Source organism: Lagopus muta, chromosome 3 (genome assembly GCF_023343835.1).
Source record: "Lagopus muta isolate bLagMut1 chromosome 3, bLagMut1 primary, whole genome shotgun sequence".
NCBI lineage: Eukaryota > Metazoa > Chordata > Aves > Galliformes > Phasianidae > Lagopus > Lagopus muta.
The window spans coordinates 48,157,403-48,734,118 of NC_064435.1; the positions used below are offsets into that span (position 1 = coordinate 48,157,403).

Here is a 576,716-nt window from a genome sequence, read left to right on the forward strand (position 1 = left end):
AAAAAAAAAGCCACCTAAAACCATGTGCTTGGGGTTGCTCCATGGAAATGTACACGCTGCTCCAACAGCAGCAAGCTGAATCCTCAGCTGTAGGCTGGAGACAAGCACTGGGCTTACCCAGGAACAGCCCTGCAAAATGTATTAGCAGCTTCCTGATTCAGGGACGATTTGCTGCTACCTTTCTGCATCTGCTTAAAATTTAACTCATTTGTAATGATTCTCTGGGGACTATTATACCGGATAAATGCAGTGAAAATATTCTCTCCCTTCATGCTAGCAGGGATTTGCAATCAAGCACAGCTGTGTAATGTCTGCTTGAGGGTTAATAGCAGCTGATGATGAGTCCCAGAAATTCCTAGTGGAGCAATTCAGTTTTTTGCTGCCATCTGGCCTCTTGAACCCACTGTTTGTCCCAGCAAGGAGGTACCTCTCCAGTCCAGTGTGGAGGAAACCCAGCCTTTCTGATTGTTCAACAAGGAAGAAGGAACTCCATGTTTCTCCCTGTAGCTGTTCCATGCTGTGCAGCTAGGGCTGGGCTACAGGGGCTGATGGGAAGAGCCAGACAAAGCTTCAAAACTTTCAGTGGGAAAAGGGGAGTCTGTCCTTTTCCATTCCTCAAAATGGTTATGGGGGAGGAAAAGGGAAAGGAAAAGAAAGAAATTCATTACTATCAGATATTCCAATGAAGTTTTTTTGGGGGTGTGATCTCAAGGGAGGATGATCTATTATTAGCTATTCTGTAATACCATGGAACCATTGAACAATCCAGGTTGGAATGGAGCTCAGAAAATCACTAGGTCTACCTTTTTGTGGGAGAAGGGAGCCTAGGTGAGGCTATCTAGCACCCTGTCCAACTGCATCTTGAGAACCTTGAGTAATGGGAGGCCTCACATCTCCGAGGAGGTTGTTCCCATCAACTGCTCTCACTGCAAAAAAAACTTGTTTCAGGATGAAACACCCTGATGGCACTTGTACTCATTGTCCCTTATCCTCTCTATGTAGCCTCTCGAGAAGAGAGAGTCTCTGTCCTCTTTGTAACCACCATTTAAATACCATATACTGTGGTGAGGTTCCCCCTGCACCCTGGCACAACTCTTTCAGGCTTTCCTCACAGGGAAGTTCTCCAGCCTTTGAGCACTTTTCTGGCCTTTCTTTGGGCCCTCTCCAGTCTGTTTGGACACAGTACTCCACAAGTGCCGAGTACAGAGGGATGATCACGTTTCCATCTGCTAGTAATGGATGCTTAGTGGATGCTGCCCAGGATCTGATTTGCCTTCCTTGCTGCAGAGGTACACAGCTCATTCAAGTTCGGAAACGAATGATACAAGAGCACTAAATTTCAATATCTGCATTTCTAGAGTGAATGCAAAGCAGTTTTTTTTTTATTTTGCTCTCCATTTGCAACCAGCTCCTGCTCATCACTATCACTCCAGAGCCACGGTGCACTGCGTCAGGTTACAGTTTGGGGGGAGTGTTTGGAAAACGATTATCACTTACCCTCACATTCAGTTGGAACAGTTGGGTCACGTTACACATGCCATTTCACCTTATCACTTGGCTGCTGGTCCTAAGGCTGTGTTCGAGCATAAAATGGCCAGAGACTTAATACTTTGTTTTCTAAAGTGAGATTTCCTTTTAAAAGGCACAAAGGTGGTTCTCTAAATAATGGCTTTTGAGACGTTCTTCCAGCTCATCAATGGAAAAATCACATTTCATTTAATACTTGGCTATGGGCAGCTCAGTACCCTGGGCACAGGCGAAAATCCAGATCACGTTCAGCAGGACAGGCTTACAAACACAATAATTTAAAAATGCAAAAGCATTTATGTCTTCCATCAACTTTTCACTGAAGCACAGTTATAACACAGTCTTTCAGGAACATTTGTTAAATGAATGGGACAAAAATGAACAGAAGCTAGCCTGTTGGGAACAGGTAACACAGGAAGCCGGTTCTTTCTGAGGAGGACTTTTTAGTGCAGTGCTACTGTAGGAACAGTAACTGTGATGGCAGTGCCAATTAACACAGTGAAATCCTAAAATGGCTCCTGCATGAACCATCTGCTTACTTTGCCTGCACCACACAAGAGAGAGATGCAGATAGTCATAACCCTAACATGAAAATTCACATGCTCCTGCAGGGTATTCAGGTAGACATCAACTAGCAAGCAAGGCTTCAGAAAGAAGGTGAACCTAGAGCTTTGTGAAGCTGAGTTTAGTTGATGATGTTCATCTGCTCATTCTTTTCACTGTGGTTTGCTCATTTGTTTAATGCTGTCCATGTGTTCATTTCATCAATGCTTGCTGAAAAGGGTTCATAAACTATAATTCTCCTTTGGCCTTCAGTTTTAAATGAAACTCACCCCAAATCTCATTTTTTTTCTCATGGTTTTTTCGTGTTTTGTTTTTTTCTTTTTCTTTTTTTCTTACTCTAGACTATTTGTTTTCATATACTTTCCAAGCACTTGGGCATTTTATTCAACCCAGATTTATTCAAAATTTCCTTCTGGCCAGTTCTAAATTCAACCCAGACTCACAGGAAGATCTGCAAACCTCATTTGAGTTGTAGGCCAGCTCTGACACATTGCACTTCCCCAAGTATCCCTCCTGAAAACAACTAGATTAATTTTGTTAAACAAGAATAAAATATAATTAACAGAAGTGTTGTTGATTGCCATGATGTTGCTGCTGTATTTGTTTGAAATAACATAAAATCCATCCCAGAGAAAATACTGAGCAGTTCATAAAATCAATATGTACTGACCCACCCAGCCCTTAATGAAACCAGAGATGCTGCTTAATGTTTCATTACAGATGAAAATGCGATGCCATGCTTCACATGGTGTTATAAAAACTGAGTTCTCAGAGAAGCTTCTGAGACACCCAGAGCTTGGAGATACTAGTTGTTTTTACTAAAAATTTGTTAACAGCACTGAAGCAGACCAAGGAGGCCCTACTACAATAAGGTAGATTATCATTTTGAAGAATTTATGGGGGAAAAAATGGTTGTTTCAGACATGTGAAGAACTCAGAAGCATTCTAAGCATCATTTCCAGTAGTCCACATAGGATCTTTCTCACTTACTTCAATAGAATCATAGAACCAGATTAAGGTTTGGGTTGGACAGACCCAGAAGCCCACCCGGCCTCAACCCCCTGCAGGGCTGCCACCCAGCAGCTCAGGTGCCCAGGGCCCCATCCAACCTGGCCCTGAGCCCTCCAGTGACGGGGCACCACAGCTTCTCTGGGCAGCTGTGCCAGCACCTCACTGCCCTCTGTGTGAAGAATTTCTTCTTTATATTTAGAATCATAGAATCACCAAGGTTGGAAAAGACCTCCAAGATCATCCAGTCCAACCATCCACCATATTTAAACAAAGTTTCCCTTCTTTTAGTTTATATCCATTCCCCCTTGTCCTATCGCTATTACACTATGCAAAAAGTCGTCAGTCTCTTCTGTTTATAGGCTTCCTTTATGTACTTGAACATTGCAAAGAGCCTTCTCTTCTCCAGGCTGAACAAGCCCATCTGCCTCAACCTCTCCTTGTAGCAGAGGTGCTCCAGCCCTGCACCGCAATACAATTTAGCCTAACATGGACTAATTCCATTTCACCGTGTCCCTTCCCGTGTGTGTTCCAGCAGCCCCGCCCGCTTCCCGGCCTCCTGACCAACGCCGGGGCTCCCCTTGGTGGCGGCAGCCGGTATCGGCCGGAGCCCTGCAGAGAGGCAGACTGCCAGCACCAGATTCTCTGCCGCCAGATGTTCGGTGTGCGCACGGGGCTGCGATTGCTGTGGAGTCTTTCCGTCCTGGGCTAGGCAAGGAGCAGAAAAGTAGCAGACAGCTGCTTGAAGTAAAACACACATCCACCTCCTCCTTCAGTTACTTGCAGTTCCCAGGACATCGCTTGACGCATTAGGCTCAGCAACAGAACCAGGTCTTGTCCCCAGACAGAAAGACAAACCTCCTTCATGTGTAACGCAAGGGAAGAAAGTGAGAATGAGATGCCTTTGTGAGGTTGGAAAGAAACAAGCAGAATCGCTCAAACTAAAAATGTTGATCATGGGGGTATGAAGGCTGCATGGTTGAATGAAGATAGAACTCAGTGGGGAAAAAAACACTAGAAACATAAATATAAGATCTGATGTTACACAGCATAACATAAATAAGCTGCATTTTTAACCACTATTTTGCAATTACTTGCTTTTCAGCAAGATCAGAGGACTAAGGATATAGGTAGACATAGACCCAGACAGACACAGACATAGGATGCTGACGTTGTAGGAGAGAGACCAACATTTTACATGATTTGATAGTGATAGGACAAAGTGGAACAGTTTTATGACATAAAAGAGGAGAGACTGAGATTAGATGTTAGGTGGAATTTTCTTATTCAGAGGGTGGTAAGATGCTGGCACAGCTGCCCAGTGAAGCTGTGGTGCCCCATCCCTGGAGGCACTCAAAGCCAGGTTGGATGGGGCCCTGGACAGCTGAGCTGCTGGGTGGCCAGCCCTGCCTATGGCACGGGGTGGGACTGGGCAGGCTTTAAGGTCCCTTCCAATCCAGGCTATTCTGTGATTCTATGATTCCATGTCACAGACTGCATAAGTCTCCTTTTTGAACCCTTCTGACATCTTTCATGCTATCATTCATGGCCTCATGTTGTGCAAGAATGGCAGCTGAGGCTCAGCAGCTCTTACTGTTTGGTTTGTTTTCAAGTGCACTCACGTCACTTTCCATGTTCAAAATGTTTCTTTATTTCAGCTGTGGGATGGCAGTTGGGATGTCCCCCAAGACTGTGACTTCTAACTGAGTTGTGCAAGAAGTAAGCAGACAACAAGAACAAAGCAATCCTGCTTGCATGAAGAAAGCAGCAGTGCCTGAAGCTTCTCCACAGGCTCAGGTTCATAGGCCAGGGAGGTGGAGGGCCACATTCTCACCTGGCCTCAGCTGGAGCTGCACTGCTTAACCACCTCATATTCTTCACTACAATGTGCAAGATGTGCATCAATTGCTGAAATCAGTACCATGTCAGAACACATGCCTTCTTTCCTGAGTACTGGTGATTTTCAGAATGTAAGAAAGTCTAGTGTTTTTTTAATGATTTTCTTTGTATGTAGCAAGAGACTAACTATGCTACTGGTTATGTAAACTAATCCCATACAAGCACATATTCTCCTGACCTGTGCTGCAACTGTATTCAGCCTTTTATTTACTAACTAATCTGGTAATTGTTTTGTTTCTAGACAGAGAAAAATGCACTTGAGAAACTGATAAAAACAGATGATAAACTGATAAATGCTAAATGCTAAATGCTTGAAGACCATGCTCAGCTTTTGTTTCTTTGAATGCCCTGGATCTCACTGAATAACATTTAAATTCACGGAGCCTGAGGTTCATTAAAATATGCTTCTCCCCATAAAATGCATCCTCACAAGGGAGAAGACACACTGATAAAAAGATGAGAGATTCTGGCCCTTTCCTTCCACAAGGCCAGGAAACTGCTGGCTGCAAACTCATCTTGATAAATTTATATAATTCATTTAGGGCTGTAATTGCCAACCTGGACTGACATTAAGATCACTTCCATGGAGGGGAATTGTGAGGTATTACTCAGTGTGAGGAGTTCCCAAAAAAGCAGCAAATGGAGACTATGTAACACTGGAGTGTGAAAAGACTTGGAAGATGCAAAACATGACAGCTGTGATCAAGGAAGTTTAGGAAGCCAGACCTTTGTCCATCAAAACCACCACGGGCACTCCCATGCAGATTGTCCACTACAGTTGTTCCATTCACACTGCACAGTGAGATTATTCACTGACATAGAAGTGAAAGCAACTTAGAAGGAGTAGCTAAGTCTAGCACACATCCAAGACTAAGTTTACAAGCAGCCCTTGAAAACTTTCCCCTCTAGGGATCTCTGGGCGCTGAGAAAGTAGCAGATAAATAATTTTAAGGTAGGTTTTGATGTTATTGAGGTACCCAAAGATTGGAAGCTCACTGGACTTTTGCAAATGTGTAAGTTTCCAAATCTCACTGAAGTGGATTTGGGGCCCTAACTACTAACCTTAATGAAAGACTTTTTACCTTCCCACTTGCAGCTTTAGCCTGTATGCAGCACTAGTTGCCTTTCTTGCTTGTTTCTGTAAAATGGAACTCATAGAGGCACAGAACCATTGTGGTCAGAAGAGATCACTAAGATCATCTTGTCCAACTGTCCTCCTACCACCAATATTGCCCACTAACCATGCCCCTCAGTGCCTCATCCACACATTTCTTGAACACCTCCACGGACAGCAAATCCACCACCCCCTGGGCAGCCTGTGCCATTTCCTGACCACTCTTTCTGAGAAGAAATTTTTCCTAACACCCAACTTGAATCTCCCCTGGCACCACTGGAGGTCATCACCTCTCACCCTATCGCTAATCACACAGGAGAAAAGTCCTCGCTGCAACCTCCTTTCAGGTCACTATAGGGAGCAGTAAGACCTCCTATAACTTTTTATGCAGCTTCTATGCAATCTAAAGAAGTTTAGATGAGAGCTGTTGAGAATTTTACAAATAATGTATTTGTTTATAACTGGTTAATCAGTATTTGTGAAAACAATTGCCCTCCTTGAGTCAATACTATTGCCGTCTGCATTTCTTAAAGATGTTTGAGATTTGGTGACTCTCTAAATTGCACTGTACTTGAAATTAAAGATTGCATGCATTTTCTCATTAAGATTTGTGAAAGGCCAACGGCAATGAAGCAAATATGGTTCTGGTAAGGCAGGCTACAGTCTGAAGTCCTCCGTGGTGTGTCTATTAGCTATTGCTCATGATGTTAACATTTAACACAAGTATGAGTGCTGCATGGTGTAAGCACTACTCACACCCACACACTTTAGATATAGACCACAGGTACCCCTATATCTTTATACATGTGCTACTGCTAGGTGCAGGGTATGCCGGTTGCCAGCCGTACCAAACCACCCCGGGTATTCGGCTGAGAACATTGATTTTTTCGTCAGGAAGCGAGAACAGCCGAGCTCCGCACCGCCCACAAGGCAGGCACCTCGCGTACCTCCCGCAGGAGGGGCCGCAGGGCGCGGCGGAGCGCTCTAGGGACATGGCGGCCCGCCCCGCCGGCAGGAAACTCCCGCCGTTGCCTTACAAGGGCAAGCGCGGCTCTGCCTCCGCCCCCCGCGCCCTGGAATGCGGTGACCGCACCGCGCCGCACCAAGACTGCGCTCAACGTGGGGGGGTTGAGAGCATAGAGAAAGGGCTGTCGGACTTCAAAGGACCGCAGTGAGAGCGGCTAGAGGCCGAGCGGGAGAGCACAATGAGATCCCTTCGCGCTGTGCCGCGCCGCTTTGAAGCGACGAGCCTCGCGGGCCCCCTCCGCCCCGGCGGGGATGGTCTCGCCCGTTCTTTCCTTCCTGTGTACCGGTTGGGCGGCGGCCGCTCGCTGTCCGGAAGCGCCGCAGCCGCCGCTTCGCATCGCCACGCTCTGAGCCGGACCTCGTGCCGTCACCGCCAGGTGAGGCTGCAAGGGCGTGGGGGCTTCGGGAAGCCCGTGAGGGGCGGCTGGGAGCGGGGCCTGCCGCCAGGTTGGGGGCTGAGGCTGAACGCGGAGCAGCGGGACCTTCTGTCTGTAAGGGTGGTGTGCTGCTGTTGCTGCGGGCGCGGCTGCGGGAGGACGGCGGCCTCTCTGCCCCGCAGCCCTTCTCCAGCCGTTTCCTTGTCGCTCTTGCGAGCTCGCGAAGCTGGAAAAGCTTGGGATATCTGAAGGAGGCCGTTTTTGCTTTCGTGCTTATGTTTTGGAGTAATTATGGCTATAACGAATTTGTTAAGGGCAGTCTCCCATAACGTTCTCATAGGTGAGCTTGGGGGGTGCAGGGAGAGAGCAGACAGTGAGGTGGAGTGAGAATTGGCTGCCTGGCAGAGCGCAGAGGGCTGTGATTGGCATCACAGAGTGATTGGAGGCCCGTAGCCAATGGTGTTCTCCATGGGTCAGTGCTGGGGCTGGTCTCATTTAACTTCGGCTTCGTTTGTTACCTGGATGAGAAGATAAGAGTGCACTCTCATCAAGTTTGCTGATGATGTGATGCTGAGAGGCTGACGCATCAGAAGACTGCTGCCATTCAGCGGAGCAGAACCTGAGGAGGATCAACAAGGGCAAGCCCAAAGTCCTATGTCTGGAGAGGAATAACTGTATGCATCAGAACAAGTTGGGGGCTGACCTGCTGGAAAGGAGCTCTGCAGAGAAGGACCTGTGTACATAATGGTAGACAGTGGGTTGGCTGTGAGCCAGCAGTACGCTTTTGTGGATAAGAAGGCCAATGGGATCCTGGGGTGCAGTAACAAGAGTGTGGCCAGCAGGTCGAGGGAAGTGATCCTCCCCCTCTGCTCCGCCCTAGTGAGGCCACATCTGGAGTGCCCTGTCTGGCTCTGGGCTCCTCAGTTCAAGAAAGACAAGGAATTTCTAGAGAGAATCTGGTGGAAGGCCACAGGGATGATGAGGAGCCTAGAGCATCTTATGTGAAAAGGCTGAGAGCCCTGAGACTGTTCAGCCTGGAGAAGAAAGGGCTAAGGTGAATCTTACCACTGCTTATAAATACCTAAAGGGTGGGAGTCAAGTGGATGGGGCCAGACTCTATTTGGTGGTGCCCAGCAACAGGACAAGAGGCAGTGGGCACAAACTGGAATACAGGAACTTCCATCTGAACATGAGAAAAATCTCCTTTATTGTAAGAGTGACAGAGTGCTGGAACAGGCTGTCCAGAGAGGTTGTGCAGTCTTCTTCTCTGGAGGTATTTAAAATCCACCTGGATGCTTTCGTTTGCAATCTGCTGTGAGGGAACCTGCTTTAATGGTGGTTTGGACTGAACGATTTCCAGAGGTCCCTTCAAACTTCTATGATTCTGTGATTTATTAATTTTTTTTTTAATGACAGATCCATGCAGTTTTCACTCTACCCTGCAAATGGAGGGTTTGGTCAGTCATGAAAGCAAAGTATCACAGCAGGTTTTACAACCTATGCAAGAAGTGGTCAGGAATTCTTATTAACAAAGAAAATATTGAGATAGCCTTCAAGACTAGGTGAGCTAACAAAGTGCTTTGGACAAGTGCAGTCTGGTGTGCATAGAGCTTTTACACAGAGCTGCTGTGGAGTGTGCTGGGCATTTTGGCTCTTCCAGACTCCCCCCCCCCGGGCCCTGAGAGCTGACAGGCTGTGCCTGATGCTGTAACCAACTGCATGGTGAGAACTTGGGAGCCAGCTTCGAAGATGACTTTTGAGCTTGGTGGTTGAAGAGAAGGTAGCTGTTATATCCTAGTGTAATAATGTTCTGAAATAAGTGTTACAATAAAAGTCAGCAGTAAGTTTTAAAACGAGACTTTATTAGTGACTGTGATTGGTTTTATTTTGAATGATAGGCATTCATCATTATTATAAAGAAAATGTTGAAGACACTAGGCTGTTTTCTGCAGCAAAACATTTGGTCAGTCTCTCAACAGATCCAGCCTCTGTTGCCATTAATGGGATGTCAAGTTTTATTATTGCCTGGCTCAAGCTGTTTACTTGTTCAGCTTTATCTCCTTCTGGGGTTTATCTTTTCCCCAGAGGGGAGGAGCATAAGATGAGTTCCTTTGTTTCTGTAGCTTGTTATCCATTGCCTGCCTAATCATGTGCATGTGCAAGTAGCACAAAGCACCACTGTGCTGCTACTGTCTCTCTAGTCCAGTGTCTGCAAAGTACTGACTTATTTAGGAAGATTTTTACACGTGAAGAAAAGTTTTTGGAAATATCTTGTTTGAAGTATATTAGAAGTTTCTCTGTTTCCAAAACAAGGCCCAGACAGATCGATGCTCTGTATTAAACAGATGAAACTATGTGTGTCCTAACTTGTGCTATCCAGTGTGAAGTACTTCCATTCATTTTATCTACTGATATATTTTGTTTTCAGTCTGAACTTATGCTATCTCAATTCCAGTGGTATGATTTATTTTATCTTTTATTTTTAATAAATGATCCAGTGAATTTGTCAGATGAAGTCCCATCCTCTCCCAGATTAGTGAATCCTGTGCTTGACTCCAATGAAGTTCTCATTCATTGTCATTCACTGCTGTACACACAGAGATAACGCTAAGCACAAGCGCTTGGAACCTTTTCCATCACAAGTTCATCTTTTTGGCTGGCTGAATTGGTGGCCTTGTTTTTTCTGAACATGTTCCAATTTATTGCCCTGTTTCTGATGGAATTTCCCAGAGCTGCATGCGGATCTATTTCAGGCATAGCTGCACCAGCCCTATGAGATGTTTCTCCATACACAGACTAACACTCAAAGGTCTCTGAGTGCAAGAGCTGTGTTCTCTGTATTCTCTGTGGCTGCCTCCCAAATCTGGTTTAGAGAAACTTAAAAAAAAATAGCATATAAGTAAAATGTGCTTTTTGTTTACTTGTTGTAGCTTTGAGGATATTGCCTGCTCTTTATTTTCAGAAAACAGTTACTGGTGCATGTTGCTTTGCACAGTGGAACTTCTTGGTTGTTATCAAGCAAGTTACTAAGCAAGTATAGTTACTTGCTTAGCAGTAACTATAGGTGTTTTTAAAAGACTGAAGCTGCGCACAGCTCTTCATTGCAGCTTGAAAGTGAACTCCCTTTATTGTCAGCTGCCTTCACTGGTATCTAGATGTCAGGAGTTCATATTTATTTGCTGAAACATTGCTGGAGGCCAGGCGTTTCAGATAGCTTGCGGTCAGCGAGTGTAATGCAGACAACCTCAGTGCTGCTGTCTGATGCACAGTTGCATTTCGTCAGCTATTTTTGGTTTGGGACATAATGGTTCGTTTTATACGTCAGAAGGACGTTTTTTGTATCAACCTAAGGTTTAAAAGGGTGGAAGTAGCAGAGGAGGTCAGTAACGCTCATTGTAACCGTGTGGGGAAGGACGTAACTATGGAATATCCTTTTCTGATCCAGACAGCTGGTACTGCATGCCATGTACCTGACAGGAAGCAAGGTAAAATGGCTTTCTTTTAAAAACAAAGCAAAATCCAAAGGTAACTGTATTTTGTCTATGTGTTAGATTGATTGACCACATAAGAGTGCTGCTCTGCTTATTGTACTTCTTAGGGATAAAGTCAGTTTAGTGAGTTCAGGCTTTTCAGGAGTCTAGCAGGAAAATGTAGTAACTTGCGAGCAAACTCCTTGAAGCCATTAGAACTACACTGTGACTCTAATTAGAACTGCATTTCCAACAAGATGATTTTGAAAAGGAAGTTATAAAATCAATACTTGGTGGTACATTGTCACAAGAATGCCAACACTGTGAAATTTACTAGAAGTGACGCTTAAATTCCTTCTCTCTCAGGACAGCTGTTGCAAGTACTTTGTGTAAAATCCAAAATCAAGGAGGGGTGGTGTCTGGTTAAGGTAAAACTTAGCTGTGTGGATTATTTGCATTAAATAAACACATGGTCTTTTATTATGCCTAAACTAAGGCCTAGATGTGTGCTGTACTTCCAGAAATAGCAGTAAACCAAGCTTACCATATTCTGGTCCCTAGCAATACTGAGGTCTTTGTGTTCACTTCTCATTGTTTGAGTCACTTTTTCACATTTGTATTATCAGTAATAGCTGGCTGCTAGATGTGTATCTTTCCACCTAAATAGAGGCAGTTAGCCTGAAAGCCTCATTTCTATCCAGATGATATGAATGCACTCAGAGGCAAGATACTACTTGTTAACTTCTTCATTTGACAGCTCAAGGGAGACAGTGGCATTCATATACTTGTGGTAGATAGAGCTGCTTAAAGATCTATGCAAATACTGAAATGTTCCTAAATGTTGATAACTTAAAAGAAACAATCTCTGAACTTGAACTATTAAGTCATTAATTTCAAAAAGAAGAAAGTATCCTGGCATTTGCATACGTATTCTGTAATAGTTGAACTGAATAAGGGATTAGCAGTGCAGGGCTTTTGAACCAAGTCAGTATCCTTTTTCCAACATGATCCTCTATCTCACTTGGAAAGAACTCCAGTAGAACTGGCTTGGCTGATCTTTGTTTCAGCACCCTGACCCCAGTGTTGGTCAACAGCCTTCCCAAAAACATTGCTCTTTCATCAGGGTCATTGAGCATCATGAGACCTTACTGCTCCTTCCACAGCAGTTATTTTAGAGTCTGAGTAATATTTTATTAGAATACATTTTTGCCTCCTAAACGTTAGTTTATCTTGCTTGCTTGATATATTTAACTGCTAAATACTATGTTGAGGGTAGCAGACCCCTATGTCCTTCTTTGTTGCAGGTCAGTGATACCTCCTAACCTACTAAATAGGTCATCTTAATTTGTATAAGAGGCAGATGGGGTAGTGAACCAGAAATAGAAGCACTAGGTGAGCTTGGTTTCAACTACTACAACTTGCTTTATTTAAAATGTACCATGCTGTTGATTTGAAGTATTATCTCTCCAAGTCCTGAAATACAGCAGGAGACGGTTGTATTGCTTGTTATTTCACTACAGTGTGGGTTTCAGTTTCCCTTTGTTCGTCTTTCTCCCTAAGATCTTTTAGTGTGATTTATTAAGTCCAAATTTTGGTTGTGTTTTCTCCCTAGAGCCAACTGCCAACATGTCCAGCAAAAGGGCAAAGACGAAGACCACCAAGAAGCGCCCTCAGCGCGCCACGTCCAATGTCTTTGCCATGTTTGATCAGTCCCAGATTCAGGAATTCAAGGAAGCCTTCAACATGATTGATCAGAACAGGGATGGCTTCATTGACAAGGAGGACCTGCACGACATGCTTGCCTCCCTCGGTAATGTCTCTCTTCTGTTTACAGCTGCCAAACGTACTTGTGCTATTGTGATTAAAACGCTGAGTTTGGGATAGCTTATGAGAGGTGTCCCACTTTGTATTACAATTTTCAGGTGACTTTTATCTATTCTTTTATTTTAGTTTAAAAGCTAAAGCAGGAATTGTTTTGTTTGTAGGAAAGAACCCAACGGATGAATACCTGGATGCCATGATGAACGAGGCTCCAGGCCCCATCAACTTCACAATGTTCCTCACAATGTTTGGTGAGAAGCTCAACGGCACTGATCCAGAAGATGTCATCAGGAATGCTTTTGCTTGCTTTGATGAAGAAGCAACAGGTATGTGGGTGATAATTAGTGATAAATACTTGTGTTCATAAAAGCAGTGATCAATTTTTACAATGGAATTTCTGACTTCTGCCAGCTAAAAATTGTGTTTCCTCAGCAGCTGAAATTGCCTTCTTAAGCACTGTAACACTTCAAATCCCAAACTTCTGCTTCTTCAGATTTGTTGTTCAAGATGGAGAAAATGTTAGTTGGGAACCGTGGTCTTAATTTCTGAACTTCTAACTCCAGTTTAGCAGCAGCTTTTGTTAGGGGATATCCTTGTTTTCAAAGCTGGGATGCTTTTATGAAAACTGTGTTCTCTGTTAATAACATGTATCCATATTCTCTCTGTTCTCTTGCACTTAATGGAGAACAAAATTAATTCAAGAGAAAGCTGGTAATTGGAGTGTTGATAAAATAATAGAATCTCAGCTTATATGAAGCTGCTTGTTTAATAAACAGCGCCGAAGTTGTTTTCTTTGTAACCTGTCTCGTGAATGTGAGTTTGTCCAGTGTTTAAAAATCAATTTGAAATGTTTCAAACATTGTCATCCAACTCTTAGAAGATAAATGTCAAAACTTTCTTTCTTGTTCCCCCTTACATTGCATTCTAGGGTTCATTCAAGAAGACTACCTGCGGGAGCTGCTGACCACAATGGGAGACAGGTTCACAGATGAAGAGGTAGATGAGCTCTACAGAGAGGCACCAATTGACAAAAAGGGCAATTTCAACTACATTGAATTTACACGCATCCTTAAACATGGAGCAAAAGACAAGGATGACTGAGCAAATCCCTGGACACCTGCAGATTCTCTCTACTTTACACTTACGTTTATTTTTGAGGGGGTTTTCCTGGTAGAACTTGTTGCATGCATTTAGCTTTACAACTTTTGCCTTTCTTAATGTATTTATCTATTCCAGGCCATTTAGGCTCAACTGCACCTATATAATCAGACTGGAAGTGGGGAAAATATTGTAAGGAGAAGGAGATAGGGGCAAAGATCAGTGAACTTTTAAGTCCAGGAAAATAATCTCAATGTTTCTGGTTTAGCTGGATTTTTACATTTTTTTGTAATAAATGCCATTTTGAAATAAAGATTGCTATATAGATTAAACAAAAAAACAAAAAAACACCTCATTCTTTTGTCAAGAGAGAAATTTCTATTATGCATTTACAAATGCAAGTGTGTTAATCATATTTTATTTGCAGTTGCAAATCGAGCTGGAAAACCTGACAGATTTGCTGTCGTTGCATAATTATGAGATGTGTGCAGCAGTATATATGCTGATATTTGAAAATTCAGCTGTTTAAATGTTATCTCAGGTTTTTATAGTGGATCTGACTGATGTGAGTAGTTAATCAAAGATGTGTTTAGGGAAGACTGTTACAATTGCCTAATAGCCAGCAGAGAGCACTTGGGATTCCTAGGATCCTATTCCTTAGGATTCCTAGGAAATCAATGAGGCAGTGCCTGTGCTGGCAGTAGTAAACAGCAGTGCTTGTCCAGAAAACCTACATAAAGCCTTATTGTTCTGCAGATTAATGCCTTTGAGAATGACAGTGCTGAGAATTAACTTGGCAAAACCATATCCAAGATAAAGCCCTTTCACTTCTTAAATGATCATAAATTTTCTTCATTTACCTTGATACTGATAAAATGGCTTTCAGGCAAGCAAGATTCATTCAAACAGAAACAGCTGACTTCAATACCGAGAAAACGGAGTTCATTCTCTCAGGTCTCCAAATGACCACATCCTTTCATTTGTCTCTTTTTTTCTTGGCAACTTCAAGCTAAAAGGTGGAAGGGGAATTTGTCTTGCCAACATATTTACCAATTGAAGTTAAGACCTCTTATCAAAGAAACTATTCCCTGAGCTGTTTCACATTATTTAAATGACCCAAAAGAATAGGAACTTTAGCTTAGGGGCTTGTAAAGGCTGGGCCAGCATGAAATGCCCCAGGGTGCAAATGTTTGTCCAGTTTCCCTTGTGGTATGAAAGGCTTGCCTTCTGCTCTGGTTTGTATTGGGATGGTGGCAGTTCTTGAAAATGCTCTGGCTCTGTTAGTATTCCTAACTAAATAAGTCAGTATTACAAAGTACGTTCAGTGAAAATACTTTGATGTTCATTCCTGGGTGGTTTCTTCCACTTCTGTGCTTAATTATAATTGGTTTGTAACTACTGCTTTCCTATTTCCATTTTATCTACCTGTCACTTTGCCTCAGTTTGTTTCTTCCTCCTACCCAGACCATGTGCTTCACTATACTACCTTAGAGTGCCACAGCTGCTCTTTTCCTCAAAAGATTGTCTTTATACTATTTCCTTCCTCTTGAGTATGGTTGCTATGGTGTTTCTCCGTGGAATGCCTGAATGAGTCTACCGAAACTGACTTATTTTCAGTTTTCTTTTATTCAGAGGCAGTTTTGTGTCAGAATTTTCACCTGCAATGCTGCTGTCACAGAGGAAGTTTTGAGATGAAGGAAACATTGTATTGTTGAAATGTTGCTATATAATATTAAACTGAGGAGCAGTTAGGCTGTCACTTTGGTCCAATCTTGTCTTTCAATATTATGTGTATGTACAGAAGCCTGCATTAAGGATATACCTTCATTTTGTTGGCGTTTGTTGTTGGTTTTGTTTTTTTTTTTAACTCTGGCCAAATGGTTTAAGATTTGGAAGATGTTTTCTCTTCTATTAGAAACAGCAAGTCTCTGAGCCATTATTTTCCTCATCTCATCATCTTAGTAAATTTTAGGTGTTGGTATGCTGGGCTCAGTAAGCAGCAAACAAACCACTTGAATTTTTCTGCTGGAAATAAGTTTTGAAATAGTGATTTTACAATTCTAAATAAAATCTATGTAAAAGGGAACCTTGTATCCTCCTTGAGAGGAAGTTGTTAACCTTAAGTCTGCTGCTGTTAATTTCTCAAGAGCCAGGCTAACAGGAGAGCGAAGCTGTTTAGTTCCTTGTTGCAGTGTGTGGGTGTTGTGCTGTTGGCCGGTTTCTCTGATGGGGGTGGCCACAGGAAAATGTATTGTGAGAATACTTGCTTAGGAAGACATGTTATTGAGGGAGAATTTCCAAGCATTTTCATGTACAGCTACTGCTGACCATCCACAGCCACATTTCCCTACAATTCTTGTTGTACTATAGGAGACCAGTCAACTTGCAACTGGGTGCAAAATTCTTAACCACTGGGAGGCCATGAATAAATCCAGCCAAGAGACCATATAAGAGCATCAGATGCATTTTGTAGTTAGGCAGCAAGGAATGTTGAGACAGCTGAGGTTGCATGCCTAGGGCTGGAGGGATGTGTCATCAATAATCCGCTTCCAAAAATAAAAATAACTTTGGTCGTTGAAGTAGCTTAAGACTCTGATGACTTAAACTTAACATTTTGCAGTCAAAATCTTGGAATCTAGTCATTTCTCCATTGTGGCTCATATATAATGTGTTTCCAACCTCTATGCCAGACTAAGCTGATGATGAAAAATTATTTTCTTAGGCTGATGCACAGAATTAATAGTCTCAAATCTAATATATGGTACCCTGTGAAGCACTACTGAAAAGCAGTGATTTCTTACGTGGTCTGTTTATACTGCTCTAAGGCTATATCCACAAGGGTCAAACGGAAGTTAAGGACTGATAGCTGCATGAGAAAAAGCCAAAAAGGACTCTGTGTGTGTTGGAGCTGCCTGTGCTTGCTTTTCCTCCTCTCTGTTGCTGAGATACTGTAATATGCAGCATTTTGACCGCTCAGGATATGCTTGTTTCTGTTCTTTTATTATGCTTCTAAGTAAGGTATGTATTAGCACAGTCATCACATAACAAGCATTCCCAAAACGAAGTCAGCTGAAAAGACTAGCTTAGCAACAGACTGATGTCACAGAGGTAGTATACTTACACAGGGAGGTAAGGATCTGTTTCATTACTGATCTAAGAACTATCTTTAGATAGCATTCTCGTTTCTAGGATCACTGGTGTATGTTAAAGAATGAAATGGGCCCCGTCCTGGAACAGGCCTTTAGTGACACTATGCTTTAGTATCCTACCCATTACATTTGTTCTGAAAGCTGGAAAATACTTGAAATCTTGTAAAATATTTCTCATGTCCACGGCCTTTTCTTGTTAGTAATGTTACTGAAGTATTATCTGATGCATTCCTGCGGTGTTTCAAAAGGCAATGAGTAGCTCTTACTACACTGAAGGCATTAAGACAGTCTAAGTCCAAATAACGTGTGAGTAACAATGAAAGCAGAGGCAAGGACATTTTAGATAGCAGCAGTTAATCTGCAATTGCTATGGCTTGTGTGCCCAAGCTCCTATTTTGGTGTGCTCACTTAATTTTTCAAACTCCGCTGTCATTTTTGGATATCCTTGTACATGAGAGAAATGATTCAGCACCATGGTAGCAAACAGCGTGAACTTAGGAACAGGATTACAGGCGCCAGTCCGGGGGCAAAGAGAAACCAGTAAATTGACTCAAATGGAAATCACTGTTTTCCTGACGTTCCTTTTGATATTAGATTAGATTAGAAAACTTCTTGTTGTGTGGACTAGAAGTAGCAGCACGTGGCTATCTTCCAGTTTTCTCCTCTAGTTTGTAGGCTGTATGAGTTCCCAGTTCCCTGGGACTGGTTAGCTCTGCTAGGAGCAAGATCAGTTGCTGAGGGCAGACAAAGCACACAGCCTGCTGGGGCAGCACATCCTTTGGGAATCCCTGTGCTATATCTTGTAAAAAATAATTACTACTGTAAATTCTAGAGCCAGTTCTCTTTAGTGTTTTCATCAATGATCTGGATGCAGAATTTGAATGCACACTAAGTTTGCAGATAATGCTACATTAACAGCTGTTGGCCCCTTGAGGCTGGAGAGGCCTTGACAGAGGCAGGGAGATCTTGAAAATGGGAGGGCTGGGCAATTGCCAACTACATGAAGTTCAACAAGAGCAAGTGCTGGATTCTGTACATGGGATGGATGGGGCAACCCTGGATATATATATATATATACAAATTGGGGGATGAGAGACTGGAGAGCAACCCGGCAGGAAGGGATCTGGGGATTCTGGTTGATAAGAAGTTGAACAAAAGTCAGCAGTGTGACCCAGAAGCCAAAAGGGCTGAAACAGGTGCATCACACCCAGCACTGCCAGCTGGGCGACCGAAAGGATTGTCCTGCTGTGCTCTGCGCTCTGTGGCCCCACCTCAAGCACGTGTGCAGCTCTGGGTGCCACAGCATGAGAAGGATATGAAACTGTTAGCGTCCAAAGGAGGGCTACAAAAAGGGTCTAGAAAGGAAACGTCTATGTGGAGAGGCTGCAATCCCTGTGTTTGCTCAGCGTAGAGCAGAGGAGCTGACGGGAGGCCTGATGGCGGCTGCAGCTCCTCACAGGGTGCGGAGGGGCAGCGCTCAGCTTTGCTGTTTGAGAGCGATAGGGCCCGAGGGAACGGCATGGAGCTGTGTGAGGGGAGGGCAGCTGGGGGTTAGGGAAAGGGTCTGCACCAGAGGGCAGTGGCTGCCCAGGGCTCAGACATAAGGTTTGAATTCTGACTGCTGCTTTGTGAACCAGAAGTTAAAGTCCATGGTCCTTGTGGTCCCTTCCAACTCAGGATACTCATATCCTAGTAGCTCTAGCAGATGTTCAAGTGCTTCTTTGAAGCATGTGATTAACAGCAGGATAGGAAATCAAAATGCCTCCTGGAAAATCCCAACAGTCTCCTTTACCATATGGTGGTTCGTTTCCTTTGTAAGTCAGTGCTGTCCTTGGATCAAGCCTGAAGTGCAGTTACAAATACTACAGGATGAGGCAAGTGAAGTCTTAACTTGAATATGGATGCCTCAGGAGGCAGACAGTATGTGGCTGCAGCATTCCTTTCAGCATTCTGGTCAACATCTCTGCTCACCTTTGCAAAACTTATTTAATCTTTATTTGTAAGTTCCTTGTTTTCACTATTTTAAGGTATCAGTGTGTGCAACCTCACAAAATACTGAACTACTCCTTTTGTTGTTTTGGTTTGGGTTTTTTTGCTGGTGTTTTTTTGACTAGTGAAAGTTGCAGATTTTTCTTTGGGAATTACAGTAAGTTACAGCCTTTGTCTAAAGTCGGCAAGTGAGTGGGTGTAGAATGAGGATGGCAAGCCTGGTCTTAGTATTTGCTAAAACAGAGCTGGCATCAGACAAGAGTAACTTAAGCCTTGACTTTGCATTGTATCTAACAGGTATATATATATTTTTTCCCTCTGTGAAATTCCTTCTCCTTAGTCATGAGCTAATCATCTCTAAAGCAACAGGTCTTACACAGTCAACACATCATCAGCCCACAAGAAGCATGTTAACTCTGAAATTGGAACACCAGCCAACAAAGCTTTATAAGCATCAGCTAATAAGAACACTTGATAACAATTTACTTTTTACGGCAAACAGCCAACTAAATGTGCTCCTTCTTGTTTTCTGGGTGCTTTAAAATACCATTCTAGGACTTTGGCCAAGCATCGAACAAATTTCATTTTCTTCCTTATTTGTACATGCAGTTCGTCAAATAGACACGCGCTGATTTAACATGAGAAGCCACAAAGGCATGTGCTTTGGTTTAGCAGAAGCCATTACACGTGTCTGAAAGACTGGAGTTGTCAATCTCTTCACACTAATACCTTAACAACACTTGTTTATTTTTGCATTTCATGTACAAACACTGTGGAATCGTGGTGCCTGGCAATACTTCTATTGATAACAAGTGCAAAAAAGCATAGAAAGAGCACAAGAATATGGCTTAATTATTGCATCTTGCCAGCTGGGATAAAAAACAAGGGACATACAGAAGAAAAAGCAATACAGAGAATTCTTTATCATAGAGAACAGGTAAGAAGGGACAATCATATACAGGCATCACAGCCCACGTTGTACTTTCAACATTTTTTTTTTTCCTATTGCCTATATATATAAAGGACTTTGAACTTGTGAATGTAAAACTGGCAACACATTCAGTTCTGCTGAGTTCAGTCCCCCCACATTCTATCAGCTACACTTCAGTCCTCACTCATACAGTGATCAAACCACAGTCTTAATTTTTTCTCTCCAGTTTTACAACCCTTAACAAAGATTGACTGCATTTTATATATGTTCTATTACATTTCTCTGCTTTGTCCTTCACCTTGGTGCAACACTGTCATATGATGCTCTCCAGACTTTCCATTCTCACCTTCTCCTAAGTTGGGTTCACTGAAAATTACCAGAAAATCAAAACAGAGCTATTTCTCATTCACGTTATGAAGAAATAATACATATATATATTTATTTTTTTTTTCCTACAGGCTACAGCACATTCTCTGAGAGCCTTTATTTTTCCTGCAGCAGAATCTGTACTGATGCAGGGAACACCTGGGAAAGCAGTCGAGCACTATTTTTATTCGTGAGGTTTCTCAAAAAAGGGAATACATATCTAGAAATTGGCTAGAAGCCTTGCTGTGAAGCTCCCTGAGAGATCCAAGGAAAGTCATGTATTCAGACTCCCTTCCTTCATTTAAAACATCTCAAATGTTTTCCCTTTAGATCACAGGACAGGATCTATTTTTGGAGATATTTCAGAACAATTCTGGGACACACTGACTGCCAAGAGAAGAATTACCGTCACTCTGACCGATACAACACTGCTCTTAGGACAGCTTTACATAGAGAACAGATACCAGCTGGAATCAGGGAAAGGACAGAAAGGGAGAGGAATGAGCCAAAATACCAGGCGAAGGAACTTAGTCAAAATGCATTTGTTAAATGACTCTTTTGACCTTAGATCAAAATTTGTGTTTATTCTTTTCATTTCACATAAAAAGGTGTAACTTTGCAACAGAATCCCAAAACGCTCATACAGGATATTGTGGATGCTAAATTTATATCAATTCAAGGATTACATACGAGGCAGGCTCATTACATAGATCATCAAGGGCTACTAAAGAGCACATCTGGCTCAGGGTATCTTACCTCCCCATGAACCAAAAATAGAAGAGCTTGGGAAAGGGTTCAGGGAGGATATCATACACTTCCTCAGTTCTTCACTAAATATCCGCATATGAGCATCGGTTCTGGCCTTCCCCTGAACACAGGCTAAAAACATCCCCTGCTCTCTCCCCTCCAAAGAGAAGAGTATAGAGAAAGGAATTTTAAAAACAGAAACAAAATGAACAAATGAACTGATAATTCCAATTTTCAGAGGGGGGGGGAAAAAAAAAGAGGCATGGGGTGATGGTAAGAACAGAAAATAAAAGAAAAATCAACAACAACAACAATAAAAAGAAAAAGTCCTTCCAAGAGACCTAGTGGGGAGACCTCACAAATGTCTATTGTTTATTGAAGGCATTCAAGGAAGTAGTAAATACATCCCAGTGGTGCTCCCCTTTAATACAGGAAGAAGCAGAAGAACACAAGCTGCAAGGCTGTCCCCTCCCCTCTTTGAGGGACAATTTTGACTTGCCAAAAAAATCAGGTTGAGACTTTGACAATCTCTTTTAATTTCAGCTTCATGGTTTTCACCCTCTTAGGAGGCAGCAAAGTCTGAATATCAAACAGAACTCCAGCCTGAGCAGTCCTAAAAAGCTTGCTCTGCTGTTATGTATAGCCAACTGCAGGTCTCACATTTCCTTCTATCCTTGCAACAGGCATGTTTTTCACCATTACTGTAAACAAGTAGACAGGCTCCGTGGCTCGCACTAACTCGATGCAACTGCCTCCTTGGAGCAGGTAGAATCAAAGAACTGCTCAGGTTGGAAAAGATCTTAAAGATCATCGAATCCAACTACAACCTAACCATACTATCCTAATCTAACAACCTCCACTAAATCATGCCCCTGAGCACCACATCTAGGTGGTTTTTAAACACATCCAGGGATGGTGACTCAACCACCACCCTGGGGAGCCTATTCCAGTGCTTAACAACCCTTTCTGTAAAGAAGTGTTTCCTGATATCCAACCTAAACTTGAGGCCATTTCCCCTCATCCTGTCACCAGTAAGAAGAGACCAACTCCACTGTAGAACACACACAGCCAAAGGATGTCCAAAACTACTCCCTGCTATCCACAGTCAGACCCTGCAGCTCTTCAAAGATAGTGCACTGAGGGACGTGGTTAGTGGGCATGGTGGTGATGGGCTGATGGTTGGACTAGATGATCTTAGAAGTCTCTTCCAATCTTAATGATTCTATGATTTTCTGGTTCTGGGGGAGACTGGAGCTTCTACAGTGAGCCACCACAGCTGTCCCTGTAACATTCAGTAGATTTAAGAAGCAGCACCAAATAATCCTGACTGATTCATTAAGCAGAAGACTTAGAAGAAAATTGAAGGAGCATCAAAAAAAAGTTGTAAGAAAGGGTTAATTAATTCTTCTTCTACATGCTTCTCCGGGAAAATATGCGGTACTGAGAACCAAACAAGCTGCTGGCATACTTTTTTGGAGGAGGCAGCGTTTGCACTTTCTCTGCAGCCCACAGACGCGCGGTTTGAAAGCAAAACTGGTCACGAGGTGGCGCTGCTTCTCGGGGCCGCGCTCGGCTACACCGCCATCCTCCCATCACCAGCCCTGCTACCTCTAACTCGAGGGGAGGCCTGATGGCGGCTGTAGCTCCTCGCAGGGAGCGGAGGGGCAACGCTGGGCTCTGCTCTGTGTGACAGCGACAGGGCCCGAGGGAGCGGCATGGAGCTGCGTCAGGGGAGGGCAGCTGGGGGTGAGGGACAGGTGCTGCATGGCGGGCATGGAACGGGCTGCACAGGGCCCTGAGTGCCGGAGTTCAAGGAGTGTTTGGACAAATCCAGTACAGAGCAGTATATTTGCAACTGGTTCAACTTAACCGATGGCAGGATTTTAGATTAAGATCTGAAATAACTACCTTCATAATCAAATTTCAACACACAGTTCAGTTGTTCAGGATTGTCCCGGATTACTTTAATAACTCCGGTATTGTCTTAGTGTCTCTACCTCTTTTCTGCCCGCTTGCACTTTGCATATAATTACCGTGAAACTATGAGCCATACCTGGTGAGCAAAGGGCTTTTTTTCCACAAGCGTGTTCTTGATTCAACAAAGTTGAGTACCACTGCATCTTCATGCTAGTTTTGGAAAAGGGATGTTAGAATTCGCCACAGAAGTAGTCTTAGTAATTAATTTGGTAACTTCTCAGACCTCATGACCTTAGCTCTTCTGAGAAGGAGTAAAAATTTGGGCCTTCCAGCAATTAATGTCTCTGCCTCCAAATCTGGAACCATAGCTTCCAGAGGATGCATTACAGAATCACAGAACTGTTAGAGTTGGAAGGGACCCTTTAAGGCCACCTAGTGCAACTGCCCTGCAGTGAATAGGGACACCTACAGCTACATCAGGTTGCTCAGAGCCCCTCCAGCCTGACCTTGAACGCTTCCAGGGATGGGGCATCCACCACCTCTCTGGGCAACCTGTTCCAGTGCCTCACCAACCTTATTATTAAAAACTTCTTTCTTATATCCAATCTATATCTCCCCTCTTTTAGTTAGAAACCATTCCCCCTTGTCCTCTCACAATAGACCCTGGCAAAGAGCATGTCACCTTCTTTCTCATAGCCCCGTTTAGGTATGAACTTCATTCAACATGTACAGTGCCCAAACTTAACCCATCGACATTAGGTGCAATTGGAAACTGCAGAGAAACCTGTTCACCTTATTTTTTTTCCCCCCTTTTCATTTTTACTTACCATTTTACTCAGGCACTGGCTGTATACCGGTGAAGCTGACAGCAGTAGGAAAAGGGATAAAGGAGAGGCAAGCTGACAGCACAGCTCTCCAAACTGACAATATTTCACAGTTTTTTATGTCTTTAAACAACGATATTACAGAGTCCGAGCGACTGCATGGACCTCAAGCCCGCAGAATGTGCCTAAGCACCCTGCTTAGGAAGGTTTCTAAACCAGAAGAGCACCTGAACCAGAGAAGCAGCTGACTCAAGGGCTAGAGGTGTATTTTGAAGCCCTCAGGGTGAGCCGGCACACCAGCACGCAGGCACGACGGACCCCCGCCGCCACCTCCTGCCCCGGCCGCCCCCGCCCTGGAACGGCGGCGCCCCGCCCCGGCTGCACCACCGCGCCGCTCCCGGGGGGGGAACGGGAGGCTGCGGAGCCGCCCCGAGGCGGCCGTCCCAGTGTCTGCGATCGCTCCGGCAACCCTGCTGCTCCGCACTCTCCCCTGGCGGCCCCACAGCCCCTCCCCTGGCCGCCCGGCCCCGGTCCCGGACCGCCGCCCTCTTCCACCCACAGCCGGGAGGGCGGTGGTTTCACCAGGAAGCGCCTGAGCTGCTGCCGCTTCCTCCACTCGCCGTCGCACCGAGGCTCCGCGGCAGCCGCTGAGGTGAGGCTGGGGGGCGGCCGCTGGGGCAGCCGCGGTGTGAGGCGGCGGAAGCGTCGCAACTGCTGCTGTCTGCGGAACAGCCTGCACCGTTTCTCTAACGTCGCAAAATGGGGGGGTTGTTTGCTTTTTTTTAAATAATAGACGGCAAGGCAAAGACCCGCTGTTATATAGAACAGTAATCCTTGCTGCTGTCAGGTGCCACGCGTTGGCACTTCAGACTTTGCTCAGGTGAACCGAGCTCGAGTTCTCTTTCCCCTGCTCTCGAATATTACACATATCCATAGAGTTATTTCGTGAGCTCAGCAACAGCTTTCTGAACCTCACTTTTCTCGTTTAGGGTTGAGACCGGAGTTCCATTCTTGTAGACAGATCTAAGAAGGGAATCCAGACAAAAGCTGTTCCTTCTCAGAGTGAAAGGTACGTGCAACTTTATATGTTGGTGACTTTTTTCTTTGTTTTGGTCTGTCCCGTCCTATTTCCTGCTTCTCTTTTGCCCTTCTTCATTAAGGAAATATGTTCTGATGAGAGGAAGCAGAAAGGTGGTAGAGGTGCTTTCTGACTCTGAAAGCCTAAAACTTAGTACGTTCTTCTCAAGTCCTAACTCTGGCCTTATTCTATTTACTTTTCTCTCAGTATCCCAAAATCAACATGTCTAGCAAAAAAGCAAAGACGAAGACCACCAAGAAGCGCCCTCAGCGCGCCACGTCCAATGTCTTTGCCATGTTTGATCAGTCCCAGATTCAGGAATTCAAGGAAGCCTTCAACATGATTGATCAGAACAGGGATGGCTTCATTGACAAGGAGGACCTGCACGACATGCTTGCCTCCCTCGGTAATGTCTCTCTTCTGTTTACAGCTGCCAAATGTACTTGTGCTATTGTAATTAAAACGCTGAGTTTGGGATAGCTTATGAGAGGTGTCCCACTTTGTATTACAATATTCAGGTGACTTTTATCTATTCTTTTATTTTAGTTTGAAAGCTAAAGCAGGAATTGTTTTGTTTGTAGGAAAGAACCCAACGGATGAATACCTGGATGCCATGATGAACGAGGCTCCAGGCCCCATCAACTTCACAATGTTCCTCACAATGTTTGGTGAGAAGCTCAACGGCACTGATCCAGAAGATGTCATCAGGAATGCTTTTGCTTGCTTTGATGAAGAAGCAACAGGTATGTGGGTGAAATTCAACTGCTTTGGGGGTATTTGTATTGATCGTGTGGGACGTTTCTGTGACATTTAAAAGGAGTAGATGTGAAACCTATAATGCCACTGAGTTTGTCCTTCCCCTGTGGTAGGCTTGAGATATATATGAATATGTGATGTATTCAGTATTTGAAGATAGGTGATCCAGAGTATGCAAACCTTTTCTTGTGACTCTTCATCTTGCCTAGCGTGTCTTAGGCTATGATAACAAATAGCCTATGTCATGCCCTCACACTCAGCTCAGTTGTTTTAAGGTAGCAGGAAGGACTGTAGTGATTTACAGATATAATCAGGGTGGGGTCTAGAAGACAGAAATGGCATTGAATAGACTGGCATAATGAGGGAAGAGGAAGAATGAAATGCAGAGTTCACTTCTACTGTATCAAGCTTTCAAGGTTGTGTCTGTAATCATGAAGTTAGAGTTTATGCTTTTATTTATTTATTAATACAGGAAAACAGTCTGGAGAACTGTGTAGCAGGCAGAGATTAATCCTAAGGTTATTCTACAGAAACGCAGTATCAGGGCTTTGACACGTTGTGAACCTGCCATACCAGTGTACACAGAAATCACATAGCCTCTGCACTGTAGATAGCACTGCACCTATTACTTTTCTCACAGTGGTCTACCACGGTGCTGCCATCTAATTTGTGGATGTGCGCTCTGAACCTTTCAAAGGATATTAGTCCATTTCAAGCAGCTATTTTCTGTCTGTGTATTTTTAGCACCTTTTGCCTTTTCAAAGTGCTTTCCCTTCCTGTTGGGATGTAGGTAAACAGGCTTTCTGTTGGTAAAGGCTTTTCAAATGTTAATTGACTTCCTCCCTCTCCAGGGAAATCTCTTTACCATCTCCTGGAGAAGGAAGTTTTTTTAGTCGGTTATTTTCTCTCCACAGGTAGTCTGACTCACTGTGCTGCAAGGCTTTTTTGTGTGCACCAGAACATGAGCCTGTGAATTAGGATATAAAGACAGTGACAGTGCTACCAGTTCTTTTGAACAGTCACTTTCTGTGTCTACATAGATAGTACGGCCCCCATGTTCTGATAAGATTGAATTTTGTCATCTTTAAACTCAATGATGAACCTCTTAGTCTAGTCCTAGCATAATGTGAAGGTAATGATTCCACAGTATTTTTTCTGCCTTATGCCATGCTCACACTTTCACCGGGAAACATGTTAAATATCTATGCTGTCCTATTTATTAACAGTAATCAAGATGCAGTCTTCAAAATAACATGCATTCTACATTACATTTTATTTTTGCTCCTTATTCATTTTATCCTCAGGTTTAGCTCTTCCAGCTATGTTGAACCCTTATGCTTTTATTTTCTTTTTATTTCTCCTTCTTTCAATTTTAATCATCTCCATGTGTCTGTGTTATGTACCTGATTTCCTATTCTACATCAGTGCAGTTCTTCTGAGGCAGAATGATACAAATCAGACCCACTTGGTGAAGATAAAGGAGCTGGACTTGGTTTTATTTACTTTTCCTATATTTTCAATGTTGCTGTTGATATTACTTCAGCATTACTGTCCCATAAAACAGTAGTACCATGAAATTAGCATAAAGGCTTATATCTGTCTTCATTTAGTATAACTTTTTTTCTGCTCTTTGATCCCGCTCTGTCATCTGTTTTGTGCTGTCTGCCAAACGTTAAATCTTGCATTTTGCTTCACTAATTAGATTACTCCCTGTCTATACTGAAACTGTGCGAGAGCTTGTTTTAGGGGGAGTGGGAATACTATTTACTTTATGATTCTGTGCTGCTAAAACTTTTAGTGTATGCTCTTCTGGTAACCCAGTGCGGTGTTTCAACATCTAACCTACTCAGACAAAAGCAATTAAGTCCTTGAGGATAAACTTGCTGCACCAAAGGCCTTGCATTCTTTGTATACTAATCCTTATGTCATCTCTCATCACTGTTTGGTCTCTGTGGTGCTGTTGAAGTACAAAGACTTAATGCCTTTAGCTTTTTTGTTGTTTGCTTTTTTTCCCCTTTCTTTACTCACACCTGCAAAGAGACAACTGCAAAATCTGACCCACTAATTGAACATTCTCCTCCTGGTTTTAAAGGAGAACATTGTTGTCAGCCTTCTTCATTTGGATTCATTAATCAAGGGCTGGTCTACCTATGCTAGTATGATGCTGTTTTAACATATTTAACATGTGTTGTAATGTGTTTGTGTTGTTTTTTTCCTGTGCTGCTTCCCCACGGCACGGACCAGCCTCATGGCAATTTATCATGCTCACTGACTGCCTTTTGATTCCCTGACTCCCTATTTGGTTTGCTCTCTAAAGAACTTTGTTTGCTTAAGTTTTACGACTCTGTTTCCAAAGCAGAATTTATTTTTATCACATCCCAACTGATTCTAAATAAGTCCTTGTTGGTGTCTACTAATGATTTCCAACAGTACTGCCTAGTTTACTTTTTCTTGGTATATTCCTCTATCTCTGTTCTTTTACTGATTTGACAAGGCATGGGAGGTCTCATTTCTGCTCCTACCTCTCCACGGTACACATTCTTCCTCTTTCCTAGGTTAATTTACTCAATCCTGCCTTAAAGTCTGTTCTGTTATAAACTCCTTCCTTGGACGCTTGCCTGCAGCTCGCTGATCCACACATGTCAGCTCCAGTGACATCATCATAGAATGGCCTGGGTTGAAAAGGACCATAATGCTCATGCAGCACTGAAGAGCCAACCAGTGGTTGTTTGGTCCCCACGGGAAACTAGTTAATAAAGGATGCACAAATCTATCTAAGTCCATCAAGAAAAAATATTATTCAGTTAAAAGAATTGGGCTGTCTTAATGTTCACCACACTGCTTTCGAAGACCTGCTGGAGACAACTTCCATTTTGTGTTTCTCTTTACATTGCATTCTAGGGTTCATTCAAGAAGACTACCTGCGGGAGCTGCTGACCACAATGGGAGACAGGTTCACAGATGAAGAGGTAGATGAGCTCTACAGAGAGGCACCAATTGACAAAAAGGGCAATTTCAACTACATTGAATTTACACGCATCCTTAAACATGGAGCAAAAGACAAGGATGACTGAGCAAATCCCTGAACACCTGTAGCTTTTATTTTCCCCCCCTTTTTTTTTTCCTTTCTTTCCCTTCAGATTCTTTCTTTTTTCTTGTTGGGACCCTTTGCATACATTTTTGGCATTTCTGCTTTTGCCTCTGAAGACTCTGGGGCTGCTCAGGCACGCCTGCGCTTTTGCATTAAGACTGAAAATGTGTAGGGAGAGAGGATGGCTTAGAGTGACAGAGGTTTAGGAACAAAGATTTGGGGTGGGGAGGCACTTAAAAGTGTCAGTGTTACTCATTCTAACTAGATTTTTGCAACTTACGGTAACTTTTTCAATAAAACACCGCTTTATTAAATGCGTCATTAAACAGTTTCATACTAGAGGTGGGCTGCTTATCTAATCATTTCTGTAAATACTTTTGCAGCTGTATGCAGTCATGGTATTATCTATTTTTGCCTTAATGAAGCATAAGTCACTTATGCATACTGAATTTGTACGTCAGTGACTGAGCGCTTCCCAGTGACTGAGTACTTCATTTCCTACTGTGAGCATATACAATGAAGAAATTCACATCCTTCACATGTTAGCACATTAGAAATTAATGAGTTTTGTCCTACACTTGCACGCTAAGATTTTAAAATCCTATGGGTGTAATGGAGGTGGTATTTCACTCTCATCGTAACTGCTTTATTTCTGGATGCTGAGTACAACATTAATACTGCTTTTTTAAACTTACATGGTAAATCCTAGTGCTTTCTGTAAAATAAAAAAGGCTGTGTATGAGCAGAGTGTTTGAGTGATGCCTCTTATCACACCCACAGCACCGACAGTATAGAATCCATTTTATTTAATTGCAACCATTTTTTTTTTCCTTCTTCCTTCTATCTTTTCTCAAACAGGGGCGGAGGAAGAAGGAACGTGTGCTGCTTCTGTGCTTTTCTACGTTATTCTTGCGTTCCAAATGAAACAATATATATTTTTATGGCTTCTTCTGACTATAGTACTTTGTGTGTGTGAAGAAAAGGCATTATTTTCTGTTCCATTTCTCATACCCTATAGGTCATAGCAGACTTAGCACAACACTCTGAAGCAGCTTTGCCATAATCTAAGAATTGTGGTTCTGGATTTTTTTGATCTTGAGAGGAGTCGTGACTGAAGAGATCACATGACAGTGCATCTGTTACTTCTAGGAGTTCAGTTGTTATCCCTTTGGAATTTAGGTTACAAACTCAAGAAATATCATTTGGCTGGGAGCGTTTTGCTGTTTCTTTGTAGGCTGCTTTTGTAAAGTGAATTTCATTAGAGGGCAATGACTGGGTTGGAAATACACTGTACTTCCACAAATAACCTGCCAGAATCATCTTCATCTTTTAGCTTATCCTGGTGAAATTATGAATGTAAAAGACAGGATGGAAACGATGTTCCCTTGGCATGTTTGATTCATTATGGCTTATTAAAGATATTTACTAGTCTTGTTCCTTGTACAATTCCAGCACAATTAAGGAAAAGTCTCTTGGTGTTATAAAGCCATGTGAAAACGTGTATGCTTATGCATGTATTTTTATTAGAATAAATGCATCTTGAACTAGTCAAAACTTTACTAGTAGGAATGCAGCTGCAATATGGGGTTTGTCCAAAGACACGTGCTGCCCTCATGTGGCTTGAGGTGCCTGGAGTTCAGACTTAGTAGTTTTCCAACCTATTTTCCCCAAGAGCACTGGAAGGTCTGTGTAGCTCCAGGACTTCTGTCAGCAGTGTTACAACAAGTGCATTGCCTCTCGCGATACTTGTTCACTTGATCAGTTTTAAGTGGGATTAGTTAACCTTCGAGTGGTTATTAAAATGATAGCTCTTTCTTTACTGGTGCTTTTGGTCATTTAAAATGGTGGTGGCTGTAGATCCACAGCACGAGGAGGACATTATAGAAACAACCGCTTGGCTGTTAAAAAGTGCACTGGTAGAATGACTGTGTCCTTGGCACAGCTCTTGGTGTAAAAGGGCATGTAAAATACTACAAGAGAGGACTTTGTGGGTTTTTGTGGGGTTTTTGGGTTTTTTGTTGTTTTTTTTTTCCAGAAAATGACTTAGTAACTTTGTAAATGAGTGGGTTTATTTTGACGTAAAACATCATTCATTATCATACCAGTATCTTCTTCTAATCTATGAACTATGAATAATGTGTTCAGCATTATGAAATGCCCTGGCTTTGGTTCTGTCTAGAAGAAACTGTTCTATGGATGTGTATTGATTTGCATGGAGATAGGAAACCTGGGATTCATCATTCTCTGCAGGTATGAGAAAGGTGTGCTCCTTTTGCTGCATATTTTTTAATGGACCTTGCAACCCCTTTGAGAAGATGCTTCAGAGCTTCTTCTCCCTTCGTCCTAACTTCACAAGTAACGGGAACTACTGGACAACACAGGGTTGCTGCCTTTCTACCGAAAATGTTTTCATTTGGAATGAACAGAGATAGCAAACTAGAGAAAGAACTTTTGTAAATGATGAGCGCAACCAACGTGCCGGGCGTGCAGCTGCCCCCGGCTGCGAACAGCTCCATCCCCCGCGCTCCTCAGAAGGAAGCGAGCTGGGAACTTGCGGCCAATATCCAAATCCATCAGTAGGTGGCATTGCAGCCCCTAACACTGGCTCAGCTAAAGGCCGAGCTGCCCGTGGGACAATTTCTTTTAATTGGTTTGGGTTTCGTTTGTTTGTTTTTCTGTCCTAAACAGCTTTTACATTCAAAAGAAAACATGGTCAGTTCCCGCAGAAGCTCTGCTCCTAGCACGAGAAGGACTGACGCTGCTGGGGTCCCATATTCCACTTGGTCCTGCAACAATGAACCACAAATCACCAGTGCTATTGTTTATAGCCTTTACAAGAATCTTTCTTTTTAGGCTCTTAAGGGAGCATATGAACAGGAGGAGGAATGGCTGCTTGCAAGGGTGGATAGTGATAAGACAAGGGGGAATGGTTTTAAACAGACAGGGAAGGTTTAGGTTAGATATTAGGAGGAAGTTTTTCACACAGAGTGGTGACACACTGGAACAGGTTGCCCAAGGAGGTTGTGGATGCCCCATCCCTGGAGGCATTCAAGGCCAGGCTGGATGTGGCTCTGAGCAGCCTGGTCCGGAGGTTGGCGACCCTGCACATAGCAGGGGTTTGAAACTGGATGATCGTTGTGGTCCTTTTTAACCCAAGCCATTCTGTGAAGTTTTATGGCATTTAACTCTCTGATCAAACAAGTCCCAGAGCTGGCAAAATGAACTTTGGTGGGTAATTCAGACACCTGGGATTTCTCTCGCAAAGAAATTCTAAACCCCCTGTCTCATCTCTGATGCAGAAGGAGCCTTCAAGTCTGTGTCTGCTGGAACTAGTCACTCTGGTTTTGTAGAATACCTGTAGTTTTCGATTGTGGCAAACTCATTCTCAGTAAGAGCCACAGAATCTCCCAGTGTCCTTACCAGAGGACACAGAGGTGTTTATGCCTTTCTCCATTTGTCTATTTTATTTTTTTAAATTCAGTTGTTTCTAGTTAGGTCGCTTGAGCGGAGAGCTGGAACAATGCGGCCTTGCACTGTCCCAGCTAGAAGAAACAATTAAAAGTAAGCCTACAACATTCACACTGAGTAGAAAACCACTGAACCATTGAATAAGGGAGGGTTGAACCATCGCAAGCTGCCTTTCATATTGTGCTGGTTTTTGTGTTTTTTTTTCTGGCAACGAAGGAGCTTAGGCAACTATTTCAGCTGAAAGGATTATGGAGATCAATTGTACCTGAAGACAGACTCTTTCTGCTCTCCAAGGTGAAGCTCCCAAAAGCTGTGATTCACAAGTGGGGTTGGTACGCTTGTTTCCTGTGGTTGCGCGGGCAACAGGCAACGGAGCTGAACACTAAATGAGTTTTAGCTTATAAACTGTTTCCTTTTCAGGACTGTTTGTGAGAAGCTGTGCCTCACCAGGGAACCGTCTCACACATCCTGTATCTGGCCTAACGCCCACCCCCTCCTTCCCATGAACGTAGGTAATAACTTTTGCAGGTCGTCACTGACCTTACCCTTTAAAGCTGTGTGCTGTACGCTGCTGTGCTCAGCTCCTGATGCCCTCCTGCAACTCCCTGTGTACTGGGGACAGGGATTTTGTATGCTGTCCAGAGCCATGCTGTCCCTCCTTGTGAATTACAGCCCTAACTCCTGTAAAAAGAGCAATCATGACTCCTTCCTTTCCCTTTAGTATTTCTGTTGATGAGATTCAGCAGACGCTTGTTTTGATAGTTACTAATTTTAGTGCCTAACTCCCCTAGACATAGAGAAGCATCTGTCAGTGTGACAGGCATAGTACAAACGATGCCAAGCATTCTTCCCTGTCATCCAGACACCAAGTGGCAAGTATTTAGTATGCCAACAACCAAATGTCAACTAGAATGATGACTGGTCTAAGAAGCATGAGAGTTTGAAGAGAATTCGTATCATCGGGGTGACTGAATCTAAATACTAGGCACTCAGTATGACCTTTGCCGACTATCTCCTAGCGGCAGGCACGGTTTGTATTGCTATTCAAACAACCTTAGCTGGCTGCTGACTCATCGCTGCTTCCACTCCACGCATCCCGGGGCTTAAGTACAAAAATTGTTTTAGTGGCACTCATTAGCTGGGAAAGGCAAACCTAACTGGAATTCCTATGTAATCACCATGAGATCAGAGGGGTCACATGAAGTGAGTATTTAAAAATATACGTTTGGAGAAGGAAAAAAAAAAAAAAAATCATTCACACAACTTTACCAGGGACGCATACCAGTCCCAGCAGGCTTCTTTCAGTGAGCAGATGAGAGCTGCAAATTAAAGATACTTGCAGCTCAGATTTTCCTTTTCAAATAACTGCAGGTCACTATGACATTTGAAATGGTTGCAAGAAGCTACAATGAGCCCACAATCACTGCATGTTGCCCTCCCCCACCTCCCAACCACATACACAGTATTTCCTTGAGAAATCTGCACAGCTTTATGCCCCACAGCCCTAGCAAGCTTCAAAGCTCCAGGGCTGGAGTCAGTTAAAAGAGGCGCTGCGAAGTTTCACGTTAGCAAGATAAACTTGTGAACTTTGTGATACATTTTTGGAAGAGAATGAAATGGAATGGAATCACTTGTAGTTAGTGCTTGCCTGATTCTACTGATTTAATAGCTAAGATATTGCATATTTATTAGAACTTGAGATCTATGTTGTGCAAAACAAGTTATAAGACTGACTGTTATTGCTATTTTACTGGCAAAATGGGGAATTCAGCCATGAATCTAAACTCTACTACTTTGCCTGTCCCTACCCTCTGTTACTTATATGAAAATTAAAACGGTAGCATTGCTATTTCCAACTGACAGAAAGCAGCATTTCTTTCAGATTTTCTCTGACTTTTTTCATAACTAACTGAACACACTCTTATGATTTAAATACATTAACTAGTTCTTCTGCTGTAACAAACTGTATGCCAACTGCACATCTTTCTGTTGTGTAGGATCTGAGGAAACAGTATGGAGTTGAACAGGGGAGATCAGGTTTGGGATTACGAAAAGTTTTTTCACCAGAAGAGCTCAGGCACTGGAACAGGCTGCCCAGGGCAGTGGTCATGGCCCCAGGCTGCCTGAGTGCAAGGAGCATCTGGACAAAGGTCTCAAACGTAGGATTGAAATTTGGGTGGTCCTGTACAGAGCCAGGGGTTGGACTCGATGATCCATCTTGGTGTCTTCCAACTGGAGATATTCTGTGATGCCACTGTTTGTTACTGGTGCTATTTAGCACATCCATCTATTCATGTCCTGTTAGTCTACGTGAGGCAGAGAACAGCGGAGCTGTTATTTATTTAGACAGAGTAGCTGTCAAAGTAAAGACTAAAATATCAGAAAGAGAAAATAGGGGCTGAGACTGAAACCTTTCCCAATGCAGTTGGTCAAAAAGATGTCTCCCTCCTCAAGATCCCAGTAGCCAGTCTTCTGCAAATGCTGCATACCAATGCCTCAGCAACTGTATAGGCTGCTCCTTCAGCAACCCAAAGCAACTCTGTTCCTCTCCTACCACCCCATTTCAGAGCAAGCACTCAAATGTCTTAAGTCAGTGGCCCGCACCTTTTTGTTCCACCTTTTATACATGCCTAAGGGCTGAGGCCCTCAAGCAATAAAGGTATTCCTTTTCCTATTCTGTGTACCACAGCCTGGGCCCCACCTTGAGACAAGATTCAAAGCAGCTAATGAACTGTCAGGCTTTGCAAATTTTGGAGAATAAAAATTCAAGCACTTCCAGGATTAAGTGGTAATTTACCTAATGGCAGATTAGAAAATGCTGGCAGTATCTAAACGGTATGTCAGTACCACAGATATTTAAGGCTCCTGGCTGAAACATCAAATCAGATTCTTGTAGCCACCTGTGGATGCCCAGCAACACAACAGAAATGTCATTTGGGGGCAGTAGATAAGTGTGCTATGGAACTAGGAGAATACTTCGGCTGATATTCTTATTAGCAAGGTCTGAAAGATCTTATCCTATACTAGATTTTCAGAGTTGGTAATTATGCTATCCCTGATCTCAAGTATTGCTAAGAAAGAACAAATATTGGACAAGGGGGTGCTGGCTGCTTATTTTCACAGCCACTTTCAAGAATAGAAGGATAATTTACACCTATGTGGCTGATTCTGGATTATTCTTACCTGTGATAGATTCAATGCTTGCACACGCCCTTTGCAGGAATGTTTTTGTTATCGGTGGTTTTAAAAGAGACTTATAAAAGCAAGGAAAGCATTTGGGAGATACCGTAATTATGAACAGGTGAGGGTATGTTTGCTTGAGTTATTTCTTCTCCTTCCAATCCTTCTGTGCTTTCCCTAAGCATTTTTACAGGTTTTCTTCTGACAGAGAAATTGTACTGAATTTAGTGAGGATCACTTCATGAGGTCGTTTCAACAACATCATGCAAGTTTCCAATATTTATGTTTACATACTGATACGTAATTCTGACTCACTTCCTGACTTCGCTGTTCAGGTTGTTGGGTTTTTTGGGTTTTTTTTTTTTTGGCTTTTTTTTTTTAGTATTTGCTTTTAAAAAAGGTAGAGTTGGCTTTAGTTTCAGCCTGCAATCAATAGCAAATTATTGACTTTTCTATACAATTTCCTCCACTTTATTTCTGTGGCAGTTGAAATTTTTACCTGGTGAATCTCCTTGCATTTATCTCCTGTATGTGGCTGACATCAGATGCATATCCAGGCATGTTCTTAAACAATCCACAAAGGTTTGTTTCAACCTTTTGTCCCCAGAAGCTATGGAGAAAAGGACTCTATAAAATCTATTTAGAACAGAAGTTGGTTGGGGTGAGAAGTTTTATCCCTGTAAGTAAAAGCAGTGTGGCACAAAGGTATTTGTAACATGGGTTCTTTTAATGAATCTTAGCCACTTAGTTGACTGAAGACATGAGATTGGTCTTACTCAAAAGTAAGTAATTAACTTTCAACACAGAAAATTAAATTACTTAAAATTGTTACCCAGCTATCTGAACAATACTTACAGTGTCTTGTTGCTTTTATTGCTTTTTTTTTTTTTTTGGCCCCTGGCATTTTGTATGTAACAATCCAGACACCATGAGACATGTTTATTAAATACACTGGGGCCCTCTGCGTAGTACAATCTTGTTTTATATAATTTTATACAATACACTGTTACTGTAGCCAAGTAATAAATAAGACCAGAATTCAGAAAGAAACTTTGGGGAAAGTGAGTATGTTCAGCATCCCATACTTAAAAGTAGTTTGGACTCCTGAAATAAGCTACATCCTTACTGGGGAAGAAATGCAGGCTGCTGAGGTGACTTCAGTGGATATTTTGCTGTTGGGCTGAGGATAGTTCCGCTTGCTGTGATGGAAAAAAAAAAAAAAAGCCAGCTGAAGAGCAGCTTCCATGCCAATGCTCTTAGAGCTCCAGACTTTGAGCTCCTCAGCGAGGTGACTCCCTTCCGTGTTTGTCCAGTGTCTACTTAAATAGGGGTGAGGGTTGAAAACAATGTCAAACGGCATTTCCATAATAGAAGTAATAAATAGTTTCTCAGCAGAGGTGATAAATGCTGTGTTTGAAAAGCTTCCGCCTCTAATTCATCAGAACATCATTTCCACCTCTGTCTCTGCACGGGCTGATTTAACAGCTTTCTGTTAGCAGTATTCTAGATAACAAGTAGCAACCAAAATGCTCCAAGACTTTCTTATCTCACAGCCTAACGACAAAAGGAGACAATTGTCCTTTATTTACTAACTACAGACTGTGCTTTTATCTTGCATTTTGGCTTATGTTATCATCAAGTTGCTAATCATCATTCTGTGACACTGTCTGCACAGCTCCTCCACGCAGCTCTTGGCTGCAGTACATGGGCATGGTATCATAAAGCAGCAAACGATGCACTGGCACTTCCTGATAACTGTCAGTAAGAGGGAAGATGCTCCTTTTGCCAGCCAGTGGAACATGAGATATTCAAAATAAATGCCATTATACATCATCTAGCCACTGTATAGTCTGCATGTTTCTGGCTATCACTGAGCCACAAGCCCCCTTCAGTCAGGTGAGAAAGCTAGCTTCCAGTCTCAGAAACTATGTACTTTTGCAGCAGTAAGGCTTCCACATTTTGTGCTACGGAATGAAAAGAATTGGGAAAAGCCCTTCATAAAGTACCAGAAGGATTTTATTTCCTTGTTGATGTACTGAACTTTTTGCTGGTTCTTCCAAGCATGAAAGAATAAGTAATCTACCCATTTAACTTCAGATGTCCTGCCCAGCCTACAGGCCTGCACTCTGGTAATATCTGCAGCTCTAAAGCACCCTCAGAGACCTCGTGTTGTATTCAGATGTCAGAAACTTAAATGAGCTCATTTTTTCTTATGCGGCTTTTATTATATTCTGCTACTGCACCTACAAAAGCAGTCCATTTTATCATAGAATCACAGAATATCTTGGGTTGGAAGGGACCTCAAAGCCCACCCAGTCCTTCCCCATGCCATGGGCAGGGCTGCCCCCCAGCAGCTCACCTGCCCAGGGCCCCATCCAACTGGCCTTGAGCACCTCCAGGGATGGCACCACAGCTTACATGGGCAGCTGTGCCAGCACCTCATTGCCCTCTGAATAAAAAAATTCCACCCAACATCTAATCTAAATCTCCCCTCTTTGAGTTTGTCCTTGTCCTATCACAATCAGACTGCACAAACAGTTGGTCTCCCTCCTGTTCATAACCTCCTCTCGAGTACTGAAAGGCCATAGCGAGGTCAACCCAGAGCCTTCTCCAACCTAAATAAGCCCAACCTTTCTATGTAGGAATGGTGCTCCAGCCCTTGATCATCTTTGTGGCCCCTTCTGGATCTGCTCTATGTTTTTCCCGTGCTGGGAACCCCAGGTCTGGACACAGTATTCCAGATGGGGCCTTACAGCAACAGAGTAGAGGGGAACAATCACCTCCCTCACCTTGCTGGTCACCCCTCTTTTGATGCAGATGACTTGGTTAAATGCATCAGCAGGCTATGACCTTCCACAGGAAATAAGGTCTGCATCAATTCCTACAGCAGCACAAATAAATGAGCTGCTAAGAGCCCACAGAGAAGTTCCCAAGAAAACTTTACACTTAACCCAGATAATTACAGCTGCAGGTGGCATGTAAGCATGAATCACATGGGTGAAAGCAGTGCTGAAACGTCAGCAAGCATGGTTTTAGATGCCTATGAACCGAGTCCAACTACATTTTATTGACCTTAATGCCAAGATGCCCTTAATCCTTGCACTAACCGCTAGCTGGAGTACAGCATGTTATTATCCTTTAAAATACGCAGAGAAACAGCACTGGCCATATGCTAATTTACATCCATTCAGGTAAATGCAGCAGTTATACCAGTTTAACAGGCACATTTTGGTTCTCTGCCCACATCTCACCTTCTAACAAGTGCAGATATATTTCCATCCTATTGTGCTTGAAAGAAACTTCTGTTTTTGAGACCATGAGGAGACATAACTAAGGTAACAAACAACAATCTGCTGATGTCCCAAAAGCAAAAGCACAGAGGTTTTGCAAAGGAACTTGAAACATTCACTTTTCATTCCATATTGAGCTTAGGCTTTGAACTCTTAACAGACTGAACCATACTTCTCTTGTTCTAACTGCCTGACTGTATGCAGTGGGTTTTTTTATTTTTTATAGAAGATTGACAATATATCTAATAGTCTGGGCTGAGCTGAACAGCTTTGCTGTTATTTTCAATGTAAAACCTTGTGACAATGCCTTAGGGCCTAACTCATGTCTTACAGCTTCCTGGGCTGAATGTGTTCCGTAAGGATGAACAGCGTAAAGTTAAATCCAAGCACAATGGCATCTCATGAAAAAATAATGAGTGGTAAGAATAATGTCTTTTGCATTTTAGTTTGGCACCTAGAGCTTACATATGAGTAGAGAACTGAGAGTAACTTAATCTAGAGCCTGAGAAGGATCAAGGCTCTTAACTCAATGTTGCTTTAGAATGAAATCTTTTCCTGTTTAAGCTAGGCTGTTAAAAGAGGCTAACATTTACAGGAGTGCAAGGGAAGACAGGAGACAGCATACATGCCTGGCTCTGTAGCTCCTGAATTCCTCAAGAACTTGATAGTGGGCTTCCCCACTGTGAGGTCCAACAGTTGCACATTTTCTTCAAAGCAAAGAATTCCTTAGGACAACATAGGTTTGCCTTCCCTCCTAAGAGATGTCATTGTAAAAGTGGGCTTGAATTTGTTTTTTCTTTTTTCTCCATCTCCTATTCTACTTTACATATACTCTTATTATTAGCATTTTGTGAATTCAATTAAGAAGTTTCTTGATATTCTTTTGATTAGTTTAGATACCCTATTCTGCAAGGATATATAGACAGAAAAGCAGATATTTTCAATCTCTACTTCCACTTAGGTCTATAATTCTAGTCTTTCTCTAGGTTTTGAGAACACATAGGCAATAGGGACTTGACTGAAAGATGTTCTTCCCTGCTCTTATCTACCATCTTCTCCATTAAACATCCAGTGCAGCATAAGCGTAACCTCCACCTCAGCTTCAGATGAGAGCTAATGAGGCTGATGTGTGGTGCAGGCAAGGGAAGAATTCCTATACCACATAACTCAGGAAGCAACTGCACATCAAAAATTCCCCCAGCTGGGGAAAGGTTACAGGGCAAATCTGGACCTGCCATTCCTGGTAGAACAACTGAAACATACAGATATTACACATTCTTTCTCTTGACTGGCCCCCTCTTCAAACAGACCTTAAATATTCAACAGAAGGATAGCCAAAGCCCTATACAGCACATATATCCTAGGCCTAGATGTGTGAAACTATGGAAGAGCTACTCAAATACTTGGAATAATCTTCAGTGCCAAAGCACCTGAAGCAGTGTTTCAAGCTTTAAGCTCAACTTGAATGGCTATCATTTGTCAAGCCCAAGTAACTTGAAACAATGGTGGTAGCAGGAGGCACAGGGACATATCAATTCTGTGCTACGCATTATCAAACCCTACCCGCAGACTAAAGTCTTGCCACTTCTTAGCTCCCTCTCAGCAGAGTTGTTACACCACAGCACAAACATACCAACGTGCAGAACTGCAATGCCCTTAAATCATGCTGGTTTTCCATGCACAGATGTTCCCTGCCTCAGCATCCCATCCGGAGTGCCTCTCTAATGCAGGATTAATTTGAGGTAGGGAGATCTCGAGTACACTCCTATTGTACAAGCCTACCATGAAGGAGAATTATTGAGTAATGGTGGAGCACTGAGTGGGCTGGGAAGGGGGGTGTGCAAGTGCCTGCAGGAATGAAGTCATGCTGTTCAGTTTTTTCAGATGTGGTGCTTGAGATTTCTAACAGTCCAATAAGTTGTGGAGCATTGACAATGTTTTTATAGCATGCTGTGGGAGAATTCATCTGTCCTCTCTCCAGATCCTGGCAGAACTAGCATGGGTATGGCAAGTCATGAAAGTAAACTAATTCTGGCTCCAAATTTGTCATTCTATTGGTGGCAAGGCATTAATCCAGTATTTTATTCTCTGATGTATGTCTGCGTCATGCAAGAGGCAGGCTTGTTCACAATTCTCCTTATGTTCTTTGGAGTGAGGACTCACAGCCTATTCCATTGTCCAGATATGTCTGTTTTCAGCTAACCCAGACAGCCCTCTGCCTATCTGCTGTGTCCCAAGATGTCCTACTACCTTCAGTGCTACGTAGCAGGCACATTCTGTTCTGGCATATATCTGTGCTACACACCAAGCTTGCTTCTTCTCAGCCTTCTAAACCAATTTAAGTGATGTCTGTGTAACATTCCAAGCATTTCTAGCCCCTGTTTTTTATCTATGCTCTATAAATCCACAAAGTAGCACAAGATAATTTGTTCATGGTTCCTGACCCGGTCCAAGCAGCCTGAATATAACTGAAATATCTTTTGCTGTAAGCTGATGCGATCACAGAGGAGAAAGAACTACGACCAAACATTACAGTGTGGTGTGAGTTTTCTAGGCTGCTATGGAAAAGAAACCATGGTAAGGAAGGGGAATCTCTACAGACTACAGGAAGTAGGTGTGTTATCTTAACAAGAAAGAAAAACAGATGCCTGCATAACTAGTACATAAGCAGTAATGAGCACAGAAGGCAATACCAAGCTCAAGAACACAAAAACTATCAAGAGAAAGGAAAACATTAGTAATACTGCTATTAGTTACCCACTGAGATTAGTAAAGATTAAAATGAGTTTCGAACGTATCTGGTGAAAAACCTAGAAAGATTAAACAAAGGTGCTTTCATGATTTCTCTGCTGAAGAAGGAGCTTTTGAGATTGAACAGGAAGCAGTTAGAATGTCAACATGAAAGGAACGATTGATCAGAGGAGAATGCAGAGGGGCTCCCGCAAAAGAGCTAGTTCAGGAAATCTTTGCGATAGGCAACAATAATAGCGACAAAGAGCTCAGACTAAATGTTACAGGGGGTTTCTTAAGTGATCAGAAGGCATAAGTACCTACTGTTAAGAGTCAGAAGGAGAAAAGCTGGTAGTTTAAGTTGGTAGGGAGTTTTTGAAGGAAGCTGGGAGTTTAGATTAATAAAAGGATCAAAATTCTTTGCATGTGGCTCAGGAAAAATGTCAAAAGGGGATGATAAACTGAGTGGAGAGATGAAAGCTGCTTGTATTGAGAAGGGAGCCATGATTATTACTGTCTTGTGGTAGTGAATGACAGAAATTAGCATGCTGCTGAGAGCACTGCATGATAGTGTGACATCAGTATATTTGATAGATGAGAAAAGCTATTGTTTTTGTCTTTGCTGCTTGAGAATCCCCAATTACTTTGTATACTGCAGTATCTCGAGGAAAAAGTTCCTGGTCTTGAAAGCAGATACCAATAGGCCAAATATGGTGAAATCTGTCTGGAACAGTATGCTTAGACAGGCCCTGGCCGGTTGTTTTCTGAGTGGTGAAATGATAGAAAAAGTACCCATGCAGAACAAAGGAGCATTAGGTAGCGTGTGTCCAGGAGCAATGTTGGCAGGAAAGCAGGAGACTCATTCCCAGTGAGAGCAAGAACAGAACTGACTATATGGAGTGTAATCCAAGTAAAACAAAAGAAACCGCAAAGGAGAAGTCGGATCAAGCCACATGTCAGTTTTGCTGATTTGCTTCTGTGATAAGTTTACTTAGTATTTCATATGGAAATCAAGAATTTGCATTTCATCAGCTCTTCTGTGGTCAGTTTTAAAAATGCAGTCCTAGGACTCTGCCATTTTAAAACAAAAGTAGGAAATTTCCTGGAAATCAGAAGTCTTGCTATGCATACAGCTGGCACAATGCATTCAGGTACATATACAATTTATATGCACAAAAAAATAGTAGAATAACATGGCTGAATTAAAATTGTATCAAGTTTTCTGCTCCATCACTTTTTTTTTTTTTTCTTCCTGAGAAAACATGAACACATATACAGAGTGTCCTCTTTTCCAACCAGCAAAGTGCTTTCTTCATCTGCTGGCCCTAGGACAGAAGATGAAGAATGGGCAAACTAAAAGCAAAAGTTTCAGGGGGGGTAGGAAAGGGTGCGTGGGATATTAACCATAGGGTGCTTCCAAATAGAGAGAGGTATGGCTGGAAAAGCAGCCTGTGGAGCTCATGGGCCAGCACTGGAAGTGGCAACAGCTGCAATAGCAGTGGCTGCACTGGGGCAAGTCCTGGGGAGTGAGCAGCCAGTAAGCACAGCACGTGGACTGTGGTCAGCACAGCTGCAAAATGCAGCAACTGGTCTGGTCACAGACTTAGTGGCAGGGGCAGTGCCTGTTTCCAACCTCCTCTCATTTTGCCTTGAATATTTTTGAGACAATTGCCATCCTTACTTAAGCAGATTTGTGCATGAGTTACGTTGTAAGCGACCCTACAAATTTCAATTCAGACATTAACTTTTCAGACAATTAACGTGTTACACACAGCATATAATGGTAAAATTCTGACCTAAAAGCAACATGCAACACAAATATTTGCTACACCAAATAGTTCCTTGTATACACATTTTGTTGTCAAATACTGCACTGTGACATCAATGCATGACTAAGACTGGGACTTTGGGCTGGCTGGGACCATTTTGCTATCCTTTGTGATCTTTCAAAGGCAGAGAGACCTATACTTCCAGCAAGGCAGCAGATGGCTACTGAGTAAACTGGCAGACCTTAGGAGACGACAGATGCTTCTATCAAGGTGGAAAATGTTCAACGTGTCTGAGATCTACTCACCATCAAGTAGATCCAGTGGAGATATTGGTGTAGAAATCCTCCCACATTCACACAATGCATAACCAAGTCCAGAATGTAGTAATACTGAGGTAGAACCCACATCATAGTCAGTTTCCCCCTGTCTGCATTCATTTGTAATGAACCTAACACTCTGAGGCTATGGCAGAGCAGTTCCTCCTCCTTTCCATATGGCTGACCGAGTACTGCACCAAGAGACATCTGCTGGTTCCCTACTCCCTTTCACCCTCTAGACAACAACAAGGACTAATCCTAAGAAGAGTTACTTGGGCAGCTACCGCTACCCTTCAGAGAAACGAAATAAACCAAAAAGCCACACAAGGGCTGAGATTAAAACTGATGTTTCTGGCTTCATGCCCTTTGGAGGTCACTCCAAACTTTCTGATTAGAAAGAAAAATATTTGATTTATACAGAAATATTTCTGGTAAGAACAGTGAAGAGACATGCTATGTGATGGATATGGTTTTGATTACACTTTGAAAGTTTGCCTGAATGAAGCAGTAGTAGCTAAATAGTTTGCTATTTAACCTTCCCTTCCAAACTCACAATAGCACTGGACTGCTTGGCCAAATATGAAAATGGGATTTCAGTACTAGTTACCTCCCTAAGTTTCTAAGAAAACTTTTGCCTTGCACATTAAAACAGTGAAAGGTACAAATAATCTTGATCAATCATTCACGGATAATCTCTTTCAGTTCACTCAAACTGTTTACACAGTATCTTTTTCCATTACATCCCTCATTTTAACAGCTGAATTGTATGAGGTCTGCTCCAAAAATAATGCCTCCTATTTTTATCACATTGGCCCACGATGGCAGAGGTGAATTTTGGTGGTACAGCAGTAGAGGCTGAACCTTCCCACCAATATTCTGTTAAATGATGTTGTTGTGATGGCAGCAGAGAGGCAGTCTGACAGAAAAGTGTCTGACATGGAAGTGCATATGAAGCAAAAGTGTGTCACTGAACTCTCCCATGCAGAAAAAATTGCACCACTGATATTCATCACTGCTTGCTGAATGTTTATGGAGACAAAACAGTGGATGTCAGCACAGTGAGGTGATGGGCAGCACATTTCAACAGTGACCACAGTGGATGGTCTCCACTGGTCTAGATTTTTAGAAGCATGGCATGCAAGCTCTTATTTATCACTGGCAAAAACGTGTATCTAATAGTGGTGACTATGCTGGAAAAAAAAAGTGTTTTGTAGCTTAGAATTTGCTTTATCAAATAGTGTTATTGTGCTCTTTGTACCTGTTGTATTTTCCATGAAAATAAATTGGAGGCATTACTTTTGGAGCAAGCTACCTATTTTGTATCAAAGAAGTCCCTTAATTACAACTGATGAATAAGACCAGAGAGGTGCCTTTTCCAAGTAATCACTGCAGAGTACTACTGCTACAGTAAGCACACTGTGTTAGAATGTATGCAGCAAAAGCCATCTAGCAGAAATTATTTACAGATCTCAACTTTCATCTGTCTAACAGCATGTACTTGGGAGACACCATTTGTGGTCTAAGCTGAGAGGAGAAATGTTTCTCTTCCTTTTGTTGAAAAATTATTAGCATTGCAGACTGGAGGTACTTTGTTGTTGCCAGTGTTCTTGCAGTCCTCTTATCTATGGACACTGCAGAGGACATGCGAGAACAGACCTTGGGATAACCATTTATTTCAGTGCAGACTTCTCCACATTAGGAAAAGCTCATTAGAAAAGGCAAAATGAGAATCCAGATTCTGTATCTGGACTGACTGATTTGGTTAAGATTTAGTAAAGAGTTCTCTCATTTTCATACTTAAATAGGGGTGCTGTTTATTAGCCATTTTCTTATATGGACATCACAAAAAATGTATATCACCATATTACTCTGACTTCCTGATCTCTTCAGTACAAGGTCTCATCTATTACATATTTGGCCAGTCTTACTGGAGTCCTATTTCATGGCATAGCCCAAAGCTCTGCCTTCATTTTAAATAACGACTACGGCACTAGTGCAACAGCATAATTTGGCTATCTGGATTTCCTGATAAAATTGCTAATAGAATCTTACAGCTATGTGTACATATTTTTTTTCCAAACTAGAGAAAATCATTTTCAAGATAAATATTAATGTTGCTGGATACATTATATAGCAAAGGCCAAGGAACTGAACACAGAATTTGCTTCTCTTTCCAAAGATATCTAGTTTAACAACTACGAGCACAAAAGTGATCTTTAATGTACTGAGAACTCCTGGGCAAAATTTCTTTTAATATATTACATTGCCATTCTTCTAAAGTAGCATTCTGACCCACAACCTCTATTTAAAATCGTTTAATCAAAATCCTGTTGGTGGTGGGCAGCTATTAAATTTTTAAGCAGACTAGATAATAAAGGACAAGTTTAATAAAGGACAAGTTCATCACATAGAACTGGAAATGAAAGTAGCCAGATCTGGTACCTGGAGAACAGATCCGATTAATTTAGAAGCCGTACTTTGCAAGTGCCATTTTTTGATCTGAAAATGCCTTGCACCCATATTTCAGTACATACCAAATCAGAAAAGGTACTCCATGTGGAGACCAAGCTCTCCCTTGTTGGGGCCTCAAGGGCCTCCTGGTCTGGTCCACCAAAACCACCGTCCTTTCTGTAGCCTGGTGTGGTCACAAATTTCATCTTGCACCCTGAAGGCTGCTAACTCCAAGAACAGGGAAAATCCAACTACAGAACAGGAAATTCAAGGCAATTGATTTCTTGAATTTGTTCCAATGCCACAGTCCTGGACTCATTTCACAAGCTGAAGTGCTGACAAGATTTGCATTGGGCAGCGGGGACACACAACTCAAACAGGATGCTGCTGGATTTGTTGCCTTCCTTACCCAGGTAGAAGCTCCCACATTACAAATGCATGCATCCCACCAAGAAAGGCCAGGTTTTTCACACTCACCAGCCCAGACATGGAACGTGGGTCTGTAGGAGCAGGTGTAAAACCATGCCCACAACACTTGTCAGATAAGCTCTCTTCATGCGAATAAGACCTGTTGTTCAGGTCCTGTTATTCTCTCCCCTCTGCCAAGTGGAGAAAATTTTCCCTGCTGAGATACTGCTGTGCTTTACTCTTCTCACAGAGGGGGATCCACTACATCTTATGGAGGTAAGCTCAGTGTTCTAAAGAGCAGCCCTTGCTCAGCAGGTTTCTCCCCTGCCTGTTCCCTCCACTAGTAGATACAGAACCTCATCAGGCTGCATGTGAGGTATTTCCACATGCAGCCAAACCACAGACTTCCCTTACTTCCACAGAGCAGGGCTAGCACACTTCTTTTCTGCCTTGCATGCAAGAGCTATGGTGTTGGTCCATAACATCTTCGGCCCCTGCTCCCTAAATGCCTTCTCAAGGAACACCCAACCTTATTGATCTCCCTCTGAAAAACAGTCCTTGCTCAGAAGCACTGATACTGAGACCCTTCTCAAAGGCTACAACTGCAAACATGACCACTACTTGCCCAGAGCACAAATCAAGGATGCTGTAGGGCACTTTGGAAGATTTCAATGAAAGCTCAACTGGTTTTGCACAAAAATTGGGAATACTGATATATTAGAGCAGCTTGGCTGTGTAGTCACACTGAACAAAAGTGAATGTGGGGACTGCTTACGAGTCTTCATGATAAAAACAGTGATAAATTAATATGCATCAGCATATCAAGGGGCAGCATGCAGTATCTTCCCAGAAGAGTGACATAGTGATTTATTTTACATCCAATTATGTATCATTATCCTGTCCTTCCTCTACTGTACTCTTGCTCAGGCAAAGGAAACTCCTGAAACTCCAATCATTAAATAAAGCCTAAGTGTCAACCATACTTATTAAAAATAAAATAATAATAATAATAATAATAATAATAATAATAATAATAATAATAATAATAATAAAAGAAGCAGAAAAAGCTTAGAAAAAAAATTAAACTGAAATAAGCATTGGAAAGGGAACTCCAGAAAAATGTTGTACTTGGTATGGTTTAGGCCACATCCTGATTTCACATCCTGATTTAATTCAGCGTTGAGTCTGAACCAATGCCAATATATCCACTTTACATTTACCCCAGGTAACTGAGCAAACAAAGATCTGGAATGAGATTAAACTTGGTGTTAAATTAACAGTTAAGCATACTAGCAGAGATGGAAGTTTAATCCCTAAAACTGTTCTTCCTGTTTCTTCATGTCACATAGCATTTTTAACATATCCACACACCAACTGTTGCAGACTTGATCGGTTCCTTGGTTACAGCAACAATTTTCAAAGGCATTAATGATTTGACTTTGCAAGGTTTGATTATTTAATATCAGACTGAATCCAAGCAGTTGGTTTTGCTATAGCAAGCTCTGAGCAATCCTTGGATCTATCAGGTTATATTAGCCTTTGAAGTAAGCAGTCTGGCAGCTTTCTCCAAAAAGTTTGCTGTTTCCTACTGCCTACAGAGACTAAAATGAGCCAACAGCCTTGCTGCAAAGCCTATACATTTTCCAGATTCTATGAAAATGCTCATGGGAACAACAAAAAGAAGATGTAAAGGTTTCCTTTTAAATGGGAAACGGTAGGTGGTGCTCCCTAAAGCATACTATGTGTTATGTCTTCAGTTGAAATGCAGTCGTTCATTATTTTTAGTCACATTTTCAGATGTGTCAAGCAACACCTAGAAACAAGAGTAGTTATTTCCAAGGCAAAAAAAAAAAAAAAAGTTAAAAATATACAAATAGTTAGATCTATTGTTCCCCAAGATATAAATTGAGATATTTCCATCAATGCTTCAAGGCTACTTTTACATTTTTATTTCTTAGTTTTCACTCTAAAATGGCAATACTGGGACATATATAAATTAATTCTTTTCTGTATCAGTAGCGCCAACCTAAGTAAAATAAACAAGAAAAGCTCCAACATCAAGCTACTACATACTACCAGACGGCTGTAAGCACAACTGATTTCTGCAGAAGCTACTCTTAATCCCTGTGAGTGGTTATACTTTTGAGACTGTGTGTCCGCAAATGCATTCTGCATCACCTAATAGGTATGTGACTGACTGACCCCTGTAGTATCAAAGCAGAATTCTTCAACCAGGCTTGTCCTCTAGAGTGCTCACTAGAATAACATGAGTGTATAGGTCAGCTCTGAACATCTCTAAGCTATATACATTGCTTGCAAAAGCCAAAACAAGATGCTTTTCTTGTGTGTTTAGTATTTATCTTATTAGTTTTTTGATTATTTACAGGTAATATGGAAGATCTGGTTTCATATCATTAAGCTGAACTTCAACCCAGAGATCTATAATACTACATCTATGCTGTAAGGCTGCAGGTTGTTTTGGGGTAAGTCTGTACTAGGGAAGCTGTTTAAACAACTTTATGAAATTTTGTATAAATAACTACACAGCCATTAAAGCAAAGATATGAACCATATTCAGTGATAACACAGTTCAGTAAGAGAGGAAGCAATTCTCTCTAATTTGATAAATATTTAGTTACAAGAGCCTGGAAAAGATCTCTTACAGAGCACCCTGGAATCCAGGAGCTGGAACATTCCCTTAGGATGTGTGTCACATCATGACTAAGCAGCATATGTTTGTTCTAGCTAATTCTAGCAAATGACTTGCATTACCTTTGAATGACTTGCCAGATTTAAAGATCACAGCTAAAAAAAAATTTCCACAGTATGGTGGAAAAAGAGCTCCAGGAGAAAATGAAAACAGAAGAAACCTACAACCTCCTTAAGGAGGACCTGAACATTCGTTACAGTAGGAAACCACAGCTACTGCGATTCCTTCTGTTTGTACAATCAAGTGAATTTAGTGATTTGCAAGAACAACAATTCTTCCAGAAGAGGTTTTAAATGCAAGAGCAATGCAAGACTAGCTACCTACTTCCCACAGGTGTAGTTACCTGATGGTCTGAGTTGAAGCTGGAATTCCAAAGAATCTCACAGCATTATGTTTGAGTAGAGGAAACCAGTAAAATGGTCTGAAAACATAAAAGCTTCTAAGAATGACCTTTTTTTCTTCCCTGTCAGGGAAAATATAAACTAATGAAACAATGAATTCTTCCTCTGGAAAACATAAAAATCAACTTCTCCCAGTTCTGGTCCTTTCAAATATGACTCCTAGGCCTCAGATCAAGGAGAAAATAAGATACTGCACAACAGCAGGGTTGACCCAGACCTCCAGATCGCTGATTTTTATCAACTGATCTGTGGATGAGAGTTGATCACATGATATCAGAAATAGTACTAAACACAATCTAAGTAGCTTTCAGCAAATAGACACAGGGAAATAAAAAAAATAAATAGAATGTGTATGTGTGTAAGATAGTAAGCCTGTTCAGCTGTGCTTTTAATGTGGTTGTAAACGGATAAACAATTCCAGAAAAGCTGCATAAAACTGCTCCTGAATCTTTTTCTTTTTTTTTTTTTCTTCCCTCCTCCTTTGGAGGTTGTGAACTTTGGAGACTATTCAGATTACTAAGTGTGCTGAGGACACATTCATGGGGCACTGTGTCCTAGCAGGGCAAGATCTGACATGAATCAGCATTTACTATGCCTTTCCTTCCATGTGGGACAGTAGTGTATATACGGGCCAGACAGGAGTTTGTAAACACGCTGTCCAGTTTCCCAGCTGGTATGAATGAAGGAAGAGGACACAGAGTGCCAGCGTATCACAGCATGCATTCATTCCTTAAAGTAAATTCAGCCCAAGTTTTCCTTCGACAGTCAGTGTTAGGGATTAAGCCAAGGGCTGACTGCCTAGTCAAACAAATGCCATTTACAAAGCTAGACTTTGCACTCCAGTGAATGCAGTGCTGACCAGCGCTAAGAACTCAGATCATTAGTTCCAAAATACTTTTAAAGTTGCATAATCACTCTAATGAGGTAACTAGATCTAACTGAAACCCTTCCCACTTAATTCCCTATTTTGAAAACAAACAGTACTGGCACCAAACAAGAAACACTGCAGATACAGGTTTTAATTACTTCAGCAAGGCAATTCCACCTAAGGATGCTGATAGATGACCAAATTATGACAATTCAGAGGATGCTACAGGAATACAGTATGTGGCTGCTTTTAGCCTGTCACTAAGAGGAGACAGAATGACTTAATTAAACCTTTTCCCTGGAGGTTCATGCTAATACTTTTTACCTTAGTCTTCCTATAACCTAACAGCACATATACAGTCGCAGTTACTACAACACAGCACACAACAACTCTCTGAGAAATTTAAATGTGCCTAAGCCTTTATTGAAGGCCTTTACTTAGATCTCCAAACTTTCAGTGTGTTACACAAGACATTTCTCAGAAATACAGAAATTATTTATTCAGTAGAGATTTTTCCTTTTTATCCTCTTTTCCTACTTGGTTCATGAATTTTTATTTCACCACTTAAGAAGGGGGGAAAAGGTAAAACAAGTACTTATCTGTTGCATGATCATCATACCCTTATAATGCTTTAACACTGAGTTTATCTGGCTGGATGCGTCTGCAAAGGCATTCTGCTAATTGCAGAAAAAGGGAGTTGAACTGCACTATGGCAACTAATTCAGTACGTTAGTAGGTGCTACTGAGGAAGCTGCATTACAGATCCAGAAGTATTTCAGTGCTATTACTGAGAGGCAGTGGTACACAGAGCCAAGGCAGACTACATTCGACATCAAGGAATACCAACAGTTTAAGGAAATACAAGCACCTAAATTCCTCTGCTTCTGAGAATAAGAAAAATGTAAGTAGTAACTTCACTGATAGCAAAGGTAAACTTGTGATAAATACTATCAGATTGGGAACAGGTCTAAGGCATTTTTAATGAATATATGTCAACTCTGGGTCAAGCACTAAGAAAGAATATATAGTAGCTAAATATAGCCTCTGTAACATACTGCTCCAACTCCCCCATAAGCATCTCCGTCTTCTGTTCTTAAATGAGGATCATAGCTTACCCACAGTAGAACAGAAAATGAGGGCTTGCAAAGAACCACAGCATCACATTGTTCTCATTCCATGAATGCTACCAGACTAGAAGCGCCCAAAAACTGCCGCAGAAGACAATAGCAGCTTCTTCTGCAGCTTCTGCTCTTCTGGATATCGTGATTATTCACGGCATTAAGAGCTGCAGAATCAAAGCTTACTACAACCTTTCACGGAGAACTAAGGTTCTGTCCCAAGGCCTGGAATAACAGCTGACCTTCCAGAAGAGTCAGCTGAATCCAAAGCTGACTCCCTTTAAACCAACTGTTGATTCTAGCTCTGGATCAGCTTTGCTCTCACTCAGGCCCAGATTCCTTGTATAAATCCTCCTGTGTCAGAGCTTCATGACCCAGCTATCACAGAGCTTTGAACTGCAGCTTTACATATCCAGGACTCTCATTTCTCTTTTAGTAATCTACTTATATTTTCTCATTACTCCTCCTTCACGTTGTAATTCTAGTTTGACACCTCCTGGCACCATCTCACACACGCATTTAAAAAAAAAAAAAAAAAAAAAAGTCCAACCCCAAAACACCTGGTACTCAGGCTTAGCAAAGGAATTTCTCAACCAGTTGCTTTATTAAGTGCTGCAGAGTCACAGACTTCTGTAAAGTAACACCAGTACTGGGACTTCCTCACTCCACGGACTTGGCATTGCCTCCAAGTCAGCCTCAGTTTTGTCAGTGTTTCAAGCTGGTCAGAATTTTTTCTGATTCCCCTCTCACCAAGCACTCTTATTTACAGAGAATCGTGTTCAACCTCCACACTTTTGTTCAGCCACACATGCTCTCTCCTCCTCTTGTTACGAGCTCCTCTCACTGAGAAGCAGCAGACCTACTGGTCATGCAGGTTCCCTTGTGTAAAAAGTAAAGGGAAAAAAATAATTAAAACAAAACAACAAACAAACAAAACCCTCCAATCCAAGGCCATAGTCCAGCAGTTTTGAGATTGATCCCACACCTGTCCTATAGTGGATATTCTCCAAGGTGCCTAAACACTTTCTCTGGGAAGACAGCTCATAATCAGAAATGGATGTCCTAATGCAGTCTCTATTTAGGAGAGCGCAAAATTCTCAAGCACAGTGATGGTAGAAATCTACTAGGTGTGGTGATGAAGAAAATGTAAATTAATAGATACTTTTTATAGAACTATCTTCATAATTTTTATGATACTTTTACTCTGGTGCACGTGATGTATTAGCACTGTTTACATTCTCTGAAGGCAAAAAGGAAATTCCAATATAATAGTTTATTTCTCCAATAATCACAAGTGGAAAAGTGCTAATTAATGAATTATTCCCTCAAGGGTCCTGTTTTCATGGTTCATATCAGGTTCTATTAAAAAAACTGACCAGTGATAGCTGCAGCAAAATAGGAAAAAAAATATAAATTCTTGCAATGCCTGAAGCGAGCTTCATTTTTTCGTTAAAAAAATAAATCACTCAGTGCCTACAATAATTTCAGTACAGACCATCATGAACTGAATTAAAGTTGAACAGAAACATAAGCTTTCAGGATCTAGAGGACAAACTGAGGTTATCACTTCAGATGCTTTAAAAGATGAATGTACAATTTGACCTGAATCAAACTTCAAAGTCAGTGAGGGCCAAATAAAGATAAAAAGAAAAATGAAAAAGATTTCAGCAATTACTTAGCATGGAAATTTCAGTTATAAGAAACACGTACTTAAAGTAGTTTCTACGCCCCTTATAAACAACTTGATGCTTAAAAAAAAAACAAAAACAAATAGCTAAATGTATGACTGTAAATGTAAATGTATGTAATTTGTTGTTTTCATGTTATAGTATAAATAGCATTGTTGTCAAATTCTTTTAACACAGATATACCCCAAATATATTATAGCAAGGGGAAAATTTTCTTATTCCACCCTATTACTAACCTGGAGACCTACTGAGCCAATAAATGTGGGGGGGGGAGGGTGGCAGATAATTTCTTCCCCTCCCCCCCCCCCCCAAAAAAAAACTACTTTCCAAAGAATCCATCGCAATTTTATTGGCTCACATCCATCTCTGCAGATTTTTACTGCTTCAAAATAGTGTAACGTTTCCTAAAAGAACTGCTCAAGTTCCTCATAGTATGTTAGAGAATTCTGAGGTATCTCAAGATCATCGCTCATTGCAACAACTACAAAAGCTTGGAAACTACTGCTAAAGATATAAGTAGTACACTGAAATCCTTGCCAAAACTCCATATCAACTTACCTCCTGCCACTCCTTTCTCCAGCTGCAGTGAAGCACAGTGTGGAAAACAGACATTCAGGTGAGTAGCACATCTTCATATCTGCACTGTGTTTTTAGATGCTCATTCTACAATCAGTTTTAAATGAATTTTAGATGCTGGTGGCAGCACGATCAAAACATCTGAATGGTTTTGGCCCAACACTCTACCAGCAAGAGCTACCCCAGTCTCCTTGCCATATTCAAGAGGAAATTAACTAGCAGGTTTTTTTTTGGCAGATTACTTACAACAAAGAGGTATTTCCAACTGATCATTATTTTATATGAAATGTGCTCTTGATCTCAGGATGGTTCTGGCTGTAAGGTGGCATTACATCATTCACAATCACTGTTGACACTGAGGCTTTTGGCACAATTAGGCAGACAACACCTGCCTTGCTAGAATTCAGATATGTAATTCATTACCAGTTCAGCTCTCCTGATACAGTAATCAGTGCAAGTGCAGCTCAGATAAGCACAGGGTTCTTTTTGTGTTATTGCACATGTTCTAGCCAGTACAAATCTGACTCACGGAAACACCAGATAGCACAATCAGAAAAAAAAAGTTCCACTCTTGTTTTCGCAGTGGCTGCTACTTTCACTGTCAACTGCAAATGCATTTCCGTAAGCCCTATTTTAGCCACTTCAGGGAAGGTACACTAGCAGAGAGATCAGAATTACAACTGATAGTAGGCAGTAAATCTAGAATCACAGCACACCCACATTAGCTGACCATCCATGGTAAACCCGTGCCAATACTCATTTCCTAGGGCCCACTCTATGCTGCAACCAGATATACTTTGGCCTTTTCATATTTTTTTTCCTCTTTGTAGTCCATCTGAAAACCACTCAGCTTAAAGGAAGGATTTCTAATCTCTCACTACTCCTCTCTTTGCCCACTCTTCCTGTGCTCCTCAGAGTCTGGGAAGTGCTTGATAGTTTCTTTTTTAGCCTTTAACCCTTTGCTGCCCACATGAAGAGATCAGAGTGGCAAGCACAGGCGTCACCATTCTATTCAATGCAGTCGCTTGTGAGACCCAACATAACCACTTGTACCACTGTGGGGTACTGAGCACCATTTCACTGCTACTGTATAAATGCACAGCTGGCTGGATGTCATCCTGTCAGAAAATATTAAACATATACAATAGCTTTATATGAAGGCAGAAGATGCAGATCAAATATCACAAAGTAATTGTGTGAGCTTGGTCATATTTGTGACAATGCAAATGGCATCACATAAAGAGGAAATAACCATTTCCCTAATCTTTGCCCAAGAGCAGTTCTAGTTTTACAGATACAGAAAGAATACTACTGGATCCCTTGGCTAAATCCTTCAGTATCAGACACCAAAGTCAGGTCTCCTGACTTAGTTCTCCTATTCTAATGACAGCTATCCATTTACTTAAGGTGTATTTCAAGCATTTCACAACCGATCAAGTTTGCAAGCTCACAGTGCACATACCAGCCAAAGCCTAGAATCAGGTTAACATCTGAGCTCTGCACACCAGTGGTTGTGTTGTGTCTTTGAGGCTGGACGTAATCTTCTTCAAGCTCTATCTGCTGTGACAGAGCACCGCTACTGCTAGAACAGTATCACTCATCCTATAAGCTCTGATAGCAACGTGAGTGTGAGTTAGCAAATTGAGACCTGTTCTATTATAAAAGAATATAGAAATCATGATATCATTGAAGACATCTAAAATAACCCTCCTGGGTTTTGTAAAGCAACATAAAAAAGTAAATTTCTTAATTACCTCCTGTGAATTTTACAATAGCTCAAAACTATCCCCTCAGCAATCTCAAGAGATGTGATTTCCTCCATTCTCAGCAGCAAGGCAAAAGGCAAACTAGGCTCCTGAATTGACAGCACCAGAGGTTCAGAAATAATCTGTCTTGGATATTATGGTTTAATATGGTTCTGTGCTCTGAATTTGCAGTTTGTAATGGTAAGCAGCACAATTTCGACTTTACAAACACAAAGAGTCTATCAAATCTTTGAAAAGAACAAATAGTTCCAGAGAAAGTAAAATGCTTTTCAAAGTTACCTGTAGCTTTGCAGCTCACATTTGTATCATCCCATTTCAACTAGAATGCAAACTTTGTTCAAAGTTTTTCTTGTACATGGCATTCAAAATTTCCCCCTTGTTGGTTTGTCACTAAGAACATACCTGAATTCCTGTCAAAACCTTTCCTTCAGTGGGGAGATTCACCTTCACCCACTCAATTATCTTCATTAAGAACAATAAGCCTCTTCCATTCTGCAAAAGTATCTGAAGCTGGCCTACAGCTTTTAAAATTATGGAGATATTTTGCAGACCAGTAGACAAAGGCAACACAATTGTGTAAAAGTTCTTTCCCTAGGAATCTCGACTAATATCCCTGATGTGGTTCTACTACAGCGTTATGGCTGCAGCATTTCATAGTTTATTCAGTGCCACCTGGTATCCCTTTACTGCCTTACTCCTTAGAGGAGAAGCATTTGTTTGTTCTTAAGAGGTAACTTGATGACAAAAAAGCATCTGACAGTACCAATCCCTGCCCAACTCTCTAAAGCTTTTGCCTTGCTTTTTCATCAAATCTCAGGGGTACAGCTTCTGGAGAGAGGACATTGAGGCAGAGAGAACTAAGATTTTGGATACACCTCTGTTCAGCATAACCTCCGTGAAGCTCACGATTCCAACCACTTTATTAGCTTTTACTTGCAGTACATGATACTAAAGAACAGTTGACTAGACAATCCCGAAGTAGCTCTAACTAATCTTGTCTGTGAGGACAAGTATTCCTCTGCCCCACATTCACTGAAATCCCCGTGTTCCAATGACATTAGATGATCTTTCAGAACAGTATTAGGCTCACTCGAGGCCCATTCAAATAACAAAAAAAGCACAGCCATGATTTACAGTGCATCAGGCAGTGACTCGCATAACTGCCTCTCCTGAGAGCTCTTTTGAAGAGTACATGAGTCAACAGACTGACAGCAAAGCACAATATGCCATCATCAGGCATTCAAGGGCAGCCTCACTTTCTTCTGCGGCATGTCTCATTCTCCTGTCACCAGTATATTTCTTTCATGTCTCCCTCTGGCTCCGTCAGAGCAAGTTACATTTTATTAATTTGCTGATCAGGTCAATTTACAGAAATTATATTAGTGACAAACGTAGGATCTTTGAACACTAGTGAACCACAAGTTAGAAGTTCCTGCCTAACTGATGCAAAGTTTTCCTGTAACTCTGGACCACGCCAAAGTCTTACTTCCAAACTCTGAGACATTAGACACTGAAGTGTGGGTATTTGAGTCATGCTGAATACCCCACTCAACAAAGCTTACTTGTCTATGCAGTCCTGCAACGCCAAGGTGGTCTTGTATTTATCTCTACCAACATCTGCTTGTCTTTTTGTCTGCTTTAAACTCCTCCTGACACTGGCCTATCAGTATAAATTGGACACTAATTTCTGAACAGCAATCAACAAATTGTTTGATCATTTCACTGCACAGCTGGAAACAATAGTATGACTCTTTCTTCACAGTTGTCATGCATAACAGTTTAGAGGGGAGACTTCGGCTAGATATTAAGAAGAAATAGAAGAAGGTGGTTGCCCAGAGAGGTTGTGGATGCCCCATCTCTGAAGGTGTTCAAGACCAGGTTGAGTGGGATTCTGGGCAGCCTGATTTAGAGACTGGCAATCCTGCCCATGGCAGGGGGTTTGGATCTAGACAATCTTTAAGGTTCCCTCCAACCTACGCCATTCTATGATAACAGTTATACAGACATGAAAATATGAAGTTGGGTTTGAGAGTAAAAAGTAATATGGTTGTAGTGTAGTGTTTCATCAAAAATAAGTACCTCAGTTAATCAATGAAGCAGGAATACCACAATGACAAGATCATACTGCTACCAGTGCTCAGAGTTAATTTAGCATGATGTGTGTCATTTGGACAAGATAAATTTTGGCCGGTCTACAAAGAAATTCTACAGAGGCGTCTCACTTCCCAGCAGATGTGGACATAACACACACACCAGAGCAGTCATTTCTGATAGGCATTTCATTCAATAAGCATTCCAAAAATAACACGATTCCCAAACTTGCAAAAGAGCACCTTCTATCAACACATATATATGTTATGTAACACATATATGATTATTCTTATGGCAGTAAGACAACAAGGAACGGTGATAAAATGCCATTGTCAAAGAACAGAGATATATAACTAACAGCACTGTGTGCATATTTACACATAGGGATATACGCATACAGTGTTAGAAGTTCAGGTCAGGACAGGTTACTATGTTTACATACAGGAGGTTTAGGTTAGACATGAGGAAAAACTTTTTTCCTCTCAGAGAGTGATCAGGCACTGGAATGGCTGCCCAGGGAGGTGGTGGAGTCGCCGTCCCTGGCAGTGTTCAAGAGATGTCTGGATGAGGAGCTATGAGATATGGTTTAGTTTGTGATAGCAATGGTAATGAGAAGACAGTTGGACTAGATCTTACAGGTCGTTTCCAATCTTGTGATTCTATGATAATTTGCTTTTGCATCATCCTATATAATTAATGTAACCAAGTCATTTATAAAAACAATAAAGATAAGTCATGGTCTAATTCTCTACCATCAATGAGACACACTGGTTTATACATGTGCTCCAGACTAAGACAGGTAAGGAAATATATTTTGAACTAACATTTTACCTGATGATATTCTGAGCTCTCAGAATCTTCTGAATAGAACATACACACAGAAGCCCAGGACATATCCCTACAAATAGAACAGTGCAGCATTTTAAATAGCTATGTTGAAGGAACATGAAGTAGCAAAATAGATTAGATCAATATACTTGGCAAAATATATATATATTAAGGTGTCATTTTTTGGAAGATAACACCAGATAAATTACAAAACAACACATGATGCCTTATGTAATCCTTACCTCCATCTCTCTCAAACATATGGTTTAGCATCTGTGCTAAAGAATCAGATAAAAAGTTCTGCTTAAAGGGGAAATCTAAGGATGAAAAAAAGAGGGGTACATTCATTTCAGGAGTTTCAGACATCTGTAACACCACACAGATTGAAAGTCTATACATCGTATAAACTAACAACCCTCCTCATTCTCATCAAATCTTCCTAAGAGTCAGTGAGGGTATTTCTTGCCACTTGGGCCACAAATTTTGACACAGTTCAGTGTTTCACATGACTTAACATGTAGTGTCTATTTAGTTACCAGCTAAATATCAGCTAAATTGACTAAGGGCTCTTTATTCTAAAACAAGTAAGATTTGTCACCAGCAGCCAATGCTCTACAGCCCTCCAGCTTAGCACTACTCAGGACAACACGGTTTCTGCTAACTACCTGAAAATCACGCATGACTGGGCACTTACGTATTTTAGTGTGAGTGGGACACGTTAACTATGAATAGAAACAGACAGGTTAACCATTTCACAGTACAGAGGCTACTTCTTTGTGTCCAATAGGATTAACTACAAGTATCTAGTATTAACACCAGCAGCAGTTTCTTTCCACGGAAATGAGAACACACTGCTAACACACGTATTTCATAGAATCATAGAATCATTAAGGTTGTAAAAGACCTCTAAGATTATCTAGTCCAGCTATCCATCCACCAACACCATTACCCACTAAACCGTGTTCCATAGTACCACATTCACACATTTCTTGAACACCTCCAGGAGGATGGTGGCTCTACCATCTCCTTGGGCAGCCTGTGCCAGTGCCCAACCATTCTTGTAGAGAAGTTTTTCCTAATATCCAACCCGAACCTCCCTTGGCACAACTTGAGGTCGTTCCCTCCTGTCCTATTCTACTTACGTGGGAGAAGAAGCTGAAATCCACCCCAGCACAGCTTCCTTTCAGGTCATTGTAGGAGGCAATAAAGTTTCCCCTTAGTGTCCTCTTCTCTGGACTAAACAATCCCAGCTCCCTCCGCTGTCCCTCATCAGACTTGTGCTCCAGTCCCACCACCAGCTTTGCCGTCCTTCCCTGGACACGCTCCTGGGCCTCAATGTCTTTTATGAAGTGAAGGATCCAAAACTGAACGCAGCACTCAAGATGCAGCCTCACCACGGTTGAGTACAGGGGATGATCACCTCCCTGTTCCTGCTGGCTACACTATTTCTGATACATGCCAGGATGCCATTGGCCTTCTGGCCACCTGTGCACACTGTTGGCTCACATTCAGCTGAGCATCAGGTAAAACACCCAGATTGTTTTCCTCTGCAATTTATTCAATACTAATTAGCTTTCAGTTATTAAGTCAGAACTAAGTATGATTTACTTATTTTTTTGCAGCTTTTAATGGTTTTAACATTTAAGGCCAAGAAATTCTGTCTTCAGAGGGGAGATTACTCGGTCAATTAAAATATTTCAACTTAAGAAGATTTTTGCAGAGAAACACTAACAAGGACCAGCAATATGCAGCTTGCTTTGATTTTGTGTCTTCAGACTCACTCGCACAAAAATTGAGAGAGATAGACGTCAATAACCTGCCTTAAGTGCACACAAGTAGAAGACAAATAGCTCCTTGAAAAGTTGTAAACAGATGAGCATATGTCACTCAAACATGTAGTCTTCCAATACACTTTTCAGGACAAACCAGTTAATCAGACAGCTCCACACCTGTGTTTCTCTCTGAACAGCTGATGTCAGATCCTCTGCCATTTGAGCATCCCACACAAAACTGTTAGCATTCAGGTGATTCAATTCCAACTCGAGAGACTAATGAACTTAGACTCGTCAGGTTTTGTCACACCTCAGTAAGTGATAGAGGAGTGGGGTAGGTATAAGAGAGCCTAATACTTGCTGCTTTTAAGATGTTTTCTTCTTACCATGCTTCTTAACTGCAAGAGATGGATGGATGACGTAGATTTCAGGATCTTAACACCTATCAGGTCAACATATGATTAACAGCTATGTAAAGACTTGCATTTGCTCAGTAAGGATACAGTTTGTTCACCCAGCTTCACTTCTTTCTTAAGGGTCCCCTTCTTATCAAGGCATGAAATACATGCACCACTAATCCAGTTTTCAGTCCAAGGTTGCTTTCAGTCAGGCTGAAAATGAACTCACATTGAGGATCCCAACTCAAGTGCTTACATGTTCAGTGTCTCCTAATCCATCACCATCATCTCCTTAAGTTCAGGGCAGTTACCCCACACTTCTAAAAAAGATCAGCCTGGTTCTGCCTACTGTAGGACAAAGAACACTTATCTACGGGTCTTAACACTTAACTAATTATGCAGGCCACAGAGCACCAATGAAATACCAAGAATGTCCTCCGGTATGATTTCTTGCATTTGAGATGACTGTGTCCCCAAAGAAGATCCTGATAATGAAGATTATCATTAAAAACAATAACAACAAATCCTCAGATCACTTACATGAAGAAAGCTTGAGCACTTGCTCTCTAAAAACATCAGAAGGAACAAACCTTATACAAGTAAATGCTTAGAATATACTTGGCTCAATTCCATGGCACAATTCACTTAATGTAAATTTTCTCACACTTTATAGCGTTGTCACAAGTCCCACATGGTCCATGGGATGGATATCCATGGAGTCATTGCATCTTGGGATCCATGTGACCACAAGTGCATTTTTGACACTTGCTGACAGGTTGCCCTAGAGAAAAGAAGCTATCTGTCCCAAGTTGCTTAATGACCACTGACTATACAGAATATTGCTAAATACCATGTTCCAGGAATCCAGATCCATGGATGATTCTGGCTTACAGTCTAGCCTTCACCAAATTATCACAATTAAAAAAGACTAAACCATTTTACTTAGAACAGCGAGGCACTGGACAGAACAGGCTACCCACAGAAGTTGTGGATACCCCATCCCTGGAGGCCAGGCTTGATGGGTTCCTGGACAGTCTGATCTAGTGGTTGGCAACTCTGCCCATGGCAGGGTGGTTGGAACTAGATGATCTTTCAGGTCTCTCCCAACCCAAGCCATTCTATGATAGTTCAGCATTCACAAGAAATATCCTGTAAAATGCCTTCATATATATAATTTTTCCTCATAGTGTCTAGATTATTATTAGCCAAATGGGCTTATTTCACTGAGTGGTAGCCCTTCTCATCTATCAGGCTGGCCCTAGTACATCCAAAATTTGTCCTGAAAAGTGCTGGGCACTGGATTTGATGAACACATGTAGAAAGGGCAGACTACATAGACCCTGCAAACACCATTCACTCTCAGAAACATCAGCCATACTGGCTGTAGATAACCTACACTCCTACTTCTCTCCCCCATTCAGTCCCTCCTTTATCTGCAACCCTTCAGCATTTGTGTTTTAAAGTCAAGTACAAACACCTGGCTTATTTCCTCCAGTATAAAAGTACTGAGGCTGAGTAGGAGCCCAATTGCTGCAATCTTCTCTGAAGAAAGAAAAAAAAGAGAGAAAAAAAAAATAAGAAAAAAAAATCAGCAAAGCCTTGGTCATGGTCAAATTCATTTCCTTGGACTGCAGCTCTTTCATTGTTTCCTTGCCTTGGCCACATGCAGGTTTAGACATTCTAAATCATAACTCCAGACAGGAACTGTCCCAAATCATCACGATGTGCATTTGCCTTCAGAAGACTTAGAGCCTCAGGCCATGTCTAGGATTTTACAGGAAGGTGGCCAACACCCATTACCTATCGCTTTAAAAGCCCAACACGCCCTTTTCAGCACTGAAAAGAAACTCTTTTCTCTAGACTTAAAATATCCTTTTCATGACTCCACCCAGCTGAAAGTAGCAGTTCATCAGTGTAACCTGCAAGATAGAAGCAGTAGTACCTAATTCTATAAATTTGTTCACGTTTGCTGGGCCTCTCAAGCAGGAAATGAATCTTTTCATCAAGTACTTTGTATATAAATCCTTAGTGAACAAAATAGCTTGCTTTTATCTTAAACAGATGCCACCACGCTATAAATCTGACTGGTTGCTGAAGAGAATTTATTCTCTCTACAACATCAGTAACATTGAAAGAATATTCTGACGGCACTAAATGCATGGAAATTCTAGCTAATGATAATAATAGTATAATCATGGTATAATAATGAATATTAATAAAATTATCACAGCAGAAAAGTAAATGCAACACCAGTAGAGGTACAAAGCTGACAACTTTGAAAGTAAAGCTTCCAGCATTCAGAGCGGGCATAGGGTAGAGACAGCAATAAAAGCTTTTCTAAGTGCAATATATAGTGTTTAATTGCGGCCTGTCATAAAGTCTCACTATTTTTTAATTAGGCTACATCCTGTCAATCCTTGTTCAGCACAAGGTAACACATCCAAATAGGTCTTTCTATACTATTATATCCAATACAGAATATCCATGCTTATATTCTACTAAAAAGACATGGAAAATATGAAGTCTCAGGAGGTATTCTTATTTTCTCAATAAGCCTACCACTCTAAAGATGGAATGGCAACTGTGCACCTAGCAAATAACTTTCTTTTTCCCAAGCATAAAGCTGACTTTCAAGATGTCCATCTTCTGAAGCTTTTATTCTCTAGCACTCACGTTGCTTCTATTAGATGCTGGTACCATCACTTTGCTAATTAACAGATCATATCAAGTACTTCAAGCTAGATTTTTATTATGAAGAAAATCAATCACATTGGTTATTGTTATACCAAATAATATTTAGTATAATTCACTCATTATGACTGCAGTCTTATGCTTATCAAAGCAAATTTGTTGTGTATCGGTAATGTTTCTGAAATAATTAAAATAAAAACCACCCATAAAAGGCAAATTTTTAGTGCAGAAGCTAACCAAGCACTTGGCTGATCCATTAAGTTATTTTGTTAAGACTAGACAATAGTAAACAGAATGGAAGAGTGCAGAGGCAAACTTACTCAGAGTTATTTCCAATTAAGTAAAGCATTCTAACCCTCCCAAAATATCAGCTACCAAGTGCAGACATCTCTTAGGCTTTGTTTTCATTGGCTTTATTGGCTGATTTTCATACAGTTAGATACAGTTTGTCAATTCAAAAATTTAAGTGGAGATAGACATTCAAGTATTTATTTCAAAAAGGTCAGCTAAGCAAAGTCACTCCTGCTTGGGGTACTTTTGCAGAAGCATTCTGCCTGGTCCTTACTATGCACTAACCAGTTTGTAGTAAAAGCATCCTAGCTATCCGCAAAATAAGAAAAAGAAAAAAAAAAAGTATTCCCAAACAACGTTTTTTTTGATCAGCCATACCCACTTTACTTGCTTAATATCTTACAGATAAGCAAAAACTGATCACATAAATAGCAAAATTGCACCCACAATGTCAAATTTCAGGAAAGGATCCGTTTCCTTGCATGCCTCAAGTTCTTAGGCTAGGTTGAAACTGTCAATCATGTCATTTGTCATGTTGATTATGATATGCTCACTTGCATGCTACAAAGGAGAACACAGCATGAGCTCCATCCCACCTTAGATGAGAAGGTAAAGCAGGTGATGAGATGTGCCTGTGGTGGACAACAATGATAGCTGCTTCACAGATAGTGACAATACACACCTGAGGTCTTATTCCAAGCAAGACTGAACCTATATTTCAGTTCTAAATTTTAATCTTAAACAGTGGTCTGACTTCAAACTATACACTTACACACTAATCAAGCTTCACAAACCACTCCCCAGAGGATCTATGCAGCTTTTAGTCTCAGAGTTGAAGGGATTATGCCACTGATGAAGTTTCAGAATTGTCTCATAACTAACATTACTGCACGTACTTAAGCTGCCTCTATAGTAATCTTGCTAATATTCTACTTCCATATGCTTCTATACTGAGGCACAGATGCTGGGGAGACTCTGCAGAGATGAGGGAGCAAGGGCTGCTACAGGGAAGAGTTTAAAGAGGCCTCAGTGAAAGTACTGCACAAAAATCTGCTACAGAAGGCACTATTCCTCTTTGCCACTGTATATCTGAAACTTGCCAGCAATCATGGTATCACTCTAGTGCCACTGCTGATCCTCATCAATAGTGGCTCATCCTCATCCTACTGCCTGTTACCTTGAATCCATACTAAAGTCCATTCTGAGAACCAAAATGTTACAAACTTGATGTCATATAAAATAGGAATCAGTGCAATTCTACATATGAGATTCTTGATTTTTTTTTTTTCTTGGTTCATCTTTTACAAGCACAAAATTTCACACAAAGCAAACAGCATATTCAGGTTGCAAAGTCTACCACCTGTAAGTTCTGAAGCATTAAAGATTGTCTTCACAACTCTGACTCACCCGTTTTTGCCTTTACAGAGATAGCAAACTGCACTCCAGTTATAGGAGCATGGCTGGCTGGTATAATTGAGATTTCCAAAAGATTTTCATGAGTAGCAGCAAGCTACTGCACAAAGAAAAGGATGAGGGAAAAGGCAAATAATAGCCATGAATAAAACGTGGTTGGAGCAAGAGAAACAGTACAAGACCAAATGGCTTATGTCTTATTACAACAAAAGCTGAGTTCAGGTCCTTACTCAAAGTTTTATTTTAGTATATTAACTCTGACCAGTGAGACAGAGAAATCAGGGCAGGTAAAGAAGAGTGAAGTGCCAAAGTCTGCAACTAACAAAAATGTATTTGGGAAAAGAGAGTTTTGTGGTGATTGCAGTTGCATGAACAATGTGATGACAAAAGCACCTCAGCATCAAGACAAAAATAAAGCCGTGTACAAGAGAAACCTCAAACAAGCTACGTACTCTCCCAGGTTGTTAAGATCCTCTGCTTAGTGTGTAGCAGTAGCCAAAAGTAAAGCCCAATTTTCTGGATAGCATATGAAATAGGTCAAGAAGCAATTTCAAAGACATATATTGTAACCAGAGACATAACTGTGCTGCACACAGTATACTAAGCATCAGTTACTTTGACTGAAAAATGGGATACTGTAAGACTAAATAGACTTGGGAAAGAACCAAGACAACAATCAAAGGTTGGGAGTAATTCTCATAGGAAAAGAGATTGAAAAGACTGAAAAAATTTTATCTCAGAAAGCAGAGATGATGAAAGCATATATGAATGGTACAGAGAAGGTAAAAAACAGGAACTTCTGTTTTCTTTGTTTCAAAGCACAAGAGGATATTCAATGAAGTAAATAGATAAGAAAAAAAAATTGAAAGTCCCTTTCATGTAATTCACATTTCAACATGGTACCCTGCCACTGACCTTCATTTCAGAGTTTAAATACTACACTATACAGATACTGAACATTTATACTACTATACAAACCATCCACCATGATACAAGTTATATTAAACGATTGCTTCAAGGCTTCTATCTATTACAGATTAGGATGGAACGTTTGTGGGAAAATATTACCTCACTTCTGCCTTCTGCAGCCTCTCCTTTTCCTTCAGAACATCTGAGATTAGTCAATGTCATGGATAAGAAAAGGTGAAGGTTGGGTGTGCCCGATAGCAACTCCTGCTTTTTTGTACACAGGACAGATATATTCACTGAAAGAACAGTTATTTGTTGCATCATTTTATTTGCCACGTCAGTGAAATACTTGCTTAACTTACTGAATACTACTTAATTCTAATATTCTAATTTGAATATAAAGTATAAAACTTTCTAACAAACATTACAATGGCATTTCAATGTTCCACAAAGATCTGTGGATTAATTTTCTTAAGGTCTTATGAATTGGGAAGATGTAACACCCTCCATTTTATGAATGGGAAATGGGAACAGTGATAAAAAATACCCACAAGGCTATGATGCCTAGGTCTTGGCTGTCTGTAGGAGTTTGATATCAAAACACAGTCTTGGAGACTTCAGGGGTAGTAGTTAGGCACACACGGGACCTCACAGCAAAACACTTGCAAGTCAGAAGCATGTAAGATATCACATGTGACAGCATGACACGGCAGAAACAAGCATGCATCACCACAGAACACAGATAAACCTCTGATACAGAGGGTTATTGCACAGTACAAAATCTAACCCCTCCAATTTTACTTCTCTCCTTTGAATAAGTTCTACAAATACCTACAGCATGTCTACGCAGACAGATCCAGACAGAGCTGAACTTGCTCACACTAAACCAGGCTGTTCAAACCTGTTGGTACAGACCTATCTTGACGCGTATGCATACAGCGCTGCTTACCCAAGGAGCTGCACAGAAGCCAAAGTTGTTCAGGAAGAAGCACGAGATATGATTATTAGTGCTGATACAGCTCCAGCAGATTAAGTAATGCTAAAATCACAGCTCTGCCAACCCGTGAAGGGAAAAGAAAAACTGTAGAAAGTTATGTGTTTTCTTACGTATCAACAGCTTCTGCCTGCAAACACCGAAACCCATCAACTTATGGACCACCAGCTGACTGAACTCAGAAAAAAATCAGGTTGCTCCCTATCCTTAGATTCCAGCTCAGAACAGGCAATGATCTCACCTGCTACCTCTTTAGATACAATCTTCTTTCAGGTGTGTCAAAGCTTTACTGTCAGAAAAGGCTACAGCAGTTTGCTTCCAACCACCCTACTTATTAGCAAGCTTTACCCACTCTATCACTTCAACACCCATCAGAGCCTTCATGTGCTAGAATAAACTAGATTCTGTAGACAAGCCCCAGGCACTCCTCCAACCTTGTCGTGGGGGCTGCAATCAAAACTGCACAGTGCCCTGGACACTATCTGTCTCTCCCTGCAGTTCCAGCTACGGGCACACTCTCTCAACACTTACATCTGCAGAGCAAGTTGGAAAAAAGAAAAGAAAAAAAAAAAGAAAATAAGAAAGAAAGAAAGAAAAAGGCTCTGTGGGTACGTTGTACCTGGAATGGAGCTAGGAATGAGTGCTCAGTGCTCTGCTGCGCTCTACTACTAGCAGCCCGACCCTCCTAGTCTTTACAGCCTATCTGCTTCATAAGCTGCCATATGTTAAGTCAAAAATCGATTTTCCCTTTGGAGAAAATTCCAGCAGTTAGGAGTATTAACAAACACTATTAAAAACAAGCTTCAGCTCGGTGCGAGAGGAAAGCATTATTTTTCCCCTCGTAAAGACAACAGAAGAAAAAGGGAAGAGTTTGGTTCACCACTCGTCAGCAGCCCCAGGGACAGCGAGCTACGCGGGAATCTCCTGGGATCCTTGACATATCTTTTGTTCACTTCCCATCGTTACTTTTTTGGCACGACCAAGCGTGGACGCTGAAAGCGCCGGTTTAAAGAGTCAGCTCTCACAGCTGGGGAGTCGGACTTTAAGAAAGAAAAAAAAAGAGAGAAACAAAAACAAAAGCGGTGCCGGGGGAGCGGCGGGAGCAGGCTGCGGGGCGCGGGCACTCACGGAGGGCGGTTGGGCGGCGGGTAACGGCCCGGCTCGCACCGCCGCCGCTCAGTCAGCGCTGCGCTGTGAGTCAGCGCTCCCCCCCTTCTCTCCTCCCGCCAGGCACAGCCGCGGGCCACGCAGCCCCGCGGGCGGCGGAGAAGCGGCCTCGTTGGCCGGAATTGCTCAACAGCCGCCCGCCGCGTGCGTCCCTCGAGCAGGATGTAACAGCTGTTTTATCTCCGGCAAGGTCGCTGTAATGACGCTATGTAAAAATAGTTACGAGGTGCTTGGGAGGGTTTGCTGTTGAAACGCGGCTGCTTCCCGCTCGGAGGTGAATGCTCGTCTTTGTGGACGTACAAGCCAGGAGGCGGAGGGGAGGAGAAAGGGGGGGAAGGAGCGCTGTTTTGCCGTAGGACTCCGTGATTTCATCAGCCGCCAGCAGCGCTGCCCCGCAGCACGTGGCCCTGCAGCAGTACAACAAACACACGCGGTAGTGCAGCGCTGAGCAGCGCGTGGCTGTCCACGCGCGAACCGTCCCCCATCCCTTTCCTTCCCCCCCTCGGTTCTGCGGGCAGCCCCGGGCACCGGGAGAGCGAAGCAGAGCCGCTGGCGGGTCGCGTTTGTCTCATCTCGGGAGGAAAATAAACTGTTGCTGCACCACGTGCTTGCCCGAGAGGGATGAGTCAAGCCGAGAGACTTTTTCTCTCTCTACAAGCGTGTGTCACAGCAGCATCCACCGAGGGGCGAGGGGGGGGAACAGCCCGGTGTAAAAATAACCCCGAAAAGGACGCGCCTGCCCGGGGAGGGGGCGACGGTGACACCGGAGGGGCCCTGCGGAGCCGGGCGGGGTGTGGGGCTCCTCGGAGGGCTCCGCACACACTCTCCTTTCTTCTCGGCGGAGGAGTGGGTGGTTCATCCGGCAGCAACAGGAGGAGGCGAGTCAAGGGCAGCTGTCAAAACCTCCCCCCTTTCGCTCGGCCCCTTCTCCTTCCAGTTTAACGATCAAACAAACGCCTGCTTGCCTGTCTGGAAGAAAGGCGGGCGGGCTGCCGAGTGAGTGAGTGTGTGTGTGTGTGCAGGAGCAGCAGCAGCGTGCCCCCCGGCCCTCCCTCCCTCTCGCCGCGCCTGGGAGGGGAGGGGAGAGGCGGCGGGAGGAGGGAGGAGGCAGCGCCGCGAGTGCGAGCGTAGCTCCGGGTGACTCTGTCTCAGTCACTGCGGGAAGGGGGAGGGCGGCCGCGCGCACCTTTCCCTCCCGTGCTTTCTCCCACTTCCACGAGGAAGGAACAAAGGCGAAGCGAGCCCGCGGCCGTCGGAAAGCCCCCAGGGAAGCGGAATCCCGCGGCTCCCTGACAGCAACGCGGCCCCGGGCCGGCCGCCTAGCCGCTCTTCTTCGCCGTCCTCCTCCTCGTCGCCGAGTTGAGAATCCGGGGAGCAGCGTCCCGTTTCGCCTCCCGGAGCGCGGCGGTCATCGCCGACACGATGAAAAGTAAAAAAGGTACGTGCGGGGCGCCGCTCGGACGCGGCGTGACAGCGAAGGCGGCGCGCTCTTCCCGCCCGCGTTCCCCGCAGGGCCGCAGTGGCCGTTGGCGCCGCGCGCGGCCGTTGCTCGGCGGTCGCTGTCCGCCCTCCCCGTCCCGCTGCCCCGGTGCGAGGTCGGCGCGCAGCCCCGCTCTTTGTCTGCGGCGCGGGGACCGGAACGCGATCGCTGCTAAACTGCCGCTTTCCCCTGCCCTCGTAGTTCTGAAAAGAGGAGAAGAGTCGGAAAGTTTCCCTGCACTTAGGGTTAAAAGGAGAAGGAAGACTGCTTCCCCCCCCCACCCTCCCGCCGCAGCGGGTTTTCTTTGTGTGTGGGTGTACAGACTGCAAACTTTCAGCTGGCGGCCGTGCTTGAAGTGCTTTAAATCAGAGCGCGGCCGCAGCCGCGCGCAAGAAGTTCCCAACTTGCGCGATCCTGCCGTTGTGAGGCGGCGGCGGAGCAGCTCCGCTCGCCGCCCCGGGGCCGTGCAGTCGTCTCGGGCTGTGCGGGCAGCCGAGCACAAAGGGACCCGGGGCACAAAGAACCAAGTTTCGGCGGTTCGCAGCCCTCGACCTCCCCCCCCCCCCCCCCCCCCACTCCCCTGTGCAGTGATTTGAGGGCACGGTGCTGACTCCTCATGTCGCAGCCCTGAGGTAGGCTGCGATTCGTCCCCTCGTTTTAGGCACGGTGTGTTTTTCTCCTGTATGATTTCGCTGAATTAATTTAGCCCGGTTATTTTTAGGACATTCCTATGCTCCCTATTTGCACAGCAGTGGTGAGCTGGTTTCCTGTCTGCTGTTGCTTCCATTGTTCAGACCTCTCCCCGAGGGCAGCTGCTGGTTGCCGAAATACCAAACTCCCCACACTTTCGACTGTTGTTCTTGCCACCCCCCGAAATAAATGCGTGTGAAAAGTGCTGACGTCGTTTCTAGGTATGCATGTGTAGGTCTTTGTGCGAGCGAGCCGCTCCGAGGGCTGGAAGTTGTGGGCTGGAACAATGGGGACAATAGGAGGTGACGTGCCGGAGGGGCAGCTCCGCAAAGGGGCCGGGGGCTCTGCTGGCACCGAGCGGGAGGAGGGGAGAGGGATGGGGCTGTACGAAGTGTTGGGGCTGGGGCCTTTGTTGTGTTCTGCCAGGGGCCGCCCGGCGTCGGAACCTCGCTCAGAAGTTTCAAAGAATGACTTTGTTTCGGATTTCTTGCTCTCAGCCCTAGAGAAGTCCCGTTTAAAGAAGGAAAACAAACGTACAGCGTAGCCAAGTGTGGCTGCTTTAAGAGCGGCGGAGCTCAAGCTGTGAAACGCGAAGGGAAGCAAACGAGCTGGTTCCTCAATTATGAAACGTACTCAAAGGAAAAGTTTTTTCTTTTCTTTCTTTCTTTTTTTTTTTTTTTTACAGTGGAAATTCCCTCGTACATCCCTCATGCAGTTCGTGGTTACTTCTGAATAATTTTAAGTTGATTTATTTTTGTTGTTGGCTTTTAAATTCACATTAAACTTTAGTTAGCTTCCTTTTTTTCCTTTTTTTTTTTTTTTGTTTTTTCTTTCTTTCTTTCCCTTTTCGCTATCGGACTACCCCGAGGACTGCTCGGTGGATGGTTTCATTTGGAAATAATAAGCTGATAGCGATCGCACGGAACATACTCGGTTAGTTAATTACCTTTCGAATACACTCTTGTGAAGAGCCAGGCATGTGCTCAAGTTGATACATGTGAGGAATCCTACCGAGCTTGGTTACGACAGGACCGGAGCCGTAGATGGGACCCGTCCTGTTTATCTGCCCTCATAACAATCCCGTTTAAATTCGCTCAACCCCGCCGGGTGGGGTGGGAGGCTTTCCAGAAGGTGATTGTTTTGTCTGCTGCCTCTCTGGAGGGCAGAGATTGTTTCTTGTGGTAACTTTGTCCTGTTTTGAATAACAATTGGCCTGTGCCACTTCCTCTGCGAAGCTCTTCCTCGACACAATGGGACGGTGGTGTTTTTTTTCCTAATAGCTCGAATTTGCTTAACTCCTGCTTCATCTTCCGAATACTTCGCCCTCCCCCTCGAGTGTTTCGACGTGCCTTCTTAAGGAGCAGTGGTCCATTCTGAAATCAGCTTTAGTTATCGCTGTTCTTCTCAAGTTGTATATCAGAGCTGTTGACGATCAGGTGCTGAGCCCAGGGTTATCCCTGGAAGCAGTCTGCTCTGCTGTTACCAAGCGTCTCGGGGCCCTGACAGCATTCAGTATCCAACCAGCTATATATATGGCTGCAACTGGGGAGCTGGGAGGATAAAGTAATGTGATAGGAAGAGATGGTGGTCGTGCAGCCCTTAGCCTGTCGCTGAAGCCCCTTGGTGGACACGTACTGCTCATGTGTGGGGTGGTGGTGGGGATGGAGCCCTGGGGTGCTGGGCTCGTCCCCAGCCCTCTGCCGGCATGCCCAGGCTGCTTTGGCTTAGTCATGTGAAAGCAGCGTTTCTGTTTAGTTGAACGTGTTCGAGAGAAGGCAGAAAGTAACCTGACACTGGCTTGTTTTTAAGATGGAATGAATTAGTGGGTCAGCTGGGGCTGCTCGGCATGTCCACTAGTCTTTATTCGGGGTGTAAATAGCAGTAAGCCAACGGTCTGGCAGTGGATCCCGGCCAGAAACCTTTTCAGTTTGGCCCTGTTAAAACAGGAAACCAACAGCGAATAGCCTGATTACTAACAAGAAAGCAAAACAAAGCTGGGTTGTAATCAGCAGGAATGCTTTAATGAAAACAGAGCCTTGACAGCAACAACGTGGCTCCCGCTCTAGTAAAAAATATCAGCTGGGGCCGTGCGAGATTTCTCGCCAGGACTTCCTGTCGCCGCGCCGAGCGGAGCTATCTGCGCAAAGTTCAGAGGGCTGCTGCTCTATTTAAATGAGCTCATTTAAATGAGGAGAAGTTGTAACACACTGGGTTTCCTGCTCACCCTGACCTGCTCTGTGTCACTGACTTGCTCTGTCAATTCATATGACACGCCGAGTGAGCCGGCCAAAGGGCAGGCTCTGCGTTGACTCATTCCTTGCTAGGTAGGCTGTGGTTAGTCAGACGGCAACTTTTACTTTAGAAGTGCCATGGCAGAAGAACGGGTTTGCAAAACACAGAAGCGTTTTCACACTGCTGGCTTTTAGTGTTTTGCCACATATATATATATATTTTTTTTTCCCAGGTGAGAAAGAGCATCAGTTTTGAAACAAGTTTTGCTGCCGAGGCAGTTTTCTCAAATTCAGAGGCTCCGGTGGAGTGCTTCAGCTGTATTACTAGGTCCTGGGGAAGTTAGGCCAAGCGGGGCGGTGGTGTGTCTGGAGGACTTGTGTTATTCCATTTAAATATGGCTCACAGACTGTTAGACACCTAATTTTCTCACAGGAGTAGTTTCTTTGACTCCTTATTTCCAGCTTTCACTGTTTGCCTCTCCCTGTTTTCCAGAGTCCTGTCTTGCCTATTGCATTTGAAAACAAACAAAAAGCCCAACCCACTGAAGTGCTTCAAGACTTCTAGTTTCTGACAAACAAGGGCAGCACACTTGAAAACATTGTCTGAATAATGAAGACTAGTTTTAGCTAGTTTTTAAATACAGTTTGGGAGGTGTGAGTTGCTTTGCAGAGCCATCATGCTGTCTGTGCATGATCTTTGTTCCAAGAACTGCTACTTATGGCTCCAGAGGACCCCATTGTGCAAGACATGTTCTCAGGTTAGATTGCAAGCATGACAGCACTTTGCATGAAGCTATTACAAATAGAGAAGCGATTGCTCAGAATCATTTTAAAGCAAACTTGACATACTTTCTACATGAGTTAAGAACTTGTTTACATAATTTGGGATTTATCTCTTATAGGCCATTTAAATATTATACTATTGTTCTTGTGCCATGACTGGATAATTTATGTGGCAAATCATCCCAGGAAAAGTTTGGTATGTCAGTTGGGTGCTTGACGGTTCCATAAATCAGCAGTTTAGAGAAGGAAAACAATACTAAGTGAATTACTGAAGTAACGATGCCAGACACTTTGCAGATTGATAGTTCTCCTGGGAATGCTTGCGTGTCAAAAATATGCATTGAGATCTGAGCAACTTAAACTGAATTTAAGGATATTGAAGCTTCTCATAAATAAGAGGAAGAAAGGGAACAATTTGCAGTATCAGCTTTGGCTACGGTTTGAAGGTATGGGGGGAAATCCTACGCTCCATACGCTCTGGGAAGTAATGAGCAACAGTTGCACACACACCCTTTTCTTTTTTTCTTATTGCTTTATATAGTTTATGCTTTCACATGCACATGTATTAAATTTCAGGGCTAACTCTTTCCTTAAACAGAATCTTTGAATTATGGGTAGTAGCCCACATAATTATTTTTTTTTTTTTACTTCTGACATTTAACTTGGCTTTTACTGTTCATGTTTTTAATTTTGATGTCATAAATGAGCAAGTTCCTTTTTCTTTCCCCCACCCCCAACATGAAATACAAATTTCATGTTCATGGGAAGAGATTATGGGCTTCTTTTTCTTGACTTTTTTTTTTCTAGAAGACACTTCTGCAAGTCAGTATATTTTCACTTTATATTAGTACTGTATTATGTTATAGTAGTTTGCATCCTCAGTGCCTTGTATCTTCTACAGAAGCAGGAAATTGTAGCCTTCCTAGTTGTTGACTATTAAATCTTTATTTATTTTTATTTACCTAACATAGCATCAAGTAGTGTGGTATATAGAAAGGGACAATTAATTGTGTTTTTTAAATGATTCTAATGATTCTCTAATACTGAAATGCAACTACATTTTAGAAGTCTATCACCTATCATGCTGGTATACTTATACATGAGTAAGGCACCTGGTTCTTCTTATCCTGCACCTTTTACTAAGTAAATATCCACTTGAGAGTGAAGGCAGGCACAGTTTTCCCTTTTTTTCTTTTCTTTCTCTGTAGATCCAAGATGAACTATTAATTTATAAAAATCTACAAGCTATCTCTCTCATGAGGGAAGCATCAGCATTTTAAGGGGTAATTAAGTAACCCATTGCTGGAGTTGGGTATATGGCTTCTCAGTTCTTGTCTGTTGGCTCTTTGCCCAGCCCCTGGTTATCCTTGAAGAGTGCTGAATGCATACATACCATGGCAAGCAAATTGGGCCAATATTGGCATTAGATAGAAGCTATCTGATAACAAGCAGTAGATAAAAGGTTGCTAGGGGAACAAAAAATGAGGGTTTACAGAGAATTCCCTTAGGAACAGCTCATTGGTGCTACTTTGTGTTCAACTGACAGTAAAGCTGCAGCTTGACCAGTTACAGGACAAATCCCCCATAAAGCAGGCTGTGCCACATTCATGGTAAAAGTGCTTACTATAAAACAAGTCTGAACCATGGAGTGCTGGAGCTAAGTAGTTTCCTGAGGTGGGAGGCTGATTGTACTTGTCCTCTTGTAATTGCAGGTGTAGTTGCAATATCAGGCAGTGAAACAGAAGATGATGACACTATGGATGTCCCACTGGATCTTTCCTCATCTGCTGGCTCGGGCAAACGGAGGAGACGTGGCAACCTACCCAAAGAGTCTGTGCAGATTCTTCGGGACTGGCTTTATGAGCACCGATACAATGCTTATCCTTCAGAGCAAGAAAAAGTGCTGTTATCCCGGCAAACACACCTTTCCACACTACAGGTATGCAAATAAAGCAGTTCTTTTTGTTTAGTTTAAAGGAACTGTTTTCTGATTTCTTCTTAATTTACCTGTAGTCTAGTCACTGATGTAATGTTTGCACTGCATGTGATGTTTTTGGGTTTTTTTTCCTTTTCTGTTTTTCTTTTTTTAATCATTACTTATTCCATTTCTGATGGCAGCTTTAAAGGAAAATTCAGATGAGTGGTGGGTTATGATGATGATCTTTGTTTACTGGGAATAAAATGACATATTCAAGAGAACAGACAGTTGTGAATTTGAACATGCATGCTAATTTTTTGCAGAATTGGGGCCCAAAAGACATAAAGTGTCAGTATGAGGTAATTTATTGTGAGGAGAAAGGATTCATTTGTCAACAGAAGCTTTATGGTGATAGATGCAGAGCTGAGCATATAACTGCCTCTAAAACTGCAACTTGAGGCCCATTCCCATAGAACGTGAACATCTATAATTACGTGTTTGGCGAGTTCCATTAAGATCAGTGAAACAACTGATAGATATGGATAGAGCTACTCAAGTGCGTTAGCATGGGTGTGATCAGGCTTTTATGTGGCTAGTTTTGGATTCCCACCCAGTAGCAGCTGCAAGGTCTCCCTGGTCTCATCATTCTTACCTTTTTTGATCATCTTTGGTGGGAGAACTGTGAGCAATTGCTTATTCCCACTTCATGGAAGGTGGCTGCAGGAAAGCTTATGCAAAACCTGGTTTTGAGAGATGCTAAATATAATGTTCCTGTTGGCTTCTGGGCTTTTTTTTTTCTTCCCTGATTGATTCGTTAGTATAAAATCCACAATTGGCTGTAAAGTAGAATTCTCTTTGTGTAACACGGTAAAGAAAACCTTCTTCTTGTAGTAAACGTAAAGAAAAAAAAAAAAAGACGTTAAACTATAAACTATCGTGTATTGTCCAGGAAACTGGTTTGATATTTAAACAAGGACAAACTTAAGTGAGGTAATTCATGTTATGTCTGTCGACACAGTCAGTTGAACAAGGAAAATCAGTAACTATTTGTGGGAGGAGTGGCCCTCTTCAGAGAGAAAAGGTTTTCCTGTTGTTAATTAACCTAAGCACAGGGAACAATGGCTAATAGATTAATGTGTGTGCACAGGGTTAAAAGCTAAACCTCTGGGCTCAGGCTGGCCGACTTCAGATGTCCTGGGGCTTTCTGTAGAAGGAGCAGGAGCTGGGGGCAGAGAGAGGACAAGGGAAAAGGCCTTAGCCAGGCTTGTCAGAGCTTGTCCTGGAGTCTCTTTTGTTAGATTAAGGAAACTGCTTGGAGGGAGTCATCAATCTAACCCAACGACTCTAATGGCACATAGTTGGAAGTGGACGAAGGTAGAAATTAAGATCTTGTTGTATTCTCAGGTCTGCAACTGGTTTATCAACGCGCGCCGCAGGCTCTTACCTGATATGCTGAGGAAGGACGGCAAAGACCCAAACCAGTTCACCATCTCACGGCGGGGGACCAAGCTTCCTGAAGGCAGCATGATGGAGTCCTCCATGGGCACAAAGAACTTCCTTCCCTTGCTGGAGGAGAGCCCCTTCCTCCCCGCCTCTGCCACGCTCAGCAAGACTGTGTCCTCTTCCAAGCCTGTGTCCCCGGGGTCTGTCCTGGCTCGGCCCTCGGTGATTTGCCACACGACTGTGACTGCGTTGAAAGATGCCCCTTTCCATTTTTGTCAGCCAGCTGATGTGGGCCAGACCACGGACCTGCAGCAGCCCCCGGCCAACGCCTTCACAGACAGCTCCCTCTCCTACCACGAGGATGCCTCTAAACTGGGACCTGGTGCGAATGCGCAAAGCGGGCTCTTTAACACTCCTCCTCCAACCCCACCAGACCTCAACCAGGATTTTAGTGGATTCCAGCTACTGGTGGATGTTGCACTCAAAAGGGCGGCAGAGATGGAGTTGCAGGCAAAACTCATGGCCTAAATCCCCTTCCTTCTCTTTCCCCATTTTGGTTGTTTTGTTTTTTTTTTTTTTCCAGGCAGGGATCTAACAGCTGTGTGGTTATTGCCACCCACACAATATCAAAAGACTTAACTGCATTATTATTATTTTTTTTTATTAATCTTATTTGCACAAGGGATTGCTGAAATGAAGCTTCCTGTCACTGAGATGGTCTTCAGTGGAATATGGTCATTCCAAGAATTATAAACTTTAAAGCTACTGTAGAAAGAAAGGATTGTGTGTTTTTTTTTGTTGTTGTTTTTTTTGTTGGTTTTTTTTTTTTTTAATATTTTCTTTGTAGGTTTTTCATAATGTGATATGGTTCCCAAGATCATGTGATTTGTTTTTTTTTCTATCAGACTGTGCAATATCTAGTAATGATATAGAGTCTTCTTATCATTCCCATGTGGAACAGAATATACCGACACGCTGTCTAAAATAAATTTTCAATTTTTTTAACAATATGAACTTTGGATGATTATGCTTTTTTTCCCACAATGTAATAAAATATTTTCTTTAAAAATGGATGCATGAGGAGTATTTTGTTGCATACAAACTTTGCAGAAAACACGGCTTTACTCTCAAAATACACTGGAGTGAGAGAAATATTTTTGACCTTATACTGGCTTTGTTTGGTTTAGAGAGCTACACTAGCAGCTGTTGTTAACCAGATGTTCAAAGGAATGCTGAAAAGTGGACCTGAAGTACCTGACTGTGTTCTGCTGTGTTGACCTTTTCAAAGAGGCCAAAGAGAGCAGTGTAGTCAGCTTGCATTAAATTTCGGGAGGGGTGTCTTAGGCCCCTCTCAGAGCTGGAGTATTCTGGCTCCTAGAAATACCTTAGGGCTTAGAGTAGGGGGCCATGGGGAGGTTTTTCTGAGGATGAAACAAAGAGGCCAGAAAAGGGTTGGGGTGAATATTTCTTTGTAAGTCGTTGTGGTACAGCTTCTAGACGTCTTTAAAGACTAATTTTGATGGGGTCAGGAAGGGCAACACAACTTCTGATTTTCTTGGGCTAGCAATGGTAAGATTTTGGCTCTAAATCCAGCTAAATCCAGTAGACTGTGAAACAGGAGAGTGTCAGGTTGAAAGGTGTGTTTTGGGAGCCGGATTATTTGTGATACTTCAAACACCAAATGGATAGGTGGCAAAGATATAGAAGAGATCTCTGCTGTATTTGTGTGTATTCTGGCCAGTGGAATTTTCTCAAAAGTTACTTTTCAGAGGAGGACTCTGGCTGTCAGAATGAATTACTACTAAAAAACACGAAGTTGCAGCTCACATTTCAACTTTTTTGGATGTCTGTCACCCACCCTCATCTTTCTAACAACAGTGAAACAGGAGACCCTCAGGGAGAAAAATCAGTTCTGGCTAATCCTTAAACCAGTTGTCTGCTTGGTGATTGGGGGAGGGTTTTGTGGAGCAGGAGGGCAGGCAGATGTAAGGGTATTCTTAGGAGTAGACACAGTGTGTGCTGTTTTGTTTTTTTTCTTTTTCCTTGTGGTTTTTCTTTTTGTAGGCAACAGAAAACTGTTTGTTCTCTGGAGTACTCTTTGAAATTTTGCTTGGTGTAGGACTTCTTTAAACCTTTAAAGTCAGTGTTAATACGTTCAAAGAAAAAAAAAATCACAGGGGCTTGCTCATGTGTGCATCAGCTTTGGTAACAATAGAAACAATGCAGGGTTGTTCTCATATGCTGTGCGATTATAGAATCAGGTTTTTAATTTGTACAATACATTTTCAGCCGAAATAAGGCTACCAATAAAATTGTTCTGAGCATAGCCAGGTGTGGTTGTGGGTTTTATCTTCAAGTAATAGCATACAAGTCTAGAAAAGAGACTTGAGTACTGTCCCTTTGTCTGGACATACTATTCTTCATGCTCCTAGGCTATTTTCCTTTGGGATACCTTGGCACTTTTTTATCTATTTAGAAGGAAGTTCTTCACTCAGAGGATGGTGATGCACTGGAACAGGTTGCCCAAGGAGGTTGTGGATGCCCCATCTCTGGATGCATTCAAGGCCAGGCTGGATGTGGCTCTCGGCAGCCTCGTCTGGTGGTTGGCAACCCTGCATATGGTGGAGGAGTTGAAACTAGATGATCATTGTGGTCCTTTTCAACACAGGCCATTGTATGATTCTGTTTCTATGATCTACTTGGAATAGGCTTTTGTGTATGTATGAGGTCATTGTTGAGCAAAAAGTGGGGGAAGTTGAAGAAAATCCCTTTGTGGCATAGATGTTTGCTCTCAACAAATGCTAGGCACCCAGAAAGAAGTGTTGTCTTTGCTAAGAGGTTCATAAGATACTTTCTTGTCCACATAAGTGTTCTATTGCAACATTCCTTATGCCTGTACTTCAGGTGCTGCCCAAGAAAAAACGATCTCAGGCAAATGTTTTTTCCTTGTTTGAGTAGTTGGACTTATTTTTTTTCAAAGAAGGTTGCCAGTGTGCTGAGTGGTAGAGAAAATAAAATGTAGGGGATCGTATCATCAAAGGGTATCTCAGATCCTTGCTCTCCATTAATCTGCCCTTAATATAAAAAAAAAATGTCAACAAGTTTAGGAAAAAAAAGTTTTGATTGCTGAGCTGATCAGTTCTGTAATTCCGCCAGAGCATCTGCAGTAATTAAATGAAGAGAGGAGGAGGAAGAAAACTTGTCATTCAGGTTAACAGTTTCCATTGAAAGTAAAAGCCTGTGGTCTCTGCTGTTGCCATTTGCCACTCTGCCACACAAGGTGACACTGGCCTAACAACCAGTGCCCTGCCCTTGTGATGAGCGCTGCGTTTCCATCATGCTGACACCTATCCATGAGACTTTACTTGTGACCAATTTTGCTTGAGGCTGATTATTGGTTGTGTTTTTTTTTTTTTTTTAATTATTATTTGGGTTAAGGCTACACCTAGAAGTTCAACTGCAGCCATAAGCCAAAGCAGTAACACCTGGTGCACAGTGGAATGGCTTTCCCCTCTCTGCAGGTGTTAGTTTACTTGGAGGAATGAAAATGACTCACTGAGTATCCACTACAATAAAATCAAAGGCAGTTTCTGCTTAGTGACACTTTGGTTCAGACTGCTAAAGTTTGCCCTAATCTATTCTTTCAGAGCAAAAACTTGTAGTTAACTCCAGATAAAATTATCAAAGATACATTTCGGGCATCAGGCGGAGCTAGGGTCCAGAATGAGGAGGAGTCCCAATGACTAACAAGTGCAAGGCTGCTCCTGCCAGCAACTCATCCCTGTGAGAACAAAGGGAAAGTTTATTTCTGGAAGCTTGTTTGGCTGTAGAATAGGAAAAAAAGAAGAAAGCAGTGAAAAGAAACAACGAGACAACATTTTGCTGCTCTTGCTGCTGCGATAAACCTAATTGTGAGGCAGCTGTCAAAACCCAAGCTCTGCCTGCATGCACCAACTGCGATTGGCTGCTAATGCAGGGCCAGCAGTGCTGTGCCGTGCCGTGCCATATGGAGAGCGTGCTGCTGGCCAGAGCCCGAGTGACCCAGGAGGAGCAACAAATATGAGACAGCTCGCCAGCAGACTTGTTTTCATGGCAGTTGCGTCTTGTAAACAACTTGTGGCAGCTGCACATGATAAATCCCAGTGCAAAGCAAGGATAATTACAATAGGGACGGGATCTTGGGACTGGCAACTGTGTGTGTGAGTGCATGGGAGGGGGCATCCCTTGGGATGCTGGGGGGATGTGGCATCCCACACATTTACCGGCTTTTGCCATGAGGTCAGCGTCTGTAATGCACTCAAACAGCTGGGGCACTTGCAGTGGTGCATGTCAAGGTGTGTTTTTTCCAGCCGTTTTTCTTGTTAGCACTTGAGAGCCGCTCCCGCACTACTTCCTAACTCTTTTAAAGCTCATTTGGGTTTTCTGTTTTTTTCTTCCTCTTCTTGGCATATTGCATTTGTCAACTTTCCCTGTGGCTTTTGCCAAGTAGGGATTATTGGCGCAGACACAGCTCTTGTTTGCTGCTCAGGACATGACTTTTTTTAAGTCTTGCTCAGCAGCTGCCAGAGACCTTACGTCTGTCCCGTTTCCCTGGGTTAGCCGGCTCTTCTCTGTGAGCTCCAGTGTTCAGACTAAAGGAAAAGAGCTTAGATGAGCCACTCACTCTAGCAAAGCGTCACTTTGAGCTGTTGCTATTCCAGACGTAGTAATTGCATCCACATGTGCTGTGTGCCATTTGGCGTCTGCTCTGCTGCCTGCCATGGCAATGAGTTCGAACACAGTCACAAGAAACAGACCTGGCTACACTACAGAGTCAAAATTCAGACTGTCTTCTGTGTCCAAGTTTTGCACCCATCTCTGCCGACAGCTCACAGCCATGGCATGCACTTAGCAGTTTTGCTCACCTTTCCCTCTGTGGCTTCCCTTGCTCTACAATTCACATTCCTGAAGCTCTCTTGGCTCTGAGGAATGGGGTCTGTGACTACCACTGGCAGATCTCACGAGGCTAGCTGCACAGATTGCAGCCTGGGGCAGCTCCCCACAGCAAAGTAACCGCACACCCCTGGGCAGTGCTGCAATATGTGATGTTAACCCCAGCTCCCACAGCTGGTGAGATATGAGTTGGTCACAACCACCTCCCAGCTCATCCCTGTTTCACTGGATAGCATGGTTTTGGCTGGAATTCATGTCAGTGTTGTACTTTCAGCTGCTTACATAAATGCATAACGAACCTACAGATGTGCACACAGGTAGCAGCACTTTGAAATGCTGATTTAAAGGAAGGCAAGTGGTGGCTTGTGAGCATGGGCTGACTGTGTGCAGCTGGGTAGCTGGCAGTTTTTTGTCCCTGATTGTGTTTGGGCAGCTTCCTTTGGACCACAGAGCAAGGCTGGGGCTGCTTCCCTTGCCTGAAGATGTGTAGTGGCATCGGCCTCATAAGGAAGAATTCTCACTTGTGCATTTACAAACTGCAAGTATTATGTTGTCAACTTCTGTCAAATTGTTTGGCAGAGAGAGCAGCTCAGCCCTGGTGCTGTGGGTTTTGCAGCACAAACTTATGTTTTCATGGCTTCCCTGAATCTTTTCCCCTCTGTATTTTTGCTGTGCTGCTAGATAAACACTGCCCTGTTGGTGTATTTTACCCAAGCTTCTTTGTCAGTGGCATTTCATTGGTTGGAAGGGTTCAGCTACTTTAGGACAATGTTAGTCTCTGTCATTATTAAGTAAATAACTCCGAATTGTGAGACCCCTGACTACAAAAATCACTTGACTGGTTGTGGGAAGAATGTCATATCCACCACCTTCCATCTGTGTAGCTTGCCTTGGAAATAGGTCTGAATCACAGACACAGAACTGATGGTGAAGATCACAAGAGTTTTGTAATTCAAGCGAGTAAGCATTCAGTTGTTTTGCCAGAGCCTGTAATTTCACTTCCTTTTCCAGCCTGCAATGTTCTGATTGCATGACCTTGTGCTCAATGTCTTACTTTGTTTCCTTCTGGGCTTGTGGTATCATTCCTTGTTTGAACTCTCCCTCTATCTTCTCTCTGCCTGTTAGACTGCTGAGTGCTTACATCATGCTGCACGTAGCCCCTTTAACTAGGTGAGAGATTATTTTGTCTGGTTTTGTGCTGTTGGAAAAGATCCCTGCTACCCCACTAAACTAACCACAACAACAAATCTCGCTCTGATGCAAATAGACCAGCTTCTGGTCATGAGAGTAAGCACATCTTCCCTGTGTAGCTAGATTTTTTTCCTAGCTTCTGCTTTCTGTGCTGTGACAGAGATGAGCCTAAAAGAGGAGCAGTGAGTAATAAAACTCAGAGGTATTTTTAAAAACCCTGATTTCAGGGGTTGACTTCAGTTTTGGCCTTTCTGGTTGCAGCACACTGTTTTGATGGACTACCCATACAAAGGCCTTCCCCTGCCAACCTCAACCAAGAGGTGAATTCAGGTTATCACATTAAACACTAGTTAGGCGCTTGCTGCTGTAACTCATTCTTCATGTTCAGTGCAGCTGGCTTGCGTTCAGCTGAGGTATTTTCAGTGAAATGCTGCCAACTTTCTGCAAAGGTTTCCTCAAAAGTTTTTCTTCCTTAGCTGGAGATACATGGAAAAACCTCCTGGAAATATTTCCGGTTAGTTTATAGGTTCACATCTGCATGTACTGTCTGCAGTAAAGCTACCACCTTGACTCACTTGTCCCTACTCAAGCAGCTTCAGACAGTGCCATCTCCTTGTCTGCTGGCACTTGTTCCCACATTGGCTGCCTGGGCCCAGTGACTGTCCCTAACCTTCTGGAGGAAGGATGTGGAAGGCTTCTTTCCTTGCCTGGTCAGTGGCATGATAGATAAATGCTGAATCTCTAGGAGACGCCACCTGGCTTTGCTTCACTCCTGCTGTGTTGGGGAAACCTTGGGGCAGAGGGGAAGGGCCCAGTCACCCTCACAGCCAGTGCCATTCTCCATGCTCTCTTAGGTCATAGAATTATAGAATATCTTGTGCTGGAACGGACCTCATGCCCACCCAGTCTCATCCCGTGCTGTGGGCAGCGCTGCCCCCCAGCAGCTCAGCTGCCCAGGGCCCCATCCAACCTGGCCTTGAGTGCCTCCAGGGATGGGGCACTACAGCTTACATGGGCAGCTGTGCCAGTGCCTCATTGGCCTCTATGTGAAGAATTTCTGCCTAAATACAATCTAAATCTCCCCTCTTATTTTAAAACCGTTCCCTCTTGTCCTGTCACTGTTTGCCAATGTAAAAGTCAGTCCTCCTGTTTATAAGTCATCTTTGGGTATTGGAAGGCCATAATGAGGTTCCCCTTCCCCCCTCAGAGCCTTCTCTTCTCCAGGTTGAGCCAGACCAGCTGCCTCAGCCTTTCTTCATAGGAGAGATTCTCCAGATACAGTGCACTGAGCAGTATCCATGGCGGCCAGTGGTGGGCATGCCTCATTTTCTCTCCTGTTTATAGCCATATGCGACAGGTATTTCTGTTGTGAGGAATTTCCTTTCAACAGCAGTGATAGGCTCAGATTTCCTCCCTTGGGACTGACCAAGCAAGGTGGGCAGTGCAGCTCACTGTTACTCAGACTCTGCATCTGCCTCAGGAGTGACTCGCTTGTGACTCTGCCTAGGCAGGAAACGTGACCTCACTGGCTGCTTCATGATGCTTGCTCAGCCCAGAGGGAACTTGTCTTCAGACCCTCTGCTTCCCACAGATCTGCCTTTCATCCTTGCTTTGACCTGGCCCTCATTCGCAAGGGAGACCTACTGTTGTTGGGAAAGCCCTGGAAAAGAGACAAACCTTTCAGCTATGACTAAGGAAAACACACTCCAGAGCTCTGTGGTTTGTCTGAACTCACCTCCTTGGGAAACATCAGGTTTTGATCTTTAAAAAGTGGTATCTTAAAAGCCCACGTGTAAATCTTAACAGTTCCGGTGATAGCAGCGTAATCTGCCTTTGATCAAGTAAAGCAACAAAGCACAGATGTATCTGTTGCCCAAAGACTGCAGGAAATGTGCCCGTGCTTGCACAAATGCACAGAGGAAGGGATGCTGGCAGGGCAGGGGGAAGATAATTTGCTGTTCTCCAAACCATCACAGAGACGGCAGTGTTCATATTTTGCCTCTACATCCCCGTGACTTTTGCCAGCTAGGGGAAATCTGCACGTAGGTCTGTGAATCTGACAGCAAGAGACAAAACAATGTGTTTGAGAACCTTGAGCAGAGCCAGAGCTGTGATGGAGCTTGGCCTATGCAGAAAGTGGAGCAGTGCAGATGACTGTCAGGCAGGGCTTCAATTCTGTGCAAATTGGGATTTTTCCTCATCCCTAGACTTGCAAAAAAATTTGCAAACCCTTCTGAGAGGCAGTTTGGGTTCAGCGTGGGAGTCCTTCCATGGCTGTGTTCACAACAACTGCTCTTTACACTGGCTATGGCAAACACTTTCCCTTGCCTTTATTATTTTTGTTGTGCAGGAGGAATGAAGTGACACTGGACTTTGGTACCTCACCTGATTCTCTTTACTTTGAATGCTAAGGGACCTGCAGGAAGCTGTCAGGAGAGCAGGGTGAGCTGTCTGTCACTCAGTTACTCCTTGGGCAGACATGCCCAGCGAAGCTGGCAGGCTCCGCCTTGCTTTCAGAGCGGGCTCCAAGACTTTCTGTAAGCTGCAGGTGCTGTGCAGGTGCGGAGCGGTGCTTGGCAGAATGTGGGGCAGTGCTATGGAAACCGGGCGCAGGTTTGTTGTGCTGGCTTTCTTTGTTGTTTTTTTTTTTTTTTTTACCTCCGCGATAATTCTTAACCAGCCTGCAATCTCTGTTCTATGTACTTTACTACTCCTCGTGATTTACTGGGATAATCGAAAACTTAAAACAGAAGCCTGGCCCTGAACCTTTTCACTACAAGGAAAACAAGACCTTTGTCCCGTCGGCTGAGCTCAGAGCCTGCAGCATGGCTCACCCGCAAAGAGTCCTGAAATCAAAGTCACACTGATGGCAGTCATAACTGGATTTGTACTGAAGTGGGTGGAGATCAAGAGCTCCGATTGACATGAGCTCTCTCGTGTAACAGAGAGGAGGCTGGTGGAAGCCAGCCTGCAAATACCAGGATCGCCAATAACGTGCTGCCCGCGGCTCAAAGTACGGGCCGTGGTGAGCCGGGGCTGAAATATTAACCAGGCTTTGGGGCGGGAAGGCTCTGTAGTTGCCGCTGTGTATGTGTGTGGTGATGGGGCTGATTGAATGAACTACGGGCTTTGGGGAGGACTGATCATTTATGGAACTGAGAGCTGTAGTGGCTGGGGAAAAAAGGATCGCAAGGAGTTCTTTTTGCCCCACACCTCAGATGGTTTGGATCCGGGTAGTGTTTTGAGTCTGTATTTGTTTATTTTCTATTTCTATCGCTGGAGATGGAGAGGAGAGATAGGACAGGGCAGCAGTGGGAGTGTTGTAATCATGTTACTGAGCCCAGCTGACACCAGGTGCAGGTAAACATCTCTGCTTGCCCAGATGGGTGACAGCCCATAAATCCTGGGAGCAGCCTGATGAAAAACAAGGCTTTTGCAACTGTGCCTTTGTACTTGGAAGGAGTTGTGTGTGCATGACTGATGGGTGACAGCATGGCCTCGGCCTGGCTGCTGGGGGACATGGCTGAGCCAGAAAGGGCCTGACCCTCATGGCTGTAAAACTGCTGTCTTCTTCCCAAGAGCCAACACCACCAGCATGCAGCATTTTCTGAAGCTTGGTGCAGGGCCAAAAGCCATTTCCCTACTCCCTGCCCATCCCATGTATGTGTGTATTATTAGTTTACCCACTGTGGGTCGCTCCCCAGCTGCCAATGCATGTCTGCATGTTATCAGTGCGTCTCTTCATGGATTGCATTACGTTAAGTTTAAAGAAGAGCATGTCCCTGTTTGAGGAAGAACAGTAGTGATGTTCCACCCTGCTCCTGTTGAATCACTACGACACGGTAAGGGCCTGGAGCACAGCAGGGCTCTGTTGTGTTGTCCTGTGTTGCAGCTGAGGTAAAGTGTTGGATTTGGGCTTTGTATCATAAGACTGGTTTCTGGTCAGGATGATGGAATTTTAGAGACAAGACTTTGCCTTCACATCTCCTTGTGAAGTCTGGGTAAAAGGAAAAATGTGCATGTTTATGATGCTTTAAAACACACGACTCATTTTCAAAGATGAGCAATGAGACCATAGCAAGTAGATCTAGAACAGACCACAGCAGTTAATTCTGGTGCAGGGCTCTGTCTTGGATTGTAAACTCTGTGAGATGCAAACATCAACATTCGCATGATGTTTAGCCTGCACAACACAGCATCTCCAACCAGGCTTTCAGATCACTCTACAGGAATGTTTATCTCACTGAATGCCTTCTTGTGACAGTCACATTTTACAACTGCCATGCACATGGGTGACCAGCATTGCAGGCAGTGTCTGTGTGGCATTGGAGCCAGTACACACCAGTGCAGCTGAGGCTGTGCCAAGCCCCTGCTTTGCCATGCTTGCTTTACAGTGGTTGGAACCCTTTTGGGTGCTGTGAATACTCATCTCAGTCATGGAATCACAGAATGGTTTGGATTGGAAGGGACCTCAAAGCCCATCCAGTCCCACCCCATGCCATGGGCAGGACTGCCACCCAGCAGCTCAGCTGCCCAAGGCCCCATCCAACCTGGCCTTGAGTGCCTGCAGGGATGGGGCAACACAGCTTCTCTGAGCAAATCAGCTTCTTGGAAGGAGTAATGTGAGAAGAGTAAAAGTAAATGCTTTGCTGTGTGACCAGTCAGCAGATGCGCAAAGGATTTTGTATTGAAAAGGCAAAAAGAAAAAAAAAAAAAGCATTAAAATTACCATTGCCATGCTGCCCTCTGGGTTTACACAAATGCGGTGCAGGGAAGAATTAGGCTTTTGCAGTTTCATGTTTCCTTGACCTTTTGAGAGAAGAATGAAAAATCTGATCCAACTGCTGCTCCCTGTTACAATGCTGAAAGAGCAATGCAAACTTAATGTGCTGACTCCCGAGGAGCAGAATTTCAACTTGCCTATTGAAAAACCTGGGAGAGAACTGAGGTCTGTAGAGATCTGAATAAAGCTGGATAATCTGAATGCCAAACCTCTCTCCCAGGTGGGTGCAATTACTGGTGCCAGAGCAGATTCCTTCACCCCGCTCCAGTGGTGACTGGCTTAAGATAAGAGCAAGGCAGGGAGAAAACACACAGCTCCTCTGGTGCAATGTCTCCCTGCTGCACAATGGGCAGCACCTCCCCTGTGCTGCAGCTGTTGCAGCTGGGTGCTGTAGCTGTGTCGTGCTTGCACTCGCATTGCCCTCACTTGGTGCTTGGGAAACTCTCATACCATTAATGGTAAGCTCACATGTTCTGCTTGACATGAAAATGTTTCCAGTGAAAAATCATTTCAGACTATTGCTGTATTGGCTGATGCAACTGTTGACAAACAAAATCTGCATGGATTGTGTTCTAATGGCAGGCTTTGCATGCTTCAACAGGTTTGCTTTGCTTTGGCTCAGTTTCCTGGTTTTATTTTCATCCTACCAGCTTGCTGAGGACAAGCACAGAGGATGGATTGCTTCTTACCGAGTCTCAGCGCTGCCTGGGAGATGCTGGTGGACGCCAATCACTGCAGTGAAATGCTGCATAGCAATACACACGCAGCTTTTTTCCCTTTTAGAGATGAGCACGTGTCAATTGAACAAAGGGTAGAAGTGAGGGAGTACACCGCAATTTGCTAACGTGTGGCTGGCTTCCCAGTTCCCTGCGCATTCCCTCAGCCAGACTGCAGTCGTCATGATGCTATTGCCAGGAAATATGTAAACAAAAGGGAACTCTCCCTCTCAGCTGAAACATTAGGTTGGTTGTGCAAAAAGCCACTCAGATTGATCCATGCTACCTAGTTATCAAAGGTGCTATTTGTTATATGTATAGGCATACAGCACTGTTGACAAAGATCACTTGTTATTATATCTTTTTAAATCACTGTATTTATTGTGTGATGAGTCAGAGCATTAGGACCCTTTCACACATGATTGTGATTTAAAATTCAGGTGCTCAGGCATTGCTCTTCTGGAGTCACTTGGAGATTGGCAAGCAGGCATTTTTCCATGGAAATAACTGATCTTTATGTCTCAGCCAAATTACACAACTGACAGTTAATGCTGGGGTGAAGTCTCCTTTCTTTTCTAACACTGCAAATTCAACTGTGTAAACTTCATGGGGAAGATGTGATTTTGCCAGATCTACAAGTTGAAGAAGTCTCCGTACTGTTTTTTTTTTTGTTTTGTTTTGTTTTGTTTTGTTCTTTGTTTCTTTTTCTTTTTTTTCCCAGATGATAGGAAAGTTTTCTTCCAAAGGCAAGCAAAACAATGAGCACAGTAAGTTATTACCACAAACACTTATTCCCCCGCCCCCTTAAAAAAGAAAAAATGGACACCCTAGGAGATGACAAATAGCATGGCCCAGCTCAGTGTTTGCTATACATTGGCATCTCAATGCTACACACTTTTTTACACAACAAAAGAAGGAAAAATTACCGTTCTTGTTCAAGGACCACAGCAATCCAGTGCTGAACATGCAACATGCACTTGTGAAGCAATTCCAAGTGGCAGTTTTGAGCACTGATAGCCAATACAACAGGAAAAATAAGCCACACTGTATTAAGGATTTGTCTTTGATAGTCCTTTCGGTACAGCTAAGAGCTAGAGATAGCTGGTAGGCTTGGCATCCCCATGGGGATGCAGGATAGTTGCATGGAGAGGAGTTGCCTTTTAGTGGCTCACATTTGTGATCCGTTCTGTCCTCCAACCCCAGCTGTGAGCCTCAGCATGCAGCTGTCTGCACTTGCAACATAGAAAGATCTTTGCCGTCAGAGTGATGGCACACTGGAACAGCTTGTCCAGAGAGGTTGTGGACCTCTTTCTCTGAAGGTATTCAAGACCTGTCTCACGCCTTCCTATGTGACCTTGCTTCCTATGGGATCCTGCTTTAGCAGGGGGTTGGACTTGATCTCTAGAGGTCCCTTCCAAACCCTACAATTCTGTGTAATTCTGTAATATCTCACCCCCATGAAACACCTGACAGACAGAAACATCCTTCTCACTCTGCCCTACTGCTTTTCCCCTTAGCTCTGAACAAAGACTCTCCCGTTCCATGAAGCTTTGGCAGCTATAAAACATCACAGAGCAGCAGCTTCCCAGGGATGCTCTGGGACTGAGCAACCTCTGGATTTCCCAGCGGTGCTGAAGAACTCCAACATTTCTCTGCTTTGAATAGAGCTGGCAAAATCCATAATTGCTTCCATTCTGCTTGGCTGGAAAATAGCAAAATCCAGGCACACTGCCATAGGACTGCTGGGCGCAGAGTGGGTATGACAGAGGGCTCTGCACCAAGGCTTACCCAACAGAAGTGAAGGCATCCCACAGCCTGGCCTGGCTTTTGTGTATCTTTTAATATGTATATATTTTTTCCTTTTGTGTGTGTGTTTTTTTTTTTTCTTTCCCTTAAGTGTAGCAGCAGCAGTGAGGTGATGACTTACCTGCTGCAGCTTGGGAGATAGCAATCTGAAAGGGATGGTTGTCACACAATGCCCAAGCAGAACTTTTCTGGCCCAAATTTCTCTGATTATGTTGTTACCTGATCAGTGAAGAGAACCATGAAAAACACAATTACCAGGAAGCACTGCTCCTTTCCTCGTCTCTTTGTCTTGCTGCAGACTGGGCACGTGACTCTCAGAGAAATAGAAGAGCTGCCATTTTTCATTCACGTGACCCAAAGGGGTGCTGCATGCCAGTCACACCTAAGTGTGGGAAAGCTCAGCCACTGGCTGACAAACCTGAACACATCATGTTTGCAGCTGGCATTTAGATGTACCTGATGGACCAGAGCATGGCATGAAGAACTGGAAAACCCCCATCCTGAAGACGGCACACGGAAGGGAGGATAAAGGTTTGAATGAGCTTGGTGTGGTGGGACAGAAAATTTTTGGCCATTGATACAGTATCAGACTAGAGGGAAAGGGGACAAGCAATTTCTAACTGTGGGTGTTGATGCCAAACTTCCTCAGTGCAAGCCCATGTGTGCATCCTGGGCTGCACGGGAAGACCTGGCTGTGTCTTCCGGGGATGCACAAGAGGGAAGGGGAACCTCACCAGTGGAACAAAGGATAGTGTCCTAAATGGACTGAGTCATAATTTCCCTGATGGACTGAAGGAGAACTTTTCCAATGGACTGAGGGAGAACCTTCTCTACTGACTGCCACTCCAAAGCCCTATTTGAAGTATACACCAAAGACTACAATGACAAATGCCAACGAGTGACCAACATTTGTATCATGAATTGCAATCAAAAAGAACTGGCTCCAAGTCAGCACAGACTCCCAGTGAACTTGATGGGTAAGCATGCTTCAAAGTGATGGTTATAATGTATTGTTTGCCTATTGCATACTGCAAATATAAGTATCCAAAACAGGCGAGAACAGACTTTGGCAAGCAAACTGATAACAAGCCATGCTCTTGAGGAAGGCTCATGATTTGGAGGGAACATTGAGCTGGAAGGGAATGCTGAATATAAATAAGAATCAAGTTTACTTTAAGCAGCACAAATGGCAGGGCTGTGAGCCACGGCTCAGACTTTATCATTCTTCTGCTGAGGGAATAGTTTGAAGCATATTTGCTGTTTTACACTCTGATGTGTTCTCATTGCAGGAAAACATCAGCCACTGCAGAAAGGTCTTTAAATATTTAAGCATGTTTTGGCCATCTCTGGTTTGTCAGTTTATGAGTGACCAGGGAGGACGTAAGTTCCAGCAGAGGAAAGGAAATCCCACCGTTAGGTCTTGGTGGCTGTCAAACTGTAAGAAGTTTCCCTGCCTCTAGAACATAAATCTTCCTGATTTCTCTGTGCTGAGGGTGTAATAGTAGATAAATGGTACATGGTACAACTCTGGTGTGCTGTTCGTGTAAACTGTTGGGCTTATAAACTGAAATGTGTTAAATCTGTTACACAAACAACATCATCCAGAAAATAGAATACAGTCATAGAATCGTAGAATCATTAAGGTTGGAAAAGACCTCAAAGATCATCATGTCCAACTATCCATCTACCACCAAAATTGCACACTAGCCCATGTCCCTCAGTATTACATCCACACAGCTCTTGAACATCTCTAGGGGCAGTGACTCCACCACTTCCCTGGGCAGCCTGTGCCACTCCCTCACCACTCTTTCTGAGAAGAAATTTCTCCTAATATCCAACCTGAACCTCCCCTTGTACAACTTGAGGCCATTCACTTTCATCCATTGCTGTCACCTGGGAGCAGAGGCTGATCCCCAACTTGCCACAACCTCCTTTCAGGCTGTTGTAGAGAGCGACAAGGTCTCTACATCCCTATGTCTCCTCCAGATTAAATAATCCCAGTTCAAGATTTGATGGCTGTCATGATTTCCCAGACTGGGAGAAACCCTGCCTGCAGGCAGGGCACTGGCAAAGGGAAACTACCACTGCTGGGCCCTGCTCAGTGCTATCTTGGAAAGAAGCACATGGGATAGTGTGTGCTGAAATGCACAGTGCTGCTCAGTGCTCAGTGCTCAGTGCTCAGTGCTGACACCAGCCCAACCCCTGACACTTCTGTGGGGTCTGGCTCCATGTAGAAGTGCCTGTGAGGGTTCTGCTGGGGATCCAGGAAGGTATCACAGAGGGGTTTGCTCCAGTGAGAAGTTCTGCAAGTGGGAGGCTCTGTGGAATCAGTCTCAAGCAACGGTTGTTTAAGAGAAACACGCTGCTGGTCATGCTTTTATCCTGGACCACATCAAGCGAAGCATTCTGGTGGTTCTGGAAGAGTGAATTTACATTGAAAACCCACAGCTCTTACAAGCAGTGCATTAATTATTTTATTAATTTGCTCTTTTTACATTATGGGAAACATTCATCTATTTACATTTTCCTGTCCACACACCCATCTAGGTAGATAATCCTATGGAAATCCAAATCGTTATGCCATAAAACCACTCTCCTCTGTCTAAAGGCTTTCAATTTTTTTTTTTTTGCCATTTGTTTCATATTAGAAACATTTTCAAAATAACATTTGGGAATGCAGGTAGGCCATCAAATTACATCCCGATTACTTAAAACACGCTTTTGACCTTTTTCCTTAAAAAAACAAAACCAAAAAACAAAACCAAAATGAAAAGCCCCAAAAACTTCACGAAGATTCTGTTCAAATTAAAGTGATAGTGCACATAAAAGCATTAAGGGAACATGAATAAATAAACTGAACTATATTACAAATAAATTATTTCTATTTACCTTTTCAAATATTAAAAATCTTTAATCCATTTCTTCATCTTTCTTTACAAAAAAAGATTATGAGAATTTCATGGAAACATCTGCAAAAAATATAATAAATACTGATTTTTTTCTTTTCCTTTTTCTTTATTTTTTTTTAACTTCTGAAGCAGGAGACAAAAGCAACCTTTTCTAAAATTTCTCCCAAGCCAAAAAAAATAAAAAAAGAAAAAAAAGAAAAAAAAAAAAAAAGAAAGAAGGAAAGAAAGAGAGAGAGAAAGAAAGACCTTAGTACCAAATTGAAATAACATATAGGAATTCTGAATATACACCGGGCAGGTTAGACTGAAACAAGTAGTTACAAATTGTACTAAAACAGATGATACAGCAAATATACTAGTTGTATATTGGTGTCAGTAAATGAGTCAAGTGGTTAACTAGTGGCATTCTAGGGGCAGAAGTATTATCTTCTATATTTACTGGTCTTGGGCATATTCTTAAAACTTTGCTAAAAAACAAAGCAAACGTTATAATTCTCTCCCTGGAGCCAAATGTGCTAACAGGCATTCACCTAAGAATAGATTCATTTAAAATATATATGAAAATATTCTGTGATATACAAATACAATAATTCATCATGTACAAGACTAGCCAGTTTTCCCTTCTCTGCTTTGTAAGGGGGGGCTTTTGCTAGATAGGAATTTCTGTAGCCACTTGTCAACCAAAATCTTAACTCATCTTTCATAAAACATCCATGAAACTAAATAATCTGAGACATGGCTGTGAACGCAGACTCTCACCTGAATACAGCTTTGTATACTTCGGTACAAATGAGTTCCAAAAAATTAATGCTTAACGTGATGATATGCTCAAAGTGGCAGTTGGCACTATTACATACTGCAAACACGGTGTTATTTCATTACTGCTCAAAGTCAGATGGAGTGTTTCAAAACTAGCAAACACACAGGTATTTGGGTGCTGAGAGGGTCAAGCCTTTCCAAGCTCCTATAACACAAAGCACTCTAGGGTTACACTGGATTTCCAATTACTCTAGTTAAAAGTCTTTTATATATTAAATTATTAGCCCTTATCTTGTAAACCACAGCAGTAAGTAGTTGTGCCCTGTTTATAAAGACATAGCTCAGATATCAATGGCTTTGAGAGGTAGCAAATTCTCTAGTGGTTTTAGTATGCTTTCGTGAAAATACCTGGTGCCAGAACCTATTACCTCTCTTATTTTCTTCAGTAAAATTAAATTAGCACCTGGCTATGATGTCGTAGGAAAAGAAGCTGTCTGGCATGACCTCAAAGAATACTTTTAGCAAGAGCTTTGCTCGTCGACGACAATTTTCAGTGCTCTGAAGCGCAAGTGGCAGAATGATGCCAGCACTATGGTGAGACCTGGTCAGGCCAGCCCAGCTGTTACAGTGAAGGGCACAGGCAGCCCGCACTGGTCTGGGGCCACCGTGCACACCATGTTGCACCACCAGGGCAGCTGTCCCTAGGCCTATCCCCAGCGGGAGTGGAGAGCCACCACCTTCCTTCGTGGGTTCCCTCATGGAGGCAAAGATAGTGCAGGGTCATGAGAACTTTGCTCCTGGGACCCTGGGCACAGTTGCACTGGCCAAACCCTCTGTTACCAGCAGAAAGCAGGGAGGCACGAGTCGCACCCAGCCACCCACCCACACGTGTGCCCAATGTGCTGTGTGCAGCTTGCCTGGCTTTCCTGCTGTTGGCACAAGGCCTTCCTGGGGTGGTGTGCCCAGCGCCTGACCGCCAGTATGCAGGAGCAGCAGCCCCCGCCTGGGCTGGAGGAGGCCAGGCTGAGAGCCTCGCTCCTCTCCAGCCCTATTGTCTACGATTTACCCCCAGTATTAATGGACTACTTGGGATGCATATTTTTTGTGACTGTGAAACAATGGCAGAAGCAGGGGAAGGAAGGCTTGTCATGGAACAAAATTAAGTTCATACCGATCCCATAACTTGTGAAAAATACTTTATTGTTCTTAGTCGGGTGGTACTTTATACTATCAGGAGGAGACTGTTTTAGAACCTTACACCTAGATATGGACTGCATGGTGAGGAGCAGTCTGCACGGTAGCATAAACTGGCTGTGGATAATGCAACGCCTCGCCTAGAAGAGCACGGCAGGCTCCGCGTACAAGTGGCTGACAGGTGTTGGTGTGTGGCTGTGTGTATGTGTGAGATCGGATCATCCCACCAAGAGTAAGACATCAATGAAACAAGCTTTTTTTTTTTTTTTTTTTTTTTTTTTTTTTTTAACCAATATAATCCATACAATACAATACAAGAGGAATTGACAATACAGTACAATTTTAAAAATTCTTAATACTTGGACAAGAAAATCCTTCTTTTATATTATCTTCAACTGTCCTTGCTTCTTATTTCCTTCCTTTTCACTCTTTTATTGCCTTTCAAAATAGATTATTTCCCTGGAAGATCGAATTTACAATCTTCTGCTGATTGAAATGTTTAAGTAGTGATTGATGAAATAAAAATGAGGCAGTTTGTGCAGCTGTGAGTGTGCAGGCATCTTTCCTTGGGATCTTTCTATCCCTCACCATCCCATCTGCGGGATACGCTTTCATTTCTCACCCCCAGGTCTGTGTTTTTACCCTCCTCCCCGCTCCCACCCCGACTGCTCTCCCCCCTTGGTGACTCCTTAAAATCAGGTGAGAAGGTGTGATTTGGAGGTTTAGAATAAAGTGCGCCATCTGCTTTTTTTTTTAAAAAAAAAAAAAAAAAAAAGCAATAAAAAAAAGGGGAATCCGAGTCATAGCTCCTTTCATCTTTTAGAGGAAGACGGCAGAGTCCAAAAGGATCACCCTGCGTGACTGAAATTTCCAAAATCCCCTGCGGTTGGATATTGCTGTACACTAGGTAACAGGCTAGCTTTAGATCGACTAAAGGTCATGGGTGGGTTAAATGGAGCCTACTGTACAGGTGCGCGTGTGCATGGGGATCCGAGCGCCGCATTTATTCACTTCAAACAGAAAAAGGATCGTACTCGTTTACATGAGGCGAGGTGGCAGCATCAGTACATGTGACAAAGCATCATGGTGACATGGGCAAACCTTCAGGAAGCAAGGGTGGTTAGAGGACATCTCTCGGAGAACCGACAACTACGGCACGGTGGTGGGATTCATCGGGGTCACCGGGACTGCGTACAGAGAGCAGGGAGAGGGGGGGAGCAGAGGGAGGAGGAGGTACAAGTACTTGGTGGCGGTGACCTGGAGCAGGAGCCTAGAGGGGCAGATTGTACAGGAGACTTGTCTTGCCAGAGAGAGTCCTCCTGGTCGGATCCCTTCATAGCCTGGTCTGGGCTTCGGGGATGTATATCTCAATGCTCTCGGCGCTTTCGGTGGCTGAGTTCTGCCGGACGGACGCCGCGCGCTTGGCAGCCATCAGCCGCTTGCGGGCCTCCTGACGCTGCGAGCTCTCCAGAGAGCGTTCCCGGATGAGCGGCACCTGACCTTTCGATGGCTTCTTTGGCACTGGAGGAGGGACCCTTCTCTCCTGATCAAAGCAGAAGGTTAATGGCATTATAGAGCTTCTCAGGGAAAGGGGGGAAAAACTAGGACGCGTCAATAGTTAGAACACACATTTTACCTATGGTCTGTTAGCTCCTATCTGCCCTTTAGTCTTCAGTCAACTGGCTAGAAACTGAGCTAGAGAGGAGAGCATCTCAGGCGCGGCCTCGTACCACTGGCACCGCTCCACGCGGCTGAGGAATAAATCCCGCTCTCGGCAGCGTGGCCCCGGCAGCCTGGCTCCTGCGGCTGGTAACAACCTCGGCTGAGGGCCGTCCTTGGACGGGGCCGGGACGTGTGCGTCACCTCGGCCCTTAAAAACGGCACGCGTGTGGCACAAGGTGGGCCTGTGGCAGCGCTGAGATGCACTGGGCTCGGCATCCCAACCACTAGCTGCCTGCAGCTGGTGCATCGGAACAATAACCATCCAAAACATGAAACATATAGTCAGGCACATATTTCATATAGCTTAGTAACTTGCCCCCCACATCCCCCTCTTTGAGTCTGACTGTGCAAACGCATAAACCCCAGCCTCCTGCTAAATAGACATGCCACCCTACAGTCAGCTCTAGCTTGAAAAACCGGTAGGAAAAAATTAAAAGCCATGAAGAGAACATGCATTAATCATCACAGTGGCGGCTAGCTCCAGCTACGCGAGTGACAAGGAGGACTATTATGTACAGCCTGGTGTGTGCATACAAAAAAAAAAAAATCAGAGCGGGATCTCTCCTGGAAAAGAAAAGTGTATTCAGGTCTGAATTTCAGGCAGCCACAAAGACTTTGTCAAGTTAATTAGATTGTCTTTTAAGTTACATCCCCTTCCAACTGTGAACAAGGCCTCTGAGCGGAGGGATTTTATCACACTACAAAGGTCCCATTCTGCCCTTGCGTTTTCTCTTATGCTGATCACAACAGCGTCCACGGCTCGAAAGATAAAGGTGCTTAGTTACACTTATTCATACTTTGCTCTTTCTCTCCATCCAAGGATTAATCTGTGCTGCTTTAAAAGGGACCAGTGGCAAAGGCCAAAGGCAACTGCAAATATCAATTCCACAGAAAGTTCTTTCTTCTTCTTTTTTTTTTTTTTTTTTTTTTTTTTTTAAGTATTTAAGAAAGGAGATGATCTCTTTCATTTAAAATCATAGACAAATGCTAATTGAACCAGGGACACAGTCAGTGTAATTATTTAAAAAGCAAAATCTCTACCTGCTTACCATAGGTTCATTTATTCAACACAACTTCCTTTAACCCGTTATATTCTTTTTGTTGGAAACTCCTTGAAATCTTTTTCAGAAGTGAACAAAAAGCACGTTTTTGCAAGGAAAGCTCTCATTTCTTACTCTGCAATTAAAAACACTTGGCCTTCCCGCTTGACTAGATAAACTAATGAAAGACCACACATTGGCATTTCTGTGCATGCATGTTTGACATTTATAACTTCCTTTTCTGACAGATATTGAAAAGAAAAAAAAAAAGATAAATAATAAAATGACTTGCCTTCAGTACCTTGGTCTAGGAAAACACATTCCCACACATCCCTTTACAAAACACTAGGTGTGCACAAATGGTGTGAGCATGGCACTCCTAATGAACTAGTATTTAGTGTTGACCGGAGGAGGGACAGTGCTACCAGCATTACCTTTGCAAACTTCCTGCTGCAAGATTAATGGGATTCAATATTGTTATTATCTGCCCAAAAGAAAATGCCACTTTGGTCATCAGAAATGAGCTGATAATGAGTGTGGGGAGCTGGACACCTAGCAGAGCCTCTAGAGGTTTTGTCCCCTCCTTCTTGTTTTCCTACCTGCTTGCTCTACTCAGTCTGGTATCAGACTGGTCACAATCAGTCTAAAGGAGATTCAGTCATCATATTACATACCTATAGGAGCACGACAGGACATGGGACCCATGGTTCCTCTAGGAATGGGTCTGACTTTAAAGTATTGGCTGAAACATTTGTGTATTTTGGCTTACTCCGGTGCTGTTTGTCTTGATGTAGATAGTGAGGAGAAAAATAAGGCAATGGAGCCGAATGAGAGTGAAAAGTGAAAGGTGACTCACGCTTGGAGATGTGGTAGTTTTTCATGGTGACACAAGACTACTACATTTTTTAAGAAGCCCAACACTCGAGATGATTTTTATGCTCTCTTGGGTAAACAGCGCTACCAGTAAAGTGGACCCATTTATGAAACCACCCCATTACAAAACAAACAAACAAACAAACAAAAAAACCCACAAAACAAAACAAACAACAACAAAAAAGGAACAACAAATGAACAACAACAACAACAAAAAAGATGTAGGAGTTCTTTCATGTGATATTTTGGAAGGCATATTTTTGATATCGCTCTGTTTGTAATACGGTTATCAAGTCAGCGATGGTTACAGTGTTTCCCTCTTTTTTTTCAGTAACACAACCTAGAACTCTTGCTATATGCAATAATGTGAACCGTAAATGTGATTTATTTAATTTTAAGAATCAATATATAAGGCAGTTGCTTCCAACGATTGATCGTCTAATATGATTAAATGTAAAACTTAACAAAGTACTACATTCCCATTATCCGATTCACAAAGACAGATTTGGTTTAAAAATATGCCTGAAACATATTACAGATAATATCCCAGATGATTATTATGTAAACATTGTTATTACAATGAAATTAATTTGATATGAGCTTCATTTCACATTTTTAACGTCAACGCTGTAACACAGAGGCCTATTTAATTTGTCCAGTGTTTGTGCAGGGTTTTAAATGAAGCATACAAAATCTACAATGTTCTACCTTCTTGTCATGAGGATCCATCTGTTTCCAATTATTGGCCTTTAACTGATGAAGTTCATCAAATTTCATACTAATATTTTCTATGGATAACTGCAGCATATCCCAAAACCCTGCTAAATCCTGGGAGGTTGGCCGTGGATGTGCATTAGGATTCTGTACAAGAGAAGAAAGAAAAAAAAACAACAGTTTGGCTTTAGTATCTCTTAATGTAAAGCATTTGTGTAAATGATTGCAAATCTTGCTAGCAAAGCAGTTTCAGCAGATCCAAACCATCAGGGAGACACAAACAACAGAGATCTCTTGCCAGAGCCAGAGGGCAGCACCAAGACACTGTGCCCCCATGGGTCCCAGGCACCACCAGTGGGTTCAAAGGTGGCAACCTGAACACACTGAATTCAATTGCCAGCCTCCTCTTCACTTTAATGAGGTAGGGTTCCCTGCAATATTTATGCTGGTAGGATGACTGATACCTGTGCAAGCGTATAGTTGCTGTGTGTGCAGATAGTGACAAACAAGCGAACGAGCACTTTTTCCATACTCTGAATCTTAGAGCTAGGAAAACATACAATTTCAGGTAAAGTTACTTGTCAGACACGTAGGGCCAGTTTTGTGGTGTTTTTTTTGGGTGTTTTTTTTGGGTGTTTTTTTTTTTTTGTTGCTTTGGTTTTTTTTTTTACAAAAGTAATATCTGCAGGGTGAAAAACTTACAGTAATCCCATTTTTTCAGGCATGTTTTTGGAAAGAGAGATGTGCTGACCCACAGCTGTCCCAGGACCACAGAGAAGCTGGATAGCTGGGTGTCTATCAAATACATCAGGAGCACTACATCAAACTGAGGGTTTTCAAGCAGATGTGGCTTATCCTCACTTTCAAACTCATGGACCTCAGCATGTAGGTTTGTCCCGCATATGCAAGGTGATAACTCAATGAAACTCAGTGCAGTGAGGATGCTCGGCATTGTGCAAACTCAGTTCACTTCATCATAGAATCATAGAACATTCCAAGCTGGAAGAGACCCACAAGGATCATTCAATCTCAGAGTATCCTCAGAAGAACACGTCTGGGACCATCAGCATCCCTAAAGCAGCACAGCTAGAAATCCTCTTCTGTCCTATGTCCCTTTGATGTGGCTTAGCTCTGGAAGTTTTGCGTGAGCATACATGAATTGTATAAATGCAAAAATAAATTGTTATTAGGCCCTGCGTGTTGTTTTATATGGCTCAAATGTTACTCTGTGCTTAAGTCTTCTCCCTCACCTCAGGAACAACAAACCCACCAGTCAGTTGCCTTTTGTAGGACATTTCCAACTATTTGTGTTTTTCACCTCAACACTGACTTTGACTGGATGGTTATACTATAAAAGCAGCAACTGTAGAAAACAATAAAGCATTTAATTTCAGATTCATAAGGAGAACAGAGATTATACATGCATTCCTATTTTTTGTTAGTGTTTGACATCAGCATGTTGCCCAGTTGCAGGATTTTATTTACAACGTTGCATGACCGGATAGCTTTTTCAATTTTTCTATTAAGAAATGGAAGGCTCATTCAGACAGAAATGATTTCTGTTGCATTTGCCTACTGCAGGCAGATTTTGGTATGGGTCTGGATTTTCAGGGGTGTATTAAGTGGAGTAGAAGATGGTCACTATGGTGAGTGTCCCAGGGTGTGCCTTCCCTGCTCTGTGATGACAGAATACAACACTGTGCTTTTTGGGCTCCTAGGAACTTGGGTCAAAATTGGGAATTAAATCCATGTAATGTGCAAGGATGGATTGTTAACTTAAAGGTCTGGCTTTTTTTTGTAAGCATTGCCATTTTAGAGAATACTGTTTTAGACACATAAGATATATTTCTATTTATTGTAATTAATATCATTTTGATGCTGCCACTATTAACAGCATAAAAATAGTAAATAGATTGATAGTAATAGTAGGGGCATACACAAATTATATATGGTTATCATGATTATAACACACTGTCTTTTTGCCTCTTTGCCTTTTTACAACTTGTGGAATTACTTTTCTCTCTTTTGCTGTTCAGGCATTGAAACACATGGCACCAGCATTCAGGATCTGACTTCCTGCTATTTCTGTCTTGCTGAATAGAGGTGGCATTGGTATCGTGTGGGAAAGCCCCGCTCATGAGACCTCTGGTCTACCTTGGAATGCCCTGAGAAGGAACCCACCTATCTCTGTGCCCATACAAACTGAGCTCAGATATGAAAGGATAGACAGAACTTCAGTGATATCTCACCAAGATTTTTTTCCCTTTCTTTATTTTCAGGATCTTTAACTATTAGCAAAACTCCCATCCATGTCACCAATTCTGATAGACTTACTCCCAAGTTTCATAACAAGGCCTCTACTGGCAAAAGCTGCTGGTCAGACAATAGTCTACTTTAAGGTAAGATTGTTCATAGCTCTTCAGTTAGTAAGAGAAACGCAACAGTATTTATCAGAAAAGTTACATACCAGGTTTTCTTCACAAAGTTCTCTGAACTGGTAAAATTTCTGGGCCATTAGGAGCTGGGCACTGCCTACTGCAGTTCGGATTTTCCCTAGAACTAAGAGAAAAAGAAGCGTAAGTCATAATGCTCTCCTTGCTGCAGGCAACCAAAAGCCTACAAAACGAGAGGTAAAGCCACACAGGAGGCAGTACTGGTTTTCCAACGCAGGTTATGGGGAAGCTGAGGAACTTGAGGATAGATCTGCATCAGGCCAAGGCAGGCTGTAAGGTTTCTCAGGGCATCACACATTGGTTAAATGTTAATCTGTTGCTACAGCTGCTTCTTGTTCTGAAATTAAGCAACTCCTAACTACCACAGGGCACTTTCATGATAGGACAGATACAAGTAGTCACCATCTTTTGAACCCTGTGTGGAAAGCACTCAAAAAGACTACACCTCTAACTAACACTGGACACAAATTGTGAACACAAACCTAGCTTTCTGCACAATGGCACACAGCTCTCCAAAGCTGACAATAAGTACATGGCTAGAGAAATCACTGCAGCTATGAGCTGCAGTCTACCATCTCATGCAGCAAGTGATGCTGTGTTTTCAGGCTGCTCAGTTGGAATCCGAGAAAGGGATTGGGGATTGTAGAGCACACTGATGAATCTCATCCAGACCCTCTGAGGCTTTTTTTTTTTTTCGTGAGCAGTATTGGAAGTGGCTTCTGCCTTTAAATGCAGAACAGCACTGTCCAGGGCTGCTCTGTACTGAAGGCAGGTGTTTCCTTCCCAGCTGAAACAACTTATTATCCCTTAACTCTTTGTTTAAAGAGTGATTTAAAAATTAACACCACATAATCAAAAAATAATTACCACCTCATTAGTGAAAACCATGAACAACAACAACTTTCACCATCAGTTCTACTCATCAACATCAACATTACCCACTATCCCAGGCATCATGTAACCAGAGCAGCTTCTCCAAGACAATTTTCCAGTGGTGAGGGAAGGGCAGGAAAGAGAGAAATGGAGTGGACTGCTCAGGGAGGTGAATTGTTGGCATAAATGGAAGATACATACTGCTCCACAGCTCTGCACCGTTCCTTGAGTAGTCAATTGTGTGCAAAACCAAATGCAAAGTTGGCAGAGCTCCACTGGGAAAGTACTGCTAAATGTTTTGACTTACTACAAAGAAAAAAAGAAAAGAAAAAAAAAAGTGGGGGGGAGGGGGGAAAGAGGCAACTTTGACCTACTTTGACCTAGCCCTTCTAACAATATGTTAGGAGTCTCGCAGTCCTACAAGCAGCCGCAGCACGTGTTTGCAGAGTGTGATCAGAATGTGGCCATGCAATGCTTGCTAAGAGAAAGGCATTTCCAAGGGATTCACCCGCGGATCACATGCTGGGTGAGCTGGCATCAACACCCACCACCAACCCAAACCAGATGCACAGCAGTGCATCAATAGCCTTAAAGCTCCATCCTTAAGAAAAAGTGGGGTGCAGAGTTCATTTCCACTCTAGACATACAAAGGAAAGAAAAAAAAGAGGGGAGAGATTCCTTTCACATCTTTTAGAGGACTAAAGGAGAGGGCTCTGTGAACACACACAGAGCCCAGACTTTCATTTTGTTCCCAGAACTCTGCTCTGAGCTGCCAGGAAATTGCCGTGAGCTGGAAGATCCACTGTGCAGAATATTTTCAGCATATTGCGCAGGGAGTTTTGCACACAACTCTCATTATTGTTAGCAAGGCTTGCGTGTCTAATTCTATGCGCACAGTGCTGAAAATGGACCCCTTGGTGTGTCTAGTCATTTATGCAACCCAATATGCAAACCACTCAACTGAAAGGGCTCTTCAATAGTGGGAGGAGCTTCTCTGCCAGCTTTCATGTGGTTCCCATTGTTATGAAAACTCTTCCCACTGAGTATATTTGGGAACAGCTGCCTCATCTGGAGCTCCGCCACTCCGATGCTTCCCAGGACTTGAGCAGAGGAGAAAAAATGGTCTCTGGGCTTCTTGGGAGGAGAAAGCAGATGAGACGGGCTGCTCCTGGATGCCTGTGTTAACCAAGCGGCAGTCACGTCCTGAGCAGCAGTGGATATAAACACACCTTGCTGGCTCCTTTTTCTGGGGGAAGAAGAGCTTAATATTCAGAGATCTCAGCAGAGGGAGAAGGAAGCCCTTGTCCTTGGCTGCCTAGCGACTGGCTGTTTGCCGAAAACCCATCATCCCAGCTGACTGTGGGATGCATGCTGATGCTATTCCCTATTGTTGCCATTTCTGCTGTGGCGGCGGCTGTATCTAGTCAAGTGTCACTGATTCCTCGCCCCTCCAGTGCAAGCAGCCTGTTAATGTGCAACCAGTCAACAACCAACTCGGTCACGGGAGTTAGGGAAAAAAAAAAAAAAAAAAGACAAAGCATGCAAAAGACTGAAAGGAAGGAGTCCCTCCACAAGGTGCAAAGCCTTATCAAAGCCTTAGCTCTGCTTCCAAACTCGTGTTGCTTTTAGTGTTTCCCGTTTCTTTTACTTAGTCAAAGCCTCCATCGCCAAAGAGAAAGACTAAAGAGTAGCGAAGTAACAAAGACTCAGAACAGCCCCTGACACTTTCTTTGCAGAAAATAATTAAAGCCATATCCTGAAAAAAATAAATGGGATTGCAAAGATAGATAATATGTATTAGAAAAGAACCGGAGAAAGCAAGGGGTACAGGACAAAAACATATAAACATTCAAATTGATGTTTTCAGCTAATGCGATGCAAACAAAATACACGAAACCAAGTAACAACAAAGCATACCAACCCATTAAGATGCAATCATAACAGAGATAAACACCTATATAATGTTATTCATGCCTGCTTTCTATTCTATACAGGGTTATACAGCACACTCAGCACTGTTGGATCTGAATGCCTTCCAGTAATGCATTAAGCAATGTTATTAACATCCATCATATGCTTTGTTGTCACCCCATCCCCGGGGGGAGAAGTGTGTACTGCAGTGTTTTTGTTTGCCTGTCTGTTGCTTTTTTTTTTTTTCTTTTTTTTTCCGCTTTGACTTCCTTCCATGTAAATCCAGTTATCTCCTGTAGCAACTTTTAAGAAATAGGAAGACGTATCTGTTCTGTAAGAACAGCTTTGTTACTTTGATACGGCTACTTTAACACAATTCAGTCTCCCCACCATTGTTATTCCAGATCAGGGGTCTCAGAACGTGATTCTGGGACAGACACATGCCAGGGAATTTCCTGATGTCTCTCAGTCCCTTGCCTGTTGCTCTTTGAAAGCATAATGAAGTATAAGCTCGGACTATGTGCTGTTTAAGCAACATGTGATTACTTCTCATAGTTCCAAAAATGGGATAGGACCCACTGGGGGCTTTTTGTGGGAAAAGAAATGAAATGACAATAAAATCATTTCAGCCATAAGCAAATAAGTAGTGATATTGTCACCCTCCTTAGCCTGAGAGGAGACTGCATGTAATGACGGTGACAAAACACAAGAAAACAAGATAAAACTATCAGACTGATGTGATGCAATAAGCCATAACAGATAATACAGGGAGTTTTGAGGAACAGATGCATTATTGGGTCTTAGCACACCAACTGGTAGCATTTCAGCTTTGCCAATGCGTACCAGAGTGACAAAGGAAGAGCTTTGGGCTGCAGCTTGATGATGACCTTATGTGCCAACACTTTGCCAGTAGGCAGCAAGGAGCTAAGATGTGCCAACACTTGGTTGGCAGGCAGCAAGCAGCCCAGATGTGCCAACACCTGGCCGGCAAGCATCAAGGAGCCAAGATGAGCCAGCACCTGGCTGGCAGGCTGCAAAGAGTCTAGATGTGCCAGCGGCAGGCTGGTGGGTAGCAAAGGGTCCAGATGAGCCAACAGCTGGTCGGCAGGTAGCAAGGAGCAAGGCTCCCAGCCCTGTCCCAGGACCCAGGGGCAGGAACAGAAGCAGAGTGGCAGGCGCCTGGGATGACATTTGCCTTGCAGATGTCAGCTGCACACTGTGCATATGAAGCAATCCTGCCATAGAGCTGTCACAACCCATTCCCAAGCAAGGATGGGCCAGTGTTTTAGCCTATTCATCCTGACAGATCTACATTTAAATGACGCCAAGCATGACAAAAGCCAGGAAATTCAAAGTTAAAGCTATTGCTCAGGTCTTAAGCTGAGCTATTAAGGAGAAAATAGCCATGGAACAAACTTCGGAGCAGGCAGGCTTTGCTTAGAACCATATTTACTTATAGCAGTGATCTCATTTAAATTAATAGGGCAGTCTGCATGAGTAAATGCTATTCACTGGGAGTACAGAAATTTCCATGTGTTCTCCGACTTGGCTTTTACTAGCACCCTTCACGTCTTTTCCCTAACTTCTTTCACTGTTTGTGGATTTCTTTCTTTCTTTCTCCACCACCCAGCATGGCTGCCATCTCAGAGATACTTTTCCTCAGAAAAGCACTCGTGTAGGTAAGGCCCTTCCGGGAAGAAATGAAGATGGGAATGGATGGGGACAAAGGTGCACAGCCAGCGTCTGCAGTTTGGCAGAGAGCACCTAAACAGCTTCATTTGCCAGTACTGGCTGCATTTGTGGAGACACCGGTTTGGAGACTTTAACAGATTTGGGGTCAGTCTTTGTTGTCAGACCAGCCCAGAGGAGAACAACCTACACACAAGGCAGCTAGCAACACATCTGGTCAGAGCCTTGATTTCCCATTTTAACTGGTATATCATCAGCATGACTTGCTTCACAACTATCTCCATACTGCACAGATTTGTGGAGCACCAGGCCCCACCGTCTGCTTTCAATGGATGTCTCAGAGCAGGAGTTACGTTACAACCCAGATGGGAAGCATCTGACACTGTGCAGAATGCAGTCCTGTGGCTCTTACAGCTACAAACACCCACATGTGTCAAAAACAGCAGCAATAATCCAGCAAAAGGCAGAGTGAGCCATGGGGCTGATCCTAAGCTTTAGTCTGTTCTTACAGCATGTTTAGCCTCACATATCAAATAGCATTTTTATTATCAATTTATTTTAAGGAGAGCAGTAGAGCTGGTAGCTAACACCCCCATGCCAATAAAATATGGAGAAGCCTTATCGGGTACCCCAGCCTGAAGTGTGAGTGCAATTCATCCGCCTGTTATGCATGCTACAGTTTTATCAGAAAATGATTTCAGATAAGACCAGAGCATACCAGCCAATAAATAATTCATGGCACAAGGGGAGCTATCTTCCTTTCTATATAGGCATTTCAACGGGCAGCCACCACCCCAGCACTTGTTCCCATACACAGCAGCACACTCCATTCTGGGCTCGGAGCACTGGGCCCATTGGCGGGTTCCCTCCCAGCCCAACAGCACCCGCGACCCCCTGCAGCACACCCTTCTCCTGGCAGGCCGCAGTGGGCTGGTCCCTGGCAGCTGTTTTGCACAAGGGCTGCATTGTCTGTGGGCAACGGAATTGCTATACGGGCAGTGCTGGGGGAGCGAGCCCTCTGTCAGCTGCCGCCGTGTCCAAGGAGCCTCACTCATCGCATGCTCTCATTACTCAGTTATCTGGCCAAACACGCGCTGCTGATGTCAGGTTGGAACAAAGGATGCACCCCTTGCTCCACTTGCACTTTTTCCAGCAAAACCAAACCACATACTTCTGTCCTCTCCCTCTCTTCAAAGTTTGTAGGTGTATAAAATGCCATAATTTGGGGCTGGCTTTGGAACAAGCGAGTTTTTGTTTGTTTGAGTGGGCAGTGTGTAGCCCTACCATATGTTTTCCTTTGGCACCAGGTAGAGCAGGACATGTCAAACTCTCACTGGAGGCAGCTGCCCAGTGCCTGAGTGGCCAGCAGCATCAGAGCCTTGATGACCCCTCTCCTCCTGCTTTCACAGGAAGAGCTGGCTTGAAAAATCCAAAGGTGAAACAACCCACATGACACACCACAAATAACCCATAGGACATGCCACGTATGCTACAAAGAATGCTGGGGACAGCCAGCCCAGCTTCACCTGTCTCCCCCACAACTGGCTTCTCCCACCACTACCTAAAAGAAGAGCCTTCCAAACTATCATATATCAGAGAGAGAAAATTCTGCATACAGATGTACGCATTTTGCATGCACCAGCTCCATAAAATTCACACATCCTTTCTTTAAGGTGAGTGGCTGCTTTGGTGGACAAATCAAATACATATCACTTTGCACGCTGGTTGTTGCGGCAAACAGAAAGCAAGTGTGTTTTTCTGACTTAGACTTACAAATGTTTGATATTACCTATTTATGATGTGCGCACACATCGTTTTCAATCTATACCTTTTTTTTTTTGCTTTATTTCTTGTGTACTAACAAATTGAAACCCTTGTATTCTGATACATGCTCAATGACATTTTGAATTTGTTGATGATATAAATTAAAAATGAGATTCAAATACTCTAAAACTTGGGGATTCTGGATACGCTTTGAAGGTTAATCCTTCCGTATTTTCCCTCAGAGGAAATAGCTAATCAATTATATAATAGAATTTTGTAGAAATAGAAAACCTGAATGTACATGCTAATGTAAATGCTAAAGCTATCTAATATTTTCCATTATTAGTCAATTTCCAGTTACTTACAGTACTGTGTAACTGATCAAATCTCTCTACGGTCATTTCTTACTCTGGGCTGAATGGAAAGTTCCAACAGAAACAGTTTATCCATTTCTAATAAGTTTGAGAGTAGAGTTTTTTCTATTATTAATTCATTTCCTTTTTCCTTTCATTTCAAATAAATAAGAAGAGTTAAGAAATCTTCACACTGAAAGATCCCTAACCACAATCTCCTAACTGCAATCCCAAAATATCTATTGAGTTTCAGAAGCGCCAAGCATTTGCTCTATCAAATTTAATAAGTATTACTGCATATATACACACAGTACTTTTGAGAATTATGACCATAGCTTCATTGGGTAGATAAGAAAGGGCACAGTAATGAATTAATAGGAGTCAGTTTGACCTGTATTAAACAATTTTTTCCAAGTTGCAATATTACTGTAGTCAGTTACTTACTGTCCTCAGGTAAGTTGTTTTCCCGTTCTTCTCTCTCCATCTGTTGGCACCAGCCCTCCATACGGTCTCTCTCTGCCTGCAGTAGCTTCAGAAACCAGTGGCCATCTCGTGGGCACACTGACCTTTGAACAGCTTCCAGGGGATCTTCAGTGATAGAGTCAATCCAGGGGTCAGGAGGAGGTAAAATAGACGGGTCAAAATCTGTCTCAAAGTCATCATCCACGGCACACGCATGGTAATGGTTTCCTGACCCTTGTATGCTAACGGTAGAGGTGCTTGCATCTCGTGAAAATTGTCTTGATATTTGTCCAGAACACAAATTGTCCTCTTGAGGGTCGATTATTTCAAAGTTCTCATGGAAATCCAGGTCTGCTTGCACAGCTGTTGTTACACTATTAGATCGTGTAAACCTGCGAAAGCTTTGAAGAGCACAAACACAAAATGTTTAGAAAGCTTTGGCTAAGTGGCATGAGAAAAGTTAGGTAAGAAAGGGTCTCTTAAGATTCTGCTTCTCCTCCTAAGACTGGCAGTCATGGCTTTCAGTGCTACACTTCGTTTTTCTTTCTGGAAATGATTGCCATAAACTTTGTTTCGCATTGTGAGCCAATAGACACCTCTCTGCCTATTAATGAGGGAAGCACCAATGACAGTGTTGTTTAAAGAAGCCAGCCCATGTGGCATCCAATAGTATTGGTGTCCCAGGATTTCAGGTCATCAGTTCATGAAAGGTTAAAGAGGTCCAGTTTTAGGTAATGACTGATCATAGAATCATAGAATGGTTTGGGATGGAAGGGACCTTTACGTCATCCAGTTCCAACCCCATGCCGTGGGCAGAGTTGCCATCTACCAGATCAAGCTGCCCAAGGTCTTTCAACTTTTATAACTCATACCCTATTAAAGTTGCACACTTGAACTCAGTAGTCATGTTTTAAAAATCATGTAGGTGAGATTGATAAGAAACTAGTATCAATGAGTTCACTATTTCTGTAGTATTATACCTTGCACCCATGAAGAAGATAAGTATTTCAAGCCCAGCCAAGTATTTCATATAGCTTCCTTGTAACTGCTCGTCATAACAATGTACCTACTAATTTCCTGCTTTTCCAAGTACCACTGGCAGCACTCACACCTTTAGCACTCATTCCCAGCATTAAGACATGCTGTTTTACACATTCAAACCTTGGTCTCACAACAGCCTCTTTTACACAAAAGTTAATGTTCTGCCTGTGTTACTCTCATCATGATGGCTGCTACAGTATAGATAACTTCCTTTCATCTTGCATTGCTTCCATATGTTTGGAGTCTCTGAGAGGAGGGAGCAAACCCTGTCAGAATGTAGGAAAGCCAGGAAGGGAGAAGATATAAGCATGGGAAAAAGGAGGTTTGGGTGTTAGTCTTTTTTATCTTTAAGTAAGCAAGACTCCAAATTTTGCAGTCCACAGAAGCTGAGGTGAAGAGGAAGATACAGACGAAGCAGAGAGATCTATGAGGAGTAAGAGACACCTAATGCGCTATAGGGGGTAGTAAGTGAGAGCAAATATGATAGCAGTAAATTATGAAGGGAATGATTGGGAAATTTTCAGGCAAATGTACAGATAAGGTAGCTCTAGAAACCCATGTCCTGAGAGCAAATGAAAAATACAAGTGAGGCAGATATTTGTTTTGCCCCAGGACAGATGGAGAAGATGGAAGGAGGTGAAAGTAATTAATGTAGATGCTACTGAACTCAGTAATATTTATCACAGAATGGCCTGGCTTGAAAAGGATCACAGTGATCATCTAGATTCAACCCCCTGCTACGTGCAGGGTGGCCAACCACCAGACCAGGCTGCCCAGAGCCACATCCAGCCTGGCCTTGAATGCCTCCAGGGATGGGGCATCCACAACCTCCTTGGGCAACCTGTTCCAGTGCGTCACCACCCTCTGAGTGAAAAACTTCTTCCTAATATCTAACCTAAACCTCCCCTGTCTCAGTTTAAAACCATTCCCCCTTGTCCTAGTACTATCCACCCTTGTGGATTTAGCCTTCAGAATTAACATAGCTTTTAATTAAGTAGGGATTCCTTAATAATTTACGATGCCATCACACTCAGGCAGCTGGTACTTCAGTCCTAACTTGTTCAGAGTCTCATATTTACTCCTGAAACCAGTGTTAGGACCTGCTTCCCTGTGACATTTTGGCAGCTTTGTCCTCAAGAGTTTGGGCTTGAGCAGCAGTGAAAATCTCAGTGACAATGGAGCTGGATGCCGAACACCATTTTACTTCCCTTAATTTCTACTCCATCTTCCACTGAAAAGCAACAGCTGATCAGATAAGAGCAACTTACAGTGTCTTCAGTTTGCAGCTGGGGAAGGAGCAGATGGAAAGAAAATTTCAGGTACCCAATACAACCAGATACCTAAGGAACCATACTGCAAAACTCAAGGAGAGCTGTATCAACTCCTGCTGGTAGAAGAAATTACTGGTGGCTGTTGTGGGACTTTGGGAGGACTGGGGCAAAGTAGTGTTCGAGTCAGGAATGGTTCTCCAATTAAAAAAAACCAAAAAACAGAAACAACTAATTGCTCTGCAGAAAAAAGTTTGAAGTAGTTTCACAGCCAAACCAGACCCTGAAAAACTTTAATAATAGATTGTGTAGATTTTTTTTTAAAATACGATGGGCTAGAACACAAAAAGATACAAAAAGATGGTTACAGCACTGCAGTTTTGCATGACGTGCACCAGCAAGCTGAAAAATATGGAGCTAGCAGAACTCTTCAGCTTGGCAGTATTTATCCTTCGACAAGCAGAGCAAAGCATTTTTCTATAGACTGATATGGCAGAAAAAATTGCAGAAGGGAGGACAAGGATAAGTGGAGAAATGGTATGGCTTCCATGGGAGGAAAGCCTTTTCTTGGTTTAGAAAGCAGATGGCTGAGGAAGGCCATGAGAATCTTATGGCATCCCGACTAGGTGACACCTCACCACACTCAGAAGACAAGAGCTGTGGGGAGGAAGTCAGCCAGCTGTAAGCCTGAGAGGCCTACAGATTTAAATTTAGCAAAAGGAAGTGCTTCTTCACACAATGCGTAATTAAACTGCTGCAGGATCCTGGGAAAGCCAAAGGTAGAAATATGTTCAAAGAGAAGCTGAACAAATTCACAGGAGACAGGTCTGGGAAGGGCTGTTACACTTGGGTTTCCAAAGTCCCTAACAGCCAGCAGCTGAGCAGGGAGGTCTGTGGGGAGAAGCACTGCCCTGTACACACCCTTCACACTTTGCTTTTGCACACATTCCTTTAGACTTGTTTGGAGGATCTGCTCCTGGCCCCTGGCAGAGAAAGCAGTTTGACTGGTATCAATGGTTAGAAAGATTTTAGCTTTAGGCTGATTTGACAGTGAACATTTTTTGGGTCCAGTTTATGCTGGATTTTTGTTGTTGTTGTTGTTGTTGTTTTTCTTAAACTGCTTTAATTTGGCCACCAACCTGACAAAACCTTATCTGCACTGAAATGCATTGCCTGCATACACACACCCACGGACATACAGTCACCGTGCTTACACATCTGTTTTTCAGTCACTTAGGTTGGGTTCACTGAGAGCCAAAGCAGTACACAAGCATCCTCCACATCTTCCAGAGTAATGGAGAAAAGCAATGCTCCCAAGTCAACCTCATTCCTCTCCATACCCCTACCTCCATATCACTCCTACTTTTGCTTTCTGCAGTGTCCTAGACTCTGATTTGCTTCTGATTTGGATGGCCATTTACAGTTTCAGATAACACCCTCGATTCTACAGTCTACATTGAATCTCAAATGTGGAAACATCAAGGTATATTTGCCAAGAGAATGCATTGCTGGAGGCACTACATTTCAAAGCTTTCAGGACTATATTCTTACTGGGTTCAATATAGGCTAGTACCACCAAAAGCCAGACTCTGCTCAACAAATAAAACGTAATGACCTACTTTCTTTTGCTTTTGTTTTATCTATATAATAGTATGCTACAGGCTTGCTTGACAGCTTCTTGGCACTGGATTGTGTAACCTATCTGTTTTCAAAAGAAAAACAAGTTGGCAATAGAGTATAGCATCAGTTCAAAATTAAAAAAATACTCCCAAGGAAATGTATGTTGAATGACATGGAAATACAGGAAGACAACCACTATCTGCCTACCTCCAGCACATCTAAAAGAGCTGCCTAATAGATGGGAATCTTAGTCTCTGACATCGCTTCCTCTCTCATTTCCAGGATGTTTTACTCTTGCAAAATACCATTTGTGTTCCATGTTTCTTTTTTCTCTTTTTTTTTTTTTTTTGCTCTGCTTTCATTTAAAACAGGAGAGTGGTTGAGCTTAAGTTCTCATTGTTTTCTACACACACAGAACATTCATGGCTTTACCTAAAATAAAACAAAACAAGAAAAAGGTTCAGAAATCGCTGGTAATTTTTTTTAGCAGAGACTTCCTTCTTCCTCTGCTTTCAGGCTTGGCCCTTTTGTATTCAGTTGTGCCTTGAAGGCACAAGGTGTAATAATTACAGCTTCAGAGAACTACAGCAGATACCTGGCCTGCGGTGCAGAAAGCCATGAAACCTCAGACTGGATAAACCTGTATGGAGAGCAACAGTAGATGTGTTTTGAACAGCAACAGCATCACCTGTTAGCATTTGACTCTCTACTCCTAAATGTTCTTTTGAAAAACATGTTTACATTTCAACTCAGAGAACTTATTTCTTTCCTAAAGAAACAAACAAAAAACAAAACCCCAGAACAGATGCTGATTCCAAACCAACTGGTGTCAGACTCTCATAGATTAGATTAGATTAGACTTGCCTCGCTTTATCTATTGGCTGACTCTTTCTTGCTGTGTATTTCTCTGTTAAAGTTGCAGCAACCATCAGCAAAACAGAGCAAACAGGGGACTTTATACGGCAGCCCTGACATGGAGGACTTTGGATGGCAGGATCTTCTGCCATACATCGTCAAGGTACATGATGTTAAGTTCTTTGCTCTATCCATCCCCCTCTCCCACTGACATAATCTTTTTTTTCATCACTAGGAGTCTTAACAGGGAAACTAATCCTCTATTATTGTTTCATGTCACCAAAATCCCTTAGAATTTCTCAATGGAATGGCTTCCACTGTGGAGAACACATGAAGCCAGATAATGCTGCAGACCAAAATCAAGGAAATCTCAGTCCCATCTCAGCTTTGCTAACATACAGTTTTGAAGGATACATTCTAGGAACTGAGGAGTTCAGAAGTTTGAGTTAGAGCATACGACTGGCTGGTTGTGCAGAGGAGACCCTAAAACCTGAGTTTTCCTTTTTTTTTTCTTTTGTCAGGATAAGAAGTTGTCAAACCCAAAAGACTAAATAAATAAAAAAAAAAGAAAGTGGTTGTTGTTCCTTGAAGACTATAGAAAAGTATATTTTTTCTAATATTACCACATCACCACTTCAAGCCATTTCACTTTATGTGGTACCACATACCAGACATTGCACTACGCCAAAAGGTGGGGAGAGCTTCCTTTATCACCATAGAAGCTAGAGAAGAAGGATATGAGGAATATGCATACATGTGCCTACAGTCCTACTCTCCTGTGGCAATGTCCTTAGACCATAATCTACCACTGTGTCAGCATTCAAAATTTCTTGTGATAGCAGACCAAGTACAATAACCACTTCACAGTATAACTAGGAGCAATGAGCAAGATAATTTTTGGGTGAAGATGTAAGAGGAGGAAATCCAGGGGCACACATAATAAAAGGCAACAAACTGAAAGTAGTTACTGAGTTATGAGACAAAGAGCAATAAAAGACATAGCCTTTATTCAATAAAGGTGTCATAGTTGGCCTGGCACAAAATATAGCTTTTCCTTTTCTGGTCCAGTAGAACTGGCTAACTTCCGACAATTCAATCATCTTCTGTAGGTGAGGAAGGCAAGGTGGTCCCTTGAGGCCAAGAAGGACTCAAAGGTAGAAAGAAAAGACAATCTGAAGAAGTTTAAACTGAAAATGTCAGCTGCATTAGCAATGCTTTTCGAACTTGTCTCTGGAAGGGATAAGTCATGTTAAGAAAGAGGAGGAATATGTTATCTGGGGTTTTGTTATCACCATGAGGGAGATCAGGTGAGAGATAAGAGAGAAACAGCAGGAAGATTATGAGGTCATTGTTGAAAGAAATGTATACTTTTTTTATTCTTCCTCCCCTAAGAGAAGGACTTGAGAATGGTACTCAGTAAAATCTAAAAATTGGAGTTAAATTTGGGGAATAGGTACGAAAGGAGTTGAGAGCAGGTGGTATAAAAAACTGAGGATAAGTGATGGATCAAGTTGTAATGTGGTCAGAGAGCGTTAGGCACGTTTATCCCTTGAGCAGTGCAAGAGGAGGAGGATTCAGAGTCATTTGTCTTGGCAGGAGGCCCAGGTTGCGGAGACTGAAGGGCTAATGAAAGGTCTAAGCCAAAGAGAAAGAAGGGATAGCTCTGCTCCTGTGATGCTCTGGTTTTGAGCCACTTGGATCAACACGGAGGCAAAAAGTTTTTGCTCACTCGGTCCAAGTGCAGAAGCAGGAATATTTAAAAGGGTGTGAGGAAGTAAGACTCCTTATGGTGAGAATGGCCATCATGTGAGGTGAGGGAAAGGGAGAGGAAAGAGTAGGAAACTAAGGAGCATAACAAATTTTGTACAGTAGGCTTTTGGTGCATTAAGCAAAGAGCTTTCCTAGTGCACACTACAGCACGCTTAATAACTTAGATTGGCACAGAAACACAATCAATTTGCTGTTATTTATATTTTTTGCTGTCTCATTCTTTTCATTTTATTTGATGTTCATTTAATATTTTTGAATCCTGAAAGGTTTTGTTTTTTTTTTAAACTTTTGTCATGGATTCATCTCGGTAGGGCTTTTCTGAGGTTCTGCACATGTTTTGGTGCAGGGGAAGGGAAGAAGGTGTCATATTTACAGTTCTATTCCTGTAACAGATAATCAATACATTGTACTTTGGTATGCTTAAAAAAGAAATAAATAATCATAAAAAAAAAGAATGTGAGTGCCAAATTGTGATGATAAGCACTTTGTTTCCTGAGTACACTCATTTTCTGAGGATTAAGGGCTGTTCTTTATCAGCCTGTTCACTTCTGAAAGTCCATGATGGATTGCTGCTTGTCCATCTGCTCTCAGTAGCAGCAACCTCAACCTGATCTGCAAGAAATCCCTCAAAACACAGCTGTGATCAGGCAACGCAGAGATAATGCTTCCTCAGGGCAGATCTTTGCAGGCAAATCTTACCTTTTTTTTTCTGGAGCAATACGAGCAGCAATAGAGAGAGGACTTTGGAAATAAGGTATTTACAAAACAGCCATCTCTTTATTTCCTTTCCATTCCTTTTATTTTTTTTTTTCTTCTTTTATTTTCCGTGGGAGAAGGGAGGTGAGGGAGAGTTGGCTTTTTGGGGTAGTTACTGCCTTTGTGCTCGGGCTGAAGGGATATGGCTCTTCAGCCCCTATTCTAATGTGCTCATTTATCTAGCGCTAGAAGAGCTGTGGGTAAACGGGGCTGAAGTTTCAGGCATAAGGAAATGTCTGCCAGAAGGAGATGTTTTAGCAGGTTAATGGTGAACTTGGTAACAGTCTGACAGAGTCGTTGCATAACACATTTCTTTTTGCTGATATCACCTTAGCCTTTTGAAACTATAGGAAAATACAAAATGTGGTCAACTCATATTCCATACATTTTTCTCAGGAGAGGCTGTGAGGACAACCTTCTTGCTGCAGAGCAGTGATGTGCCCCGTGCCATGCTCTGGCCAGGTGCAAACCAAAATTCAGGTCTCCTACTGCTCCTGGAAAATGCCCTCTGAGCAACAACAGCCCAATGACCTAACGACTCAGACAGGAAGCACATTTATGTTGCCATGTGCGCAGGAACTGGAATTCATAGAAATAAGTTGTAGTACAACTACTTGCTTTAGAAAAACAGTATTATCTTTTACTCACCACTTCTCCTCCTCAACTTGCACTCCTATGGACTGGAACTTACTGGTTGCTTTATTTTCACCTAGTTTGGCAGTTTCTTCAGCACCATCAACCTTAAAAAGATTAGTAGCTCATTAGAATATATTTTGGCTGAGATATCGCCTGGATACTTAGAATTTCTATTCATGATCTCTACTAAGTGCTGCACATATGGCTTGTACCATAGCTACCTTCATCCACTTGGATGGTTTACCTCTGGTACGCCCACTGCTGATGTTATTCATGAATATTCATCACTCTTGTTAATCTCTAAGGCATCTCTGTTAAGATGACATTAGGCCTGAGACATGCAAGTGGAGTTTGTCCAGTATGTTATGGAGGTTGGATGCTGAGATTTGCCAGAGCCTCTGAGCAGCTGCAAATCCAATTCCTGCACTGCACCATTCTGTAGGTTTTACCTGTTACTTTGTACATTGCATACATGGTTATGTTAAAATGGCATATTTACTTTTACTGGTAGTGTCCTTCTGGCTCCAGTCACTGTAGCTGTTAAGTCCCAATGCTACATAAGGGATTGTTAGTCACAAAAAACCCAACCAAACAAACAACCCAAACATGGCAGCAAACAGCATTTTTGGACCACAGTGCATCCACTCTGACCCTGGCTATACAAGAACCTCGGGTGCAGCGAGCATGTCTCCCAGCAGCTTGCTATTGAGAGCAAATATAACAGCCTTGTGCAGGAAAAGTGATCAGAAAGATAGGAGTTTCAGAACAAGACAGTGAAGCAAGGTAATTACCAAACAGTAATGTTTTAGGGTGATAATTCCACCTTAAATTACAAAACTAATAGAGAGAAGTAATTGTTTTGACAGCTTTACTTTGCTTGTTTGTTAAACAGGTTTACAGCAAAGACTGCTGGTGATCTAGGAGCAACTGAGGGGTGCAGGGCACACACCAGGAGTTCTTACCACATGTGCATTTCATGTTTATTATAGAAGGAAGCAAACTCCTGGCTAATATGGCTTACACTGCTCTAGGCCAAATTACAAGGAAGGTGTTCACCTGCTCTGAGCTCTGTGTAAGTCTGAACTTGGCTTCTATTGCAGTCAGTGGAGGGAGGTTGGCATATGGATGGTGATTAAGCTACTCAGCTGTAATTTTTACAGTTTCAGCAGGAGATTTTCAGGGGCTTGAGCAGCATTTGGGCCTCTGTTTTCCTCAGATTTCAGCAAACTGGGGCTCCTGTTTCTCCTAAAAGCCCTGTTCTTTACTTGCACCAATGTTACCTTCAGAAAAGAAAGATGGGAGATGGTGCCTTGGGAACCATGGTTCATGTTACTGCTATTCATATGGAATGCTGCAAACACAGACTTTATTTCTTTCTACCCATTACTTTGTCTGCAAAGGTCTTTGTTGCTTTGTTCAGTGAAAGGAGGGATCACAACAATAAAACAGCAGCACCTTAGCCTTGACTGCGTTTGGCAATAAGTAATAGGGTGTTCCTTTATCCCTGTCCTGTCTGGGTCTTGCTCCTGCATTTAACACTAAAAATATCCCTTCTTTCAGAATATATCCAAACCAAACAGCTGTGAAGCAGAGAAAGGGTACAAGAAAGGCAGCAGACCCACGGGCTGTAGTAACTCTTGGCCTTCCAAGAAGAAGCACAAGGTGAGTAAAGTCACTGCTTGTCTGGCAGCTGCCCCTGGGGATGGCATGCTCAGCACCTCCTATCTCGTCAGGCGGATGCAGTGATTTCACGGTAAGTTCTTAGGCTTTGCTAATCAGATAAGCCTGTCCAGGCACAGAGGAGGTTGTAAACAAAACCTCCATCTGCAGGGAAAAAAAAATCATGTTTTCTTGTGAAGGCAGATAAGCTGTGGATTGCTGTTCTGTTTGCTCGGGATTCATCTCCCATCAAAACTTGTGCTGATTTTCAGTTGATTGCAAGTTCAAGTACTTTGTTGCAAGAGCTAATCCTGCAAGCAGATAGTTGGCCTTCCATGCACATTCTTGTGGGGGGATATGGGAAAAATTAATTAAGATAGCAGATTAAATTGGCCTAGTTTATTTGCTCTTCTCCTTTCTGTAAATACAAGTGAACTTTGGCAGGGTTAGTTTTCTTGTTTCATTCCACTAGAGGTAACAAAATGTAATTTTCCTTAACAAGGGCAAGTCAGAAGGAACTTATCCTCTGCTCTTGAGGCTGGGATGGAAACAATGCTGCCTCATTCGAGCGGCCACCAGTCATTATGAAATGCATGAATAAGCAGTGACAATTAATTCAGTGAGGCTGGATGAAAATATTTTTTGGGTGATAGTGTAATGTAAATCATTGTTTTACACATTCCCTTTCAATGATTTAATTCATGCCTTTCTGACCCCCGCTGTGATATGATTCATAGATTAGTGCTCATGTGTGTAATTTAACAGAGCTGAATAACAAGCAGCAAGGAGACTTAAATTCTCAAATCTGATGTTTTTATGATAAATTAGTAAAACATCATTAGTACCATGTAGCATTATAAAGCTGCTGGAAATTCTAATAGGTATCTGAAAGAAAAAGAAGAAAAAAATAGACAAAACATTGCATAACGAGCAGTAAAATAAACGTAGAAACCCAAAACAATGGCACACATATAACCTAAATCCTGTACTGTACCTGTATTCCGATAGATAAGCATCTGTTTTTCTTGAAGTGGTCCTTCTTTCTATCTTCTACTGCAACGGTGGCAATGGTTGTGGTGGTGGTGACAGTGGCAGTGTTGTTCCCTACATGTTGACTTGCTGGGCCATGGATCTGTGCATTAGCAGCTTCAATAGCTGCTGTCAGTGCCTTCATACTGTCCAAACTCTCTGTGGAGTTGCTAAGTCCAGACTGACTGATGATATCTCCCCTCTGTCCATGCCCATCCATATACGCATCTTGGGCAGACTCTGTGCTGCTCTGGGCTGTGATAGAGATAAATGGTTTGGTGGTAGTTCTCGGTGGGACTGGAGGCGGTGTCTTCTTATAGGTAGTAATGCAGGATGACACTGGAAAAAACATGAAAGTTCTTGATTTATTGAAGGGAAAATGTATGTATACCATCTTAAGACACCATGAGCATGCACAGAGCAGAGGCAAGGAGAATGCTGTTAGCCAAAGAAACCCCAAAAGCTCCGATAACTGTGCTAGGGAAATACCTTGCTTATCAGTGTCTTCTGTTCGTACTGATGTGTATGCCAGAGCAGCTTTATTGCAATTGTTTTCTCTTTCTCTGCCCTGCCCCACTCTATTAACTTATACTTTTTAAGCTACATTTCTTTGTTCAGATAGAGATCATAAACATCTAAGATCCAAGACTTGATGCTCATCATGCTTCAACTTGTGTATTTCTTGTTATAAATTGTTACAATTTTTGCACAGCCTATTCAGATATTTTAAAAAGTCTTGTAAGCTGTGGAGGGCATGTTTAAGATAACGTTTTGCTGCTCATATTTCTCACAATAAACATATATGTGTATTTTTGAAAAATGCTTAATTTTGCACAAATGGAGTTAATGTAACGTAGTCAATGTCTAAAGCCTGACAGCTGGTGGAACTTCTTAAAGGAAAGCGTAAGAATAAATGTTTGCAACAAGACTTCAAAAGTTTATGAGGACTCCTTTTCACATGTTGATGGCCGTGCTCTCATCATAAGTGCTTCTATATGGATGCAGAAGCTTATCTTGAGGTTCTCAGATTAGGAATTATTGGCTGATGTGTACAGAATTACATGCAGAATGCAGTTCATGGAGGTAAAAAAACTCCTTTAAGGGATAGTTGGCAGCTCTGCTTTGCTGAAATCTTGGAATGCTCTCAAATGAAGGAAAAAAAGTCTATTAAGAATAAAAAACAATCATGATATGCTCTATTTTTTAAGCAAATAAATGCAGGCATTAACCTGCGCAAAGTTCAGACACAAACACGTTAACATGAATTCTTATTAACAATAATCACATGGCAAGAAATGATTCATTTTAATTGGCAGACGTCTGTGCCACCCACATGAAAGGTAAGTCTGCTACAGCTGTTCTGCTCCCTCTTTGCACTGTATGTGCTTGTAGAGCCAGAAGCCATTCTGGCATTAATTTGACTAGCTCAGATCCACACGCCTCATATCTCCCAATAGTTGCAGGAATAGTTGCAGCGTAAAAGGTGTTTCCAGGGTATGAAATCACATGGGATTTTTTTAAGAAGTCTGGTCTGAGTTTCTGATAACATGCCTGAACCCATGTTAAACCCTTTAAATGCTAATGGAAAAAGAGCATTTTGTGAAGGTTGTGAGAGTTTTGAAACTGATTCACTTCTGAAGAATCAAACAGAAACCACAGCATCTTGGAGAGAAAGATGAAAATGAACTTGTCAAATTTTAACTCCCAGGAAGTGAAGTTTATAGGGGTTAAAGGTGCTTTTTAAAACTGCTTATGACAAGACAAACCTATGAAACTAACAGGAAAGATGACAAATTTACAAAGAGGCATGTGAATTTTGCACAGTTCTTCACTGGTTTTGATGCTGACAAAAAAGCATTTGTTGTGACTGTGGACACTCAGGGAGATTGGCTGCTCTTGCTGCAGCACAAGCAGACTTGCATAGAATTCTGGAGGCTGCTGCTGAGGTGATGGGATCCCAGAAATAACTTAAGTGGCTCATGGCCTGCAGAAATGCTCTCCAAGTGATGGAAATGCAAAATGAAATTTACCACTGAAGAATTTAAAGCATATACATTCACTCATATATCCAGGTAATGCTTTGGCAAGCCTGTTCCAAGCTCATCTAATAGAGGTTTGTGTGCCATGCTACCTTGCAATTCAGCAATGTATAAAATGCCCAATTTAAAATATGCCGAGTAAGGGCATTGTGGAACTCCTGGGCAGACAGCAGCACCTTCAGGACATCCTTGCAAGGCACACAGGTGTCACTCTTCTACTTAGCAGATAACAACACACTCCAAAAGTGCTCTTAATGAGGAGAAAAAGACTGTAAAATAAAAAGAAAGCTCCAACGTGACTGGTCTGCATGTCACTGATCATCCTTGAAGGGACAGAGAGTCAACAGCAACTGTCTGTCGACAGCTACCGGCGCTCTGGTCAGTGCAGGACAAATACAGAGACCCTTGATTGAGATGTCTTCCATTCTGCTGGTAAATGCACTCAACGAGGAGCCTAATCCATGCCACAGTGAAAGATGTTTGCACTCAGCTAATTAAATGTGAAGTTATTAAGAGGGGGAGAGGATTGACAAGTCATACGGTGAAATTGTAAAGAGAAACAGCAAACGTTGTTTCAGCAAGTCAAAACAAATCCTCGGTTTCCTGGAGTCACGCAGCACGCACTGTGCAGCTCCGGAGAAGCAAAGCGTGCAAGTCATAAAAGATCCCCAGGCGCTCCGTTACTGGAAATGATGCAAGCTCCCACCACTCCTGTGCAGAAATGACAACAAAACTGTGCTCTGGCTGCAACTGTTTGCTCAGCGCTGGAGCTGCCTGAGCCCTCCCAGTGGCTGAAGTATGACAGTAAAAGGGATTTGGTGCACTGGGTTTCTCTAGGCACTTTTCAAGAACCAAGCAATGAGTGATATGGCAACCTGAAGGACCTGTCTGAATTTCACTGGGTGGTTTTCAATGCAAAGGTGCTCAAAGAATAAAAGGAACACTCCCTAAGAGAAAGGAGCTGGAGCTGTTCTTGTGCAGCCCAAATCAGCGCATTGGGTAGGTGAAGGAAGATGCTGTGTTGTGGGCAAGAGGAAATCGTGGCCACCCAGTGCTGGAGGTGGAGAACATCACAGGTTCACAGGGTACGTGGAAAAAACACAGAAATCTTCACACAGGGGACATTCAGACAGTTTTGCACTTGAGAGTTTGTTTAATTCACATCAGGAAGTGAATTTAAAAGGACTCCATAATTCCTAATAAATGCATTCTTGGATATGGATCAAGGAGTGAACTTCTGTACTCAAGATGATCTGACTGGAGAGTCAAATCAAAGCAGACTCATTTGTCATTGTTTAGGCATGGAGTTAATCAGAAATAACTTTTTCTGAACATTAAGTGTGTGTATAAACACACAGTTTGTCATAATATAGAGTAGTTTTCTGTATTACTTTACATAGCACCAACGGCGGCCTGATCAGTGGGTGGCAGCCCTGCCCACAGCACGGGGATGGAACTGGCTGGCCTTTGAGGCCCTTTCCAAACTAAGCCATTCTGTGATTCTGATACAGCAGATAAACATTCTTGTGCTGCAGCATTCTCAAGGTTTGGTTGAAGAATGAGTTAAATCATGTGCAAGGAAACCCTGGCTCCCAAAGCACCTTGAGTCAGCCCCTCATTCCCAGCTCTATCCATCCTCACTGCTCTCCTCCTCGTTTTGATCTTGATTCCACTTCTGTTAGCTATGCCTTTGGGTTACAGTTTAATCACGAATACTGAGAGAAAAAGAACTTTCCCCAGATTAACAAAAAATAGTCACGGTGTTTGTCCTCCTAGCTAGTATTTCCAAACAACTAGCTCATGGGACAGGAATTTGAAACAGGGAGTGTCAACCACCCAGTTCAGAAGGAAGTCTAATGATGAAAAAAAAAATAAAAAAATCCGAGATTGCATAATAATAAAGACTTGAATTTGAATGTTTCATTGTAAGAGCACTTCAGTTGTTTAAACACGCTCAATAGGGAGATGAGCCCTTGGGAGCAAACATCAGCACTCAAACCCAGAGTTTTAGCTCAGTGAATGGGTGCTCAGGAGAACCCCAAGGCAGATCAACACTTGTGAAGGGATCAGTTTCACACAGTGAGCAGCTGAGCAGTTCGGGATGAGATAGGTGAGCAACATCTTCCCCTCTCTGACTTGGTAGTCCCAGGTGAACTTAGTTAACAAATGCAGGGATAAATAAGGGTGCAAATTTAAAGTCAACTAAAATAATGGTGCTTCTCTTGAGAAAAAGGAGCAGCAAAATACACAGCATGTACACAATTAAGTATTAATGAGGCAAGAGCTCCTCCACCCTGCACTGATGGACTTCCTCCTTATGATTTAACTCCCGTGTAAAGGTATGCTGCACCAATACTCCCACATATCTGCACAATGAGGTAGGATTGGAGTGGGGGGGATGCAGGCACATCCATGCAGAGCTGAGACTTCAGAGCTGCAGCCCCTGAGCTCTCCATGCAGAAGTGCAGGGCATGATTTGCCATGGTACGTTCCAACAGAGCTGATGTTCTCTTTACTGTGCATGTATTTCCCTGCTTTGTTGAGGTTTGGAGGGGGGTGGTGGTGGAGTAAATACTTAGAAATGGAGTTTTAGATCCTGTATTTTTGTTTTCTTGTGCAAAAAGTAGGTAAGAAAATGGAGCATGCATAAAAACAACTATTCTCAAAGCACAGATGGCTTCTGAGGAAACAGAGACCATTAAAAAAAACCCTGAAATAAAGATTTTCCTAAGAAGTTCTAGACTGCTTGAGGGAATAATACCTGAGTGAGTTATGGATGTCATTATCCCAAAAGAGAACTACAGAAATCTCTGTACTGTGCCATCAGGACTTCTGCCAATGCCATGTTTTTTCTGTGTCCCCACCACTGCCAAGTCATAAATCTCAGCCAACAAATGCCAGAGATACACCAAAGGTAGAAACAGGCACAACTGACAACTATACAAAGTATGTAAACTATCTTTACTGTACACAATAACATCTAATGTACCCTGAGGTCTAAAAGCCTGTGCTGCTGTCCATTTTGCAAGTTTGGAATGGTTAGCTTGCAGCTTTCCGGCTGGATGCACTAAGGGGCTCCTGAAACCCAAGCCTGACCATGGCTTATCATGTATCTCACATGAGAATGAGTTACAAAATCTGCATGAGTGCTGTCAATGGATGACAGGTGAGTATTTCTCTACCAGATTTATTTTTTTCTTTTAATGGCTGCTGCTGGAAGCTGCTGATGCCAGTCAGAAGTTTAATTGCAGTCCCAGGAAAGCTGAATTAGTGTACAGAGAACAAGTGAGACAGATGAAGGTGTCTTCTAAATGTCATTTATCAGTGTAATATCACTGCAAATTATGGATGCGCAGAGAAAAATTCATTGCATGTAGGCTTCCTATGAGACCCACTTCACCTTTTCTACTGTGTAACCATAGCTGAACTTCTCTATATATTAAAATTTGCCCTTACACTAAGAGTGCACAGCTTCAGCTGATTCGGCCTCAAAGCAGACAAGTCTATAAGAAGCTGAAGCTCAAGGAAAATATTTCACATAAACTGATAGTTATTACCCAAGTGAATAGTTGCTAGGTTGGCTTATTACATTTTGCTCTTAAAAAAACATGATCTGCACTGGTCTTGAGCAGTTGAGCGCTTGGCTTTATATTTTCTGAAGACAGAACATGGCCATGTGCACAGTCCACATCTTATTGATGGTGCATGTGGTGATGGTGCTTTTCTAAAGGGCTTTATCCCAGCCTTGGCCCATAAGATGTGATGGTGTTTTTTTTTTTCTTTTTTTTTTTTCTGAGAAAACACCAAGAAACATTACCTGATTAATAGCTTAAATGAAGCGTACAGTACTACTCTGATGTTTTCTGCACCTAAATGCTTCACCAATTCCCTCATGCTCCTCACTGTCAGAGCAGTGATAGAAAACAAGAAACATTAGACCTTAGATCAAAAACAGCCATCTAAAAATTTTGTGTTTCAGAACTTACATGCCATCAAATCACCACAGTAAGAAATTCACAATCTTTCTGAATACCAGTGCATTCATGTTATAAAAAGCATTTATGGAAAGCAGAGCAAACAATGTGAAATATAACAGCTTATCCCACTAAGACCAAGGGAGTGTAATAATATCAGCATGATCCTTTTCCCATGTATTTTCCAGGAAGCAACTTCACTGGCACTTTGATATAACATTTTGTTATGTGTTGCTGCAGCACACTCAAATTCTAGAATTTGCATCCCTTTCCCTCTGGCAATACTGTTAGTAAAGCAAAAAAAAATTTTTTTTTAATGTGGTGTTGCACTAACCCAAACCAGACACATAAATGTAAGCAGCTACCTAAGTAAAAACACAACGCATGACCCATTGTCTGGATTTTGGGAAACATGGAGGGCTGAAATTCCTACAAGTACTTGGCCATGTGAGTTAGGCAGATTCAAATCAAAAGCTTTAAACTCAAACATACGCAGAAAAACTTACCACTCTTTTTTTTTTCTTTTTTATTTCTTTGACGACTGAACAGTTGAATGTAAAGACTTGGGCTGCACACTGTGTGCTCTTGGGGCTAATCACATGAAAAACACTCTCTTATTTCTGAATTGGATCTGGATTCTTAAAAATTTGACTTGAGGAGCAAATGCACAATCTCATTTTCAGGCTATGCCTGTAGCTCATTCAGCACACAGTCATGCAATGAGTCTGCCAAAGTGGAGCCCATGTTTGCCATTCTGCTTGGGTATGACAGTGTCAGTGTTGCCTCTTAAAATGGTCACGTAGTTGAAAAATGGTCACATACTTGAAACTTCTGGGCATATTAATGTACTCTTATACGTATGATTTCCCTTTACTTACAAATTGGATATTTAATATCTGAGCAGTCAATACACTGGAGACTTGCATCCTCTCAAACCTAGAGGTGTATGGTCAGGACCAAGCCCATACAGTAATAAACCTCCCATGACTGTGTGTTTTACCCTCCTTAATTCATTTAGAAACACTGCTTTGCAGAATCATTAAGGCTGGAAAAGACCACTAGGATCATCTAGTCCAACATCAGCTCACCCCCACCATGCCCACTGACCATATCCCTCAGTGCCAGATCCACACAGCTCTTGAACACCTCTGGGGTTGGTGACTCCACCACCTCCCTGGGCAGCCTGTTAAGTCCTTATTGATCCTCTGCTTTCCATCCTCTATATTTGACAATGGAGCCAAGCGATGACAAAGAGGTTCAGTAGTCCCTCATTTTAGGAGGAGCTTGTCATGACCTTCATGGAAAAACTGCAAGGTGCAATTGCTCAACTTTAGCCACGTAGGACATAGGACTAGAGAATAATTAGATTCTCCTTCTCTTCTCCAAATCTGTGAATCTCAGTAACTAGTCTGTGAACCTTGAGGAGATTTAAGCAGGCCAATTATCTCCAAGTAATCTGATCAATCCAAGTAATCTGATTGGCAATGAAACTGGTGAGGGGTCTGGAGCACAAATCTTATGAGGAGTGGCTGAGGGAGCTGGGATTGTTCAGTCTGGAGAAGTGGAGGCTCAGGGAAGACCTCATTGCGCTCTACAACTTCCTGAAGGGAGGCTGTGGTGCAAAAGGGTCTGGCCTCTTCTCCCAGGCAAATAGTAGGACCCAAGGAAATAGTCAGAAGTTATACCAGAGGAGGTTTAGGTTGGACATTAGAAGAAACTTTTTCTCTCAGAGGGTGGTCAGGCACTGGAATGGCTGCCCAGGGAGGTGGTGGAGTCGCCATCCCTGGCAGTGTTCAAGAGGCGCCTGGATGAGGAGCTACGAGATATGGTTTAGTGCTTGTGGCACTGATAGGAATGGGAGGGTGGTTGGACTAGATGATCTTGAAGGTCGTTTCCAACCTTGCAATTCTCTGATTCTATGATTCTATGATCATGCAGAATTTAAGCTACGTATTAATATAGCTGGATATCCCTGTTTTCAACATTACTGACACATCAACATGCGATTCCTGTCCAGTTAAAAATGACTGTAAAAGTTGTTCCCAGCTCCTCAGTCTGGAAACACACTTCTTGGTTTGATGCTGATGTTAGCATGAAAGCAAGCTTCTACTGGTTCTTAATCCCAGTGGTTTTCTGAATAGTTAATAAATGTAAGGTAGAGTAAGCAGAATTCTGTACAATTGCACACATTGGCATCAAGCTGCTCACACAAAATTTGATTACTGATGCATCTAAATTGGCTTAGAAATCCATTAGTTTAAATTGCTGCAAATCCACTCCTGATGTGGACAAGTATAGACGTGGATATGACTGATAAGGTCTTTAAAAAAAAAAAAAACTTAAGTGAAAATGTAGTGGAAGTAATAGTGATTCATTCAAAGAGTTTATCCAAATTAACTGTATCAGTTCAGTGATTTAAAACTGATTTCCTTTTATGCCACAGTGTGTGAACAAGATACACACTGTTAGCAGTTACATTTATTTGAATGCACTGGAAATTGTACAGGTAAAATTACGCTGATGAAAATCTGTGAAGATTAAAAGTCCTCTTTAATTTTCTCAGTCAAAATCAGTTCTCAGGTCTGTTTGAATTCATTTGTGCCTGCATGGTTCACTTACTTTTATATCTGGTATTATTTTAAAAGATGCAGTAAAACACAGAACACAGTGATCAGCACTTTTACTAACAAACTTTTCTATAGTGACTCACAATGGGAAACTTCTGCACTACAAGGCAGGTTTATACATAGAGAACAGTTATATTCCTTTGGTCATTATGGGACTGGTAAATATAGCAAGTAAAAAAATGTGGGTACACCAGTTTTTCATGTTACTCAACACTAAGGCTGTTCAGAAGCTTTTAAGCAACACAGAAAGACATTGCTCTGACAAAGGCTATTCAAACAGGGTTAAAACAACCCATATGAAATAGAATTTACTATTTTGATATAGTAACCACCTCCATTATTAAGCAAACTACCTCACAGTGTGATATGTGTTGGTTTTGCTTCCTCACCATCCAGCAACTGACTTAAAGAACCCAACTTAAAAAAGTGAATACACAAACCTCTGTTGCCACCAAAGCTTCAGTGCTCTCATATTGTTTCTAAAGTCCACCTCTCAATTTGGTTTGAGAACTTTATGTTATGCTGCTTGACTCGTAAGTTTGTTTTAGTTTGGCTAAGAGGTAAAATTCAGATGACATCAATGGTGAAGGGCTGCTGTGCTAAAATCAGACGTAAATTGGAAAGAAACTACACAAACACCAAAGACAAGAAAATAAGAGCTGCTACAAACTATAAGAAGAATGTGATTGATAAAAGCAACATGAACAACTTTTTAGCTGCTATAAATTTCCAGGAAGCACCATGGGAATTGATTTATACCCTTTTATTTTCTGTTGCATGCAGTTTGCTATGACTCATACAAGTCATGCAGGTTTAAGATCACACTATATTTTCTCATAAAGAATTACTAATAAACGTAAAAAAAAAACAGAGTTCAGGAAAGAAAGTATCACGTGGGCATTGAGCAAGAACATCTGTTCACCAGGGAAATACTGAGTTGTTTTTATGTAATCAGTACTACGTTCTTACTGTTCCAGTCCAAGTAGGAATGTCTAAAACAAGCAAGTTATCCAAAAACAAACGCAAAAGCTACTTGAAGCAGGAACAAGGAAGGGAAGAACTATTAGCCAAACCATGCTTCAGGCACAAGAGTAATTTGCTGCTTGAGTCAGAGTTATGGCCCAGCTGAGAAATTCTGCCTGTCTGGAGGTCAAGGCATAGTTATCAGACTGGAAGTCACCTGTCTGGGACAATCCAATCCATTCTCAAATGACAAGGAAATGTAGATAAGAAGTTTATACAAGAAATTATACCTATCTTTGGCATAATTTCAGGTAAACTAGCAAAACTGAATCAAGCCTGTAGACATTAAGTTTTTCCAAAACCTAGGGGAAGAAAAATAATTTGGTAAACAAGGCATGTTAGGAACATATGTCTGATATGTATTCGGTGTTGATAGGAAGTAAAATTTAAACCAAAACCTCGTTCCCATCTTTCCATTCTGTGTTCAGATTAAGAAATCATGGCCTTGCTCTGGGGCAGGATTGAGGTCACTGTGGATGACCTCATTATTTTACGTTTTTCATTTTTTTTCACAAAAATAATCTTACCTATATTTCAATAAACTAGTTCAAAACACTGGATTGGCATGAGCAATTCCTGTTGATCAGGAATTGAGTGTCAACACAAAATATATTGACATCTCAGGTGCCGTGCACCTCAGTACACAGATAATTTATAGTATAGAGATGTAGAGATATGATTTAGTAGTTATGATGTTGATGGGCTGACAGTCAGACTAGATGATCTTAGTGGTATTTTCCAATCATAATGTTTCTATGATTCAATGTATTTCAGTACATCCGAGGACAACAATCATGTCTTGTTGGGAGCCTTGAGCCAGCACCAATTCCCAGATTAAGACAGAGGAGGACAGTAATCCTGCCACACATGCATGAGGACAGAGCAAGCCTCAAGTCACAAGACTGGAGAGACACCCCCATCATTCCACATACTTTTGCACTTATTAAATAAATGCATATAAAAGAGGCCTTGAAGAAGTTCAGATTCACAATTTGCAGGGGATGTCAAGCACAACTTCCATGGAGACATCATAGAATCTTAGAATCACTCAGGTTAGAAAAGACCTTAAAGATCAGTGAGTCCAACCACAACCTAACCATACTTCCCTAACTCTAACAACCCACCACTAAATCATGTCCCTGAGCACCACATCCAAACAGTTTTGAAACACATCCAGGGATGGTGACTCAACCAGCTTCCTGGGGAGCCTATTCCAGTGCTTAACAACCTCTTCTGTAAATAAGTGTTTCCTAATATCCAACCTAAACTTGGCGCAACTTGAGGCCATTTCCCCTCATCCTGTCACCTGTCACCAGTGAGAAGAGACCAACCCTATTCTCACTGTAAGCATCTTTCAGATATTGGAAGAGAGCAATAAGGTCTCTCCTCAGCTTCCTTTTCCCCCAACTGAACATTCCCAATTCCTTCAGTCTCTCCTCATAGGGCATATTCTCCAAGCCCTTCACAAGCCTCGTTGCCCTTCTTTGGACCTGCTCCAGCACCTCAATGTACTTTCTGTACTAGGTGCCTTTCTTTCTTTCTTTTTTTTTTTTCTTTCTACCCTCCTCATTACAATTTATTTTAAAATAAGTCAGTTTAGTGACAGCGGGAGTTTTAAAACTTGTCAACAGGATCCCAAAACCCTGATGATGGTATTTATGGTGTACTATACTAATGGAAAAAAGTCAGATCTCATTATACATAATTTTAACAAGGACAAAGTGGCATTGCCACAGTGAAGGGTGAACGTGAGTAAAGTTTTCTCTCCCAGACATATGTAGAATTTCTCTTTCAATTACAATTTCGTTTAGCTAAAAATTTCCAAATTAGTGTTCATGATCTCAGACTGGGATAGCACTCCCTTCTCCCTAGCTCCTAGATTACACAATAATTCTAGCATTTCTTACATTTACATAATTGTAAAAAATTAAAGATGCATTTTATGCTGGCTTAGTTAAAAGGTAAACCCAGACATTTTATGCAGGTTTAGTTAAAAGGTAAATCCAGGCCACCTACTTAACACACAAAAAGAGAAATTAAACAAACCAACATGAGTTTTGACACTTCAAAGTACTCAAACCTTTTGAATCTCTCCACTACAGAAATGCTTTCTGAAGATCACAAGGCCAATACCAGATCTCTGCAAATGCCGACAAAGCTAATCCACAAATCCATACAATCTCACATGCACATAGCAAATCCTCTACAACTCTAAGTGTACAAGATGAAGGAAAGAGGCTGGGTCAAGTTTTTAACCAATGATCCAATTTTTATGTTCTCTCCCTACCATTTTCTGCCCAAGCCTGAAATGTCTTCTTTAATTATCCTCCTAATAAGTCCCATATATTGCACACACCCATTCCTCCTTTATACAACATTTCTTTTGCAATCAAAATCGCAGCCTCAGAGACTTCGCTGGCTCACTGTGAATCAGAAGGTCACCCAAATCTCCGGTGGAACATGCCCCTGAAGACATATGGGATGCAAAAGAAAGGGACAGAATCAGGTCTGAATCCTCATGACCAAAGTGACTGGTGGAGAAAAGAGACGAACTGATGCAAATAACTGTGCATGTTGTGTAAAAACAAGGATGCTAAGCAGAGCAACAGGCAACCTGTTATAGAATCATAGAATTGCTCAGGTTGGAAAAGACTATAATGACTCAGTCTGCTCTGTTCAGCTATACCTCTATTACTTTGCTTGCAAAACTTTGCACGATCTCAATTTCTCTTTGCATGGATGTTTTAAGAATAGCTGTCTTAACAGTACAGTTTTATCAGAGTGGATAACTTTGTTGAGAATGTGTTTTATTCATTAACTGTTATTCACATCAAAATACAGAATCCAAACAGTATCACTGTCAAACACCAATCACCCAGCACAAAAAAACCCCAAGCAATTAAAAGGTACAGATGATGAATTATCCACATGCCAACGTCTGCTTTTCATGAATTGTCTGTTAACAAATGATAAACAAATGCATGTGCAAAAATGAAGAGTGTACATAAGCACCTTGGGAACTGGGAAAATTATATATTTGAGATTAATATCAGTTCTGGTGATAAAATCAGTCATCCCTTACTTCTAGCAATATAAATATTCTTTACTTTTTTTACCATAAGGGATCTAAGAGGCTATGCAGGCTATGCCTAGCTGTAGGTCACAGTAGTACCATCTACAGCTAAACTGTGCCCAAAGAAACATTTCAGGTTACTTGGACATTTCTCATAAGAGCTACCATTCCACAATAATTTTGCATTTTGGAAGTGTTTTAAGCTGAATCAATGCATCCCGCTTCGATTTGGGACTAAGGTTATCCACGTTAAGAGTTATTCTGGAAAAACAACTCAGTACTTCTGAAGAAGTTGGAAACTTAGAGAAAACTGGTGTAGAGAGAAGGTTGCTGCACACTGAGCCTGCGGCCTCCTTCCATGACTTTTTTTTTGCTATCAAGGTGTCAGGCCGGTCTCTTCAGCCATTAAAGATTAGCAAGGGTGTTAAAAGACTATTCAAGGTGTTCTTGTTGAATAACTTGGTTGAAGAAAACAGCAACAAAATGTATGCATGAACTCATCTTGGCCTAACAAGTCTCAGGGCACAGCCTTCCTTTCCTGCAGAACTATTAGCAAAATGTCAACAATCAAATTTTAATAATTTCAAAAGCAGCTTATTACATCTATAATGTCATTCTTTTGTGTATAAAATTGCTGCCCAAAGTATGTACACCAGGAGTGAGATCTACTCATAAAATAAAGTCTTACAATTTTCCTAAATTTAGTACTTAGGACAGTGACTGAGTCCTATTTTCTTTGTTACCCCATTCAGTTGACTTTTCTATACACGCCTTGAACGTGCTATTTATTAACAGCCAAGTAGGCCACTGCAGCAGTTTTCTTTGAGACTGGGAACCTGCTGGCTTGACCTGTTTCTCAAGAGAGAAGTGTCATCTGAACAGGACAAAATTGTTTTTTTATTTTTCCTCCCTACTTTCCTCTTCTGAGCACTTTTCTTATAATCCCATAAAGCAAAAATGTCACTGTTCTAGAGAATCTTTTTTCCTAAAAAAAAAAAAAGAACTGTACATAATTAAAGAATGTAGAAACATTTTTCTTTATATTATACACTGCTAATGTTCTTCATTTCATACCTTGCCAGAATGGCCTCTAGTCCTTCAAGAGGAAAAGCAACATTTGTTGTAATTGCTTAGCATTTCACGCAAAGAGCTTTTGAGTTTAAAAGTGTCCTTCTCTGAAACGCTCAAGACTGCTTTTTTTCATCACTTCCATTGGTGCATGGTAAAAATAAGACCTTCTAGATCATTGTATTGAGCCTTATTAAGGAGAAGTGAGCCAGTTATATCCCTTCTCCCCTCTCTGCAAATTAGATGTTATCAAAAGAAAAAAAATGATCTTAAAAAGATACTTTTCATATCCTTCAAGACTGCTGCATGCCACTTACAGATCTTCGTGGAGAACTTGGCTTGGAGTGAGCTTCCACAGCCTATCATGTGTAAAATTCATCCTACACGATGACTTAAGCATCAGTTGCATCATTAACGCGTTCCTGTCTGCAGAATGTGTTTTTGCACTTTGCCAGATGAGACAGAAACAAGATGAATTGTTACTGTGCATATGCAGTTCTCTAATAAAAACAACATTGGCGTTATTATTCTTGGAAATGCATTTGGAAAATCTTACTCTACCTGTGTCGTATGCAATAGGATGACAGGTAGGCAAGGCACTGCAAAGTGTATGTGGTGTAAGAACGTGTAGTCAACAGGTACAATAAATACCTGTGTGCACATTCTTGTCTGAACACATAAATAGAGCCACCCACGCATACACATACAAAGCTATGTCTTATGAGGAGTGGCTGAGGGAACTGGGATTGTTCAGTCTGGAGAAGAGGAGGTTCCAGGGAGACCTTATTGCCCTCTACAACTGCCTGAAAGGAGGTTGTAGTGTGGTGGGATTGGCCTCTTCTCACAGGTAACTGCAAAAGAACAAGAGGTAATAGCCTTAACTTGTGCCAGGGAGGTTCAGGTTGGATATTAAGAAAAATTTCTTCTCAGTAAGAGTGGTTGGGCACTGACACAGGCTACTCAGGGAGGTGGTGGAATCATCATCCCTGGAATGTTCAAGAATCATGTAGATGTGGCACTGAGGAACATGAATTAGTAGGTGTGGTGAGGATGGGTTGATGGTTGGACTAGGTGATCTTATTAGTCTTTCTGACCGTAATGATTCTATGATTTTATGTTCAAATGCACAGGTAGTGGAAGGAGGGATAGGTGACCAGGGAGAAGTACAGAGATGCTGCTAGGCTGTATAGGGATGGGGTCAAGAAGGACAAGGTCCAACTGAAACTCAACAGAGCAAGGGGTGAAAAGAAAGATAAGAAAGGCTTTTATAGTTAACAGCACCAGGTGTCCTACAGCTTTGTCAAAGACAAGAATCTTCAGCTCACCTTGCTCACACAAACCTGCTTGCTAAAAAAATCCTGCTTATGAACAAACTAATATGCATTATTTCACTGCTCATTCTAGAACCATCCTTATAATTACTTCACTCTCAGCAGTCTCCCACATCCCTCTTGAGCTGTGAATTACAAGCTTACAACATAAGGGATACTAGTCTTGTGGCATGATTAGAATACATTTCCACAGGTTGCCAATGCAGAAGAATAGCTCATCTAAGGATGAATAGGTTCATTTACTTGAAGATAATTTTCTTTACCTTTCAGACTATCATCTATGTCTAACAGATGAAAAAGAACAGAAATTCTGTGCAGGTCAGCTTCCCTTAGAAAATAAACCCAAACATCTGTTTTTTCTGCCCTGGAATTTGAAGGTATGTAGGCTTGGAGTTTAGTCTGCCTGTTCAAAAGAAAGCTGTTGTTTCCAGAGTGCAGATACAGACCTGTTCTCTGCTGAAGATTGAATGTGTTAGTCACTAAGAAGCATAATGAAAAGCAACCATTTTCTGTTCTTCATAGTGCAGTCTTGGAGAGGAGAAGCGCACCCACATATGTCATTTTTTGATGTGCTATCAAATAGAATCCAAAGATTTTAAATATTGTATTAAGCAGTTAGAGATTAAAAAGGCACTTTGCATGGAGTAAATATTTCCCTTTGGAATTCAGGAGAACATAATAGCTTTGAATGGGCAGCCTAGTCTGGTGGTTGGCGACCCTGCACATAGCAGGCAGCTTGAAACTAAATGATCATTGTCCTTTTCAACCCAGGCCATTCTATGATTCTATGATTCTATGATATGTTTGTCATCTGCAGATTATGCATAGCGTGAAAATGTTAACTATGAATGTTCAGAAATGCACAGAGCTGGATCAGCAGTGCTTCAGCAACACCTGTCTTGGGTAATGCAGAGCATCCTTTGCCTGCTCAATGGGTTTCACAGTTGCCTTATGACCCACAGAAAACTCCAAAGAAGTTGGGGGAAATTCATGATTCCTTCTGTCCTCATGTTTGTAGATGAAATTCCTACCATTCATTTGTGGCCTACTCGGTGCTCTTATCATCAGCGTTTTAACTCTCTGGTTTATGACTTTATTACTTTAATACGGTCTCTGAACCATCTGCAAACCACCTACCAGGCCTGGCAGCTCACACAGTTTGGGAAATGTACTCCTCTTTAGTTATTACATTAAAACCTTACTAAAGAGGCAAATCTAAACAACTTCGGAGATGTTCAAGGAGAACCACAGATTTCTTCTTGATATGCATCATTATGCAGTAAAAGAACATTCAGTGAAACATGGGGATATTTATTATTCAACAGATTACACTCCATTACAGCTTAAACTAGTTGAAAAGAAAAAGGACGGTGTTATTTAATTAATGATGGTTTGCAAATTGCATCTAGGGAGAGAACTGCTGCCTTTTCAGCTATTGTCAGACCACACGCCACGTGAGCATTGCTCATAGAAATGCCTCTCCCTGCTCTCATTCACACACGTCTTTCTCCTGACTTTGTACTGACTGCTCCTGAATGGTTTTGCATTCAAACAAGCATCTAGGCAAGCAAAAACATGCTGCCTGCAGAAAAAAGAAACCCTTTACCTCAAAGTGCCCACGTCTCTCTCTGCATAGGACAACTATTCACTATATCTTCTCCCACTGCTTTTCTGCAGACTTCCTGCCTACTCCCTAGTTCTGCTTCATATTGCAGCACTTCTGATGCTCTTTCCTACTCACTCAGCATCCCACAAGCTGTACAATCACAGCTGAGTTCATCCTTCCTTACAAACTCCTGGGACGCCACATTTCTGTCTGAGAGCTCAGTATATACCCCTTTCTTTCGGCTCTGATTTTCTCAGAGTTAAAAGCAGAAACTGACCTTATGGGATCACTGCAGTACATTGTGAATGATGTATTGAATGCTATTTCCCTGTCTGCTGTGGCAAGTTCAACTGTGCTGCTTGCAACATCCATTGTCAGAGGGCTTGCACTATTTGCAGAGCCAGCCACCGTGATCCAACTGACTAGAAAGAAGCTATTCAGTTTCAGTGAAAAATAATGATTTCTCATTTTTTAAAATCCCCCTGGCAAAAAGCTTATGGTAGCTCCTGTCTCACCTCCTACCGTGCCTCAAAACTTCTTAAAAGCACGTTTTATATTCCTTCGTGGGTTCAACATGTGCTTAAAGTACGATGCTGAGAACCAAGGGATATTCAAAAGTATGCCCAACTAGTGAGCCTACAGTCAACAAACAGACCACTATAGCCTACCTATTCTTTTTTTCCATCCACCAAAATATACTTCATTAAAGATGACTCTAAATGAGTGATCTCAGACAATAAGTACTGTCACCTGTAGGCTGGCTTGTGCTGGTCCCCTGCTGGCATGCTTCTTTGCCCTCTGGCTTAGCCATCAGAGAACTGCAATGTTTATGTGCCTAGTCTCAGGGAGCAAGGTAGAATTTGAGCTGTTTGACACAGTTCTCAATGTTTTGCAGCCCACCATCAGTTCAGAAAGAATCAGGTCATTTATTGGTGTAGAAAAAAATTTTTTGGTATCCAGCTCCACTGTTATTTTTCTGAGACTCAGGGACTTTTTGGGAGGTACAAACTATGCCAATATTTGAGTTACTAACATAGGTAGAGGCAGAAAATGTAAGCAAGGTACCTTTAGTTGCTGACTGTGTGAGCAAATCAGATAGACATTCAAGCAATTAGATTTGTGTCAACAGATCCTTTTGCTGATGCAAGGGCAGTTCTCTTAGCTGCATCCAAAAACAAGCAAAGTTGGTATTGAATGTTTACTTCTGAAAATTAATCATAAAATGGGCCAAATGCACCAAATCTTAATTTCCTTATGGATTTGAATAATTTGCACAGACAAAATGTAGAAGCCTACTTTTCTTCTGCTCTCAAGCAATTAAAAGTGAAACTTCTGATATTTGCATGCAGTGGATTCCCTGTTCCCTCACATTGTCATGTCCTGTTTATACACTACCCATCCAAGGATTTTATACTTCATGCACATAATTGCTTTTGATTCTGTGGTGGAAACAAATTTCATAAGGCAGCCAAACTTCTCCTAACCAGGTATACATCTGCAGCCTCCCAGAAGCTCACTGACAGTTAATTCACATATCCTGTAGCTGCACAAAGGGTAGCATTCCTGGTGCCCTTGTGAGGTTACAGGCTGCTCCCACCCCACACAACTAAATCAAAGCATTCCAAGAAACCAAAGGGACAGTCAAGTCTCTGGAATTTCAAAGCAAACATTTCTGCATGTCTGGTGCTTCAGCATCAGCCAAGTAATTTCTCCTGGTAATCACATGCTTGGTTTAGCACAACTGGCTCACTTCTGCCTTCCATCTGATGATAGAGCAGGGCCTTGCTCCTGGCTGACCCACATCTAGGGAAGGCTGTGGAGATCAACAGAGCTGCACAGGTACAAGTTGAAAAGGACCCAGATCTGGGTTGTGTACATAAAATCATTTGAGTTGGAAGGGACCCTTAAAGGCCATCTATTCCAACTCCCATGCAGTGAACAGGGACAACTACAGCTACATCAGGTTGCTAAGAGCCCCATCCACCGTGACCTTGAGTGTCTCCAAGGACAGGGCATCCACCACCTCTCTGTGCAACCTGGTCAGTGTCACATTACCCTGATTGTAAACAACTTCTTCCTTATATTCAATCTAAATCTTCTCTCCTTTAGTATGAAATCATAACCATGTACTAAGAAGGCACAGTTATTCTTCTAGTGAAGTTCTTCAGTCTTCTGAGGAGCGTGCCTGCCGTTTGGAGGTGCACTGCTGGCAGTGGGAAACCACTCCATGGGCCTTAAACAGCCCGGTCCACAAAATACCTGAGTACTAACAGAAGACAACTCTAATATAGATCTTTTACTCAAAGAATGCTAAAGCTCTTAGGAACATGATAATCATAATTGACATAGCCAACATTTAATTTACTAACTGCAAAGACTCGCAAAATGCTGCCCTGTCCACAGTCTGTACCAAACCTCCGACTCACAGCTGTGATAGCTGAAGCTGCTAAGAGATAAGTAGTTAGGCCCAGCTGTGCTGCAGTTAAATGCACCTTCTCTTGGCCCTCTCAGGGAAGGCACCACCTATGTTGGGCATGGGATGTATCACTGTACAGTTATAATGCAATACAATATTCTGTGGACAGCTGCCAGTTGAGATAGCAAGACATGATGGCTCTTGATGAGGCTGTTCTAATTTCCAAAGCAATGGTTCATTGGAACCTCTCCTGTGTTCCCATCCCAGTTCAGCCTGGGTTCATAGCACTTCTTTTTTTTTTTTTTTAAACAGATTCAAATCTAAAAAGACTCCTTAAGAATCAATGGAAGGGGTTTTTTTTTGTTTGTTTGGTTTTGGTTTATTAATTAATTAATTAATTAATTAAAATATGGTGTCTGCAGGACAATGACTGAGAGAAGAGGAAGGAAGGAAGGAAAGAATGAAAGCGGGTCTAAACCTGACACCAGGGTTCGCGACTCCACTCACCACAAAACCTAAGGACAGGTGTATTCCAAAGAATCAGAATGGCTTGGGTTGAAGGGACCTCAAGGATCATCGGGTTCTGATCCTCCTGCTGCTGTCAGGGCTGCCAACCACTAGATCAAGTTCTAGATCAAGTTGCCCAGGGTCCCATGCAACCTGGCCTTGAGCAATTCCAAGGATGGGGAATCCACAGCCTCTCTGGGCAGCCCATGCATCTCACCACTCTCTCAGCGAAAAAGATCCCCCTCGCATCTAATAATTCTCTCACTTTAGTCATATGAGAAAGTGAAACTGCTTTTCATGTACTGTGCTCACAGTCTTTATTTCTCTATTCCTAATGCTCTCAGGTATTTCTACTCTTGGTTGGTCATCTTTGTTCTAAGCTTCTTTAATTATCACCTCCCGGGTTCTGGGGAACCCTCTATTGGAGTAGTTCCTGAGGATAAAGCCACAATCCAATGACATTAAGAGATGTTAAATTAATAAAGGATTGACTAAGGATACGAGTTGTATGTAGTAGAAATACTGTATTACTGGAAACCACTTTTAATTAAATCTGTAACAAATACATTTGCTTGTGCATCCACATTCCAGTGTTTGTGTTTTTGTTTGTTTGTTTTTTTAATTTGGTAACATTCCGAATCTGAATTTTGTGACCTGTAAATTTGGATTTAAAGGAGCACAGCTTTCGCACTTCCTGCACTCACCCTTAGAAATCCCGAATGCGTGGGCACCATTTGAACCAATTCCCCCAACCCCATTTCATTTTTGCACTCTCTAGATGTACATGTGGCTCCTAGACACATACAAAAACCCTTGACATAACAATATATATATATCATCCTGCAGTAAATGCAAACAGGAGGCTGCTTTATCTCCTGGGTTTTCAGTCTTTTCTCTCTCTGACCTGAGACACATCACATAACCTTATTTGCTTTAAAGAATAATCCTAAAAATACTTCTCAGGAACCTGGCTAATCTGGCATCACTTATGTTTCAGATATTTCAAGGAAGACCTTCAAACAACATTTAGCTAACAGGCAGTGTGTAGCTATGGACATAATTATTCCTGAGGTAAAGACCTTGAACTGAACGTGGACACAGTTTACATATATATATATATATATTTTTTTTTTTCAGATGAGTCCCTAATGAAGCACCTTTCCCATCCCACAAGGTGTAACAGTCTGCAAAAAATGGTGAAGACTTTGGCTTCCCATTAATAATTAAGTATTTTTTCCTACCACAGTGGTAAGCACTGAGCAATTACCTTTTGTTTTCTGAGCTGTTTGCTAAGATAGATAGGTTTACAAATAACCCCCTGCTTTTGTGGGTCTGATACATTAAAAACAAACAAATAAATAAATAGCAAGCTATCTCTTGTTCTAGAAGATGCCAAGGATAACTGCAAAACATTACGGATTCTGCAACAACCATCACAGGTGTTTTGTCTGCATTTTAACCACGATATTTGATATACGTCAATAAGCAATGATATCCATTACTATTCATTTCAAAATCAAGCAGTGAATGTTCTGGGAAAAGTTTATAAACTCTGAGTCAATGCAAGAGGTTATTAAGGCCACTACCACCCAATAGATGAAGAGCTCAGGATCACTTCTGTGCTTGAGAAGCACAGTTTATGTGGCTCAGCCAGGGTTTATATTGCACTGATAACAGGTCTTTCTAGTAGCAACAAACATGGTTCAGTGTTGGGACCTCAGACATGAGGGACTCAGAGAAGAGGCAGAATACAGGTTTAGATATTTTGAGGATGCTGTTCCTACCACAACCAAAGGGGAGAGAGACAACAGCTGCTGCAAAGTGCTCTCATCAAATGTGACAATCAGCTCACCAGTGCTGCCCCTTCCTTCTGGCAGCATCCCTGGAAGTTTTGAGTTTTGCTTCCCAGGCTGCTGGGCCAGCTGTGGACAATCAGCTTCCACACAGATGTTTGCAGCACCTACAATTTACATTTTCACCTTTTCTTAATATTATCTCAACCCACACCAAAACCCAACAAGAATGCACTGTTTGAAGATGCACTGGTTTTCTTTTTCTGTGAGTTTTCCGAACCAGTAATATGTTCACGGTGCTGCTTCTTTTTCCTTTCTTTTTACTTACTATCATCAAAAACACATTTTTGTGGTAAGAAGGAATGAGGATGGCTCCATATTTTGGATCGTGGAAGGCTATGACTGTGCCAATGAAACTATATGAAACTATACTAAGAAGAAGCTTGGGATAAAGTGTGTCACAGAATCACAGAATGGCCCAGGTTGGAAGAGACCTCAAAGATCATGAATCTCCTACCCCCGTGCCACATGCAGGGCCACCAACCTCCACATTTAACACTAGACCAGGCTGCCCAGGGCCCCATGCAGTCTGGTCTTGAACACCTCTAGGGATGGGGCATCCACAACCTCTCTGGGCAGCCTGTTCCAGCACCTCACCACTCTCATAGTAAAGAACTTGTTTATAATGAATTTACCCACTGCCTACTCTGTGTTCAAAGTATGCAAAAAGCTGATGTGTTTTTGTGATGCAGCATCACTCTATAATAGCTCTTATGGATCTAGGTCAGGTTTCAGCACCTGTTTATAAACTGCTCAACTTCAACAACATCTTGGAATATTCAGTGTTCCTGGTGAGTAGCTGAGCATTTGTACCACAGCTGCCTCTTACTGCTCTCTGTTTGCTAATGAAAACTTCTGTGAAAGGCAGAAAGATTGATGACTTCAAAACACCTGCAAAAACCATCTGAGTACCTAAGAACAGAATGCTGCTCTTTGAACTCTCTATGGAAAACACTTAGAAAAAGGAAAGGATGCTGCTCAAAGAGACATTATGTTACTTTTCAGACAGAAGAGTATGCAGTGGAGATGACATTGAAGTCCCTGTTGTCAGGTTAGAATTATAGAATTGTAGAACTTATTCTGAAATCAAACATTATACAAGGTGGAATTCAATGGTGAAGTTAAATATGAAATAAATCCAGCATGATTACAGAAGGGCAACATAACCCTGTCCCTGCAGTGACCCATGTAATAGCTCTGTGCCGGTGCTGTGATGACATATCAGCAATCTCATGTTAAACATCCTTTAAGGGGACATTAGGTTCTCCTTTTCTCTGTGCTTCCAGGAATTTTCCTCACTCCTTGATGAACAAATTTCAGTGCCTTCTGCCCTCTCTCCCCATGTTACCTGCAAACAGCTCTGTGCCGTCCTCATCTGACCTTCCTCCTCAGCTGACCCCTCTGGTCAGTGAAGGAACCCTTGCTATTTCAAGATACCAGTTCACTTTTTCCTGTTTCTCTTTTTAGCAGCAATTCCTTCACAGGAGCTTGTTCAATACAGTCACTGCATGCAAGTGCTTTTGGAGGGATGGAGTCCCACACTGAGGTTCGCTGCCTCCCCAACCCTCACTGCCTCCCCTGGGACTGTGGAAGTCCTTGTTATGGCAACGGGGCTCAGCTGGTTTCAAAAGACAGCTGCAGCCTAATCCATGCAACAAAATTCTTTGTCCACCTTGGAAAGGAGATGCTTGGGTCTGCTGCCTATGCTCACAATTGAAGAAAGTCCCACTTTTGCTCCTTTTTTCTGGGGGGACATCACTGCAGCTCAGCTAGCTTTCAGCTTTATTTCAACTCTTGCAAGAAACACAGCCAAAGTGGCCACAGGAAAGAAGCCTAGCCCTGATCCTTCCCTAGATGTCATTTAATCATGGCCAACACCAGACTCTATCTTCATGAGATAAAAAAGTAAAAGGAAGAGAAGACTCCCTCAGAGCCACAGCACAAACAAAGATGAATAAGTGCATGTGGAGCACATGCCTTCCTGCCATTCCCCCCCCCCCCACCTTCTTGTCTTTAGAAGCATGTCATACTTCAGGATTTGGAGTTGATGCTGCACAGAAATAGTAGTGTGTTGTCTGGGACACGCTAGAACAGGAAAATCTTGCAACTGATGAACACAAGTTACTTTCTTTCAGAAACCATCTACTATGCTCTTAGATTTTTCTGGGAATTTATGGGCTGGGAGAATAGAACTTGCACAGCTCCTCCTTTCATCTCTTTTTCCCCTTTAATATTTGCAAATCAGAAACTTTCAGACCACGCCTCTGCTGTAAGCCAGCAAAGTCCATTCATCAATTTACAAGAAATAAAATAAAATGAAAAAAAACCCCCAAAACTTGTCTGTCTTTATTCATTCAAAAAAAGGAAAAAAAAGTGGCGCATTGTGAATTTCTATTATGATATTTGGGATTTCTTATCAAGTATAAAAGATATAAAACACTTGAAATTAAGGTTAAATGAGAAATTAACTGCCTCACAATCCTGAACAATTCACTAAATCTTTTTTTTTCTTTTCCCTGCACAGGAAAAAGAAATTTCCAAACCCTCGCTCTGTTCAACAGCAACTGTACCACCCTGATACTACAGCCTCCTTTTTAGATCCAGAAAGCATAAACACTGACTAATATTACTTCTGGGAGACTTTACTTAGCATACTTTGTGTGGGAGTTTTCTAAAAGGTTACCCCAATAAATGATTTACTGGGACTGTAAAAAGATGAAGAAAGCACTGAGCTGGCTTCTCAAGACAAATGAATTTCTTCACCCACTCCCTGAAACCCTTTAAAAACTCCTCATAATGATTAACTTTCCAGAATTTTAAAATCCGCTCAAGATCAGGGCCAGCAACTCCCACATGCATCTCCCAGGATAAAGATCTTGTGCAGTCTGAGGCTGAATCTCACTTGGTGCATGCACATTTGGTTTTGGGATACAGTTTTACCTGGGTTTTCCTGCAGTATCCTCATAACGCAGACTCGAAATGTTATAATGCAACATATATATATTTTTAACTAAACAAAACACAGAATAATGTTTTGCCTGCCTTTGTATATTTGTTTCATTAAAGCAGTTTATTTCAGGCAAAGCAGAGATGAAACCAGACTGGCAGTGAGGGAGAAAGAGGCAAATGCGAAGATGTCAGCATCAGCAGACAGCAGAGATAAGGCAGACAGAAAGAAATGGCTTTGCACACCCGGAGGGTCCCTGCCTTCTTGAAATGACAGTGCCTCACTAGGACCCCCAAGGGATTTCACAATGTATGCAATAAAGGAATGATGGTAAGGAAGGAAAACAAATGAGAACAACAAAAAGAAAAAAATATCATGGGTATCACTACACCTCGTTAGAGGTGCTTTATGGCAATAAACAATGCTATGCATTCCTGGTGATAATGATTCTTCGGTTCACTCTGTGCCTATCCTAATTTCACCTACTGTGCTGCTGCTGTCTAATATAGGATATTTAAATGAAAGATGAGTTAGGAAATTAGATTCCATTATAACAACATCAGGTATAATAAGCAAAGCTGTGGAAAACAGCATCGTTCTTCCTTTGTTGCTTCTACATCTAGCATTCCCAGTGGTGTCCAGCACCTATCTGCAGACATCAATAAGAAGCATTCTTTCCTATTCTATTTTTTTTCCTGAAGGGGAAATTGAGGCACATAACACCTTGCCTAAGGACACAGACCAAGCAAGCAGGTGGGCCAGTCTGCACTTGCATGCTTTAACCATTTCTGATGAGTCTATACAGGACATTATTAATTAATTGCAATTTGAAGCAGACAAACCCAAACGAAGGCCTCACTTCTGTATGCACTGTACGTACACAGGAGAGCTTCTGCTCCCCTCAGCAGCTCCTGGAATGCTTGCAGCTTTAATAGCCCACAAAAGCTCACACTGGGAACCAAGGTCTTTTAAAACATTGCTCTCATAGCAATTTTAATTGTGGCAGATCATTAGTCAGTAAACCAACACTCTGGGGCCTCTTACTGAGCAGTGAAGCCCTGGTATCCCCAGCTGCAGCTGCCACTCTGGGCTGGAGCATCTCACCATGCTCACAAAAGCAATCACAGAAACATTCTAAGAGCCGTAGCAGAGGCAGGGCAGCTCCTCCACCTATTTTCATGGGGCCAAACAGCTAGCAGCTTCCCTCCTCTGGAAGAGAAGACCTTCTGGAGTTGTGGTCACTGCCACAGGTCCCTTGTAGCACTCATTTGGTACCTCAGGGCTGCACATGACTTTGATATGCAGTATGGTCATTTTGAAAAGCTCTCATCCACCATCCCATCCTGTAGCTTATGGAGGTCTACTGTGATCTTCCAGATCCTCATGTGCCTGCCACAGGGACTGCTGTTTCCCAGCGGGTCTCCTAGGTGTTCCTGCAGTCGCCAGTTCGCAGGGCTGGTGCAGAGCAGCATTAACAGGCAGCAGCTCTGAAGGAAGGGAGTCATGGCTTTGAGAAAAAAAAAAAACCTCGCCAAGCAGCCTCAAAAAAGAGCCATGCTATTTATTTTCCTGGGAGGTGAGTGGGAAGGCGTTCAAAGCATGGCTGTTATGCTGTTCTGGCACAGAAAGTGCTTTTCCAAATTGAAATCTTCCATTGGAGTGTCTTGGAAAACAGTGTGTGGTTTCTAACCATGGCTCTTTCCTTTACTCTGGGAGGAGTGTGGGCCACATCCCCAAGTGTCTGTGCTGGCTGACCCTGAGGCATGCAGGTAGCAAACCCAAACACCCTCCAAAAAGGACCTCAGGGACTGGGAGAGCAAAAGGAGAGGCTTTCTGAGGTGGGAAGTGAGAAGAAGTTGTTATTTGCTGGCACAGGGGGAAGGAACGAAGGATGCTGAAATGGTACTGGGCAGCTGCTTTTCCTGTTGCTGTGGGAGCCAAGAGAAGAGCCTTTGATCTACTGAGCAGGCCTGGGCTGCCTGCCAGGGCCTGTATCCTTTCTCCAGCAGCGACAGCAGGCTTCCTTGCTTGTTCATCTCCCACCGCTGAGTCAAAAAACAAGTGACGTAACTCATACAGGGACCTCACTGCAACACTGCTGTTATCACTGGATCTGCAGAAAACATATGCCACAGAAGCCTCAATCTGGAATAATCTTCTTGCCCGAGACAAGGGAAAAAAATAAAGAAATAATCCAGAGGTCCTCTGAAATAAACCCATTGGCTCCACAGTTGTATCACTATGTCAGCATAGCACCTTGGCCAAGCAAGTCCTTCTCCAAATTTTCTTATGCTTTAACTCTAGTGACAAGGAGCTGCAAATAGGAATATGGCTTTCTGATCTTTGTCTTGAAAGATGCCAACAATACAGCACTTTTTGAAGAAAGACTTATGTCCATACAGAGTGACTAAGATCAGCCTGCATGATCTGTGGTGCTGCCTAAGAAAGGGGAACATGACAGCAGATAGGTTTTTCAACTCTGACCAGAACATAAACCACAGAACAAAAACTGAGTTTAGAAATCATTGACTACTTTTGTCTTTTGGTGAACACAACAAACTTTTTTAGAGTTCTTTTTCAACTAATGCTCCTAAAACCCTCCCTCTTTCTTCCACTACAGATACTTCCTCAGTAGTGTATAATTACTTGGAAACAGGCCAGTGTGTGTTGCGGGATCTCCTAGCTGGAGTAAACCTGTGCTGACAATGAGAACTGCCATCAATATTAGAGAAGTTGTTTTGCTCACTGCAATACTGCAGGAGCAGCCAAAACTCAATCAAGTCTCCACTGCCACCTCCGATGGTGGTGATGTCAGTGATGTCAGTCTGCTTGCTACTAGAACAAGGCAAATCACTCTCTCTCTTTTAGCTACTCTCCGACTGCCAGCAACCTCTATCTTAGCCATTTCCCTAGTCTGATATGGTATTCTTCGGAATTAATAACCCTTAGTGAATTTTTCTTTTCTCACTTGTACAGTTGCTTCTTGAACCAGTATAGTAACATAAAAGCATCTAAGTAATTTTGCATGTGTTTTGTAAAAACAGTGATTGCTCTTCCCTAGCCATGTGCAATTCAATTTTAGTCTTCTTGGCACACAAACATGCTGCCTTGTGTGTGATTCTCTCATGGCATTTTTCCTACCTGCAAAGCGTAAGAAGTAAGGAAACACTTGCAGATGGAAAACACAGTGATGTAAAATGTCAAACAGAAAAGAGCAACGTGGATGTTTTCCATCTTTTAAGCTATCCACTTTGATAAAAGAAAGTGCAAAATTTGTTAAAAAAGACAGTTGACACTTCACTTTTTAAGGGAACCGAAAGATGAGGCTTTCCCAATACATTAATGCTGGAGGCTTCATTTTAACTTTGTCATCAGTTACACAAACACAAGCTGTAGAAACGTCAGTTGAGTTTAAAGGAAATTAACACAAACATAAGTAGAGATAGCTCTGAAGACCAACTGGAATGATGCAGCAGCAGACAATTCCTCTTTGCTTTCTCCATAGCTACATAGAAGGTTAAGCTGTGAGAAGTCATTGTGAAGATACATCAAGTTTATCAAGTTAGAAGGTGTTAATAACCTGGAATTTGGCCCAATTGGGTAACAGAAAAACCATTTTGTTGTGACACATTTTGCTCACCATTAACATTCTGAACCTGAAGCAAGTGATGACTTGGTCTTTCCTTGCCTATGAAATGCATGGTAATGGCCTCCAACAACCACTCACCTTCTTGAAAAGGCACTGGCAAGATGTGTAAGGACCTTCCTTCTAAAATACAGAGCCAAGCAGCCCAAATTTGGAGTTCAGAGGGAGACAATGCCAGTAGTTCTCCAGCTAGTAGCTCTTCTTCCTTTCCTTTTACTATGCCCATGGCTCTGGCAAATGACTTGCATGCATGGAAAAGTTCCTAAATTGGTACCAGCCAGATCTTACTTAGCATAGTGGGCTCCTGGGATGTAGAGCTGGGGCTCAGCCTGCTGGAAAACTAGCTCAGGATATAATGCTTTAGCAATCTGGTGGTAATAAAAACCAGAAGCATATCTCCTAAGCCTCTTTCCTCAGACTGCTGACAGTTCTATATGTCTACATGCAACTGGCAGCAGACAAAGGGAGGTAAACCTATATAGTCTAAAGTAAAAAAAACCAAAAACCTCACTAAACCAGATGTATTGCAGCTATCATAGTTTCCACTGATTTTTTTGCACGTCTTTGAGAATTGCCACTCTGAAATGCGATCAGCTGACTGGCTATAATATCTAACAAATATGTTCATGTTTATATACATCCCTAGCTTCATTTCCCACATGCATGCACTTGAAAAGACTCATGTTTTGCAGCCTTCACCCAAACATCTGCAATCATTTAGGGAATAAAGCGGTCTGCCATCTCAGCCTAGCTTGTTCAGCACACACTACAGCTGATGTCATTTTGGTATGCTGGCTTTTCAAAAGAAACAAATAGGTTTCCAGGCAAACCACATCACAGAACATGCCACGGTTATCAGTTATAAGAGCCTCACTGGCTCAGCTGCTAGCACTGGGTTTCATCACATCTTCCTGAGGTCAGGCAGGGAAATGCTAGGCCAGCAATACACATCTGTGTGTGTACAAATAGCCTCAGATTGTTGTTCTCGCCTCAGCTGCCCCCCAAAATAATCCTCCGCAAAACAAGAGAACTGTCAAGCAGAGGCTTGGCTGAGGACAGACTTTAATAAGAATCATGCTATGTTCTTGAGTTTTGTGTGTCATTTTGGGAGTGAAAGAAAACAGACTGAATGAAACAGAGGTTGCTGCTGCACTACCACCATATTATGAAAAGGCTCCTCAAACTTATTTACAGTAGTGCATTCAGATGCTTTTTGTCTCTACTCTGGCCCACACCAGAGCAAAGGTGGAAAATTAACTCCCAAAAGATCCTAGAGAGTGGGAGTAGGACTGGATGCAGGAAGAACTGCTTAGACCTTCACTTCTCTAATCCTGCAAACAAGGCTAGACATATTTTGGGTCTCCATAAGATCCTGTATGGATCTGAGTGCCAGTGAGTGGACAGATTAGACTGGACACAACAGAGACAAAGCAGAACCACCTGCGGGGCTGCTCTCAGCTAGCCTGGATGTACTTTCGGTTAGCAGCTTTTGGTGAATCCTAGGCTGATGCTTATGCAACTTTTCTGATGTAAATTCTGATGCAAAAATGAAATGAGAGAGTTCTAGTAGCAAGGCTGAGAGCATGCTTACAGGTCAGCATTGGAGGGTATTGATTAAACACTTTGCTGACTAGGCCTGACAAGGCAGCAGTGATAAAATTACATCAGGCTCTAAGTCAGTCTCCAGACAGGTAAACTTTCCACCCAAACATCCTTCATTAAAATTAGAGAAATAAACTTTGGCGACATGAAGGAATGCTGAGTTTGGGATTAATATGTAAACTGCTGGGAATAAGATGCCACACTACCTTGAAAATGGTTTTGAACCTAGCTGAGTTAGGGAAAATATGGTGTAGGAGATTATTTGATGCAGATGAGAGAGGCAACATTTTTGAAAGGCCACAATATCAAATCAAGTGTCCTAAGAGCTCTATGTAAAAAGGTATGACATAAATAAAAGAAATGTTGGCTGCAGAGACACATGTGATTCGAGAGTTTCACCCTGCAAGAGCTACTCTTCCTTGTCTGCACTCTGTAGTCATGCCACATGCTGCTAAGACTGAGGTTTGTTCTATTGTAGAAAATGAGCTCTTAGTGTTGTTCAAAGTAGGAAATCAAAACCATGGATTTCTAAAGATCTGTTTTTCAAAAGGAAATGTAAGAGCATCTCAAGCCACATTTTCACAAGAGAACTCCAATCTTTTTATCCTTGTTCTTATCACTCTTGTCCCCATGTAAGATTTCTTTTCACAGATACAGATCCTGAAAGATCCTAGTGAAAAATGATTCTTCACATTATGAATGCCTAGCTTGCTGTCTGTACCTGCTGCCTGAAAAAACCTTCTAAGATGTAATGATCATTAATTGCGATAATTACATTTGAATGTAAGACCTTCTTGGCACTGCAAATAACTGAATGTAGTGCCTTCGTTTTAAAAAGAAACAATTGCCCCAACAGTTCAGAAGCCTTGTCCTTTCTGCAAGTATGCTTATCTGATGAATAAATTCACATATATGTGCATGTAACTTCCCTCTGCTCCTGCCTCATCCAACAGTATCATATCACTGTTCCTTTCTGACTTGAGATGCTGTCAGCTGTGGGCGAGATGGTTGTCATTGCTGAGGGCTGTGGTGATGGAGTAAGCATCAACTTTTGTATCTGTTAACAAAGAATAAAGGGAGTCTGGCTTCCTTCAAGCCTGGAAGAATCAGACAATATGAGAAAGATTGCTGTCTTGCAAATCTAAGCTGTTAATAGCACATATTTTAACCAAAAACAGTCGCTCCATACTGCTCCCCCCTCCCTAGTGCCATGTCTGGAGGTTTTCTGTGCTATATCTTTTGATTTTTTAATGTACCTATGAGCATTTCTGTTGTTTATGTCATGCAGCAAGAGATACAGCTCACAGACCAGTGCCCTGGCTCCTGTGTCTGCTGTTTACCACATTTTTATGTTTTGGGTGATGTCAGTATATTGCTTTCAGCTTGTTTTGAATATCAGTACCCAACATGGCTAAACCCATGATCTCCTGTGCAGATTCTCCCTATTCCTCAGCAAATTGATATCCATCAAACTGTGCAGAAGGGTTCATCATAAAAGATAATTTACAAATGTATTATTTCTCTTCACCACAGTGTTACAGTACTGCTGCAGAAGAAACGCCTGCCCTATTGAGGAATTGTGGGCAAATCACACAGAAATGTTTTAATCTCACATGGAAATGTCAAATAGAAACGTTTAAATGTCGGTGGTGATGAAGTCCCTGATGAAAGGTTTGTTTACTCATTTCACGCCTTCTCAGAACATGTCCTAAGGCCAAGGTTTGATGATAATTGTACTCCATGGTAGCACCAGTGCAGCTACTGGAACCACTTCCTGCCCATTTTGCACTACAACATCCCTACTGGTACCAAAGCACATCTGTGGGATGTTGCCATCAGCCAGATCAGGTACATGACTCACATGACTGATTTTACATTCAGGCTGTTTTCCTTTCCCTTCCCTGATTTTTTTTTTTTTTTTTTTTAAAGCCAGATTCATGGCTCTGCTTTAGAGAATAGCCATATCAGCAGAACTGGAGGGAACAATAAGCTGTGAAACAGGGACATGGTATGACAGTGCTGCTTCTGAAGACAGTGCTGTCAGTACAAACTAACTTGAGGAGTGTGGAGCAGCCCCTGTCTCTCCACTGGCTACAAAAACAACCTCAGGAAATTTACTTTCCTAAGGTGAAGTTGGCCTTTATGTACAATCCTCACTTCTTTCCACATTCTGTGTAGACTGAAGTCTCTATGCTGATGTATATCTTCAGAATTAGGAGCAATGTATTACTTTATAACTAGGGAATCAGCCCCAAAGTCCCAGTAACGCCAGTATTTAAACAGATTTACATAAGCAAACCTACTTAAACATCTGGTCTGCAAAAAGGTTTCTGTGATTTTTACCAGGCATCCATCCACACCATTAATTGCCCAAATACATTTCTTCTCCTGTATGTTTGTGTTGGTGTAATTAAGATGAGAATTTGATTATATTTCTCTCAGGGTTCTTTTTACCTATTGAAAGAAAAAGATTTACTGCCTGCTAATTTGTGTATGGGTCTGGTTTAATGAAACAACAATTAAACATCCACCTCTACTAACATCCACCGCTAATAATCTTTTAACAAGATCTCTACAGTGCAAGTCAACAACCTGAACGTATGTTCTTCTGCATTCACCGTCATAACAGTTCCAAGAGACTCTTTTTATGATGGTGAGCTCTATAAAGCCGACACACCTGAAAAGAAAATAGGTTGGTCTCTGTAACAGCTCACACAGTTGCAATAAAACTGTCAAAATTATTAACCGTGTTGTGGAATCCTTCAGTGTGGCAGCATCCTGGGAGCAGGGGAATACAACTGAACTTCAGGCTCCATCTGGATTTACTTGATATTTGTTAATGAAGTATCTTCTCAAAAGCAACTTTTATAGAATACCTTTTTCAGAATAGAACGGAACTTTGAAATCTTCTCTTTTGAAGAGACAGCAGGATTGTGTAAGGAACTTCTCTTTGCTTTCTAATCTACAGGTGAAACTTGGTGTACTGGCTATGCAAAGTGAGCACCATGTAAATAATAGCAACTGAGAGCAGCCAGTGCAGAAGCATTAATTACATGAGGAGAAAAAGCAGTGAGTGAGGCTCAGTTTTAGTCCATTGTCCTGGAAGTTCAGCTGCAAACTGCAGAAGCTTCCCATCTGCCCCAGCATTGTGCAGATTATAATGGAGTTCAGTTGGTTTGTTCACTGAAATGCTTTTCTAAAAAATACTGGCAGAGATTCACCTCGGAGCAGTCTGTTTTCTTTGTATCAATTACTGAAAATCAAGGTGCTGTGAGAGAGAGCCTCTACATGAAGAGCCCAGAGGATTCATCTTTCCTGCCCTGGGCCAGCTGAGGTTTTGTGGGCTCCTGTCTTGCAGCAGGCACACAGACAGAACACAGGCTTAGGTGCTGGGAGAGCAGAGGTGTAGCCATGGCATGCTGCAGGTGAAGTGCAGGGGATGCTGACAGTCACCTGGAGGCTCACAGAGAGGTATGTGTCAGCTCTGTGCCTTCTGGGTTAAGATTTACGTGGTGTAAGGATCCTTTGAGGACATGGGACAAAGCTGAAGAACAGTGGTTGTTCCTCAACTATTTGAGATCTACCTGTAAGATCAAGAACTGTGACTTGTTGCAGAGAACAGCTCTCGCAGCAAATTATTCTTTTTTTTTTTTTTTTATTCCTAGGAAGAAATATATAGGATGCTTAATAGAAACATATATAGTACCATTAAAGTCCTAAAACTTTAGAATTCCGATGAAATGATATTCCACTGGCTTCTTTCCCACCTGCATGCCTTCCAAAGCAAGTCAAGGCAGCTGAAGAAATGGCTGCATCCTGGCCCTTTCCAGCTACTAAGAACTTCTCAGGACATGACATGGACACTGCGTATGAGGTGGGACACGTGTAGATGAATGGCAGGAAAAGGCCCATTTAATAAGCTGGTGAAAATGCTAATTTCTTATTTCCTGCTCATCCGGCTCTGGGTTCTGAAACTTCGCACTGAAAAGTTATTAGGCTGTGGGTGTGGGGAAGTTGTGATATCACCATTTCTGGAGGTGTTCGAGAAATGTGTGGATGTGGCACTGAGGGACATGGTTAGTGGTTGTGGTGGTGATGGTTGGACATGATGATCTTACTGATCTTTTCTAACCTTAATGATTCTGTGATTCTACCTGTAGGAACTTCCTGGTACAAAACATATGTTAGAATAAACACAGAAAAAAGATGAGGAATGCAGACTCTTCCAAATATCACTAGAATTAATGGTTTCACCATTTACAATTTTGTAAGTCATATCATCTGCACTTTTTCTTCTGCTTAGAAACAGTTGTGCTATTTGAAAGCGCCGCCTCGAGAGGCATTCCTCTGGCAGCTCTGCAGTAGAGCAATAACTCCCTCTGGTGTTTGCCTGTTCTTGTTACTTCCTCAGCTACAGCATCCTGCCAGATTGCGTGTGTGCTGCATGTAGTGTTTCCTCGTTACTTCACACTGTGACCAGGAAGGATGGTGCATGCCTGCCAGGCAGACACTGGTCCCACGCCACTCCCATTTACAGGTGAATATCACCTGGATACAGAAAAGTGAACTGCCAAAGTGCTGCTGAGTGGCTTGCTCTGCCAAAAGCTCGTTAACGAACTCCCTGCCTTTATTTAATTACACTAACAGTAGGCTTATTGCAACGTGTCTAGACGCTTTATTTGGTGAATACTAGAACAACACGATCCTGAGTGAGCCAGGCTGCATATAAGGGATATGGCAAATGGCTGGCTGTGAGATCAGAGTTAATGAATTACTGCACTCTGCTCTTGGGACAGACAACGTGGGACTGTCATTCAGTTGCAATGTGTTTACAGGACTGCTTTCACAGCTTCAAAGCTTAAACCTGACCTACAAGTGAGTTTCAAGCTGAATCTGCAGGCAGAGGAAGCAAAATGAGATGCCAGACAAATTCTTGTCCTTAAGGTTAAACCTCTACCCATCCAATTCCACAGTAATTCTGATTGTTGATTTTTAATATAAAATTTACAAGAAAATATAAACTGGTACTTTTAAAAATATCATATAATAATTTATAAATAAACTTCCAAATTTTTTTTTTTTTTTTTTTTCTGGAGTTTTGCTAATCAGCTGAAGAAAGCAAATCTACAAGATGTGAGGAAGGAAATGAAATGTTTGAGATATGCCTTTTGCAAAAAAGAAGGCTATTTTGTTGGGCAGTTTAATAGGAGCTATTTCTGGAGAATCATAGAATCATTCAGCTGGATGTTCCCCCAACCAACACTGAGGCTTTTTACATTTGACCTAAATGTCCAGAGGGATTTTTGTTTTCTTCAGCATATCACAGAACAGGATTCTGTAAGCTGATTATTGTTGATGTTAATTCACTTCCGAATGCAAACACATCTTTGCACATTCCAAGCACAACATGGAGCTGAGATCAGAAAAACTAAGACAGTATGTCTTTAGAAAGCTCCCACTAAATCCTGGCTGTCTGGCACCCTGATCCTTGTTACAAATAACTCTGTGGCAGAAGGCTCCCCAGCCTTGTATTACACAAAATGTATAACTATTGTACACCTTTCGTGTAAAGCAACTCCCTTTTAATGTGCAGTAATCTCTTATTCTCTTTGTCTCTCAGATAGTAATCCACTTGCATGTGGTAATCCTCAAAATCACATATGCTCTTTAAAGCTCTTCTTTTGGAAATTATTCATATCCTTTTTTTTTTTTTTTTCCTTTTTTCTGGGCATTGGCAACAAAATACCCAAAGCTTTTTCATCTGTCTCGGATCAATGCAGCCAGGATTTTTTGTGTTCTGGCTTCATTGCTAGGCAAGAAGTGGGTCAACAAATAAGCAGTTTCTAGTCATCCAGCAGAACTGTAGCATGCCCGCTTTTCGTTTGGCTAAGACAGGCACAAGACTCATTTATGAGAGAGTTAACAGGAAACAAGTGAAATAACATTTTCTATTTGGGTCAGAGAACAGAGAATTAGAGAAAAAAAATAGATTTAGTTATCTAGAATGATTTAAAAATACATCCTCTTGTTCTACAGAAACAAGCTGATAACAAAGAAAATTCTCACCTCAGCAGTAACAATCCAGCCCACTTGCACCTGGACATTTACAAGCATGCTAACAGCTACTCAGAGCTTCATTATTGCAAGATGAAGCCTTCTCAGATATTGCTACCTTAAGTCAGAGGCAGGGCATTTATAACAAGGTTTTAATGAGAGAAGCATGTTTATTTAAATGACTTCATCATGAAAGTAGGTGAATCTCATCAGGGTAAATGTAAGATCTTAAGTGATATAAGTTGCATTAATCACAGGACATGAAGAGTATTATCCTTAGAGTTCAAAAGATCCTCTTCTTTGCTAATAAATGTGCCATAAGCAATTGATAGCAATCTAGATAGAGTATAGCTTTCAGTGATACAGCAGCACAACTTGCTGATCTGATCATCTCATCTTGCTTGTCCAAGCCAAGCTGGCTTGTGTTACTGAAAAGGCCAAGCTCTGAAATTTCTCCAAGTTTGTCTTTTACAGAGGTCAGAGTCTACTGCCAGCAGGGCAGATCCTGGATGCACTGCTGAGGCTTAAGGGTGTTGGAGTGGATCCAAAGGAGACCATGAAGGTGATCAGAGGGCTGGAGCACCTCTTCTATGAAGAAAGGCTGTGGGAGCTGGGCTTGTTCAGCCTGAAGAAGAGAAAAGACTTCAGGGAGACCTCGTTGTGGCTTTCCTGTACTTGAAGGGTGCTTATACAGGAGATGGATTGACTTTTTACATGGTCTGACAGTGATAGGACAAATAATGGCTTAAAACTAAAAGAGTGGAGATTTAGACTAGATGTTAAGAGGAAATTCTTTACTCAGAGGTTGGTGAGGCACTGGCACAGCTGCCCATGTAAGCTGTGGTGCCCCATCTCTGCAGGTGCTCAAGGCCAGGTTGGATGGGGCCCTGGGCAGCTGAGCTGCTGGGGGGCAGCCCTGCCCATGGCATGGGTGGGACTGGGTGGGCTTTAAGGTTCCTCCAAACTAAGCCATTCTATGATTCCATGATTATTAATTTTGCCCTTGATGGGAGGTACTCCCTGCTGACCTCAGGGAAGGGGATGACCATCCACAACACTTCTGTATTGGTCTGTCCTAGAAAGCCATGTCATCTGTCCCTCTTCTGAGTCACTGGGCAGAGCAAGGGATCAACTTTGGTCTCTAGGTCAGCTGCTGACTCGCACAGCAGCTGCACTGAAAGCTGTGGATAAATCCCAGAGCTAAGTTAATGTTTCACTATGCCATTTTAGCCATGACTAAAAGAAGGCTTAAGGTTTCTCCTGAAGTTCTGTGAAGTTCATCCTCATACAAAATCAAAATTACTTTGTATTTACGTCTTTCAGGTGATTCATAAACCTGCATCTGAGCTCCCTAGTTTCAAGAATTTGAGGAAAGGGATCTTAGTGCTATCCCAGCTTAACCTGCTCTGGATGTAGTTTGAAGTTTAGGAATCCCACTGCAGCCCTCTTTGCAGTGAAGTAGGGTAGCACGTGTACCAGAGCTCAAAGCCTGCCTCCCAGGCACAACAGGAATGATAAATGGGACTGATAAACACTCAAGCTGAAGTATGCTGCACGTGGGAATCAGGCAGTACTATTTCTAAAAGAAAGACAGGAAATTAGGCTCTCTTATGTCTTTTCAAATGTTTACAGTAAATCAGCAAAATTAATGGTTCTAGCAGAGAGAAATTCTACTCTCACTGAGAAACACACTGTACTCCAAGCAAACTAGCCAAATATTAATTTCCTTACAGCTGTTTTTGCCATTTATTTCCCTCATTTGACAAAATTAAGTCAGCTGAATTTTCTCATGAGTGCAAACATTTGTGTTGCAAAAAAATAAGGAAGTCAGTGATTTCATCAATTTTTAGGAAATAAAGTTAACTATAAGGGCTAATCTTCCTGTCTCACATAAAGACCAGAAAGTCCAGATAGATACAAAACATTTGAATAATTTAACTGGTTGCAAGGAGTCTTAGATTCTAAACACTGGAGGCAAACACTTGCTAAAATGATCAATTCAATTTGTTGAGCAGAAAAAAAAGTGAGGTAAACTACCAAGCTTACAAGTGAGACTGTTGGGAAGATGCTGAACCAAATTTTTCATGTAGAAGCCTCATGCGTATAAAAAAGAAGTCACCTCAGTTTCTCCATTTCCCTCTAAGGAGGATTAGAAGTCCAGCTGTCATGGGAATGTGCTTGATTCTGCTTTAGTCCTCTTCTAGTTGACAAGAAGCAACTTTTCCCTGATAAAACTTCAGTAATCACCTCGCCAAACTTCTTTAGTAGTGTATTGATTAGAAAAACACAACTTCTTAATTATGAAATATATTGTCACAGTTTCTGAATATTTACAATCAGCATAATCATTCCCAAATCACTGCTTTCATATCTGTTGAATGAAAACCAAATTATTGAGGTGTAAACTAATGTTTATAGTTAATACTCCTTCTGGTTCATCATAATTCTTAACTGAAATGAAATTAAATTAATAGGAATTAAAATAGAAGCCAAGTAAATCCACTTCATATATATTATTAGTATGAGGGGAAGAAAAGTTCAGTATTTAAACAAAAAGCTTAAAGTTATCAGCACCTACAAGACTTGAATCAGAAAGTCCAGATTAAAATTCAGGCTCTAATTCCCTTTATTTTTCAGCTTTCTCATCAGTGATGCAGAAATAATAATCTTTATTTTTTTCATTCATGGACTGCTTCAAGGATGAACAATGTAATGTCAATGTTGAGTATTACCACAATTAGTTTTAAAAACACGAATGAAATCACAGTGATTTGTTATAAAAGACAGATTATTCGAAAACATGAATACTGAAAAGTGAATTCAGTGGGAAATAAAAATGGTCTGATGAGGAAATGAAATGTCTTTTTTTTTTTTCTCCAGTGAAAAAAGAACAAATATTTCAGAAATCACTGCATGACGTTTTCTTTGCATAATTTCCACTTGAAAGACCCATTCTGAAAATATTTATGGAACCTGTATAGGTGCAACCATATTTTGACTTATATGTGCGTAGATTGTCATGGACATCACCTAGCTACCTCTTCCTTGCAGTGTTTTTTCCAGGATTCATTCCACTGATAAACACAGGAACAAAATGTTTTGGAAAATTTGGCACTTTAACTTCATTACTCATTACATTATTGGCAAAATTTCATGCCAACAAATAACTGTTATTCACTCAAATCAACATTGCTTGGTGGACATTAGCAGATTTCCTCTCAGAAAAGACAATCAAAACTCAAGCCTCGCATTCACACCTATGACAGAAAGACAGAAATTCCAACCCACTTCACATTACGAATTTCTAAATCAATATGATGACATAAGTACTAGTGTGATTTTTCGTATAAATGCATGTATTTGAGTTGAAGGACCAGGAACTGATTTAGTCATCCTTGCAAAGACAAACTCAAAACCATCCTATACTAGTTTATAGAAAACCTTCAGGACCAATTAAGTGAATTAAAGATATAGCATGGATAAACTCTGGCAAGGTGTGTGCAAATGTCTCCTGCTGTGTATTATTGTTTGGTATGGATTTTTATCAATGTTTTTATGGTGAGGAATAATATGTTTGTTGTACAGTATAGGGAGAGAAATGAAATAATTTTAAAAGTGACTGTAAAATCATCAAATTTTGCACGCTGATACACTCATCTGCATGGTCATAGGCCTCTTCTATCCTGATTGATTCCATCTGGAATAGCACTGAAATGACCTCATATGACATATAGTCTGCAACACTAAGATACCATAAGTATATTCTGCAGAAAGTGAACACTTCATAAATTGCATTTGCAGTTAATATGACAGTTATTTGAAGAGAAAACAGCATAATGATAGACATTGGTCTAGGTAATTAATTTCCACAGAAAAACGAGGTAGAACATATGATATCATTTAGTTGTCATAAGATCTATGAAGATATCATCCTTTGTCACTTCAAAGTAGCTTTAAAACCTTAATTTAAGAATGTGGGCCTATCATTATATCAAATCCCAAGCTTTTAAGACCAAACACATGATTAGTGTTGTCAGACCTGTCAAAACTCAGCAACTTTGGCAGATACTAAATGCAGTAGCTCCAACTTGCTTGTTGGCAACTGTGTTAGCTGCAGGTGGGTTTTCTGTGGGACATGTTGGGATGCTTCTCTGGGGCAGTTTCAGGGTCTCCTGCTCCTTCTGCTCCCGGCAGCCCATTGGGGTGACTTTCTGCATTTTCATCTACTCTAAAAGACTCTGGGAAAGCCTGAGAATGCAAAGATGATGGAGGGACAGTGAAGGGATTGAACAGGTGGCTGGTTGCTTGACTTTCTGTTTAATTGGCCATCCTTAATGTTGCTGAGATCAAATTATACTGTTTACAGTATGTTATGAAACCTGACTTTGGACAGCACATTTTTCATTATTATTGAAATCAAGTTACTGAAAGCAAAGGGCAGCTGCGCAACAAACCTGTTTTGAAGCCAACACTGTATCGTGTTACATTCTACTACAAAAGTACACGAGCAATGTCAGAGGGTGTAAGTTTTAGAGTCTATCCTGAATGTAGAAATACTTCTAAAAAACATTTTAGCTTTTCAGTTTTCAAAGACTGATTTCTTGTACAGATGTTACGTGCCCAAATCAGTACGGCTCAAGTTTTGAAACCATAAAAACAAATATATGTATAAAACTTATGAAGGCTTTTTCATGCCATAAATTGATAATTTCAACTTTGATATATCGGGTCCTTATAGGATTTGAAAGAAGCAGCTGCTCAGAACAATTAGGCAGCTGGAGATCAACCCTCTGCAGCGATAAAAAGCTCCAGTTTCTGAGCCTGCAGGGATATGAGCTATCAGATTTTAACCAGTGACGTCTTAACTTGCAGAAGAGCTGTCACTGCTGTTTTGGGTTTCAAGAAAAGGAATTATTTCTGGGGCTAAATGGAAAGTTATGAAGGAAACATTCTGGGGATGTATTAAGACTCCTTGAAATAAGACCCATTTGAAATACCTGGATGTAACTCTTTTTTAAAAGATTCATTATCAATACAATTACCTTTTCTAAAATGCTTGATTTTTAGCCTTGCCAATAGCATATTCTAGTGCATTTATGTGCAATACATCTTACAAACCAAAGGCAAAATTATAGCAGCCTCCAGGATCACTTTGTTCTGGACCTTTTTAGTTTCTGCCAGTTTATTTTTAATAGTAGCTTTTCAAGAACTGGGGAAACAGGAGGGGAATCAACTCTTTGAAAGGGTAGATAACAGCAGAACAAGGGGAAATGATTTTAAGTTGAGGGAAGGAAGATTTAAGTTGGATGTCAGGGGGAAGTTCTTTACAGAGAGAGTGGTGAAGTGCTGAAACAGGCTGCCCAGAGAAGTTGTGGATGCCCCGTCCCTGGAGGTGTTCAAGGCCAGGTTGGATGGGCCCTGGGCAGCCTGGTCTAGTATTAAATGGGGAGGTTGGTGGTGGTGGGGGGGGGGTTAGAGGTTCACGATCCTTGAGTTCCCTTACCACCCAGGCCATTCTGTGATTCTGTGTGTGATTCTGGGGAAACCTCTCTCAGAGCTAGCCAGGTCCCACAGGACTCCCCAGCACTCTTAGCTCTCCTTGCACCTTCTGCTGATGAAAGAACACCATATGATTGCTGAAATGACTTATGCAGGAAACAGCAATTCTCATTATGAGAAGAACTGATAATGAAATACATGTCCAGGAGGTCCTACCAAAAATGTGCACACAGGGACATGAAGCTACACTTCAAACTAAATTTGGGTGGGGGAGAAAACAGCAAAAAGATTAGGTATAAAATATGCATTAAATATTTTGCTATATAATCTATATAACTACAACATATAAGCCTCCTAGAGGATGTTATAAGAACAATGGAAGCATTGTACTCAATATTTAAAAATTTGCAGCCCCCATAAGACTAGGCTTGGCCTCCTTGGCTGTTTCCATGCAAAATTGCTACCGACTTGGTACAAAGAATAAGCGATGCTCATCTGACCAGCAGCTATCATTTGTTGGCTTTTCCTGCTTACTCAACATACAGTCCCATCATAGATCTACTAAATACAGCTAACACTACACCCAAAAGACAGAATGACTGTTTTTCTTGGTGGCTAATCTTTGCTTTCAGAATGACTGTACTTCAGAGTCATTCTTCTAAGAAAAAGGGAGGCTAGTTGCTCCCATTTCAGAGATAGGGAAATAAGAAGGTATTAAATTTAAGATTACTTAGAATTTTGACTGCCCGATCTGAGATGCTACCTAATCTTGTGCATTACATCACTCCTTATATGCAAGGCAGAACTCCCTGTGACTTCAGTTCTACCTGAGAACCTCCATGAATTAAGTCTGCACCTCAAGCCAGAAACCTAAAATATAAGAACTCAAAGCAAGCAGACATCAGAGGGAAATGACTTGTTTCACATCACGCAGGAGCTTTGTGCCAGAAGTGGGACAGCTTTCCATGGATTTGACTATGAGATCGTCATTATTTCTGCAAGTCCCAGGTCTCCTGTAGTACGCACCTTCTGACTTCTGTAACAAATGAACCCTGGGCTCAGCAGACAGCAGATTCCTTTATTTCTTATCCCCAGACAACCTCTGATTATCTCCCGAACATGGTCCAGCCTATCCACTAAGGGAGGAAGGCAAGCGCCTTCTGGGAAACATAGGACAAGACCTGTAATCAAAGACTGTGACATTGAACAGGTGTAGGACTGAATCAAAATAATCTAAATTTAAGTCTAGGGTTTTCTACTTTAAGAATGAATCATGTGATGACTTTAACTGTGCTCTTTTAAAATCGTTTCAGTTGCATGATTTCCTCTGTTTACAAAAAGCAACATGAGAAAACAAAGAAAAAGAGAAAAACTTTCACTGTGAAGCATCACATTAAAAATTATGAGCATCCTTACGAGACTGAAACCCACCTCACTGCTGGCTGAAGCACATGAGTAATGGATAGTTGTGGCTGTCACTCCAGGGAGACGTACATGAGATGCTTGTGAACATTTGCCAATGAAGGATGAGATACCTCAGGAAGGAGACCCAGGCTCTGAAGGCAAGTGTGCCATGAGGGAACACAGACTTCCACTTCTCCTCACCAATTAATGGCTCTTCCACTTTATTCCCATTTATTTTCCTCTAGCACTTCTGTGCAACTCCAGGCTCACTCTCCTGTTCCATCAGCTGCTCCTCAGGCATCCTTCCCAAGTCAAGACACTTTTTGGCCATCCAAATCATGGTTTTCCCTCCAATGGTTCCTGCTCTCAGCATCTGCTTTTGGTCTCAGGCTCCTTAGCAGTTCCTCCAGCTTCTTATGTACCCCTGCTATGACTACCAAAGGCTTTTTCACCTTCTGTCTGCCCCATCTCCCACTTCTGTCTGATCCAACCACATTTCCTTGGCAGGGATGGTAGGCACTTGCCATGCTTGGTCCTTGTTTGGACACCACATTCCTTCCAGAGTGTGATTGCAACAGGGGATGAGGGAATGCTCTGGTGGAGGCTGCTGTGCCAGGGCTCAGGATGAATCAGAGAAAAGCTGCCTGGAAGCAGAGCAGACTGAGCAACTCAATTCTGTATGTTTCTATGCCACTCAGAAAGCCATAAGGCTGCACAAAGCCAGGTCTGGAAGCAAGGATGCCTTGGGCAGGTGGCAATTTACTTCTCAGCATTTTTCTTTCTTTTTTTTTTTTTTAATTTCTGTGTTGTCTTACTAAGTCACTTTGAGATTCCTGTATTTAAAAAAACTACTTGAGATTACAGACTGATAAAACATATCTTCCTGAATTTAAAAGCTTTTCTGGGTCTTTCTGGGAAACTCGATATAAGGAATAGGTTGAGGCTGATCTACCTCAAATCAACAATGGACTTGAGGTCCTATCCCAGCTGATTCTCTCTCTGGCCACGGCAGGTACTCCTAGGGATCTCAATTTAACACTTTCCATTCTGTGGCTTCTCACCTAACTCATCTCACCTCACCAAGTCACCACATTCCTAACATCTACCACAGTTCTATCATCATGCTTCCTCATCCATCTCAGAGTCTGGCAGTCTATAGGTAATCTCATCTGCTTTGTCTACCTGGAATGTTGCTCCTGCAGCTCCCCAGAGTAGTTTCTCCAGGCAAAAACTTGGCCCTTTGTTTGAACATCTGTCTTCCAAGGTTTCAGAAAAGAATGGCAACTTTTTTTTTTTTTTTTAATGAAGAACACTGTCATGGTGTAGTATTTTAAAGGTTTTTTGAGGAATCTTCGGCTTCTGAAATAAAACCATCTTCCTGAACATGCTACGTATTAAAGATGACTGTGGAAGACAGTGAATATTTGCATTCTGCTTCAGTCTCTTCACTAGGAAGCAATGCTGGCTACAAAACAACTTTGAGGGAAGCAGATATTCATACATAGCTCCAGCATTGCGTGGTAGGGCTTATTGCTGATGCTAATGCAGAATGTTGGAGGAGGAAGAATCCATTTTGGTCACTGGTCTTTAGGAAAGATATGACCTAGATTTGCATTTTCCTCCAATGCAGTCCTTGTTTATTTCAGTTTGAAATGATCCTCTGTCAAAACCACAAGCATGTATACTTCAGGGGAATTTCAATGCAGACTGGAATTTTCTGCCTGGAACTCATTTGCACCCTAAATTAGCAGTAAAAACAATGGAATTGATTGATGCAAGTAATGAAAACAGGAAAATTCATGAAAAAAAGTCTTTCAAGATTGAATAAAGCTGACAAACTAAAAATTGCCAAAACTGGGGCACAACAGCAGCATTCAAGAAAACAAACATTGCTTAATAATAAATTTGCAAATCTCTGCAATAGAATGGGCACATTTCAAGTAGAGCACCTGTTGAAGGATTTTATTAGCCTTCTAAATCAAAAATATCACTTTACATTCCTTGTTTCCAGGATCAGATGTCAGTCTCCTTGGAAGCAGGAGGTGCAGCAGATAATGACCTCTGTTGTGTTTTCTATGCTGCTTGGTACTTTCCAGGCATGTCTTTCTCTCTCTCTAAATGTGATGAGAGCAGTTTTCATTTTAGCAAGTGAGGGGAATGATGGTATTATGGAGTTTTAGGAGCATGAAAAATAAAGGCCACCCAGATGAACTTCTCTCCTTGGGACTGCTTGTTCTCAGCACTTGCTACAGCTGTGAAATTCAGAGCTGTGCCTTGGCTGCTGTGAGCTACAGCATCACACAGTCATGCATCACAGCCCGTGAAGCACTCGGGCTGTGAAGGAGGTAGCACTAAGCACACCTGCACCATTTTTTTGTGAGTGTGATTTTCAGATATCCTTGGCTCAGCTTCAATAGACATGAAGTAATGGCCTTACTTCTGATATCCAGTCAGGATGATCTAGGAAATCTTTATTTCAGAGCAAAACTCACTTTAGATACAGCGCTGCCTTCAGTGTTCAATAAGGATTCTTAATTATTCAGTCAGAATACATAAAAAGAGAAAAAAGAATTTTTTTTTTTCATAACTCTTCAGATCATCTTAACTAGGCTTAATTCATTTTTTTAGGGTAATTGTATTTTGTTTAAACACAGTTAGCAGTTTGGTACCTTGTGCAAGATTAGATTCTCAGTCCAATTCTGACCCATTAATGAAATGAGAGTTCCCTAAAGGCAATCAAATCAGACAAATCAGCACATACACATGCTGCTATTAAAAAACTTGAGCCTGTGACACACAACCCATGCATGCGAGTGAAATACATGCCTTATGTTCCCCAATTAAATTTAGATTTTTTTTTATTTACACGTTGGAAGAACACAATATACTGTAATTGTACTGTATTTGTAACAATTTCTGCAAAAAGAGATTTTTGTGAAAGAATAATCATGAAAGGGAACCAAACCACTCAGATTACTGGCACAGCTTCCTGCTGAGTGTGATTAGATAAAGGGAAAAAGAAGACTGGAAAAAATTGATCCTCTCAGCAGAATTTGCCATAATTATATGCGGGATAAGATTTAGCTATTATTCCACTATTAAATTCATCAAGTGGCAAGAATGAACATTCTTGAATAATCTACTTGTTCCATCTAGGCTATACAGGGTGAAGATTCCATTAAAAAAAAATAGGGGAGATGTGGGTGATCAGGTTATACCAACCTGTTAATTTCAACCCCCTCTCAGTCAGACAGTGGAAGGATGCTCTGCGATTGCATTACCAGCAGTTCTCCAATAGCCCAGCAACTTCTGTTTAAAAGAAGTTTTCATTTTCAAAATGTGAAGTCACTAAATTTCACACATACACACATTTGTCCTTCGCTAGTTGCAAAAACCTTCTAAATCTCAAGAATTGTGCTTGCAAGCCATACTCTCTGCAATGGTTCTTTGCTGGCACAACCTGCCCTACTGTGGCATTCCTAGTCAGGTGAAATAATTCTGAGAGGATACACATGACTTACTAACTGAAAGGAGGAATAGGCTATTTAACCTAATGAGAATGGGGGACTGTCCTCAATGCTGAGTGCAGTGAAACAGCAACAATGAAATGGTGAAAGCCCATGGACTAACAGCTGACCCAGGTACTGAAGTCAAACATGAGTACAGCTACATGAGTATCTCAGTGTAAAACTTCCCAGAGCTCCTGGTTTCCAAAAATCAGAAACAGTTATGTAGTTATTCTAATTATCAACACAAGCCATATGAAAAGGAAACAAAAGCAAGACACTATGGAAAGGAACATCTTATCTGAGAGATAACTTATACTGTTCAAAGAAGCGAGAGAAAAAAATGCTCTGTTTAGCATATGATTGGTACCCATTTTTCCTATTACAGATGTTGTAGACAGAATGATCTCACAGTTCATGCCTGGGTGGGGGATCTTAGCTGCAGTACTACCATGAGCCACACAGATCCAGTCTGCTGAGACAGCCTCAACTGTTATTCTAAATGATAAAATAATTGTTAAGTGAACCAGAGAAAAGAAGGAAAAAGAAAATTATCCCGGGGTTCTGGACAACCTCTTGAGTTGGCAGAGCTGTGACACATCATCTCCACTTTGCTCCCTGACACTTTCCATGGAACATGCCCTCATGGCTGGCAATGGCACCTGAGTGAGGAAGCTGCCTAGTTTGTCCAACTGCCAATCTGACTGGAATGCACAGAAGAGTGAAATGGAGAGAAACCAGAAAATTATCATATAGGCAAAATTTAGAGAAAATAATTATTGTTGCAGCCATGATTGATTAGAACATATGTGAATAGCTGAGAGACATGCAGTCCAGTAGCATTATGATATGAGATTGCATTTAGAAGACACAAAATATGAATGTAACAGATATGAATCCAGAGGAGGCAGCTGTATTTGAAAGGTGGCTGTAGAGATAGAAATTCACAATTAAATGTCTTGTGACAACACCATCTCCAGATATCTGTATGCTGTAATTAATTGATGTGCCTTGGGCATCTAGGTCACCATTCACGTGACATAAAATAAATACTTTAATTTTTTCTGTACATGCCACAGAACCCAATACAGCGAACACTTTTATGATATGTAATTTTTATATTCCAGTTTACATCTTTTAGACAAAAGCAGATGCTAATCTGCCTCTCTCTGTAGCATTATATTACAAAAATGTTAGGAAAAAATAATTCTCTGAAAGAGTGGAGAGGCAGTGGCACAGCCTCCCCAGGGAGGTGGTAGAGTCACCATCCCTGGAGGTGTTCAAGAAACACTTAGATGTTGTACTGAGGGACATGGTTTAGTGGGAAAATTTTGGTGGTAGGTGGGTGGTTGGACTGGATGATCTTGGAGTTCTTTTCAACTTCAGTGATTCTGTGATTCTAAACATCCTAAATTTGCTTCATAATATATAGTTATGCACTACTGGTTGGTAGTCCCTGAGTTTTGGTGAAACTGTCAACCGCATACAGTTCATTCAAGGAGAAGTCAGTTGTGTGCTGGAAGTGTTGCTGTCTGATAAACTCAAACATATCTGAATTTTTCATAGTCAGGAAAAGATGGAAAAATAAAAATATATGTGATAAAAATGAGTACAGATACATTACTGTTTTTTTCCTCCAAAACAGTGTTATGTAATGGCTGGAGAACAGCTGTCTATAAAAATCAGAATAAATGGCCTGGGAGAAGTGAGGTGACTGACAAGAGTGTCATGAGGTCATCAGATATAGTTTACTAAACAGCAGTGTTTATTGAGTGAATGAGTTATCCTATTAGCTTCTGCTTGTCTCCAAACAAATCTTCATTAACCAGCCCCTTCTGCCAAGCGTAGCAAACAGCTCAGGCTTGATTACTGCAGGGAGTCAGCATGGGCTGAGCCAGAGAAACCACAATGTAAATACAAATCTAGGGGAAGACATGCCAGTTGCCTTCGACGTCAGCCAAGTACTAAAATATGGATTCAGTAGAGACAGTACCAGAAAGCTGCAGTGAGAGTAAAGAAAAATCAAAGTGCATGAAATTCAAAGTTCCTTACAGAAACATGTTTTAGGCAGACAAACTGACAAGAATCAGCAAAGCAGCTAAAGTGCAAAGTGGAAAGCTGACTGGCAGATACCTGGTACATCAGCAGCACATGAAACATTTGCAGCCCTCATTCTACAAAGTAGTTTAACTTTTACCACTTTTGCAACGTGAGTCTCTTTTCACTTCAGCTGGTTTGAGAAATGCAAAACATTCCCCCATGTTGAAGAAAAACCATTTCTGTGTGACTTACTGCACTCTGAGAAAGATACATGTTAATTTGTTTTTTGCAAAATCTCTATAAAATGCCCCAGTAAAAAGATGCCTGCTTCTTCCTGCTTACAGAAAGCAAATGCGCACCAGTTTTATTTCAAAAGTAAAATGTTTTTCATAACAATATGAATGAGCTAGATATTGCTGACAGCTTGAATTAATAATTTCCCTAGGCTTCTTCTCTCTCCTAAGAAGAACAATGTCATGCTCCAATAACAATAATAGATTTTTCAAGAGGAAAATGTAGATGTAAAAGATGCTGCCAGATGCTGCCAAATGAAGCCAGTACACTTCAGTGTCAGAAGTTGACAGTGCCTTGAGCCCTGCAGAAGTTAACTTCACTTTGAAAGCAAGAAAAAGAGATGTGGTTTTGAAAGTGGAAATTCAGACCAATGGATATGCCTAATCCTTTACCTATAATTAATATCCTAAGTCCAGAATTACTATGCTGAAGTTACTGGATAACCACACTGCTTATTTTTGGAGATTACCTATAGTTATTGGCAACAGTTTGCAATTACACAGGTTCTAACTTGGGATAAATATGCTTCTGTTTTTGCATAGGTATTGGCCAGGATGCCAACCTGAAAGGGTCCCTGACTCCTCCCCATGCATGCTGAAGATGGAGTAAAGCTTCCTTTCCTCCTCCTCCTTCTCCTCCTCAGCTGACAAAGGTAGCCAGTTTTTCTAAAGTGATGCAAAGGAGGTATGTGTACCAATTAACACACTGAGGAGAAGACACAGATGGCTGGTAGTTAGTGCATGTTGTTGCAGTATAAGTAGGAAGAATCTCTTTAATAGGGAACTGTTGGTTGATTGGTCACTGTTTAGCAGACATACATGAAATACGGTGTCAGTAGTCAGTTCACATCATAATTTTATGAGGAACAAATGAAAGGTACCTGGGATTGTACCACCTCATCTTGCTAAACACAATATCCTTGCTAATTTTGGGGGTAAAAAGAAAGAGACAGTGACTCTTCCTACCTCTTCTATTTATGAGTATAGCAGAAACAGTCTTGATATTAGTTAAAAATCAGTTTTTCTTGTGCTACAACTTGGTCCATTTTTATATGACAGAGAAAAGGTAATATTTACACCACTGCCATTCCTTAGAATTTCATCTTTTCTAGGAAAGCAAAATCTCACCTTTTCTAATGGAAAACAAAAACCAGCACTTGAAATGATTGCTCAGAAACTATGTTTTACAAGATATTTCTACACTGCTCCATAGGATCTCTTTGCAAGATTTGAGTTTTTGTCAGAAGAAGTCTAGACATTCTTACAACTGTATCTTTAACTAAATATCATAAGCTGGATTCCAACAGATTCATACCCCTGATCTGGATTCTTCCAGTTGTTAAGGCTCTTGCACTGAAACAGAAGAGCCAGATGTTTCTGAGACATCAGGCATATGGAAATTATGAGCCGATTCTATGATGCTGGCAGCTAAGGACACTCAGCACCTTTCACAATTAGACCCTCAATTAACAAAGTTTACAGTCTCACTTCTGCAGACTTATAACACACTGTTCAGATCTGCAATATTGTATTTAAAGTATTAAAAAATGTATCTAGAAAGCAGATGGAGAAAGAGTTAGCATCCACTTGATGAAATTTCAACACTTGTGCTCCAGCCCCACTAATTTCCAAAGTTCTTTAAGCTGTCCAGTGCCTACTCTAATCTATCACGTTTGTTACTTTCCATTCACTGGTTACATCAGCCTTATAAAGGCACTGAAGGGATTCTGGAAGCAATTACTTCAATGACCATCTCATATTCTTCTCTATCTCCTGCCTGTAGAGGAATTGGAGACTCATCACAACCAGAAAATGTGCTCTAAAATGTGTCAACAACTGGCTACTCTGGTGGATCAAATGGTACCAACATAATGTGCTGGGTAGCACATCTCCATCTTGCCTACATATTAACTAATATGGGATGAAGGAATAAAGAGAAGTAGAAGCATTTTGGAAAAACTCAAAAGAGCTGTGCAAGGAAAGATGTTACCGATTCTACATTTTGTTGAATGAGTGGTTTTTGAAATACAGGACATATTTCTGTTTTATGAAACAATTCTAGACCCTCTTTGCTGCTGAAAGTTAGTTCCTTCCTTGTTCTTCTCCCACATCTCTCTTCTTACCCTTCAGACTCATCACCTTCCAATGAAGGGTCTATCCAACTAGGAAAAGATATTATGTTGAAAGATATCTCTAGCTCATATTTATTTTCAGACATGTTTTCTCCATTGGTACATGTCACCTGAAATCTGTGGGGGTAGGCTATTATATTCTATTAGATTTATTGCATTAAAACCCCACATGCTTTCAGACTCAGAACATCTTTACCCTACATCTATTACTCAACAACCTCACCAGAGATCACAAGATGCGAGACCCAGATTTACGCTTAGTGTGAGCCTTCTTAACTAATTTTCAGACACTGATCATAAAAGAGACACAAATTTTCATTCTCAGCAAGCTTTGACAGAAACAGCAAAAGGCTTTCAGGACTGCTGCATACATACGTGAAGTCCAGAAAAGGGAATGGCTGGGGAAGTAAATCAGATGAGTTGAGGGCATTTTGATTTACAATGCCAGGTCTGATATGTGGAAGTATGCTGCACCCAAACAGATGTCAATGGCCCACAGGTAGCTGAAGCGAGTTTAAACACAACCATTCTCTTACACTGAATGATGCTCTATACTTTATGCTAATGCAACTTGGTTCTTCAGCTGTGGATGAAGTCCGAGAGGAAGGTTTGGGAAAGGAGAATGTTGGAAATCTTAACTAATTTCTTGTCCTTATTTGTTCTCCTTTTTCTGAACAGAGAACAAGTATTAGCTCTGCATTAACATCACTTTTAACATGCTCTAGCTTTTCTGTAGCAGTGTCTCAAAGAAAGAAAGAGCTGGTACAAAGAGATGTGAATAAAGACAAAGGCAGCTCCCTTGGAATTAAACATCAAGATAATGGGCTTCACCTAAATGAGGGCATGCAACCTTGCAAAAGGTATTATCAGAGCTTCCGACACAGATTCAATACTTTCCCTAACTCTACCTTCTTCACTCTGAATAGCTTCTTCCTCTGTGTTTTCATGTTTATTTGAAGGGGCAAATGATAGAAATCATGTCAGAATTCAGAGAACTATGTGAGATAAGACAGTGTATGACTGTGGGATGGAGCAAACATTAATTCTTTCACTTATGTGTAAAATACACTGTACACAAAATGGAAAGCTGCAGATTCTCTCTAGAATTCCTGAGGCAATCAGATTGGGGCTAGTCATTCCTGGATGGGTTTGAATATACTGCAGTTTGTGTATTTTTGATTTGCTAAAACCATAGCTTTATTTCACCCACAAATGTGCTTAACTGTATTTCACTCTTAGCAAAATTCAGGATTACAGGTAACACCCTGTGCAAAGAGGGTTTAGCAAAGGCAAGCAGGAGCAAGGAATTCCAAAGCAGAAATAGCCTGCTTTGTTTAAACAAAAAGCCTGCCAGTCTTTATTTTGTTATGCTATTACAGCATTCTAACTTCCATCTAAGCCTTCCCAGAGGGATGTAGTCTACACTTTACTTTCGCTAAGCACAGAATTTATTTGAAGTCATTACAGAAAAAAAATATAAAAAATCAAGTTATCATTGTCTTGAATGTACAGAGATGAAGAATAGGTGTCTTTTTCAGTAGAACAAGTAAGAGGTCTGTCACAGCAGAGGATTTTCTAATATTATTTATAGTTGCTTTTTTTTTCCCTCTCCTCTGACAGTTCAGCTCAACTCCTTGATCAGAGCACTAAGAATTGTTCTGCTCAGATGGCTTACTGCATTTTGAGTGGAATGCAATTTAGTGCTCTCCCATCTGACCACAGCCAAATTCAGTAAGAGAGAACAATTTCCAAAGATCAACACACCTATTCTTCTCTGCTGGAGGCCAGACAAAGATTGCAGCATTAGAACAGATTACCTGCATCTGCCTACAGCTGCCTTTGATAAAAGGGACTGTTAGGCTGTAATGGCAGCTGGACTGTCCGTGTCTGCAAGATAACATCAGGTGCTTTCCAAATTGAGCATCTGAGTAGTGCTTTGAAATTGAGCATTGTACAAAGCAGTGCAGTAAGAACAGTGTACCAGCACAAAAGAGTTCATTACATCTCTGCACACACTTCAGAGCTTCTGATTTTTTAGATGGATTAATTAAGCATAGCCCCTTCAGGAAAGAGGCCTAAGTCTTGCTTTCCTAAAGAACAGCAGTTAAAACCAATCACATTCGTATTATTTTCCTAAAATAGACTAATTATTACTGAAAATGTGATTGCATTATATAAATTGGGTCATGTCTTCAGATTACTAATCCATCTCATTTCTGTCACCACCGTCACAAAAACACTGCACTTAAAATAATTCAAAACAAAGAAAAGATTCACATCTTTGTTGCTCTGTTAAGTGACAACTCAATGATTTGCCCTTCATTAGTTATTGACATCTCAGCTACAGGACAACGTACATCTAATGCTCAGGGTTCTGTTGTTTTGGAGTGATGACCAGCCCTCCAAGCACAGCACTTTGGATAAAGGTTATATTATCTTTAAGTGGAAACAGACTGTGGGTTTATTTTATATTCTGCTCCACATTTTACCTATTATGTGTAATTATAAGTCAATGCTGCTGTGGGAAATCTGCTTCCTTGCAATGTAATTCCAGGCATACTTCAAAGACATATGTAATTCCAGACATATTTCATATACCCTACTCCTGCTTGCAAGTCAGAAAACATTATTCCCCAGAACACGAGGCCACCAATGAGATCTACTGCTAGAACCACGTGCCATGAAGTCACATCAATATGGCCCAGCACCTGAGTTTCCTGGTGATAGAGATGTAGAGGGAGACATTCAGCCAGCCCAGGCTTCTCAACACAGGACAAACAAGTCTGGCAGAAACAAGGAGAGACAGTTGATTTAACCACTGCTTTTCAGATTGTGGCAAAGTCATTAAGGTTTCATGTTTGTTTATAGGTTTAAAAAAAAGTCTCAGTTAATGAGATTTTAGACATGGGTTACTTAGACAACACAGCAACTTTCAAATTACTATATGACTTGTTATACCTTTCGGTATGTTTTGTGAACGCTCAGACACTTCAATATACTGGGATGAGCATGGCTGCTGGCTCCAGGTCAGGTGCCTATAGCATCTACATACCAGTAGTAGTGAGGGGCAATATGGTGGGACAGAATTGTCTCTCTGGAGTCATTCAACAGAAGTCTCCATCTAACTGGGCCTCTGGACCCTTCTATGACAACCCAGATAGTCATACACCTTATAACACCCATGAAGAACTCAAACCCTTATTCAATCATCCTTACCCTTATTCATCCATTCATACAAGGGAGAACAATGCAAATTGAGTCATGTCATCATATCATTAAGGTTGGAAAAGACCACTAAGATCATCTAGTCAATCCATCCATTTACCACCAATGCTGTCCACCAATCCAAGTCCTTCAGTGCCACATTTATAATGTTTTTTGAAGATCTTCAGGGATGGTGACTCCACCACCTCCCTGGGCAGCCTGTTCCAGTGTCCAATCATTCTTTCTGAGAAGAAATGTTTCCTCATATCCAACCGCAACCTCCCCTAGTGCAACTTAAAGCCATTAACTTTTGTCCTACTGCCCTTACCCAGGAGAAGAGGCCAACCCCCAACCTCACTACAACATCCTTTGAGGGAGTTGTAGAGAGCAACAAGGCCTCCTCTGAACCTCCTCCTCTCCAGATAGAACAATCCCAGTTCCCTCAGCCGCTCCCTGTAAGTCTTGTGCTCCAGAACTGTCACAGCTTTGTTGCCCTTCTCCGAACACACTCCAGAGCCATGATGTCTTTCTTGCAGTGAGGGGCCCAAAAACGAACACAGTTCTTGAGGTGTGCCCTCACCATTGCTGAGTAAAAGGTTGAAATGACGTGAAATGATTATCAATTTTGTGTATGCAACATAATCAAGAAATACTGATAAGTTGCAGAATATACTTAGGCACTATATTTAGGCACATTCCACTCAGAAATATGCAAAGGATATCCAAAGTATTTTTCATCTTGGTACAATTGTTAAAACAATACTAATAAATAACGAAACATTTCATGTAACTAATCACTGCATCTTCCTCTATTTGTGCTGCCAATAGGCTTCCTCCTTAAAAGTTCTTTTGATCGAATGACAGATTTCTCTTAAATATCTCCTTCTTTTGAAAAAAAAAACACCATGCTTTTTTCTGCTTCAGTGGACACTGTCAAACCTACAAGTCTGATGGCTGTTCTATTCCCAGCATCAGAAAAAGCTGGCAGGGTCCCACAGCACAGCAGGCTGAAGGACGATCAGCATTATATCCTTGTGCAAAGGATATCTGATGTGCAATCTTGGCCAAAGCACAGCCTGCAGTCTGAGGGAGGCTGAGTGCTGGTGAGAGCACATCTGTGGTCTGTGCCCGGTATGGCACTCTCAGTACAAGAGTCCCAGCACAAAGAGGACATTGACAGAGGTAGGAGGTCTGGAGCATGATGTACCCATACAGGTTGAAAGGTGGATTTGTCAGTCTGGAGGCTCTGGATGAGTGGTTATGGAGAAGGCTGAATCATGCATTTGTCAGATATGCACTAAAAATGGACAGGAGATAATGGGCACAAGTTGCACAAGGGAAATTCTAGTTATTTTTAAGAAAAAAAAATTCACACTGCAATGTAGTTCAGTGCTGGAAGAGGCAGCCTGGAAACACTGTGCAACTTTTATCTTTGGAGATATACAAGGACAAATGGAGAAGTCAACCACACGGGTGTTATCTGAACAAAAGTAGAATTGTCTTTTGCTTCTGGAGATGTCCACAAAGTAAGACCACCACAGTCCTTCGTGACATTTTAAGATCACAGTTTTAAATGCTTAAGGCTGTCTTTCTAAGTCCTGGGAATGTCTCAACACAAGTCCAAGCAACTTAAGAGTTTTAAAGATTAAATTCAGTATTTATAGTCAGAGAAAAGAGCCAAAATGAGGAAGGAAGTTGAAAAATTGGTATAGTACATCCCAATGCCTGACACTGCTTAAATGGCAAACAGCTGTAACTACCAAGCATTTCTCAAGTAGGGACCCATATAATATTTATTCCAGTAATCCCATCTTCCAGGTCACAGAGTTCTGTATGCCCAAAAGGTAAAACAGAATTTATCAGACTTATTTCAGTTCCTAACTGAACTGAATTTTATCTCAGCATAAAATTACACAGCACACAAACCAACCTGCCAAGTGTTGAGTACAGCTAACATTTCCAGGGCTGACTCTCATATCTCAACCCTGCCCCTGTCTCAGGCAATTTTCATCAGAACAGTTTCCATGAGTGCCAGCATCATGCTTCAAGTCAGTTAGAAATTTTTCAGCACGAGCTGTGGTCTCAGTTTTTCTCATTAAAAACCTCCACCAGCTTCAAAAACATTTTGTGTGTATGTGTGCGTGCATGTATGTGCACAGGTGATGTGGATCTTAAAATTCATAAAGCCAACTTTTGGGATAGAGAAGATGAAACTTGCTCAAGCTACAGTCAGATGCCTCTGAAATTAGAAACAGTGTTCTCCTCCAAGGTCAGCTCCTCATTAGTAAAGGAAAACATTCTTAAGTGCTGGTTTAAGCAATCTGATAGTGGATCCAAAGGCACACTGCATGTCAGGATTACTCAGGGAAACAGAGGAAATGAACCGTATAAATTCTTTGTCAAACAGTTTTCTAACACTCCAAATCTATTTTTAGGTTCAGCATCTGCAGAAGGTCTTAATTTCACTGTATTTCTTCAAGCTTTCTGCAGAGATACTTTCATTTTTGGTACAAATCCAGAAAACAACCCTGGCTTCATTTGGAAACCAAATTTGAAATCCTCATTCCTTGTTTCTTTTTGGACAGAACGGTCTTTGAAAGGACAGTCCTGAAGAATCCCAAAGAGCTTGGACACAGCTGGGGTACAGTCAGTTCCAGCATCCTTCTCCACAGGCTTTGATTTTATTCTTGAATTCCACCTGGCACAAGTCTATTTTTAATGCCATTTGCTTTTTTTTCCCCAATTGGCGAGGCAGCCCCTTAGAGATTTTCCACAAAGTACCTGACCCCTCTTGGTCAGATGTTCCAGAGAACGGAAGGAGAACAGCTTGCTCAGCTGAAGCCCCATAATTAGCATAAACTGCGATAACTCTCAGTCCTTCTCTAACCTGCTGGCTGCACAGCATGATTTCCTTGGGATTTTTGTTTGCTTTGCTTTTAATATGAAGTGTAATATTACTGGGAATCACCAGATGGCATTGCTGCAGATAATTCTGATATTTCTGTTTATCTAAGTGTACGTAAGTTAGATATTGAAAAATGCCTAATGCAATCCATGCAGATTATTTCCTGATATTATTGCTTGAGCTCAGCTACAGAGGTGACATTTTCAATGTAAACATATCCAGTCTTAATCATGTATTTGCATCCACATATGCTAATGCTTGAGCCCTCACAACACCACATGATTTATCTATGCTGCAAAGGAGAGTGCATGGCTGCACAGGCATGCTTTAGAAACAGGATATACAAGGTTTTCCTACATTGTACAAGTCAGACAGGAGATATTCTTTAGACTACCTTAAAATGTTATTGTTTCTTAATCACTATATTCTTTAGGCATACTGAAATGATTTAAAAGCATTTTAAATTCATAAAATGTTGCCTGTTTAGTGTCTGAATCTGCTGGCCAAAGAGTTTCAGCTACAATGGTGGCATCTGCAAACAACCAGGGATCAAATTATGTACTAATTCACACCTCATTAAGCTCCTCTGAAGAGCCCAAATGATATGGGTAGTAACTTAGTGCAGGCTATGCTGCACAACATATGCTAGCACCCTGGAGCTGCGGGAGCTTTCAGCCTGCACAGCCCAGCTCTGAGGCCAGCTGGGGTGGCTGGACCTCTTCAACTTCCTAGCCCTCCAGCATGGTAATGCTGTGATGGGGCACTTCTTTCCCAGGCATTTCTACCACCACATTAAACGGTAAACTCACATTTTCTCTTCTCATTTCATAGTCCTTCTCTTAAAACCAAGAATAAAACAATACCTAGCCTACAAGACTGCCTTATGAATGAAGTACTCTCTTCCCAGATGCACGCAGAAGCCAGGTGCAGTCACCTCACCATGCTGCTGCAGCTGCATGAAGATCAGAGCAGGCCACAGAGGTGACCAGGAACCCAAAAGATGGTGTGCCAATAATTTTAGAACCTATGTGGTAAAAGGAAACTAGAACCTAAGGCAGCTACCACTGTAGCATACATTTATTTCAATATTTTTATTCAGATGCCCTGGAAGTCTGTGGGCCATTTCTTTGGAGGAATAGTTTTGAATGCAGATGGCATTTTTTCTCTTCAGTTGCCATCATGCTGGCATTTTCTTGTACTATCAGCAGTCAAACAAATTCCCACTATTAGTGTATGATCACAGCTTTGAGCATTAGTGAATGAGAAGTCAAGTCCCTGAGGAAAGATCTATTGCTGATGAAAGAAACCTCCCTCAGCTGAACAGGCAGAGGTGTTTATGGAGCAGAAGGACAGCTCTCTCATTAGGGGATGTTAAATCCATACTTTAGATCATAGTTATCCCCTATGTCTCCCACAAAAGCATCTGAAACATCACCTTAGTAGAGGTAAGACAGTTCTCTTCCTTCTTTCTTTGTATCTGCCTCACTGCCATATTTTATTAATACATGTTATTTTATTGAGGCCAGTATTATTAGAAATCAAAGAAGTCTTTCCTAGGATTGCTTTCCCAGTCAAGGCAACAGCAAGGTAGTCAATACAGATGTTTTCGGATGGAGTTAATTCAGCACTAGGATTATCATTAAATGGATGAAGGAATGTAAGTAAGGTAATAAAAGAAAAGATGTCTGAAATACCAACACAAAGCATGGACCTTTGGGAGTCCAAGAATTAAAAAAATGAGAAACATAACTCAGTAAAACTCCCACAGCAGAAAATGTATCTGCAGCAGTCTCTTAATGCCTCAATGGATGTCCAAGGAGAGAGCTGCAAATCACTTATCTCTCTGGGTTTGAAGGGGCTGTCTACAGAAGCAGTAACGTGAGATAGACCCAGTGGATTACATTTTTCAATAACAAAGCCTTGTTCCTAAGATTTTTTAATAAAGCCAGCTACCCAGAGAAGAGATCAGAACTCTGTAATTGTGTTACAAAACAGCAGCAAGAACCAGAGACAATTTACAAGAAATATTTTCCTCTTATGGGTTTTCCAAGTACATGTGGTTGGTGCATACAGCCCCCTTCTCCACTTACACACCCCTTTTATACCCCCCATGCATCCCCAAACAGGAGTACTGTTATTCTAAGTGACAGAAACAAACTCTTAAATAAAGGTTGAAGTTATTGTCTCACGGATTAATGAACAGCTATTTTATTAAAAAAAAAACCCAAAACTAATAAAATTATTCACAAATAAATGAAGAGATGGCCATGATGATCCACAGATAGAAATACTCAAAAATCCCCATCCTTCAGCTTTTGCCTCAAAACATTCGACACAAGCTAAAGCCCTGCAATGAAGTAACACACACCCTATGTAAATCCTGTCTTTGTAGTGTGGTGCAAACCCTTCATGCATGCAAGCACTACTTTGCAGAAGAAATTTTGTCAGACAAACGCTATTTCTTAATGGTGAGTGAATTAGACGAGAACTCCTCTGAGGCATTTGTTAAGAATGCTTTGATGCCTGTCATGTATTGCCAATGTATTTCCAACAGTACTTAGACTTGTTACTTTTAGAAAAATCATGAATTAAGCTGAACATTTTTGGTTAAAAGGATTGAAGGCATCCTTTGATGACATAAACCAATTGACAAGAGGCTTTATAAAAAAGACTTGAATGAGAGATTAGGAACCTGCAATGTACAAAAAACTGCCGCTGGAAGACAGGAGATAAAAAAACAAAAGTTGAGAATACCGAAAACAGAAGCTACAGAACCTGGAAGAGAGATAGTGGGCACAGTGAAAAACTGTAACAGTAAATATTAGTTATAAATACGAAGAGTACATGAATAGTAAATGAAGTTTGTGTAAAGCAGAGGAGCTGGAAGAAAGATGCCGTCCCTTATTCTCTGACAAAGAGCACATGCATGCAATGGTTCCTGCCTCTTGCTGTTCTGAATACAAGAGATGGATTAGGATTTTGGTTTCTAACTTGCATTTCTTTCCCACAAAGCACTAATTCTGTCATCAGTATCTGGAATTCATCGTGGTTATTTCCAAAAGAAAAGCAACCCTGAGAAGTGCTTGTATCTCTCATATTTAGATCCAAACCTCTCCTTGAGTCATTTTTGCTGTAGAAGGAGTAACAACAAGGTGTGAACATGCATGTTTTGTCTTGCAGACTTCTCCTTCATTCCCAACCCTATAATACAGCTGAAGAGTTGTACCAGCTGCTAATCAGTACATCCAGTAACTTCCAACTTACAGAAGGCACAACATCTCTCAAACCAAAATTCAGCTGAGGAACCCTCCTTTGCTGGTGAAAGCCAGCAGAGCTGCTAGCCCACAGCCTTCTTACTCAGCCTCGCTAAATTGCAATTGCTCTTCTGGGGATGAGAGCAGGAGGAGATACGACCTTGGACTTCCCTTCTGTGTGCCCTGAGCACAGAATAAATTAGCTTGGACACAGTAAACAACACAACTGCATCAGTCTGGGTCAGTGTCTAGTTTCAAGCTGATTACTCAGTCCAGCTCCCTGCTGAAATGGACTCAAGGGTTTGGGTCTGGAAGAGATCTGATGGCTGAGCTGACGGAGCTGCACAGAAAGGTACCTTCATTTTTGTCACCCCTGTGCATTTCCCATCTTGTTACTCACCAGTACTGCTCTGGATGGTCCTCACTGTAGTGGTTGTTCGCGGGGGAGAAGACGACCGCAGTGATATGCACTCATCATCTTGGGAGCAGCCCTTCTCAATGGCTCTTACATAGCTGTGGCTCCTCATACGGAAGCAGCCCGGCATTGGCAGGTCCAGGGCCTCCACTGCCTGAGACTCAAGCTCACTGAACACTGATTCGCAGACGGACTCAAACTGACCGTTCACCTCCATCTCACTCACCTGTGGGCAAAGATAATCAGGTTCAGCATGCGAAAAGTAGAGGTTTTATGCAGAGATTTTTATTTCAGCCCTCGATTCCAGCCAAGACCAGTGGGAAGCTGTGTCTCCATAAAAGTGCCTGGCTTTCCTCAGCTCAGGAAGATGAAGCTCTGACAATTACGACCATTACACTGAAAAACAAAAATCACACTTTCTTTGATGGTTGAAAAAAATAAAGGTCAGCTTAACCTTGGGACAATCAATGCAAGCCAAAGGCAGTGACAGTGACAGAGCTGAGGGGCTGGAAGCTTAAGTGCAGACACAGTAATAAACAGTGGGAAAGAGGAGGCTGGTATGGGAAGGAGCTTTGCTGCAGGGAGGAAATCTTTGTTTAACTACATATTCTGGCTGACTCCTTTGAGAGCTGAAATGTGCCAGGGAAACTTTAGACCCTTTGTGGAGCATACACTAGGTGGTGACAAAGACTTCCACTCCACACAAGTTCAAGAACAGTTAAAGGTATGCAGCTTTGCTGCAGATCTTGCGAACCTGAAAATCACTTATCGGTGCTTATATATGAATGGATGCTTATATTTCTAAACTCATAACTGAGTCCTGAGCTTGGCATTAAAGCATAATGATTATCACTGTAGGAAATACACACACAAAAAACATCACTTAAGGGTTTTGCTGTTTTTCAGGCATGCAGAAAACCAACATTCTAGAAGGTAAGACTTAGAGTGAAAGAAAAAAAATAGGATGGCTCTTAATAAGGAAAGCATTATGCCAAGTAATTTGTACACATAAACGAAAAAGGAAATCTTAAAAAGTAGAACATATTATTTTATCACTGGGAAGTTGCTTAAAATAGTATGGAAAGATCACAGAGAGTACATGATATAGAAAATGGTGGAGGACAGTGATATCCCTGCATAAACATTTCTGAATTAAGACTTTAAAAAATATTTTCTTATTCATACTGACAAATGGCACTAATTCTTTGACAGGCAGCTTTGTCTAAGAGCTTTGTGTCCAGCTAAATAAGAAAGCTAACCTAATGTTCACATAGTTTCCTCTGAGGCTTTCATTCCCATGCTGCTTCTCTTAGATACATCCTAACCCTTCTGCTAGAGCATCAACCCTTATGCAAAGTGCTTCATTATATTATACACAGGTGAATAACCTCAAGCTACAATGTCCAAAGATAAAATATCACAGAAACTCAAACTACAAATTCATATTGAATGGCTCATACATTTGTTACAGCTGAAGTCTTACTATCAATAACATCACTTGCTTTTTTTTGACATTTGGTAATCTGACATTCCAATGTTAAAGGGAATCACAGCATCACAAATCCTGTCTGCTATGCTTCTTGACCGGCTTAACAAAGTTATTTTATCCAAGAGATTGATCTGAATGATGCGCTTAAGCAAACAAGCCAAAAGTCACACCAAGGAGCTACAGGATTTAGCAGATGAACTACTGGCCCACTGCCTTGTGAAATGCTGGCACTTTTGCACTTCTTTCAGATTTGTCCCTGGCCAAATTAACTGCACAAGCATACTGTAGGCAAGGAGAGACTACTTTATGATGTAAAAATTCATAAACTGAATAAGTGGGACTTCCTGTTCTTCTAGATTAGAATGAACACAGAAGAGTCTTACAGAACTTCTGGTCAATAAGATAAGCAGACCTCTGCACTTAATATATTCTGTGATATTTGTACTATGAAGGTGAAAAGTTTAGAGGCATTCAGGGTTAAGATGTATACAACAGGATAACAAAAGCTTTGAAAATATAGTAATATTCTTGTAAGAATTGTAAAACACAAAATACTGTGGAATTCATTTTCCTTCAGCATTACAATCAGCTTCTATATGACTTTTTGAGGGATGTTTAGAGAATTTGATTTCAGACCAGATCCTTAAGACACATGTATAAAGACACTGCTAATGAGCACCTGCTTTTGGAAAAGGTAAATAAAAGATCAGACTGCTTCTGCTTCAAACAAACTGCATATTGTTCCACTTATCCTTTTGCAAAAGGAAGGCTATGGCATTAGCAAATGTTGCATTCTCACAAACAAAACTGCGTGAAAATATTAAAAAAAGAAAATAAATGTTTTGAAAGCATGTAGCATGCAATAGCTTGAGTCTATTTTAACCAAAACAGACTTTCTACTTAGTTTGGTGAGAGTGATGCCCTGGATGCATGCACCCACCTGACTGATGGTACTCATGGCTCTCATGTAGCTCTCATTGCGTGAGCGGAACTTGGGGGATGTCAGCAGCCCTGCAGGGTCCAGGCTGTCCAAGCTCCTGTTGATTGAGACTTCGCTCACTGCCCTCAGGTAACTGTGGCTCCGGATCTGAAGCTTTGGCGAGTGTTCACTGGATATCCTGAGAGGTTTGCAGGAAAAGAAAGAAAGAAAGAAAGAAAGAAAGAAAGAAAGAAAGAAAGAAAGAAAGAAAGAAAGAAAGAAAGAAAGAAAGAAAGAAAGAAAGACAGAAAGAAAGACAGAAAGAAAGACAGAAAGAAAGAAAGAAAGAAAGAAAGAAAGAAAGAAAGACAGAAAGAAAGACAGAAAGAAAGACAGAAAGACAGAAAGAAAGAAAGAAAGAAAGAAAGAAAGAAAGAAAGAAAGAAAGAAAGAAAGAAAGAAAGAAAGAAAGAAAAAAAGAATATTTCATCAAACACAAATAGCCTCATCAGAAGTGGGTATAAGCAAGTGCTTTTCACTGGGACAGCAGTACTTGAACAGGTTGTTATCCTTATTTCATAAATATACAAATACTGTGTAATGTCAGCACTTTCATTTGGATTAATCTCTTTCATTTGGTGGAAAGAGAGAAGTAATGTGTAAACCATGCCTAAGTAGAATGGTAACATAACTTTTATTTTATTTACTGAGAGCAGCACAGCAAAATTTTATGTTGTGTTTATGGTGGTAGCTACCCATTCCAATAAAAACTTCACCACGTGAGAGGAGCAGTGACATTGAAACAACTTCATGTGTAGGTTTTAAAAGACCAAATGGAGCCATTGAGGTGAGAGCAACAGAAGAAAGTGCTTAGAGGTAGGTGAATGCTGCAACCATCAAAATCAGACAGAGAGCGTGGTGAGGAAAGGAGTGGCCTGAGACTAAATCTGTGTGTAGTAACCTCAACACACCTGCAAAACACTTCTTGATGTGGCCAGAGGTTCTATTTTTTTTTTTTTAAAGTGCTTGTTCCTTTCTCAGAAAGGCTGGTATTGATCAGGCCTGGCTCTGTGACTCATGCATGCTCCTGTTAAATAGGAATGGAGTCTTCAAGGGCATATGAGCAAATAGTGCAGGCAGACCATCCACAACACGCAAAATGACTTCACAGCATAGCTTAACTCATGAAATCACTCCAACAATCATGGTTGAATTTGATGTGCTTTCATTTTATATTTTAATGCTGGCTGAAGGTGCAAGTTGAGAAAATGTAGACCAGCTAAGTAGCTTTATATGACTTGATGTCAAATTAGAAGTGTGAAAAACACAGTTGTGTTTCTGAAGTGGAAACAACCCCCATCTTTACAATACCAGTGGCAAATGAGATGGACAAGTAGCAGTGTAAGTAAAGTGCACAAACTGCAATACTCAGGAGTCAGCCAGCAAGGCTCATAACATTTAAATACAATTTTCTATTTGTGAGATGTTTTACCCTCTGAAAATGCTCAGTAAGTGTTGTCTTCGCAATCTGAGGTACCCATAAAAATGTGAGTCACAAAAAAACTGATTTATGTCTTTTTTACGATACAAATTTTTTTGGGATATATCTTTTTAAACAGTGAACAGATAATGTATTGAAATGGTATTTGTACTGAAATATCTTCAACATTCTCCAAGTATTGCAAAGCCAACACACTAAATTGACAAAATTTTACATTTTGAAAGGCATATCTTACATGGATACTTGCATGTATATGAATAAAATATCTGTAACCTAATTAAAGGCTTAAACTTGGTTAACTGATGTTTAGAAATGCATACCTAGTTGACCTGAAAGAAGAGAATCCATTTTATGTTTAAGTTGTCGAGCATTTGCAGATATTTTGCATTCAAGTAGCTAATGATGGCTATAAGTATGAACAATTTCCCAGTGATGTGCACACTTCTGTCAATGCATTTTTAGGAGGACAAGTCCATTGTGTAATTGCACACCTAAGTAGTTCAGCAACCGGGCCTATTTCTGAATGGCTCAATACAGTAATAAAATCTAGGCCATCTCTGAAATACTGCATTGTCTGGCTGCTAATTACCTGCCTAATAAAAATATGTAAACTTATACTAATTACTAGGTATTTTTATCACAAAGACATATCCTTTGCTTGCCATTTTCAGTGGCTGCACAGTGCAATACTCACAGGAGCCGTTTTCATGTGCTCTGACTCCTTAAGCCATTTGATTCCACATGTAAAAAACAGAAAGCCTTTTAGATGTCAGAATTAGTAATGTTTCAAATGACTCAAAAGAACGAAGAGAAAATGATGAAAAAACGACCATTACAAAACGCTGCCAGCTACAGCATTTTTATAACTAACACTAACCATAGATCTCTTGGAAAAACAAAGAATCCTGTCTGTTGGTTGATAGAAATATAGAAATAAAAAGAATAAAACAATTAAAAAGACAGAATGAATAATTCAACAGACATTATTTTTTCAGATGCAAGCAAGCTTCCTCACTCCTTGCAAATCTGTAAACTGATCAGCGTTGCCTGAAATGCATTTCTTAAATTAATTCAAAATGTACTTCATGAATATGTTGTGAACAGTTTGCTGCCAGTATGTGACATGCAAAATTCAAATATGCTTGATTAGCTGCCAGTTAGTCAAACGTGTCACCTGGGGCTGTTGCTGTTCACTGATTAGCTGAGCTCACAAGAATAAACTGCAGTACACTGCAAAATTCAGTGCACAGATAGTGCCAGACAGAAATTTGCAAGTGCTGAGGCAGGTGCCCTTTAAAAACTGGAAGCGGTATATCAAGGTGCAGGCATGCAGGGCAGCAAGGTTTTGCTGTTGCACCCAGGGCACAGATGCTACCACCACTGTCATGGAAATACATACCCACAAAAGGTATAGAAATTCATTTTTTACATGTATTTGCATTGCTTAAGAATGTTTTCCCAGCTTTGCAGAAAACAAGGGCATGCATCCATGACAGAAAACACTTTTCTGCTATTTCAGATGTAGGTGGTCAGCACAGCTACCTCCTTTCTCTCGGTACTCTTCTTCCAGAATATATGACCTGCCAGTTTGGCACATATCAAGAACAATATCTAGAACAACGTTTTACAGGAGGCCACTAATTTTAGCCTGTGCATACCTCCCATCTGTTGTTTAAACCTGACTAGGATACTGGCAGCTCCTGGGAGGTGGCTTCCTGCTTACTGATTGCTACAATCACTCCTTCACTAGATGTAGCGATGGGGAAGAGATAAAATTTAAAGCACAGACGAAGAAACATCCACAGGTTTCCATTTATGATGATTAATATTATCTTCATAGCCGTGTAATAAATTGTCACTGTAGTCTCTATAGTACATTCCAATGAAAATCTGAAAGGCCACTGAATTTTGAAATCATTCAGTTCAGTCAGGAATATGGCTGTGTACAATAGGAAAACATCTGAATGTCTAATTTATTGTTTTCAGAGTTTCTATTACCTATAACATGCAAATTAAAATAATCTGTATTTTCTTATGGGTTCAACTCCATATCCTGTTTATTGTGCATTACCTAAACTCTTTTTTGATGCCATCCACATTTCCATAACATAGCGTAATAGGCAAGGGACTCAGACCTTGGGGTGCATTAGATATATTAATTGGCAGAAGGATGTGAGTTATTGAACCTCTTCAATGACCTCCTTTAGTGTGCTGCATCATTTCTGTGCTGCAGTGCTTGCCTGGGTAATGTGGGACAAGCATGCAAGAGTGGTCCTGAACTCAGAACCCAGGCCCTTTCCCAGGACCTTACACTCTGCTTGTCCCTACTGTGGAGCCCAAGGGGACTGACTGGAAAAGTTGTGCTGAGGGGGGGTGGAAATGAGGTTTCACAGGATCACTAAAGTTGGAAAAGACCTCCAAGGTCATCCAGTCCAACTGTCCACCCACCACCAGTATTTCCCCACTCACCATGTCCCTCAGTGCAACATCTACACGTTTCTTGGACAGCTTCAGAGATGGTGACTCCACCACATCCCTGGGCAGCCTGTGCCACTGCCTGACTGCTATTTGGAGATGTTTTTTCTAACACCAAACCTATATGTTTACTGAGTCCTGGTGAGAAACATAGGCTTCCCTGAGTGAAGGAAGGCCAAAATCTCTGACTGACACTGTACCTCAAGAAAGTATCCCACCTGTGAAAGCAAAACACTACTGAAAGCCTGTGAGGTGGTCTCACAAGGAGAAGAGCACTAATTTAAGCAGAAAATAAGTTTTGGCGAATCATCTAAAACAGATGTGCAAAGGAAATATTTAAGCTGCCTCTGCATACTGCCCTTTGATTTCTGTTCTATACTTTTCAGACATACTGAGATTGAGTCTCTCATTTTCATTCAGGTGTAGAAATGAAAGGACTTAAAATGCACATATAATCACCTCTAACACTGCTGCAACATACATTCTTTCAATCACCTTCTCAGATGATCACCAGGATTAGCGAGGAGTGAAGAATAGCCATAAATTCTCTTTACAAACTGCCTTGTTGTTTCTGACTCATATTCTGTCTAGGATTTAGCTAATTCACATATATATTAAAGGCTATAAAATAATCTTAGCAGGTTAAAAAGGAAATGGCTTAAATGTATTCCTTGAAGAATTTCTTTGCTTTGAAAATGGCTTTGAAATGACAAAGTGGACAAGAAAGATTTCCCTGCTTACAAGAATGGGCAAGTTTAGCTTTTAATATTTTCTTTTCATTTAGGAAGGCTGTCATAGATGTGCTTTTTGAGAAAAACACTTTCATTTGCAACACTTCATTTCTGAATGAAGACAGGGAGAGACTAGACTGACAGTGGCTGCATCCCCTTAGCTTAGATGTATAACATAACAGGAAAAAGTGCTGTAAAGAAAAATTTTCCTGAGACCGGATTCTCTTCCCCCAGATCAGCATTCAGATTCATAGTACAAAGCACAGGGTTGTGCCAGCTGGGTATGGTGCTATGCCAACACAAAATGACAAAGCAGAATAAAGGGAAAGTCATAGAATCATAGAACAGTTTGGTTGGACAGAACTTTTAAGATCATCTAGTTCCACCCTCCCCTCCCCTTGCTATAAGCAGGGGTAGAAATATGTCCTGAATACCCCTGGAAGCCAGCAAAGGAGTGTACTAAAACCAGCCTTTAAGCAAACAAGAAGTCCCCAGAAGCACAGCACACACACCAAGCCAAACAACAAGAAAACCAGCCCAACTGTACAACCCGCCACTACTCAGTTTCTCAGCTCAATGGACAGCCTGGTTCCTGGAGGCTTGATTACCGTAGGCTGAACACCCCACCTCCAGCCTGACTACTGGGTCTGCCCAGTATACATCTCTGTGATTTGTTTCATCTGCATTTTGGTTCTGCCAGAAGGAAGAATAACTGCAGTCTGACACAGAGCAAACACTGAAGGACATCAGGGAAGAACATGTACAGAACAAAGTCATTCAAGTGCATCCGTCCGACTCCAGCCATGACATGGATCAGCAGCCTGGGGTAATTTAATCATGTTGGCACCCATGTTCTGCTGCATTTTCAGTGCAGTGTACAAAAGGCTGTCATGCTACTGACAGAGACAACAGCAGTACAAAAACACTTTTGAGCATCTTCTCCCTCGCCAGAGATTTTTTTTTTCTGAGTTTTGAAGATCTCTGGTTCTGTTTTTGTTTAGGATCAAGTGAATCTCCTCATGGGAATTTTCTACCTTGAAGCTACAAAAATAAGTAACCCTCTCAAGTCCTTAGTGGGTTGCTAAAGAGCCAAGTGGGAGAAAGAAAAGTTTAAAACTTGGAGACAACTGGAAAAAGAACATCTGCTGAAGAGCAAGTCAGCATTATCTACCCCAAATTGGCATCTGCTTCAATATTATAAGAGATGCCATTAATAAGGCATCCTTACTGCATGGACCAATATGCACATATCACAAAGATATGTGGGACATGCAGAGGATATACCACCAGATGAGAAAAGGTAGAAACTGTGGGACTGTGTATTTGTCTATCTGCCTGATTTTACAGAAGCTGGTAGGGCTAAAGAAGAAAGCAATTTAGGAAAAAAAAACAACCAACTATTCAGAAGTCCCTAAGTGTAGCATCACACAGCTCTCTAACGTGTCTATATCCAGCTGTTGCAGCTTTTTGTGTAAGCATATGGTGTTCTGCCAGAGATCTTCTGTTTGTTTCACAGAGGACAGCAGGGACTGGATCCACTTTTTTTTTTTTTTTTTTCTTTTTCTTCCTCCTCCCCCCATCAAGCACTTGCTTCTGCCAAGCACAGTTGCCTTTCAAACTCTCCATGTTGAGCTTCAGAATCAGCCATGATACCACTTCTTCGGGATTTAATGAGAGGGAAACCCATTTCTCTCAAGAGACATTGAAGCTTGGGATTGGGAATTGGTCCTTTTTTTACTGAAGACAGGGGATGATGTTGTACAACCATATTCACTCCTTTGTAAGGGCTAAAATGTTACCAAACAAAGCTGACTGCTGCATAAAAACTATCGACACACATCAAAACAAGGATCCTCCTTTAATTCAAAGGTCCTTTCAGATACTGCATAAAGTCAAAAGAACAGGCTGATGAACTGAAGGATCCTTTCACTTGCCACTGACATGCTGAATCATCCCCGTGCATTCTAGACATGGTCAAAGAGTAGAGCGTAGCACGAAAATGACACATCGTGCCATATGCAACTGAGTTGGCAAGAGCAGATGGAAGATGATGCAGACAGACATTATACAATTCTCTTTAATCAGAAATCTGGTCTACACACTGGTGTTGATTCCCATGTGGGGGTGTGTGTGGGGGTAACAGTTGCAAGTATTCTCTTCCACTCTGGAAGGTGAGAAGAGATGCTGTAGTGTAGAAACAGCTCAACCCAATGAACCAGATCAACTCAGTGATGCCAGGGTAAGCTGCTACTGTACAACATGCAGTTTTTATTTACACTAGAGGAGATATTCCACACCTAGCATGGTAAGATTTAACATCTCTGAGAGAGCTCACCTTGACAAGAGCAGCTTTCCTCTCAGAAGACCCACAGAGAAAAGCTGTGGGCTTCATTTTCCTATTACCAACCTTACCAAATCTATGCTCAAATAGATTTTAAAGACCTTTTCTTCTGGAAAAGATCTCTGAACCTACATCAAACATAACACCAGGCTCTTCTGTAGGTTTCTGAGGGATCCTTCTCTGGCGGCACAGATGCTTCATCTGCACCAGAGCCTGCTCTTCCAAATCCCCTCCAACAGCCCAGCCCCTCTTTCCATTAAACTCCTACAGCAGTATCTTGAAGAACTCTCCACTCTATTTTCTGTCACAAAAGACACTGTCATCTCCTCTCAGCTCACCCCTCTGATCCCACATCACACCATGTTCCTGGTGACTTGTGCCACCACTCCCCTCTAGTGAGATTTCAGTCATCTGCAGTCTGTGAACTCTAATTTTTTGAGTCAAGCACTTTGTTTTACCAGCCAAACCCACAAATGTGTGAAGGCAGTCTCTCCAAGAAGTAGGGCAGGTGATGACACCAGGTCTGCACAGGCACAGCTTTTGGTATTGGACATGGACCACTTCACTCTAATATTTTAATTGTAGCTATTATCAGAAGTGCATCAAATCATTCTGTCATTTCTCTCCTTCTCTCAGGTGACTGCTAACACAGGCAAAACATCTTGCACACCTGCAGATCTGTACTTTGGGGCAAACAGTAAAGTTTTAATTTCTTAGGTAGTTCCTAGTTAGAACATTGATAGAAGGCTGTCCATGGTAACTGGAACCAAGATATTTCCCATCTCAACCCTTGTGTTATTCTATAAAAATCCTGGTCTCCATACGCTCAGACCATACATCTTAATTTAGTTTTTAGGTCTCTCTCATTCTTCCATTGAAAGTCTGATTAATTCTGCCACTGGGAAAACCCAAGAAGTGCAGCTCTCTGCCAAACCATAACAGGAAATCTGTTGCTTTTCAGGAATGTCACCCGGGCTCCTGCAGAGCTAGCTGCATACCCAGCCCTCTGCTTAGCACCATGGCTTCTGCAGAAGGACCAGCTTGCTCCCAGGAGTGGGAGGATAGCATCCTGCTCAGCTCAAAGAGATCTTCTGGGCAGAATTCCCAAAACTGAACATATTCCTGTGCTGAACTGACATGATATTGGTTAGAGTTTACCTACAGGTGATGTTTTCCAGGAAAATAAAAAGAAAAAAAAAAAAAACGATTTGCTGTTGAATGTCAAAGTTTAGAGTATTCTTAAGTGCACATTTTCAGGGGTGATCATCCCCAGCTCCATGTGGAGCAGTAACCAGGCAATGGTCCCCTGTGCACCACATGGCTTTGAGCCTGCAGGCATCTGCTCCAATACACCCTGATCAGAAAGACATTCCCCAACACCCAGGCTAGATCTGTATAAACATCTCCCACTGATAATTGAAACACATCTCAGTTTTGCAAGTCAGCACCATTTCAGCAACACCTTTACATGAATAAGCAGCCACCTGTGTTTTCCCAAAAATTCGTATTACAGAGACAGTTTTTCTCACTTCCTATTCAGTCTTCTGCTGTTTCAAAATTTTCAGATGCCTACTAAAAAAAATGCAGATTCAACACCAGCTGTACAGATGTGCTTCATAGAACAAAAGCATTGGAAAAACTCTGAAAAGCAAGGACATCTCAAAGCAACGAGGAAGGAAAAATACCAAATACAACTAAGCAATGAGGCTGAGCTAACCCTCATATATCATTGAGTAACAGCACAGTCTCCAATACAGTGTTTGAGGAAGGAAGATTCAATCCAGGGACAAGCACACTATGTGACTATTTTGGTAACACCTGCAAACTGCTGAGATGCACTATAATATATACAGGTGCTTGTTGTGGGTTTTATCTTCACTTTTCTGTTGATGGCATTTACAAAGGTTATACGTGCACTCTCACTAAATGTCTGTTTTGGTATCCTCTATTTTAGCTGGTTTTTATTTGAAGAGCACTAAGCAGTTTAAAGTGCCTGAAGATTGCTTTTTCTTATTTTCCAGGCAAGTAATTCTGACTTACTATGTTTTGTTTCTCTGCAGACACCTGGGAAGTGTTGACTTGAAATGCCAAGTCAACTCGATGTCTGGCTCGAATGCCAGCCTCTCCTGACAGCAGAGGGGTTTGCAAGGGGGGTGAGAAGACAGAGCAGTAACCTCCTGCATAACTTCACTGCGGGTTTCTCAAGCTGTGTCTGAATGAGCACAGCTCGGAGCTCAGGTGTGACCTGCAGCTGTCTTTTCCTGTTAAAAAAGTCTGTCAGGGGAGAAACTATTCAGATGGGTGTTACCATTGCCTAAGAAAAAACCCTGCAGCTTCTCTTGTCATACCAAAGAAGCTAGAAGTATTTTTCTCTACATTTTTTACCAGAAGTAATATCTAGAATGCAAGTAAATTAAAAGAATAATGCTGTGAAGTAGGGCTTCTAACAAATCCTCTGCTGATTATCTGGGCTGCAGTCATTCCTGCTCTAGGAGATTTTCCCTTTTACTCCAATCATCACAGCCATAGCAGTACCCCAGGAGCAGGGAGACTTTCCCTCCAAAGAACTTTAGCAAAGCTATTCCTCAGCAAAGAGAAGCTGCTACCACTTTCCCTTCAGCTGCTTTTACTTCAAAAGAAATCCCTTGAAAGAAACCCAGATAATACAAGAAATCTAGCTGTCTATATTTATTTCATAATTCACTATTTCCATTCCAAAGTCTTTGTAGTGGTTAAGGAAAGATCCATCTGCTGTACTGAGATGCAGCGTGAAGTGGTAACTGAATATTTCAGGTACATGTGAAATATATCAGTATCTGGACAACTTGGTTCATAATCGTGCTTATAAACAGGCTCAAACCACTGCAAGCCTCCAGCAGGAAGTCTGCAGTTTATATCCATTAGAAAAACTTTTCTTATAAGAAAAATGTTCAAAAGATTTAAAACGCTGCTTAAGATGTATTTTTATATGTATTAGTATTAAAAAAAAACAACAACAAAACAGAGACCTTATGTGTTATAAGCTATTCTTTGGCCAAGCTTTTTCCACAGTGTATCCCAAGGAAGCAGAATTAATTATATTTTGGGCTATGAGAGGAAAAAAAAGGAATAAAAATACCTTGAGAAGCTTGCATAATTATGCTAAATCCTGGAGACTGAAAGGGACTTTTCCCCACTTTTCCCCAATTATTTAAAATGGTTATCTTTTAATTCAATGAAAATTTAAATACTCTGAAACATTTATTTGTGTCTGAGATTAAGAAATAGAGAACCAGTCATGGCACTGCTAATCATGCTATTAATGTCAAGGGTGGTGATTCAGATGGAGTCGATGAGAATGAAAAAATATTTCTGAAAAGTGGATCCTCTTCAGGGTGGAAGATATTCAAAGGGCTTATGCACCTCATTTTAAAGGAGGAAAATACGTGAGGAAGTCAGATGGCATCTTGACCTGTAACAACTGGCATTCTGAAGTATTTCCAAATACATATTTAATTAAAAAGTGTGCCTGCTTAATTGGAACACTGCTCTTTTCCAATGAAAAGTTCAAAAAAAAATTAAGTCCTCTGAAGTCAGATAAAAGAAAAGCACACAAATTTCTGTGTTTGCTTAGGAAAAATGAATAAAATTTGTTTGTCACACAGGACTGACAGTGTGCACTTATCCCATATAAATCAGAATCCTGTTGACCATTTGCGAAGGAGATAAACACCTTTTCCTTTCCAGTATACAATGACAGGTTACATGGTGAAGGTGAAGATGGCCCTCTACACTGCTCAAGTGAAAACACGCAGATACCTTTGCTTTTGTTTAAAACACCGTAACAAAAAACTCTAAAAACTAAAATTTCCAGAATAAGTAAACTCTTCTTGGCACTTAAAACTATGGACAATGGACTATGATTCATGAGTTCAGATGTTGATGCTGACAGAAATTTGCTGTGACCTGGAGGGAAAGTCATATAAACTCCCAGGCTTAGGAAACAGGTACGGTAATACTTCCCTACAGCACCTCTCAGGTGGGTTCGTGATGTTGAATTAAAGTTAGCAAACATGACTGAGGTTCTCTGATGGAAAAAATAGCAGCATCATGTTTTTATTGCATTACTGGAGGCAAAGGAGACAGAATGACTGAGAAAATAAAGTTCAACTCCAGAGACAGAGACAGCTACTCCATGCAAAGCAATGTAGCTGAACAATAAAGAGTGAAGAATGCTCAATGTGATGGTCAAAAGGTACTTTAGAAGAAATGAATTTTTAAATGAGAACAATTTCTGATTTTACGACAATTTATGCACATCTCAAGTCAATGGTTTCGCTGAGAAAACACAGAACTCTTTGAAAAATCTCTGCAGCCTACTGAAGCTACAGAAAAGTTTAATGCATAAAATGCCCATTCTAAGCAAAGGAAGATGGAACCTACATTACTTTCTTGAGCCTCACAGTTCATATGAGGGGAGGCTGCAATTTTGCTGTGAAGTTACTTAATTTAATTGAGCTTCATTAGTAGGTGCTTTCTTCCTCAAACAAGCTCTTCCTTGAATGTTTGTTGTATGTACAGCAACTATTTTTACCACTCAGATTTTTTTCATCTTGATTAGGAAAAAAACCTAAGTTTCAGTAATGTATATGAATCCCATTTCTTCTTGTCAGAGCAACAGGCAGAAGACCTGTCTGACAGTGTCAGAACACCATCATGTCTCTGTGTTACACTCAGGGGTCCACTTCAGAAGCACTGATCAGTTCCAAGTCTTGGGCTTCTCCTGTGATGTGCCAATCTGACAACCCACTCAATTTTGTTTGTTGGACTATGTAGGTAGGGCATTCCATGTCTGCAGCACCTTTCTGTTTTCCTGAACTACCCACAAGGGAATATAGGATTTTTCTTAATGACATGTATATAGTAAGCTGTCCATTGGCATACAGAAATACATAGGTACACCCTGATAGACAGAGAAAGCACTGATACCCAGCTTGCTATTTGAACAGTTCCCAGTACCAGACCATGACTGGACAAATAAAGCTGCTTCAAATTTACTTGTTCAGTTTAACGTGCATCAGAGATCAGCTGTGTTAAATTGCTTGGATTTGGTGCAGTGTGCCATGTGGAACCACAGAAATGCTAAAGAAGTGGGGTCATCTTCCGTATATGACCGCTACTGGAAATCATGTGATGTACAAATGGGACTGGAAAAGCTTGAGAACACAAGAAAACACAGAAAACACAAGAACACAGAAAAGTGGCCTTGAAAAATCACAAGGCTGATCATGGCACACAGTCATGGCCACCTACACAGGGGCACCAACAATTACCAAGTGGGCAGGGCATTGGAGGATGTTAGTCTGAAAAACATAAGTTCCCAGTAGCTAAGCCAATGGAATAATTCAATGAGATGCTAATAAAGAGCTCTGGTTATTCTCCCTGTAGCCAGCCAGCCACTAGAAGGAGGAATAATGTAGTGCTGCCACAGATAGCAATTTATTACACTTTTGCAATACATTCTTTTTTTCTTTCTTTTTTTTTTTTTTAAAGCTCCCCTCAAGAGGCTTGAAAAATCTTTTCAGTTAAAGGTAAAACCCTCTAGTTTTCACAGTTAGTGAAGAAAGCACACAAAGTTCAAGGGCTCAAGAAACAGAAAGGATATAAAAAATGCGACACATCTATTACTCCTTAGAATATATTCTGATTTTTACAGCCCAGATGAATTGTGGACCTGACTTCCAATTAATTAGGATCCATAGAGCAATTTGCTTTCACAGCATTCGTCACATCATTACAGAAGTGGTAGGATTTAAAGCTTTCTAATGCGCTTTTCATGAAAGAAAGCACTTTCTCTGGTGACTGGAAAGGACAGGTCAGCATTGCAGTTGAAAAGAATTGTCCTTCTCTACAGCAACAGGCAACTTGCTAAAAAATAGTTACTTTCACATTTTTTAAGAGTGAAGATATTTGAAAGCAGAAAACAAAGAAAAGCCCAGCACAGTAATGCACTTATACTATACAATTCTTGTATTACCAATCTTACTTGTTTCACTACAGATAACTATGCTAAATATCCATTTATAGCAGTAAGGAAGCAATTCTGGCATCAGAAGGCAGATTTTTGTGTGTACAGCTATTCACTAATCACTGATGAGAAAAACTCAGTAATGAGAAAAGAATAAAAAGTTGTTTTTATCTGAAGACAGGCAAGGAAATAATTAGGCATTTGCTACACATTCAGTTGATCAGATCCTGAGTTTTGCTGAAGGTCTGTCAAGGGGAAAAATCTGAGCTGCATTTTCTCCCCTCAACTTAGGCAAATTCTGCTTACATTAATGAGCTCGGTCCCCCTCCCCCCTTCTAAGTACTAGCTTTAGCCTCAGCAGGAGAAGATTAATCAATGATTACTCATAAAATATTATGGAAAACTCAGAAATTCTCTCTGTTATGAGCTCTGAGGTCTCACTAAAATCTTGGGGCTGTAAGCAGTTCCTATGGTAAGATCAGATGGGTTTTTCTGTCCATGACTCTCAGTGGATTAGGTTGCCATCAGTATAGGACTGTCGGTGCCACTGTCTCTTCTCCTCTTTAAAGGAGAGATTTAGATTGGATACAAGTAAGGTTTTTTATTTATTTATTTTACAGTAAGAGCGGTGAAACACAGGAACGTATTGGCTGGAGAAGTGGTGGATGCCCCATCCTTGAAGACACTCAAGGTAAGGCTGGAGAGGTCTTTGAGCTATCTGATCTAGCTGTAGGTATCCCTGATTGTTACAAGGAAGTTGGACAAGACAGCCTTCGAGGGTTCCTTCTAACTCAATTCTATTATTTGATTCTCCAAAGAGGAGAAATGAGACCTGAACAGAGACAAGTGTTCCTCACAGCCTTCCAAATGGCTTTCCATCAGCAAATTCACAGGTTTTCCAGGAATAGGCTTGCACAGAGGATGCAGTGGAAACCCCCGCTACCCAGCCAGACTGTAATTGTCAGCCTATGAGCTCACTTCTCTATGCAGCCTATTCCATGGCACCTCTGTCTCTGAGATATATTAAAATATCTTTCCCTAGCCCTGAAGGCCTTCCCTATGGGATTAAAAAAAAAAAAAAAAAAAAAAAAAAAATTTTAAGATTTCCTTCTGCTATGGTGTGAAGGGTAACAAATTCCCTTTATAGAGAAGTGAGTGGGAAGCAATGTGTTAGCATGCATGGGTAGCGCACAGAGGAATGGGGAGAGGTAGGATTATCTGGAGAGATGGCTGACTAGCTGTCATCTACCCCCTGTGAAAGCATCTGAGCCACCTCTGGGACATATGTTAGCAATGGGTGTGGGCTGGATGGCAGGAAGAGAGGGGGAGAGGTGTCAAGGAATGGGACAGTTGTAGGTATGGATTTAAACAGCAAAATGCAACATAAGTTACTGCTACTCCAAAGAGCAGCATTCACAAGTTGTGGGGAGCACCAGTGGAGAAATACATAGAAGATGCAGCTTCTGCCTTGTGCAGTGTGATGGGGCTCTCCCCAAGCACCTTGATGAGTACAGGGCAATGCACTTGCTTGACTCTTCTCACACCTACATGAACATTGCAAGCCTAGTTCTCACTCCAGGTGCACTGCTCATGCTCTTCTTGTACCCAAGCAGCCAAATTGTACCTTAGTGTGTTCCAGAACTATAATTAACCTTAGTGTATCATTTCAAGGCAGAAGCAGCTGTTAGATTTGCCTGACAAAAACCAACAAAAAACTTGGAAGAATGCTGGCAAGATAATGTTTTTAACAAGCAGCTTGATTAATTCACGGCTAAGGTTATCATCCAGTTGTGTTGGGTAGGAGGCCGACATTTAAAACTTCACATGTACTTTCTCAGAGGAAAAAAATAACAGCCAGCACACCCTCCAGAGCTCAGATTCTGTATGCTATGCTTGAGACTTGTAAACAGCACACTGAAAATTCAGATCCTAGTTGCCTAGCATTCCCAAGAACCTTAAGAGAAACAGCCTCATAATCATTTTTCTGTGCCATCTTCCTATTAAGTCTCATGCTTTAGAATATAAAAACAAACAAACAAGCATCAAGCATAGTGTAGATTTGGAGGAGTCCAGGAGTGAGATGCTCTCCAAAGCTCTGTCTCAGGCCTGTGCTGGGTCATTGAGCAACACAGTCTTACGGAAGAGGACTGGCATCCATCTCAGGTCTATTTTGTTTCACCCTACTCTTTAAAGATACTTCTTACAAATAAAGATTCTTTATTTATGTGTTATTTACTGTTTACTACATACATCATCTAAGAAAATACATGACAAAACAAAATCTGAAAACCTACCCCAAAGAAAATTTCTGCAACATCAACATCAAAACTACTGCCCTGTTTTTTTTTTTTTAAAAAAACAAAAAACAAAAAACAAAAAAACAAAAAAACAGCTTTTCAGTTGATTGATTTTTTTATATGACTTTGAAATTGATCATTTTGCTGTTCTTTGGGTTGTTGCCTTTATGGGAATTAATTACTTTAAGTAACTGGCTACCGTTCTATGGACATCCTGCTTGCAAGAACAGTGGCAGGAAATACAGCTGTAACTTGTAATTTCACTGGAACACAAGGGCTAGTGAATCTTTTGCTGAAGGCAAAACACACAGGCAGACATCATAGTCCTCACAAAGGTATAATGAATCTGAAGAAAGGAGACAATTAGAGATGATAGGAGAGAGGCATGCTGTTGTACCGGGGTCCATGCACAAGGACGGCCTGGCCATCGGTCATAGAAGGGCAGTAGACCCAGTTACCCAAAAAACAACTCCAAAGATAGCTGACTGAGCGAAACTAATGACTGCATGTAAAGCCATGAAATAAAGACAGGCAGAGCCATTTTTTTTTCAGTGCAAACTGCATACCTCTGGGCAATAAATGCATGCAGTGAGAAGACCGCAGGAATGTTAGCAGCAGAGCAGCTCTGGTTGGGGCCTGGAAACTGCAGGACTTAAGACCCTTCGAAGACTATCAGTAGTGATATTAGTAACAGGACAAGTGAAAAAGGTTAATAATTAAATCACTAGTGAAGAAAATCTTAGCAGGAGTAGGACTAGAAATATAATATATGCTACGCCCTTACCATTTCCAAAGGTATGAAATTCATTGAAAAAAGAAATAATCAGTATGAAGGTGGGAATAGAGAAGTGGTTGATAGTCAGAAAGTTATTGTCCCCTCACACAAGAAAACGAGTCTAAATACAATATTCTTCCTGCCCACCTTGGCTCATAATTGAGAGTGGACACTTATCTCAGAACTGAGGATCATAATTCAGAATTATTAAGGAATTACTTAAAAAAACAGGAGTAAAGAAAAGGAGGACAACAGAAATAATGTCACAATACTAACATTCATTCCAACTCTTATCAGTCTAACACGAATATGGCATCATCCACTCCTTATCAGTTCAAATTCCTTTGTTATTCACAAGCAAACAGCAATCAATTTGTGCCGCAAATCAAACAATCTCAGAAAAGTAAAGTAATAGGCAGAGTTATTGCTATGCCAGAAATTACATTCTACCCGGCAGTTGATGACTGAACAACTGCAGTGGCACAGCCTGACTCACCAGAATTTCAAGCAAGTCTGAGCAACAAATCTCTGCCAAAACACTGTTGTCTCACAGCTCTTAGAGCCATGTGACTGATATGAGGCCAAAAGATTCTGCAACAGTCAAATTCATAACCAGACATTTAGATTGGGCTCCTCTAACTAGTCAGTGCCAACATTTCTGAAATTTTTAACATATTTGATTATCACTTCAGGAGAATGGGGGAATGACACATTGGCTACACATCACCAGAATAAGGAAAACGACCTTCAAAGTCAAAAAGTGACACCTCCACCACTGAAATTCCAGCTTTTATAAATACAATTTCTATCACCACTACAGAAATAAATACTGTAAGATGAAGTCTTGACTCTTTCAACCTCATTGTTTGACATCATTTCACCTAGAGCATAGCAGTTTAAAAAAAAAAATATAAAAAAAATCAGTGTTACCTGAGGTTTTGAGACTTATGCCATGTTTAGAAGCGATTTTTTTCTCTATGATTAAATGTGATTAAAATATAGTAGTATTTTTAAGTTTTGAAAAGCAAGGAGCATAAATAATAGATGAAGTGAGACTCTTGTATTACTTTGCATTCTATTACCTTTTTAAATTTTTGTCATGTAGACCATAATAAACATTAACTATTAAAGGAATTTTAACAAACTTCTGTCTTTTCAATCTATTAATTTATGCCTATTTTGGTGTGATAAACCCATAAGTAATAACTAAGAATATTCTGGGGACTGACCCACAGAGGAGTATCTTTCAAAGGGAGATTTTCAGTTTCAGCTGTAAAAGTAATGAAGGTTTAGCGCAGATTCGCAATAGCAATTGCCAGATGTAAAACAGAAGAGATTTATGGACTAGCCCTGAAAGATCCTGAGCTTGCCTTCATCATGATTCATCACTGTCACAGAGCAGAGCTGCGCAGGCACAACCCAAGCATGGCTGCCATGGAAATGGAAGGAAGGATTTGGGCGCTCTGGATTTTGCTGCAGGCATTCATGGGTGACAGAACAAGTTAGTGCCTTCTGCAGTCCCTGGCATTGCTGCAGGCCAAGCTGCTGGCAGCTGGGGCACATGGTGCTAGGGTAGCAGAGGGGAGCTGGGAATTGCCATGCAAGTCAGCTGCCATCATAGAAATCCCTCACAGGAACTTGCTAGCTGCTGAAAAGATGTTTTCAAGAAAAATAATTTTTCACACCAGCAAAGGGCAGTAGCAGCAATCATATGATGTTTGGTATCTTTGTGGCAAGCAATGATTAAGAGACAAGCACAACATAAGAAAGCCTTTAAGCATTTTCCCTAATTTATCCCCTCTGGAAAAGATTGGCGACTTAGTAAGGAGGAGGGATTTAAAAAGGTCACATCCCATTGGGGGAACTTTTATTCATGTGGGAGCAGAGTGGTATTTGACAGTGCCCTGCTTCAGCACCTGGGCTGCTAGGGGCCAACGGGCTGCATCTAGCCTTCCCCCACACTGCACCCAAACTAGCAGAACATTACTGAAATGAGCTGAAAGTTGCTTCATCCTAGCAGTAAAACAAACACAAAAAAATGTGAGAAACAAATGGCTGGCAATTGGCATGACTTAGTTTCTTCTATTTGTGAGGACCGAACCATTACTTGCTTCCATCTCTCTCTCTCACCTCAACATGATGCAGGCTGGCAGAATATACCAAAAGCATTAATCGGCAGAAGAAATATGCTACTGTTTCTCTTGCAATTTCACATTAAAACTAAACCAAAAATACACTCTTGTTCTATTTTTAATCTCAAGTGGCTCCAACATTTCATGGTAGAAGAACAGCACACTTCTAGCTGATCAAAACAGAAAATTATCATGAATAATTGACTTCATTATTGTTGTCTGTTTACTTGTCTTGTTATGTTGGACATTAAGGACTCCACACGGAATTCTGTGCAAATGCACATCTCTTTTTATGCCTGTGCATTTTCTGCATAGCAGGTTTAATATATCAGCTGAGCTTCCCTTAGTAAACTAAAACAGACAGTACAAGATCACATACCGAGATTCAAGCATGGTATGGCTGGCAGCATGTACAACATGATTTCAAAATGCTAACAATGAAATAACGTTTAGAATGCATTAAAGAATTGTGGAGTGCTGCTGTGGGTGGGATATCTATATTTACTATTCAACAGTAGGCCAGTAGGAATAATTTAGTCCTGATGAGAGTTTCATTTTTACGTTCAAAAATGAAGTTAGAGAAAGGAAGTAAGAATGGTTAATACTGGATATATTCAGTAGCCTGAGAAAAACAGAATGATATAAGATTGGTCTGGAGGGAACTTCTTGGGATCATCTGGTCCCTCCTCCTACCCCAGAGCAAGATTAGCAATATCTAAATTATTCCTGACAGACGTTTTCTGTCCTATTCTTCAAGACATCCAGTGAAGCAATTTCTCTTGGCAATCCACTCCAGTTCTTAACTATCATTACCATTATAAAAATTTTTCTAACATCTAGCTTGTTTATGTCTTTGCTGTCTGAGGCAGCATTCCTTCTCCTATCCCCACTGGATATGATTTTCTTTCTAAGGCAGCTTTTTCAGTAGGTGGGCAGAAGTAGGGCAGAAAATAAACAAAACCTATTTTGTGCATCTACATGGAGTGTACATAAAAACTACACCCTGAAAGAGATGACTGAAAAGCACATCTTGGTTCACTGATTGTAATTGTTTCATAAAGTAAGCCCTCAAGGTGCCCATTATACCCATAAAGTATAGCAAGACATTGCCTTATGAAACAGATGAGGGGATAGACTTGAATCATTTGCTCTAAAATGAACAAAATCTTAGAGAAGTTAACTAAAAGAAGCTAAAAAATTGGAAGTTCTCTTTTTAACTGTAACCACACTTAGAATAAAGCAAAATGTTGCATGAAGCTGTTGTGCTCATAAAGAAGCAAAATCAGTTCTAACAGCAATATCAGGTAAAGTATTTGCGGGCAGGCTAATAGTTATATGTAGAAAAAAGAGTAGCACTCACTCCACTGGTGAAAAAAGGCTCTCCATACAGTACTCCTTCTCAGAAAGCAGCCTGCGCCCAAGAAATATTCTCCTTCCAGTGTCGGGTCCTTATATGAGCCCAGTATGGGTCTACCCTGGGTCCACCCCTTCTGGGCACACAGGAGCACAGGTGCAAACAATGTGCCTGTGCTCCCTAGTCCAGGCACACCCTCTCACCAGGTGCTCCATCACCAGCTCAAGCCGTGACGTAACAGTTCCTGTACAGAAGCTGAGCCAGATGAACAGATACAGAACAAAGATTTTTGTTTCTGTAAGTAAGGTGATCATCAGGAAAAGGCTGAGGTTATCAATACCTTCTTTACATCTATCATTAAGAGTCAGATCAGTTATCCTCAGTGACTGGTTATGAGTGGTGTTCCCCAGGGGTTAGTACTGGGTCCCATCCTGTTCAGTTTCTTTATTGATGACCTGGAAGAGGGGATCCTCAGTAAGTCTGCAGATGATATCAAGTTGAGGGGAACTGTCAATATGCCTGAGGACAGGAAGGCCCCACAGAGGGTCAGGACAGATTGCTGGGCTGAGGCCAATGGGATGATATTCAGCAAGGCCAAGTGTTGGGTCCTGCACTTTGTTCACAGCAACCTCAGGCAAGCTACAGGCTTGGGGCAAAGTGGCTCAAGATTGTGTGGAAGAAGCAGACCTGAAGGTATTGATCAGTGCTCAGCTGAACACGAGCCAGCAGTGTACCAAAGTGGCCAGGAAGGCCAATAGCACCCTGGCTTTGCCAGAAATAGCGTGGCCAGCAATAGCAGGGAAGTGATTATTCCTCACTACAGGGGTCTGTAAGAAAGAAGCACTTTTCAACAACTGGCAACAACCATACAAGCTTTATGGTGAATCTAAACAGGGAACCAACACTTAGCTTAGAAAAACAGGCTGCAAAATTTCAACAGGAATTTGGATTTGAGGAAGAGTTTGAGACTTTTCCTCTCTTATTTCATCTGCTCTTAAGGCAGATGGGAATATTAAGTGATAATCCCTGAAGAAGCTGTAAATGCCCTTTCACTAGAACTAAGTGAATAGTGTAAATTTGGTTATCCAAATGTTTACAGATATTTAACATATTTATAATTTATATTTATTGAATATTAATTTTCTTTTTGTTGTATGGATTAATCACAAAGCTTTTGTTTCAAATGAAAAATATTGTACACATAGGCTGTTCTCCAAAAGTAATGCTTCCTATTTATTTCCATGGAAAGTACAACAGATACAAAAAGCACAATAATGCTATTTGATAGAACAAATTCTGGGCTAAAAAACACCATTTTCCAACATAATCACTACCATTAGCTGTGCATTTTCACCAGTAATTACCAAGAGCCTGCATGCCATGCTTGTAGATATCTGAATCAGCAGAGGTGACCCATGCTGATGTTGCCACTGCTGAAATGCACCACCCACTGCCTCACTGCGCTTACATCAACTGGTTGGTCTCCATAAATGTTCATCAAGCACTGATGAATGTCACTGGGTGCCAATTTTTCCATATGGAGGAAGGAATTCAGTGGCACTCCTTTGTTTCATGCACACTTCCACTCTGTCACACTGCCCCTCTGCTGCTATCTGCCACACAGCAATAAAATGTGATGGCATACTGGAAGATTCAACCTCAACTGCCATACCACCAAAATCCACCTGTGATGTCATGGGTCAACATAATAACACAGGAAGCGTTACTTTCAGAGCAGCCCTCATATTAGCGTTGGAATTGAGGTGCTCACTAGTTTTTCAGATAAGTCAGACACTGTGTGTTATGTTCTCTAATTTGAACAGGCATTCTCATAGTACGTAGTTCTACACAATCCCTCGTGTATGCACCAACTTGCTTTACATGTTTTCTGGAAGCTTGTTCAGACACTTACTGAAAGGAAATTCAAAGCCAAGATGGGAAAAATGGAACTTATTAAAAAAATTTCCACCTGATATTCTTGTAAGCTCCTCCAGCCTGGAGAGCCATGATGACAGTAACAAAGTGACTACATCAGCCTCCTGATCGGCAATACCTTACTTGAAGCACCAGTTAAATAAACTCTATTTCTCCTGTTTCTAGGAGGTGTGGTTTGTGTGAGAGGACACAAAGCCCAGAAGGGACGCTGCTGTGGAGCACAAGCAATTTCACATACCCATCACTGATACTAAGTTTTAACCAACTGAACAGGCTCTATATATCCATCGGTTGAAAGTTATTGCTGTTATCTTCCCATTGCCAAAACTCCAATATTTCTCTGAGTTCCTTCAATAAAAGTGCAGTTTCCATCATTATCCTCTGCTTTTTAAATATACAGAAAACAGACATCAGATGCCATAAGAAAATCACTGGATCTAGAACTATGCCCACCTGCTACTTTTAAACAAGTGCATTTTTAAAAAATCATCTTACCTTCAAATTTTCTTCTGACTTATAAATTATTCAGTGATCTTAATCTTACCTGATGCATGAGCATGAAAAGCAAGAAAACATCCCCTTAGCTTCTGGAGAGATGAGAGAAAAGATTGCAATAACACTTACAAAAAGCTAAGTAGTATTTCATACATCTGTGACAGTGGGCTGCGGATGTTGCTACCTAGAGCAACAGTATTTCCAGAATACTGTTACTTCAGCTGAGCATCCAGAGCTTGTGGAGTTCTTTCTATCACTTTCACGGGAAATCCCAAAAATTCATGCTTCAAGCAAGCAAATATAAATAACGCCTGAAGGAAAACAGTTTTTTCCTAGCTAAAAGTCTGATGAAAATGAAAGAGATTGAAACATGAAACAATGAAACATACTTTACTGGAAACATATTGTAAAACACTAATAAAAACATTCATCAGTCTTATTGGACTAATTAGGAAACTCATTGTTCCCTAATTGGACATTATTCAACAGGAAAGAAAATTAACAAGCTTCCCTGTGTGTGTCTAAAAATACCAATCGTAAGGAAGATGGAGATATTGCATCCCCTCACATTTTCCCTCTTGTCTCCCTTTTCTTTGTGATCTGGACCACTGAAGTTAATGAGATATTTTCATTATTTTAGCAGAATGAGGACAGCACATCTGTTTAAAGAAAAAAAAAAAAGTATGCTTTTGTTTATATGACACTTATTTTTTTCCTAGGTGTATTTTTGAGTGTGTTAAAATAATACAGAAACACCCTAAAGCAAACGTGACTTAGTTCTGAAGACCAAGATGTTTGTCATACCTAAGGATGCATGTGATGCTGTATATTGTAGTGTAGTGTATGGACATGAGACACAACTTCAATTTGTTTGAATGCCAGAATAATTTAGCCAGCGTGTCAGGCTACAATTATCCTCACATTCTATTTCATTACTCTCAGTACAGACACTTCCAAAGGCAGCATTTTAGTAAAGTCGAGAAAGTGGGATAATCACCTTCAAAGTTTATGTTACTCCATAGTTTCCTGAGAGCTGTATATTTCATTTTATGAAGCCATGAAGACATCTACATTTGTTGTATTACAAGGAAAATCAAAGCTAGAATGATCTCTAGCTTTGAGCTCAACATTTAACAAAATCCTTGCCATGAATCATTCCACTTGCAGGGTCTGTAGTATAAAAATCTTTTTGACCTTTTCTCATCTTCTCATTCAGATTAGTCCTAGCATCATGTGTGAATACAGACATTACGCAATTTCACCTTTATTTCACCCAGTGCAGATGATGCATTCTACCTTCCCATCAGACTGAACGAATATGCCCATATGTGCATATCACCTCCCTCCTAACCTCAATAAATTACCACAGAGGCAAAAGTATCCATGAGCTTTGAGACTATAAAAAGTTTTTTACACACACACACAAGGGCTACTCTGAAAGTCATGCCTCTTACGTTATTATGCTGGACCATCATATCAGAGGCAGATGTTGGTGGTATGGCAGTAAAGGTTGAACCTTCCTGCCAATATTCTATTACATTTTATCATCATGTGACAGATAGCAGCAGAAAGACAGTCTGACAAAATGGTGTCTGACAAGGAAGAGTGTATGAAGCAAAAGTGTGGAATTAAACTTCTCCATGCAGAAAAAATTGCACTCATTAATTGACATTGCTGAATGTTTTACAGAGACCAACCAGTTGGCCTGAGCACAGTGAAGCAGTGGCTGTAGTGTGTTTCAGCGGCGTGAAAGACAAGCCATATTCTGTCACACCACAAAGCAATGAACGTCTCGATCAGCTCATCTGCATGAATTGGGAGATTGAGACCAGGGTGCTGTTCAGAGCTGAACACCAGCTTCAGTGCGTTGGTTGGTCAATGATGGTGGCAGCATTGGGATATTGAAAAGTTTGCACCAAGTATGTCTCACTGTGCTCACACAAGAACAGAAAGAATGCTGTATGCAAGTTTTTCAGGTTTTATTGAACCAATACAAGGCCGAGAGTGAAGTTCCTTTGATCACATCATTATTGGTAATGACATGTGGTGTCAGTGCTATGAGCCAGAGTCAAAATAGCAATCCATGGAGAGGTGACATGTCAATTCCCCATCAAAGAAAAAGCTCAAGATGCAGCCCTCAGCAATTAAAGTGATGTATGTACATTGTCTTTGGAACACGAAAGGGGTGATCATTCTGGAATTCCTGCAACCTAGACAAAATATTAACTCTGATTAATGTTAGTCATGATGTTGACTAAGCTGAAGGCTCAAATTTATACAGTCAGGCCAGAGAAGAAGATGACCTTTGTCCTGCAACAGGATAACAATGTCAGCCCTATATCGCTTTGAAGACCGTGGAACACAGTCAGAGTCCTAGCTGGACTATCCCACCACACCCAATGTATAGTTCAGATTTGGCACCTTCTGACTTCCATCTGTTCAGGATGATGGAAGAAGGACTGTGTGGACAACATTTTCCTAGAAATAGCACTATTTAGCAGTTGTAATACACTGGGTCACCTCCATTGGTGCAGAAATTTTGAGTGTGGCATGCAGGCTCTTGTTCATTGCTGGTAAAGTGCATAGCTAATGGCGATACCTATACTGAAAAACAGCATTTTATATCTGAGAATTTGCTCTATCAAACAATGTTATTTTGCTTTTTGTATCTATTGTAGTTTCCATGGAAACAAATATAAGACATTACTTTCAGAGTGACCTATGCATATATGCACGCTTGTTTTGCTATATATCGGCTTTGGAAAGTTTCTGATCAGCTTTAAAGTCAGGAATTGGTTGGCTTATTCTAAGTATCACTCATTTATGAGGGAATAAGACATAAGAAGAGAGGCAGCTACAATGGAATTTACACAGACAAGTTCTGTACCATAGGGGAAAAAAAAGAAAAGGATATAGCCATATAGACTCATAGAATCACTGAAGTTGGAAAAGACCTCTAAGAACATCAAGTCCAACCCTCCATTAACCACCAATATCACCCACTAAATCACGTCACTAAGTACCACATCTGCCCTTTCATTAAACACCTCCAGGGATGCTGACTCTACCACCTTCCTGCCAACTTCTCCAGAAGAATACTGTGGGAGACAGTGTCACAGTCTGCTAAAATCTAGGCAGACTACATCAATAGCCTTTCCCTCATCCATCAGATGGGTCACTCAATCATAGATGGCAGAATGAAGCAGGAAAACTATGGTAATAAGATACATCTCTTAGACCTTTTACCCTCAGAGTTTTCCAGTTCTTTACTTATCTCTCATCTTTTAAGGTAAGAAAGTAATGCCATCCATTTTTGTGTTGGGCTGACTCACCAGCTACTACTAGTTCCTTACACTTTTGGGTGATTCTAGGTCTTCATCTTAATCAGCTACAAATCTTTATAAAATTTACTGAAACTTCCTATCCTCATTCTTTAGTAAACTTGACTAAGGTTAGCCAATGGATTCAAGAGGCGCTGGAAAGTGGGAAGGAGACACTGACTTGTAGAGAGGTAATGTGATTGCATATCTTTTTTTTCCCCCTGCTGAAAACTGGGCTAAACATGACCAAGCAGTAAAGCAGTAAGTCCTGAATGAAGCTCAGCTGTAATAGAAAAGTCAGTTTCCACTGACCGAATCTTCTTGAGAAGTTAGCAAACTGTTCTGCTTTCTATCTGCCTACAAATGCAAGATAAATTTCTGCTGTCTTTCAGGAATAGGCAAGAAAATGGCACTTTCTTTTTTTTTTTCTTCCAACTGTATCAGTTTATCTGGACTGTGAAAGATTTAACTCTAGGAGGATACTGCCAGCAGAGAGAGAAAAGACTGCTTGCTTCCTGGTAGGATAATAAGAGTGCAGCAGCGGAGGTGTGCATTTCAAGATCATAGCAAGCTGTGCTTTATTCAGAATGGTACCATAGCATTTGATTTGTGCTGTAACCACATGGAAACCATGGCATGGGAAGAATATTGTAGGAGGGAGATTGGAAAGTGTAGGAAGAAAAAAACCTCAGTGAAAAACAGGAAAATAAATTTGTATTATGTAAAGGGGATATGACCTGATTGTTCTGTTCAGAAGTTATTCCTTATATAAAAAGAAACATTGGTAGTAATGAAAATCCTTTCTAAGAAGAGTAGGCACACGAGCAACGGTAGGTAGGTAGGTGGGAGGAACAGCGTGGGTTGTGAGAGCAATATTAGTCTCAGAGAGAAGTCCCACAAGATGAAAAATCCTTTCAAAAACAACAGTGAAAGCAAAAGAGGACACGTTCTTCAGTCATTTTCCTGCCAAACATGAGTGCAGCTTACTACCTGTTATACAGGAGACTGCAATATATAGAGTAGCAGAAAGAAATGCAGACAAATTATCACAATTATCACTGAAAATACTTCCAGTTTAACAAGGCAGAAGAAATGTGAAAATACTGAATACCACTCAACTTTTAATTGTTAATAACGTCTTGTAGGACAAATAGAAAGTCCACTAGTGTCAGTAAGTGTCTGTTCCGAGTGTCTGTTGAATAGAGTAACTTTCAGCTCATTTCCATTAAGCTCTAATTCAGGTGCTAATTGAGCTCTACTCAACAGTAAGTCAAATAAGTAACTTGTTATTGCACATGATACAATTGCTTGATGCCTATATTCAGCAAATTAGGGACCCTAATTTAGTCTGTGGCAGACAAGATAGCACAACTCTATCATAACTCCCAGAGTAATCAACATAGCCCTGGTTTGAATAAGCAAGCCTCTCCAGGACAAGGTCAAGTCATGCAACTAGGAAGGTGTGAAGAAGTCTGCAAAAAATTTAAAAAAAAATAATCAAAATCTAGACTTCAATTCCCAGATAGTGTTCTTGGCTACTACTCACATAAAGAAAATACAAAACAAAATAACAACAAGAACACCCTGTTCAGCAGAAAGGAATAAAAGCAATGCATAATTACATATCATACAATTTATCGCTAAAAGTAGAAAGAGTCCCGAAAAAACATTTCTATAAATTATCAGATTAAAAGAAATAATTATACTTCATGCCAATTAATGTTGAAAAGTCATTGAAAAAGAGAAGTTACTTCCTGTTTTGTCCTCTTTTTTTGCTTTACCACCATTTTCCATTTTCCCCTTAGCTCCACAGTCCTGAAATTTACATTGTCGTTTCTTTAAACTTACACAATTTTTACTAAGTGCAGCTTAAATTAAAGCACATTCCTAAAAGCTTTCCTGAATAGGAATGGATTAAAGTGCACAGAAGCACTTTGCAGAATTACAATGACTTCAAGCTAAATGCAAACCTGCTTGCCTAGCTAGCCCCTCTGACCTAACATCCTTTGTGGGTGAACATTGACATGCAAGACTTTTTTTTTTAAATACTTACATATAGAACAGGAATGATCAGGAGCAAATCACTCTAATTTATTGTACTATAATAAGGAACTATGGAACATATTTTTCTGCGGTCTCAGGATGGGTAAGCTCCAATCCTCATGGCATTTCTGTGTATAAAGCAAGGTTTTGTGGAGTTTGTGCTACCTAATGTTTATATTCACCTTTCTAGGTGACTTTGTGCTGGCTGCTGTAACTAATCACAGAGGGGCAATTTTGGCTCAGGAGATGGTACGATGAAGTCTGTTGGATGATGAGAGGAATTGCTGGATTCCTTGAGCAACCTCTGGCAAGTTCATGAAAATCCCTGCAGAAAATGAGACCACATTTTCCTCTCAACACTAGTGAAAAACACAGAGCAGACAATTACCATCTTCCCCAGAAATAGGCAGGCTGCTGCAGGGAGTTGGAATAAGTTTGGCGTGGTCTTCTGGTCTATTCATCACTGACATTCTTAATAAGGATCAAATGTTTTCCTCTACAATCTTTTACTCAGATAAGATTTAGGAAAAAATATGGGGTAGAGGAGAACAAGGAAGGAGAGGAAATTAATGAGGGAAGTACAGAAGGAGTCTTTTGTCTGTAATCACGGATACTAGAAGAGATACAGCTCTTTTCGTTTCCATTTTAAAGATACAGCCTTAGGCATGTTGTACTAAAATTAGGTTATTTTTGGTTCAGTGAACTATGATTCACTGCAAATTTTTGCAGATGACAGACAGAAACAATTGCTGCTTTAAAACCACACTTTTTTTAAAATGGATGTAATTTATTTTATTGCTTTAGGGTAGCTCTCCATTTTAGAATCATTTAAAAGAAAACACTAATACCAAAACTGTCGATTCATGCAATTTTCATGAGAATTTGGATTCTTTTGAATCAATGATTCAATGACATAAAGTACAACATGACGTAAAACCCATAAATTCCTCTTTGATGTTGACTAAAGCTTTTATAAATAATTTAAGACATTTCAGTGTTGTTTATGTTTTTCCACCAAATAAACAGTGCAATTCCAAATGGACTGAAGAGTGGAAACTACGGATTTATCTATTTTCAGAAAGCCATTGTTCTTTTTAATTAACTGTCAGATACCCTCTGATGAGTTGCAAAGACTAGCTTTGAGCTAATTTTACATGTGGTATTCATGTAGAGTATATATAAACACACAGTTACATAAAGCTTCTGCAGGTGTAAGCTGTAATTCAGCAACGTGTTCAAAAAACAGATCTGTTGAAAACACTTGAGCATCTTCAGTTAGCACTAACAGGCTGAAATACTTTGCAAAGTCAAAGTGCAGGCAGTTGGGTCCCTTTGCAAAATAACACTGAAATACATGGCCAAGTCTACCCTCAAACCAAAAGTAATTATGATCACATTTTTTCCTTAACTGGTATCCAAAAGTGAATAGCAGAGTCAAAGATGAGCAGACAATATAGGTCTTACTGAAGAGTTTTAAATGATGTAGAAAAAGATTGACTTACTTGAGGGTGGTGAGCTCTGTAAGGGATGGCTGGGTGGCCTTGAGATAGCTCTCTCTCCGTGCAGCAATCTTTGGAGATGGCTTCGGACTTGTGTCTGAGTCTCCACTGTCATCATCCCCCATGGCTTTGATGTAACTGCCACTACGCATCCGCCGGCAGGGAATCTCATCATCTTTGCCTCGTGGAGTGTATCCAGACCATTCATCTTGAGGAACCTGCAGTTACAAACCCAATACTTTTATTAATATACTTCTCTGCGATGCGGTTTCACAGCACAATTTGATCATGCTAAGATGCCATGGAAACATTACAAAAATTCACATGGGCAGTGGCCCATCTTCAGTCCCACTTAACTGAGGAATGCCATTTGCAGTGGAGGATCCCTATTTTTCTTTGGCAACTACCCTTTTCATTCAAAGGATTTACAAACTAGATCAGGGTATTCTTGACGAGGCACAAAAAGATGAAATATGAATTTAAATTGCAGTCTTTTCAGATGTGAATCCAAACATGCCACACTGATTTTTGGTTCAAGACGCACTTAAAGTCACTACGTCTCAAGAATCACAAAATCAGGTTTGCAAATGTGAAGTTATAATACTATCACTTGTATAGCATAATTAGATTAACTAGACCCTCATCAGTGCGTACAGATCCTCTTTTTGAATTACTTTAGGCTGAATATCTGAGTCATAGAACTCTCTATTCTTTTCTTTACTTATATTCAATATTCCTCTTAATCTGAAGTTTGTATTGCCCATTCTTTGCTGTGGAAATCTGAAACACTGGGAATGTGTGTTCACGAGATTTAGGTACACAGCAGGGGACAACCCAAGAGCGCAGTTCTCTTGCCCACCTATCCTCTCCCTTCCATTGCTTTTGGGGCTTCTGACCATCACAGACCAACACCTTTCTCTTTTCTGCAACAGCAGAAAGAACGTACTTTAGAGCAAGGCTCCTGAAAATTTGTCCTGAAGTTATTTCACAGAACCCTTTTAAAAAGAAAAGGTGAAACTGAAAAAGCACTTCTTAGGTAAATATATTTTACGTTTGATTTATATAATACCGGTTATGACTTTACATTTGTTTGCCACTTTGCTGATAATCCATATTAAACAACCTCAAATCTGGGTTTTTAAAATTTGTCCTACAGTTTATAAATACCACCACTTACCAAGATAATCACTAAATGTTTCCTTTCTATGAGCAGCAACATTTAACTCCTAGTGAATATCTTGTGTATCCATTGCTTCATAAACTTCAGCCATAGCATTTACACACCAGCATGTTTATAACTGGAATACTGAACTGTTTGCTAACAGCTTGGTTGTTGATACCCAATGCAAACATAAATCCAGAGGCTGTAATTACTTTCACATTTTACTGGCAATGTAGGTCATATTTTATGGCATCAAATTCAAACTGTTCTCACACAAACTATAATCCAAAAAAACTCTGTAAACAACAACAAAAAAAGGATGGCTCTAAGTATTCATGGGCTTATTAATGATTATAATTGACCAAATAAGCTACACCATTGCTTTGTTCCCGTCTGATGACAAGCTCAAGACCTCACCAAAATTCTTCCTTTGTTGGCTGTTTTCTGCTGCTGATATCAGGTTTTACAGCTTTCCAGAACCTCCAGAATTCTTTCCTCGGGCTCAGCCCAAGCCCTCTTCTTTTCTCCCAAATCCCTCTTGGTCACAGCTGGCCCTGCTAAACTGACTTGAATATCTAACTTTTTCCCTTGATTCCTCAAGATTTAATCCTGAAAGTGTAATCTAGTTTATATCTTTATCAACATGATTCTGTGTTCTGTTTCAGGACTCAGACTTCTCAACTACTCCTATTTTTATTTAACCAGATATTTTCCTTGTATTTTTTTCAAACCAAAATGCCTCTTTTTTTTCCCCCTCAAATACCATTTAGTTAATTATTCTGGAAACACTACTTCTGTGAAGCATTTACATTCTTACGTTCCAGCAACATGCAGTTTGTTACTATTTTTTCCCTTTTTGTTCCTTCTATAGATTTCTTTCCTCTCTTCTCTCCCGTATCCTCCCCTTCCCCCCCTCTCCCTCCCCAAATATATTTCCACGGTCTTCCATGGTCTTCAAGAATATATGTTCTGTAAGGCAAGAATATATGTTCAGTCAAGTTCATTTCCTACTGAGCAAATGTATACAGAGTTCTGTATTTATAGGAAATAATTGAATAAATACACTTAAGAACATCTAAAATATCCTTCTAGTTAAGAGAAGACTGAAAACTCTAAAGTCTACAGACTGAGAGCACAAAGTGTTTTCAGAACACATTGGAGGACTGAATATACAGCCTTGATAAATTTTCTTTTTAGGTAAAAAGACATATGCAGTGTTTTACCTCTAGGACTTCTGAGTTTATGTCTAGGCCTCAGATCAGGAAAGCTGATGATACCCTTGTTTGATGTGCTCATCTTTGCAATGTGCAAATGAATATAGTACTTGGTAGTGGTTTTGATTATTGACATACAAGAGCGTGGAACATTTTGCACTCCTCCTCTAGCACTGATTCTTGCATTAGTTCTAGGCCTACAGCATGAGTATACAAAGAACTTCAATCTTTATTTGTAACAGCCCCCATGTACACTTAGGAGCCTACAGCTCCTGCTTGTCAGCCTTGGCTTTTCAAGTCACTCATACAAGAAATGAGTTAAGAAAGAAAAACCAAGCTTCGCTGACATTTTGATGAAATGATTGGCCTTCACTCAGGATTTGAAATCCAGTCACTTTTCAGGAAGGTATTTCATGGCCAAGTAAGAGCATAATGGAGAATCCATGACTGCTCAGAGGACACGTACTTCTATCTGTTTAATGTTGTATTCATTATGCTTTAGTTAAAGATTTGTGATATTTCTCATTAAAAGAAATTTTGAATCAGTGTCTTTAGCTGGCAAATAAAACGCGTTAGTATGACAGCAGGATTGGTGTCCTTAACTGAGCAAAAGCCAGAGGAAGTAAAGTTATAGTGCTCATACAGCGCCCGTAATTCAGGCAAGGTGAACACTTGTAGCTGTATTACATTATAGACAACCAAATAAATTTAGTGCTGTAGTTTATAGCTGCAGTACTGAGGAGATATAGCTTCTGTGGGCACGATAACTCTGAAATTCCTAAATTCTGTTATCAATAATCCCATAGAAAAGTACATTACTTTTAATCCCAAAGCTTCTCAAAAGGATTTAGATACAACAGGCCATGTTTTGAAAGCTGTTTGCAATGAATTTGCCACAAAAATTTACACATGCACACACTGCAGATAGATAGAAGTGCCCTGGGATGAGCTTTAAAGCCCCTAGCTGCACAAATTGTATGAGATGATCAGGAGGAAGTCTCCAGTTCAAGCTCTGCTTGCTCAGGGAAGTAGGGCAGCTTATAAATAACAGCACACTATCATTTCAGTAGCTCTTTTGCCTTTTAAAGGTGCAGCAAAGCACAGTAATGGAAACTTGATTCCAAATGTGGAGGGAATGAGGGGGCCTGCTATGTCAGTTAAACAGTTCACCCAGTGTTATTGCAGATATGAGGATATTTAAGGTTCAGCATCTCTTGTTTATTTTCTTTTTCCCCTGATAAGGTTTCACTATTTAAAGAAATAATAGGGAAAGAAATGTGGACCCAATTCCTCTTTTATTTCAGTTTCACAAGAGCTGGAAACCCTGATTTCAGAAGATGGATTAGGAGGAAACAGTGAGCCATCGTGTAACTGTATGAGAGCACTTGCAAGGTAAAGAAATGCAAGTTTTACAAGTAGTTGATCTTTGCCTCAACTGTGCTTTGTATGAAAGGATATTGAAGCACTATCTACATAGTTCTTGGGTAGGACAAACAATCCTTAAAGCTCAGCATTTCTTAATATAGTTATTTCTCTGTTTAGAAAATAGAGACATAAAATAATGCAAATGTTTTTATATTTGTGTCTACGTACAAATACCTTGAGCAATACTTGATGAAAGAACTGACCTGATTTTCAGAGCTGCTTTCATTGGTGGCAATATGAATGGCTGTAGCAGCTTACAGTAGGCAATGCAATTTACTGTCAACAGTAAAGCACTTGCATTATGGGAAAGAAGAAACATAAAACCCTCTTTAAAATACTAATTAAGAAAAATAATTGATCATATTATTTCTTGCATTCAGTTTCAGTATGTATGGTACTAAAAATAGCACGTTTCCTTCTGCTGAGCTAGAAAAACACTGGGGGAATTACTCATGTCAACCTCCTTTTCATTTTTTTCACTCAGGAGGTTTGCTGAGATTTTCCCACAGGCTCTTACTTCATTTGAATGGCCACAATTCTATCTTGCAAGGTCACACACTATGCTGCATGCAAGTGCATATGCATGGTAACAGCTGCCTCAGAAGATTAATGGCATTAAGATTGACACACCTGAGATAAAGCTGTTTCATGCTCTTAAGAAAATTGTGTTATCCAATTACCTTGGCAATCTCATTTTTTCAGTAGCAGAATATCAAACAGAACTCACTTGTATGATTGTTTCTACTCTTATGAAAAAGGGGAAAGAACTAAACTCAGATCTAACAATGAACATCATTGTTTTTTATTAAAATAGAACTATTATTATTCACACTATTGAAGTAAAAAAGATCTTAGAAACATTTCATTCTGGTCTTTAAGATCATATACAGTTCTTTACAAATCTAAAAATCAAGAGTGTGCTTTAATTATACAAAACAGCCCAGTGAAACAGAAAACACGTATTACTTGAAATACACACAAAATATACAGCAATAGCCACTGAGCCAGACAACCTACTGAAAATTATGACTTCAGTTCTTTAATAGGCACTTTGAAATAAAATGGTTGTTACAAATATGAAGACTGAGTTGGACTATATATTCTTTTAATTCAATGACATACAAGTTTTGTAAACAGAAGAGTATGCAGATAACATACTGCCATCAGCAAATCTCATGAATCCAGCAAACCTGGATTCAGCCTCATTCAGTGTACTGGTTATCTGTCCTGCTGTTTAACTGAATTTATGGTCCTCTGGAAGTGGTCATACTTCGTCATTAGCCAGACTAGAGTGAAAAATCAACTCTGTCCCAGTTGAAATCACTGACCAATTTCTTTAAGCATTTTATTTTATTTTATTTTTTCTTTCCCTAATAGCTAATCTAAGTCCCTGAATAAAGAAACTAAGCAAATAGGTATAGGAGCTCCACAGTTTTCGGACATTCATTGCAGAAGCTCGCACTTGGCGGTATGTGAAATAAACTACCATGCAAGGACAAAGATAAAGAAAACATGTTATATTCAAGCTCTAAAGAATAAGAATTAGAATACCTAGTTTCCTTTCCCCTCTTCTCCCCCCAGAATTGTTATTAGCTTACCTTATTGGATGAAATAGCAAAGAGACTGTTTCTATAGCAAATTAAGTTCATTATTGATTTGTAGTTTGATTTGGTTTATTGCAGCTGAAAACATTAAGGCTTCTCCCTGTGCTATGCCAAAGCAATGGGGATGACTACAGAAGTAAACACAAGGACTGGAAGGGAGTGGCTAACAATCACTCACAGCAGTAGACTTGTAACTTTAGCTTTCTATTAGTATGCAAATACTTAATGAAATGAAATCACACGACTAAAGAACAATGCTTAATGACTGTTCAGTGCAGATTTTCAAACTCATGCAATTTGGTTTCCTTAGCTGTTATTATGCCTCTTCTGTGCCTTGTTATGGAAGTTTCAATTGCCATCTTCCTCTTACTAAGCCTATTCCTAGCACTCATGGAATTAATCAGACCAATAAAGGTAAGCAGTATTTCAGTCTATCAATGTGCATGCATTAAAAATAACTGAAGTGCACAAAATAAAAAGGAAGTCTTGCAAGCCTTAAATAACAATATGTGTTTACCAAGTTTCAAGACTTTTCCAAAAGGAAGACAGGAAGGATGCTTCCATTTAGGATAAATTTAATATTTTCAGTATCTGCAGCAGCTCTTGATTTAGTTTGTATGATTTCAGCAGTAGAGTTCTAAATTATTATAAATTATAAATTCATTTAATTTAGTCTTGTATGAACAATATTAATGGCCTGTCTTCAATAGAACATTATTTCCTCAGTTTTGAGTGCCCCCAATTTGCATCAAACCTGGATGAGCACTGTGAAGAATTGCAATCTTAGTTCCTTTAATGTTAATTTGAAAAGTTCAGTATGAATCCTTATAGAAAAACTCCAGTTGTTTTTACAGTCTATAATTTTCATTAATCAAAAGCTTTCTGTATTACTAGCTTGATAATCTGATTCACAGCCTGTCTTATGAAAAGAAATGTGTCTCCTGCACAAAACAACCACAACTGGACTCCAAAATTAATTTTCTCCTCCTGTTTTACATGTAAAAATCCAATCAACAGGAAAGAGAGCCACTTGGACACTCTGACTACAGCCAAGGACTTTCCAAGTTTGCCTCCCTCAAACATATTCTGCAGAAAGAAAGCCAAACAACAGCTATAGACTCTATTACCTAAGGGAAACTGAAGTTCATACAGACTGAGATTAGGTTCTGAATTAAAACTACTTCAGTGATACTCATACTTCATCTTTCTCAAAACCCCTGAAGCTTTCAGTTGCAGCTTCCAGCAGCCCTTTCAGGGCAGTTGGCTATAATGAAGTATTCCTCCTCTCCCAAGGACAGCAGGAACCTGCAGAATGACTGCTAGCATTAATTTCAGTCTTTGAAGGGACACTTTTCATGACTAGAACGGAGAACTGTTCTTTCATCACTAGACACCTTCTTTAGGATGAATCACTTCTCTTTCCAGTCACTTCAGCATCTGCATACACTGACTAGCTTGCATAAAAAAAAAATTTGTTAAATGAGATGAAATTTTACCTTTCTTTTGCAACATATGATTACAAGCTCACTATCACCTGGCAAGAAATTGGCTCATAGATGGAAGAACGTGTTGCTGAATCTGAATCCTTGAAAGAGAAACAGATGTGATAAAGAGAGTGTTTTGAGAGAAAAAGCCCTGCTGCTGTTTCTGTTGCTTGACTAGATTTGGAACATCTCTGATGCTTTGCTAACATTGTGCTCTCACAAGCAACAACCGTAAGTAATGCAGTTAACCTACCATCATCAGCTGACTATTAGCTTCTGTCCCATATTAGTATACAGAGGCCAGACTTCACTGAAACTTCCACGGTGTTTTCTTTTGGATTACTGCAATGAAATATATTTGGCTAAGAAGCTGTTGATCAGTTCTAGGGAAATATTACTGGTTTCAGGTCTTAATAGTACATCTTCTAAATAACACCAAACTGTCACCTCTGCTCTGCAACACAGTCTCGGTGGATACTGAATCAATGTCATGGCCTTGACTCATATCTGATGGGAAGTGAATTGATAGAGTCCAAGATATCTAGAAGATTTCCCCTCAAAAAATCATAAACAGGTTGAGGTTATGTCATTAAGGCAAAATTAGACAGAAATTTATTTGCATGAAATATTCAGCAACAATTTAAAGACTATCTCTGGATGCCCTGAGCTATCAAAGCTCTCACACTGTCTTATACACACTGCATATTGCTTAGCCTTTGGTAAGACAAGTATATGTATCTCTCAGAAGTCACTGTGATAGGACAAGAGGAAATGGCTTCAAACTAAAAGAGTGAAGATTTAGATAGAATACATGGAAGAAGTTTTTTTTACAATAAAGGTGCTGAGGCACTGGAAGAGGTTGCCCACAGAGGTGTGGATGCCCTGTCCCAGGAGTCACACAAGGTGGGGCTGGACAGAGCTCTGAGCAACCTGATCTAACTGTGGGTGTCCTTATTCACTGTAGGAAAGTTGGACTAAATGGCCTTTGAGGGTCCCTTTCAATTCAAACAGTTCTATGATTCTACAATTTTAAGTCATAAAATCACTTTGCCCTCCACCCAAACAAAACAGTCAATTGCCTAAACCCAGAGTATGTGCATGAAAGTAGAAACAGTGTACAACAGATTCATGTTCACATTTTTTAATTCACTACTAGATAGAAGCTTAGCTGGACAACAGATACAATGCAGGAGTCTTTGCTGAGCAGAACAGAAACCATGGCCAGCTGGCCATACCTCAAACCACCCTCCTGACATGGTGGCATTCCCCACTCAAGATCTGTGCTACAAATTCCACTCTTGAAAAGAAAAAATAATCAAAATCAACAACTATATGTAGAAGAAATATGCCTTATTATTTCACACTGAATAAGGCAAGCATGTCACCGCTCAGTGCTTTTTTTCCCACCCACTCTGCAAGTCCCTGCAGGAAACATTAGGAATTTTGAATTCAGATGTAGATTGAAATGATCCTCTTTGCTTGACTGGATTTGTATTTAAGGTTTTTGTAAACATTTTTATTTTCTTTTTATCTTTTTTTTTTTCTTCCACTAAAACTAATGAAAATAATCAGATTAGAACACTCCAGATATTTTGTACTACAAGAAGTCAAATCAATGACTGAATCAAATCTTATCTATGTTATCACCATGAGGAACTGAAATAGATAACAAGTGCTCACTTAGCTGAAACTGTAGCTTTCAAATATTTTCTATAATAACAGTATATATAACATGGTGTCACCCAAGTATGTTAAATCCTCTATAGTGTATGCCAACAATATAAAAAAGGGACTGAATTATTTTCTTTGGTGAATGAGCTATGAGAACATAAGAACGCTAACAGGATGAACTGAGAATCATTCTTCAAGTTAATCTGGAAAAAATAACATTAGTGCCAGTATATTCAATACAAAGAAGTTACAGGATGAGGATAAAACCAAGATAGAAAATGACAACCTAAGAAGCATGGGCAGATAAAAATCACAGATACACGTGATGTACTGACATTGTGCTCTCTTAGTACTTAGATGGCCTCCATTACTGCATTACTCAGAAGCCAAAGGTCAGTCCAGATTTTAATTAACTGAGTGAGAACACAGCAGTATTTAAGGTGAAATATACAGCAATATTATTCTCTCCATTCTTTCAGCTGACACTTTTTTGGAAAGGCAAATTCATGCACTGTGAGGATGAAGAAGATAGCTGTACTGAAACATTCTCCTTACTTTATCTATCAGTATAGTAAAGGCATCTTAGCAACATTTGCAGGTAGGCTAAAACCAATATGTTTATTGGAATTATTTTTTATTAAAATATTTTTTTAAAAATAAGCATTTTTTCCCCTTTATTTATAACCTCCAAGTGCCCCCAAATTCCGTAACTTTATTCATTAGTCATGCTTACCATCCCTTAGCATTTTTCAAAGGGAAATAAATTAGCTTTCTGTGAATAATACTTTTTATTTTTCCTTTTTTTTTTTTTTTTTTTCTTCCAGTTTTAATGTAGCTAGTTAGTAATTTGTTTAAAAATCACAGCCATTTAACAATTCCTATATGTTTATTATTCCTTTACCTGGTACATGCCCTAGACTATGTTATAACATGTGGCATTTTATTTCAAAATTGCTTGTTTAAATTGTTTTGCTCACTTTATTGCAAAAACTATGTACTATATGAGTTGAATAAAATCATCATAAAAACTTGCACCTGATATACTTTTTAAATCCAACTGGTAAATTGCAGGAGGAATCACAGAAAATTTTTAATTCATTGCAGATTAAGAGAGAAAAACACAGGTCTTCAGATGCATGAAAAATGGAAAATCATCATTAGTGGACATTAAAACACAACTTCCACATATACGCAAGGATATACTGAAAGATTAATTTGAATATGATAGTGGTGACAGAAATGCAGACAACACAAATGAAGCAAAAGTAGAGAACAGATGAAAATGCAGATTGACTTTCATAGATAACAGACCTAACGAACTTCTGTGTCTCAAGGACGAACACTGCAATTTAAACATGCCACATGAACAAATACTATGACAGATCCTGATCCTTATTAGTGTCCCGATTTACAATGAGGTCATACCATATATTTGGTGACCCATGGACACAGACAGCAGAAAGAGACTCAGTACAAGCACTGTCTCCTAAGAAACAATGGAATTGCCTTTTCTAAGACTAGAAAGCAAGTAACTTTAACTATTTGGGTTTCTTAACACTACGGGACATCCTGCCTATTACCATCAATCTTCTCATAGGAAATTGAGCACTGTACCAACCAGAATCGTCCGCCACCAGATCCAGTCTTTGAAAAACCAGGAAATGCTTATCACATCCAGAAAGTTGGCTTACAGTTTTTATAGTATTTCCCATAGTCTCCCACCAAAGGATTTTGATGCAAATGCAGAGCTCAGATGATAGCACAGTTGTCCCCACCTACTGCACTTCAGCTTTCAGAAGTAAACGTCCTTCCTCAGCCCTGAATATCTGACACAACTCACTTCAGTCTCATCAAAGGGGATCAAAAGAAAACACATGACTGACTCACATTGGAAGAAAAGAGGAATAATAAGAAAAATATAATCCTTTGAATTCTTCTCCGCCTCTTAACAAATGGATCAAGGACAGAGGGAGCTGCAATCACAGGGCATAATGAATAGCAAAATTATAATTAGAGACAAACTATGCCATGTATTTGATACTCTTACTTCAATACTTCAATAATCATCAATTCATAGCGAAACAAAAGTGTCAAAAATATCTACTAGTGCATTTAGACTCTATTGTTTGCAGAAAAAGATGACTGTTATATTTTGTCTTCTTTTGCTTAATCTTAGTTATTACAAATGAGAAGCTACTAGAAAAGTGGAAGCTGTCCACTGCTTTGTATATTATCTCAAGTTAGGAAAACAGTTTTGAATAATAACTAAGAGAAAAAAAGAGTTCCTTCTCACCTTACTTCAAATCAGTCCAACCTCTATTAAATAAAAACACTTTTCCTGAATTAAAAAGTAGCTCAATAAAGGATCTCATCTTTCTACTGTACAGCTCCTCATTCTTGAAAGGAGAAATAGAGAGAAGAGAGAAAGTATTCCAACACTTAAACTTCACTGAGAAGAAAAATTTGTGTGAACATCTTTAAATCATCCCATAAGCCAGTATCCCTTTCTGAAATCACAAAGGCACAGACTGGAGCCAAGCCTCCCTGGTTGCTCCTTCCCCTCAAACTCAGAGGCTGGACACTGCACTTCAAAAGCAAGATGGGAGCAGAGCCTGCTGGGGTAAGGGAAGGCTGCGATGCAGGAGGATGCTGCACACGGTCCAAATTCCAAGTTATGAGAAATAAGCCCATCTGTAACATGAGCAACTGCCAGCGCCTTTCACAGAATGGCTTTGTGGAAAATATCACACTAAGTGAGATAATTGTTATTTCCATGTCTTTTCACTGAGAATTCATCCAGATACTTTTGTGGTAAAAACTGTTTCAGGCAGAAACGCACGTGATTTTATCCATGACTTTTGACATAGTCAAACCTACAGGGATTAAGAATTATTTATGTATTTATTTATTTGTACTATGACTTTGAGAAAGCATCACTACTTCAGTGAATCCAGTTACTGTCACAAGAACAGTTTGCATGGACAAAACAGTTGCCTTCATTCAGGGATCAGAGAGTTTATGTCCTGGGCAATAAACAATGGCTTAAATTACAAGTGAGTTGATGAGAGCATCTATTTAACATCTAATGAGTTAAATAAAGCAACAAAGAGGCATTATTTAATTAAAATAATTATCAGAGTTGTCCAGTACCAACATGAATTTGCATCTAAGTTCCTTTTATCTCATTTAGTGCATTCCTAATTGTTCTAGCAACACAGGACGTTAGTCCTTTGGTACAATAATTAGAAGGTCATCGGGAAAGGAACAGATATTCAGAATGCTTCTAATAGCCCATGGACAGAGGGATATTCTACCATTGTTAATATATATTTACATTACAGGACAGCCAAAAGGCCTCAGTTATATTCTGCCCTCCATTGTGATGGGCACTGGGGAAACACAAAAGGAAACAGAGTCCAAGTCCCAGAGGGCTTGAAGCGTAAAAAGACGAGTGATGCAGCGAAGGCAATGGGATGAATTCAACAACACAGAATGAGTTTTCACTGTCTGTACCCATTCGTTATCTTTTTAAGCTCCCAGGGGAGAAGAATAATCCCAGTCTACTCCGTTAAATCCACCATGTTCTGTTTGAATATTTCCAATGCTAATCAAAATCTGGTAAGATTTTAATTTTTTTTTTTAGCAGTTTCAATTCAGTTATACTTCCCTGACTTTTTTAAACAAGCACAGAATTGGAAAAAATGAAATGAAATGGAAAGCCACAACAATACAGTACGAGTGAGTACATAGTCAGGATAAGAAACAAAGTGAGGATTTAGTTATTCTGATTTCTGCTCTTGACAGCTGTTGGACATCTATTTCATGCAGACAAAGATAATATCCTCTAATTCCACTTCGGAGTCTATTCCCATCAGTTAAACACTGTCTGAAAGTCCCTATGGAGGTGTTCGTTTAAAGCTAATGCTGGCACAGTTTTTTGCTCTTTTCCTGCCATCTGGTCACATACTGAGTTTTCAGCTATTTTATCAAAACTGGAGAGGAAAATAGAAAGAGTAAACAAAAACATCAATAAAAGAAATCTGAAGGTCCGAAGTAATCACAACAATCAAGTCTAAAATAACAATTTCTTTTCCTTACAGAATTCAGACAAAAGAGACTTAATGCAATAAATCTCAAATAATTGCAACCTTATTGTAATATTCTGATGCTATTCGTAAACCTACCCAGCCCTTATTAACAGCTATAAACATACTGAGTGCTCATATTACCTCCTTTTCCCACACCCCAATCCCCCAGAGATTAACAGAAAATACACTGATCCTCTTCTTTACATTTAAAGCTTAGAATCCCAGAAGCTGGCATTTAGAATTATTTTACATGCCATTCATTAATACTTTTCATGATAATTTTTTAGAATGTGGATGCCTCAGTCCTACGCTTTCTCTGCATACTGACTTAAACAACAGAATGTGGAAGACATTAAAGGACCCATATGAGAAAACTCGTTACAGTTTCTATATAAATAGACAACAGTCCCACTACAGTAAAATGAAACCAAATTGTCTTAGCAAACCTCTTTTTTCCTCATGGTCTTCTCTCTTCTCTCTGCAACGTTGCTCCATCGTACACACACACTTAGATGTGCCATAAGTGCTCTGTTTTAATGTGCATAAAAGCTATCCACAGCTCTTCTAGGAATGAAACTGTTTTAATATTTTCTGATCCATGTTCCTGCCACAAACATTCACCAGCAGTATGATAGCTCCAAGAGCAGACATCTGATTCTTGACATTTAAAGATACAATACTGGTGAAAAATAGTGACGCTGTATTAACTGCAAACAGCTTGTGAGGGAGTAGGTGATGTACTCCTAAAATGTATAATCAGAACAAGCAATCATTTCAACCTTTTGGTTTTGTATTTTTGACTCAAAGCCATGGAAAAGAGGGGTAGCCAGATAAACAAATCTGGACACTTTGCAATAAGTATTTTATGAGAATTTATATTCAGTGGCAAAAAGGAACACAGGTTTTTCCTGATGCAGAAAGTATTAAGGTTCCTCAAAGTTCCTCAAAAGGGTCTCAAAAGCTTTCATAATAAAACAAGCAGTAAATGGAGTCAAATCCTTAAATTACAGAAATCAAAGAATTTGTATCCTGGTAACATTCAGTTAATTGACATTGTAATGCTAACTACAAGCACTACAAGATCACATTCTCTGTACCCCCACTGTGACTGCTTTATAAATGCAAAAAGTACACAAAATGGTCTTATTTTTCCCACATGAAAAAAATTAAGCCTGTACCAACACAAACTGTTTCTTTGAAATGCTGAATGCTGATAAAAATAAAATGAAATAAAAAGGAGAAAGAAAAAGAAAATAATTTATTTTCAGCCATATCACCCCTTGTTTGGTGATCAAATACCTCTCAGGAAAGCTGAAATATCAGAGCTAACCTCCATCCCCCGCAAACACCTGTGACATGGCAGAGCACAATTAACAGCAATCAGCTCTCCACACTGTACCTGGAGGTACTGACATGACCGTTCCTGTTGACACGTCTCTGCCTTCACCACTGTCTGATCCATGTTAACCGATGCTTTCTGGTAAACTTCACGGGCTCTGCTCACGGTTAATGTAGAGGACCAAGAGCTTTTCTTCATTAACTGGGAGTCCAAATTCACAGGCAGGTTAGCACAGGTAGAGCATTTGACATCATTATTGCTTCTGGATGACTTCACAGTATGTTCACTAATAGTGTTATAGGCTTCCATAAAGTATTGGGAAGAAGAACGATCAGGGCATCTTCCCATGGTCATTACCCCACTGGGACCATGATAAATGCAAACATCATTGTCCAAGTTGTCATCTGAACTCCACCATCCTGACGCACTGGATCTGGGCTTACCTTCTGATCGCCTTTCTTTACTCTTGCTGCGCTTCCCATACCTCATCGTTTGTGACTCCTCTGGACTCGCTTTACTCCCATTAATGCTCCCCTTGGATGGTCCTTCCAGTGAATGGGACTTGGTAAAGAGCTTTTGGACAGAATGAACCAGGTGCCGGATCCTCCCTGGGCTGTCACTGCGGTGCTCCATGGCAGTCCGCTTGTACTGCAGAGTATGGTAGCCATCCCGATTCAGAGGCAGCTGCCGCTCAAACTGGTCCAAAAGGTTGGCAGGAATGCGGTTAGTCTTGTTGGCAGTTCCATGGGGAACCAGAGCACACTCGTCCTTGAGTTCGTGGTGGGAGTTATAGTGTCTCCGAGGGAACGTGCTGCTGGCAATCTGATCATTGTAGGGCACCATGCACTCTGCCTGAAAAGAGTTCCTTTGAGTGTAGTAGGGGTGGTCTGCAGGGTGGGGGTCCACCGGGTTTAACAAATATGGCTTCCTGTCCGAGTGATGTGGCAGGCTATCACACGGAGGGTCACAGGTAACCCCATGATGATGACTACGGCTGCTAGATAAACCCTTCATCGCTGATGTAATGCAAGTCCCAAAGTCATCTAATATGTATGGCTATGCAGCAGGCAGATCTCAGGGAAAGGCCTAAAAGAATGAAATACAACAATGTATGTTTAGACTTTACTGTTTTTAATTACAAAAATAATTGGAACAAATATTCTCTGATTCTTTCTATATCATTTTTTTTTTCCCCATGCCAGTAGTGATATGGGATACCTAAGTAACACATAAGCAAAATGATCTTACTTCACCAGCTAGAAAACAGACGCAAGAACCTTTTCTGATATGAAACTTACCATTGCTCACTAATCCACGGCAAGATAAGTATCACTGTCCATACTCTAAGACCTCAGTCCTGAAAGCATTCATGGACAGGGACCTTCGAAGAGCCCTTAATTGCTCACCTGCTTGTTTTTGTGACCAAATGAATGCATTAACAGAGATCATCTCCTTAATGGAGTGTTTTGTGTTTACTTCGGGCTAAATACAAAGCAAGGTGCAACTGCTGGGAAATATTCTTCTGGCCCCAGTGCATATCTGTTCAGGTGCAGTTTTATATCCATGCTGCCTGCCTGTGCTGTAAATATTTACAGACAATACCAACATTTTATTTCAGCAATATCTTTTCAAATTAATTGTAAAATAATTAAACATTTATATGCCTATCAAAATGAAGCCAAACTATCTGTTTACTTTTGGGTTAATTTGTTTTACCTACTGTTTACTTACTCCTATTTGTAAAAATACAATCTTACTCTTACAATGGACAGTTTGAGTGTGTTTTCCATAATTTTTCAGAGTGCTAAGCAGTATTTAAATACCACTACACTCTCTACCATCAGGAGAATTAGTATAGACAACATGCGTACGTTGCTTTAACAGTTTAAGGGATTTCAACACTCAGTACCCACTTTCAGTTGTTTGTCCCACAGTGTTACAGACTACTGATTACAAGGTGAAAACTCAAATCTTCATCACAAGTGATATAATGACGACTCGGTTTGAAGTCAGATGTTCTTATTCCAGCTCAACCACTAGCAAAAGGCTGTACACAACTGCTACTGAAATGTCTGAGCTATTAATGTATAAATTACAGGGTTTCAGATGTGGCAAAACATCCTTGTGGTGCTATCTCATCTCCTCACGGGCCTATGGAAGACTTTAGAGGATACCCTATTACATTACACACAACTGGAATGTGAGTCACTCAGCTGTTTTATTCCCTTCCAGCATGGCTAATCAAGTCATACATCCAGAAACGTCACTCTTAAGATCTTTCCTGGAGTATGGATACAGGGAGCATAGCAAACAGTTTTCACCTTGTTCCTTCAATGTTCTTTCAGATAAACTTCATTATTTAACAGATCGTATGCATTGTACCTACTGGCAAATTACCAACTATTAAGTTTTCTAGAATAGTTTCAGTTGATAGCAGTCTGAAAAAGCATATTCTGCATTTCATCAGAACATTTTTAAATGTTCTCCTGAAACTGTAGTGAGCTTTTTCAACATGTTTCAAAGCTAGAGTGTCCTTCATTTCACTCTCCCTCACTGTATTCCTGCAATGCAGAAAATTTTCATTCTCAGGAGATCCTGAATTCCAAAATCCAGCTTTTAAAATACCACAAAAAGGCACTTCAAATACTCCAAATGGATGAGTTCACTGGCTTACTTGAAGAGAACTGTGGTCTAAGGCTCTTTTAAAGGAACAAAAATAATTTATGCAGAGAGCTGACCTTGTCAGTTTGACTATACTGACAGACTCAGTTCTAAAGAACATTTTATATCCTTACCAACTTCCTTAAAAATGTAATCTATTAGACTGTGTAACAGAGAACATCCAAAGAGATGTAGTAGCAGATCCATTACTTGAGCCATTAAAAATGTGAATTGACCAAGAATACCCCATTAAAAAAATACCAGCAATGGATATAAAGACCAAGTAGAAATAGAAGGTCTCTGTGAATAGATATCTATATCTCATACTTGGAGGATTATGAAAATAAGGCTTTAGCCAGTTAATTTTTATTTTAATCCATTAACAATCACGCATCAGTCATCAAGATGATTAATCTTGATTATCTTAAGGTTAGCAATAGAAAAGTGTGCTATATAAGAAGTGCAGTAAAGTGAAACATCCCCAGAACTACTGATGTATTTTCCTTTTTTATTTTATTTTTTTAAATCTGTACGGCTATTAATTTTTCATTTTCTTTTTTTTCTTTTTTCTTTTTCGCACTGTGGAAAATGAGCGTAGGTAGACAAGGAATTGAAAGGATCAATAATTCACAGAATAGTGAAGTCATGACAGGTACAAGGGACGTAATAGAATAATTAAGAATACGCAATCCTAATTCATTATTGGAGCAGAATGGTTGGGTTGAGGAAACACAAAGAACAATCTGATTTATGGGCGGGGGCCTGGCACATCTTGAAGGTAAAGATGAGTTTTAAAAATATGAGTATGGTTTGACTTATGAGAGTAGCAATGTCACCAGCTGCGTTTTGGACGGACTAGAATATGGATGCTAAGGAGATTGGGCAAGAATTCTTAAAAATTGAAAATGTTTATGAAGAATAGCATTTGTCTGTTACAGAGAGAAAGAGATGGGCTTTCCATAAATTGTGGAGGAAGATACAACAAGCTTGGCTAAGCAGTGCTGTGTGAGCTTGGATGGCATGTAGGATGGTGGAAAAGTTTAAGAGAAAAGATAAAATTCAATTCTATGCTCATTTTGAGTCTCGGCTGTCAATAAATAACAAAGTGCTGGAGAAATAAGGAAAAAATAGATAAAATGATCTGCCCAAAAGGAATCAAGGGAACAGATAGGGAAAAACAAAGGAGGTATGCTTAGAAAGGAAAAGATCACAAGGTTACAATAAAAAAAAATGGGGGAAGATAAAGCTTTCCAGGAATAGCAGATTGAAAAATGAAGGAAAAAAAGGGACGTTACCTGAGCCACAGAGTGATGAACAAACCAAATCAAAAAAGAAATGGGAGCCACCAATCTGTGTAAGAAGGGGTGATAGTAAAGTTTCTAAAAAGTGGGAGAAATTGTAATTCAGAGTAAAAACTATTTATTCCCAACTCTTAGACATAGATAATATGCATTATAAGAGCCTTTCTGCCGCAATCGCAGTAGAAACATTTACAGGGACAGACCCTGAAATTTTTTTTTTTTTTTAAATCATGTACAATTGTGATTAAAGACCATAAGAACTAGCTATTTCTTGTCCAAACTAGGAACATTAAATTACTCATGAAATTAGACAAGATAATTGATGAACATATTGCATATTAATAAACAGTGAAATAGCAGTTTTAAGACAGCAAACCAGAAACACCTATTGACATGGAATAAAGAATAAAAATTTATGCAGAAATATAAGGTTGAAGAATGCTTATTATTTCCATCAATCACATTATATTTGCTTCTGTTTTCATGAGGATGCCTCAAGTAAGAAGTAAAAAAATATATTACTCTTTGCTGTGATTACAGTGTCCCTAACACACAATAACTCATTGAATAGTGGTAGAATAAGGGGGAATGGTTTTAAACTGAGACAGGTGAGATTTAGGTTAGATATTAGGAGGAAGTTTTTTACTCAGAGGGTGGTGACACACTGAAACAGGTTGTCCAGAGAGGTTGTGGATGCCTCATCCCTGGAGGCATTCAAAGCCAGGCTGGATGTGGCTCTGGGCAGCCTGGTCTGGTGGTTAGTGGCCCTGCACACAGCAGGGGGTTGAAACTAGGTGATCATTGTGGTCCTTTTCAATCCAGGCCAGTCTATGATTCTATGAATTGCAGTGATATGCAAGTCAGTTTATGCAGCTTTGGAGCTTAAATAGAAAACATGCACGTGATATATAGTAATATCTGAAAAGTGATTAACATAACTACTTTATGTGCAACATGCCAACAGAAATGCCCTAATTAATGCCATTAGGATAACAGCATCTTAACCTGGTGCCTGTTCAGAAACCAAGGAGATTTTTATTCAGTGAATGCAGTTCTTGTAAGACATCATTCAGTGAGTTAGATGGAGCTTCTGAATCCTCAGCTTTGTACCAACTCCAGAAAATGAAGGGCTGATACACAGTAGAAAGGCGCTCAGCATACAACATCCTGTATGTACGGCTCTGAGTTGAGGAATGCATTTAATCACAAGCAGAAATTGAAATCTACATTTAGACCTTTAACTCAGATCACAGCAGACTCTACAAAAAATGCTGGGTTACTGTTTGAAGTGGGAGGATGTGAAATACCCTTTTTAGCAATACTATTTGTAGAGTTGCTCCCATTTTATGAACTATAGCAAACAAAGAGATTCTCATTGCCGTATTTCCATGAGCAGCAAGTTTTCCTCAGAATTTGATTATTTATTTTCTTTCACGCTATGAGATGTTCCCAGGGAAATTCCTTTCCCATCTTCTCAGACTGTTACACACACTGGGAACATATGTTTATGCTGAGTGCCAGTCTTCCACATGCTCCTCACTTAGCAGTACATCACTTTATCCCAAAGGTCTTGATCTTTTGCAGCCATTCTGTGTGGCTTTTCTGTTAAATTACATCACAGTAATGAAAATCTAGATACCAATAAAAGGATGCATCTTCTAAAATGCATCCATATACATTCACATATACAGATCAGGAAGTGGGAGTAAAAATGTAACTAAACTCTCGCTAATCTCTGAGAAGTCCCATTGGAAAGGCATGCACACACAAAAAACAAGAGATGCCCCCTTTCCCCTGGACTGGATTTAATGAGAACAGATGCTTCTATTTTATTTTCCTGTCTGTATCCAAACACCCTTTTGCTTGCGTATACGTATGGTGAAAAGTTTCACATTTACATTTGATTATTCTTTTCATCCATGTGCTTTTGGTGAGCAGCTGTGGCAATCAATAACATGGTGTTACTTGCATGGAAGGTCTAGGCTTGGGTTTCTTTTCTTCATCTCTGTGGCTAATAGTAAGTTGATTCTTCACTGGGAGTGTCACAAAAGCTGTAGTCGTTAAAGGAACCTAGCATGTAATTAATCTGAGTCATTTCTAAATACATCATATTGCTGCTGAAATTCTTGCAGAACTTATGTCAGTATTTTGACACACACACTTTCCCCCACCCCCCTCCTCCCGTTCCCATAGAAGTGTGACTGGCAATAGGCAGGGTTGCATACAAAAATCTTGGCTCTACAAATAGAAATCCTTAACTGTGATCATCTGCACTTCCACTCTCTTGATTTGCACACACAGTACTTAGCTTCTTAGAAATTCTGTTATGCTCCAGTGAGTACTGATATAGTGTATAATTAGACCGCTCATGCATTTTCCGCATTACAGAACACAGAGCCACTCTGACACAGAAAGGTACAGCACATCACTTGGAGAACTTGTGGAGAATTTGGAACTGCTAATCAATATTTTCTTCTCTCAGAAAGAAGGTTATCAGGAGGTTGTCTGTATGACATGCATGCAAGAGAATATACTAAACCGAATCATTCAATAAGTAGTATACAGGCAGCATTGAAGAGTATACCACAAATACATTTAGATGTTGCATTTTATCCTTTTTATTCTGTGGGATGATGAAATTTATGACCTTAATCCCTATGGAGATTTCAGGTGTATAGATCCCTGTAAGATGGTCTTACAAATATTGAAGACTCAGTTCTACTAGTTGGAATGGAATACTCAACAGATAAAACCTATATTCAATGTATGCAACGCACAGTATCTTTCTTGTTAAGATAATTTCATGCTCTGCAATTTGGCCACATAGGGAAAATGGACACCTTGCTCTAAAAAAAAAAAAAAAAAAAAAAAAAAAAAAAAAAAAAGCATCTGATCCTCATGGTAAGGATAAGGTGTCCAAGTTAAGGAACAACTATAGAATCTAGTGTCTATTTGCCAGAGATCTAATGGAAGCTGCCAGTTATGCAGCAGAATGTTCAACAGCACGGCTCACTAACGCATTTTCTACAACATAATTAACTGCTGTGCAAGTCAGTAACATGGCACTTTGCAACAGAAATTGTAGCTAAATTATTGCCTGAGCTTTTCATGATCTCAAGAGCTTTTTTGCCTCTATGTTGAAAACAGAATAATCACTGACAAGCCAGCCAAAAATTTTTTTTTTTTTTTTTTTTTTTTTTTTTTTTTTTTTTTAGTCCTATGCACTACAGTCCAATCCAGGTACATGCAACCAGAGGACCCACACCTACGGCAGCAGTGACACTAAGGTTGTGTGGCTTTGCTTGTTTTGAGCGGCAAAATGTTTCTTAACTTTGCACTCCTTACTATTTAGAAACCACGCTAAATATTTATTTCCCCACAGAAGAGCACCCAACTCATTTTAATTTAATGAAGCTTCATTTTAGAAGACACATTCTATAGCTGCAATCTTACTCATAGACCTTGATCCCATTTAACAGAATTAAAGATTGATTTCCTTTAAAAATATTTTTCCAAGTCTGTTGCACTCTTTTAAGAAGAAGAAAAAGTGAATTCTACAAAAACACAGAAGCATTAGAGTATCTATGTTTGCAGATGGTCACCCATCTTGGTTTTCAATTGGTAGCTCAAAGCCTCAGAAAATACACACAATTGCAACTACCAGTAACAACGATCAGTAGGAAGTCGTTGTAAAATTTACTTCGTAGCCATATTGTTACTTTGGAACTTGTCAGTCAAGAAATGTCACCAGTATGATTACCCCAACTTGTGAACATGTTTCAGGTCTTCCCAGATCAAGAATCCTCACCATCACATTTTGATACTTGCCAGCTGCATTCCCTACCCAGGTTTCTGTAGTGATGGAGTAGGGAGAGATATGAAGGAATCATCACTAAGAACATTCTGCTCATACCCAAAGCCAATGAACTTCTGTGTGGTAGAAAACATACGGAATAAACAAGAGACCTCTCTGAAGTTATGAGATAAGTCAGCTCAGAAAGTGAAGCTGAAAGCTCATTGGGTTGGAAGAAAACACACATGCTTAGATCAAAACTCAGTCCTCCTTATTTTAACTTGTTCCTTCCAACTCAGTCTAGAAGTAAAAAAAAAAAGAAAAAAAAAAAAAAAGTTAACACAGTTAACAGTATAAAGCCTCCTCTGACCTAAAGGCAGAGTATAACAGGACTGTAACACTGAACAATAGAGCTACTCCATTTTCTTTTTCCTGTCATGATTTTGTGCATGTAAATTGTTTCTAATCTGCTCATGCTCTTCTACTTCTTAAGTGGATTTTTTTTAATGATTTTTTTGGGGGGGAACATAGATTCAATAAACCAAACATATCTGGAAGCAAGTTTAAAGATTAAACAATATTTCTGCAAAATTTGTTTTGAACCAGTGTATTGAGGTATGTAGACAAATGCCACCTGACAAGAATTACTGTAGGAGTTATTCAATTAAGAACCAGGAAATAATTTCAGTAATATGCAGGTAAAATCAAAATAAAGCTTATTTTCTGAATACAAAATACTTCTAATGAAGCCCTGCAAACATCCTGGAAGTAATTCATAGAAATCATTTTTTTCAGAACAATGAACATACATTAAACATTTCATAAATTGCTTTAAGAATAACGTTTAAATCAGGAAGAGGCAAAAATCATTGAACAAGTTACCTGATGAAATTACCCATTATGTATACCTGTCTGATGTTAGATAACTGAATAAGAAAGACGAATATACATACTACAGCTTGAATTATAATTCAAGTTCAGCTTTCTAATGTCATGGAATTAAACTTTCATTTGTACATGACTGACCAAATGATCTTTACTTGATTTGTGAGTGATCTTTTGTCAGTTTGGTGGAGTCACACAGGATTCTCTCTGAAGCTTTTACAATGGGAGGAATATGGTGATACCCTGAAGTTAGATGCCATGTATCCTGGTTGTACAGATACTTCCAGGTACTCCATGTATATAGCCATAGGAAAACCAATTCTGATATTGAATTTATCATCACTGTATGCACTCTATCCATAACATCATCACAATTCACTATGCTGAGACATGGAAAACAATAGAAGAACACCTGTAGCAATTGGAAAGATCAATATGACAGGAAGGGCATTACAACAAAGATACAATGACAGAAGGACCAGCATGACAGAAAGATGCTATAAAGGAAGGGAAGAAGATTGCTCACCTGCATCAGAAGATTCTAAGCTCACAAGGGAAAGCTTCACCAAGAAGGCATCTCTAGAAGAGATTCTTCTCCAGTGACAGTCACCCCTTAAATGAAGAGAGGTGGAGCCAGGCTGCACCCCTTCAGGTCACACAAGTGAATTGCCTTCACCTGTGCTCCCAGGGCTGACTGAGTCCTTTCCCCAGGTGCTCAATCAGTTCAGGCCATGACTCAATATTTACCATACAACATCTTACTGTTGAAATATGCCTGGTTTCAATATACAAGAGTTGCTCCCAAAGTAGTGACTTCTATTTTAAAAGATGTTGGCCCATGACATCAGAAGCTGATATTGGTGGTATGGCTGAAGAGGCTGAGACGAGCCACCAGTATTCCATTACATTTTGTTGCTGTGTGACAGATGGCAGCAGAGGGGCAGTCTGACAAAATGGAAGTGCGCATGAGGCAAAGGAGTGTCACTGAATTTCTCTTTGAGGAAAAATGGCAGCCATTGACATTCACTGACACTTACTGAATGTTTATAGAGACTAAACAGTGAGTGTGAGCACAGTGAGGTGGTGGGCGGTGCGCTTCAGCAGCAGATCACCTTCACTGGTACAGTGAAGAGATACACAGATATTTATGTGTGCAGCATGCAGGCTCTTGTACATTGCTGGTGAAAATGCATAGCTAATGGCGGTGACTATGTTGAAAGATAGTGTTTTGTAGCTGAGAATTTGCTCTACCAAACAGTTATTGTGCTCTTTGTATCTGTTGTATTTTCCGTGAAAATAAATAGGAGGCATTACTTTCAGAGAGACATTGTATATTACAATTGAGGGCTCAAATACCAAAGCCCTCAAATACCAGACTATGCTGTTTTGTAATAGCCTTTGCAGAACCTCAGGCACTGCTGACATTAAATACAATAAAAATAATTTAAATGAAAACTTCATGTATATGCATTTTGTCAGTAAGTCTAAATCAGCTAAAATATGGTCAAGAATATTTCTACCTCACTTGAACTTCTTAATATTAATAAGTGTTCCTGAAAACAGGGAATCAAAGTCAAGGAGCGAGAGAGTAGAAAGGAGCAGAGAAAATTAAAAGAAGGAAAAAGAATTGAGTTCAATTCCTTTTTATAATACTATTTTTAGCAGTGCTCCAATTGATATAACTTTATAGATCTCAGTGGGAGAATTAAACAATTACTTCTGATAATCTCATGAGCATCATGAGCATGAAAGTGAATGGAATGAACTTAATCTCCACTTTTAATACATGCTAGTTTAAAGCAGTAATAAGTGCTTTCTGTGTTATTTAGTATGTACAGTTTAAAAACCATTGATAGTATACAACAAAAGATAATGGTATTGGCAAGTCATTGTTTCATTTATGGAACTACCATAAATGAAATGCCCAATAAGTAGCTCATGAAATTTAGTTTATAACTAATGCCAAGTGATAAACTATTCACACACTGGAATAATGTTCTCTTTAAGATGAAAAGCTTTTTTTTTTTTCTGAGTTCTACTCTAAAGAATCTTGTCATAAATATGTTAAAAAATGAGATTTTAAACTGTTTTTTATTTAATTAAGCTTGACATTCTGAAGAACTGCCTGCAGAATAATAGGTGTGTTAAACATTTCCAATAGTTCAGGAAAGTAGTTCTTTAAAAGATATGCCACATAAGCTGACCACTATAGATATCAAGCTGTTGGTAAATATGCAGAAGATCATAATAATTCTTTGTTACTTCTGCCATCTAATTTCTATCTAATTTCTTTCTTCCTTTTTTTTTTTTTTTTCATGCTTTTGGTATAAGCAGAATGGATCTATGTAGTCTACTTCAAATTGTGATAAAGAGCTGTGATCCCTTAAACCTCAACAGAAATACACAGCATTTTCACTTTACTACATTTTAGCTATTCAACAAAAATCTCGTCTTTACTTTCAAAGCATGAGGTTCATTGTGTGTTAAATGTCAGCATTATTGCTCAAACTTGAAACAAGCCATGATCACTAGAGTTTGTCCCTATACATAAACAATGGCTATAAAAGGGCTATAAAAACCATCCATAACAATGGATACAATGCAACCAACATTTGTCATTGACACAGAGCACAACCTGCAGTCATTCAGCTTTTAAAGGTATAAAGCAACAGAATTCACGCATCTCCAAGCAAATTGTTCTGGTATTTAACCACACATACCTAGCCACATGTAAATGTATCTGGTTTCCTGGTGTGGAATTTTTGAAACACTTTTTCAGATAGACATTACTATGAGACATTTTCCCTCATCATGGTATCACGCAGAACTATTTCATAAACTGAATTGCATTTCTTTTTCTTATGTAACAACAGAACGCAAGTTTTCAGGCTTTTGGTAACTTCTGAAACTGCCTTCCATCCAGACATTGGATAGTTGCCCAGAGAAGCTGTGGTGCCCCATTCCTGCAGGTGCTCAAGGCCAGGTTGGATGGGGCCCTGGGCAGCTGAGCTGCTGGGTGGCAGCCCTGCCCACAGCATGGGGAGGGACCAGGTGGGCTTTGAGGTCCCTTCCAGCCGAAGCCATTATAAGATTCTATGAAAACTGAATGTTGGTAAGATATGCAAAATGTTATGTTGTGTCACTAAATACAAATTTGTTCTCACAAATTCCTCCTCCTACAAAGAACTTGACTGAAAACATCCTGGAACCTTGTCAAAGCACGGCTTGTGTCTTTCCCTGCTTTTCCGGATGAAGTTCCTAGCTTGGACTGTAAACAGAGTAGGACATAAAAAGTACAAGACACTTATTCACAGCTGTTTTCAGTTCACTTCAATATATATTTTACTCTCAAGTTCTTGAAATTATGCTCTCACAGAAATCCAGAATTTCATTTTACCAGTAATTATATAAACCAAAATTATTTCTCCTGAGACCAGTCCCATTAGCCTGCTTTTTCACAACTGCAACTCAGGATCATATCCAGTGTCCCACTAATCCAATTTTATTTTCCATTCATATTTTAAGTCACTGCAATTTTAAATCTTTTCTACAAAGAGAAAAACAAACAAAATGACACAGGACCCCAAACATGTCCCACCCTCAGTTTCGTGATGTAAAGTTTCATGTTTGTCTTCTTTCTTGAGAAGCTCACAGGAAAGCCAGACCTAGTGATTGCTATGGACTCTGACAGTCAGGCTAACCCATGCTGAAACAGCAACAGTGTGAGTACTAGCAAAGAAATGCCAGGTGCCATTGTTGCAAAACTTGCATTACTGTAAGTGTGTGTAACAAAATCCAATTTTTTTTCAGAACATACTGCATAACGCACTGAGAGGAAGTCCAGTGAAGGAATTCTGGATAACTTGTGTGGTTGCAGACAGAAATGTATGGTTTCCCTAGATTGTCCTTCTGGCAGATAAATGAAGTGTTTTCAAAAGCTGCCCATTGTGAAAGTTGATTTTGAGCATGTGTGATGCTGTGTGATCACAGAGAGTTTGACCATTTGCACTTTGAATTCCTGTGTTTTCTACTTAAGGATAGTGATACGGAATAAGGTGGGTTCCAGTAATACTGGGATATATATCTATTTTATCAAGTCTCTTCCTTTTTATTTCAGGTTTCAGAACAAATGCAACTAAGCTGAGATGAGAAGGCTCATGATTTTATTTCATCATTCTTTGGATCAGATTTTTGTACAGCAGTGTGAAACAGGAAGACAAAATAAACCACTTATGTTCCACACTGAAAACACACCGAATAAGAATGCACCAGTGAATCAAGTGATGGCTGTTATTCTTTTTATGAGTGAATAAGTAGAATGCTAAGAAATGATTTATTTTAATTTTTAATTTTTAAAAAAATTTTTTTAGGATAAATAATGTATAGGTTGACAGCTCAGGGTCTGAATACGTAAGGCAGTTCAGAAGAGCCTTACATATTCAAAAATAATTCCTCTCTTTTCCAGAACAGAAAGAAACTAGCAGATCTGTGACTTCTTCAGGGAAGACTCAAACTAAAACATCTGAGACAGTATGAAGTGATCTATGATCTGTCCTAAATGAAAAGGAAAAAGGTGCTGAGCTTGCTAAGGCTCTTAACATTGGGTCAGTTCTATAAGATTTGTCTAAAGAGAATTTTTTATGATCTTAATACCGCTGTTGAGTGTAATTGCAGACAATTACAGCATATATTTGAAGTCTACAGGAGACGAAGGATAGCTATAAAAATGACTTGTTAATCATTACTTGGCATGTTTCCCACAGCAATAAGGTTGATACAATCCCACCAAACTGTGTGCTGGTGCTCATTCTTTTACCCATTGCCCTGCATGCTGCATTTCAAATTTAAGGTGTGAGGGACTGAAATACACAAGACTCCTGTGCTCCCTGAAAATTTTGGGTAAAAAGAGGCAAACACCACCTCTTTCTTTACAGCAAGGGAAAAAAAAAACCAAAACAAACCAAACAGAAAAACAAAACAAAACAAAACAAAAAAACCATAAAATCTTGAATCCTAGAGATAAAAGAATCTGCAATCTTTGGGCTCCAGTGAAAATGAAGCAGGGAAATCCTCCACAGACAGGACCTTTACAGGATAGTGCAGTGGCATCTGAAGATCAAAGAATAAGATAAAAAAGCACAGAGGATATCACAAACCCTCCACCCTCTCTCCTCATTTCTTCAGAAAGCAATGACTTCCCAAGTACACTGCCTACCAAGGAAAGCCAATGAGCCCACGGACAGACATGTTTTGCACAGTCAACCTTCAAGGACTGTCTGATGCAGGAGCTTCTGTTAAGCTCAGATTGCCAGCTATTTTGTTCTCTTTGGCCCTTCAGTTTTAAACCTCTTAGATGACTGAGCATCTCCTCTTGTACTCCTCCTGTTTTTAGCAGACTTGAGATGTTTCATCTATTTGCTGAGGTTGACTTCTATTAATTCTCACACCGTGTAGAAAAGAGTGTATTTCTCCTTTATTGCTAAAGGGCTATGTAACAATTTGGAATGAATATGCGGCTGGTTTTTTTGCCACTTTTTCATAAATTTTTCAACTCAGATCTGACAGAGGCAATCACAGTGGCTGCATAGATAATTGCATTCTTACAGGTTGTCATTAACAAAAAAAAAAAAAAAAGAAAGAAAAGAAAGAAAAAGGAACTCACACCAGTACTGAACATTTACAAGTTCACTTCTTGTAACTTCTTATTCCAGTGTTTGACTACTCTTGTTGAAGAAAACAGCTAGACTACTGCTGCCAAAACAATTCTATGTGAAAGAATTAAAGATACATATAGAGTAACAAACCACCATGGCTCAATTAGCTAGGCATTCAGTCAAGAAACACAAAGCTCTAAAAAGACACATTTTCCAATTGACACCCATGCATTATTCACACAGCTACTGGCTTTGTTATGATAAAAAACATATTAACATCAGCATATTTAATGTTTTTTATAAACTAGACTTGATATTTATTATTTATACTCCTCTTTTTGACACAACTTCCAAGGAGGCCAAAAAAGTTAATTAAAAAAAGTAAAATTTTCAAGTCTTGTAACACTATTTTAAAGACTGGATTGGGAAAATTAATCAAAATAAAAGGTGTAAGACTCAACTTTTTTACACATAATGGGGGTAGCTTACAAGGATTCCAGTACTTGCTAGTCCAAAAGACAAGGCAATCAATTTAATATGAATCAGAAATTGTTCTGCTGCTTTACATCTAACTTGGATGCACAGAGCATTTTTGAAAAAAGTAATTAAGCAGAATGATAAATAGAAAATTATGGCAATTGTAAAAACATATCTGTTTCCTTTTCTTGATGGTTCATCTGTCATAGAGCAAGAAATATGCTATAGTAGGAAGATTTTAGATTTGAATTCAGCAGTGAAGATTTTTTAATGAATGCACTAAATCCAAAATGATATCAGTAGAAACATTTCTAATAATGTGAACAATAAGCTTCGTTATTGTAGTGAGTGTTTCTGCCTTGGCTGATGCCTCTGTTTCACAGCACAACCCCAGTCCTCTGCCCAGAGAACATGCCATCACCTTGGCATGAGGGCAGGCTTTGCTGTGGTGTCCTTCTCAGACTAGTGAGGTATGACTGTCAACTTTCAAAAGGCAGCCTATGAAAATCTTAAGAGTAAATACTCACAGGCTTCTGCATACTCCTTCTGTCACTGCCAATGGACGTCTGGTGTTACCATATTTAGTGATCAATATTCTCCAATGGCCTGAAGCACTCAGCTATTGTTCTTCCTCAACACTAGCTCAACAGACAACAGGATGTGAGCAAGAATTACAAAAAAGTTTTGGTTAAAATGTGCTGAAAAAGAAAGTTCTATTTATTTCATTTAGCTGCCAATTTTCATACCATTGGTACGCATAGCATAGCTAAAACCAAGATGTTGTGGACAAATATTACCCAGAATACAATAACAACACAGGAACATTTAGTGATGGAGTTAACTTAAGGCTTCTGTCTCAAACCTCTTCTATAATGACAAACTGGATGCCTTTTGTGAAGTTAGAATAATAGGCAACTTAATTGTTAGTTGTGAGTAACCAAATATTTTTTGATACTTAATTGTATGATTTCTTTTCAAGCTAGTTTCAGTCCTAATGAACTCCACAATGATTTTTTTTTTTGTTTTTTGTTTTTTTCCTTTATAGCACAAGGGACAATTTTCTTTCTTCTGTTTCAGTAGATAACTTCAGCACACAGCTAACTTCCCTGTGCTTTAAGGTGATTTGCCCTTAGAAATACATGTTCAGGGGCATACAAGCAGCGTTACAATACTACAGAGTAATGGTCTAGTTGAAAAAGATATAATGAAGTACGATAAAAAACATGAAGAGCAGTGAGAAATGAAATGTATGGCTAGGAGAGCTTGCCTACTTCAGAGGAAGAGGGGACAGTAATAAGGAAAGAAATTGGCTGGTGTTAAAATATCAGCCTGAGAAAAGCTTTTATGTTTCATCTCCCAGTCAGCTACACCTTGTGGTACATATTTCTTGACTTCTTGGAGTTCAGAATATGCAATGGCATTCTCTATGAAGCATGAAGAAACAGAATGTACACAACTTCCCAGAACATCATATGATACTAGAGAGATGAAGCGAAACAGGAATGTCTCAGTGACGCCCACAGGAACAGTCACAATCGCCAAACTGTCAGCATGCCTCTGCAATTCCAGACCACGGCGAGCATATGGATAGTTTAGGCTTCCTGCCATTAGACTAGATTAACTGAGTACACAGCCCATGCATATTTAGTCTAGATTTTTTCATTTTTTTATTATTTCTACTACAAGTAGCCTCCTGGACTCAGGCAAGAAAGGCAACTTCCACTAAAAAGTCCCCTGCTGCCTTGTGCACCTGTAAGGTTCTGCTACTTTCCTAGCAAAAACTTTCATGCGATCTGTGATTACACATGTAAGACCATGATGTGAGAAGCAGAATACCTTTCCCTTCTGTGAAAAAAAACTGACAGTTCTAGGAAATTCCTGCAATAGATGACACTGCTGAGGCTTTTCATTCTGTTACAACTCAGGCAGGCAGCACAGCAGCAGCGCGCTCCACAACCTTCCCAGGAGAAAAGGAGATGCTGCCCTTTGCAAAAAATTGCTCTGAATCTTCCGGAAGAGAAAACTTCAGCTCTGTCTGAATTGGATCTTTCAAGTTTTGTTTTCTTTAGAGGAACATCAATCTCAAGCCCATACAAAACCCACAACAAATGGTCTAACTTTACAAAGCACAACAAATGATCTAACTTCGGTCTCTTCAGAAACATTCTAGATTCTGGTATATTCTGCTCTGCCAATATCTACTTGCAAAATGACTGAGCTCTGTAATGACTTATTGTGTATTTTCCTTCTGGAAAATTATTTCAGCTGCCATTTAGTATTTGCAGTTGCTGTATGTTGATGAAAATATGAAAACCAGAGTACAATGTCCTGTGCTACTGACAAAGTTGCTAACTTTTGTCAGCCCCGAATGAACAAAAAATGTGGTATGTAATATATTTATGCTTTTAAAGCTGACCTGATTATTTATATCCCAGTATGTAACCTATATTATAACTCTGAACATTTCCAAATAATATGCTATGATGGCAATCAGGTACCTGTACATTTATTCCACTTTGAGAGTCAGAATATAAGATGGGACAAAAATTAAATGCCAAGTCAAACACCGTTAACATATACATACATCATTCTGCAAACACGATTAACTTTACTACCTTGAATAATACTATGCAAATTAATCTATTTGCAAATGTAAGTTCCTAACAATAAATATTTGTGAAATAGAGGACAAAATGTTCATGCTTATCTCACAGAACTTAAAATATTCTTCTAGTGTCTATCTTCCTTTTATTGGCAGATGAATTGAATTTTGTTTTGCACTGGCAGCACACAAGAACAATTTGATTAAGAACTTTTTCATTATTAGCAGTAAGCCAGAGGAATCTCAGAGGAAAGAATTTTGCTAGCTGCAATGTAAAGGGCAAACATATGAATGTTTATTTCTGGCAAACTACTACTGTGGTCTGTCTTATAGGCTAAAGGCCTTATTATACAGCATGCTTTAAGTAGATATCAATTAATATAGAAAAATGTTCTTGAAAGCCCAATCATAGTCATGTCAGGTACCAAAGTAATTTTTTTGATGCTTAAATGTTCTGTAAAGATGAAAATTAGCTCTGTACAGTTTCAGTAAAAGAGTACTTCCAACTATCTTACAAACCTTCATTATACAATTTTACACCACATCACTGTATAAGCTTATTCTTAAGCAAAAATTACCACATACAGCATTCGGCAAGACCAATCACAGTCTTTCCTACAATCATCATTCAGCACTGACAACTGTTATTAATTTTATATAATACAAATTTTCAAAGCAAAATATCTTTCAAATATATACTGGAAACATTCTCAATATTATCTACAATTCAGAAAACAAATATTCAGGATTTAACATATTAATTATAGGAACCAAAGTGTTCTGGCAGGTCTTCACATCCCTTTTGCTTGTTCCTACACACAAAAGTTAGTCACTGCTTGCACATGGAAATATTGGAATGAAGATCACTCCAGACTGAGTACACAAAAATAGGCATGTTTAAATAGGTCATAGCAGAACTCTGTTGGGAGCAGCTGAGCAACCACTTTTAAAAACTCTTAACTTTGGACACAGGTATTTTCTTTACAAATCTTGGTTGCACTGAGCATCATGCTCTCAAGGATAATCTTATAATTTGTAGTAAAGGTACTGTTATGATGCTTCACTAATGAAAGCAGACCTTGGAAGGAACATGATTAATACTGTCAGCATCTCTGAGGCTCACTAACACTTATCTTCAGCTGTACTGGATGAAGTTTGTAAGCCAATGACATTGACACCATGATGAATTTAGTGCATGACAAGCTGCAAAATATCAGAACTACAAAAATATTCTTGAACATCTTCTAACACTGCAATAATTACGTTTAAGAATGCACACATACAATGTATTCCCACAAGGCAGAGATGTTTGTGATTTATGCATTACATTATCTCAAATAAGTCTGTTTGCTATATTCATGACACTGCAAACACATTCACACATGTCCTTACTCATCACCTTCATGATTATTCATGTACCTAACATATTTGGAAGCACTGGTTTTCTAAGTATTAGATAATCCTACAGAGAATTTTGCAGTCTGAAATGGAAACATTCTTTTTACACCTTTCAGTCCTCAGTGGTTAAAAGAATTTGAAACTTGCAATTTTATCCTTCATTAAGACCACCTTAGCTTATTCCTAAGAAGAATGAAATGAAATTTGCAGTCAGCACTCTTTAATTGAAATTTAGCATTTGTTGAAGTATGTTATTGTTCGTTTATGTAGGATTTTTTTAGTAAGAAAGTACTACTCAACTAATTTGTTTCCCGATTCCCAAGTTATGTACGGAATGCGAGGTCCCTTCAATGGTTTGAAAGACAAAAAGGGACTCCTAAGTATTTAACGATGGTATGCAGACTGAAAATGATGAATCAGTTTCTCATGTGCTTTCATGGCATTCCTCCCTGCCCATCTGTCCTCCTGCTAACCTTAACTTAGCAACTTTCAAAGAGCAGTGGTACAACACAGCCACAAGGAATTCCATACGACCTTCTGGGAATCAAATCCTGACATCCATGGGGAAATATCCACATCAGTAGGAATTTAAATGAAACTGGCAGCTGGATTTTTAAAGGATACTTTAAAACTGCCATTTCTTACACAATAAGGAATAAAATAAGAAAAAAACCACAGTCTTAAAAGATATCCATTATTGGAGTATGACTATTTGTTCAGCAAAATGTGCCATTGCCTGTAATTTCCTATTGCATTTCAATAGTTGGAATGTGCAATAAGAATGAATTTGCAGTATAAAAAGTCAGATATAATAAAAAATTGAAAAAAGAATTGTTTTCAGCCTCTTGCCACTTCTCACAATTACAATTAGTGTGGTTTTGGGAAGGAATTCAATAGACAAATTCTTTGTCTACTGAAAAGAAAAAGAAAAAAACCCACAGCTATACTTATCTAGTGAAGTAACAAAACATTTATACTGGAAAACACTTATATCACTAATACATTTGTATAACTGTTACCGATTACGCTAAAAATAAATCTATTTATCATTTTATAATAGTAGAATCTGTAGAAAAATTACATTAGCATGTAAATTACTGCAACACCTACACTGACTTACACTTTCACCTTACAGAAAATGACAGACTTCCATAAATGTATTTATAATGGCTGTAACCAGCTTAGTGTTTTACACAGAACCAAGGGCCAAATCAATACTGATACAAATCATATAAACCTCTGTCATTTTTTCTTTCTTCCCCAACTTTTCGTTAATTCCATGGATTTAAATTGAAGGGCCAGCAGGCTTGAAGCTTCCGTTTTATTATCTCATGCTGTAGCCCTTTGATCTCCTCATTTTGGCCAAATGAATGTGAGGTCCAGAATAAACCCTTGCAAGCCCATGCTGCTCTCTTAGTTTTCATCCTTTTTCAAGAATAAGTCAATTTCTTTTTACAAAGCCTTAAGCACTGAACCTGAAGCATACGTCTGAAATTAAAAAGTAGCAAAGCAGATTAGAGCAAGATTTACTGCTACCACAGAAGCATCTATGGATTGCCACTAGCACGATAAGTACCACAAGAATATATACATCATCAGCAGCGACCAAGGAATAAATAAAAAGGAGGGAGAACTGAAGTGTGGCAGATGATAACAGCAGGTTGCTCAATTTTTCTGTTACTTGCAGACCGCTTGTGGGAAGAGTTCAAAGCGATGTGCTCTGAACTGTGCTTTATTCGCCTGGTGGCGGCATTCACAAAACATTCTCAGATTTACAGAAATAAAAGAAATCTCTTGCTAGAGCTGCCACTTTCCCTTCTCTCCTTGTCTACGCTCAGATGTATCCTTAAAAACTAAAATAAACTTGAAATTTGGTAGCTTAAATGCTGCATTTTTCACAAAGGTGAAATCAAGATCTTAGTGAGGAAGAAACCCTCTTCCATAGCATGCATTTGCTGCTGTTAGAGACATGTAACTGCTCTTAAATATATTTTAAAAATGAGAGATTCAGAATAACTTTCCAATTTAAGCAACAACTTTGTGAAAGGTGCTTGTAAGCAGAGGGCTCAGTTTTTTGATTCCTATCCATCCCTTTATAGCCCCAGTTCTAGCTGTGTCTGACCAGGCGAGCACTGAGCTAAGAGCATCATTAGACTTGAAGGCATTGAATGTGGGGACAAGCTGTGCCCTGACTTGCACACTGCTAGAGAACTCATTGGAAATACTGGAAAAAAAAAACAAAACTTGATGACATGATCGTGTCATCATATCAAACAGGATTTACGAAAATTCTGTGCCATGCAAATGTGCTTACTGTATGCGTTTACCTGGGCTTACTCACATTTGCAAATGTAATGCAAATGCTTTGGACACACAAAGCTATGCAACTACAGCTTTTAAAAATACGTATCTTGAATATTTGGATGCTTTATATACATTGTTGAACTTTTTCACATACACAATTTGTAAATACTGTCTATAATGTTTCAAAAATAGCCTACGTGTACAAATGAAAAACCATCTCAAGAAAGCTGCATTGCTTTATGAAAAGAATTATTCTGCTACCAGATTCTTAGACAGATAAAGAATTGCAGAAAAGATGAATGATCCTCATCTCAAAAAAGTCAAAGTGATTAATATTTACTGTGCAACAGTTTTTGGGAAGTATCTGAAAGCCATTCAGCCTTGGTAATTCGGTAAATATTTCAGAGCATCCACTAAGCGTCAGTATAAAACAAAGTGCCTACAATGTAAGTGATGGAGGGCACTCAGCAGGTATGCTACCTACCACATGGTAAAAAGGACAGTGAGCAATTGTGGAGAGTTATACTCTCCTGGCTGCCAAGCCCTCCTGTCCTACTGCGGGCTGCAGTTCTGGCCTAGGCTGTGCTCTCCATGTGCTGTACCTCTTTCAGGCCTCTTCTACTGCTACACTCCTCGATGGCTGCATGGGGAGATATGCTTTGCACGGTGCCTGTGAGCTGCAGAGGGACAGACTGCTTCTCTGTGGGCCTCTCCTGGGCTGCATGGAACTTCTGGAGCATGGAGCAACATTTACATCAGTAAAGGTTGAACCTTCCCACTATATGCTGTTACCTGTTGTTGCCACGTGACAGATGGAAGCAGAGAGGCAGAGTGACAGAATGGCATCTGACATGGAAGTGTGGATGAAGCAAAGGAGTGTCATTGAATTCCTCCATGAGGAAAAAATGGCAGCCACTGACATTCATTGATGCTTTCTGAATATTTATGGAGAATGAATGTGAGCACAGTGAGTGGTTGGTGGTGTATTTCAGATGTGGTGACAGCAGTGCAAAAGACAAACAATCTGGATGACCATGTAGACTTTTACATGCAAGGCATGCAGGCTTTTGCTCATTGCTGGTGAAAATGCATAGCTAATGATGGTGAATGTGAAAAATAGAGTTCTATAGTTGAGAATTCTATCAGTGTTTTTGTGCTCTTTGTTTTAGTTTCCACGGAAATAAAAAGATGACCTATGTACTTGTCAAAATGCAAACCACATCCCTTCTATCTCAGCATATTTCACTTCATTGTCTACTACCAAAATGCTACCTTTATATTTGGAGGCATTAAGACAATTTAGATACTCTTTCTGTATCTAAAGAGTATCTACAGGAAAGGAGGGGATAGACTCTTTAGCAGGGTCTCTGGTGACTGGATAAAGGGGAAATGGCTTCAAACTTAGCAGAGATTTAGGTTGGACATAAGGAAAAAGTCTTCTACAGTGAGGTGGCCATGCACTGGAGCAAGATGCCCAGAGAAGTGGTGAATGCTCCATCCCTGGAGGCACTCAAGACCAGTCTGGATGGGCTCTGAGCAACCTGGACTAGCTGTGGACTAGCTCAACCCTCATCTTTCTTAAATATGTTCTCAGCCTCATCTGCTCTGGGAGTGTTTACAGAAGGCAATATATTCTGCTCTTAATGGAAAACTTAGAGCACCCCTTGAAAACACACATGCTAAATTTTGCCCTGCCTTGTCTCTGTCTTGCCCTCTGTGCAATTCACTAATTCAGTACTACCTGTTTCCCACAGCTTTCATCTGCACAAATGTCCCAATATTCCCATTTTTGCCATTAGACTAAACAAAAAAATAAAGCACCACCTAATACATTCTTCATGCTATACGTTGTGAAACCACCTCCCCAGTGTCCTACATGATGATCCTTGTGCCCAGATTCTCTGATCCATTTTTCAGATTCAATGCTGTTTCAGTTTGAATTTAGTTGTTCTGGTAACTATTCCTAAACTGTAGAATGATTCAGGACAAGTTGGCAACAGAACTTTGTTCAACCTCTTTAACATCATGTGAAGGATTTATTCAGTACTTGCAGGTTTTATTATTATATATCACAAGAACCTGACTTTACCTAACGCAGAAGATTATCACTTGCTCTGCCCTTTCCTTGCAATAGGACCATGGTGTTTTAATAAAATCACCTATTAAAATGAAGATGACTACACTGTGACCACAAGGCCTGTGCAGTACTCTCTTCCTTCATTTATATAACTAAAAAGATTATAAAATGGACCAATTCATTAAATAGGGAACTGAACTCCCATTGCAGTTGTTCTCTTTTTTAATCCTGGCTTGCTTCTCAGCATTTCCCACAGAGTAACATCCTATGCTCTACCAGAAATATTCTTGTTCTCATGTCTTAGCCAATTCACTGACACTGAGTTGAGAGACTGCTCTAGTAACAGGTAGTGAAAATCACCACATGGACTTAAATACATGCAACACATTTACACAAATATTTATGTTGACTCTAATAATGTGCAGACACTTCAAGTTTTCACTTTTTGCATACAGTCACTTGATGAAATTTTCTTTGTTAACAGTCTCAAAAGTAATATGAGCATGAATACTTCTAGAAAGCATATTTTTAGAATGTGAACATATGGGGATATGTATTAAAATTGATGTATTTTATTTAGTATTTGAGGGACAGGACCTGAAGCCTGAGCTTAGTTTTTCAGAAAGGCAACTGAAAGCCATCAAACATCTAAGAACTTGGCCAAAGCTTTATTTTCTCTTTTCTTTAAAAGCCAAATTAAACACTTACCAATTCATCTCAGAGGTTGCTCTTGGCCTTCTCAGCATTTCATAAACAGGAGCCACTGTAATGGGCCGTAAAGTTTTCTTTGGGGATACATGGTAGTGGATCTATTTGATGATCATGCCTGACTACTCTGGTGGCCTTCACTGATGGAAAGATGGCATCAATAGACAAAGGAAGAGTGACTGATGCAATCTATCCAGACTTATGCATGGTCTTTGATATGGTGTCACATCACATTCTTATTTCTAAACTGTGCCCAGTTCTGGGGCCCTCAAAATAAGAAAGATGTGGAGAAGTTGGGGCAGGTCCAGAGGACAACCACAAAGATGTTCAGATGATTGAAGCACTTCTCCTATGAAGAAAGGCTGAGAGACTTGGGCTTCTTCAGTACAGAGAAGAGAAGGCTCCAGGGACACATCACTGCAGCCTTACCGTGAATGAAAGGAGCTTATAATCAAGAGGAAGACCAATTTTTTACACAGTCCGATAATGATAGAACAATGGGGAATGGTTTTAAAGTAAATGAGGGGGGATTTTGATTAGATATTAGGATGAATTTTTTTATTCATAGGGCGGTGAGGCACTGGCACAACTGCCCAGAGAAGATGTGGTGCCCCATCTCTGCAGGCTCTCAAGCCCAGGTTGGATGGGGCCCCCCTGGGCAGCTGAGCTGCTGGATGGTAGTCCTGCCCATGGTATGGGGTGGGGCTGAGTGGGCTTAATGGTCCCTTAAAACCTTTATATGGCTCCTTGACTCTGAATTGTATTACACTGCATACATTATTGTAGTAATCTTGGCATAGGAAGAGGTGAGGAGGAAAGAAGCAGAAATAAAAGACTTATAAAAAGCTAAGTTATGATATCACAACACAATAATCTCTCTTTTCATGGCAGTAAGCAATAAAACTTTTTCTCAATTCCTGATGTGCAGCACTCATCCCACAGCCCCCACAGAATGTTGCTGCTTCTCCTCCACAACTGAATGAACATTACTCTTGAATTCAAGCTTCTAACACAAATGCTCATAAAAAGCTAGTGTGAACTGCCAGAGAAACTAAAGGACAAGCACAGAACCTGAAAATAGTTTAGCTGTGGTTTTTTTTTTTTTTTTCCTTACAAATTGATTAGATTTTAAATGCCCTTTTACATCCTTTATTTTGTTGCCAGAGCATTTCTGCATGGCTACCAATGGGCAGTTATTTTTTTGCATGATTTCCAAGTTAATTCTTTGGTCTCAAAAAGAAGTGCTGTTATTTGCTTTCCTCTAGGGAAAAAAAATCACAGTATGAGGGGTGAGATGATAGGGATAATTAGACTAAATGGTGGTATAGAGTACAATGGGAAAACTATCTTTTATGAAGACCACCTGTCCACTCAGTTTTGTAGCCCAAATGATGTTTTGTTTTGTTCAGGGAAACAAATTCACTTAATAAAATCCAAAACACAGATGGCAGCTGCTAGGAAAAAAAAAAAAAAAAAAAAAAAAAAAAAAAAAAAAAAAGCAACAAAAAACAAAACCCAAGATTTTGTTGCAAAGGGTTTTGAAGTGATCTGAGCGGAAGACAGAAAAATTTCCTCTTTCTCTGTCAATGGAGCTGTTTTCCAAGAGCTCAATATGATGCAGTCTAGAATTAAGTTAGAGCAGCAATTCTAATCCTGAATGTTGGGAATAAAGCTTTCTTTTATCTCATGATAATTTTGTAAATTCTTTTAGGCACCTTCATTGTTTTACTGTAAATTATTTGAAAAATAATGCTTCTAACTACATGGCATTTATTCAGAGTGGCTTAAAATGGATAAAGAGAAAACAATTAATTTTTCATTCCTCCTATAGTTTCAAAAGCATATTTTAATGCATATATATTTAATTTAAGAAAAGATGGCAGATTTATTTACTTATTTATTTAGCAATTACTGCCCTTTATCCTAAGTTCCTAGGATGGTTTAAATATGAATCTACAACATCTACAAAAGTGTATTGTGAGCTATCTACGTAGTACCAGAACCAAGAGTCATTAAGAGAACTATTTAAGAAAATGGTTATTTAATATATTCACAGTATCTTCTTGGAAAGCCCACAAAACCAGGAAAGTAGTAATGATTTGTTATTAATTCAGAGTCTGTCTCCGCTCAGGAGTTGAGGAAGACAGGCTCTTGACTGGGGACATATCTAGATGGCAGGTCAGAGGCATGTGCAGTGTCACATTCTGGCCTAAGTCCAACGTTTTTAACCAAATATGCCGCTAAGTTGGAAGAATAAAACAAGGACTGTGAACAACTAATGATTTTTATGCTTTAGATACCAAAATAACTCTTTCTTTAAGAATAGTATCTTCTAAGGAATGAAAAAATTAAGTTATACTGGGGATCTATTTCATCATTTCCCTGAGAAAGGGGACATCTTTCATGAGAATCTTTTCTCTGTTTAGAGAGGGGAGACACATGCTGAAAGCACCACTATCCCCCCAGAAAAGTGGAATCCCATTTCCCATGCAGTTCAAATAGCATTATGATCTGTGCAGACATCTAATATCAAATTGTGAAGTTCTCCAATGAAAAAGCCAAGAGAATAGCAGTCTCTGAATAGATTAGCTTGTCTGTAGCCAGTCTTTGGACAGGACCAGTGTCTGGCACATGTATCTTGGCTCAGCATCAGAAGGGTCGCTGCTGATACAGCTTGTGGGAGTGGTTGGTCTGGAAGAGTTAGTCAATTAGAACATTTCCTATTTGCTCCTCTTTCACAAATATGAGCATTACTCTGAAAGTAATGCCTCTTATTTTATGGAGACCAAACAGTGGATGTGAGCACAGTGAGATTACAGATAATGCATTTCAGCAGTGGCAGTAGAGATGCTAAAGACAAGCCACATTCCAGGCAGCCATTGAGATTCTATATGAGTACAGCATGCAGACTCTCGTTCATCAACTGTGAATATGCACATCTGATGGCGTCAACTATGTTGAAAAGAAGTGCTTTGTATCTGAGAAGCTGCTCTATCAAATAGTGTTAATGTGCTCTTTGTATCTGTTGTAGTTTCCATGCAAATAAATAGGAGGCATCACTTTAGAAGTGACATACGTATTATTTCAAAAGATTTTATGTTTTGTTGCCTCAGAATCTGTTAACTAACAACTTAACTGCAATTTGTTTTGATATTCCCATTTTGCTAATGTTGTGAGAAACAAATCTATGCAAGCCATCTTGGGAAAGATCTTGTAATAGTGTTTTTGTTGTTGTTTTTTAATAAACATACTATTGGGAAAGGAACAAGTAAGTTCATTAACCTCCTCCCAAAGTATTTGCATGTGTACTTTCCCAAAATGATTTTGCTTATTGTAAGCAATATGAAAATCAAGCATTAGAATTAAGTCTGTACAAACATATGTCATTTGAAAACTTTTAAATGAAGTCTTATGCTCCACAAAGCTTACTCTTACTGAAGTAATGCTGGCTGCCTTGTACTTGAAATAAGCATGCAAAGAGGCTGCTTGAAGCTATAGATAAATAATAAATAAAGCTCTTCCCAATGGAAGAGAGCATTAAGTGCTTTAAAAACATAGCAAAATGAAGAAAATCTGTGCTAAGAAGTCAAAGGAAGCTAGGATTTCACATTAAAAGTAAGTGGTATTCTGTTTAAATTTGTGAATGATCACCGGATTTCTGGGTCAGTGCTCATTCCTGAGTTAGAGTAACTTTTGACACATTTTGAAGTGTTACACTACATCAAAAAGAATGCAGGAAAAAGAAAGGAAGCTTTCAGTACATGAAAATAATAATAATAAAAAATAATTACTTTCTCAAGTTTAACATTGAATGGAAAGTCTCTGTACACTTTAAATTGTGAAAGATGTGGCAACAATATATTAATGGTTTAGATTTTACTCCATTACAGAGGAAATTATTTTATGTCCTGATTAGCTTTTAAATAAAGTCACAAAATGCAGTAACTATTCTCCCGAGTCAAGGCAAAGACTTCCTTTGTAAGCACAAGAGAAAAATCTGCCTCATCCTCAGCCTAGAGAGGCTAAAAAATGAGGCCCTAACTTTTATGGATCTCATGAATAAGAGTAAATTTTTTTGTTTATTTTCTCTTTCCTCCAGTGCTTTCATGCTTCGTTTTTTTTAAATAAAGATATCTTTGCATTCAAGAGTGGAAGGCTAGGAACAACATAGATTAGTCAAGCAGGAAATAATAAACAAAGGATTCTGGTTACTTCACCCCTCCTGGAGAGTAAGCCAGAAAGTTGTTTCGGTTTCCATCAAGAGCCCATATCAGCACACTACTGAAGAACCTCATGAGTGGTAAGGAATATTTTGTAAGAAATCCACTTCTCTCATTGTAATTGAGCTCTCTCTCAGAGCAGAAAATGCTCTCTCATCAGCAGTTAAGAATGACCTAACAGAGAATTGTTTCTCTCTGAAAGAGCAACTTTCAGGAAAAGTCACGGCCAAATCTTTTCTGATTTGCTCTTCAGACAGTCTGAAAACAGGCAGCCTGTGGTCTGCTTCCAGATGCTATATCCATCATCTCTCACATAACTGGCTTTGCTTTTGAGAGGTTCTCTCCAAACCTGAGATTTCATGTAGAAATTTTGAACTGAAAGAGTAGATTCAGGACATACCAAGGCACTAGCCACATCCTTCCCAATCCCCTCATTTTATGCTCATACATGAGGACATGCATGTGCAGGAAACAAAGAGGAAGAAGAAGCAATCTCCTCAGTCTTATTCTACATATATGCTAACACTGCTCCTATTTCAATCATATGGCTTTTGTTGTCTTTACTAGGAGGTGCATCATCTGGCAGATTTGGATAGGCTTAGCAGTGCTACCATGTCACAGACCACCAGGAGTGTTGCTGCAGTATGGTGCTACAGCCAAACTTCTCCATGGAGCAACACCGTTGAAACTGTTCAGCGCATCACATTTTAAGTACCTGAGAACCATTTTGCATTTTACCTTTTGTTTAGCAGAATGAAGTAACTTTGAATACCCAGCCTCTTCACTGACAGCAAAGAATGTATTATAGAATTCCAAGATACTGCCTTATCCTTGAAGAAGTACTGGAATGTATGGACATTGCTTCATAATTTTCAGCTCAGTACCAAAGCTGCTGTCACATTAGCTTCCAGAATTCACTTTCATTGCTGTGAGCTCCATATACTAGCTACTGTTTTCACATGTAACTGGATGCATTGGAAACAGATTGTGTCAACTCAGGATATGAATTTATCTCAAAATGGAAAAGATTTGTAAGTTCACCTACACATTGTAATATATACATGTAAAAAAACCCACTATTTCCAAATTCACGATTTCCAACAATTCATGCCATAAATATGCATTTTTCATTAAAAGTGTAGATATAGTTCTCAACAAACAGGAGAATGGAAATGACATATAAACCTTGGCTTTTGTGCACTCTTACACATCAGGTACTTACATTTTTTCTTCCCTAAAATTTGGAAAACACAATCTTGTGCCTGAATACTGAACTAAATGCAAACATGTGGCTTGAATATTAGACTTCCTACCCCACAGAATTTCATTGACAGCATCAAATTACTAGCAGGTTCTATGAAAAATATAAACTTTTCCTTAAAAAAGCACTTTGTCCAAACCCTCAAATAACTTCATGCTGAAATGCTGATCCAGCAGGCCTTTGCATTACAAAATGTTTTCCTAAAAGAGTATGACATGTTCTTATCCTCACCAAAGATTTAAATCATAATTAAATCTATATGCAAGTGAATCAGATAGATTGTAATGTGCAATCTGGAAAATAATCAAGTTAGAAAGATTGCAGTTTACTATTTCAGTGTGGAATCCCTATCTCAATTCATTTCATAGTTCTATTAAGGGAATTTTTAAATTAGGAAGGCTGTTCTTAAAGGTGCAGTAGATGTAATTCAGAAGCCAGAAGTCACAAAATGATGTTCTCCACTAATGTTTTCCATTAAAATGACATAAATAATAATTGTAGAGGTTAGATAGTGTGGAATGTAATGGCAAAAATTATGGAGTGTACAGAAGGTTCTTACGTCTTCCAAAGGCTGATCTAACTCTCACCCTTGCACTGTTGTGATATGCTGGGAGCTTACCTAGTGCTAATAGTGTTTGAAACAATGGAAAAAAGTGCAGTCCAGAAAGAATAGATATTTGAAGTAGCAGAGCAACCACACCAAAATAATCCAGTAACCAGAGAATTTTTGGCATGCCTGCCTGTACTTGCCCAGCATTATTTCTGCTTCAGTAGAGTTTCAATGCTGCAAAAGACCTGCATGCAGAAGGAAATTGGAGTGTCATTTTCTAGTTTCCTACCAAACTAAATTTCCTACCTACTAAATTTGTGTTATTCTCTTTAAATTAGAAACACAACTGACCAAGCCACTTGCTGGAAGAAAATAGCAAGGAATTGTATATTCACTGCCCAGTGCACACAACTGCTGCTTTTGACTCAATGCTTGCAGTTTAATTAGTTCTCAGATGAATTTTAGCTGTACTGCGTAAGGCCTTTCACTTGAATATGATATGAACTACACTCAGGCTAAAAATGGTTGAATTCTCAGTATTCCTGTATGTTGCTAGTTTTTTTTGCAACTGTTTGTTACTCTCCTGCAAGTATGCAGTTTTGAACAATGCTAATGAAGAAGTATCCTGAGATGTCAAATGCTGTTATACATTCTATGGCTGTTAACATTCTATACTCCTTAAGGCTAAAGAAACTATTTACATATAGAATGTAAGATTTGACACATATTTACATTTATGACTTTGAAAATTCCAGATCTCGTTTTACCTCTGTGGGAAAAACCACTTAGATAGAAATGCAGATGGAAGCTTCATTTTTCATTTGAAACTTGTATTTCCTAGTGATATAAAAGATCAAGGTCTGGCCTTAACAGTCAGCTCTACATAAGCCTGAGAAGTTTCCAGCTGAACAACTCATCATAACAGGGGAGATGAAACAGCTTGGACCTACCGTGTTTCGCTGCTTTAACTCAAGCTACGCTTGAATACACATCAAATTCATTCTGCTGTTCTGACCCTTGAAGTCAAAGTGTGGCAACTACAGTAGAGCCAGAAGGGCTTAGACTGATGATATCTGCATGATTAAAATGGGGTTTGAAAAACTTTTGAGTGGAGTTGGAGAGAGACACCCATTAACACTTAAGAAATGCAAGATACCTTGAGGAATAACACAACAACGCTGTGTTGATTCCAAAAGTGCAATTTTCTTATCCTGGCAGATGCGACTTCATAAATAATTTAAGCAAAAATATGCGCAAGAAGATAAACATCTCATAATCTAAATACATATTTCTTTTCATGAAAAGTGACCACTTGGTAAAATACCACAGTTGAGTCTGAGTAGTGCTTTTAATAAGATTCAGTGCATTTAAAAACAAAATATGTATCCATTCCAAATTTAGAATTTTTTAAGCATTCAGGAAAAGTGAAGGTGCTTGTGCTGAAGCACTTTATTTCTCTCTGCATTAAAATGATAAATTTATTTCAAAGGCATATTTTATTTGGAAACTATAAAGTTTGTTTCTTGGCATGAACTGAGTGTATCATCTGGAGTTTTGTACAAAGCCAGAGTGTGAAATAAAGCCTAGCTATTTTCCCCAAGATATATAGTTAACTTGAATCAGACACTTAGAAACACTGCAAAATTAAATGTCAGTGAGGAACAGCACATTTTATTGTCTACTTTTTAGGCTAGATGCAATTCGTTTTCCAAGCCAGGCTGTGCACAACAAATTGTGAATAACAAAACAGGAAGCTGGAGCCTTTCCTATGCTTTTATTCCTAATACAGGTTGCACAGGAATGGAGACGGGGTCTAATTCCACTTTTAAAATACTCCCTATGGCATTCTGGTCCACGAATTTCATGGATATATGTACTAAGAAGCTAACCTTACTGACAGCTGTGGCTTGGAACCATTTATTTACCCTCTGTGACCTACGTGGCAGATAAAAGCAGAAAATAAAGGCTCAATAAAAGTATAGCTACCTTCACAGTGCCCTCTGGGATAAAATTAAGAAAGTGAAATCTGCTCAGTAATACTTTTCACAAAGTCAACAAGTGGCAAATAAGGAATTGGGAAAAAAAAAATCAACCAAATCTTCCTTTGCAACTTGCCTCAGCTAATTTAGGGAACCTCGATAAGTCTGTTTTAGAGAAGGATAAACTGACAGGGAGAAATAAGAAACAAAAAAAAAAACTCATGAAAGCTTAAGAGAAAAAACGGAGAGTTCGAAACATTTGGCTTTCTTCCCTGTTTTGAAGACAATAATACATAAAAATTCCAAAAATAAGCATTCAATTTGAAAAAGACTTAAAAAAAATGCCCACTGGAAGAATTTATGTGGACAAAGTATTTATATGGAAAGAAGTACCACAAGAAAAAAAACAATTGTAGCAAAACTGGCCAGAGTCCATATAAAAATGCTAAATGATTATCCATGTGATGGCTTGGTCAAGCTAACTGCTAGAAACTTGACTTGCTAAAAAGAAAAAGTACAAAACAGAGGAAGACCAATGATCTCTTGACCAAACTAAGGTAACAGAGCTGGTTTCAGCTGACTTCTCTCTATTGTACCCATGTTGTAGAGTAGATTGTTATCCCCTTCAACCAAAACCAAAATTTCCTTCTGGTTTTAGGACATGAGAAAGAACAGACACTAACACTTGTGTTTATTCCATTGAGTTTTAAACTGATGAGATTTAGTTGGAGTCGCCAATGATGTGCCAACTACTTGGTGTGCTGCTCAATTTGCCAGCTTGACTTCCAGGTCTACAAAATTTTTTTTCTTTCTTTCTTAGGGTCTGAATTGTAGCCTCACAGATGTGAGTTTTAACCTTATGAACCCTAGATTGAGTTGTGGAGAATTTATCTGCTTTCTCAGGTTGGTAAGAACTTCTCTGGATTTGATGTGCTCGACTAGGAATTGCACTCACTCTACTAAGTGCACATATGGGAATTCACCTCACAGCACCTCTTAAACTCTACCTGCATTACGGATTCATATAAATTGTGTTTCGCTCCAGTTGTGTAAGCACTGTTTTGCTCTCAGCAGCACTTGGGCTATTTTGAGTGTTCACTCCTATGAGGGCTCTGACTGAAATCAAATGAAAGTTCTGCTCCTTTCACATGAAAAATATCAACAGTACAGAGATTACAAGGCAAAGCTAATTTTACTGTGGAAAACAAAGCAGATCATAGAATCGTAGAACTGTTTGGGTTGGAAGGGACCTATAAGTTCATCTAAATCCAATTCCTTTGCTACAGGCAAGGACACCTCCCTCTAGACTTTGCTCACAGCCTCATCCAGCCGGGCCTTGAATGCTTCCAGGGAAGGGCATCCAGAGCCTCTGTGGGCTGTGTCTCACCACTCTCACAGTAAAGAATTTCTTCCTAAAATCCTAATATAGATATGAAAAAGTTTTACCAGCTGCCATGTTTTAGACCATTGAGCATCCTAACTATATCAAAAGTTGTCCTTTTATCTTTAGAAGAAATAACTGAACTTACTGATATGTATAAGACATTGACATAATGATATTGACAAAAGTAAAGCTAGCAAGGCTTCAAAATCTTAGTAATACAGCCATGGCCAAAGAAACAACTTGTATTTAAGCAGTCTCTAAGGATGTGTTCTTGGAGTTCTTTGTACAGCGATGACAGTATGCCATTTGCAACACAAACAGAAAGGACACTGCAGCTTTGATTTTAGTGATAAATAAGATTATCTTTCTACTGGTTTCTTCTAAAGTGAGTTAGCTGCTTTATCCAGCACTTTTGATGAGACTTTGATTGGTCAAAACACATCTCAGTGAAAATGGTTGCTAATTTGACATGATCAAATTTCTAATGGAGAAGACCAATTTTGAAATTTGTTTATTCATTCAGAAATTCAGGAAAAGCATAAGGATATTTGTCTGTTTGTGAGATGTGTCTCTAGTCTTTTGTAAGTGATCAGTACAGTGATAGAACACTTACTAAAATTGAAACAGTATTACAGATGAATGAGTATACAATTTTTTTCCTATATCTAAATTTTTAACAAATTAGGAATTCTGTGTGTGCCATATGGAGAGAGATGTGTCCGAAATTAATTTTTAAGTTTGTTCTAATAAAATTGATTGTATGAAAAAGTAATATCTCAGACAATATCTCTGTTCAAAGGGTCTGGCCCAGCAACAGTTGAATTCAGCAATGAGTTTTCTGAATGATTTTGAAATATGTTTTATTAGCTGCTTGAATACTTCTCTTCTGGAGGCTAAAAGGCAGCACTTTAAATTCAATTAGAAAATTACCAGCAGCTTTATTTGATTCAGAATGAAATTCGTATGAGATTTGTTCTCATTTCTGTCAGATAACATGCTACATAAGAACAAGGTCATATACTTGGCAGATATTACTTAAGATGTAATAAAAGCAACGTGCTCTGCATGAGCTATAATACATTCAGAGATGCTTCTACTCTTGTCAAAAATACAAAATGTACAGATTTAAGTTATACACATGCAAAACATAGTTCCACCATATCAAATGTTTTTCCTGTAGACTCACTTTCACTGTGTAGTAGATAGCTAATAACTAATTTTCTACATGTGGATATCAAATCTTCTAGGAATGGAATGGCTTTTTTTTTTTTTTGGGTGAAGGTGCAGGGACTGGTGCAGGTCTTTAATTTCTTTAATTTCTTCCTCTGTCTTAGAAGGATGCTTCTGATTGACAAAGACAATTAGGCACATATTTTGCACTGGAACGAATGGGCTATGATTATTTTTTCTTAAGGGAATTTTATTTCCCAAATACAGGCTTATTATTTATGTAGAACTTGGAAATCTTAGCTTAAGCATAGAACATAGATCTGGAAACATTAAAAGAGCCTGCAGCCATAGAATTCTGGAGGACCCAACTGCCATGACAAAAGAGCCTCCTGGGCTTTAGCATAATTTCATAAATGCATCAAATTCATTGTTTTTAGAGTGAATCAGCAACTCATCCAACAAAAGAAGAACTTTCCTCCAAATAGTCTTTGAATGACGCACAGGTGAATATAAGGTTGTATTTCTTCCCACAGAAAATATATTTTCTTTTTGCAAAGCAGTGCGGGAAATACTTAAACATATGATAACATATATTCACCGAGTATGGCAAACAGAATCCAATGTAGACATGTGCTAAGGTCCCTACTTAACAGAAGGGACTAGTGGCCTTTTTGACTAATAGGTCCTGGCTCAGTACAAGTGCAGTTTATTCAACAAAGAAGTCAACCTGTCTTTAAAATCACTCTTGGCAGACCTTAACAAAACACATATGTTATCCTGCCTGCCAACCCCATCAGGCTGGGGAACCCTGAACAACTCATTTCCCACCTCCCCACAGCCTGGGTTCAAGGCACTTTTAAATCTTCACTTCCCACTATTTGCTCTTGAACAAAAGGGAATTACTCACAGTTCATAAGCTCTAATGCTTGTTGAAATAGTTCTTCCTTACAGCCCTCTGTGCATGTTTGGGAGAGACATAACCTATTGCCAACAATGTATAACAATTTATCTTCTCAGACTGATAGTTCAGTTACCGTAGATGTCCAAAGGGGAACAAAAAAAATGCATTTAAAGTCTAAGCAAATTTGATTTTTATTCAGCAAAAGATTGCAAAAATTGTTACAATTTATTTTGAAAGGAGAAAAATGGGTTTACCCTTAACATGCAGAAGCACACAACCAACGTGTAGGTTCTGCAGCAACACCTACAGGTAAGTTGTACAGAACTCACCTTCTCTTCCTATCATAAAAGTAACAGAAGGATTTAATGAAAATCAACAGAATCCAATTTTTCATATGTAGCAGAGACAAAAAGGAAGCATAATCTACTCAGTTACCATTCAAGCCACGGAGATGAGACACATGTATCCCTGCAGCATTTTAAAACCTCACAAAAAATATGCTTATGGATATTTATCAAGCAAAACTATCACCATGTATTTAGATTAAAGTAAATCCTACAGTTTTGCTGGAACTTTGGCCAACAGCTTGAAATTGTGCTGCATCATTTGCTCCCAGGAATTACTTTGAAGGTCAGTCCGAAAAGCAAATGTAACTCTTCCCATTTTGTATTTCCTTCAGTTTTTCCAAGCAGGCACTAAGAGGCAATGTTGCCACTTGTATTGAAGCTTTCCTCTGGGAAGAGCCATTTCAGGTTATTGTATACTTTCCACGTACTCACATGTGGTAAAGGTATTGAAAAGAAACAATGTGAGGCAGTCCCAGCCCCATTGATTTTTGGCAATTGGGCATTTTCAACACAGCATTCAGCTGGTAGCTCTCCAGAGTCTTTCCTCTTCAGAGAAGTGAAATTAAAGCTGCTTTCCATTGCAGATAACTACAAGAATAAAGCCTCTGTTACCAAACTCTTAAACCTGTGTATCAGTTCTCTCACTAATGGCAGCACTAATGGTCTGTATAACAGGAGCAATCACTGCGGGTAATCAGCACTGTTCAAATTGGTTTTTGGGAAATTATCCTTTCCTATGAAAAATTCTGCCACCTATCAGCAAAAACTTGCAGCATCTCCTTCACACATCAGAGGTGTAACAGCTCTGCCTCAAATTTCGGCAAGAGTCATGCATGCCTGCCAGCATCCTTCAAGCTGTTTTGAGATTGCCTCATGTAGACAGGCTGCATATCATCAAGAAATTTTTTCAGTTCATTTTGTCAGGAATTACGCTCAGAGAGATCTGAGCACTATATTAACTGTGGTTTATATATTGTGTGTGTGTGTGTATATATATATATATATATATACATATATATACACGTTAACATATATATGTATAACCTGGGATATCAGGTGCATAAAAATAGTTGCTTTCTGCTTGCCTGGCATACATTGCTTCATAGCAAACCTAGTGTATCAATTACTATTCATATACTAAATATTTTTTTTCTTCTGGCCTATAAATAAATAAATAAACTCTTCCATGTCATTACACCTAGAAGATTTCTCTTCAGATCCAGTGCTGAAAGATTGGGATTCTTAAAAGCAAAGATAATGTTTCGCAGACAGGAAGCCACGTGACTTTCACCTTACTGTTTCTCAACTGAGCAATTTCACTGGAAATGGACAATTTCATGGAGTTCTATAAAGAACAAGAATAACAATACTGCAGATTTATAGAATGGAATCAGTAATTTTATATTTCATTTTTATCAAATCCATTAACATCACAAAGAAAGAAGTCCAGTAGGCTTCTCAAATAATCTCTGTGTATTCAGTCTCATTATCATCCTCATTTTATTTTTGATCTCATATTTTAGGCTATATCTACTTATCCCAGATGTCTTTCAATTCTATCTAACAGGACACTATTTCTCCTCTTTAAATCCTTTCACCCCTCATTCTCACCATCTCCTTATGTGTAAAACATCAGAATCTCAGTCTTTTGTTAGCAAAGCTACTCATCACTGTCATGTTTGTATGCTTTTTTTTTTTTTTTTTTTTAAATCTAGTTTTACTTGCTGAACAGATGCTTTCAATTCACCTCTAATATAAAATAAATAATAAAATAATCAATTTAATTCTTAACCTTTTTTCCTCTTCTGAACTACTATATTTTTGGTTTTCTACTCTTACCATACTTCTCACATGGTCTGCTTGGATTCAAATCTATTTTGACAAATAATGGTATTTCACAAAATATTTTTTTGTTTTTATTTTTGACAAAAAATGATATTTCAAAAGACTTGTGAACTTAAATTCATGATCAGTACCTTTTGTACTGTCTAGGTGCTTTTTATTTTGCCTGTATCAGTAAGAACATGCCTTCCAGAAACAAACAAACAAACAACAAAACAGCAATAAAGTTAACCAGTAATCACTGTGTTTGTCACAAAAAGCCAAATACCAGATATTTCTTTTCAAAATAAAGTTTTTGCTGCTAAAAAAAAATCTCTCCCTTAATATTTTCAGATATAGTAATGGAGCAACAGAACACAACAGCTGAAAGTACACTCCTTCCAAAACTCAATCTAGGATCATTAATAATGCAAGTTTATCAGAGAAAGCTGCTCCCCAGCACTCTGTGTGCTGCCAGCTTACCATAAATGCATACCTGAACTGCATAAAGGCAGTACAGTTGAAATAAGCTGGAAAAAAATATTTCTTTTTTCCCTCTCAGAATTATCATTTATACCTCTAGAAAAGAGCATGAAGTGATACCCATTATAAGGAATTAGGAAGAAAAAATTCTACTTCTGTGTTTTAAAGGGGATGTAGTATTCCAAATTAAATTCTAGATATTTAATAAGTTTCTATTAAAAAATATGCACAGGCTATGTCAGAAAAAATTCTTGGTGAATAGAACAGGAGTTTTCTGTTACTCTTATTATACTCTTATTGGCCACTGCTACAAGGCAATGCAAGTCACCACAATATTCTGACTATATATATCAAGAAAATAATATAAAATGTGATGGGCTATTAACTACTCATCTAAGGTGCATTGATAGGACTTCAAACAAACATATCATACCATTACACTAGGAAGATATTTTGATATGTACACTCCAGTTTAAGTAATACTACAAAGTATTTTCTATCCATCGCTGTCTCGATACATATTTTCACACAAGTTTTGAATAATTTGTTTTCCTGCAGCATTATAAATTTACTACCTACAACAGCGTTATTATATCTGCTAAGAACAGTTGACTATGGTAACTTACCTGATCATATTTCTAATTGAATTTATTTTGCATTCTTTAGTTCAACTACTGCATAATTTGTGGTGATCTTCTGAGTCAATTCGCATTAAGAGGAATAAGACAGCAAGTGTTTACTCAACAACTTCAATTTTGCATTTTACATGAAGTTTCCATGGTTTTAAACTGATCTTTTATATTACCTTTTACAAGTTCCTGAGATCTTGTTCTATATAGGATATATCTTTATACTTCAAATATATTACAGAATAACCACTACAACAGCCATAAATTCTTTCTCAGGGAATTATTCCAAAGCTGTTGAGAGTTGGAGTGCTGAAAAGGGAAGTCTTAAAATACACTCAGGCTGGGGAGGTTGTTCTACTTCTGAAGACTGCTAGTTTAGCTCAAGATTTTATCTTGAAAATTACATGTGCTTCTCCAACTTTTTGCTGTTCTCTTTCTACCCTTTTATTTAGTATAAAGTAGACATTTTATATGGCAAGGTAACTAAACATAATAAAGTCAGCTATGATTGCAAATTTATAAAATAGATAGTAAAATGGGTGATAAAAGATTAACTAACCTCCAAATCTGTTACACAAACCTAAACTTGACATATTTTTCCATATCATCTTGGTTTACCTCCTGTTTCAAAAGTGTACCAGAACATATTTTTACCAGATTACTCAGTACATTAAGTATGTAACACTAAAGCATGGTATAGTAGTCCCAGTTTACATCGGATTGAACAGATAGGTTACAATTTCTTGATGGTTTCTAATGATTATCAGATCAGCAGCAAATCTAGCTGAAATAGTTTTTGATGAATAAGAAAAAAATACAAATGAATCTTACTGTACATTAATCCAGAGTCACACCATACTGATCCAGTCCAGCTTCCTATTTAAATACATAATCATTAAGAGAGCATCTATACTACAATGACTCTGTTCCCCTTCCTAAAGATGAGATTTAAAGACATTAAAAGATTTTCTATGATTCCCCTCATTTATACAAGAAAGAAGACCAAACCATTTCAGAATTAGCTAAACTTTGTTGTTACTGAGCTTGAAGTATATTTTAACCATCAGCTTTTTAGAAGAACTCGAAAGCAGAGTGCAGGAGTACATTAACACAAATATCCATATTCTTTATTCACAAAGAAAGGACAGAAACCATTCACTAGTCTAACCCACAATAGCGCTACTATCTCAGAAATCTTATATTTCTGGAACTGCCTAGCTTTATGAGAGGAAGAGAGAAGAAGAGCACAGAAATCGTGTCTTTTACATTTTCTCTTTGCTCAGAATAGATTTTGTACGATAACTGAAGTTCAATGACCCTAACATCTAGAAAAGCACACACTAAGGTAGGCAGAGTAACTGCAGAAGAGTTCTCAACAGAGAGAGAAAACAGTTGAACGCCAGGCAAAAATACCAAAAAAACCCAATCCATTCCCAAAACATGAGGATCAGGTCTTCAGTTCTGAGGCAACCAGTTCATATGGAGAAGCATGGGGAAAAGGTGGTCTTCATAGGGAACACTCAAGCCATTCAATGCCAAATGCTCAAATCTATTATCACCCAAAGAAGACAAAAGATCAAAGGAAACAGCCATCTAATTGACCAAAAAAAACTGCAGATACGATTTTTTTTTTTTTTTAATTCTTGCAAGACTTTCAATACTGTGTCTTAGATTGTCTTTCTGGACATAATGTCCAGCATTTACCCGGGTAAATACATAATACAATGAGTGATCAGCTGGCTGATGCACTTGGAATGGGGTAACCCTGAATCTGTGTACAGAGTAGGGGGACAAGAGGCTGGAGAGCAGCCCTGAGGAAAGGGATCTGGGGCTTCAGTGTCTCATTAACCAGTTATTTTTACAACAGTTGTCTACTGGACCATAAAAAGCAGATGTTGCTTTAACCTCCCATGTCCAAATCATATATTGGTGATTTCCACCAATAAGATTTCTAACACAAACTTTTTGATACTGTATATACAAGGTTATCATTAGAGTTAACCTTTTATTACTGTTTCTTACTCACAGGTTTTGCAGAGCTCTATTTTAGGTCCAGTTCTCCTCTACGTTTTCACAAATCATATGGACACAGGAGTTGAAGGCACGTGGACGAGCAGAGTGAAGAAGCAGCACTGATCTCTGCTCTCCGGTAACAGCAACAGGACCCAGGGGAATGGCATGAAACAGCATCAAGGGAGGGTCAGGTTGGTGGTTAGGAAAATGTTCTGCACCAGAGGGTGGTGGGCATGGAACAGGCTGTTCAGTAGTCACAGCCCTAAGCTGCCTGAGTTCAAGAAGTGTGTTTGGACAATGCTGTCAGAACTATGGTTTGGATTTTGGGTAGTCAGGGGTAGGACTTGATAATCCTTGTAGATCCCTTCCAATCCAGAATATTCTGTGGCTCTACGTATTTTACTACTCAAATGCTATTTGAAAATGGAAGCTGTTTGATGTTCATGGGGTTCTATATTTTTCAATTTGTAGATCAACTAATTTTATAGACAGGTGTTTTGTAATATAAAGTCAAAGAACTAAATAGGCAAGCTGCAGACTCCTGTACTCTAAATTAATCGACTCTATGCTTATCATAAACTCTGAAGCCTCTTCATGTGTTTGAGCATTCATTTTACATGTTGAATTCACACAAATACTGGAAATATACTACACTCAAATGAATATTTTCTTTACAATGCTATCTCATTATTTTTAGAAGATATTAATTAAAAACTGGGTTATAAGTTTATCAATAAGGCCTGAGAAAAATGTCATGAAACAAAAGCAGCAGTTTTCACAGCATTTTCATGGATACTGAAGCATAAACATCTGTTTTCATGTCTTTTTTTTTTTTTTTTTTTTTTTTTAAGTTTCTCCAGGCTTGAAAAATAGTTTTGCACCATAAATATCCCTCTATGAGTCATTTACTTAAGTGAACAGCTGCCTGCTAATTAGCCAAATGCTCTCCATTTTAAATCATACACTTAAATGAACACACTGCAAGAGGCACAAGAGTGAAGTGCAGGAATGTTCCTAAAATGATGAAATGGCAGAAACTTGATATTTCCGTAGCAAAGAAAAACAAGTCATTGCTTTTATGTGCAACTGTGGCCTGACAGCCACAATGATCATTTGCAGTAGACTGTGGGTATGAATACAGACACAAGACAAGTAATGCAGTATTTTGGTTAAAGATATGAAATAATACAGCATATAGGCTGCCACTATATTCCTCTAATTTAATAATACTACCTTTGTTTTGTCTCAGAGAACAGAGAAACAGCACTAACATCTGAAGAGTCAGATTAATAGCCATTAGCAAGGATGGCTGTTCACATTTACTGGAAAACTCCTCTGTTCTGCAGTGATTTAGAAACCTAATCAAATCTACACTAGTAATGAAGTAGGAATGCCTTCCTGGAAGAAGTGAAAACAAGACAAAATGAAACAAAACAAAGCTTCTTTTTCTCACGACCATTCTCCTCTATCACTAATTTTTCTTTGTTGTTGTTGTTAGCATAATTGTTGACAATGGAAAAAAAATAAAATTGTATGAATAAAGATCTCCCTTCGAGCCTGTTATCGCATAGAAGTTCTTTAGCCTTAAATACAAAAAAAACAACAACATAGATCCAAAGCTCTCAAATTAAACTCAAGCCTTACAAAAAAAACCTTTTAAAAATCTCCAACAGATTACCATTACACTGCATGAACGGGAAAACTGAGAACAGAGCATCCAATCTATCTGATTCTAAGTAATGGAACACGGGTGCACCTTCTAAGGCCAACAGGCTTTGGGCATGCTTTTGCAAAGTTACTTTGGGATAGGTTTTAAAAGGTTTTCACAGCTATCTGCATCATTAAGCAATCAAGGTAATTCATTTGATACAGGAGCCACAGGACCCAAGACATCAAAATTTGAAATTTCTGCTCAAAGTATGTTTTTCATTAAATTTTCAATTCAGATTAAGAAGAATTAAAAAAAAAAAAATAATGGAAAGGGTACTCAACTATTTTTTCCCAACAATTTCTGTTTTTCACAGAAAACTGACAGTTTAAAGAGAAGGTTATTGTACTTTGTTGGAAGCATTGGATCTGATTTCACTAGGAAGAATAATGTACACATTCCTTCCTATTCTCTACTCATTAAAATTGAGTATAGATAAACAATTAATTAATCTTTAATATAATTACAACAGTGACATCCGCTGAAAGATAACTGTAAAATTAATAATTCACTAATAGAAAACATATAATGTGGGGCTTTAAAAATGGTGTTACAGTATTTCTCATTTTTCAAATTCATTTCACGAACCTTCATTAGACAGAGAAGCTATGAATACTCTAAGAACAGAGTTTCAGCAATCCAGTATTCTACATCTTTGATTACATTACCAAAATCATTTCTGAAATGGGGAGAGCTACATTTAAGATATAATTTTCTGAGATGCAATTGCTTGCAATAGAAAAAGTTGACACATCAGCCCCCAACATCATTGAAAGTCCTATATTCATTCTGATAATCAATACAGAAAAGTTCCAAGGGCTACAAATAATTTCTTTTACTATAGAATGATCCTCAATAACTCTTTTCTACTATCAGTTACCAATCAGACTCCAAGTTTTCATTTGATTGACCTTAGGTTACTGTTTTTTTTTAATTTATTTTATTTTCTTCATTTTCTCATAAGTCTATGACAGTTAGGGGCTTAAAGGGACATGCAATTACATACACCTATCTTCTTGATGGTTTATCAGTTCCACAGTGATCCATCCACTAATCAAGTCTCACAATCCTGTAAAGCCTGTCCAGTAAACTAGGCAAAACCAAAATAAAAAATGCATTCCCATACATAGAGGTTGGATGTCAGTCATTCAAAAGGTGACTTTTCCAAGATGAGTGCCCACTGATTCTGCTGGTTTCCATTTCAAAAGCATGTCTACGAACTTTCGAATTTTGGATTTACAGTTGCTATTCTATTCTTTCATAAGATGTGAATGACTTTTCTCAAAGACCAGAGTCTATGAAATGTGGACATACAACTTTCCCTAATATGTGTTGCCACTTAGGCACTAATGATTTTAAAGGAAGGTGTTTTGTAATATGCTTCTTTCATTCTGTTTGCCTCTGTATTTGCAAGAAGAGGCAATATACTGCAGTAGCTAGAAATGATTTTATCTCAAATGAATCGTCAAAAATTGAAAACCTTTGCATAGAAGCCCAATTGTTTTACTAAGGAGGCAGAGGACAGAATTTGCTATTAAAAAGCTGTAGAAGCCATCTGTTAATTGGTACAATAAACTGTATCACTCACCTAGTATCTCCCTTATTCTTGCCAACATGCATGATTCAAACATAAGTCATATTTTAACCAAAATTATTCATAATGCACACGTTGCATGAATACTTCATTTTCTTAAGCATATACATTCCTTTTCCTTTCCTAGCGACTCCTCCTAGTGAAGGAGCCCTGCATTAAAAAGTGACTGAATCCTCATAAACTGCACCAACCTCTCACCTAGCCAGTAATCTCCTTCCTGCTCTATTACACAGAATCACAGAATGGCCAGGGTTGGAAGGATCTCAAGGATCGTGAATCTCCAACTCCCCTGCCACATGCAGGGCCACCAACCTCCACATTTAATACTAGACCAGGCTGCCCATGGCCCCAATCTGGCTTTGAACACCTCCAGGGATGGGGCATTCATGACCTCTCTGGGCAGCCTGTTCCAGCACCTCACCACTCTCTCTGTAAAGAATTTCCCCAACATCCAACCTAAATCTTCCCCCCCTATTGACAGTGCCATGTGCCAAATAGGCAAATATTTTAGCAGTGAAACAGCCACAGGTATAAAATCATAGAATCACCAAGGTTGGAGAAGACCTACACAATCATCCAGTCCAACTATCCACCTATTACCAATATCTTTCACTATACCATATCCCTCAACACAATGCGTAAATATTCCTTGCATACCTCCAGGGTCAGTAACTCCAGCACCTCTTTGGGCAGCCCATTCCAGCTGTCTTTGAAAGTATTTCCTAGACCCAGCCCAAATCTCCCCTGGCACAGCTTGAAGCCGTTCCCTCTGGTCCTATCACCAGTTACATGAGAGAAGAAGCCGACCCCCAGCTCACTGCAACCTCCTTTAACGTAGTTACAGAGAGTGAGGTCATGTCTCCCTTGAGCTCCTTTTCTCCAGACTGAACAATCCCAGTTCCCTCAGCTGCTCCCCATTAGATGTTTGCTTCAGATCCCTCACCAGCTTTGTTGTCCTTCTCTGGAAAAGCTCCAGAGCCATGATGTCTTTCCTGCAGTGAGGGGCCAAAAGCTGGGGGTCACAGCTGAATGCCTTTTTAGCTTGAATTGCACATGACTGCTGCATGCACACAGATGTATACAAGGACACCAATATCCACAGACAGATGGATACTGGAAGACTTCCTAACTAATTGCAACCAAAAACTGTAAGCCATCATCAGAAATTATGAACCTACATAGTAAATTATTTTAAATCAGTTTTTTACAAAGAAAAATAAATAACAAGACACAGAAAGTAGAAGTTAGACTTTAAATTGATAGCTTCATTATTTCTACAAAGTGATTACACTTCTATTTCATCTTAAATGCTCTAAAAAATGTTCTAAAATGCAGAAATTCATCTGAGATGATTGCCTCCACAGGGTTTAGTGACAATTGGATTTTTTTCTTTGTTCAGAACACTTTCAACCTGAATCAAAGTCACCCTGAACTTCTGTGCACTAGTTACATGTAAGGAAGACACATCCCAAAGCAAATGAAAATCAGACAAGATGTTTGAAAACAAAAACCCTGAAGCAGTGAAATGAAACTTATTTCTGTTCCCAGATGAAGGGGCAGAAAAATCACAAATATCTTCCCTTCCTCCTACTTTCATTTCTCACTCTCTAACATTACATATATATTCCCTGGCACAGTATTAAGCTTACTTGCCTGGAGTAAGGCAGCCATGCATCTTACTGGCAGCCTCAACTGTAGGTCCAAAGTCTGCGTACAGCTGAAACTCTTCTTAGCATAACTTCCACAACTGGATTTTGTGCCCAGAGAACAATATCCAGAGACATTCTATCTATATAATTCCAAAAGTGGTATTCACAATTTTGCAGCCTTCAGCTTTATACTTCTTCATTGTGGGTGCTTTAATATGCTTACTGGGCTGGGTGTCTCAAAAGGGTATATCAGTCATTTAAAAGTCTTTATATACGGTCTCGCAGACAGAGGTGAATAACATTTGGATAGCAGAGAAGTTACTATACTCAGCTGCTAGTTCTACTTTTTTCCAAAAGTTTACCACCCCTACCGGGCAAACCATACACAAAATGTATCCTGAAACCATTGCAGTTAACAGCCGGATGCTTTCAAGCAAACCAAAATTGATTCTGGGCTGTAAACTGCAGCGGGAGATGCTTTAATAAAATACTCAGTGGTTTACGTAGTACGCTCAGAACAGCTGTTTAATCAAATACCTTAAAATTTGTCCCTCTCTAGAATGGATGTAAGCACTTTGAAACCCTGAAATCATGAAAACACAAAAAAGGTGCCTTTTTCTTTCTTTCTTTCTTTCCTTCTTTTTAGCAACATGATTGCATATTTCCTTTTGCATGTAATGTAGGTATTTCTGTTAATCTCTTACTTTGCTGTCTCAAAGAAAAATAAATAAATAAAAGAAAGGTCTGTCAGTATCAAACACTCATGGTGCCTAATGAGAGTGTGAAGCTCCTCCTGGGAGTGATTCATCCCCTTCTAAGAGTTACCAGAGAATGAATGAATGGCCTTCTGGTAATACTCAACTCTGACCATTCCTTGACTACAAACCCACGAGATGACTGGGCAACACCAGGGAACACACCTAACATTTATACACTCTGCTGGATGTCTCCTATATGATCAAACTTCAGCTGTGATTCACATTTCTTTTTACCATGTATTTTGTCTTAGAAAAAGAAAGGCATTTCAGCCACTTCCTTCACTAGATTACTATGTCACTTCTCAATTTTGACATTAGAACATTCCCCTAGTGCTTGATATAGGTCTCTTCTCTTTTAATACTATCATATACTTTTATTCCCTCTTTCTTCTATGCCAAATGGATCAACCATTACCATTTATGGAAGTTAGAAGTGATATTTCCACGTCCGTGAACTTAAAAAAAAATGTGCTATTGGATTTGATAACTGAGTAGATATACCAGAGCAGAGGAAATAACACAGCGGGGAGGACATGCTAGACTTTGCTTTGTCAAATTGTCCACATGACTCACTTAAATATTAACTATTCTCTGTGGGATTGGCAGGATATCTGCCAAATCTGAGACTGAGGTTCACAAAAGGTCATTCCAGGTTGGGAAGTACTGCTCTGTATATATCACTTATTACTGATGAAAATAAGCAGCTGTGAATTGTTATTAATAATAGTAAAAATGTGAGCTGAAGGATAGGAAAGATAGGACTTTGAAATACTTTGAAATCTCTGCGTGGATTCTGTTGTGAATGGTTTTTTGTTCTTTTTCCCCCCAACAAGTAACCTTACCTTACCCTTGAAAAAAGGAATAAGAGAAAGCTGTCATTCAGCCTGAATTAGATCTTTTTCTAACTTCTATCCAGACAAGGTTATTTTTTCCTTACCACCAAATACTTTACTGGATCCTAAGATCATACTCAGCAGATTCCACACACCTCAGAATATGAAAACCATCCTAAGAAACTTCAGCTAGGAATATATATCTGAAATAAATTGTTTTTGTTTATATACCATGGAATTTCTTAAGAACTTTCCTAGGACAAAGAAAATAAATTAGAAATAAAGGTTGATGTTGAAGACCAAGTGATAAATGATATTTATACAGAAAAAAATCCCAAACTGTTTTGTGGAGATGATAGATATATAAGAAAAAATCATATAAAATCTCTGAAAGAAATTCTGGTACTAATTTCTAAGGCTAACAGAAAATATCATCTGTTACTATTTGTTTTTGTACTATTCACATGGTTAATTCATGCAACAACCTGTACTTTTTCATAATGTGACAATATTGCATCTGGACTGATTACTCATTTTCTAAATTGCAAGGTCTTTGCAAGAGAGTCATTTGTAAAGTCCATATGTTTTTACAGTAGCTTATACAATAGAGGCCTAAATTACTATGACCCTGCACGCTCAAAACTTATAAATAGATATCCATATATTGTTCTTAGAAAGACTGAGATTTGATTAGAGATACATACTGAGATTGTTCTTCCTTTTTTCCTTTCTGCTTTTTTGCTGTAGTGCATATGCCTTTTTGTGGAGGGGAATATATAAAAAAAAGTTTGTAGACACTTAGTAACATATTTTACAATATTAATTCAATATGAAGACAAATAATAGTATGTTGTCACAGGCATTCAACATATTGGCATTTACTTCATTAAAATCCATGAGAGCTGTTTAAAGTTGCATGGATTATTTTGTAGTCATTGAAGAATGAAAGCAAAAAATCCATACTAAGTATACAAAAACACATACTATGATTTATGAACATATTAAAATTTCTTCTCAGAAAGAGCAGTCAGGCAGTGGCACAGGCTGCCCAGGGAGGTGGTGGAGTCACCATGCCTGAAGGTGTTCCAGGAATAGTTAGATATTGTAATATGGGAGATGGGTTAATGGGCATGGTGGGGATGAGCTGACAGTTGGACGTGATGATCTTAGAGGTCTTTTCCAACCATAATGATTCTATGATTCTATTTTCAATGTGGAAGAAGAGGTTAAAAAGAAAAAAAAACAACAAACAGAATGAAAAAGAGATTTAATTCCACTATAAACGTACATCCATTACTCTCTTTCTCAGCCTTAAAGAGAGGGAAGGAAGAACTACTACTGGAGAATACAACATATACTGAAACAAATTAGGTTTTAAGTCACACAAGGAAAAAAAAAAGCTCCAAACATGAGTCATTTGTAAGGGTTTCTTCTCTCTTAATTACAGATATTTGATCTGACATTAAATGATTAAGAGGACCAGATTGTCAGTTTTCATCAGCAGAGACTTCAACAAGATGACAACAAGGATATTTTGAAGAAATTGCTGTAAGTGAGAGGGGACATCTTTGCAAAAAAATCCCTTGCTATTAGAAAATGGAAATTTTTATCTAAAATCCTCTCTAGGTCAGTGCTATGCAATAATACTTCAGTATGATGAGAAAAATAGCAAGAAAAAGGCAAAGGCTACTTACTCTGGAAGACTACAACAAGATTTCTCATGATAAAATATTTTTAGAAGCATCTATTTACATATCTTGATTTTGATGCCTGCTCTGCGACATGGTCCTCAGGACACTGAAGGAAGACACTGTAAAAATCCCAGATCTATTCTTCTTTCTTCTGCATCATTGTGCTTCAATGAGGCACTAACAGCAATGGGGTTCTGTGTAGATTAACGAGTCAAAGTACAAAAACACCTTTAATTTGTGAAGTGCACCTTAAAAACTTAAGTCCAGGTTGGGATAGACCCAGGTTTCTCACTGAGATGGCTTCATAGCACCTGCATTCAGTTAAGCCTTTCTGAGGTGGAAAACAACCCTATAAATGCATTATTCCTTTCCTCCAGTATCTCAAAACCTTCAATTATGCTGCATTTGATGAACTTTAAATTGGTTCATGAAGTCTGCTGATAGTACCTTGTAGATTCACCTAAATAATTAGCACAAGGCCCTGTATAATCAATTCAAACATATTTGCTTATATCGACACTGTGTAACTCTGTTACACTCCTATAATACCCACTTTCTTGGATTTTGCTCACTGTCCTTAAAACAGTGACTCAAGTAGAAGACTTACCAATGTTTTTCTATTAACTGCTCTTTTACCTTAATGAGTTACTCCACAGGTAATTTTAAACATCTCCATTAAGGTGTTATGAAAGAAAAAGTATTCAACTTCCTGCATTAAATGTCATGCCACCTAATCAGTCTAGTTAAAACATCCTTCCTTTGAAGGAGCTGCAGCATTTCTGTTCACCTACACTGCTTGTTCTAGCTGCTTCTGTTTTCAATATTTAAATACGATCCTGCTGTCAGCTTTGATCACTACGACTGCATCCCAGGTTTTGTTCTCCCCTGGAATATAAACCTTAAAGTTAACTTAGATGAATTGCATTTAGTCATAATAACGCCTTGACAATTTCCCTATCAGACGAAATGGACAATTTAGGCAGCATGTGGTATTTAAATCCTTTGTGCTCACTTCCCTTTTTCCAAAGGATGTCTAAGGCTTCTTGCTTGTATTTCAGAGCAGTCATTTTAAGTAGTGCTTCTCAATGAGAATACTCTATGATAGTAATCTCTCTGCCATGGAGAAATGTACTTTCAAGCAAAAATAGAAGAGATTACGTGATTCAAGCTTTTGTTTGAGTGACCTGTATGTTCTATTTCTTTTTTCTTCTTAAAGTTCAGGTTTGATAATTGTTGTTGTGTAATGTGAATTTAATAGGGTTTAATAGATTCACAGAGCCTTAAAAACAGGTGGAAGGAAGAGAGGGGAGTGGAAGGGAGTAAAGTGGGAAGGAGAGGAGCAAAGAGGAGAGGAAAAGAGAAGCTGGAAGTAACTCCTAGATGGTCAGCTAGCAGTTGCCTAGTTGTCATTTCTTCATGTTTCAGCTAAGATTACCCCTTACTATTTCATTCTTTCATTTCTGCAACACGTTATTCCTCTGATGCTGATAATTCTACAGACAACATCAGTCCTCACACAAATGAGGTTAACTTCAAAACAGCAAGGCATGGAAATAAATTTAGTCTGGGAGATTTACACAGTCACCCAGGAAATCTCTTGCAGGGCATGAAAAAACACCAAAGACATTCACCCAATATCTTGATGTCATTTTGATGATAAAGTGACCAAAACTAAGCACAAGGAATTGGTTTAATTAATACCACAAATGGAAGAACCCCGGGCCCTGAGTGAGCCCCATGAAATATTTATTTTGCGAGTCTTTTGTTCCATTGGCTGTGCTAGAAATATTTTGGATAATACTGCAAGTAAGCAGCATAGAACACAGAGTATCAGAGCAGGCAGTTAGAGTGGCAGGAGAAAGCAAAGAAACAGCAAGGCTTATGATCTGTGCACTAATTCCATCTATCCAAGTGGAGTTCCCCTGTAAAGACCTCCTGCCTGGAAAATGTTCTCCACAGTCTCAGAAAACAATATTCAGTGCCTGTGATGAATAATTGTAAACCAGGAGATTGTCAGAATCTAGAGAAAGAGCACTGCTGAAGGTGAGCTACTGCAGCTTAATGTTATTGTGTGCATCATTATCACCCACACACACTATTTGATGGATGGATGAATAATTCCTGTGTGTGGGAAAGTAACACCAAGTGATGGATTTCACCAGCATAAATATCATCAGCAATTAGTTGGAACAGTAAAAAAAAAAAAAAAAAAAAAGAGACAGTACAGTCAACACTTGTATTTGGAAATATATTAATTTTTGAATAATTCTAATTAAAACTTATTTATAGCAAGACTTATTTATAAAAGAGCTTTCAGAATGGGATGAAGTTTGCTGTTGTATCTTCATAATGACTGCACAGAGAATGCATAAATGATGAGACATCTTTCAAAGGACAATGCAAAAGTACTTCTGTTTAGTTTTCCATCTTTTCTGCTGCTATAAAATAATGAATTTTTGTGTGTATTTGATCCACATATAGACAGTCTTACACAAGTCATAAAATGAAATTCTCCATGTCTGTTATTTGGCCAGCAAGTACTTAACATTATTATGAATAAAATCATTTTTGGTCATAACCAATACCGTAGATAGCTGTAATACAGGGAAGATCAATATGTGTCAACCACATGCACAAGGCAAGGACAAGTCTGCTCTCAGAAGTGCAGCCACTTCTGAGAGACAGATAATCCTAACAACCAAATTGCGCCCATTTTTATTTTAAAATATTGTCTTTTCAAGAGGATTAAGTACTGTTGTTTTCAAATTAATCACTCCAACTCTCAGTCCTTGTATGCATCATGCTCTGTGAGAAAACACTAAGTAATTTCTTAAATTTTACCAATATCTTTCAGATTTATATGCATTCTGTAGCATGAGATACATGTGCAGATTACTTGCCTCTCTGTCAAGAATTGCTCTACTTGCAGATACTTGAAGATGACCAAAATAAGCAGCCAGACAATAAAAGCAGAAAATTGAAATTGCCAATGGAGGATCTCTGTGTCACTGGAGCACAGGAATGCTTTCTAGAGATAGAACATAAGAGTTGGTAAATCACGAGCAATATTAAGTGGAGCCTCCTAAGATGGATGCTAAGTAGAGCCTGCAATCAAGGGATAAGTAATAATGCATCACAGTGGGCCAAACTGGCTTGAGGAGGACTTTAAGAGACCTACTTGAAAGATGGAATTGGCTTTAAGCACATTCAGTACTTAATCCTTATGTACACACAGAAGAGATTGAAGCTTTTGGAAGTAAAAATAAAGAAACGTGTTTGAAGCAAAGTTCAGCACCTGCAAGTATTTTGAAGGCCTTTTTTGGTATAAAATCAGAGAACTGGAAAAGAAAATCAAATCTTAGGAGCTTCATGGGATTTAATTGATTGATGTTACATGGCATATACTTCTAAATAGTTGGAAGTTGATAGAGAGGAATAAATAAGAGCATCATATCACTGTTTAGGTTGTACAAGTTTAAGATTAAACATTCCCCATTGGCTTCAAGGCTTCATGCTCCCTCCAATGCAATCTGTGTAGTGCCAAAATTCTTTAATTATAAAGAAAAATAAATAAAGAAAAAATAACAAAAAGATTTCTGGGACAAAACCTAACCTGTATTCAAGTCTGCTACAAGGTCTTCATAAGACAATACACAAGAAGATATGTGTTTACTTGGTTTTATCCTAAGTACATGTGTTAGCTAGTTGATTCAGTGGCATTAGGTATGACACTGTTAAATGAGGGCTGGGAATCCCTTAAGCAATGCACTGAAAGTTCTGAACCACATTTAGTGGGACATGTAGGAGGTACTATGCAGAGTCCAGATGGCTGCAACATGCCGTCTTCTGGGAAAAGGTGCTTGAAGATACTGTTTAAACAGGCACATTAGTTTTTGACTTTTTTTTTTTAACTCAGGATTTTTCCTGGCTCTATTCCTGCAGTTTATATGGGACATACAGATTCTTTCCATCAGTTTTGAGAATAGCAAAACTCGAGCTCTTTAATTCCTGTTGCTTGCTCCACATCCCTTGCACTTACCTGCTGTCCTTAAAACTGCGAAGACCCTTGAGATCAAGACAGATGGCAAGGCCTATTTAGTTACCAAATGTTCTTCAGAGAAGACAAATTCAGTTGTTGAGGAGGGATTGCACACAGCCAGACCTAGATTTTAACAGACTACTAACTATAATGGTAATACTGTTTCAAATTATATTTTATGGATTTGTATTTTTAAAAGATCCATTATTTATAACTTTTGGGGCAAGGAAAGGGAAATAAATCTCTAATCTCATTATGTATTCTGACTTGTATTTTTCTGAAGGAAGCTGGACATTTTTAAGACTGTTCCTATTATTCCAGTATGGGCTAGCAGAACCATGTTTTCAGTAGTAATTGTGCTTTTTGATGCTTCATTTATAATCCAAAATGCAATTTGGCTAGGGAAATATGCATATGCACTGATACACTCTTTGTATATTGTCTACTTACATCGTATGTGGCAAGCAGTTTGAAGCAGTACATGCAGTATTGTGACAAACAATTGAAGCACAACTTAATATTCGGATATCAAATAGTCCTGCTATTTATTTTCAGATATGTGCTGTATTCTGTTAATTTCCTTTTGACTATATGGTTTTCTTTGTTTTCTTACTCTTAAAAGTTCAATGCCTTTATGTTCTCTTCCTTTTTTCTTAGGTGTGGAAGAAATTTGCTTCCCCTTACCTTTCTCTTCTGAGTCAGTTCCCCAAAGGTATATACTGCTTATGTATTTTTAATGATCTTATCACTACGGTATCTAAACACCAGAATTAAACATTTATGTGCCATGCTTTGTAGATCAGAGATTCTTTTCTGTGTCTACACAATAGATGGGTTCTAAATTTAAAAGGTGAATTGGAGTAGAGCCATTTTTTTCCCAACTCTTTATGGACCTGGTCATGGAATCTGAAAGTCAGCAACATTTAAAAAGCACTTCTTTATGGTAGAGTTTAGACTGGCACTTCCAGACTTGGGATTTTACATGCCATTCCACAGCCTGGTATTTCAAATGCCAGACCCTTTCTTGCATGTTTTCATAACTTTTATTTTAAATCTAATCTAGCTGATGGAATTGCAGCCATTATATGAACTAGCTCACTGTTATCTGTCTTACAGACAAAGTTACCTCTGTTTCATTGGAAAGAAGACATATTTGTATTAAACTGCAAAAGAAGATGGTGAGCAAAAGGAAGATTCTGCATTAATGACACTGTCTCCAAAACAGTGCAAGTTAAGGAAAAAGTCTCCTTTTGGAGACCAAATCTAAACCAAGTTCAGCATATCAGTATATGGTTAAGATAGAAACATCATTGCAGCAGGTGGCCACAGGTAGTTTCACCTTCATTTTCCACAATTTGTTCCCAAGGAAAGAAATGAGAAAAAAATTGAAAGTATTAGATTATGTATACTTTTGATAGCAGGACATAATCAAAATTCTTATCTCTCCATTGACCTTCATTGTCCAGAAATATCCTGAAGGACAGAAAGGAAAATATTCTTGTGTTGTCTGCCAGTGAAAGCTGAATGACTGGGCTTTACCTTGTGCTGAGCTGCCAGGTTGCTGTGTCACTCCAAGTTCACCCTTCATGTAGTTCATCCCTCAATTTATTGATCTCCTATAAATGGTATAATTACACTTATCCACCTACAAAAGGGTCTCTCAAGCAAGTTATGTATTTCTTCCACTATTCTTCAATATTCTTGAGATTTTTTGTTCCCCTTCAGGCATTTCATTATCTACAAATGTTTATTTTTTTAAGAAGTGAAATTAACAGTTAAATTTCACAGAACATATTGGCTGAACTTAATGAGTCTTAAAAATTAATGAAGAGAATGGAATTTACTTTAAGAAGCAGGAAAAATAGAAAAGCAGGCTGAAGAAACAATTTGAGCTGTGACTTCAATGGGATAGTTAATGATTCAAATTACCTTGGGAAAGGAATTTGAAATAGACAATCAATGCTTTGATGTTTTTAATCACAGTAAACAGTAACCTTATCTCAAGCTGCACAGTTGAAAGGAAGCCTTAGGGAAAGTAGACCACTGGGCCCATCAGATGTGCTGGGCCAGAGAACATTTTAAAATCCCTTTAAAAGTATAATTTAAACTACATTAATGGGCAAAAATAATTTATGCTACGTATATTACAAATGGAAAGGCTATGCAGGCCTAAGTTGTGCATGGCATCTCACCTGAAAATGACACTGTATTCTACCTTAATACATACATGCTTTTCTTGCTTCACAGGCTGAATGTGATTTGGGATGTATGCAGAGTGAAATATCTTCGCACACAAATGAAAATTAACTTTAAAAACTCTTAATTCCTGGAGTTCTGCCAAACGTGAGAGACATTTGAAGTGATACAATGCTACTCATATTTTGACTCTAAACCACGTACTTGATCTATGTCCAATAAACACTGTAAAAGCTTTCCCAGAAAGTATTCGGATAGCATGGAAGGTATGCATAAGCATTAGTAAGAATAGCCTTGAAACTAAATTACTGTTTTTTTTTTCCTGTAAGTAGAAAGTAATAGAACACACTTCCTGAACTGTTTGCACCCACTAAAGATGGCAAGTGTTTCAGTGGGAATACTTCATAATGCTACAACCTAGGAACATTTAAAGTTATAGGGTGTAGTTACTCCTCTAAAGTCAATTTTTTTTTTTTTTTTCCATTTTGGGGAGAAAATTTATTGTTCTCATTAAACAACTCTCAGTGACTTATGTTAAGAAGTGAAGTGTCATAACTTCTGGTTCTCTATATCCAGCATGCAGGAAAATGGACTAAATGCAGCAACAAAAGAAATACAAAGATTGGAGAAGAAAAACAATATTCAGAAAAGGAATGGCAGATAAAGAGAGGACCACTGAATGAGAAGTTAGGAAAATAAATGCAAGGACTATACAGTGAGGTAAATATTCATGAAAGGAAAATATTACATTCTTTATGTTGGCGCTATTGTGACACGCATATGTATGCGTGTGTATTTGAGCAGTGACTTCAGTGGAATAATTAATAACTTAAATTACCTTCACGCATTCCTCTAATGCTGTTTATAAATTCATATTGATGTGGCTTAATTTTTTATATGATAATAAATAAGGGATTCTTGGTGGTGATTTGGTGGCAGCTTATAGACTTTACAGTGATCCTGAGATTCACACCACATTTAATTCATAGTTTCACTGTAAGAATTACTCACTATTTTGGCTACAGTATATAGCAAATATTTATTGGTGCACTAAGAAGTATTAATATTTCACTGGTGACAGGTGACAGGACAGGGGGAAATAGTCTTACGTTGCGCCAGGGTACGTGTAGGTTGGATATCAGGAAAAACTTATCTTCAGAAAGGGTTGTTAAGCACTGTAATGGGCTCCCTAGGGAGGTGGTTGGATGTGCTTAAAAACCATTTGGATGTGATGCTCAGGGACATGATTTAGGGGAGGGTTGTTAGAGTCAGGGTAGTATGGTCAGGTCATGGTTGGACTTGATCTTTAAGGTCTTTTCCAACCTGAGCAATTCTATGATTCTATAAATGAATTTAATAAAATCAGATGTCACACACCTAATAAAGTTGAAAGCCATTTTAGTTACCACTGAAAAGATAAGATTTGTGCATGTATGTGCATCATCACAAATGGTGACAAGCATTGCTAATAATACACTAAAAGCATTTCCATGCTTTTACTAACATTTCATTTCTTTTTACTGACAAAAAGATGAAGTGATGTGATTTCAAATCAGAAGTTGAAAGAAATAACATAGAGGTAGATTAGAAATTTATCAAAGTAGTCAACCTTAACAAATTGAATGGCAAATTTTTGGAAGTATGAACTGCATGTTAGCAATACTATTATTCTTAATGCGTACGTTACAGCAATATTTTCAAATTTTCCTTCCTTTTTTTTTGAAAGTTCTGTTTATGACTAATATTGAGTAAAAAGCAGTTTTGATGATTTAGTGATTTAATTTACCAATAAGTCTTTCAATCCTTGGTTGTTATTTAATTCTTGAAATAGTTGAAATGAAACACTGTCTTTCCAATAACTCCCATGAATTTGGAAGCCTGCAAAAGCTCAGTAACTTATTATTTCTTCCTTATAACTTAAACCAAAGATAAATGCAGTATCTTCAATTGTTTTTGTATACACTGCTTTAACGGTGGTTTTCAGCACTGGATTTATCAGCAGCCGTCTAGTCTGAAGTTGCTGAGGATAACACACAAGATTCAAAACATTCTGTCAATGAAGGCATTTAAAAAAGTGTTAACACTCTACTTGCATTTGATGTATAAGAACAGTTGCACTGAACTTTTTCATGACAAACTGAGCAGCAGCTTTAGAATGAATCTTGTGCACTCTAACGGAACTCCTGTAGCACAAAATTGATTTCCAAGTGTTCTAATCTCCATACAGGTGCACATTTTTGACTGTTTTCATCAAACTGATCAGTTTTGACTTTTTTTATTTAAGCTGAATATCTGATATTTTATCTAGACTGAGAAACACATTTGTCTCTCTCTGTTGGTTTATTCCTCCTAGGGATGCTACAGAATCTTTCCAATTAATAAAACCTGCACACATTGTCAGCATACATTTGAATTTCTGTCCTCAAGACTAAATTAAATCTTAATGAAATTGGATCAAATCCTACCTCTATGTTTTCTATTTAAGATACCTTCACAACATCAGTTGTTGCAATTTGAAATGGTCAATTAACAAGGTTTCAGTCTCAGGACAGAGTAGGATTCTAATTCCATACAGAATATTCTTAGAAATATTACAGTAGATAGGTCATTTTCTAAAAGAAGAATATTGAACTGAAGACTACCATTTTAAATTCCCTTCCCTACACATATGAATTATCAGATCTGCAGATCACACTCAAGTCACTCAGTGTGACTTGAACGTCAGAACGTGTACTGACTATTTGTAGATAAACCAAAGCATTTAACATTGCTGAAAACTGATCCCAAAATCCCAAATGTGGGAATATTATCCGCTCTAAGACTAAGATGACTTACATTTCTACTGGTATAAAATATTCTTAGGGATTCATTTCCAGTGTTTCATACACTGGAGATGTAATTATGTCCTGTTAGTATCGCTGCATTTATACTTTCCAAGCAAGAGTCTGTACCCACAGTGTTGTGCTGTTTAGTAATACAAGTTACCATTGAACATTTTGGTGCATTTCAGCAGACAAAATCATTGGTACAGCTGAAGTGAGGTAAAACACAGGGGGGTTTATTCCACTTTTACAACTTGCTCTTTCAGTGCTGCCGACATCCACTCTCCCTATATTATTATACCAGTTGCAGTTAAGATCATGCAGAAGTTACTAGCCACAGAGTGAATGTGAGGAAATAATTACAGCAGTTCATTTTGTGACAAATATATGTCATAGTTTCGTCAGTGTTACACTTCCTTTGTGAGAAGAGAAAACATTTTGTCCAACTCGCTGAAGGCACAAAATAGAATGGAAAAAAAAAATAAATCCACACATTGAAACTGAGAAGCTTTGGGTGGGCAAAACAAAAACAAAACAAATCCCCAAAGAGAAGACTTTAATGGCTTGCATTCAAATGTGCAATTTGTCTTTTTCGGTCCTGAAGAAATTACAATCTGAGCTTTGGAAGGGCATTTTGTTCAGACAATATCATAATAACTTGTACTTGCTGAGGTTTTAATTAGAAGTGACTGTATATTTAGAACTGTCTTTTCAGTGTTTTCCAGTAAGGGAATATGTAGATTCAGTAATACTTTGAAAAAGTCAGAAATGGCAACACTGGACTACTTTTGAATGGTTAATAGTGTTCCACATCCCAGTGCAACTACATTACTAATCTTTCCAAAATCATCTTCTTCTTTGTATTATGAGAAGACAGTAACGCACATGTAATTTTTATGCACAGAATTCTCACATAAATTTTTCAATGCTGTATGATGGGCTCAGTACCATCCTGTATTTGTCTCATTTTGGAGCTGTCTGGAACCAGCAGTGTCTACACAGAGTAGACTCTGGGCTCTTCTCATGGCTCCTCATTAGCTTTACTTATCTCATTAAAAAGTCAGTTCATTTGAACAGAAATAAGTTGAGATACTCGACAATTAATAATAAAAAAAAAAACCAACCAACAACAAAACCCAAACAAACAAAAAAACAAACAAAAAACCCCCCAAAAAAACAACAAAACAAGTTTTGAGGAAAAAAACAGACAGAAATGGTAGAAATAATGTGCACAATTCACAATATCTACCACTCTATGATGCCATTTTATTAGATGGTATCATAATCTCAGAATTTCATTTGAATGGCAGAGAAACAGAAACCGAACAAGTGGGGCATGTAGATAAGATTAAAAAGGATTCAAAAAGGCTATGAAGCATCCCCTAGACCACAAAATTAACTTCCTTACAGCTTTTCTTCCAGAGTAACTTGAAAGCAAGAATTAACTATCAATGAAAGTTAATTTTATTTTAATTTTTTTTTCAGCTGGGGTCTGTGCTGAACAATTAGAATCAACAAAGACTGAAAATTTCTGCACAGAATATAAAAACAGTTAGGTGCTGGTGGAGGCTACACATAGCGTAGCTGGAACATAATTCTAAAAGGTAAAATTTAATTTCTAGCAGGATTTCAATGATATAGGTAAGGACTGATGTGTCTAAGGCAAGAGCATGCTTCTCATGTTAGACATCTCTCTTGAGTATTATTTTCATGCTGTCAATTGATTTGGCACTAATTGGACCTGACCTTGTTTTTGATTCTTGATAAAAGTCGAATGAAAGTCAAAGTAACAATTGGTTGTCACGCTCAGCAGAACAAGCTTACATTTGTTTATTTGTGTTCTAGAGAAAAGAATCTTAAGTTTTGGAAGGGATCTCTAAAGATCATCCCACCTGCTAAAGCAGGTTCCTAACAGCAGGTTCCATAGAAAGCATCTTGGCAGGTCTTGAATATCTCCAGAGAAGGAGACTGCACAATCTCTCTGGACAACCTGTTCCAGTGTTCTGTCTAAATTGTTGTGTAACTCAAATATGTTACATGCCCCACCTGGGGCAAGAAGGCAGCAATGTCAATTACCTATTGGTATTTAAATATAAATTTTGATTTATTCAAAGATATTGGTACTCTTGTTAGACATATATAGAGGTTATTTAGAAAATAATTATTTAAAATATATCTTCCGAGGAGGAATCTTCCAGAAGTCTAGGCAACACTAACATCTTAATTATGTTTGGAAGATGCAGTGATAATGTAAATCTGTCAGGGAAAAAGTCATTTATTAAATAATTTAAATTATTATAATGTAATATTAAATGTAAATGGATTTTTCTTGTTCATGATCAGGCCTATTCTGAGCTGTAAAAGAGCAAAACATTTAATTAAAATGTATTGTGAACCTTGACCCACAGCTGATGAACCAATACATGATTATATGGCGCAAGCTTTGAAGGAAATCTTAATTCAAAATGTATGGTATCTGTTGCACTTTCACATCAAATGCTTCTGTACTTATTATCATCCTAGCTTGACATATATTGTGCTACTGTTGGAAGAAAAATAAATACAGAGGCCAATAATAGCTCTCAGGCAATAACCTGATTTCCTTCTCAGCCTCCTGTAGCTCAGATCTAAACTGAAACCCCAGGTTATAAAGTATAAAATTTAGAGTAACGCTGTTTTCTCTGTATGCTGAGAACTGCCTTCAATATATCTTGGATCTAATTTTGAAAAAATCTCACACCATCTCCCAGCAACCCGGAATCAAAAGAGTACTTTTAAAGGATTACAGTAGAATTTTAGAGGTATGTTTCTGTAGACAGAGATTCTATCTTTTATTAGACAAGCCAAATGACAACCGAGTGGAAGGAAGTCAGAGTTGTTGTCATACAAGCTCTTTTTCATCTAAACGCCATCACTCTTTATTAGTGACACTACAGAAGCAGATGTGGACAATAAGAGGGATTTAAAGGTCTATCAGTGTGAAGCTAAGTCAGCTGAGATTTCCAGCTGTGCAGTTTCCAATAACCTTTGTGAAGACCAATTTATGTAAATATAACTGCCTCTCAACTGTACAGGAACAAGCAGCATCCATGCTGAAAGTTCAAGATACTTATACCCAAATGGGTGCAACTCTGCACTCTGCAAAAACTGGGTGAGCTAGGTGAAGGAGGCTGCTCTTCTCCAGTGATGCTTTGCAGTAATGCAACCACTGAAAATAAAACATAGCAGCACTTTGACCTCAGTCAGGCACTACAGAGGTTTAGAAGAAAACTCATTTAAAGATATTTGTGTGTTTCTGAGTCTAAATATAATTCAGAAGAAAATGAATGGAAGATCTAATCAAGTTGGCTTGAAGATAACACTGAACATGCACATTTAAAGAAAGTACTGAAGAGTAAGAAAGAAATAGTCCAACATAAAACCAAAAGATGAAAAGATGAAAAATCTGGAATCTGAAATTCATACTTTTATGAAAAAGATGAAGGATGTCAAGGAATATGAATGGTGAAACCCTTATATTGGTTTCTTTAGGTGATTATTTTCTTCAAACATCAATGATGTTGTGTACTGTTTTCCATTTCCAAGATATTATCTTTGAAAAAGCCAACAAGTCATTTCCAAATTTAACTTTTTGAAGATGGAATGAAGTTTGAAAAGTAAGAATGACATTCTCTAATTTATAAGCTACTGTACAGCTGTAAGCACTGCTATGTCTTCAATTCTATTTAATATTTTGTTACATATAGTAAGAATGTGGCATACATGAATCCCATTGTGTAACTCAGCAGAAGAAAACTAAAAAAGGAAAAAGTAAGAGCAACTAGAAAAAAAAAACAGGAAGTGTATTTCTACTCTCAGTTACTATTAGAAGTCATAGCTGGAGCTTCATGGTAAGCTGAGGGCCTGGCACCTTATCATAGAATTATAGAAAATTGTAGAACAGCTTGGGTTGGAAGGGACCTCAAATCACCTCATCAGCTTCTTAAGAAGTTTCACGCCGCTGTCTTTAAGGCAGTCATTTCACAGCCTTAAAAATTGAAAAAGTATCCCTGAAAAGCCAAACGTTTATTTGAGAGCATGGGAAAAGCCCTGGCTGGTGCAAAGGCCCAGACTATTCCATTCACCATTTCTAACAACATAGGTGACTACATCTGAAGAGTGCATGCTTCTACTAATCAGCAGGCCTGCAACATCTTTGCACATCAAAGAGATACTTTACTTATAGCAGGATTTAGTGGTCTCCCAGAGATCCTAACTCTCCTGCCCCCACTCACAACGCCAAGCACACTATCAGCATCCTGTTCATATGTTACTGCCTCCTGTTAAATGATGTCTGATCTCGTTTCACTTGCAACTTTCTAATATGTTGTTCTTGCCTTGAGAGATAAGAAGGATGCAGATTTGATCTGAAAAAGCTATGTTCATACCTAAATTACTCTTCTGGCAAGTATGAAATGAAAAAAAAAAAAAGATCAAGTGCAGGATCTCTCCACTTTCCTTCAGCTGCGTAGCTGGGCTTCTGGAACAGACTTTCATCCACTCAAATAAATTCCGTTTTGAAATGTAAAAATAACATTTACTGCAAATGATCTTCCTTGTTTATCTTGTTTTAGCATTTTAACATCAGAATAAAACCAATGAGATTCCTCTGAATTAAAACTGTAAACACCTGTGTCCCAGAAAGATGAAAACTCCATCTGTGAGCACTGTACTACTGGCATATTGATAAAGTATGGTAACCTGGACAGTTCAGGAAAGCATTATTGTCCAGGGGTACTTTTAACAGTCCACCTAGGATTAAATACTCTGTCTAACAGTGGGGTTCATCATTCATGCATTAACTTGCAATCCAGAGCTTCTGTGTACCATTCTACTGCGCTGTGGGCTAAAAGTATTTTCACAGCTTGTCACGCTGCCATCGCACCACTGACTTACTTGACACTATAAAAGCTGCTAATGGCTATGTCAGAAGATTTGATGTTTTCAACCCTTAATCACCGAAGGCCTAGGTAAGTTTGTCCATCAGCTCTGTGGAAAGCCCAGGGAAGCAGCAGTTTGCTTTTCTCTTGGTTATGGAATGGTAGCTGCAATTACAGTGTTCTGCCTGTGGACACTGCATGCTTGCCTGAGAGCTGCTACTGTAGATTCTGCACAGCTGAAGTATCTTCACCCACACCTTCCTTCTCTGGTTTCCACCTGTGTGGAGTAGTTTCACACATGCAAGATGACCAGAGGGCTGGAGCTCTTCTCCTATAAAGAAAAGCTGGAAAAGGCTCTGGGGAGATCTCACTGTGATTTCCAGTATTTCAGTCAGGGCTTTAAAAAAAGATGCAGACCAACTTGTATATGGTTTGATAGTGATAGGACAAGAGGCAAAGGTTTTAAACTAAAAGATGGAAATTTTAGGTTAGATGTTGGGAGTAAATTATTTATACAACAGGTGGTGAGGCACTGGCATAGCTGCCCAGAGAAGCTGTGGTGCCCCATCCCTGGAGGCATTCAAGGTCAGGTTTGATGGGGCCCTGGGCAGCTGAGCTGCTGGGGGGCAGCCCTCCCACAGCACAAGGAACTAGATGTGCTTTGAGGTCCCTTCCACTCAGTGATAAGAAACTTGGTGCTCAGCTGAGCACCACAAAGGTCAAGTCCCCAGGTCCTACCTTCTCTGATTTCTAATGAAAGGACCACAAGTGACCATTAAAAAACAGCAGCTGGATTTGTCTCATGCAGGTATTAAACTATGTTAATATTTTCCAAAGGATATGAGAATATATAAACTTATAAGGAAAGACTTTAAAAATCTGAACTGGTACTTAAGAGGGCCTTCTCAATTCAAATGGCATTTTATACATTAGCAAAATGTGAGTTTATATTTTGTATTAATTAAATACTGTCAAGTGTAATCTAAACAATTTAATGGTTGGCTGGGTTAATTAGCATTTTTAAAAGACTGATAATTAGTATTTTTTTTTAACCTCAAGGTCACAGCTCAGATCCAAGATCTTTCCAGTTAGAATACTGACATTAATTAAAAGAATGAACATAACATTTTCATCCAAGGATCTTAGCATGCTTTACTTCTGTCTGTATTTCCTCTAAATACCAGAAGAAAAGTAACAACTGATAAGTCTTAGGTTACCAAGGAGTGTGCTGAGACACTGACAGAAAAAAAAAAAAAAAAAAAAAAAAAAAAAAAAAAAAAAAAAAAAAAAGTATTTTCTTCAATTACCATAGTAGAACACAGGCAAAAAGATTTTGCACATAGACTTGTAAATTGTCTCAACAACTCTGCAAGGCTGATACAAATATACGTCCTCTTTTATCTTCTGAAATGGAAATATTACTGTTGAGCTGACACAAAGCGTCATACAAATACATAAAAGTACTTTCAGCAAGGGTAATATGGTCTAAATGTCCAGGATCAATAAGACTACTGAAAATTTCCTCTAAACTTGCCTTTAATAGAAATTCATGGTCTATTAAGTACAACACTACTTGTTCTGTGTTTGGCAATACTGAACCACTTTTCCTACAAAAGCAACTGATCTATTGTTTCTAACACTATTAATATGAATTATCACATAGAACTCCTACATATGGTGTACTGTCATTTATAGTTTAGGGTAGTTTATAGGCAGGGTAAATCCCAAGACATTCATCTACAAATAGTGGAGCAAAGAGCTCCCTTCCCAAACTGTTCATCAGCTTTTCACTATTTGTGAAAAAGTTGGCATGAGACTTTGGCAGAAGAGACTCCTGTTTGAAATAATGGCTTAGTTGAGGTAAGTGCTGGCCTGAGATCTTGCCAAAGGAATCTTTGAATTGATTTATCCCAGAGCAATAAACAGGAGGAACAAAAAAAGCATGATGTCCTGTTAAGGAAATGGAGTGAGACTACAAAGATAATGAAAGGACTTTGCCTGTAATCAAACAGAAACCTGAAGTTAAAACATATTTTAGTGCATTAGAAATAAGGCCCTTGAAGTGGGATCACAACAGGCAGCCTGTTTGGAGGCCCCAAACACCTGAAGTTTCTCAGGCATTTGCATGGGGCTGGAAGATACAAATTAGGAGTGGAAACTGAGCTGTTACTGCTCAGTTATAAAATACCTGCATGAGCCTATTGGAGCAATGGCTTCAAGTATCTACAATGGCAATAGATGCCTTGTTTCATGTAACTGAGTCCAACCTTTGATGGCTCATGCACGAGACAAAGCAGAAATAGGGAACTGCTAACAGATCTACATCCTTGAGTTTCAATTTTGTTTGATTTTGAGGTGTAATAAGCAATGTAAAGCTGGTATGCTGCCAGAATCAGATCACCATTAGAAATTTTTTCTTTAAATTTTTCTATTTTCTTTTATACAAAGAGCTGCAAACATAATGTAATGTTAATTATTCAATTTCTACTTTCCTGATTTTCCTTTGTAGACTGGAGACCGGTACAGTCACCACATTATTTTTGAAATTGTAATTAATTGTAATTAATATTTAGCAAAATCTGGAAAAGGAAGCCTGTTGAAAATGAATGCAGAAAGGAAGACCTCTCTTTTTAATTATACGCCTTCATAGAAAAGATGACAAGACTTTACATTATTCTTTTCAGGTTGTCTCTCATCTATGAAACCAATCAAATAAATACATGAAATAAAAACATGAAGTAGATGAGGCATAAACTAATAATATCCCCAGGTACTGACTACTTCTGCATGTGCATTTTTAAATCTTAAACATACTGTGCTATACATCATGCGGAAAACATTTATCAAACAAATTCTCACCCCTTCTTCAGTGAGTTTCAAACTGCCATTTTCTATTGCTTTATTCCCTGATCAGGAGGGACCCACACAGTGACTTTACAACATTAAAAATACCACTGATTACAAGTATAGGACTAGAAAGAAAAACATTCCACCTTGCCAAAGTGGTTGAAGTGATAAAAAGAGTGCAGTTGTGCTCTCCTGTATGCATATATATATGTGTGTGTGTGTACATACTATATATATACGTGTATGCATATCTGTCCCTGTCAGCTTCAGCACCCTTTTTGTTTGGATCAAATTAAATATTTGCAATGGTGCTCAAATCCAAATCTACTGGCTTGACACTGCAACATATTTGGAGCGGAAATCAAAGTCTGTGCTGCTTTATAAAGCAGAGATACCCTGTGATGTGTCACACAGGCCCTGCATTTCTGGGTAGAAGCCTTAAATCATTCTGCTGACAGGTGTGCTTGGGGAGAAAGAAGGGTTGTTTGTCTTAATGTCTTTCTCTATTTTCTGCAGCCTATTCACACTAAATGCAACAAAGCATCTTGGAAAACACGCTATTGACGTAATTCTCTGCTGTGGCTGAAAAACATTAAACAAAAATCATGTAGCCTTTGAAGTCCAACCTTTTTGTTCTCCATTCTAAATAGTAAAATGAAGAAAAATTGAGGCTTTCATGTTAGCTCTACCATCCTTATCTCTATTTTCTCCAGCAAACAAAAAGCAAAAAAATTGGACTACCATGTGGACAACTCTATATCACACAGAACTACACATCTTTTGTAAAATTTGATGCTGCGATAGAAAAATAAACCAGAACTTCACGCAACTGTTTACAGAATTTTTTTTTCTATCCTTGCATTTTAAACTTTGCATTTTGCCAAGTTCTGCAGCTGTTCCTACTCAGTTCTCAGCAGCCCAGAATGCAGAATCCTGCTTCTCACTGCAACTAGTTGTTTGACACAGAGGAACAGCTCAATACTGGAAGCATCTGTAGTTTCTCCCAGTTTTTTAAGCCTTTATGTATACTCACATAAGTAAATTGCCACGTCACATTTGAATAAAGTGAAGCATTCCTCACAAACATTCTGAATATTTCTGGTTAAGATCTACTTAATAAAGTGCATATCACCTCCTATAATAGCCTCACACAGATTAACAAAAAGACCGTATGGATTTACATGCTTCTATTAATATGTGCATTTAAAAAGTGCCTGAGCACCTTCTGGCTCCTAGACTGAGCCATTTTTGTCAGGTGTTTTAAAATAAACTCTCAATGTATTTTCAAGCAAAAGATCAAAGTCCCTTTGATGAATTTAAAGGCATAAGGAGACAAATAAAAGTGGCTCTGCCACAGCACTGACAGTAGCACAGGAACACAAGGGTATCGCCATTCAAGTGGCATGTGCTCTTCTCATCCACACTTTCTAAAATATCCTGAGAGTCTAACATAAGCCAGTAGCCCAGGATGGGCAAAAGTAGGTCTGCATGGTACAGCAGCAGCTCCTCTTTGGCTGTTGCGCAGCCATGCTGTTCCGAGTCAGGCAGGCTCCAAGGACAGAGGCACCAAACAACCATGGCTGGCAGGGACCTCTGAAAGTCATGTGGTCCAACCCTTTGGTCAAAACAAGTCCAACTGCATTGCAAAAGCTTGTCTATAAAGACTGCATGTGAAACGGAAGGCACTTGGGCTCCTGAACTATCCACTTAGGATAACTGAAAGTTAACTTATCCCAAAGGTATACTGAAAGATAGATTGGTGCTTATGTAAAGCAATAGCAAATACCAGACTGAACTAAACCTGGGAAACAATGGTGTAATAAATGTCTATGGTATCAATGGCATCAAAACCTCTGTGTGAATGTATATATGTTTTTTTCAAAAAAGATTAGCCAAAACAGTATTATTAAAGTGTAAGTAAAACCAAAATCTGGGGGAAAAATAATTATTAAGACTTTAAAGAAGGGCAAGCCAGATTTTTTCTAATTCTTCACCTCAATTCAGATGCAAGTATAATAACTGCCCTCCTTATATGTGCAATCCGCATATTATGTTTCTCACTCCATGAAGTCTTACTACAAAGAAAGGATTGCAGTGTGAGGGGCTGTGCACCCAGCAAATGCCAGAGGATTCTGCAGCACTGAAGAGCTAAGAAAGCTGCTTGGACACTGAACTGAAACCCAAATTCACTAAAAGTTCATTACAAAGAAATGTCAAATCTGTCTCAAATGAAAACAGTAATTAAAGCCTGCTGAACTGTGCAGGATTCAAACCGAACCTGTAATGGAATGGCTGTAAGGATGGCTTGTAAGTAAGTAAGTATCTTGAGACACCCATATCATTAAAGTACTTAGGTTACACCTTTAAGAGTGAGATCCATTGTCAGAAAAACAAGCTTATTAACTCAGATTCTGATATTTTTGTAGCTGACATTAGCAGATGTTTATAAGAAATAGGCAAAATACACTATAACAGTCTCTGACTGTACACATTAGAATGTGGATTAGGATACAAAACTGTTTTCAGCGGAATAGTTTTTCTCAGCCAAAAACATAAAAATGAACATTATCACACCATCCGAATTCACTTCTAAGTGCAAATGTTTTGCAATACAAAATTTATTTTTCATAATCCTGTTGAAAGACTGGCAAAGCAGATGAGACTCAGTGCCAGTGTAATGGAAGTCTGAAGTCTGTTCCCAGTTCTACTTAAAGTGACCTTGAAGAAGCTGTCCAATATTTTATTTGTGAAAATGAACCACTGAGAGATACACTGAAAGGTAGAAATATGAACTACGTGCATTGTGAAAGCAATAGAAATATTAATAACAATTAGCAGAAGAACTGGAACAGAAAATTATGGTTTCTAGGCTTTCTATCAAATGTATCTCTTAACATGGCAGGACAACAACAGGGACTGTCTGTGTCTCTTCCACAGTTGTCATGGTTCAGATAAAATCACACAATCTGGAGTTGTGTTTATCTTTAGGCTGTATGTGACATAAATGTGAGTAACTGAAAATATTCACTAGTGGAAATCTGAAGATCCAAGCCACAATCATCACCACATAGTTCTTTGGATACCCGACTCAGCTCTGGAAATAAAGACAAGATGTGGCATTCCATTTGTAATTCCAAGTTGTAGACTTGAGACACAACACAGAGCACAACAAAGCTAATTTCACTGCATCTTCTGAGTGTAAACTAGGCCTAAAAATAATGGTTTAGACTTTTCACAGTATCAGAATAATGACAAAAGTATTGAAATTTTCCTTCAACTAGAGTATGGAAACATGACAATTGTCAGGACATCTGCTATTTCCTCAGACATCTAAACTTTATATCAGCATAATATTTCATTATATGGTTTGACTTCAAGTTTCATAATACTGCAATGGTTTTAAAATTTTATATGGAATCAAATTTATTAATAGTGAATTTTGTCAGAATTATGCTGAATTATTATCAGCAATAAATGTGTTTAAGAGCATGCCTTACGAGACTCCATAGGGTTGTTTAGTTAAAAGGAACTGAAAGCACTGAGAATTAAATCAAACTCTGAATTGTCATTTTCTGAAAGTAGGTTAAAGAAAGTTAGCACATATCAAAGTGATCAGTCCTATCAGCTCTCGAGTGGAATTCTCCAGGCCACATTCTGTCAACCCTATGTGCCTTTAGAGCATCATCAGAAACGATGCCTGATCCTCTCACTTGAAGGCACTTAAGTCATCAGCAGCTTGCAGGACTGACAGGAATCACTTTGATATAAAGCAAACAGAAGAAGAAAATTGTATCTAATGTTTGTAAAATCCCCCAACAGTATAACTATTGTTTGCTTATGGAGCCAAAGTACAGGTATCATAGCATTGGGCTAACATCTTCAAAGACATGGAGAAACAGCAAGAAAATTACTACTCCATATAATCATGAGAGATGGCACTTCTATTTTCCAAACCCTTATCCTGATCTTAAGGCATGAGTCTAATTTTTTCAATTTTTCCTTTCATCAATAACTATTTTCTTCCTGTGATATGACAGGTTCAGGTCATTGTTTGATGACATATCAAATACCACATTTCTGCCAGCAGAAAAGTAATATATCCACATTCCTGTATCTGTAAAATATTGTACCTACTGTCTACATAGACTACATGAAGAAACTTCTCCCTGTGTAATTTCTAATTTTTAAAATTTTTCTTCTCTTGTTGTGGGTTAACTCTCTCCTCCTCACATACCAATTTCATTTTTCAATGTTTCCTGCACAAATGGTGCATATACTGATTTGTTTAGAGTTCTACCAAGAATTGTTTTTTTAATTATAGAGGATGGATTTGAAAAAAATATTAAAGGAAATTTGTTTTCTCTAGCTTAGAAGAATCATGCCTATCAATTTTATTGAAGAACTTGACAAAAAGACTCAATAAAAGTTCAACGAGGTAATTAATTCAGGTTTTTTAAAAGTAACATCAACTTACATATATCAATATTGCATTTGCCATTCCCTGTCATGAATCAGGCCATTAGCTCCAAGACATCTTCGAATGAACTTTACATTTACTGCACTACCATATCACATTTCATTCACTAGACATATTTAGCTTCTCCAGGCTGCACACAGGAAAACTCCAGTTTGTGTTAGCAGTACAGCTATATTTTATAGTATGTGACAAAGAATGTGAGAAACTCTCTTGTTGCATTAAAAATAAAGTAAGTTTCTAATCCTCAGACGTGTGAAAACAAGATTCAAGGGAGCGCTAAAATCTCAGAAACCAGGAGATGAATAAAAGGAAACATAAATCAACAATTTCTGGAGCTTGATGGATGTTTTTGAACATCTGGAGCTGACATTACTGACTTTATTACACATATAAAACATGATAGGTCCACTGTGACCATCTTGTGCTGTATATACAGCTTACTTAGCTGCCTGGAAAAATTGTATGTTATGCTTAAGAGTATCAATGATGACACATATTCCTACTCTTACTAGGCAAATTAAGTTGGAAGATATATATAGATCTCTTGGAAAGAAATGCCTCCTATTTTTTTCCATGCAAACTACAAGCTAAACAATGCTATTTGATAGAGCAAATTCTCAGTTACCAAATATTATTTTTCAACATAGACACCACCATTAGCTGTGCATTTTCACCAGTGATGAGCAAGAGCGTGCATGCTGCTCCCATAACAATCTTCTGAAGAGATACAAAGTTATGCAGAAACGTGTCCTGTCCTTTGCTTTCTTACAAGAGATCCTGACTATTGCTCCTGTGAAACAGCAGCATGTCATTCACATTCACTGGAGGAAAACATATGAAGGCTCTCAAATCATGACCTCTCATCACCCAAAAGGACTGCCAAAACATAAATGTTTACTGTTTATTTTTGCAGAGCAAATGAAACATTGAATGATCTAGATGTATCTCTGCAGACTTAAAAGACTGCTGTTCAATGCTGCTGATAGGAGTGGCACACTTCATTGTTGCTAAAGATTTTTTAAATATGTATTACAAGTTCATATAAAAGTTTCTATCAAAATTGTATGGCACTAACTAAAAGCAAGTTACACTGAATGTTATTATTTCTTGAGCAGTGTTTGTCAGAGATGCTTATAACAAGTAAATCTACTGACAGACACAATCACGTTCAAATACTTTATATCTGAGTGCACACAGAAATTTTGTCCAAATTAGCATGATTACTCTTACTGTAAGCAATTTCTTTATTGTTAGCACGTAGTAGGCCTTGCCTCTTTTTCCCTCAGGAGAAAGCCACTGGCTGGAGAATGCCATATCTAGTATCGCATCTTCTATAATTATCACAGAGATTTCTAATATTAGCTGCATTTATTTCCTAATTTTGAAGGAAAGCTTTCTTGCTAGCAAAGTTATGGCTTTCAAACTAACTTCTTCCTAGATGGACTACCAACTAAGAACACCCAGTTCTCAGTAATGGTCAATTGGATTCTGCTTTATACTTTCCTCCCTCATAATCATAGGGAAGATACAGAAAGAAACCTGGGCTGAATTTAAGATGATCATTTTATCAGTCCTCCTAGCAAAACAGAGATTGAATATATCTACATACTTTTGAATATTCCCTCTGAAAAGCAAATCTGTTAGTTTTTTCATACCTTTCATAGAATGGAAAAATAAATTCCCTTCCTTTCTACAATGGCCTTTTGGTTAAGTAAACACTATAGAAACATTACATTATCCTTTCTTCATATAATTCTTCTTCTTTTTTCTTTTTTTTAATTCCTAAACAACCATTTTTAATGAAGTCCTTCCTCTTAGTAATAAGTTTGCTAGATTTGTGGCATTTCAATTCCTTTCTCCTGAAGTTTATCCTACAGGTCTTCATCTTTCTTCAAGTACAGTATGTAAGACCAGAAACAGTACCACATCTATAAGCCTCCAACGCCACCTCTTTCTCTCTTGCTAGTAGTCCCACAAAAAAAGTCCTTTCAAAACAGCAAATAAATCTAAGTAATTGTCATAAAAACAAATAATGCAAGTAGAAGAAAGATGTGGTGAATTCTGTCCTTATGCACCAAACTTTGCTTTGTTTTCAGATCACCAAAAAGGAGGTTTCTAGTTCACATGGACTAAAAAAGATCTGAGAAACTTGGAAGGACTGTGAAATTAATGTTTCATGTCAGATGAAAGCAGAGATGAAAAACTCCTCTTCCTTTTTATGCAAATGGAAAACCATATTCTTCACAGACCCCAAAATGAACAGGAAGAAAGAACAACATTTTGGAAAGTCATGCTATCAAATCCATAGAATAATGGAATGGCCCACTGGAGAGAAATTAAAACTTCAAGAAAATAAGATGTAACATTTTATCATGTTCTTGATTTTATTACTACATCTTCCAATATCAACTCAGCAGTCACACATAAACATAGTTGATGCAACTGCACTATAGCATCTTTTATCTTTTAAGTGTGAAGACACTCACCCATAGTTGTTTTATCTGACAAGAGCATACTTGCTTAGCACCTCTGATTTCAGTATATTTCTAGTTCAGTGGCCAGCTTCTCCTTCTAATGCACTCTTTTAATGTAGCTCTCTAGTTTTCACAGTAAGACTTCTACCTGTATGTGCTCCTGCAGTTCTCTTCTGATCCACTTTATTATTTCAGACAGGAAAGTTAACAACATTATTCACTCTTATTCAAAAAGGACCTACTGTGCAATAACTTTTACAGTTATTTACAGTATTTTATATTGGTCTGTGAACTAAAGTTTAGGCAAGGCCTATAAGAAACAAGAGAAAGAGTAGATGAAAATGTTCCTACTTCACAGCACAGGTGAACTGCCCTTCTTTCACAGCTTTTTAAAGGCTTTCATAGGACCTGTCACAGCAATAGTAGTATATCAGCATACAGTTACATAAGAAGTATAGAAGTCAATATTATTTCTAGGTGAAGTGAAGCTTTCAGTATTAAATTAACTGCCTTCTATCTCAGGAATCAATATAGATGACACCTATGTAGGAAACAGCCATTTCCCAAATAGCTAATTAGAATACTCCTCAGAATAAGCAAGCACAACAACCAGTCATTATTGTAATTATTCATTCCTCTGCCAGTCACTTTGCCTCCTTTCAGTGTACATTAATGTACTTCAGAGATGGCAGGCACAGTTGAACAAACATCATATTGCACCTGAAACTGCTGAAGCACAGAAAATGAAGACAGTATATTGATGATTCTGATGTAGAGTTATGAAGTCATTACCAAATGACAACAAACTAGATGCTGTCATGTGTCAATGTCTTTGGAAAGACATTCATACCGAATATAAACAGCAATTACATATCTAGAGAATAAATGCACCATTTGCTATGCAAGTTCAAACAACTGGTCCATGTGCAAATAGGCAAACACCCAAGAATTGATGACATATATATTCTAGCCAGAACAGAAACATCCATGATTGAGCTGTTTCAAGTATTGACTGCAGCTCTACTTAATTAGCATGCCAAGTTTCTGATATGTGTAGGGTTTATGAAGAAGCACAGAAATCTAAGTTGTCTCTTTTTTTAAAGTTCTAGACTCATCAGTGTAAGAATACCCCATCTGAGTTTTATTCATTATACTACACATTCACTATACCACTCCAGGAACAGTTTTCAGGGATCTCATTGACCAGGTATTTTTTACCACAGCTGTCTTTGGACTACAACAAATTGCTCTTGCTTGAACCTCCTACAGCCAAATCAAGTGATTACTACCAATAAGATTTCTAACTCAAATTTTTGATGTTGTATATAGAAGGATAACATTAGATCTAACCTTTTCTTACTGTTTCTTACCCCCAGGTATCCCAGGGCTCTATTTTAGGGCCAGTTCTCTTCTGATTTTTTTTAAATCATCCGGACACAGGAGTTGAAGGCTCACTGATGAAGGGAGTGGAGGGGCAGCGCTGAGCTCTGCTTTGTGTGACAGCGACAGGGCCTGAGGGAACGGCATGGAGCTGTGTCAAGAGAGGGGCAGCTGGGGGTTGGGGACAGGTGCTGCACCACAGGGCGGTGGGCACGGAATGGGCTGCAAAGGGCTGTGGGCACGGCCCTGAGTGCTGGAGTTCAAGGAGCATCTGGACAGTGCTCTCAGACATAGAGGTTGGATTTTGAGTGGTCCTGTGTCAAGTCAGGAGCTGTACCTAATGATCCTTATGGATCCCTTCCAATTCAGGATGTTCTGTGATCCTATATTTGTAACACTAGAGATTTTACACCCGCTCACATAATAAACTAAGTAGATACTGCACTACCTGTGAAAATAGGGTACTGATAAATGTTAATTTCAAATCTCAGTTAATCTAGCATTTGAACAAAGTGGTATAGGCAAAAACGCACCTGCACTGAAGAATATAAAATGTGATTTGATTCCAGAAAATTATTAGAGAATGAGGAAGAAAAGCAACATAAATGTTTTTACGTTAAAGAAAGTGTCATAATAAATATTTTTCACAAGTCTTTTATCACTTCTCCTTTGACAGTGTAACTGAGAAGCAGTTGCATAACATCAGCAGATCCGTAAAAAACAAACGTGTTATGTCAACAAATGGCAGCCACCCACCAGCAAACATTGCAATAGGTCAGAAATAATACAAGAGTAGGATGAATCCCTGTGGTATTCCCAAATTAAAAAGATCAAGTATTGACTGGAAGTTATTTGGAACAGTTACATTAAGACTTTCAAATTTGATCATAGCTGATCAGTGCAATAAGTTGCACAGTGGTATCCATATTTGATAATTAAACTTCAAAAGGGATTTACTAATTCTTAACAGGAATTTTTGCAATGTTGGAAATAATGGCAGTATTACAGTAAACGTTTCACCCCTTCAATTCTGATAAGATTTTCAGTGTATTCTCATTTTCACATTAAGAAGACAATTCACTGCCTAACAGCTCATGAAAGAGCATGAATTTCAAGATCAGGGTAAAGACACTAGAGCATGAATGCAATATGACTTCAAGTTTCTGAAATTTCTAATACTCATCTGGAAATATCTCCTCTAACTCCATTAACTACAAACTTATATATATTTGTACCAAAGGCAGTTCATGCAGTTTCATCCAAATAATGTAGAGGAGGAAGATGACAATAATGTTTTTCACTTAAAACTACCAGGCAAACTATCAGGTGATCTTTCATTACGCAACTAAAAAGTAAAAAGACTGGCTTACATTGCAAGAACTGAAGCCTGGTTTGGCCTATCCTGAAATTCCAACTAGTTTCTTCTGTCTCATGCAGGAGATGGACACAAAACCCAATTAATTTCACAAGATGCTTGTTGAAAAGCATAATATTTGGCATTTTTACAACTTTGAAGGAGGCATACATCTACCTTTATCCATGACAGATCACAGGAAGCGGTCACTGAAATAAGTGGATACAAAAGCTCACCAAACATCTTGTTAATCTAATATGGAGAGGAAAGCCACTTCAGTAAGTCTCCTGCAGACCACAAAGCACCCTTCCACGAGGACAGTCCCCAGCAGCAAGGATGACTATTTCTCATCAGGAGATTAATGGGTAAGGAAGCAAATTTATGACAATAGGCTGAGGTCAGGGCTCAGCTTCACCTCCATGTCCATCCCACACTTGCACAGACATGTAGAAGAAGAAAACCTCTCTCAGACCCAGCCAAAGTAGGTGAGAATATTAACAACACTGCATATCCAAAGCTTACTATATAGTTCCACTTCATACATACATGCTGTATTTCCATTGGAAATAAATGAAAGAAGTCTTGAGAACAAGGCAGTTGTCTAGTTTGTTGCCTAATGTTTGTAATTTCTCTGAAGCTTTTTTTAGTTCCTTAAAATAAATTGCTCCACATATCCTGCCCAAGCTGCTCTGTCACTCAGGATCAAGTATGCCATTAGCTTTTCTTTACTAGTCATGAAACAGTTCAGCTGAACCTCTATGCTGGTATGGGAAGAAGAGCCTGCTCTCAGGTCTACCTGCTCGCTCCTCACTGTCACAAGCTTTTAAACCAATGTTGGTTTTCCCTTGGGAGGCAAAAGTGTTCCTATGTTGTGTGATAGGCTACTAAGCCTACCCAGGGTGCTGCAAGGAGCTGACAGAGAGTGCCAAGCTTATCAACTGGATACGTTTCCCCTTTCCCACTAAATCTGCTGTGAGTTCACACGTCAAACTCCAACTGAAAAGCAGGGAATGTGCAAAGCTGCGATACTTCACAGGGAAGTCCAAGCCCAAGAGATGGATGTACTAACTGATACAAAATGTTTTTTTAATAATATAGTATTAGGCAACTATGTTAACTCTTTGTGTTAACAACCCAGCAAACAGTTACTACAGCGGTTTTACTTAATCTAAATGAATGCTTTTCTATAAATTTGTGGTTCATACATTTTTTTTAAGGAAAGAAACTGCAGACGTTTGATGTGTGGGTGTACCTTTTGACACTGACAGTTGTGCTTAATCTCTGCAAAATCACATTCTGCAGCCTATATTGCTTCTCATCCTTTGCTATCTTACAATTACTATTTCTAGGCAATCAACCATATTTCAAGATGAGCTATTGCATCTTCTGCTTGAATCAACATTCATTTGCTTAGACTGTGAAAATCTCTCCTCTTTTTTCTTCTTTGACTAAGCACTGCCAACTCCAAAATGGATTATCCAGGAACATCTTTTCATGTATTTAGTCATTTATGTTGATTGCAACAGGGCTAAATTATGTTACTGGTACTCTATCTATCACCGCTTGTTGCTCAAGTAATAGAATTTCAATATTTTCTGTTGTATTGGAAGTAAAGTCTGACATTAAATGCTGGTTTTGCAGATACATGCCATGAGCGCAAATCTTGAAAACATAAAAATCATTTTTAGTGTTATGAGTTTCAAAAACAAGTAATAGAAATTCTGTAAATGTCCTAATTTGCTTGTTTTATGCTTCAGTTTTATTTCCAATAAGCACGAGTATCCTTTTGCTTTTATCCTAACATTTATGTAAGAAATTGGGTAACATTTCTGAAGTATGTTAGTATCATGTCATAAAATTAGAAGATGTGAAATAATGACAGTATAAACTCTGTGAAAATCGAGTTCCTTGATTTATTTTTTCTTATTTGTTGACTTGTATAAAGTATGGAGGAAAGACTTCAAAAATATTCTGAAATTCTTATAAAAAATATGGCAATTGGTCACAAGAAAAAAACAGAGCTACTATCTGCTAGAAGACTTGTAACCTGTATACAGAATACACTGAAATACACTAGGATCCAGGCAGTCCATTACTTTCCCCAAAAGATGCAGAGCTGAAGAATACATTTTGCAAGCAAAGCTCAGCTACATTTTTCTTTCAACAGAATAAGAGGTTGGTCATCTTCAAGCTAGATGTAAACCTTTAAACCAACCCAGATGCATGATAGTGTTCCCCAACAAGATTTGGTAAATATACAGGATTTTTTGATCCTTTATTATAGGACTTTTTATCCTGTTCTCCATTCCATCACACAATGCCACCACATTTTGCAAGGGCTTTTGTTCCAAATCCTCTACCTCAAAAAGCGACTTGAGAACATCGTGTTTTTTTTCTTGCTCACTGTAATATATGAACAGTAATCCCTCAAAAATTCATATTTGATACACATCAGAATTGTTGCCTTACTGGCAATATTTCCTCAAATGGAAAGAGCTAACACAGGCCACTGTAGTGTTTATAAACCCCGAAATAATGACTTTTGCCCAAGAGTTAAAATGGCAAATAATAATATAACTTCAAATGCAAGGTAAAGCAAAAGCTGCTTCTAGACTGATGTCTCCAATTGGGACATTTAAAAATACGGTGCAACAGAAAAAAAATCCTACCTTGAGAGTAGAAAAGTTTATTTGAGAATAAAAACATAGATTCCAGATGAAAAATAATCTGCTAGTTCACAAGAGTGTAAAATGTCTATAGATACGAAAAAAAGATGGGGAAACCTTTCTACAGAAGCACCGTGGTATATACCAGAGCATGGTATAACAGTAGGTACAAAGAAACCTACAATAGCATAATAGTGCTGGGATCTGCAAAGATGGAGTAAGAACGTTACCACTTAAAATCATGTTCATGATGTGCCTCCCCCAGCAATATAATTACAGGGAAGTTTCTGGGCACCAAGATACTAATATCTTGGCTACACTATTAGTTACTAGTAGTTCAGTTTGCTTGAACCACTTAAACTTTGCATACACTTCTGGATTAATGATGAGCTAATGTTATAATTTGATCACAATCGTGCAATTTTTTTTTTTTAATGTAAGACTTGACACCACCAAAACTAAATTCCCTCCTACACTGTAAAACTGCTCTAGTTCATCATGCTAAGCCAAAATTAGCCTTGAATGAACTTGCACTAAACAGTAACAGCTGATAGAAATGCAGTTTTGTAATTTGTTCTACTTACAGATGCTAATTCTACCTAAATACATTAATTCTTCAAAAGTTCAGCTACGTATATATTAAGAATTATAAAATTAATGTACAATCTATCTGCCAATTTCAAATTTAAATGCATTGAACATGCTGGAGAACCATTTTGTTCATCCGAATATCACACAGGATCAATAAAGAATTACCAGTTGTTTATGTCAGAAAAAGCCAATCTAGGTCTACTCAATAGGAACTACTTTTTTTTTAAAATGATAGTAGACTTTCTCATAAAACTGGTTTATATTTTCTGTGTAGTAAGCTATACACAGCTTGTACATTTTAATTATTGCAATTTCCTTTTCTTAAAGGAACTTTTTTGTTTAATTCACATTTTAATAGCACAAGCAATTAGGAAATTTCTGTTCAGTAAGTCGACTCTATAGTTTTAGTGTCATAAATCTCTGAAGACCCATTTTTGATACCATGGCACCCTACCTAAATATTGAAAGCCTCCAAAGCATCCAAAATGTGTGATACATAATTTGGATCTACTTAAAAACAATTGTTCATAAAAGGGAATTCTAAGAGCTTTTCACTATCCCTTATCATTATGTGGAGCAGTACAAGGCTTTGAACAATACTAAATCCTATAGATATCATTATTACCTACCATAGTATTCTATAAAAACAGAAATGAACAGATACCTGTGATTTGCTAGCTAGTTCACTCTGCAATCCAGATATTTTTCAAGCCGCTGCACATAAGCTGGTGGAAAGAGAGTATATTCTGAGAAGTCTTTTGACCCATGTTTTGTATCCACTGCTGTTATAAACACATTTATAAAATCCAAGGCAGAAATCTACTTAGTACCTTGTAATCAAGAAAATCTCTATTAAAAATGTATGGGGAGAAGAGGACACAGCTTCCTGCCTGAAATCCACTTTGACTTCAGTCACTTGATATTTGTTCTCTGTGTGCTGTACAAAATTACTGAAGCACACAGAAATGACACTTTGCCCTTGGGTGCAATGGAATGACAGATTAAATGAGTAAATAGAAGACTTGGAGCTTTGTCCAAATGGAAAAAAAATAAGCTACTTAAATACTTTCAAAGCCTTTTCATGTGTCAGCTTTTCTCTTTTTTCTTCAAATCAAGAGTTTAATTATTTAATTAACCAACCTGAGTCTCAAAATAGTAGGGAGTATGAGGGAAATAGGTGAGATGTGCAACTTGATAGTTTACCACAGCTATGACCGCCTTCTTAAGCACCTGATGTTAACCTAAAGGTACATAAATCTCTTGCTTAAGGGAGGACCAGCTGTATCACCAGCTGATACATCTGAATGTTTTTTTCTTCCTACTGCATCAAAGTTCAAACCTAATTGTGCTTCACCTCCAGAAACTAAACTTCTGATATATATATTTAGACCCTTTGCCACATATCTTAAGGGATGCTTTTTAAAGCACAATGAAAAAAGAACAACATTTTGGTTAAATTTTTGGCATCTTCTTACCACTTTACGATTTCTGTAGGAACTAAGAAAAAAATTACAACAGTTCAACACTAACGCAGGTTTTTATTGCAGTCAAGTACCTTACCAGCAACAGCATAGAGACTCAGCCTCATCACTGAACTAAAGAGCCTCCTTTGAGCAATTTTAACATTTCAGAAGGGATGCTTTACAAAATCTGTAATCCTGTGGCAGTTGCCATTCCTTATGGCTGATGATAGGAAACAGCGCATGAGGCTAAACAGACTTTTAATCTTGTAAGATAGGGCTGTCATACTCACAGCAACATCAAGACACATTTAGACAATATAGAGCTCCTCAGCGTTAAAGTCAACTGAAGGAGTTCCTTACCCTACCCACTCTGTCCATCTCAGGCATTCACCTCAGTGCTCTGTCACAGAGAGGTCAATTATTAGTTGCGATGAAATAACTATAGCTTCATGATGGAATAGGCAGAAATTCCTTTAACTACACCATTACTGAAGACCTTGTATTATGAAGCTTTAGAATTCACTACTTGCCAAATGCCAAGAGTCAGGCAGCAGGAAAGTAGAGGAGAAGTTGTGAATGTGTGTCCTTGCACAGAGGTTAAAAAATAAATCCATGGTACACAGGGCAGGCTAAAAAGGCAGTGATGATATTAGAGGCAAGGAAATTGTCTGCTATTTGTACTTCCTGCATTCAGAAACAAATATGCTTTCTGTATCCTCTTTGTTAATAAACAGAAGATCATTAAAGCAGTGGTTGACTCATATAATCCATTTCACCTCTTAGCAGAAGCAGCTTGGCAAGAATCCAGATGGGGACTGAGTAATTTTGCCAAGAGGCAGCAGAACTTTCCAGAATATGAACAGTGATTTAGATCTGGTCCTCCATTAGAAGAAAGGCCTTAACAATTTTTAATAATCATATAGTGGTGAGAAAAAAAAAACACCATGAAGAGATCTTTTTTTTTTTTTTTTTTGCCCCCCTTATTTTTCCTCCTCATTTTTTGAGCCATGATTTCCAATGTTTTTTAATCTGTCACAGCTTTCTGGAAAAGTACAACCCTCCATGTAGTAAATATAAGTATAAGTATACAGGAAGCTTGTTTATCTGTCTCCCTTTCTAGATTCCTTGTTGTCTGTTGATTCTCAGTAACTCCTGGAAAACACAGGACTGGTTGGTTGATTTCCATCAGGCAGTAAATTACCAGGGAGAAACACTTAACATCACACAAAAAGATCTGAATTTAAATTACTAGGAGTCTATTACTTTTCAGATTTGTAGTTCAACTGCTAATAGAAAAGCTCACTAGCAAAACAATTGACAGAATTATTGCGGCCCTGTCTCATCATAATTAACTAATCAAATCTTTGCTCACTCATTTGTCAATATTTTTCTTCTTGCAATGATGGCATGGCTAAAACAATATGCACACAAGCTTCCTTGTCCTACCTGCTAACAAAAACATAATAAACTAAGGATATTAGTTTGGACTTCAGATTCACACAAGTCTTCTGGAAGTCAGCTGAAGATTCAGAACCATTACATGGAGCAACACGTAAGAACGTTTCTCGACTCCAAACACCAGAACCTAAGTGGGACACTAGAAATCCTAAACAGATAAACACTATGAGAGGATTTTGATGAATTAATTGAAGAGAAAAAAACAAACCAACAGACAAACAAACCATATTGTAAAAATTACTGTAAAAATACAATGAAAAACAAGTTAATGGTTTGTCTTTGACAGCCTTTGTAGTATGTTATTCTCTGAGCTTGCTACAGATGTGTAACTGCACAGACATATCTGCTCAACATGAAAATGAATAACAGATCTACTACAGAAGCTTCTTCCATTCTCAACTGCACCAGCTTATGGGATAAGGTACAATTCAGCAGAAACACAGCATCAATTTGACATTTTAAGAATCTTATTTCAAGAATAGTAACAAAAGCATTTTCCTGTGATATTCCCATAGGTCAAAACATGTGACAAAGCTGCATGTATTTGTAATTTTTTGAAAATTTCTGTAATTTTACAATTTTTAGTAAAAGCTTAATTCTAATATCAGAAATGATGTTTCTGGGGACTATTAATTAAAAGTATTCTACTAGAGATTCTAATTAACTGTAAAAAAAATTGAAAGCTTTTACTGCATGCAAATTTGTGTTGTTTTCTTTTTCTTTTTGTGAAATCTAGATAATCTCTACTGAATTGTACAGAGATTATGTATTATTGTGGTTTTCAAAACCAACTACTGTCTCAAAGATCCTTAAACACTTCAACAGAAATTATACCTATATAAGAGTACCATAAAGAGATAAACAGGGGAAACAGAGCTAGCATAAAGATTAAAGAAATGAAATGATTTGGAGTTCAAGGAAAAATGAATACAGTGGACTGACTGCACAAAAATTGGTAACTGAGCTATTACTGCAGGGGAAAAGACAATGTAGGAGTTTTTAAGAGTAAGGAAGAGGGGAAGTGCGTTCTATCATCAGATTATACACTTATGGAACTGATATTTTTTTTGAAACCAAAGGAAATTTATCTACAGCCTCACATTTACAGAGTTCAATGGAAAGGAATCTGTTTCAGTTTCATAATGAGAATCAGGGGAAATAAAGAGGTGCGTTCTTTCAGCTATAGACAGGACCTCTGGCACAGCACCTGCACTGCAGATTAGTAGAAATGTACTGTGGCCTCAAGAATGCCTCAAGAAATACTTACATCACAGTGTGTGACAGAACAATCTTCCCCAAAAGTCCCCTCGAGAAAGGTGCTGCTAGTGATTTATGAAAAATCAACTTTTCTCCTCGAGTAAGCTGGATCAAAAACTTAACAGCAAGAGCTGGCAAGAGTGAGAAACATACAAAAACACCACTAATACACCCTAACAAGCAGTCAAAGCAAGATATTATCAAAATATGTGTTCTCTTGTGATACTTCAGGTTCTTTCAGGACAACTACTGATGCCATGTCGTAGACACAGCTAGTTACTTCTGATGCTAAGGCAGCAGGCGTGCTTTCCAAAACAGAAGTGGCAGAGAGAAAGCGTCTTCACACTCAGCTTATTGTCCACTCACGCACTGCAGGTGAGGAGAACAGTCCTCATTTTCAACAGAACTCCGTGCTCTACAAGAGCAGTTATGAGAGCTCTTAGAGGAATTTCCTGCAGATGGCTACTGAATGTTTCACTTTCAGGTTACCTGTTAAGGAAAGCTGGGCACAGGAAGGCAAGCTGCCTTGACCAGAGATCACTGAGACCAAAAGCAAAGCAGCTATCAGTGCAGACATCTCCCCAACCTTAGGTACTTTTTACAAAAGAGCTGAGCTTACTCCTCCCACAATACCAGTTCGTCGGTGGGTTGGACACACCAGGACAAAAGATATACTAACAGGATTGGATGGAGGGAACTGGGCTTGTTTATCTTGGAGAAGAGAAGGCTCTGGGATGACCTCACTGTGACCTTCCAGTACTTGAAGGGAGCATATAAACGGGAGGGGGAATGGCTGTTTATGTAGGTGGATAGCAACAGGACAAGGGGGAGTGTTTTTAAACTAAGACAGGGGAGATTTAGGTTAGATATTAGGAGGAGGGTGGTGACACACTGGAACAGGTTGCTCAAGGAGGCTGTGGATGCCCCATCCCTGGAGGCATTCGAGGCCAGGCTGGATGTGGCTCTGGGCAGCCTGGTCTGGTGGTTGGTGACCCTACACATAGCAGGGGAGTTGAAACTGGATGATCTTTGAGGTCCTTCTCAACCCAGGCCATTCTATGATTATATGATTCCTCTTACCACACAGGAGCGTCTATTTTTTATTATTTTAGGGCAGAAGGGAATATAAACGTAAAAGCACAAGCAGAAAAAGTGGAAAAATATTCAGAGTATTTTTAAACAGAATTTGTCATTTCTGTCAACATGTCTTGTCTTCCATTCTGAAAGAAATGAATTGAACTCAAAGTGGTTTTCAGTTTTGTGTTTCGAAATGAAAACACTTTAGCAAAGGTAGTTTTTTTCTTGAAATTTCTGTTTTTCTCTACTGCTTTTGACAACTATACTGCATATCATAAGCAAGTGGAAAGCCATTCACGATATTTATAAGGTTTTCACTGGTATTTCTCATTAAAAGTCAAATGTATGTTATTAATGCTTAATCCACATTACAACTGCATGGTAAGTGTACCGTTCAGTTCTTGTGTTTTTTTTTTGTTTTTTTTTTTTTTTTTAATTTAAATTTAAAGCAACATTTATATCCTGTTTTACTGAAGAATAAATCACTATGAAGGGAGACAATCTTAAATGTACAAAGACCAGATGGCCTTAATTCATAAATGATAAGAGCACAAGGAACTGTCAGATTCATCTCACTCAGGCTCACATGACTATGTTCTGAACAGCTTTCATTGGATTTCCCCAGGCCAGCCAGCCTTATGAAAAACAAACTATGGTTCAGAGTTTCTGTTAGAAAGTTTCTTCTAAATTATGCACAGCTTTCAGTCTTGATACACAACAATTAAAGGAGTTTCCAAAAGTTTATATAAGCAAAACCGACCTCTCACTGTGTTTCCTCCACTACTTTTCTGAAATTCTGCATCTACCTGAAAAGAGCAGAGTGGGCTGCTTGCATAGAGGGCTTTCCCCAAATTGGCAGCAGCAGGTGCTGATTAAGTGCTAAGGGACATGAAAATCACCTGTCTCTGACCTTTCAACAACTACTGAGCTTACATCATTTTCAATCCCTCAACAACACCCTACTGTGGAGGCTTTAAACAGCTGAATAGTAAAAGAAACACTAAAATGAGAGAGATCCTCAAATTAATGACAGTTTAAACGGATGAAACATTGATACCAGGTAACACCAAAAGGGATGGAAGTTGAGGAAATGAATTTTTGTGTATTTTACAATCAGAAGGGTTACTGCAATGCAAAAATTGTAAGATTTTTAAGGTGCCCAGAATTTTGTATACAATTTGTGCCTCTGTTACTGATTTCTGATGTACTTGTATTTTCCTCTTGAAAAATATCGAAGATGCACTAAATTTATCATGGCCTTCACTTACTCTTTTATTTTAGGCAATGAAAGCATAGAAAAGAAATGTACTGACATGGAATGACATTCATGCCTTAGCAAAATGTCAGCACATGGCTTTTATAATGCCCAAGCAAGAGAGACTGCTATTTAAAAGCAATGTATTTAATTCCCTGGTAATGAAAGTACTAAACCATGATGACTGACTATTTTAATAAGTGATCCTGATAAGGACTTGTGTCAATCAGTGTTCAGACCATACAATGGACATTTACTGCAATGATCACGATCTTGACATGAGAATCTAGGATTGTTGTCTCATCGTTCCAGATGTTAGGATCCTTAAGTTCCCTCTTTTCTTGTTGAAATGGGCTCTCTTAACCAGTTTTCAGTTTGCAGAGATAATTATGAATAATGAAAAACTACCACCTAAATTTTATAGACAGTAACATTAACGAACTCAAAGAAGTTAATTCTGTCAATATGTTAGTGTCCCACCTAACAAACGTTAACATTAAACAAGCCACTTTTCACTAAAACAGAAGTTGAGTGCCTAATGAGGACTAAAGGTTAAAAAACAACTTGTCAGTGAGGTAAGAAGTATTTTTATTTTTTCAACTCCCCTATTTATCCAGAGCTTTCCTAATTCTGTCTATGGTAATGTGTTACTCAACCTACTCTATTTTCACAGTGTGTTCCAGATTATGTTTCCCTATATACTGTAATTTGTAGTTAGAATAACATTATTAATTAATAATTACCCATGTAAGAAGATATTATCTAATACTTTCTTAATTGATTAATCACAATATAGGATCTATGAAGTGAAAACAAAGTAGTAGTGCTCTGGAAAAGCTCTCAATTTTCTTATAAAGCAAGGCATTCTTTACTTGCATAAATGTTTTTGATTATTAACTTTCATGACGTTTAGCAGCTGTAAATTTTAACAGATGGTTTAGATAGAACCTTGGTAAGGAAACGCTTTTAAAATATGAAGTCCATGAAGTGGAGGAATTGGAACTGATTCTTTGATTGAGGCATTTTATCAGAAACGTGATATGAATCAAAAAAGTCCATAAAAATTTACCTACAATTAAAATATGCTTACTATTAATAACCTTCAAATAACCTTTAAATTATCATCTCTGGTTGCTCAGAGATGTGGTGGATGCCCTGGCCATGGAGACTTTCAAGCAAGACTGGACTAGGCTCTGGGCGACCTGATCTAACTGTGCATATTCCTGTTCACTGCAGGGGAGTTGGACTAGGTGACCGTTAAAGGTCCCTTCCAACTCTAAGGATGCTATGACTCTATGATTTGAAGCTTTCATAGAATGATAATAAAATATGGATGATCATTAGAATTTACCTTAATAGTTCTCAGAAGGCTTTACCCTGCAAGGGAACGTTACCAGTTTGTCCAATTAATTTCCCATAGACTACCAAAGCGTATCATTCAATGCATTAAAAACTTAGAACTAGTTAGAAGTTCTTATTTTCACTGCAAATTGAGCAGTCAAACAATAAAGGTTACATACTTAACACATAATCTGACAGAAAGTCAATACAACAAGGCTGTGCACAACTCCTACAATTCCCTTCATTTATTCAGTTACCCAGTCACTATTTTCACTTGCTTTCTTTTTTTTTTTTTTTTTTTTTAATTTAAAATTTAAAATAAATACATTATAAAACTACATATGTAACTTCAGCCTTGTGAAAGTGCTAAATACAGCAGCAGGCATGTTGCCTCTCTTAGATATCTAAGCAGTGGCAATACTGAAAATAGGAAGGATAGGATGGATTATAAAGGATTAGGTACTATAAATTAAACAGGACACTGTATATAACATAGCAGTATACATTGCAGGTGTACATTGTATAATACCTGTAAATCAATGTTTTTTTTTCCCTTACTATTCTGCCATTTAGGAGTTTACAAAAACAGACAAAAAACTGGGCATAGGTTGTCCTTCAAAAATAGGTGCAAACAAAATAAACAGCAAATTAAAATTGAAAATGGAGGATGCCTCTATTCATGCAGAAAAATTATTTTGGGGTGGTTGGTTAGTAACTGTAGTATGAGTAGTCATTCGTTGTGGTCAGAAACTATTAAGGTGTCTTGCTTTTACATGTAAATTTTATGTTACTTTGAATTTATCCTTAGTAAATACATACATGAGAGCTCAAGTATTCTATGACATAGCTATTGTTCTTTAAGGGAAATAGAAAAAAACAACAGTAAGAAAAATCCCAGTAGAAAGAAAAAATATTAATAATGAAATTCTCACTCTACAGTATGTTTTTCAAGTCAGAGGTGAATTTCTCTGAGACCACAGTATAACATCTTTCAAATTAATTTGTCCAAGCATTTGCATGCCTCAGCTTTCCTACAAAGAAAGTCCAGGAAGAAAGAAACCTGCTAAGCACAAGCAGGGCAAACTTCATGGACTACCACAGTCGCCCAATTCCACTTCAGCTATTATCTGAATAACACATTCTGTTAAGGTGTACAATTCTCAAAACAAGTCATACATCATAAACTTGAAAGTAACATTTCCTGCTAGAAATTAATGTGATTTGCAATCTTATAATTAATTACACAAATGTTATGAAAACTGGATAACAGTTTTTCAATCTGACATTATATATGAGTGATATGAATATGAAATTATGGGTTATTTCACTTCAAAAATTGAAACAGAGATTATTACTGACAACCAGAAGTGCATACACTGCTTTGCAGCTTCTCAAGGAGCTGTAGAAACTCAGAAAATCAGTAACTATCACACATGTTTTTCCACCAATCCTTTTCAATCATTCTAATCAAGAAGGATCTCTGATGATGTATCAAAATTGTTATGAAGAACCACAATACAATAACATTTTACATACAATTAGTAAAGCAAATGGAACTGCATGTGAGGCAGAACAGCAGTAACATAGGAAATAAGTCACCTACTGAATCAATAGACTACTTTTATCATTCTTAATTTGTTTTATCATCTGGATTTTAATTACAAATCAAGTATCTAATGTAAGCTGAAAGCGGGTAATTCAATTCATGCCAGGTACGTGAGTCCAGAACGTAATCAATTTCACATTATTGAAAGAGGAAGAAAAAGGTTTTCCTTCAGTTTGTTATGACAAATTTATTTAAATATGAAGAAAGCACTGGGAAAATAAATGTAATCAAAACAAAATAGCCACACAGAGTTGTATACTCAAGGAGAGCTACTTAATGCGTGAAACAATTGATTTAGAAGTTAAGAGCTAAAAAAAGTATTGGTATTATCGATTTTTTCCTCTTTCCCTGGCAGCTAACCAGTTACTCAGAGAGAACGTGCTACAGGCGCTCAATCTTACCATAATATCATGCAATAGAGTTTAGTAATTGAAAATACAAAACCCACCGTACTGAAGGGTCAGGCAGTCAGGAAGCGTAGGACAAATAAATTCTTGTAATACGAGGACATCAGGATGCAACACTTTTCTGTTTTCTCAGAAATTCAGGCTACTGATATCTCAAGAGATCAATCCACTATCCAAACAGATTCAATACATGAATTTCTCTAACCTTAAAACAGATGCTCTGTCACAGCTGGTAATTTCTAAAATTATGCTGTTCTATATCTGGTTCTGTCAGGCTTTTCCTACAGCCTGTGCATCTTTGTTTATTGTTGCTCTAAGACACTAACTCTTCTCATGATACTTTAAGAAATCTGACTGGTGTCACCAAATATCATGGAGTCAAAGCGAGATCAGAAATCTTGCTTCAGGATAAAGTCCATCCTTGTTATAACCTTCCACCCAAAAAAGATGATCCAACAAATGTTCATTAGCATCTGTTTGGAAGTGCTGGTTTTAGTAACACAGCCCTCTTCTACCCAGTGAACTAAAACTGTTGCATTTCCTACAAAATTTCTTAGATCTTATATTGGGCTGCTACTGATCTTAAATCTGAGAAACTCTTCCATTATTTTAGATCACATTTCAACCCAATTGTGTAATTTTCTTCTTGATGTCATACTGACTTGCCCTCAGTCCTGCCTAGCATTATTTTCCTTATGGGCAGATTCCATGTCAAATATTAAGGAAAATACGTTTTGATCTAATCAGTCCAATTTGTACCTTATGTGACAGCCAGATTCCCTCATCTTTTTGACATATTTTTGAATTACATTTTCAAATTGGATAGAAAGATAAAATTATATTTATTGTTATTTTCACAAAATGTTTTAGAAAACTATATATATATATGTGCAAAAATAAACATGCTTATATATAATGTAACATGTAATGTCATTTAATGATTAGATTACTAATCATTTGCAAATATTTCTCAGAATCATTTAGCCAAACCAAGAACTGAACTTACTTAGCTTATCTGTGTCCAAAACTTTATCTGGGTCTACCAATATGGAAGCAGCACACCTTCCTTACTTGCTACAGATCACAAAGTATCTTCAGATAGCAATATGAAACTCAAATCACAACAGACATACTGGAAAGACACTTCTGTGTGGCACAGGATAAAAGTAGAGTATATAGTATATGTAAGAACAGCTGCATTATAAGGCTATTGAAATAAGCAAGAACGTTACCTTTTGGACTTACTCACAGAAATAACACAGAATCACAAGGTTGGAAACGACCTGCAAGATCATCCAGTCCAACCACCCTCCCATTCCTATCAGTGCCACAAGCTACTGAACCATCTCTTGTAGCTCCTCATCCAGGCGCCTCTTGAACACTGCCAGGGATGGCGACTCCACCACCTCCCTGGGCAGCCATTCCAATGCCTGACCACTCTCTGAGAGAAAAAGTTTTTCCTAATATCAACAAATACTAACATTTGTACTTACATTCTTTCTATCAGTCAGAAATGTAAAACTATTGTAATTGGGCACCTTCAACTCAAATGTCTTTATATGGAAAACATAATATATTCTAGAACTGTCTTACATTTTATTTTATTTTATTATTTTTTTTTTTTTGCCCCCAACATCAAGATACCACAAAAGCTGTGGAAAGAATACACACAGCAGTTTTGGTGAATAACTTGTCCAGAATACATACTGCTGCATCCCCTTGTTGGACTTCATCTTTCATGTGGAGGTTCTACAGGACAACGATAGGAACTGCAGCAATCTAATCAGCAGACTTTTTATTGTGATAATGACATATAGCTCATAAAATATAGGTTTTGTATACCAATACAACCCCAACAACCTAATATATGTTTGTTGTCACATTGATGTCTTGGATAAACAGATTTCCAAAACATGTTCGATATATCAACCATTATAGTCTTTGTATGTTACACTATCAACACTATTAACACGTGTTACACTATTATTGTATTATTACACAACTATATTCACTTTTATAGAAAAAAAAAATGCAACCACTTATACCCTGAGATTTTAACATTGAGCTAATATAAGCCTGTTTTCTTATGCAACAAAAAGCAAGTCTTAAAGCAGTCTAGCAATAGCAGGAAATAAAGTCATAATTTCATTAAATGTTAATAACCACAAGCAGATGAGCCATTTTCTACTAAATTTTCTAATTGCTTCCACGTTGTTAATTTTTGCACTCTTGCAAAAACTCTCAAGGAAAGAAGAACACACTAAAACTGTAACGTTCTAGACTACTGAGTCACACTTACAGTTTATCAGGCAGAATTCAGATTACTAGGGTTTCACAAAAGCCACCTTTGTGAGTAAATCAAACTCAGGACAAAATCTAACTCTGATTCAATAGATATAGCAGTTTTTTTCATCCATAGCTGATCTTTACTTTGTTTCTAATGAGCACAATATTTCAGATGTGCATCTCTGCATCTGATAGTGAAGTAGTAGGAAACTGACTTGCAAATATTACCTGTACTGTTTACAAATCTGTCACTAATGTTTCAAGGACCACTGGCTTTTAGCCATTCAGAACCTAGTCAGTTAACTGTAAAAACTGAAGAAAATACATCAGTTCTACTGTAACAGTTGTCATGTCCAGTGACAGTGAAATTATTACTTGTACTGGTGCGTGATTGGATGTTCACTATATCTATGTGGCCCCTAATTCAGTGCAACTCTCACCAAGGTGAAATTGAGACAACCAGACTCATTTACTGAAGATCAACGTTTTCCTGGTGGTAGACAATAGTCTTAAATGAATTATTTCTATAGACAACATGACAGTAAAACAACAAATGCATTGTTAATTTGCTTATCTTCTCATATTTTGGCACCTTCTTTGGAGGTGCTCACATCCCAGGTAGATTTTCGAAAGCCCATTTATGCTTTGGCAATCAAAGAAGATGCTTGAAAGTCCAAGAGAAAAAGAAAAACAGTTGCTAAGCTGCTGGATGCTACCAGTGCACACAGACTTTTTTTTTTTTTTCCTCCCTACCAGTGGCAGAAGAATGGAGATGAATTAGCATTCTGTTACTATAGTGAGTGAATCAGAACCTTGTTAAACAGATGCTGTGCAAGAAAACACTTTGAAAGTACAGTAGCATCAATCTCAGTAGTTTCCTATTAGGTCAAAATAGGTTTTAGCTATTTTCACTTACAAAACAAATACGCTGACTGTTGGCAGGAGATGCCATTGTCACAATGCAGTCTAACTGTCTTTGTAACATATCACAGAACACCTCACACTACTACACAACACCTTCTGTCAAGTTCCACAGTCTGTGACTGAAAAAACAGAGTACTGCTTTCAGCTTTGCTGCATTTCTAAAAATTTCTTATGAACCCATGAGATCTTGGAGAATTTAATGAACACATTTCAAGGACGCTTGAGCATCTAATTCCCCAAACTGTTTCAGCAATCTTAGCACAAATATCAAATGAAATCTTTTAAGTTACAAGAATGTACAGAACTGCTTAGTGGATTTTTCCAGTGTTTATCTACTCCTGTCTAAAAATATACTTTTTCTTCCATTTGTAGATTTAGCTTCAATGCACTGGATCTCTTTTTGTAATTGGATATGAGTCCCAGAACCTTACTGGTTTGCTGTCTTCCACAGAGACAAAAGTTTTCCATCTCCCCCTCCACTGAACCTAACAGGCTGTGTATCTTTTGTCTCATCACAGCAATCAAAGCCTAAACTGATCTTGAGCTTCTCCCGAAGTCTCTCTAATTTTCAACAACTTTTTCAAATGTGTGTAACATAAGAAGGGAGCCTTGAAGTGGCTGTACTTGTGAAAGGGACAATGTTCTCTTGCTCCTAAGCCCAAGCAGTGTATTAACCTTCCAGCTACGGAATTTACAGAATTTCAACTAGTAACATATGCCCTCAAAAAATCTTTTACAGAATTTTTATTTATGGTACTTCACCCCCATTTTGCACTCTTCTCTTTTCACACTACTTTTTATCCACTACACCTGTCCATATTGATACAGAACACATAAAACAGCAGTTTAAAAACTCACAGGTTGCTCCAAAAGTAATGCTTCCCATTTTATTTCCATTGCAGCTACAACAGATACAAAGAACAAAATAACACTAGCTGATAGAGAAAACTCTCACCTGTGAAACAAAAGTTTTCAATACAGTCACCACCATTAGCTATACATTTTCACCAGCAATGGGCAAGAGCCTGAAGGCTGCCTTTGTAAAATCTGCAACAAAGATGACCCACTGTCACTGCTGCTGAAACACATCACCCACCACCTCACTGTACTCACACCCACTGTTTGGTCTTCACAAACATTCAGCAAACATCAATGAATGTAAACAGGTGCAATCTTTTCTTCATGGAGGAATGCACTTTCGTGTCAGATGCCATTCTATCAGACTGCCCCTCCGCTGCTATCTGTCATACAGCAAGACGTAACAGAATATTGGTGGAAAGGTTCATCCTCTACTGCTGTGCCACCATCAGCCTCTGATTTTGTGGGCAAATACCACAAAGTAGGAGGCACTGATTTCAAAGCAGCCCTCATAAAAATCCACTCAAAATACTTAAGTAACTTACTCTTCCCAACACATCACCAATATTTGAACTTGCAGACTTTACTTTAATTGATTTCTTATTTTCTTCCACTTCTTGATATTGTCCTTTTATTTCAAGATCATAATGACCCAAATTTTAGTTGCAAGAACTTCCTAGCCAGCTCTCAAACCCCTAAGCATGAATTTCATTGTGCTGACTTTATAAAACTGATTTTTTCCCCCTCTTTTAAAATGAAACAGTAAAATGAATATTTGTGGCAAAGCGCTCATGTAAATTCATGAGTTAGGAGCAAAATCAATGATGATACTTTGTTTTCTTTATGAATGCTAATTTGTTAAGTAATTGTCCTTGTTTTTTCATTTGATCTTGAGAATTTGGTCACTGCACCCAACCAAAATTGTGGTCTCTTTTGACCATTCAGCTCTTGAACAGAACAACTTTTTTCTCATTGTTATCCTGCCACTTCCTCAAATCAATAACCAGTTTTTAAAATGGTGCCTGCTATACATAAAAAGAAGCTAATGGAGCTGACAGGAAAGGGAACAAAAGGTCTATACAAAAGAAGTAAAAGTGAATGCAGAAACAGTTTAAAATAATAACAACGTGGCAGAGAGAGTTTCACATAAAATAAGGCTTTTTTGTATTTTGTATTACACTATGAGTTGGAAGAGAGTGCTAATGTACCTTTTTCCAGACTCTCACTGCTCAGTAAAGACAATTCTCTTTTCATTTTTTCATAATGTGACTTTCCTGCTTGAACACTGAACAGAAATTATTATCTGAATTGGATTTTTGCTGATGTTATCACTTTAGCTGTTACAATCATATAAAAATACAAATTCAAACAACATTTAGACAGATTTCGCTTGCTGTGGTCTTTGCAGTACGAGGATGCATGAGAATCCCCTGATTCCATCAAGGCATTAGGAGGTTGTGAGATACTTACCATCATGCCTGTGACTATTTATGACATGGAATTGAAACCTAAGTAAGACATCTCTCCCAGCATCAGCAGCCTAGAAGCAGTAATAGCTATGTAGATCAGCTTGTTTCTAAGACAGGTGAATCATTTCAGAGACATGATTTTACACCATGGGAATAAGTAGGATTTCCTGTTCTGTTCAATTTGAAATTTGTACTGGAAGAGAATGATGGGGAATAAAACAAACGTTCCCTTTCTCAAAGTTAATGGTGTCATTAGATTTACCCACTACAAACTTCTTACAGCCATCTACTTCCAGCGGTATGCACTTAGAGAAGCACCATGCGGGGTGAATTCAAATGCCTACTGAGCTATTGACATAAACCATGGTGGAAGTAGATGCCCAAGAAAGAACATAGAAAAATATTTAAGTTGAATTTTTTATTTCCTGAGTGATGTTCTCTTACTGACCTTACAGTACTGTCACATATCTCTAATACTACGTCCCTTGGCTTTAGGACTGCCTGTCATGCATTCACAAGCAAGCGAGTCTTGTTAGCTTGTGCCTTTCACTCTAAGAAAAGTCAAGGAAAAGCTTTTAAAAATTAACATTAGCATTCTGTAGGACATAAAATAAGAAGAAAACGAGTTTAAAAAAAAAAAAAAAAAAAGACTAGACAGTTCCTTACTTATCTGGGTATTTTTTACCTCTTCCACAATCCCATACACACCAAGGAAATAGAGGTAGGTTGAGTAGAAGGCAACATTGCCTTGAAGTTACTTTCTCTGCCTCTTCATGGAATCATAAAATAACCTGAATTGGAAGGGATTCACAAAGAACGTTCAGCCTAACTCATGAGCCTCCTCTGAGTTTGCCAACTTGGTTATTTTCTCATTTTTGAAATAAAATATTATGATTTTGTACCTTGACATATTTTATGCATATAAAGGTTTATATTATTAAAAACGTCTATAGATGTTAGTCATTAATGATTGTTTCATTTCCTTACTTATCATTAGAAATGTAACTTCTGATACTTTATAGCTGTTTCTGTATCCACCTCACCCCAAAAGGTTATGGATATTCCCTGGAGTACTAACTGTCACTGGATGCAAAAATGCATTTGGCACTTTACAACTAAATTCATGAGTACTTTTTTTAATGAAGGCTGACTGTACAACTACTATTTTTCATACGGCAAAAAAATCCAGAATCTATAGCATCTCACCACATATCTCTCATGGCCTGCATACTCTTGCTTGAAAGAATTATCTCTGTTTTTTATTTTGCTGATACATTTTACATAATTAGAGAAGGGAATGAATTATCTAGTGCATTTTCATATGAAATTTTGTATTTTATCTAATAGACAATATGATTTGCCTGTTTATAGCATTCTTTAAATTTATATTTTCTGATTCACAGGGAACTGCCATTCAAGTTATAATGGAAAGTGTTGCCTATATTTAAAAAACCACAAAACCCACAAAAAAACCAACAACAAAAAACAACAAAACCCAACAACCATAATTAGCCCCTGAAAGCTGATTTTATTTGTACTTAATTTCATTACCTTTGCCTAATTCTAAGCTTTTCTGCCTTCTCAGTGTACTTTACCTGAAGCAGTACTTCTAATTTTTTTCCTCATTACAGCTGTTACATTTAAACTGGCATCATTAGTAAAATACCTCATACCTTCTGTTATACTGCATCAAAGACCATCATATCTTTCAACTGGTAATTTGTTCTCAATGTCATGTGTTTCTTTTTTCCTAAGGAACAGTATTTTGAAGAGCCTAAGACAACTGCATAATTAACAACAAAGCATCCTACACACTATCTTTCAGTAAGACAAGAAGACCTTAAGATTCACATCTTTCATGAATTCTTTCTGTAGATGATCAATTATATTCATTTTGTTCTGTCTCATTACAGTTTCTTCTGTGTTCTTCAAATATTTCATTTAGATTCTCTTCCTCTATTTTTTTTTCAAAGCCTATCCATCCTCTTGCTGCTGACAAACACGTTGCCATTTAATGGTATATTTAATTCCCATTTAATTTCTTTTAAACAAATTTCACAGACGTAGAATAACATATATCAGTAATATGTTCCCTATGAAAGTAAATGGACCACCTCCCTGTTCTTTCTAATTAACATGTCATTAGTCAAAATACATTCTTCAGTAACTTACAGCTTTATTGCCTATTCCTCTGTTAAAGCAAAGCAAAAAGGCTTGATTCACAAAGCGCAGTGAACTGATATGCACTGCCCAAGAAGCCCACGGGTACTAAGGTGAACTTCAAGTAAAACAGTGAGGAAAAAAAAAGTTGTTAGAAAGGAACTTGTCATGGTGTGAATGAACTGCCAACGTGTATTCTGGCATTTTCTAATTTTCACAGAGGTAACTATGCAGCTTTAATATTGTTTTTAGAGCATCATTTAAAATTGTTTCACCCCTTAGAAAAGACGTACGCTCAAACGTAGGTGCAAAGTTAAGCACAATCCTAAGAAACACTGAACAATGTGAATCACAGAATACTGAGAGTTAGAAGGGACCCATAAGAATAATCAAGTCCAACTCCTGGCTCCACACACGACCACTCTAACATTAAACCCCACCCCTGAGAGCAGTGTCACAATGCTCCTTGAGTTCTGGCAGCTAAGGGCTGTGCCCACTGCCCTGTTCCATGCCATACTTCTTTCACTCAATCAGTACTACAAAACAATGAAAACAGAGTGCCATCAGCCCTTCTGGCTGCCAGGGCATGTTGCTCACTAGATTCAACTTGCTGTTGATCAGAACTCCCACATCTCTTTCTGCAGGCTGCTCTCCAGCCTCTCATCCTCAAGTCTGTACACAGAGTCAGTGTTGTCAGGTACAGAATCTAGCACTTGTTTTTATTCAACTTCATACAATCGGCGATTGCAAAGTCCTTTGATTTGCCAACATCTCTTGGCAGGGCCTTGAGGAATTCAAGAATTCCTCAAGAATTCAACCCTTGAGGAATTCAAGAACTCCTCTCAGTTTATTGGCATCTGCAAATTTATTTACTAAGTGCTCAAATTCTGTACCAAAGTAATTTACAAAAACACTGAAGAGAACTGGCCCTAAAATGGGGCCCAAAGAAACCCCACCAGCTTGATAGAACCACATTTACTATAACCCTTCGGGCCCTACTCATTGCATTGTGTTCTTGACAACATGAGGAACACATCATTGTCACATACTAGATTCCAGTACTTAAAAGAACTTCAACTGGATCCAGGACTTTATTTTGTTAAAGCCACAAGGAACTAAGGTGAAAGACTTTTTATTGAGGGTGTGTGTGTCTAATGATGTCCAGCAATTTATATAAATACATGTAAGTAATAAGTTACATGTTAGTACTGGTAATTAATAAAGTGCAAATAGTTAAATAGCTTCAGAATGTCTACCAGATGAGTAACGTCTAGCTTGCAGCAGGTTGTAGTGTTACAAAATAAAATAAAATAAAAAGCTGTTGAAGACATGAAAAAAAAAGTGTCTCTACTAGAGCTTCCCTAGGCCATTTCTACATTGCTTCCAAGCTGCTATAACTCCCTATGATGCCTTTATTTTTTTTTGGCTCTGATTCTCTTTATATTCCCCCAGACCAAATCAATCCCACTCTCATACTCCTTAAACTCGTTCCATAACTCATACATCTATCCATACGAGGCCCTATTAAACCTTTTAGTTTGTATGTTACATTTTTCTGTTAATGTCAGACTCACGAAAATGCAATTTACAAAGGCACCACAACATTCCAATACACCTGGTACTAACTCTGTGCAGCCTGCAGATCTCCATGTGTACAAAGGTGGGTTATCATGTATGTGGTTTTCTAAGCCAAAATATCAAGTTATGAAGCTATCTTCATCTCCATTAATACAGTTCACAATTTGCAATCATTTGGCTTCTTGTCTTTTACAAGCAAATCTGGAGAACAGTGAATAAATTATGCAGACAGATCAAGAACTATCAGAGTAAGAAGAAAAGACTCACCTCCTTTAGTCAGATTTCCATTTTCGTTTGTTTCAATAGTTAAAGAGGGAAGAGAATTTTTGCACACTTTTTAATTCAGACGTCAGTTTCAATATTTGATGCTCGACTGTTCTGAAACATAATCAAAGTGTAGCAGTTAAAACTACTAGCCTGAGACAACATGAAATTATTAACATTGCAAGAAGCTCTGTATTCAATAAAAATCACAGCAGTGTTGAGAGGCTTTTATATTGATGCACTGTGGCAAAATTTTTACTTGGCACCAATGCTCCTTACAAAGAAAAGAATGAATAAAAAGGAGTATTTACAATGCATAATGCTGGATTTGTGGTGCCATCTCGTGCTCTTTTCTCCTTGCACAACATATACATACTTTGCTGACTCTGACAGGAAAAGACAAGACTAGATACATGCGTTTGCCCTCCAAAATCTGATTCTGTAAGAATACCTCCCCCTAGTCTATCACAGCCTTTCTAACAGTATAACTACACCATGGAGTTCTGCTACCTCTATCGGGGAGAGAATGTTGTTCTAACACCCCACAGCATGCAACTATATACATGGCACTGCTTCAACAACATTCTTTGGGTGGATGACAAAACTGCAACAACAAATTACTGCACATTTAAATATATACATTTTTGAAAATGATATACATTGAAAATACTTATTTCCAAGCCATTTTAATTCTCTGGTAAAGAAAGCGATATAAATATTTTTCCCTTCTAAATTCTCAAGTACTACTCATTGAAACTAACAGAAATAAACATGCTCTGTGTTTGAGTTCTATGAGTTACGGCACTATTTCAAGTTTTCTCATCACTTAAAGGTCTAGCCTGTCTTATCAATTTATTTTAGTTTGAGCAATTCAAAAGTACAAGTCAGAATAAGAATAAATCCCTTCTATTATAAATGCAGTGAAAAGCACCAGTGAAACTTTTACTGGAAAATAATCTTAAGGAGAGAATAAACATATTGCTAAGCATGCAATTGACACAAACTTCTAAGCTGAAGTTTGATCGGTACAATTTATTCAACATGTTGAAAACTCCTATGCTATTTTACGCTCTATGTGCTCATTCAAAGAAACACCTTTACACACATTGGGAATGGCTGTCAGAAAAGCAAGTAAGAAAAATAACCTGTGAGTATTATAAACTCACATTTATAAATTCAGAAAAGATCAGCCCAATCAGAGTGTGTGAAGATTCACTTCCCATGGTCCATAAAATTTTCTCAAATCAACTCCTTTAGAAATGAGATGAGCATCTTAGAAAATCAACTAAATTTGGACTGAAGTTCTTACAAAAAATCACTAAGAGAATAAGATAAGTAACCTCCTTTTGACTTGCCTGGGCAACACTGTGTGAAGAGGAATTGTCTTGGGTTGCATGTAAAGTATAATTAAAGTATAAAAGAAGGAAAACTTATTTCTTTAAAAACCATTTTTTTTTTAAATTAAAACATAAAAACCTTGTTTTTCATGAAACTACTGAATGTGTTAACTTATTAACTTATTTCAGAAAACTATCACGAGCCCCAGTTTAATAATTAAATAACACATATCTGCAAAAACCACATCTCTTCACAGACACACACATGCAGGTGGGTTGAAAACTTACTGCTAATCACTAGATTTTACTTGTCGTGTGGTACAAGCACATGTAATGTACAACACATGCGGGTTTTGATTCAACTGACTGTGTGTGGCAAGAGGCACGTAGATTTAGTGCTGCACTGCACCCTCCCCTCCACAGTATTCTTGTCTATCCAGTCCATGCTTGAGCTACATGTAATTAGCTCATGAAAAATCTCTCTAAAATCTGCAAAACCAACTTAAAAGTTTATGATCGTGTGGCTCTACACTATTGGCTGTCCAGGGCTGCATGTGACCCATGGGCCACGAGTGGGACATGTATGTTCTATTCAAAAGATAAGTTTATTTCTGGGGATGCCTTAACATCAAAAGCAGAAAATGATGAGGCCCAAAGCCTGAACTTTGCTACTTCCTTTTTATTCACCATAAGACTCATTTGCAAGAGACAAAAATTTCTGACACTGGTTCAGTCTATATAATACGCCAGAATAGAAACACTTTTCACTAATTCTCCAATGACAGCACTTTGTGTATAGTTGGCTTTGAGGGAAGGTCTCTCCCTCGAGGCATATAACCATTTTCTGTGTATTTTTATAAGCCTAAAGCTAACTTTCCAGCTCTCTATGTACAGTTTGTCTTAAAGGTATTTTTCTTTCTTGGCTGCACAGGTTTACATGTCAGAAGGGAGAAAAGAATATGTTTTAAACAGGAAAATGTGATGGTAAAACCAGTTAGAAGGGCAACAGGATCATAGGGAGGTGCAGAACCAGAAATTACTTTTAAATCATTTCAGAAATGCATTGATTTTCAGTCAACAGAATATCTTTAGAGAGAGGACTTTAATTTAACCATGCTATTGACTACATCATAATAATTCTAGATTTTCCCTGAGGGTATAAAATTGACAGACTATATTTAATTGTAACAAGTAAATCATATTGATTTTTCCATTAAAAAGTCCCCTTGGGGAGCTTTCTAAGATTAAGCAGTTGTTCAAGAGGTGTTTATGTGGATCCTTCAGTTGTAAGGACTACAGTGAACACATGGAAACTCCCATGTTTGAAGACGTGTGTGAGAACCTTACTCAGATGCATTTCTCTTGTCTGAAAACACGCTCCTGGGTAAACAAGTTTTTTACTTGTTGGTACATTTAGTGTTAACAGAGAGAATGAGGCCAGGAAACAGAATCACCTGCATTACACATGCGCCAGCGGAACTATAAGTTATTGGCTAAACTGCAAAAGAAGCAAAGTGCAAGAAGTTTCTGCAAATACAGGTGCATTCTAAACATGATCAGAGGTGGTCACAGAGCAGCGTATTTCTGTATTAAATGCAGTACTATCCAAGTCCACTGCCCAAGCTAAATCAATACTGCCTTCATAGTTTTAAAATTTGCTTAATTTGTCATCTCACTTGTGTATACCTATGTATGTTAGTCTTCCTTGCCCACCTTCCCCATTTATTTGTATTTCAGTTAGAGAGGTACAACTAGAAAAGGCTCACAGAGAATAAGATGATAAAGCAATACACAGAATGACCCCTGCACAAGGGACAAACAAGTCTCAGATTATTTGTTTAATCAAAGAGAGAAGTGAATTGCAGAAGACTATAAAGACTATAAAATCATATCTATAAGAAGGATGTGTTTTTCACTGCCTTGTTCTGCGCAGTGAACCAGATGAAACTGACAAGATCATATTTGCAAAATGAAGAAAACAAAACAAATGAACAAAGGGAGGTGGTTCTTCCTGCAGTGTGTATTTATACCACACCCAGATGTCATGGACATCAAATAATGAATTCAAGATCAGCCTGGACAGATGGGGGAATTTATCTAAATGTAAATGTTAACAACATCGAACTCGCATAGACCTGTAGTTTGAGAAGGATGGGTGTTTAGAACATACATTTACCACGTTCTTATATTCCTTAATTTGGTTTTTGAAACACTGTAAGAAATAGGACATGGAACAAATAGACCCCTGACCTTGATATTACAGTCATTTTCATGATCTTTTTATGGTACAACAAACAGGTTGTGCACACTGACTTCTCCATCTGGCATACAAGAAAAAGAAAGTCACTGAAATAGAAGGTGGAGAGTATTCACACATTGATTTTTAGATAGAATGATCAAAGAACCATAGAACCATTTACGTTGGAAAAGACCACTAAAATCATCTAGCTCATCAACCTGACTTACTGAGTTGCATCACTAAAACATACCCTTATCGCCATGTCCATACTTAAAGTATTTCCAAGCGATGGAGAATCCACCACTTCCCTTGTCATCCCATTCCAATGCTAAACCATCTTCTCTGTGAAACAAATCTTTCAGTCTAAAGCTACCCTGACACAACTTGAGGCCATTTCTTTATATTCTATCACCTGAAAAAAGAGACCAACACCCTTCTTGCTTCAATGTCCTTTCATACAGCTGGAGAGAGTGATGCGGGCAAAACTCAGCCTCCTCTTCTCCAGACTAAACATCTCAAATTCCCTCAGTTACTCTTTATACATTTTGTTTACTACTCCTTCACCTGTTTTGTTGCTCTTCTCAGTGCATATTCAAGAAACTCAGTAATTGTCTTGTATTGACGGGCCCAAAACAGAACAAATATTCAAGGTTTGGTCTCACCGGTGCCACCTATAGGGGAACACTTTCTAGTCCTGCTGGACACAATGCATCCTGCAGGCCAGGATGCCATTGTCCTTTTTTGGCCATATGTACACTGCCAGCTTATGTTTATCCAGATGCTGATCATCTTTTTCTACTACATTTTTCTTTTTGGCCGTAGGCTATACTACTGTATAGGGTTTTTATGACCCAAGTACAAGACCTAGCATTTGGCCTTACTGAATGTCATATGATTGGACTCTGTTCACTGATCCAGACTATTCAGATACTTCTGCAGAGCCGTTTGTACCCTCAGGCAGATTAACAGTGCTGCCTAACTTGGAATCATCCTCAAAACTGCTGAAGTTGCACTGGATCCTCTCACTGATAAAAACGTTAACCAAAATTGGCTTCAATGCTGAGCTTTGGGGAATGACACTTGACCCTGGCCATCAATTGGATTGAACTCCATTCACTATGCCTTTGAACCTGCACATCCAGCTGAGTTCTTCAACCAGAAAAATTTATCCAAGCCACAAGCAGCCAGTTTCTCCAGGAAAATACTGCTGGAAACAATGTCAAAATCTTTACTAAAAACCAGGTATATAACATCTACAGCCTTTCTCTCATCTACTAAGTGGGTCTTTTTGTCATAGAAGATCAGGTTAGTCAGTATGAATCTACCTTTCATAAAGTCATGCTGGCTTCTTCTGATGTTTAACTGAAGTAGAGCAATTCAAACTGTAGGTTACCTGGTCACTTCTGACTTTTTTTTTAAAAGAAGAGAATATTACAAATTGACTTTTTACTCAAGAGATTGACCTGAAGCTGCTTCAAAGCATGCAGTCACCACCATAGCAGGAATTAGATGTATTCTAAATCCACGAGTTTCTGGTTCAATGTCAGCACATAATGAGTTAAGTGGCCGAGTTATAGTACACAATATTTACAGAAAGAAGACTAAAACCATGACAAATTCAACTTCCACTACATGGCTCTAGCAAGCCTTGTCCAGAAAGGACCTGGAAAAAGTACAAAGCACAGGAATAAAGGCAAACATAGTGAAGGTGGTCAGGAAGGCTAGAGTATCTCTATCCCCAGTGCTATTGAACACTCAGTTGAACAAGATATTCTGCAGCTCGATCTAATTTTGATGCTAGTCCTGCTTGAGCAAGGGATTCAACTAAATGGCCCTTTGTGAACCCTTCTTACATAAATTATGCTGTTTCTGTAATTCTAAAAAATAGCATCTAATCACTTCTGTACCACTCCTGTGAAGAATGTCAGTTTGCAGTGCAACCATCATCACTAAGCTAATTCTCAATACGGAAATGAAGTGCAGGCCTTCAACTTCTTATTACATGGAAAGCCACTTGGTTTCTTTTCCACATGACGCCTTTTTATGTTCCTAGGGTCCTGCTGCTACACATCATTTTTAATTAACAAGGATATACTGCAGAGGAAATGAATCAAGTTTTTACCTGATTTTTTTTTCCCCTTGCTGTATTTATTTATTTCAGTTCACTTATTTTTATTAAGGAATTCCTAGTGAAAATGCTTGCATAACTATTTTTATATGAGAAAGATCAGGACACCAACTAACAGTCTAAATCTGTTCCACTACCAACATCTACTTAGAGAAATTTTACATATAGTGCATCCTTTCAGTGAGGATACCCAGGATAGCAAGTGTCAGATAACTTCAGATGTTCATTGGAGGCCTCTTTCACAACATAATTTAGAGCATATTAAGGCACTAGTACCAACAATTATTATTTTTCATATTTTAAGTGCTGGGCAGGAACCTCATAGATTTGCTACACAAACTAAGTATATATATATATATATATATATAATGTAATATAAAGAAACAGGGACTGCACAATCAGCTACAGGCAAGTGAACTTCTAAAATTTGAATTAGAACCATACTTGTGAGCTAGTAATGGGAGTACCATACAGCTTAGCAATGAACGAAGAAATCAGCCTTCTTCCATAAAGCCAATATTACGCACACTTACTCCACCTCATTTGTAAAATTAACAGTCTCCCTCAGACAATTAAAAATCATGCTGAGTACTGAGGCCCAGTAAATTACAAATATAATTAAGTAAATAATATGAAAGCTGAACTCCTTATTTCAATATACTGCCAATTCAGCTAATTCAAGCACAGCAAATATTAATGCAATACTTCAGTGTCTGCAGCTTAGCTAGTGATGTGCAGTAATAATAACACATTAAGCTTTTGTCCATAGTCAGAGCAAACTGCTTATTTTCCCCAGGACAACTGGAGCACTGAGTTACCAATAATAAGTTGCTCATATCTTCAGTCATCCTGCTACATTTTACCTGATTTTTTTTGCCACCAATTACACACGTGATCTTCCAAATATACTTCACTCTAAACTGAAAAGAAGTCAATCTGAAAGACTTAATAATAAGGGATTAAAATCAATGCCAATTAAAGGGCTCTGAAAGGTGTGAGTTTTAATTACGTTCTTTTAGGAAGTCAATATATAATTACTATTAGTATCCACTGGTTTCTGCATCCAAAGCAGAAATGATTCATATCCCGAGAAAACCTTCTGATTTCAGTAGCCAGCAAAACAACAATAAAAAGTTAAAAAGCCTGAATGACTGATAACTTCAGATAAGTACTATGCAAGAAATGAAACGTCTAAAATTATGCTGACAGCACATCACCTGCCAGTAATGTATGCTAGTGCAGGCATGCACTGGTATCTGTTTACAAGCTCACAGAGAAAGGATTAAATACAATTTAATTCATTCAAATTCAAATATGAATTTATACTACTATATAGCAGCATGCGGATGCAGACATTTTGCTGTCTCACAGCAGTTCTATTATTCTCAGCCTAACCTCATAAATATTAATTGCCTTTGAAACTGAGTTTTAAGTCTGTACATGACATAAAGGAAAAAACCCAAGCACAGGCTTTCCCCTCAACATCCATCCACATAAGGAATAAAATATTCTCTACGAAATGTTCCTGCATCAGCACCAGTGGGAAGTGTTGCAATCTCTTCTGGCTGGAGGTAAATGGTTTTAATTTTCTCTTTAGTGTAAGTGAAAGAATCACTTATATAAAGCCTTAATATGTTCAAAACTGTTTTGCAAGGAGAAAAGGCTTCCATGGCTGTTCAGCCAAGAATGCCCTACTCTGAGATCTTTTACAGCATGTGCTTGAAGTAGCTAGCTCAAAAGCGGGAGGAAATATAAAACAAAGGCCAATAAATAAATATACGTATATGTGTATATATATATGTATATATATATAATCTACATTCTTGTGTACCAGAACCACCCACACTAACATCTTTATATTTTAAACAGAAATAGTTACAAAGCAGAACACTAACTGTTCTATAGGAGTGAAAGAAAAAAATCAGAGCACAAGTGCAAGAACAGGGAAAGAAAGACCATATGCAACACAAATGATGATACTCCAGACAGCTGCTGCATTAATTGCACTGTGATGTCCCTGTCTTGCCTTGCTCCCACCTGGTAGACACTAAGACTTCCAGTGAAGTGAAACTCTCACCACACGCTATGTATGCAGGAAAAGCAGCTAACCACCCCAGCATCGAGTCTGCCACTCAAAAATGCTAATGAAATGCAAGAGATCTATTGACTTGGCATCTGGCATGCATTCAGTACGATCCCACTTGCAACTGTACTAATGACATGAGCAATAGAAGAAAATACATAAAATAGCTTCATGAAATTTTTATGATACGTTAACAGTCAAGCTCCATCAGCTTGCTTCTTTCTCCCAAGGAAGGAAGCTATAAAGAGAAATTTTAGGGCATCATCAAAGAATAATGTAAAAAACACTGTATGAAGACTGGCCATTCCATCTCCCCTTATCAATTTACGAGTATGTAGCTACATATTTTTTTTTTTCCACGTGTACCTTCAGAGTCAAGTGAAATGTTACAAAAAGCTTTCTTTCTTTCATGTGCTGATGCAATTTCTGTCCAAAATATCTGCAGAGAGCAAAAATGCTAACACAATTCTTCCAATTTTTAAAAGCTGGTGTTCCTCAAATGACATTTCCACGAACATATAATGCTCCTTCCCAAATCATACTTGTCTCCATATTCCTCACAGTTGCATCAAATTGCTCTTACTGCTGGGAATGTGCATAGAAGCAAATATGTCAGAGGCACTGAAAGAATTGCTGTATTTTTGAATCACTTCAAGTTTTCAGCCCTCTCTTCCTCAAAGATAGGCAGTAAAAAAAAAACCACACAGGAAACAGAACCCAAGGTGTACTGTTTTTCACAGTACTGTGAGTGAAATCTTCGTAATATATTATCCAGGATCTGAATTTGAAATGATTCCAGCTCTTATTTGCACTCTATGAAGACCTACTTGCTTTAACAAATTTTCTCTAGCAAATATGGATCAACTCAATGCCACATTATATGAAGTGCCTTTCGAAAGAATTATTTTTAGCTTTTTCATGAGTCTAGTTTTTATCATATTATTGTATTTTAAACATACTGAATTCAATTTTAATAAGCTTCACTGCAAGTAAAAATGCATACCATATAAACAACAGTTATTTTATGTGATCTATCTGTACCTTACATAATCCAGTTTGATTAATGAAGCTTTTTGCTAGGACAAAGAATTAACATCTATTTTTACACCAATATCATTGTGCTCGAGCAATTTTTAAGATTTAACCAGAGACAACACACGGTAAAGTCCATATCACTTCTTGTGATTAATTACATCTTTCCCTCTGTTATGATGGAAAAATGACATAATCACTGAAACCTCCTTCACTTTGAAATGTCAGAAAATTGTTCTCAACCTTGATAGCAAACACACTGCATCAAAACCTGGTTAAACACACCATGTCCATAAAACTGCATAAAATTTTTCCAGAGAGAAATTCTTAGTTTCATGCTTGGTTGAAATGTATTTTAAAGGACTGTACTTGTGCAACTTATTTAGAGATCTGCAAATTACAATGCTTACATACTCTAGTAATAGTATTTCATAACACAAATCAATTGTTGTAACAGATAAAATAGCAAAAGATTTCAAAATGCATTTATTTCTCTTCACCATTTCCTGATGAAAAAAAAAGGTTCTGTTTTAATTTCCTTTGGTCCATTCCATTCCATGCCTGCTATGGGGCCAAAGCTAAGCACCATTTTGGGCATATGGTTAAAACTATCCTTGCAAATTTCCATGGTTATGATATCTGGCTAGGTAGTGGTTTTTCCATACAATGTGCAGTGACATTTTGCTCAATCACCATCAATTGGCTGTAGGTATAATCTCAAACCTTCCAACTTGCCAAACTAGACTCCAGGTATTACACAGATACTACGTGGAAAAAAAAATGCATCAATACAAAGCTCATTATCTTTCCATACACAGGGTGGTAAAATGAAGAAACTTTACTGCTGCATGAATTCTCACCAAACTGAACCATCTCATTTATCAAAACACATGAGGGATCACATGCTCTTTCCTGCAAATTGCACACTCCTTTTGTTAAGAGATAATTTGCTACTTTTTTCTTCTTTCAGATCTGGATAAACCAAGTACATTTGTTCTCAGTTTACTGGTAAGGAAAAGAGAGAGTGAGAAACCCAAAGAAGTTCTAACCATCTTGTCAACAAAACTTATTAGTCTACAAAATAATTACACTCTTCTGGTATAAAGCATAGTAAGTTTACATATAAAGTTCCTGATACATCCATGCTTATTACCTATAAATTAGAATTTTTTTTTGTTTAAATGAAGCAACAAAAAACATTTGCTGATAAAGAACTAATTTTGCTCAGTGTGAACAAAGAATTGAAAGATATTTAAGTATCTTTAAACTGCTGGTACACTTGAGACAGAGACTATCCTGACCATATTGCTGCATTGACCACAACAAAGTTTTTTTTCTTATAAACAAGATACATCAAGACAATCTTACAGATTCATGACAGTAGTGCAGTGTGGCCAGCAGGAGCAGGGAGGTGATCATCCCTCTATTCTTGGCCCAAGTTAGGCTGCATCTTGAGAACTGTGTTCAAAAAAGACACTGAGGCTCTGGAGCGTGTCCAGAGAAGGACAGCGAAGCTGCGAGGGGTCTAGAGCACAGGTCTTTTAGGAGCGGCTGAGAGAGCTGGGATTGTTCAGTAGGGAGAACAGGAAGCTCAGCGGAGACCTTAACACTCTCTACAACTACCTGAAAGGAGACTGTAGCAAGGTGGAAGTCAGACTCTTCTCTCAGATAGCAGCAATAAGACAAGAGGGTATTGTTTTAAGTTATGCTGCAGGAGAGGTGAGACACATTCAGGTTGAACATTAGGGAAAATTTCTTCTCAGAAGGAGGTGTTGTGCACTGGAAGTGGTGGAGTCACCATGTGGATGTGGCACCCAGGAACACCGTTAGTGGGCATGGTGGTGATGAGCTGATGGTCGGAATAGATGATCTTAGTGGTCTTTTCCAGCCTCAATGATTCTATATTTCTGCTGATGGCCTATCTCTGCTCACCCTGGCTGCCATTTTTACTGTAGATTTGAATGAACATCAGATGAAGTAAAAACCTTTTTATATTTCCACACTGTAATCAGGTTCATTATGTCTACCTACACAAACACTGTTTTTAAACTATATTTTTCTTTATGAAAATTAAGGAATTCAGCTAATCAGGAGAACTTTTAGACATATGGTTGATTGTGGACTTCACAGCACAACAGCCTACAAGAGGACTGCATAAGGGCGAAGAGGGAATGTAATTCCCGTAACTGTCTGTTAGTTTTACTGGATTAGTTTGTTAACTGCTTGATAACTAGTTTGTGCAGTACTCACGAAATGTAACAAGAGTTAATTAATGACATTGCTTGTGCACATTTTAAAGTTCTGGTTGAATATAACATAAATAACAGAACTTTTAATATGAAATGCATAATGTGAAGAAACAAGTTGATAGTGAACTTCTTTCATTGGGAAAAAAAAAAAAGAATTGCAAAGCAGTCACAGGTAGCAAACAGTAGGCTGGTGCTAAAGAAAGCAGATTTCACTGTGAGTGACAGAAGCAAGAGATGAGGTGGTTGAATGATACCGAGAGTGCTGCCCAACTGGTTATATTAAGGAGAACATATGGTGGAAAAGAAGCAGACCAGCAAGGAAAAATGAGTTTCATTGAATTGCAAATGAGAGGTAATAATTTCAACATCCACTGTGACAGAATACTTCTCTTTGTGTTATAAGCTCTGCTGAATTCACAAACTGTATCCTTTGATGCCACAGCACTTACTGTAGTAAGGCTAGAGGTGTAAAAACGCTTCTGCTTTCTGAGGACCTAATGAACCTGCTCTGACTGGAACAGAAGTTTCTATTGTAAGAATGATCTAACAACTGAGTGATAAAAGAGGGACAATATCACGTTTACTAAGTCAAAGTCATGAATAAATGGATGAAACGAAATGGAACAAAGTACCTTCTAATGGAAAAAAACAAAAAACAAAAAACAGGAGAGATTAATGGTGAAATGAATGAATGAAATGAAACATACACAGCTCAGAAGATAGAGATATATCTACTACTCTGTGAACAGTATTAGAGTCCTACAAATGAATGGAGAGAAAAAGAAATGTCACATCATTTATTCCTGAAGTCAAACATTTGACAGTGAATTTCAAAAGAAAACAAATACCTGAAGTATTCTGTGAGTGACGAATAAAACCTTTCCAAAATAATTCTGGCACAACTTTCATTGGTTATAATGAATGAGAATGAGAATGTAAACGTGCAGCTATTCAAATGTATAGCAAGTTTATGGGACAAAAGATGAAAAGTAAAATTAACATATTCACTACTATAAATAAAATTATTCAAACTCATAAACAGTATAATTTCTACAATACCAAAAGTTTTTCATTGAATACCAATGAAACCTTTATGAAGGGATGGATTTATGTAGCTTATTTTTTGGTTGGTTTACTTTCTTCAGTCTGCCAGTGTATGTTAAGCAGCCTGAAAAGGTGATTTAGTAGCACAGCATGTAAGGTTCTGTTCTACGTTGCTTTAAATACTAACAATGAAAAAAAAATATGGACGCACACATTAAAAGAAAGGCCCCAGAGATTTTGTTACAGCTTTAAAAAGTTGCCTAAAAGGAAGTCCAAGCGTGTTTGTTCGTAAAATTTGATTTGACATATTATTAACCCGTTTTAATATTTTATTTCAGTGATGATGTTCTTACTCTTCCTCTCACTAGTTTTCAATATTCATTATTTCTAAAATTCTCGTTAAGACAGAACACTAAGACAAACATAGATGAACCTTGCTATGTACTCTGTATTTAATGCTTACAGTAGTGAAGGACAAGAACTAAGGAATGTGAGTTTTATTACTCTTAAAGGCATGAATATACTTTCTCCCTGGAGAAAGTGAGATGTAAATCAGAGTTTTAGCATAACGGTCATCACAGATTATAGGAAAATCTAGCTGAGTCACCGAACTCTACCAGTGAAAGTTCCAAGTCCTCAGCATCAACAGCTGTGGTATACTGACCACATCTTCTCATGCTCCATTACTTTCTAAACAGGTACAGATACTGTGATGCTGGCAGTGAAAATTCAAACTCCCAACTCACCATTACTTGTATTTTTTAGTACTTGCACTACTTTACTAACAAGTTACATAATCCAAATATAAGAATGACAATCAAGTAACACCGAAGTTAAGGCTCCAGGAGACATTCTCACTGAATTTATGCTTATGGTGTATCTAAGTCCCATTAATAAAAAAAAGAGCACGAGGCTTATCAGACCCTCATATTTTGAGCAAAAGGAAAATACGCTTTCAATGGTAGCTCATTCCAGCCTCAAAGGAAATGCATCTGAACATTACGGGCTGCTTGGTGTATTTCACAATCCTGGCAGAAGATAGCACCACACAACAAAACGCACAGCTTCTGTTTCCTCCCACTTTATAAATTCATTTTATTCAAGCCAAAACCTTCCTGCAGATATCCCAAGTTCTATAAATAGATTGCAATTGCACCTGTATGTCAATGAAAAAGATGTTTTTGTTAAAGATTAAATATTTTTGTTACTATCTGAAGGAATTCCACAGTCAATAGACCTTTTTTGTTAATTGAACATATCCATTACATGTACTAAAACTTGACGATGTGGTGCATGAACTGACCACTATATGATCAAAATGAAGACTTTACAACGTAACTCACAGCATCCTAAGTTATACCCCTCTGTTTTGGCAGATCACTCAGTAAATTTTCCATTATTAGCAGATAATAGGCTTAGGAAGGAAAACCAGCCTCAAAACATTATTAAGAATATCACTGATTTCATCACATCACTCTTGACCTTTTTTCAGTTTTTAAACAGTTAAGTATGGAGTCTTTTCCATTTTCATGTTCCTAACATATGCAAATACACTTCCCAATCCTTTAGAAAAAAAAAATGTTCACCTATTTGAAACTTTCTTGTAGTGACTTTATCTGATTCTTTTTTTAGCATAAGTTTCTCTGAAATCATGCTATTTAAAATGTAATAGTATTTACCCAGTGACATCTCTCAATTATCCATCTCAGAATATATTTTTAACACAAGCTCTAGAGGAAAATAGGAAAATATGCAATAATTGCTGTCTCCATATAGATTTGTCAGAATGTTTGAATATGTTCATTTTGCTCATTTATGGTCTAAACTCTTGGTGTCGTAACACTGGATTCCATCAGGTAGACCACAGTAAAAGACATCATACACCTGCCTGTGCATCCTGATGTAGGGAGTCTGCTTTGGTGGGGGGATGGACTCGATCTCTGGAGATCCCTTCCAACCCTACAATCCTGTGATCAGAAAAGAAATGCTTTCATCCCAGGTTAGTGAATATAAGCTAACAGAACAATACAGTGCTCCACAACATGAGTAAATTCCTGTTGGAGCAGCCACTTGCTGTACATCAAATGCACATGTTTGCTTTCAGTAAATGCTTTTTTTGTGTGTGTTCTGAACTCCTAGTTAAACCATTGCCATCTTGGTATTTAGCAGCTGACTGTCATGCAGAATCCTTTGATGAATTATAGCTTTTAGTTCAGTATCCTGGCACTCAGTGCTTCTCGCATTATAGACATGATTTTGTGTGTTATAGATGTGGTTTTAGTAATAAGAGTGGCTATCCATAAAATTTAGCCTGCAGTTTGCAAGAAAGTCTGCAGACTAGAAAAAACTTCATTTATTCGTTTGACAGACTTCTCCACTGAAGCTTCTCCTATTGGAAAGTTAAAAACAAAGGATCATTCAAATGCAAAAACTTGAAGAAACAAAACTCTATTGTGAAAATCAAAATCACTACATTAAATGATGAATTGTACTAATACTTTGTGAATTGTACTTCTGGTCTGATGATATTGAACTACTTTGCTCAGTACTGAACAATGTTTTGACAGATTTATAAAAGAATGAGGTTTCTAAAGAAAAAAAACATGGTACTTGTTCTTTTGAAGTAATGTTAGGAAGATAACTTTGAGGAAAAAAATGCTGATAATCCATTTAATGTCAATCAGTATTAGTTTTCTACACAGGAAACAAGTATAATTTTATAGCTTTTTAAAAAGTACATTCCTAGCATATTTCTGATTAGCGACTCACATGACAGTTGTGAACTTGATTTTGCATTTGCAACAAGAATGTCTCACTACTAAGGACTTCTAATGCAATCCTTTTATAAGGCACAGCATCATGAAATTGCTGCATAAAATTTGCATTTGTTTCTGTTCACAATTATAAAGAAGTAGCTTTTAGAATTGCATAAACCTTGGAGAAACAGAATTTTGCCAATTGACTTCAACACAGTTTGTTTAAAACCTGATTTTTTTTTTTTTTTTTCCCACTATTACATTAATAGTAGTTAAGCTTGTTACTCGAGTATTTTCTGGCTTTCTGGAAATGCAGCATTTCCAGTTTAAGTTCCTAAATACAACATGAAGGATCTAATGAAATCACTAAACTGGAGTTTAAGGGCCTGACTAGAGCATGTATTCTGTTCACTGAATTCAGACAAGAGTCTTTCTACACCTTACAGAGAATTCTCATAGTGCATATCTTACCTGAATTTGAATTGTGTGATATGTTAAGGTCCGACAAACAAACAGAGATTATGCAATAGCCCTTGTGATTCACCAAATATGGTTGCAACAGTAATCATAATTCCTTCCTACAGAAACTCTAGGAAATAGATTGAGAATTCCCAGGAGAGATGTTCCATAGCGAATCTGGTAGATCTGACCAGCAGGCAAAATATCCTAGTACCATAGATGCAACAGAAGTCAAAGCCAGGGAAATCAAAGAAAACCTAGGTAAGAGACTTGCCACCATGCACCCTTCAATAGATGGGCTGATGCACCCCACTCTACACCATCTATGTGAGTTGATTTGACTCCTACCTCCTTCACTCACTACCAAATTTAAAACCTCTTACTTTCTAGTTACTGTTCTTCACCAATCCTTTCATTTTGAAAGGAAAAAATACACAGCTGACAAATTTCAGTGTGGGATGTTCAGAAACCATCTATATATCCCTTGATACCTCAAGCCATTCAATTTAAAACACAGAAATCCTAGCAGATGAATTTTCCATGTAAAGTATTGAACTGGTATCACATCTATTTTCAAATCAATTCATTAATGTATCATTCCATACAGACAGATGAACTGAAATGTTATAATTGGCAATTTCATCTGCAGTATTGAAGTGGAAGCTATTAAGACAGTAATCAAAATCTGTGGGAATGATTTACAGTGACAAGGAGGATGGTTTTTGTAAGGCTGTCTCTTATGTCACAGGTTGCTTACCAGAAGGGCAAGCAAGCTTGCTATATTTATAACACACTTGATAGAGGTAACTTGACAGAGGTAACTGTCAAGTTGTGGATCTCCAGTGCAAAAAAAGAAAGTATATAAAGAACTTCTGCTGTGCACTTTTCCACTCTTGTGTACTCTTGTTCTGAAACACTGCCATGCTTATTCACTTTTACAAGCATATCAACAATGTTAAAAGTTTTCTAATGAAGTAAATTAAAAATTTCCCAAATGAAATATCAACATAAATCTTGAAAATGAAAGTTGAAAATAAATAAATGATGCAAAATATCATTTTTCTTTTCCTGAAACACGGATATATCAACATATTTTCCTTATTCAACCATCTACATGAACAGTGATGCTGTGAATCATTTCAGGATTTGCTTTAGACAAAGAATCACTGAAATACTTGTTTAATTGTGCCTAGAAGTCTCTAGAAGGCTACTTTGAAACAATATGCTTTTTTTTTTTTAAATGCTTTGAACAGGTGTAACATTTTGTAAAAGCTGAACAAACTTACAAGTTACCAAAGTATATATAAAAAAAAAAAACCAAACACACAAAAACATTTATCAATAGGATAGTTCACATTCTCATAATTTCTTTTTAACACTTAGATTCTCTTGCGCTTAGGATGAAAACCAACATGCTTAATTTAGCTCAAGTTATCTGTCTGTAATAAAGTAAGAAATGTCTCTTCCGTGCTTGTTTTTCAAATATTGAGGTTCAGAATCCATTTTAAATAAATGTGCGTATTGATGTTTAAAAATATTTTAAAATATATTTATATTAGAGATGTAATTAAGGATCTTAAAAATTACAGATTAATATTTGCATAAGCTGCTCATTTTGAAGTAATACATTTAGAAAAAGTCATGTCAGGGAACATATAAAAATATATTATGATTTCATAAACAGAATTTTTGGATATATTTCATGACAATTGTATTCTCTGAAATGAATATGAAATACTTCGGAATTGCCATCCTCTTGAATGATGGCTACAGTTTTCTAATAAACTGTCTTCTGTATAAAAATGGTTGCTGAAACCATCTTTTAAAATTTAGTGATGTTACTGTAGTTTATGGTCCACATCTGAATGCACATGAAAAGTAAATGACTTTCCTAATAAGTCCTACTTCAAAACTATCAATTTTTTTTTCTTATGTCATTGATTTTCCTGTGTATGAAAAACAACAACATGATACAGACATGACTGAAAATGCATTTTTGAACTCCTTTTTCAAATGAACGAAACAAACTCTTTAGTTCTTTACACTTAGTGTATGTACTTCAGAGAAATATTTCCTGAAATTTAAATGGAAGCAAGACTTACATTAAAAAAAATCCGAGTTTGAACTTGTAAGGGTTCTATAACATCTCCAATGTTAGAAAATAAGGCCAAGGTTCCTAAACATCTCATACCAGCATGGATGCTGGGAATATGGAGCCAGACAAGCCTTTGCAATACATTATCACAGTTGACACATTTAAGCACTTTTGACAGTCTTTGTTAGTTCCAAAGATATTTGTCATTGAAAATGCAAAGAAACTCTAGGCCTCTGGAGGGAACAGACTCCTTCTTCTACACCCGTGTGAGGGAGCATATCCTTCTACAGGCCATCCTTATAGGAGGGAGAATAGAGAAAATTTGTGCAACATCAAGACCATAAGCTCTAATATGTCCTAAAGATTTATAAATGCAACAGTTTAAAGGCAGTTGAAACTAAAATGGAGATGGAGATGGAAAAGGAAAAAACATTGCTGCCAAAGCATTCTGTTCAGTCAATTTGTATTTCTGAGAGTTGTACTATGTTGAGATTTGATAAAGAGAGGAGAAAAGGGCAGACATGAACGTTGCAGCTATAAGCATACTTCTTTGTGTTTATGTACCCTAAGTCACCTTTAGAAGACCTTTTATAAGTTTTTTTTTAAATACAGGTACTTATCTCAAGTGTGTCTTGAGGCTGTGAAATGATGAAACCTCTTTTATTTAAATAGACAGCAACTAAACCTGCTATCAACTAATTAGTTCACCAAGTTTTTCTTTTAGAGAAAAATATTTTAAAGAATAAAGTAACAAATATTACCAGCGAAAATAAAAACGTTCCAGCGGAAGATCAGCCTATCAGTGAAACCATGACAAGCTGAACGGCACATGCTTGGTTGACAGAAAATGACACAAAATAGATGTAATAAGAAATCATGAATTTTCACTAGTGGCACAAACATGTTTTGCTTTGGTCCAATACACGATACATATTTATTTTATTAACCACAAATGACCTGACCAAAATGCACTCAAATAATTTGTTTGACACAACAGCAACATCAAAGGATCATGGTGACCCAGTTCTTCAATAACCACTGAGGGAACTGAAATGATATTCCCCCTTTCACCAGCAGTAATTTTGCGGCTATGACAAAGAAACCACATTTTTGCTTTTGAGAATTCTTACAGAGAGCAGAGTTTTTATTATGATTGTTATCACAGCTGCAAGTGTATCTTTGCTCTACAAAGAAAACAGGCACAGCAGTGCTCAATGTTTATTCTCATGTAGCAAAGTCCAAAATAGATAACTGCTATTGATTTCCTCTCCCACCACAACCATCTGTCATCAAACTGGATACGCACTTTAATGAGCCATGTTAGGCTTTTTCTGTCTTGCCTACCACCATCAGCCTTGCTCATGCAAAATGACCACAGTATAATTGAGCTTGCTTAAATGTAGACCACAAAATTCAATTACCACACATGAAGGAGCTTTGTATAACTGAGCGTCCTTACTAACAACATAGGCTTAGACACTGCAGAGAAAATAAAATCTTGGTTTTTTCCCCTACTCAGAAGCAAAAGGAAGAAAACCTGTTCTATAAATAGCTCTATTTTTATATAAATACCAATAGTAAAGCCACTGTTGACAAGTTGTAACAGTGAAATCAGTGTGATATGTAATACAGAAGACTCGCAACATGCAGAACAGACTAATATTCTAGTATTTGTGAAAGGCAAATTTTTGCATGCTTTCTGGAAGGCAGGTGACTACTAGGAAGATGAAAAATGATTGATTTCACAAAATACTTTGGGAGAATGAAATATAAAACAAAGGTCACTGTCTCGGTACTGTTCCTGGAAGATGGTGCATGCAACAACAAATTGTAAAGATTTCATGAGAATTTTACAGACCTGTAAGAGGAGTTGAACACAAAGATAAAACGTAATGTACTGGGAACAGTCAACCCAGGCATTGCAACATAGTCACGTTTTACTAGCAAACATGTCTTTTTTGAATGTGTCTATGATCATGTGGATAAGAAAAATCCATTCATCTACTCGACTGAATTTCTACTTGGATTCCCAAAATGATTCCGAAAATGTTCATCGTGAAAGAAAAATGAAGTAGGATAAAATGGAAGATTCTTGCACAGATACAGCATTAGTTAAAAAACAGCAAAAGGAAAATTTCTCGCACTGGAATAATAAATATTAGGGCAACCAGCAGAAATATTTTACCACACTACAAAGTATTATGATTGTAAAATACATAAAATGTGACACAAGACAGGAAAAAACTCTTTCACATATGTAGAACAAATTATTACCCCTTAGCAGCTGTGGCTTTAAGCTGTTACAGACCTTCCCAGGTAAATATATGCTTAGCAATCGGCTGTATTAAGAATTATAAGGAACTGAATGAAGATCAAGACAGAACATCATTAGATCACTAAGAAAAGAATTAAAGAGCCCCTTTGAATCTAGTACTGTGCATATAGCTTTGCTCTGCCATATCAGAATGAAATGGTTAGAATGAAGAAAGAACTGTGAGGATGATCAGTATTCTGGAAAGTTTTCTAAAGAAGAAGTTATTGAACAGTCTGAGAATTGTCAATCTAGACTCTTGGAGGGAGCTATGATGCCCAAACTGATGGCATGAGGAGTGTGAAAATAGGTCATTTCTTCACATTCTGATACAGTGACAGGAATATCAAAAGAAGCTGTCAGTGTATGGGCTTCAAAGAAACATGGTGTGTTTTTTCATGTAACATCTTGTTAAACTGTAGGCATCCTTCCATCCTGTGTACGGTACAGTTTGTATGGTTCACAGAGTAATGGAAAAAAAAAGTCCACAAGTGAAAATGCAGCCTTTCACTGAACACAGAGAGAACTTCTGTCAAATGAAGTCCTTTTCCAGGGACCTACTCTAAAGGAGGCAGTTAGAAGCTGAGGGAATATAATGGAAAGCGGAATTGTGAATGCTTTACTTTTTTTTATACATTTTCCTAGGCTTCCAATTTTTAGTCATTGTTGGAGACAGGATATTGATATAATGCAACTGACCTTATTAATTTTCATTAATAGAGAATTAATGATTTCACACAAGCCAACAATAATGTTTGTAGCTATATACCATTTTAGAACGTATTTTTACTATTATTATAATTCCAATACTTGCTGGACTATTTGGGCCAGCAAGTTTGGACTATCATGTTCAGGAGATTCCAACTGACTTTTGGAGAGTGTACCAGGATAGCCTTCTGTCTAAACCATTACAATCCTAAGGTATCTGAAATGCAGATCTGACCTACAAATGCTTAGATTCTTCTTTATGTCATTTAGAAAGTCCTCATATGAGATTTTCACAATTTGTTGACTTTGTTTTGTTTGTTGAATGTATCCAGTCTATCAAATATTCTACTCTGCTCATGGAATTAACAAGGAAGATTATTCAAGTTTTCTGAAACAGTGATTGCAATTTCTTTCTGGGCTAGGGGTTGAGCTGGGCTAGGGTTGAACTTATCACTGGCAGTCAGAGACTAATAAAATAACAGTGCTGAGTCTATGCACAGGGCAAAATCTGCTCATGAATTGAGCCTTGAACAATAAAATATCAATGAGTCAAGATACCGATTATCCAAAACCAGCAGAACACTGTTGGGTTCTAGTAATATACATCATCTCACAAGGATTGCATTTAAATAGCAGCCACATATCTTCCTCGACAAAGCTGAATGCTTTTATTAGGGCCAGCGCTACCAGTCATCCAGGACTTGAATAACCCCAAAACTGTTCCCAATTTCACAGTTTACCTCCAATTTTTTTTTAATTTTTTTCCCCCATTGAGCTCAAAGGTTTTTATTAGATTTGCACATGCTGCCTAACATGATTCCCCAAACTTTGGAGTGAACTGAGAAGTTAGTCTCTACAGGCTCTCTCTGCAGTTAGCAGAGAAACATAGGCAAGTGGTTCAAATTACACCATCTTAATATGTGAACTACATCCTAGTACCCAGGCTCAGAAACGATGACTACAGAAGTCCTCATTTGAATAAACCCTTCCTATTAATTAAGACACCACCTCACATTCAGTGTTACTATTTTCAGTGATTGATGGGAACACTGTCCATTGGCAACTTCACACAAATCTGTCATCATTACTATGAGATTTTCTGGGCAGTAAGCACAGTGCCACAGCTGTTTCCTGCATTCCAGACTACTGTGAGAAACTCCATCAGACAAAGGTGTTAGTGGGTCTCTTCCTCACAGTTTTCACTTCACATACACCCCTCAAAGAAGGTGAAAATAAAAGGACAAGCTTTCATTAAGAATAGTGAGCAGCTTCCTATAGGAAGAAGAAAATGTATGTTTACTTATTCTAATTTTCACTAATGTAAGAGAATTTTGTTAGATGACTGAACTCATGGTTGGAAAAAAAAAATGTACATTTTTTGCAGAGAATCATTATTATTTGTTTATCTCAATAAGATTCCATCTTATTTTATAGCTCAGCATCTTCAAAATAACTTCTAGCCATACACTTGGAATTCAGGATGACATGATGGGATGCAGATTTTTCAGCGTGAATAGAGTTATTTATTAATACTTTAAAATAATTCAGGAATCAGTTGCTTCATAAATAATATCAAATTATCTTTGCCATCTGAAAGAGCAAGAAATCTAATATTAATATTGTGAATTTATCATTGAGAATTTTATTCACTAGAATTTTATTCTAGTAGCCCTTCAAAGGGCTACTAGAAGCTTGAAATAAAGGGTTGATTTTCTTAAGCCTTCATTTTTATGATGCTTCCAATAAATAGTCTTCCATTTACCATCCAAAGCTGTTATGGAAAAATGCATATGTTCATATATTCTGCTAACCCATTATAATCTACCTATTTCATAAATAAATTACTGAAATTGTTCTTTTTAGGCTTCAATAATGGAAGAAATGGCTAAACAACTGTAGAAGAAAATAATACTGATTTATATTTGTTTTCCCTCAGTCTATAAGATGGTGTCATGTTTTTTTTTTTTTTTTTTTTTTCATTGCCCTTCCATCTATCTGTTATAGACTGCAGACCAGGTAAAACACCTGAATAAGTGATCAAACTTTCACTAATACTCAAAAGTGATAAATTTCACAGTGAAGTAGCTTCATAATCTAGATTGAAAAAGAACATTACACTTGCTGTGACATAATGTTCACCTGCTAGGAAGGACAAAAGGTTATTAAAATCTTTTTGCCGTTTGCTTAATGACATATTTCCCAGACTACAACCAAATTCTTTATGAAGAACAATAACCTTTTCCCTAAGATCAGAGACATTGTTTTAATACAAAACACCTTTTTAAGTGATTTGTTTTCTTTGTCTTAGTCTAGAAAACCAAATCTACTATAGCAGTGTTGAAATAAAATCAACTCCCAGACATAAAATATTACTGCAACAATCATTCAAACAAATTATCTGTAAATTTGCCAAGAATCACAGTCACAGTGCTTGGTCAGAAGAATGTACAGTTCTTTCATCACATTGCAATGGGTATCTTAAACACAAAATGATTAAGGAGTGAGAGAATGGACATGAAGAACAATAAAGTCACAGAGCTATCATGCAGAATTTTTTGTCAGTCTTGATGATTTGGACAGTTATTTGCCTAAGGAGGCTGTGGATGCCCCATCCCTGGAGGCATTCAAGGCCAGACTGGATGTGGCTCTGGGCAGCCTGGTCTGGTGGTTGGCGACCCTGCACTTAGCAAGGGGGTTGAAACTAGAGGATCTCTGTGGTCCTTTTCAACCCAGGCCATTCTATGACTCCCTTGTTTCTTACAGTTAGGAAAGTAGAAAAGAGGAAAAGTTTGTCATACTTGTTTTACAAAACTTTGGTGAGTATCGATATAGTAGAGTTTCTGCAAACTCTGTAACTATTTTTCAATCAGAATCGTAGGGAAAAAAAAAGATATTTAAGATTAAAATATATTAATGTATTGAAGCTGGAAATAAGAGTAGAAGATAGAAAGCACAAGATTTGCAAAAGACATATGTATGACCACTTCTTTTACTTTGTCAGCATTATCTCACTTTCAAGAGTTTCCCTTCTGATTGAGCTTTCTGGCAGGCCTTTCTATTTGCCCACTATCAACTCATTCTTGATTAATGACATGAAATACCATATTAACAACATACTACTGGGCCACAGCTTAATTTAGCTGTGTCACCGCAAATCAATCTTGAAACTCTTTTCAAGATGTCAACAGGCATTTACAACAGCTCTAGAGTATTTGTAGAAGGCATGAGACCCCAATATAGGAATATCTTTATTTTTCCCCCACTTTTAATAGCAGTAATAGGAAACATTTTCAGTAAAGCCATTTGGCAACTGTACTACCCATACTCAAAGCTGTGCTACCATTCTCAAACATACATTTTTCTTTATATTTAATTACTTGTGCTACTTTGCTTCCTTCTCAGTTTTTCTTCTCCTAACCAAATTTATATCTATAGCTGTGCCTCTGAAAAAAACTCTGTCCCTGCTGTGCCATTTTGTCCTGTAAAAAGAAATCTGATGATGAACATATCTATTTAATGCAAATCTTCTTGAAGTAACAGATTTCTGATTGATCTGATTGATCTTCTCCTTGTTTAGCAGGAAGCCGAGCAATGCTTCTTGTAATCTCCCTTCTCTCCAAACCCAGAGTTCTAACTTCCAAATTGAGAGGTTCCCTCTGGTTGCTAACAAGGTTACAAGCCAGGACCTTATTCTTTGCATGCAGGAATACAGATTAGTTCGGTCTGCCTATGCAGGCAAACAGTGGTCAGGGTTTTCACATGAACTCCTGTGACGTGAATGAAGAAACACAATAAGTTAGCTGTGTGGAATGATTGAATGACTACAGCTGAATGATCAAATGCCAGCATGGAACTGCCATGCAAGGCCCCTAATGAGACTTTTCTGCTTTAGTGAATCAGTTACTTTGCCTTTCAGTTTCTTTTTTCTTTTCTTTTTTTAATCTTAAAATACTGTTAAGAAGCAAGAACTAAATTCATGTGGAAAAAATTAAGAAAATGCACTTTTCCTGTTTGTTAACTTTTAAAATAGATGTTTTTTGCAACAGACACTAAGAGTTCATATTATGCACGTTTCAAATTGCATCAGAAAACTGGATAATTTGCTGTTAATTTACAGGGGTAGCTGCTTGCAAAGCTGCTTTTCAATTTCACATTACTACAGAACAAATAAAACAAGCTGTTGTTTAATAGTGTAGAATTCAAGTACTTGAAAGTGCTTCTAGACAAATAAGCAAAGATGCTAAAATAAGCTGCATTTAATTCCAAATGGTAAAGTTTTGAACAGGGGTATAAAATCAACTCAGACTTGCAAAATAGAAGGTTATATGCTGAAACATTTAGAATTAGATCTTGTATCCTTGATAAAATGTTGGATAGTGAAGCTTTTACTACAAAATCTGGCCATGCAAAAAGTGAAGCAATTCACAAGCCTAGGACACTTTCTAAAATCATGGCTAGCTAATATTTACAATCACCATGGTGATATAGCCTAAAGGATCCATTTTTATTTGATTACCTGGAAGAAAAGTTGTTTCCCTCCCTTACTTTTTAAAAATTTTTTATTACATACTCCAAAGTATTATAAATACAGCTGTAAACAGTTCGTTGCATTTTTCAAGTTGATACACTCTCTCTGTAAATATCTTAAATATCTTTCTTACTGAATTTCTTCTGAACATTGATTGAAATAAGTAACATAAAAAGTGTTCTTCATTTAGAAATATCAGATATGAGGACAAATTGTGTTGCGCTAAATGCTCATGACATGAAAAGAACATTTAAATGCCATCCTTGAAGACATATCTGATTTTCTTTTTCTTTAACTGAAGAGCTAGTAACTGGGAAATCTTCTTGCTTAGAATACTGGAATTTAAATGATCCAATAAATCCCTTTCACCACTGGGTAGGCCAGACTTTGCATGACATTGAGCTACAGCTTAAATACAAAATGAAATTCAGTTCAATCTGGAACAGAGAAGATACTATATACTACAACACAGAAAGCTGAATAGAAAGACTTCAAATCTGAAAATCTTTAAATGTAACTGTATTATTAGGTGTGCAGTGGCACAAGAACCTGACAGGATCTAGGCTGGTTCAGGGAGAGCCGTCTGAAGATAATTTTATATCATCAGATCCCAACTTCTGTGGCAAATAGGCATGACAGGTCCTATCTGCTTTCTACTGATTGAGAGCTCCTTAGTGTGGCATTACTCATGAACTCTACTAAATTTAATTTCCATTTCCATCTGACAACAGCCAGGAAGCCATCCTGTCAGTCAGCTTTTAATAGCCGTTACCTTCTACCTTTCAAAAAGTAATTCTAGATTTTAATTTCTTTTTCAAGGCTATTTCAGGAAGCTTTCAAGATTGAATACATTGAGCAGAACAGCATCCCAGAGTTGCATGTGAAGTGAGGTAGGAAAAGGTAATTGGTGCCAGCACAGGAAATCAGTCAAACTTCCTGTTTTTGCAGGAGGTGACTTAGGAAATGAGAAAGTAAATTTCTATTTGCCCCTTTTTGAGTTCCTGCTTCTATATGTTATTACCAGAAGCAGTGGCTCCAATTAACATGAAGACTTGTGTAGTGTCCCTTCTATGAGAAGCAGGACATAGCAGGCAGGGCAGAAAACACTGCTGTGCTGGTTGCAGGTTTTAGGGACACAGTTGGAACAGCATCACGTATAGACGAAATGCAGGAACATTTCTGCAGCTTATCAATTTCATGCTACCACAGCCACTTATCAACATTCATAGTATTTTCCAATGTATTAACTGCTCAAGGGGTAACTATTTTTGATTCAGTTGGTCTATGTAAACAGAAATAACAAATATTCTCATTTTTAGAATACATGAGTACTCTTATGTTACTTCAAGACCTCTCTGAGTTTATTTCCAGAAGAAACTTAAGCACAATGTCATAAACTTGGATATTCTCAGTGCTTGTTTCAAATTAAGCTCTGTACAGGTGAAGCATATCAGTATCCAAAAATAGTCCTTGCCTATCCTTGAAATACTGTTGAACGTGATGCTGTATGCAAATAAATCCATAAAACCAATATTAGCCAAAAGAGAAAAAAAAAAAATAATCAAATTAGAGTTCAGGATTTTATTGTATGATTCTAGAGGATTTACAAAACAATTAGAACTAGACAAATCCAGTGCCTTCTAAGAAAGAAAATGCACTGAGTTGTTACATTACAAGAATTGAATTCACATAATCTGGATTAATAGCCTATTTTTGTGAAGGTCTTACTTTATATGACTTTATACATTACTCCTCATCTCTTTACTCTACTGTTGCCCTCTATAAAATGAGATGATCACATTTTGAAAAAAAAAATACAAGTATTGAGCCATAATTTTTCAAAAAAGTACACATGGCCTTAAAGAACATTCTGTGAAGTAATCTTTCCTTTCTTTTTGAATAGGAGTGCAAGAATGCTTTTCAATGAGGGCTGTTCTGAAAGTAATGCCTTCTATTTTATGATTTTGGCCCATGACATTAGAGTTGGATGTTAGCAGTATGGCAGTAGAGTATGAACCTTCCCATCAATATTCTATTACATATTATAGCCATGTGACAGATGGCAGCAGAAGGGCCATCTGAAATGGAAGTGTGTATGAAATAGAGGTATAACTGGTGTTATAAGAGCTGTTTCAGCAGCAGCAACAGTGGGTCACCTCCAGGTGTAGATTTTCACAAGTACAGTATGCACGTATGCTCATCACTGGCAGAAATACATAGCTAATGGTGATGACTACGTTGAAAAATAGTGTTCTGTAGTTGAAAATTTGCTCTATCAAATAGTGATATTGTGCTCTTTGTATCTGTTGTCATTTCCATGGAAATAAATAAGGGGCATGACTTTTAGAATGACCCACATACATTATAACCTTGAGAATCTTATGAAACCTTACTCTAGCACGCACTTAATCTGGTCGTACTTACATTTGGAGATCTTATCAGAGAAAAGAGATTAGCAGCTTTGCAACATAAGCTTATTTATGTAAAATAATCTTTATGGATTAAACTTACAGTTTTGCTGAGTTTGTGGACTACATAGCACAAACTGATATAGCACATCTAGGATTCTATGATCTTCTGTTGGAAACGTAGACAAAGGTGAACAGTTCAGACTGCAAATATTGGTAACGTATATTAACTGCATACCTACTTTAGAGTAACAGTGTAAATATAGGAACATCCGTAGAAGTGACCGTAATTACAAATGATGGGTGCTAACAATGTAGCTCTTTCCTAGTAACTCTGCAGTATATTATTTCATAGCTTAAGGTCCCTGAAAAGTGAATGTTCTGCAGGGAACTCTGAGTATTTTCTTCCTTTCTTATTCTGCACATAGTGAAGTTTCCTTGAAAACAAATGGTGCTTGATTCTATTCCTGTATCATTAAATTGTAACAGGGTCCAGTGCTCTTAATTGCAGACATATCAACTCAGCTATTATACACACAAAGTCTCAGTTTTAGTAAATAACTATTAACCACTCTTGAACTCTCACAAATAAATGAACAGTCTTGTTCCCTATGTAAGAAAGTAAATCAAACAACACAACTTTGAGTGCTACCATGACCTAGAACAAGGGAATTCCTGCCTTAGCCTGTCAAGCAGATGGATTTGAAACTCTTAACTATTTTGAATGACTTTTCTTTCCACCCATATTGAAAACATGGAGAACATATACACAAGTGACAACCTTGGTGAGAGCACAGGTGTGCATAGTTCAGTTAACATTGGTTCCTAGCCACCATTTAGCAGGACCTGCTGTGATAGGACAAGGGAAAATGGTTTCAAACTAGAAGAGGGGAAATTTGATTGGATATAAGAGGAAATGTGCATTTCTCAGAGAAATTATGTTAATTTAATCAATCTTTTTGATCTATTCCATACAAACCTGCTCTGTTTTACACAAATTGAAAGGATAACCTCATTTCTCTTACAGAACCAATACAGAGTAAACAACCAAGAACTGTGCCAGAAAAAAAAAAAAAAGGTAACCGCATTTCACATCCAATTGTTTAAGAGCTATTTCTACAGTTGTATTCACACTGCATTTTACATTGGAGTGTGCTCACAGTTACCACTCATGGCAGTCTTTCTTTAGAGGCACAGTAGAATACCAATAGCTCTGAAAAACTCAGACCTGAGTTTTCATATATTTGAAACACAGTACTTGTGACATCATGATCTCTGTTACTCCTTGGCAATATCTAACATAACATTTTTGTATGTAAATCACTCGCATACAGTGATGACACCACACCCAGAGAACCATATCTGATTTTGGACTTTTCAGAAAGGCACAGATACCCTGAATCAAGTCCAGCTTGAGTTCAGCCAGTTACATTTTCGGAATAACCAAGTTACGGTGGATACTGCATATCAAAATTAGGTTCGAGTTGGCCAAAAAGGCTGTAATACCAGCATCCTCACCCTCCTAGACAAAGCAACCTGGATGTTGGCTCCCTGTGAGGTTTGACTTGGTTTGAGGACAAGATGATCTTCAGAGACCTTCCCCTATCTGAATTATTCTCTGATTTTACTGAATTGAAATTAGAGTTAGACCTAGAGGACATCATGTTAGAATAGCCATAAGACTTCTGGCAATTTAAAATGAAGAATCCCAAGACACTTCTTTTCAAATGCCTGCAAAACTCCGTGAAAAAACGTGTCTCATTCTCCCTCTAGTGGCTGGTACACAAAGGACAACTAACCACTGCAACCAATCGTAAACTAACGGCAAGTACCTGAGGAGTAAAAGAGAATTACTGCATCTCAGTGAGCTAAGTTTATGAAGAGTTTCCAAGATCCATTTGTTCAAACAAAATTTCCTAAAGTAATCTTTTGCATTCATAAATCAATAAAACTGTCCAGGAGTGAAAGATAATTGGTAAATGTATGACACAAATATGTCAAAGAAGTTTATGTATTCAAATCAAAGAAAAGACCTCAGCTCTTCCAAGACAAAGCAAGAAAGGAGATATTTAAATATGTAAAAAAAATCTAAACGTTTTGGCCAAGAATTCTAAGAAATGTTAGGGTTACTACAGCCTAAAGAAAGAAAAAAAAACAATATTAACATTAAACTTTGCTTACAAGAGGTGAAAACACCAAATACTTACTTGCACAACTACTTGCTAACTGGTGCATACTATGTCAAACAGCAAAGAAATAATAAACAACTGATATTAATGATGGCAACATGATTCACATAACAAGGATAAATGAAGAAATAAGACACTTTAAATATGCTTCAGAAAAAAAAAAAAAAAAAAGTACATTTAGCTACCAGTTAGAAGGAAGCAAACTTTGACATACATGAGATATTCAGAGACTATTTACCAAGTATTTTAAATGATAGTGTAAATGAAGTAAACACATTTCATAAAAAAATGAAGTTTTCTATTGAGTAAGCAAGCAGTGATTGTTTTTACCATAGTTTTAGCTATGGTATGAGACAACCAGTTTTCTCAGACTGCTCAACCTCTAGTGTACCAACAACATCTTTGTTTTCAATAGTAAGATGATATTTGATGAGCACTGAAGACACACCTGAACAACAGCAATAAGACAGCACCTAGCGTAAAGGATATTAAATACTAGTTTCCCCCTCAATAAGCTAGACAAGCCTTATTGCAGCTCTCTTGTCCAGGTAGGTGATGAACAGCCTGCAGCTTCTAGAAATAAATGCACATGCAAAAGATTAACAAGCCTTCTCACATGGTTTTCCTAACATCCTCGTGTATTCACAGCCAGGCAATTTTAATTTAGATACCAATCTGTCAAATGGTTCTGCATGTAAATGATCTAATAACTTCAGTGTGGCAAATCACCTGCTTAAAGCTAATATGCACCAGCTACGTGTGGAGTGGGGACATGAACACTTCACCATTAGCACAGTGAGACAACCTATCATAGTCAAGGGGACCAAAACCACTTGTTTCCATAGCAGGGACTGAAAAACTAACCATCTTCTAGTGCTGATAGCCCTACCCTCCTACCTCCAGCAGCTGCTATTAATATTTCACAGTACCAAGAGATGTGCCAGGCATTACAGATAAAACAGTAAAAGCTGCAGCTACTGTTATTATCAACCCAAGTTACATCTCATACTACAGATAGCGTCATTTAATAACAGAGTGGAAAAAGGCTGCAGGTAGATACAATTTAGAAACATAAGGTTTGGGCAGTGTATTTATCAGATTGCTTTCGAAACTACATATATTAACTAATTATTCTAAACGTAACTTAGGTTCTTTCCCTCTACTGAAGAAACAAAATATACCACTTTTGGTCAATCAGACAGTGATGACTTGTGCATTTTCTATGATTCAATCTTGTACACCTAAACAAAACACAGAAATACAGAAGTGAGTGATATCACTGATATTTGAAGTAGGCCTCCCTCAGCTGGTGTCTCTACATCCTCTCAATTATCAAAGTACTTTAAAAACAGGAATGCCCATTTCTTACCACTGTCTACAAGAGACAGCTTAAACAATTAGCTTTGACTGCACAAAAAGCTCTTAGTTCAATTTAATAAAATTTCAGTTTTCAGATGCAAGATTTAAATTCTGATATTGGACTGATCAAAATAGAGCTGACCAGCACCAGTTAAAAAAAAAAAAAAAAAAAAAAAAGGGGGTGGGAGAAGGGAGACAAATACGCTATGCTAGGAGGTAAGAATTTCCACAATTCCGTGGAGAGCTCCAGTTTCAAAACTGGTGAGTATTTAGGAATGCCAGTGCAATGTTGGTGATTGCCAATGAACAAGAGACCTTTTTTTTTAAATCACATTCCTACAAGTTCTAGGAAAAGAGCTTGACTATGACAAAAAGAAAAGGAACAAGAATCTGGAGAATAATTACTAATTTCACCAGAACAAAAACATTTTCTGTGCAATAAGGCATTGTGAATATCATCAAGCAACTCAGAAGATGTAATACCTGAAATTTTTTTAGGCGTGCTATGAAAAAAAGCAGACCAATCTTTAAGACAAAAAGTTATGCTATGGGGCATACAATGAAGAGGCACATTCCACAAAGAATAACTTCCTGTAAGATTTGATCTTGCTTTTTTCTTCTAAAATAGTCCAGTTTTCCAGCATACACAATGAAACAAAATGATTCAGATGATAATTAGATGAGTCACCAGTTGCTAAATATTTGAAATGATATGAAAATGGTTCTTTTCCATGAAGGATGATGGCCAAAATAAATATAATATTTTTAAGTTTTGAAATACAGTTCCTTATTCAGAGAATATCATCAGAGCTGGTAAGGCTGAAGACATTGAGTTGTCCAGTCTGGAGAAGAGGCCGAGAGGAGACATCACCACTTTGCAGCTCCCCTAGGAGGGGAAGCAGACACTTCTGGGAACCAATGGCACAGAGCTGCCAGGGAGGGTCAGACAAGGAGTTAGGGAAAAATGTATTGAGCATAACGGTGGTCACAAGCACCAGAATGGGTTTCCTAGAGAGGTGATTGATGCCTAAAGCATGTCAGTATTGAAGAGGCATTTGGACAATGTCCTCAGTAACATGCTTTAGCATTTGCTTAGCTATGAAATGGTCAGAGAGATGATCACTATTCTGGTTTACTAACAATAGTTAATTGAAAACAATGCATCCTACTCCATGAAAAAAAAAAAAACAAAAACAACTATTCATAATAGATAGTTGAGGATCTGCTTGGTCATAAAAACAAGATAGACTTGCTAAATCAACCTCTAGCATCTGAAATATCACTGGACTCTCAGTGAGAACTGATTAGGCTAATTAGAACTGCACTGGATACTATTTATCAAGTATTTCAGTGAAATGAGGTTTTCTGATCAAGTCATAGAAAACAAAAAACCACGTGTGGTGAGTCAGTACATGACTTTCTTCTGAAGTATTGTTTTAGGAAATATAAGTGAAAAAAGCAATCTTTGAATTTACACCATTACATTAGTAAGTTTTGAGAATGTGCTAGCAATACACACTGAGATGGCTTACTGTTTAGTTCCCCTCCCCCCCCCCCCCCCCCCCCCCCCACTTTAAGTATCCAATGAAGAATTTGAGAAATATGATGTAACTATCAGCATAATATTGTCCAGTAAAGGAGTGAAGTATGATGCTCTTCTTGGTAAAAATGACTCAAAGGAAAAAGCAAAGCACACAGCATGGAAAAGATAACTCATTTCCAAGCATGACTTAATGAACAAAAATTCTGAAAAAATCCTCTTAAACAGTGAAATTTAAGATGATGATAAAAAAACAACCAACAATCTGGATTTCATTTCATTGTGTTCTGTATCGATGAATAATTCTGAGTTACCCTTGTGGAAAAATGATGAAACTCTAATAAAGTGATTCATACTACTAAAACATTTTTCTTAGCAAATATCTTGTATACGTTAACAGGACTTCTAGAGAGAAGAATGTGCTATTTTGGAAGATTTATTATTCTGAGATTATGCTAGGATGATCTGGATGGTTCAATGTGTGAAATCTTATCATCCTGGCAGAAGTACTTTGTTCTTTCAAGAGGCAGACACACATTTGAGAGCCAACAATAAATCTCAGATTCTGAAGGTGCAGAGACAGTCTGCACAGGTTTACATTGACTTGGCAATAGACAATAAAACATCAATAAGTGTGCACCATTAACACCACACCAAGCAGTACATGACCGGCATAAGCAGTGAAAGAGATCCACTTAACCAATGAACTGAAGGAGGCACTACAACAGCAACAGAAAAACATATGTAAGGGGAGGTATGGGAAGGGAAAAAAAGAATTCGCTCTGACCTTCCTACTGCAGCCGTTAAAGGTTTGTTTACCATGAGAAATTTCTTCCTATGTCTAGTATCACTTCACCAGAAAATAACTACAGGTAAAGCAATCCCACTGAGCAAATTGCACACAAGTTACAAAGCACATGAACTTCAAAATAAGGTTTTTGAACATCAGATTCTCAAATTACTCCCTGAGAGTGTTTTGAATCAAATTTCTTGAAACAGATGTTTTTAAAAAAAACAGTAGTATAAGATATAACATAATGGCATTGGTCAGAATTGCAAAGACACTAGAATAGGACATATGAACAATTACATATGTAGCTTCTGAGTCGCATCATCATAAGAAAAACATAAAAGTTATCAGGAAGACCAGCATGCAATAAATGTTATTACACGACCCCTGAGCAAACAAGAAGGCTTAATGACTTCATCGGTGAGCCTACCTCTAAGTCAATGAGTAGCTCAAAGAATATACAGAAATAGGTCTCTAGCCAAAGAGGTTCACAGGGACCAGCTGCTGCTCTCCAGCCTAGCCTCTGCTTTTCCCTTCTCCCCCAAAGACTCACTGTATGAAGCAGGATTGACATGGCAGACAAACACCCAACTGCAGGCAGATAAGGACTTTGGTGTACTGAAGGACAGTCAGCTGAATACAAGCCAGCAGTGTGCCCAGGTGGCAAAGAAGGCCAATGGCATCCTGACTTGTATCAAGAATGGTGTGGTGAGCAGGACTAGGGAAGTAATCCTGCCCCTGTACTTGGCGCTGGTGAGGCTTCACCTCGAGTACTGTGTTCAGTTTTGGGCATCCCAGTACAGAAAGGAGACTGAGATGTTGGAGCAGGTCCAAAGAAGGTCAACAAGGTTTGTGAAGGGCTTGGAGAATATGCCCTATGAAGATTGACTGAAGGAACTGCGGCTGTTCAATCTTGGGAAAAGGAGGCTGAGGGGGGACTTTATTGTTCTCTTCCAGTACCTGAAAGGTGCTTACAGTGAGAGCAGGGCTTGTCTCTTCTCACTGGTGACAGAATGATGGGAAACAGTCTCAAGTTGCAACAGGGTAAGTTTAGGTTGGATATTAGGAAAAACTTCTCTACAGAAAGGGTTGTTAAGCACTGGGAATAGGCTCCTCAGGGAGGTGGTTGAATCACCATCCCTGGATGTGTTTAAAAATCACTTGGATCTGGTGCTCAGGGATATGATATAGTGGTGGGTTGTTAGAGTTAGGGAAGTATGGTTAGGTCATGGTTGGACTTAATGATCATCAAGGTCCTATCCAACTGGAGCAATTTTATGACTCTATGATAAGGCAACCTGAAAAAATGCAGAAGCAGAGAGCCATGGCACAGTTTGCTGTGAGTGCGCTTCTAGCAGGGTCAAGGTTGAGTAATTGCATGGGTGGCAGTGAAGAGCATTTCTGGAGGACTGGCAACCCAGTATGGGCACAGCTTCTGTACTGAGGTGTGAAGCAGGGAAGGGAGGGCAGGCAACAGAGTTACAGCAGGCAGACAGTAGAAGGACATGGATTTGGTTGAACAAGAAATATGGAATAAAGGGGTGGGGACTTTCAGCAGGAATTGAGGAAGATCCTATTTTGGATAGTTATAGGGAAGCCAGAAGGAAGCCAAAGGTTTTGAACGTTTTGCAGCATGGCCTCAGGGCCCTGAAATTTTGGGAACCCCTACTCTGTACACTGACATTCTAACATTACATTTTTCTCCACTACTCTCCACCTCCCCATCCTGCTTCATATCCCACACTTCCCCCCAACCCCACTACACTTGAAACCATCTTTGGTCAACTAAGATTCCAAAACAGGTATGCAAATTCAAACTGTGTTGAAGGATTCAGAACTTGCAGGAACCCCTGAGAAGCTTGTTATCATCCTGGAAGGTGGCAGGGGAGCACCACCCTAAAGCAGAACTACATACTTGGGCGACATCACTCCTTGAATGTATGTGAATCACACAGGTCCAAATCCAGCAGACAGTTCTATCAGACAATTTAATTAATTTCAAGGGGATTTAAGTGAATATTTTCCATTAGTCTGTCATCTGTGCTTCTGGAATTATCCAGGTATACCACAGGGTAACAACGAAGCCCAAAACACCCGTATGCTTAAATGACTGGTGCTATCTTAATTACTGCTATTAAAGCCAGTGCAACATCACAGTGGTAGCCTTCCTATACAGTTAAGAGAAATACAGGCTAAACCCCAAGTGTCTAGGATTACTTTTTGTCTGCGAGGGGTGTAATGATTAAAAGCCTTTTGAAGATCACCATCAAAGCCTATTTTGCTATTGATTTATACCAAATGTTAATAATTAAATAGCTGGCATATTTCTCAGCTTCCTCACATCGAGACCAATAAAAGGTAACCTATTCATATTCTACTCAAGATCTCTAGTGATTCTTTACTGACTCAGTAGCCAGTAAATACTCACTAAGCTTATTATATGAGTAGAGACTAATATTTCACTTGAATTGATAGGAAAATGGCTTCCTTAGCTCCCAATAACAGCTGTCACTTGATCTGTGAATTGGAAAGGAGTTTCATTGTGCATAATGTGAAGAAACTACCTAGTCCCTTAACCAGCTTTCTTTAAACAGAAGTTGGACCCAATTCATGGAAAAAAAAAGAGTGCATGTTCAGTGGATTGTAACTTTGATGTATTTCTTTGCTAATCCTTATATACGTAAGAGTGTCTGAATAAAACAGGAAGCCAATCTGCTTTTATTCAGGCTTAGCACCATGTGGGCTGGATGTGAAAAACAGAAATAGTATATTAAATGCAATTCAGAGAAGACACTCTTTTTCTTGTTAGCTGAAATTATGGCAAAAGGAACCCAGCTGAAATGTATAAGACAATGATAGGAATTGGTGATGACTGTAAATGTGGCTCTTAGAACAAAACTTTTTTTCCTATAGACAGGGATCTCAGCAACACATTTTTCTACCACTTCATGGAAAAGCTGGAAAACACCTGTGAGAAGATCACCTGATCCCCAGTGGTATTCCATCCTTTCCTTAGTAATCTGATAATTTAAAGAACTAACATGATTGTGATATTTAAAATAAACTATGTTTGATATCATAGATGTGTTCCTCATTCAGCTTGTATTTCCTTATTTTTCCTTATTTGGGGGATATAATGTCAGGGGACCAATTGCAGTAGGAAATTCATGTACTTATCGAAGATGAAATTTACATTTGTAATTCACAAGACATCTCATAAAAGGAGCAGCTGTTTAAAACTGAAAAAAAACCCCACCATCAGTCTCTGCCAGATTAAAAAAAAAAAAAAAAAAAAAAAAGCAATTTAATTCACATTTGAGGTTTGTGAGGGTTATTGCATTTCATTAAAAATAGCCCAGTATGAAGCACCTTTTTTTTTTTTTTTTTTTTTTTTTTTTGGTTAAAAATCTCTTGCTGGATTTGGCTAAAAATCTCTTGCTGGTAGGAACACTACCACAAGGACATGATATCAGAACAGCTTCCTGATCATTTTGTAATTGGATTTGTAGAAAAACACCACTGAAAAGGACCAGAGAACCTAAGGACTCTTGTCCAAATTATTGTTTCCTGTTCCCATGAAAAAGCAGAAATGAAGAAGGCCACCATAAAGAAGTGGTCTTCAGAAATCAGTCAGCCCTGCATCAATTAGAACACTGAACTCTTTCAGTGTTTTCATCTTTCAAACGCCTTCTGTAAATCTTTGCCTGTACCATAATTAACAAAGCAGCTTGTACGACAAAAGAGTCTGAAAAAATACTAAACAGGAAACAATTTTAGTATGATTAAGAAAGGGTCAAATATCTGCAGAAAAACAGGTCAACAATTTACGCCTGTACAAGTAGATTGCCAGAATCATAAACATGGTGTAGTCTGTTACATGAATGTCCGGTGGATTTGGGGAATTTGAAGTCTAACCTGAGCACAAAACTGCAATCCAGCAGCTCAAACTCGCTTGGTTTTCCAATAGCTGCATAGTCTGTACCAAATGTGGAGACAAATTTCATCTGTAATTTGTAACCGCTGAACTCATAGCCAAACATGGTCCACCATAGGCTTTTTAGGGCTAGTCACAATTCAGAGTGTTTACGCAAGATCTCCAGTCTGCACTGCAACTTGTCATGTTCAGAGCTGGCAACTTCCTGATTAATTAATTTTATCCTACACATACCTACACCAACAGCTTCCCACCCCACACTAGACAGAAACGTAGACAGGCAGGACTTTCAAGAGGGTTGTCAAAATGGCAAAAAAGTAGAACTAATCCAGTAACCCTAGCATTAAGCTTGATTTTCAGGGAAATCTAAAGTTGTTAGACTTGGTTTTATTCACCCCATATTTACACTCTAGTGTACCACTCTAAACTAGCAATGGAGCCAAGGCAAGCCATATAATTCTTAAACAGCTACAGCATAAAAGTTGCAAGCTAAAGTCAAACAACTATCAGTTTGAGTGTTCATACTGAAATTGTTTCAGTTTATATCCACCAGCTTCTCAAGTTTATTACTGTGGACGATTCTCTCTTAGGACCATTAAGCATGCCTTCTGCCCCATAACTGGCTGATTTATCCTGTCACAAGGCAATCTTAACAATGTTCACAACCCTACTGTCAATATCAGAAATTCTAGTAAGCAGAAATGTAGGAGATAAATAATAACTATAACATGATATTTGAGACCTATAAAGCAATCCTACAGCACTGTAGTTCCACATCAGCAAATTCCTCTATTCCATTTTGACAGATCAAAATTACACTGCTAAAAGCTCTTGATCAAATCAGCTGTCACAAGTTACTCTAAAAAAACAAAACAAACACACAAAATAAAACAACAGAAAAAAAACCCCACACAACACAAATCTAAGCAAGCAAAAAAACCCTACAAAGCAAAATCTAAATGGACATTATGTTTCTATTTCATCAAAGCCCATAACAGTTCCCTTGAAAGAGTCCTGTTGGCACATGGCATTTCTGGGAAGAGTCATGGAGGAGAAACTTCTCTCCAGACCCTCTAAATCTCTCCCTCCACTAAGATTTACTTAGGCCAGAGACAATTAAGGCTTATTACATGGATAGACAATGCTTATGTATCATCTCCCAGTTTTTATGACACACTTTTTATGGCAGAACTCCTATAAGAACATACCTCTTCAAGCTTACTAGCATCCCCACATATTCTTAAACCATTCCCATAGCAGTGATTTTCTTCCCCAGATGTGCTAGATCACGTAGAATAATGTGTTATCGGTGGAGGTGATCCTGCTTCCTCTTGGCTGCTCTGCTGCCTTGTACCAATTCCCTCACCAGGCCTGCCATGGTTCTGCCATATGAACAGAAGGAAGAGAAAGCTGTGCCAAAGAGCACGCGCTCCTTTTATGCCCTGCTGTTTTCTCCTCCTCAAAGTGAACTGAAAAATCCATCACCCAGAAAATTAAGATAGAAAAGACTGAAATCACTTCTGTCTTCACTGTTGTTAAGCTTATGCAACAGAAACATTTCCTAGATAATGGGATTTGTCAGCGTCAGTTGAAGAAAAATGCCTACTGTGTGATAATATTAAGAAGCCAACTATCCCTATAAACAGGGAAGTGGCTGACATTTTCCAGTTAATGCAATGCCTGAAGCTAAACTATATATTATTGTTAACCATATAAATCACCAGAGTGAGTGCTTACGCAAAATTTACTTAAATTTTAGTTCGCAATTAAGCTGTTTGTTTTACATATACACCTCTTTAATTTTTTTTTTTTTAATGTTATCCCATTCGTAAGAGGGATATTAAGATTTGCATGTTACTACTGAAACATCCAATTACGGCCAATAAAAGAGAATAACAGTATCAGAACGTATCTGTATACATCCAGTATGTTACTTCAATTAAAAGTCCAATAGGAACGATATTTTTATAGGGTGAACAAAAACCCACTTAGGATAAGGTCCTTTTTTTTTTTTTTTTTTTTTTTTAAATGAAATTTAAGTAACCCATCACTATATGACAGTATTCCCTTCTGATTCTGACAGAACCTTGGATTGGCAGGAAACCTGGAAGTTTTGATTAACGACCTACTGGAGCTCTTGGCAACATGCCTGAGTATTTCAGTTCTCTGCTGCTATAGAAACTCCCCTGAGTGACTGCACTGCTTTTCTCTTTCCTTGCATTTCTAAAATTCAGGATCAACAATTATTTTTTTTTTTTTGGTTCTTTTGCAGTTTGCTCCACTCAGTGACAACTGCTGCACTAGCCTTGCTTACAGAAAAGCACTGCTCCACGCAAACAGCTATCATTACTGATAACAGGCATCATAGAGGACTTTGCCATATGCCTTGTCAGCTGGCCAAACTGATGACACAATTCTTTTACAGCATTCAGAGCAGTTCTTAGGAAGTATATACATTTTGGGAAACTGGCAGTTAATTAGCATTTCTAGCTAGAAAATCCACACAAAAAAAAAGAGTTTATTTTCACAAGATATTCCTTTCTTTCCGTTCAAATTTTATCCTTTCTTACCCTTCTCCCAGTAATCCAAGCAACAGAAACATGGTGAATGGGCTCTTTCTTTTTTCAGCATCACTGACAGTCTTTAGCAGGAGAAGCACCAAAAACACTTTCCCAACTCAATGGAGTAGAACATGAAATTATGAAATGAAATAGAGCTCAGTACCATACTGCTGTCCTGACCGGCATGCCAAAATTCATTCCAGCTACACCAAGAGGCTGTTTAGGCCCTCACTGCAAAAGCAACTATGCTTTTGCACAATATGCTTTTGCACAAATATTTTTTGCATGCTATGCACAAACACACAGCTATAACCACTACAACCACTGTTCTGAGAACCACAGGTGCAGCAAAGATAAACACCTACACAGAGCTCAGTCCATAGACACTTCCCATACAAGAGGGCAGCTACTGCTAGGTGAATGCCTACAAATTTTTCTTATTGCCTTGCCTGCCAGAAACCACTTGGAAAGCAAACAAGCTGTACACTGGATAAGCTGTTTCAACAGAGAAAATGCATTTCTTGGCATCTTACCTGTGGACGTAAAGAAAAAACACAACCTCCTTCAGCGTAGCAGAACTGCATGACTTCTATACGAAGAGATCAGAGGAAGAACTGCCACGGCCAGAATAACTCATTCAGCTCAGAACTTTCCCTCAGGTCTCCCAGGATAAAAGGGCTACCAGATTACTGCAGGTGGAATGAACTACCCTTAATTGAGTGCAGGTGGAATGGACTGTCCTAAATTTAGTGCAGGTGAGACGCTGAGCACCTTTCCTGAAATGAGAGACCCAAGCACAGTGCAAGGCCACCATATGCAGCTGGCTGACATGTAGCAGTAAATAAACCATTTGTGTTAGACGTCTGAGTCATACTGTTACAACCGAATTTTTGCTTAAGAAACTTTTTGTTAACTGGACTGTTGCCCAGGCTGATGGCCTCAAAGCAGGTAAACTGCTAAGCAACTCCCACTCTCAAGAAAGTCAATAAAAGCAGCCTCCTGAGGACAGAATAACATCTTGCAAATGGGTTCAAAGCAAGTAAATGATTTTAAAAATAAAACTACATAAAATGCACTTTTTCTCATTCTTCTTCCAAAGTAATACCATCAGAGACTGGATTATATTGGGATTCAGCTATTTGGAACACCAGTTACTCTTCATCTTGCACTGCATAGCTTAAAATTAATACATTATGATCCTAGAACCTGTTTTTTTAGTTTTGAACAGAGGCTTCTAAAGACTACTATAATCACTGATATCCATTTCATATCTGTCTAAATTTGCAGAGAGCCTGAAGCAGAACTGAGACAGATAAATGTAAATCAATTCTACTACATACAGACAGTGTACAAGCTAAGCCCAAAAGAGAATAATTCAGAAATTGATTTTGTTATCTACTTCAACTGATCAAAGCTTACAAAGAAATGGTACACTGTATCATTAAGGTCCTTATCAGTTTCTACAGTTATTATAAGAACAGAAGTTGTACAGTTATAACTCTGGTAAATACACAAATAATCCAAACATCTTAAAATGAGAAACTGTAGACTGGTCCTCAAGTTAGTCAAGGCAAAAGAGTCAGAATTGTTTCAGAAATAAAATAATAAAATAAAATATGCACCCATAAAATTCTAACCGAAGAGGTGCTTCCTATGCTACATAATTGTGTTGGAAAATCCAGTTTATCTCCCTCTTGTCAATTCACTAATACACACAGAGCCATTTAAATTGGCAGCAGTCTATGTCCAAGGATCCAGCTCAAAGCAAGTCCAGTCGAGTTTGGCCTGCTTCCAAGGATGAAGATTCCATAGCCTCTCAGGACATCTGCTCCAGGCACTTTATCTTTGCAATTCCACCCCCTTGCCAGGCATTTTGTTCAAATTTCCTGTGTTTCACTTTTGTCTGGCTTTCATGGACCCCTAAGAAGAATTTGAGAATGCCCCAGATAGAAGAAGAGAGCAGTAAGACCTCCCATCAGCAACCTTTTTTTAGTGCTGAACAAAACCCAGGGCCATGGCCTCTCCTTTCACATCCTCATAGGTACTTCAGTACTCCAGCCTTCTTGGTAGCACTCTGCTGGGCTCAGTCCAGCATGTGAATGTCTTTTCTTTAGTGGGGAGCCTCAAACAGCATGGTTCTCCTCATGCAATCTCATGAGTGCCAAATAGAGGGGAAGGATCTGCTGGCTGCACCTGCAAACATTGACTGGGACTGTTTTTATTGTGAGATGTACGGCTGAGATGCACAAGTTAATGTTTGTGAATACCTCTAATGTCCCCAGTGCCTACAATGCTGTTATCTATTCAGATGGCCTCCCAGTTTGATCTGCTGCATCGTTATCCCATTTCAGATGCTGGACTCTGCATTTGCTTCTGCAGAAAATCAAGGAAGAGGTAGCACTTACAGACATTGAGTGGAATCAGGGTTAATTCATTCTCCTCCATACCACTCAGCTTTGAATTTTTGCAGTCTTTACTCATTACATCTATTCTTTTACAGCACAAGGGGGAAAAATGAGCAGAAAAAACTGAGTATATTTACTGCAATCACCAATACAAACTATTAAGAAAGTCACCAAGTTTCAAATATATAATAGAAAACACTGTAAAATAACATGAGGAAATATGCATTACTTTTAAAATATCCTACTGTGTTGCATTTATGGCCAGAACATTTAAAATGGCAGCCAATGTAATACCTAGCAGCTGTAATTTCCAAGAAGAAAATACTGAATTTTTAAAATACACAGGGAAAAAACACTGAAATTTATTTTCATGCAGAAAAAAGCAATAGCCATCAAGAATGGATTCAGACAGCTGTTGGAGTCTTGGGTCTTTCTGTTTTTCTGCCTTCAAATTTCTACTGCCCAAGTAATATCATATCACAGCTCAGTTCTTTTGAAGCAGAAGAAGATGAGGGAATTAATCTTAGGATTGATTCTTTCCACTGCAGCTGAGGTCTATCATTTGTACAAATGTGAAGAAAATGTACAGTATCAGCACATCAGGACCTAAACATGCTGTTAACCCACACCATCCACAATACCAATAATCTGATGATCAAGGAAAGAGGAATGACAAGTAAGAATCAGCTGCTGTACCACCATCTTTCATTGCAAGGAATCTGTCCTTCCAAATGCTCAATCACAAGGAACAGAACTATATACATCAGACTAGAAATTACTAACAAAACTGAGAGATATAACCTTATAGTGAATAATGGACTAGAAAGAGTAATAGCCTAGTATTCAGAAGGTCTGTAGGAAATTTATGAGACAACTGTCCACAAGATATTAACACCTCCAGCAGAGATGATGCCCTCCTCTTCATCTCCCATATCTGATTAACCATTTCAAATGTTGCAGTGGTGTCTCTTCTTCATACCCAGAGTCACCATGCATCACAGAAACACTGTATGTACACATATTCCTGATGTACTTGTGCCTCTCTGCTCCCTTTTGCATGAGAACTGTGGCTACAGAACAGCAATTTACCCCTTCACTTTTAGCTTCCCTTTTCCTTCTTTTCCCTCCACCCTCCAATCTGGTTATTTTTGGACTGCCAGTTGGGATTATTGCTCTTTTTCCCTGCTAAAATAAAAACAAACAACAGTTACACTTCAGATTCTGTGCTGAAGCACAAGATCTGTCTCCAGCATTAAAGTCACATTTTCTTGCCCGAGGTGCAATGCTATTTCCTATGACACCAACTGAAGGAAGCCTTGCAAGTAAGGGAAAATTCTGCATCTGTATTCAGTTGTGCAGTTTTCTGACTGCACTGGTGACTACCTAACCATTCAGAGTGCTGCCATGAGAACTAGCAGGGGCTGACATTTGCCTTGTCTTAGAGCATGAAAAATAAGCCTTTCCGAGGTGAACTACAATGGCTATTCAGAATACACACAGCTAAATTAGAAGACTTGTATTCAAAAACTGCCTTCCTGATAAATCTTAATTTCAGACTCCTTTTTACTACATTTTGCTTTTTCCCAAATTCCTTGAAGCTTACTTCCTCCAGGTGGTACTTTTTAAGGAACCCACGAAACATTACACAATATAACAGTGTAAGCTCCTTACCTCTAAATGTCAGTTTGAAGGATACTTTCGCAGGAAGCAAAGAAAAGGACTTCTACCTTCCCTAATGTCATGAAAACCCAGCTGAAGACAATATCAAGGTTTCTTAATATGGATAATATCATTTTTTTCCCCCCATATCAAAATACTCTTGTCTATAAAAGATTTCCAGTGTGTGAAAAAAAAACAAACATCATTTTTTAGAACTTCAATGTGGCAAAGAGCATCCAGGAAGGAGAAGAGCATCCAGAAAGGAGAAGAGACTAAGCATTTCAATGAAAATCATTGCTTTCCTACTCTGGAGAATAAGGCAATGTGTGTATTTGCTAGTTTTCCTACTTTTCTGTATGCTGGCTATAAAGAGATAAGATGGGTCAAGTCAAAGTTGCCCAGGATGCCAACTGAGTGTGTTGTCTTTCTTTCTGCAAGGCCACGCTGAACTTCCAGAAGTGGCATGGGCTATGACCTGATAAAACAGTTTTAATTTTCAGGATGGTAGGTGAAATGCAATCAACATAGAATAGATTATCAGCAGAGTGAGGATGAGGGGCACTGCAGGAATGAGAACTTCTTAAGAAGATAGTGGTGAACACAAACATCCAGATAACACTGAGAGAGAGAGAGAAAAAAAAAAAGCCAATCAACTCCATGAAGTATTGCAATAACCATCCAGTCTTTCTGAAAGAGATTTTCCAAATAATGCACCTGACTCAGAAAATACATTTAAGGGAATAGGAATCCACAAGTTATGCATAAAAATAGCCCAAACGCAGCAGGATCTCCTAATAATGGAGATGTGACAACTTTCTTATACAGCATAACAAGAAGCCCAACAGCTCAAGGGAGACAAGTGGCAGCTGCTAACCTGAAATTATCTACAGTGCTGATGGAAACAGTTGTATTTTAAACAAACATTGTAATCACATGTAAATGAACAACAGTATGTAATCCATACTGTTTGACTTAAAATTCTCCTGGAAAATAAATGCCATTTTATGCACATAGCCATTAGTGAGCACATTAGGAAGGAATTATCACAATTTTAATGAATTTGAGCACCATGTTTAAAGGAATATCTCTTAAGAATACATGTAATTCTTTTTCACAGGCATTTTGTGGGCCCTTAGAAATAACACAGCCTTACTGATACATGCATCATTTCAGCAACTACATTTTGACCCACAATTTTGCATAAATGAACACCTGCAGATTTCGACATGTACTAGAACATTTTGCTGGCTCAGTTTATTTATTCCTGGCATACAAATACCAACCGCTTACTTAGTGACATCCTCTCCTCTCCCTGGACTGGACAGCAGTTATGTTACACTGAAGTTAGAGCCATACTACAATGAGAAATTCTGCCTAAGTACTTGACATGGTATACCAGCTTGACAGCATCAGCTCCATGTTCTCACGCTGTACTTTCTGAGGATCACTTATACAAAACGTCATACAGCCCTTTATCCTATTTAACATTCATTAAAATTTTGTTTCTTCATTTAAACTAATACACAGATTTTCATTTGTTAACAAGATTTGGATATAGCCAAGACAAAGCTCAGTTGTGGGCCCCTCACTACAAGAAAGACATTGAGCATGTCCAGAGGAAAGGAAACCAAGGGGTTTGGAGTACAAGTCTTACGAGGAGCAACTGAGGGAACTTTAATTGTTCAGTCTGGAGGAGACTCAGGGGAGCCCTTATTCCTTTTGACAACCACCTGAAGGGAGGTTGTGGTGAGGTGGGTGTCAGCCTCATCTCCTGCATAACTACCAATAGAGGGAATGGCCCCAAGTTGTACTATGGGAGATTCAGAGTGGATGTTAGTAGAAATTTCTTCTACAAGAGAGTGGTTAGGCATGGAAATAGGCTGCTAAGGATGTGGTTGAGTCACTTCCCCTGGAGGAGTTCAAGATATTTAGACATCTTACTGATGGACATAGTTTAGTGGAGAAATATTGGTGGTAGGTGGACAGTTGGACTGGATGATCAAGCAAGTATTTTCCACCCTTAGCGATTCTATGATTCTATGATAACCAGAACTGAGGGTGTGCCTCTGTCATATAATGGGGCAGTTATCTGCAATTTGATTAAGAAGTCCACATGGCACAGTGCAGGACTACTGTACATGCAATGGCTGAAGTCTCTGGAAGCAGCATGGCTGTGTTGGGCAGACTTGTTAACTCAGACACCATGCTGCACAAGAGAAGTCATATCTCATCATGTCTCACATTACAAGCATCTGGTCCATTAGTATTTGTAACTCCACTTCTGAAATGTTAATCAGTCTCTTGTTATTCTCCCACTCTTTTAGGGTTAAGCAAAAGAGAGAGCTGACTCAGCTTCAGATACTAAGACTTTTTCTGGTAGTGAAGAGCAAGAAAAAGATTGTTTAATTATTATCAATTAAATTCTCAAACAGACACCTGTGTGTAATGAGCAAGAGAACCAATGAAAAAGTGATGTATATATCCATCACTGCTATACTACAATAAAATGCCCAAATTTAGGGATCAAAAACACTTCAAAAGCCAAACATGAAGCTTATTAAGATTAATAAATGATTTAAACTCGCCAAATAACTTCCTTCCATAAGCTTACTGTGCCCTCTGTTCATCAGCATAATACGCTTTATAACTAGGTGACAACACATGTAAAGGGCTACAATGCCCTTTATTTTATTATGAGTTTGAAAATAAAGCAGAGTGAATAGGACAACAGGTTACAGGAGAAAAAAAGAAAAAGAAAGAAAAAGAAAAAAGACAGTTTCATGGCTTAAAACAGCTGAATACTTCCCTGAAAGCCTGCTTTCCCCCTCAACTACAGAATTCCTATGAGATACCAAATTAGAACAAATAATATCAACCACATTTTTCATAATCAGTCACTACACTAGCATTTCTCATATTAAGGATGATCTGAACTAGACTTTTGGTATAGTTTTTCAACCTCAGAGCTCAGGACGCCATGGAAACGGTGGCAGTAGCACTTTGACTATGTAATGCTGAATAATTTGAAATATACTGGGCCTACAAATTAATTTACCCATGCAATCCAATGTTATTGCAGAAATACTAGTGGAATATAATGCTTATGCTTCAGATCCATAGGCCTAAATAACGGGATCACTTATCTCCATAGTATCCATTTGAACTTCACATTTATACTACAGGGTGCATTTGCTCCAATTGCTTTTTCATGAACATCTCTCTTGTTTTTGTTGAGTCAGCATTCCCTGAGACTGTCTTCTGTCTAATGCTGCCATCTTGCAGAGATTTATTGGCAGTTACTTGAATTTCCAAATTTGCTATAGCTTCTGCTGAGTCCAAATTGATGATAAAAGGTGCTTCCTTTGCCAATGCTCTTTCCTGGCTCCTATCAGACTTTAACAATCAGATGGCAACTCATACCCTTTCAAAATACTACAAACACAAACGATTATTTTTTTCCCTATAATTTTAGCTTTTTTAGCTGTAATGTTCTTTTTGCTTATAAACGTTCATTAAGGTATTCCTAGCTTTGCTAGGCAAACATCCATCATAATGTAATGAGTAAGCTGCTTCCTCCAGAAATTCCTTATTTTGTCTTCCTCATGACTGCAACACAAGAACCCTTACTGCCTTGAAAACCTTAAAGCAAAAAGATACATAGAAACACTTTCACTATCTCAAAGCCCTATAATTTACTGCCATTCATGCAAGAACAAAAAAATTACTTTGAAAACAATAAAAAAGCCAATTTCAGAAAATAATTTACTGAACTAGATCACCACTGAAGACTGGAGTGACAGTAATGTACAGAGTAACTTCATTCCCAGGGTACAGTTTATTCAAAAGGGCTTTGAAATGAGATAGCAAAAATCTGAACACTTAAATCATATATGATAAAAAAACAAACAAACAAACAGGAATAAAGTATCCAGTTTCTTTAAAAAATATAATTCTAAAAAGCTTATATAGGATTTGGAATGTATGTCATACTATTATGAGAGCTTCTGGCCATCATTACAGTTAAATCTCATTATCAAAGAAATGTTTTCATGAAATGTATTTAGTTCAGCCATGTGCTTCTATGAACTAATAGATGATAATAAATATTTCAAGGTGCCCATTCACAATTTATATCTGAATAGAAATTTGTACACAAATAATGGGTACATTACTGGTGCAGCAATAACAGCCCCATACAGATTCCAAGAGATCCAGAAGTATTTGCATGATTTTCTTCATGTACTGAGAGGTTTGAGGATAAACTGACCCTGATTCCATTTAAATAATGCCGAACACATTAAAAATATATCTCAGTTTGGAAACCGGAAGACCTTACAAAACCACAGCTACAACTTTCATAATGAAAATTAATGCATTACTTCCAAGTCCAGAGTTGACAGCTTAACTTTAAGAAGTGTATAACAGCATCTTCTGCAAACCCATCTCCGCACTGCATTGGCAGTTTGATCAATATGTATTCCAAAGTACATCATTTCACTTTAACCTAGAGAGAAATATCAGCCCTTTGGACATAGAATCTGAGCACACTGCTGTCCTAATACTGTGATTAATGCTGTGAGCTACACCCTGCCTAGCCCCTAATCTCCGGGCTTTCTAATTTATAGCAGAGATGGATAGGCTATCAGTGGGGAATTACAAGGATTACTAGCTGTTTATCTCTCCTTTGCAGAGACACTTTGCTGCTTATGGAATTACCATAAACCTTCCAGCTACAGTGCCGCTTCTGTACTTACCCAGAAGTCTAGCTACCCTATTGGGTGCAAAATATTTTGGTAGCCAAATTGTTAGAAAACACTAGAGTCAATGGATGTATTTCCATTTTTCGTAAATGATTTGAACATACTGTCAAGACCTGTAATGTCACTTCAGTGATAATTTTTCTGCAGGTTATCTCAGTTATCTTACATTCCCTTGAAATCCAGTGCTGTGATCCTGTCTACACTAATTAGAGTTTACCATTAAGGCTTGGAGGATGCCCTCAAGCATCACCACAGGTGAATCCATTAAACTTGTATGCCAAGACATTTCTATACTAGCATCAAGTTATGTAAACCCCTTTCAAAATACTTCATTTTTATGGGCACTAGAAATGTTACTAACCTTCCTACAATCTGAAAATCAAGGGTTTCCTCAATGCTTTGACAAAATGTCCTTATGTCTGGGGCAGAAGTTTTGCTCTTGAGTGAAACAAATACAAGATTTTGACGGAGAATACATATGATATTTGTTTTACTTTCCTAAAGAAGGCAGAAAGAAAAGGATATTGTTAAATTTTTATTCTACTGACTTTCGAAGATCTAAGTCTTTACAGAATAACTTTGCTCATTTTGAGACAAGTTTGAGAAGAAGAACCATCAAGGAGACAAATATTAGACCTTGTAATTATGCTACGCAAGCATCTTCCAGCAACTTTTAAATACGAACTGTGTTTATAGCCAGAGAATTCATAGTCAGGGCACTTCTACAACCATAGTTTAATTAAGTGATTGTTTCAGCACTAATAATTAGCCAGTTTGCAAGTACTTAATACTGCTTAGATACAAATTTTAGCCCAAGCTTACATATAAAGGGGTTATTTAAACCTCAGCATTTACCACTGAGCTCAAACTCTGTCTTTACTACTTAATCAGCCTGGGAAACAGGAGACAGTAAGAACAGTTAATTTAAAACAGTTAATTTAAAAGTTCTAAGTCAATGCATCAGAACAGGTACGTGCATATTTTTAAACATAAGAAGACGTTCAACATATACCCAAAATCACAACATATTACCTTTGATTGTCATTGCAATGTCATGCATTTATCTATGATTACCTTATGTTCAAGGACTGTAACAGAAGAAAATTCTTAAAAATAATTGTTAGTTAAACTAAGAACATGCTGCATACATTATCTTCACTCACTGCTGTTTCTTGTATCTGTACAAACCTGTTAAAATACTTTATTTTTAAGACAACAAAAAACCCCACAAAGCCAAACTACTTCATGTCTGTATTTCTCTCAGAATGTTATAAAATGTCTTAACACAAAGAACACACAGGAGTATCCATCCATATTTTTCCTTCAAAGTCTTGTAATAAGGGACAAAAATACAATCATTGAAAGGGAGAATCCCCACCTACGGTTTAGATATTCTGCCAGCGCAGTCTAACTTGCATTTGCGTGACACCATAATGTCAGCTTCTATGATTCCATGAGTAAGCCATTCTTGTAGCACTGAGCTATGAAAGACCATGCCTTGGTGAGCTGTTATATTCTATCAGCAGGACAAAATCAAAATCACCTCTTTTTGCTTTTTTTTTTTTTTTCTCCTTCCGTCTTGGGTTTGATTGGTTTTCTGACAGGGAATGCTGAAAACACACCAGTTTGTTTGGATTTATTTGGCAAAATATATACATGCAGAATCAGGAACTTTTCCAAGATGTTGTTGAGATCTTACACTACATCATTTAATATGTTATTTGCTGAGTTATTGATAAGGATATCATTAATCCAACTTGGATACATCTTAAGCACCCATCACACTAGTCCACTAAAATTGTACTTTTCAGTCCTAATGTGCATGTCCAGCACTTTTCATATTTCTGTACTGATGGCTCCAATCAGGCTTCATTCCAGGGATGAAGCCTGTGCTGGCAAGAGACATCAGCATTGCTTCAGCACTGAGAAACAAGCCACAGCTCATCTCTCAGTCCTTTGTATGCTGCTGACAGGTGCAGCAAAACAATTTCCAGCCTTGAAAGCTCTGCTGTTCTAGTAAATACATGGGCAAGTGTGAAGTCATTCACATCCCTTCCAGTTCACTTCTCTGCTGTGGATGATTAAGTGAGCAATACACACAGAATATGTGTATATGAGAACTTGATGAGTAGATAGTGAGGAGACAGGTGTAAAGCTAGCTACTCTAGCCTCCATGCCCACATTATTTGTGGGTTTTTTTTTTTGTTTGTTTGTTTGTTTGTTTCCCCTCTTGGTCCTGTATTAGAATCCTTCTACATATTCTTTCAATTGTAAGTTTGAGAGTTTCTTCACTCTCCTTAAATTTTAAAACAAACAAACAAGCAAACAAAAACCACAAATTACAGGGATAATCAAGAAATATGGATTCTAAAAGAATAATATGGGTTCTATATCCCATTCCAATAAAAGAACCTATGCAATGTATTTCATTTTAGAGGAAATATTTGGTAAGCTTTCCTGGTCCGCATTGGGAGGCAGTTAATTTTACATTAGAACTATTCACCCATTTTATTCACTTCTGGTACAGTAACATTGATCAACTGTTCAGTGCAACCAACTTTGTCAGTATTCTTTGTATTTCAAATAGATTCCATTTTTTTTTTTGTTTTTTTTTTTTTTTTTTTTTTCTTTTTAAATGTCTTATTAAAACTTAGCAGTATAAATTCTTGATAATATATACCTACATACAAGGAGTAAGTTCTAGATAGACAAGCTGATAAGTGATGAGTAGGAGACTTGTGAGTTACCAAATTATTTTTTTCAAATTATTCAACTTTTAGGATAGGAGGGTTAAGCTCTATTGAGGGACAGTCCTGTAAACAACATGTGTATTAGTCAACACACATCTTGTTTGTTTTGGCATAGTTCTGTGGAATTTTTATAGCAAGATTTACTGGAGAGATGAATTCACTGCTCTCCTGATTAAGCAGAACTGTTCCTGCTTGCACCTGCAACATAAATATATGATCTCTGACAGTGTTAAGAAAGCTCATGTGGTTTAAGGGGATGTAGCACATGCTTAATTTACAGTAGTGGTAGTATGTTCAATTAGGAGAAAATATAATAGAGTGGATCAGATGGAAGGGACCTGCAAAGATCATTTAGCCCAATTGCCTCACCACTTCAGGGAAAATCAAAAATTAAAATGTATTATTATACATGTGCCAATATCTGACTTCACTCATCGTAAAGAATTTTTTCCTAATGTCCAGTCTGAAAACCAGTTAAAAACCTGATGTAAATAAAAATATATTCTGTGATATTTTTAAAAGGATGACTTTTAAAAGGAGTCAGACTCTCCTGACTCATTAGTATGTACTAGAAATGGCTGCTATTCTGCTGAACTAGAAAACGGAAAAAAAAAAATTAGAAAATACTTGATTTCTCCAATTTTCTATAGAACAATTTGTACTGTTATTTCTACTCTTCTAGATACTCACAGATTACTTAAAGTTCATGCTCTTCTTCCATACTGAAGTGTTCTGTTTAGAAATTAAGAACCACTAGTACTGTCTTCACTGCAATCAATTTGTTATAGAAAAGTAATTAAGCTGTATTTTGAAAACTCTGTAAAAGTGAAATAAATACAGTTACAGAAGAAGAGCTAAGGAAGAGCTAAGTATCTAATAACAAATTAAGGAAGTAAAGATGCCACCGTGGCAGGGATACAAACTCCTATGGTATTGTAATATGTTTACCAGCAATATTCTACTTTGAAGCATGACTGACATTACTAATTTTTTCACATTATTTGCACAAAATTGGAAACGAGGCACTGTCAATATGAAAGGAATTCAAAGAGACACCTTCCTATTATCCTGCTAGCCCTTGCCACAGCGCTGTCTGTTTTATTTATTACTTCACTGAGCTGGGCTTCCTAAAACAAGTAAGCAGATAGAATTACCACCAAGAAGTTGCCAAAATGATGATAAATATTATTACAAACTAGTGCTTCTCATAAAACACAGACACAAAACAGATTACCTTTGACACGAGTAGCAAAAATCCTTCCTTGGCTCAGATGCTAGCCACTGCTTGAAGAATGCTTCCTGCCTCTGAAGATAAAGCTCATGCACTGATTCTTTCCAGCTGAGGCCACCATATTATTGCCTTTGTATTACCAAAGAACGTTGGCGTTGAGGATATCTTTCTAGAAAGACATGCCTCCTGCTAAATTAGACTCAACACATCTCATTTGTGACTGTTACTTCCTTCACATCCTTCTCTTCCCTGACACTCTGGCAATAGTAACTCTTCCTCCCCACTCATTTTATGGGATTTAATTAAAAGTTTATAGAAAGAATATAATTTTAACATCATATTCTTAAATTGAAAGATCCACTGTTGCAGAGTATCACAGACTTGTAATGGATAGATGAATGGAAGGAAGGAAGGAAGGAAGGAAGGAAGGAAGGAAGGAAGGAAGGAAGGAAGGAAGTTGCAGTTTCTCCCTCAAATCTTACAGGAGAATGTTGAAAATGGAAAACATGAATTCAAAAGGCTATTCTGTTTAGAAAAGAATGACATGATAATTATGGAAGAAAATATTATAAAAAATGCCTGTGGTAAAATAGTCAGAATAGTGAGGTTAAATGAAGTATAAACTGTAATCAAAATTGCGCACAACAAGCTGGAATGATTGGCAAAGAAAACTAAGACATGAGCTATCTTTTGGGTGAGAATAATGCAATACTGAACACAGCAGTACTGAGAAGACTAAAACCTATCTAATGTAGATTATACAATGCTCTATAGTCAATCATAAAGAGCTTTCTTAAAGTTAGAAGCATCAGCATTCATGCAAGCTCTCTATTCCTCACAGGACTTGTACAGTGGAATTAGCAGCTGGACCAACCTCTGGCACCATTTAGGAAGAGAGATAAGTAAGAGTCTTTGCTGGAAATGGAAGTGGTACTTGCAAGAATAAGCCTAGAAGGCTTTTATTTTATTTGACCGCTCAGCTATGCCTGGTGTCACTCACCAAGGTAATATAGGTGAACAAACATTTTCTTCCAAGCTGTTCAGCTTTATACTTGTACTCAATCAAAATTTTTGTGCCAAGTGGATTCCTTTACAGTAGAATTTTGCCTCAGAGCTATTTTTAATCAATTGGGAAGAAAATAAATCAATGGACTACACTCAGAATGACAAAATATCAGATTTTTCTTGGGATATCACCTTCAAGTATGGATAGCACCTAGCAAGAACATCAGCTATTGAATACCCAATAGTGCTTAAAAATAATCACAATGAATTTAGATTTGTTACACTAAGGCAATAGAATTGGAAGACAAAAAATCCTTTTTTTCCCTATATATAATCATATATATAATATAATAATATTATAATTATAAATATATATTATAATATATATAATTATATTATATTATATTATATTATATTATATTATATTATATTATATTATATTATATATATAATAATCAAAAGGGATAGTTTATGTTTGCAAATGACACACTGCAAGACAATGACACTGCATGTACCGCAAGGGCATGTTGTTGCGTTCTGTGCTATTCATGTTTCTGTATAACTTAGCTTATCCATCAGCAAATGAATAGTAACTGCTAATACTCGGGAGGCATTCACTCAGAAAGCTGGAGTAGCCTATGTTGTTACAGTTCATGAAAGGAAAAAGCATCTTATAATTCTTCCCTTTACACAGCAACCTATGTACTGTACTTTCTCGGGATGACAGAGGCTGCTTTACACTGCTGTAGTGACAAAAATCATACATTCAATTATGCGATAACTAGTAATTACTCATATCACGGAAAGAAAAGCAAAGAAATACAGAACAGGAGCAATGAACTGGCCCTTGTCCTTCTCCCTTTTGCATTCCTGGGACTGGAAAACAGCTGCTGGGAACCACGTCATAGGCAGAACACAGAGAAGACCTCTTAAAGTGCTCCTCTAAGGTGTCACATGGGATTTTGTGGTTGTTCAGCAGTTCAGAGTAACAATCACAAAACTGGCTCACCTTTGTCATCCTGCTGTCCACTAAAAACATTAACATTTAAAGAAAAGACTGATCTAGAAGACTTGTGGTACATTACATTCCTCTAATTTACATACAGCTTCCCTTTCTGTGTGTCAGAAAAGATGCCCATTAATCAATACGAAAATTTTGATAGCAGGGAAGCACAGAGTCATTAAGAGGGGCTGTTTATCTTTGATATATGAACAAATTTCTAGAAGAAACAGTGATGGAGCTTTTGATGCAACTTTTATTTCTCCAAATTTCCTTGGTTTAGACAGGAAGATTATGGAAGATCTTTGATTTAGATCAGACCTATTTAGAAACTGACAGCTTTATGGGAAGTCTGGCAGAACTATTCAACTAAAAAAACCACCTCAAAAAGCTTTTCTATAGTCTCAGTAACACAAGAAATACGAAATTATTTCTGGTATAAGTGCAGAAAATAACTTCAACTAAGGAATGGACAAGCTGACTGAATTTCCCATTTCATACAGCTGTTTTACACCTTGTTGTTCCTGAAAGTACAAAAGGAAATCAGTAGTCAGTCAAGTCTGCTGCTGCTTATTGTTGAGATTAGGCTGCCTGCATGATATGCATCTGCACAGGCCAAGAAAAAGACTGTAATTTGGTTGGACTAGATAAATAAGAACTTCCCATAATAATTCTGTAGGACCAATTTATGCTCTGATGGTCAATTTGGGCATTTTATATTTTCTCTCTCTACAGTTTGCTTTGGATGTTTTTTCTTCTGGGAGGTCAATTTGGTTAGCATTGCTAATTTCTAGTGAATATTACATTAAAACATTTTCAAAAGCATCTAGGAAAATGTGTAGAAGTCATCTGAAATTAACCGCAACAGATGCTCAATTGCAATTCATTTTTCTACAACTGCATCATGTGCAATCTAAAGAGCAGGAAGGCTCTTTTTGTATACTCCAATATGTAGGGAGGAGTTACAAGTATGCACATTATTAAGAATAGTCTGGAGGCCCCGCATCATAATTAATGTTAATTTCCTAACTGGGCTTCAGACTGTTAAGATGAATTTCTAACAGCAAGAAGGAATAAGTGTGAAGATGACTGAAAAATTCAGAGGAAGTGCAGGTAGCCTAGATTTTAATTTTGTATGTGTTCTCTGCACCTCATTATGTATTCTCACTGCTTTCTCATTGCATTATTCGCTCTAAGACAAAGCTACAGACAGTGAAGTGGGCTGCAGTGGAAATACCTATTGTACAGTCCCAATATTCTCAAGATTGCTGAGAGGTTCAGCACTGATAAAGGGAACAAGCTCACTGAAAAGGGAGTCAGCATCAAAAGAAGTACTGCAAATTCCCTTGGGTCTAGTCCAGACTTAAATTAAGCCACAAAATTGCCAAAAATATTTCAAAAGATGTGTGCAGTAAGATTATAAATCTCAGGTGTTGTTATATTAATGATAGAACTAATAATGAAGACAAAGCAAAAAAGATCCTACTTTTTTTTTCAGAGTACAGAAATAAAGAAGAATACAATGACAATAATAATTATTTACTATATAATTAACTTCACAGGTAAAAGATTTCTTACGGGCCAGCAAAAATCATACTGATATTGCTTACTAAAAGTAGACTGATTGTACTTTCTGATGTTTCTTCCAATCTGAACAGAAGAACTTGCAGTGGCAAAGCTGTGGGCCAGATGACATTTCTCTGGTGAACAGAGAGAATTTCAAACCTACTGGGGTTCAGTTTTACCAGAAAATAAAACTGAAAAGAAACATATTTCATGTTCACATTTTAATTTGTGAATCTGGGTTTTCAGCACCCTTTTCTGTCTGAACTAAAACTGCTTTCTTTTTTTTTTTTTTTTATACTTAATTCTAGCTACACTTGAAAGTCCATAGCTACAATAGAGACTACCAAAATGTCCAGCAAACATAAATCACCACACTGCAAATAACATGAATAGATGAAAAGAAGCAAGCTTCTGCTGCGCATTCATTGCATGCTTTTGCTTGAGAAGAAAATTCTTGTTTCTGACATTCAGCTATTAAAGTATGTAGCAGTTGAAGCAGTTAAGGAAAACTCATTCTATAATTAAAGAATTTCTTAGTTTATACATTCTCTTAGTCTTTTCAAGATTTCTTTTTAGAATTTTCCACAGTGCTATTAATCCAGAAGCATACAAATACATCCTTAATTAAAGAAAAAATATATTCATTTTGTAAAAAGATCTTTTTTAAAAGGGAGAACTACAGTTAACCAAAGTACTTTACACTATTACCCTTAAAAGTTGTTTAAGCATACTGATACTTCAATAAACGGATCACAAGCAAAACCACTACAAAATTCAGCAGAGTAAAAATTGGCATAGTTTAAATTAAGGAATTCATGTTGCACAGTTCCCCAAGGGATTAAGCATGTCCACTATACTTTACACATTTTCTATTTAACGAATGCTTTTAAGAACTAACAGGAAAAGTGATTTGTAGCAGATGACTTTCAGCTACCTTACAGTCCTCAGTAATAACGCATTCAGCCTGAACTTTGCATAGTTCAAGGCATTCACAGTATATTAGTTTGTAGCCAAAATAGTATCTGCTGATGTGAAAAGATGATAATAGGCACTTCTGATGCTCATATTTCCTCTGGGAAGTAAAATATCTAGTCATCAGAAAAAATTCAAATTATTTTCTATCATCATGCATTACACAGAGGAAAGAAGTTATAAGGAATAAAATTTATATACATATAGGGCACAAACAGCCCTGGGCAGCCTGATCTAGTATTAAATGGAGAGGTTGGTGGCCCTGCATGCGGCAGGGGGTTTGGAGATTCATGATCCTTGAGGTCCCTTCCAACCTTAGCCATTCTGTGAATCTGTGAAATGGCACCTTTTTTTTTCTTATTTTAGTAATGGTATTGACTGAAAGAGGAAACAGTCCTCTTTCTCTTCCCATCTGCCTGCTGCAGCACTGTAAAGCAATACTGAGAACCAGAAGTAAAAAAGAATCATGAAAATGAGCAAATGATCAACTGTGCTCAGCACCAAATGTTCACTGAAAAAAAAACACTGAAGAGATAACCTTGTCTCAGTATATGGATACCAATATGGATTTCAAATAAAGGGAACATGCTTTTAGTAGTTGGAACAATTTGTCAACTGTTGTCTGTAGTGTTCCTTTCATATGTCTAAATCCAGGATATAAAATGCTTAAGAGGACAGCCTTATCTAAACTCGTTACCTCAACTACTGTAAAGGATTCAGGCCTACATTCTCAGGTTATACCGCTTTTTTTTTTTTTTTTCCTTTAAACTAACTTAGCATTTTTAAACATTTCAGATTTTAAGAATTTCATTAATTATATTCCACTTTTTAATTGCTCACTCCCCCCCCCCCCCCCCCCGTGATCAAGTAGCCCCCCAAGCAGCAGAAGAGAGCCAGATGAACTCCCACTCCATTCAAAACTCCATCTGTGTGATGTCATATGGTACAGAATATCCCTTTGGCTGTCCCAATTCCATTCCCTCTCAACTCCTTGGGCCCTATGCTGCCAAAGGCCTTGGCTACAAAAAAACACTTCTAAGCAGCATCTATAAGCAGTGGTGTGTTAGCAACATTGTTTTTCTCCTAGAACCAAAACATAGCATCATACCAGACACTGAAGAAAACAACTGTCGCAGCTGAAACTAAGACACGACTGTAAATGTTCTACAAATTGTTTGTAATTCTGATTTTATCATCTACATTTCCGAAACAAATTGAATGTCAAATAAAACACATAAAACCATTATATACGAGTAAGTAAGCAATGAAGACAAAAAGACAAAGCAAAGGTTTGCCAACAAACTTTGTGTACTTATCGCACAAAGAACAGAATTGCTCAGAACATTTCAGGAACTAGGTATTTTCTGATCAAAAAGAGATGAACTAGAAAGTCATTTTTCTTCATGTGACACATTTTGGTGGGGAGAGAATGAGTTTCAATGCATTTTGAAGAGAGGCAAATCTGATTTCCAAGCCTACCTGTCATAAGAGTTCTTGTGATGATTGCTGAAAAACAAAAAAAATGAAAAAAAAAAAAGACCACCATCAAACTACTAAATTCCACTATGCCTCTCTGTCTAGAAGGTTTATGTATGCCAGCAATTCCAGCATAGTTAGGCATGCCTCTCTTCCCTGCTATAGGCAAGAACACTTCTCCCTAGACCAGGTTTCTCACAGCCCTATCCAGTCTGGCCTTGAATGCTTCCAGGGAGGGGGCATCCACAACCTCACTGGGCAATATGTTCCAGTGTCTCACCATCCTCATAGCGAAGAATTTCTTCCTGATACCTAGTTTAATCTACTCTCTTCCAGTTTAAAGCCATTTCCCCTCATGATGTAATGACATGCCCTTGTAAAAAGTCCCTCCTCAGCTTTCCTGTAAGCTCTCTTCAGATACTGGGAGGCCACAATAAGGTCTCCATAGAGTCTTCTCCAGGCTGAAGAGCCCCAATTCTCTCAGCCCATCATTTGTTAAATGAAGTAAGTTTCTATGTGAAGTCAGTCTCAGAAAAGAGTTTGTATGAATAAAAGGGAGAAAAAGTCTACTTAAACTTTACTAAACATAACACAGAGCTGTTAATTTACTGTCAATTATTATTAGTTCATTCTATTACCTTTAGTTACAATACTCACATACCTAGATACATTAAGTTCCATTGATGGAGGTGACTGAAGAAACTTTAACTATGTATTAAGATAAAGACACTGAACACGAGAACCAGAAAGTGTGATAAATAAGCCTTGGAAAGTTTGTTAAGTGCCTTTAGCAGATCAAAATTCCAAAGCAATATTAGATTTTTATTATTTTAACTTGTGCAATATATATTATGACTTACATGTATGCACAGTCTTGGACGAGAGTCTTATTCTATTGTGATTCATCAGTACCTACAACTCCCATTTGAAGAAACAAGTATATCTGACTTTCTTTCTAAATAATATTCATTCACAATCAACTTTATGAGAGATAGTATAAGCATTGAACATGAAAAAAGGGGAAGGAAAAGCCTCTGTTTAAGCTCAACAGGAATTGAGAGAAGAATCAAATTCTTCCAGGGATGCGGCACCTACAGTCTCACTGGGCAATCTGTTCCAGTGTCTCACCACCCTCACAGCAAACATTCTACTTGGGAGTAGAATGCTGAAGCCTGGAGAGGTGGTATTCCTACTGCTGCATATTATTTTTCTGAAGAAACCACCCAAACAAGCTAACCCATACAATGAAAATCCTAATTAAACTTATATGTAGACTGCTATTTTTCTGAGATGCTTTGCAGGAGTAATTCTGTAGCATATTTACATTGTATGGGAAAATAAACAAACACCACCATACATAAAAAGACTACTGACCGTTACTCTCTTTAATAAGCCATACCCTACAGTCCTTTTGACTGAATGAGCTCAAATAACGTACATCATGATATAGCATCACTCATTAATTCCTACACACGGAAAGGAAGGAAGTGGAAGATGAAATCATATCAAGCCCCTGTCACTGAAAGGGACTTTCCATTAGACCAGGTTGCCCAAAGACCCATCCAGCCTGTCTTCAAATGCTTCCAGGGATGGAGAATCCATAACTTCTCTTGGCAAGCTGTTCCAGTGCCTTGCCATCCTTTGAATTAAAAAAAAATATTCTAAGATCTAAGCTAAATCTACCATCTTTCATTTTAATGCCATCACTACACTCTCTGAGAAATAATTATCCTCCCCATCTTTCCTGCAGGCCCCTAGGCTGTAAGGTCTCCCTGGATCCCAATCTCCAGGCAAAACAATCCCCATTCTCTTAACCTCTGTTAGAGGAGCTGCTCCAGCCCTCTAGTCATTTTTATGGCTCTCCTCTGGTCTCTCCTCAAGAATTCAATGCCATTTTGCTGGGAGCCTCAGAGCCAAATTCAGTGCTCCAGGTGGGATCCCATGAGAGCAGAACAGAAGTGGATAATTCACTTCCCTTGATCAGCTAGCTACACTTTGCTGCAGCCCATGAAACGGTTGGCTTTCCAAGTACACATTGCTGCCTCACGTTCAGTTTTTTGCCCACCATTTTATAATATAAAAGGAGGATTAATCTATATTAATATTTGGTGGTTAACCACTACACTAAAACTGCCTAAAAAATAGCTGTTTCATTTGCAAAGAGTATAGGTTACGAAGCAGATAATATTACATCAGCATGGTAAAGTTCACTAAATAATTTAATTCAAGATTTCTAAACTTCATTAGCATAGTGTAACTTTCAGTTATATCAGCCTTATCTGTCATCAACCTAGTTATTTCATAATGCCCTAAAATCCTTTGCACTTCTCCCTTGTACACTCCCATACATATTACATTCCTCTACGATTCTTGTGATAAGGTATTGTAGAACAAATTCTATTTCAACATTAAAAATACCATTGCCTATAATTTCAACACTTTGTCAAGTTTTTTCTTTTTTTTTCTTATTTCATTGTATTATGCACTGATCACTGATTCACAAGAAGTGTTAATTAAATATCTCGTATTTTCATATACAGCAGAAGTTTCAGTTTCAAGACATCACCACACCTAAAGACATGACATACCAGTTTTGCTGACCTAATTTTCTTCTAGTTAGAGCCATCAGAAATATTTAATGACTTGACTTTAAGTGCTGAAATGGAAGAATGCCAAAAGTATATCAAAAAGCTCTTTCCCTTCCCCCCCAAAAAAATTAACATAAGTCAAATAAATTGATGTTGAAGTAAAGGATCTCATGCCCACTTTAACGTAAAAGCTTGCAGGTGAACACTGTGAAGACTTGTGTCTTACTTATAAACAAGTGTGAAAGCATGTCGTTTTCTGATTGTGAGTTTTACTTGTAAAGCTTTATTAAGAAGACTCTCTTTTTTTTTTTTTTTTTTTTTTTTTTTTTAACTCCAAAAGCAAATAATGTATATTGGAAACCACTGACCATGATTCAGAGAGATGCAAATGAGAACTCTGAGAATGACTGAACTATGAAAGCACTAACGATCTAAATTAATAATACTAATAAAAGTTTGTAAGCTTTACTATATTATTTCCAACCAAGAGGTCAAAAACCAGAAGCCACATTTTCCCATGTGTCGCATCTAAAAAATAACTGCTTTGAAGCTAAGAAGGTACAAAATACACTTTCAGCATCTAGCACTATAGAATAAATTACAGTATAAAAAATTTAAGGTATTCTGTCTAATAAACAGAATGCAAATATTAGCAACATTATTTTTATTTTATATTTACAAACATCTGTTTTTTAATTAGGAATTCAGAAATATACTCTCACAATACTGTTCAGATAGGAAGAATACCTTTCCTAAGCATCATATTTTCAGCTGAAACATTACTATAACACGGTGTCTCTATGTATTGATTTAAACAGTTTTGAAAAAGCCTTTCTTTTTTTTACAAGTTAGTGTAATTGCTATTTTATACTTTTCTTTTTATTTTTACCTACTATTTAATACCACTGACAAAAAGAATAGTAATTCAGTGTATTTTCTTTCATAAAGCAGCTTGCTTTCAGCCCATTCAAATCTGTCACTTTTCAAAAGTGTTTATTTTTGCATAAGCATAGCTAGCAGTATATGCACAGGGTTATCTATAATACATGCTGTGTGATTAAAATAATAAAGTATAGATTTAATTAGCAGGTAAGAAAATCTATTTCAGTGTTTCATTAAATATACAGAAAAGTTTTTGCTTCTCTGTGATGAGAGAGAAAAAAAATATCCTAGAAGAACATGAATTTTTTTTTTCATGGGCTTTTCTAATTTTGAAGAAATTTATATTTCTGGTTGTAAGTCAAACTTACATTTAATTCCTCCTAGTAGTGTGCTTGCCTTGTTTCCTTTATGAGGTAAGTAAATACAAAAATATTCCAAAATTTTCACAGCAAATAAAGCACAATAAGAAACCCAAAGCCTAAATTGTGCAGCATTTCCTTTTTCTTCTTCTGTGCCTTCAGTAGAGTTTCACAATTTTTTAATGCTGATTGTATCAAGGTTTCAAAAATCACTTTAATTTCCAACCTTTTTTTTTTTTTTTTTTTAATAATAGGGTTAACTCTGTGATGTAATTAACTCTGTGGTGACATTTTTGCCATAAGAAAAGGAAAGGGTTTGTTTTTTATACCTACAGTTAAGGGGAAACTGTTCTAAGTCTAATCAGACTTGAAGAAAGAAGTTTCTCATGTCACATCCTGAAATAATACATTTTAAGATTACAGGAAAATTCAGATAGAAAGGGAAATTGTGTGGTCTCAAGTCCAAGGTTCCTGCCCCAAGGAAGGTCAGCTGTGAAATCAGACTTAGTTGCCTGGGTTCTTGAACAGGTGCTCCACCTGGGTCTTCAGCACTTCAGAGAAGCACAGCATCTTTGGGCAACCCAATGCATCACTGGGCAAGAGTGAAAACCATTCTTTTGATGGTCAGTCTTAACTTCTTGTGATTGTTCCCCTCTACTTGACCCTTGTAAGGTTTCATCTGAGGACACCACCACAAGAAGAACATGGAGCTGTTGGAGAGGGTCCACAGGAGGGCCACAAAGATGCTAAGAGAAGCACCTCTCTTACGAGGAAAGGCTGAGGGAGTTCAGCTTGTTTAGCTTGGAGAAGGTTCTAGAGTGACCACATGGTGGCATTTCTTGAAGGGAGCTTCCAAGCAGAAAGGGGACCTACTTTATGGTCTGATAGTGATAGGACAAGTAGGAATGATTTTGAACTAAAAGAGATGAAGTTTAGGTTAGATGTTAAAAAAACTCTTTACTCAGAAGGTGGTGTGGTACTAGCACAGGTTGCCCAGAGAAGCTGTGGGTGCCCCATCCCTGGCGCTGTTCAAGGCCGGTTTGGATGGGGTCCTGAGCAGCCTCATTTAGTGAGTGGCAACCCTACCCACAGCAGAGAGTTGGATGATATCTAGGGTCCCTTCAAGCGCGTGCTTCGATTCTATGATTCTGTTCTCTCTTGTCTTCCCACCATGCACAACTATGGCTCTGTAACCTCCCTGCAGGTATCAGGGGCTGCTTTAGTATGCCCCCAAAGACACTATGCCTCCAGACTGCATCTGTCAATGTTCCTCAACTTCTCTTTCTCCGAAAAATGCTACTATTCTTACTGATCTGATGGCCCTTTGCTTAACATGCCACAGTTTATTAATTTCTTTCCTGCACTGGGGTAGGAAGGGTTGGCAAGCAAGACTGCGTGGCATTGTGCATAATGAAGACAGATAATCCCTTCCCTTGATAAGCTTGTTGCATATTTCATAATGCAGACCAGGACTGATGCCTAACCTACTGTGCTGCTAGAAACACTGCTGGCTTATGTTCACCTTGATGTCCTCCATAACCCCTAGGGCCTTTTTCAGCAGAACTACTCTGAGGGCAGCAAATCTTCAGTCTTGTCTTGCTGCCAAGGGCTTCTCCTCCCCATGTGCAGGACTTCACTTCTGTCTCTTACTGAATTTCACAAGGCTCCTGTCAGTCCACTCCCTCCTGTCTAGGCCCTTTTGGACAGCAGCCCTGCACTACAGTGCATCGACTGATTCCTTCAATTTGGTATCATCAGCAGTCCTGGTAAGTTTCCAGCACCCTTGCACGGACCACCTGCTTTTGTTGATCTTGCTACTGATCACAAGCAACTGGCGAGGCAGATATGCAGTTCGGTCCCTAACACTCTCAGAGATGAAACTTTCTGATTGGGAGCCTCCTCTTGAAAGCTGCTCTTTGGTAAAATCATAGTAATGTTATATTGCTACAAAGGACCACAATACTCAAACAAGGCAAAACCTGGGTAACTTTCAATATTCTAATTCTTTAAGTAGATCTGTTTGCAGAAAATATGATAAATTAACAATTACATGTGATTGACTTCACCTTTTAGATTAACACATCCAAATTCTGTCATCTACAAGCAAGTAAGACACTTATGTCTGCCACATACGGCTTATTTCAGCTGTCCTCTGAGATGTCCTGCATTTATTCTGGCCTCCTAGTATCACTTCAAGAGGCTGTAGGTCTCCTACAGGCCCTCTGTGACATGCATCAATTCCAAGTAGATGTCTCACATACCCTGGAACATTTCATATGGTATTCACTGCATACAAAGGTATACATGATTTGGACCTAGAAGAGTTTTGTCTTTTGTATCATCCTTTTGATTTAACTATGACAGAGACCTATAGTCCATCGATTACATATTAGCATATAAACACCTAACACATATTTAGACGCCTACAGCTGCTTGCACTCACTGCAAAGAGAAAGCCAGCCACAGCTTGAGATCATGGCAGATGACAGCAGATAATTACAGCTTTTGAAATGAGAAGTTCATGAATTATTCACTTGACTCTAAAAGCCAAATGATTAATTTAAACAATACCACAAAATTATTCGAATAAACTATTCCATAATATTCAAACATCATTCTGAAGGCATCCAGATGAATTTCTAGATGTCTTTCTAGATTATCCCAGATATTTCTTCATGAAAAACTTTGTTGCATTAATTTGTCCTATAATTATCCTATATTATTTTTCATAATAATATCTGGGGTATTATTATCCCAGATAATTCTGGGGTATTATTAATCTCAAACAAGTTTACTGATGGAGACTAAACCCATTGTCTTATGACACCTGAAGTTCATCCCAATCTACCTACACAAATTAATGCTGCTTATACAATTAAAAGTGCTGTAGGATCCCTTTATTTGATCAAGTCTCCATAAACAAATGAAGACCTTTTCCTTTCCGATATCTTGCAAAATACGTGTTTATAGCAAACTAACACTTTTATTCAGATTTAGAACTAAAAAGTACAGCGATGGGTTTTTAAAAATGCTTAAAATAGATAAAATAGATTGACTGATTGCATATCCCTTTGAATTATTGTGAAAGCACCAGAACTATCTAAATCGTGCCATGAAAAAGTGGAGTTAGAAGTTATATAACTTGAAGTTGCTATAAATTGCTTCTTGTTGAAAGCTATATAAAACATTCTCAAATCTGTCATGTTCCACCTCTTCTCCTTTAAAAAAATCTAAGTGAAAACGTCCAAGAAAAACATGAATCAGGTGTGCGTTATTAAACTAGAGCAAAATATACACCATCATAATGACAGAACACTCTCTCACAGCTTAATGTGAAAACCTGTTCCCTCTGTTCTATGTCCAGAGTGCATTGATTGCAATAAAATATGCCTTATTAGGTTAGCTAAACTGATATAGCTAATTCAGCAACAAAACTTTTTTCCCCTCACACGGTATCTCCATTGCCACTTTAATACAAGTTTATTTGTTGAATACAAATTATGTTTATCTTCTCCTCTGCTGCTGATATTCATATGCTCCCTCAAAACACACTATCTGAAAACGCAGACAGGAAAACACATTTTCTGTTTCTCCTCTCAATGAGGCACGTATCATGCCAGCACAGCTACAGCTTCCCAGAGACAATGCTCTACAATGTCTAGTCTCACTCTGGACCTTAGCAAAAGGACATTCTCAAAATTGGGATTAGTTTGACCTACAAGGATTCGGGAGGAATGGAGCATAAAGAGTAAGGGAGCATGAAGGAGACAGCAATTGCTTTATTTGTAGTGGTTGGAACTGAAGAAATTAGATGGCAGAAGATAATAGAGGTTAAAGCTGCAGTTTCCATTTTGATTTAGAAAGGAACCTCAATTTCTTAGCTGCTTAATAAAAAATAGATAAAAATAGATAAAAATATGACAATTTATTTAAAAAATATATTTATAATAGCAAAGGTGCATTTCTAATGAAAAAGGTACGGACGAGCAAAGCAAAGTAACAAAGGGATCAAGGCAGAATTGCATTTGAAATGTCAAAAGTGTGCATCACCAAGCACTGAATACTGCTCATGACTATATCCTGTTTTGTACTCTGAAAGACAACAGCCTCCTACAGCAAACAAAGACAATTATAAGACAGCTACCATTTGTCCCAGAAAAGCTCTTTGCTACTTAGAAAAATACTAGAAGGGAAAAACAGCCCCTTGTTAGTTCAAATTAGCTGAAATTAGCTCCTCTGATTATCTGCTCTTTAAATTGGAAAAAGAGGGTTTTTTTTTTTGTTCAGCGTGAGTTATTTTTAGACTGGCAAAGAGACAATGGTAAACAGAACTGAAGCTCCATGGGCACCTTCTGAGGTTAAATTACCTTTCATGCCATTTGCACAGAAGATTGTTCTCAAGCAGCTTGAGCAGATGGTCGGGACACCATTGTACGTTTACTTGTATCCGCAAAGGTAAATGATGGCTCTTCGAAATCCTGAACAATATGACCCTCGTGATGTTTTATGAACTTTGGCTGCCAAGGGGAAAAACAAAACAAAACAAATAACATAAATAAAGTTAGTTGAAGAGGAGAAAGATCTAACTGATGAAATCTCATTTTAAACTATTGCCCCCTACTTAACCCTTTCCCTTAACAAATATACATATACACATGCAATCTGAAACTATTTCTCTAAAAGGAATGAATAATGAATATATTCCAGCATACTCAGCAAAGTGGGCGAAAACAAATCATACAAATCATTCATTCATTCATTGAAATAAGAATCAATCATCCCTGAGTGTTTCTACTACACATGGCATTTTCAGAAGCATACTGCCAAATAATAACCAGTTCTGCGTATGGGGCCACAGAGATGGTCACAGATTTCCAGGACCACACTGGAGCAGATAGCTGCCCGAATTTGGGGTCTACCCACCCAGCCAAGTATTAGAAGAGAGAAGGTCATGAGAGAAGCAGAATATGCTGAATGTACTTTTTAGATTTCTAAAAATTTCCCAAATTTCTTTGGAAACAGACCTGGTCAAACATCTTCAATGCAAGCCTTTTGCAACAAGCAACTTGCTATAAAACCACTTTTATTTAAGCAAAGTACTGATAAGAAAGAATGAATTTAAAGATTTGAGAGGGCATGTAGAGTCGTGAAGAAAACCCTTAAGTTTTATGAACAATCCTTGGGATGTCAGAGTTAAGTGAGAAGACACTGGTCTTTCGATTTGCAATTAATACTTGCTTAACCTGTCACTCTAAAAATATTCTGAAAGAAAAAAAAAAAAACAAAATTGTTGAATATGGAAAGAATTGGATGAAATCAGTGAAGGGGCCACTATGCCAATTTCAATACACACAGCAAAATAGGACAGAACTGGAACTTAAAATAACATGGAAATAGATAACTGTGACTGACTCATCAGCCTCTCCACTTTCTAAAGCCAACAGGCACTGCAAAACATTTGGTTAACTGAAGTTGCATATGATAATAGTTGTTTTTTTGATAACTGCTTGTTTAAAGTGACACAACATATAAAATTCATATCCTTTATCTAATATCGTACCCTCAACAGCAACAGTGGATGAACACTGAATACATTTCCTTCACTTGCATTTCAGTGATTGATTGGCTTCATGTTACTTCTCTTTGTTCTTTTGTCGTCATATTCAACATGCATTAGAACAAATGTGCAACTTAAACATTTAAGATCCTTGACAAACTTTTAGGAACTCTTAATACTCACTGGAATAATGGAAAAGAGGAAAGAAGAAGTAAGCGTGAAATAACATAATTCTGAATGAGAACTTCATAAAACGTCATTTTAAGAGATTGGGAAAATAGAACAAACTTATGTTCATTTGAGAATATGAGAGAAATCTTAGATTAGGAGATTTTTCTAATTCTCCTCTCTGCCCCAGAAAAAGCAGAAGCTTCAGTTAGGTTTGGTATAAGTATCAACTTTTCATGAAAATTTTCATTAAAAAAAAAAAAAAATAGTTTTTCTGTGCCATGAGAAAACTGTTTCTCTTCCCCTCTTTATTCAAGAAAAAAGGAATGGAGTTTTGTTGTCCCTCATCTGTTTATCTTCACTTAACATTCCTGGCTATATCTGCCTACTTGCAAATACATAATAATGAAAGTAATAAATATGCTCATGAACATGTTCAATATGAACTGAATGGCTGAGAGAATCCAACTCTCAGCAAATCCAGTCTTCCAACATCAGTGGATTTCACATAGAAGATCAGTATTACTACATCTGGACATTCTGGACATGATTTTTTTTTTTTTTTTTTTGTGTGTGTGTGTGTGTGTGTGTGTGTGTGTGTAAATAACCTGATTTTTTTTTTTTTTTTAAACATCATTTTATTATAAAAAAAAAAAGGTAATAAATTGGTGTCACAAAAACCTAAGTGTCCCCATCCTCGGAACCAACAAATTCTCATTGGAAGCAGCAAAGTGTACATTTTGGTTTCCCAGTAGAAGGGCATCTGAATAGCATTAAGGCCCATGTGTTCTCTCATCAGATACTCAATGTTACCAGCAGTAAAGAACTGGATATTTTTAATAGAAAATACAGCAAACCAGTAGTATTCACAAATGTGCTTTTTGAAAGAAGTGCGAAATAACTTCTATACTGAAAGAACTGGAATGACTATAAACATTTTAGCCTTCCACCTACCTCCCTTCAGATGTGAAATTGTCCAGAAGACTAACAACAAAATTAATTTGAAAACATTGAGAGTAAAATTTCAGCAAATCAAATGAAATTTCACTTTTTTTTTTCCCCTCTTACTTTGAGCAAGGAACACCACGAATGTCTGACCAAATTACTAGTTCATCCTGTAAGGTGGGTCACAGTTAATGTGCACTAATGAGTTGTCAGCTAACTCAGCTGCTGCAAGCATAGGCTGTTTTTCCCTTTATACAACTGAGCATTAGTATGTTTTCCGATGACTAAAGCTAGTTTCCTTTCTGCACATTTAGAGAGGCATAAAGGGCCCCAGCGGGAAGACTGGAATGGTGTTCCCATCTCTCCAATATACAGTAAGTTAATTCAATCAATCATTTATGGAGGGAGAATATACTGAACACTCTCAGGAAGGAGACTCACTAAAAATAAGGAGATGAATAACAAATTCAGATTTAACAGTGTGGTTGTACAGCAGTTGATTCCAGAAAGAATTCCTCAGCAATTAACTCCTTTCAGACTACATCTAGTTGGTGAGTCCACATAAACAGAGCAGATTATAGTGAGATTACTGAAATCTTATGTATGGATATCTCCCAATTAACAGAATACATACAAAACATTGTTCCATAACAACAGAAGGAAGGGAACACAAAAATGGAGAAGTAGTCCTTAACCTCAGTAACGTGAGTGAAAAGCTGGAACACATTTTGTACAGACAGCTATTCTGAATGAGGCACTTCAGAGGTAAAAGAGCTGATCAGGAAATCAGAAAACTGAAAATTTGGTGTTGAAATCATTAAAGCATACCTTCTAAATCTTTTCTTGCTGCATATATATTACCAAGCTTGTAGGTTAAGACATTTTTATGATTAAATCTCCAATTTAACATAGATGTGCGCGTTGGAAAGACTACTTGAAATTGCATATTCTAAAAATGGTAAAACCTCATGTCTTTCAAGAGCTACCAAAAACATATAAAAATCTGCAGCATTACAAGCTCTGTTAAATATAAATGAGTTTTAGGATGCCTTTTCCAAGCATTCATTTCTAAAATTTTAGCTGCACTTCCAAGGCATTAGTTTCATGTGCTTCCAAGAATTAGTTTCAGAATTTCTATTATTTCTGCATGTCCCAAGTCTATTGCAATTCTTATCAGAATAAAGGACTGTTTCCTAGTAAAAACATCGCTGCCTCTCCGACACTTGTAAGCAAACAAAGAGCCACCAATAACAGGGTTCTACCAATGTTCTGGACCTCTGAAAATCTCTGTGGAGATAAATGGTGACTATCTGGAGTCCCTAGAACTTCTGTAGGCCACCAAAGCCACAGTGCCTACTTTCCTATTACTTCGTTTGCCTGGAAGAAGTATCAAATTATAACTTATCTGGGGCAAAGGGAAGCAACTTTGTTCTACTGGGACAAAGCAACAGAAAATCCTTCCTTCCTTCATTGTAGTAGTGGCTGAAATGAGCTACAGAGCTCTTTTGGAGTAATTCAAAAGTTGATGAGACACAGCTGAGTTATCTGATCTAGCTTTGAAGTTGGCTTGCAGTCCAGAAGTCCCTTTCAACCTATCATTTGAGTCTATGCGAAACTACTGTGGTTCATCTGAAGACAATGTAATCACCAGGAGAAAAGGTATGAATTTTATCTGCTTCAGACACTTTAAAAAAAAAAAAAAAAAAAAAAAAAAAAGTGAAGCTGAGCCAGGGAGTTCCAAATCACTGGAGTTGCTTTGCAATAGCCATAAGAGAATAGCAGCTCAGCTTTTATGTTCCAGAAAGACATAAACTGTTCTAGTACTATAGAGTCTCTAATTCCCAGCTTACCCACAGATCAGCAATGATTCCAAAGGGCTACTAACAGCCAAAAGTCACCAGCGTAGTTACCTGCCACATCTGTGTCTTCCTTTGAGGTCTCCCCTATCACTAATAAAGAGGCTGACTCTGCTAAATCTCGTAAGGGAAGCCAAGAAACAGCCTGAGGTGGTACTGAAGTGGAAAACAGAACAAATTAAACTAGTTGTCTTCCTGCTTCACAGCCAACTGCAATTACTTTACTGGAGAGATATTATCCAAAGAAAACACTGAATCACACAAACAGGAACCATTTCATTAGCATCCCCAGAGTGAACCTTTCCTCAGGTGTAATTTGAGGAGCCCTTAAAATATGCAATTCTATCTACAACTTTCAGTCCTCAATAGTTTCCTACTGTAATTCTAGTTTCCCTCTACAAGAAATCCTGCAGTTAAATCTACTTTCAGAATGACTTCCCTGATTAATTAGTCTATAATGGCGGTACTCTCTGTTGGATTGAAGCATTTCTTTGTTTAAAAGTAATCCTTTTCCTCTGAATGCTGGCAATTTTGGAGCTGAGGGAATGAATCACCACCACTTGGTACTGCCATTCACATTACTGGGATGTGTACACATGTAAAGTCACTCTGAGCCATAATTTCATGTTCTCCTCAGTCAGCTGTGGATTTTAAGAGTGGAAGAAATATGTGGAGGTGAAAAACTCGTAGGCCATCCAACATTTCTGTCAAAAAGACTAGAGTGACTTCCAAGATACTGGAGATACATGAATTGTGAACAAATCCAACTCTGAATCTTTAAGGCTAACTTGAGCAAGTCTAATGTTTGCTGAAAAATGTCCCACAGACAATAAGCAAAAAGGCAGAACACAGAAATACAGGGTGCAATTCCCATAAGGAAACAGAAAGAAAATAATGCTTTGTCCTGTGTTAAGCTTCGCTGCAAAGGGTGAGGGAGGCACTGGAACAGGTTGCCCCAAGAGGTGGCAGATGCCCTGTCCTTGAAGATGTTCAAGGTCAGCCTGGATCAAGCTCTGGGCAACCTGACGTAGCTGTAGGTGTCCCTGTTCATTGCAGGGGAGTTCGACTACATGGCCTTTAAGCATTCCTTCCAACTCAGATGATTCTATGATTTTATAGCTTTCTGAAAGACAAATTCACTTGGCAGACCTGATCAGTGTTTTGATTTTCACTCTATATGAAAAAGGAAGTAATGACTCTTGAGTTTTCACACAAAAATGACAGAGGTACTCCTTACAGTGGACAGCAGAATGTTCAGTGGCATTATTTGAGATTCAAGTATCACTAAGCATCATTTAGTTTTCAAGAGATCTGAGCAAGAGTCAGTGATACCTCCAGCTATTAACTCCACTAAACGCCAGTTAACTACAGGTGCCTATGGGTTTCGAAAGGTTATTTGGATGTAGGAGAGTAAAATCTTAGAAAAAATGTTTCCACAATATAAAAACTTTTTTTCCTGACCGCTTCTGTTAGGAAAAAATAAAACAAACTAAAATCAAAACAAAACCACCTTTGAATAAATAATGTAAAAATTAAAAAAAGCAATTTAATTAAACAAACTTTACAAGGATGCTATGCAACAACATACTAACATATTAATAAATTTACATTAATGACTGAAGGGCAGTGCTTATCTCATCAGCTTCACAGAGGCCCATTTCACCTGAATTTAAACGATTTCAGTAAAATTATGCAGTGAGTCAGCACAGAGACCAAAAGAGAACTAGGGAATTGTGTCTCTTTGTCTTTCACCAGTAATTCACACTCCCACATGGAGAAAATGGATGTTACTACCTTATTAAGTCCCACAGTATATTTAAATCATACCAATACACTGAACCATATTTTAGAAAAAATACCTACAAATCAATAACTCACAAACCTAACTACAAACTGTGATGTAAGCCTAACATTCATGGTGACCCAAGTTTCAGGATGGATACAAGTAGAAAAGATGCAATACTTGTACAAGCTGATGGAATTAACAGCTTTAGCTTCAAATCCCCTAGCTTTGACAGCTTTGAGTTCTCTTATGACTAAAATATGTCAGTCTCACTTTAAAAGCAAAACAAAAAGATCACAGAAGTTTCTAGCCTCAAAGAAGCTCCTTAGGTTCAGCCAATCTTTAATAAATATTAAAAACTCTCTGTTCGGATCTCCTTTAAAATCACATGCAACTACAGAACTGCCTATGAAGTGTTTCAATAAATAGAGTATTGGAAATCTGTCACCTAACACCAAATCTCTCACTTCAGTCAAAAGACTCAAGTGGAGGGATGACCTGAAAATCTCCATTTATATGGAGATTTCTGGTACAATTTAGAGAAAGTGCACAAACATTAAATAAAGAATGTAAATTCTGATCGCATTTAGATAAAGTTAACATTTAGTCAAGAAATGTGTCAACTCTATAGTGCTTAGCAGAACTATCTTTTTAATATGTGATTTTTAAAAAATTAGATGCAAATTTGGGAGAATATTTTTTATTTCTCTCACATATTCTGTTTTTCATTCTGTTTCATTGTATGGCCCCCTTTTCACCATGCAAATATGAAGGATCTATGTTGAAGTCACTAACAAGTCCACAAGTGCTGCAATGTTGACTTAATATGAATCATAAAATCAGCATTTCCTCATATGGAAGATGCTCCAGGCCCTAATCATCTTTGTTGCCCTCTACTGGACTCTTTCTAGGAGATCCTTGTCTTTTCTGAACTGGAAAGCCCAGAACTGGACACTGCACTTCAGATGCGGCCTCAGCAGTGCAGAGTAGAGAAGGGAGAATACCCCCCTTGACCTGCTGGCCACACTCTTTTTAATGCACTCCAGAATTCCATTGGCCTTTTTGGACACAAAGCCACACTGCTTGCTCACAGCCAACCTGTTATCCATCAGAACGCTCAGGTCCTCCATAGCAAAGCTCCTCTCCAGAAGGTCATCCCCTAATCCATATTGATACACACAGTTAACTGTGTCTATTCTGTTCTAAAACTAGTATGAACTGGTTCTAGATCTCTTTTGATGCTGATATTCACAAATATGACAAAACATATTAAAAAAATCACACATTCATATTTTTCATCTCAATATGCTTGAAATTATCACTAGTCACTAGAATTATACAAGATACTGTATAAATATGAACAATTTACAACCTGTTTTGGGTAAGAGACAACCCACTATTTCCCTTCAACAGGCAAAAATCTAGAATTCCACATCTTCCAAACAAGCCAACTATAGCCAACAAGCCAACATACAGGGATAAGTAGGTTGTGTTTCCATTTTTTACTGTTGCATAAAATTCACCCTGTGCTCTCAGTTCTTCTAACAGATAGAGGGGCATAGCCAATGTGTTTTCATCCCTGCTCTCCCAGTTGCTCACATCTAATAGCAAGTAATTACTTATCATTCTCTTTTCTGTGGTATCTTGGGTTGAGCACTGCTGAGTTAAGGAGGAATGACTCTCCTAAATCTGCTGAAGCATGAGGCACTGTTTTATAGAAAGTTTTACAATCTGAAAATGCAACGTCTTAAAGGGAAGACCTCTGCAAAATTTTTAAGAGAATGTTGGAGCATCTTATAAAATTTCACATGTAGACAGGTCTTTATGATATACATGAGTTTGTTTCTCGTCCCAGAGGCCCTTAGGAAAGAAACCTCTGATGCCTATGTAGCACCAAACTGAAAAAAATTCAGTTAGAGATGTTTCAACATATACAATAAGGAATGAAACAGAAAAGGGAGCTGAAAAGCCAACACGAAGATGAAAGAACCTGAATGATATAATTACTGTCAGCAAGGTGAAATTTTCTTGAAAGATACAAACAGGCATGAGTTACAAATACTATCAGTGAATTACAATCATCTGGCCTAATTAAAATAGATTTCTAAGCTACATATCTCTCTTCCAACTGGAAGAGAAAGGTTTCACACAGTCCGATTCTGATGCCATCGGCTAACATGGTAAAATAGGTGTTATTTTCAGAGCAGCCCTCATGTCTCATGGGTTGGCACTTCTCAACAATACCAAAGAGTCTACAGGCAAAGCCATCTGAAAGGTGTAATCAGCTAAAAGCAAATTCAGAATGCAGAGAAGTTATCAGTAACAGTAAACAGCAATAGCCATATTCCTGCACAAACACCCCAAACTACTTGGTTCTGGATTCCCTTAGTATTTGCTGGAGTATTTGTTTCTTTTGTGGGAACAGTCTAGGCATTGAATTAAGAGATTAAAATGAGAAGCAAGTTTTGAATTTCAAAACTTCATTACAATGATGTTTGAGGCTGGCTTAATTTCACCCATCTTGTGTGAGAGAGTAATGGACTGCTGGGAAAAGCATTACAATCTGAGGCAGTAGACCTTTGTTTGGTTCTGAGAAACAACAATACAGTCTGGCAAACTGTTACTTCACAGCAGTATGAATGGCAGATAGAAGCATTAATTGTCTTTGACATTTACTGCTGTATCATTGCTACCTACTGAGCATGAAATCCCAAGCCATTTCTTTGTTGTATTCTAATAGTCATCAGAAAACTGATATGTAAAAATGGTGCGGTAGCCCTAAAAAAGTGGTATCACCTGCGCAAGAAAGAAACATCTTGTTTGCATAGCTTTCAAAATCTACGTTCAATTCCAGGGCAAAAACATGGCAGGAGGTTTTGTTGTTGTTGCTGTTGTTGTGTCTTTATTTATTAATTTTTTTTTTTTTTTTGTAACATGTTTATTTCAGTATCATTTAATTATTCAATTATTGGTATGAAAAAGTGTCCAAGTTCTGGCAAATTTCTATTCTGTACTATAAATAAACGCATCCTTCACAGTGCTCACTGCTTTCTTGTGTACTTTAAGTCTTCTAAATATGATTTTAGAGATGTAATCGGCTGCTTGAAAAAAATGTAACCTAATTGAAGTAGTATTCTGAAGAACATTATTTCTATGATTACAACTTCCCTAATGCATAGCTGTAAACAGGAAGAACGATGGCAAGCATCCTAGATAAATGTGTCCTCATAGCTGTCACTCCTTAGTCTTGACCTTCTGACACTGTTCCAGCTGTGCAATGACGGACTCAGAATTAAGGAGGGACAATCTCAGGCTCATTCTATTCCTGGCAAACTCCTAGTATTTCTCTAAAAAGAAAAAAAAAAAAAAGCAACAAAACTCCACACACATAATGTCAAGTGTAGTGGGCTACAATAAATTTCTAACATATAATCAAAAGAAATACTGAACCTTCCTACAGCTTCTCATTTCTCGCTATTAAAATACATTAGAAAAATAAAATAGTTCTAAATTAAATGTCATGCTTTTCTTACAGCTAGTTGGATGTTTTTTTTGTGTGTGTGCTTTTATTTTGAGCTGTATAATTCAGAAAGCACCAGTTTCATCAACCTCATTTCTAAGAAATCCTATTTCCAGTGTTTGTGGGTTTTTTTGGTTTTTTTTTTCTTTTTTTTGTAAACAGCAGGAAGGAAGATAAATGACATTAAGTAATTCTGACTTAAGATATTTAGAATTGTAATCTATATTCTGTGTAACTCAGAGCACAATGCTAATTCACCCAAGAAATGTTTGTCTGCAAAAACAAATTATAATAAAAAAAAAAAATCTGAAGTAATGAGAGAAAATGCAAAATAGGATGTGAAACTATGACCACTGCAAAATCCCAGTGCAACTAGAGAACGATATATATCTTATAAAATATATGCTGTACTATACATAGAGTATTCATAGATAGAGTTCGCCTAAGAAATCTGTTTTATGATATTGGTGATACCTGCATACAGTATTATCTTGCAGCCAGGAAAACTAATACAAGGTCATATATCATATATATATATATTCGCCTCCTTTAAGTCAATGGGAAAAAAAGACCTTAAGGTTGTCGCAAGGAAAGCAAAGTAAATCAGGCACTACAAAGAAAGATGGCGTGAAAGTTTATTTATTTCCCCTATAAATTCAAACTGCTCCAGCAGCATCTTTTTTTCCTGTGGCTTTATGTATCAGCCTTGATCCTGGGAGATCCTAATATATAAATGCTTAATGAATAGTCTGGATCTAAAAAGAAATACCACGAAAAGATGACCTACAAGAATACTTAATGGATTCTAGATAAAATATCATTGTTATTTGTTGCATTCTTTGCTGCTTTAAGCCCCTAACATAACTGGTGAGCGTCACTTAAATATTCTAGGCTCCTCAGGAACTTGACCTTAAATACATGGACATTTTTAATATTGAATTCATAAATCTGTTCCAGTACCTCTCTGTACTGTACATGTACATTTCTGTACATGGTGTTATACCTATAGATAATGTACTGAGCAATGCAATGAGGGGCACTCTGTCCCAAAGAGCATAAACTTGAAAAGGCTAAGCAGGTTCTGTATAGAATACTGCAGTTCAAATAGTGACTTCCTCCTACACCAAAATAGAGATAAAATGATAACGTGAGTATTTTTAGAGAAAAAGAAGCCAAGTTCTTCTACATCAGCAAAATGCATCAAGATTTTAACAGCTACCTTATTTCCACTGACAGACACACAGGTAATGAAGTTCACAACAGAGATCCACCCAGAGAACTCTGCAGTGAATACAATAGGATTTTTTTTTTTTTTTTCCCCCAGAGCAACCTAAGCATCCATACAATCAGAAACCATCACACTGTATTATCTTGGAGCACAGACAAATAGTCTCTTCCCTAGCCTATAGATAGGCACTGAGAGTCAGGATTCATTATAATATCTAGCAGTGTATATTTGACAAGATCATAATAGTTATCATTTACATTTTGTAAATTAAAACTTCATCTGACCTAAGTATTTCAGCAAAGAAGCACAATTGCTCTGCAGACTATATGAAAGTCTTACTCATTAAGATTATACATTCTCAGCAAACAACAGAGTAACGAGAGCTCTTGCTCTCTTTTAAGAAAAGCAGACTTCAGACACAGAAATTTTACTGAATCTCTACACAACCACAAAGGATCTCTAGGAGCACTTACCACTTACCCTCTGTGTTAAAGGTCACTACCTGACCAGCAGCCTCTGGTAAAATCATAGATCTGTTTTAAATGAAAGAAACAACTGACGGCAAACCTTCCTGTGCACTGACTCTTTCAATCACAGTACCTGAAGTGTATCAAAATCACAATATTTTCAAAATTTGAAATGAGTTTAGAACAAATATATGCATTTTGCCTGTGGAAGTTATCATACCTTGGATGTAAAAAATTAGTAGAAGATATAATTACTTAGAGAGAATAGTCCAACAGAACAGGAAGCACTATCACAGGTTAATTTTTAGGGTTAAACATAAATCATACATACATAAATCGTGAATAAGTTAACTTGTGGGAATAAATGGAACAGAAAAATACGCTGTAACACTGTCCAGCAATGTTCTCCATTTGAATACACATAAGTAGAAGAAACTCATTTTTTGAAGGGAAGTCACATCATCACAACTGCTAGTTCTAAAGTTCTAACTTCTTCTATAGAAAGGAGACTCTGCTTCCTCCCTAGAGTCCCTTGTCAGAAGTTCTTAAAAGAGAAAAAAATGAGATCACATTCCAAAACCACAAGATGTAAAGCCTTGCAAACAAATAAGGATTGCAATTGATCATCTCGATGAGAAAGTACAACAGAGGATAGGAAAAAAAAAAAAAAAAAAACAAACCACAGAAAAAAAAGCTATACTTTAACTTCTATGTGACACTTCTAAGAGGGAAAAGAAAATCCACTCCAATTAAGAAAATATCAACACCTCAAGAGTGAGGGTAACTTTGATCTTATTATTTGCCAGATAAATTTCATCTCTTTAAAGCTTCAACTAAATAGAACCAAGTTATTAAGGAGTAAGAAAACTGAAATAAGAGCCTTTTAGAGAGACCAAGGGCAAATTAACAGGTATAATATCTAGACTGATTGGCTACATCAGAGGAATTAAAATAATAATATATCCTTATTGGTAAAACAGTAGTCACGCATATTCAGTTGAGTGTTGAGTAGCATTTGCATAAAAAGAAGCAAAATTTCTTATCAGCTTCAACCTTTTCCATTTAGATTTGCAGGTTCTCTAAAACAAATACTTGTCATCACTTAATATTAAAAAGTATTTTAAAAGTATATTATTAAATTCTGCCGCTGAATTCTGAAATTGCATTTAATATTCATTTACAACATTATACTGACAGGCACAGAAACTCAGATCACATGTTTATTATTGAAATAAATTACTAGCCAATCTGAAGCAGCATGAGCTTTTTCCTGTAGTCTACATGTCATCCTTAACTCAGAAGCAATCTTCTGTTGTCATACCACTTAGTATTGACCTCTCCTAAAAAGAGAGGCACAGACCTCTCCTGAAAGTGCTAGGGCAGGTGCCTCCCAAGGTGGTCCCCAGTTAAATAACTAGGAAGACTTTCCAACAGCAGCACAAAGACAATCAATTCCCATTGCTCTTGGTGACTGAGCACTATGCAGTAGTGCTCAGAACTCTCCAAAACGACATCTTACTCCAGAGTTACGTCCTAAATAACTGCAAACTTTTCCATCCTACAAGAGTTCAACAATCTTTAGACAAACTACAAGAATAGACTGAAAAACTCCAGAGGTGAAAGGCTTACCTACAGCAAACCTGAGTTAAAAACAAAAGGGTGTTTAACCTTTCATATGCTAGATGTAAGTTGTCAATTCAAGTGGTAAGCCCAGTTTTGCCATCTGCATGACCACGTCAGTTTTAATGCAGAAAATGGGCAACAGTCATAGATTTCAGCATCAGCTCTCTATCCTCCACACCATTCAAACAGAAAGGGCTTAAAAGAAACAGTTAATCCTAGTAGTAAGTGCCAGCAGAAAAGACAAACAAGAATAAAAATGTATAGACCCTCCAATACCCAATTGCACCTGTATCTAGAAGTTTAATTTCAAGATCAGGAGCTTCATTCAAGTGTGTTCAATTCTGAGCTGATAGATCCAGAAGTGGCTTCGCATGCTTGAATTCTAGTACCCCAACTCCATCATATTTCCATGAAACACCCTTAATATATACAAGCTGGAGTCAATGTAAAATTAATGAACAAAGAAATCTCTTTCTTATTGCGAGTATACAGTTTGGGCAGCAGCTTATCTCAAGATGGGGCAGAACATTGTTCTCAGCTGTTCCTTCATGTCCCTGGCCTCTCCACTGGTATTAGGTATTTGTTTTTATTCTTATTTACTATTCTGAGATGTGCACTGTTATTTTACCAAACACAAATAATCAGCAGCATGGACCACTGCTAAGTCGACAACATTATGATGCCTATTATACAATATATATATATATACATATATATGTGTGTGTATGTATAAGCTTATGTTTACATATACACATATACGTATGTTTTTATATACGTATATGTACATATATATACAAAACTTTTAAATGCTTGTTTGCTATTTATTTGGAAAATCTCGGTAAGGCAATGGGATTAAGCCAAATAGGATGACATTAGTCATTCTCTGGTGAGACCTAGGGTTTAGATTATTAAAAATATTTTCCACAGACAGCAGAAGCAAAAAATGCATGAATTCTCACACTGTGAAATCATCAGTTATGACTTTTATATTATTAAATCCCTCTTGTAGACAAACTAACACTTATGGACTTAGTCACTCTATAAGCTAATCAGCACCTAAAATATTTTTCATCTGACTTTGAATGATATTTTAACAACTTAATATCAGCTCACATTGAAAGCTTGATTAACAGACCAGTGACAACAGCAATGAATTCCAGTGTGTGTGTGGGACCATTACCATGCTATTAAAATACAAAAGGAAAATATTACCTCCCACAGCTCTTGCTTTTGAAGTTGAGGAAGAGCTCATGCAAAGAAGTTTTATATGGAATCCAGTTGCATCAACCTTCTGACACCTATAATCTGCACCTGCATCAAGTGAATTAAAACTTTTCACTTCCTCAGCCTATGGCCTAAATCCATATTCACTACAGATGTATGCATGCCGAATCTTAAATAAACAAAAAGGCATGCTATATAATCTATCTCACTTATAATGTAAATATTGCCTTCAAAGGAGTGCTTCATTTGGATGTTAAGTTTTAACTGTCCCATTAACCATGAGAGAATAATGTGTATATTTCAGGATATTTCTCTATTTTGAAAGTCTTTCACCTGTCAGAGAATTTACACCAGTGCTGTTCTGCAGAACACAGAACACTAATTATGTACTTTTTGTGGGAACAAAAATAACTGATAATAAGGACAAACTGCTCTTCACAAACTGAAGAGCATCAGCCTGTCCCTTCCTCTGATGTTGAAGCTGAACTGCTCTTGATGATAGTGGTATAGACAAAACTCAGTGGAGAAGACTCCTTAGGTCTCTAATTTCAGTATGTATCATCACACTGCCATATTGACAGGATAAACAGTATCAAGGTACTTACATGGAAAATGTAAATTATTTTGCAAAAGTAAGTAAGAATGCTTACTTCTTACTTTACAGCAGATGGAAACAGCGAATAGAACCATTATACAAGATGTCCAGAACACAACTTACTAATTAAGGGTGTCCTGACGTTAAGGTGCATTTTAAGGCTACCTGTATCTGCTAGAATGCAATGTATAAATATATATATATACATATATATGTGCTTTTCCTTATGCAGATACTGTCAATTAAAAGATAATCTGATTTTTTCATTTCTATTCCCTCTACATATGTGCTATGCCTCTAGTCATTACCACACTCATTAAAGCACAGCAGTATTTTGTCCCTTGTCAGCATTTAAATGAAGTATAAGGAGATATAACAATACAATTATCAGAAGTATTCCCAGTGAATGGGGCCTTGAAAAACAAAGAGAAGCCTTGATGGGAATGGTTCTTCACTTGAGGCCTATGTGCAGAAATCACTAGAGCTTTTCATCTTTCTTTTTTAGAAAAGAAAATTGACAAGCCTAATAGAAGGAGAAAAAGAGAAAAAGTACAATTTTAAAGCTTCATTTTTATTCAAGACATCGCACAAGGACATCCAGAAAGGCAGCCTAACAAAAACAAGACGCGGTCAGAAATGAAGCCTAAGTTAGAAGAATTTATTCTTTTTGAGGTTTCTGCATAGCGCCTACCAAAAGAACCTCTCTCATGACTCATGTTTTTTCAAACTTCACAGATAAAAATAGCATGTTCATCTGAACAAGAGTGCCCCAAAAGACAAAACAAGAAATCAGGTTATATCTTACATTAAAATTTGTGTACTTTGTGCTCGTGCTCTAAATGCCTGTGTGTATTTCTTCATCCTGGACAAGATGAAAGGTCACTCTTTATGCGCATAAGAGGCTAATCTCAACTGTAATTACACTACAGAATAAAACCCTTCACTTGAAGGTTAACTAGATTCAGAATAACCCAGTTCTCACCAGAGTGTTGCGCTTATTTCAATTAAGTCAATCAACTTAACAAGGATTTAATTAAAAACAAGTTAGCAAGTCAGAAGAAGTATTTGAAATGTAATTAATAAATACTTTAAATAAGCAAGATATAGGTAAATCAAATATGTAATTGTAAATGTGCTAGCCTATTATTTCTTTTGAGACTTCTACTACTAGTCATCAGCAGAAAGCTTCACATGGGGATACTACCACGCAACTCATCCTGGCTTTCTACAAAGACAAGCTACCCCAGAAGCTATAATACAGAGATTTCAGAGAATTAGGTAAAGAAATGAGTACCTATTTCCATTTATTTTAACTGGAGGGAGAATTCAAAGTTTGTTCACACTTTCTTTGCTCTATTTCACTCATTGACATTAGTATAAAACAGCTGTTCAAGACCATTAAACAAAACAAAGAGTCTTTTCACTGAATTGCCATGCTTTGTTAATTGTGTTTCCCCCATGAGCACTCTGCAATCTGGTGAGCAGGAAGCACAATGCTAAAGGAAAAAAACAGACAACTGTTAATATGAAGGTACATCAGACTTTCCCAATATGTGCCTTTCCACAGTCTTTTGTAAAATTATGCATCTCATCTCTAGCTTTGGAGTTTAACAACAATGCTTAGATCTCTGCCCTTCACAGTGCCATTCAACATTTTTCTTGCATCTCTCTCCTATGTAATACTATTCTTTCTCTTTCTTGTTTCTGACATTCCAGCAGGAAAACAAAACAAAAACACCAACCCATGCAAAACAACCATCTACCTCTTACAATACAACCAACACTGCCCACAAGCAAGATTCCTTTTCTTCTTATGACACCATTAAAAAAAAAAAAAAAAAAAAAAAAAAAAACAACTTTATTCTCTTGTCACCAAAGACTGATTTAATTACGATACCACAGATCTAAACATATTTCGAGTAAACACACTTCAATGTTAAGGGCTAATACATACCAGAATGAAAGTTTCTGTCTACTTCCATTCTTTACAAATGACTGAGCACATTTGCATTTCATCTTTCATCTTGCTGTGTATCTGACACATTGAGAACAGGAGCACAAAGATTAAGACAAGAACGATCAAAAGTGTCAGCCCCTTTTGGGCAACTAAGTTTGAGAAGCCCATGCCTGATTTTTCAGATTACTTCACTTTATATTACACTTTTCACCTTCAAACCACGGTTCCTGTTGAATTGGCCATTGCTACAGCTGAAGTGCTCCAAAATTAAATTGGCCACTGCTACAGCTAAATGCTCCAAAATTAAATAAATCTATCCTAAGTTTTTAGTGTTAAAACTTCAGCAAATAAGTAACATGGAGTAAAAAGTTATGCTTGAGAGCATTTAGCTATGTTATTTGCCCAATATGATTAAAGAACTCTGGTACAGAGGCAAAGCTGAAACAGAATTAGCCATACCATGTCCACAGTCCTCTTGCAGTCCTCTACTTTATGCACTGTGAGTTGACATCTCTGTGTACAATTCTGTACAAAACTTTTGCACCCATGTCTCTGTCTACAGCCCTGCTCAACTCTTTCTGCTAGATCGTGAACTTTGTTCAGCTTCAGTGAAATTACATAATCCTTTTCTGCAGTACATACCGGATGGGAAGGGAAACATTCTTTGAGAGATGTAAAGTTTTTGGATGATTCACTTCAAATAATCTGAAGAATGAGCCAGAACGTGGTATTTTTATGATACTGATACTCCAGTATCTGACAAGCCGCAGAGAACAAGATCTCTCTGCAACTACGACCACTAATCTGTTTCTTACACCTTTTAATCCACATCACTTTGGGACCCAGGTATCAGAAACTGACAATAACAATTCATATTAAAATCTTACTGTTCCAGCTCTACTGCAGATCCTCTGCTGGAAGTAGTGAGAAAAAAAACAAACAACAAAACAACACACCAAAAAATTTTGTCATTCGCAACAAATGACATCTATGCATTTAAAATACCATTTAAAATACGTACAGTAATCCTCCAGACTGAAATCTAATGTTCTGAAAATTTTGGTATCTGTTTATACTTGAAACTGGACAACATGCTATGAACTTTTCAAGAATTTAAGAAAAAATGCTTCCAGAATAATTAATTAATTAGTGCATGAAACAAAGAAACAAACAACAAAAAAAAAAAACACAAATGGAGAACCCAATACTACCTTGATAAATGCAGAGACAGTACCAGGAAAGCCAAGGCGCAGATGGAACTGAACTTGACAAAGAATTGGTTGGACAGCTGCAGCCAGATGAGCGTGGTCAACAGTCTTACTTGCAGGTGGAAGCCAGTCACAAGTGACATCCTCCAGTGTTCTGTCTCTGATTGAATGCTCTTCAACATCTTTATCAGTGACACAGTCAGTTGGATCAACGGCACTGTCAGCAAGTTTGCTGATGACGCCAGGCTCAGTGGTGCAGTTGATTCAACAGAAGGAAGGGATACCATTGAAAAGGACCTGGAAAGGCTCAAAAATTGGGCCCACATGAACCCAATGAGGTTCGACAAGGCAAAGGGCAAGGTGTTGCACTTGGATAGAGGCAATCCCAGATATGTGTACAGACTGGAAGAAAAACTCCTTGAGAGCAGCCCTACACAGAAGGAGACTTTGGGGTTCTCGTGAACGAAAAGCAGAACATGAGCCAGCACTTAGCACTTGCCATTCAGAAGGGAAAGAGTATTCTGTACTCAAAAGAGGGGTGCAAGCAGGGGGAGGGAAGAGATTGTCCCTCTCTATTCTGCCCTTGTGAGGCACCATCTGAAGTACTGTGTCCAGGCCTGAGGCCCCTAGTACAAGAAAAAAGTGGAGCTGTTGGCATGAGTCCGGAGGACAGCGAGAAAGAAGCTCAGAGGGCTGGAGCACCTCTTCTATGAAGAAAGGTGAAGGGAGTTGGGCTTGTTTTGTATGGAGAAGAGAAGGCTCCAGGAGACCTCATCATGGCCTTCCAGTACTTGAGGAGAGCTTATAAACTGGAGGCAAACAGACTTTTTACGAGGTCTTATAGTGATAGGACAAAAAGGGAATGCTTTTAAACTAAAAGAAGAGAGATTAAGATTAGATGTTAGGAAGAAATTATTTACACAAAAGGTGGTGGAGCACTAGAATAGGATACCCAGTGAAGCGGATGCCCCATCCCTGTAGGCATTCAAGGCCAGGTTAGACGGGGCTCTGGGCAGACTGATCCAGTGGGTGGCAACTATACTAATAGCAGGAAAGGGTTGAACTAAATGATCTTTAAGGTTCCTTTCAACCTAAGCCATTCTATGGTTCTATGTATTATGCAGAGGGCATTCTGCTATTTCTGGGAAGAAAAACAGAGCACCAAACACCTTCTGTTCCCACCCCAGCTTAATCATCTGGACATAACTGGTATTGTTGTTTGATTTCTTCCTTGCCTTGTAGCAGAAAGGAACATACTGCCTTGAATAATACACAGAGCAATCAAAGATGTCTGGATGCAGCATGGAATGTGATTATTTTTCCTTTTACCTGTGATTCAATTTACTGCTGCCTAGCTTCTTTTTCTTTAGGAAAAAATAACCATAGCCAGCCTCCTTTAACCAAGACAGTATACCACAACACAATATAGAGTAGATCTAATACAATTTGCATAGTGAAATATGCAGTGTTTTTATTTGAGTTATAGCTATCAATCACCAAATCTCTACAGGAAAATTAGCTGAGATTTCACCTAGCTTTTTTTCTATCTTCTATTAGTCCCCATGATGACATCACAATTTCTATTTTGAAGCAACTTGATGAAAAAATGTTGAATGAGAATAAGCTAAATGGAGTGGATGTTTGATGGACTGATGCCATATTTAGTTTTAGTGTTCACTTTACTTCCAGCTGTCAAATGTAGTTAAAAGATACAGTAAAACAAAGCTCTGCTTCTCATACAGAGATAATTAAAAATATCCCTAGTACTATGTCCTTATCATCCACAGAAATCCCCAACACTCATGAAAACTCTGAAGTACAATATATTTTTATCTGACCTTATGTTCTGTTCACTCTGCCTAAGAAGATTAGTGAAGTTTGCATTAAACACTTCCTCATGTCTTTCTCTGAAACTTGCAGCTCAGCCTCTTTACAAGAGGACATAAATATCATGTAAAGCTTTTTCAGTAAAATGTTATCAAGTAGTAAGGAGGCTTTTAAGACAAGGGAAAAATATTTTCTTGTAAGGAACCTCTTAGAAAGCAGGAGGAGATTTTAAGTAAAAAGGATGCCAAAATAAAACACAAAGAGGACATTAAGAAATCCGGAGGATTCATATGTAGATCATCTTTGATAAAAGGTTTTTCTAATCTGATGTTTACAATTTCCAGTAAGGAAGACTGCCTTCTTTTTAGCAATATTTTACGTAAGGAAATACACTGAATGGACTCAACAGTTTAATCCTTTTTAAATTAAATTCTAAATAAATTCATTCTTCCTTTCTCCACAGATAAATTTCCAAACCTCTAACAAATGTTGTGATCCAAAAGATCACAAAAGACCAATGAATAAAGTGCAGTGCTCACAACTAGACACAACAGTATATCTCAGACCTGAGTGATGCTTGTTTAGTTGAGTAGAACAATTACCTCTCAACTGTAACTGTATCACATTGCTCTTCAGCCTAAGATACAAACAAATAGATTCCGCTATACTGGCAGTACAGCTTGTTATTCCCCATGATGCATTTGTGAAATCTCATGTTTCCCAAGAGCAGCACTTCATGCTCACGTTGCAAGTATATAAGATTTAATCCTGTTTCCATTTCAATAAACACATCCATTTCTTTATCAAGAACTATCCTGTCCCTGCTAGGTGCCACACAGAGATACTGCAGTGTCTGGGAGAGGAGTTGATCTCCTAGATTCCTACTTACTGCAATGAAGCATAACATTTTCTGTTCTTGATGGGCTGCAGAAATATTTATTTTACTATGTTAAAGTCAACAAATCTAACAGAGCAAAAGCAGTACTGGTTCCATATCTACCTTTAGCTAATGAAGCTGACTAAACAGGAAAGAGTATAACATGGCACTTTAAGAGACATAGCAACAGCTGCACAATGACAGCACCCCAGCTTCTAAGCAAAATTTCTTTTGATCATTTCCCCAGTAGCAAGAACATTCACAAACACCGCTGAACAGGACTGTACAGGCACCACATGTTTGGACACTAAACATGGTGTCCATCACAAAACATGGAGGTAAGGAAGAACTTGCTAATAGTTTCAGTCGAAAATGTGAATTAAAAAGCAAACAAACCAAACCACACTCCGCTATGTCATGAAAAATAAAGCTGCCACTCAACAGGAAATAAAAACGTATTCATCAAATATTTCCTCTCTACTTCTCATTTTCACTTCAACTTGAAGTGAGAAGGATGCCAGTGACAAGCACACCATAACCATCCATTAACTCTGACTCTCAGATCATTTACAGTATATTAACAGGAACTGCTCTGGCACTTCTATATGCTGGTGTCAACCTAAATTGCTAATATGCACTGAACAGCTCTCCTAAACATAGGAACAATTTACATTTTGAAAACAAATGAAAACCACAAACAGGTGGAAACACTCCATCGTGTCATATGAGATCGTTGTTCCTCCAGCTATTGCTCAGGATGAAAGTACATCCACTAAAATACCAGCTCGAGAGTACAAGGAAGCAAAAACCATGCTAAATTATCTGAATCCAAAAAGAATGCATGCTTCATTCAAACAACAACAACAACAACAACAACAACAACAACAAGAAAACAAAAAACAAACAAAAAAAACCAAACAATATTCTTAGAAAATACTTTTATAGGCTAGTATGGCAAGCAAAAATAAGCCACAGATAGTATATGTTACACTCATAGCCAAACTAAAAAAACATGATCTAGTGCAAAACACAGTGAAATAAGCTTATAGGTCTTGATAACAACATCTAAATCCGACAAATGCAAGGATTACTTGGATGAAGTTTTCAAGAACTGATGTTCAGTAGGGTGTTATTTAATATTTTTATTAGTGAGTTAGACGATGGAACAAGGAGCCTGTTTTATTTAATTCAGAGATCATGCTAAGCTGGAAGGGATTACAAACATTTTGGAGACCATGATTAAAATTCAAGAGGTACTCAAAAATACAAAGAAAATGTCCAAAAGCAAGAGCTCTCTTAGGAATGAATACAACTCTCTGCAGTAATACAAGAACACTTACTATGTATTTGCACAAATTCAGGGCAGAAACTTAAAGGTACGACTGTCGGAGATTTCACAAAACAATTTATCATAAAACAAATATATATAGACAGTCATAATATTAAGTAACAAAAAAACAATCCAACCAATCATCTCACTGGGATGTATGATCATTCTTCTGCAATTGAGACACAAAATACCTTTGCTTTCCTAAATCCAAATTTCATCCCAACCACCTAACATTTTGTGAGTGATTAGCAGTCTTTGAGGCAAGGGCTGTGCTGGTCTTCTTAGGACAGCAATGAAGCTATCTGGAAAATACCAAAGATGGGGGCTAGCAAACTTGATTCTTCTGTGGCTTAGGTAATTCTCATAGCACTTTGCAAGATTCCTTTTAACCTTAGATAAATGGTAGAACTGGGGAAAATGTAACTGGAAAGCATAAGCAGCTAACATCTCCACTGTTTCAGGTTGGGAAAATCAAACTATAGCAATGTTGCATTATAAAACCTCAAGAAAAAACAATGGAACTACAGAAATAAGAAGTGGTTGAGCCCTTCTTCTTTAAAATAAATAGAGGAAAGGAAGGTTCCAGTTGGATACTTTGTATCTTTTCTAAAAGGACTGAAACTGCACTGGGACTGCAAAAAAACATGTCTGATGAGAAGAGCACAACAAGAGTAGAAATGAACAGATGGAAGATAAATGGAATACAGCAGACAAGCTGACAGAGTAAAGCAGCAGATAGAGACAGCAAGAACAACTGGCAATTAGCAGAGAAGCCAGCCAGTGGAAGAAGTCCACAAAGAGCTTCGCTGGCAGAGAATGGCTGGAAGTGAGTGGTACAGACATCAAGGTCAAAAGCACTGCTACTGAGAAGCGTCTATGTGCAAAGGATAAACAGCAGTCCATCAGGATGCTCCAGAAAGCTTCAAAGTTCTCAATCCCATTTTTAGCAGGAAGAGAAAATCCACACCTAAATACATTATCCTGACTGAGGATTATTCAAACTTATTCACTCCACAGACTCTGTAGGCAGTGTCAGAGTAATCTACTCCAAAAGCAATGCCTCCTTTTTTGTTATGTTGCTCCAATGCCAGAGGTGGATGTTGGTGGTAGGTCAGTAGAGGCTGAACTTTCCTGCTAATATTCCATTACTTTTTGTTTCATATGACAGACAGCAGCAAAGAGACATTCTGACAAAACAGTATCTGACATAGAAATGCATATGAAGCAAAGCGGTATAATCAAATTCCTTCATGTGGAAAAAATTGCATCTGTTGACATTCGTTGACACTTGCTGAACACTTCTAGAGACCAAAGAGCAGATGAGAGCACAGTGAGGTGGTGGATGGTGCTTTCCAGCAGTGGTGACAACAATGTGAAAGACAAAAACACATTCCAGATGGCCATATACAGCTGTCACAACACAAAATGAAGAGCGTGTCAATAATCTCACCTACATGAATAGGCAGACAAGTACCACAAAACTGTGTGTGGAGTTGAATATCGCCAATGCCCGTGAACGCAACAGGCTTGGGACAGAGGCTGGAAAACTAGAAGAAATGGACCTGGGGGCGTTTGTCAACACTTGGCTGAACATGAGACAGCAGTGCACCCAGCTGGCCAAGGAGATCCATAGCATACATGATCGCATCAGAAATAGTGTTGTCAGCAGGAACAGGGAAGCGACTGTCTCAGCTCTGGTAAGGCTGCACCTCAAGTACTGTGCTCAGCTATGGGTACCTCACTACAGAAATACATTAAGGCCCTGGAACATATCCAGACAAGGGCAACAAAGAAAGCGAGGGGGGTGGAGCACAAATCTTATGTAGAACAAGGTGGGGGTTGGCCTCTTCTCTCACCTAACTAGCTAATGGGACTAGAGGGAATGGCCTCAAGTTGCACCAGGAGAGATTGAGGTTAAGTGTCAGGAAAAGTTTCTTCTCCGAAAGCAGTCAGGCACTGGAAGGGGCTGCCTAAGGAGGTAGTTGAACCGCTGTCCCTGAATGCATTCAAGAAACACCTAGATGTTGTACTAAGGGACATGATTTAATGGGAAATATTGGTGGTAGGTGGATAGCTGGACTTAATGATCTTGAAGGTCTTTTCCAACATTGGTGATTCTATGAATGCTCACGTAGGAACAAAGAGCACCATATGCACGTTGGTCAGGACTTGATGAACCAATATGAGGCTGATGGTGACAGTTTCCTAGACAGCATCATTATCAGCAATGAGACATGGTGTTATCTTTATGAGCTGGGGTGAAAATGGCAGTCCATGGAGTGGCAACATGTGAATTCCCTATTGAAATAAAAGCTCAAGATACAGCTCTCATCACATAGTGATGTGCACTGTCTTTCAGGATAGGAAATGGGTGATCCCGCTGGATTTCCTGGTAGCCAGACAAACTATCAAGTCTGACTTCAACATTGTGACACTGACTAAGCTGAAGGCTCAAACTTCCATTCAGGCCAGAGAAGAAGAAAATGAGCTTTTTCTCACAAGACAATAATACCAGGCCTCATACCAGCTAGACAACCATATACCACATTGCCAATCTTGGCCAGACTGTCCTACCCCACTCATGCAACCCAGATTTTGTGCCTTCTGATTTTCCTCTGTTCAATCCGATTAACGATAGACTGCATGAGTAGCACTTTCCTAGCCATGACACCATCATAGCAGCTGTGAAACAGTGGGTCATTTCCACTGGTGCGCAGCACGCAGGCTTTTGCTCAACAGCGGAAAAAATGCATAGCTAATGGTGTTGATTACATTGAAAAACTGTGTTTGATAGAGCAAATTCTCACCTATAAAGTAGTATTATTGTGCTCTTCGTATCTGTGGTCATTTCCATGGAAATAAATAGGAAGCATACTATATCACACCACTTTGATGACACTGCACAGTAATCAAGTGTTTGGTGCCCATAGTGTACATGGAACAAGGTTGATTTGTTCATCAGCATTGTATCTCAAATGCACAAAGTACTCCAGGAATGAAAAAATGTGCAGTTACACAGAAGATCTCTCCTCTTGGACATTTGATACTAGACACACAGCAAGGGAGAAACAGCCTACAGCTGTCAGGTTAAATAACGGCCTGAAAATGGGCCTTCATAAACAGCCTAAAAAAAAAACTGGTAGACGTCTGTAACAAAGGAACATTTTCTTAGCAATTTCCTCAAAATTTCACAGGCAAATTAAAGATGCACTAAACTGTGATGTAATTCAAATATACAGACTCAGACTCAATACACAAACTTCTGTGATGCTGTGGTGCAGAATCAGATTGGAGAATGACCACATTCTGCTCACATAAACTGACTTTAACCATACAGCTGAATGAACATTTTCATACTGCCATCACATCATAGTTTCTTGGCACTTCCTAGTTGCATACTAAGTGCCATGACTAATATCTGCCTCATACTACTCATTTTTTCTGATTCTACTCCAAAGGGAGAATTCTGCATGAAGAGTATCATGCGCTTTGGCAAGCAGCAGTACTGGGAATTTCTGGTTTGCATTTAAACAGCAAATACAGTCAGATGTTCTTACTGCTCTTTTGATGGTAAGTCATTCTCATTCTACTTGGAGACTTACATTGGAGAACTTACATTGCTAACTTGAAACACAAAGTAAAACTCCATAATGAACGAAATAGGTTTTAAGAAAGCTTTTTTGTCCTGCATGGATAAGACATTTGTGTTTTGTTTCAATGTTTGTTTTCAGGGCACAAAGAGGACGGAAATAAAAGGGAGAAAGAAGACAAGCACAGATTCACATTATAGAAAAATTCACAATTTAAAAGAGGTTCAGAAACTCTTGATCAGCAGAGAGCAAGATTAAGCAAAAAACTACCCTTCCAGATGTCACAGCTAAAACCACCCGGATGGCATCTCTAAATCTTCTCATTATTACACAGCAGAATGGGGTAGCGAATATCGCTGTTTCTTATTTTCATAAAGGCTTAGAAGTATTTGTCCTTGATGTATTCTTGAAGGCTGTTAGCAGGGATTTCCATGCCATCTGTACCTCAATAATAGGGTTTTCAGGTTGTTTGTTGTTGTTGTTTTGTTTGTTTTACAAAGAGAATGAAACAGTAAAGGATTGTCTGGGACATTAAAGCTATTTTTATAGAATCAGGAAAAGATGATGATACTTCCAAGACCTCCTAAATAATTGTTACTGTTCTCAGCCATATGAATATCATTCATAAAAAAATGTATTTTGTAAGGCCACAAAGAAAAATAAATAGGAGTCAGCAATTGAAACAACTGCAAAAATGTATTCAATGTTAGACTTGGGTAGCAGTGACTCTAAAATAATCTAACCTTCTAGAGAAGGTAATTTTTCTGTTATCGTAATTGCTATACTTCAGACTGTCACGGTAAGTTTATCTTTGATTCCAGTCTACTGGAATCATCTAAATCCAATAAGCTTTAGAAGATTATTTTTAAGTGAATGCATTTCCACTAAAAGAAATATTGTGGAAAGCAAGGATTGAACACAGTGCATGGGTGATCATCCAATTCTGTTGTGTGGTTGCTGAAAACTAGTTGTAAGTACATGACATCCATCAAAAATGCTTTTTCCACTGCTGGTCATAATGTTAATCTTAAGGAGAAATCTCAGAGTTCAGCTCCAGAGCTGAAGTGACTAACAAAGACCTGACCTGGTAAAGTAGCCAAGGCTTTTAACTTCAAGTACTTGTTCAGAGTTGCTAACTCCATTCCTCCACTCCCCACAAATCAGTGTAAAACATCAGGGGGGAGGAAAAAAAAAAAAAAAAAAGAACATAAAAAGAAGGAAGGTGGCAAGTATCGAAAGCACAAACAGAATCAGAATCCCACATTATTAAGCCGACATTTTCATTAGATGTGCACTTTTTTCCCCCCTAAGTTTTCATCATTTCATAGAGCAAAGTAAACTACTAGGGCCAATTAAAGAACGCATTACATAATTCTTCAAATTCATATAATCTATATGTTCAGCAATACATATTAATAGCCAGAGAGATTATGGATAGTCTAATAAAATTTTCTGGATAACGTCAAGAGTAACTAAATTAAAACTACTATCCTTGTCTCTGCTGATTGTACCAGCCTGAATAAAGAAGAGTACATGGACTCAATTTATTTCAAAGAAGCCTCCTTCTCCAGTCCTTAGTTAAAAAAAAAAACAAAAAACCAACACCCAACAACTATAAAGAGGTTGCACAGAAGCATTAAAATCAACACCATAGTTGAAAGTTACCTTTCAAAACTTTGGAAAAAAACCATCCTGGTCTGCCACACCACAGACAAACTATCAACCCATTACTGACAGCTTCCTACAAGGCCACAGTCAAAATATAACAACATTAGAGGCCTTTTCTTCAGAGAAGCACATTCACTTACATATTTATCACCACCTCACATCTATCAGCCCACTAGAAAAAACTCAGTTAAGAATGCATTAATAATAAAACAAGAACAAGTCCAGGCAAATCAAATGTCATCCCCCTATTCTCAGAATCTCCTACTGACATTTCAGCTGCAATCACCAAGCTGCAGCAAGCTCAGATGCAAAATCAAGACTGACAATTTAATATGGTTGTAATGAATAAGTCACAAATTCTGCATTTATTCCAATGAATTGAAAAAAATTCTCAACTGTATCTAGGTAGAATCATACTACCTATGCTCATAATGAACATAAACATCATTCCAATGGCAATTATATTTCAGCTATGCAGTTTGTTGATAGGAGGGATTAGTTAGTATCCTGTATCACTTGAGTGATATTACATATCTTTCATTCAGAAGAGCCATAAAGTTATTCATTACTTTGTCATCAGAAGCTGTACATATATTGCCACTATCTTAGAACTCAGTTATTCAAAAATATTCCAGATGAGCAATTTTAATACACTACAACACTAGCAAATTAATTTCACAAATTTTGAAATCAATACATTCAAAAAATTCTGAACCGAAACTCAAATGTGAGCTTTGATAAAAAATCAGTATTTGAATAATCCTTGCACAGTACCAGGTACACCTCTGAAGAGTCAAACATATGCCTAGCTTGGCATCATTATACCTTGCGACCCTACCTGAACTCTCTAACACAGTCCAGTGCAAAGATGTTCTTTTCCCATAGTGGAAGCAAATGATATTCTGCTACTAACAAATCCATGCAAGGAGCATGTTGAAGGCCCTATCTAGGTGGCACTGCAAATCTTGCTCAAAACTCTTACAATTATCTCTTATCTTTACATAGTGCTAACATCAGCAATACAGTTAAAATAGAAAAAAAAAAAAAAAGAAAGCAGAACATAACTGACATTAACAAACAAAATTCCCACACCAAGCAACACATTACATTCCTAATTCATTATCACCCCTGCTCCCATTGCTTTTTCATAACAGTTCTCCACTTCATATGCAAGGACAGAGGGTTCATGGCTTATAGACATCCTTTTGGAATATTTCTTCACTTTCAAATGCCAAAAAAAGAAAATATTTTCTATTTACTTAATAGACCTAATAGACCTTAATAGACTTAATAGCATTTGAAGAAAAACAAACACCTGCACGAAGGCTGAAAGCATTTGTGCCAATTTTCATCCAGAAGCAAATTATTCATTCAAATGATTAAAGTTCTACAAATAATACTGTTACGGAAGAACTTGTGACAAACTGTTATAGTTGGGATTAAAACCTTTCTATATGATTTTGAATTATTTTTTATCCTTTTTGATCCAAGATTTAACAAAGAACTCTACCAACATCACAGAGCATTCCTTTTACCATTGTTGATTCTTTCAACTACAGATTTTTTTCAAAAGGAAATGGTTCCATTCACAGCTGTGATGGAGCAACATTAAAATTCCTTCTCTTGTTTTCTGAGTGCATACTGACTGGGGGAAACGATAAAGAGATGTCTATACATGAACTAATAGCAGTGCTACGGGATTATTAATCAGATAGGAAGATATTTTTATGAGGTAATTTACTTATTTGTAGCTTGTCTACCTAGTGAAAGAGAGAAGATCCCCAAGCTTGTATTGTATGTGCACACATTATTTCACATTAGTACAGATGCTCTGTCAATTTTCTTCCAAATCCAAAGCACAGCCCTAAGAACTGACAAGAGATAAAACCCTGAAATAGCACAACTAGACCTCATCATTAAACATATGTATGTTAATTACACTATTCAGATGCACACCTGCCACAGAAGTGACAAAATGGGTTACGAAAATTGCACTGCAATTTATTTACCTTATACACAATCTAATAAGATAATACTCTGACTGAGGCTTCATTGATCTTGAGAGTCTACCCATTATAGATATTTACATGCAACTCATAACTAACCTATTACCATCTACATTGATATATATGTGTATATACACATATACATATATGTATAACTGAAAATTATTCCTTTTAATTAAAATAAGGTATTATTTTAGTTAGAAACATGAAAATTTTGTAACATTTCAGGCAGTTTTCTTTCCATGAGTCAGGCTTCATGCAAGAGACAGTTTATAAATAATAAAGGCTATGTGATAGCAAGTCACAAAAAAAAATCACATAGAAAGAAAATAGGTCACAGATCTGAATGCCAGGGGAAAAAAAAAACAACAAAACAAACAAGTACCTGCTTAATCATCACAGCAATATGGAGACTTCATTCCACCTTGTCACAGACCATCTATTAAACACAAAAACAACACATTGGGATTCACCGTCCTAAGGGACACAGGCACAACTGAAAGACAAACATTTCACCAAATCAAGCCTCCAGGACTCGTTCTTGTTGACACATGACCCTCCTTACATATGGCCAGAATCAACATACCTTTTTATAGATTTCTTCACTGACAGACAAGAATGCTAATGCATATTAATACCACTACAGCCCTCAAATAAAAAACTGCCTGCTGTAGACAACATTTGGACCATTGTGAAGAATTTAGTTTGATGCACATAAACCTGTTTAATCCTGTTATGAACCTATCTAACACAGATTCTGTGTATTGATATGCATATATGCTATATTTCGCACTTCACAGCGCTATCCTGAGAACACTCTGTAATTATGTATTTTTTCTGCTGACTCAGAGAACAGGTACAACAGCATGGGGAACAGCTGTGCAGATATCCTTACTACAATATTTCATATGTAAAATTACACTGATTAACAGATTGCACTGACTAAACTGCGTTATAGATCTTCATCAGTGTATCTCTCATCTCCTGCTCCAAAATTCTTAATTGCTCACCCATGGAAAAATATCCAGGGACTGGATAGAAAAGTAAAAGTAAGATTAAAGAACTGTGTGGAAAGGAGTTGTGTCCAGAATTGATCTGGAAATAAATTATCTGGAAAAAAATAAAGGGAATGAGCATATATATGTCTGCTGCGGTGTTAGGGATCTACAATACAGGCCATGATAGGGCCAGGGCCAAATCACTGGACATGCACACCAATATGGTGAACAGCAAAATGGCGTTTATTACAAGTGAACTCTAGCTTATATACCCTATGTGCTTTGTCTACGCCCCTAAAGCATGCGTCATACAACCATCACAGAGCAGGGGAGGTCCTGCCACGTCACATCCCGATATCAACTTGTTAACTCCTACTCCTGACACGTCACACTCCGATTTCGACGCTAGATGCCTAATACAATATATGCAACAGTCTGTGTTTTTATACATAAATATATATATTAGGTATATAATAGGTATATATTAATATATATATAAGAGGTATATATTAATATAAAATTCTATAGAATTGATATATATGTAAATATAAAAATATATTTATATATAAATGCACAGATACATATTCAGTTTAAATAAATAGATTTTTTTCTATTGCTTCATATAAAGATGACCTTCTTCTTCGTGTGGACATGAGAAGGTCTTTTCTATTTACTACAGTTTATAGTAGCTTGCAAAACATCAACTGCCCTGTAAAGGCTCCTATACTAGAAATCCTAGACTACAATCTAATTTAGGCACAGGCACACAAGTGAGAAAACAAGACATAAAAAGATTATGCAACAAGTCCAAAGCTATACACAGAGGCTGTAGCAGAATTAAAAAGAGATTACAAGATCCCAACTCCCACATATCCTATATGATTATTTATTTCAGACTACAACAAAAAAGCTCACTTCCACCTAGTGGAATATTAACAAACATATCAGCTCAACATATTTCTGGAGCCAGTCTCATTGCTTAGCCAAAGAGGTCACTATAGTACTTTGCTTTGAAAGAGAATTAACAAATAAATTGTTGTAGATGAATATTATGCAACAAAAACAAACAAACAACAACCACCACCACCAAGAACATTTTTCTCTGAACCATAATCCAAGTTGGTTTTTTTTTTTTCTTTTTTCTTTTTTTTTTTTCCTGGTGACATGAAATTTGAGTCTGGAGTTACAATAGGACAAAATAGTATTTTTCATAAAGTTAAGCATTTAGAAAAATAATTTATAAGGTTACTTTTGTGTGGTTGACTGCAAAAATAAAAAACTGTATAATAAATGAAGGTAGCCTCAATGCTAATATATTTATAGTGATACTTTATTCTTATTTCTTTTGTAGCTCTGTCACAAAGAATGGAATCAACTACATTGCTGTAGATACCCCATCCTCAGAGGCAGTCAAGGCCAGGCTGGATGTGGCTCTGGGCAGCTTGGCCTGGTGGTTGGCGACCCTGCACATAGCAGGAGGGTTAAAACTAGGCATCTTTGAGGTCCTTTTCAACTCAGGCCATTCTGTGATTCTGTGATACACAGAACTTAGTCCTTTGACTGCTAGTTTTGCAACACAAATGCTTTTGGATTGCAATAAAGCAAAATGAAATATATTTTACGTTTGTGCTAAAGTGATTAACATGACACGTACAGCTACTTTTCAGCAGAAATGCACACAGCTAGAACTTTGCCATACATACCAAAGATTTCCAGATTGTTCAAGAACTTCACACATCCGTGCTAAAGCATCTAGTCCTACCATACTTAATCTCAGCAGATAGAGGAGTTTTGTGATAATTCTAATTAAAGGCAAGAACATACTGTAGATCTGAACATTTCCACCCCTAAGCACTGGAGGTTTTAATTGCTTCATTCAAAAAGATAAAAACCGCAAACAAGCCACACCTGTTTCCATCGTTCCTTTCTATCCTCATTTCAAGCTTACTGTGGAGATATACGTGAACAGAAAAATAATAATAATATATATCCATATCAAAGGAAATGAAGAATCAAAAGTGAAATTTATCTTCAGAATAAATGAAGTTTGGAATCGAAGGTGTTTTCAAACTTTCTGGCAAAGCAACTTGCCAGCAGCTACGGATTGTGACAATCTGATGCCATATGAAAAAGCACACAGGAGTGAGGACTTCAAAGGCTCTCAAACATCTGCAAACAAAACTCCAAAACTTCTTTGAAAAAGGAAGTAAAAGACTAACTCACAAAATTATATATACTCTTACACTTTAGTAACAGGAAAACGAAAACAGGACACAGATGCCATTGTAGTTAGAAAACAAACTCCAGAAATGTTATGTTCTGCCACTCCAGGAAAGACATGAAATGACCTATTACAAAGCTTATCTCCCCCCTGCATAAATACAGCAATACTCAAAAACTAAAAACAAAACAGCAAAAAAATATTTCAGAATGTTTAGACAACTTTGCTTGTACTTGTGTGCAAATTTGAGACCACCAAGAACCTGCAGTCTTATGTATAAATTGAGGATTTGGAGGGGGTACAGCAGGGAGAGAAGGGAGCAACCATTGGAATACGAACATTACAAATTGTCCTGGAAACACTAACAGAATACCTAGTCATATACTATTTGTGTCAATGGTATGTTTGTCTTCAATTTCAAAAGGTGCTGGCAAACTCTAGAATCATAGAATGGCCCATGTTGAAAAGGGTCACAATGATCATCTAGTTCTACCCCCCTGCTATGAGAGCAGGGTCGCCAACCACCAGACCAGGTTGCCCAGACCTGTTCTTCTCCCATCTGTCCCCTCCGTTCTCCTGCCCACCTCCATCTTGAAAGGACTCTGTAGCCTCTTCTGATTTTGAGAGGGAGGCAGAAGATAATAGCTCTACTCCTCCACGATCTAATAACACAACAAATGCACAACAGAAACACAGCTTGGACTTAGAAAACCTTCCACCTTTATTATTTCTATGCATCACTTTGCATATAGGGAAATTCTAAAATTCAGAGCAAATTCCAGTGACTCAAGAGGTTTAGGAGATTCTGTGTAGGATGAGTGCCATCAGCCCTGCATTGCAGGCAGCTGAGTGTTTGGCCCCATGGCCTTCTATGAGCTACTGGAGGGTCCAGGGACTGTCTCCATGTTCCAGCACGTGGCCCAAAAAGCTCTCCCTAAAAGCAAGCAGTCGGGTTAGTACCATATCAAAGGGATAGAGTATAAAATCTGTGGCTTTGGTGGCATAAAGGGAATCATTAATTCTCTACAAGTGTAACATAAAATTAAGATCCATTAGAAACAGAAGAAATTACCACTTCAATTTATGTTAGATGCTGCTATAGTGCTCTTATGTGATGCAAGAAAAGGATTCTCCTGATGGCTAAAAGTAATTTTGAAATTGCTGGCACTACTGTGCATGTAAAGACAAAGCATCACAGATGTGGCCAGAAAAGGCAAGGGGAAACACAGAAATATCAGAGGAACACTTGTAACACAAGAGTAAAAGAAAGCACAGAGAGCATCTCAAGCCCAATTTCGACACTAAGGAGAATTTCAGTAAGTGACTGCTTCCTTTATTATCCTTTTTTTATTATTTAGGAAGACACAATTTTATGAAGTTCTTTTTTTGCAATCAAAATCCATCAAAGAATATAGCTAATTCATTCATCACTTTTTCTTCTCAGTAGAATAACCCAAAGACTTTGAACACTCACGATATAAAAGAGAGTATGGTATATATTCCCTTCTGGATATAGGTACAACAGAGCCAAATATGATACTGATCCTAAATATGCTTCTGATATTAAAGAAATGTGTAGAAAATATGATACCTGAACCACATATCAGTGTTGAAGTCAACCTTTAAAATAGCTAATTACAGCTCTGTCAAATGCACATCAAGAATGTCTCTGCAAAGGTGTTCTGAAAGCTCCAAAGGAAGAACAAAATATGCATCCCATCCTCTCAACCAGTTGCCAGTGGATTTGCTGTGGATTCATCTAATGCCACAGCATTCTGGCACCTGGCAGTATGCACAGTGTAAAATGTCATTCAGCTTCACTGTCTCAATCTCTCTGCTCCACAGAGCAGAAAATTAAGTTCGACAGATTTGAAGGAGGTTCCTGCAATTTGCTATCTTTTATATAAATCATTATACATACAGCTTCAAAATCTCATCTCTTACTTCTGAAAATCTACGGGGTCAGTGGGGTTATTTTACGATATAATAGGAAAAAAACAACAAATTACGAGTTTAGACAATATACACATTTTATTTTCTCTGGACAGAAACAGCGTTATCAATTCCATCTTCAAACTAATTTTTGGAGGAGATTAATTTCTATATCATCCAGCCTCAAATAAGATTATACTGACTTGTAATCTTTTATTTTATACTGAAATTGGGTGAGACATTTCTGCTGGAACTCCTCTTTATTGGCTGCACCTGATTTTAGGCAACTTTTCAGTATGAAATAACTGTCAGTATTCATGAATTCCTCCTCCCTGTCATCACAAACCACCAAACAAGCCACAGCAAGCAGTGTTTGGATTCACCCCGTTGAAAGATCAAAGCCAAGTCTCCCCAGCACCTTTGGTACACAAATTGTCCAAAATCTGAAAAATCCAGAACAACCTACCATGGAAAGCACTATCCTTCCAGAGTTTCCAGGGCTGCAGAACACTTTATCTGGGACAGTCTTCAACAAATGTGACAATTCCAGTCTACAGTATCAAATCATTCCACTTTCAGCCCTTGGCCTCTTAGTGTTCATACTGTATACATACTAATTTGCATATAGACTACAACTTAGAGCAATACAAGCAGCTTCCTTGGCAAGGAAATCGGAACACAGAAGATCACATGCTCCAAAACTGTACCCTCTGAATACTACAGACACAAGCCAATTTGCATCCATTACTGTCTTGTTTCTTGCCTCAAATCTAGACTGTGGAATCTCCTTCCCTGGAAATCTTTGGAATCCATCTGGAGATGGTTCTAGGCAATCTGCTTGAACAGGAAGTAGATCAGGACTCCAAAGATGCCATCCAATCCTGACCATTCTGTGATTCTATAAAACAAGAGCTTCCCAAGAGCAGCGCATCCCTTATTTTCAGCTGGCCATTTGGAAGCAGAGACTTCATAACTCCAAAATATTCCATTAGGTGAACATACTAATTCTAAACCTCTGCTCATTTGCAATAAATAATTGTGTCTGGATGCAAGGACTGTGATAATGCACTGTGCCTTTTAGGCCCTGCTTATATATTTATGTAGGTTGCTCTGAAAGTAATGAGTCCCATTTATTTCTATAGAAATTTATTTCTAAATTTCTATATTTATTTCTACAACAAATAAATCACAATAATATTGATAGAGCAGATTCTCAGCTACAAAAGAGTATTTTTCAACACTATCACCACCATTATCTATACACTTTTACCAGCCACAAACAAGAGCTGCATGCCACACTCATAAAGATCTGAATGAGTGGAGGTGATCTACTACTGGGATACTCTCAGACCTACTCATTTTTCAAATTTCAGTCACAGGTTTGAATGATGTTGGCATCAGGCATCTAGTTCTGCTTGTGTGCCCTCCTGCTGCCCTACTGTGCATTTCACTACTGGAAATGAAAACAAAGTATTTCATAGTCACATCATACTCAGTTTCTGTCAATGCAGTGTCTGATTTTTGAACAAAGAATACAGAAATCAGACTCTTTGGAAAACATTCTGAAAAGTGACCTGTTCTACATTTTCTCATTTGTTTTTGTACACCTGAATGCAAACTACACACCCAACTTGATTAGTCCTGCTGTGTAAACAGGGTACTGTAATAGGTACAGATGCAAACCAGAGAGCCTCTTCTGTGGTTTGTCTAAGCTCACGAATGATTTCCTAAACTGAGGAAAAAAAGCAGAACCATCCAGTGTTACGGGATTCCATATCAGTTTCCCCAAAATAAAAGATTAAACCCAGAAGCAGCTGATCATTGATCAGCTGTGAGGTCAAATGGAAGCCAAGAAGCAGCCTTCCTTGCCTCTAGGTGTCATCATTTTGGAGGAACATGAAAAAGAAAGCATACAGAACAATGAAAAAATGAAAACACAAGTAAGGACTATTACTTCTCTAATAGCACTTTCCTCTTTCCTTGAACTTTGGCCTTTAAAACCTCAGATTTCAGGAATATGAGAAAAACTTCTGGCTGCACAGAAACATGAAAACAGACAACAATCTGTTTTTACCACTTCTGATATTACTACTACTACAAAAAAAAAAATTGAAAACCATTCACAGCCATGTACTGAGGAACATTTGTCTGGAACTTTTAGACATGCTTGCTTTCTCCAGGTGAAGAGGTAGTATGTTCTCTCTCATCTTCTAATCAGTCAATCCACCGCTTCTGCTCACAATTATCTGTGAAATTCTTCCCAAAAAACATGTCCTCTCTTTCAGGCTGCAACCTATTTCTCATATCTCTGATGGCACATGTAAACTAAACATCTCTTCAATCCTGCACCAACATTTTGTGTATTTTTCAAACAGAAATAAATACATTTGCTTGGCTGCCTGACAGGTTTGAAAGTTGTTTGTGCATTGATACTAATTTCATTTCAGCCTTCTGTATGCACTAAATACAGACATCTTTTTCTTTAAAAACACCAATACCTCAATCTGGGATCTGGTAGTCATGTTGAGACTCATCTCACTTTGCGCTATCGCTTAGCAATTAGTTTGTGCAAGTGTTCACAGATTTGCATAGCAACAGCATATACAAGATGTTGCAGTTTGCTTATGTTGAGTCCACTAGTTGCAAAAGACTGTTAGGCTATTGGTTATTTTTAATAGGTACTATACACTTAAACATCCCTATGTGTATAATCAAGATGTTATAATTACAATATAATCAAGAGAATTAGGCAAAGTAAACAACGATCACAAAAGAGAATAAGTGGAAGAGCTTACCCTTCGGCTGAGCTCACCAGAAGACACCAAGAGAGGTGATCTCCAGAAGAGATCCTTCCTCTCTGGTAGCCAGCTCTTAAATAGGTCTAGGAGGGGTGGAGCCAGGCTCCACCCCTTCTGGCAGCACAGGTGAATTGCCTTCACCTGTGCTCCTCTGGCTGACTCATGGCTCACCTCAGACGATTAATCAGAGGGTTCAGGCCGTGACTCAGCAGTTCCCATACACTATGTTAAAAAAATGGAGGTGGGAAAGTCACTCATTCAAATGTTTGGAAATGCTCAAATTAATTGCTGTTGTGTTCACCCTTATGTTTCAGTGCAGCTGAGACTACTTGGTGCTTCTGTAAATTTAAACTATTTTTTTTTACTCAACAAGCAACCAACTACAAAAAAATTCAATTAACTGTTACGATACACCATCACCTTCCCAAAGTCAGACATAAGACACCCCTGAAAATCCATTTTCTCATTCTAGTCATGCATTAGTTCTTTTCCTTCCTCAAGCATCTTGCCTCACTCCATACATGTTCTATTTCTGTGTAAGTAGCTTCTCTGCCTCTGCCAAAAACCTTGACTGGAGAATCACCACTTCTATTTTCCGTACAGCAAGCAAACCCTTTGCACAAGTCCTGACAAGTTCCCAAGCCATCTGTATCATCCTACCATCCTGCCACCACTGCAGCTTCAATTCTATCAGCTTGAAAACTCTAGTGCCTTCCTGGACTTTATCTGGGCCTTTCCTAGAACCATTACACAGCTGCCCCCCCCCACCAGCAGCTCAGCTGCCCAGGACCCCATCCAATCCAACCTTGATTGCTTCCAAGGATGGGACATCCACAGTTTCTCTGGGCAGTTGTGCCAGTGCTTCACCATCCTCTGAGTAAAAAATTATCCTCCATGTAAATTAAATCTGTCTTTCTTCAGTTTAAAGCCGTTCTCCCTTGTTCTATCACTATCACAGATCACATAAAAAGTCAGTCCCCTTCCTGCTTATACACTGCCCTTCAAATACTGGAAGGACTTTGAGATTCCCCTTAATGTCATATAACAGATTAATCTGTGCATTCCAAAGAAGAGAAAACATAACCATCAGTCAAGCAGAAAAATGAAAGATATTCATCATTTGATGTCATCATCAGTAGCACATGTGCACACATGATTAAGACATGATGGAGGAGAACCATATGTACCTATTTGCAATGCAGACCTAGTCAAATTTTCCAAATTAGGTCACGAATGAAAAGAGTATCAATATAACACATATGCATACATGTTTTTATCATCCTGGGAGAGATGAAATTATACTATGACTGTCTGGACACAATACACATTTTCATAAGACTGAGATAACAAGCAGTAAGAAAAAACAACAATAACAAAATGAAAAACCCAACAAAAACGTTATTTCAATTCTACCACTTAGACTAGGTCTGAATTGGAGCTATTCATATCATGGAATCATAGAATGGCCTGGGTTGAAAAGGACCACAATGATCATCTAGTTTCAACCAACCCAGCTATGTGCAGGCTCCCCAGCCACCAGACCAGGCTGCCCAGAGCCACATCCAGCCTGGCCTTGAATGCCTCCAGGGATGGGGCATCCACAACCTCCTTGGGCAACCTGTTCCAGTGTGTCACCACCTTTTGTGTGAAGTCAATTTCTTCTTTTTGAGCAACTATCAATAAACAATGAAAAGTGCTTGCTTCCATCTACATTCAGCTGATAAGCTGCCAGCTTTTTTTTAGAAATGTTATAGAGGTTAGTCATTTCTTCATATTTTCCTCTTGGATTACTGTAATCCACTGTGAATTTAGAAGTGTTTGAAAAAAAAAAAAAAAAAAACAAAAAACTAGCTTTACTCAATTTAGCTTAACTGCAGAGGATTATTCTTAGGTACTAGTTGGGGGAAAAACAAAGTTAGAGATGTAGAGACAAATTTGCTGTGACACACAATGCTATTTCATTAATCTCAACCAGAGGCACTGGCACATCTTTGCTCTTTCATGACCCTTTCCTATTAGATATGCCATCTTTTTTAACTCCTCATTCCAATATCTCCCTTTATCTTATTTTTCTTCCTCCTATTTTGTCTCCATTAATGAGACCCAAGCAGTCAAGAAGCCAATGTCTTGGTTAGGGTAGGATACAGTTTCTACTGTCTTCCACCAAAATATACTTCAATTAAGTAAATGATTCTTCCTTCATTCTGATAGAGGGTGAATTTTCTGCCTATTCAGTGAAGTACAAGCCTTCTTACAGGTTTTTGAAGACAACAATTTACCACTAAGTAAATGCATATTACACAAATTTATAATATGGATTTATAATTTCCAGAGTTTTTTCAATGAACAAGAACATGTGTTTACTATGGATACACAGGTGCCCCAGCTGGACTATTTAAATGAAGAAAGCAAAAGTGATTTGCGTGAAAGTTCTTCCTTCCAGTCTGATGATAGTCTGCATCCAGGCAGAACAGTTTTCTCTGCATTGTTCTCTGTGCTGTAAATTCAAGTCATGTTTGTTTAATCTTTAACGTTTTGAAGCTTTTATTTGAAGAGAGGCAACCGTTATACATAAATGAAAAAATGATACATTTTTATTTTTTGACATCAATTAATCTTTCTAGATTAAAGTGATGAAACTATAAGACTGAGCATTTACATATTCCATGGCAATTGTGTTACTGGCAGCCTCTTCTCATACTCCTTAGAGCTTCTTTCAACTGATAGCTTAAGTAGTAAATAGTTCCAAACATTCAAATACTAAATACCCATTTCAGATGTGAAAGATATGATCAAATGACTCACACACTATAGCTATTTCACATAAGAGGAAGTGTACACTGAATATTTTACTCCCTTTCTTCTACTCCCCTCCTTCAAAATATTTAAACAAACATTAGCAAGTCCTGTTTGCAGCCTCAGCTGGAGCTGAGAAAGCTGTTAGTTCAATGAACATGTATTCCCTCCACTGACCTAAATTGTAAGAGACCAACTTCAAAACCACTCACTGAAAACTAATCTCAAACATGGAGCAAATGTAACAGATCCTGAAACTATACCTCCAGTAGAAATGCACTGGATGCACTAGAAAAAAGAAATCCTGCCACAAAATAGCTACGGAATCATTAGGTGTCAGGTTAACTCAAACACACTCCTATTTTTGCAGGCAAATAGCCTCAAGCAGGTTCCTCTCTGATGCACCATATTAATCACAGAGGTCAGCAATGCCAGATCTCCCTGGCATGCAGCAAGATCCCAGCAGGGCAATGGCAATCCTGTCTCTCAGGACAATGGTGCTTTGATTCAACTACAAGCCTGGCACCAAGGAAATTACTCCTGCTCTTTCTCTGCCATGGACATACTTTGGTGGATAAGGAGAAATAGGACCTGGTTCACTTGAATCCAGTTGTCCCTCCCTAAAAGCTCTAAGTTCCCAGCTGAAATCCCACTATTTTCTGATGTCCAAATGCAATCTGCAGGGCAACCCATTATTTCCAGACACTGGACACTGACCATCCATCCACCCTGAAACCTGCTTAGACTACAAATTGAAGACAGTAGGAAAACAGACATTTAGGGTTACTGACCCCAGATATTAATACAGTGGGAAAATAAAAACCTTTTTCAGGCTTTGAAAGTCTGCCCTTTCTGAGGGGGAAAAAAAAAAAAAAAAAAATCCCTCTTCTTCCCTAACACGCGATCAATTAGCATGCATAACTTTAAGTCCACTACCTGAGAGCAGAATGGTAGGAGCAGGTGTGACCTGCTTCTGAATCTGGACAAAGCTGATGCAATCCACGTGCCTCCAGGGAGTCAGTTTTGCTGGTTAAAATCATCTGTTGCTTGTTATCTTTGTATCACATTGATACAAGCATTTGCTCTACATTTGGTTAAGTCCTTCATCCTGTTAGCTGCCATTTGTCTTCCGGATTTAAAAGTTTACGGAAGTAAACAGAAAGGCAAATGCATCTCTACAGTGAGCATCTCCAAAGTACTTCAAGTACGTACAACACAGCAGGCACGCATCTTAGGGCAAAAAAATGGCAAGTCATTCCATCTCTAGCTCTATGTTGTTTCGAGCCAAATCCATGACTGCAAACCACTGCACCCTGTTGGTGCCATTTTGTCATGATCCAGCATGAGAGGAGCATGGCCTCAGTAGGCTCCATTAAGACAGAGGGAAAAATGGTAGTTTTCCTCACAGCAAACTTGCATTTCCTGCCTATTCAAGAAAGTACAAGCCTTCTTGCAGGTTTTTAAAGACAACATTTACTGCTATGTAAATGTACGTTACATGTAATATGAATGGCCTGGGTTGAAAAGGACCACAATGATCATCTAGTTTCAACCCCTTCCCTCCCTCCCTCCCTCCCTCCCACTCCACGTGCAGGGTTGCCACTCACTAGACCAGGCTGCCCAGAGCCACATCCAGCCTGGCCTTGAGTGAACAAGAACATGCATTTACTGTGGTTACACGGGTGTCCCAGCTGGACTACTTAATTGAACAAAGCAAAAGTGATCTTGCATGAAAACTCTTATGTCCAAAAAAAGTTCTGCCTCTTGGTGTATACATGTCGGTGTATATGTATGTATACATATATTTACATCACACATACACACACACACACCACTCACTGTCTATGTATATACCTTGTGTGTTTTTTTTTAAAGCATTATGAACAACTCAAGGGAAAGTAATTGGTTTGACTATACATATTCTGCATGACTTCTAACTAGTTCACTAGTTGCCACGCTTCAGTTTCATGATTTATCCCATCATTATATCAATATTGGGTTAAAAAAAAAAAAGATAACTTGAAATGCTGTCTGCCACTCCCCTGAGTGTGGTTCTGTTTGCTCCTGCCTGACAGAACAGAGTGCATCAAAAGAAAGTAATAACGTATTTTGGCAGAGCTAATAAAAAAAAGAACACCACCACCGCACAAAAAATAACAAATGTGTCTACCTTAAGATGTGAAGACAGCAGGCTAAGGTTAACTTCATTGTGTCCTAGACAAGAAAACCCACAGAGTCACACAGTAAAAGCAAAGATGGAGGCTTAGCTTTTTCACAAATTTCAGTTACCAACAAAGCAAAACTCTACAACAGAGAAAAGGAATTCCTAAATAAGCTTTGTAATCATTCAGAAACAAGTCAGAAATAACCCCTCATCTGTGAGTTGTGTCACAGGTACCAGTTTTATGCATGTCAATCCACAAACAACAAATTATTTTAAGAGGGTCTTACAGTCTACTTCAGTCATTCAGGATCAACCTGAATCGTTGAGGTTCAGTAACTCTTTTTTAGCTTGAGAGCACTCACAAAAGGACTGTCTTTGTGTCTGAATTATCTGGGTACAAATCATAACAATGAGAGAAGGAGAGGGGATTTTCTCATGTTGCAAGGAAATCTCTCCTTTGACTGACATAGCAGAATCATTAAAGCACAGGAAGCATTTCAGGTATGTCATCTCAGGTCTCTTATGTGAAATTGCAAGTTCTTTCCCTCAAATCAAAACTGAAGTAGGATTCTTGACACATTCTGGCTTCCATCTGGGCTCCAGTATACTTCAACATTTACAATGAACACTGTCCAATCTTTTCCACAGTAAGAGCAGAGAGTTAAGATGTAGGGATGAAGTTCTTTAAAGCTCTTCTCCCTAAAGCCACATGCCTTACTGCTTTGTTGCCCAAGAACTAGTGACAACTTGCATGCATTAATCTGTCAGGAACATCCCCAACAGCTCAGAGGCAATCTCAGCAGGGAGGATTTTGTTCCCTATGGACTGCTGTTCACACCTTTCAATGTGCACCAAGAATCTTTGAACCTGCTTTACAGGTTCACTTCTCAATCCTTTACTGTTATTTTTATACTAACACCTCCCTCTCTCTTAAAAACAACAAACTCGACAAGCAACAACAAAAACCCATACAAAATAAAACAAACACAACCAAACCAAAAAGCAGCAACAACAAAAAATAAAAAAAAAATCACAAAAAATTACCCCAATTAAGTGAAATCCCGTTGAAGACATATGATACTTCATGTCTGCATTTAAGTACATGCAGAATTATTGTCTGCTGCCTGAATATAAATTATCCCAAATCTGATTAAAAACAAAACATTAAATTAAAGCTTTTATTCTCAACAACCACCTTTGAGAATAACTGAAGATTATCTGAAATCATCTGTATTTTCCCTTGATAGAATCTGGAGGATTTTCTTAAGTGCTGAACATCCTTACTAGTTCTTCTAATTCTGAAATCAAGAACTCTGATTCAACCTGGGCTAATGAGAAAAAATACTTTATTTGCCTATGGTGTTGAGATAGAAAAATAAATAATTGATTCCTCTTGTCACAGAACCACAGAATGGCCTGGGTTGGAAGAGACCTCAAGGATCATGAATCTCCAACTCCCTTGGCGCAGGCAGGGTCACCAACCTCCACATTTAATGCTAGACCAGGCTAGTCAATTATAGATACAAGTATGTTTACAGCCAGTTAGCTAACTCCAATCAAAAAGCTGTAAAAACTATAAAAACTATAAATTCTACATCCTCAATACTGCATATGTCACGTTACACAAAGTGTACTGTACTCAGTACCTGAGAACTCACACAATAAATTGTACGTAGGCTTATGTACTTCAGCTATATAGTCTAAACTGTAAACAGCAGAAAACCAAACAACTCTCAATGCATGAAAAAAAAAAATCTCCGTGCACACAGTGAAGTTATTTTAAACACAGCATGTGGGCACAAGCAATAACTAGCTGTTAACATACTGATGCTCCTGCAGGACATTTCAAAACATATTTTCTCCTGCACTGTTAGTAGTTATTTCTGGCACACACACTTATATTGTAAACCTGTTCTCCTCTGTTGTCTCCGTTGTTACCTCAACCCAGTGGTTTTGGTTTTATTTTTTTTCCAATAAAAAATGTTCTCTGAAGACAAACAAAACCGCAATCCAGTATCTGAGAATCAAAATCAGTGACTATGAGTGTAGCTGGAGTTATGCAAACCCAGGGTTATTCAGCATGAAGCTCCTTTGGATTTGCCTCATATGGGAGGTAAGAACTTGGCTAAGCCATAGTAAGAACCACATTAACAATGTTTCACGTATGTCACACACTTCTTAGTTAATTATTTTTTACTCTTAATGTATTCTCAAGTGAAAAGAGTATTGCACACACAGAATCACAGAGTCACAGAATCACCCGGGTTGGAAAGGGACCTCAAGGATCATGTAGTTCCAACCCCCCTGCCTAGCAGGGCCACCAAACATACACATTTAGATCAACCTGGCCTTGAACACGTCCAAGGACGGGGCATCCACAACCTCCCTGGGCAGCCCATTAGAAGTCTATTCCAAAGCTCAATAAATTTAACATTATCCTAGTACATCTGTACCCAAATCCATAAGCATGTGAGAATTAGCCATGTAGTTGTGTTTTAGTCAAGCTGAAAATAAGACATCAGAAAGCATCATAAAAATGCCAACTCACATAACAAAAACCATAACTCCATAACTGTCCAGCCACAGCTAACTCCTACCTCATTTGAATGAGAGGTACACCAAGCTCCAGAACAAGGGGAGACAGCTACCTTTCTAGAACATGGGCCTCTCAGAAGGATCATGCTCTCACAAGTCTGACATTTTCAAATTCAGTAAAATAACTTCAAAATGCACTTTAATAAAGTGCAAGTAAGACACCTGTGACATATTTTATGTATAAAACTTCGTGAGATACAAATTACACCATTTGAAAAGAAAGATTCACAAGGAAAAAGAGTCCTCTGAAAGTAATGTGTCCTGTTGTTATTTAATGTTTCTCGATCTATGGAAACTACAAAGACCAAAAGAGCACAACAAAGTGATTTGATAGAGCAAATTCTCAGCAACAAAACAGTAGTTCTTAACACAAATGCCACCAATAGCTGTCCAGTTTTTGCCAGCAATGAACAAGAGTCTCCATGCTGTGCTCATAAAAACCTGCATCAGCAGAAGAGACCCACCATCACTGTCACCACCACTGAAACGCACCACCCACTGCCTCACTGTGCTCATACCCACTGTCTGGACTCGATGGATTTCAACAGGTGACATTTTTTTTCCTTGCATGGAAGAATTCAGTGACACAGCTTCACTTCGTATGCACTTCCACATCAGACACCATTCTGTCAGACTGCCCCTCTGCCACCATCTGTCACTCGGCAACTACATGTAATGGAACATTGGTGAGAAGGTTCAACCTCTACTGCCATACCACCAGCATCTGCTTCTGACTTTGTGGGCCAAAATCATGAAATAGGTGTTACTTTCAGAGCAGCCCTTGTACAGCTAGCAATTTCCAGTTAAAAAGATGATAGTTAATAGTTGATAAATATCAGTTCATAATGTTTTGTAATCACTATTAATTTCACTCACAAAAAAAAAGGATCACTTGGAATAATTTTCAACAATATCCTTTGCTAACTTGAAAAAACATTTTTATAAAATGCACTTCACAAGATTTAAAAAGGAAATAAAAGATCTGAATGTTTGCCTTCACATACAATTTGATCAAATAGCATGTAATAGAGGTGACAAAGCCCTTTGAAGTTTCCTTTGAGACTTCCTTTTCAGCTAATTTTCTTATGCAAATAAGGACTAGCTAGTTACTTTTCAAATTTTAGCTCTTTTGACTACAAAACCTCTAAACAGATTATTTGTAGTTCTCATGTCTAAGAAGTTTTGAGTATATTCTCATCTCGTTGCACAGACAGCTATGCATAAGCTTCTCATTAAGGATAAACTAACTCTCACTGGAAGAAAAATACACCCTTAAGGGTTTCTAAATTAAATTTGTGTTCAAGTTATTCATCCAAAATATTTCATATTTTCACAGCACATTTATATAGTCACTAAAACTTCACGGTGAAGATATTAGTCATATAACCTGAATGAGAATGGGAAAACATGTAAGACTATACATTATTAGCACACCCATTAAAAGGCAGTGGGTTGGAAGCTGAATCTGGTGAGACTTTTTTTCTTTTTAACATATCAAGACTTCAGTCACACTCCAAGGGTTGTTTACTGTTTGTCAGATTTTTTGTTTTTCAGTCATCCAGACTGAAAACATGCTTGAGATTGTTGCATTTGACAAAATAAATGGAATACCTGATAAAAGCCCTGATGAAAGGGAAACAGAAGAAGTACAGAAAGCTTAGACTTCAGGTTTTCTCAATCTTGACTTTGTTCTAAGTCTAATCACCACTTAGAAATATATTGTATCTAGAACATGATTTTTGTGCTTTTTTTTTTTCTTATTCCTATGGTAAAAATGAGGGAGAAATTAGCAAAACAACTTCTCTACAGACCATCAAGAAACATCTCTCTTTAAAACTTCCACTGAGTAACAACAGTGTCAAACAAATTATTTAAAAATCTTTTCATGTTGATTTCAAATTGATTTAAAACAAATACACAAAGAATTTGACTCAGAATACCTCTAAATTAGCTCAGACACTTTTGGTGATGAAGGTTTCAGATCCTGATAGAGCAGCTCTCTACAATTCAAGACAAGACACTGAGCTAAACACTCTCAGGTACTGAAAACTCTCAATTCCCACAAACATCAGTTTGGGAATATTCTACCATTCTATTAGTCCCTTTTGAAAGAGAATCAAAACACTACATCTTCATATGCTACATTAAACATCATTTTTCTTAAAAGCTTAGAAAACCTCTGTAATTAACACTGCAGTCCAATTTTTACAAACAAATTATAGTTCATAAGCTAATTATCTTCTCACTAGATGTGCTAGATGCCCCAGGACTTACTGAGATACCATTTCTAGTACAGCCAACAAATAAGCTGACCAAGAGAAAAGTATTACTCTGGATATCCAGGATCTATTTATCCTAATGAGCAGTGGAGGAAATTCACAGTTAAAATAGTTTATGCCTACGATTACAAACGGCTCAATTTCCTCATTTACACCCTCTAACTACTGATGTCAGGGAGTTCTGAATACAGAGTAATTGCAGCCCTTATGATGCTGTGCGCTTCCAGTACATGCACAGTGGTATTTACCATACATGCACATTCATGCTCAAACTGTAGCTGGAGTCTGGAAGCAAGTATGTTATGATCACTTAGATACTCTCAAGAAAGGTCCAGCAGGCAGGATAACAGGAAGAGAAACAGATTTGCACATGGTAACCTTTGTCAGTGTTTACTTTGCTAGCATGAGTCAGAAGAGATACGTTGTGCACTGAAGCTTTTCAGAGTTCACGTTCTATAAGGACGAGCGTTTCACTGGAGCACAGTCTCACTGTGGAAGAAGGTTTCTTTCCAACATAAATTTTTCTACCTTTAGTGTTAGATCAGGAGATTTTTTCAAATCTGATTCCCTCTAGATGCTTTAAAGCAGAGACTATTTTAAGCATAAAATTAAAAAAAGAACCAACCCTAGCATACAATATAAAATACCCCACAAATTCAAATGAGCTGACTTATTACACATCATGTTATTCAAAGGACTTATTCTGATTGACTTCTGTTGCTCATTGAAATGTCAGAAATAAGCAAATGTGAATGCAAAGGCAGAAAAGAAGCTCACAGCAACTGAATTACAATAAAGCAAATAAAAACTTACTAAAGAATGCTCATAATGAGAAAATATTTTGATAGACTAGCACTAAATTCTGGAAAGAGCTCGATTCAGACTGTAGAGTGGCAGCCCTTTTTTAATGGAACATACAAATAATTGTTAAAGCTTAATGTATGTGTAGACTCAGTGGCTTTTAGGAGCAAACCCCATGGTATTTATCCAAATAAACCTCTCAGTGAAGTAAATGAGTATTTTTCCCTAAGACTGCAATGTTTGGCCCTTAGGTATGAAAAACATTCAACAATAAATTATTTGAATTACATAAGTTTAATAGCAAATTATTCTAAACAAATGCTAAAGAAAAAAATCCTCTTTTGATTATCTAATTAAAGTTTATATATATACATACACACACATATAAACACACACTAAACTTCTATAGGCATATTAACTAATAAATTATGCGTTTATGGTATGAAAGTCATAACTTAGCACTTAGAAACCCAGATCAAATTCATACTACCTACTGGCACAACCTAATTAAACTGGAGATCCTGCACCTCACAGTCTGTAAGTTGGTTGCAGATAGTCACTCATGGATGGTAAGTTGCATAAGGCATTCTTGAATTGGTGAATGTAGAACGAGATCTAATTGAATTCAATCTTTAGGAAAGATACCACAGTGACAAACTTGGTATATGGGTTTCAAATACTATGGATATCTAACTAAACTGGTTTATGTTAATCTCCCATTAAAAATAGTTAAAACAGTTAAAAATATGATAATCACAGTTCCACAACCAAATTCGAGCTGAAAAAAGTGGAAGCTTGACTTTCAATTAAGCCAAAGTAACAAGCAATTTGTTACACATTTAATCTTATTATTCAAGGTAAGTCTTATATGAAATCTTTGTGCTTGTACCTCAAAATTTCTGTACCTACAGAGAATAAATATGAGAATATTCAGAATCTTGGTTCACACATGCACTGAAAAGATTTAGGTACTTCTCTACAAAAGATCAGATTTCACTTTTTCACTGACTTTTCTGTAGTTCTTTATTCACTCACTTCATAATCCATCCTCTATATCATCATCGTCCTTCATTTCTGCCCACACTGCAACAAGTCAAGCATGTTTATATTTTATAATACATCACACAATGGACATCCAAAAAAAATTACCTTTAAATCATTCACAGCAGTGTATGAGTGTATCCTGGAAAAACACATTGTAAAAAGGCAAATTACAAAGTAAAGAAAAACATAAAAAAAACCATATGAATTTTCCAGAAATTTACACAGAATAAGGAAATCAGTTCCACTCTGAAGGATGCTCTTGAGACAAAGAACTAGTTATAAAATCAATAACTGTTACTCAAACGTATTATAAGAAGTTTGTGTCTAATAGAATGGAAAAGTCCTCCAGGTTCAGAAAGATTTCTTCCATTATCACACAATCTTTGTGTTTGGATTCTGTGAATAAGATGGTGTAGACAGAGCACTTCCCTGTGAATACAGAGGCAAGAATGCCATAGAGTGTTGCAGACTTCTCCAAGACCTGGATAACTAGATTCCCAGTTTCCTGCATCTTGTGTCCTACATTTTTCCTAGCCTTCTTTCTATCCCTGACACACAGGCAGAAGCCCATCACGTTGTCTTTAATGTTTCCGGTCAGACTGAATTCTATTTGGCTTTCAGCTTTTTTAATTAATTCCCTGGCTGCTTGGTTTCTCTCTATTCATTTCAGACTACCTGTCCTTAATTGCTGTAGCCTTCCTTTTTGTATTTGATCTTGGCTGGGAAAACTTATTGAAAACATGAAGTCTTAAAGTGCCTCTATGTCTACATCTCCTTTTAAAACAACTCCATACCTGCATCTCTGCAATGAAAATCCTATTTACTTCTTTTTAAGTATTTAGAATTGTTTTGGCTGAAGAGCTGATTGTTAAAATGGCCTCTATAATATCCAAAACACCTTTGCTTTTTCATTCTGTCCCTCAATGGTTTCCTTGCCACTCGGTGTAGAAGGAATGGAACAAAAATAATAGTTTCTAGAGAAAGATCTTTTCACCTAGTTAAACAAGGAAATCCATTTTGTAGGATTTTTGTGTGTGTGTGTGCGTGCGCGCGCTTGGGACACTAGTTTCAGATTCCTTTTTCACGGTGGCTTCTCTTCCATACAACAAATTCTGAATTCACCTGCCTAGAAACATCCCTTTCCGCTTTTCTCAGTTCACTAGTTTTTCTGTTTTGTTGTTGTACCTGAAGACTTGAAATGCATCACTGGTATGTATTCATTTATATTTATATTAAGTCAGAATGGATCAGCTTGTTAACACTCAATTTAAGGTGGACTTTTTCAGCTTCCCCCCCCCCCCCCCCCCCCCCCTTTAAATAATAAAATTAATTTCTTTAGTAATCACAACTTGCCTACTATACAGCAAAGTACTCAAGGCTGTCGTATTAACAGCAGTATTTATTTTCCCCTCAATCTCCACCTCTGAATTTCTGTGAGTTTTATCTTCTCTTACAGCGCTACAAAAACCCTTATGCCATCTCAGTTGTCTCCAGAGTATCCAGGTAAGTCTCTCTTTACCAGCCAGTGTAACTCCTTTTATCTTCCTTCTCCACAAGATTTTAATCTAACAGCATATTTTTACATATGCTACTGCTTCTTGTAAGTCTATAACATGATTAATTAATCATTTTCTCTTTAAGGAGCTATCATTTTGTTTAATGAAGATATTGCATATTATTGCCATGGGCAGAAAGAAAATTTAGCTACGCAAATGACTATGGATGAAATATCAAGCAGAATCTGGATTTTTTTAAAAGGAGATGAGTCTCAGAAGATTAAAAATAGTTACTGACATGCTGAACTCTACAATAATAATAAAAGTAGAAATTTAGAAACACGTTCCAGTTTTTTTTTTTTTTTTTTTTGCTTTGACGTCCTAACTTCACTTATTGATGTCACAATTGTTTCTTCATTAACAAATTTTCTTTCAAATGAAAAACAGATCCAAGCTTCTGAGCTTGAGGTAGTTTTAAATGGTAAATTTAAAATTTAAGTACAAACTACTATATTTTTAAAGGCATCTGGTTAAAATACTAGTTATTTCTCACCCATGAAATGCATGTAAAACACCTCTCAATTGGATTTAACCATGTGAACAAAGAGGAGACTAGAAACATTACAACTTGTCACATCATTATTTCCTTGTGTAAAGCAATAATGCAATGGAAAGTAGAGTGATAGCAGCAGAGTGGCAAAGACTGGCTGCAGCTAATGAGGGCAAGCCCAAAAGCAGCAACTATGGGCACAGAAACAAAGAAAAAAAGCTGCTTACCTCTGGAAGGCAGGGATCACCAACAAGAGATGCCGTCACCTCCACTGCCAACCCTAAATGAGATCTGGGAAGGGCTGGATCCTGACCCCACCCTTTCTGCTCAATCAGGGGCATTGCATGCACCTGAGCTCCCCTGGGTTGGCCCTGCCTTCCCATCATGTGCTCTATCACTGGTTCAGGCCTTCTTCTCAAAGCGCTTTCTAGGAAAATATTCGCAAAAGATGGGACTATGAGATCCCTAGAAAACATGTAAATACATAAATAAACAAAAAAAAAAAAGCAAAACAAAAGCATGTAACTTCTGCTTCAAAGAAAACAGAATCAAAATAACAGAATCATAAAATAGCCTGGGTTGGGAGGGACCCACAAGTAACATGAAGTCCAACCCATGGATTCTCACAGTACCAAACATTCAAATCCTATATCTGAGTGTTGTTCAAACTCTGCATTCCCTCGGGCCCTGTCGCTGTCACACAGAGCAGAGCTCAGTGCTGCCCCTCCGTTCCATACGAGGAGCTGCAGCCACCATCAGGCCTCCACTCAGCTCCTCTGCTCTGGGTTGAACAACAGTTCCCTCAGTGAAGTTGCTATATAGTCAATCACTACTAAACTCATCTGGAGTCCAAAGAATTACACTGTGGGAAAAAAATAAAATTACACATATACAAAAACAAGTCTAGAATATTTATCTCTCAAAATAATACCTACTGACTTAAAAACAAAACCCACAAAGATAGAAGTTAGCTACTTTCATCAGCTGTATTCACTTGGTGTTAATATGATATAAAATATTTCCACATATATTATTTTCCTTTTCTAGTAACACAACCAAAAAAGTAAAATTCATATATATGCATGACTTGGGAATTCACATGACAATTCACTTCTGTTTTTTAGACTCCTCAGAGGTCAACAATATTGAGATTGGGGACAGTGTTAACCAATGAGATCAGAATTGCATATGACTTCATACTGTTTAGCTTCTCTGAAGATGATAATAGGTTTCCACAAACACGTTATATCCAGTCTGATCACAAACACAAATTCAATTTTGAAGTCCAGACTGGTTTGCTAAGATTTCAGGAGTTCATTAACAAACTCTGGGTAAAATTTACTATCTGGCTCTAAGAATCTTTCTGATAGCCATAACATGAAAGCAACAGGTCAAGGTAACTGCCCACAAATTCAGAATCTACCTATGAGGAATTTAGAGATCCCAAGGTGTCAGCTCAGAGATCTGGTGTACAACATTTTCTGTTTATAACACTCAGATTCAGAGCCAAGTTTGCAGAAAATATAGCTTTTTGTTTAAGTGGTATATGGCAAAAGCTTTATCTTCACTGTCTTGCCTTGACGTTTTGCTGAGCAGCACAGTTTATTTTTGCTTTACGTAAATAGTGAAGTAGATTATTCTTCAGTCAGCATAAACCTTTCAGGTCAATATATTATAATGTATGTCTCTTCTAATTCATGAAGTCATAACTGATTATTACTCAGAAGGGAGTGGAAATTTCTTGTTCAGCACTTCATAAAGGCCTTTAGGGAGCAGTTTCTCTAGCAGAGAAGTATACCAGATCAGATTCAGCCAGTTACACAGGGGAGAAATTCAACTTCACCAATCTTATGATGATCTGATTCATGCATAAATATCCTTTACAAGACCACTGCATTCCATAGACATACACAGAATTTTTCAAAAATATCACAAAAGAAAATATGTTCTTTAAGGGGACATTCATTAAACAACACTGATGCAACATAATGTAACACAGAAGACTTATCTGAGTGTAACTGATTGTCAGGAACCCTAACTGGACAGAAATTTTCGATAAATTGATAAAGTAACGTTTTTACATCTCAAAGTCATAACTCGCAGAAAGGTCACTAATGGTCTTACACTGACTAAGAACTTCATAACTTTCCTTGCATTTCTTCCATGTAGGAGACTTGAGCAACTGCAGTGAGGGAGATAACCTTCAGATTATTCTTGCTAGCCTCCACAGAGAGCACACAACTTCTCCAATAAGGAACGCTAACATATTTGAAAAGATTTGGACACTGTTGTTATTGTGGCTAACATCAAAGCTTTTAGAAAAATACACTATTTTCTAAACACTAGCCTAATAAGCCAAGAAAATCTAAGCGGTGTGGTTGGACAAATAATAAAACAAAACAAAAACCCAACAATTAACAACATCCTTTTATATGATCATGCATTCTTTTGACTTTCTTTTCCAAGTATATAAACATATACCTACTAAAAAATTGTTGCTTCTTATTTTTATTAAAAAAAAAAAAAACAACAACCCTAAGTTATAACTTCAAAGGGTAGCAATAATAGAGGGCAAGAGGCATGATCATTTTCTACAAGACGGCACCAATATAAATCAGACTTCAGAATTAATACTGCAATGACATAAACATCAACTAAAATAGGATATAATTCACAGAAGTGCAAAGAAAACAAAGACAGACACATTAGCCCTTTCATCCTTCAACAGAAATAGGTGGAGTGGCATGAGAACCTCCACTAATTTTTTTGATCCAAAATAATCCTAAAATATCCAAATAAAAGTTTACAGATATTGAGAGTGTCTTTATGTATGTGGATTTTGTTACTTCAATTTATGTAGGTATACACAGATTTGTTATGTAATTTGAAGCTGCAAAATTTGCATGCTTCATTTTCTATATTAAAAGGCTTCAGATAGTCTAATAAGGAATGAATTTAGAGGGCCACCAAAATCAGTGACAAATACTGAGTTTCTTGTTCTTTGTACATATCAAGTCACATACTATTGTGCTTACCTTAAAATAATCTGATCTGTACATATATCCCTATATAGTCTGAACCCAGATCTCCTCTCCAAATGAGCAGTGTAACTGTGGTTATATTCCATTTTGGTATTTCATCCATGAAATCACCAGAAAAACTTCTCTTGCTATGTCAAAGAAAAAAGCCTTACAGCAATGTGCCTCGGGAGCATAAGAAATCAAAACTTTCATATCTAGAGTGAGAGAAAGGAGAGAGCTAATAAACTTCAGGCTATCAAACGCAGTGTTACCCATGCAGTATCCTCTGGCCGCTACAGCCTACACCTGAAATGATATTGCTCTGGCATGTTTTATTCTAGCTTAAGCTGACAAGAAAAATCTGCATTACCAACTCTAAAAGTACAAGCCACATAATACGAAATCATCATCAACAGTCAAATACTTACGGAAGAAAACAATACTACCACATTTGATAACAAGCATTTGTTTTTTTTTAAAAAAAAAAAAAGTACTGATATATATTTTGGTTAATACTCCAGGATGTTGGTGTGCTTGTTGTTTGTTTGTTTTTTTTAATCTTTACTGACCTCCATGCTGAAACATTAAGCTTCTTTGTGATTCTGCGCTCAGTAGATGGAAGCCTCAAGCCATTATTCTACTTGAAGCGTTCCTAGAAAACATCTACAGGACAAAATGCAAAATATAATCACTTCAAGGGGCAGACTGGTTTGGAACCACAGAACTTCAGCAAATCTCTCAAGCTTTCATGTACCAGTTTTCCCTCAAGGCATATCATTACACAGCTACTGTAATAATAAACTGTAATAAACCATTTTCCTATTCTTGTTCCAAACAGGTTTTCCTATCTTATCATTTGCTTTTAAAAAGATGAGAAAATAGGTCATAATTTCCAAATACTATTTGCAGAATTCCCTTGTATTTTCCCATATGAGAATCACAGAAGTCTTCAAAGTGTATTTTGATATGAAATGATCAATGTTAACTTATTTATGGACCTTAACAAGATGTAATTAAGGAATGACAATAATTTCAATGCCACAAAGGAACCGCCAGAACAATACACAGAGATACTTGATTTGGGTGTTTGGTTCCCTTTTTTTTTTTTTTTTTTTTTTTGAAACCCATGTTAGCATCTGTCAAATTAAATTAACTTTTCATTAATTGCTGAAGCATAAAATTCATTTATTCTCAACAAGAGTGTAGTCTAATCCTCCGTAAATCACTTCATAAGCAAGTAATACTGTTAAAATATCAGCTTATTGGTGCAACATTTTTAACATCAAGGAAAACAAAGCTAAATGATTTCCTTCTGTTGCTAGGACAAGCTTTTTCCATGCTCATGGCTAATAAAAATAGACATATTAAGAGGTAAACTCTGAGCAGCAAAAAAGGTGCAGTAAGAAACTTAAACGAACAGCACATTGCAAAGCTGTAATTAGATAGGATTCTTTGGAGTATCTACTTCAATTGCATGTTTAATGGGACACAAACATACATGAACACTGCATGTTCAATGTCACAGAAGCAAGATCATATCCACTCATATCCACTCCTGCACCACAGAAAACAGAAATCCAAGTAAAGCCTAAACAAAAAGATCTAATTTAATCTTCTTTTCTTCTTTAATCTTACAGATAGCACTTGTATGTTAGTGTCTGAGTTAATAATAAAAAGCTTTAGTGTTACCATTATAATAGCATTTTCATTGTAAATATGATTTGAGAAATATGGCGATGCTGAAGATTTTATAGGGCAGATGGGAGAAAAACAGTTTATTATTAGCAGCAGAATCAACTCCATTCTCTATCAGGAGACCTCTAAAACAAGAGCAAGCTAATTTCGTACAAAAAAATCTAACAAAAAAAAAGTAGAAGCTAAATCAATAGAAAAAAAATACATTTTATGTGTGTGAAAAACAATCTCTGTATATTGTTACTCTCTTTAAAGAAGCTGAAATTATAATACAACTGATTTATTTACATTAAGGAGTAAAGATCAGGTAAAATCAGGTGAATGAATGCTTTTATCCAGCTACTAACAATGGTTAAAGAAGAAGGTAATCTTTGAATTCTTTCTTGAGATGGTTTTAAAGCAGATTACAGATACATATTTTTAAAGCTCAAAGTGCTGAAAATTGCACTGAGGGCTACAAAAATAAGATTTAAACTGAAAAGGAGGGAATCTATTGGGACATGAGGCTACTGACAGCTACAGCCTTAAGACAGGGTTATTTACAGTTCTAACAAACTAAAAAAAAAACAAAAAGACTTTTTGATGCAGATGAATAAACTAAAGAAATTGGAAGCTGTAATACCACCCAATGACTAATGCACACAGCACATTTAAGTCTACCATAAATCACACAACCTTTAAGAATATTTAAGTTGCTTCTTTAACCATTTTAGGCACTACTACAGTCTCTCCAATCCATTTCCATTAAGAAATGACAGTATTTAGTAGCATTTATCCTTTTTCTTGAGGAGAATCCATCTGCTGTATGCTCTTCAAATTACAAACATTTTCCTCACAAGGTCAGTTTAGTCTTAACAATGTATCCAGTACAGTTTCCTCCCAGTATCTCATGGAGTAAATGTACATGAATTGAAAGCAACACCTTATTTGCTGCTGGGAATACTTGTTGGAGCATACAAATCAGCACATCAGTTGATTTCTTAGTTCGTCTCTGTTCCTCTGATTAATAACCCTTCTGAGAGCAACTATGTGTTCTCTCCCTAAAACAATATCCACTACCTTTCTGTTTAAGATTCACACCTCTTGGTTCACTCCCATACAATTTTCTTGCATCAAAAATCCTGGTGACTCCTGTTCACAAAAACCTGAAAAGATCTGCCCTTTCCAGCCAAGTTTCTTCCTTCTGCCATATCTATCAAAGTTGTTCCTCAGGAGTGTGCGTAGCTAGCACCATCCACCTCTAACTTTAGACTGTCGTTTAGAGTAGGACAGTGACACTGACATTGCCATCGCATATAATAACCTACTAATCTCTCCAGCCAACAACAAACTCACCTTAATGGCAATAACCCTTAACTCTTTTCTACAGGCAGACCAGATCTTGGATCTAGTTTGATTTTTCATCCAAATTTGTTCAAATTTGAAAAGTGAAATAATTTGAGTTACAAACAAACAGTGGGAAAAAAAAGCCTTCAGACAGTTCTTAAAAGTTTAGAGAAAAGCCACCAGGATACTTTGGGGAATAAAAGTTAGAAAAGTTATTTTGTTAAGTTAAATGCATAAAAATATTTCAATATGGAAAGCCACAGGGGTCCCAATTTTAAACATATAACACCAGGGCTATTCTGGTTTAAACACCATACAAGCTACCAGAAGGTGCACTTTCAAAAGTGCCATTTTTATCTCAAGTATGTATGAAAGAAGCTTACAGACAAATTCTCTTGATGTTTTATTTCTCCAGAGAATCCACTCCCAGCATGAACCACTGAACATGCCTCAGTCTGCAGGTGGGCAAAAGCCCTCTTCTCCTTACCTGTGGCTGTTCAATAGGGCACCATGGCACAGATATCAAAAATAAGATATACATGAGTCGCTCTGAAAATAATGCCTTCTCTGTCTATCCACAGAAACTGCAACAGAGTACAATAACACTGTTCAATAGAGCAAATTCTCAGCTACAAAGCACTACCATTCAACATAGTTACCATCTCTAGCTATGCTTTTTTTTTTTTTTTTTTTTTGCTTTTTTTTTTTTTTTTGCGCCAGTGATGAACACCAGCCTGCATACTGCACTCATAAATACCTGCACCAGAGAAGATGACCCTCTGCCACAGCTGAAACACACCACCCACTACCTCACTGTGCTCACATCCACTGCTTGGTCTCCATCAATCTTTCAGGGATCTTTAAGGGACCCTTCCAATTTATGTGATTCTACAGCAAACAGGGAAGAAAAAAAGAAAAAGCAATGGTACCAAGTAACATGATTCAAGAGGGAAAAAAAAAAAAAAAAAAAAAAGGTAGAAGAGGGAGAAAAAAAGTGCAGTGCACACATAGAAGGAACATGAGTCAAGATGAGGAGACAAAGTAGTCAAGCTAGGGGAGACAGATGAGAAGAGGGCAGGCAGATATGCAGTCACTGAAGTATATTTTATTCCAAATTTTGGAGTGGAGCCCAGAAAACTCAAGCCTCAAAACCCTCCTCTGCTGTCAGTTAGTATTTACAAAGGCTAATTGCAAAGCTCTTCTACATTTGCAGCTGGACTACTGAATGGATAACACAGGCCACTTCAGTTACTTGTCCTTGTGTATTGCAAGAGGTGGTCAGCTTTACACTATAGTTCTTAACTTCTTTGCATTTGTATCATTTATATGATACTATTAAAACAGAAAATGAATCAGTTGTTTTATTGAAAAACACAATACTTAATTCTGTAACAACATTTCAAGAAGAGAAGTGTTGGAAAATAAAGATTATTGATTTTAAGTGCATAATGAATTAAACATTCAAATATTGCAATTTATCCTGTACACACTGTAGCATGTGCATACACAGTTGGCATATGCTTCCTTTCCAACCATGGGTAATTAACACATGGCCCACATGGGCATGTATGCCAACACCAGTTAGGTTTCCTTTCTTCAACTGTGGAAGAAAACTTCATCCTTATTCTGTGACACATGGTTTCAACCATATGTAAAAGCCACAATACAAAGCAAATAGTCTTCTGAGCTAGTTTGAATGAGAGACAATGCAAGGAAAAAAAAAAGAAAAGAGCTTCAACTGTGTATACACAGACCCTCTGTGCTATTCCAGTACTCTTCTATGCAATTTGCATGCAATCCTTACAATTTTTTTTTCTCTTCTTTCTTCATACACCTCCTGTATCAAAGCATTCACTATCAGCACTTAGTTCCAGACCTGCTTTAGAAGGTGAAGATCATGAAATTCATAAGGAAGCACTGTAAATCCCCAGGTCACAAAATTGAGCTAAATTGCCCTCAGGGAATTGTATTAAATTAACTCCAGGATTCTGAGTACTAATAGCACAGATCACTACGATACCTATGGAAACACCTAAGGAAATGTTTTTGATCTACAAGATGTACATTTTCCACTGTATTTCTCTGAAGTTACCACATTTCCCAATTTGTTTGCCCACCATTAGTACAACAGGATTTTCCCTACATGTAATATTTCCTGAATACTGAAGCTGCTCCCTAGCTAATAAATGTAGAAGCATAGAACCCTAGCAAAATGTTAAACAAAGCAAGTGATACACAGCGACCCACAGAGTTAACATATACCAATGTTTTAACAAGCTTACAGACAAAATGTATTTCTGAAATATTACAGTATTCGTGTGCATAAAGCTGACTGTTGACAGGAACCAAAGCTGACAAAGGCGTAACAACATAAAAATGCATCTGTGATCTCTGTATGCGACTGAAAGTGACAGCCCATCAGTGTACAATTACCATACATTACTAATGGCATATTAATAAAATATTCATTACTATAATTAGAAAAACTTGTCTTGAAAGACAGCTTGACTTTTCACCTCTGGAGCTGTAATTTACAGAGAAACAAATCTGTCAGTCTTAACTACTATAAAACCATAGAGGGAGAAAAGGTGTCTTAATCTTTCAGCACAGGGCCTAACAACCAGCTTTCACTCTCTGTGGGTAAAATTCCAGTCAGCTTAGATGGTCTCAAGCACTGTTTCAATCTTTGTTAAATCCTAAAATTACACCTGAGCCAAAGATAATATGTCTGATAGGCCATGTGCAAGTTTACTGGGTGGGAATTCACTTCTTCCTTTGAAAGAAGCTTGGCATATCAGTCTAGAAAGAAGTCAAACCTGAAGTGGGATCTTAGTTATTTACATACATTTACATACCTTTGAACCTGTGTAACTTTTCTTCTCCTTCAAAAGCATAATTTCTATGCATGTACTTGACACAATGTGAAGAAAACCCAAGATAATAACCATACTCACAAAGGAGACCAGGTAACAGTCTGGCTTTTCTGACCAGGTTTCCCTTTCCAGCAATACATGAAAAAAAAATCAGTATCACATTTAGAAGGTAATATTTTGAACCACTAATAACCCAGCAGGCCTCAAAGAAAAAAGGTATGATCTTTGTACTTCTGTACTAACACAATCCAATGCCTGCTTAAAGCAATGATAGGCATTACATTCACAGTGTGAGCCACTGATTTCAGGTAAGGACTGGATCAGGATCCTTGCTACAATTCAACCATGAGGCATGCAATTAAAATTATGTATGTACACCTTAGAGGCTCCATTAACCCATACTGACTTACTGACACTTTTTTTTTTTTTTTTTCCTCCTTTTTTAACATCTTATTCAAAGTGTTGAAGCCTGAACCCTGGACTCATTTAAGTTATACTGTGCTCTGCTAAACCAGATCATGATTCTATCCCATGTGAAAAACACCACTCTACTTTCTAAAAACTGCTTGATTTTACAGGATACTTGGCACAATTAATGCAAATAAATTGAAACATAGACTGTTGACAAAATATAACGCAGAATTCATTTAGAATTACTACAGTATTTTACTCTCTTGACTTAATCTGTAAGAAAATTATTTACAGAATATAAATACTGCTAGGATTTTCTTAGCATTAATTTATATTACCATTTCAAATGACTGTATTTCCATTTATATTATCAGACATGGTCTGAAATTGTAGAAAAATTCCAATGGAAATGACTTTGAAATTGATATCATTAAAATTAAATATTTAAAAATGGCAAGTATATCCATTTAATTTTTATTTTTGTCCTTGGTTATATATCTTCATTATTTTGTGTAATAAAATTCATTTGAACTGAACATTCATTTGTAACTAAGCTAGCAAAGAAATCTCAGAAACTGTTTGTACTTCTTCCATGTGATGTGATCTTCAGTTTCTTAAAACAGTAATTTGTTTATGAACTCTCTTTTTTTTTTTTTGCTAATGTCTCATTTCAATTTCATTACCTTGACAACAACATACTACAGATAAGCAGTGACATTTTTCCTTTACAACAAGAGGGATATTAGTCACTGAGAAGACAATAAATATCTTATTTATTACTACAGTCAGCACTATACAAATGATTTGCTGATTATGGCATTCATTACACAAGACATTTCTTCCAAACGTTCTCTTCTTGTTTTACTTACAGTCTAAGACTTAATGTCATACACACTACACATTAATACATTACAATTCAAATTCTTTCATGATTTGGCTATCAAAGCTTCAGAACTATGAATTCAGTCTTTTTTTTCCCCAGCTGTCATATATTCCACTACTGAAATGATAAACTCCTACTTCCAAAAAATCAAATTAAAAAGCAGTAGTGGGCAAGGCAAAAATTTACACTTTCTAGTTACAAAGAGCTAGAAGTGGTAATTATGTAACAAAAACAGGTTTTTTTTTTTTTTTTTTTTTCTGTGTTTGTTTGTTTTGGTTTTGCATACTTATATCTACTTGAATTTAGTATTAAATCAAATCCATGTCTGTTTTCACCCCACTTACTCCCTGTGGACATACCAGTCAGAAGCACATTCTCCAGCATTTTGCATCTGCTGAGCTCAATTCCAATGTAAATATGTATCTGGTTCCTGATGGTGAATAGAAGGGCACAGTATCTGGTCTACTGTGATAAAATACACCTTTTTGTCTTGTTTTGTTAGTTTTAATACAGAGCATTATCTTCGTATTAATTTCCCATTTACTATGCACAAGTAGATTTATTTAAAAATAGGTATTAAATAAAGCATGACTAATTTCAACCTGCTTTCAAAAAGTATTTGACCCAACAATAAATACAAAATTAATCTTACTGCTTAAAATACCTCCAGATAAACCCTAAAAAACGCTTATCAAAATAATAGCTAATATATTTGCCACACTTAATTTTCCAGCATATACACAATCTTAGCTCCAGTGAGACTCCACTGAATTAATTTCCTTACTTTAGCCAGTATATTATAAAGATTATAATGGAATCTATTAAGAACGAACCACTTCCATAAAGTCGTGGGCAACAATCCATGACTAATCAGCAAATTCAAAGAGGAAAGCAAAATTATTTTCTTTACCTTAATTAACTATTTTAAACAGATAAGATGCACAGTGTACATACTGATCAGTCCATTTAAGCAATTTGTTTGCAATACTGCAGCTGTACTTTGTCTTCCACAAAACACACAGCAAGCAGCTCACCTTAGAACAATTTATACTAAAGACAAACAAACTGGAAAATGACTGAGTGTTTGGGTTACAGAGCAGACAAGTTTCAATATCTAATGTAGGAGCCCGGTTTGGCTCCAGACAGTAACAATGGATGATTTGTGAGTGAAGCTCTAATGGATCAAGAACCATTTACTCCATTGCTGAATTAAAATTTGGCTGATGATTGTTCAAATAGCATGTGCTCTGAAAGATTTATTTATATGTATTTAGGAAAGAAAAATAACTAAACATTTTATTCTGCAACATTTCAGGTATCCTAGTATCACATAAAATATGCATTCAACTTTGAATAAAGCTTAATACATAAATTTCTTTACATCCACTAAAACAGAATGAATCATATCCATATCAAATTGTAGCAGTAAATTACTGAGCTCTGCTAGCAGTGGAAAAAGCTTTATTGTATTAGATCTGATAGTACAGCTCTATTATTGTCAATTTTTATGTATTTTTTTCAGCCATACATCATGATACATTAAATAACTTATGGGTTATTTACAGTCTGTATAGGGCACACATCCACCTACTGGTAACTGTTTAAAAATATCTTTTCCTTTGCATTGGCTAAAGTGCTGTTCAATAAAAACAAAATTATGAGGGTACAGTTTGCTGCTGGTATCCAAGAATTCTGGACAGTCACAGTGATTGCACAAAAAAAAAAAGCTAAAAAAAAAAAAAATACATCAAGTCATTTCTTCTTGAGAAATGGGCTAAGCACGACTACTACACTCAGGTAACTAATCTGAGTATATGCTGTAGATCTGACACAGAGTTTGTGGAATTCACTACCTATCTGAGTTAGCAGATCTATAAATTCTTGTTTTCAAGGTCATCCAGTGCAAATAAAAGCAGCAGATTCAGCCTTGCAGTGTGAGTGAAGGATGCTGTCTTCCAGGGGAATTCACAATTCCTCCTTCAGGTCCTCACTGATCCACTAGAAAGAAAAACATAAACCTTAAATTTCTCCATGTTCCAGAAGAGCTAATTCTGGCTTCTCCTCAGCCTTTTCTACAACACTGAGGAGTTTCCAAGGAGTAGGAGAGACCAGTATCAAGAATAATGGAATTTAAAGGGAAATCACTTCAAACTCCCTGTGATTGAGGAATAAAATTCCTCTCAAAAGATTAATCCTAACACAAATATAAATTCAAAGCATGTGCAAGCTATGAGAGATAGCCCACATTTATCAAGCATGTTACTAAACTACAGCCAGTAGACACCATAAACTGGATATGGAAGATGAGTACAAACCATTATTGTTAGAGTAAATCTTAAGGGAAAAAAAAAAAAAAAAAAAAAAAAAGCTAAAATAATACAGGTGATACAGCAGCACAAAGTTAATATCTAACTACAAGACTGGAAGCAATACTATTGCTTCCAAACTATTTAATGTTTACTAAACATTACATAGTTTCGAATGCCAAGGATTAAAATAAAAAAAAAAAAGTGTATAAAGAAAAGTACACAAAACCAGGACAGTGCTTCATTCAGCAATTGTTCAAACCAATGCCTAAGTCAGTGGCAGAGACTCTGTACACTTTGGATATGTAAGACAAGAGAAAGACTGAACGAGATCTGATGACTCACATCACTAATTAACTACACTTTAAATAATCAATGTATTTTGGCAGTTTCATATATTAAAATGAAGAAAAATAATATCACGGTTGAACAAAGTCAAAATCCACACCCAATCTATTAATTATTTCCACTTAGCCTGAACTTGACAGAAAAAAAAGAAAAAAAAAAAAAAATCAGGCCTTTCTGCAGTAATTTTAGTTTCAAGCACCGCTTCTTCTATCAGGGATCTATTTCACACAGATCACTCAGAGCTGCACACTCTTTTCTTTGGTCCTAGAACAATTCAGGTAGGGAACTATAGATTAGTTTGAATAGCAAAAAGCAAATTAGAGCTTTCATAGCTGTACAAAGTCTGCCAGAAATCTGAGTATTCAGAAGTCCCCAATTTTCTTATCATTGTGCATATAATTTCTTTTTTTAGTTGACAGAGAAACTGAAATTGGCACCAAGATGAACCTTCTTTCACTCACCATGCTCTGCTATGCTTTGTCATGGGCACACTAGTACTTCAGAATAAAGGAACATGATATAACTAAATTTCTCTTAAATCCCATAGAAACGCCGCTATCCTTCTTTCATCCCTTGGCAAATATATGTCTTTGGAAGTAGTCTACAGGTATAACACAGAAAAGTTGCCACCACATTCCAACATTTCTTCTCAGGAAAAATTTCTAACTCAGCTCTGATCAACTGCTGCTCAGCATTACGTTAAACACTCATACAGCTTCTTACAAGGCAAGCACCCTGCTCCCGCAGTTCACATTTGAAATATGAGTCAGTTGAAAGACGAAAAGATCAGGTCAGGAACTTTTGTACACTCTCATATTTTGACTTGGTTTGCCGGAAACAGCCTCTAGAAGGTACAGTCATTATTTTGCAGCATGTGACATTGATTTTAAAAGTATTTTACATAATTTTTGTTTTACAAATGGCAATGTTCAAATACTTTGGTCATGTTTCCTTGTGTTTAGCTTTTCTTTACATGTACTTCAGGCCTCATCACTAATAGTGCAAGTTTTATTCATACAAATGTGTAAAAATCGGACTGACATTTACTTATATTTTGCCTCAGTCTACCAGTGATAACTATTAAGATTGTTTTTAAAAAATGTGCAAAATATTCCCTTAGCCCTCACTCTCCTCTCTCTGCCCATGTCTTGATTTCTAAAGATGTTTTACACTTGAAGACAACCAGAATACAACAACTTAACCATACACACTGAATAGTGAACATCCTTTTGACTGAGCTCATTATATTATTTGTGATGTACAAGAGGTCTCACAGGCTTCCTGCTGTTGGTTTTGTCCCTTAACTGAGTAATTATTAGCATACGACACAGCAAACCAATGATCCTTTCCATGCATAAATACCTTTGTTCGTATATAATTCTCCTGAACAACTCTCTCTCTGCAAAATAGAGCATGGAGACTCTCAGAGGGTAAATTTATAAGACGCATTGGCTACAGAGATGTAAAACACCATGTAAGTATTCTGCAAGGCAGACCACACACAATCAAATTAAGTACCACCACATAGATTGGCATGTTTAAGAAAATGAAAAAAATGTGGTGGCAACTTTCACATCCACCCTACGTAAAATGAGCCTCTCTTCAACCATCATGCCACTTCAGTTCTGTAAATGACACGGGCATTCTAACAGAGACATGATAACCTTGGAAGTGTCTTTATAATCTAATGAGAGAACAAAATCCTGAAGTGGAAGAGGTAACCACTGTTTTCACATAAATGAGCTTGTAACATCTCAGGAAACAGACATAGCTTTCTAAGATAAAAGATCAGCGACCTGTTTTGAACACCAAGGGTAAGCTTACTTATTTATTTTGGAGGGAAAACTCCCTGCACTGGTTCCTTTCCCTAGACAGGTCGAGATCTAAATATGTAAGAAATTAGATTTCATCTTCAGTTTTTAATTCCACTTGACTAAATTGACAGCCAACCTCTTGAACATTTGCCGCAACATTTTTATTTTTGTTTTTAAAAACAGAAAGAACAAAAGAAATTCATATTTTTCACTGCAAGTGGCAATGCTTACCAAACTCCATATCATTGCATCTTTTCTTCTAAAGTCTTTCATTTCATGAATTAATACATACCAGGGATTGGGGAAGAAGATCCCTTCCCACTGCAAGTGAAGAGCAGTTTCGTGACTTCCTGAGGACCCTGAACATCCACAAGTCTATGGTACCCAATAAGATGCATCCCAATCCTGAGGCAGCTGGCTGATAAAGTCACCAAGCCACTCTCTATGACATCTGAAAAGTTCTGGCAATCAGGTGAAGTACCTGGTGACTGGGAAAAGGTAACATCACACTCATTCTTATAAAGGGTAAAAAGGATGGCCTCAGGAACTACCATCCTATAAATCTCACCTCTGTGCTGGGAAAGAATCATGGAACAGATCCTCCTGGAAGCTATGCTAAGGCATATGAAAGGCGGGGAGGTGATATGGGAGAAACAGTATAGCTTCAGCAAGGGCAAATTCTGTCTTACCAACCTAATGGCCTTTTATGATGGTGTCACTGCATCAGTGGACAAGGGAAGAGCCACTGATGTCATCTATCTTGACAATCAATGTCTGGATGGAGACTGGTGATGAGTGGTATCCCCCAGGGTCAGTGCTGAAACCATTACTCTTAAATACCTTCATCGGTGACATTGACAGTGAGATTGAGTGCACACTCAGCAAATTTGCTAATGACACCAAGCTATGGTGTGCAGTTGACACACCAGAGGGATGTGATGCCATCCACAGGGACCTAGACAGGCTTGAGCAGCAGGCCCAGCCTGCACAGCCCAGGAAGCCAGTTCTATCCTAGACTGCATCAAAAGAAGCATGGCCAGCAGATCAAGGGAGGTGTTCCTGCCTCTCTACTCTGAGCTGGTGAGGTCTCACCTGGAGTACTGTGTCCAGATGTGGAATCCTCAGAACAGGAGAGACACAGACCTGGTGGAGCACATCCAGAGGAGGGCCATAAAAATGATCCAAGGGATGGAACACCTATAAGGATAGGCTGAGAAAGCTTTGGCTGATCAGCCTGGAAAAGAGAAGGCTGCAAGGTGACCTGATAGTGACCTTTCAGTATCTAAAGGAGAGCTACAGGAAAGAAGGTGACAAACTCTTTAGCAGTCTGTTGTGACAGAACAAGGGGACATGGCTTCAAGCTTAAGAAGGTAGATTTATGTTGGATATAAGGAAAAAGTCTTTTACAGTGAGGGTGGTGAGGCACTGGAACAGGTTGCCCAGAGATGTGGTTGATACACCATCCCTGGAGACATTCAAGGCAAGGCTGGATCAGGCCCCGAACATCCTGATTTAGCTGTGCACGTCCACGTTCACTGCAGGGGAGTTGGACACTAGGTGACCTTTAAAGGTCCCTTCCAACTCTAACAATGCTATGATTATATATAGGCTTTAGTTTTTAAAGTACCACCAGTCTCACAGTTGTCAGCACTATTTCACTCTCATTAGTAAATGACCCATTTACAATGATCACACTTAAGAATTCTATAAATCAATACATCTGGAAACATTTTCATTTTGAAAAGTTCTTCCATGTACAGAATTGACTTTCATTTTTTATAAATAAATATTGCAGGCATCATGATGTCAAAACAATTAATTTCTAGAAAACAGCTCTAAATTCAAACAAATCCACTTAATCCAACCCCTTTCAGTCACTGCTGGAGTGATTTTTCTCCTGTTTATTCTAGTTTACCACCCACTTGCTACTGAAAAGCTACATTTGAATATCCATCAATAATGTTTATAAAACTATACATAAGTTCAACAATAAGCACTACTCTGCAAAGAAAAGATATCTGTTAGAAGGAACAACTAGGTAGATGTTCTGCCATCAAGTAGGATCCTGTAATAGTATTACCAAGATTCTAAAGGATAGTCCTCTCCAAGCACCCCCACCCCAAGAAAAACAGAGAAGACTGGAAAAAAAATCATGGAAGCAAACAACCAGCTGTAAACTGTTGACAACTCTGAGAACTAAACCATGCCTGAGCATTGTATCTGAAGAATGAAAAGGCAGAAGACGCAAAACAAAGAGAAAAAGGAATCTCCTTTGATTTTCTTATTACACATTTACACCAATACAGCAGAACCTGAGAAATCAGGAGCTGCATTTTCATACAATCTGCTAAACCAAGCTCACCTTATGCAAGCAGTATACTGCAAGTACTCCAAGATTCTTTCAACCATGAGATGGAAAGAAAATGAAGATTCTTGTGTACTGTTCACACATCCGAGACACTGCACATCCCTGGAACATGTTGGTTTTCAATACTTCTGTTGAAGAAAGACAACCATTGCCTGTCTATATGCATGGAAAGATAACAGAGACCACAAGCAGAATCCAGACACCTGGATTTCATCTCCTTCTCTTTATTTTGTTGCTGATGAAAGAACAAAAAAATATATACAGAAAGACAGTAGAAAAGACAGTAGTGACTGATTCTCAATGCTGACTTTCAACGCTGTATGCACATTGCTGTAACTGATGTTATGACAACAAAGGTAATTGAGACAACAAATAACCATTTCTTACTGTTACTGTCCACCAATCAGGTAGATACCTCAGGTTTCACCTGGAAATTATACAGACACACCAGACAAGTGCATCAACAAGTATGGAATTAGCAACAAGTAATACTCGGGAAGTTGGCTGGAAAAATTCCACTGTTTATTATTTAAAAAAAAAATAACTGTTTTCATTTTATCAACATACCCCTTGAAAGCAGTTATCTTCAAGTATAATTCATGCCTGTTGCATGAAACTGAAATTTCATCACTATTCTTACACTAATGTTTTGGGCATCCCTAACATTTTCACTCTTCCTTTTCACAAAATAGAGGAAAACTCAAGGAATCCTTGCCAAGATTCAGCACAGTTATTACATTGGCATATCAGACAGTTAATAAGTTGAAACCTCTAAGTTGTTACACATTAGCACAAGTTATTGCAACCTAACTCAATGCTAAGAAAAAAAAAAAACACCCCCAAAAAAACACAAAAAACAACCTCACCTCCTAGATCCAACACATTGCCTAGAACTGTTGAGATTTTTGACTATGAGCTGGTCACACATTTTTGCCACCTAAAACACTGAGATTAAAAACCTGGTTCTGACTACCTGTAATTGTACATTTCCTTCATGCTGTTAGAAGTCCATTCCCCAAAATCCTAGTTTCTTTGGCATTAAAATAAATAAATAAATAAAATTAATCAGAAGATGAAAAACTTTGGGTTATTTAAAAGCAATGGTAAAATTTTCAAAGCTAAGTGAATGAGCTGAATGATAGCCATTGAAATACTACCAATACATGGACAAAACATCATGTGGAAAGGTAACGGAAGTTTCTTGTATACAAAGATTAAAGAAAGAAGCTACACAGACTACTCTTGTAAAATTATCCATGTCTAGTAGAAGACACTGAAAATATGCATTAAATCAGATTTACACAACAAGCCAGATTATGAGCATACTAGCCCTCAAATAGCATATTTGGCAATTCTTTCAGAAACAGAGATACAGAAAGGTAGAAATATATTGCATGATTTCCAAGCACAATGAAGTGTTTCTGTAGACAATCTGCCAATGAGACAAGTTAAGAAGGCTAAAATCAGCATTAGCATCTGTCTTCCAATTACAGTCACAAATGACATACTGCCCAGCAATAAATGATGTCTGCTGTCTTATATTAAGATGGTTGTTTTCAAATTATCCCAAGCTATGTCACTGGGAAAGGCAAAATAACTGGAAATATGCCCAGAGAGACCTGGTGCATCAGCAGCCTAAGGGAACCATTTAAAAAGTCATTTGGTATCCTCTCATGAGATCTTAGCTACGATAACTGAATATAGAAAGGAACAGGAGAAGAGAAAATATGCTCTATTCCTTAGTGAAAGTTATAACTATCCATTTCTGATGCTCCCGTTGTCAGAAAGCATCCACATTTACCTTACCTTGCACTGAGACATAGCACATGCAGACTATTCTTCAAGTAACATAAAATAGAAAGAACAACAATAAAAATGAACAACTACATCTCATCTAAAAATTAAAAAAGAAAAAGCTACTGTAGAAAGTAATGTTCTCTACTACTGATCTATGGTGACAGAGTCAGTGCAAAATCAAGACTTTTTTTTTTTTTTTTTTTTTTTTTTTTTAAAATCATGAGCATTTCCACACAGGAATCTTTGTATCACATAGTGGCTTGCAAAATAATACTACTCCCTGGTAGGATTTGCTGCCACAAAACCTCTGCAGACACCAAGAGAAAAACTGTTCAAAAAAGAACACAGGCAAATAAAAGAGACAAGAAGGAGATGACTGCCCTTCATTCTGAGACTGTCTGAGAAGTAAGGTTATGCCTTACATACAGTTGAGTGCCAAAACAGGCCTTTGAGTAAAAAGCCTCATAGTGAAAACAGGTTATTTCCTCAAATTCCATAACCAAATCATACAGGCATGGGAACCTGAAGTGTGAGGCAAGTGGAAGGGAAGGATGAGAGTGGGAGAGACACAGCAACTGTGCACTGCACTGGTGTGACACTGTTCTCAAGAGCCATGCTCTGGGAGCAGGAGCCAACAGTAAAAACACACCCCAGCAAAGTCACCACAAAGAGAAAGGTGCCAACGAATGCTGCCACAAGTTAACAAACGGGTAGGCGTCTCATCCTGACCTACGGTGAGGAAGGAAAATCTCTCTCTCTCTTGTTACCATGGAGATCCCTTTTTCAGGTTTCTTTGGATGAGCTTCGTGCACGAGTGCAAATTTTGGAATAAGAGGAGAACAAGTATTAGTTCTGTGCCCCCAACAAAGATAGCCTTCTTAAATCTTGAGAGATAATACAGCAGCAGAGGATGTAAAAATTAAGTTTGGTTACAGAGATTAAGGGCTGAATAAACTATCTCATGCTCCAGTCCCTTGAGCTCCATCTTCTTAAAACAGCAATGCCCATTTGAGATCATTGTGCCTATCTTCCACAGCTTGAGTGGAAACTTGAGTTACTGGCTGGTATGAGCCAGGAGTGAGAACTGCAACAAAATGAGAACACAGCATGGTGGCTCCTTACTACTGCCTTGTGGTACAGGATCGACTCCGGATTTTACTAGGTCATTCATTATTCATGATGTTCTTTTCGTATTTCCATGTGGCAATGCTGCTAGTTAAGGCTACACTGAAAGGCACCACCTACCTCTACAGGAAGGACAGCATAGCAACATCTAACAGAGATCATGCTGACGCGCATACAAGTGTTAACTCCCTAAGAAACAGACCAGAAAGCTCCTTCTGAGCATGTATATTCAATGTAGTTAGCTGTGGTGAGAAAGACAAATTTAGTTCGGGAGGATACATACAGTAGAACATTGTTGTACCCTTCACAGTAAAAATATCTGATGACCTCCTCCCACTCATTTCCATTAACTTACAACATCTACTTTCAATAGTTCTGAAATACATATTATCAGACAGATAAGTAGGCTACACAGAAGAAAATAAGGAACTCTGTTGTTAGCATTAAAAAAACCCTCATAATTGTTATTACTATCAATACATTTATCTCAGAATATCACTTGGACTTTTGGATCCATAGTGATTACTCGGATGAGGGAACGCCGATCAAACCCACCTCTTTTAAGAGAGGAGGAAATACCTGCACTGGATCCCCACACTGGTTGAAATTAGCGTTGCCTTTTTAAAGGCACATTAAAATTGAAATACAACCCCACATAACCAGCTGAGCACACGCCGTGCCTACAAGCACACCTACCTTATGTTTATAAGTAGGCTAAAAGGTTAAACAACTCTTTTATATAATTAATTTCACAGATGAGCAATGTTTCTCACTATTTTCACATCTATTACTTTTTTATTATTTATTTTTGCTTTCTGTCCTTAACACAGTGTTTACGTATCTCTGACAGGTGTACAAAACAACTTGAATGAAATGGGATTACCCGAAATCAATCATGCGCGACACCGAAGTACTTCCTGTTAAATATTAATCACTCCATAATTTTTCTCCCAGCTCTCGCATGAACACCAGCCTGCTACAGAAACGGGCATGCTACAACACTTGCTTTCCCGGCATCCCGAGCCGGCTGTAATAAAAACGACACTACAAAGACGCAATTATATAACAGACCTTGCCAAACGCCTCGTTTCCCGGAGGAACTGAGAAAAGCGGGGCTGCTCGCGTCCCCATCCCTACACTCCCATCTCAGCGCACGTAGAGCAGTGCCCAGGGAGCCGGGGCTCCCCAGGGAGCGCTTTAACCCCTCCCGAGCTGCTGCCGCTGCTGTCATCGCCTCTCTCGGCAGCTAAACGCCTACACCTGCGCCTCATTACTTCCGCGGGCCGCCGGCTCTGCGCTAAGCACCCACCGGGCTGCCCGCCGCCTCGGGAGCGCCGGCTGAGGCATAGCAGCGGCCCAGCTGTAAGGCTAACCCTATTCCTCCTCCCTGCCATCCTCATGGAGGCGGCCGGACATCGCGGGCTCCTCTATGCCGCCTGCATCCCTTCCCTTCTTGATATGCAGAGAGCCCCCTGAACGGAAGCCCGGCTTGTCGCTGCCGCAACCCGGCTTTGGGCGAGACTCGCGGTTCTTTGGCCGGAGCTGCCCCGCACAGCACCGCCTCTCGGCTTGGCTGGGGGGGGGGGGGGGGAAGAGAGGCAAAAATTCATCCTGCTTCTCTTCTTCTGCCAAGGAGGGGCGCGGGGCAACTCGGCCGCAACAACAGGCGGCAAGTAGTTGTCAGCCCGTCCGGCGTCCGGGGGCTCTGAGGTACGGAGCCCGCACACCGCCGGTCGCGGCAACGCTGCCTGCCCGCGCCTCGCTCCCCCTCCGGGACCAGGAGAAGGATCGCCCCTATCGGCGCTACCTCCGGCGTCTGCCGAAATCCCCGCCGTAGGGTTAGTCAGAGAAAAGCCCCACGACGCGAGGCCAGCTAGAAATTACTCTGTTGAATGATGCAGCAAACGGTGGACTGGGGGAGAGTCGGTGTAGGGCTGATGCTCCTTTGCCACTCTCCAGCCCTGATTAATAATGCACGGGTTCCCCACCGAAGCTAAAAGAGCTCTCTCTCCTTCGCGCACCCGGCGATTAATAACAACCTTCATCCCGCGCAACCTTTCGCTCGGCACTCCCCCACACTGCCAGGCTGAGGTGGCAAGCGCTCAGGAGCACGGCAGCGGTAACCTCTGCCTCCCCGTCCGGGGGGGGGACTGGGGAAGCAACACCTCTCGCAGCCAACGCGATCCCCCCGGGAGGAGAGTCCCGGGGAGCGGCAGCCGCCGGCGCGGCAGGAGGGCAGGCTGCTGCCTGGGAGCGGAGCCGCGCAGCGCGCTGCCAGGGAGCGATCACCCGTCGCTATTGTCAGCAAACAGCAAGCACGCACGCACGCAAGCATTTACCTTTTTTCTGCCCGCCGTCCGTTAGTCAAGCGTTTGTGGGAAAGGAGAGAGGGAAGGAAAAGGAGAAGAAAGAGAGGAGGGAGGCAGGCGGCTGCTAATCCCTGTGTAGAAAGACTTCCAGCGGCGGCAGCAGCAGCAGCAGCGTGTATCTGTGTGTGTGTGCGTGCCAGGAGTGGAAGCACAGCCCTCCTGGCGATGCACCGGCTCTCGCGCCGAAGTACTGTCATGTGCGAGTCTCGGTGTGTATACCCATGGAAAAGAAAGACACGGGGGGAGACTAGTCAGCCACATACCCGGCTGTGCACGGCTTGGGGGGGAAGAGGAGGAGGAGCCCAGCGCTCCCCAGCCCAACCACCGAAGGAGCCGCTCGCTACTACGGCGGCCGGGCACCGCGAGCCGCCAGCGTGCTGCCTCGCGGCTCCGCAGCCGCTGCTCTTCGCTCCCACTCCCGATCTCAAGGACGCGCCTTCAGAAAAGACTCCTTTGGGTATTTATTCCCGGGGACATCACTGCACCCTTGTCGGAGCGACACTCGGGAGAGCAACTCGAGAGAAACAACAACAAAAAAACACCGATCCTCTCTCCCCCCCCTAAAAACCAACATTGAAACCCTGCGTTTCTGCCCAAAAAATGCCGCCCAAAGAGCTCCCCCCGCCCTCACGGCGTTCCACGGGGACGTGTCTGCGGCGCTTCCCAAGGGAAAGGCCAGCGCGCTGCCCGCCGCGCAGTGCCGCACAGCGCTGCCCGGAGCCGTTCGCTGCCGCCCGGGAGCGGAGGGCGCCGCCCGCAGCGTCTCGGCCTTCCGAGAGCCGGGCGTGTGGAGAGAGCGCGGAGCCGGTGGGAGAGGACTGGCAGTGGGGCTCCCCAAAGCTTGCGGGTCGTGGTGGCAGTGAAATAGCTCGTTGTTCCTCCGTGGGGGTGAACGGTAGCATGTAGGGTGTAAAGGATGACAGGCTTGAGCGCTGGGGAAGAACCCCTGTGTGAGTTGTGTTCTGCTGTATTCTTTATAGCTCATGAAAAGCTAGAAGTGAAAAAGATATTCACAAAAATATACATGCATTTATGTATGAAACTGAAAGCGTGGTGAAAGGCTTCGCTATTCCGTGACATTGCACGACAGAAGGATACTTTTACATCCAGTCATGTAAACTCTAATTTCAAGTTTGCTATATGAGCCAATAAAAGGGTCTTGAGCAACAGCAATATGTTCAAATCAATTATTTGCTAAATAATAAATATTATATCTGTATGCTGGAGACATACCTACATCTACATATAAATGATTTTTGACATACAATTCATTGAAGAGCAAATTATTGTTATAGTAATTCTTTTAGGGTCAACTATAAGGTCAACAGTGGGTCATGCCGGCAAGTTTCAAGATGTGATTACATTAAGCCTTAAATGAGGAAAAGTTTGTGGGAAATGGCCTTGATATTTTATTATTTGTAGTAGAAAAAGGGTTATTTTTAGTCTTTTAGGCAGAGAAGAAAAGAAGTTTTCATAGGGATGTCTTATACATGGCTTATATGAGTTTCTGTTTCTTTACAGTGAATGATGTAGATCTAATGTCTTCAGGGCATCCAGAGGAGGAAGTGTTGACATTTTTAATTACATATGTAGGTCATATCTAGGCTAGGAAATTCTGATGAGTGATAATTATGTTAATTAGGAAGCAACCAACTGACAAAGCAAGAGAAAGAGGTCAATCTTTTAATTTATTATTATTATTATTACTATTACTATTATTATTGTTGTTTTGTTGTTGCTGTAAACACAATAGGTGATGTAAAGAGGGAATAATTAGAAAGTTTGTATTAGAATTTAGCTTTGAATACTTTGTGACTTCCCACAGGTCCTGCAAGAAAATCCAGACAAAATGTATTCTTACTAAAGGTGTAGAAATTGAGTCAGTATGACACAGTTAATAAATTACATTTTAAAAAAATAACGTAAAGATTGCATGTCCTTTTGGTTCTTCAACTGAAACATGGATGCTGAATCTGAGCTAACTCAGATAATTAAGTTAAATGGTACAGAATTACTTTGTTATGTTTGTACGTAAAACAGTATCGTCTGCAATAGATTAGTTCAGGCCTTAGAAAGATTTTTTTGACTTGTTGTCATGAAGTTTATTTTCAAACTAGCTTCAAATCCAGCATAATCTGATGTTTATAAAATACAAGGATTTGTGAACGCCTTGTACAAGAAGGTATTTAGTTTTTCTGTGTAATTTTGTGAAGATTTAACCTGCCCTCATTGGCCTGTGAATTCATAAGGAAGATTTAGTCATATTGAGTGTGATAGTTGTACAAAAATATTTATATTTAATGTGTTGATGAAGTTAGTTAGTAGAACTAGGTAGTAATGAAAATGTGGAATATATTTTTTTAGCTCCGTACAAATTTCCAGTAGTGAAATAGAGCCAGATTCTTTTGAAGGTTGAAGAAATAGAGAGAAACAGTACAAATTTTTGCATTAGCTTATCACAACTCAAAATACAGTGAGGCGTAGAAATTCTCTTTCTTTTTACTCACCCTCCTTACTGTGAATCAGTTTGTTGTTTGTTTGGGTCAAGAGGTTGGGAGAAGGCAGTTTTGGTACTAATTCACTTCCCAACTGATCTAGAGGAATCCGTATCTTCAAGGAGTAAGAAATTGAAGATGCACTTCATAACGTAGGTGGTCTTTGTGGGCTGCCCATCCTTTTAGTTTTATGAAAAACATTCATCTGTACTGGTCGTCCTTGTACCCACAGGTGTCTCAGAAAACATGTAACTTGGGGAGATTTCCAAGATCAGAGTAAAAATTCTTTATAGGGTTGTGTGAAAGATGGCACTCGGAGAGAAAACTGAGAACAGGTTGTGAAACAGAGGGTTCCAGTACAGACAGTAAACAAATGTAGGTGAACAAGGAACAAATGAAGAAAGCAAAGCCTGGAAGAAAAATGTTCAGAAATGGTTCTCAGATCAGACACATGGGAATTGGAAAGGAAACATTTTAAAAGGCCTGGGTAGCTGAGATAGTTCAATATTAATATCTTCAACCATCTGTAGTTTAAGAAACTCAAAATGCAAATACCCTTATTATGTATTACACTCATGCTTTCAGGATTGTTTTCTTCCTGGAGGAAATTCTCTTTGCTTTGAATGATTGTGAAAGGGGTCATTATATGAGCTGTCATCACTAGATAATTAAACTAGATACATGCTTACATGATCTTCTTGAAAATGCTGATATTTACCATGTTACAAAAATTTAAGTTTGAAAATACAGTTAGTTTTTGTGTATCGCTGCCCTCTACTGGAGAGAAGGTCAGAACCACTTGATCAGCTGGCTCTTAGCAAGGCTCAGAGTCTCTACAGGTGTTTGGCGTTCCTCATCTGTTGCTGAATTACCTTTTTATGACCAAGGCTTATAAGTGTGAACTTATGGATGGCTAGCATCCATAAGATTTCTTTTTCCCTTGTGAGTTTAAATAACTGATCATACAATTTGCTGTCTGCAGCTTGCTGTCACAGATAAAATGATTAAGATTTTAGGATACAGCTTCCATTAACGTCTGGGAAAGAGGCATCTAAATTCATCACAGGGACTCTGCAAATCTCAGGCAATGCTGCTTTCTTCATATTTGCCTGCAACTTTGCAGATAATCTCATTGCCTTCTACATCCATGTCTAAACCTCCTAGTTGATTCTTCGTTGCATTTCAGAAAGATTTCCCTCCATCCTCTTCCAATTCTATACTGTCATGCCTTCATACTTGCCATTCACTGTACTGACACTGCCACAGTACCACATTTTTGTTCTATTTTCATTTTCCTTTCAGACTGGGCATCAGCAGACCAACTGGAAAACAGAGAGCACAGTAGTGATATTTTCTCCAGTTCCATGTCTTATTTTTTCCACCTCCTGTCAAAACAACTCTCGCATGTCAAGAGCAATTTCTGTAGGAACACACAAAGTTTTCCCGCTGGGGTGGCACACACATAGCCATGGCACAATGAGAGCATGGAGAGATGAAGCCTACTCAGAGTGTGCAAGAAAGTTTCATTGTCATACTCAAGATATGTCTTCTACCCACACAGTAGATGCTAGCAATTTCTCTGTTATGTTTTGCTTTGCACATCAAGGCCAGTTTTACAAAGATGCCTTCCCATATCAACTGTTGCTTCAAGGCAAGAAGGCATTCTGAAGGTAGAGTATTTTCAACATGGGCAAAAGAACAGCTTCAGTGTCTTTTGCCTCTAATATGACTAATAGTAGAACATGTTGACCTGAAATTCTAGTTTTATTCTCTCTCTCTCTGTGTAACCAGACATTTGCCTAGAAAATTTAAAGTGTTTTCAATTTCCTGGTATTATAAATGTCTATTACAGAACAGATCTCGTATCTACTGTACCCATAGTAGGGTTGTTTGTTGTATTTTATTGTTTTGCACTAAAACTGCTGACATTCTAGATAGATGAGTTGTGTGGTTTATCTCACTTACTGTTATCTAATTACTTTCTAATAAAAAAAACAAACAAACATAACAATTTTCTCTCCCTAGCCTAATGGATAACCTGGAGGAATTAGTAGGGCATGGAACAGAGCAGCTGTTCCCAGTCAGTGACTCCTAAGCGACAGGTATCCCTCCAAGGGAAAGGTAAGCAGGCACTAGTTCACCTTGCAGAACCACATTGACTACCAGGTGTTCACAGTTAAGGGTGGATGCTTAAGAAGCCCTGATAAGCCACTGGTTACTCATCCAGAACATGTGGAACAGAGTATCAACATATCTAAATACTATGGTAGTTCAGCATAACTACTTAATGCAGAGAGGAAAAATGCTTCAAATTTAGCAGTATGATTGATGTGTGTTATTTTACGATGAAGAAGTAAAACAAATACTTCATTAAAGGTATTATTCTTGTGACCTTTAGGCTATTAAAGAGACGTTTAATTCCACAAACCTGCAATTTTCAACCTCTATCAAGAATTAAGAAAGAAACTGTCTTATGAGTGGTGTCTCTGTTTTGGAAGATACAAAATAAAAGACTGGAGAATGACATTCCTTCCCGCCCCTAAAATCTTTGTTCAGTATTAGCAACAACCAAGTTAATGGTTTTCAATCACCAGAATGCATTTCAATGATATCAACAGCAATCTTATTTTGAATAACATCAGTAGAAGAGGAAAAAAAAAAAATTGTTCAAACAAGCCCATGAAAAACTCCTTGTAGAAGGAGTATTTCTCCAGATATTTTGATACAACAAAGCTCTGAGAAAGCTGTAAAGTGGAAATCAGTTTGTAAACATCTGCATCAAAGAGCTACACTCAATGTCCTTATTAAGGGAGACTATAATAATTTATGGTATCGTGTTTTTAAAGTAAAGTGTGCAATTCTTAAAAAAAAAAAAAAAAAAAAAAAAAAAGGAGTGCAACAGAACCATAGGAATATTTTTATTCCTTTTGACAGAATAGTGGAGAAACAGGGAGAGCTTTATAGGAACTTCATATGAATGAGAAGACTAGTAATCAGGCAGAAATTTGTCTCTCACTTAGGATTCCAAGGAAGGTATTTTTAGATAGAATAATATTTTATGTTTGCATTCATTCCTGAACAGGCAGCACAAACAACACTAGTAATTGAAGCCAGCAACAGTACCATGACTAGTTTGTCCAGAAAACACCTTCCTCCATCACATGAGCTAGGATTATTCTTTTCCGCAACAAGTAACAGTAGGAGATGCTCTTTAACTGCTCAGACCAGCTGCACATCAAACAGCCTGGAACAATCAATTGAAATCCAAACTGAGAGCTAGGTTTCATTTCTCTAGTCACACTATCTATTCAAACATACTTGAATAATTAAAAACTTAATCACATATAGAATGAACCATGATGAGAAGAAGAAAACCTGCTACTTTTATTTTGGAGGTGGAGAATTGCATACAAAGAGAAGTGAAAACTATCCAGCTCCCTGTATTCTGATTGCAGCTTTTAAAAAGTTGGGTTATCATTTGGACATAGCTTAGCATGTTCAAACTATCAAAAGATTCTTAAAGGCATACCACAGCACTATACATATTGATATTGCACTATTGTGCAATAATCTTGTCATATGTATAGAGATTGAGTTAAGGAAATAGATGTTTGTCTGACTTCTTTTTAAGCCTATCACAGAGCAGAAACTGCATTGAAGCGGAAAGATGTCTTAAGCTCTAGAGATGAGATTATTTATTCTGAATTTTTTACAGTCTAGGAAGAAGAGGCAATGATTTGGTCTACTCATTGTTCTTCATCATCCTTTCATGCGATTGCTACTTGATATACTAAATCAGAAAGCCCCATATTCAAAATTAAAATCACATTTTTATTAAATGTTCAATTGCTTTCTACTTTATGCCTAGAAGATATACTGATATCTCACAGTAAGTTCTTTCTGAGGAGAGTTTTTAACAGGAAATTCTAACAGAATAAGACTCCAGAAAGACCAGTAATTAAGACTTATATCAATAAAGGTGTCAATCAAGTATGGGAAAGGAATTATTTTAAGGCACATTAAAGAGCTGATAACATCAGTAAAGCGTAGCAGAGGTGGATATTTCAGACTTGCTTCTTCTTCCGTGTAAGTCAACAGAAATTTTACAATGAAGGTAGTATCAGAGTAGGATAATCACCATAACTTTATAAGAAGTATTATTTCCTATTTTCCATCAATAATCTATAAAGTATCCCAAACTGACATGCATATAGTAGTGTAACTGTAATTAAGACTGATCCTTCATTGGAGGCCTGTAGTTAAACTAGTGAAAAACAAGAAACAATACAGGAAGAAGGTACCAAAGACATTTTTAAAGCTGTTTTGAGAATACATTCCCATGCATTTTTGTCTCAGGAAAGAAAAAATGTTTTCAGGTAGAGTTACAATTCTGCATCTGTTCACAAAACAGGGCCCTAGCATGGAAGTCCATGCTAAAAGTCTAGTATTAGCAACTGAATAAGTAAAGGCTTCTCAGATCTCTTGAAGTCCCCAGACTTTTGCATTTCAACAAAACTGTTCCAGCATTATCCCAAAGAAGCCCTTTGTTGTTAAAGCAATCATACAGTGGATGTTTCTGTTTCTACAAGAGCTGTGAAAAAACACACACAGCTTTTTCAAATGTTTTCTATTAATGATTGCGGAAAAAAATTGTGCATTAATGAGTGACTTTTTTCTGCATTTTTGATGGCAGGTACTTGGGGCATTTTTTTTTTTTTTCTAACCCTCCAAGAGCAGAGAGGACAGTTTGTTCAAAATGAGTCAGCACTATCCTTTTCTACATGACCAAGATTCTGCCAGCATCATTTCCATTCCTAGCAGTCATCCAATGTTAGTTTGCTCAGTGCTCTTCTGCTATTGCATCCTCACTTCCTAATAGGTGAAACAGCCTTCAGAACTCTCTCTCAAAAAAACCCAAACAAAACCAACAACAAAAAACAACCCACTCCAGAAAAAAACAACAGAACTCCCCAGAATTCTAATATACAAAATTTATACAAAGTTTCCAACTCCTATAAAAGGAAATCTTTATGGATTTCTTCCAATATCCTAGCTACATACTATCCAGAAATTTTTATTTTCTAATAACTAGTAAACTAATCTGTAATTATCTTCAGTTGAAGATAATTTCTGGCAAGCACAGGTGTGGAAATCTGCAGGAATCTGTGAAGTGCAGTGTATGCAGCTCAGCATATTTTATAAAGTTTTTTGAAAGTTTTTTATGCAGTAAAGCATATCTGACAGCAATCTCATATAAATCTTTCCCTGCACAACAGAGCTCTGCCACCAAAGGCTTTGATCTGACCTGGTAACATTTCACTCCAAGAGTCTTGTAAATAAAAAAAAAAATAAAAAAAAAAAAATAAATAAAAAAAAAAAAAAAACAAAAAAAACCAAACAAAAAACACCACCAACTTCTTAGCTCTTTTTTTCCTTTTTTGAACACATGCTAAGTTTTATTTTAATGTTAGAATGGAATTCAGTAAAGGACACCAAACTAGTGTGAATAAATCACTGTGCATACATAAGACACTGTCTCCGAAGGCTTAAATATTTGGCAGGAGCAAGCCTAACATATTCCAAAATGTCCAACATCATGGTACAAGGAAAAAGAATTTGGTCCATGACAAGTGATCAGATTCCCCTATCTGTTAAAAGTTCGACAGTACAACATAGTCAGCAATTTGGTGATTGGTTGCACTTTGAAGAAAAGCTCCTAGTATATAGCTTCTCTGTGCTTCTTCAGTGACACAGAAAGGCTATAAAGCTGACATAATTGACTGCCATGGAGAGAAGATGAAGGCAAGAAAAAGGTCAGGTTTGAACTTGTTCACAAAGGAATCACAATATGTATGAGAGTTGGATTTGTCCGGTAAAATTCCTTTGATATTTGATGAAGAAGATGCAACAGACATCAGGATGATCAGAGAGTAACAAAAGAAGCAGAATATTTTAAGTGCAGATAAAATGTAAAAACACATTATTAAAATTGCATGGCAGGGTCATGTGTTAATTTCTTCACAATTATTCCTACATTTACTATTCAAAGAGTTTTTTAAACTGTCATACTTGAAAACTCAAGCTGGGGTTGAAAACTAGCTGCTATTCTTTTTACACTGTTGAAGGGCAGAAAGTCTCACAAGTATGCTATTGACTTAGGTCGTGATAATGTTCTTTAAGCCGCAGATAAACCAGTTCTACCTTGCACTATTACAGTGTTTCAGCACAGTTAAGAAGAATAAAACATAGTAAAATATGCTTCTTTCATTAAAAAAATAACAAATATAGTTTGAAGAAGAATTGCTTATGCTACAAATGCCTTTTTTATTGTATTATATTTTATTTTCTACCAAAAAATGCCATGGAAACACGCATGGGAAAGCAAGGACAGAAATCCCACCTAAAAAGAGCTTAGATCAAGTGCCTTAGTTTCCTTGAAGTTACCAACCTGACCCATTAATTCATCTGTTTCTGTTATCTATTAGTCTCCGGAGCAGGCTCCAGAGGGAAACTGTGAATGTCCTATTTCTTCATCATTAAGTACTGTTTTGGAAGAGTACTTCAGGGTATACTCTCATTCTGCCAAGTAGCTAAACAGGCCTATTCAAACATAAATAACTTTTTAATTGATTTTCATGAATATTTAAATTGATAAATTCACAGTCTTTAGGAATTAAATTCTAGAGATTGATAAATGTTATTGTCAATATCAATCTGTGACAGACAACCATGGTATTTCACCTTCTTGAAAATTAAGTATTTTTTCTCCCTACAGTTTGACTATTATCCAATATTCTTTGATAGAAAGTAGCAGAATATGGGAAGCGAAAAAAGAAAAAAGGCCATCTTTAACTCTGAAATGAAACTGTTAGTTGTAGGTAAGATATTTTAACTCGCAAGAAACTTTGAACACAAGACCAGCAACCAGATTTTTACCTTCACAAATAGAAGTAAATGGTCTATTTTAAGTGGACAAAGTTTCATTCAGGGGTGAAGTTCGGACAGTTTCAGGTCAAAAGGAATAATTGGCTGGTCTACTATTTATTATATTTATTATTTTTATATCACAGTCCAATAATTTGATTTACTTGTTATTTAAATCAACCTAACCTGAAACATGCTCAGAAAATGAACAATTCTCATTTTCCAAGAAAATAAGCTAATCTATCCAGCATCAAATAAACCAGCTTTGAATGCTTATAACCCAGTACCAAATGAGGCTCATAGAGGAGTTAGCCAAAGGCCAATTACAAGCTGATCTAGGTAAAGCCAGTGTATTCTGGACCTAGGACAATCTGGATGTAGGCCAAGACCTAGGATGGAAAGAGCTTTAGTGGATGATGAATTATCTCTCACTGTCAGCAGACAGTAGGAAGACATACATTCTCATCCTCCTGGATATCTTAACATGGAATTACGCACTGTAAGAGAAGATAACAAGTGCCCCTTAAAGATAGTATGAATCCAGACAAATACATTCTCAAATACCTGAGATGCTTACTTTCAAACATTTCTGTGAACATGATCTGGCCTATATTTTGCAAATTTTATTCCTCAGCACCTCATGCAACCAAAACAGCTTTCAGCACATAAAGGATATACCCAGTATCCTGGCTTTCAACAGAAAAAAGTGTTTAATATTCATATTGTTTTAATTTCTAGGAACCAGGAATAAGATTCTCCTGCATCAAGTACTTTGCAAACACAGAACAAGAATATCTTCCAGACAGATCATAAATTGAGAACAAAACTAGAATCACAAAATGCACCCAGACAAGCAGGAGAATGCAAGGAAAGAAAAAGGTTGAAGCTAGCCAAGGTAGCAAAAACCTGGCTCTGCAACTGGCTGTGTACACAAGTAGAAAAACTGTAGGTTTCAGGCCAACTTATTCATTCAGCATTAGCTGAATGTTTTGATAGAAGAATGTTTTGATATCAGACATGCTATTGACATTTTCACTGAGGATTTGTTAACTGAGTTCAGGGCATCCATTCCAAGTTTCAAATTTAAGCAAAAACATACGGAGTTCACTTACAGAATACAATTATAAAATGCATTGGCTGAAAAAGTATCAAAATTGTTCACCTTTCACATCTCAGGCCTTCCTCTATAGTGACCAGCAGTTTCATCTGAGTAAGGGACTGCATAAAAGTTCAGTCAAATGATTTCTCTCAAAACTTTACCACCTCTTTGTGTCTGAGAAGGTTGCAGTGAGTCATGGTCAGCTACATTTTATAGAACAGTTCTAAACACAAGCACAGGGCCAGTTAGGTTTAAAAGTTAAAGACATGCTTGCAGTGCAATAAAAGTTAATCAGAACTAATGCTTGCATGTGTTCTTACAGGCATCACATTAATCAAACGTAAAGCAAATGGAAAGTGGTATATATGGCCAAATATATTCTTATGTGGAAAGATTTTTCTGGAGAGGCCCCATGTGTTGTGAGGAGGGAACTTTCCACATCTTCAAATATTGTACTTTTCAGGTAAAACTATACTGCAGTCTAACTGCCCATGCCCCAACCCCTCCCCCAGTGAAAGAAAGAAAAATGTAATGCTGATTTTTATATACCAAAGTATCTGACTGTGTGAGCAAATACTGCCCTCCATTTCAGTCCAACAAGATTCTTGTAAGGTCCAGCATTCTTCTAAAACCTGAGTTCTTATTGCCATGGGCTTGTACTTGTTTTGCCCGTCAACAGTGAAGGACCTTATGAAACATGCAGTACACATGATGATGAAGGTTAAAATCACACAATCTCAAGAGTGAGATTGTTATGCAGGAGAGGAAAAAAACCTGTTTAAGACTTTAAAGATAACCTTAATATCCTAAGCTGAAGTGTTTTCTTCATTGCCTTACTAAAACGATAAAAGCACTTTTTCCCATGTGATAAAAGGATGTGTTCTTTCTACACTGAAGTTGATAGATACAAATCTCTCTCCTGGATTGCCACTAACATAGCATAATCTGTAAGGTCGTATTAACTCCTATTCATTCCTGTAAGAGTTTGAAGCGCTGAGCCCTTGATGCTCAAAGTTACCAATGTAGGTTCCCAGTTCATTCACAGCCAGCAAGGCTACTCTTAAAGATAAGGTGGAACAGATATATAAGCATTTATCATATTAGGTTTTTGGCCTCTGTTCTGAAGCATACACATTCCATTTAGTCTATGCAGTTTTATATATTGCTCTCTGAGAAGCTCCCTGTACCATCATTCAAAACGCAGTTCATCAGCTTTGCCTTTCTCTAGCTGGCTCCTCTGAAGCTTTGTTAGCTCTATTTTCTCTTAGGCAAGGATGCATAACTTTGCATCAAGGAGCTGTGTCAGAAGAACTGAATACATGCCCATTCAATGCTTAACCTTAAACTAAACAATTTCTACGGATATTATTGAACAAGTAAGATGAAAGTAGAAAGTTAATAAATGCATATTTTCTAAGTAACTTCAGGTGTATTTACATGTATACAGTAGGACAGCCTTTCCACCATATGTTGACAGTGCTCCAGGTTCCTAGCTTCCCAGGTTCTATAGCCAGTGTTCTAAGTGCTTAGCTAGTTTAACATTAATTTTCCTCCTCACCTATGCACTTATTCATAAATGGCTTAATGCGTGGGTCATCCTGAAAGTCATAACACCTATTTATTTTCATGGAAACTACAACAAAAAAGCACAATAATATTGTTTGATAGATCAAATTCTCAGCTACAAAACACTATTTTTCAACACACTCACCACTGTTAGCTATGCAATTTCAGCAATGATGGAGACCAAACAGTGGATGTAACTGATGAAGACAGTGGGTCACCACAGCTGGTGCAGATGTTTGCAAGCACAGCATGCAGGCACTTGTTCATCACTGGCAAAAATGCATAAGTAATTGTGGTGACTGTTGAGAAGTAGTGATTTATAGCTGAGAATTGTGCTCTTCCTTTCAGTTTTTCTGTGGAAATAAATTGGAGGTATTACTTTCAAAGTGATCTACAAATAAAATATGTCAATTTTCTTAGACTGTAGATGATATGACAAGGGATAATTATTTTAAACTAAAGGAGGGTTAGATTATATACAAGGGAGAAGTTCTTTACTCAGAAGGCACTGATGAGGTGCTGGCACAGCTGTCCAGAGAAGCTGTGGTGCTCCATCACTGGAAGTGCTTAAGGCCAGGTTGGATGGAGCCCTAGGCAGCTGAGCTGCTGGGGGGCGGCTATGGGTGGTCTCTTTTGAATCCAAACTATTATGTGATTTTGTTATTCTAAACCCTCAGTGCTGAAACCTCAGAACTAAAGTGCTAATTCCTACAGTACTAAAGCACTGTAAAGCCCTAAAATACTGTGCAGACACTTGGAGTCCCTGACCAAATCTCTTACCTTCCTTTGAAACACAGCACTTTGATATTAAATTTAAAACTCCTGACCTATTTTACAAAGAAAGAAATTGTATCCTCAGAAGAGGTAACTTTAGAACTCACACCAGTTCTTCCAATGGCCTTCTTCAACTTCAGACTCTGTTCTAACCTTCTTGGATTTTATTTCTATCAGTTAACTCTAACTCAAATCTCAGTCTCTTTTAAATACTAAAGAATTCATTGCATTGCATATTCAGGACCAGAAAAGATGGAGAATAATTATGCATAAGGATACAGATAACAATGCTTGAGTCTATGTATGTAAAAAAATATTTTATACAGAGAGAAATATATATGATACAAGAGCAAATAAAGAATATAGGTTCTCACAGATTTATTTTCTGTGAAAGACATGCTTCCTATCACCAGTGACCTCGAACCATTTTTTTAATCCAACAAACAAGTAGGGAGAGTTAAAGTAGGATTCCTATTATAAAACTATTTAAGAAATCATCCTTTATGATATTTCTGCAATTCCTTTTTCACTGAAAAAATGATAAATAATTACAGTTGTCTTTGAAATGTATAAAAATAAACATAACTATTTATTAATCCATTTATGTAAAATTTGTTAAACACAGAGAAAGAGAACATGATAAAATGTCTTTGTGTTCATGTAGTCAAAGACGTAGCCTTATGATTTCTTGGCATTTTGAGAAGTTCACACTGCTAACCTCAGAAAACATTTTCTGTATAACAGTTTTGTTGTTCAAACAGTAGCACATACCCCAGCACGCTGCTTGAAAGCAAATGTAATAGGGTCATGCAAATAGAAGCAAGGGCAGCCAGAGGTAATTTAGAAGAGCCATCCATGGTCATTTATGTAGTTTATTGGGACCTCTCTATTCAGGACAGGTGGGTAATGAATATTCAGGATATACAAAAAACCAATAGGTTAAAAACAACTGTTTAAATCATTCAGAGGTTAGTAGCATTCTCCGATTCTGTAAGCATCTGGGAAAAAAAAAAAAAAAAAAAAAAAAAAAAAAGGCATGCAATATTCTATGTTCTTTTTTTCTTTTTTTTTCTTTTCCATGAAATTAAGCACAGGGAATAATTTTTATGACTGCAGAAACGTTTCAGTTATCTCATAGGGAAGAGGCTTCTAACTTTACTGGTTAAACTGAAAGATGCCACTGCAAATTGTCATTAGTGTTCTTGCTAAATTTGAAAATCAAGAACAAATGGGCACAAAACAATCGCAGTAGACTCATTAGAACCTTGCTATTCTGCAACAGAGAGATGAAAAATGTAATTATTTCCTTTGCACGCTGCATTTCTATTATAATCAAATGCAGTTACCTTTTTCAGTTCTACTATTAGAATATTCAGCAGTGATAGATGGGAAAGACGTACTGTGCGATGAAAGAAAATAAGCATTTAACTTTATACTATTTACAAAAAGCATATCAAAAACAGAAATGAAGACAGCTGGCAATGAAAAACAGCTACAGCATGAGAGAAATTGGAGAATTAGTCTAAACTAGTATAACTGTACACCTCAGCTTTCTCTATTAGTGCATCTATACATGTACACATTTTAGAAGTACCTTTTCACATTGGAAAGTATGAATCAGTAACAATGATGTGATATCTTCCAAAGTATTCATAACCTGATTATAAGGTGGATTGCTAACTGTTAAATTAAATAATAAAATAAAATTACTTAGTGGTAAAACTAAACAAGACAATAAACATAGTAAAAATAAGCAAAATGTCATACTGAACATTTATTAATTTCTAAACTTTCTAGACCATTTTATTAATGTATCTCAATGTTGAATTGATGTTTAGCTTTTCATAAGCTATATTAGGAGCAGTGTATTTGAAAGAATGTAGCTAAAAGAGAAACTGATATCTAATATAGGTAGAAAAATTGGGAAGTCTATGACACATGTGATGCTGAGTGTGGTAGGACAGTCCAGCCAAGATTGCTGGTGGGCTCCACGGTCTTCAGAATGGTATGGGGTCTGGCATTATCATGTTGCAAGAGAAAGGCTTTCTCCTCTGGCCTGACTCTGGAAGTTCAAGCCTTCAGCTTAGTTGTGTTGTAGTGGACAGAGTGGATGGTCTGAGTTACAGGAAATCCAGAAGGATCACCCCCTTCCTATTCCAAATGACAGTGCAATCACTGTACCCACTGAAGTCGCCATCTTGCACTTTTTCTTCAGCATGGAATTGACATGTTGACACTCCATGGACTGCCATTTTCACTCCAGCTTGTAGCAGTAGCACCACATCTCATCACTGATAATGGTGCGATCCAGGAAACCTTCAGCCTTGTACTGATTCAATAGGTCCTGAAAAATTTGCATATGGTGTTCTTTCTGATCTTGTTTGACCATTTGTAGGACAAACTTTGCAATATTCCAGAATTGCCACAATTGTTTTCAGCACATTGATGCCAAATTGTCAGCTCTGTGCACAGTTTCACAATCATAATCCAGCAATTCATACAGGTGCATTGATTGAGATGCTTTTCATTACATGGTGTGACAGCTGTGCATGGCTGTCTGGAACATGGCTTGTCTTTCATGTTGCTGTCACCACTGCTAAAATGCACCACTTGTTTGGTCCACATAAACATTCAGCCAGTGTTGATGAATATCAGTGGGTGACATTTGTTCAGCATGGAGGAATTCAGTGACACACCTTTGCTTCATATATACTTCCACATCAGATGGCATTCTGCCAGACTGTCCCTCTGCTGCCATCTGTCACACAGCAACAACATGTAACAGAATATTGGTTGGAAGGTTCAGCCCCTACTCTCATACTACCATCTGCATTTAACATTATGGGCCAACGTACTAACATAGGAAGGACTGCTTTCAAGAGCAATTCTCATAGATGTACTTTTAACAAAAATTTTGAATATCCAAATATGACTGATTCCTTGAAATATCTCCTTTCCTTTTCCTACAGCATCACTGTATCATATCTGAGAGTGAAATTCCTAAATAGCTATTCACTATTTTTTTTCTCAGGTGTTAAGAAAATTCAAATGAGAGGACTTCCACTCTTCTGATTTCAGTATCCATTAATGTCCAAAACTATTTACAATTGTTGCAAACCAAAAAAAGACCTCAAAGTTTTCTAAGTGAGGAGTCTTTAAAAATACAATACTATTTTTTTCTTCACCTTGTCCAAATCTTAATCAGTATTCTGACAAAGCATTATTTCATTAAGTAAATATAGCATGGGTAGTTTCACACTGGGCTAGCTTTATTCTTGGAGAAGTGAACATCATTTAGGACAGAGAGCTCTGAAAAAATTATTTTCCTCAGAGAAAAACATACTATGACCTCTTCTGCCTCCACACAAAGAAAAAGATATTGGTGACAATAAAAATGTGGACGTTTATGGAAGGAAAAACATGACAGTAAGCTCCTGGGGGAGAGATAGCATTGATATGTCAGCTCTAAAGTCTTTAGGTGGCAGTGGAAAATGAATTGCCTTCACCTTCTGTAGTGAGTGTTTGCATGCTAGGTCTGCTTTCTAGGTCTTCATAGAGGAGCTAATTGATTCAAAATACTTGGCAAATCCAAGTTAAGTGCTTAAGTGTTATGAAAACTTTAGAGATAATCTAACACTGGTTATGTCACTAATGAATATATATACACACACACACACACACACACACACACACACACACACACACACACGTAGCATTCAACTTTGTTTCTAGACCCAGATATTCAAATACAAAATTAAAACTTCTTTAGACTAGAAATTGAAGAGTAATGGGGGGAGTGAAGTATTTGAGGATATATTATACAGTGAATGCTACTATGATCAACAACATCAATGGAAGAAAGGTGAAGTGAAGAAATCAGTTCTTATTCAGCAATGGTCTCCTGGCTAGTAACTTCACATTATTTTCTGAGAACTATCTCTTCCTGTTCATTTATTCAGCTCAGTGATAATGCATTTCTTTGTTGCTGTCTTATACTAACTAATTCATTTACAGATGACTTACCTTGTCATCCTCTAAAAAAAGTTTGGGCTGTCAGTTTGTTTTTTCTTCAGTAAGAGTTAAGAATTGTTCTATCATAGATTGATATCAAAATTTAGAATTGGCTGATTTTCACATTTCTTTTTGGGCCAGCTTATATGTACAAACAGATTTTCAAAAATTAACATATTTATTCATTATTATGTATTTATAAACATTATTTGAGATTCTTCAGTATGATTCTATTCATTAGAATGGAAAAGTTAATTGTATTTTAGCTTCATGGGATTTTCTAGGAGGTGACCTTTACAATATAAACCAATTAGGCTAGACAGACCATTCCTTTGCTCTTCTGAGAGCAAGGAAATCAGAGCATATCTTGTTAAAACTTTCTGGAAAAGATGGAAGACTGAAAAATTACTGCATGAAGTCCTCTCAGCTCCTCTTTACAAACAAGATATTTATGCATGATTAAGTTACATTCACAGTTTTAAAAGTTCAATTTCAATTCCTCTCCTAAAGTTTGTATTTTCCGTGATAGCTCTCTGGTAGGAAGGAGTCCATTGCTAACAATGAAGATGAATTCAGTGAATTCAGTACATTTCAAAGCTCAATAATAGCTGTTTTAAGTTTCCAACCATTTTAAACACAAAACTACTTTTGTAGACTCTTAGGGTCTTTCATACATCAAGGAGAGAAAGTCCAGCCTTAAAAATTCTGTTCTATACTTCTATAAGAACTACGTCAAGAAACTTCCAAAAAGATAATTTTAGCTGTATGAACACAGAAGCAGTAAGCTGATTTCAGATTTTCCAGAATTAATCAGTGAAGAAAACAGTTTGATTTAGAACTTTTTATACTACTGATTTTTCTTCAGCAAGCGCTTTTAATAGCTTGTAGTTGGCTGAAACAAAATCAGCGCAGGAATGCAGATAGGCAGGCATGAAACTAATCACTATGGAATTTCCACTTACAGGTCATCATGTTTGCTTCACTTAACTTACCATACTACAAATCGTGAAGAAATTTTTTAAGTTGAGAATGAATAATGGACTTTAAAGAGGAAGAAAAGAAGAGTTAAAGTCCATGTGCCTAAAATAGTTTTTTATCTACTGATTTGTAACTATATCAGGACACCTACATTGTACCTACATTAGTGCATTTTAAAATGCATTAGATTAGAAAGGCTGTTTGGCTGCAAATGAAAGTAGTAATCTAAATGAAGCCTATCACAAAAAACAGTAAAAGAAAGGCTAGTCTAACTCTATTTTTTTTACTTCCTTCACATTCAGATATAGGGCAAAGAAATTTTATCTCAAATATATAGATAGGAATAGTAATTTAATTTTCAGTCATCTATTTTCTCTAAAAAAATGGAATAATTTCCTATCCAAATGTTATACCTAATTTTCTATCCAAATAGAATGACACGAAGCACTTACTGCTAGTTTTCCTACCAGTTTCCTTTTCCCCCAGTTCAATAATACAGCTGAATTGCTCTTCTGAATAGTTGAAATTTAGCTAGAGTGCAATATTTTTTTGGAAAAAAGTTGAATTCTATTTTAAAGAAGCATTTTTTTTTTCATTGTGTATTATACTTTGTTTTCTAGACAGAATTATCTGCTTTGTGGCACTTTCAGATCAATTACTCCTTAATTTTCTGTTTCATAAGTTAAATTGCTTGAAGTTCTTGAGTCACTACCTGCAATGTATAGCTTCCAACTCATTAACAATGTTCAGGGCTCCTCTCCAAACCCAAAATAGTTTCTCAACTCAGTTTCAAGTCCTTCTAGAAATATGAACTCCCAAATTACAAAATGTATTTCAGTAATGATCACATCAGTACCATAATAGTTGCATTCTGAAGAACGACATTAGGCTAAGTTTCTCATTGGCATTACAATTGGCTATCTCCATGATTATGTTCGTTTGTTTGGAGTCATCACTCCCTTGGGTAGAATCTCCCATCGTATTTGGTTGTTGGCACCTTGGCTTTAGACATAAAACCAGATAACTTGCATCAGTCACCCACTGAATCACACAGTGGTTTATTGCATCTATAAATCAAGTTATCCATATTGCTTTGTATTAGCAATCTGTCCTTATCCTGATTTCCTTCTCCTTTATTAATATGTATATTTATACATTTTTCCCTTCGTGTCATTAACAGAAACATTAAATTGCGTACTTCAAAATTTGTTCAGAAAATTAAAATAATAAGTGGTTCAGAAAACTCATTTTTACAGTTTGTTTTCAAGCTCATAGCTGCTAGCCAACTGTTTATTGAGAAATATAAATCTTCCTTACACTTTCTAGTTTCGTAGTCACTAGATTTCACTCTGTATTAGTAAAATTAACCTTACGCTGGTTCGGTGTATATTCTGTAACTCATTCTTTGGCTTAAGGCTTCTTTTCCTAGTTGATGATATTGCTCCATACATCACTAATTAAATTTTAACTATTAACACCTGTTAAGTCTTAATGAGTTTCTATTTAAGAAAGCAACCATGAATACCATACCAGTGTTCAAAAGTAGCACTAATACATAATCTCTATTTTAAAACATTGTATTATAACAAAAACATATGACTAGATTACTCACTTAAAAAAATTAATCAAAGCTATTTGTGAATTCAAAGCTTACTTATTGGCTTCCATACTGCATGGTTCTGATTGCGTCATCTGCTTCTCTGAATACACTGTAAGAATCTCATTCACATCAGCAGTAAAATATGCCCAAATCCAAGGTGCCCCTAAAAAAGCAGCATTCCCCATCTGATATTCCTCTCAAAATATCAGATCCCCTTTTACCAACTTCTGACTTTAACTGGTACTGCCTGCTTCTAGCTCGGGTGAAAACAGACAAAGCTGCCTGCCTGCCTGCAGGCAAAAACAAACAAACAAACCAACCAACCAAAAAAAAACCCCACATTTTTTGAAACATTGGGGGAAAAAAAAAAAAAGAAAAGTGAAAAGCAGAGGGAACTAATTTAAAATAACCCTAATCTTGTGTAGACTTCTTTGAAAGTTCCATTTGTTTTTTTTCCCATTAAGACTGAAAAAAAACATATTAAAAACCACCTGCCAGGCAGTACTCACTTTTGGTGGAAAGTTTGTTTCTTAAAATGGCTTAAATGCAGCTGACTTAAATCAGTATTACCAGAGAAATGGGGAGGTTAATTATAGTGATGAATGGCATCATCTGGGTGGGTATCACAGATAATCTTGCTGGTAACAGTCCTTCAAACTCTGTGAAGTCTTCCTTACTATAGTCAATTTTATGGATAATAAGTCTGAATATGGTGTGGATCTCTGATACTTAGGGCCAGGAATTAGACTAACTTTCATGACCTTTCACAAGTTGCTAGGATTTCTCTCAAAATGTCTCATAGTTTTTCAAATAAGGAATCTGAACTCAAAAATTGAATTTGGGATTTCTTTTGTGGGGAACAAAACTTTGTATCATCAGTGCATATAATGAACTGGAACTGCATTCATTCCCTTACTGCTAGTTGACAATAACCTTGGTTTTGTATACCCAATTAGAGATCGTTATAAATTCATTCAGACTACATGAGTAGAAGTAGTAGGCTGTTATAGCCTCTTTTGTATGCTGATACTGTCAGGTATTACTTAAACCATGCAGCTGACTTAAATTCCACTCAAGTGCCTCATCCAAATTGCTATGGTTGTTGCCTAAGACTGTGTCTTCTGGACTCTGAATAGCAACATAGTTTCAGGGGCTACTCTTTCTTTTCTGATATGAACACTTGTCTAATTGGGAAATTAGCTATTACATGAGCTTTTGCTGAAGAGTGAAATTAAAGATATTATTTAATTTGCTGAAGCAAAATATCTACAGAAAGCACAGCACTATTTTGTCCTTTGTTAGAGATGAAAGATATTCCTACCAATGAGCATTCTTTACACGTTCCAGCACAACATAAATTTATCTTCAGTTTTGTTCATATTATCTGAGACACTTCTGATAAATGTTAGGGTCAGTAAAATAATTAGAGTTCATCTGTAAAATAGCTATGAGATTTGAGATGGTCATTCCTTAGTCTCTGTACTGATCTATTCCTCATCCCTGTTCCTCATTATACTTGCCATTTACAAGCCAAATCATTCTTTCTTCTTATGTGTGGTATTGTTGAGTTCTGTCTAAGATTAGATGCTGTGAATGACTAAGCAAATTAATTGAGATTCTCAGTGTGCAGAGTAAAGTCATGTTGTATTTATTTGGGAAATGAATATTAGAACCGGTACATGAGAACTGAATACCCTTGAGTTACATGTGCTTTCAAAGGAAAGTGATGTTTTAAAAAGGAAAACAAGGGGGAAAAAAAGCAAATACAAAAATTCAAAACCTGTGAACATGTTTATCTTCATGGGTGTATTGTAGGAAGGGCAGAATAGAATACTGAAAATTCACTGTACTAAGTTTATCAGCTGATTAAAAAAAGAACTTTCTCAATATAGTTAAATTATTGGTAAAATATAAAAATTTAAAACAATGAGATATGCTAAAGGTATGATACTATGGCCAGTACATGGAATACAGTAAAAATGTCTTCTCTGTATGGTCCAAGTCATAGCATCATAAAAAAGCAAGAGTATCTTTCCTGTAGGGTAAATTCTGTAATTATTAACATTCCCAGTGACTCACAGTGTGTATTTTCTAAACAAAAATAAAAGCTGGGAAGCTAGGGCAAACACATAAATACTGCCACTTGAAGCTCTATTGCTTCCACTAGTTTTCATGCAGACTCCTGTTTGATCATTGTAACTCAAGCAAAATATTTCACAAAAAATTAGTCTGTCTGATCCCCACATAGGAAAGCTCTGGCTGGGTAGTAATTCTGGAAAACTCTTGTAAGCTGGAAGCCATGCAAAGTATGTTGTAACCCATTAACCACCAAAATCATCAACTCATGGAGTTCCCCTAGATTAGGGCAGCTGGTGACTAAGTTTTCTGTAAAGATGATAGGATGCATCTTCCTATGCACTTTATTAGAACAGGATTTTCAGAGCATAAACCCACATTAGTGGAGGCTGAAAACCCTGGGAAAAACAAACAAACAAACAAAAAAATAACAACAGACTTTCTTGAAAATGTCCATTTAGATGAGCAACAAATGAAAGGCAGTTCAAAGAAAATGATAGAATGGAAGATTTTGCATTCTTCTGTATCCAGTCAAAGGAATCCCAGTGGCTGTAAGGAAAGGTACAAATCTGAGTTTATCAGAAGTGAATTTAGGAGAGAACTATCAAAATTTAAGGCTATGTGTCAACGAGTAGAAATAAGAGTATATTTAGCAAAGGACAGGGAGACTGAAATGGGTAGAGTTCAGGAAGCAACAAAAAAAGAAAGGGAAGTAGAAATAAAGTAGGCTCATTGCCATCAGGAAATTGATCTAAAAGTATCAACAGAGAAGTTAAAGGTTTAAAAATGAGAACTTTTAAGATATTATATTTCCTACTTAAATTATTCTTGAATGAGGATGCTATGTAATAGCTGGTGAAACCCTCGTCAGTGGAACTTTCTAGGTTAAAATCACCATTATGAAAAGTATTATAAATTTGACCCAACAAACCAAGTTACCAGAGTATTTTAAATGTCCTTTTTTTTTTATTTAAACCATATAAAGCTCATGCTCTGTTTTTTTAAGCAAGGGTGGGTTTTGGTAGCATTTTTAGACGAATGCAAGAGGAAGATATAGGCTGGTAAATTTGAAATAAAAATCTGATTGATCAATTCTCTTTTATCACTGAAAATGTCATGGTTTTATGGTTTGTCATCATTATTCCACATCATAACCATGGGAGTTAAAGAATTAATGCTATGGTTCCGTGGAATGGCGATTTTTCTGGTCTCCTGGTCTCAGAAGTGAAGAATGAACTACAACTCCCAGAAGACTTCATTTTTCCATTTCCATTTTCTGTTTGGTGGGAAAGATAAAACTACCAGAGTCATGAGACTTTCTTTGCTCCCTGGCTGCTTCACCTACAGCTTTAGAATAAGGATTTTGGTTTTGGAAACTCGTTTTATTTGATTTCTTAGCTTCAATTCTAATCATATTGTATTATATTGTACTATTGCTTCCCCCAGAGCCCCTTCCTAGGGTGTGGATCTGTGGGTCACTTTGCCTCCTGGTCATGGATGCAGGCTGACACATGACAGAAAGCCAATAAACTCACCAACCACAGTGATGAGGAAATCCAGAAGAGAAGTAGTAGTCTTGACCCATGGAAAATATTGACATGCTGATTAAGAACATAAAAAAAAAAAAAAGAATTCTAATTGAAAAAAAAAATGATAAAAATAAATTTATAGTTTGCTAAACATATGAAGATAATTGACAGTTGCATCTTAAAAACTTTGAAGAAATAAAAAAAGTAAGAAAAACATTAAAAGTTCCAAACTATATTAAAGAATCCACTGGATAGCAAAGACAAGGAGAAGAAGACCTTCATTTTGACATGTGGAAGCAAAGGTGTTAACATCCTTAATTAGTTTATTTCAGCAGATTTCATTCTGAGTCATTCTAATTAAGCAAGTGAAAAGAGAAGGTGAAGATGAGTTATTTAAAAATATTACTATGCCATGGAAATTTTCTCTTTTAAAAATATGTGTAAGAATATAGTTTGATTCCTTTAGCTTTTTATAAAATAACATTATTCCTAAGCCAATGTTGTTGAGTACTGAATTTTTTTTATCTAGTTAGACTGAATTGTAGAACAGTATTCATGTCCTTTAAGTGCAAAAAATCACTATGTAAGTGTGATAGGTACCTCAGGGAAATTCAGAAATAGAACTGCTATTTTAAACAAAAAATCTTCCTAAAATATCCCACATGTAAGAGCACAAATACCTGTGATGTCCATTCTGATGTATTCTGCTTTCAGTTCTTCCTGAGTGACCACAGCAGAATGGTTGTTCCCAATACCACTAACAACTTCATCCTTAAAGAAAGGCTTAATGCAGTCTTCTAATTTCATTATGCAAATCTGCACTGGAAAAAATAGAGAACTTCAATATAGAAAATTGCAGTATTTGGGAAATTCCTAAAGCTTGATTGACACAGTGACACTAATGCACACATGAAAAATTAGAAGATATCTAATAATATTAGATTTTGGCAAAGATCAAGAATTAATGCAGTACGACATAAAACCCAAACAAATGTACAAAATATCTGTCTGTATTTTACCAGGCATAAAGGTGTCTTCACTTTGGCATTTAAGTGATTTCAACAACAATAATTTTAGAAAACGATATTACAAATGCCTTATGTCTGGACGTGACGAAATATTATTTTGTAGACAATTACAATTTGCCCAGATTTTCCAATCATTATCATTATCTTTTCACCCATAATTAGTTAGTTTTATTTATGCATACTTTCTAGCCTATTGAGGTTGTACTTACTACCTTATTGAGGAACTACTGAAGAGAGTCCCTTGGAGGGCCAGAGAGGTGTTTAAGGGCCTGGACCACCTCCCTTATGAGGAAAGACCTGGGACTGTTCAGCCTGAAAAAGACTGAGGTGAGATCTTATCACTGCTTATAAGTATCTAAAAGGCAAATGTCAGGTGGACAGGTCAGTCTCTTCTTGGTAGTGTGTAGCGACAGAACAAGGGGAAGTGCACAAAATGGACTGCAAAATTCCATGTGAACATGAGAGAAAAAATCTTTACTATGAGGGCTGCAGAGCACTGGAACAGGTTGCCCAGAGATGTTGTGAACTATCTTTGGAGATAATCAAGACCTGCTTGGTTGCTTTCCTGCAGTCTACTGTGGGAAACCTACAGAGGAGTTGAAATAGATGATATCCAGAAATCCCTTCCAACCCTATGATTCTGTGATTCTGTTAGGAATTCTGCAGAGTAACTTTGTTGTTGTTTCAGTCAGGTATTGAGTAGCAACTTAATTTTATCTCCATGTGTCTTTAATCCTTTTTTTTTTTTTTTTTTTGAGAAGTTAATCCTGTGACTTATCTTGCCTCTTTATGTTTGTATGACCCAAATCCTTCTTAAAATACTCAGTTTTCATCAGGCTTTGTTAAATTTTGTTGTAAGAAACTGGGATCTTCAACACAGTTGATTGTATAAACCTGAGATACTGAAAAAAGATAGAAGTTTAATGCTTGTCAAGTGTTGTTGAAACACCTTTGTTAGGAGGTATGAATTAAATGTGGCAGCTTTATTCAATTCTTGTAGATAAGGATAAAGTCAACTCTGTGTTGACATCTGTATCTCAAGAGGCTCTTCTGTTGAAGACTACATATATCTGTGTAAGCTATTAAAAGGTAGAGAAACACTTCATATTAAGTGAATTTTATTCTAGAAACAGAAACTTTTTGTTGCCACTCAGCCAGTGTTAGACTTTGCTGTTCCTTCTTTCTAGTCATTAACATTAATCCTGAAGATGAATATAAAACTAATTGAAAATCACTTGTAGTATGTTAATAACTCATAGGCATTTTTCACTCTTGTTTCTTCTAGAAGGTCTCATGAGTAAAACAGATCCCTAAAGGAACTGTAGTTCAGTTGGCTCTTCCCCATTTGCTTAGAGGCAATGATGCAGGGAGAAACTCTCCTCAGAAGTTTGTTAATGCCATCAAATACCTTTGAAACTTCATCTGTGCTTCAGAAGCATTATAGTCTATTAAAAATAAATAACAAAAATAGATTTGTGACTGTGAGATAGTTTAGTTTTATCAGCTGTGAATGATCATACAGATGGCAGCTCCTCCTTTTAACAAGATGAGAAGACATTAAAAAGCACATTTTGGTCTTGTTCTCCAAAGGGCCAATTTCCTTGCATCAAAAAGTTTGAAATTATATTCGTCAAAGCTATAAGAGAAAGTTGTCCTACCTAAAGTATAAGCTTGACTCACCATGGATGACAGAAATAAATATAATGCAAGTAATTTCAGTAGCTGCTAAGGTGTTAGACTATAAACTTAATTATGACAGGTGCTAATCCCAGAGATAACAATGGTGTCTATTTTTATTGATTTTTATTTCAAGTAGCAGGTTGTCATCTAGTTACCACTGTGGTATTTCTGCAGGTTATCAATCATAAATCAGCTACTATGTCAGCCCGGAGACTGCTATAAGTCCACTGGATTATCTGTCCTTAGATGCAGTGGTTGATAGATTCTCAACCCTGTAGGTTAATCTATCCTTCTCTGCCCCTGTAGTCACACATGGTTTTCCTTGGCCTCTCATATAGTGAACATTCTCTTATTACATTGATAATGAAGCTGCCTGCACCAGAGAAAAAGAGAGCAGAATTTATACCATAGTTGGAGTAGGAATACTGGCAGGGCAGTTTGAGAAGCTGAAACATCCTTGACTGTACAGCACCGCTCAGCAAGAACTAAAATGTCACTATGTTATCAAATGTTACCATTTTTCTATTTAAGCCAAAACAGAATCATACTACACTCTATGAAGAAAATCAACTTTGTCCCAACTGAAGGAACAGGACAATTGGTACGCATAATTGTATGTAATATTTTCATGGAATAGTAGCTGATCTCGTAATAGCCTGAATTTCTCACATTCAATGATTCTGTGACCTTCTCTTGCTTCTAAGAAATATTTTTCTTACCATTGGATAAAAATGACCACAATGTATATGGGTGGCTTTTAAAAAAATCACCTTGAAGCAAAAAATCTAAAAAATCATTTAAAGTTCATATTCAGGAGCTTGAGTTTTCACTTTTTAATGCCTGTATTTGGCCATCACATGGCCTATTCTGGACTTCTGTGATCTGTTGGATCACAGAGCAAATACCTCATGTCAGCTGTTCTGGTTATCATAGTTATGCTGAAGGACTTTGGTTCACAGAAATTCAGAAAGAGAGGCTCCACTCATCCTTGTCTGGAAAGGCATTCTGTTTCATTCCAGTAGGCAATGTTTCATCCTTAATTGTACACATCCTCACTACTTCCAGGCTGGACAGATGTCATCTGTCCTTAGGCAGTTGCAACAATTCATCAGTCATTTTGATGACTTTTGATGACATTTTGTTTCTTCCTTTCACCTGGTGTCTCACAAAAACTGTTGCTCTTGGTTTTATTGGATTTCTCAAACATTTTAGAATACATATGATGTAAAGGCAGGGAGGGAATCACCTATAATGCTCTGTTTCCACACAGGTTCTTTTTTCTTCTCGAAGGTGGATGAACAAGAACATGAGACACGTGTGACATCTTAATGCATTGATTAATGCGCTTCTGGCAGCCACTTGTATGCTACAGCGATAAGGGTGGCAAAAGAATCTATATAGAAGAGATTAGCTAGGGATTTCGGAGAAAGAGAGCCAAGTGGCAATCAAAGAGGCTGAAGAAAATACAGGGAGCACAGAGAGGATTGTAGAAGCAGCACCTGCCTGTCAGAATACTCAGAGTATGTATTTATTTTCCTCTACTTATTTCCCATGAGTCAGACAGCACTGGTAGCTGCTAATTCAGGCTCTCTCAGAATCTTTGGCCATCAGCTTGGCCCTTAGATCCAAGAGTGGTCATTGTACGAGAGCATCTGAAATTTGCTTTTGTATAGCAAGAACAGTTTATGCTATGGCATAAAAGCAAAATTCTATCATTTTAAATTGCTGGCTTAGCTATTTTTCTGACTATCCCTAAGATACAATAGTTTTTCCTCACCTTCCTGCCCTTTTTTTTTCCCTTTTATTTTCTGACAGGTAGGCAAAGAAGTAATCTGAAATCCTGATTGCAATCTGTAGAATATTGTCTTTGATTATACATAAACACTGAATAACAAAAAGCGGGCATTTATTGCCAGCTGTAATACAGTGCACAACCTTATTTTAATAAGATAAAGTCCAGTAATTACCTGTTAGCTTCTATTTTATTATATGAGAAAGTTATAATGGAATGTTGCACCTTAAAAACACTGATTTATGAGTTTTTTGTTTGGAGCCTGAAAATTTTCTCTTGCTATCGTCTGTTAACTGCAAGTTACATAAAAATCAGGAAGTTACATACATCAAAGAAGTAAGTAAGTGGAACAGCAAAACAGCTAAAAGAAAAAGATTAATTTAGAGTACAAGAAGATGTGAACAAATAGGCGTTGGTGTCAAATCTCTTCAGTCTTACATCATCTTTAAGGGATGTCTAATTATTATTTAACAAAAAGTTTTGATCCAGTTATCTTTATTTGTGGGCATTTTTGGCTCATTGAAGATAAATTTTATTCAAGCTATGAATGGTCCCCTTTGTCTCTATTAACACTGAGTATAGCTGAAAATCACTCTTACCATTTTCCTTCTGTTACAGAACTTCTTTTGCAAAAAGCAGAGAACCAAGATATGTTATGTCTATCATAGTTTTAATTTTAAAAATGGATCTAGATACCTAGAACAGTTTATGGAAGGCAAACATTTTTTATTAATAATTTAACAATAAAATGTTCAAATGTAGTTGAATTTGTAAATCCAGACCAGCTGCAGTGAAGATTATACTGTTCATAGATTTCAAATGGAACTTAAAAGTCAGAAGACAATTCTAAAGTCTCACTCATTGTTGAAGGTGCCATCCTTAACACCACAGTGTCTCTGCCTTCTGCAGTTGCTTTGATTACGGTGAATGCTGTGATGTCAAATAATCATAAATTTTATACGAAAGAAATGAGACACTGTCAGAACCTGATCTAATGCTCTGCTTTTGAAAATAGAACCATAAACTTGAGATGCTAACTTACATGATGAATGTGCTTCTTGCTTTGAAAATACAAAACAAAAGATTCTCGAAGGTTTATGAAACATGAAGGAAATGAAAGGATAGGGAAGGGCATTCAAAAGGTCGTCTAGTTCATCCTCTATCCCCAGTTCGCTCATTATCTGCTCTCATCGTTTGTGATGGGAACCCTGCGGGCTTACTGGTCAGTCTCTTTCACTGTATCATTTAATAAGTGAAAATTTTTCCTCACAGTTAATACAGACCTTTATACCTATTTCATATTGTCTATCCATTTTGGACATGAATGGATTTAGACATACATGGTTTACTTTTTTTTTTTTTTTGCTACGGCCTTTTCAGATTTGAAGTTTCTTGTTACATCCTTCTCAATTTTTTCTTCCTTTTACTGAACAGTTGCTATTGTGTAAAAGCTCTTTTCTCTTTACCCTATACAAATGATTGGTGCCTTTCTTAGTCAAATATACATCTTCCTGAAGCTCCTCTTGAAACACCAAATGGCGTGAAGTCTCACTAATGGGAAATATTACTAATGATAATTCAGTTGACAAGATATCCTAGCATGATGATCTGTGCAACCACATGGCATTTTTAGATTCCTTCATCCTGTGATCTGTAGTAATTCCCAGAGTCTTTTCTTAGAGCAGCTACCTGCCTGGCTGTTTCACATCATCTCTCGTGAACCTGATTACTTTTATCTCTTTCATTTAGTATTTACTTCTTCAGATACTGTTATCCAGTCATTTCCTCATTGCAGATTGTATTTCTCTGCCTTCCATATGAAAACATCATGGGAGACTTCGTTAAGAGCCTTGCCTTAGCTAAAATACAAAAACAAACAAACAAACAAAAAAACCACAGCATTTTTTATGGAAGGAAATCAGATTTCTTTTATTTGACTTGCTAATACATATTCAGTTTGCCACTACTCATCTTTTCTTACCTTCTAGATGATTACAGATATTTGACATCGTTATTCATTCTAGTTCATCTTTTTTGTCAGGACTGAAGTTTAGATGCTTAATCTAGAAATTACTAGATTTTCTACTAAAAAAAAGTCTAAGCTTCCTATGTGTATACGTTAGGTAAGTGTATTTAATCTTCTTTGCCTATTTTTCACATTGGTAGTTCTGAACATGCTTTGAGCTCTACTAGGATAGGGTTCATAAGGATCAACTCGTGAAAAGAGTAATCTTACCATAATACTCCATAAAGCATATTTTTTCTATGTTCTAGACTCAGTTTTACCCACCTTGTTTTTACAGTAATCATACCTTGGAAGTAGTTCTTGTGGACAGATGACAAATGTTTCAAAATCTGATTTTCCATATTTTTGGAATACATTCGAAAGAAAGACCATCTAATGTTTAGCTCTTTTGATACTTATTGCAAGATTTATCTCCTAAATAATCCTCCCTGGTTTTGCTATGAAGTTATAACACTTATAACATAGACAGACCTAAACTGCCCTTAATCTAGCCACTGATAGAGAATGCAGGTCAGTCAGTCTGTAGTCCAAGTAAGCTGGACAGAAACCCCTGATACTTATTTTGTCTACTAATTATAGCTGAGGGTTCTGCTGCTAGACTTTCTCTGTTAGTATTATCCTTAACTAAAAATATGGTAGATACTCATGTCAGCACTTCAGTAACTCAGCTGATGATACACACATCCAAAAATCACATTCATTTTTCTTCCCAATAAAATGAGAAAAGAATCAATATAGTTAAGCTGCATTCTATTTATGGTATTCTATTGGCAATCATTTGTTATTTCCTGTCATTCTTAATATATGCATCACTCCATGGTTAATTGCTCGTATTTTCTGACAGAGTTTTGTTCTTTAATCGAAAAGACTGACTTCAGGTTGTTCTTTGCATTAATTATCTATCAAACTTATTGGACAGCTTACATTAGTTTTTTATTCACTGTGTTTTAACTTTTTGGCTGTATAAATAGTAATATGCTTAGGGCAGAAATTCAATCAATTTCAGTAGAGATTATTACTATCAATATGTACAAAAGTATATGTACTGTTTATATATATAATAATTTTAACATATTACTCAAATCCATAAAAGCAAGATATATGAAAACAAATTATTTTTTAAATATGGTGCATCTAGATAAACATAATTGGTCTAGATAAACATAATTGGTACATTCATCACGTAAAGATTAAGCACGCAATCTGTTACTATCCATTACTATTTTTCTTACTCTTCACCTAAGGTTCACCTTTGATAAACTTTTTATTTACTGAAACAACGAAGAAAATGGTTTGGAAGGTAATGATACACAATCCAGCAATATTTATTTAATAATCCAGAAATTAATTTCATTCAGAAATATTTAGGAAGATTTTAAAGACTTTGAGTCTTTCTGAGGCTCAGATGCAACCCAACCCAACCTATGGAAAGGAACAGGAGTGTCTGTGAGCTCTTCCAACTACAGTAAAATGATGAAGCCAAGGAGGGGGTGGGGAGAGGACAGAAGACTTGAAAATGCATTTCAAGCTCAATATAACGCAATTTTAAATTAGTGCTGGAGCATTCAACTAGAATAATGTTTTCAGAACTCATCAGTGTACTCCAGCGACAGGATGAGGACACCCTAAGGAGCCAACACCTTCCTTATTTTTCCTTTAGGGCTTGATGTGGCCCAGAACCTCACTGTAAGATGAGGAAAGGGGAAGGGGGTAAGGAAGGGGGAAAAAAAAAAGGGGGGGGATGGAGAAAGGAGGGGTAAGGTAGCTATTTCAAGAAGTACTAGATAAACTTTGGTGTGAAATTTCTTCCTTGAAAGTAGTGCTTCTTTCTTAGGGAGTTAAAAGACAGAAAAAGATATTTTTCTGCTACGGTCCCACATCCTCCAAATCATCCATCCCCCCCCATGAATTGAACTCCCAATTGGCTGAACTTTGAAAATGTTCATGGAGATATTAATCTCATTTATTCATTCTATATCCATACTAAAGCAGTCTGCTTGATTACCAAGAGACCTTTTACATACTGTTGAATTGTGAGTGAGGTCACTGTAGAGAAGAAAAAGGGGTTTCAGGGAAAATAACCACACAAAGAAGAAATAATAATTCAGGTCAAGTTGAAGTTGACAGCTTGTTTGAAGAAAAGTATTTGAATGTATGTCATAGTTACTTACACTTTTTTCTTAACTATCACTTTTTTAGTTACTTATCTCAAAAGAAAAATTCTTTTCAACGTGTGAAGAGGAAAAATGCCATTAAAAATGTCAAACATATTTCTTATTTTCAGATATAAAAACTTGTTAACTATTTCAAATACTCTTCCAGTTTTATTTATATATTTTAGAACTCCATGTATTTGTAAATTTATTCTTTGCTAGTGGAAAAACAACAACAACAACAACAACCACCCAATGGTAACTTTTATTGAAAAGCACAAGATTGCCTGGGTAATAATTATCTGTTGCATTTGTACAGCTTTAGGCTTTAGTCCTTGAGATTACTGCAGACATTCTATTTTTAAACCCAATTCCTTGAGATGCATAAGAATCTCTGTAGATCCTTTGGATTTGCAATGTTCGTATCATTCTTTCTTTTTAGAAAAGAACCAAGTTTTTGTTCCTGATAAACAGTAGGCTTCAGGTATTGGAGCAGACATCTTCCCAGAATCCTCAGGGATTAGAGAATTTTTCAATTTTTCTCCTTGGCTAACAGCAAAACATTTCTTATTGGGTTTAACTATAAGAATGAACACAGAAAAGCAGTCTGTTTCAGAGCACCTCAGTGGTCACATTATACCATTGTACAGTACCACTGGGCTGTGGGAGGAGGCAGCCCAGACTTTTCTCAGTAATCTCTGTTGGATCTGTTCAACACCATTACAAAAAAGACATGAATAATGGTGGCTGACACAACATCCCAAGGTGAGCACTCTGACTTTTAGGCTGAAGAGTACTGGTCTATCCCTATCTGTGCATGAAATATTAATGAGACTGATAGTTCTGGTGAGGCACAAGATAAGGATAAATAGGATAACAGGGAGGGCATATATACCCAACTATGTTGATGGTAGTTAGGGAAAAGAAAGATATAGGATTAGAATGTAAAATAACCAGTCTGCTAAAGCATTAATTCACTACCAAGCTAGGGGAAAGTCTTCCACCTACTTGAATGTGAAAACTGTATCTAGTTAATCTGCAAAATAACTATGCCCATTTTAAGCTGGATCATGATTTGCAGTCTTAAAGCTGGTCAGATTTTAATGAAGTCATAAATTAATTAGCTTTAAAAATTAATTAGCTATCACTCTATTCTTTTTTTTTTTTTTTTTTTAAGATAAGCAAAAGCTATGCTGGTGCCAGACTGTTTGTGGCTACCCCAACAGAAAATTCTGTATCTGGTCATAATAAAAAATCCAAACCTTGCCAAATCAAGAAGTATTACCTTCTGTATGTAAAGGAAAGTTATACATTTACTATTTGTTCTCTTTAAGAACAATTTGTTCAAAACGAGTCCAGTTTGCCTCTCTGCTCACTGTGTCCTTTAGGGGTGCTTAGTGCAACACTAATAAGGATATCAGCTTCTTTATTTGTTGCATCTGGAGATACGTGTTGGCTTTTTTATCTTTGTCGACAATAATAGCAAGACCAATTATATGTACAAACAACTCTTCATTGTGCTAATGAGAGATGGGAATTTGTTAGAATCAATTTTATCTTTAAACTCTCATAAAGTAACAAAAGCTTTTGTTACCAGACAAGTCCTTAGGAAAAAAAGCCTTTGTCTATTGTGGTAGCACTGCAGAACGTAACAGTTCTGGAAAAAGTTCTTCCTTTCCCTCTTTTGATCTGTTTCTGATGAACCATTTTGGGCAAAAAACATCATTACAATGACAACCAAAACACCATTAGGCTGTGCCACTATACTCACTTCTGCAAGAAAACACAGCAGTAAGACTTGCCAGTGTACTGTTAAGCTATCCTCACCTGGACTCTCTCAAATATGACCATTCTTAGAGAGGCCAAGTGGTGATTATTGGTGCTGAAAGCATCAAATAGTAATGACTAGAAATAGGACAGGCCACAGCAGGGGATAGCTGCAATCCTGTCACACAGCTTCTTAAGTACATCCAGACAATAACATATCATTTTTTCCAGTCAGGTTTATTTTTCTCTCCTGGCTTTTTCCACTAGTAGAGGGGAAAACTTTTTGCTGTGGACAGTTCAGTTAAGACATACATCCAAGATAAAACTGCAGTGAAAAATAGGTACAAAAATAAGTTCAGAAAAAAAAAACAAAAAACCATGAAGATTATGACAAACTTCAAAAACTCTCACACGTCTCTTTTTTTCTTTCTTTTTGTCTTTTTTTTCCTTCTTTCTTTTTTTTTTTTTTTTTTTTTTTTTCCTGAAAGCAACAACTATATTGCTGATACAATGGAAAGGTTTTGACACCAGAATAACAGTTATATGTTTATTAAGGCTGCTAGTCTTTACACACTGAACCATGCACAGTCCCTTTAACTCTGTAATAAAGTATAGCAGAAGAAAAAATTATTGTTTCATTTACATTTACCATGATCAGTCACACAAGGAATTTTTGAGAAGAAAATTTCCTGAAGATATCACACGAGAAAAGCAGTATTCTGTAGAAGTAACACAGTTACTTTTTCACTCTGATCCCACATAATCAGAGGCAAAATCACCTTTGTGGACTGTGGGGCTTTTATTCTAAAGAGGGAAGGAAGAAGTGATGAGCACAGGATGATTTCACTTGCATTTTTTCATAACTTTCTATGTAGACATACAAGAATATATTTTGATATTTGATCAACTAGCATAAAGTTGTCAACTTACAAATTTAATATACTTTATTTGAGGATTAATGAAAATTCACCTACTCTAGGCCATATTTTAGATTAATGAACATGGGTGGTGCTGTTTATTAGCCTCTATGTAAAAGGTGATTGGACAAAATTATGTAATCTGCGTTATAAACCAGTATGGGATGAAGGAAAAGAAGGAAAATTCCACCATATTTTCTGCCTGGATGTTTTTCTCCCATTCAATTAGGTAAGCAGAAGTTGGGGTCAGGTTGCCAAATTTTGTCCAACACATCCACAGTGGCAGTAATGCGTAAATGAGACACTGCAGCCAGGCACAATTTCTGTAATCTTACATTGAAAAGGTCTAAATGTCAAAACCAAAGTGCAAGAATTTGCAAGAACTTAATTGCACTCCTAGAAATATCCTGAGTAATGCCATGTTACCACCAGCACAGCAGTAACTTTGCATCTATGCAATATATTTTTCACCTAATTGAGGAAAGACAATTCCACTGCACGATTTTTCTGTCTTTGTGAAAATTCCTGAAATGAGAATCAATAGGATCATCCACATGCAAGGAGTTTAGCTGAGTTCTCTAACTCTATTGAAAATGAGTAAAAACTACTTTTCCTATTTACTAACAAGCTACAACCCAGGAAAAAAGCTATAGGTAAACAGACGTATAGTATGTATTGCTCACACTGTACATGGCCTTCCTTGACATTAAGCTGAAATGCATTTCTTCTAAGCTGTGTAAGTTTGCAAAGATTTATCTCCAACTTAGATTATTTTTTTTTTACTATCCAATCAGCAGCTGATTTCACTCATTTTTATAAATAGCATTTGTCTTCCTATTGCTATTCAAATATAATTTACACTAGGCAGAGAGATTACAGACCTTGATTTTATATGAAACGTCCTTGAGTCATAGTGAGCAAATGACTCACTTCCATCATTGCTGTTCAGTAAAATGATTCTGAGATATCAAAATTATCTGTTCTGTCTAGTCTCCCCTCACCCCACTCCCTTTCTATTAAACTATTTTCCTTATCAGTTTGACTACTGATGAGCGATGATTCAGGACAGTGTTTCAAGTTTGCTCCCATTGTTCTTTAGACCACAAAGGCAACATTTTCCTTCAGATAGCTATTGCATTCTGATTTAGAGTCCAGTACAACAATACCAATACAAAGTTCTACATGGAAAGAAAGAGCTCTTTGCTCATCAGAAAAGTGCGCCTTCATGGACAAGGAGGAAGCTTGTATGATTGATTTAAGGGAATGCAAAATCTAAGAAGTTATCTGTATGATGCATGCAATAGAGTCACATTTGGTTTAGTTCTGAGTTGCCCAGCAGAAGAAAGAAATTGACATGTTGAAGTAAAAGCAGCAAATGACCTCAAAGATAATAAAGTTCTTGGAATATCTTTCCAGTAAGGGAAGGCTGAGAGAGCTGGGACAGTTCAGCATGGAGAAGAGAAGATACAGGGGAATGCTATCAGTTTTTGTAAATACCTTGTAGGAGGTAAAGAAGATAGACACAGATTCTTTTCATTGATATCCATTGTTAGAACAAGAGGTATTAGGTACAAATAAATATAGGAAGTTCTGTTGAAACATAAGAACAAAACACTTTTCAAGTTGTGGTAAGGGTGGTTGAACATCAGAACATGCTGACCAGGCTTTGGAGACTCTGACTCTGAAGACAGTCAAAATTCAAATGGACGTGGTCCAGGGCAACCAGCTTTAGATGATTCTGCTTTGACCAGAGGTATTTGACTAGGTTATCTCTGTAGGTGACTTTCAGAATCACCTACATGTAGGTGACATTCAGAATGTGCTGTGTTTCCTGTAGGAGTTAATTTGTTTGTGCTTATGATAAACATGCTTAGCATGTATGCCATACAGTGTGGTAGAGGAATGCTAAACAGAGCCCTGTTCCCTGAGCCAACAAGATAGCTGTTTTAAGAGCAAGATAGAGCATATTATAGTTAATATGTTTTCTGCATCTTTGTTTGGCACCTGTATTTGCACTAAAATGACTGCGTGTCTAAATGTACAGGCTAAGGGTCTTTAATCTTCATCCTGCAGGTTGAGGAAACACTTGATTTTTTTCTGCAAAGAAAGAAGAGGGAAGAAAAAGGTGCACATCACTATGTGCAAGACAATGTGAACTCTTAAACTTAAATAAAACCAATTAGCTGTAAAATATGTGTCATTTTGCATGAAATGGTAGATCAGTTTAATGCAATATATATTTTTAGCAATTTTAATAACGTGTTCATAAAAAAATAAGCAGTAGCCCTCTAAATGGATGGAAAAAAAAGATCACGCTAATTCCTGATGCATCAACTGATAAACAAATTGTTATCTCTCAGGAAGCAAAATAACTTGTGAATTGTAGTATATATAGGAAAAACGCAGAAAACTCACATTTAGGTACTATACTGAAAACTAAATAGAAAGCTGCCTTGCTACACTGTGACCTCTATCATTCTACTATTACTTTTTTTTCTGAATCTGCTCCAAAAATATAACTGTCTGCAAGTCATAATTTAGCAATTATGGTAGAAGAAAAAAAAGTACAGCTTACTCAACTTTCCCCTGTAAGGACTCTGACCTTATGTTCTTTGAAATTCCAACAATAAGAATGGTCTCTGAGTAAAATTTGGGACAACAGCAGATATTTGCACATTTCAAAAAATGTACCACTAGGACAGATCCTGCAGATTATCTCCCAGTCCTCCCATGCTCTAGACTGATAACTGATAGGACAAATGACCTCCTTTTCCCCTTCCCAAGCCCAGAAATTTCAGATACCACTCTCCAGAGAATAATGGCTAACACTACTCACAATGCAAAGGAGCTCTGGCCAAGCAGCAACATCGGATCATATAAATCTCTACAAGATTCTTTTTAATTTAGATAATGCCACCCTTTGGCCTATTTCTTAGAGGTAAGGGTACCAGAAAGCTGACCATGCAGGAACAACAGAAAACAGAAACTAAGAGCAAGGCAGTTGCTTTTCTAAGTTAACATCCTGGCTATTCCCAAAGATTTTATGTCCTTCTACCGCTTCAGACTGTTATTAGTGTTTCCATACCTAGTGTCTTCAAAATAGATGTTTTCCTTTCAAATAGAAAGCTGTTAATTGGTAAGCAGTGATCCTTCTTTTCCTTTCACAGGACTTATTCTATGTATTTGTCACTGCCTTCTTTCTAATGCAATAAGTTGCATTACATTTAGGAAGGAGAGCATGACTAAATAGTAATCCTAGAACATCTGATTTATTGCAAATTCATAACCTTCATTACCATAAAATATTTTGTACCTGCAGTCCTCTCCTAGGCAACCTACCTGCTTTTTTTTAGTGCAGAAAGTGGGAAAATGGTGTCCCTGTTTCTTGCTAAAATGTACTAACTCTTCATCCTGCTGTGGCATTGATGTTATTTGTAAGCAAGCACATAAAGAATGATCCAGCTTGTTAAAGTACAGCTGAAGCAGAATATTCTCTTTCTTACATTTTACAACAAAATATCCAAATAAGTCATACGGCTGATACACAGAAAGTAGAGTTTGGTTTACATCAAAGGAATTTATGAAAGTTAAAGCATATCAAAAATAAAAAGGCATCTTAGTCACTGCATAAAAGCTATTTTTGAACTTATATAATCAAATATACTTACGTATGATATAGAGAGACTGTGCCAGCTATGGCATGCATATCTCTATACTGTAATTAATCTTTGCAAGCACTTTAAGTCATTTTAAATTTACATTTACTTCTGCCTCACGCAGTTGTGGTGTTATCTCAGTTTTCACCATCTGTCACAGACATCAGAAAAGCTGATTTAAATCAAAGACTGTAGAAACAATTTTTAAAGCACTCTGGTTCCCATGCTTTGTAGCATCTATAGGACTGCACACGCAATTAAGAAAAAAAACCTTCATGTTACTGAATGAGATCTGAAAACTATCAGTGAGAAGCTGCAGCTTAGGTCCTACATCTTTCACGTCACTGGTCTACATCTTATACTTCAAGTTCCTCTCTGTTTATAAAGAAAAGGTCCAATGGAAATAGCAGGGGAGGAAGAAACCTTCAGAAGATCAGCAGTTGCCAGGGTGTCTTTTCATGCTTCAGCAGTCATTAGGTCTCTTATCCAAGAGCCATGCCATTAATGAGAAGTCTAATGACTTCCATCCCTTTTCTTAAAAGATTCAGCATGTCACCAGTATTTATGAGGAAGCCTGCTGTAGCTACAGGGACATTATGTGCTTCATTGTATTTCAAGCTGAGAGATGCTGAAAATGGAGCATTAGTTTATCTACTATATTTTTTTCTTTTAAACTGTCTCCCTATCCCTCCCTCCTTTCTAAATAAATGTGCCACATTTCTAGCAGCCTGAAGACAGAAAAATATCTTCAAGCTTGTTGCCAGTTTTATTTTCCTCCAAATATCTACCAAATCACCAGAAGCTCTTATTATCTGAGTGAACTGAACCTTCAAACAGCAACTGCTCCAGTACCTCCTAAGGACTTTTCATAGTAAATAATTCAAAGTTTAAAGTTCTGTATATTTATTCATTTAACTTGCTTTATATTTCAAAGTAATAAACAGAATTAATTTTTTATAAGAAAAAATGATGCTTTCCAACACTGAACAACTCCACCAATTAGTAAAAAAATATCCAGCATCTATTTAGATTTGTTTTCAGATTTTATAGCTCCCTTTCAAATTTTCTGTAGATATGATTGTTTTTCCTACCTTCCTGAAACTCTTGAAAAAAATTAAGGTCCATTTTTGAAAAAACATGCAGCTGTAGTCACTGAAAGTTTTTCTAATAACTGCAGTAACATTGCTTACATGTGGGAACAAGCATAATGTTAAACATTTGTAAGATTTTATTTTGATTCCTTATTACAAGTTTCCAGCTTATTGTCTGCCATCTATGTTAACTCCCAAGTATTTAATTTAATGGCAATACCCCTGTGAGGATTTTGCCTTAATCCATATCTTGTGATTTGCCAAATTACCCATCCACCCAAAACATTAAATATATGAAAAAGAGATTCTTGGAAGTTCAGTGACAGTCAACAAGATAAAAACCCTTTGAAGTATAGAAGTACCATTTAAATATTAATATAGCTTATATAACACTTAAATTGTTTCCTCCAACATCTTTATTTAACCTTCATTTCTCAAGAAAGTAGAAAGGGCACTTCCTCTTCTTCTCCACTCCTCCAAAAAGCACTATTGATACACTTTTGTCAGCAATATTGCCATTTTTGGTTATGATCCATTGGCAATTGCTTCTAAAATGAAGTACGTTAAATTTCTAGGCCAGTTCCATGATCATTTATTGTAGTCATCATGCAAGTGATGAAAAATCCACAAACTTCTTTGAATCCACAATAGTATAAGAACATTTTGCCTTGTGTGTGGAGAGATCCATTGTTAACAGAATGTCTTTTTTCTTTCCTTCAAAGAATGAAAAAGTGCTCTCTGCCATGCTATCCATTCATTCTTTTCTGCACTGTAGAACTCCATGCTGATAATCAACACAGTGACATTTTGAAAAGGAATACAGAAACATGAGGTTGTACTTGACACTCAAGAAGTTTGTCAGACGTGCAAAAGTATTTCACAAGAGACTGAAACTTGGAAATCTAAAAGCATACTTAATGTTTTTGTATAGCTTCAATAATCATCACTAGAGAAACTTAGATTGTTATCATTTTTTACATTTTTTATGCAATATTTATGATTGACTTCCAGTAAAACAACCTGAAAATTCACTGGGAGTCAGCTATTATCCCACTTTTTTCAGTGCATCTTTGCAGCATTTCATTGTGATTAAGTATCATGGGGTGGAATGTGAGTCATTAAACAGCACTGAATGATGAATTAACATCCTCAGTTCTGTATTCCCCTCTTGCTGTGACTGGAGTTTTTCACTTATTCTGTTATCCATCAGTTTGTTTGTGACATATAACTTAGTTATAATGCAGCTATGATGTTTAGACGATACCAAAAACTGGAGATATATTTTTTATCTCTGTTACCTCAGTGATTTCCAACTCTTTCAAGTGCTTTTAAAACTATGTATCTTCTCATAAGTGACTCATACGTCTCCGAGTGTGTTCACTCTTTCTAAACAAGAATTAAGTATTGCTAAGAAGTTTTCTGGAGCAGTATTTGTCATAGATCCTGCCTGTGCCCAGGCAATAAATACACAACGGCAGATTGTATCATTAGTCTGAAATTTGAGAGAAATAGCAGAAAGTTAGATTAAGTGATTACAATAAAAAGGAATAGTATCACAATCAAAGATAAGTGTTAACCTAAACTTTTCTGAAAGTTAGCACACCAATGGCAATTATTCAACTCACTGTCTGAACAGGCTAGAAAAGAGTCAGAAAACTCTCCCAAGACCTCCTGATAAACCAAATGGAAGAGTCTTTTGAGTAAAGCCACTATGCTAAGAAAACAACAATCTCAAATGTCTCTGGGGAAAGAGTGACACACAACTTGTGGAAGCAGATTTGTAAAGTATTTAGGGCTAATCAGAGTCTCTGCCGGACTCAGGTCCTGTGAGACATTACATCTTGGGGAAATACTAAATGCCATTAAAAATAGCTATTTATTGCATTGTGGTATTTTATACTTAAAGGATTTGTAGCATTCCCCTGAGATACCTTGTAAATTCCATGGGAAATACATTAACGGTGGGATTTATAATTATGCTTAATGTAGGAGGTGCATTTTCACGTACAATCTAAAGCATAGGTCTGAGAAATTAGATAAGGGAAAACCACAATTGTATGCAGTCATTGAATCTAAATGACTCTCTAATTAGAATGTAAGTAGTTACAAATCCACACATTCCCATCTGAAAGTGATTTATTACTCACCAAAAATTTATTAATCCCTTATGCCTACAGAATGGCCACTGTGATGCAAAAGACTCCTTTCCTAGTCAATAGTGCTGTGAATCAGTGCTCTGTAGATAGAATTTGTAAAAACATCTTAGTAATTAGAAGAAAAAAAAAAAAAAAAGAAAAAAGAAATTATTATCCCCTTAATATTTTAGATAATTTTTATATTTCAGTCCATGGGGACCAGTAGATGGGATTTTTCTATAGCATTATTTTGCCTTCTTTATTTTGTATGGTTATTTTTGTTTAACCTTAAGAAATATCCAGCCACTACCTGTATGTACATGTATATAGTTATACAACTCTAACCAGGAGATCAGAAAGCAGTTGTACAAAACATGGGGTCCATAAGGCTGGACTTTTAACACAGAGAAGGTGCCTCATACTTGTTCACACTGACTCCTAGACCTCAGAGCTTTCCAAAGGGAGGATTTGATTTCCTGTTGTTAGTATAAGCAAATATAAATATTTTAGACATATGTTAGTGAAAGCAATTGTGCAAACAAACAGATCTCAGGCCTAACACATCTTCCTCTCTGCAAATTAGTACAAGAGTATTTGCCAAATAATTAGGCCCAGTAAAAGAAGGAAGTTCTACTCTGTCTTGCATTAGCAAGCAGAGACCTTCAAACCCACACAGTCCCAGTCTTGCTTGTAAGCTCCTTTCATGTACTGAAAAGACTGCAATGAGGTCTCCCCAGAGCCTTCTCTTCTCCAAGCTGAAACAGCCCAACTGCCTCAACCAACTGTGAAATTCAGGAATGTGATTTCCTACTTGTGATATCAACTGTCATCTGATGTATTTACAAAAATATTGCCTAATGCGAAGGCTTTATACATGGTTCTCTGCATGTTGGCATTAAGTATGAGGCAGAGTAGCCAGTTGGGTTCAGTGCTGGCATAACAACACCTAACAAGGGATTATTAGAAACTGATTATAGAGAGGTTTTATTCACCAGTGAGGATTTTTTATATTGAAGCAACAGAAACCTCTGAATGCAAAGCTGAAACATATTAATTTTCAAGAAAAACATTACACTGAAAAATATATTCCTACTCTGAGCTCATAGCAAAGTTTTAGAAAGGACTTTCTATGAAATACTTAGTACACTCTTCTGTAGTCTCAACAGTATCATCATTACTGTGATTTAGAAATGAGGCAAAGACTCATTATTGCAGAATTAAACTAATCAGAGAGAGTTTCACTGGAATAGAAGATCCTTGATGAAGAGTTTTACCTGTTTTCTGAGAAAGGAAATTCTTAATATTTCCCCTCCCAATATCTTTCCTCTAATTTGATTTCATAGTATTTACATAATAGATGTAATGTGATTTTCTCTAGCTACCATACAAAAGCGCTCTTCATCCTCCATCACCACAACAAACATCTCTCTCAGACATTTAAAGCAGATTAAACAATTCTCAAGTACTAGAAAAATTTGTTTTTCTGAAGAATGACTGTAAAGTTACTTACAGAACTGTGTATACAATGGCTGGTCCAAAAGTAATATCTCCTATTTCATTATGTTGGTGGTATAGCAGTTGGGGTTGAACCTTCCCACCAATATTCCATTACATTTTGCTGCTGTGCAACAGATGGCAGCAGAGGGGCAAGTCTGACAAAATGGCATCTGACATGAAATATATATGAAACAAAGACATGTCACTGAATTCCTCCATGCTGAAAAAATTGTGCCCATTGATATTCATCAGTGCTTGCTGAACATTTGTGGAGACCAAACAGTGGATGTGAGCATGGTAAGGTGGTGGGTGGTGCATATCTGCAGTACTAACAAAGGGTGACCTCCGCTGATGCAGATTTTTATGCGTGTGAAATTCAGGCTCTTGTTTATCACTGGTGAAAATACATATGTACTGATGATGACTATGCTGTAAAACAGTGTTTTGTTGCTCAGGATTTTCTCTATCAAATACAGTTATTGTGCTCTTTGTACCTGTTGTGCTTTCCAGGGAAATAAATAGGAGGCATTACTTTCAGAGCAACATACATGCAACTACAGATACTGCGCTCATAATGTATCAGTTTTATTCTCCCTCCTCCTAAGGAGCGTGAATTCATTAGAAAAGAAAATAATTCTTATCGGTCATCTCCTGGCTGTGGTGTGCGCAACAGAAAAGCCAACATATAACCTGTGTGAGAAATATACACAATAATAAATCATCTGTGCTTTCCAGCATTGCAAGACGTTGAAAGTATTCACCTGATTTTTTTCTCATTTTCTGAGATCAAGGGCAACTACATTAAAGTCTTGCAAAGGAAAGAACGTAAGAGAGAGGAAGCCTCTACAAATCAAGCCTCAAGAGGAATTAGGAAAGACATGCAGTGAGGCTGGTGGCATGTTCAGAGAGCCTCTGGCAATGCCAGTCTCCCACAGAAGGGCTTGGCATTGTTCTCCTCTCATCTAGGACACTGGCTCATGCTGCGTGTGAAGGACACAAGAGAGTCACGGGCACCTCTCTGAACAAGGCTGCACAATTAACCAGCCCTCTCAGCCATTCAGAGATATTTAGAAGAAAACGAGACAAGAAAGTGGATTTCATTCTCAGCCTCAGCATGGCTATGCTCCTTCCCATAGCTGTTAGAAAGGAGAGCACAGGTTGTAAGTTTGTAATTGCATCTCCGTTTGTCTTGGTCAGGATAAAGTCTTACCATCCACCCACAGATTCTGCCTACAGAGAACAATAGAAAGATATCAGATGGTAAAAGGAAAAACAAAAAGAATGCTAATTTCTCACTAGCCTCTTTCTCTATGAAAAAACTAAACCTCCACAGATGTCAGGAAATTTTGGCAGACATAACCTTTGATATTAAAGCTGTACATGTTAACAGAATTTACCCTTAAAAGAGACAATGTCAACTCACAGGACATAACACATGCTCATTTATCATTGAGTCAATCAATTATTTCGTCAGAAATCCAGAACACTCTACTCTTCTGTCACTGTCTTATTATAATTATTCCGTGTAAAAAAATTGATTCTTACAAACTTGCACAACATAATTTACTATCGTTGGTGTCATTCTTTTTATAATTCTATAGCTTCTTGAAGTTTTTTATCTACAAAATAGAGCACTACCATTTAAAAAATATTTTTATGAATATCATTATAACGCAACAAATCACTATTTTTACCATGGTACCTATTCTTTCTTTAAGTAAATTAAGTATGAAATGCACTCATGATTCTATACTTGAGTTATGGCACATAGAAAAATTAAATATCAAATTTCAAAGATTCAGATAATTCCTTTCTGTTATGGTTTATTAATACTGATGCCACTTTAGACTACAATAAGTCAGACCACTTCCAAAACTAAGGACTGGTTTAATTTATATTAACATCTTAAATATTTTAAAAATACGAAAAATATTTACTTCCTTTCTTAAGCTTCAAAATATCTTCACTGTAAACCTTTAAGATGTCCTCCAAGTACAGTAATGTTTCTCTGCTAGTGTCTAAAGCCAAGACTTGAACATTGCAAACAAATCAATGTCTGATTAACTTCACATAAGCAAATGAGTAGAAACTTTCTTACAAAAAAAAATGGTTTTACATGTCAATTTATTTTACTTTGGGTTATGTTGCACACAGAAGAGAACTAAAAGAATGGCATATGATGAGATTTCAAGGTTTCATATTTGACAGGACTCTTAGGCCAGTTCAGAAAGGCAAAACACACTGGCAGTGTTGGAAGATTAGATTATTCCCTTTTGGCATTATATCTTTTTAATTTTTGTCATATCTATGATGCAGTAAAAGAGGAAAAAAAAACAAAAAACAAAACCTCACGGCTTTCTTCGATTTGTAGGACACAGGTTGATTGCTGTCTCTTTTTGAGAATTAATATGGGTAGAAATGAGGTCATTGTCTGAAATCACTCCCCCATCAATTCTATGTAGCCTGTGAGTCACACAGAGTAAGAGAAAAGGTTACATGAACCAAAGTTAACAAGGAATTGAAGCCAACAGATTTGCACGGCAACAAAAGAAATGACTACCCCACAATTTACCTTGCCACCCTCTATTTGCTTACAAGCTTATATGTATTCATTAAGAAAATCAATTTAAAACAAGACAGTGAGAGAAAGGAGAATGTATAAACATGATTAAAACACTCCAAGATCTCAGAAGAACCATGCAAGTCATGATGGAAGCGAAAATGTTCAGTGACATTTTAAGTTAATTGGACATCAGGAAGAAACGGTAAGAGTACAAGGAATTTCATCACAGATGAAATAATTCTAGTATGTCTTGTCAACATAACGAATTAGTATTTCTTCTGGGCCCTAAATCCCAAGCAAATTACAGGCACTATGCATGTGGCAAGCTGCAATACAAATAGAACACAAAGCGGTAACACAAACATAGAGAAAGTATTGGAATAACAGTTGCACCTTGCACTCAAATATTTGTTGTCCAAGGAGTTTGAGAGAAAGGAAGTTTCTATCTTCTCTTTTCATTTATATAACTTTTAAATACAGACTTAAAAAAAAAAAACAACACATATATACTGTAAAAAAACACATAAATGGTGTCTTCCAAAATAGATATTATTAAGATTCATAGAAGACAACATTTATTTTCCTTTGAGACTTATTGAGTTCATCTACAGAAGTAGGTCAAAACATTCTGCAACTAGTTCATGATCTAAAAATGCCACTTCAGATGTTTTGAAGCTATCTGTGAAATTGGGTCTTAAAAACACAGAATAATTTTGGCTGAAATGAAAAAGAAATGAAAAAATATATCAGGACTGACAAAACTGATGGTAGGATAGTTAACTTCTACACAGGAATGGAAAGACTTATTCTTGGATGTACCTTTTGACTTGAGAGCTAGAGATGTATCTGATTCCCTGTTAAACAATATATATAATAGCTATTTAATATTGCACCATTTATGTATAAGACAGACAGCTTGAAAGAAGAAAAGCCCATCCTGAGATATGTTATTTTGCATGGCTCTGTAGGAGGCTTGTATAGTGTTTATTTACATCTGGCTTAAGAAAAGAGGAGAAATAGTTGCTCATGGTCTTTATGTGTCCAAAAACCAATTGCTGTAATTATTTAAGTAACTAATGTGAACCTTTGGGGCTTAAACTCAGCAGCTGCTGCCCTGCCATTGTGACTAGTAACCAGTCAATGCTCAAACCAAATCCATTGGAAAGGGGAGTTCGAAGTCCAGCACTTCCCCATTTGAATGAGTCCCATCATTGTCCCACTGCCAACAGCCTTTGCCGACAAGACAGGACTTGGCAATTTAACATAACAGTAACATTTGGGCCCATTTCCATGTGTGCTATTTGGACCACATATAACTATTTCATTTTGGCAGCTGAACTAGAAATCAAGTTTTTCTACAGACTGAGTCATCTCTCTTTCACTTTCAGTCTTAGATTTATTGAAATGTTTCTTGGTGCACTTTTTAAGGGCTCTGCTAAAAACAAGGAAAAGCTCTACTAGCACAGAGAAAGATACTTTTGTAAAAATGAGAAACATGAGACTCCTCAGACTTCATCAAGGAGCAGCCACAAGAAGGATTCCTTACTCAGTGCTTTGGAAAGAAAGGGAAGGGGAGAAATGAATGCAAAAGAATGTGATGTGCAACTTTCAGTAAAATATAAACATGCTGATGAAAAACAGGATAACATTTTAATTGTAAAAAAAACTCCATTGATATGTTGTGGACAGGGCAGTGAATAAGAGAGAATTTTTCACATGCTTGTGGAATGTTTATTTAACAAAAACATTTACTCAATTCTACAAAAAGAATCAGATGCCAAAGCGTATTCCTGGATATACAAACCTATCAAACTACAAGTCAAAGTAAGAGACAAAATAAAACTTGTTTCTTAAAAAAAAAGTCAAAAATGTCAGTTCAGATAAATTTTTAATGATATTTCTTTAAATTCAAACTACTGTTCAAAACCAGCTCTAACCTAAGGCTACATACTCTAGCTTCTTGATTTTCTGACAAGAAAGTATGCATGAAACAACCAACACATAAACCAACAGCTGAACTCACAGTTTCTAAGTCACATAAAAATATGCCTTCAGTTCCTATCTCTAGGATGTGAGATTGCATTTGCAGCTGATATGAATCCCATCCTTACAAAAATAACATTTCTCCCAAGCAGTAAAAGAAAACTAAAAGGATTTTCATTACACTCTTAGGCCCTCATCCTGCAAATTCTTCTGCATTTTCTCAACTTGGCTAGCTGGCAATGAAAACCAAAAGTATAATGTATAAAGTATAATTTCATTAATGAATAACTGAAACACAGAAAACTTGTAAGCAGAAAGCCAATGCATTTTCAGTAAGATTCATTTGGTGAATACATTGATTTCTAGAGCAGTGAAAATAGTGAAAACTTACATTTCCTTTCATTTAACTACAGTAGTAAGGTCTCCAGGTAAAACAAGGTGAGATGGAAGCAGCTCAACTCATTGCACTCTCTCACTTCATGCAACGCTCATTTTTGTAAGGCATATCAAAACACATTAATTTAATAAAGCTGAATCAACAGCTAATTCCCCAAATACTCAAAAAGCAGAACAGCAATTGCTGACACAAGCAGCTAGAGTGACAGCCCTGATGGATTTATGTCTCAGCTACAGAATATCAGAAAAACATAGATCTAAACACAAAACTTCTCCTACCCAAAATGGTCTTTGTCTATTTCTGATTAAGACTTTGTCTTTGTAATCCCAAAAGCCAATAACAATCAACGCAAAAATGAAATTCTGCCTGCTCACTGCCGACCCCATAAATGTTGTGATGCCCATTGCATTAGTGTCCTCTCATTTGAGAACTGCTGCCTAGGTCTTTCCCTTCCTGATGCTATATTTGTATCCAGTCAATGAATCCGAAATCCCCTGCTAATTACCATCTAAGCTGTTATAAAGAATCTACACGTGTTACTGCACAAAAGAGGATTACTGTACTTTAAACTTAGCAAGGCTTGGTAATCCCATGTGCCACAGGATCCCATGGACATCAGAACAGATGTAAGTTTTACCAATGATGCTTTGGTCAGCCCTTCCTTAGCTGCACATTTTATTTCCTATCACTGTTCCGTTGCAATACCTAAATAGTCTTAGTTCACTATAGTTGTGTAACGTGCTGAGAAGCACAAGCAAAAATAATGCAAATACATGCTGAGTAATATCTTTATTTAGTAACGTGCTTTCAAAATTCTTCATGCTGTAGCATCCTTTGAAGACAATGAAGGCAAATTTCTTTGATGGCACTTAAGGCCTTTCCTCTGCATTCTATCTTGGAATTAATGTTTCTTGTTGAAAACAGCCTTTGAAAATAAAAGAAATTAAAGTAAATCTCCTATCATAAAAGCTCAGATAATAATCTAAAACCTCTGTTTGTCTCCTGTGCTAAATATTTTAAATATCCAAAATTCCTGTTTAATGAACAAATTAGTAGCCAAAGACTAGGTGAAGGCAAGTAGCAAGCACTCACTTGCACTGAAAATTATTTGTCAAATTCAATCACATATTTTAAAAGTGAGCAAAAATTAATGCTTTAATTTCACTTTCAGACAGAAAAAAAAGAACTGACTTCTGTTTATAAATTGCACACTATCTAATGTAATGTACATCTAATATAATGTCCTACTCTGTTAAGTGGCACTGCACAGCTTTTCTTCTACGTTTGTAGGTATTTGTAGGCCAACTCAGTAATATTGAGTTCACAGGGATACCACAGACCTGAACAATATCTTCCAAGACATATGCATTTCCCAGAGAAGGGAGAGAACTATCTATGAGAACCAAGAAAAAGTCTTCTGAGGAAACAGTTCTTACAGTAGAAGGAAGCATCTGCTGAACAGCAAAGCAGCATTTGAAGCTAGGCATAACACTGAAACTCCAGCCATTGCATTTCAGAAAGTGATAGAATTAAAATGCTGTTTCAGGAATGTGGAGAACTGAAACATGCCTCCCATCTTGTCCATAACTGAATTTCACCTCTCAAGCTATTAGTATAATTAATGTTCTCTTGAGTACAAACTTCCTCCTGATAAAAGGAATCACAAAAAGCTAAAAAAAAAAAAAAAAAAGACTAGAATAACTATCCCAAAATTTATTTGCAAGGAATTTTTCCAGAGATTCACTTTAAAAGGACATGAAGTGAGAGACTAAAGAAAGAAACTGGAAAAAAATCACTGAGTTACAAAACACAGGAAATTGATTGACTTCTGGATTTTCCTAGTTTTTAGATGACTAAAAAAACTGAAAATGTTGTACTGAAAGTATATTCTGTCCAAGTTAGGAGTATCTTCTCAACTTAAAAAAAAAAAACAAAATTACTAGACAAATCATTTACGTGATCATTTTTTAATTGGTGACAGTTATCCTGAAATAGGGCAACATGTTACTGTGTTTCTAAGGAAGGACTATGGTTATGAAGTTAAATATTCTATATTAAGTATGAATTTATATATAAAAACTACAGCTTGCTGGTGCATTTGCATTTAAAAGAAGTAAATCTGTAGAGAAAGAAAGCTAATTGTTATGCAGATATCTCCCCTTTGATTGAAAATAATTCTACAGACATCACTGTATCTCTCAGCAACGGTCCAAACTTTTCAGAGTATTCCTTCATTGAAGCCAGCTAGATTCTTTGTTCCAGTACCTCATGGCATTGAAGCTTATCATGAAGCATTTTTCCAAAATTTCACCACGTGGAAGTTAAGATTATTTACTGATGTCCCCATTCAATATTATAAAACAAACAAACAAACAAAAAACACGAAAAGCCCACCACAGACAAAAAATAACCACCACACCATTCTTCTCCCTTTGTGGCTTTCCCAGTCTCTTGCTTTTGCAGTGCTCTTCTGAAATTCCTGTGATCTTTCCTCAAGTCAGTTAACATCTATAATTTTACCATGAAAACAGCAAGCATGATGTATTTTAATGCCTCACTGTCCACTTCTATAAATCAAGTCACACTAATGTTTCTAGCTTTCCTATCTCAAATGCCAAAAATTAGGACTCCACATCTGAAAGAGACTATCATTTGCCTCCTTCAGTAATATTTACAAAATAAAAGGAGCTTCACTAAATTCTCTTTCTCCCTGTTGCTAAAGGGCAAATGCATTATCATTTTTTTTTTCTCCAAAGGCAATATCTGAAGTAATATAAAGACTGAGGTTTTTGTGCCCTATTCTAACTGAAATCTCTCACAATTCCTGGCAGAGAACCTGGGGGGGAAATTTTTACCTTAAACACAGCATTGTAGAGATTAATGTTTTTAACTTAAATAAGGATAGAATAATACTCCTCTTAACACATCTGATTAAAAGACATCTCAAAAAAGTTAAAGATACCAGACCATATGATAAAAGTACAGGTAAAGAAGCATACTACAGTCCTGAAGCACCACTGACATTCTGCTTACCTGGTTTTAAAGCTCTTTTAAAACTCGTTCCAGAAAAAATTGCAAGAGCCAAAAAAGAGATAGATGATGATTAAACACTAATTGAACTGTTGTGAAATAAAAGTGAATGTGGCTTTAACGTTTTTTCTCCATTTTATATGATTTTTAATATGCAGTTATAGTTTTGTAGCACAGAAGCAGGTGATGGTAGCCAGAAAAACAGGGCAAACAGCCAGCATTCCTTATGAACCTGATAAGGTTACTCTGAAATGAAAGCTTTTGTATTTCCTCCATCCCTTTCCAGCTCTACTAGTGAGCCTAAGAAAAAAACTATTGCCTCTCTCAAGAAACATTGCTTCCTTCATTGCTTCAGTGTGCTGCTTCAACAGGATCACAAACTTTGGGTCAGTCTTTACACAAGCAATGTAAAGACCTTGCAATAGAAGACTTACAAAGAACAAACACACAACAAAGGCTGGAGGAAAAAGAGGTGCATTTCTTACAGTCTCCAGTCTTTCTGAATATAGCAATTCATCTGTGGTAGCTCTTTACCAAAACATTCTCCCTTCCAGAAAGCTTCCCTTTCCCCCTCAATGACAGCAAGCTGAAAAATGCTTCACAAGGATTTTTCGTCCCTTCCCCCACATCATGTTATTCTTGCATCTCTCTTACACTGAGAAAATGATGCAGAAAGAGCAGCTAGTGTTTTCCACACCAAATAATTTGTTGACTGTTACAGGGCATATGGGCAGGACAAGCACTGCCTTCAGCAGAATATCTGTGCCCTCTGTCATTATTTTCTTCTCTTGCTGCCTATTCCTAGCTCAAAGCAAGCCCTACTTCCGTTTGCTGCACATAGCAGTCAATTAAAGGACAAGAGTATTTTGTAGCTGAGCTATTCACAATGCCAACACAGAAAGCCTCGGTTCTTCTTTACTTTTTATCTGGGACTGAACAAAAAAGAGCACGTGGGGGAAAGGGAAGAAGAGATGGAAGTGTGCCCCACTGTTTTTTGTTTTTGGTTTTGCATATACTGTATTCTTCACAGTGTTCAAAACATTAGCGTTAGCATCTGGGTTGCCCATAGAATATTAAATCACAAAAACATCAGAGGTTAAGCTAATTTAATTTCTGTAACTACAGAAGAAATACGATTACTTTTATTTTGAATACTTGTCTTTGTGTGACAATTGATTTTTAGCTGTTTTTTTAATCTAGATGCTGTTACAGTAAGGTACATGTTTTTAAGTATTTGCAAATAACCACTGCAAATATCACTGAGACTTATCTCCCATAACCCACTATCATCATCTATTTTCATACACAAATGAATTTTGTGTTTCTGTGTGTGTTGCACTATTAATAGCTGAAGTTTGATAATATACTAAAATCATGTATACCAGCAGATGAAGAGTTGTTTAAATTCCTAGAAACTTAGAAAATGATGTTTCTGTGACAAATAAGAGACTGAAGTCCCATCTCATCTCATCAGCAGCCTTACATTGAAAGTTTGTCTTTTTTCATAGCTCATACTGGCAAAGTGTTTTCAAGAAGTTATTTGTGCTGTGACATAGAGGTGAAAATTTCCAATTCTAGTTTAGTCTACTATTGCAAATTACATAGGAGATGAACTTTAAATTTACTAAGGGTACAAAATGGAGTACTTATGCTTAAAACTTAGGAAACACTTGAAAGGGAACTCAGTGAGGGACCTACAGAAACGCTTGCGCTGGAGATAAGTGCCCAGTACAGGAAATCAATACAAAGTTCGAGATATTCCTGCTCGTTTAAAAATGTAACCAAGCAAAACAATGTGTGCGTGTAGGGGGGAGGGAAGATATTAGAAACCTGTTGTATTTTCTCAATATATCAGCAGGAAGGAACTTAGTTGCCGCCTTCTCTTCTTCTCTAGGATGAATGAATGACAGGCCAGTTAGTCTCATTCATGTGCCTGGCAGGAACAGATCCTCCTGAAGGCACTACTGAGGCACATGAAAAATAAAGATGAGGTGATTGGTGGTAACGAACATAGCTTCACCAAGGGCAAGTCATGTCTAACAAACCTGGTGGCCTTTTATGAAGGAATTACAGCGTCAGCGGATAAAGGAAGAGCAACTGATATCATCTACCATGAAGATGATCAGAGGGCTGGAGCACTTCCCCTATGAAGACAAGCTGAGAGAGCTGGGTCCCTTCAGTGTGGAGAAGAGAAGGCTATAAGGAGACCTTACAGCAAATTTCCAGTACCTGAAGGAGGCCTCAGGTCTGCCTCCCACTCAGAGACAGAGCCTATTTGCATCAGTGGTAAATAATTAGATGACAATAGCACTGCTCAACAGGAAGCTAGCAGCCAGAGGAGCATGTGGCAGCCTCCTGTGGATGCTCAGTCAGAGAGTGGGTAAGGGAGGACCTTGCTCATACTGCACCAAATAGTAAAAGCAGAACAGCAGATGCAGAAATTTAGAAGAAAAATTATATTCTGTATTCAGAAGAAAAAAAAAATAATTTGTGAATTTAAATATTTTGAAAAGCTATGGCAGGCTCAAAATATTTTCCCCTTTTATGTGTGTTTACATGATGTTTAAATAAAATGTGCCATGTTATTGAAATGAGATAGTGAAAGTGGCTGGAAAGCTCTGCAATAAAATAACTCCTATGAAATTCTTGTGTCAAAGTGACATTTTCTCAGTGGTGGTCTGCATCATTTGAAAATACATCTGAATCTGGAAAAAGGCATCAGGTATATTTCCTGCTCTGGAATACAGGAGAGCACAAGTGATCTTGGTTCTTGGTCTTGTTCAAGAACAATACAACTGTATGCTTCCTGATACATGAAACTCATGGCAAAGATAATTTACCACCCTCCTACAAACACATCTCAGCTGTTTTTCAGGTATAAATATATGAGAACTGTCTGTATTCCGAAAGGATCAGAATAGCTCCAGCACCAATAAACTTTGTATTAAGAGATGCAATGCATTCACCAACGTGTTTAATTCAAAGTTATAGCCCATTTTGCAGTGCTTGAGCCCATCTCTGTTGCAGAATTCACTGGTTTCTCCACTCTACCTCAGCACTGAGATTTTTTGTTCTTGCACACAGCCGGCAGTCTGGCAACCTAATCGTCCTCTGTTGATTCTGCCAGATGTCTGTGAAATAGAAAGCTGCCCACTACCAAACAGACTGTCAGTTTTATGACTGTGACAATTGCTTGTGGCAAAATTAAAATTAGTACAACAATATTGCTATGCATTCTAAACTGGATCACACTGACTCCTGTTCCAGTTTTCTTCAACACTCTTAATATGATCTTTAAACAACTGTGAAAACAGCTGCATGCTGACTGCCATTAAAGCCAACATCCACCAGATCTTAACATCAGGCACTCAAATGGATATTTTTCTCACTATTCCAAGGAATGTTGTAAGTGGTGAAGTCTAGGGAAAGCTGTCAGTGTTATTCTTAGAGTTATAAAACATCTTTGAGTGATTAGAGATAACAGCCTGGGTAATGTCTCTACGTGGTTTCTGACGTGCAGATATTGCACAGACTTTTTACTAAACAGAATACTCCATGTGAGGCTGTAGCTGCAATTAAATATTTTTCATATGTATTTCCATTCCAAGCATTTCTAAGCACCTCTAAGCAAAGGAGAGTGGGTGGAGAAATATAACACACAGAGAAAAAATGCTTGGAAATATAGCATTTCACACACACAAAAAAAAACCTGTTCTTGAAGAGGTCAGAAATGCTGCATTTCTCCTTGTTATCATCCAAAAGTAGCTCCCATCTCACTCCTTAATCCGCAGGAAAATGGAAGCTACAATCCCACCAAACAATTCTTTAGATGCTGCTGATATTGCCAAAGATGGGAATGCACAAGTCATGTGCCTCCCTTTAATTATGTTGGCAGGTTATTTGCAGCCAGGTATGGCTAAGGCAAGGCCCCACGGTGGAGGGCAGTGGTGGGGAAGGAGCCTCCTTTCCAGAGGTTGTCTCCATGGCCACTTGCTCCTGCATGGGGAACCAGTGTCCTTGCAGCAGCAATGCTGTTTTGCACTGCAACAAGGCTTTTAAATGTTTCTAATTGCCCTAATAATGGGAGTAGGCAGCGAAAGTCCTAAATACTCTGAAGGTTTCTTTGCAATTGTGCCTAGTTGTGCCCACTCACTACAAAAAGCTTAAGCAAAATTGATGTATTTTGCTCCTTTCAAGTAGCCATGGAAAATCCATTTGAAGAAGTTGCTCAAGCTAGGGAGAGGAGCTTCCTGGTTGCAGAGCTCCACTGCAAAGGACATCCAAAAACAACAATGGCAAATGCACAGAGCCCTCTTACAGCCCACTTTGGGGTCTCCTGAATCAAACAGAAACCATCACAGATGGTTTCTCAGCTTTTCAGCACCTGCTGCAAAGCAAAGCCTGTCTGATATCAGCTGCAGTGCATTTGCAGACTAGAAAGACAAACCAAACACAAGATGGAGAGCATAGCAGGAACAAGAACTAATGACTTGCAAGGCTGCTAAGATGGGTGAAGATGATGGGCTCTGCTTCTGCTAGATGGTGGAGGCCACTGGACCTTTCTCACCAATGTTTTGTCTCATGAGGTGGTGGCACCTGCCAGGGTTCTGTGTCATCCCTGATCTCCCCATCCCTTTTGTAGATGGACGAGGGAGGACCCAGCAAAGCTTCACACTTCCATGAACAGGTAATCCTTGCCATGAGCTGTAAAGTTTTGCATTTGTTAACTGAACTTTTGAGAGAATCATAGAATCACTCAGGTTGGAAAGGACCTGTCACCTGTCACCTGAGAAGAGACCAACCCCGCTCTTGCTGGAAGCACCTTTTGGATACTGAAAGAGAGCAATAAGGTCTCCCCTCAGCCTCCTTTTCCCCAGACAAAACAACCTCAGTTCCTTCAGTCTCTCCTTGTAGGGCATATTCTCCAAGCCCTTCACAAGCCCTGCTGCCCTTCTTTGGACTTGCTCCATCACCTCAATGTCCCTTCTGTACTGAGGTGCCCAAAACTGAACACTATACTCAAGGTGAGGCCTCACCAGTACAGAGTATAGGGACAGGGTTGCTTCCCTAGTCCTGCTCACCACACCATTCCTGAAACAAGCCAGGATGCCATTGGCCTTCTTTGCCACCCGGGCACTCTGGAACATACACATATAAACACATAGTAATCAGACATCTTATCTTGGCTGTAAAACAGGAGAACAAAAAAAACCACGACCAAGAGATGGCTGCTTACAGTCCTCGAGCTAGGAAGAGCATGTGTGTCAAGTGGACATCACAAAAGGAACTGTTGACAGCCAGCTTTGAAAATCCAACTTTGAGACTCATGCAGGCTGATCGTAGGTTGCTGCGGTCACTACCACTGTGCTAACAATCTAAACACTTAATACAATCTAAACACTGTTCAGAATAGGCTTTCCTGATATTATTGAAAGAATACTATTTTCAGGACAAATCCATTGTTCAAGGCCTGACAGCAAACAAGCAAATCAGCCTTATACATTCAATGATTAGTCCAGCCAAAATAAGAAAGGAAAAAAAAAGAAAAAAGAAAGAGACAAAAGCTTTCCTTCTGGGCATCTTTTTTTTTATCATTCTGCATGATGAAACTTAAAAAAGAAAGGAGAAAAAAAACACAACCAAATGTCAAACAAGCAAATAGACACCATCTTAAAATATCTCCCCTTTATAAGGAAATGCATCATATCAATTGTGTGGGAACATAAAATGATTTTACTGATGAAAAATACTTTTGAAGCCTTCTAGGCAGTTTCATTTATGCATAAGCTAAAAAGGTTTTTCTGGTTTTTCTTTCCCCCCCCCCATTTTTTAAAGGACACTGCCTAGCTGACAATTAGAAAGAATTGCTACAAAAAAGCATCGTTTTCTTCTTAATAGCAAGTATTAGCAACCCAAATCTCATGGAAATTCAAGACAAGATGCACTTGAACTACTATTAAGATATATTGCAAAATTCATTGCTCATAGGGCAGCTGTTCATAGTATATTAATATTGACTTAAGATATCATCAAAATTCATTTTGTAAAAAAAACCTTTTCACAGGAAGGTCTTTAAACAAGGAGAAAGGAGGCTACTGAAAATCAAGGAAAGAAGCAAGATGAGTTTAAAAAAACCAACTATTTTTAATGTGAAAAGAGTCAATGGGCAAAATCTCCATTGCTGTAAATGAACAATGAATAACACAGATGACTGAAGGACAGCTGGAAAGCCTGAAGAGATTAATAGCTTTTTTTTTCTTTTTTCTTTTTTCCCCAGGAATGGCATTCTGCAAATAGCAAACACTCTGTCATGAAGCAATCACGTGTGTATTATTGCACTTTCTCTCACTGGCATTTGCTCTTTTTCCATGTTTCTTACAGATTCATATCATAGTGTCTGAAAACAGAGAGCAAATGGGAAACTATTGATCTGGCTAAACAATGAGATGTAAATGCAGTTGGCAGTTAATTGCATCGACCATTTTCTTGCTGTAGCTTGGAAAGTAGCTGGAAGACATTAGGGATGTAATGGAAAAGTTGACATTAAATGAAGTCCCCATCCTTATCTTCTAAGGCAATACAGCCACCTCTTCTCATTTCATAGCTTTGCTCATCTTGGTAAAAATTCCTATTGATTCACACATTGTGAAATGCATTGATTAAATTATAACATCTTCTGTGTTTTTGTTTTGGGAGTGAAAAATAAAAATTGCCAGAAATTCACAACAAAATCCACATGGATGGATCAGAGTGAGAAATATCACATGATGATTTCCTCATCTCACCTTGTTTCATATCTGTCAGTATATTATCACCTAAGACTTACATCAGTTAAACAATTAACACAAAATCTTTTTCCAAATCCAATGCTTTGCCCTAGAGAACAACAGAATGGCTTAAGCTGGAAGAGATTTGAATTCCATCCAGTCCCACCCCATGCCATGGGCAGGGCTGCCCCCCAGCAGCTCAGCTGCCCAGGGCCCCATCCAACCTGGCCTTGATTTGCCTCCAGGGATGGGGCAGATAGGGCACCACAGCTTCTCTGGGCAGCTGTGCCAGCGCCTCACTGCCCTTTAAGTAAAGAATTTATTTCTAACAACTAACTTAAGTTTCCCATCTTTTACTTTAATGCCATTGCCCCTATCACTGTTAGACCATGCAAAAAGTCGGTTCCTCTCCTACTTATAAGCTCTCTTCAGCTGTATGCACGTGTTGAACAAAGGAAGGAAATCAATATTCCTCCTTGGGCAAGCAAGCAAAACAACTACAGCCATCATCTCTAGCTTACTGCATAGTTTTTACAGTATTAAAATATAAGCAAAAAAAAAAAAAAGTCCCATTACACTACTTCAGGAAAAGTGAAAAGTATGAAGTCACATGTGTTATGTATACAGGAGCTATAAACATCCATTGCTTTCCCTTCCCCTCACATGCACTATTTTCCTTCCCATAGCTGCACCTCTAAGCGTATATCCTAAATTCTCCCCTGTGGAAACTTCATAGTAAAAGAGCATAATCCAAGGAAATACATGGCTTTTATAAGATGTTAGACAATTTGTCTATTAATAACAGTTGACGTCACACCTTCAGGGAAGCTAAAACGCTGCTGAAAGAGAGCTAAAATAGGCCAGTTCTGGCTCAGTATGGCTGCAAGAGCAGCAGTTGGCCTTTCTGCAACCTGCAACCAGATTTATTGTGCTCTTTAAACTATCCTGCCAAAATCTGTGTTTTCAGTGATTTTTCTGTCAGTAAATGAAAAACAACAAAGAGACAGCTAACGCACTTGTAGTAATTTGAATGCTATTTCACGTTAATTAGCCAGGTCAGCCTTGCTGCAACACTTGAATTAATTGTGGGAAAATGGTATCATCAGTTCACTGCTAGGTAGCGCTGTCAGGGATGTTCGGCAGTAATCCATCATTCAAAGAGGAAAGCAGTGTTTTGAAAGAGGATACAAAGCTTTGGGGACTGGCTTTTCTCCGACTCACTGCTGGAGCCTGTTATTAGTATTAATGTTTTATTAATGAAGATTCTGAAGGAAAGAGACAACATTAAGGCTTGTCTGGACTTGTGACCCTTTGCTGTCCCTACAATGGCTTATTTCCCAGAAGGAGAAAGCATCTTCTAATTTCAAATGAGAATCAGCAGTCATCTTTGTTGATCAGCCCAGCTAACACCATGTCCAAGGTCACACAGGCATTGCCTGTGCCATGTGGCTTAAAGCAGAGCTCCCCTCTGTACCTCCTGCCTCACCAAACTTTACAGGAGGAGAGTATCAACATGATAGTGCTGTGAGGCAAAGCCTGGAAGCAACAGACCCTGCAGGACAGCAGCAGCAGTGCACTTTCCCTTTGCTCCCAACACAACTGTTTCTTGCTCAGGGAAGTCTGGGCAGCATGTATCAGTGCTGGTAGAGTCTGCAGTACCCCTAAAAGTCTTACTCTTGTTCTTGGAATAGTGTCTTCCCTGCTTTCACTGCTGAGTTATTCTCCCACTTTGTTCTTCACAAATACAGCTTGGAAAGCCTTATAACAGTGTGTTCAGAGGAGAAAAAGGAGCATCTGTCCTTTCTGACTGCAGTAAAACTCATATACAACTATATATGTGTATACTAACATCAAATCTATAAGTGATTCCTTCTTCCTTCCAAAAGTAACTGCTAAAGGCTTACTATCTCTCTAGAAGAGAAATGCAATTTATTGAGTGGTCATTGTTTTGTATTAAATTTTTTCTTAGCCTTGGACAAACTTATTAAAATACCGTAAGAAACTGTAGCATGCTGCCACCAGTGAGAACAGAATTTGTCACACAAAAATAGACAATAAATAGGCGTGTGAAATTGTCTCATACTGATCACAGGCCAAAAGTTTTATTACACAGTTTTTTACGCAGTTTCCTCAATTAAAAAAATCCAATTGTGTAAGACGCTTCCACTTGATTAGCTGACAGGGTTATCTTCTGGCTCTTGATACCTCCTCAGTTTTCTCTAGCAGTAGGCACATCAGCAAAATAGTTATTCCATTTATTTATCACATTATTAAAAGAACAACTTAGCTGCTAATTTTTGACCTAACCAAATAGAAGGTGCCAAGTCAGAGAAAGAGTCCATTCTAGGTGATCATTATTTTAAGCCCAGGATCTTTAAGTGTAAAAATTAAAAATAATAATAGCAACAACTGCCAAGATATTTTTTTTTGCTAGGCCTTGGACAATTGTTCTGCTTTCCCTACACTCCTGCTGAAGATAACATATGGTTATTTAGGAAACTTTGCCAATGCAGTGCAAAAAGCATCCACATCTTTTAGCCACATTGTGATATTTAAAACAAAGCAAGGCTAACTCTTTCTTTAAATGCAAGATCCTGGCGGATTTGCCAGATTATTTCCCCAGAGAAACAGAAACAACATTTTTATCCCTTAAATAAATAAATAAATAAATAAATTTCCAGTGTGGAACCATCATGTATGGTTGCTATGGTGACATAACAGTTGGCTAAATTCAATCAGTTCTCCCTATTATGTTGGTACTTTGTTTAAGAAATCACAACTTAAAAGCAAAGCTCCCTTCCGTCTTTCTCTTCATGCACATTCCATTTAAAAGAACTCAGTGGGCTTATTACAGCACTGGTACCTGCAACATGATCTCTCGTAAAAGTTTCCTCTTCTCAGGGAAACCCCAGATAAACATCAAGAATAATCAGCTAATAATCTGTGAAAATACATACATGCAGTATTATCCTTGCACCTCCCACTGTCATTCTCTACCAATACATCCCTATATCCTCATACACTAAACTGTTTTTGCTGAGGCTATTTTTAATGTATCAGCTACCTAGGCAGCTGGCCTATGTTTTCTTTATCTGTATTACTTCAGATAAGTGAATCCACTCGCAGAAGCACAGAAGTTTTAGCTGCAGTGGAATCATTTCGTAGCCTTGCCAGGGCCTGCAAAACATCTGATATCACTAAAACTAGGAGCATTTTAGACACCAAAGTTCCACTTTGGTATTAAGGCTCAGTAGGAGAGTTTTAAAAAGTCTGATTGAGGTGGATGAAAGTATGTATTCCCGCTGTATTCCCTCAAACATGCCTAAAATGACCATGAAAACAGTGCAAATTTAATATAGTTAACATGGGATCAGGAAAACAGCTTTCATTTTGTTTGTTCAGGCTTTAAAAAAATCTCCTTCATAGATTTCTTATGTCTGCCCTATAACAGTCCTTTGGCTCTGATCTGCATAATCTCCACAGCAGTAATAAAGACAACACCAGTATGCAGTCAACCTGCACATGCAGAGATGCTTCTGACTCACAGCAGAGTGAAATAGTCTAAATCTCTACACACAATTTCTTTGTGATAATTTTTAAAGGCAAACTTGGATTTGAGCAGGACCACGGGCGCAGTAATATGTAGGGTCTTTCCACGGGAGAGAGCTAGATGCAGGGACCGAAGAGGCCCATGCAAGCACTTCCTTCCTGTTCAATCCAATCCACCACACTCAGGTAGCTTCTAGAAGCTACTACAGAGATGACCACTGGCCTTGGCCCAGCATTGGGAAGAAGATGATGTTCCACTTGAGCTGCTGTCAGAAAAGAAATGTGACTGTACTGGATGGTCTTTGAGCAAGAGAAATAAAGCCAGAGCCTATGCAAGCCCTGTACTGTGTCTGTAGCATCTCAGAGGTTCCCTTCATCTTTCTGTTCTTCCTTCTAGTCCTTGCCATTCATTCATCACAAAAGCAGACAGACTCGTATTTTAATGACAACTTGAGAAATCTCTTTCTTTCTCTACCCAGCCAAGGACATTGAATTCAACTCATGACACTGTTTCAAAATGTTTTCTCAGCTTAAAAATCTTATTGAGTTTTTAATGCATTCTTAATAAATGCTAAAAAATGTATTTTATGCAGCAACTGAAAATTAAGCCAGCCCTGACAACCTGCTCCCAATTTGAAATTATTGTGATAATAGAATAGTGCATTTTGTAATTTAAAGATGTTTTTCCCACCCATGTAGCAATGCAGAAAACTCACATCTCACCAAAGGAAAAGACTGTGCTTAGATGTATGTTTTATAGTGGCAGCATGCCTGAAAGCATTGCTTTGCCATACTGTTTCAATTCTTTTCTTCTTATTCTGAAGGCATGAAGATAAGTCAAAAACAAAGGAAACAAAACACTATGTTTACAAGTAGAGAGAACTAAGTCATTTTAATGTGAAAAAAAAAGAATATTTCAAGATTTTACAAAGGATTGTCTGCTAAAGTTCTGCATAGCAAATCAGAGGCCATTGCAGAATGCTAGTGCTATTTGCATTCATTTCTTTGTACTAAAAACTCACTGACTAATGTCTGGCAGAAGAGATTTATTTTGCACACCAAAAGATCTTCCATTTGGAGTTTGCAATGAGCAGATGAGGGAGAATTAAAGTAATGATCTTTTTCCTTCAGCGTATTTAAGTCATCATTGTCTGCTGTCACAATAGAATGGACTTAGTGCCGTCTATGGACATGACTACAGCTTCTACTCTCAGAAACGCTTAAGAATTTTGATGGTTTTTCAGGTACTAACAGAAAGCTCATTCAGGATGCTGGCTTCTACTGCAGGATAGGGTGAGCTCTGAAAGACCAAGAGACTAACAGCATCAAAAATTTTGCTTGATAGATATCATAGCAACACTGCCACCAAAATGTGAGTTCAAAAAACTCACAGTATTAGATGAAGTCCTTTAAGTTGCATCATCACTCCTGATTTGACTAGCTTCAGCTCAGCTTAACCTAGCTTGAAAGAGCAGTCGTGTGTAAAGCAATACCGAAACTACAAAGACAAATTGTTTTGGCAGCAGATGAGCTTTGCAAGTTGAAATGCAGGAAGAGAGGCCAACTGGGAAGCCAGTACCTGAGCTAAGCACTCGCGTGAATGCTTAAAGGAGTAATTAGAGGCAACTTTCAGTAATTCATCACTGAAATTGAGCTAGCATTCCCTTCTACTTCTTATCTGCCCTTATTTCACCTTTTGTTTTGTTCTCCTCAGGCCTATGTCTTGATTCAATATTTTTTCTTCAGAGAAAGACGGTCTCAGAACCAATGAAACCCCAGTACCAGCTGGCATGAAGTCAAGCACATTTCAGAAGGAGCATTAGTAGGATGGGTATAAAGCTCTGGAACTTCGGTTTTCTCAAATAATAATTATGGGAATAGCAATCTTGAAACCACTGTAACATAAGGAAGCTCTTACAGAATACAGAATAGTATTTTCTAACCTCTCAATGCATACATATACATAATATATATACACACACGAATAACTTCACCAGATTTCCTATTCAGGGAATTATCTTCAAATTATCTCTGTACAATAGCATTAAAATATTTAACAAAGAGCAGTAAGAAATTTTATTTCCAAGAAACTTTTGTCAAATCAGTGCATACCCAAAGAAAAAAAATGCTGCCTGATATTTACACTTTCAGAGCACATGCATATTACAAGTTAATTCAAGCAAAACAGAGAAAGACATTTTTCACCCACAAAGAAAAAACAACACATTACTTCCATTTACAACAAAGAGAGGAAAGGAAGATCCAGGGAACTAGAGGCTGGCGAGGCTATGCTAAATAATGAAAAAAAGTGTTTTTAAAAATTATGATTAAGATAGAACTGCATTAATAAAATATCATGGAATTTTGCACTCTTGTTCAAGAAATATAAATTCCAAACTCAACATACCTCTCCTATAAAAAGAGTTGGAATTCTGTTCCCCTGTTCCCAAACAGCCTAGACCTAACCAACCTAAACCTACCAGGCCAACCCAAGTTTGTGAACTTAAGGAACCATACAGAAAATAATGTAGTAATTTAGTAGTACAAAGAAGGTAGAAATAAGAACATCAGTATAGACCCATGACCAAAGTCTTCACATGGGTGTGCAAAGAACCAAGATCTGCTTTTTGTCTCCAGGACAGTTTCTCTAGTTTTCTTCATGACAGTTTACTGCAGGACTTAATCTAATTGCTAGGATTGTACCTAAGGATGGATAACTCCGTCTCCTAAGGAATATTATAAGAACTATTTCCACTAAATATTTGGAGAGGAAAGCATGCAAAGGAGGAATAAGCTGCAAGCCCTCAAGAAATGATTCCAGGCAGGTTCCCCTGGTCAGCAGATGTGTGGCAACTTACAGTACGGAACAAAATCAGAGCTCTTGCAACACAATATTTAGAACAAGCCATATGCACATGTGTAAGGATCATGTGGTGATTTTCTAAGCACAGGGACATACTACTACTTGCTTTGGTCCAACTTAGACCAATTTCTCAAGTGGGAAGGGTTTTAACAGCCCCTACAGGATCACCTTGCCCAAGCAAGCATATCTTCAAGCTTAGTCATTTCAGAACACCTCTACAAAATGATTTTGCACAGTTACAGGAAGGATCCCTTTCCTCAGCTAAGCATATCAACTACAAGTAGCTTTCATTTAAAGAAATAATATAGCAGTTAAAAATGAACCTACTACCTGAAATAGATCCTCTTTCTGGAAACGTAGGTTACATATGTAACAAGGAGATAAGGTGCTATTTATAAAGATATTTCTGAATACTCTAATCAAGTAGGCAATGATGGATATCTGCGATAAATATTTCTATCTTCCGTCTCTTGTCTCACACACACATCTTTACCAGGAGTCAACAGCTTATACATGAAAGTAATCACAAAAGAAATACATTTTCCATTTTCAGCAATACATGGAGACTGCATATTTTATTTTACTTATGATCATCTTTCCTCATCTGTTCTGTTGTGAGGTCTAAACTTGAAATTGAAATGCTCAAACAAATTTTGAAGATTCACATTACATTCTATGGTATAGAGTTGTTTTTTTAAATTTTTAAATAACTTGCCTGCAATGCTGTGACTCAGAAGAAGTGTGAATGACAGAAGGAAATTTATTAGATTAAAGATAGTTTTTTTGGAGAGAGTAAGGAAAATGAATTCACTCACAGGAGCAGGTCCAATATTTTATTTCATTAGCAAAGATTCAGAAGCCAGCTTCCCACTCTGCTCCAGCTCATGCACTAATCACTGTTCCTTCTTGTCATAAGGAGCTCGACAACTCAAGGCTGCACAAAGACTTAAAACAAATTAAATGCATCTCTGATAACATAATAGAAATCCCAGGTTCAAATTTAATTTAGATGACAGCTTATAGAATTCCATTCATCTTCAGATATTCCAAAAGGTGAAACTTACTCTACTTTTGTCAACATAGCCCACTCCGTGGCTAGATACCCAAAAGAACTTTGCCGTCAAGTTCTCAGCAGCACTTCTCAATCAATGTCTACTGTGGAGTTCCCAGCAGAGTCTGTCAGTATCTGTCTATGCTGAGCATTTTACTCAGAACTGAGCAAATCTTGGACATGCTAACCACACGGGTCCCTACTTGAGACTTTGCCTCATTTCTGTTTTCCAGCTGCTACAACTAAGTAAGCCAGTTGTATCACATATCCTGAGAACACACTCAAGGAAAGCCTTGCAAAACATGAAGCAGAAGGGGGAAAATAAGATCCTTTAATCACTTGTGTGCTGAGTAAAAAAATTAAGCTGTGAAATAGTCAACACACAAATGAGCACAAAAGTCATTTCTCTTGAGGAAATGCTATCTTACATCTCTAATTTTCTTAAGAACACCACTGCCAGTAACAAGGCAATGCCAATGTGGGGACATGAGGGAGCTTCAGAAACCCCCAAAAACTTAATCACTCTGATGCTAACAAAGGCATGTCCAACAGCCACCATCATCCAGACATACATACCACGTGCCCTACAACAGAACACAAAATTTCCTATGCACTTCTTAAGTCCACAAAATGCTTCAGTAGCGAAAAAGTAAGAGCAGGTGACACACTGCTCAGGGACAGAGCTAGTCAGTAGGTTGTGTTTTTTTACCCAGCATTTCATCCTTATCCTTTGGCTGTCTGAAATGTTGTGAAGAGGATGTCTGGCATGATTCAAAGGAGAGCCCAGGTGACAGCAGCTTGCAGTTTTACAGCTGTAGTGAAGGCAAAGCCTGGGAGCTGCTGGGCAAACATGAAGTGGTGACGCAATAGAAAGGAAGAGATACAGGGGAGGTTGGACAAATTGGGCCGCACAGCAGCACTGAGTTTAGATAAATAAATACCAATTTAGCTGCTAGTGATTCAAGTTTGTTTTTTTTTTTTCTTTTTTTTTTTTTTTTCTCCCCACAGGAGCTCTCAATTCTGTTCACACGGTCTTTACATTTCTTCCACTGGAAGTGTTCCTCACATGTGAGTACAGTGTTAATTGTATAAGAGAAAAGATGCATTAATATCTGCACCTAGAGTTGGGTGATGAATTTACACCCAAGTGGATGTTAATTTCTAACAGCATCCAGATATTCTTAAAGGAATAAGATACACTACATAACATGAAAAGATCAATTGAATGAAAGAATTTGACCTGTGATCAGAAGATCAGTTTACGGTTCTTGAAGGAGGATTTTTTGATTTATTACTATAGACTTATCACTTAAATTGTATTCAGTATCTCTAATAAGGAATGCTCAAAAAAGTACAGCTCCTTAATAAGGCAAGAAATGTTTTCCTTTGAGTAAATGTCACACAAATAATATAGATATTTTCCTGGCCAAACAAAAAGATGAATATCCAAACCCAGAAACAAAAAGTACTTCATTTATGCTTTCTTACTACTTATTCACAATACTTGCTTTTAGTTAAAAATTAATGAAAGAAACAGGAGTTTCTTTATATACTAAAGTAGGTTCCTACTCAAATCATGTTTTCCCCTCTTCAGCAGCAACCATGCTCACAAACCTGAAGGCTCTGATTACACATCTGAAACACACAACTGCACTACAATTTCAGCAGAAAGTAAGGAACACAGTTATTCAGCACTTGCGTTACATCTGGTGACCTGACTGATGTTTTACTAATATCTAGGAAGGAAATAATTGACAGACAATCTGTACTAAAGCAATACTTGCTGCTGCTGAGCAGCAGGCAAAGGATTTGGTGTTCATATAGCCAGGTACAGATACAAATTTTAACATGACACTCCATAATAATGAAGAAAATTAACCAGCCTCCTAGCATATAAAATGGTAGAATGAGTGCGCTAGGGGAAAAAAAGAAATAGGTCCAATTTTTCCTGCCACAATCTGATTTCAAAGAACATGAACCTGGCTTAAGGTCTCTGTAGCATGCTTGTCAGATGCAAGGAGAGTAAAAATACACATCAAGCTAAATTACAAAACATATTGTAATTCCCATAATCCCCAGATTAGACAGGAACTTTTTTTTTTTTTTGCCTCTTTGATAAGTGTACAAGGAAAAAAATATTAAACTATGCCTGCCAGACATGTCATCTCAGACTCATTTGACAAGTGGTATTACAGTGAGCATCCTACTGTATCGTTTTCTTGCTTCCTGTCTCTCAAAGCTATATGCAGCTTTCTCAGGTCTCCGATTGCAAGAAACATCACATTAAACAAAATAGCTGGGTTAATGCTAAGACAGTTTAAGGCTGTGAAAGCTGCAAGATACAGCTGGGGAAAAGCTATAAACTGAGCAAAAAGACTCCTGAATTAATGCAGGTACAAAGTATCTTGCTGAAATTGTTGTTTTTGAAAATGGTTGACTTGAAAAAGGAAGTAGAAACCACCCATTATTAGGTGGAATAATACTCTTCCTGTTTTTTGTACCTAAGAGGAGCAAGAATGCAGCAAAGAGTTATGATAGTATTTGCCTCCTTCTTGTGACTCTTAGTGGCTCTCTCTGCATCACAAACCCTTTGATTAAAATGCATTAACATCCCAAGGAGAGAAGTCCTTAGCAGGACTTTCTGTGTCATCAGTGATGATTGCCCATCATTGGATTTCTTAGCTCAGTATTTTCAGCAGATATTCACAGTTTTCCACATTAAAATCCCTAATACTTGGGAAGTTTTCTATTCAAAAACACAAAGTTGCACACAAAAAGCAAGACCTAATGATGACCTAGGAGCTAAAAATGTTCTCGCTTCATGGGAGCTACCACAAAAACAAGAAAGATCTCAAAAAACACCAGATACGAATGACTGCAGATAGCTTTTAGCCTAGAACCAAATACCCTGAAGATTTGAGATATGAGGCTAAAGTGCACTGTGCTGGACAGAAGCTATATTCTGACCATAAGGAATTCACAGAGTGTTTAATTAGTATCTGTTGAGCTTTGTGACACCCTGGGAGCTGTGTGTGACATTTTATGAAGGAATTAATTGAAGTACAGAATGATTACCTGATTTGCCATACAATGACATTGAATTAAGGTATTCTGAAATGCATAGATTGCTTCAGCTTCTCGAGGGAGGGAAGTCAGAGCTCCAGGGTCTTTGATTTAGGTGCCCATAGGTACACAATTAAAGTAATGAGATCACTCAATAGAAATGAAACAAAAAGAGATTTAATCCTAGTAAAACCTAGATCCAAACACTTCATTCATATCATGGCCTTCTGAGATGACAGCATCAGTGGGCAAAGGAAGAGAACTGGTATCATCTACCTAGACTTGTGCAAGGCTTTTGACGTAGCTCTGCACCACACCCTTATCTCTGAGTTGAAGAGAGATGAATTTGAAGGCTGGACAGATGAACAAAAAATAGGTTGGACAGTCATATCCAGAAGGTTGCTGTCACTGGCTTTACATCCAGGAGGAGGCTGGTCATGACTGGTGTTCCCAGGTATCTGTCTTGGGACTAGAGCTCCTCATCATCTTTATCAGTGACATAGAATCACAGAATGGCCAGCATTGGAAGGGGCCTCAAGGATCACAAAACTCCAACCCCCTGACACATGCAGTGCCACCAACCTCCCCATTTAAAACTAGACCAGGCACATAAACAGTGGGATTGAGTGTATTCTCAGAAAGTTTGCTGATGACACCAAGCTGAGTAACACAGCTGACACAACAGAAGGGAAAGACAACATCCAGAAGGACCAGGACGTGCTTGAGAAGTGGGCACATGAGAATCTAATGAGGTATAACAAGGCCAAGTACAAGGTGCTGCACTTGGGTTTGGGCAGTCCCAGACATGAGAACAGATTGGGAGAACTTGAGAGCAGTCCTACAGAAAAGGACTTGAGAATCCTGACGGATGAAAAGCAGGACATGAGAAAGTGTGTGCTTACACCCTGGAAAGCCAACTGTACCGTGGGCTGCATTAGGAGAAGGATGGCCAGAAGAGAGAGGGAGGGGATTGATCCTCTTACTCAACCTTTGTGGGACCCCATTTGGAATACTGTGTCCAGGCCTAGGGGCCCTAGTCCAGGAAGGATGCGGAGCTGGTGGAGTAGATCCAGAAGAAGATCACAAAGATTCTAAGAGGGCTGGAGCACCTCTGTAATAAAGAAACGCCGAGGGATCTAGCTTAAGCCATTCTATGACTCTGTATGATTGGTTCTATGACCTCCAACACTAGAAGATAATTAGAAGATTAGAAGATAGACATGCAGTAAACTCTGAAATGTCTCCTCATTAGCATAATTCCCCCCCCAAAAGATTTAAAGCTGAGAGTTTAAAAAAAGTCTACTTTTCAGAACATAGAAAAATTACTCTAGACTATCCTAATGTTTCAGATCAGTTTCGCATTGCCATAGAGCAATCCAAATCCAGTGTCACCCAAGCATGTGCAAACATCTCAGTATATCACTGTTCAAAGTTCCACATCATCATATAATGAATCAGTTTAATTTACAGTCTCGAAAGGACACTTTTTTTTTTTTAGAATCAACCACAGTTATTCTTTCTATTGTTCCTTTTGTTTTAAATTGACTGCTATAGAATAAAAGTGTGTAAGAGAGGTTTGAGACTCTGCCTTCAATTCAATGACCCAGATAAAAAGTTATGTAGTGTTAATCAAAGTTAACAGTTTCAAACAATTTTCACAGAAGCCAAATGGGTGAGAGTTATGTCAAAAGACATTAATACTTCAGAAAGAACGTTTTGTATTGGCAGAAATTATGATATTAAAAGGCTTAGAAACTGCACCTTTCTCAGGCATTGCAATAAGTGTTTCAAGGACAAATTAAGCCGGTAAGAGAAGCAAAAAATAAAAAAAAAAATTGTCCAAAAAGAAAACCATTTATGTATTTCAACTGAAATGAACACAGTGTACATTGTTAAAATAATCTTAAGGAGAAAATACAGTCATAGTCTCCATAGAAATGATACTGATCTTTCCGAGCCAAATAACAGGCTTAAAAGTCTGTTGCTGTATTTATTTCAAACTGAGAGATATCTTGTTATGTGGATATTAGAAATGCTTACAGTCTCACTTGTGACAACAAGCTCTACTGGCCCTTAAAGAGACTTTCATCTAAATACACAGGGCTATTTAGAAAAAAAAAAAAAAAAAGCTTTAGAGTTTCATTTGTTAATTTTTTTCCCTTTCAATCTTGAGTAAATTTTTCATAAAAACTTTAGATTTTGGATGTCCCTTCCCCCTCTCTCTTCTTTTCTGAAGGGTGCAACTACAGAGTCCAAGATTTTTTAATTTTTTAATTTTAGAGATACTGTTGGAAACAACCAAATTATTTAAGTTACATATTCCTTTAGAAAAGGATACGAGTCAGCAAGACTCTTTTCACCTCTTACTTGGGCAGGTGACCCTCTTTAGTGCTGCATGTCCATGGGTTGCCCTACTGTGTAAGAGGGCCTACTGGTATGATACAAGACAACACGAAATCCTATTCTTTTCCTTCCCAAAGTACTGAAGAGTTGGCTCCACTTTATATTCACTGCCTTCAGATTGTGAAAAATAACTGTTGCATAAGGTGTGAATAATATTGTGTTATATAAATATCTTGTAGTATATGAACATGACAGTATATATTTATGGAGTGGAAAATGCGTAAAAAGCCAATTGCTTTCCTCCCCTTTAACTATGTAGGAATTTGCTCTAACAGTATCTTAACAATACTCTTAAAAGCTAAAGTATTTTCCAAGCAAATATGCAAAAAGCTGGCAGAAAGCCTTTAACATTAAAGCCCACAAAATTAGTCTAATTTCTCCCTAGTTTCTCATGCCCCAACAGATATGAACTACGTAAGAAACCTTCTGTTACCACACTGCTTGTCAAATTATTAGTGCTACACGTGAAATGTAAACCAGTAATGAGATAAGGAGGCCCAGGAGATTTATATTTTACGTAGCAGCCCCATGTTTATGCCATATCCAAGTATTCCCCAGATGTTTCGGTACAGTTAATTCCACATCACACAGTATCTGTGCTATTAAGCTGACTTCCTTATGTTCCTTTACATAGCATCGTGAAAGTCCTTTACTTTCCAGCTGGGTTGTTCTCCTTTGATGTTGCTTTATTAATGTGCATATCCCTTCTACTTTGCTCATGTGAAAAGCTAAGTAGAAAGACAGAAAGAAAGCTTCGATAATTACCATTCTGTACTTTTACTCTCTGAAGGGACTGGCTGGCATAAGAGATTTGTAAGATTGTTTATATCTCTCTGAATCCAGTTAAGTCACTTGTCCACTGTTTGCCCACAAATCTGTTAATTCTTTTTCTTATTCCTGTATATTTAGGTTCTTAGGTTTTGCTTATCTCAGAAGATATGCATATTTTTGAAGAAACTATTAATTGCTGTCAGAGCTGTAGAAAATACAAGGCAGTTTTAATTAGAGGTTTACCCAGGTATGCCAAAGGGACTTAAAGGTGCCACTTGCTACTTCGGGCAAGAGAGAATGAAATGGGGCAGAGCCTCTTACACTCTTCCAGAAGGCTTCCCCTCATCTTTCCCTTCAATTGTTTACGCTTTACTGAGGTACAACAACAGATGCCTAAAATCTCACAACCTCAAGGTATTTCTTTGATTTCATTAAAGTGCATATTTCTGAAAACTCAACCAACGTGATTAGTTTTCTACTTAGCAAGAAATAAAAATTCTTATGGACAAAAGAAAATTAAAGAGGTTAAAGTAAAAGCTGTAACTCAAATTAGTTATGAAAACCAAAGAAAAGAATTGCCTCTGGACATCTGTCATGCATGATTTTTATCTGTCTGAAGAAATATGAGTAACAGCTATTTGCTACAGTATCTATTTTCTACAGCAACAGTCTTTCGCCATGGCTCATGGATTTATTACCCTACAAAATTATGCTCTTGCTTACTCACTGCCAGAACTGCAGTTCTTCAACAGACAGGTGGATTCGTGGCACTGATTGTAGCACATATTTATTTGCACCACCACTATTAAATGAAATCTGATATTTGTATATTTATTAGCCCAGAAAACAAAACAAAACAAAACATCCTTGCAATTAAGAAGAATCAAAACTGAGAGAGCAGTGAAAAGAAGGTAGGGTGATTTAGGCCAACTGTAAGCAATTTTTTCTTGATTTCTGTACTTGGTGCTCTTCTTGCATTCAAAGGCAAACCTCCCACAACAACCATCCCACTCAGCATTTGTCACAGAGGTGACCACAGGACCCTCACACCTCAAAGTCACCACACAGACAATCTATCAACACCTCAACCAAACCAAAATCCAGTAAGGTGCAAAAGTCAGTCCATTCTCCAGGAGATGAGGCAGTGCCAAATAAGCACCGAGGTCACCCCAGAGGCTCCAAGCAGAAGAAGAGAGACGGCTATTGAGCACAAGATGGGAGGCGTGCTGTAAATTGCAATCACATGGCAGTTGCTGTGGTAACCACACCTTTTTAAAGATCAGTTGACAGATAAAGGCAGTTATAAGCTATCATATCCATTACTTGCATACAGGCAAAGGTTGAAAAAGTATTCATCTTCCACTTTGCATGAACATTGATTTTCCCTCTATGAATTCTCAAGGACCAATTCTCCAAGTACTCACAACAAATCTTCAGGAAAGGAGAAAGAGGAGGATAAAGTGAATACACAGATTTCCCTGGCTTCTTTGTACAACTATGTACTATGTACAACTATAGCAACAGCCACTCAAAAGTCTTCCATTATCTATCGTCTTCTCTTTTCCTCTTTTTACCATGCTTATGAATGCATCATTCCTAACCCAAATTTTATCTGAGCTGTATTGTTTGTTTTGATAAATAGACAGTTGGACTAGCTGATCTTGTAGGTCTTTTCCAACCTCGGTGATACTATGATTCTATAATAGATATAGTTATCTTCCATGAGGTTCCAAAAAAAGGTTAGCATATCACAGTGCTTCTGAGAAAATAATTTTCTCATTATTAGAAGGTACTTTGTTAAATTCAGGAGCACAGTTCTGTATCAATTAAACAACCCTATGCAGTACAACTTACCCTGATAATTGCCCTGCAGAGGGCAGAGGTAGGACCAATATTTGAACCCGACCCCATTTTACTTTAAGTAACTTTTAGCTGAGCATGAAGAAAACACAAGCACAGTTTTGCATTCGACATGATGGAAGCGTTGTTGCAGCCTATACCTCTAGCTCTCCTTTGGCATGGCTAGACCTACTCTCCTACAAGTCATTTAGAAGAGGTGGAAATGAACCGGCAACCCTCACACATGGTTGGCTTGTTTGTGAGCTAGGTCCATCTCCTGTGCTAATCTATGAGGGCTGCTTCAAAACTAATTCCTCCTACTTTATTATGTTAGCCGATTACATCCGAGGCAGATGTTTGTATTACTGCAGTAGTGGTTTGTTGCCTTGTGACAAGTGGCAGCACAGGGGCAGTCTGACAAAACGGTATCTGACATGGAAGTGTATACGAAAAGAAAGGGATGGAATTTAAGTTCTCCCTGGAAAAATCTGCACCTACTGACATTCATTGACACTTGCTGAATGCTTCTGGAGACTAAATAGTGGCTGAGAGCATAGTGAAGTGGTGGGTGGTACGTTTCAGCAGTAATGCTGTCACAGCAGCTGTGAAACAGTTAGTCATGTCAGTGAGTGCAAATTTAAAAAAATAAATAAAATGAGAACAGCATGCAGGCTCTTGTTCATCACAGGTGAAAATACACAGCTAATGGTGGCAATTGTGTTGAAAAATAGTGTTTTGCAGCTGAGAATTTGCTCTGTCAAAAACCATTATTGCGCTCTTTGTATCTGCTGTATTTTCCATGGAAATAAACAGGAGGCATCACTTTCTGAGTGACCTACATGTATACATACCTAATCCATTTCTCTAGGTCAGAATGTTACAGAATAAGTAAAAATAAGCATTTGGTAGAATACTAGCACTAAAATTTGAGGTACTGCTACAATCATTCAGTTTCTGTATGCTTATATGTAAGTGCTAAGGACCTAATTTATTTTCAGATTGATACTCAGGAGACAAATTTGAACCAGTGTAGTCATTTCCCCATTTTGAGGGGAAGAATCGCAAGTAAGTGAAGCTGTTTGTAACTGATACAAAGAAAGCAGATAAATGTGCATTTCTACTGCTAGTCATGCCAGGGGAAACTAGAACCTCCTCCCTGCCTGCCCACCCCAGCTGCTCATCAGCACCTAGCATAAAGATTTCTGCCTTCCTCAAAGTCCCTTCCATCACAAAAAAACAACGTGAACCAGCCCACCTAATTCTACCTGAACTGGAAGGACTGCTCACTGTTACTGTTCAGATGACAAAATCTGGCGCAGCCTGGTCATTAGACAGAGGCTGTATTTCTGCAATCATAGACCAGAGATTATTGGTAAGAATGAAAACAAAAAAAAAACAAAACACAACAAAACAACTTTTAATATTTCTCCAAAAAGTATCTCAAAGAGTTAATTGAATACTGAACAACAGCATTGAGGACTATGTCACAGGGAGAACATAATACATCTTTCCAAACAGGTAAGTAGCTGCTGGTGAGCCTGAGGCTCAAAGGGTGATACACACTTGGGAGAAATGATACAGCTTCAGTGACTTTGTCCTTTAATAGCTATCTGCAAGTATCTCTTGCACACACGATAGGTGATCATTCCTCATCCACCCAGGATATGGTTCTTATTATCTTCTCTTCATATGGTACACTCCCCAAGGCATTTCTATTACCTACTCTATATCTGACGAGTGTTCATTTTTATTTTCTAGGTAGACTATTTAGCTGATGTCAACTAATAGAAAATAACAAGGTGCATTTAGCAGGAAAGGCTGTGTGGATCTGAATAAATTTTAAAAATCCTCAAAACAGAAGCCTGTAATAGTTCTCCCAGTTCTTCCACTGTCTGTCCTACCAAGAGACCACAAATCAATAAAACATCTAAAGCAGCAATAGTACCTTATTTCAATTAAACTTTATCACTGTTATGCTCTACTCATTGATTTTAATAGCAGAGCATTATAACTGTACTAAGAGGTTATTTGGGTCTCTTGCAAAGCTGAGACTTCTATTTTATTTATCTCTTGAACGCATAACTATGTTTACTTCCAGTGTAACCACATCTGCTTTCATCAGGACTAAACTTAGTTTATTATCTCAAATGTTATTGCCATAAAGTAATTGCACAGAGATATTGTTGAGAAGAAACTTCTGCCATTCATAAGGCAGAGGTTCTTTTGCTATAATGAACATGCCTGTTAGTGGAAAATGGATAAGGGTAAGAAACAAAAGCATCCAAAAGGGTAATAAAAAAAAAAAAAAAAGAAAAAAAAAAGAAAGAAGAAGAAGAAGAAAAGAAAGCATAGAGGCACACTACCTGTTGCCATGACACATTTATACAATTAATAATTTCTCTCTACATTAACCTACACATCAAAACCACTTCTGGTGCTGTTGCTATAACAAAGCACCCTGCCTTTACAATAGGAATGATCTTTTTCACTAGTGGTTCACATCCTGCATGCCTTCAGCACTGTCAAAACCTGAAAAACACAGTACTTTTTCACTGATAATTCCACTATTGATTCAATGGTATTCAAGTTATTATTGGGCTCCTTCTATGGATGCATCATCACCAGTACCCTACTGACTTCCAACAGTATCAGTCCATTAAAACTGTCAATAACTCAAATCAAAAGAGTGCTTGAGACTGATTTAGATCAATAGACCTGATGGATGATGCATACACCCACTTCACTTAGAGAGAGATTGTTAATATAAGTGATTTTAATGGTATTTCATTCTGTAGTTCCTGCAGCCCAGTCATTAATGCTCTGTGTTAATTGGGGTTGATAGATTATCGAAGTGAGAACTGTGTAAATGAACTGAGGTGATTATTTTCCCACACTTGTTTCCAACCCTCATTAGACATAGTAAAGGCAGAGATGTTGCTATGCTCAGCCCAGACCATTATCATTATGAAGTCATCCAGCTTTGCCTTTTGCTTTGGAATCTTAACAGATGATCAATTTTGTGCAAAAAGAAGCAAGAGGCAAAAGGAGACAAACTGGAGAAGGAAGAGTTTTCCAGCTTTGAAGGCCTTAAGACAAAGCATTTATAAATGTCTGAAGGACTACCAGCTTTAACACACAACCTGCTTTACTAGCAATTTTGAGTGCTTTGAAATTCATGGCCTGGTCCCACATTTTTCCTCAAGATTGATGCTCCAAGGCTCACTACAACAGGTGGCCGCAGAAACAGAATTCAGTTGAGTCCAATGGCCTCAAGTTGCACCAGGGTAAGTTTAGGTTGGACATCTGAAAAAATATCTTTACAGAAAGGGTTGTTAAGCACTGGAATAGGTCCCCAGGGAGGTGGTTGAGTCACCACCCCTGAATGTGTTTAGAAACCGTTTGGATGTGGTGCTCAGGGACATGATTTAGCAGAGGGCTGTTAGAGTTAGGGCAGCATGGTCAGATTATGGTTGGACTTGATGATCTTTAATGTCTCTTCCAACCTTAGGAATCATAGAATCATTGAGCTGCTATGTTCAGCAACTCATCTCCAAAAATAGTTAGATTCAGACTGAAGGCAGTGCCACATGTTTATCAAATGAGACCTCATAAAACCCTGGGCTGTGCTTGCCCATTGCTTCCATGAAGAAACAATTTTAACTTTCATAGGTTCTCAAATAGTACAGTATGCAACTAGTACTAGGGCTAGTAATAACAAATCCTTTCCTCCATAAACTTTAATCCTTCAAAAAGGACTTTTCTGCTGTTTTCTTGGAAGCTCTACCAGTTGCTTTCCTTGAGTCTTTAATGTATTAAAAGACTTGATGTCCTTTGTTGTGCTCCTATAAGAGCACTGGTTGTTCATCTTATACAGATATTCAAAAATAAATTTAAAAAAAAAAAAAAAAAAATCAACATACTAAATGCATTCTAGACAGTTCAGAGTCCCCTCTCAAGAAGCCATCTCTACTTTTGAGTTTTCTCTCCAGAATTCAACATGTTTTTCTTAAAACAACTTATTTTAATATAGTTCACCACAAGCAGTGAAGGTCCTTTATCACGAATATAGAGCTGCTCTCTTCAGTCAGCAAGAACTCCCACCAAGCCCTCTGTACTTCCTTTTAATATGTATTTCAGAACAGAGAAATCAAAGTAAATGCCTTTCAAAATGAGATCATGAATAGTTCCAAAATTGCTTCCGTAACAGATTTCCTTTTTCAAATAAAAATAGAAAAGCAAAAATTTACTTTTACTGCAGAAAAGTATTCTGTTCATTCTTTTCTTAGACACAAGAGGTAGAAATTTTGTTTATTCAAAGTTCTGAAAACAGATATTTGACTGAACAGGAGGAGCCAAACATTGGAAAAATATCAATTCAGAAGATAAAAGAAAGGAAGTCATGGATTATTTGAAAACAAATAAATAAACAAACAAACAACAACAAAAACCACATAAGCACAACACAATGTGAAAACCGGTCCTAGCAAGGCCTCACAATTTTAGTTATCATTCAACAGGTTGCATCATCAGAGGCACACAGTAGAAATCTCTGCACAGATCCAGAGCTCCCACTTCAGCCTCAAAGTGCTTTATTTCAGGCATAACACACTAACTCAATTTTACAGTGTGCTTTGACTTGTAGGATAAAAGTAATTTATGAATATGAGGACAATGTGATATACTTGAACAGAAAACCTGCTACCTCACAGCTCTCATTTATTAACTTCGCAGGAAAAGGAGAACAGTTAGTACAGCTGTAATAGGTCTTTTGTTTGCTTTTCAAAGTTCACCACTCTAGAATACCATTAATAAATTAGGGAGGAGTGAACTTTCAATGACCATAACAAAGACTAAACAAGAACTGTATTACTAAAAAAATACAGCAGACCTCACCTCAAGATATACAACTAATACACTAAGTAGAGGTGATCTCTCAGTTTCCCTCTTGAAACAGTTCATGTTGTACTGTTGAAAGACATCTATACGCCCTTGTCAAACTGACTGGGAAAACCATTCTCAGTAAGACATCTTTCTGCAAGATCTCAAAATAATTCGATATACTGCCAGCTACAGGCAGTACCGTTCAGCCTTTCATATCCAGCCAACATCATTCCTGTAGTTCACCTCACCACACTGTACTGCAGTGGTTATTCCAGTGGCATAGAGGCATATGATATATGGGTTTTGGTCACATTTATACTGGAGTAAGCTGTCTGTAGAAAACAAGAACATGAATAACAGCTTTTATTATTATTATTATTATTATCTCCATGCGACACAGCTCTACTCAAGTGGAACGACTGTTCCACTGCTATTCCATTATGTCCTTCAGTGGACAGGTTTGAAACTTCAGTCACTGGTAGACAGTCATTTCAGGTTCAGTTCTCATTTTGCCCAAACAGTTTACAAGAGCTAAATCAGGATATAAAATTCAGTTCTAAGATCCTTCTGAAAATGGTGATAAGTAGACAGTAGTCTACTAAAACAGCTAGAGACATTTCACTGAATAAGAGTAACCTGTAACATACACCTGCCATAAATGTCGTGTAATTTATTGTGGATCAGAGGATTTCAATGGAAAACTACTTGGAGCAGCCATATACCCCCCCAGTTCCTGGTTTTCTAGTTGCCGTGACTCAACTACAGTGCATCTTCCACAGGCCCAGGCACTTCTTTTAAAGGAAGTGAAGATGCTTGAAAATGGGAGAGAAAAGAAGCCAAAGAAAAAGCTGCTATTTGCTTGATCTGGAATGGCCTTGTGGTAACTCTAGGCCAGGTTCTTCTCCACCAGTTACATGAAGAGTACAGCATTTGGCAGTCTCATGGAACTATTCCTACAGTCTTACTCCATGCTCAGATGGCAGACTATGCCCTAATCACTCCAGTTCAACCGTGCACCTCAAGAGTTTTGGTGGTGTTTACTCAGCAGTTTCATCAGGTATCTGCCTGGGGAACATCACTGCTCCCACTACTGGAAATGATGTATATGCATCCAATTTCTGAAATGACAGCCTGTTTCCTCTCATCCTGCCTTCAAGGATGATAAATGGCACTTTACTCCTCTTTTTGCACAGGCCTTATATACCCAAACATTTTAATTCCTCTCCTCATTTTTATTAGAGAAGAAGAACACTATCAACCTTCTCTTGGAGGCCATTTTTACTACCTGGTCTGTTATTCATTTTGTGCTCTTTTAGCCCCTGAGGAGCTAAAATCAATTCCTTATGTATATCATCAAATCAGCAAATTCCTTATGTGTATCATTTCTTTGGGAACTACAGCTCCTGTGAGACCTTCTCTGAGTTGCTTGAAGACTGCAAGTCAGCAGTTATTCAGCACTAGCACTGTATATACCACTTATCTTTCAGCTACATTAGATATAGGTGAAGCTATATTTAGGTAAGTAAACAGTCTATATTTCAGCTTACATGACGTTAAAAAGCTTTTAAAATATTTTCTGTCTCCTATTCCTTTTATGTGCTACTTTAATCTCTACTTTGTGAAGAAAAACAAACAGCTCTACCTGTAAAAACATGCTAAAGGTTCCAGGAAAATTTGTTTCCCCACCAGTTTTGTGTAACGAAAGATTTTTGCCTAATTTAATTCTCTTTTACCAAAATGTTGGGATTATTAGGATTCATTCCATTATGAGCGAAATAGTTTGTATCTGCAGCATGCAACACTGACAAACTGCAGTACCAAACTGATTACAGAATCAGCTCTGCTGTCTGCATTATGTGAAATCTCTATACAGCGTCACAGTCAAAGCCAGTATGCGATACAAATTCTAAACTACAAAAGAACCTAGGTTGAACCTCACTGCTAGTGTCTAGAAACAGAGACTTTCCCCTTATACAACTCTTACTCCATACCTTGAAAAATAAGGAAAAACCAATAAGGAAAAACCAAGATAGTACTAATGCTTCTAAAGGAAAGTCAGAACCTGAATTTTGCTAGGGTCTTCATGGAATCTAATTTTCATTTCCCCACTGAGAAAAGCTCATTGTAAGTCTTTTTATATGCATCCCAGCCTACCCAGCAAATAAAACATTAAAATTAATGGTCTACGTTGCAGCCCTACAGATTCTTGCTATGTTTTATTCTTTTGGCATGACTACTTGAAATATCTTATGTCTGAAAAATTGATATTTGCAATACCTCACCATTATGTCCACTCAGAGGATTTGATTCCTGCATGCAGAAAAAGTGGCACCCATTAAAATTACCTGAATGTATGTGAGACCAACCAGTGGATGTGTGCACAGTGATGCAGTGCAATTCAACAGTGGCAATAGCAGTGTCAAAGACAAGCCTTATTCCAAATGGCCATGCATAATTGTCACACCACAAAATGAAAAGTATCTCAATCATCTTGTCTATGTGAAGGGAGTGGACTGTGATCAGAAAACTGGGTGAAGAGCAGAATATCAGATTCAATGCATTGGAAACAATGGTGGCTATGTTGTAATATTGCAAAATTTGTGCCATTTGGATCCCACAAATGCTCAAACAGAAAAAACATTGAATGCAAGTCTGTCAGGACTTATTGAACCAACACAAGACTGAAAATGACAGTTCCCTAGACTGAATCATAACTCTGTGATAAATTACCAGTGATAAGACATGGTGTCACCATTACAAGCCAGAGTCAAAACAGCAGTCAATAGCAACGGAATGGCAAGAAGTGAAGAAAAACTTCAAGACGCAACATTCAGTGACTAAAGTGAAGAGTGCTGCCTTTTGGGGTAGGAAAGGTGTGATCCTTCTGGATTTCCTGGAACCCAGACAAATTGTCAACTCTGACCACTATAACTCTGACTGAGCTGAAGGCTTGAACTTACAGAGTTATGGCAGAGAAAACGACAACCTTTTTCTTGCAACACTGTAATACCAGGCCACAGACCAGTTTGAAGACCATAGAACACACTGTCAGTCTGGGCTGGACTGTCCTACCACATCCAGCACCTAGTCCAGATTTGACACCTTTTAAATTTTATCTCTTCAGGCTGATGAAAGAAGGACTGCATGGACAACACTTGCCTAGAAACACCATCATAGCAGTTGTGAAATAGTGGTTCACAGCCACTTGTGCAGACTTTATTTTTTTGAGTGTAGCATACAGGCTCTTGTTCATTGCTAGCACAAGTGCACAGCTAACAGTGATGACTGTGATGAAAAAATTGTATTTTGTAGCTCAGAATTTGCTCTATCAAATGATATTCTTGTGCTTTTTGTATCTGTTGTAATTTCCATGGAAATAATTAGGAGGCATTACTTTCAGAGTCACCTATATAATAATTATCAAGTAAGTGCTGTAAAACTGTAAAGTTAACGGCATTGAACATTGAGCAGTTAGACTAAGAAGTGGAAGCAGCAATTGTAAAAATAATTAAGCCTTTTCTGCTTCTAACTCTTCATGCTATTAAAAGCCACTTGCCATTTTAGACCTCTACAGAATAATGAAAAACTAAAAGATGCATTATTCAACCAAATGAAAATGTTTTACTGCATATTCTCTTAGCAGCACTTGGATGTATTAGATCCTACTTCAAGTCTGAAGAAAAAAAAACACTGTTGCATACTTTTGAGATTAATCAGATTTCAGATACTAGTCAGGTTATATCTTGTTCAGACCAGCATGTCTAACAACCACCGTTCACTGTGAAAGACAGGTAAGCATATTAGTGTTAAAGGGGCAGGCACAAGAACTTAAGGAATCAAACATTCTGACTTGAGGGGCTCTGTTAGTATTATACGGAATCCAGAGATCAGATGGAGGAGAAGAAACGAGTGTTATTATCTGAATTTCACCCAGATGAGAACATCAATTTGGGAGATTACAGTGTAGACAAAATGCATAGCTAGTAGCAGCAAAGCATTTTAGTTAAGATTATTGCCAGATCAGGAAAAGCACTTCCATTCAAAGCACCTATGTAATTTAAATGGTCTCATTTCAATGTTTTCCTTGATGATTTTAAAGAAAACATATAAAACATTCTGACAAAAATTATTTTAAAAAAAATGACACATGACACGAAGATGAAGAAACAGTAAAATACTCAGAGGGACAATGTCAATGTGACTGTGATAAATTGGATAAGTGATGCAAGAAGATGAAAGATGGCAAAGAACAAAGTGATTGATTTCTCACTGCTGTATCTAGCAGTCATCTGCAAAACAAGAACCACAAACTCCAAGGAGTTCTATTCAACTTCTACTCAACAAAGAAAATAGAGCCTTCAATTTCGAGGAAGAAAGAGTAAAATAAAATTAAACTTGTATAAAAGAACAAGAGCTACTTGCTCTTGTTGCTATTGAGGAAACGAGGATCAGGTCATACAGCAACTGAAGGAATGAATTGTAGCTCAGCTGCCACCATCTCCCCTACATTTTCTAGTTCCCCAAGATCAAGGGAGAAGCATCAGGTTCATTCAGTTTACTCAAATGATACAGACTTATAACAGCAATAATATCAACCAAAAATTACAAGTGATCAAATCAATACACTTACATTTTGGTTCTCTAGTACTTATTACTCAGAACAGTAGTATTTCTGGGGATATCTTCAGATAAATAAGCAAATAGATGAAGTCTTCCTAGACTACTAGATATAAAGTTTGATTGTATCCTACCAGAAGAAGATGCACTTCTCAGTTGATATGCACATCATTTATTCTACCACTCATTTTCTGCACTCTCCTATACAACATAAACATTGCAATAAAAACTCTTATCACTGAACCTTATGCCTCAGTATTTCATTTAAAAATATCATTTTGTGAAGTATTGTTACAATATTCTATGTTCTTGTTTATTTTCCAGTTCATAAGACCAAAACTTTGAATCTACATTTTCCTGACAAGCCAGCTACTCTACCAACCAGTTAATGAACATATAAAAAATAAACCAGTAACATTAAAGGGAAATCTTCTATGTCATTATTATTTCATGGCTTCTATTTTATTTTACTATTGAAAAGACAATCATAGCATAGAATGACAATTTGTGCCATTATTTGAAGTAATTCTAGACAAAAGTCGTATCTGTAACCACAACTAAAAGGTTTCTGTGAGTAATGGAGTTCACTTGAGAGAAGTTTCCCAAAAGATCTTTAGATCAACTACATTCCTCCAAACACAGCGATTACCCATTGAGGTGGTGAAGTCAAAGGAGAAATTTGCCTTTGCAGAACATTCATAATACATACAGTAAACTTTTAAGACTCTCTTTTTTTCCCCTCTCTAGAAACTGATTCTCTATACTATCTCAAAGCTGTTTGCTCCTCTTAAATTTTGAGGGTTGTTGTTGCAGGCAACCTTTTGTAATCCAGATTTCCACCAAAATATTGAGAACAGCATGTTTCAAGACCATGTTTATCCACACTTTGCACACATTACAAGGAATTGGGGTGGCTCTGGTGTTTAGGACTCACCTTTCTGGTCACTTCCAGGTGGAGATTTTGACTATTTTCTTTCTAAATTCAGTGTTAATCTAATTATGATTGCAAGCATCTTCGAAAGAAGTCCAGAAATGTGAGACTCTGTATTATTTCTAACTTGAATGCCTAATGCCCTTTTATAAAGTTTCTGCTGCTTCAATGACATATTTCAATACCTTCCTCAGAAGAGGCAGGAGAGTGAACACTAAACGCTCCCCCTTGGCAAAGCGATCTAAGCTTATGTAGTGGCCCTAAACCGAATTTTTCTGGCATTCACCAGTAACAAGAAAGCAACATGTAAACATAGTTTCTCATTGACTCTTCTCCTCTTGGCATATATACGTATATGACCGTGGTTTCTTAAGATTCACCTTGTCTTGGAAAACTCAACCTGAATTGCCAGCAAAACAGGGAGCCCAACCACTTAGTAACCTTGTGATTCAAAACAAGAAAATAAAAACAGATGTTTAGGTTTATAGAAAAACTTGCCATGTCATTAATGGGTAAGCTTGATACTGTGATAGTAAACTCAGCTATCGCAGCAAGCTGAGATTTGAGTTGACATAAACTACGTTCTAGGAGGTTGGTTTTTTTTCATTTTTCTTTTTAAATTTCATAGAATTCCAATAAAAAGTTCTTAAAGCAAGTGAGGCAAGAAGGCTTCCCCTCCTCGCCCCCCTCTACTCTTCATGTTCCAGGGGATAGTTTCACTTTTACATGTCTTGTGTTAAATAAACCACAAACCCACGGATCCACTTATTTCAAAAGGGATAGTTTTTTGGGATGAGCAACTAAAAAGTTATGATTAACACCACATAATATTTATATTAGAGAAACTTCTTGTACAATAATCAGAACACAACTGAATTTGTCTTCTGTTTTCCCTAGTAATATAGTGGGAAGTTAAAACTGACACTCAGTGCAGTTAAGCACAACAACATTTTACAGAAATGTATGCTCAGGAATGTTAAGGAGTGGTCAGGGTCTTCTCAAAAAAAACCAAACATTTAAAAGAACAGGTGAACAAAATACTGCATAATAGATAATTGAAACGCTGCTTCATTTTTACATTTCTCTAACAAAGTGCACTACAACACAGTGACTGAAATAATTTTGGGTAAGGGGACTACCTCTATTAATTTACTTATAAGAAAGCTGTTCATTAATTAGGGTGGACAGGGCAATCGGTGCTATTAAGCAATAGGAATGCCAACTCAGATCGTTTACAAGTATCTAATTAGAATTTAATGATCAAAACCATGCAGATATACCTCCCCTATCTACTAGAGGAGAACTTATTGCAGATACACATAATGAGAGAATCTGACACATCTATCTTCAAAATGTACTCAAGAATCAATTTAAAAAACCATTAACCCTTCGTTTTCAAATTAGACAACTTAAAGCAGGATCCTTGTTAAGATTGTCTCATTAGTTCCATTATAACTCTTATAAATGTCAAAACTTTCAGTTACTTGAAGATTAACATTTTTCCCCAAAGATTTAAAAAACAGAACCAAAACATCAGCCACACTCACCCAAACCCAGCAACAAGAACTATCAAATCCAATTGGACGGAAAATTCAAGAATTCAGACACTCTGAAAAGGGCTGATCCAGTTCAGTCCAACTTATTTAGGAGAAATCTCGTCTTGCCACACCAAGCTATGGAGTCCAAGCTTTAAGAAAAACTACTGATATGGGATTAATGTAACTTATTGCATGTGTGTTTAAGTTTATGAAAGTTAATCATTCAAGAATGGTACTTTCAGTCATCCAACTCATTCAAGGACCAGGAAGCATTTGCTTGACAAAAGCAGCATATGCAACTGGAAATGCTGATGTGCTTAAGAGACTACAAGACCAAAAGATTAATAAGCAAGCATATTACAGAATGTGTCTTATTTTACCTCTCAAGAATTTTTTACTTTTTTAATAATATGCCACATTTACTACTTCATTTCTCCTAAAATAAACAGATAACAAACAGTTGAAACAGATAATCAGTCCAAAACTTCTAAAGAATGTTGAGAAGTCTGTCAGAAACAACATTGTCCCTCTTAAAAATGCTTAAGATAGCCTTTTATTTGTAATATCCTTGAGGAGGGGGAGGACCCATTCTGATTTTAGTGCTATTTATTTTGTGTGGATGGACTGTGCTTCACCACTTACCTTTGGGGACCAGAACAATATGTTTATTCCCTTATTCCCATCTCAAACAGAGCAGAGATCCTCGTCATTTCCTTCTGAAGCCTTGGACTTTGACAGAGTCAGAATAACTGAAATTTTTTTTTGTCAACTGTTCCTGTAGCTTCAGAATAGTCTGAAACACATCTTGCTTCTCAGAGGCTTGGAGTATGCTTCCCATACACCACTGTCTACACTTGCACAGAATAGGAATTCAGCATTGCTTTGATCCTTTTTCTGCTGTTTAATCTGTTGTGACAGATTAGGATTTGTCAGAAATATACCAGCTTGCACTGAACGTGTCATAAAGCATCTATGGTGTTTTGTTGATCCTTTATGGCCATTTTTTACACAGAGATGCTTGGATACTCTATCCTAGAAGTTTTCTTCAGTTTTGTATTCCAGTTTGTAAGGCTGAAGAAGAAAGGCTTCCCTCCTACACCTTTACATCACTTGCATTTTACAGACAGTCTAGTAGGCATCTGATCTCTCGCATTCAAGAAAAGGGAAATTAAGACAAGGTCTACAACCCACCAGCTTCTTAGACACTGTCAGCATACCTGCCTAAACATTGCAGTCCTGTTGCACACTAAGAATACCATACTAGTACAAATTTCCACTTTACTATGCCTTCTTGCCAAAAACTTGACATAAAAATTGAAAGTAGCCATGTTTTTTCCACACGTGCAAGTTTCTTTAAGATAAGGTTTTGTATTCTGTCCTCTCACCTTGAAGTATGTAGTACAGCACTCAGAATATCTTCAATATTTGAGTACTGATTTTCAGCCTTTCACAATATATATATATTGTGTATATATATATCTATATCTATCTATCTCTATCTATATCGATCTATCTCTATCTATCTATCTATATATATATATATATATATATCTCCAGTGCAACATGTTGTTTTCACAAGCAGAATCAGCCTGTTGCTTCTCCTGTTGTACTCCAAGGGAAGGACAACACTTGGGTCAGATTCTGGAAGTAGCAGAGGAAGTCAGGTGGTCTTCATCTGTAAATTGGAGGTAGACAGACAATCTGTGTCCTGTGTAGCACAACTACCATAACACTCATCTAGATGGTTCTGGACTCTAGCCTTAGGTGCTTGCTTGTCTTTTAACTGGAAAACTGGATAGCTTTCACAGGCTTGGTGGCCAAACCATTCTGAATTAGCTCAACAACCCTTACGCTGTAAGTAACTGAAATCCAGATTTTGCAGGTTTAAAAAAAAAAAAAAAAACCAAAACAACAACAACAAAACTTCTTTTAGAAAGCTTACACGAGGAAGACTTGCAGCACTACAGCACGGATGTAAAGAATACTCCTAAAACAAGTCCTATAACTTGGTTCACTCTCAGAGTTTTTCACACCTTTTGCTGGTGGCAGATCACCATATCCTTCCATCCAGGCACTGCATTTCTTGATTACAAAATAATGGATACAGGCTCTTCTGCTCTTTGAAACTGAACTAAGAAAAAAAGAAACCAGATTTGTCCTTAATACTGAAGCCCAATCTTTTTCAACTTTGAATTGAAAAGGGGGAAGAGAAGAGGTTGGAAAAAAAGTCAATCAGAATGCTAGCTGTAAATATGGTCTCGCTGATTTATGTATTTTTTATTAATTTGAGCATCTCCCTGTTTCTGCTTCACTTCATTATTTGCAGTTAACTGTAACACAGCTAGAAGATAACGATTCCTTTCTGAAAATTAGATGTTATTACATGAGTTGTTTCAAATTGGCATCTTGTTGTTAAGAGAGAATTATATTTTTAGAAGTAGCCAGGAAATTTGCACTTCTACTTCAGAAACCATAAGCAGAATTTTGCTCTTTCAAAATGCATACATTCATGAATGGCTAAAAAAGCCAGTTCCCACATGGACGTGCATCATTTATCAAGCATCTTGAAGAATCTGATCCCACAATCCTTGTCATAAAACAGTCCCATTGAGGCCAGTCAGGTCAATCTCAGAGCTACAGAATTGCATCTGATACAATCTTAACAGGCAAAAAAATGTTGCAGACTACACTATATCTACTGTCCTGAAGTATCCTGAGGTTCCCGTGGTGATTCCTGGATAACCTCTCACTGCTGATCTGTCCTGACAATTTGGCAATAATCTCCACACTCAGAATTTCAAAACTACAAGTAGAGATTGTGAGGATCATCTGTCTCTCTGCAGTATGAGCATGATGCGTTCATCTCAGATAAAAAAAGCTCATCCTAAGAAAAGAGTACATCTAGGACAGCTAGGAAAGGAAGTCTAGTAGTCCTACCTCATCCACTTAGTTCTAGGTGCAATCTTTGTCTGGGGGTGAAAGTAGAAGGGGGTAGAGTTCTGTCCCTTCCTGTACATAAACAATCTGTCACCACACCAAGATGTACTACTATCAGAATCAGAGGTTAGCAAACTCTTTTTACCTCTTTATTCTTTTTTGCACGGTCTTTTGTAGTCTATTGTATAAATTTATACAAGTACAATTACATAAATATGCAAAGCAGGGAGATTTAGGAATAATAAGCATTTTCTTTCTTGTTAATTCTTCAGGCACTTCTGAAAATGTTGACAGCTACCCAGGCAGAACGTATTCAACCTAACAACTCCGGATGACCCAGTGCTGGTATTGAAAACGACCAGTAAGGTAAGCATGGTGAAACTTGAAGTGGTGAACTAGCCCTGTAGTCCATAGTGCTGAGAAGCTCTCCAGCATTCTTTGTAGATGTCTTGGGCATCCCACCACCACCCTGTCCTCAGAGGATTCACAGCAGGAGCTAGGATAGGCAATGGCAGCAGACACCTTCACACAAGGCAGGGACAGTAGTCCAGACTCATGAGGGCAGAGAACAGGGGGATAATCACCTCCCTTGCATTGTTGGCCACCCTCTTTTTACACAGCCCAAGACAGTGTTGATCTTCTGTGCTGCGAGTGCACATTGCTGGCACGTGTTAAGTTTTTCATCTATCAGGACCCTAAAGTCCTCAACAGGGCTGCACTCAAGAAGCTATTCTCACAGTGTAGTTATACCTGGGATTGCCCTGACCGAAGTGCAACACCTTGCACTTGGTCTTTGTTGAACCTTATTACATTGGCCCACCTTTCAAGCTTGTTCATCCTCCCTTTGGACTGCAATCACTTCCTTTTGGCACATGAATCGCACCACTCAGCTTGGCATCACCCACAAACTTGCTGAGGGAACACTAGATCCCATCATCTATGTCACTGACAAAGATATCAAAGAGTAACAGTCATTCAAAGTAGTGCATGGTAAGAAGGTATTATGCATAAACAGAAACAAGAGGCACAAAATGGACGTGAGCAAAAATTTTTTTTTTTTTAGTTGTGAGGACAGCCAAACACTGAACCACATTCACCAGGCTGTAAAAGCTCTGTCCTTGGAAGCTTTAAAGATCAGAAAGTCCTAAGCAACATAACCTGATGTCACAGTTTACTCTTCTTGGAACAATATGCTACACTAGAGACCTTCCGGTGTTCTTCCCAGGTATCCATTTCACTTTACCTTAAGCTCCTTCCTGAATGTAGGTAGTACTGATACAAGTTCACAAAACATAAGCTGACCTCAAAAGACCATGTACTAGTTGCATTGCTTGCCCACTGCCAGCTCATCTTCCCCACAGGTGGGCAGACAGGGCTCTAGCCTGATAACTGGGGCATTTCTTTGAGGCTAAGAACTGCAGACACAAGAACAGAAGGGTCTCCCACTTCCCAGACAAAAGGTGGGCAAAAACACCACAAACACCTCTGGCTGCCATAGCATCGGGCATAAACTGGAGATGCAGGGCTCTTTGTGCTCAACAATGCCTAGAGGTTGAGCAGAAGTCAGCTCTGCCTCTAAAGCCAATGTATATGTCAGAAACAAGTAGGCCATAACTGAACAACCAGAGAACCTAAGCATGGAGGGCCAACTTCTTTTCCTGAAGGAGAGACTCTGTTGAAGTTAGAGGTCATCACTGGCAGATGCCACTCTGCACAGGTCATCTGAGGAGCTTTCCTGGTCATAGGAGCCAACATTTCACCTAAGATGGACTTATACCCCCTTGTAAGCAACCCATAGCTTTTGCTGAATTGAAGTGGGGGAACTGTCAGAATTCAGTGCTTATAGCACAGCAGAGCTCTCAGAAGAAAGAAAATCATAGGCTTATATTTAGCAAGTGAGCAATGAAGCAAAATGGCATAACAAATGCTGACGGTAGTGGTGAGGCTGTGGGGGTGGGTGGGGGGGCGTGAAAGCTGGCAAGAGTTTCAGGAGAGCGAGTTTTGGTATTTCAATTTGAGAGGTAAGGACTAGATGCCTCTTACATCCTCTGCAGCAGGTACTGAAATTCCAGCGTTACAGAAATTTAACACCACCATCTGAGATTTCTTCCATCTCCCACCCCTCTATCTTATTTGAAAAATATTTACAAGGAGATGAAAGGCCACCTTCAGACATGTGACCATGGCTGCGTGCTGATGCTTTCTATAAATACAGTTTCGCTAACGCGCTAAGCTATGTTTTACTGCAGTGTGGCATTATGGCTTCTGCATCACATAAGCTGTTTCTTTCTCTTTTCAGACCCCTGCCACCCTTAGCATCCAGCTCTCAGCTACATGACTTTTGTCCTACCCTTCAAGAGCAGAGAAAGAGAATATCCTCAAATATCCTCTTCGCAGCTGCTGAAAAGAACAAGCTCGGGTTCTGTATCTCAGACCAACCTAATCGGCACAAATACAGCAGTGATTTAAGAAGTCTGATGATTCCAGTCTATATTTGGGGTGCTGCAAATCATTTTGTGTTTAGTCATCACTCATTCCGGTTTTCTGGTTGGATTCACACAGAGTTCTCTGATGTGCAATTCAGACAGTTCAGACAAAAAGCACTCTCCTCATTTCCCTAACTTTCCCTTTGTATTTTCAACAGCCCTGTCACACATATATGTTAGCAAGCCTATTTGAAACCTGTTTGTCCTTACACATCAGCACGGCTGAATTTGTGTGCCTGGCTATTTGATGATGGCAAGATGCTTTTAGAAGTTGCTTTTTCCCTCCCCCCTCTGTTCCATACTGTGGAGTATACTTGTGAAGATTATCTTATAAAGATAGAAAATTTGTTACCCTAAAGGTAGATAAAAGGTTTGCATAAATGTGACAATAATCATATGTATTTAACAGCACTAAGCTCAAAACAAAATATTTGAAACATCTAATAACAAATTTGTGGTTATATATACAATCAGCAGGCAATGTTGTGCTGCCTTTTGCATAATCTTCCTCCATTTAGAAATCAAATAAAGTCAATAAAATGTGTTCAATTGTTCTAAGAAGACAGACAACAACCCAATGAGAAACAAAACACTCAAAGCAGAAGCCTTCTCATTCTTTCTTCTTTTCTCTTGCTACTACTGAACATGCTGCTTTTCCTTTGCATTTTTTCTCCTTTGAAGTGAAAGGAGAATGTGTGTATTTAGCTTAGTTTTATCTGTTAAAGAAAAAAAAAAACAAAAGCGGGTACAATTTCTTATTTCATTTGGTTCACACACCACGAGTACATAAGACCTAGGCTATTCATCATGAAGATTTCATTCAGGCTATATGGGATTGCATGGTTCTGTATGTGCCCACTTACAAAATAACCTTACACCAGACCTAGTCACAAAATGATTTCCAAATTCTATTTGCTTGTTTTCACATCTGTGCAGACACGCACAAGGAGGAGATAAGTTCTGTTTTATTTTAAATCACTGTCTCCAAACATCTGTTTTGGACACTGCTGGGAAGAAGCTTTGAGGCTAGAAGGACCTCTGGTGTGGCTACTTTTATGCATCATCTAAGGACTAGTACTTGTGTGGTCTGTGAAAGACCTGCTCAAGAACTAATAAAGCACTGCAGGAAACAACAAAAGAAGGCCATAAGAAAACAATGAATATTAGTTATTCTAAAAGTTCAGGACGCAAATATTGAGAATAAATTTACTAATTGTATTCCCTGCCTTCCAGTATTTCATTTTTAAATGTTATTTTAGCATACAATACTGGCTTCTAAAGATTAAAATGAAAGAGAGAAATAATGAAAACAATCCAGAAGCAAGAAACAGCTTTACAAATCCAACCTTGACATAAGAGGCATTTTACTAGCTGTGAGGATAAATAGATATAGAAAGAGCTTATCCAGGAAATGGTAGATTCAGCACAGACTGGAGCCTTTAAAGATTAGATATTTAAAGTGTCCTCAATCCAGTCAGGAGGAAAAAAATAGTCATTGATTACATGACCAGTGACTTCTGACCTTAGAATAAGTGAGTATATAGATATCTTTCTATATTCCCTTATTCCCTAACCTTGTAGGGGAAAATTTCAGAGCCCAGCAAAGAGAAGAGTCATTCCATTCTTCTGAGCTTTGAAATGCACTGCTAGATAGGAGCTCACCTGAGCCTCTGCAACCCCATAGATAAATCTACCCTTGATTCAGGCACCTCCATGCAGGGAACAAATAAGACTTGACCCCTTGGTAACTGGATGGATATATTCTAGAGCTTTCATGTCACCTCTCATTTTCTCATCTTCTGTCATTCTCCTCTGCTGAGACAACCAGCTGGCTGAAGGGTGGATCAGGTTGGCCAGTGCTTTGAAAAACTGGAAGAAACCTTTTTCATAGGTGCCCAACTGAAGACCAACCAAACACCGTGCTTGGGAGAACAATATTTTCTCCAGCTTCTCAGCCTCAGCCTTCTCAGAGGCTTTAGCCTCTGAGCAAAGGGGATTTTCTACTATCATTTATTGGCAGACTCCAGCATAATTCCCCTACTCAAACAATCTGCACATCCCACAGTTTTCCTGTCATTTCAGAAATCCTACACCATAATAGCAGCCATACTTTCTCCCTCCCTACATCAGAGACTAAATTGTCCTGGACTAATGCAAGTCACTTGACACAAATTAGGTCATTTGAGGGGAATCTGAATAGCTTGAAGAACAGAAGCAGTCAGGTGAGCTGATGTAACCCTGGAAAGCCTATACAAGCTGCAGATTTGCTCTTAACTGCAGCTTTCTTACACATCAGAAGCAAAGCAGCAGAGGGAAAGCACAGTGTGCTATTATGAGTCATCCCCCTGTTCTGCTGCATCTTTATTTGCATTTAACATATGGCATTAAGACCTTTTGAGAGCATCTAGAATCACAGAGCAAATTACAATAATGTCTTATCAAACAGTCTTTGAAGAATATCTTCAATATCTTCTTTCATATGAGTCTTCCCATAGCATACATTTACACAGGTCACTACAAAATAGTGCCTCCTGTGTATTTCCATGGAAACTACAAACAATACAAAGAGCATAAGAATTTGAAATGTACCTAAGAATGTGCTCTATTTTTTTCCATATAGTCACCATCATTAGCTATGCATTTTCACCAGCCATGAACAAGAACTGCAAGCCACGCACATGAAAACCTGCAACAGTGGAGGTGACCCACTCTCACCACAGCTGAAACACACCACCCACTGCCTCACTGTGCTCATAGCCACTGTTTGGTCTCCAGAAATGTTCAGCATAAGACAATGAATGTCAGCAAGTGCAATTTTTTTTTTCCCCCATGAGGAGGAATTCAAACCCCCCCCCAGTTTACCTCATATGCACTTCCACATCAGACATCATTCTGTCAGACCGCCTCCCTGCTGCCATCTGTCACATGGCAATGAAATGTAACAGAGCACTGGTGGGAAGGTTCAACTTCTATTGCCATATTATCAACATCCACCTCTGACTTTGTGGGCAAACATAATAACAAAGGAGATTAGTTTTGGAGCAGCCCTCAGACACAGCTTTAGAAAAAGCCTGTGACTATTTAACTGCCTCACAGTTGAAAACATTAAAAGTCTATTTAAGACTCAGAAAAATGTGTGTGAAAGATGAACATGTTGCAAAGCACCTGTTCTCCTGAAGCTACTGGGGACCTAAAGATATTTTTACCTTTCAGAATTTTCTTTTTCTTACTGTTTTTTAGAAGGCCCATTGTCAGTTTCAGGTTTTCTGTTCTCACACACACACAGCAGTCACCACATGGCTCTGTTTTACTTTATTTTCAAGCTGTATCCCTTAGTATATCCAGAAGCAAGGGCAGAAGTTATCAAACAGTACAACTGACACTCTTCATCTCAACGAAGCCTGACCACATACAGCAAAATAAGTTCTGTACCAACGGTAAAAGGAAGCTCTTTTAAACAGAAACCAATTATTTTGCACCAGTTCTAAGAAATTTTGTGAAGTTATTTATGATTTAGCCATTTCTAACCTTAGACCATTTTAGTGCCTCACTGTTCAGGCCCTGTAGTCTTTCCACAGCAAGATGAAGCCTGGTGCAAGATGGTGCAAGACCTTGTATTCTATTTCACACTGAGTAACTCAGTACAAGAACTCTTGAGACATGGTGCTCATCAAGAGCCCCACACGAGGGATCCTCCTGGTAAGCATGACTAAGTACATGGGGAGGGGAAGAAGGACACTGTCACACTGAACAGGAGCTCCTGCCTTCCCACTCAGAGCAACTTGGCCAGGCATTGATAAATCTCAACTCTCAGCTTCTAAGGACTGGCCAGCCCTCCACAATACAGCTTCAACGCATCTTTTCCTTATTGCCACTGTTTTTTTTTTAACCCTCTGTTTATCAAGGTTACCTACACAAACTTCAAAAATCCAAACTCAAGCCTCCTCAGGCACTTTGTCTCCAAATCCAGGTGCATGTATCACAGCCCCACAGAAGCAAAACCTTAGCTGTTATCTCTTCAAGAGCAACACGCACCATGATTGCCCGGAAGATAAACATTACTACAAGCATTCACATAAGGGCAGGGAAGACATGGGGAAAAAAGAATAAAACCAAAATGGCAAATGTTAATGGGCTCTGCTGCCAGTTGCACACAGCAGTAGGGCAGGCTGAGCAGATAAGGGCCCATTAGTTCATGTAGGACCTATGCTCATCCCTGCAAATTTGTTTGGCCCTTGCATGGAGAATATGCAAAAGTTTCAATCACAGTTATCCTCCTCCAATATAAATGCAGTTTTCAGGTAAACGATACCCAGGAGATAGCTGAAAATACATTTTTAATAATAATACCAGAAAAAAAAAACAGAGTCTCTAGCATTCTAGACCTTATAGCTGTGAGCTAGGCAGAAGATCTATACTTCTCACTTCTGTAGCTTACCCAAGAAAGATTTCCAACAATTTCACAATTCTTAAAACCAATCTGTTACCACAAAATGCTCAAAGAGCTCTGCCTGTCTCTGGTTTTAATGCAATATATACAGTTTCTTACCCTCCTAAAAACAGAAGAGATTTCTATTTAATGCCAAGTGTTAATGAAAGTTTGGTACAAGTCAAATTAGGAGCAAAAAAAAAAACAAAACAAAACAAAAAAAAAACTTAAGTGTTCGCTCATTTGCTTGTGTGACTTCAGAAGCTGTTCTAGAATATAGTTTCAGTTTAATCTCTTCTACTACTTTAACTAGTGATGCAATGCTAGTGACTCAAGACACAGGATGGTGCTATTTGGTACGTCTTTATTCCATTATCAGAAGGCTCCTACTGATAGTTGTCCCACTTGCTGGATATGGATCTGGGGCCATTCATTATTTCTGTAGTATTTTTTAAATGGCCACATCCTGGCTCCTCAAGAGGTCTTGGCCGGGTCAGTAGTTTTAATTCTGCTTTTTAATTCCCTGCAGTCACTGGGGCTTTGACACCTTATTCATTGTAAGCCTTAACACAACTCCACAGCTTCCTGTGCACTCAGTACACTGGAACAGTGAGGTCAAGGACTAGAATAGACCGTGAATTTGACATCCTGCTGCTGACCCTGGAGTTCAGAAGCTGCCCTTGTCAAGCCAGAAAGGAGCTGAAACTAGCGAGTATGGCCACACCTACCTGCTGCTTTTGGCAGGGGCTGCAGTGGTGTAACCCAGCCACAGTTTAGCAACACACAGTGATCACTCGCTCCCTCCAGATGGGTTGGAAAGTACTCTTTCTTGACTAAGAACCTTCAGCCAGATGCCCGCTAATGTTTTCCAGTTTGCTGAATATTTATCTGTTAAAGGGAGATACTGAAAGTCCTGGGAGCAATGCATCAGAATAATCAGCTCTAACTACACTGTCTTTTAGATACTGATACATTTTGGATCAAGACTTCTGTTTAGTGATATCTTGTGAGAGCTGACACCCTCCCATGGAAAAAAAAAAAATTAAAGTGAAGACCTTTTGTACAAGTTATCCCAGCCAAAATATAGGAAAGAATAATTGAGACTTGTGATATGCATTTTTTTTCCCCCCGAAGTGATTTGCATTAACAAGGGAAGGAAGATACTCCAAACATCAGGTATTTTCCACCAAACTAAGTCACATTAAGTCACCCTGGTATTTCTACCTAAGCTGTATCCAGAAAGTGGTGCCTGCCTTCATAAATATCTAAGTTTAAATGAAGGAGTCATCAGCAGGTGTTGATGTGACCAATTTGTGGTCACATCACAATTGATTCTCTAATTACAAATCCAAGATCTCTGCTGGTACATATTCTTATATAGCATGTGAAGTCAGTCCACACCACTTTCAAACACCCATATCTGAAAAGTTTGCTTTATCTTATAATCAGTATCAGCTGATGGAGAGCCTTCTAGAATTCCATAGGAATTATGTCTTTTTTCAAAGTCAGATCTTATACCTTGATTTGTACTTACTAACTTTCTGTAAAGAAAAGATGCACCACCACTCCATTTCCTCTCAAGTTCCTGTGTTAAAAAACTCAAATCTCCATTTCCTCCCCTTCCTCACCCTTTTGCAATTCCTGGTCGTTTCTCTTCATGCTCTCTGTCTGCCATTGCACTCCAGCTCTGCTCCTTAGTGCAATAAAGCACTCCCTTCTGCAACCCTCTGGATTTTAGCACCTTAATTGCAGCTAGGTATCAGATGAACAAAGCAGGTGAAGGGAGGGTAGGATGAATAAACTAAAAACTGTGCTCTGCAGTCTTCAGCCACAGAATTCTCCCTACACTGTGAGGATGCAGATGGTCACATACAAATTTTGATCAGCATGTAGGCACTGAGAGGGAGGAATAGTGGCTATTCACTACCAGAAAACAGAATATTCCGAGAACTCATCACACATAAGGACATATCCAAGGATATGCAAGAAACTTTTTTTCTTCAGGTATTTAACTAATCCAAGCAAAAGCCTTCATTCCTTCTTGAAACTTTTTTTTTTTTTTTTTTTTTTGCCTAACTTGCTCTGAATCCTCTTAAAGGAATTATGAGCTCCTTCACAGAGGGATGGGAAAAGGGAAACAAACAACAAACCAAAAACAAGAACGTTCAGATTTACCTTTGCCTTTATCTAACAGAATCCTGCTATTTCTCAAGATAGCCAAAGTCAGTGTAAATAGGACAACTGGGAAGATCTTACCTTGAACAATTTAAAACTAGAGAAATAGTAAATAACTGAAAATAATGTCTTAAAATTAAAACTGCTGAGTATGCCCAATTGCCAGTGCACTGACCAAGTATAATTCCAGTCATCACCATATCATCAAACAAAGATTTTACCATAGATAAATTCAAGCATCATAATGTAACAAAGAGGAAAGTTGAGGCATGAAATTTTGTTTGGTATTCGTTCTTAGTATCCTACTGGTAGGTCCATTTAAGTAGAGAGGGAAGATCCCTGTGGTTTATTTCTGCTCTTCTGAACCAGGAAGTGTAATTTATTCTCCCACCAAAAAGCACAACTGCCTACATCAATCTCACTTGCATTAGCAGGAAAAGCAAATGTTTTGAAATGCAGGGAGAAAGAAATGTAAATACAAATTAATCACCAAAACCCATTATCAGATATTTTAGTGGTCACTCTTACAATTACACAGTGTGCCCTGGAGGGCAGGCATACAGAAGTGAATACATTTCAGTACAAACATCATAGGGATAATATATTGCTAGGTCTAGGAGAGCATCAGTCTATGATAAAAGTCAATACGGAGCATCTAAAGGTTTTTCTTTAAATCCTATGTACAGCTCAGATCAGAAATACCCGCCTTAGAAAAGACAGTCTTCCAACATACCAAGATTACTGCTGCCTAAAAATTTTTTTCAATCCCTTTTTACTAACAGCTTCTGACAAAGCTAGTAACAGCCTTATCACAAAGCAGTAGGTAAAACTGCAAGAATTAGTTACATGTTATTTAACTTCTCTTGAAATCTGCCTCCAGCCCTTCTGTTTGAATATGCATTGTTTCACCTAAATCATCTTTTCTTCATTCGCACTCTGCTATCAGCCTCACAAGCACATTAAGCATTTACATTTGTTTAGGAAAGGTATAAATTAACACAAGCAGAAAACACTTAACACATTCATTCTCCACTAAAACTTAGTTCTGGTTTTAATCCTGGATCAGATTCCTGACAGATTCATTTCTACTATTAAGTTAAACTGAAGTCTTTTTCTTCCTGATGAGGCTAACAGAGGAAGAAGATGCTGCTATGCACAAGCAGTGGTATCAATTTTTGCTCCCGCTATTTGATTCTACTTTATTAGACATACTCAAAGTTTTGATTCATCTTGTAGCTTCCTTCTCAACTTCCTCTCTTTTGCTATAGTGTCACAGCTCACACTTCTAACAATACACTATGGGCAAGCAATAACTACAAGAGAAAAAGTTACTTAGGAAGAAGAAAGTCAAAGGAGAGGCAGATAAGAAATACACTTCTCTTCAATTAAAACACAGTTGACTGGCTTAAATTTTGTTTCTGTCATGCCTGGTTATCCCTACTAACTGTCAGATCTGACATACAGATCCAACCATTACTTACTGATAAGCTACAACAATAATCCAACCAAAAATAAACAAAAATGGTCAACATGCCACGTTATGAAAAAAAAAAATAAAAATGTCCAAGTATCTATCAGCACACCCCAGCCACACTGCTTCCAGTCCCAATAAGATCATAGAAGCAACAAACATTCAGCCAAATCACATTGCTTTCTAAATTGTGTAGCATTTAACCGGGTGGGTTTTGTTTGTTTTGTGTGTGCATTTGTGGTTTTTTTTGTTTTTGTTTTTTTTAAATGCCACCATTCTTTTTCTAGGACCTAATGTGACTTCAAAAAAATCTTATTTACTAATGACCTGCAAGAACCAACCCTTCCCTTCACACTTTTTAGCCATGAGATGAAGTCACCAGCAAATGAACCCTTTCCCTGTTGAATGAAAGCTGCACTCTGGGCAACCTTGCACTCAAGACTTTCTGCACTTGGCTCCTAGGGTGTTTGCTCTGAGATCACTGATGAGCACAGCCTTTGCGTGCTCCCAGCCAGTAGAGCCCTGTCCTATTCCCCTGATTTTCTGCCATCCAGATAAAAAGTTGTTCTTTCTCTTGTTAAGGGTGGCACGCTGACAGTCAGGACAGCATCTAGTCTGCAAGGCAGGCAGCTGCTTCCACTGCTGCAGGAGCTGTGCATCAGAGCCCGTTCATCCCCACTGACCCTGATGCTGCCTGCCTAATCCCAATAAATCACAGGCTCAGACAGCTCCTGCAAACACCCCCTGATGGGCACCAAAAGCAAGGAGGAAGCAGAGCACAGATATATTTTTTTTTTATCTTTGTCATTCCTGCAGTTGTGCCAGCTGAATACTGCCTTATAATATTCACTCCTGCAAATGCCCTCCCAAGAGGAACATGTGGCAGGGAAGATCAAGCTGTGCTTTCTGCTGAGCACAAAAGTCATGCAGGATGACCAGACCTTGACTGCCACACAACTTTCCTTTCAGCAATGTTTTTTTTCCAGGAAAAGCATAGTCTATTTTCTTCAGAGCAGCCCCATATAGCAGTGGCCTGATAAAGTCAGTGCCCTGAGCGCCCTGCGATGGTGTTTCTTCCAGGTTGCCCCATGACATCTCAGGTGCAGCCCAGGACTTGTCTGTGCTTTGCTGCTCAAGAGTGAGTGCAAAAAGCATGCACTTCCTCTGTTCCAGGAGGACAAGCATTGTCTGGAGCTTTTACAGCATGTCTGCAACATTTAGTTAAGGGTTCACCTGGGCATAGAAAGACAAGGTGCTGCTTTCCCTCCAGATAGGAAATGGCAAAATTAAAGGGAATTAAGAGAGATGAACTGTGGTCCTGTCAGTAGAAAGTTACTTGGATTTAAATCCTACCACTGATGCCTACTCTGTACCATATAGGATTTCTACTATTCTGCATGACTCACATAGAAGCAGCAGCATACCCAAATACGGGCAAGTACTTGCAGGTCCAGCTTGTAGTCTCTTAGGCAAGAGTAGGATAAATTACTCATAGGATAACACATGAATAAGCCCAAATGAGTCCAAAAACAGACTTCTTACACATAGCCACAAAGGCACCGAGATCCAGGTTTTGGGTTGGATTTAGATAACATAGCCCCATTGATCACTGCTGCAGTATCTAGTAAATAATTTGCTTTTCCACTTCAGAATCATGACTGAGCCTGTAATTATTTAGCACCACATGCCAACTTCCCAAGCGAGTTAAAGATAAGGCACATTCATCAGCACTGCCATTGGTCTGCTTGTTCAGAATCAGTGCCAACCACACCAGTAAGCTGTGGGTCAGGCAACCTGCAACTCCTTAGCTACAGGTTACACATAAAACAAGCATAGAAACATCTAAAACAACTATAAAAACAGGAGAGAGGAAAAATAGAACAATAAAAATAAAAGAAAAACCAGCACAATAATATTTGCTAGAAGCAACAGATTGTTTTAGGTCAGGATGATTTATATAATAATTGCATTTTGAACAAAATCTGCCAGCTGATATATGCAAAACATAAATCACAACTGACTGAACTTGTTCATCAGCATGGGAAGCTTCTTCTTGGAGAGGGAAGAGAGGGAGAAGCTTCTCTAATAAATAAGAATTAGAAGTATTTATTGCAGTATGCTTAAAATGCTATCTTTCTTGAAAATCTTTCTATTAACACAATTTCTTTTGGATTCATCTATCTTTATAAGAGATCTGTTCCCTTCTGTAGTCCCTGTGTGAAACCTCAGCTTCTTTCCACTCTGTTCCCTGCAAATCCTTGCAGCCAGCATCATACCAGACACCAAGTAGCTTTAATTGCTATCAGCAGCAATCAGGACAGGAAAAAAAGAGAGTATTCACCAAGCTGCAGCCAGGATGCAGAACAGGTAACTCTCAGATGGCCATGGTCCCTCCATGCTTCCTCCTTGCCCGCAGGGGGCTGTTGGAGATGCATGTAGATTAACACCTTCATGGCAGCCTCACTTTGAGCACTGTGCGCATACTGGGGCACCACAGTGCAAAGAGGGCATAAACCTGTTAGAGAACCAAAGGAAAGCTACAGAGATGGTGAAATACCCAGAGGGCAAGACGAATAGAGAGCAGCAGAGATCCCTGGGTGTGCTCGATGCAGAGCAGAGGAGCTGAGGGGAGGCCTGATGGCAGCTGCAGCTCCTCACAGGGAGTGGAGGGCAGTGCTGAGCTCTGCTGGTGTGACAGCAACAGGGAGGGAACGGCATGGAGCTGCATCAGGGGAGGGCAGCTGGGGATTAGGGACAGGTGCTGCACCGCAGGGCAATGGGCACAGCCTCAAGCTGCCCAAGTGCAAGGAGCACCTGAACAGCACTACTGTAGCATGTGTCTGAGATTTGGGTGGTGCTGTGTGGAGGCAAAAGTTGGACTCAGTGGTCCTTATACCTATCTCTTCCAACTCAGGGTATTCTATGATTTTCCTAAACAGCACAAGGTTAGTCATAGCTTGCCTGAATTCCAAATGATGGTATATTAACTTCTCTTTATAAAACACTTGCAATTCTATAGAGGGAATTGGGGCTGGAGGGAAACATGTTCCAAGTACCTGTCTCCAAGCTGTGAATTATAGGAAAATCTGAACAGCTTGAACACTAATTCAGAAAGGTGAGCTGTTGCAACTTCATGCAAAGAAGTTGAAGAGATTTTACTGTAACATACTTTCAGTTACTATAATTATTGAACCCTGTATTCAAACAACTCTGCAGACAGACAATCCACAGACAAACCCCCAGGGTGTTATTTGAAGGCAGGAACTGTAAATAACACATAGGAGTAACAGCTGGAGTCTTTAGCAACACGAGGCAATTCAAGTCCTGTGTCCATGCTCTGAATTTGTCCTGCAGAATCCAATTGCAATTTCTGCACCAAAGTATTTGTGACACTTCACTGCCACCAAGAGCTTCCAAAGCCATATTGTGCTTTTTTTTTTTTTTATAGCATACCTTCTTCCTGACTTCAGGGGAGAAGACGCTGGAAAATAACAAAGAGAAACTGCTACTTTTGTCTCAGTCATTCTTTTCTCACACCAATGCAAGTTTTCCTCTCTCCCAGCCTGTTTCACCTCAGCAGTTTGGGAAGGCAGTGCTTTACTCCTAGGGATTCCCGTACTTGTTCAATGTCAGTGACTCCTACTGCTAGCACAGGGATTGTTGTGGTTGAAGTGAATCAGAAGTTCAGAAAACAAGCAGCAAAAAAAGAACTTCATAAGTATTGCTACAAAAAAACTGATCATATTAATAAAATAATCAGAAGACAAAGGGAAAGTTTGCATTAAATTATATCAGGATGACCAGAGAAGCTCATACCAAAAGTCAACAAGAGGACTCCTATCACAGGTTGTAGGACAAACTCTCATCCTAAGCAAACATCCAGAAGTTTTTACAAGACACAGTCATTATCTTATCTACAGACGTATCCTCACATTCCTACCATAGCACAGCTCTAACATCTCACATGAAAAAGAAGGAAGCTGAATGTGTCCCAGGTCTGCTCCCCTACTGCTGTCAGTGCTACCTCCAAGTTATAACATAAGTACCTTAAGAAACAAGCAGATGACAAAGCACTACAGTTCCCTAAAAGCAAACCCTTCCAAAGATGCGGACTTCAAATTTTATTATCAAATGAGCAAGTGCTCATTATTTGATAAGATGGAAAGTGTAATAGCAAAATTATGATATATGGGTACACTTTGGCATTAAAGAGAACAAACAAATTCTCACACTTCAGTTTTTCTTCTAATCTTTCATTGGAATACGTGACTAGTGATATTTCAAATAGATAAATGCTGTTTTATTAAAAAACAGCAGGCTTTTCAGAATTTTAATCCTTGTTTTTATAACAGCCACTAACACAGAGGCACTAAAACTAATATAAGGTCTGCTCTTGGTAGATACTATTGTTTCCCAAGAAAATTCCCCCTAATCCCCCCCATGTAATGGGACACAATACACCACTTAGTAGCAGACCTTAATTGCACATTTCCAGAAGTAGTAAACATTTGGATGACAATTTCCTTCTGTGTTTTTTTTTCCTTATTTGATTAATTCATAATGATGGAATTAGAGATTTCCTCCTTACTTAAGCTTGATATAAGCCTCATTTACGGAACTTCAAGATTAGGATAATTTGAATGATTCCATATTTCTGATGTTTTATAAACATAATGAGAGGAAACAACTTCATATGTTGTTTACTTCATTATCTAGAGGTCAAGTAGTTATTTGGTATGGAGGGGATAACAGTAATGAATTATAGAGTAAACAAAATAACATCATCATTGCTTATGCATATTAAAACTATGCCTGAAGACAAGCTGCTGTTCTGGCAACACACAAACAACTCAGCCCTTATCCATAAAGAACTGTTAGGTTTTAAATACCTGAGTCAGTAGAGGACAAGCACAATAACAACAAGAAATAGAAATAGAACAAGAAGAGTTACGATGCTCAAATATCAGCTTGTTAGTTTTTTTGTTTGTTTTGTTTTCTCCTTTTTAAGTCTTTGCTCTAGGGCTCACTTAGAAAAGCAACATTTAAGTAAGAGAGAAAACCTAACGAAAGGCAGAAAATCAAAGTGAATAGCCAGAAGAAAGAAGTCAGCTGAGTTCACACACACACAGAAAATGAAGTCTGTCAAAAATGCCCTGTTCCCAAAAGGCAGCATAGCCTCCACAACCACAGCAAGTGCTCCAAGACCACTAGAAACAACCACAGTACCTTTTCCTGGTGCCCGTGCTTTCCAGTCCTTAAGGTACAGCTTCTTCCAGGATTACCCCAAGTTCTTACCAGCTAATCTAGTTGAGACAGAAATCATGGTTTACAACATTGCTCTCCTGCAGCTGAGAGTGGTAAGGAGATGAGTGGGCCCAGGTGGAGCTTGTTGCCTCTGCAGTGGCAAATGAGGTAGCACAATCTGCTTTTCTATCCTTCACAGGTTAATATGGAGCTCATCATGTTTATTGAGGAAAATAGCCTGAATGACTGAGTAGATTCTTACCTAAAGATAAAAGTTGTAACAGCAAAGATAAGTGATTAAGCTATGTTTAATTAGTATAAACACATATAACATCCTTGTGAAACTCCTTATCTTTTTCTTCTTTGATGTCCTGATTGATAAGTTGCTAGAGCATGTGAGCATATCAGAGGTTACTAGCAAGCTTAGAAGGGGCAAACGAATATAAAGAGGGATAGATAGTACAGTAAATGCAGTAATAGTTTGCAGTATTGAAAACAGTATGAGGAAAACAAATATGAGCCTTGAGCTCTGAACTGTGATTCTTCCACTTTCCAGCCTGAACAGTAAGAACCTTTTATAGCTATTTAAGTACCAACAAGCACAAGCTCTACAAATTGCTTCAGTGCCCAGATATCATGCCTGTATGATGTACCTGTGCCTGTAACTTCATCTCATACCAAATTTAAAGTGATATAACCTGAGGGACACTTTTACGTGATGCTTTCAGACCTTGGACAGGATCTCTAGAGTGGTGGGAGGCATCTGAGATGGACTATGCAGCACTGCAGTCACAACCATGCCACCTCCTGAGAGAGCAATAGGGGAAACATAAAGGGAAACTCAGAGATGAGAAGAAAAGTGCTCGTGGTGGTAGAAGACAGCTGAAGCAGAGCAATGGGTGCAATATACATGATGTGAGAGGGAAACTAGGCTTCATGTGGCCATTGTTTCTTTAAGGAAGCTCTAATTGTCACATAAATCACTTGAGCTTTCCTCTGGCTGAAATTCCACTCTCAGATGGTGGTTACTTGCTGATAATGGACTGTAGCATCATTCACTGTAAATCAGGGTGGCTCTGCAAATGCCAAGGCAGTTAGTTAGACTGATATAAACCAGCTGAGTATCTGGCCCTGAACATCATGCAAACATGCAGCACAAAGGTGCCATCCGCTCAGTGGATTTACAGACATTCTCTGCTAGAATGAATGGGCTTGTCCTTATAATTCACTGCTTTCTATGTCACCGATGTTCTGAGACCAGAGCTGGCATGGCCATTCTTATTCTATGCAGCTTGCAGCCTTGCTCTGGACCACAGAGCAAGATGCCTTGCTCACAGTTTTGTTATACAGAGAGGCTGGGATACTGCATCCCAATACCCAGACAGGATGTGCCTAAGGTGAAGACTCCATCCCAGGGCTGGGAATCTCTCTGCCTCCCTCCTTGAAGCTCCTTCAGAACTCTCATCCCATTGAGGAACACCCCTCATCCACTGTGTTTGGTCAGCACTGCAGCAGAAATGAAGGAGCTTGTGGGTCCACATGCAGAGCTTCCCAGCATGTGAATTCCATCCCAACAGTGCCATTAATGAGCACTAGAGAAGGCATTAGCTGCTGCTGGGAAATTACAGTTTTCCTGGCTATTTTTGTCTCGGGGTTCTCTGTGTAAAGCTAACTTGGCACCATGTCTCTGTGATGACTATTTACATAATTGCAACTGGCTTCTGCTCTAACCCACAACCTTAGGAGTCCCAGGCTCTTTCACATGGATGAAGGAAAATGAAACATGCACATTGCTTTTGAAATCTGTCTCTGAAAATCTCTGATAGCAGCAAGCACTGATTACATCACACATACATCACACAAACAGACACGTTTTTCAATAGGGATTTCAGATTTCCTATTTCTAATTATTTATAGAAATGCCCTTTCCCTCTGATATAAATAATCTCCTCAAACCTTAGTGCTTGCTTGCTGTGAAAAATGATTCACATGGGGCTGCATGTATTGTGTTACTGTGTGTTTGTTCATTGCCATGCATTTGCTGATCCAGAAAACTGAGTCTGAAAATGGTTTCTGGGGAATGGCTCCCAATAAAAACAGTGCCAGTGGCCTCATCCAGCCTCCAAATCCTTGAGGTACTACTGAAATTAACTTGAATTGCATGCAGTAGTGGAAGTGAATGTCTTCATTTTTTTCTATCAAATATTTATAGCATCTATTTTCTCTTCATTGGCAGATTTTGCAACAGATGTTTTAATGAGTTTACCCTCACAGAAGATTAGCTCTGTTAATTTACAGAGTTAATTGTAGTGCTAGATGAACCTGCCATGATTTAAGCAGGCATTTAAGTTAGAACTGGAGTTTAAACATTTCTTTGAACTTTGACCAAATCAGTTTGATCCATGAAACCAGACAGAAGCTAGGATTCCCATGGGACCCCATGGTCAAGATCCTGCCAATACATCATGGAGGTGCAAAGGAAAATAAGTGATGAGGAAGGAATGTAAGCACAGTTTTGGTGAGCTTAAAGGGTTACTACAGGACTAGATCAGCCTGCAGATAGACTGCAGAAAGATGTGCATAGCCTTCAGACTGCCCTTTTCCCCATTTCACCAATATTTTTTTGCTCCTCTCAAAGGCTGAGCAAATGCTGGTGCCCAGCTGGTGCAGGGATGCTTGTGTCATGTTGAAAGCTGATTCCCAGGGCCCCACTCTGATTTACTGACTTCCCATCAAGTGTATTACTACCCTGTAGCAATAAAGCAAAATCTGATTCTCAGTGATGCTGAGACAGCTCCTGCAGATCTCAGGAAGGCTGCACACAGCAGAAGCCTCAGTGTGAGCTGGTGCTGTAGGGAGCTTTGCTGCCCTCTGTCACACACTCAATAATAATTTCCAGTGAAATTATCTACAGTATATTTTTAAAAGACCAATCGAATGTGAAAAGTTCTAATGACTAAGTGTTGTTTTCACCTTTTATAACAGACTGCTGAGAGAAGTGTACTTTGTCACCAACGAAAAGTGTATTTTAAGAGATGGAATTGTTTGTTATGAGAAATCACTAAGGTGATCCATTTTGACATCTTAATTATCCTGCCCCCCACTCAGCACTGATGAGACCTCACTGGAACACTGCATCAGGATGTGGAGTCCTCAAAGCAGAAGAGAAGATTGCACCCAGAGGAGGAGAAATGATCCAAGGGATGGAGAGGACAGGCTGAGAGAGCTGTGCCTGTTCAGCTTGGAGAAGAGAGGGCTCTGAGATGATCTGATAGTGGCCTTCCAGTATCTAAAGGGAGAGTATAGGAAAGAAGGGGACAGACTTTCTAGCAGGGTCTGTTGTAATAGGATAAGGGAAAATTATTTCCAACTAAAAGAGGGGAGATTCAGATTGGATATAAAGAAACAGTTTTTTTTTTTTTTTACCATAAGAGTAGTGAGGGGCTGGAAAAGGTTGCCTAGAGAGCTGGTGGAAATCCCGTCCCTGGAGACACTCAAAGTCAGGCTGGACGGGGCTCTGAGCAAACCAATCTAGTTGTGCATTGCAGCAGAGTTGGAACAGATGACCTTTAAAGGTCCCTTCCAACTCAAACCATTCTATGACTCTTTGATGCAACAAGATTTCCACAGCAGCCTAAAAATAATGCTAATTTATTTGAGTAAGTTCTGAAAAAAAAGTTTGAAGCACAGTAAGTGGAACATGAAGCAGTAAGAGAGCAATTTGCTTTGTGATATGCCATCCTAACTAGGGAGCAATGTAACCACGCAAATAGCATTACACATATCAGGTTGGGCAGGGGAAGTTTTCCTTCTGTCCTGGAGTTGGTTCGTGCAACCACCACACCGGATAGACTGCAAAAAAGAGCACTGCTAAGCAGCTGGGATCTCATCAATAACTGAACTCATTAGCGGTGTGTGGTGACTTGAGCTGTCATTTACCTCAGTAGACTTAGAGAAGTGAATTGGTGTCTTTTCTGATTTTTCTTTCAAACATTGCTGCTGCTCTGTGTAAATACTTCATCACAGACAATTAAAAGACCAAAGACTGGAGCAGGAGTTAGAGAGACAACACTGTGTCTTAATTAGATTTTTTGCAAGTAATTGACCCAGGCATGCAAATGGATGTCCGAGATTTGTTACTGCTGTTGCTGTTTTATCTGAAACAGTTTTTCATTAAATTAAGTTTTTTTTTACCAGACATGAAAACTTTCAATAACAAAAGGTTTTGATCTTTTAGGGTTTGAGGGTGGAAAACAGGACTCACTTCTTGACTGCATCTAAAATTCACTCTAAAAAAATCTAAACCAAAATAATACTATATATAATAATAATACCCTGGGCTCCATCAAAAGAGGGGTGGCCAGCAGGGACAGGGAGGTGATTGTCCCCCTCTACTCTGCTCTTGTGAGGCCCCATCTGGAGTACTGTGTCCAGGTGTGGGGCTCCCAGTACAAAAAAGACAGGGAGCTGTTGGCGAGGGTCCAGAGGAGGGCCACAAAGATGATCAGGGGACTGGAGCACCTCCCCCGTGAAGACAGGCTGAGAGAGCTGGGCTTGTTCAGCCTGGAGAAAAGAAGGCTGTGGGGTGACCTCACTGCAGCATTTCAGTACCTAAAGGGAGCCTACAAACAGGAGGGGAATCAACTCTTTGAAAGGGTTGATAACTGCAGGACAAGGGGAGATGGTTTTAAGTTGAGGGAGATTTAGGCTGGATGTCAGGGGGAAGTTCTTTAGAGAGAGTGGTGAGGTACTGGAACAGGCTGCCCAGAGAGGTTGTGGATGCCCCATCCCTGGAGGTGTTCAAGGCCAGGTTGGATGGGGCCCTGGGCAGCCTGGTCTAGTATTAAATGGGGAGGTTGGTGGCCCTGCATGTGGCAGGGGGTTGGAGATTCATGATCCTTGAGGTCCCTTCTAACCCTGGCCATTCTGTGATTCTGTGATTCTGTGAAAATAATACTAATATTGCTCCATGGAATGAGAAGTATGAGCATACAAATAGATATAAAAGTTATGTTCACAATGAATCAAACATTTAACATCCCAATAATTTATTGTTGAAGCATACAATATTAAAAAACGAATATGGACATGAAGATCTTACCAGTTGGAGTATCAAACACTACTCTTATATCATATTTTTTATAAAATTACTGAAGAGCACAAATAAAAAGAATAGCTTATGTCTTGAAACTACGTCCATTCCATTAAGTCATTTGTGTATCTGTTGCACTCCCATCCCTTCTGCTCTCACAGCTTCTGAAGGCTGCTGAGCAAGATGTCTGACAAAAGAGAATTCTGATTAATGTTCACAGAATGCTGAAGGGCATGTTTCAGCATCTCTACAAACAGCAGGAGGTGCTGTGTTCACTCTGTGGTGGGCTCTCTGCTTCAGCGTGGAGGAAGTCTACCTTATGGGCGAGCTGAGGCATATTAACGGTATCTGAAATAATCACAGGAGAAAGTTTAGACAGTTCTGAAACATGCCAAAATGGAGGGTTTAGAGGGGGCGGTGGAGGGGGAGAGAAGACGTTTGTGTTGTGCTTTGTTTCCCTAATTTACTCTGCTAGCTGGGGCTTTGTTGATTTAGTCTTGTTCCCCAACCAATGTCTCAAAGCTTGCAGGAGTGCTGCATGTTTAAGTATTCTGTAAATCTAGATTTGGATATCATCTTCTTCCACATATGTACAGGATTTATTTCAGCAACAGAAAATCTGATTCTTACCCAAGCACTTCTTCCCTGCCATGCTACTAAATCCCACCTCCTACTTTATCTGGAGGCCATTAATTCCCACCACGCCTGGAGACGTGTGACTTGTGGCCTGGCAATAAGGCTCTTTCATCTGTAAAAGGACCCAGCTTTGTGTTAGCAGGGAGTGTGAGCACAGAGGCTGGAGCATTAACAAGCAGAATTAGAGGGTTTGCCAGCAGCTATTTAGATGAGATTAAAGAAGGTGTTAGGAGAGATTAGGTGCGGATGGGTTTGGAGATAGTGATAGGGGTCAGTGGGGACATAAGGGAGCACACAGGGACAGCGCTGTGGCATCCCCTGGCTCAGGACAAGGTTTGTATCAGTGACAGGCAGTGGAGGTGGGAAGGCAGGGCTTGAAGTGACCATGTCCTGCAGAATCTGTATGAAAATTTCTATCTTCTCCTGTCTTAGCCTATGAATGGCTGGTCCAGCCCTAGAAATCATCTTTTCTCTGCTGTTCTTCCATCTTTTGTCTGTAAGTGAGGAAATGAGACTTGAGAGCATACATCTGACTTGTTTATATTGATCCTTGTAGACAGAGGGCTACTAAAGGTGCCCCGCACTTTTTCTTTTTTCCACAAGTTAATTAATAAGTTCATGCTTCCTACCCGTGAATCCTCCCTCTCTACCCCTCCACCCCTCTCCTCACTGTTAAGCACTCCCAGTGATTACAATAACGAGTTCCACAAAAGAATGAAAGAGAAACCCTGTTAGTTCTTAGTTTTTCCTTTTTCCTTACTGGCTTCTGCAGTCTTGAGAAAGGTGAATGATGTGTTTGGGCTCATCCTTCCTCTGCATAATACACCCTTGTCTCAAAATCCACCACTCCTAAAGGAACGGTGCAGCGTGGAAAATGTAAACTTCAGCAAAGGTTACTGTGTAGATAGCATCCCCAAATCCAGAGATTGGATCCCTAAGCCATCTCAGGCAGGAGGAGGATGGAAGGTGGATGAAGGGCTCTCTGTACGGAGGGGGAAAGGTGATAAATATGCGTACGTGCAATAAACCGCGTATACTTAAAAAAAAAATGTAGATGATGCAGTAAACATCCACATGGCTAAAGAGACTCTTCAAAGAACGACGGCGTGACCGAGGCAGGCAGGGCCCTCTGGGTCTCTCCGTTCTTAGCCCTCGTTACTCTACAGCCCCCTGCTGGCAGCGCCGCTCTCAGCCTGACGCAGCCCCCAGTCAGGCGCGGAGCAGCGGAACGAGCGGAGCCAAGCGGGAGGAGGCAGCGGGAGGCCGCCAGGTGGCAGCATTGCACCACCCGGGAAGCCTCGGCGGGGTTTCCTAGCCTTGTTTCTGTAAAGCCGGTTTGTGACACCTACACATCGCCCTCATCACCTGTTCAGCGAGCTGTTGAGTATTTTATGAGGCTGTGTGCCCCGTCCTTTTCCTCCCCCTTGGCTTGGTTGCCTGTGTTTTTCACCAAAGGGATTCAGCACAACACTTCTGCAAGGAAATAATGATCTGGGTGAGGATTTATGCCACTTAGAAATGAATCATTAAGGTTGGAAAAGACCACTAAGATCATCTAGTCCAACCACCAACCCATCACCACCATTAGGCTACCTCAAGTCTTAAAGTCTTCAAGGTCTGCAATCCATAGCTTGCAGCGACAGGCAGAGTCCCGCAGACCAAAAATGTGAACGAATGATTTAGAAATCCCACCCTTGAAAAAGATAATCATTTGAGGGAGAAAAATCCCAGAGCAAAACAAGAGATTATGTAATGTTTATAAATATGTAAAGGGTGTGTGTCAGGAGGATGGAGCCAGGCTCTTCTCAGCGACATCCCGTGATAGGACAAAAGGCAGTGGATGCAAGCTGGAACACAGGAGGTTCCACATAAATATGAGAAAAACCTTCTTTACGGTGAGGGTGGCAGGACACTGGAATGGGCTGCACAGAGAGGTTGTGGAGTCTCCTTCTCTGGAGACATTCAAAACCCACCTAGACACACTCCTGTGTGGCCTGATTTAAATGCTCCTGCTCTGGCAGAGGGATTGGACTAGATGATCCTTCACGGTCCCTTGCAATCGCCGGCATTCTGTGATTCTGTGATTAAAGAAAAGGAGAGCCGCATTAACAACTTGCTAATATCTCCCAGCATCTTGCTAAAAGAAAGGAGTACTTGGTACAGTTTTTATGAGAAGTTGGGTTTTTCTTTTGGAAGTAGATGTGGTGTGTGACACAAAATATTCACAATCACAAGTTAAAAGGCAGTTTGCTACTCAAACTGTTTTGCAAGCAGTGGGAATTCATTGGTCTGTGGTGCATCATATATCTTCTATCTCGGTGTGTCCACATAAATGAAGTGTGCAAAATAGCTACTTTCTCCATAAGTGCTTATTTCCTAGTACAGACACTGAGATGGATATAAAAACTCCATTTCTGAATGAGAAAAAAAATCCATCATTGCTGGGAAACAACTGGAATGCTTCTGTTTTGTCAGACCAGTCAGCAATGCCCATAGAAGCTGGTGCATGAAGGTAGTTGAGATGAAACACATCACCAGACATGGCTGCACAGAGCTTGGTGGGCTTTGTCCTTCTGTATTTCACCTGGCCTTTCTGCACACTGCTTTGAGAAGCACTATGAGGGGAAAAAATTACAATAATAAAAATAAGCGGAAGTTAATTTTTCTCTTTCAGTTTGTTTCTTTCTATAATTTAGGTATGTTTACCACAGTTTTGTGAAATACAGTTACCTAACACCATTTGCACCTAGCTCTTCCCTCTAAGATAAATGTTTCTAGACTGCTTTTCAGGGTAACTGTAGAAAAACCCTCTTCAACAGAGACTTGTGAGGATTTCCATGCTAGAGCTAAGGATGATGTCTGTGCTGGGATATCCACACATTTATATGAAGCTCTTGTTCACACAAATACTAGATGATATTCAAAAACTCCTTTTCAGCTTCAGCCAGTCTGTTTTTGTTTTTAAATAGCTTTTACTCTCCTAATTGGCTGTTCCTTTCTCATTGCTTTATTCTGCTACTTCTGTGTGCTGTTGTTTGTTCTCATTGCCTACTGAAATTGTTGGACCTGAATCAGTCAGCACTGTCATTTCCAGGACTGAGTCCAAATATCTTCAACTAATCAAGTCCTGGACAGTTATTTCCCAGAAATTGTGCTGGAAACATCAGTCTCAGACAGCCCCAGCAGTAAAGCTTTGCAGTTGGACCGACCCAAAATACCCACAGGGCACAGTCACAGTCACTGTGTCTGCATCCAGCCCAGAGAAGATAACACCCCCTCCACTGGAAATAAAGACCATATTTGTGAAACAATTAATAACCTCATCTTTTATCTATCAGTGTGTTCCTTAAAGTTTGTGACCGGGGAGCTTAACAGAGACCTGTAAGGCTGGATATCTGGCCTTGGTGAGCACACTGTGACGCCTCCCTGGGGAAGATCCAAGCACCAACACTGAGTTTCAATATAAATTGAGCTGCCTCAGCTTTATGCTTAATAAACAGTAAGTAACCGGCATCAGCTTTGTTGAGCAGTATCCCTCTCCTTAATGAAAGTTACAAATATTCACTAGCTTGCTACAGAGGGGTTAGCAAAGATTTATGCTCTGTTTTAAGCACATGGCAGAATGGCTTCTGTATTCACATAATCAGTAGCCCATAAAACCTTAAAGGGAATTTTTATCCCAGAGACTCATTTCTGTCTATACCAGGGGCTCCGAGGCAATGTCATGGAGCTGTGTCAGGGAGGGGTCATGTTGGGTATTAGGAAAAGTTTCTCCTCCAGAAGGTGGTTGAGCCCTGGAACCGGTTTCCCAGGCCAGTGGTCACAGCCCCAAGCTGCTGGAGTTCAAGCAGCATTTGAGCAACACTTTCAAATGTAGGGTTTGAATTTTGGGTTGTTCTGTATGGATCCAGGAGTTGGACTTGATAATCCTTGTGGGTCACTTCCAATGTGGGATATTCTATGATTCTGTGTTTCCATGATTTAGTAATAAAGCTGTGAGCAAGCTTTCATGAAGAACACATTTTTAACGAGGAAGAATCTCTTAAGATATTTAGAGAAGGAAAAACTGAAAACCTTTGAAACGTCTTTCAATTGAGCTTTTAAAGGAATTTAAATGATGCCGTTTGTGTGCAACAGCTAGATCACAAATTTGGATTCTGATTAAATACTGGGGAGAAACTTCACATCACATCATTCTGCTTACAGATTTATCCATTGGGAGATGTGACCAAAGTTACTTGGAGATACGCCCCTTTCTC

General features: G+C 38.7%; 4 protein-coding genes and 3 long non-coding RNA genes across 16 annotated transcripts in view; 3 read left to right on the forward strand and 4 right to left on the reverse strand.

Annotated features, from left to right (window-relative positions):
- Nucleotides 1-7,385: 7,385 nt before the first annotated feature.
- Nucleotides 7,386-14,217, forward strand: LOC125690946 (myosin regulatory light chain 2, smooth muscle minor isoform). The gene is made up of 4 exons (XM_048939761.1): nt 7,386-7,515; nt 12,598-12,795; nt 12,971-13,132; nt 13,735-14,217. Exons 2-4 carry the CDS (start codon nt 12,612-12,614, stop codon nt 13,905-13,907), a joined length of 519 nt encoding a protein of 172 aa, XP_048795718.1. The 5' UTR covers nt 7,386-7,515; nt 12,598-12,611; the 3' UTR covers nt 13,908-14,217.
- Nucleotides 14,218-14,230: 13 nt separating this feature from the next.
- Nucleotides 14,231-24,162, reverse strand: LOC125690949 (uncharacterized). The gene is made up of 3 exons (XR_007375848.1): nt 23,831-24,162; nt 23,140-23,213; nt 14,231-22,368 (listed from the first exon to the last, which is right to left on the reverse strand). It is a non-coding gene; the product is annotated as an uncharacterized LOC125690949 (long non-coding RNA).
- A 176-nt stretch (nt 24,163-24,338) lies between these two features.
- On the forward strand, nt 24,339-29,494 carry LOC125690947 (myosin regulatory light chain 2, smooth muscle minor isoform-like). 2 transcript variants are annotated; one of them, XM_048939762.1, is made up of 5 exons: nt 24,339-24,479; nt 24,817-24,896; nt 25,113-25,311; nt 25,487-25,648; nt 28,563-29,494. In XM_048939762.1, the coding sequence occupies exons 3-5, from the start codon at nt 25,128-25,130 to the stop codon at nt 28,733-28,735; spliced, it is 519 nt and encodes a 172-aa protein (XP_048795719.1). In that variant the 5' UTR covers nt 24,339-24,479; nt 24,817-24,896; nt 25,113-25,127; the 3' UTR covers nt 28,736-29,494. The 2 variants fall into 2 exon arrangements, with proteins under 2 accessions (XP_048795719.1, XP_048795720.1); XM_048939763.1 differs by lacking the exon at nt 24,339-24,479 and adding an exon at nt 24,687-24,707.
- Nucleotides 29,495-67,542: 38,048 nt separating this feature from the next.
- TGIF1 (TGFB induced factor homeobox 1) lies at nt 67,543-77,170 on the forward strand. Of its 2 annotated transcripts, none has more exons than XM_048939670.1 (3): nt 67,543-69,484; nt 74,943-75,169; nt 76,553-77,170. In XM_048939670.1, exons 1-3 carry the CDS (start codon nt 69,469-69,471, stop codon nt 77,117-77,119), a joined length of 810 nt encoding a protein of 269 aa, XP_048795627.1. In that variant the 5' UTR covers nt 67,543-69,468; the 3' UTR covers nt 77,120-77,170. The 2 variants fall into 2 exon arrangements, with proteins under 2 accessions (XP_048795627.1, XP_048795628.1); XM_048939671.1 differs by lacking the exon at nt 67,543-69,484 and adding an exon at nt 70,161-70,437.
- An 8,653-nt stretch (nt 77,171-85,823) lies between these two features.
- DLGAP1 (DLG associated protein 1) lies at nt 85,824-463,641 on the reverse strand. Of its 6 annotated transcripts, none has more exons than XM_048939382.1 (13): nt 462,918-463,641; nt 389,877-390,026; nt 323,110-323,215; nt 225,148-226,173; nt 211,104-211,318; nt 182,217-182,394; nt 179,773-180,013; nt 119,335-119,708; nt 116,694-116,785; nt 108,718-109,136; nt 101,698-101,789; nt 99,225-99,377; nt 85,824-96,424 (listed from the first exon to the last, which is right to left on the reverse strand). In XM_048939382.1, the coding sequence occupies exons 4-13, from the start codon at nt 226,099-226,101 to the stop codon at nt 96,215-96,217; spliced, it is 2,928 nt and encodes a 975-aa protein (XP_048795339.1). In that variant the 5' UTR covers nt 226,102-226,173; nt 323,110-323,215; nt 389,877-390,026; nt 462,918-463,641; the 3' UTR covers nt 85,824-96,214. The 6 variants fall into 6 exon arrangements, with proteins under 6 accessions (XP_048795339.1, XP_048795337.1, XP_048795338.1 ...); XM_048939380.1 differs by having other exon boundaries at nt 323,110-323,220; XM_048939381.1 differs by lacking the exon at nt 462,918-463,641 and adding an exon at nt 461,650-461,845 and having other exon boundaries at nt 323,110-323,220.
- Nucleotides 463,642-497,032: 33,391 nt separating this feature from the next.
- Nucleotides 497,033-566,871, reverse strand: LOC125691232 (uncharacterized). The gene is made up of 4 exons (XR_007376052.1): nt 566,712-566,871; nt 504,257-504,345; nt 500,702-503,601; nt 497,033-499,459 (listed from the first exon to the last, which is right to left on the reverse strand). It is a non-coding gene; the product is annotated as an uncharacterized LOC125691232 (long non-coding RNA).
- Nucleotides 566,872-571,918: 5,047 nt separating this feature from the next.
- LOC125690758 (uncharacterized) overlaps nt 571,919-576,716 on the reverse strand; it is a 9,456-nt gene continuing 4,658 nt past the window's right edge. The window contains exons 3-6 of one of the 3 annotated variants that reach the window (XR_007375777.1): nt 576,662-576,716; nt 574,431-574,535; nt 573,823-573,930; nt 571,919-572,169 (exon numbers count right to left, since the gene is read on the reverse strand). The exon at nt 576,662-576,716 is cut by the window's right edge and continues 29 nt beyond it. This is a non-coding gene — a long non-coding RNA (uncharacterized LOC125690758). The other 2 variants (XR_007375776.1, XR_007375775.1) reach the window with 2 other exon arrangements.

What these genes read in the sequence shown, in the direction of transcription:
- LOC125690947 (XM_048939762.1), top strand. Translation starts at nt 25,128, where the DNA reads ATGTCTAGCAAAAAAGCAAAGACGAAGACCACCAAGAAGCGCCCTCAG. An exon ending in CGACATGCTTGCCTCCCTCG is followed by an intron (nt 25,312 to 25,486) that starts GTAATGTCTCTC and finishes TTTTGTTTGTAG; the next exon opens with GAAAGAACCCAACGGATGAA. An exon ending in CTTTGATGAAGAAGCAACAG is followed by an intron (nt 25,649 to 28,562) that starts GTATGTGGGTGA and finishes ATTGCATTCTAG; the next exon opens with GGTTCATTCAAGAAGACTAC.
- LOC125690946 (XM_048939761.1), top strand. Translation starts at nt 12,612, where the DNA reads ATGTCCAGCAAAAGGGCAAAGACGAAGACCACCAAGAAGCGCCCTCAG. An exon ending in CGACATGCTTGCCTCCCTCG is followed by an intron (nt 12,796 to 12,970) that starts GTAATGTCTCTC and finishes TTTTGTTTGTAG; the next exon opens with GAAAGAACCCAACGGATGAA. An exon ending in CTTTGATGAAGAAGCAACAG is followed by an intron (nt 13,133 to 13,734) that starts GTATGTGGGTGA and finishes ATTGCATTCTAG; the next exon opens with GGTTCATTCAAGAAGACTAC.
- TGIF1 (XM_048939670.1), top strand. An exon ending in CACACCTTTCCACACTACAG is followed by an intron (nt 75,170 to 76,552) that starts GTATGCAAATAA and finishes TTGTATTCTCAG; the next exon opens with GTCTGCAACTGGTTTATCAA.
- DLGAP1 (XM_048939383.1), bottom strand. Translation starts at nt 226,101, where the DNA reads ATGAAGGGTTTATCTAGCAGCCGTAGTCATCATCATGGGGTTACCTGT. An exon ending in GACCATCCAGAGCAGTACTG is followed by an intron (nt 119,709 to 179,772) that starts GTGAGTAACAAG and finishes TGTTTTTTCCAG; the next exon opens with TGTCATCCTGCATTACTACC. An exon ending in AACTTTGTGAAGAAAACCTG is followed by an intron (nt 99,378 to 101,697) that starts GTATGTAACTTT and finishes TCTCTTGTACAG; the next exon opens with AATCCTAATGCACATCCACG.